This window comes from Leuresthes tenuis, unplaced genomic scaffold, assembly GCF_036924035.1.
Source record: "Leuresthes tenuis unplaced genomic scaffold, fLeuTen1.0.hap1 SCAF_1, whole genome shotgun sequence".
Taxonomy (NCBI): domain Eukaryota; kingdom Metazoa; phylum Chordata; class Actinopteri; order Atheriniformes; family Atherinopsidae; genus Leuresthes; species Leuresthes tenuis.
The window spans coordinates 1,050,711-1,540,511 of NW_027325355.1; the positions used below are offsets into that span (position 1 = coordinate 1,050,711).

The window sequence follows — 489,801 nt, forward strand, 5'->3', positions numbered from 1 at the left end:
ACCATGGGGCCAGCAGCCCCCCAGCCACCACAGACCCTGAACCAGCAGAATAATTAATTCCTCCTGGCCACTCCTTCCCGAGCAGCAACCAGGAAGCAGGGGTGTGAGAAGACCCCTCCCCTCACCCTTCTGGCTCTTCAATATTTTCTAATAGTGAGCGATTAAAATTGAGGGGCAGCCAACCTTGTAGAACTGGGAGCGCGGCCCTCTGGGCAGCCTACATACCCAAAGAGCCCCGTCCACCAGATGCCACTCAGTGCAACCACCCCCCAAGACCTAATGTGTGTGTGTGTGTGTGTTTGATAAGTAGTGATGTCTAAGGTGTAATTAAAACAGGGGCGGGGAACTGCAGAGTGCAGCCAAGGGGACCACCTACGTGGCCCCATCCAATACACCCCACAGAACACACACGCCCCCAAAACTCTTCATGTGTGAGTGTGTGCTGTGTACAGGAGCCAAAAGGGAGAGGGGTATGGGGATATACACTGGGAGAGCTAGTCTCCCCCAGAGAGGGCAGCCAGGGACTGGCTGCAATAGGCACCCGCTACCTCGGACCCAACACATCAAGACATCAAGAGGGCCTGATGTCCACCAGGCTCGGGGCTTGCAGCGACCATATTCCGGGAGCTACTGTACCCCCAGAAAGTACCCACCCCGTCCAACCCCACTCAACCCAACCCCATCCCAGCCCGGAGGACCTCTACAAAAAAACAAACAAACAACAACAAACAAACCACCCGGTCACACCAGACGCAGCAGCCCGGGCCTGAGACCCACCATCACCCAGGCCCCCCCCCTCAACAGGGGAAAAGCACCCCCCCCACCGCACGCCCCAACACCCTAAAGAAAACAACCACCTGCGGACACCCTGGAGGTCCCAGAGCAACAAGCCTGGCACCAGGACCTGCACCAACCCACCCATACTGTGGCATGTCCAGGGCAACCCAGCCACCAGGGCCCAGGCCCAGCACCACCACCCACGCCAGAGCGGCCCAGCCACCCGGTACAGAGCCAGCAGCCACCACCCCAAGGCCCCTAAGGGACCCCGCCCCACACAGCAAGACAGCCCCACCCGCAAGCCCCCAAAACTGCCCTCCAAGCCCGACACACAGTCCCCCCCAGCAATGACCAACCCGGTCCCCACGACCCGAGAGACCACCAGATGCCCAAAGCCACACAGCCCCCCCCCAGCACACACCCAACCGCCCAGAGCGACGGGACAGCAACCCACCACCACCACTATGTGATAAAGCTAATCAGCGGGGACCAGAGAGAATGAAATTCAGCCAATTGATGTTTTGAGGAGGCAGACATTGTTTCCATGCTAATATGATCTAAAATAACATTTCTAAACTGCTTAATACACAGACTGTTTTTCGCTTTCCAGTTCATGAGAATAGTTTTCTTTGCGATACATAACACTGCGAGGACCATGCAAACAAGCAGAGAAAAAACAAACACACAAACAAACAAAAACAAGCACAAGTAGTGGCAATCGCATACATCACAACTGTGCATATAGATGACCTGAGGCGACATGGTAATACATCAACTGCTACTGGACTAATGAATGTGTATTGTGTGTGTGTGTGTGAGAACATGCAACACCCATGGCACAGGACCTACATGATAACCGTTCTTACTTATGAGTGTATAAGTGTACACGGCCACAATCCACAGCCCCCCCAAGCAATCAGAAACAGGCAGAGAGGCCCACAAGACCCAGGCCACCAGCAGCCCCCACGGAGCACAGAACCCAGGATACCCACCGCAGGGACAACCACGCATCCACCCAGAAGACAGCAGTGGAAGCCCCCGGACAGAGCCCCCATAAGCATAGGGCAGAGGCGCCCGGGAGCCAGGGGCAACAGCCCACCGACCCCACCAGGCCCCAGCCGCCCAGACATGGGCCGTGCACCGGACCCGGCCCCAGGAGCCCGAGCGCCCCAAAACCCCCCGGCAGAGGCCCCACCCAATACCCGGGAGGGCCAAGCGCCCCAGACAGCCACGCAGTGGGTCAGCGCCTGTCCCAGTGCCCCTGGCCAAGAGCCCTGGCAGTCAAGACGTGCCCACAGGTGGGTGAAGTCGCGAGGAGTGGGGAGAGGCAACGCCGCCCCCCCATTGGGAGAAGCACAGGCAGGCCAGGCGACAGCAAGTCCCAGACCCAGGCCCAATCATCACCACACACACTTTCACGTCCCATACATCCACACATCCACACGTCATCCCTCCCTTGACTCCGCTGGGGTCTAGCACAGTGGGCACACCATGGGGCCAGCAGCCCCCCAGCCACCACAGACCCTGAACCAGCAGAATAATTAATTCCTCCTGGCCACTCCTTCCCGAGCAGCAACCAGGAAGCAGGGGTGTGAGAAGACCCCTCCCCTCACCCTTCTGGCTCTTCAATATTTTCTAATAGTGAGCGATTAAAATTGAGGGGCAGCCAACCTTGTAGAACTGGGAGCGCGGCCCTCTGGGCAGCCTACATACCCAAAGAGCCCCGTCCACCAGATGCCACTCAGTGCAACCACCCCCCAAGACCTAATGTGTGTGTGTGTTTGATAAGTAGTGATGTCTAAGGTGTAATTAAAACAGGGGTGGGGAACTGCAGAGTGCAGCCAAGGGGACCGCCTACGTGGCCCCATCCACTACACCCCACAGAACACACACGCCCCCAAAACCCTTCATGTGTGAGTGTGTGCTGTGTACAGGAGCCAAAAGGGAGAGGGGTATGGGAATATACACTGGGAGAGCTAGTCTCCCCCAGAGAGGGCAGCCAGGGACTGGCTGCAATAGGCACCCGCTACCTCGGACCCAACACATCAGGACATCAAGAGGGCCTGATGTCCACCAGGCTCGGGGCTTGCAGCGACCATATTCCGGGAGCTACTGTACCCCCAGAAAGTACCCACCCCGTCCAACCCCACTCAACCCAACACCATCCCACCCCGGAGGACCTTTACAAAAAAACAAACAAACAACAACAAACAAACCACCCGGTCACACCAGACGCAGCAGCCCGGGCCTGAGACCCACCATCACCCAGGCCCCCCCCTCAACAGGGGAAAAGGACCCCCCCCCCCACCGCACGCCCCAACACCCTAAAGAAAACAACCACCTGCGGATACCCTGGAGGTCCCAGAGCAACAAGCCTGGCACCAGGACCTGCACCAACCCACCCATACTGTGGCATGCCCAGGGCAACCCAGCCCCCCCGGGCGCAAGGCAGCGCCCAGCCACCAGGGCCCAGGCCCAGCACCACCACCCACGCCAGAGCGGCCCAGCCACCCGGTACAGAGCCAGCAGCCACCACCCCAAGGCCCCTAAGGGACCCCGCCCCACACAGCAAGACAGCCCCACCCGCAAGCCCCCAAAACTGCCCTCCAAGCCCGACACACAGTCCCCCCCAGCAATGACCAACCCGGTCCCCACGACCCGAGAGACCACCAGACACCCAAATCCACACAGCCCCCCCCCCCAGCACACACCCAACCGCCCAGAGCGACGGGACAGCAACCCACCACCACCACTATGTGATAAAGCTAATCAGCGGGGACCAGAGAGAATGAAATTCAGCCAATTGATGTTTTGAGGAGGCAGACATTGTTTCCATGCTAATATAATCTAAAATAACATTTCTAAACTGCTTAATACACAGACTGTTTTTCGCTTTCCAGTTCATGAGAATAGTTTTCTTTGCGATACATAACACTGCGAGGACCATGCAAACAAGCAGAGAAAAAACAAACACACAAACAAACAAAAACAAGCACAAGTAGTGGCAATCGCATACAACACAACTGTGCATATAGATGACCTGAGGCGACATGGTAATACATCAACTGCTACTGGACTAATGAATGTGTATTGTGTGTGTGTGTGTGAGAACATGCAACACCCATGGCACAGGACCTACATGATAACCGTTCTTACTTATGAGTGTATAAGTGTACACGGCCACAATCCACAGCCCCCCCAAGCAATCAGAAACAGGCAGAGAGGCCCACAAGACCCAGGCCACCAGCAGCCCCCACGGAGCACAGAACCCAGGATGCCCACCACAGGGACAACCACGCATCCACCCAGAAGACAGCAGTGGAAGCCCCCGGACAGAGCCCCCATAAGCATAGGGCAGAGGCGCCCGGGAGCCAGGGGCAACAGCCCACCGACCCCACCAGGCCCCAGCCGCCCAGACATGGGCCGTGCACCGGACCCGGCCCCAGGAGCCCGAGCGCCCCAAAACCCCCCGGCAGAGGCCCCACCCAATACCCGGGAGGGCCAAGCGCCCCAGACAGCCACGCAGTGGGTCAGCGCCTGCCCCAGTGCCCCCGGCCAAGAGCCCTGGCAGTCAAGATGTGCCCACAGGTGGGTGAAGTCGCGAGGAGTGGGGAGAGGCAACGCCGCCCCCCCATTGGGAGAAGCACAGGCAGGCCAGGCGACAGCAAGTCCCAGACCCAGGCCCAATCATCACCACACACACTTTCACGTCCCATACATCCACACATCCACACGTCATCCCTCCCTTGACTCCGCTGGGGTCTAGCACAGTGGGCACACCATGGGGCCAGCAGCCCCCCAGCCACCACAGACCCTGAACCAGCAGAATAATTAATTCCTCCTGGCCACTCCTTCCCGAGCAGCAACCAGGAAGCAGGGGTGTGAGAAGACCCCTCCCCTCACCCTTCTGGCTCTTCAATATTTTCTAATAGTGAGCGATTAAAATTGAGGGGCAGCCAACCTTGTAGAACTGGGAGCGCGGCCCTCTGGGCAGCCTACATACCCAAAGAGCCCCGTCCACCAGATGCCACTCAGTGCAACCACCCCCCAAGACCTAATGTGTGTGTGTGTGTGTGTTTGATAAGTAGTGATGTCTAAGGTGTAATTAAAACAGGGGCGGGGAACTGCAGAGTGCAGCCAAGGGGACCACCTACGTGGCCCCATCCAATACACCCCACAGAACACACACGCCCCCAAAACTCTTCATGTGTGAGTGTGTGCTGTGTACAGGAGCCAAAAGGGAGAGGGGTATGGGGATATACACTGGGAGAGCTAGTCTCCCCCAGAGAGGGCAGCCAGGGACTGGCTGCAATAGGCACCCGCTACCTCGGACCCAACACATCAAGACATCAAGAGGGCCTGATGTCCACCAGGCTCGGGGCTTGCAGCGACCATATTCCGGGAGCTACTGTACCCCCAGAAAGTACCCACCCCGTCCAACCCCACTCAACCCAACCCCATCCCAGCCCGGAGGACCTCTACAAAAAAACAAACAAACAACAACAAACAAACCACCCGGTCACACCAGACGCAGCAGCCCGGGCCTGAGACCCACCATCACCCAGGCCCCCCCCCTCAACAGGGGAAAAGCACCCCCCCCACCGCACGCCCCAACACCCTAAAGAAAACAACCACCTGCGGACACCCTGGAGGTCCCAGAGCAACAAGCCTGGCACCAGGACCTGCACCAACCCACCCATACTGTGGCATGTCCAGGGCAACCCAGCCACCAGGGCCCAGGCCCAGCACCACCACCCACGCCAGAGCGGCCCAGCCACCCGGTACAGAGCCAGCAGCCACCACCCCAAGGCCCCTAAGGGACCCCGCCCCACACAGCAAGACAGCCCCACCCGCAAGCCCCCAAAACTGCCCTCCAAGCCCGACACACAGTCCCCCCCAGCAATGACCAACCCGGTCCCCACGACCCGAGAGACCACCAGATGCCCAAAGCCACACAGCCCCCCCCCAGCACACACCCAACCGCCCAGAGCGACGGGACAGCAACCCACCACCACCACTATGTGATAAAGCTAATCAGCGGGGACCAGAGAGAATGAAATTCAGCCAATTGATGTTTTGAGGAGGCAGACATTGTTTCCATGCTAATATGATCTAAAATAACATTTCTAAACTGCTTAATACACAGACTGTTTTTCGCTTTCCAGTTCATGAGAATAGTTTTCTTTGCGATACATAACACTGCGAGGACCATGCAAACAAGCAGAGAAAAAACAAACACACAAACAAACAAAAACAAGCACAAGTAGTGGCAATCGCATACATCACAACTGTGCATATAGATGACCTGAGGCGACATGGTAATACATCAACTGCTACTGGACTAATGAATGTGTATTGTGTGTGTGTGTGTGAGAACATGCAACACCCATGGCACAGGACCTACATGATAACCGTTCTTACTTATGAGTGTATAAGTGTACACGGCCACAATCCACAGCCCCCCCAAGCAATCAGAAACAGGCAGAGAGGCCCACAAGACCCAGGCCACCAGCAGCCCCCACGGAGCACAGAACCCAGGATGCCCACCACAGGGACAACCACGCATCCACCCAGAAGACAGCAGTGGAAGCCCCCGGACAGAGCCCCCATAAGCATAGGGCAGAGGCGCCCGGGAGCCAGGGGCAACAGCCCACCGACCCCACCAGGCCCCAGCCGCCCAGACATGGGCCGTGCACCGGACCCGGCCCCAGGAGCCCGAGCGCCCCAAAACCCCCCGGCAGAGGCCCCACCCAATACCCGGGAGGGCCAAGCGCCCCAGACAGCCACGCAGTGGGTCAGCGCCTGCCCCAGTGCCCCTGGCCAAGAGCCCTGGCAGTCAAGACGTGCCCACAGGTGGGTGAAGTCGCGAGGAGTGGGGAGAGGCAACGCCGCCCCCCCATTGGGAGAAGCACAGGCAGGCCAGGCGACAGCAAGTCCCAGACCCAGGCCCAATCATCACCACACACACTTTCACGTCCCATACATCCACACATCCACACGTCATCCCTCCCTTGACTCCGCTGGGGTCTAGCACAGTGGGCACACCATGGGGCCAGCAGCCCCCCAGCCACCACAGACCCTGAACCAGCAGAATAATTAATTCCTCCTGGCCACTCCTTCCCGAGCAGCAACCAGGAAGCAGGGGTGTGAGAAGACCCCTCCCCTCACCCTTCTGGCTCTTCAATATTTTCTAATAGTGAGCGATTAAAATTGAGGGGCAGCCAACCTTGTAGAACTGGGAGCGCGGCCCTCTGGGCAGCCTACATACCCAAAGAGCCCCGTCCACCAGATGCCACTCAGTGCAACCACCCCCCAAGACCTAATGTGTGTGTGTGTGTGTGTTTGATAAGTAGTGATGTCTAAGGTGTAATTAAAACAGGGGCGGGGAACTGCAGAGTGCAGCCAAGGGGACCACCTACGTGGCCCCATCCAATACACCCCACAGAACACACACGCCCCCAAAACTCTTCATGTGTGAGTGTGTGCTGTGTACAGGAGCCAAAAGGGAGAGGGGTATGGGGATATACACTGGGAGAGCTAGTCTCCCCCAGAGAGGGCAGCCAGGGACTGGCTGCAATAGGCACCCGCTACCTCGGACCCAACACATCAAGACATCAAGAGGGCCTGATGTCCACCAGGCTCGGGGCTTGCAGCGACCATATTCCGGGAGCTACTGTACCCCCAGAAAGTACCCACCCCGTCCAACCCCACTCAACCCAACCCCATCCCAGCCCGGAGGACCTCTACAAAAAAACAAACAAACAACAACAAACAAACCACCCGGTCACACCAGACGCAGCAGCCCGGGCCTGAGACCCACCATCACCCAGGCCCCCCCCTCAACAGGGGAAAAGCACCCCCCCCACCGCACGCCCCAACACCCTAAAGAAAACAACCACCTGCGGACACCCTGGAGGTCCCAGAGCAACAAGCCTGGCACCAGGACCTGCACCAACCCACCCATACTGTGGCATGTCCAGGGCAACCCAGCCACCAGGGCCCAGGCCCAGCACCACCACCCACGCCAGAGCGGCCCAGCCACCCGGTACAGAGCCAGCAGCCACCACCCCAAGGCCCCTAAGGGACCCCGCCCCACACAGCAAGACAGCCCCACCCGCAAGCCCCCAAAACTGCCCTCCAAGCCCGACACACAGTCCCCCCCAGCAATGACCAACCCGGTCCCCACGACCCGAGAGACCACCAGATGCCCAAAGCCACACAGCCCCCCCCCAGCACACACCCAACCGCCCAGAGCGACGGTACAGCAACCCACCACCACCACTATGTGATAAAGCTAATCAGCGGGGACCAGAGAGAATGAAATTCAGCCAATTGATGTTTTGAGGAGGCAGACATTGTTTCCATGCTAATATGATCTAAAATAACATTTCTAAACTGCTTAATACACAGACTGTTTTTCGCTTTCCAGTTCATGAGAATAGTTTTCTTTGCGATACATAACACTGCGAGGACCATGCAAACAAGCAGAGAAAAAACAAACACACAAACAAACAAAAACAAGCACAAGTAGTGGCAATCGCATACATCACAACTGTGCATATAGATGACCTGAGGCGACATGGTAATACATCAACTGCTACTGGACTAATGAATGTGTATTGTGTGTGTGTGTGTGAGAACATGCAACACCCATGGCACAGGACCTACATGATAACCGTTCTTACTTATGAGTGTATAAGTGTACACGGCCACAATCCACAGCCCCCCCAAGCAATCAGAAACAGGCAGAGAGGCCCACAAGACCCAGGCCACCAGCAGCCCCCACGGAGCACAGAACCCAGGATGCCCACCGCAGGGACAACCATGCATCCACCCAGAAGACAGCAGTGGAAGCCCCCGGACAGAGCCCCCATAAGCATAGGGCAGAGGCGCCCGGGAGCCAGGGGCAACAGCCCACCGACCCCACCAGGCCCCAGCCGCCCAGACATGGGCCGTGCACCGGACCCGGCCCCAGGAGCCCGAGCGCCCCAAAACCCCCCGGCAGAGGCCCCACCCAATACCCGGGAGGGCCAAGCGCCCCAGACAGCCACGCAGTGGGTCAGCGCCTGTCCCAGTGCCCCTGGCCAAGAGCCCTGGCAGTCAAGACGTGCCCACAGGTGGGTGAAGTCGCGAGGAGTGGGGAGAGGCAACGCCGCCCCCCCATTGGGAGAAGCACAGGCAGGCCAGGCGACAGCAAGTCCCAGACCCAGGCCCAATCATCACCACACACACTTTCACGTCCCATACATCCACACGTCATCCCTCCCTTGACTCCGCTGGGGTCTAGCACAGTGGGCACACCATGGGGCCAGCAGCCCCCCAGCCACCACAGACCCTGAACCAGCAGAATAATTAATTCCTCCTGGCCACTCCTTCCCGAGCAGCAACCAGGAAGCAGGGGTGTGAGAAGACCCCTCCCCTCACCCTTCTGGCTCTTCAATATTTTCTAATAGTGAGCGATTAAAATTGAGGGGCAGCCAACCTTGTAGAACTGGGAGCGCGGCCCTCTGGGCAGCCTACATACCCAAAGAGCCCCGTCCACCAGATGCCACTCAGTGCAACCACCCCCCAAGACCTAATGTGTGTGTGTGTGTGTGTTTGATAAGTAGTGATGTCTAAGGTGTAATTAAAACAGGGGTGGGGAACTGCAGAGTGCAGCCAAGGGGACCGCCTACGTGGCCCCATCCACTACACCCCACAGAACACACACGCCCCCAAAACCCTTCATGTGTGAGTGTGTGCTGTGTACAGGAGCCAAAAGGGAGAGGGGTATGGGGATATACACCGGGAGAGCTAGTCTCCCCCAGAGAGGGCAGCCAGGGACTGGCTGCAATAGGCACCCCGCTACCTCGGACCCAACACATCAGGACATCAAGAGGGCCTGATGTCCACCAGGCTCGGGCCTTGCAGCGACCATATTCCGGGAGCTACTGTACCCCCAGAAAGTACCCACCCCGTCCAACCCCACTCAACCAACCCCATCCCACCCCGGAGGACCTCTACAAAAAAACAAACAAACAACAACAAACAAACCACCCGGTCACACCAGACGCAGCAGCCCGGGCCTGAGATCCACCATCACCCAGGCCCCAACACCCTAAAGAAAACAACCACCTGCGGACACCCTGGAGGTCCCAGAGCAACAAGCCTGGCACCAGGACCTGCACTAACCCACCCATACTGTGGCATGTCCAGGGCAACCCAGCCCCCCCGGGCGCAAGGCAGCGCCCAGCCACCAGGGCCCAGGCCCAGCACTACCACCCACGCCAGAGCGGCCCGGCCACCCGGTACAGAGCCAGCAGCCACCACCCCAAGGCCCCTAAGGGACCCCGCCCCACACAGCAAGACAGCCCCACCCGCAAGCCCCCAAAACTGCCCTCCAAGCCCGACACACAGTCCCCCCCAGCAATGACCAACCCGGTCCCCACGACCCGAGAGACCACCAGACGCCCGAAGCCACACAGTTAATCAGCGGGGACCAGAGAGAATGAAATTCAGCCAATTGATGTTTTAAGGAGGCAGACATTGTTTCCATGCTAATATAATCTAAAAGAACATTTCTAAACAGGTTAATACACAGATTATTCTTCACTTTCCAGTTCATGACAATAGTTTTCTTTGCGATACATAACACTGTGAGGACCATGTGTGCTGAGTTAATTTCCATGTTGATGTTGTCTAAGTCACCCAGCATGCAGGAATGCTACACTTTAGCCATGTTGATAGGTCCGTACACACTTCAAACCAGAACTTCTGGACAGGCGCACAAAACCACAAAGCGTGTGCATAATCATCAGGTGTGTTATCTGTGCAATGTGAGCAGATGTTAGAGTGTGTTAGACCCATCCTGAACATCCTTTGTCCTGTATAGTGTGTTCTATGAAGAATTTTGTATTGTATGAGCTGTAAATTAGGATTTCGAGTCATTCTAAAGGTGTTCAAACATATTTGTGGCCAGAAGCTGTGTGGTTCATCTATTGGGCTAGGTTTAAACCATCCATCCATCCATCCATCATCTGCCGCTTATCCGGGGGTCGGGTCGCGGGGGCAGCAGCTTGAGCAGAGAAACCCAGACGTCTCTGTCCCCGGCCACTTCTTCCAGCTCTTCCGGGGGGACCCCGAGGCGTTCCCAGGCCAGCCGAGAGACATAGTCTCTCCAGCGTGTCCTGGGTCTTCCCCGGGGTCTCCTCCCAGTGGGACGTGCCCGGAACACCTCCCCAGGGAGGCGCCCAGGGGGCATCCTAACCAGATGCCCGAGCCACCTCATCTGACTCCTCTCAATGCGGAGGAGCAGCGGTTCTACTCCGAGCCCCTCCCGGATGACTGAGCTTCTCACCCTATCTCTAAGGGAGAGCCCAGACACCCTGCGGAGGAAACCCATTTCGGCCGCTTGTATTCGCGATCTTGTTCTTTCGGTCACTACCCACAACTCGTGACCATAGGTGAGGATGGGAACGTAGATTGACCAGTAAGTAGAGAGCTTTGCCTTCTGGCTCAGCTCCCTCTTCACAACGACGGGTCGGTGCAGAGCCCGCAACACTGCAGACGCCGCACCGATCCGCCCGTCAATCTCCCGCTCCATTCGTCCCTCACTCGTGAACAAGACCCCGAGATACTTGAACTCCTCCACTTGGGGAAGGATCTCATTCCCGACCCGGAGAGAGCATTCCACCCTTTTCCGGCTGAGAACCATAGTCTCGGATTTGGAGGTGCTGATTCTCATCCCAGCCGCTTCACACTCGGCTGCGAATCGCTCCAGTGAGAGTTGAAGGTCACGGCCTGACGACGCTAACAGAACCACATCATCTGCAAAAAGCAGAGACCCGATTCTGAGGTCGCCAAATCGGACACCCTCAACACCCTGGCTGCGCCTAGAAATTCTGTCCATAAAAGTTAGGAACAGAATCGGTGACAAAGGGCAGCCCTGAGGGGCAGCCAACCTATCAAGGGGTCCGGCACTCCATATTCCCGGAGCACCCCCCACAGGACTCCACGAGGGACACGGTCGAACGCTTTCTCCAAGTCCACAAAACACATGTAGACTGGTTGGGCGAACTCCCATGCACCCTCCAGGATCCTGCCGAGGGTATAGAGCTGGTCCACTGTTCCACGGCCAGGACGAAAGCCACACTGCATCTCCTGAATCCGAGGCTCGATTATCCGACGGATCCTCCTCTCCAATACCCCCGAATAGACCTTACCAGGGAGGCTGAGGAGTGTGATACCCCTATAGTTGGAACACACCCTCCGGTCCCCCTTTTTAAAGAGGGGGACCACCACCCCAATCTGCCAGTCCAGAGGCACTGTCCCCGATGTCCACGCGATGCTGCAGAGGCGTGTCAGCCAAGACAGCCCTACAACATCCAGAGCCTTGAGAAACTCAGGACGGACCTCATCCACCCCCGGGGCCTTGCCACCGAGGAGCTTTTTGACCACCTCGGCAACCTCAGCCCCAGAAATGGGAGGCCCCGTCTCCGAGCTCTCCGACTCTGCCTCTTCCGAGCACGTGTTGGTAGGATTGAGGAGTTCCTCGAAGTACTCCCCCCACCGACTCACAACATCCCTAGTTGAGGTCAGCAAAGCCCCGTCCCCACTGTAAACAGTGTTGACTGTGAGCCGCTTCCCCCCCCTGAGACGCCGGATGGTGGACCAGAATCTCTTCGAGGCCGTCCGGAAATCGTTCTCCATGGTCTCACCGAACTCCTCCCAGGCCCGAGTTTTTGCCTCAGCAACCGCCGAAGCCGCAGCCCGTCTGGCCTGTCGGTACCTATCAGCTGCTTCCAGGGTCCCACTGGCCAAAAAGGCCCGATAGGACTCCTTCTTCAGCTTGACGGCCTCCCTCACCACTGGTGTCCACCAGCAGGTTCGAGGGTTGCCGCCACGACAGGCACCGACCACCTTACGGCCACAACTCCGATCAGCTGCCTCGGCAATGGAGTCACGGAACATGGCCCATTCGGACTCAATGTCCCCCACCTCCCCCGGGATATGGTTGAAGCTCTGCCGGAGGTGGGAGTTAAAGCTCCTTCTGACGGGGGATTCTGACAAACGCTCCCAGCAGACCCTCACAATACGTTTGGGCCTGCCAGGTCTGATCGGCATCCTCCCCCACCAGCGGAGCCAACTCACCACCAGGTGGTGATCAGTTGACAGCTCCGCCCCTCTCTTCACCCGAGTGTCCAGGACATACGGCCGCAAGTCCGATGATACAACCACAAAGTCGATCATCGAACTGCGGCCAAGGGTGTCCTGGTGCCAAGTGCACATATGGACACCCTTATGTCTGAACATGGTGTTCGTTATGGACAGTCCATGACCAGCACAGAAGTCCAACAACATAACACCACTCTGGTTCAGATCGGGGGGGCCGTTCCTCCCAATCACACCCCTCCAGGTCTCACTGTCATTGCCCACGTGAGCATTGAAGTCCCCCAGCAGAACGAGGGAGTCTCCGGTAGGAGCATTCTCCAGTGCCTCCCCCAGAGACTCCAAAAAGGGTGGGTACTCTGAACTGCTGTTTGGCGCATAGGCACAAACAACAGTCAGGACTCGTCCCCCCACCCGAAGGCGGAGGGAGGCTACCCTCTCGTTCACTGGGGTAAACCCCAATGTACTGGCACACAGCCGGGGGGCAATAAGTATGCCCACACCTGCTCTGCGCCTCTCACCATGGGCAACTCCAGAGTGGAAGAGAGTCCAACCCCTCTCAAGAGGACTGGTTCCAGAGCCCAAGCCGTGCGTCGAGGCGAGTCCGACTATATCTAGCCGGAACCGCTCAGCCTCGCGCACCAGCTCCGGCTCCTTCCCCAACAGAGAGGTGACATTCCACGTCCCAAGAGCTAGCTTCAGTAGCCGAGGATCAGACCGCCAAGGCCTCTGCCTTCGGCTGCTACCCAGCTCACATCGCACCCGACCCCCTTGGCCCCTCCCACGGGTGGTGAGCCCGTCGGAAGGGGGACCCACGTAATCATTTCGGGCTATGCCCGACCGAGCCCCATGGGCACAGACCCGGCCACCAGGCGCCCGCTGCCGGGCCCCACCCCCGGGCCTGGCTCCGAGGGGAGGCCCCGGTGTCCCATATCCGGGCAAGGGATCACGAGGTCCAAATTTTTTGTTCATCATAAGGAGTCTTTTGAGCTGTTCTTTGTCTGGTCCCTCATCTAGGATCTGTTTGCCTTGGGTGACCCTACCAGGGGCTTAAAGCCCCGGGCAACATAGCTCCCAGACTCATTGGGGCACGCAAACTCCCCCACCACGATAAGGTGACAGCTCAGGGGGGAGGTTTAAACCATTTTGATATATACTGTAACCTATTGGCTAAGGAATAGCGCTGAAAATGAGGTAAATCTAATCAACCACTTTCCTTGGTTTTCTGTAGCGTTTTTAAACTAATACGTGGTGGTTTGTTTTTCCACAGAAATTTGGAGATGCATTAATCTAGTGACTTAAACCAAGTAGCAGATGGTTTTATGGGGATCATTGAGAACAAATAGTTAACTTTTGGTAGTATCATCATTTTAATGGTTGTAACTCTCCCCATAAGTGATATAGGTAAGGACTTCCAACGAGAGAGATCGTCCTCTACTGTCTTTAATAATTGCACATAATTTAGCTTTGTTAGCTCTGAGAGCCTGGAGGAAATGTTTATGCCTAAATATCTAATATTTCCTGACTGTAAAGTGATCGCAGGTATATTCTGGACCCTACAGTTAATGGGCAGAACTGTGGTCTTAGACCAATTGATAGAGTAGTCAGAAAGTGCTGAGAATTTATTTATGAGTGTGATCGTGTGAGTGAGAGATGTCTGTGAGTTGTGGAGGAAAAGTAATACATCATCAGCATAAAGACTTATTTTATGCTCAATATTTTGGGGTTGGATGCCTTTAATATTTCTATCTTGTCTGATAGCAGCTGCAAAAGGTTCGATGAAAATAGCAAAAAGTGATGGAGAAAGTGGGCAACCCTGTCTTGTACCTCTCTGCAGACTGAAGCTTGGAGAAGTTTGATCATTTGTCCTGACACTTGCATTTGGGGAGCTTTATAATATCCTTATCCAGTTGATGAAGTGTGACCCAAACCCGAATTTTTTTAATGCTGCGAATAAAAATTTCCAGTTCACTCGATCAAATGCTTTTTCTGCATCTAGAGAGACTATTGTGGTTTCCAGGTTGTCGATGGTAGAATAGTCTATGAGATTAATTAGCCTGCGAGTGTTAGTGGATGATCGTCTACCCTTTATGAAACCTGTCTGGTCAGGATGTATTATAAGTGGAGTTATTTTTTCTATTCTTTTGGCGAGGACTTTACAAATTATTTTGAGGTCTGCATTTATTAGAGATATTGGGCGGTAGCTGGATGGAAGTATGGGGTCTTTTCCTGGTTTCTGTAGCAGGATAATGTTAGCAGAGTTCATGTGTGGGGATAATCTGCCATTCTGCTTAACTTGTAATACCATTTTGTGAAATGCAGTGCCAAAACAGTCCACAATTCTTTGTAGAACTCTGCTGGAAAACCATCTGGTGGCCACCCGGGGCTTTGTTACTAGGCATATGTTGAAGGGCTTCATGGAGTTCTCCTATTGAGAGAGGTGAATCCAGAGCCATTGCCTGTTCGGTTTGTAATTTTGGAAGGTTGATATTACTAAGAAACTGATCTATGTTACTGTCTGATGGATCATTTTGTGATGAATATAAGGTTTTATAGAAGTCCCTAAAAGCATTGTTGATTTCATGGGTGACATTTCTTTTTCAGTCTTTAACAGAAGTGATTGTTGTTTTCTCTTTATTTCTCTTTAGAAAATGGATTTTGGTGTCTGAAATATCCCTCATCAAGGAACTGCTAACTATGAATTCCTTCACTTAAACCAAGTTAAAACTGCTTTGTCCTTCATATTTATCCACGTCTACGCTGGTTTCAATGATAAACTTCTTTATATTACCTTATATGAGAAAGAACCACACTTGTTCTTCTAGAATCCGAAATTCGCTTTCTTTCAAGGAGATAGTGAAGATTTCAGATATTGCCATAAAATGAATTGCTTCACTCAAACCAAGTTAAAACTGCTTTGTCCTTCATATTTGTCAATGTTTAAGATGGTTTCAAACATAAATTTCTTTTTATAATCTTGTATGAGAAAAAAACACATGTTTGAGCAATACACTCCTTATGAGGAGTAATGCACGTTTCAGGATTTTGCTGTAAAATGAAATCCTTTACTTCAACCAAGTTAAAACTGCTTTGTCCTTCTTATTTATCCATGTCTAAGCTGGTTTCGAGTATAAACTTCTTTATATTACCTTATATGAGAAAGAACCACACTTGTTCTTCTAGAATCCGAAATTCGCTTTCTTTCAAGGAGATAGTGAAGATTTCAGATATTGCCATAAAATGAATTGCTTCACTCAAACCAAGTTAAAACTGCTTTGTCCTTCATATTTGTCAATGTTTAAGATGGTTTCAAACATAAATTTCTTTTTATAATCTTGTATGAGAAAAAAACACGTTTGAGCAATACACTCCTTATGAGAAGTAATGCACGTTTCAGGATTTTGCTGTAAAATGAAATCCTTCACTTCAACCAAGTTAAAACTGCTTTGTCCTTCTTATTTATCCATGTCTAAGCTGGTTTCGAGTATAAACTTCTTTATATTACCTTATATGAGAAAGAACCACACTTGTTCTTCTAGAATCCGAAATTCGCTTTCTTTCAAGGAGATAGTGAAGATTTCAGATATTGCCATAAAATGAATTGCTTCACTCAAACCAAGTTAAAACTGCTTTGTCCTTCATATTTGTCAATGTTTAAGATGGTTTCAAACATAAATTTCTTTTTATAATCTTGTATGAGAAAAAAACATGTTTGAGCAATACACTCCTTATGAGAAGTAATGCACGTTTCAGGATTTTGCTGTAAAATGAAATCCTTCACTTCAACCAAGTTAAAACTGCTTTGTCCTTCTTATTTATCCATGTCTAAGCTGGTTTCGAGTATAAACTTCTTTATATTACCTTATATGAGAAAGAACCACACTTGTTCTTCTAGAATCCGAAATTCGCTTTCTTTCAAGGAGATAGTGAAGATTTCAGATATTGCCATAAAATGAATTGCTTCACTCAAACCAAGTTAAAACTGCTTTGTCCTTCATATTTGTCAATGTTTAAGATGGTTTCAAACATAAATTTCTTTTTATAATCTTGTATGAGAAAAAAACACATGTTTGAGCAATACACTCCTTATGAGGAGTAATGCACGTTTCAGGATTTTGCTGTAAAATGAAATCCTTCACTTCAACCAAGTTAAAACTGCTTTGTCCTTCTTATTTATCCATGTCTAAGCTGGTTTCGAGTATAAACTTCTTTATATTACCTTATATGAGAAAGAACCACACTTGTTCTTCTGGAATCCGAAATTCGCTTTCTTTTAAGTAGATAGTCAAGATTTCAGATATTGCCATAAAATGAATTGCTTCACTCAAACCAAGTTAAAACTGCTTTGTCCTTCATATTTGTCCATGTTTAAGATGGTTTCAAACATAAATTTCTTTTTATAATCTTGTATGAGAAAAAAACAACACATGTTTGAGCAATACACTCCTTATGAGGAGTAATGCACGTTTCAGGATTTTGCTGTAAAATGAAATCCTTCACTTCAACCAAGTTAAAACTGCTTTGTCCTTCTTATTTATCCATGTCTAAGATGGTTTCAAACATAAATTTCTTTTTATAATCTTGTATGAGAAAAAAACACATGTTTGAGCAATACACTCCTTATGAGGAGTAATGCACGTTTCAGGATTTTGCTGTAAAATGAAATCCTTCACTTCAACCAAGTTAAAACTGCTTTGTCCTTCTTATTTATCCATGTCTAAGCTGGTTTCGAGTATAAACTTCTTTATATTACCTTATATGAGAAAGAACCACACTTGTTCTTCTAGAATCCGAAATTCGCTTTCTTTCAAGGAGATAGTGAAGATTTCAGATATTGCCATAAAATGAATTGCTTCACTCAAACCAAGTTAAAACTGCTTTGTCCTTCATATTTGTCCATGTTTAAGATGGTTTCAAACATAAATTTCTTTTTATAATCTTGTATGAGAAAAAAACAACACATGTTTGAGCAATACACTCCTTATGAGGAGTAATGCACGTTTCAGGATTTTGCTGTAAAATGAAATCCTTCACTTCAACCAAGTTAAAACGGCTTTGTCCTTCTTATTTATCCATGTCTAAGCTGGTTTCGAGTATAAACTTCTTTATATTACCTTATATGAAAAAGAACCACACTTGTTCTTCTGGAATCCGAAATTCGCTTTCTTTTAAGGAGATAGTCAAGATTTCAGATATTGCCATAAAATGAATTGCTTCACTCAAACCAAGTTAAAACTGCTTTGTCCTTCATATTTGTCCATGTTTAAGCTGGTTTCAAACATAAACTTCTTTGTATAACCTTGTATGAGAAAGAACCACACTTATGGTTGAGCAATACGCTCTTTATGAGGATTTAGCTGTAAAATGAATTCCTTCACTTTTTTCCCTTGTTCTGTTCAGCATTATGGCAGCAGAATTGTGAATACATTTTATGCCAAACTGATTTGCTTTGCCAAGGGAAGTTTTATAAATGTAAAGCTCCCCTTGATGCCCATTTATTTATTTCTTGTTATATATAACATGTAATGGAACTGAACCGGACCGGGGGAAAAGGAAAGAAGAGGAAACAGAACAAAAAAAGAAACAAAAACCAGACAACCAGCTGCTACACCTGTAAAAAAACAAAACAGACAATAATCCATGGTCTCTGTTGCGAATCCAGCCTTTGCGCCACCAGGAGCACCTGAAAGCAGACAAGCAGAGAACAAACAAACACACAAACAAACAACAACAAGCACAAGTAGTGGCAATCGCATACAACACAACTGTGGATATAGATGACCTGAGGCGACATGGTAATACATCAACTGCTACTGGACTAATGAATGTGTGTTGTGTGTGTGTGTGTGGGGGGAACATGCAACACCCATGGCACAGGACCTACATGATAACCGTGCTTAGTTATGAGTGCCACAATCCACAGCCCCCCCCAAGCAATCAGAAGCAGGCAGAGAGGCCCACAAGACCCAGGCCACCAGCAGCCCCCACGGAGCACAGAACCCAGGATGCCCACCGCAGGGACAACCACGCATCCACCCAGTAGACAGCAGTGGAAGCCCCCGGACAGAGCCCCCATAAGCATAGGGCAGAGGCCCCCCGGGAGCCAGGGACAACAGCCCACCGACCCCACCAGGCCACGGACCCGGGCCCCAGGAACCCAAAACGCCCCAAAACCCCCCGGCAGAGGCCCCACCCAATACCCGGGAGGGCCAAGCACCACAGACAGCCACGCAGTGGGTCAAGCGCCTGCCCCAGCTTCCCTGGCCAAGTTACTGGGAGTCACGACGTGCCCACAGGTGGGTGAAGTTGCGAGCAGTGGGGAGAGGCAACGCCGCCCCCCTATTGGGAGAAGCACAGGCAGACTAGGCGACGGCAAGTCCCAGACCCAGGCCCAATCATCACCACACACACTTTGACGTCCCATACATCCACACATCCACACGTCCTCCCTCCCTTGACTCCGCTGGGGTGTAGCGCAGCGGGCACACAGCGTGCTGTGTACAGGAGCCAAAAGGGAGAGGGGTATGGGGATATACACTGGGAGAGTTATATTAGCATGGAAACAATGTCTGCCTCCTCAAAACATCAATTGGCTGAATTTCATTCTCTCTGGTCCCCGCTGATTAGCTTTATCACATAGTGGTGGTGGTGGGTTGCTGTCCCGTCGCTCTGGGCGGTTGGGTGTGTGCTGGGGGGGGGCTGTGTGGCTTTGGGCGTCTGGTGGTCTCTCGGGTCGTGGGGACCGGGTTGGTCATTGCTGGGGGGGACTGTGTGTCGGGCTTGGAGGGCAGTTTTGGGGGCTTGCGGGTGGGGCTGTCTTGCTGTGTGGGGCGGGGTCCCTTAGGGGCCTTGGGGTGGTGGCTGCTGGCTCTGTACCGGGTGGCTGGGCCGCTCTGGCGTGGGTGGTGGTGCTGGGCCTGGGCCCTGGTGGCTGGGCGCTGCCTTGCGCCCGGGGGGGCTGGGTTGCCCTGGACATGCCACAGTATGGGTGGGTTGGTGCAGGTCCTGGTGCCAGGCTTGTTGCTCTGGGACCTCCAGGGTGTCCGCAGGTGGTTGTTTTCTTTAGGGTGTTGGGGCGTGCGGTGGGGGGGGTGCTTTTCCCCTGTTGAGGGGGGTGCCTGGGTGATGGTGGGTCTCAGGCCCGGGCTGCTGCGTCTGGTGTGACCGGGTGGTTTGTTTGTTTTTTTGTAGAGGTCCTCCGGGGTGGGATGGGGTTGGGCGGGGTGGGTACCTTCTGGGGGTACAGTAGCTCCCGGAATATGGTCGCTGCAAGCCCCGAGCCTGGTGGACATCAGGCCCTCCTGCCCTGTGCTGGGTCCCAGGTAGCGGGGGTGCCTATTGCAGCCAGTCCCTGGCTGCCTTCATACCCTCTCCCTTTTGGCTCCTGTACACAGCACACACTCACACATGAAGGGTTTTGGGGGGCGTGTGTGTTCTGTGGGGTGTAGTGGATGGGGCCACGTAGGTGGTCCCCTTGGCTGCACTCTGCAGTTCCCCGCCCCTGTTTTAATTACACCTTAGACATCACTACTTATCAAACACACACACACACATTAGGTCTTGGGGGGTGGTTGCACTGAGTGGCATCTGGTGGACGGGGCTCTTTGGGTATGTAGGCTGCCCAGAGGGCCGCGCTCCCAGTTCTACAAGGTTGGCTGCCCCTCAATTTTAATCGCTCACTATTAGAAAATATTGAAGAGCCAGAAGGGTGAGGGGAGGGGTCTTCTCACACCCCTGCTTCCTGGTTGCTGCTCGGGAAGGAGTGGCCAGGAGGAATTAATTATTCTGCTGGTTCAGGGTCTGTGGTGGCTGGGGGGCTGCTGGCCCCATGGTGTGCCCACTGTGCTAGACCCCAGCGGAGTCAAGGGAGGGATGACGTGTGGATGTATGGGACGTGAAAGTGTGTGTGGTGATGATTGGGCCTGGGTCTGGGACTTGCTGTCGCCTGGCCTGCCTGTGCTTCTCCCAATGGGGGGCCGGCGTTGCCTCTCCCCACTCCTCGCGACTTCACCCACCTGTGGGCACGTCTTGACTGCCAGGGCTCTTGGCCAGGGGCACTGAGGCAGGCGCTGACCCACTGCATGGCTGTCTGGGGCGCTTGGCCCTCCCGGGTATTGGGTGGGGCCTCTGCCGGGGGGTTTTGGGGCGCTCGGGCTCCTGGGGCCGGGTCCGGTGCACGGCCCATGTCTGGGCGGCTGGGGCCTGGTGGGGTCGGTGGGCTGTTGCCCCTGGCTCCCGGGCGCCTCTGCCCTATGCTTATGGGGGCTCTGTCCGGGGGCTTCCACTGCTGTCTTCTGGGTGGATGCGTGGTTGTCCCTGTGGTGGGCATCCTGGGTTCTGTGCTCCGTGGGGGCTGCTGGTGGCCTGGGTCTTGTGGGCCTCTCTGCCTGTTTCTGATTGCTTGGGGGGGCTGTGGATTGTGGCCGTGTACACTTATACACTCATAAGTAAGAACGGTTATCATGTAGGTCCTGTGCCATGGGTGTTGCATGTTCTCACACACACACACACAATACACATTCATTAGTCCAGTAGCAGTTGATGTATTACCATGTCGCCTCAGGTCATCTATATGCACAGTTGTGTTGTATGCGATTGCCACTACTTGTGCTTGTTTTTGTTTGTTTGTGTGTTTGTTTTTTCTCTGCTTGTTTGCATGGTCCTCGCAGTGTTATGTATCGCAAAGAAAACTATTCTCATGAACTGGAAAGCGAAAAACAGTCTGTGTATTAAGCAGTTTAGAAATGTTATTTTAGATTATATTAGCATGGAAACAATGTCTGCCTCCTCAAAACATCAATTGGCTGAATTTCATTCTCTCTGGTCCCCGCTGATTAGCTTTATCACATAGTGGTGGTGGTGGGTTGCTGTCCCGTCGCTCTGGGCGGTTGGGTGTGTGCTGGGGGGGGGCTGTGTGGCTTTGGGCGTCTGGTGGTCTCTCGGGTCGTGGGGACCGGGTTGGTCATTGCTGGGGGGGACTGTGTGTCGGGCTTGGAGGGCAGTTTTGGGGGCTTGCGGGTGGGGCTGTCTTGCTGTGTGGGGCGGGGTCCCTTAGGGGCCTTGGGGTGGTGGCTGCTGGCTCTGTACCGGGTGGCTGGGCCGCTCTGGCGTGGGTGGTGGTGCTGGGCCTGGGCCCTGGTGGCTGGGCGCTGCCTTGCGCCCGGGGGGGCTGGGTTGCCCTGGACATGCCACAGTATGGGTGGGTTGGTGCAGGTCCTGGTGCCAGGCTTGTTGCTCTGGGACCTCCAGGGTGTCCGCAGGTGGTTGTTTTCTTTAGGGTGTTGGGGCGTGCGGTGGGGGGGGTGCTTTTCCCCTGTTGAGGGGGGTGCCTGGGTGATGGTGGGTCTCAGGCCCGGGCTGCTGCGTCTGGTGTGACCGGGTGGTTTGTTTGTTTTTTTGTAGAGGTCCTCCGGGGTGGGATGGGGTTGGGCGGGGTGGGTACCTTCTGGGGGTACAGTAGCTCCCGGAATATGGTCGCTGCAAGCCCCGAGCCTGGTGGACATCAGGCCCTCCTGCCCTGTGCTGGGTCCCAGGTAGCGGGGGTGCCTATTGCAGCCAGTCCCTGGCTGCCTTCATACCCTCTCCCTTTTGGCTCCTGTACACAGCACACACTCACACATGAAGGGTTTTGGGGGGCGTGTGTGTTCTGTGGGGTGTAGTGGATGGGGCCACGTAGGTGGTCCCCTTGGCTGCACTCTGCAGTTCCCCGCCCCTGTTTTAATTACACCTTAGACATCACTACTTATCAAACACACACACACACATTAGGTCTTGGGGGGTGGTTGCACTGAGTGGCATCTGGTGGACGGGGCTCTTTGGGTATGTAGGCTGCCCAGAGGGCCGCGCTCCCAGTTCTACAAGGTTGGCTGCCCCTCAATTTTAATCGCTCACTATTAGAAAATATTGAAGAGCCAGAAGGGTGAGGGGAGGGGTCTTCTCACACCCCTGCTTCCTGGTTGCTGCTCGGGAAGGAGTGGCCAGGAGGAATTAATTATTCTGCTGGTTCAGGGTCTGTGGTGGCTGGGGGGCTGCTGGCCCCATGGTGTGCCCACTGTGCTAGACCCCAGCGGAGTCAAGGGAGGGATGACGTGTGGATGTATGGGACGTGAAAGTGTGTGTGGTGATGATTGGGCCTGGGTCTGGGACTTGCTGTCGCCTGGCCTGCCTGTGCTTCTCCCAATGGGGGGCCGGCGTTGCCTCTCCCCACTCCTCGCGACTTCACCCACCTGTGGGCACGTCTTGACTGCCAGGGCTCTTGGCCAGGGGCACTGAGGCAGGCGCTGACCCACTGCATGGCTGTCTGGGGCGCTTGGCCCTCCCGGGTATTGGGTGGGGCCTCTGCCGGGGGGTTTTGGGGCGCTCGGGCTCCTGGGGCCGGGTCCGGTGCACGGCCCATGTCTGGGCGGCTGGGGCCTGGTGGGGTCGGTGGGCTGTTGCCCCTGGCTCCCGGGCGCCTCTGCCCTATGCTTATGGGGGCTCTGTCCGGGGGCTTCCACTGCTGTCTTCTGGGTGGATGCGTGGTTGTCCCTGCGGTGGGTATCCTGGGTTCTGTGCTCCGTGGGGGCTGCTGGTGGCCTGGGTCTTGTGGGCCTCTCTGCCTGTTTCTGATTGCTTGGGGGGGCTGTGGATTGTGGCCGTGTACACTTATACACTCATAAGTAAGAACGGTTATCATGTAGGTCCTGTGCCATGGGTGTTGCATGTTCTCACACACACACACACACACACAATACACATTCATTAGTCCAGTAGCAGTTGATGTATTACCATGTCGCCTCAGGTCATCTATATGCACAGTTGTGTTGTATGCGATTGCCACTACTTGTGCTTGTTTTTGTTTGTTTGTGTGTTTGTTTTTTCTCTGCTTGTTTGCATGGTCCTCGCAGTGTTATGTATCGCAAAGAAAACTATTCTCATGACCTGGAAAGCGAAAAACAGTCTGTGTATTAAGCAGTTTAGAAATGTTATTTTAGATTATATTAGCATGGAAACAATGTCTGCCTCCTCAAAACATCAATTGGCTGAATTTCATTCTCTCTGGTCCCCGCTGATTAGCTTTATCACATAGTGGTGGTGGTGGGTTGCTGTCCCGTCGCTCTGGGCGGTTGGGTGTGTGCTGGGGGGGGGCTGTGTGGCTTTGGGCGTCTGGTGGTCTCTCGGGTCGTGGGGACCGGGTTGGTCATTGCTGGGGGGGACTGTGTGTCGGGCTTGGAGGGCAGTTTTGGGGGCTTGCGGGTGGGGCTGTCTTGCTGTGTGGGGCGGGGTCCCTTAGGGGCCTTGGGGTGGTGGCTGCTGGCTCTGTACCGGGTGGCTGGGCCGCTCTGGCGTGGGTGGTGGTGCTGGGCCTGGGCCCTGGTGGCTGGGCGCTGCCTTGCGCCCGGGGGGGCTGGGTTGCCCTGGACATGCCACAGTATGGGTGGGTTGGTGCAGGTCCTGGTGCCAGGCTTGTTGCTCTGGGACCTCCAGGGTGTCCGCAGGTGGTTGTTTTCTTTAGGGTGTTGGGGCGTGCGGTGGGGGGGGTGCTTTTCCCCTGTTGAGGGGGGTGCCTGGGTGATGGTGGGTCTCAGGCCCGGGCTGCTGCGTCTGGTGTGACCGGGTGGTTTGTTTGTTTTTTTGTAGAGGTCCTCCGGGGTGGGATGGGGTTGGGCGGGGTGGGTACCTTCTGGGGGTACAGTAGCTCCCGGAATATAGTCGCTGCAAGCCCCGAGCCTGGTGGACATCAGGCCCTCCTGCCCTGTGCTGGGTCCCAGGTAGCGGGGGTGCCTATTGCAGCCAGTCCCTGGCTGCCTTCATACCCTCTCCCTTTTGGCTCCTGTACACAGCACACACTCACACATGAAGGGTTTTGGGGGGCGTGTGTGTTCTGTGGGGTGTAGTGGATGGGGCCACGTAGGTGGTCCCCTTGGCTGCACTCTGCAGTTCCCCGCCCCTGTTTTAATTACACCTTAGACATCACTACTTATCAAACACACACACACACATTAGGTCTTGGGGGGTGGTTGCACTGAGTGGCATCTGGTGGACGGGGCTCTTTGGGTATGTAGGCTGCCCAGAGGGCCGCGCTCCCAGTTCTACAAGGTTGGCTGCCCCTCAATTTTAATCGCTCACTATTAGAAAATATTGAAGAGCCAGAAGGGTGAGGGGAGGGGTCTTCTCACACCCCTGCTTCCTGGTTGCTGCTCGGGAAGGAGTGGCCAGGAGGAATTAATTATTCTGCTGGTTCAGGGTCTGTGGTGGCTGGGGGGCTGCTGGCCCCATGGTGTGCCCACTGTGCTAGACCCCAGCGGAGTCAAGGGAGGGATGACGTGTGGATGTATGGGACGTGAAAGTGTGTGTGGTGATGATTGGGCCTGGGTCTGGGACTTGCTGTCGCCTGGCCTGCCTGTGCTTCTCCCAATGGGGGGGCGGCGTTGCCTCTCCCCACTCCTCGCGACTTCACCCACCTGTGGGCACGTCTTGACTGCCAGGGCTCTTGGCCAGGGGCACTGAGGCAGGCGCTGACCCACTGCATGGCTGTCTGGGGCGCTTGGCCCTCCCGGGTATTGGGTGGGGCCTCTGCCGGGGGGTTTTGGGGCGCTCGGGCTCCTGGGGCCGGGTCCGGTGCACGGCCCATGTCTGGGCGGCTGGGGCCTGGTGGGGTCGGTGGGCTGTTGCCCCTGGCTCCCGGGCGCCTCTGCCCTATGCTTATGGGGGCTCTGTCCGGGGGCTTCCACTGCTGTCTTCTGGGTGGATGCGTGGTTGTCCCTGCGGTGGGTATCCTGGGTTCTGTGCTCCGTGGGGGCTGCTGGTGGCCTGGGTCTTGTGGGCCTCTCTGCCTGTTTCTGATTGCTTGGGGGGGCTGTGGATTGTGGCCGTGTACACTTATACACTCATAAGTAAGAACGGTTATCATGTAGGTCCTGTGCCATGGGTGTTGCATGTTCTCACACACACACACACACACACAATACACATTCATTAGTCCAGTAGCAGTTGATGTATTACCATGTCGCCTCAGGTCATCTATATGCACAGTTGTGTTGTATGCGATTGCCACTACTTGTGCTTGTTTTTGTTTGTTTGTGTGTTTGTTTTTTCTCTGCTTGTTTGCATGGTCCTCGCAGTGTTATGTATCGCAAAGAAAACTATTCTCATGACCTGGAAAGCGAAAAACAGTCTGTGTATTAAGCAGTTTAGAAATGTTATTTTAGATTATATTAGCATGGAAACAATGTCTGCCTCCTCAAAACATCAATTGGCTGAATTTCATTCTCTCTGGTCCCCGCTGATTAGCTTTATCACATAGTGGTGGTGGTGGGTTGCTGTCCCGTCGCTCTGGGCGGTTGGGTGTGTGCTGGGGGGGGCTGTGTGGCTTTGGGCGTCTGGTGGTCTCTCGGGTCGTGGGGACCGGGTTGGTCATTGCTGGGGGGGACTGTGTGTCGGGCTTGGAGGGCAGTTTTGGGGGCTTGCGGGTGGGGATGTCTTGCTGTGTGGGGCGGGGTCCCTTAGGGGCCTTGGGGTGGTGGCTGCTGGCTCTGTACCGGGTGGCTGGGCCGCTCTGGCGTGGGTGGTGGTGCTGGGCCTGGGCCCTGGTGGCTGGGCGCTGCCTTGCGCCCGGGGGGGCTGGGTTGCCCTGGACATGCCACAGTATGGGTGGGTTGGTGCAGGTCCTGGTGCCAGGCTTGTTGCTCTGGGACCTCCAGGGTATCCGCAGGTGGTTGTTTTCTTTAGGGTGTTGGGGCGTGCGGTGGGGGGGTGCTTTTCCTCTGTTGAGGGGGGGGCCTGGGTGATGGTGGGTCTCAGGCCCGGGCTGCTGCGTCTGGTGTGACCGGGTGGTTTGTTTGTTTTTTTGTAGAGGTCCTCCGGGGTGGGATGGGGTTGGGTTGAGTGGGGTTGGGCGGGGTGGGTACCTTCTGGGGGTACAGTAGCTCCCGGAATATGGTCGCTGCAAGCCCCGAGCCTGGTGGACATCAGGCCCTCCTGCCCTGTGCTGGGTCCCAGGTAGCGGGGGTGCCTATTGCTGCCAGTCCCTGGCTGCCCTCTCCGGGGGAGAGTAGCTCTCCCGGTGTATATCCCCATACCCTCTCCCTTTTGGCTCCTGTACACAGCACACACTCACCCATGAAGGGTTTTGGGGGGCGTGTGTGTTCTGTGGGGTGTAGTGGATGGGGCCACGTAGGTGGTCCCCTTGGCTGCACTCTGCAGTTCCCCGCCCCTGTTTTAATTACACCTTAGACATCACTACTTATCAAACACACACACACACATTAGGTCTTGGGGGGTGGTTGCACTGAGTGGCATCTGGTGGACGGGGCTCTTTGGGTATGTAGGCTGCCCAGAGGGCCGCGCTCCCAGTTCTACAAGGTTGGCTGCCCCTCAATTTTAATCGCTCACTATTAGAAAATATTGAAGAGCCAGAAGGGTGAGGGGAGGGGTCTTCTCACACCCCTGCTTCCTGGTTGCTGCTCGGGAAGGAGTGGCCAGCAGGAATTAATTATTCTGCTGGTTCAGGGTCTGTGGTGGCTGGGGGGCTGCTGGCCCCATGGTGTGCCCACTGTGCTAGACCCCAGCGGAGTCAAGGGAGGGATGACGTGTGGATGTATGGGACGTGAAAGTGTGTGTGGTGATGATTGGGCCTGGGTCTGGGACTTGCTGTCGCCTGGCCTGCCTGTGCTTCTCCCAATGGGGGGGCGGCGTTGCCTCTCCCCACTCCTCGCGACTTCACCCACCTGTGGGCACGTCTTGACTGCCAGGGCTCTTGGCCAGGGGCACTGAGGCAGGCGCTGACCCACTGCATGGCTGTCTGGGGCGCTTGGCCCTCCCGGGTATTGGGTGGGGCCTCTGCCGGGGGGTTTTGGGGCGCTCGGGCTCCTGGGGCCGGGTCCGGTGCACGGCCCATGTCTGGGCTGCTGGGGCCTGGTGGGGTCGGTGGGCTGTTGCCCCTGGCTCCCGGGCGCCTCTGCCCTATGCTTATGGGGGCTCTGTCCGGGGGCTTCCACTGCTGTCTTCTGGGTGGATGCGTGGTTGTCCCTGCGGTGGGTATCCTGGGTTCTGTGCTCCGTGGGGGCTGCTGGTGGCCTGGGTCTTGTGGGCCTCTCTGCCTGTTTCTGATTGCTTGGGGGGGCTGTGGATTGTGGCCGTGTACACTTATACACTCATAAGTAAGAACGGTTATCATGTAGGTCCTGTGCCATGGGTGTTGCATGTTCTCACACACACACACACAATACACATTCATTAGTCCAGTAGCAGTTGATGTATTACCATGTCGCCTCAGGTCATCTATATGCACAGTTGTGTTGTATGCGATTGCCACTACTTGTGCTTGTTTTTGTTTGTTTGTGTGTTTGTTTTTTCTCTGCTTGTTTGCATGGTCCTCGCAGTGTTATGTATCGCAAAGAAAACTATTCTCATGACCTGGAAAGCGAAAAACAGTCTGTGTATTAAGCAGTTTAGAAATGTTATTTTAGATTATATTAGCATGGAAACAATGTCTGCCTCCTCAAAACATCAATTGGCTGAATTTCATTCTCTCTGGTCCCCGCTGATTAGCTTTATCACATAGTGGTGGTGGTGGGTTGCTGTCCCGTCGCTCTGGGCGGTTGGGTGTGTGCTGGGGGGGGCTGTGTGGCTTTGGGCGTCTGGTGGTCTCTCGGGTCGTGGGGACCGGGTTGGTCATTGCTGGGGGGGACTGTGTGTCGGGCTTGGAGGGCAGTTTTGGGGGCTTGCGGGTGGGGATGTCTTGCTGTGTGGGGCGGGGTCCCTTAGGGGCCTTGGGGTGGTGGCTGCTGGCTCTGTACCGGGTGGCTGGGCCGCTCTGGCGTGGGTGGTGGTGCTGGGCCTGGGCCCTGGTGGCTGGGCGCTGCCTTGCGCCCGGGGGGGCTGGGTTGCCCTGGACATGCCACAGTATGGGTGGGTTGGTGCAGGTCCTGGTGCCAGGCTTGTTGCTCTGGGACCTCCAGGGTATCCGCAGGTGGTTGTTTTCTTTAGGGTGTTGGGGCGTGCGGTGGGGGGGTGCTTTTCCTCTGTTGAGGGGGGGGCCTGGGTGATGGTGGGTCTCAGGCCCGGGCTGCTGCGTCTGGTGTGACCGGGTGGTTTGTTTGTTTTTTTGTAGAGGTCCTCCGGGGTGGGATGGGGTTGGGTTGAGTGGGGTTGGGCGGGGTGGGTACCTTCTGGGGGTACAGTAGCTCCCGGAATATGGTCGCTGCAAGCCCCGAGCCTGGTGGACATCAGGCCCTCCTGCCCTGTGCTGGGTCCCAGGTAACGGGGGTGCCTATTGCAGTCAGGCCCTGGCAGCCCTCTCCGGGGGAGAGTAGCCCCCCCGGTGTATATCCCCATACCCTCTCCCTTTTGGCTCCTGTACACAGCACACACTCACACATGAAGGGTTTTGGGGGGCGTGTGTGTTCTGTGGGGTGTAGTGGATGGGGCCACGTAGGTGGTCCCCTTGGCTGCACTCTGCAGTTCCCCGCCCCTGTTTTAATTACACCTTAGACATCACTACTTATCAAACACACAAAAACACATTAGGTCTTGGGGGGTGGTTGCACTGAGTGGCATCTGGTGGACGGGGCTCTTTGGGTATGTAGGCTGCCCAGAGGGCCGCGCTCCCAGTTCTACAAGGTTGGCTGCCCCTCAATTTTAATCGCTCACTATTAGAAAATATTGAAGAGCCAGAAGGGTGAGGGGAGGGGTCTTCTCACACCCCTGCTTCCTGGTTGCTGCTCGGGAAGGAGTGGCCAGGAGGAATTAATTATTCTGCTGGTTCAGGGTCTGTGGTGGCTGGGGGGCTGCTGGCCCCATGGTGTGCCCACTGTGCTAGACCCCAGCGGAGTCAAGGGAGGGATGACGTGTGGATGTATGGGACGTGAAAGTGTGTGTGGTGATGATTGGGCCTGGGTCTGGGACTTGCTGTCGCCTGGCCTGCCTGTGCTTCTCCCAATGGGGGGGCGGCGTTGCCTCTCCCCACTCCTCGCGACTTCACCCACCTGTGGGCACGTCTTGACTGCCAGGGCTCTTGGCCAGGGGCACTGAGGCAGGCGCTGACCCACTGCATGGCTGTCTGGGGCGCTTGGCCCTCACGGGTATTGGGTGGGGCCTCTGCCGGGGGGTTTTGGGGCGCTCGGGCTCCTGGGGCCGGGTCCGGTGCACGGCCCATGTCTGGGCGGCTGGGGCCTGGTGGGGTCGGTGGGCTGTTGCCCCTGGCTCCCGGGCGCCTCTGCCCTATGCTTATGGGGGCTCTGTCCGGGGGCTTCCACTGCTGTCTTCTGGGTGGATGCGTGGTTGTCCCTGCGGTGGGTATCCTGGGTTCTGTGCTCCGTGGGGGCTGCTGGTGGCCTGAGTCTTGTGGGCCTCTCTGCCTGTTTCTGATTGCTTGGGGGGGCTGTGGATTGTGGCCGTGTACACGTATACACTCATAAGTAAGAACGGTTATCATGTAGGTCCTGTGCCATGGGTGTTGCATGTTCTCACACACACACACACACACACAATACACATTCATTAGTGCAGTAGCAGTTGATGTATTACCATGTCGCCTCAGGTCATCTATATGCACAGTTGTGTTGTATGCGATTGCCACTACTTGTGCTTGTTTTTGTTTGTTTGTGTGTTTGTTTTTTCTCTGCTTGTTTGCATGGTCCTCGCAGTGTTATGTATCGCAAAGAAAACTATTCTCATGACCTGGAAAGCGAAAAACAGTCTGTGTATTAAGCAGTTTAGAAATGTTATTTTAGATTATATTAGCATGGAAACAATGTCTGCCTCCTCAAAACATCAATTGGCTGAATTTCATTCTCTCTGGTCCCCGCTGATTAGCTTTATCACATAGTGGTGGTGGTGGGTTGCTGTCCCGTCGCTCTGGGCGGTTGGGTGTGTGCTGGGGGGGGCTGTGTGGCTTTGGGCGTCTGGTGGTCTCTCGGGTCGTGGGGACCGGGTTGGTCATTGCTGGGGGGGACTGTGTGTCGGGCTTGGAGGGCAGTTTTGGGGGCTTGCGGGTGGGGCTGTCTTGCTGTGTGGGGCGGGGTCCCTTAGGGGCCTTGGGGTGGTGGCTGCTGGCTCTGTACCGGGTGGCTGGGCCGCTCTGGCGTGGGTGGTGGTGCTGGGCCTGGGCCCTGGTGGCTGGGCGCTGCCTTGCGCCCGGGGGGGCTGGGTTGCCCTGGACATGCCACAGTATGGGTGGGTTGGTGCAGGTCCTGGTGCCAGGCTTGTTGCTCTGGGACCTCCAGGGTATCCGCAGGTGGTTGTTTTCTTTAGGGTGTTGGGGCGTGCGGTGGGGGGGTGCTTTTCCTCTGTTGAGGGGGGGGCCTGGGTGATGGTGGGTCTCAGGCCCGGGCTGCTGCGTCTGGTGTGACCGGGTGGTTTGTTTGTTTTTTTGTAGAGGTCCTCCGGGGTGGGATGGGGTTGGGTTGAGTGGGGTTGGGCGGGGTGGGTACCTTCTGGGGGTACAGTAGCTCCCGGAATATGGTCGCTGCAAGCCCCGAGCCTGGTGGACATCAGGCCCTCCTGCCCTGTGCTGGGTCCCAGGTAACGGGGGTGCCTATTGCAGCCAGGCCCTGGCAGCCCTCTCCGGGGGAGAGTAGCCCCCCCGGTGTATATCCCCATACCCTCTCCCTTTTGGCTCCTGTACACAGCACACACTCACACATGAAGGGTTTTGGGGGGCGTGTGTGTTCTGTGGGGTGTAGTGGATGGGGCCACGTAGGTGGTCCCCTTGGCTGCACTCTGCAGTTCCCCGCCCCTGTTTTAATTACACCTTAGACATCACTACTTATCAAACACACACACACACATTAGGTCTTGGGGGGTGGTTGCACTGAGTGGCATCTGGTGGACGGGGCTCTTTGGGTATGTAGGCTGCCCAGAGGGCCGCGCTCCCAGTTCTACAAGGTTGGCTGCCCCTCAATTTTAATCGCTCACTATTAGAAAATATTGAAGAGCCAGAAGGGTGAGGGGAGGGGTCTTCTCACACCCCTGCTTCCTGGTTGCTGCTCGGGAAGGAGTGGCCAGGAGGAATTAATTATTCTGCTGGTTCAGGGTCTGTGGTGGCTGGGGGGCTGCTGGCCCCATGGTGTGCCCACTGTGCTAGACCCCAGCGGAGTCAAGGGAGGGATGACGTGTGGATGTATGGGACGTGAAAGTGTGTGTGGTGATGATTGGGCCTGGGTCTGGGACTTGCTGTCGCCTGGCCTGCCTGTGCTTCTCCCAATGGGGGGGCGGCGTTACCTCTCCCCACTCCTCGCGACTTCACCCACCTGTGGGCACGTCTTGACTGCCAGGGCTCTTGGCCAGGGGCACTGAGGCAGGCGCTGACCCACTGCATGGCTGTCTGGGGCGCTTGGCCCTCCCGGGTATTGGGTGGGGCCTCTGCCGGGGGGTTTTGGGGCGCTCGGGCTCCTGGGGCCGGGTCCGGTGCACGGCCCATGTCTGGGCGGCTGGGGCCTGGTGGGGTCGGTGGGCTGTTGCCCCTGGCTCCCGGGCGCCTCTGCCCTATGCTTATGGGGGCTCTGTCCGGGGGCTTCCACTGCTGTCTTCTGGGTGGATGCGTGGTTGTCCCTGCGGTGGGTATCCTGGGTTCTGTGCTCCGTGGGGGCTGCTGGTGGCCTGGGTCTTGTGGGCCTCTCTGCCTGTTTCTGATTGCTTGGGGGGGCTGTGGATTGTGGCCGTGTACACTTATACACTCATAAGTAAGAACGGTTATCATGTAGGTCCTGTGCCATGGGTGTTGCATGTTCTCACACACACACACACACACACAATACACATTCATTAGTCCAGTAGCAGTTGATGTATTACCATGTCGCCTCAGGTCATCTATATGCACAGTTGTGTTGTATGCGATTGCCACTACTTGTGCTTGTTTTTGTTTGTTTGTGTGTTTGTTTTTTCTCTGCTTGTTTGCATGGTCCTCGCAGTGTTATGTATCGCAAAGAAAACTATTCTCATGACCTGGAAAGCGAAAAACAGTCTGTGTATTAAGCAGTTTAGAAATGTTATTTTAGATTATATTAGCATGGAAACAATGTCTGCCTCCTCAAAACATCAATTGGCTGATATTCATTCTCTCTGGTCCCCGCTGATTAGCTTTATCACATAGTGGTGGTGGTGGGTTGCTGTCCCGTCGCTCTGGGCGGTTGGGTGTGTGCTGGGGGGGGCTGTGTGGCTTTGGGCGTCTGGTGGTCTCTCGGGTCGTGGGGACCGGGTTGGTCATTGCTGGGGGGGACTGTGTGTCGGGCTTGGAGGGCAGTTTTGGGGGCTTGCGGGTGGGGATGTCTTGCTGTGTGGGGCGGGGTCCCTTAGGGGCCTTGGGGTGGTGGCTGCTGGCTCTGTACCGGGTAGCTGGGCCGCTCTAGCGTGGGTGGTGGTGCTGGGCCTGGGCCCTGGTGGCTGGGCGCTGCCTTGCGCCCGGGGGGGCTGGGTTGCCCTGGACATGCCACAGTATGGGTGGGTTGGTGCAGGTCCTGGTGCCAGGCTTGTTGCTCTGGGACCTCCAGGGTATCCGCAGGTGGTTGTTTTCTTTAGGGTGTTGGGGCGTGCGGTGGGGGGGTGCTTTTCCTCTGTTGAGGGGGGGGCCTGGGTGATGGTGGGTCTCAGGCCCGGGCTGCTGCGTCTGGTGTGACCGGGTGGTTTGTTTGTTTTTTTGTAGAGGTCCTCCGGGGTGGGATGGGGTTGGGTTGAGTGGGGTTGGGCGGGGTGGGTACCTTCTGGGGGTACAGTAGCTCCCGGAATATGGTCGCTGCAAGCCCCGAGCCTGGTGGACATCAGGCCCTCCTGCCCTGTGCTGGGTCCCAGGTAGCGGGGGTGCCTATTGCAGCCAGGCCCTGGCAGCCCTCTCCGGGGGAGAGTAGCTCCCCCGGTGTATATCCCCATACCCTCTCCCTTTTGGCTCCTGTACACAGCACACACTCACACATGAAGGGTTTTGGGGGGCGTGTGTGTTCTGTGGGGTGTAGTGGATGGGACCACGTAGGTGGTCCCCTTGGCTGCACTCTGCAGTTCCCCGCCCCTGTTTTAATTACACCTTAGACATCACTACTTATCAAACACACACACACACACACATTAGGTCTTGGGGGGTGGTTGCACTGAGTGGCATCTGGTGGACGGGGCTCTTTGGGTATGTAGGCTGCCCAGAGGGCCGCGCTCCCAGTTCTACAAGGTTGGCTGCCCCTCAATTTTAATCGCTCACTATTAGAAAATATTGAAGAGCCAGAAGGGTGAGGGGAGTGGTCTTCTCACACCCCTGCTTCCTGGTTGCTGCTCGGGAAGGAGTGGCCAGGAGGAATTAATTATTCTGCTGGTTCAGGGTCTGTGGTGGCTGGGGGGCTGCTGGCCCCATGGTGTGCCCACTGTGCTAGACCCCAGCGGAGTCAAGGGAGGGATGACGTGGTGATGTATGGGACGTGAAAGTGTGTGTGGTGATGATTGGGCCTGGGTCTGGGACTTGCTGTCGCCTGGCCTGCCTGTGCTTCTCCCAATGGGGGGGCGGCGTTGCCTCTCCCCACTCCTCGCGACTTCACCCACCTGTGGGCACGTCTTGACTGCCAGGGCTCTTGGCCAGGGGCACTGAGGCAGGCGCTGACCCACTGCATGGCTGTCTGGGGTGCTTGGCCCTCCCGGGTATTGGGTGGGGCCTCTGCCGGGGGGTTTTGGGGCGCTCGGGCTCCTGGGGCCGGGTCCGGTGCACGGCCCATGTCTGGGCTGCTGGGGCCTGGTGGGGTCGGTGGGCTGTTGCCCCTGGCTCCCGGGCGCCTCTGCCCTATGCTTATGGGGGCTCTGTCCGGGGGCTTCCACTGCTGTCTTCTGGGTGGATGCGTGGTTGTCCCTGCGGTGGGTATCCTGGGTTCTGTGCTCCGTGGGGGCTGCTGGTGGCCTGGGTCTTGTGGGCCTCTCTGCCTGTTTCTGATTGCTTGGGGGGGCTGTGGATTGTGGCCGTGTACACTTATACACTCATAAGTAAGAACGGTTATCATGTAGGTCCTGTGCCATGGGTGTTGCATGTTCTCACACACACACACACAATACACATTCATTAGTCCAGTAGCAGTTGATGTATTACCATGTCGCCTCAGGTCATCTATATGCACAGTTGTGTTGTATGCGATTGCCACTACTTGTGCTTGTTTTTGTTTGTTTGTGTGTTTGTTTTTTCTCTGCTTGTTTGCATGGTCCTCGCAGTGTTATGTATCGCAAAGAAAACTATTCTCATGACCTGGAAAGCGAAAAACAGTCTGTGTATTAAGCAGTTTAGAAATGTTATTTTAGATTATATTAGCATGGAAACAATGTCTGCCTCCTCAAAACATCAATTGGCTGAATTTCATTCTCTCTGGTCCCCGCTGATTAGCTTTATCACATAGTGGTGGTGGTGGGTTGCTGTCCCGTCGCTCTGGGCGGTTGGGTGTGTGCTGGGGGGGGCTGTGTGGCTTTGGGCGTCTGGTGGTCTCTCGGGTCGTGGGGACCGGGTTGGTCATTGCTGGGGGGGACTGTGTGTCGGGCTTGGAGGGCAGTTTTGGGGGCTTGCGGGTGGGGATGTCTTGCTGTGTGGGGCGGGGTCCCTTAGGGGCCTTGGGGTGGTGGCTGCTGGCTCTGTACCGGGTGGCTGGGCCGCTCTGGCGTGGGTGGTGGTGCTGGGCCTGGGCCCTGGTGGCTGGGCGCTGCCTTGCGCCCGGGGGGGCTGGGTTGCCCTGGACATGCCACAGTATGGGTGGGTTGGTGCAGGTCCTGGTGCCAGGCTTGTTGCTCTGGGACCTCCAGGGTATCCGCAGGTGGTTGTTTTCTTTAGGCTGTTGGGGCGTGCGGTGGGGGGGTGCTTTTCCTCTGTTGAGGGGGGGGCCTGGGTGATGGTGGGTCTCAGGCCCGGGCTGCTGCGTCTGGTGTGACCGGGTGGTTTGTTTGTTTTTTTGTAGAGGTCCTCCGGGGTGGGATGGGGTTGGGTTGAGTGGGGTTGGGCGGGGTGGGTACCTTCTGGGGGTACAGTAGCTCCCGGAATATGGTCGCTGCAAGCCCCGAGCCTGGTGGACATCAGGCCCTCCTGCCCTGTGCTGGGTCCCAGGTAGCGGGGGTGCCTATTGCAGCCAGGCCCTGGCAGCCCTCTCCGGGGGAGAGTAGCTCCCCCGGTGTATATCCCCATACCCTCTCCCTTTTGGCTCCTGTACACAGCACACACTCACACATGAAGGGTTTTGGGGGGCGTGTGTGTTCTGTGGGGTGTAGTGGATGGGACCACGTAGGTGGTCCCCTTGGCTGCACTCTGCAGTTCCCCGCCCCTGTTTTAATTACACCTTAGACATCACTACTTATCAAACACACACACACACATTAGGTCTTGGGGGGTGGTTGCACTGAGTGGCATCTGGTGGACGGGGCTCTTTGGGTATGTAGGCTGCCCAGAGGGCCGCGCTCCCAGTTCTACAAGGTTGGCTGCCCCTCAATTTTAATCGCTCACTATTAGAAAATATTGAAGAGCCAGAAGGGTGAGGGGAGGGGTCTTCTCACACCCCTACTTCCTGGTTGCTGCTCGGGAAGGAGTGGCCAGGAGGAATTAATTATTCTGCTGGTTCAGGGTCTGTGGTGGCTGGGGGGCTGCTGGCCCCATGGTGTGCCCACTGTGCTAGACCCCAGCGGAGTCAAGGGAGGGATGACGTGTGGATGTGTGGATGTATGGGACGTGAAAGTGTGTGTGGTGATGATTGGGCCTGGGTCTGGGACTTGCTGTCGCCTGGCCTGCCTGTGCTTCTCCCAATGGGGGGGCGGCGTTGCCTCTCCCCACTCCTCGCGACTTCACCCACCTGTGGGCACGTCTTGACTGCCAGGGCTCTTGGCCAGGGGCACTGGGGCAGGCGCTGACCCACTGCGTGGCTGTCTGGGGCGCTTGGCCCTCCCGGGTATTGGGTGGGGCCTCTGCCGGGGGGTTTTGGGGCGCTCGGGCTCCTGGGGCCGGGTCCGGTGCACGGCCCATGTCTGGGCGGCTGGGGCCTGGTGGGGTCGGTGGGCTGTTGCCCCTGGCTCCCGGGCGCCTCTGCCCTATGCTTATGGGGGCTCTGTCCGGGGGCTTCCACTGCTGTCTTCTGAGTGGATGCGTGGTTGTCCCTGCGGTGGGCATCCTGGGTTCTGTGCTCCGTGGGGGCTGCTGGTGGCCTGGGTCTTGTGGGCCTCTCTGCCTGTTTCTGATTGCTTGGGGGGGCTGTGGATTGTGGCCGTGTACACTTATACACTCATAAGTAAGAACGGTTATCATGTAGGTCCTGTGCCATGGGTGTTGCATGTTCTCACACACACACACACACACACACACAATACACATTCATTAGTCCAGTAGCAGTTGATGTATTACCATGTCGCCTCAGGTCATCTATATGCACAGTTGTGTTGTATGCGATTGCCACTACTTGTGCTTGTTTTTGTTTGTTTTTTTCTGCTTGTTTGCATGGTCCTCGCAGTGTTATGTATCGCAAAGAAAACTATTCTCATGAACTGGAAAGCGAAAAACAGTCTGTGTATTAACCTGTTTAGAAATGTTCTTTTAGATTATATTAGCATGGGAACAATGTCTGCCTCCTTAAAACATCAATTGGCTGAATTTCATTCTCTCTGGTCCCCGCTGATTAACTGTGTGGCTTCGGGCGTCTGGTGGTCTCTCGGGTCGTGGGGACCGGGTTGGTCATTGTTGGGGGGGACTGTGTGTCAGGCTTGGAGGGCAGTTTTGGGGGCTTGCAGGTGGGGCTGTCTTGCGGTGTGGGGCGGGGTCCCTTAGGGGCCTTGGGGTGGTGGCTGCTAAGTACTGGAATCATACACTTCCTCTATGTAACCAGATAATTGCAGAGAAAGGCTTATGTGTAGTGGGCACATCTTCTTCCCTGACGTGATTATTCTCTGCAGCTGAAACTGAGACTCTCAGATCACTTCGTGTCTGCCAACAAAGCAGCAGCAGCTGAAGATGACCAACTTCCTCATGTGTCACAGGGTGATCAGACGTTGCAACAAAAGACATTTAGGTGGTCCAGAGAAGAGATAAAGCTTACAGCACCTGGTATTCCCAAGCAGTCTCCCACCCAAGTACTAACCAGGCCAACCTTGCTTGGCTTCCGAGATCAGACGAGGTCAGGCATGTTCAGGGTGGTGTGGCCGTAAGCGACAATGTCTGTGACAAATGTGCATTATATAGGTACTGGAATCATATGGTTCCTCTATGTAACCAGATAATTGCAGAGAAAGGCTTATGTGTAGTGGGCACATCTTCTTCCCTGACGTGATTATTCTCTGCAGCTGAAACTGAGACTCTCAGATCACTTCGTGTCTGCCAACAAAGCAGCAGAAGCTGAAGATGACCAACTTCCTCATGTGTCACAGGGTGATCAGACGTTGCAACAAAAGACATTCAGGTGGTCCAGAGAAGAGATAAAGCTTACAGCACCTGGTATTCCCAAGCAGTCTCCCACCCAAGTACTAACCAGGCCAACCGTGCTTGGCTTCCGAGATCAGACGAGGTCAGGCATATTGAGGGTGGTGTGGCCGTAAGCAACAATGTCTGTGACAAATGTGCATTATATAGGTACTGGAAAAATACACTTCTTCTATGTAACCAGATAATTGCCGAGAAAGGCTGATGTGTAGTGGGCACATCTTCTTCCCTGACGTTATTATTCTCTGCAGCTGAAACTGAGACTCTCAGATCACTTCGTGTCTGCCAACAAAGCAGCAGAAGCTGAAGATGACCAACTTCCTCATGTGTCACAGGGTGATCAGACGTTGCAACAAAAGACATTCAGGTGGTCCAGAGAAGAGATAAAGCTTACAGCACCTGGTATTCCCAAGCAGTCTCCCACCCAAGTACTAACCAGGCCAACCGTGCTTGGCTTCCGAGATCAGACGAGGTCAGGCATATTGAGGGTGGTGTGGCCGTAAGCAACAATGTCTGTGACAAATGTGCATTATATAGGTACTGGAATCATACAGTTCCTCTATGTAACCAGATAATTGCCGAGAAAGGCTGATGTGTAGTGGGCATATCTTCTTCCCTGACGTTATTATTCTCTTCAGTTGAAACTGAGACTCTCAGATCACTTCGTGTCTGCCAACAAAGCAGCAGCAGCTGAAGATGACAAACTTCCTCATGTGTCACAGGGTGATCAGACGTTGCAACAAAACACATGCAGGTGGTAGAGAGAAGAGAAAAAGCTTACAGCACCTGGTATTCCCAAGCAGTCTCCCATTGAAGTACGAACCAGACCCAACCCCGCTTGGCTTCCAGGATAAGACAAGGTGGGGCTTATTCAGGGTGGTGTGGCGGTAAGCAACAATATTTGTTAGAAATGTGAATTATATAGGTACTGGAATCATACACTTCCTCTATGAAACCAGATAATTGCCGAGAAAGGCTGATGTGTAGTGGGCATATCATCTTCTCTGATGTGATCATTCTCTTCAGCTGAAACTGAGACTCTCAGATCACTTCGTGTCTGCCAACAAAGCAGCAGAAGCTGAAGATGACAAACTTCCTCATGTGTCACAGGGTGATCAGACGTTGCAACAAAAGACATTCAGGTGGTCCAGAGAAGAGATAAAGCTTACAGCACCTGGTATTCCCAAGCAGTCTCCCACCCAAGTACTAACCAGGCCGAACCCTCCTTGGCTTCTGAGTGCAGACGAGGTCAGACATATTCAGGGTGGTTTGGCCGTAAGCAACAATCTCTGTGACAAATGTGCATTATATAGGCAATGGAATCATATGGTTCCTCTATGTAACAAGATAATTGCCGAGAAAGGCTGATATGTAGTGGGCACATCTTGTTCCCTGACGTGATAATTTTCTCCATTTGAAAATGAGACTCTAAGATCACTTCGTGTCTGCCAACAAAGCAGCAGCAGCTGAAGATGACCAACTTCCTCATGTGTCACAGGGTGATCAGACGTTGCAACAAAAGACATGCAGGTGGTAGAGAGAAGAGAAAAAGCTTACAGCACCTGGTATTCCCAAGCAGTCTCCCATCCAAGTACTAACCAGGCCCAACCCTGCTTGGTTTCCAAGATCAGACGAGGTCGGGCATATTCAGGGTGGTGTGGCCGTAAGCAACAATGTCTGTGACAAATATAAACTGTATAGGTACTGGAATCATACGGTTCCTCTATGCAACCAGATAATTGCCAAGAAAGGCTGATAAGTAGTGGAAACATCTTCCCTGTCGTGATTATTCTCTCCAGCTGAAACTGAGACTCTCATATCACTTCGTGTCTGCCAACAAAGCAGCAGCAGCTGAAGATGACCAACTTCCTCATGTGTCAAAGGGCGATCAGACATTGCAACAAAAGACATGCAGGTGGTAGAGAGAAGAGAAAAAGCTTACAGCACCTGGTATTCCCAAGCAGTCTCCCATTCAAGTACTAACAAGGCCCAACCCTGCTTGGGTTCTGAGATCAGACGAGGTCGGGCATATTCAGGGTGGTGTGGCCGTAAGTAACAATGTCTGTGACAAATGTGCATTATATAGGTACTGGAATCATACGGTTCCTCTATGCAACCAGATAATTGCCAAGAAAGGCTAACTTGTAGTGGGCACATCTTCTTCCCTGATGTGATTATTCTCTGCAGCTGAAACTGAGACTCTAAGATCACTTCGTGTCTGCCAACAAAGCAGCAGCAGCTGAAGATGACCAACTTCCTCATGTGTCACAGGATGATCAGACATTGCAACAAAAGACATGCAGGTGGTAGAGAGAAGAGAAAAAATTTACAGCACCTGGTATTCCCAAGCGGTCTCCCATTCAAGTACTAACCAGGCCCAACCCTGCTTGGGTTCCGAGATCATACTAGGTCGGGCATATTCAGGGTGGTGTGGCCGAAAGTAGCAATGTCTGTGACAAATATGCATTATATAGGTACTGGAATCATACGGTTCCTCTATGCAACCAGATAATTGCCAAGAAAGGCTAACTTGTAGTGGGCACATCTTCTTCCCTGATGTGATTATTCTCTTCAGCTGAAACTGAGACTCTCAGATCACTTTGTGTCTGCCAACAAAGCAGCAGCAGCTGAAGATGACCAACTTCCTCATGTGTCACAGGGCGATCAGACGTTGCAACAAAAGACATGCAGGTGGTAGAGAGAAGAGAAAAAGCTTACAGCACCTCGTAATCCCAAGCGGTCTCTCATCAAAGTACTAACCAGGCCCAACCCTCCTTGGCTTCTGAGATCAGACGAGGTCAGACATATTCAGGGTGGTTTGGCCGTAAGCAACAATCTCTGTGACAAATGTGCATTATATAGGCAATGGAATCATATGGTTCCTCTATGTAACAAGATAATTGCCGAAAAAGGCTGATATGTAGTGGGCACATCTTGTTCCCTGACGTGATAATTTTCTCCAGCTGAAAATGAGACTCTAAGATCACTTCGTGTCTGCCAACAAAGCAGCAGCAGCTGAAGATGACCAACTTCCTAATGTGTCACAGGGTGATCAGGCGTTGCAACAAAAGACATGCAGGTGGTTGAGAGAAGAGAAAAAGCTTACAGCACCTGGTATTCCCAAGCGGTCTCCCATCCAAGTACTAACCAGGCCCAACCCTGCTTGGCTTCCAAGATCAGACGAGGTCGGGCATATTCAGGGTGGTGTGGCCGTAAGCAACAATGTCTGTGACAAATATAAACTGTATAGGTACTGGAATCATACGGTTCCTCTATGCAACCAGATAATTGCCAAGAAAGGCTGATCAGTAGTGGAAACATCTTCCCTGATGTGATTATTCTCTCCAGCTGAAACTGAGACTCTCATATCACTTCGTGTCTGCCAACAAAGCAGCAGCAGCTGAAGATGACCAACTTCCTCATGTGTCACAGGGCGATCAGACATTGCAACAAAAGACATGCAGGTGGTAGAGAGAAGAGAAAAAGCTTACAGCACCTGGTATTCCCAAGCAGTCTCCCATTCAAGTACTAATCAGGCCCAACCCTGCTTGGGTTCTGAGATCAGACGAGGTTGGGCATATTCAGGGTGGTGTGGCCGTAAGTAACAATGTCTGTGACAAATGTGCATTATATAGGTACTGGAATCATACGGTTCCTCTATGCAACCAGATAATTGCCAAGAAAGGCTGATATGTAGTGGGCACATCTTGTTCCCTGACGTGATAATTTTCTCCAGCTGAAAATGAGACTCTAAGATCACTTCGTGTCTGCCAACAAAGCAGCAGAAACTGAAGATGACCAACTTCCTCATGTGTCACAGGGTGATCAGACGTTGCAACAAAAGACATGCAGGTGGTTGAGAGAAGAGAAAAAGCTTACAGCACCTGATAATCCCAAGCGGTCTCCCATCCAAGTACTAACCAGGCACAACCCTGCTTGGCTTCCGAGATTAGACGAGGTCGGGCTTATTCAGGGTGGTGTGGCCGTAAGCAACAATGTCTGTGACAAATGTAAATTGTATAGGTACTGGAATCATACGTTTCCTCTATATAACCAGATAATTGCAGAGAAAGGCTGATAAATAGTGGGCACATCTTCTTCCCTGACGTGATTATTCTCTCCAGCTGAAAATGAGACTCTCAGATCACTTCGTGTCTGCCAACAAAGCAGCAGCAGCTGAAGATGACCAACTTCCTTATGTGTCACAGGGCGATCAGACCTTGCAACAAAATACATGCAGGTGGTAGAGAGAAGAGAAAAAGCTTACAGCACCTGGCATTCCCAAGGGGTCTCCCATTCAAGTACTAACCAGGCCCAGCCCTCCTTGGCTTCCGAGATCAGTCGAGGTCGGGCATATTCAGGGTGGTGTGGCCGTAAGTAACAATGTCTGTGAAAAATGTGCATTATATAGGTACTGGAATAATACAGTTCCTCTATGTAACCAGATAATTGCAGAGAAAGGCTAACTTGTTGTGGGCACATCTTCTTCCTTGATGTGATTATTCTCTGCAGCTGAAACTGAGACTCTCAGATCACTTCGTGTCTGCTAACAAAGCAGCAGCAGCTGAAGATGACCAACTTCCTCATGTGTCACAGGGCGATCAGACATTACAACAAAAGACATGTAGGTGGTAGAGAAAAAGCTTACAGCACCTGGTATTCCCAAGCGGTGTCCCATCAAAGTACTAACCAGGCCCAGCCCTCCTTGGCTTCCAAGATCAGACAAGGTCAGACATATTCAGGGTGGTTTGGCCGTAAGTAACAATCTCATTGACAAATGTGCATTATATAGGCAATGGAATCATACACTTCCTCTATGTAACCAGATAATTGCCGAGAAAGGCTGATATGTAGTGGGCACATCTTCTTCCCTGATGTGATTATTCTCTTCAGCTGAAACTGAGACTCTCAGATCACTTTGTGTCTGCCAACAAAGCAGCAGCAGCTGAAGATGACCAACTTCCTCATGTGTCACAGGGCGATCAGACGTTGCAACAAAAGACATGCAGGTGGTAGAGAGAACAGAAAAAGCTTACAGCACCTCGTAATCCCAAGCGGTCTCTCATCAAAGTACTAACCAGGCCCAACCCTCCTTGGCTTCTGAGATCAGACGAGGTCAGACATATTCAGGGTGGTTTGGCCGTAAGCAACAATCTCTGTGACAAATGTGCATTATATAGGCAATGGAATCATATGGTTCCTCTATGTAACAAGATAATTGCCGAAAAAGGCTGATATGTAGTGGGCACATCTTGTTCCCTGACGTGATAATTTTCTCCAGCTGAAAATGAGACTCTAAGATCACTTCGTGTCTGCCAACAAAGCAGCAGCAGCTGAAGATGACCAACTTCCTAATGTGTCACAGGGTGATCAGGCGTTGCAACAAAAGACATGCAGGTGGTTGAGAGAAGAGAAAAAGCTTACAGCACCTGGTATTCCCAAGCGGTCTCCCATCCAAGTACTAACCAGGCCCAACCCTGCTTGGCTTCCAAGATCAGACGAGGTCGGGCATATTCAGGGTGGTGTGGCCGTAAGCAACAATGTCTGTGACAAATATAAACTGTATAGGTACTGGAATCATACAGTTCCTCTATGCAACCAGATAATTGCCAAGAAAGGCTGATAAGTAGTGGAAATATCTTCCCTGATGTGATTATTCTCTCCAGCTGAAAATGAGACTCTCAGATCACTTCGTGTCTGCCAACAAAGCAGCAGCAGCTGAAGATGACCAACTTCCTTATGTGTCACAGGGCGATCAGACCTTGCAACAAAATACATGCAGGTGGTAGAGAGAAGAGAAAAAGCTTACAGCACCTGGCATTCCCAAGGGGTCTCCCATTCAAGTACTAACCAGGCCCAGCCCTCCTTGGCTTCCGAGATCAGTCGAGGTCGGGCATATTCAGGGTGGTGTGGCCGTAAGTAACAATGTCTGTGAAAAATGTGCATTATATAGGTACTGGAATAATACAGTTCCTCTATGTAACCAGATAATTGCAGAGAAAGGCTAACTTGTTGTGGGCACATCTTCTTCCTTGATGTGATTATTCTCTGCAGCTGAAACTGAGACTCTCAGATCACTTCGTGTCTGCTAACAAAGCAGCAGCAGCTGAAGATGACCAACTTCCTCATGTGTCACAGGGCGATCAGACATTACAACAAAAGACATGTAGGTGGTAGAGAAAAAGCTTACAGCACCTGGTATTCCCAAGCGGTGTCCCATCAAAGTACTAACCAGGCCCAGCCCTCCTTGGCTTCCAAGATCAGACAAGGTCAGACATATTCAGGGTGGTTTGGCCGTAAGTAACAATCTCCGTGACAAATGTGCATTATATAGGCAATGGAATCATACACTTCCTCTATGTAACCAGATAATTGCCGAGAAAGGCTGATATGTAGTGGGCACATCTTCTTCCCTGATGTGATTATTCTCTTCAGCTGAAACTGAGACTCTCAGATCACTTTGTGTCTGCCAACAAAGCAGCAGCAGCTGAAGATGACCAACTTCCTCATGTGTCACAGGGCGATCAGACGTTGCAACAAAAGACATGCAGGTGGTAGAGAGAAGAGAAAAAGCTTACAGCACCTCGTAATCCCAAGCGGTCTCTCATCAAAGTATTAACCAGGCCCAACCCTCCTTGGCTTCTGAGATCAGACGTGGTCAGACATATTCAGGGTGGTTTGGCCGTAAGCAACAATCTCTGTGACAAATGTGCATTATATAGGCAATGGAATCATATGGTTCCTCTATGTAACAAGATAATTGCCGAAAAAGGCTGATATGTAGTGGGCACATCTTGTTCCCTGACGTGATAATTTTCTCCAGCTGAAAATGAGACTCTAAGATCACTTCGTGTCTGCCAACAAAGCAGCAGCAGCTGAAGATGACCAACTTCCTAATGTGTCACAGGGTGATCAGGCGTTGCAACAAAAGACATGCAGGTGGTTGAGAGAAGAGAAAAAGCTTACAGCACCTGGTATTCCCAAGCAGTCTCCCATTCAAGTACTAATCAGGCCCAACCCTGCTTGGGTTCTGAGATCAGACGAGGTCGGGCATATTCAGGGTGGTGTGGCCGTAAGCAACAATGTCTGTGACAAATATAAACTGTATAGGTACTGGAATCATACGGTTCCTCTATGCAACCAGATAATTGCCAAGAAAGGCTGATAAGTAGTGGAAACATCTTCCCTGATGTGATTATTCTCTCCAGCTGAAACTGAGACTCTCATATCACTTCGTGTCTGCCAACAAAGCAGCAGCAGCTGAAGATGACCAACTTCCTCATGTGTCACAGGGCGATCAGACATTGCAACAAAAGACATGCAGGTGGTAGAGAGAAGAGAAAAAGCTTACAGCACCTGGTATTCCCAAGCAGTCTCCCATTCAAGTACTAATCAGGCCCAACCCTGCTTGGGTTCTGAGATCAGACGAGGTTGGGCATATTCAGGGTGGTGTGGCCGTAAGTAACAATGTCTGTGACAAATGTGCATTATATAGGTACTGGAATCATACGGTTCCTCTATGCAACCAGATAATTGCCAAGAAAGGCTGATATGTAGTGGGCACATCTTGTTCCCTGACGTGATAATTTTCTCCAGCTGAAAATGAGACTCTAAGATCACTTCGTGTCTGCCAACAAAGCAGCAGAAACTGAAGATGACCAACTTCCTCATGTGTCACAGGGTGATCAGACGTTGCAACAAAAGACATGCAGGTGGTTGAGAGAAGAGAAAAAGCTTACAGCACCTGATAATCCCAAGGGGTCTCCCATCCAAGTACTAACCAGGCACAACCCTGCTTGGCTTCCGAGATCAGACGAGGTCGGGCTTATTCAGGGTGGTGTGGCCGTAAGCAACAATGTCTGTGACAAATGTAAATTGTATAGGTACTGGAATCATACGTTTCCTCTATATAACCAGATAATTGCAGAGAAAGGCTGATAAATAGTGGGCACATCTTCTTCCCTGACGTGATTATTCTCTCCAGCTGAAAATGAGACTCTCAGATCACTTCGTGTCTGCCAACAAAGCAGCAGCAGCTGAAGATGACCAACTTCCTTATGTGTCACAGGGCGATCAGACCTTGCAACAAAATACATGCAGGTGGTAGAGAGAAGAGAAAAAGCTTACAGCACCTGGCATTCCCAAGGGGTCTCCCATTCAAGTACTAACCAGGCCCAGCCTTCCTTGGCTTCCGAGATCAGTCGAGGTCGGGCATATTCAGGGTGGTGTGGCCGTAAGTAACAATGTCTGTGAAAAATGTGCATTATATAGGTACTGGAATAATACAGTTCCTCTATGTAACCAGATAATTGCAGAGAAAGGCTAACTTGTTGTGGGCACATCTTCTTCCTTGATGTGATTATTCTCTGCAGCTGAAACTGAGACTCTCAGATCACTTCGTGTCTGCTAACAAAGCAGCAGCAGCTGAAGATGACCAACTTCCTCATGTGTCACAGGGCGATCAGACATTACAACAAAAGACATGTAGGTGGTAGAGAAAAAGCTTACAGCACCTGGTATTCCCAAGCGGTGTCCCATCAAAGTACTAACCAGGCCCAGCCCTCCTTGGCTTCCAAGATCAGACAAGGTCAGACATATTCAGGGTGGTTTGGCCGTAAGTAACAATCTCCGTGACAAATGTGCATTATATAGGCAATGGAATCATACACTTCCTCTATGTAACCAGATAATTGCCGAGAAAGGCTGATATGTAGTGGGCACATCTTCTTCCTTGACGTGATAATTCTCTCCAGCTGAAAATGAGACTCTCAGATCACTTTGTGTCTGCCAACAAAGCAGCAGCAGCTGAAGATGACCAACTTCCTCATGTGTCACAGGGTGATCAGACGTTGCAACAAAAGACATGCAGGTGGTAGAGAGAAGAGAAAAAGCTTACAGCACCTGGTATTCCCAAGCAGTCTCCCATCCAAGTACTAACCAGGCCCAAACCTGCTTGACTTCCAAGATCAGACGAGGTCGGGCTTATTCAGGGTGGTGTGGCCGTAAGCAACAATATCTGTGACAAATGTGCATTATATAGGTACTGGAATCATACACTTCCTCTATGTAACCAGATAATTGCCGAGAAAGGCTGACTTGTAGTGGGCACATCTTCTTCCCTGATGTGATTATTCTCTGCAGCTGAAACTGAGACTCTCAGATCACTTCGTGTCTGCCAACAAAGAAGCAGCAGCAGCTGAAGATGACCAACTTCCTCATGTGTCACAGGAGGATCAGACGTTGCCACAAAAGACATGAAGGTGGTAGAGAGTAGAGAAGAAGCTTACAGCACCTGGTATTCCCAAGCAGTCTCCCATTGAAGTACGAACCAGACCCAACCCAACCCTGCTTGGCTTCCAGGATAAGACAAGGTGGGGCTTATTCAGGGTGGTGTGGCGGTAAGCAACAATATTTGTTACAAATGTGAATTATATAGGTACTGGAATCATATACTTCCTCTATGAAACCAGATAATTGCCGAGAAAGGCTGATGTGTAGTGGGCATATCATCTTCTCTGATGTGATCATTCTCTTCAGCTGAAACTGAGACTCTCAGATCACTTCGTGTCTGCCAACAAAGCAGTAGCAGCAGCTGAAGATGACCAACTTCCTCATGTGTCACAGGGTGATCAGACGTTGCAACAAAACACATGCAGGTGGTAGAGAGAAGAGAAAAAGCTTACAGCACCTGGTATTCCCAAGCGGTCTCCCACCCAAGTACTAACCAGGCCCAACACTGCTTGGCTTCCGAGATCAGACAAATTCAGGGTGGTGTGGCCGTAAGTAACAATGTCTGTGACAAATGTGCATTATATAAGTACAGGAATCATACGGTTCCTCTATGTAACCAGATAATTGATGAGAAAGGCTGATGTGTAGTGGGCACATCTTCTTCCCTGACGTGATTATTCTCTTCAGCTGAAACTGAGACTCTCAGATCACTTCGTGTGTGCTAACAAAGCAGCAGCAGCTGAAGATGACCAACTTCCTCATGTGTCACAGGGCGATCAGACATTGCAACAAAAGACATGTAGGTGGTAGAGAGAAGAGAAAAAGCTTACAGCACCTGGTATTCCCAAGCGGTGTCCCATCAAAGTACTAAGCAGGCCCAGCCCTCCTTGGCTTCCGAGATCAGACAAGGTCAGACATATTCAGGGTGGTGTGGCCGTAAGCAACAATGTCTGTGACAAATGTAAATTGTATAGGTACTGGAATCATACGTTTCCTCTATATAACCAGATAATTGCAGAGAAAGGCTGATAAATAGTGGGCACATCTTCTTCCCTGACGTGATTATTCTCTCCAGCTGAAAATGAGACTCTCAGATCACTTCGTGTCTGCCAACAAAGCAGCAGCAGCTGAAGATGACCAACTTCCTCATGTGTCACAGGGCGATCAGACCTTGCAACAAAATACATGCAGGTGGTAGAGAGAAGAGAAAAAGCTTACAGCACCTGACATTCCCAAGGGGTCTCCCATTCAAGTACTAACCAGGCCCAGCCCTCCTTGGCTTCCGAGATCAGTCGAGGTCGGGCATATTCAGGGTGGTGTGGCCGTAAGTAACAATGTCTGTGAAAAATGTGCATTATATAGGTACTGGAATAATACAGTTCCTCTATGTAACCAGATAATTGCAGAGAAAGGCTAACTTGTTGTGGGCACATCTTCTTCCTTGATGTGATTATTCTCTGTAGCTGAAACTGAGACTCTCAGATCACTTCGTGTCTGCTAACAAAGCAGCAGCAGCTGAAGATGACCAACTTCCTCATGTGTCACAGGGCGATCAGACATTGCAACAAAAGACATGTAGGTGGTAGAGAGAAGAGAAAAAGCTTACAGCACCTGGTATTCCCAAGCGGTGTTCCATCAAAGTACTAACCAGGCCCAGCCCTCCTTGGCTTCCGAGATCAGACAAGGTCAGACATATTCAGGGTGGTTTGGCCGTAAGTAACAATCTCCGTGACAAATGTGCATTATATAGGCAATGGAATCATACACTTCCTCTATGTAACCAGATAATTGCCGAGAAAGGCTGATATGTAGTGGGCACATCTTCTTCCCTGACGTGATAATTCTCTCCAGCTGAAAAAAAGACTCTCAGATCACTTTGTGTCTGCCAACAAAGCAGCAGCAGCTGAAGATGACCAACTTCCTCATGTGTCACAGGGTGATCAGACGTTGCAACAAAAGACATGCAGGTGGTAGAGAGAAGGGAAAAAGCTTACAGCACCTGGTATTCCCAAGCAGTCTCCCATCCAAGTACTAACCAGGCCCAAACCTGCTTGACTTCCAAGATCAGACGAGGTCGGGCTTATTCAGGGTGGTGTGGCCGTAAGCAACAATATCTGTGACAAATGTGCATTATATAGGTACTGGAATCATACACTTCCTCTATGTAACCAGATAATTGCCGAGAAAGGCTGACTTGTAGTGGGCACATCTTCTTCCCTGATGTGATTATTCTCTGCAGCTGAAATTGAGACTCTCAGATCACTTCGTGTATGCCAACAAAGAAGCAGCAGCAGCTGAAGATGACCAACTTCCTCATGTGTCACAGGAGGATCAGACGTTGCCACAAAAGACATGAAGGTGGTAGAGAACAAGCTTACAGCACCTGGTATTCCCAAGTGGTCTCCCATCCAAGAACTAACCAGGCCCAACCCTGCTTGGCTTCCGAGATCAGACAAGGTCAGGCATGTTCCGGGTGGTGTGACCGTAAGCAGCAATGTCTCTGACAAATGTGCATTATATAGGTACTGGAATCATACGGTTCCTCTATGCAACCAGATAATTGCCGAGAAAGGCTGATGTGTAGGGGGTAAATCATCTTCTCTGATGTGATCATTCTCTGCAACTGAAACTGAGACTCTCAGATCACTTCATGTCTGCCAACAAAGCAGCAGCAGCTGAAGATGACCAACTTCCTCATGTGTCACAGGGTGGTCAGACGTTGCAACAAAAGACATTCAGGTGGTCCAGAGAAGAGAAAAAGCTTACAGCACCTGGTATTCCCAAGCAGTCTCCCATTGAAGTACGAACCAGACCCAACCCAACCCTGCTTGGCTTCCAGGATAAGACAAGGTGGGGCTTATTCAGGGTGGTGTGGCGGTAAGCAACAATATTTGTTACAAATGTGAATTATATAGGTACTGGAATCATACACTTCCTCTATGAAACCAGATAATTGCCGAGAAAGGCTGATGTGTAGTGGGCATATCATCTTCTCTGATGTGATCATTCTCTTCAGCTGAAACTGAGACTCTCAGATCACTTCGTGTCTGCCAACAAAGCAGCAGCAGCAGCTGAAGATGACCAACTTCCTCATGTGTCACAGGGTGATCAGACGTTGCAACAAAAGACATGCAGGTGGTCGAGAGAAGACAAAAAGCTTACAGCTCCTGGTATTCCCAAGCGGTCTCCCATTTAAGTACTAACCAGGCCCAACCCTCCTTGGCTACCGAGATCAGACGAGGTCGGGCATGTTCAGGGTGGTGTGGCCGTAAGCAACAATGTCTGTGACAAATGTGCATTATATAGGTACTGGAATCATACGGTTCCTCTATGTAACCAGATAATTGCCGAGAAAGGCAGACTTGTAGTGGGCAAATCTTCTTCCCTCATGTGATCATTCTCTGCAGCTGAAACTGAGACTCTCAGATCACTTCGTGTCTGCCAACAAAGCAGCAGCAGCTGAAAATGACCACCTTTCTCATGTGTCACAGGGTGATCAGACGTTGCAACAAAAGACATGCAGGTGGTCGAGAGAAGAGAAAAAGCTTACAGCACCTGGTATTCCCAAGAGGTCTTCCATCCAAATACTAACCACGCCCAACCCTCCTTGGCTTCCGAGATCAGACGAGGTTGGGCATGTTCAGGGTGGTGTGGCCGTAAGCAACAATGTCTCTGACAAATGTGCATTATATAGGTACTGGAATCATACGGTTCCTCTATGCAACCAGATCATTTCCGAGAAAGGCTGATGTGTAGTGGTAACATCTTCTTCCCTGACGTGATTATTCTCTGCAGCTGAAACTGAGACTCTCAGATCACTTTGTGTCTGCCAACAAAGCAGCAGTAGCTGAAGATAACCAACTTCCTCATGTGTCACAGGGTGATCAGACGTTGCAACAAAAGACATGCAGGTGGTAGAGAGAAGAGAAAAAGCTTACAGCACCTGGTATTCCCAGAGAGTCTACCATCCAAGTACTAACCAGGCCAAAACCTGCTTGGCTTCCGAGATCAGACGTGGTCAGGCATTTTCAGGGTGGTGTGGCCATAATTAACCATAACTTTGACAAATGTGCATTATAAAGGTACTGGAATCATACAGTTCCTCTATGCACCCAGATAATTGCAGAGAAAGGCTGATGTGTAGCGGGCATATCATCTTCTCTGATGTGATCATTCTCTGCAACTGAAACTGAGACTCTCAGATCACATTGTGTCAGCCAACAAAGCAGCAGCAGCTGAAGATGACCAACTTCCTCATGTGTCACAGGGTTATCAGACGTTGCAACAAAAGACATGCAGGTTGTAGAGAGAAGAGAAAACGCTTACGGCACCTGGTATTCCAAAGCAGTCTCCCATCCAAGTACTAAGGAGGCTCAACCCTGCTTGGCTTCCGAGATCAGACGAGGTCGGGCATGTTCAGGGTGGTGTGGCCGTAAGGAACAATTTCTGTGACAAATGTGCATTATATAGGTACTGGAATCATACGGTTCCTCTATGTAACCAGATAATTGCCGAGAAAGGCTGACTTGTTATGGGCACATCTTCTTCCCTGATGTGATTATTCTCTGCAGCTGAAATTGAGACTATCAGATCACTTCGTGTCTGCCAACAAAGAAGCAGCAGCAGCTGAAGATGACCAACTTCCTCATGTGTCACAGGAGGATCAGACGTTGCCACAAAAGACATTCAGGTGGTCCAGAGAAGAGATAAAGCTTACAGCACCTGGTATTCCCAAGCGGTCTCCCATTTAAGTACTAACCAAGCCCAACCCTCCTTGGCTTCCGAGATCAGACGAGATCGGGCATATTCAGGGTGGTGTGGCCGTAAGTAACAATGTCTGTGACAAATGTGCATTATATAGGTACTGGAATCATACGGTCCCTCTATGCAACCAGATAATTGCCAAGAAAGGCTAACTTGTAGTGGGCACATCTTCTTCCCTGACGTGATTATTCTCTGTAGCTGAAACTGAGACTCTCAGATCACTTCGTGTCTGCTAACAAAGCAGCAGCAGCTGAAGATGACCAACTTCCTCATGTGTCACAGGGCGATCAGACATTGCAACAAAAGACATGTAGGTGGTAGAGAGAAGAGAAAAAGCTTACAGCACCTGGTATTCCCAAGCGGTGTTCCATCAAAGTACTAACCAGGCCCAGCCCTCCTTGGCTTCCGAGATCAGACAAGGTCAGACATATTCAGGGTGGTTTGGCCGTAAGTAACAATCTCCGTGACAAATGTGCATTATATAGGCAATGGAATCATACACTTCCTCTATGTAACCAGATAATTGCCGAGAAAGGCTGATATGTAGTGGGCACATCTTCTTCCCTGACGTGATAATTCTCTCCAGCTGAAAAAAAGACTCTCAGATCACTTTGTGTCTGCCAACAAAGCAGCAGCAGCTGAAGATGACCAACTTCCTCATGTGTCACAGGGTGATCAGACGTTGCAACAAAAGACATGCAGGTGGTAGAGAGAAGGGAAAAAGCTTACAGCACCTGGTATTCCCAAGCAGTCTCCCATCCAAGTACTAACCAGGCCCAAACCTGCTTGACTTCCAAGATCAGACGAGGTCGGGCTTATTCAGGGTGGTGTGGCCGTAAGCAACAATATCTGTGACAAATGTGCATTATATAGGTACTGGAATCATACACTTCCTCTATGTAACCAGATAATTGCCGAGAAAGGCTGACTTGTAGTGGGCACATCTTCTTCCCTGATGTGATTATTCTCTGCAGCTGAAATTGAGACTCTCAGATCACTTCGTGTATGCCAACAAAGAAGCAGCAGCAGCTGAAGATGACCAACTTCCTCATGTGTCACAGGAGGATCAGACGTTGCCACAAAAGACATGAAGGTGGTAGAGAGTAGAGAACAAGCTTACAGCACCTGGTATTCCCAAGTGGTCTCCCATCCAAGAACTAACCAGGCCCAACCCTGCTTGGCTTCCGAGATCAGACAAGGTCAGGCATGTTCCGGGTGGTGTGACCGTAAGCAGCAATGTCTCTGACAAATGTGCATTATATAGGTACTGGAATCATACGGTTCCTCTATGTAACCAGATAATTGCCGAGAAAGGCTGACTTGTTATGGGCACATCTTCTTCCCTGATGTGATTATTCTCTGCAGCTGAAATTGAGACTATCAGATCACTTCGTGTCTGCCAACAAAGAAGCAGCAGCAGCTGAAGATGACCAACTTCCTCATGTGTCACAGGAGGATCAGACGTTGCCACAAAAGACATTCAGGTGGTCCAGAGAAGAGATAAAGCTTACAGCACCTGGTATTCCCAAGTGGTCTCCCATCCAAGAACTAACCAGGCCCAACCCTGCTTGGCTTCCGAGATCAGACAAGGTCAGGCATGTTCCGGGTGGTGTGACCGTAAGCAGCAATGTCTCTGACAAATGTGCATTATATAGGTACTGGAATCATACGGTTCCTCTATGCAACCAGATAATTGCCGAGAAAGGCTGATGTGTAGGGGGTAAATCATCTTCTCTGATGTGATCATTCTCTGCAACTGAAACTGAGACTCTCAGATCACTTCATGTCTGCCAACAAAGCAGCAGCAGCTGAAGATGACCAACTTCCTCATGTGTCACAGGGTGGTCAGACGTTGCAACAAAAGACATTCAGGTGGTCCAGAGAAGAGAAAAAGCTTACAGCACCTGGTATTCCCAAGCAGTCTCCCATTGAAGTACGAACCAGACCCAACCCAACCCTGCTTGGCTTCCAGGATAAGACAAGGTGGGGCTTATTCAGGGTGGTGTGGCGGTAAGCAACAATATTTGTTACAAATGTGAATTATATAGGTACTGGAATCATACACTTCCTCTATGAAACCAGATAATTGCCGAGAAAGGCTGATGTGTAGTGGGCATATCATCTTCTCTGATGTGATCATTCTCTTCAGCTGAAACTGAGACTCTCAGATCACTTCGTGTCTGCCAACAAAGCAGCAGCAGCAGCTGAAGATGACCAACTTCCTCATGTGTCACAGGGTGATCAGACGTTGCAACAAAAGACATGCAGGTGGTCGAGAGAAGACAAAAAGCTTACAGCTCCTGGTATTCCCAAGCGGTCTCCCATTTAAGTACTAACCAGGCCCAACCCTCCTTGGCTACCGAGATCAGACGAGGTCGGGCATGTTCAGGGTGGTGTGGCCGTAAGCAACAATGTCTGTGACAAATGTGCATTATATAGGTACTGGAATCATACGGTTCCTCTATGTAACCAGATAATTGCCGAGAAAGGCAGACTTGTAGTGGGCAAATCTTCTTCCCTCATGTGATCATTCTCTGCAGCTGAAACTGAGACTCTCAGATCACTTCGTGTCTGCCAACAAAGCAGCAGCAGCTGAAAATGACCACCTTTCTCATGTGTCACAGGGTGATCAGACGTTGCAACAAAAGACATGCAGGTGGTCGAGAGAAGAGAAAAAGCTTACAGCACCTGGTATTCCCAAGAGGTCTTCCATCCAAATACTAACCACGCCCAACCCTCCTTGGCTTCCGAGATCAGACGAGGTCGGGCATGTTCAGGGTGGTGTGGCCGTAAGCAACAATGTCTCTGACAAATGTGCATTATATAGGTACTGGAATCATACGGTTCCTCTATGCAACCAGATCATTTCCGAGAAAGGCTGATGTGTAGTGGTAACATCTTCTTCCCTGACGTGATTATTCTCTGCAGCTGAAACTGAGACTCTCAGATCACTTTGTGTCTGCCAACAAAGCAGCAGTAGCTGAAGATAACCAACTTCCTCATGTGTCACAGGGTGATCAGACGTTGCAACAAAAGACATGCAGGTGGTAGAGAGAAGAGAAAAAGCTTACAGCACCTGGTATTCCCAGAGAGTCTACCATCCAAGTACTAACCAGGCCAAAACCTGCTTGGCTTCCGAGATCAGACGTGGTCAGGCATTTTCAGGGTGGTGTGGCCATAATTAACCATAACTTTGACAAATGTGCATTATAAAGGTACTGGAATCATACAGTTCCTCTATGCACCCAGATAATTGCAGAGAAAGGCTGATGTGTAGCGGGCATATCATCTTCTCTGATGTGATCATTCTCTGCAACTGAAACTGAGACTCTCAGATCACATTGTGTCAGCCAACAAAGCAGCAGCAGCTGAAGATGACCAACTTCCTCATGTGTCACAGGGTGATCAGACGTTGCAACAAAAGACATGCAGGTTGTAGAGAGAAGAGAAAACGCTTACGGCACCTGGTATTCCAAAGCAGTCTCCCATCCAAGTACTAAGGAGGCTCAACCCTGCTTGGCTTCCGAGATCAGACGAGGTCGGGCATGTTCAGGGTGGTGTGGCCGTAAGGAACAATTTCTGTGACAAATGTGCATTATATAGGTACTGGAATCATACGGTTCCTCTATGTAACCAGATAATTGCCGAGAAAGGCTGACTTGTTATGGGCACATCTTCTTCCCTGATGTGATTATTCTCTGCAGCTGAAATTGAGACTATCAGATCACTTCGTGTCTGCCAACAAAGAAGCAGCAGCAGCTGAAGATGACCAACTTCCTCATGTGTCACAGGAGGATCAGACGTTGCCACAAAAGACATTCAGGTGGTCCAGAGAAGAGATAAAGCTTACAGCACCTGGTATTCCCAAGCGGTCTCCCATTTAAGTACTAACCAAGCCCAACCCTCCTTGGCTTCCGAGATCAGACGAGATCGGGCATGTTCAGGGTGGTGTGGCCGTAAGCAACATGGTCTGTGACAAATGTGCATTATATAGGTACTGGAATCATACGGTTCCTCTATGTAACCAGATAATTGCCGAGAAAGGCTGACTTGTAGTGGGCACATCTTCTTCCCTGATGTGATTATTCTCTGCAGCTGAAACTGAGACTCTCAGATCACTTTGTGTCTGCCAACAAAGCAGCAGCAGCTGAAGATGACCAACTTCCTCATGTGTCACAGGGTGATCAGACGTTGCAACAAAAGACATGCAGGTGGTAGAGAGAAGAGAAAAAGCTTACAGCACCTGGTATTCCCAAGCCGTCTCCCATTTAAGTACTAACCAGGCCCAACCCTCCTTGGCTTCCGAGATCAGACGAGGTCGGGCATGTTCAGGGTGGTGTGGCCGTAAGCAACCATAACTGTGACAAATGTGCATTATATAGGTACTGGAATCATACAGTTCCTCTATGTAACCAGATAATTGCCGAGAAAAGCTGATAAGTAGTGGGCACATCTTCTTCCCTGACGTGATTATTCTCTTGAGCTGAAAGTGAGACTCTCAGATCACTTTGTGTCTGCCAACAAAGCAGCAGAAGCTGAAGATGACCAACTTCCTCATGTGTCACAGGGCGATCAGACCTTGCAACAAAATACATGCAGGTGGTAGAGAGTAGAGAAGAAGCTTACAGCACCTGGTATTCCCAAGCGGTCTCCCATCCAAGTACTAACCAGGCCCAACCCTGCTTGGCTTCCGAGATCAGACGAGGTCAGGCATGTTCCGGGTGGTGTGGCCGTAAGCATCAATGTGTCTGACAAATGTGCATTATATAAGTACAGGAATCATACGGTTCCTCTATGTAACCAGATAATTGCTGAGAAAGGCTGATGTGTAGTTGGCACATCTTCTTCCCTGACGTGATTATTCTCTTCAGCTGAAACTGAGACTCTCAGATCACTTCGTGTCTTCCAACAAAGCAGCAGCAGCTGAAGATGGCCAACTTTCTCATGTGTCACAGGGTGATCAGACGTTGCAACAAAAGACATGCAGGTTGTAGAGAGAAGAGAATATGCTTACAGCACCTGGTATTCCCAAGCAGTCTCCCATTAAAGTACTAACCAGGCCCAACCCTCCTTGGCTTCCGAGATCAGACGAGGTCGGGCTTATTCAGGGTGGTGTGGCCGTATGGAACAATTTCTGTGACAAATGTGCATTATATAGGTACTGGAATCATACAATTCCTCTATGTAACCAGATAATTGATGAGAAAGGCTGACTTGTTATGGGCACATCTTCTTCCCTGATGTGATTATTCTCTGCAGCTGAAACTGAGACTCTCAGATCACTTCGTGTCTGCCAACAAAGCAGCAGCAGCTGAAGATGACCAACTTCCTCATGTGTCACAGGGGGATCAGACGTTGCAACAAAAGACATGCAGGTGGTCGAGAGAAGACAAAAAGCTTACAGCTCCTGGTATTCCCAAGCGGTCTCCCATTTAAGTACTAACCAGGCCCAACCCTCCTTGGCTTCCGAGATCAGACGAGGTCGGGCATGTTCAGGGTGGTGTGGCCGTAAGCAACATGGTCTGTGACAAATGTGCATTATATAGGTACTGGAATCATACGGTTCCTCTATGTAACCAGATAATTGCCGAGAAAGGCTGACTTGTAGTGGGCACATCTTCTTCCCTGATGTGATTATTCTCTGCAGCTGAAACTGAGACTCTCAGATCACTTCGTGTCTGCCAACAAAGCAGCAGCAGCTGAAGATGACCACCTTCCTCATGTGTCACAGGGTGATCAGACGTTGCAACAAAAGACATGCAGGTGGTAGAGAGAAGAGAAAAAGCTTACAGCACCTGGTATTCCCAGAGAGTTTACCATCCAAGTACTAACCAGGCCAAAACCTGCTTGGCTTCCGAGATCAGACGTGGTCAGGCATTTTCAGGGTGGTGTGGCCGTAATTAACCACAACTGTGACAAATGTGCATTATAAAGGTACTGGAATCATACAGTTCCTCTATGTAACCAGATAATTGCCGAGAAAAGCTGATAAGTAGTGGGCACATCTTCTTCCCTGACGTGATTATTCTCTCGAGCTGAAACTGAGACTCTCAGATCACTTCGTGTCTGCCAACAAAGCAGCAGAAGCTGAAGATGACCAACTTCCTCATGTGTCACAGGGTGATCAGACGTTGCAACAAAAGACATGCAGGTGGTAGAGAGAAGAGAAAAAGCTTACAGCACCTCGTATTCCCAAGAGGTCTTCCATCCAAGTACAAACCAGGCCCAACTGTGCTTGGCTTCCGAGATCAGACGAGGTCGGGCATGTTCAGGGTTGTGTGGCCGTAAGCAACAATGTCTCTGACAAATGTGCATTATATAGGTACTGGAATCATACGGTTCCTCTATGCACCCAGATAATTGCTGAGAAAGGCTGATGTGTAGTGGGCACATCTTCTTCCTTGACGTGATTATTCTCTTCAGCTGAAACTGAGACTCTCAGATCACTCTGTGTCTGCCAACAAAGCAGCAGCAGCTGAAGATGACCAACTTCCTCATGTGTCAGAGGGCGATCAGACCTTGCAACAAAATACATGCAGGTGGTAGAGAGAAGAGAAAAAGCTTACAGCACCTGGTATTCCCAAGCGGTCTCTCATCAAAGTACTAACCAGGCCCAACCCTCCTTGGCTTCTGAGATCACACGAGATTGGGCATATTCAGGGTGGTTTGGCCGTAAGCAACAATCTCTGTGACAAATGTGCATTATATAGGCAATGGAATCATATGGTTCCTCTATGTAACAAGATAATTGCCGAAAAAGTCTGATATATAGTGGGCACATCTTGTTCCCTGACGTGATAATTTTCTCCAGCTGAAAATGAGACTCTCAGATCACTTTGTGTCTGCCAACAAAGCAGCAGCAGCTGAAGATGACCAACTTCCTCATGTGTCACAGGGTGATCAGACGTTGCAACAAAAGACATGCAGGTGGTAGAGAGAAGAGAAGAAGCTTACAGCACCTGATAATCCCAAGCTGTCTCCCATCCAAGTACTAACCAGGCACAACCCTGCTTGGCTTCCGAGATCAGACGAGGTCGGGCATATTCAGGGTGGTGTGGCCGTAAGCAACAATGTCTGTGACAAATGTAAATTGTATAGGTACTGGAATCATACGTTTCCTCTATATAACCAGATAATTGCAGAGAAAGGCTGATAAATAGTGGGCACATCTTCTTCCCTGACGTGATTATTCTCTCCAGCTGAAAATGAGACTCTCAGATCACTTCGTGTCTGCCAACAAAGCAGCAGCAGCTGAAGATGACCAACTTCCTCATGTGTCAGAGGGCGATCAGACCTTGCAACAAAATACATGCAGGTGGTAGAGAGAAGAGAAAAAGCTTACAGCACCTGGCATTCCCAAGGGGTCTCCCATTCAAGTACTAACCAGGCCCAACCCTGCTTGGGTTCCGAGATCAGTCGAGGTCGGGCATATTCAGGGTGGTGTGGCCGTAAGTAACAATGTCTGTGAAAAATGTGCATTATATAAGTACTGGAATCATACGGTTCCTCTATGTAACCAGATAATTGCTGAGAAAGGCTGATGTGTAGTTGGCACATCTTCTTCCCTGACGTGATTATTCTCTTCAGCTGAAACTGAGACTCTCAGATCACTTCGTGTCTTCCAACAAAGCAGCAGCAGCTGAAGATGGCCAACTTTCTCATGTGTCACAGGGTGATCAGACGTTGCAACAAAAGACATGCAGGTTGTAGAGAGAAGAGAATATGCTTACAGCACCTGGTATTCCCAAGCAGTCTCCCATTAAAGTACTAACCAGGCCCAACCCTCCTTGGCTTCCGAGATCAGACGAGGTCGGGCTTATTCAGGGTGGTGTAGCCGTAAGGAACAATTTCTGTGACAAATGTGCATTATATAGGTACTGGAATCATACAATTCCTCTATGTAACCAGATAATTGATGAGAAAGGCTGACTTGTTATGGGCACATCTTCTTCCCTGATGTGATTATTCTCTGCAGCTGAAACTGAGACTCTCAGATCACTTCGTGTCTGCCAACAAAGCAGCAGAAGCTGAAGATGACCAACTTCCTCATGTGTCATAGGGGGATCAGACGTTGCAACAAAAGACATGCAGGTGGTCGAGAGAAGACAAAAAGCTTACAGCTCCTGGTATTCCCAAGCGGTCTCCCATTTAAGTACTAACCAGGCCCAACCCTCCTTGGCTTCCGAGATCAGACGAGGTCGGGCATGTTCAGGGTGGTGTGGCCGTAAGCAACATGGTCTGTGACAAATGTGCATTATATAGGTACTGGAATCATACGGTTCCTCTATGTAACCAGATAATTGCCGAGAAAGGCTGACTTGTAGTGGGCACATCTTCTTGCCTGATGTGATTATTCTCTGCAGCTGAAACTGAGACTCTCAGATCACTTTGTGTCTGCCAACAAAGCAGCAGCAGCTGAAGATGACCAACTTCCTCATGTGTCACAGGGTGATCAGACGTTGCAACAAAAGACATGCAGGTGGTAGAGAGAAGAGAAAAAGCTTACAGCACCTGGTATTCCCAAGCAGTCTCCCACCCAAGTACTAACCAGGCACAACCCCGCTTGGCTTCCGAGATCGGACGAGGTCGGGCATATTATATTCAGGGTGGTGTGGCCGTAAGCGACAATCTCTGTGACAAATGTGCATTATATAGGTACTGGAATCATACGGTTCCTCTATGTAACCAGATAATTGCAGAGAAAGGCTTATGTGTAGTGGGCACATCTTCTTCCCTGACGTGATTATTCTCTGCAGCTGAAACTGAGACTCTCAGATCACTTCGTGTCTGCCAACAAAGCAGCAGAAGCTGAAGATGACCAACTTCCTCATGTGTCACAGGGTGATCAGACGTTGCAACAAAAGACATTCAGGTGGTCCAGAGAAGAGATAAAGCTTACAGCACCTGGTATTCCCAAGCAGTCTCCCACCCAAGTACTAACCAGGCCAACCGTGCTTGGCTTCCGAGATCAGACGAGGTCAGGCATGTTCAGGGTGGTGTGGCCGTAAGCGACAATCTCTGTGACAAATGTGCATTATATAGGTACTGGAATCATACGGTTCCTCTATGTAACCAGATAATTGATGAGAAAGGCTGACTTGTTATGGGCACATCTTCTTCCCTGATGTGATTATTCTCTGCAGCTTAAACTGAGACTCTCAGATCACTTCGTGTCTGCCAACAAAGCAGCAGCAGCTGAAGATGACCAACTTCCTCATGTGTCACAGGGGGATCAGACGTTGCAACAAAAGACATGCAGGTGGTCGAGAGAAGACAAAAAGCTTACAGCTCCTGGTATTCCCAAGCGGTCTCCCATTTAAGTACTAACCAGGCCCAACCCTCCTTGGCTTCCGAGATCAGACATGTTCAGGGTGGTGTGGCCGTAAGCAACATGGTCTGTGACAAATGTGCATTATATAGGTACTGGAATCATACGGTTCCTCTATGTAACCAGATAATTGCCGAGAAAGGCTGACTTGTAGTGGGCACATCTTCTTCCCTGATGTGATTATTCTCTGCAGCTGAAACTGAGACTCTCAGATCACTTCGTGTCTGCCAACAAAGCAGCAGCAGCTGAAGATGACCAACTTCCTCATGTGTCACAGGGTGATCAGAAGTTGCAACAAAAGACATGCAGGTGGTAGAGAGAAGAGAAAAAGCTTACAGCACCTGGTATTCCCAAGCAGTCTCCCACCCAAGTACTAACCAGGCACAACCCCGCTTGGCTTCCGAGATCGGACGAGGTCGGGCATATTATATTCAGGGTGGTGTGGCCGTAAGCGACATGGTCTGTGACAAATGTGCATTATATAGGTACTGGAATCATACGGTTCCTCTATGTAACCAGATAATTGCCGAGAAAGGCTGACTTGTAGTGGGCACATCTTCTTCCCTGATGTGATTATTCTCTGCAGCTGAAACTGAGACTCTCAGATCACTTCGTGTCTGCCAACAAAGTAGCAGAAGCTGAAGATGACAAACTTCCTCATGTGTCACAGGGTGATCAGATGTTGCAACAAAAGACATGCAGGTGGTAGAGAGAAGAGAAAAAGCTTACAGCACCTGGTATTCCCAAGCAGTCTCCCATTGAAGTACAAACCAGTCCCAACCCTGCTTGGCTTCCAGGTTAAGACAAGGTGGGGCTTATTCAGGGTGGTGTGGCGGTAAGCAACAATATTTGTTACAAATGTGAATTATATAGGTACTGGAATCATACACTTCCTCTATGAAACCAGATAATTGCCGAGAAAGGCTGATGTGTAGTGGGCATATCATCTTCTCTGATGTGATCATTCTCTTCAGCTGAAACTGAGACTCTCAGATCACTTTGTGTCTGCCAACACAGCAGCAGCAGCTGAAGATGACCAACTTCCTCATGTGTCACAGGGTGATCAGACGTTGCAACAAAATACATGCAGGTGGTAGAGAGAAGAGAAAAAGCTTACAGCACCTGGCATTCCCAAGGGGTCTCCCATTCAAGTACTAACCAGGCCCAACCCTGCTTGGGTTCCGAGATCAGTCGAGGTCGGGCATATTCAGGGTGGTGTGGCCGTAAGTAACAATGTCTGTGAAAAATGTGCATTATATAAGTACTGGAATCATACGGTTCCTCTATGTAACCAGATAATTGCTGAGAAAGGCTGATGTGTAGTTGGCACATCTTCTTCCCTGACGTGATTATTCTCTTCAGCTGAAACTGAGACTCTCAGATCACTTCGTGTCTTCCAACAAAGCAGCAGCAGCTGAAGATGGCCAACTTTCTCATGTGTCACAGGGTGATCAGACGTTGCAACAAAAGACATGCAGGTTGTAGAGAGAAGAGAATATGCTTACAGCACCTGGTATTCCCAAGCAGTCTCCCATTAAAGTACTAACCAGGCCCAACCCTCCTTGGCTTCCGAGATCAGACGAGGTCGGGCTTATTCAGGGTGGTGTAGCCGTAAGGAACAATTTCTGTGACAAATGTGCATTATATAGGTACTGGAATCATACAATTCCTCTATGTAACCAGATAATTGATGAGAAAGGCTGACTTGTTATGGGCACATCTTCTTCCCTGATGTGATTATTCTCTGCAGCTGAAACTGAGACTCTCAGATCACTTCGTGTCTGCCAACAAAGCAGCAGAAGCTGAAGATGACCAACTTCCTCATGTGTCATAGGGGGATCAGACGTTGCAACAAAAGACATGCAGGTGGTCGAGAGAAGACAAAAAGCTTACAGCTCCTGGTATTCCCAAGCGGTCTCCCATTTAAGTACTAACCAGGCCCAACCCTCCTTGGCTTCCGAGATCAGACGAGGTCGGGCATGTTCAGGGTGGTGTGGCCGTAAGCAACATGGTCTGTGACAAATGTGCATTATATAGGTACTGGAATCATACGGTTCCTCTATGTAACCAGATAATTGCCGAGAAAGGCTGACTTGTAGTGGGCACATCTTCTTGCCTGATGTGATTATTCTCTGCAGCTGAAACTGAGACTCTCAGATCACTTTGTGTCTGCCAACAAAGCAGCAGCAGCTGAAGATGACCAACTTCCTCATGTGTCACAGGGTGATCAGACGTTGCAACAAAAGACATGCAGGTGGTAGAGAGAAGAGAAAAAGCTTACAGCACCTGGTATTCCCAAGCAGTCTCCCACCCAAGTACTAACCAGGCACAACCCCGCTTGGCTTCCGAGATCGGACGAGGTCGGGCATATTATATTCAGGGTGGTGTGGCCGTAAGCGACAATCTCTGTGACAAATGTGCATTATATAGGTACTGGAATCATACGGTTCCTCTATGTAACCAGATAATTGCAGAGAAAGGCTTATGTGTAGTGGGCACATCTTCTTCCCTGACGTGATTATTCTCTGCAGCTGAAACTGAGACTCTCAGATCACTTCGTGTCTGCCAACAAAGCAGCAGAAGCTGAAGATGACCAACTTCCTCATGTGTCACAGGGTGATCAGACGTTGCAACAAAAGACATTCAGGTGGTCCAGAGAAGAGATAAAGCTTACAGCACCTGGTATTCCCAAGCAGTCTCCCACCCAAGTACTAACCAGGCCAACCGTGCTTGGCTTCCGAGATCAGACGAGGTCAGGCATGTTCAGGGTGGTGTGGCCGTAAGCGACAATCTCTGTGACAAATGTGCATTATATAGGTACTGGAATCATACGGTTCCTCTATGTAACCAGATAATTGATGAGAAAGGCTGACTTGTTATGGGCACATCTTCTTCCCTGATGTGATTATTCTCTGCAGCTTAAACTGAGACTCTCAGATCACTTCGTGTCTGCCAACAAAGCAGCAGCAGCTGAAGATGACCAACTTCCTCATGTGTCACAGGGGGATCAGACGTTGCAACAAAAGACATGCAGGTGGTCGAGAGAAGACAAAAAGCTTACAGCTCCTGGTATTCCCAAGCGGTCTCCCATTTAAGTACTAACCAGGCCCAACCCTCCTTGGCTTCCGAGATCAGACATGTTCAGGGTGGTGTGGCCGTAAGCAACATGGTCTGTGACAAATGTGCATTATATAGGTACTGGAATCATACGGTTCCTCTATGTAACCAGATAATTGCCGAGAAAGGCTGACTTGTAGTGGGCACATCTTCTTCCCTGATGTGATTATTCTCTGCAGCTGAAACTGAGACTCTCAGATCACTTCGTGTCTGCCAACAAAGCAGCAGCAGCTGAAGATGACCAACTTCCTCATGTGTCACAGGGTGATCAGAAGTTGCAACAAAAGACATGCAGGTGGTAGAGAGAAGAGAAAAAGCTTACAGCACCTGGTATTCCCAAGCAGTCTCCCACCCAAGTACTAACCAGGCACAACCCCGCTTGGCTTCCGAGATCGGACGAGGTCGGGCATATTATATTCAGGGTGGTGTGGCCGTAAGCGACATGGTCTGTGACAAATGTGCATTATATAGGTACTGGAATCATACGGTTCCTCTATGTAACCAGATAATTGCCGAGAAAGGCTGACTTGTAGTGGGCACATCTTCTTCCCTGATGTGATTATTCTCTGCAGCTGAAACTGAGACTCTCAGATCACTTCGTGTCTGCCAACAAAGTAGCAGAAGCTGAAGATGACAAACTTCCTCATGTGTCACAGGGTGATCAGATGTTGCAACAAAAGACATGCAGGTGGTAGAGAGAAGAGAAAAAGCTTACAGCACCTGGTATTCCCAAGCAGTCTCCCATTGAAGTACAAACCAGTCCCAACCCTGCTTGGCTTCCAGGTTAAGACAAGGTGGGGCTTATTCAGGGTGGTGTGGCGGTAAGCAACAATATTTGTTACAAATGTGAATTATATAGGTACTGGAATCATACACTTCCTCTATGAAACCAGATAATTGCCGAGAAAGGCTGATGTGTAGTGGGCATATCATCTTCTCTGATGTGATCATTCTCTTCAGCTGAAACTGAGACTCTCAGATCACTTTGTGTCTGCCAACACAGCAGCAGCAGCTGAAGATGACCAACTTCCTCATGTGTCACAGGGTGATCAGACGTTGCAACAAAACACATGCAGGTGGTAGAGAGAAGAGAAAAAGCTTACAGCACCTGGTATTCCCAAGCTGTCTCCCACCCAAGTACTAAACAGGCCCAACACTGCTTGGCTTCCGAGATCAGACGAGGTCAGGCAAATTCAGGGTGGTGTGGCCGTAAGTAACAATGTCTGTGACAAATGTGCATTATATAAGTACAGGAATCATACGGTTCCTCTATGTAACCAGATAATTGATGAGAACGGCTGATGTGTAGTGGGCACATCTTCTTCCCTGACGTGATTATTCTCTTCAGCTGAAACTGAGACTCTCAGATCACTTCGTGTCTTCCAACAAAGCAGCAGCAGCTGAAGATGACCAACTTCTTCACGTGTCACAGGGTGATCAGACGTTGCAACAAAAGACATGCAGGTGGTAGAGAGAAGAGAAAAAGCTTACAGCACATGGTATTCCCAAGCTGTCTCCCATCCAAGTACTAACCAGGTACAACCCTGCTTGGCGTCCGAGATCAGACAAGGTCGGGCTTATTCAGGGTGGTGTGGCCGTAAGCAACAATGTCTCTGACAAATGTGCATTATATAGGTACTGGAATCATACGGTTCCTCTATGCAACCAGATAATTGCCGAGAAAGGCTTATGTGTAGCGGGCAAATCATCTTCTCTGATGTGATCATTCTCTGCAACTGAAACTGAGACTCTCAGATCACTTCGTGTCTGCCAACAAAGCAGCAGCAGCTGAAGATGACCATCTTCCTCATGTGTCACAGGGTGATCAGACGTTGCAACAAAAGACATGCAGGTGGTAGAGAAAAGAGAAAAAGCTTACAGCACCTGGTATTCCCAAGCAGTCTCCCACCCAAGTACTAACCAGGCACAACCCCGCTTGGCTTCCGAGATCGGACGAGGTCGGGCATATTATATTCAGGGTGGTGTGGCCGTAAGCGACAATCTCTGTGACAAATGTGCATTATATAGGTACTGGAATCATACGGTTCCTCTATGTAACCAGATAATTGCAGAGAAAGGCTTATGTGTAGTGGGCACATCTTCTTCCCTGACGTGATTATTCTCTGCAGCTGAAACTGAGACTCTCAGATCACTTCGTGTCTGCCAACAAAGCAGCAGAAGCTGAAGATGACCAACTTCCTCATGTGTCACAGGGAGATCAGACGTTGCAACAAAAGACATTCAGGTGGTCCAGAGAAGAGATAAAGCTTACAGCACCTGGTATTCCCAAGCAGTCTCCCACCCAAGTACTAACCAGGCCAACCGTGCTTGGCTTCCGAGATCAGACGAGGTCAGGCATGTTCAGGGTGGTGTGGCCGTAAGCGACAATGTCTGTGACAAATGTGCATTATATAGGTACTGGAATCATACGGTTCCTCTATGTAACCAGATAATTGCAGAGAAAGGCTTATGTGTAGTGGGCACATCTTCTTCCCTGACGTGATTATTCTCTTCAGTTGAAACTGAGACTCTCAGATCACTTCGTGTCTGCCAACAAAGTAGCAGAAGCTGAAGATGACAAACTTCCTCATGTGTCACAGGGTGATCAGATGTTGCAACAAAAGACATGCAGGTGGTAGAGAGAAGAGAAAAAGCTTACAGCACCTGGTATTCCCAAGCAGTCTCCCATTGAAGTACAAACCAGACCCAACCCTGCTTGGCTTCCAGGATAAGACAAGGTGGGGCTTATTCAGGGTGGTGTGGCGGTAAGCAACAATATTTGTTACAAATGTGAATTATATAGGTACTGGAATCATACACTTCCTCTATGAAACCAGATAATTGCCGAGAAAGGCTGATGTGTAGTGGGCATATCATCTTCTCTGATGTGATCATTCTCTTCAGCTGAAACTGAGACTCTCAGATCACTTCGTGTCTGCCAACAAAGCAGCAGCAGCTGAAGATGACCAACTTCCTCATGTGTCACAGGGTGATCAGACGTTGCAACAAAACACATGCAGGTGGTAGAGAGAAGAGAAAAAGCTTACAGCACCTGGTATTCCCAAGCGGTCTCCCACCCAAGTACTAACCAGGCCCAACACTGCTTGGCTTCCGAGATCAGGTAAATTCAGGGTGGTGTGGCCGTAAGTAACAATGTCTGTGACAAATGTGCATTATATAAGTACAGGAATCATACGGTTCCTCTATGTAACCAGATAATTGATGAGAACGGCTGATGTGTAGTGGGCACATCTTCTTCCCTGACGTGATTATTCTCTTCAGCTGAAACTGAGACTCTCAGATCACTTCGTGTCTTCCAACAAAGCAGCAGCAGCTGAAGATGACCAACTTCTTCACGTGTCACAGGGTGATCAGACGTTGCAACAAAAGACATGCAGGTGGTAGAGAGAAGAGAAAAAGCTTACAGCACCTGGTATTACCAAGCTGTCTCCCATCCAAGTACTAACCAGGTACAACCCTGCTTGGCGTCCGAGATCAGACGAGGTCGGGCTTATTCAGGGTGGTGTGGCCGTAAGCAACAATGTCTCTGACAAATGTGCATTATATAGGTACTGGAATCATACGGTTCCTCTATGCAACCAGATAATTGCCGAGAAAGGCTTATGTGTAGCGGGCAAATCATCTTCTCTGATGTGATCATTCTCTGCAACTGAAACTGAGACTCTCAGATCACTTCGTGTCTGCCAACAAAGCAGCAGCAGCTGAAGATGACCATCTTCCTCATGTGTCACAGGGTGATCAGACGTTGCAACAAAAGACATGCAGGTGGTAGAGAGAAGAGAAGAAGCTTACAGCACCTGGTATTCCCAAGCAGTCTCCCATCCAAGTACTAAGCAGGCTCAACCCTGTTTGGCTTCCGAGATCACACGAGGTTGGGCATATTCAGGGTGGTGTGGCCGTAAGTAACAATGTCTGTGACAAATGTGCATTATATAGGTACTGGAATCATACGGTCCCTCTATGCAACCAGATAATTGCCAAGAAAGGCTAACTTGTAGTGGGCACATCTTCTTCCCTGATGTGATTATTCTCTACAGCTGAAACTGAGACTCTCAGATCACTTCGTGTCTGCCAAAAAAGCAGCAGCTGCTGAAGATGACCAACTTCCTCATGTGTCACAGGGTGATCAGACGTTGCAACAAAAGACATGCAGGTGGTAGAGAGAAGAGAAGAAGCTTACAGCACCTGGTATTCCGAAGCAGTCTCCCATCCAAGTACTAAGCAGGCTCAACCCTGTTTTGCTTCCGAGATCACACGAGGTTGGGCATATTCAGGGTGGTGTGGCCGTAAGTAACAATGTCTGTGACAAATGTGCATTATAGAGGTACTGGAATCATACGGTTCCTCTATGCAACCAGATAATTGCCAAGAAAGGCTAACTTGTAGTGGGCACATCTTCTTCCCTGACGTGATTATTCTCTGCAGCTGAAATTGAGACTCTCAGATCACTTCGTGTCTGCCAACAAAGCAGCAGCAGCTGAAGATGACCAACTTCCTCATGTGTCACAGGGCGATCAGACCTTGCAACAAAATACATGCAGGTGGTAGAGAGAAGAGAAAAAGCTTAAAGCACCTGGCATTCCCAAGGGGTCTCCCATTCAAGTACTAACCAGGTCCAACCCTGCTTGGGTTCCAAGATCAGACAAGGTCAGACATATTCAGGGTGGTTTGGCCGTAAGTAACAATCTCCGTGACAAATGTGCATTATATAGGCAATGGAATCATACACTTCCTCTATGTAACCAGATAATTGCCGAGAAAGGCTGATATGTAGTGGGCACATCTTCTTCCCTGACGTGATAATTCTCTCCAGCTGAAAATTAGAGTCTCAGATCACTTTGTGTCTGCCAACAAAGCAGCAGCAGCTGAAGATGACCAACTTCCTCATGTGTCAAAGGGTGATCAGACGTTGCAACAAAAGACATGCAGGTGGTAGAGAGAAGAGAAAAAGCTTACAGCACCTGGTATTCCCAAGCAGTCTCCCATCTAAGTACTAACCAGGCCCAAACCTGCTTGACTTCCAAGATCAGACGAGGTCGAGCTTATTCAGGGTGGTGTGGCCGTAAGCAACAATATCTGTGACAAATGTGCATTATATAGGTACTGGAATCATACACTTCCTCTATGTAACCAGATAATTGCCGAGAAAGGCTGACTTGTAGTGGGCACATCTTCTTCCCTGATGTGATTATTCTCTGCAGCTGAAATTGAGACTCTCAGATCACTTCGTGTCTGCCAACAAAGAAGCAGCAGCAGCTGAAGATGACCAACTTCCTCATGTGTCACAGGGTGATCAGACGTTGCAACAAAAGACATGCAGGTGGTCGAGAGAAGACAAAAAGCTTACAGCTCCTGGTATTCCCAAGCTGTCTCCCATTTAAGTACTAACCAGGCCCAACCCTCCTTAGCTACCGAGATCAGACGAGGTCGGGCATGTTCAGGGTGGTGTGGCCGTAAGCAACAATGTCTGTGACAAATGTGCATTATATAGGTACTGGAATCATACGGTTCCTCTATGTAACCAGATAATTGCCGAGAAAGGCAGACTTGTAGTGGGCAAATCTTCTTCCCTCATGTGATCATTCTCTGCAGCTGAAACTGAGACTCTCAGATCACTTCGTGTCTGCCAACAAAGCAGCAGCAGCTGAAAATGACCAACTTCCTCATGTGTCACAGGGTGATCAGACGTTGCAACAAAAGACATGCAGGTGGTCGTGAGAAGAGAAAAAGCTTACAGCACCTGGTATTCCCAAGAGGTCTTCCATCCAAGTACTAACCACGCCCAACACTCCTTGGCTTCCGAGATCAGACGAGGTCGGGCATGTTCAGGGTGGTGTGGCCGTAAGCAACAATGTCTCTGACAAATGTGCATTATATAGGTACTGGAATCATACGGTTCCTCTATGCAACCAGATCATTTCCGAGAAAGGCTGACTTGTAGTGGGCACATCTTCTTCCCTGACGTGATTATTCTCTGCAGCTGAAACTGAGACTCTCAGATCACTTTGTGTCTGCCAACAAAGCAGCAGTAGCTGAAGATGACCAACTTCCTCATGTGTCACAGGGTGATCAGACGTTGCAACAAAAGACATGCAGGTGGTAGAGAGAAGAGAAAAAGCTTACAGCACCTGGTATTCCCAGAGAGTTTACCATCCAAGTACTAACCAGGCCAAAACCTGCTTGGCTTCCGAGATCAGACGTGGTCAGGCATTTTCAGGGTGGTGTGGCCGTAATTAACCACAACTGTGACAAATGTGCATTATAAAGGTACTGGAATCATACAGTTCCTCTATGTAACCAGATAATTGCCGAGAAAAGCTGATAAGTAGTGGGCACATCTTCTTCCCTGACGTGATTATTCTCTCGAGCTGAAACTGAGACTCTCAGATCACTTCGTGTCTGCCAACAAAGCAGCAGAAGCTGAAGATGACCAACTTCCTCATGTGTCACAGGGTGATCAGACGTTGCAACAAAAGACATGCAGGTGGTAGAGAGAAGAGAAAAAGCTTACAGCACCTCGTATTCCCAAGAGGTCTTCCATCCAAGTACAAACCAGGCCCAACTGTGCTTGGCTTCCGAGATCAGACGAGGTCGGGCATGTTCAGGGTTGTGTGGCCGTAAGCAACAATGTCTCTGACAAATGTGCATTATATAGGTACTGGAATCATACGGTTCCTCTATGCACCCAGATAATTGCTGAGAAAGGCTGATGTGTAGTGGGCACATCTTCTTCCTTGACGTGATTATTCTCTTCAGCTGAAACTGAGACTCTCAGATCACTTCGTGTCTGCCAACAAAGCAGCAGCAGCTGAAGATGACCAACTTCCTCATGTGTCAGAGGGCGATCAGACCTTGCAACAAAATACATGCAGGTGGTAGAGAGAAGAGAAAAAGCTTACAGCACCTGGTATTCCCAAGCGGTCTCTCATCAAAGTACTAACCAGGCCCAACCCTCCTTGGCTTCTGAGATCACACGAGATTGGGCATATTCAGGGTGGTTTGGCCGTAAGCAACAATCTCTGTGACAAATGTGCATTATATAGGCAATGGAATCATATGGTTCCTCTATGTAACAAGATAATTGCCGAAAAAGTCTGATATATAGTGGGCACATCTTGTTCCCTGACGTGATAATTTTCTCCAGCTGAAAATGAGACTCTCAGATCACTTTGTGTCTGCCAACAAAGCAGCAGCAGCTGAAGATGACCAACTTCCTCATGTGTCACAGGGTGATCAGACGTTGCAACAAAAGACATGCAGGTGGTAGAGAGAAGAGAAGAAGCTTACAGCACCTGATAATCCCAAGCTGTCTCCCATCCAAGTACTAACCAGGCACAACCCTGCTTGGCTTCCGAGATCAGACGAGGTCGGGCATATTCAGGGTGGTGTGGCCGTAAGCAACAATGTCTGTGACAAATGTAAATTGTATAGGTACTGGAATCATACGTTTCCTCTATATAACCAGATAATTGCAGAGAAAGGCTGATAAATAGTGGGCACATCTTCTTCCCTGACGTGATTATTCTCTCCAGCTGAAAATGAGACTCTCAGATCACTTCGTGTCTGCCAACAAAGCAGCAGCAGCTGAAGATGACCAACTTCCTCATGTGTCAGAGGGCGATCAGACCTTGCAACAAAATACATGCAGGTGGTAGAGAGAAGAGAAAAAGCTTACAGCACCTCGCATTCCCAAGGGGTCTCCCATTCAAGTACTAACCAGGCCCAACCCTGCTTGGGTTCCGAGATCAGTCGAGGTCGGGCATATTCAGGGTGGTGTGGCCGTAAGTAACAATGTCTGTGAAAAATGTGCATTATATAAGTACTGGAATCATACGGTTCCTCTATGTAACCAGATAATTGCTGAGAAAGGCTGATGTGTAGTTGGCACATCTTCTTCCCTGACGTGATTATTCTCTTCAGCTGAAACTGAGACTCTCAGATCACTTCGTGTCTTCCAACAAAGCAGCAGCAGCTGAAGATGGCCAACTTTCTCATGTGTCACAGGGTGATCAGACGTTGCAACAAAAGACATGCAGGTTGTAGAGAGAAGAGAATATGCTTACAGCACCTGGTATTCCCAAGCAGTCTCCCATTAAAGTACTAACCAGGCCCAACCCTCCTTGGCTTCCGAGATCAGACGAGGTCGGGCTTATTCAGGGTGGTGTAGCCGTAAGGAACAATTTCTGTGACAAATGTGCATTATATAGGTACTGGAATCATACAATTCCTCTATGTAACCAGATAATTGATGAGAAAGGCTGACTTGTTATGGGCACATCTTCTTCCCTGATGTGATTATTCTCTGCAGCTGAAACTGAGACTCTCAGATCACTTCGTGTCTGCCAACAAAGCAGCAGAAGCTGAAGATGACCAACTTCCTCATGTGTCATAGGGGGATCAGACGTTGCAACAAAAGACATGCAGGTGGTCGAGAGAAGACAAAAAGCTTACAGCTCCTGGTATTCCCAAGCGGTCTCCCATTTAAGTACTAACCAGGCCCAACCCTCCTTGGCTTCCGAGATCAGACGAGGTCGGGCATGTTCAGGGTGGTGTGGCCGTAAGCAACATGGTCTGTGACAAATGTGCATTATATAGGTACTGGAATCATACGGTTCCTCTATGTAACCAGATAATTGCCGAGAAAGGCTGACTTGTAGTGGGCACATCTTCTTGCCTGATGTGATTATTCTCTGCAGCTGAAACTGAGACTCTCAGATCACTTTGTGTCTGCCAACAAAGCAGCAGCAGCTGAAGATGACCAACTTCCTCATGTGTCACAGGGTGATCAGACGTTGCAACAAAAGACATGCAGGTGGTAGAGAGAAGAGAAAAAGCTTACAGCACCTGGTATTCCCAAGCAGTCTCCCACCCAAGTACTAACCAGGCACAACCCCGCTTGGCTTCCGAGATCGGACGAGGTCGGGCATATTATATTCAGGGTGGTGTGGCCGTAAGCGACAATCTCTGTGACAAATGTGCATTATATAGGTACTGGAATCATACGGTTCCTCTATGTAACCAGATAATTGCAGAGAAAGGCTTATGTGTAGTGGGCACATCTTCTTCCCTGACGTGATTATTCTCTGCAGCTGAAACTGAGACTCTCAGATCACTTCGTGTCTGCCAACAAAGCAGCAGAAGCTGAAGATGACCAACTTCCTCATGTGTCACAGGGTGATCAGACGTTGCAACAAAAGACATTCAGGTGGTCCAGAGAAGAGATAAAGCTTACAGCACCTGGTATTCCCAAGCAGTCTCCCACCCAAGTACTAACCAGGCCAACCGTGCTTGGCTTCCGAGATCAGACGAGGTCAGGCATGTTCAGGGTGGTGTGGCCGTAAGCGACAATCTCTGTGACAAATGTGCATTATATAGGTACTGGAATCATACGGTTCCTCTATGTAACCAGATAATTGATGAGAAAGGCTGACTTGTTATGGGCACATCTTCTTCCCTGATGTGATTATTCTCTGCAGCTTAAACTGAGACTCTCAGATCACTTCGTGTCTGCCAACAAAGCAGCAGCAGCTGAAGATGACCAACTTCCTCATGTGTCACAGGGGGATCAGACGTTGCAACAAAAGACATGCAGGTGGTCGAGAGAAGACAAAAAGCTTACAGCTCCTGGTATTCCCAAGCGGTCTCCCATTTAAGTACTAACCAGGCCCAACCCTCCTTGGCTTCCGAGATCAGACATGTTCAGGGTGGTGTGGCCGTAAGCAACATGGTCTGTGACAAATGTGCATTATATAGGTACTGGAATCATACGGTTCCTCTATGTAACCAGATAATTGCCGAGAAAGGCTGACTTGTAGTGGGCACATCTTCTTCCCTGATGTGATTATTCTCTGCAGCTGAAACTGAGACTCTCAGATCACTTCGTGTCTGCCAACAAAGCAGCAGCAGCTGAAGATGACCAACTTCCTCATGTGTCACAGGGTGATCAGAAGTTGCAACAAAAGACATGCAGGTGGTAGAGAGAAGAGAAAAAGCTTACAGCACCTGGTATTCCCAAGCAGTCTCCCACCCAAGTACTAACCAGGCACAACCCCGCTTGGCTTCCGAGATCGGACGAGGTCGGGCATATTATATTCAGGGTGGTGTGGCCGTAAGCGACATGGTCTGTGACAAATGTGCATTATATAGGTACTGGAATCATACGGTTCCTCTATGTAACCAGATAATTGCCGAGAAAGGCTGACTTGTAGTGGGCACATCTTCTTCCCTGATGTGATTATTCTCTGCAGCTGAAACTGAGACTCTCAGATCACTTCGTGTCTGCCAACAAAGTAGCAGAAGCTGAAGATGACAAACTTCCTCATGTGTCACAGGGTGATCAGATGTTGCAACAAAAGACATGCAGGTGGTAGAGAGAAGAGAAAAAGCTTACAGCACCTGGTATTCCCAAGCAGTCTCCCATTGAAGTACAAACCAGTCCCAACCCTGCTTGGCTTCCAGGTTAAGACAAGGTGGGGCTTATTCAGGGTGGTGTGGCGGTAAGCAACAATATTTGTTACAAATGTGAATTATATAGGTACTGGAATCATACACTTCCTCTATGAAACCAGATAATTGCCGAGAAAGGCTGATGTGTAGTGGGCATATCATCTTCTCTGATGTGATCATTCTCTTCAGCTGAAACTGAGACTCTCAGATCACTTTGTGTCTGCCAACACAGCAGCAGCAGCTGAAGATGACCAACTTCCTCATGTGTCACAGGGTGATCAGACGTTGCAACAAAACACATGCAGGTGGTAGAGAGAAGAGAAAAAGCTTACAGCACCTGGTATTCCCAAGCTGTCTCCCACCCAAGTACTAAACAGGCCCAACACTGCTTGGCTTCCGAGATCAGACGAGGTCAGGCAAATTCAGGGTGGTGTGGCCGTAAGTAACAATGTCTGTGACAAATGTGCATTATATAAGTACAGGAATCATACGGTTCCTCTATGTAACCAGATAATTGATGAGAACGGCTGATGTGTAGCTGGCACATCTTCTTCCCTGACGTGATTATTCTCTTCAGCTGAAACTGAGACTCTCAGATCACTTCGTGTCTTCCAACAAAGCAGCAGCAGCTGAAGATGACCAACTTCTTCACGTGTCACAGGGTGATCAGACGTTGCAACAAAAGACATGCAGGTGGTAGAGAGAAGAGAAAAAGCTTACAGCACATGGTATTCCCAAGCTGTCTCCCATCCAAGTACTAACCAGGTACAACCCTGCTTGGCGTCCGAGATCAGACAAGGTCGGGCTTATTCAGGGTGGTGTGGCCGTAAGCAACAATGTCTCTGACAAATGTGCATTATATAGGTACTGGAATCATACGGTTCCTCTATGCAACCAGATAATTGCCGAGAAAGGCTTATGTGTAGCGGGCAAATCATCTTCTCTGATGTGATCATTCTCTGCAACTGAAACTGAGACTCTCAGATCACTTCGTGTCTGCCAACAAAGCAGCAGCAGCTGAAGATGACCATCTTCCTCATGTGTCACAGGGTGATCAGACGTTGCAACAAAAGACATGCAGGTGGTAGAGAAAAGAGAAGAAGCTTACAGCACCTGGTATTCCCAAGCAGTCTCCCATCCAAGTACTAAGCAGGCTCAACCCTGTTTGGCTTCCGAGATCACACGAGGTTGGGCAAATTCAGGGTGGTGTGGCCGTAAGGAACAATTTCTGTGACAAATGTGCATTATATAAGTACTGGAATCATACACTTCCTCTATGTAACCAGATAATTTCCGAGAAAGGCTCACTTGTTATGGGCACATCTTCTTCCCTGATGTGATCATTCTCTGCAGCTGAAACTGAGACTCTCAGATCACTTCGTGTCTAACAACAAAGAAGCAGCAGCTGCTGAAGATGACCAACTTCCTCATGTGTCACAGGATGATCAGACGTTGCAACAAAAGACATGCAGGTGGTAGAGAGAAGAGAAGAAGCTTACAGCACCTGGTATTCCCAAGTAGTCTCCCATCCAAGTACTAAGCAGGCTCAACCCTGCTTGGCTTCCGAGATCAGACGTGGTCGGGCATGTTTTTTTTTTTTTTTTTTTTTTATTTATTAGAAAAATACAAAAAGGTAGTTTTACAACACTGTCACACGATATTCAAAAATTCAAACTTAGATCTCCATTGTCAACTACAACAAAACTGTTATTCGGGAGAAACGACTCCATGAATACCTCCCTTTTAACCATAAAGAGAGATCTTAAATACCATTCCACCAGACCAACAAAAAGGGACCAAGAATTGTTTTTCTTTTTTTCAAACAATAGATCGCACCTGCAAATGTACAAGGCGTGTTTAGCAACTGAAAGTAAGAAATTTACCAAGACTGAATTAACATTGCTGGGTGTTTGGGTGAAGAGCCCGAAGAGCTGCATTTGGTCCCTTAATGTTCCCACTGGTCGGAGGTTACATTTCTCAGTGATTAGTGCCCACAGGTGGTCGCGAAAGCTCCTCGAAGCTGGACACTCCAGGAAGATGTGCTGTATCGTCTCCGGATGGGATTCACACGCCGGACAGTCCCTGGACCACCTGTTTTTGTTGATTTGATGGAGAATAATTGCTGTATACATTATCCTGTGCCTCATTTTGAAATCGGTGTTAAAGACCGAGGGTGGAATTAACGGGCTAGCTATTGTCTTCCAGATTGTCTTTGTCGTTATATGCTCAAAAATCATCCTCCACTGTCTAGTAGCAGCTGGTGCTTTTACAATTTTGCGCAGAAACAAGTTATATATTTGTTTCGTGTTCAATTCCCCAAAATTTAAAACTCTATCCCCATAATTACAGACAAAGGTTGGCCCACTTACCAGTCTTGATGACCGCACCACAGAGCCGAGGACGAGCAGCCAGTCTGGAGGTACATTCTCTGCCAGCTGGGCGCACACCCTCCTCACCACCTCTTTCCTATGTATGATGTTTTCTTTTCTTAGAGTATTCTCAACACGAACCAGATCCAACCTGCCGTGCCGATCCAAGACAGTCCCAAAGGTGTCGACTCCTCCTCTCTCCAGAGCCGCGCACCTAAATGGCCGCCCTGCCTGCTGCAGATCTGGGTTGTGGAAGAGCGGCTGCCGCAAAAGCTGTCCGAGATGTTGAATCTTACCGTCCAGACCTGGTCGGAATGCCTGCCAAGCCTCCATCACCTCAGCCCAGAAAGGATCAAGGTGACAGAGGCTCGTTGATGGGAGAACTTGACATAGGTTAAACATGCCATGCCGCCCGCAGGAGTTTATTGACCGCCCTAAAGCTTCATGCCAAAGATGCAGGTCCGGATTATTGAAGAGTTTTGTTAGCAGTCGCAATCTAAAAGCCAGTCGTTTCGTGTCTATGTCCACGAGGTTGAGACCGCCGTTTTTCTTACCACCAATGAGAGTGTTATGCGACACCATGATTCTCTTACCTTTCCAGATGAAATTATTGAATGACCGGTTCAGGGCGGTCAACACACTCCGCGGCGCGGCATGGACATGCAGGGTATGGTAAAGCTTAGTAACCGCCAGCGCGTTGGCGACAACCACTCTTCCCCTATGCCCGAGGGCCCTCATCCTCCAGAGGCTTAAGGTGTTCTCTATCCTCCCTGTGACCGCAGACCATGATCTCTCCGCCGCAAGCTGCTCGTCCACCCCCAGGTACACTCCCAAAAACTTGAAGGGGCCATCTATCAAACATACCTGGGAGAGCTGCGGCGGAGCGGCCGCGGCTCCGCAGCACAGCAAGCCAGATTTGGACAGATTCAGCTTGCCTCCAGTCGCTTTGCAGAAGAAATCCACCAACCCCAGAGCCAGAGTTAGGCTCTTGGGGTCGGCTGCTACCAACGTAGTGTCGTCAGCGAACTGGAGGAGCTTTATCTGTCCTCCTCCGGAGGAGAGAACCCCCCGGACATCAGGGTCCCCATCTATTAAACAGGCTAGCGGCTCCACAGCCAAGGTGAACAGCAGAGAGGAGAGCGGACACCCCTGTCTCACCGATCGCCACAGCCGGACGGGGTCCGTCAGGTTTCCATTCAGACTTACCCTACTCGTTGCCGAATTGTAGAGGGTCCGCACCCAGCCGACGAATCTGTTCCCGAACCCAAAGGCCTTCAAGACCCCCCAAAGGTACTCATGCTCGACTCTATCGAATGCCTTCTCGAAGTCCAGGTTCAGGAAATACCCGCCACTCTCCTGCAGGAGCCTTAGCGTCTCCTTTGCGGTCAGTATGGTGTCATATATTGTCCGACTCGGTACACTGTAGGCCTGGTTTTTATTTATTATATGTGGCATTATGGGTTTGATTCTATTAGCCAGTATTTTCATAAATATTTTATAATCCGTATTTAACAAGCTTATCGGTCTATAATTATTCAAGTTATTTCTATCTCCGTTATTTTTATATATTAATTTAATTATTCCCTCATTAAATGTTCTAGGTATAACTATGTTTTTATTTTCCGTTATTTCTGTATAGATTTTCGTCAGAATCGGTACCAATTTATCACTGAAAGTTTTATAGAATTCAGTTGTCATCCCATCCCGTCCCGGACTCTTGTTGTTCCCTAATGACATTATTGCCCCCTCAACTTCTAATTTGAATATTTTATTGTCAGTTATCTGGGCTTCTTCCTTAGTTAATTTGTTTTTAATTAGTGAGAACAGATGATCCGCGTGAGTTCTATCTAGTGTGTCAGAGCTAAAGAGTCTTTGATAAAACAGCCGACTGACCTCCATCATGTCTCCCTCCTCGCACACCTCCACCTCTTGGTCATTCAGTAAGGAAGTTATTATGGACCTATTTTTGTTTCTCTTCTCCAATCCCAAGAAGAATGCTGTCGATTTTTCCCCCTCCACCCAATGCTGCACCCTTGCCCTTACGCAAGCCCCTTGACATTTCCTCCTGCCCAAATCGTCCAGGCGCTTCATCAAGAGAGACAGTTTGTATGTATCCCGGCTGGGATCATCATCCAACCTTACCTGTTCTTTATTTATGTCCTTCTTCAGTTGCCTCTCTACCCTATTTTCTTCCCACTTCTTATTGATACAGTAATGAATCGTTTTTGTTTTCAATCTTGTTTTAACGTGTTCCCACCATTCTAAAGGTTCCTGTATTATGTCCACTTCTTCATTTATATAATCTAGTTGTTTATTAATGATATTTATATATTTACTATCTTCAAGTAAACTATTATTTAAGCACCATAGATTAAACTTATTTGTGACTTGGCGGTCCTTCAACGTTAAAATGATCGGACCATGGTCACTAATATGGCTGCTTCCATAATCAATTGTATTTATCCATTGAACAATATTTCTACTTATTAAGCATAGATCTATTCTAGTTTGCTTCAATATTCCTTTGATTACGCTCTTCCTTGAAAAAGCTACCTTGTCTTTATTTAATAATCTCCAGATATCAATTAGATCATTTTCATTCATTATATTCAATAAAGCTCTTCTGCTGCTGTCATTTTTAAAAACATTTGCCGCCGAGACATCTAGTCGTGAGAGTGCCACATTCAAATCTCCTATTAGGATCGTGTTGGTGCTTATGAATCCCTTTAGATTTTCAAAATACCTCTTTCTCTCCGTTTCAATGTTGGGGGCATAGCTATTTATCAGTCTAATAATATTATTTTTATAATTTAGGTCTAATATTAATTGCCTACCCTGGTCATCTCTATGTATTTCTTTTATATCTTTAAATAACTTGCTATTTTTTATTAATACAGCCACCCCACAACATTTATTTACTCCATTTGAGATATAAATGCTGCCTACCCATAATTTCTCTATTTTTGCTAGTATATCACCATCCCAGTTAGTTTCTTGCAACACAACTATATCACAATCTACACTCAGGAAGAACTCCTCCATCCTCTTTTCGTTCCTCAGCCCCGCCACATTTTGTGAAAAGATAGTGAGCATAAGGAAAAGGGAGATGTACAGTCTACTTATCTGGCCAAACCCTTCATTTTAGTTTTTTCCGCACTTTTTGACCGACTCTCTCCAAAGGTGCCCTTTTTCTTGCCGTCAGTAGCTGGCGATCCATCTCCAAGCTTGAGCTGGGGGGGGTTTCGCTTGGGCCCATAGGCGATAAACATGTATCTGGGAGGGGCTCACTCCCCAGCTCGGGCGTTTGCTGCCTCCGTTCACTTCTATTCGAAGTAGCCACTGAGTCGGTTGCATATTCTTCACTTGTTTTTTCGCCTCTATATTTAGTATGTGAGCTTACCTGAGCCCCTCCCTGTGCCAGCTCCACAGCCTGGTCCTTGGTATCCAGGGTAGAGCCCATTTTTCGGGCTCCCCCCGCCAGATCGCAGGCAGGACCCATTTTTCGAGTCCCCCCAACTTCTGGAGCCTGCCCAGCGGAATATATCAGAGAGTCTGGGGTAATTTTCACTCCCTGAGGCTCACTAACCTCCAGATCCACCTCCCCCAGCCCATCAGATTCTTCATCTCCCGTTGAGTCTTGTCCATCCTCCTCACTTGCACTAGCACACACACAGTTTGTTAACGGGTTGCAGCAGACTATACATCGCTCTCCTCCCTCAACACACTCCCTGGCATAGTGCCCTTGACCACCACATTTGTGGCACACAAATTCTGGGCATTCTCGGACAATATGTCCCGGCTGCAAACATAATCGGCATACCTTTACCTGTCTATCGTGTATGACCCTGAAGAAGTGGTGTCCGTTGGCCGTGTTGAATTTTGCAGAGTATGGCAGAGACTGTACTGCATCTGTGAATCTCACCCTGACAAACCTTGTGCCATCCACAATCGATGTTCCAGGCCACATTCTCCTCTTTATTTTGGATACTGCTTCCACTCCCCATCCTCGCAATTTCTCCAAGATCTCCTGATCCGAAACATATGCTGGCAAATTTAGAAAAGAGACGATCAGTTCATCATTTACCAGTTTCCTCCCCGTTACCACCATTGCTCCCATCTTGAAGCCATCCATTAATTTGTCTCTTGCTATTTCGTTGCTTAGAGTGATTTCATAGGATGTTGGCCCCAAGGGCCTACACCCCAGAATTCCTCCGCACAGCATGCGTATCGTCCTCAGAAGGTTAATAATTGTCACCTTCTCTGGCCCCTCAATATCTATGACCATTGTCAGCTCTTTTTTATAGGAAGCCTCTCCTACATCCTTCTCTGTCACCATTTTCCCAGTTAACTTGTCCATTGTCTCGTCTCTCCGGTCCACTACCCCCACCAAATCATCCATCTGAAAAACAAAACAGAACAAAAAGCGCCTCCCCACCGCCTGCGCTGATGGGGAGGGATAATCCCCACACAAAAAAAAGAATCAAGATCTATATCTATATTGCTGGAAAAACAAACAAAAGAAAGGAAGGAAAGACAAAAACACTCAGCAAACAATTGGAGCGAGAGCTCCTCAGACCTGCTGCTGCACTCTGTGGCTCCCACACCTGTTGCTCATCAGAAAAATGGGCGTGTTCAGGGTGGTGTGGCCGTAAGCAACAATGTCTCTGACAAATGTGCATTATATAGGTACTGGAATCATACGGTTCCTCTATGCAACCAGATAATTGCCGAGAAAGGCTGATAAGTAGTGGGCACATCTTCTTCCCTGACGTGATTATTCTCTCGAGCTGAAACTGAGACTCTCAGATCACTTTGTGTCTGCCAACAAAGCAGCAGAAGCTGAAGATGACCAACTTCCTCATGTGTCACAGGGTGATCAGACATTGCAACAAAAGACATGCAGGTGGTAGAGAGAAGAGAAAAAGCTTACAACACCTGGTATTCCGAAGAGGTCTTCCATCCAAGTACAAACCAGGCCCAACCCTGCTTGGCTTCCGAGATCAGACGAGGTCGGGCATGTTCAGGGTTGTGTGGCCGTAAGCAACAATGTCTCTGACAAATGTGCATTATATAGGTACTGGAATCATACGGTTCCTCTATGCACCCAGATAATTGCAGAGAAAGGCTGATGTGTAGCGGGCATATCATCTTCTCTGATGTGATCATTCTCTGCAACTGAAACTGAGACTCTCAGATCACTTCGTGTCAGCCAACAAAGCAGCAGCAGCTGAAGATGACCAACTTCCTCATGTGTCACAGGGTGATCAGACGTTGCAACAAAAGACATGCAGGTGGTAGAGAGAAGAGAAAAAGCTTACAGCACCTGGTATTCCCAAGAGGTCTTCCATCCAAGTACTAACCACGCCCAACCCTCCTTGGCTTCCAAGATCAGACGAGGTCGGGCATATTCAGGGTGGTGCGGCCGTAAGCAACAATAGCTGTGACAAATGTGCATTATATAGGTACTGGAATCATACACTTCTTCTATGTAACCAGATAATTGCAGAGAAAGGCTGACTTGTAGTGGGCACATCTTCTTCCCTGATGTGATTATTCTCTGCAGCTGAAACTGAGACTCTCAGATCACTTCGTGTCTGCCAACAAAGAAGCAGCAGCTGCTGAAGATGACCAACTTCCTCATGTGTCACAGGATGATCAGACGTTGCAAGAAAAGACATGCAGGTGGTAGAGAGAAGAGAAGAAGCTTACAGCACCTGGTATTCCCAAGCAGTCTCCCATCCAAGTACTAAGCAGGCTCAACGCTGCTTGGCTTCCGAGATCAGACGAGGTCGGGCATGTTCAGGGTGGTGTGGCCGTAAGCAACAATGTCTCTGACAAATGTGCATTATATAGGTACTGGAATCATACGGTTCCTCTATGCAACCAGATAATTGCCGAGAAAGGCTGATGTGTAGCGGGCATATCATCTTCTCTGATGTGATCATTCTCTTCAGCTGAAACTGAGACTCTCAGATCACTTCGTGTCTGCCAACAAAGCAGCAGAAGCTGAAGATGACCAACTTCCTCATGTGTCACAGGGTGATCAGACGTTGCAACAAAAGACATGCAGGTGGTAGAGAGAAGATAAAAAGCTTAAGGCACCTGGTATTCCCAAGCGGTCTCCCATCCAAGTACTAACCAGGCCCAACCGTGCTTGGCTTCCAAGATCAGACGAGGTTGGGCATATTCAGGGTGGTGTGGCCGTAAGTAACAATGTCTGTGACAAATGTGCATTATATAGGTACTGGAATCATACGGTTCCTCTATGCAACCATATAATTGCCAAGAAAGGCTGATATGTAGTGGGCACATCTTGTTCCCTGACGTGATCATTTTCTCCAGCTGAAAATGAGACTCTAAGATCACTTCGTGTCTGCCAACAAAGCAGCAGAAAATGAAGATGACCAACTTCCTCATGTGTCACAGGGTGATCAGACGTTGCAACAAAAGACATGCAGGTGGTTGAGAGAAGAGAAAAAGCTTACATCACCTGATAATCCCAAGCGGTCTCCCATCCAAGTACTAACCAGGCCCAACCCTGCTTGGCTTCCGAGATCAGACGAGGTCAGGCATGTTCCGGGTGGTGTGGCCGTAAGCAGCAATGTCTCTGACAAATGTGCATTATATAGGTACTGGAATCATACGGTTCCTCTATGCAACCAGATAATTGCCGAGAAAAGCTGATGTGTAGCGGGTAAATCATCTTCTCTGATGTGATCATTCTCTGCAACTGAAACTGAGACTCTCAGATCACTTTGTGTCTGCCAACAAAGCAGCAGCAGCTGAAGATGACCAACTTCCTCATGTGTCACAGGGCGATCAGACGTTGCAACAAAAGACATGCAGGTGGTAGAGAGAAGAGAAAAAGCTTACAGCACCTGGTATTCCCAAGCGGTCTCTCATCAAAGTACTAACCAGGCCCAACCCTCCTTGGCTTCTGAGATCAAACGAGGTCAGACATATTCAGGGTGGTTTGGCCGTAAGCAACAATCTCTGTGACAAATGTGCATTATATAGGCAATGGAATCATATGGTTCCTCTATGTAACAAGATAATTGCCGAAAAAGGCTGATATATAGTGGGCACATCTTGTTCCCTGACGTGATAATTTTCTCCAGCTGAAAATGAGACTCTAAGATCACTTCGTGTCTGCCAACAAAGCAGCAGCAGCTGAAGATGACCAACTTCCTCATGTGTCACAGGGTGATCAGACGTTGCAACAAAAGACATGCAGGTGGTTGAGAGAAGAGAAAAAGCTTACAGCACCTGGTATTCCCAAGCGGTCTCCCATCCAAGTACTAACCAGGCCCAACCCTGGTTGGCTTCCAAGATCAGACGAGGTTGGGCATATTCCGGGTGGTGTGGCCGTAAGTAACAATGTTTGTGACAAATGTGCATTATATAGGTACTGGAATCATACGGTTCCTCTATGCAACCATATAATTGCCAAGAAAGGCTGATATGTAGTGGGCACATCTTGTTCCCTGACGTGATAATTTTCTCCAGCTGAAAATGAGACTTTAAGATCACTTCGTGTCTGCCAACAAAGCAGCAGAAAATGAAGATGACCAACTTCCTCATGTGTCACAGGGTGATCAGACGTTGCAACAAAAGACATGCAGGTGGTTGAGAGAAGAGAAAAAGCTTACAGCACCTGATAATCCCAAGCGGTCTCCCATCCAAGTACTAACCAGGCACAACCCTGCTTGGCTTTCGAGATCAGACGAGGTCGGGCATATTCAGGGTGGTGTGGCCGTAAGCAACAATGTCTCTGACAAATGTAAATTGTATAGGTACTGGAATCAAACGTTTCCTCTATATAACCAGATAATTGCAGAGAAAGGCTGATAAATAGTGGACACATCTTCTTCCCTGACGTGATTATTCTCTCCAGCTGAAAATGAGACTCTCAGATCACTTCGTGTCTGCCAACAAAGCAGCAGCAGCTGAAGATGACCAACTTCCTCATGTGTCACAGGGCGATCAGACGTTGCAACAAAATACATGCAGGTGGTAGAGAGAAGAGAAAAAGATTACATCACCTGGTATTCCCAAGCGGTGTCCCATCAAAGTACTAACCAGAACCAGCCCTCCTTGGCTTCCGAGATCAGACAAGGTCAGACATATTCAGGGTGGTTTGTCCGTAAGTAACAATCTCTGTGACAAATGTGCATTATATAGGCAATGGAATCATACACTTCCTCTATGTAACCAGATAATTGCCGAGAAAGGCTGATATCTAGTGGGCACATCTTCTTCCCTGACGTGATAATTCTCTCCAGCTGAAAATGAGACTCTCAGATCACTTTGTGTCTGCCAACAAAGCAGCAGCAGCTGAAGATGACCAACTTCCTCATGTGTCACAGGGTGATCAGACGTTGCAACAAAAGACATGCAGGTGGTAGAGAGAAGAGAAAAAGCTTACAGCACCTGGTATTCCCAAGCAGTCTTCCATCCAAGTACTAACCAGGCCCAAACCTGCTTGACTTCCAAGATCAGACAAGGTCGGGCTTATTCAGGGTGGTGTGGCCGTAAGCAACAATATCTGTGACAAATGTGCATTATATAGGTACTGGAATCATACACTTCCTCTATGTAACCAGATAATTGCCCAGAAAGGCTGACTTGTAGTGGGCACATCTTCTTCCCTGATGTGATTATTCTCTGCAGCTGAAATTGACACTCTCAGATCACTTCGTGTCTGCCAACAAAGACGCAAAAGCAGCTGAAGATGACCAACTTCCTCATGTGTCACAGGAGGATCAGACGTTGCCACAAAAGACATGAAGGTGGTAGAGAGTAGAGAAGAAGCTTACAGCACCTGGTATTCCCAAGTGGTCTCCCATGCAAGTACTAACCAGGCCCAACCCTGCTTGGCTTCCAAGATCAGACAAGGTCAGGCATGTTCCGGGTGGTGTGGCCGTAAGCAGCAATGTCTCTGACAAATGTGCATTATATAGGTACTGGAATCATACGGTTCCTCTATGCAACCAGATAATTGCCGAGAAAGGCTGATGTGTAGCGGGTAAATCATCTTCTCTGATGTGATCATTCTCTGCAACTGAAACTGAGACTCTCAGATCACTTCATGTCTGCCAACAAAGCAGCAGCAGCTGAAGATGACCAACTTCCTCATGTGTCACAGGGTGATCAGACGTTGCAACAAAAGACATGCAGGTGGTTGAGAGAAGAGAAAAAGCTTACAGCACCTGGTATTCCCAAGCGGTCTCCCATCCAAGTACTAACCAGGCCCAACCCTGCTTGGCTTCCAAGATCAGACGAGGTTGGGCATATTCCGGGTGGTGTGGCCGTAAGTAACAATGTTTGTGACAAATGTGCATTATATAGGTACTGGAATCATACGGTTCCTCTATGCAACCATATAATTGCCAAGAAAGGCTGATATGTAGTGGGCACATCTTGTTCCCTGACGTGATAATTTTCTCCAGCTGAAAATGAGACTTTAAGATCACTTCGTGTCTGCCAACAAAGCAGCAGCAGCTGAAGATGACCAACTTCCTCATGTGTCACAGGGTGATCAGACGTTTCAACAAAAGACATGCAGGTGGTAGAGAGAAGAGAAAAAGCTTACAGCACCTGGTATTCGCAAGCGGTCTCCCATTCAAGAACTAACCAGGCCCAACCCTGCTTGGCTTCCGAGATCAGACGAGGTCGAGCTTATTCAGGGTGGTGTGGCGGTAAGCAACAATATCTGGTACAAATGTGTATTATATAGGTACTGGAATCATACAGTTCCTCTATGTAACCAGATAATTGCCGAGAAAGGCTGATGTGTAGTGGGCATATCTTCTTCCCTGATGTGATTATTCTCTGCAGCTGAAACTGAGACTCTCAGATCACTTTGTGTCTGCCAACAAAGCAGCAGCAGCTGAAGATGACCAACTTCCTCATGTGTCACAGGGTGATCAGATGTTACAACAAAAGACATGCAGGTGGTAGAGAGAAGAGAAAAAGCTTACAGCACCTGGTATTCCCAAGCAGTCTCCCACCCAAGTACTAACCAGGCACAACCCTGCTTGGCTTCCGAGATCAGACGAGGTCGGGCATATTATATTCAGGGTGGTGTGGCCGTAAGCGACAATCTCTGTGACAAATGTGTAGTATATAGGTACTGGAATCATACACTTCCTCTATGTAACCAGATAATTGCCGAGAAAGGCTGACTCTTAGTGGGCACATCTTCCTTCTTGATGTGATCATTCTCTTCAGCTGAAACTGAGACTCTCAGATCACTTCGTGTCTGCCAACAAAGCAGCAGAAGCTGAAGATGACCAACTTCCTCATGTGTCACAGGGTGATCAGACATTGCAACAAAAGACATGCAGGTTGTAGAGAGAAGAGAAAAAGCTTACAGCACCTGGTATTCGCAAGCAGTCTCCCATTCAGGAACTAACCAGGCCCAACCCTGCTTGGCTTCCGAGATCAGACGAGGTCGAGCTTATTCAGGGTGGTGTGGCTGTAAGCAACAACATCTGGTACAAATGTGTATTATATAGGTACTGGAATCATACACTTCCTCTATGTAACCAGATAATTGCCGAGAAAGGCTGACTCTTAGTGGGCACATCTTCCTCCTTGATGTGATTATTCTCTGGAGCTGAAACTGAGACTCTCAGATCACTTCATGTCTGCCAACAAAGCAGCAGCAGCAGCTGAAGATGATCAACTTCCTCATGTGTCACAGGGTGATCAGACGTTGCAACAAAAGACATGCAGGTTGTAGAGAGAAGAGAAAAAGCTTACAGCAAATGGTATTTTCAAGCGGTCTCCCACCCAAGTACTAACCAGAACCAACCCTGCTTGGCTTCCGAGATCAGACGAGGTCAGGCATATTGAGGGTGGTGTGGCCGTAAGCAACAATGTCTGTGACAAATGTGCATTATATAAGTACAGGAATCATACGGTTCCTCTATGTAACCAGATAATTGCTGAGAAAGGCTGATGTGTAGTGGGCACATCATCTTCCCTGACGTGATTATTCTCTTCAGCTGAAACTGAGACTCTCAGATCACTTCGTGTCTTCCAACAAAGCAGCAGCAGCTGAAGATGACCAACTTCCTCATGTGTCACAGGGTGATCAGACGTTGCAACAAAAGACATGCAGGTTGTAGAGAGAAGAGAAAACGCTTACAGCACCTGGTATTCCCAAGCAGTCTCCCATTGAAGTACTAACCAGGCCCAACCCTCCTTAGCTTCCGAGATCAGACGAGGTCGGGCATATTCAGGGTGGTGTGGCCGTAAGGAACAATTTCTGTGACAAATGTGCATTATATAAGTACTGGAATCATACACTTCCTCTATGTAACCAGATAATTTCCGAGAAAGGCTCACTTGTTATGGGCACATCTTCTTCCCTGATGTGATCATTCTCTGCAGCTGAAACTGAGACTCTCAGATCACTTCGTGTCTGCCAACAAAGCAGCAGCAGCTGAAGATGACCAACTTCCTCATGTGTCACAGGGTGATCAGACGTTGCAACAAAAGACATGCAGGTGGTAGAGAGAAGAGAAAAAGCTTACAGCACCTGGTATTCCCAAGAGGTCTTCCATCCAAGTACTAACCAGGCCCAACCCTCCTTGGCTTCCAAGATCAGACGAGGTCGGGCATATTCAGGGTGGTGCGGCCGTAAGCAACAATAGCTGTGACAAATGTGCATTATATAGGTACTGGAATCATACACTTCTTCTATGTAACCAGATAATTGCAGAGAAAGGCTGACTTGTAGTGGGCACATCTTCTTCCCTGATGTGATTATTCTCTGCAGCTGAAACTGAGACTCTCAGATCACTTCGTGTCTAACAACAAAGAAGCAGCAGCTGCTGAAGATGACCAACTTCCTCATGTGTCACAGGATGATCAGACGTTGCAACAAAAGACATGCAGGTGGTAGAGAGAAGAGAAGAAGCTTACAGCACCTGGTATTCCCAAGTAGTCTCCCATCCAAGTACTAAGCAGGCTCAACCCTGCTTGGCTTCCGAGATCAGACGAGGTCGGGCATGTTCAGGGTGGTGTGGCCGTAAGCAACAATGTCTCTGACAAATGTGCATTATATAGGTACTGGAATCATACGGTTCCTCTATGCAACCAGATAATTGCCGAGAAAGGCTGATAAGTAGTGGGCACATCTTCTTCCCTGACGTGATTATTCTCTCGAGCTGAAACTGAGACTCTCAGATCACTTTGTGTCTGCCAACAAAGCAGCAGAAGCTGAAGATGACCAACTTCCTCATGTGTCACAGGGTGATCAGACATTGCAACAAAAGACATGCAGGTGGTAGAGAGAAGAGAAAAAGCTTACAACACCTGGTATTCCGAAGAGGTCTTCCATCCAAGTACAAACCAGGCCCAACCCTGCTTGGCTTCCGAGATCAGACGAGGTTGGGCATGTTCAGGGTTGTGTGGCCGTAAGCAACAATGTCTCTGACAAATGTGCATTATATAGGTACTGGAATCATACGGTTCCTCTATGCACCCAGATAATTGCAGAGAAAGGCTGATGTGTAGCGGGCATATCATCTTCTCTGATGTGATCATTCTCTGCAACTGAAACTGAGACTCTCAGATCACTTCGTGTCAGCCAACAAAGCAGCAGCAGCTGAAGATGACCAACTTCCTCATGTGTCACAGGGTGATCAGACGTTGCAACAAAAGACATGCAGGTGGTAGAGAAAAAGCTTACAGCACCTGGTATTCCCAAGAGGTCTTCCATCCAAGTACTAACCACGCCCAACCCTCCTTGGCTTCCAAGATCAGACGAGGTCGGGCATATTCAGGGTGGTGCGGCCGTAAGCAACAATAGCTGTGACAAATGTGCATTATATAGGTACTGGAATCATACACTTCTTCTATGTAACCAGATAATTGCAGAGAAAGGCTGACTTGTAGTGGGCACATCTTCTTCCCTGATGTGATTATTCTCTGCAGCTGAAACTGAGACTCTCAGATCACTTCGTGTCTGCCAACAAAGAAGCAGCAGCTGCTGAAGATGACCAACTTCCTCATGTGTCACAGGATGATCAGACGTTGCAAGAAAAGACATGCAGGTGGTAGAGAGAAGAGAAGAAGCTTACAGCACCTGGTATTCCCAAGCAGTCTCCCATCCAAGTACTAAGCAGGTTCAACCCTGCTTGGCTTCCGAGATCAGACGAGGTCGGGCATGTTCAGGGTGGTGTGGCCGTAAGCAACAATGTCTCTGACAAATGTGCATTATATAGGTACTGGAATCATACGGTTCCTCTATGCAACCAGATAATTGCCGAGAAAGGCTGATGTGTAGCGGGCATATCATCTTCTCTGATGTGATCATTCTCTTCAGCTGAAACTGAGACTCTCAGATCACTTCGTGTCTGCCAACAAAGCAGCAGAAGCTGAAGATGACCAACTTCCTCATGTGTCACAGGGTGATCAGACGTTGCAACAAAAGACATGCAGGTGGTAGAGAGAAGATAAAAAGCTTAAGGCACCTGGTATTCCCAAGCGGTCTACTATTCAAGCACTAACAAGGCGCAACCCTGCTTGGCTTCCGAGATCAGACGAGGTCGGGCTTATTCAGGGTGGTGTGGCCGTAAGCAACTATATCGGTGACAAATGTGCATTATATAGGTACTGGAATCATACACTTCCTCTGTGTAACCAGATAATTGCCGAAAAAGGCTGACTTGTAGTGGGTTCATCTTCCTCCTTGATGTGATTATTCTCTTCAGCTGAAACTGAGACTCTCAGATCACCTTGTGTCTATCAACAAAGCAGCAGCAGCTGAAGATGACCAACTTCTTCACGTGTCACAGGGTGATCAGACGTTGCAACAAAAGACATGCAGGTGGTAGAGAGAAGAGAAAAAGCTTACAGCACCTGGTATTCCCAAGCTGTCTCCCATCCAAGTACTAACCAGGTACAACCTTCTTGGTGTCCGAGATCAGACGAGGTCTGGCTTATTCAGGGTGGTGTGGCCGTAAGCAACAATGTCTCTGACAAATGTGCATTATATAGGTACTGGAATCATACGGTTCCTCTATGCACCCAGATAATTGCAGAGAAAGGCTGATGTGTAGCGGGCATATCATCTTCTCTGATGTGATCATTCTCTGCAACTGAAACTGAGACTCTCAGATCACTTCGTGTCAGCCAACAAAGCAGCAGCAGCTGAAGATGACCAACTTCCTCATGTGTCACAGGGTGATCAGACGTTGCAACAAAAGACATGCAGGTGGTAGAGAGAAGAGAAAAAGCTTACAGCACCTGGTATTCCCAAGAGGTCTTCCATCCAAGTACTAACCACGCCCAACCCTCCTTGGCTTCCAAGATCAGACGAGGTCGGGCATATTCAGGGTGGTGCGGCCGTAAGCAACAATAGCTGTGACAAATGTGCATTATATAGGTACTGGAATCATACACTTCTTCTATGTAACCAGATAATTGCAGAGAAAGGCTGACTTGTAGTGGGCACATCTTCTTCCCTGATGTGATTATTCTCTGCAGCTGAAACTGAGACTCTCAGATCACTTCGTGTCTGCCAACAAAGAAGCAGCAGCTGCTGAAGATGACCAACTTCCTCATGTGTCACAGGATGATCAGACGTTGCAAGAAAAGACATGCAGGTGGTAGAGAGAAGAGAAGAAGCTTACAGCACCTGGTATTCCCAAGCAGTCTCCCATCCAAGTACTAAGCAGGTTCAACCCTGCTTGGCTTCCGAGATCAGACGAGGTCGGGCATGTTCAGGGTGGTGTGGCCGTAAGCAACAATGTCTCTGACAAATGTGCATTATATAGGTACTGGAATCATACGGTTCCTCTATGCAACCAGATAATTGCCGAGAAAGGCTGATGTGTAGCGGGCATATCATCTTCTCTGATGTGATCATTCTCTTCAGCTGAAACTGAGACTCTCAGATCACTTCGTGTCTGCCAACAAAGCAGCAGAAGCTGAAGATGACCAACTTCCTCATGTGTCACAGGGTGATCAGACGTTGCAACAAAAGACATGCAGGTGGTAGAGAGAAGATAAAAAGCTTAAGGCACCTGGTATTCCCAAGCGGTCTACTATTCAAGCACTAACCAGGCGCAACCCTGCTTGGCTTCCGAGATCAGACGAGGTCGGGCTTATTCAGGGTGGTGTGGCCGTAAGCAACTATATCGGTGACAAATGTGCATTATATAGGTACTGGAATCATACACTTCCTCTGTGTAACCAGATAATTGCCGAAAAAGGCTGACTTGTAGTGGGTTCATCTTCCTCCTTGATGTGATTATTCTCTTCAGCTGAAACTGAGACTCTCAGATCACCTTGTGTCTATCAACAAAGCAGCAGCAGCTGAAGATGACCAACTTCTTCACGTGTCACAGGGTGATCAGACGTTGCAACAAAAGACATGCAGGTGGTAGAGAGAAGAGAAAAAGCTTACAGCACCTGGTATTCCCAAGCTGTCTCCCATCCAAGTACTAACCAGGTACAACCTTCTTGGTGTCCGAGATCAGACGAGGTCTGGCTTATTCAGGGTGGTGTGGCCGTAAGCAACAATGTCTCTGACAAATGTGCATTATATAGGTACTGGAATCATACGGTTCCTCTATGCAACCAGATAATTGCCGAGAAAGGCTGATGTGTAGCGGGCAAATCATCTTCTCTGATGTGATCATTCTCTGCAACTGAAACTGAGACTCTCAGATCACTTTGTGTCAGCCAACAAAGCAGGAGCAGCTGAAGATGACCAACTTCCTCATGTGTCACAGGGTGATCAGATGTTGCAACAAAAGACATGCAGGTTGTAGAGAGAAGAGAAAACACTTACAGCACCTGGTATTCCCAAGCAGTCTCCCATCCAAGTACTAAGCAGGCTCAACGCTGCTTGGCTTCCGAGATCAGACGAGGGCGGGTATGTTCAGGGTGGTGTGGCCGTAAGCAACAATGTGTCTGACAAAAGTGCATTATATTAGTACAGGAATCATACGGTTCCTCTATGTAACCAGATAATTGCTGAGAAAGGCTGATGTGTAGTGGGCACATCTTCTTCCCTGACGTGATTATTCTCTTCAGCTGAAACTGAGACTCTCAGATCACTTCGTGTCTTCCAACAAAGCAGCAGCAGCTGAAGATGACCAACTTCCTCATGTGTCACAGGGTGATCAGACGTTGCAACAAAAGACATGCAGGTTGTAGAGAGAAGAGAAAACGCTTACAGCACCTGGTATTCCCAAGCAGTCTCTCATCAAAGTACTAACCAGGCCCAACCCTCCTTGGCTTCTGAGATCAGACGAGGTCAGACATATTCAGGGTGGTTTGGCCGTAAGCAACAATCTCTGTGACAAATGTGCATTATATAGGCAATGGAATCATATGGTTCCTCTATGTAACAAGATAATTGCCAAAAAAAGGCTGATATATAGTGGGCACATATTGTTCCCTGACGTGATAATTTTCTCCAGCTGAAAATGAGACTCTAAGATCACTTCGTGTCTGCCAACAAAGCAGCAGCAGCTGAAGATGACCAACTTCCTCATGTGTCACAGGGTGATCAGACGTTGCAACAAAAGACATGCAGGTGGTTGAGAGAAGAGAAAAAGCTTACAGCACCTGGTATTCCCAAGCGGTCTCCCATCCAAGTACTAACCAGGCCCAACCGTGCTTGGCTTCCAAGATCAGACGAGGTTGGGCATATTCAGGGTGGTGTGGCCGTAAGTAACAATGTCTGTGACAAATGTGCATTATATAGGTACTGGAATCATACGGTTCCTCTATGCAACCATATAATTGCCAAGAAAGGCTGATATGTAGTGGGCACATCTTGTTCCCTGACGTGATCATTTTCTCCAGCTGAAAATGAGACTCTAAGATCACTTCGTGTCTGCCAACAAAGCAGCAGAAAATGAAGATGACCAACTTCCTCATGTGTCACAGGGTGATCAGACGTTGCAACAAAAGACATGCAGGTGGTTGAGAGAAGAGAAAAAGCTTACATCACCTGATAATCCCAAGCGGTCTCCCATCCAAGTACTAACCAGGCCCAACCCTGCTTGGCTTCCGAGATCAGACGAGGTCAGGCATGTTCCGGGTGGTGTGGCCGTAAGCAGCAATGTCTCTGACAAATGTGCATTATATAGGTACTGGAATCATACGGTTCCTCTATGCAACCAGATAATTGCCGAGAAAAGCTGATGTGTAGCGGGTAAATCATCTTCTCTGATGTGATCATTCTCTGCAACTGAAACTGAGACTCTCAGATCACTTTGTGTCTGCCAACAAAGCAGCAGCAGCTGAAGATGACCAACTTCCTCATGTGTCACAGGGCGATCAGACGTTGCAACAAAAGACATGCAGGTGGTAGAGAGAAGAGAAAAAGCTTACAGCACCTGGTATTCCCAAGCGGTCTCTCATCAAAGTACTAACCAGGCCCAACCCTCCTTGGCTTCTGAGATCAAACGAGGTCAGACATATTCAGGGTGGTTTGGCCGTAAGCAACAATCTCTGTGACAAATGTGCATTATATAGGCAATGGAATCATATGGTTCCTCTATGTAACAAGATAATTGCCGAAAAAGGCTGATATATAGTGGGCACATCTTGTTCCCTGACGTGATAATTTTCTCCAGCTGAAAATGAGACTCTAAGATCACTTCGTGTCTGCCAACAAAGCAGCAGCAGCTGAAGATGACCAACTTCCTCATGTGTCACAGGGTGATCAGACGTTGCAACAAAAGACATGCAGGTGGTTGAGAGAAGAGAAAAAGCTTACAGCACCTGGTATTCCCAAGCGGTCTCCCATCCAAGTACTAACCAGGGCCAACCCTGCTTGGCTTCCAAGATCAGACGAGGTTGGGCATATTCCGGGTGGTGTGGCCGTAAGTAACAATGTTTGTGACAAATGTGCATTATATAGGTACTGGAATCATACGGTTCCTCTATGCAACCATATAATTGCCAAGAAAGGCTGATATGTAGTGGGCACATCTTGTTCCCTGACGTGATAATTTTCTCCAGCTGAAAATGAGACTTTAAGATCACTTCGTGTCTGCCAACAAAGCAGCAGAAAATGAAGATGACCAACTTCCTCATGTGTCACAGGGTGATCAGACGTTGCAACAAAAGACATGCAGGTGGTTGAGAGAAGAGAAAAAGCTTACAGCACCTGATAATCCCAAGCGGTCTCCCATCCAAGTACTAACCAGGCACAACCCTGCTTGGCTTTCGAGATCAGACGAGGTCGGGCATATTCAGGGTGGTGTGGCCGTAAGCAACAATGCCTCTGACAAATGTAAATTGTATAGGTACTGGAATCATACGTTTCCTCTATATAACCAGATAATTGCAGAGAAAGGCTGATAAATAGTGGACACATCTTCTTCCCTGACGTGATTATTCTCTCCAGCTGAAAATGAGACTCTCAGATCACTTCGTGTCTGCCAACAAAGCAGCAGCAGCTGAAGATGACCAACTTCCTCATGTGTCACAGGGCGATCAGACGTTGCAACAAAATACATGCAGGTGGTAGAGAGAAGAGAAAAAGATTACATCACCTGGTATTCCCAAGCGGTGTCCCATCAAAGTACTAACCAGAACCAGCCCTCCTTGGCTTCCGAGATCAGACAAGGTCAGACATATTCAGGGTGGTTTGTCCGTAAGTAACAATCTCTGTGACAAATGTGCATTATATAGGCAATGGAATCATACACTTCCTCTATGTAACCAGATAATTGCCGAGAAAGGCTGATATGTAGTGGGCACATCTTCTTCCCTGACGTGATAATTCTCTCCAGCTGAAAATGAGACTCTCAGATCACTTTGTGTCTGCCAACAAAGCAGCAGCAGCTGAAGATGACCAACTTCCTCATGTGTCACAGGGTGATGAGACGTTGCAACAAAAGACATGCAGGTGGTAGAGAGAAGAGAAAAAGCTTACAGCACCTGGTATTCCCAAGCAGTCTTCCATCCAAGTACTAACCAGGCCCAAACCTGCTTGACTTCCAAGATCAGACAAGGTCGGGCTTATTCAGGGTGGTGTGGCCGTAAGCAACAATATCTGTGACAAATGTGCATTATATAGGTACTGGAATCATACACTTCCTCTATGTAACCAGATAATTGCCCAGAAAGGCTGACTTGTAGTGGGCACATCTTCTTCCCTGATGTGATTATTCTCTGCAGCTGAAATTGACACTCTCAGATCACTTCGTGTCTGCCAACAAAGACGCAAAAGCAGCTGAAGATGACCAACTTCCTCATGTGTCACAGGAGGATCAGACGTTGCCACAAAAGACATGAAGGTGGTAGAGAGTAGAGAAGAAGCTTACAGCACCTGGTATTCCCAAGTGGTCTCCTATGCAAGTACTAACCAGGCCCAACCCTGCTTGGCTTCCAAGATCAGACGAGGTCAGGCATGTTCCGGGTGGTGTGGCCGTAAGCAGCAATGTCTCTGACAAATGTGCATTATATAGGTACTGGAATCATACGGTTCCTCTATGCAACCAGATAATTGCAGAGAAAGGCTGATGTGTAGCGGGTAAATCATCTTCTCTGATGTGATCATTCTCTGCAACTGAAACTGAGACTCTCAGATCACTTCATGTCTGCCAACAAAGCAGCAGCAGCTGAAGATGACCAACTTCCTCATGTGTCACAGGGTGATCAGACGTTGCAACAAAAGACATGCAGGTGGTTGAGAGAAGAGAAAAAGCTTACAGCACCTGGTATTCCCAAGCGGTCTCCCATCCAAGTACTAACCAGGCCCAACCCTCCTTGGCTTCCAAGATCAGACGAGGTTGGGCATATTCCGGGTGGTGTGGCCGTAAGTAACAATGTTTGTGACAAATGTGCATTATATAGGTACTGGAATCATACGGTTCCTCTATGCAACCATATAATTGCCAAGAAAGGCTGATATGTAGTGGGCACATCTTGTTCCCTGACGTGATAATTTTCTCCAGCTGAAAATGAGACTTTAAGATCACTTCGTGTCTGCCAACAAAGCAGCAGAAAATGAAGATGACCAACTTCCTCATGTGTCACAGGGTGATTAGACGTTGCAACAAAAGACATGCAGGTGGTTGAGAGAAGAGAAAAAGCTTACAGCACCTGATAATCCCAAGCGGTCTCCCATCCAAGTACTAACCAGGCACAACCCTGCTTGGCTTTCGAGATCAGACGAGGTCGGGCATATTCAGGGTGGTGTGGCCGTAAGCAACAATGTCTCTGACAAATGTAAATTGTATAGGTACTGGAATCATACGTTTCCTCTATATAACCAGATAATTGCAGAGAAAGGCTGATAAATAGTGGACACATCTTCTTCCCTGACGTGATTATTCTCTCCAGCTGAAAATGAGACTCTCAGATCACTTCGTGTCTGCCAACAAAGCAGCAGCAGCTGAAGATGACCAACTTCCTCATGTGTCACAGGGCGATCAGACCTTGCAACAAAATACATGCAGGTGGTAGAGAGAAGAGAAAAAGCTTACAGCACCTGGCATTCCCAAGGGGTCTCCCATTCAAGTACTAACCAGGCCCAACTCTGCTTGGGTTCCGAGATCAGTCGAGGTCGGGCATATTCAGGGTGGTGTGGCCGTAAGTAACAATGTCTGTGAAAAATGTGCATTATATAGGTACTGGAATAATACAGTTCCTCTATGTAACCAGATAATTGCAGAGAAAGGCTAACTTGTTGTGGGCACATCTTCTTCCTTGATGTGATTATTCTCTGCAGCTGAAACTGAGACTCTCAGATCACTTCGTGTCTGCTAACAAAGCAGCAGCAGCTGAAGATGACCAACTTCCTCATGTGTCACAGGGCGATCAGACATTGCAACAAAAGACATGTAGGTGGTAGAGAGAAGAGAAAAAGCTTACAGCACCTGGTATTCCCAAGCGGTGTCCCATCAAAGTACTAACCAGAACCAGCCCTCCTTGGCTTCCGAGATCAGACAAGGTCAGACATATTCAGGGTGGTTTGTCCGTAAGTAACAATCTCTGTGACAAATGTGCACTATATAGGCAATGGAATCATACACTTCCTCTATGTAACCAGATAATTGCCGAGAAAGGCTGATATGTAGTGGGCACATCTTCTTCCCTGACGTGATAATTCTCTCCAGCTGAAAATGAGACTCTCAGATCACTTTGTGTCTGCCAACAAAGCAGCAGCAGCTGAAGATGACCAACTTCCTCATGTGTCACAGGGTGATCAGACGTTGCAACAAAAGACATGCAGGTGGTAGAGAGAAGAGAAAAAGCTTACAGCACCTGGTATTCCCAAGCAGTCTCCCATCCAAGTACTAACGAGGCCCAAACCTGCTTGACTTCCAAGATCAGACAAGGTCGGGCTTATTCAGGGTGGTGTGGCCGTAAGCAACAATATCTGTGACAAATGTGCATTATATAGGCAATGGAATCATACACTTCCTCTATGTAACCAGATAATTGCCGAGAAAGGCTGACTTGTAGTGGGCACATCTTCTTCCCTGATGTGATTATTCTCTGCAGCTGAAATTGACACTCTCAGATCACTTCGTGTCTGCCAACAAAGACGCAGCAGCAGCTGAAGATGACCAACTTCCTCATGTGTCACAGGAGGATCAGACGTTGCCACAAAAGACATGAAGGTGGTAGAGAGTAGAGAAGAAGCTTACAGCACCTGGTATTCCCAAGTGGTCTCCCATGCAAGTACTAACCAGGCCCAACCCTGCTTGGCTTCCAAGATCAGACGAGGTCAGGCATGTTCCGGGTGGTGTGGCCGTAAGCAGCAATGTCTCTGACAAATGTGCATTATATAGGTACTGGAATCATACGGTTCCTCTATGCAACCAGATAATTGCCGAGAAAGGCTGATGTGTAGCGGGTAAATCATCTTCTCTGATGTGATCATTCTCTGCAACTGAAACTGAGACTCTCAGATCACTTCATGTCTGCCAACAAAGCAGCAGCAGCTGAAGATGACCAACTTCCTCATGTGTCACAGGGTGGTCAGACGTTGCAACAAAATACATGCAGGTGGTTGAGAGAAGAGAAAAAGCTTACAGCACCTGGTATTCCCAAGTTGTCTCCAATTCAAGTACTAACAAGGCCCAACCCTGCTTGGCTTCCAAGATCAGACGAGCTCGGGCATGTTCAGGGTGGTGTGGCCGTAAGCAACAATGTCTGTGACAAATGTGCATTATATAGGTACTGGAATCATACGGTTCCTCTATGCAACCAGATAATTGCCGAGAAAGGCTGACTTGTTATGGGCACATCTTCTTCCCTGATGTGATTATTCTCTGCAGCTGAAACTGAGACTCTCAGATCACTTTGTGTCTGCCAACAAAGCAGCAGCAGCTGAAGATGACCAACTTCCTCATGTGTCACAGGGTGATCAGATGTTACAACAAAAGACATGCAGGTGGTAGAGAGAAGAGAAAAAGCTTACAGCACCTGTTATTCCCAAGCAGTCTCCCACCCAAGTACTAACCAGGCACAACCCTGCTTGGCTTCCGAGATCAGACGAGGTCGGGCATATTATATTCAGGGTGGTGTGGCCGTAAGCGACAATCTCTGTGACAAATGTGTATTATATAGGTACTGGAATCATACACTTCCTCTATGTAACCAGATAATTGCCGAGAAAGGCTGACTCTTAGTGGTTACATCTTCCTTCTTGATGTGATCATTCTCTTCAGCTGAAACTGAGACTCTCAGATCACTTCGTGTCTGCCAACAAAGCAGCAGAAGCTGAAGATGACCAACTTCCTCATGTGTCACAGGGTGATCAGACATTGCAACAAAAGACATGCAGGTTGTAGAGAGAAGAGAAAAAGCTTACAGCACCTGGTATTCGCAAGCAGTCTCCCATTCAAGAACTAACCAGGCCCAACCCTGCTTGGCTTCCGAGATCAGACGAGGTCGAGCTTATTCAGGGTGGTGTGGCTGTAAGCAACAATATCTGGTACAAATGTGTATTATATAGGTACTGGAATCATACACTTCCTCTATGTAACCAGATAATTGCCGAGAAAGGCTGACTCTTAGTGGGCACATCTTCCTCCTTGATGTGATTATTCTCTGGAGCTGAAACTGAGACTCTCAGATCACTTCATGTCTGCCAACAAAGCAGCAGCAGCAGCTGAAGATGATCAACTTCCTCATGTGTCACAGGGTGATCAGACGTTGCAACAAAAGACATGCAGGTTGTAGAGAGAAGAGAAAAAGCTTACAGCAAATGGTATTTTCAAGCGGTCTCCCACCCAAGTACTAACCAGAACCAACCCTGCTTGGCTTCCGAGATCAGACGAGGTCAGGCATATTGAGGGTGGTGTGGCCGTAAGCAACAATGTCTGTGACAAATGTGCATTATATAAGTACAGGAATCATACGGTTCCTCTATGTAACCAGATAATTGCTGAGAAAGGCTGATGTGTAGTGGGCACATTATCTTCCCTGACGTGATTATTCTCTTCAGCTGAAACTGAGACTCTCAGATCACTTCGTGTCTTCCAACAAAGCAGCAGCAGCTGAAGATGACCAACTTCCTCATGTGTCACAGGGTGATCAGACGTTGCAACAAAAGACATGCAGGTGGTAGAGAGAAGAGAAAAAGCTTACAGCACCTGGTATTCCCAAGAGGTCTTCCATCCAAGTACTAACCAGGCCCAACCCTCCTTGGCTTCCAAGATCAGACGAGGTCGGGCATATTCAGGGTGGTGCGGCCGTAAGCAACAATAGCTGTGACAAATGTGCATTATATAGGTACTGGAATCATACACTTCTTCTATGTAACCAGATAATTGCAGAGAAAGGCTGACTTGTAGTGGGCACATCTTCTTCCCTGATGTGATTATTCTCTGCAGCTGAAACTGAGACTCTCAGATCACTTCGTGTCTAACAACAAAGAAGCAGCAGCTGCTGAAGATGACCAACTTCCTCATGTGTCACAGGATGATCAGACGTTGCAACAAAAGACATGCAGGTGGTAGAGAGAAGAGAAGAAGCTTACAGCACCTGGTATTCCCAAGTAGTCTCCCATCCAAGTACTAAGCAGGCTCAACCCTGCTTGGCTTCCGAGATCAGACGAGGTCGGGCATGTTCAGGGTGGTGTGGCCGTAAGCAACAATGTCTCTGACAAATGTGCATTATATAGGTACTGGAATCATACGGTTCCTCTATGCAACCAGATAATTGCCGAGAAAGGCTGATAAGTAGTGGGCACATCTTCTTCCCTGACGTGACTATTCTCTCGAGCTGAAACTGAGACTCTCAGATCACTTTGTGTCTGCCAACAAAGCAGCAGAAGCTGAAGATGACCAACTTCCTCATGTGTCACAGGGTGATCAGACATTGCAACAAAAGACATGCAGGTGGTAGAGAGAAGAGAAAAAGCTTACAACACCTGGTATTCCGAAGAGGTCTTCCATCCAAGTACAAACCAGGCCCAACCCTGCTTGGCTTCCGAGATCAGACGAGGTCGGGCATGTTCAGGGTTGTGTGGCCGTAAGCAACAATGTCTCTGACAAATGTGCATTATATAGGTACTGGAATCATACGGTTCCTCTATGCACCCAGATAATTGCAGAGAAAGGCTGATGTGTAGCGGGCATATCATCTTCTCTGATGTGATCATTCTCTGCAACTGAAACTGAGACTCTCAGATCACTTCGTGTCAGCCAACAAAGCAGCAGCAGCTGAAGATGACCAACTTCCTCATGTGTCACAGGGTGATCAGACGTTGCAACAAAAGACATGCAGGTGGTAGAGAGAAGAGAAAAAGCTTACAGCACCTGGTATTCCCAAGAGGTCTTCCATCCAAGTACTAACCACGCCCAACCCTCCTTGGCTTCCAAGATCAGACGAGGTCGGGCATATTCAGGGTGGTTTGGCCGTAAGCAACAATCTCTGTGACAAATGTGCATTATATAGGCAATGGAATCATATGGTTCCTCTATGTAACAAGATAATTGCCAAAAAAAGGCTGATATATAGTGGGCACATCTTGTTCCCTGACGTGATAATTTTCTCCAGCTGAAAATGAGACTCTAAGATCACTTCGTGTCTGCCAACAAAGCAGCAGCAGCTGAAGATGACCAACTTCCTCATGTGTCACAGGGTGATCAGACGTTGCAACAAAAGACATGCAGGTGGTTGAGAGAAGAGAAAAAGCTTACAGCACCTGGTATTCCCAAGAGGTCTCCCATCCAAGTACTAACCAGGCCCAACCGTGCTTGGCTTCCAAGATCAGACGAGGTTGGGCATATTCAGGGTGGTGTGGCCGTAAGTAACAATGTCTGTGACAAATGTGCATTATATAGGTACTGGAATCATACGGTTCCTCTATGCAACCATATAATTGCCAAGAAAGGCTGATATGTAGTGGGCACATCTTGTTCCCTGACGTGATCATTTTCTCCAGCTGAAAATGAGACTCTAAGATCACTTCGTGTCTGCCAACAAAGCAGCAGAAAATGAAGATGACCAACTTCCTCATGTGTCACAGGGTGATCAGACGTTGCAACAAAAGACATGCAGGTGGTTGAGAGAAGAGAAAAAGCTTACATCACCTGATAATCCCAAGCGGTCTCCCATCCAAGTACTAACCAGGCCCAACCCTGCTTGGCTTCCGAGATCAGACGAGGTCAGGCATGTTCCGGGTGGTGTGGCCGTAAGCAGCAATGTCTCTGACAAATGTGCATTATATAGGTACTGGAATCATACGGTTCCTCTATGCAACCAGATAATTGCCGAGAAAAGCTGATGTGTAGCGGGTAAATCATCTTCTCTGATGTGATCATTCTCTGCAACTGAAACTGAGACTCTCAGATCACTTTGTGTCTGCCAACAAAGCAGCAGCAGCTGAAGATGACCAACTTCCTCATGTGTCACAGGGCGATCAGACGTTGCAACAAAAGACATGCAGGTGGTAGAGAGAAGAGAAAAAGCTTACAGCACCTGGTATTCCCAAGCGGTCTCTCATCAAAGTACTAACCAGGCCCAACCCTCCTTGGCTTCTGAGATCAAACGAGGTCAGACATATTCAGGGTGGTTTGGCCGTAAGCAACAATCTCTGTGACAAATGTGCATTATATAGGCAATGGAATCATATGGTTCCTCTATGTAACAAGATAATTGCCGAAAAAGGCTGATATATAGTGGGCACATCTTGTTCCCTGACGTGATAATTTTCTCCAGCTGAAAATGAGACTCTAAGATCACTTCGTGTCTGCCAACAAAGCAGCAGCAGCTGAAGATGACCAACTTCCTCATGTGTCACAGGGTGATCAGACGTTGCAACAAAAGACATGCAGGTGGTTGAGAGAAGAGAAAAAGCTTACAGCACCTGGTATTCCCAAGCGGTCTTCCACCCAAGTACTAACCAGGCCCAACCCTGCTTGGCTTCCAAGATCAGACGAGGTTGGGCATATTCCGGGTGGTGTGGCCGTAAGTAACAATGTTTGTGACAAATGTGCATTATATAGGTACTGGAATCATACGGTTCCTCTATGCAACCATATAATTGCCAAGAAAGGCTGATATGTAGTGGGCACATCTTGTTCCCTGACGTGATAATTTTCTCCAGCTGAAAATGAAACTTTAAGATCACTTCGTGTCTGCCAACAAAGCAGCAGAAAATGAAGATGACCAACTTCCTCATGTGTCACAGGGTGATCAGACGTTGCAACAAAAGACATGCAGGTGGTTGAGAGAAGAGAAAAAGCTTACAGCACCTGGTATTCCCAAGAGGTCTCCCATCCAAGTACTAACCAGGCCCAACCGTGCTTGGCTTCCAAGATCAGACGAGGTTGGGCATATTCAGGGTGGTGTGGCCGTAAGTAACAATGTCTGTGACAAATGTGCATTATATAGGTACTGGAATCATACGGTTCCTCTATGCAACCATATAATTGCCAAGAAAGGCTGATATGTAGTGGGCACATCTTGTTCCCTGACGTGATCATTTTCTCCAGCTGAAAATGAGACTCTAAGATCACTTCGTGTCTGCCAACAAAGCAGCAGAAAATGAAGATGACCAACTTCCTCATGTGTCACAGGGTGATCAGACGTTGCAACAAAAGACATGCAGGTGGTTGAGAGAAGAGAAAAAGCTTACATCACCTGATAATCCCAAGCGGTCTCCCATCCAAGTACTAACCAGGCCCAACCCTGCTTGGCTTCCGAGATCAGACGAGGTCAGGCATGTTCCGGGTGGTGTGGCCGTAAGCAGCAATGTCTCTGACAAATGTGCATTATATAGGTACTGGAATCATACGGTTCCTCTATGCAACCAGATAATTGCCGAGAAAAGCTGATGTGTAGCGGGTAAATCATCTTCTCTGATGTGATCATTCTCTGCAACTGAAACTGAGACTCTCAGATCACTTTGTGTCTGCCAACAAAGCAGCAGCAGCTGAAGATGACCAACTTCCTCATGTGTCACAGGGCGATCAGACGTTGCAACAAAAGACATGCAGGTGGTAGAGAGAAGAGAAAAAGCTTACAGCACCTGGTATTCCCAAGCGGTCTCTCATCAAAGTACTAACCAGGCCCAACCCTCCTTGGCTTCTGAGATCAAACGAGGTCAGACATATTCAGGGTGGTTTGGCCGTAAGCAACAATCTCTGTGACAAATGTGCATTATATAGGCAATGGAATCATATGGTTCCTCTATGTAACAAGATAATTGCCGAAAAAGGCTGATATATAGTGGGCACATCTTGTTCCCTGACGTGATAATTTTCTCCAGCTGAAAATGAGACTCTAAGATCACTTCGTGTCTGCCAACAAAGCAGCAGCAGCTGAAGATGACCAACTTCCTCATGTGTCACAGGGTGATCAGACGTTGCAACAAAAGACATGCAGGTGGTTGAGAGAAGAGAAAAAGCTTACAGCACCTGGTATTCCCAAGCGGTCTTCCACCCAAGTACTAACCAGGCCCAACCCTGCTTGGCTTCCAAGATCAGACGAGGTTGGGCATATTCCGGGTGGTGTGGCCGTAAGTAACAATGTTTGTGACAAATGTGCATTATATAGGTACTGGAATCATACGGTTCCTCTATGCAACCATATAATTGCCAAGAAAGGCTGATATGTAGTGGGCACATCTTGTTCCCTGACGTGATAATTTTCTCCAGCTGAAAATGAGACTTTAAGATCACTTCGTGTCTGCCAACAAAGCAGCAGAAAATGAAGATGACCAACTTCCTCATGTGTCACAGGGTGATCAGACGTTGCAACAAAAGACATGCAGGTGGTAGAGAGAAGAGAAAAAGCTTACAGCACCTGATAATCCCAAGCGGTCTCCCATCCAAGTACTAATCAGGCACAACCCTGCTTGGCTTTCGAGATCAGACGAGGTCGGGCATATTCAGGGTGGTGTGGCCGTAAGCAACAATGTCTCTGACAAATGTAAATTGTATAGGTACTGGAATCATACGTTTCCTCTATATAACCAGATAATTGCAGAGAAAGGCTGATAAATAGTGGACACATCTTCTTCCCTGACGTGATTATTCTCTCCAGCTGAAAATGAGACTCTCAGATCACTTCGTGTCTGCCAACAAAGCAGCAGCAGCTGAAGATGACCAACTTCCTCATGTGTCACAGGGCGATCAGACGTTGCAACAAAATACATGCAGGTGGTAGAGAGAAGAGAAAAAGATTACATCACCTGGTATTCCCAAGCGGTGTCCCATCAAAGTACTAACCAGAACCAGCCCTCCTTGGCTTCCGAGATCAGACAAGGTCAGACATATTCAGGGTGGTTTGTCCGTAAGTAACAATCTCTGTGACAAATGTGCATTATATAGGCAATGGAATCATACACTTCCTCTATGTAACCAGATAATTGCCGAGAAAGGCTGATATGTAGTGGGCACATCTTCTTCCCTGACGTGATAATTCTCTCCAGCTGAAAATGAGACTCTCAGATCACTTTGTGTCTGCCAACAAAGCAGCAGCAGCTGAAGATGACCAACTTCCTCATGTGTCACAGGGTGATCAGACGTTGCAACAAAAGACATGCAGGTGGTAGAGAGAAGAGAAAAAGCTTACAGCACCTGGTATTCCCAAGCAGTCTTCCATCCAAGTACTAACCAGGCCCAAACCTGCTTGACTTCCAAGATCAGACAAGGTCGGGCTTATTCAGGGTGGTGTGGCCGTAAGCAACAATATCTGTGACAAATGTGCATTATATAGGTACTGGAATCATACACTTCCTCTATGTAACCAGATAATTGCCCAGAAAGGCTGACTTGTAGTGGGCACATCTTCTTCCCTGATGTGATTATTCTCTGCAGCTGAAATTGACACTCTCAGATCACTTCGTGTCTGCCAACAAAGACGCAAAAGCAGCTGAAGATGACCAACTTCCTCATGTGTCACAGGAGGATCAGACGTTGCCACAAAAGACATGAAGGTGGTAGAGAGTAGAGAAGAAGCTTACAGCACCTGGTATTCCCAAGTGGTCTCCTATGCAAGTACTAACCAGGCCCAACCCTGCTTGGCTTCCAAGATCAGACGAGGTCAGGCATGTTCCGGGTGGTGTGGCCGTAAGCAGCAATGTCTCTGACAAATGTGCATTATATAGGTACTGGAATCATACGGTTCCTCTATGCAACCAGATAATTGCCGAGAAAAGCTGATGTGTAGCGGGTAAATCATCTTCTCTGATGTGATCATTCTCTGCAACTGAAACTGAGACTCTCAGATCACTTTGTGTCTGCCAACAAAGCAGCAGCAGCTGAAGATGACCAACTTCCTCATGTGTCACAGGGCGATCAGACGTTGCAACAAAAGACATGCAGGTGGTAGAGAGAAGAGAAAAAGCTTACAGCACCTGGTATTCCCAAGCGGTCTCTCATCAAAGTACTAACCAGGCCCAACCCTCCTTGGCTTCTGAGATCAAACGAGGTCAGACATATTCAGGGTGGTTTGGCCGTAAGCAACAATCTCTGTGACAAATGTGCATTATATAGGCAATGGAATCATATGGTTCCTCTATGTAACAAGATAATTGCCGAAAAAGGCTGATATATAGTGGGCACATCTTGTTCCCTGACGTGATAATTTTCTCCAGCTGAAAATGAGACTCTAAGATCACTTCGTGTCTGCCAACAAAGCAGCAGCAGCTGAAGATGACCAACTTCCTCATGTGTCACAGGGTGATCAGACGTTGCAACAAAAGACATGCAGGTGGTTGAGAGAAGAGAAAAAGCTTACAGCACCTGGTATTCCCAAGCGGTCTCCCACCCAAGTACTAACCAGGCCCAACCCTGCTTGGCTTCCAAGATCAGACGAGGTTGGGCATATTCCGGGTGGTGTGGCCGTAAGTAACAATGTTTGTGACAAATGTGCATTATATAGGTACTGGAATCATACGGTTCCTCTATGCAACCATATAATTGCCAAGAAAGGCTGATATGTAGTGGGCACATCTTGTTCCCTGACGTGATAATTTTCTCCAGCTGAAAATGAGACTTTAAGATCACTTCGTGTCTGCCAACAAAGCAGCAGAAAATGAAGATGACCAACTTCCTCATGTGTCACAGGGTGATCAGACGTTGCAACAAAAGACATGCAGGTGGTAGAGAGAAGAGAAAAAGCTTACAGCACCTGATAATCCCAAGCGGTCTCCCATCCAAGTACTAATCAGGCACAACCCTGCTTGGCTTTCGAGATCAGACGAGGTCGGGCATATTCAGGGTGGTGTGGCCGTAAGCAACAATGTCTCTGACAAATGTAAATTGTATAGGTACTGGAATCATACGTTTCCTCTATATAACCAGATAATTGCAGAGAAAGGCTGATAAATAGTGGACACATCTTCTTCCCTGACGTGATTATTCTCTCCAGCTGAAAATGAGACTCTCAGATCACTTCGTGTCTGCCAACAAAGCAGCAGCAGCTGAAGATGACCAACTTCCTCATGTGTCACAGGGCGATCAGACGTTGCAACAAAATACATGCAGGTGGTAGAGAGAAGAGAAAAAGATTACATCACCTGGTATTCCCAAGCGGTGTCCCATCAAAGTACTAACCAGAACCAGCCCTCCTTGGCTTCCGAGATCAGACAAGGTCAGACATATTCAGGGTGGTTTGTCCGTAAGTAACAATCTCTGTGACAAATGTGCATTATATAGGCAATGGAATCATACACTTCCTCTATGTAACCAGATAATTGCCGAGAAAGGCTGATATGTAGTGGGCACATCTTCTTCCCTGACGTGATAATTCTCTCCAGCTGAAAATGAGACTCTCAGATCACTTTGTGTCTGCCAACAAAGCAGCAGCAGCTGAAGATGACCAACTTCCTCATGTGTCACAGGGTGATCAGACGTTGCAACAAAAGACATGCAGGTGGTAGAGAGAAGAGAAAAAGCTTACAGCACCTGGTATTCCCAAGCAGTCTTCCATCCAAGTACTAACCAGGCCCAAACCTGCTTGACTTCCAAGATCAGACAAGGTCGGGCTTATTCAGGGTGGTGTGGCCGTAAGCAACAATATCTGTGACAAATGTGCATTATATAGGTACTGGAATCATACACTTCCTCTATGTAACCAGATAATTGCCCAGAAAGGCTGACTTGTAGTGGGCACATCTTCTTCCCTGATGTGATTATTCTCTGCAGCTGAAATTGACACTCTCAGATCACTTCGTGTCTGCCAACAAAGACGCAAAAGCAGCTGAAGATGACCAACTTCCTCATGTGTCACAGGAGGATCAGACGTTGCCACAAAAGACATGAAGGTGGTAGAGAGTAGAGAAGAAGCTTACAGCACCTGGTATTCCCAAGTGGTCTCCTATGCAAGTACTAACCAGGCCCAACCCTGCTTGGCTTCCAAGATCAGACGAGGTCAGGCATGTTCCGGGTGGTGTGGCCGTAAGCAGCAATGTCTCTGACAAATGTGCATTATATAGGTACTGGAATCATACGGTTCCTCTATGCAACCAGATAATTGCCGAGAAAGGCTGATGTGTAGCGGGTAAATCATCTTCTCTGATGTGATCATTCTCTGCAACTGAAACTGAGACTCTCAGATCACTTCATGTCTGCCAACAAAGCAGCAGCAGCTGAAGATGACCAACTTCCTCATGTGTCACAGGGTGATCAGACGTTGCAACAAAAGACATGCAGGTGGTTGAGAGAAGAGAAAAAGCTTACAGCACCTGGTATTCCCAAGCGGTCTCCCATCCAAGTACTAACCAGGCCCAACCCTGCTTGGCTTCCAAGATCAGACGAGGTTGGGCATATTCCGGGTGGTGTGGCCGTAAGTAACAATGTTTGTGACAAATGTGCATTATATAGGTACTGGAATCATACGGTTCCTCTATGCAACCATATAATTGCCAAGAAAGGCTGATATGTAGTGGGCACATCTTGTTCCCTGACGTGATAATTTTCTCCAGCTGAAAATGAGACTTTAAGATCACTTCGTGTCTGCCAACAAAGCAGCAGAAAATGAAGATGACCAACTTCCTCATGTGTCACAGGGTGATCAGACGTTGCAACAAAAGACATGCAGGTGGTTGAGAGAAGAGAAAAAGCTTAGAGCACCTGATAATCCCAAGCGGTCTCCCATCCAAGTACTAACCAGGCACAACCCTGCTTGGCTTTCGAGATCAGACGAGGTCGGGCATATTCAGGGTGGTGTGGCCGTAAGCAACAATGTCTCTGACAAATGTAAATTGTATAGGTACTGGAATCATACGTTTCCTCTATATAACCAGATAATTGCAGAGAAAGGCTGATAAATAGTGGACACATCTTCTTCCCTGACGTGATTATTCTCTCCAGCTGAAAATGAGACTCTCAGATCACTTCGTGTCTGCCAACAAAGCAGCAGCAGCTGAAGATGACCAACTTCCTCATGTGTCAGAGGGCGATCAGACCTTGCAACAAAATACATGCAGGTGGTAGAGAGAAGAGAAAAAGCTTACAGCACCTGGCATTCCCAAGGGGTCTCCCATTCAAGTACTAACCAGGCCCAACCCTGCTTGGGTTCCGAGATCAGTCGAGGTCGGGCATATTCAGGGTGGTGTGGCCGTAAGTAACAATGTCTGTGAAAAATGTGCATTATATAGGTACTGGAATAATACAGTTCCTCTATGTAACCAGATAATTGCAGAGAAAGGCTAACTTGTTGTGGGCACATCTTCTTCCTTGATGTGATTATTCTCTGCAGCTGAAACTGAGACTCTCAGATCACTTCGTGTCTGCTAACAAAGCAGCAGCAGCTGAAGATGACCAACTTCCTCATGTGTCACAGGGCGATCAGACATTGCAACAAAAGACATGTAGGTGGTAGAGAGAAGAGAAAAAGCTTACAGCACCTGGTATTCCCAAGCGGTGTCCCATCAAAGTACTAACCAGAACCAGCCCTCCTTGGCTTCCGAGATCAGACAAGGTCAGACATATTCAGGGTGGTTTGTCCGTAAGTAACAATCTCTGTGACAAATGTGCACTATATAGGCAATGGAATCATACACTTCCTCTATGTAACCAGATAATTGCCGAGAAAGGCTGATATGTAGTGGGCACATCTTCTTCCCTGACGTGATAATTCTCTCCAGCTGAAAATGAGACTCTCAGATCACTTTGTGTCTGCCAACAAAGCAGCAGCAGCTGAAGATGACCAACTTCCTCATGTGTCACAGGGTGATCAGACGTTGCAACAAAAGACATGCAGGTGGTAGAGAGAAGAGAAAAAGCTTACAGCACCTGGTATTCCCAAGCAGTCTCCCATCCAAGTACTAACGAGGCCCAAACCTGCTTGACTTCCAAGATCAGACAAGGTCGGGCTTATTCAGGGTGGTGTGGCCGTAAGCAACAATATCTGTGACAAATGTGCATTATATAGGCAATGGAATCATACACTTCCTCTATGTAACCAGATAATTGCCGAGAAAGGCTGACTTGTAGTGGGCACATCTTCTTCCCTGATGTGATTATTCTCTGCAGCTGAAATTGACACTCTCAGATCACTTCGTGTCTGCCAACAAAGACGCAGCAGCAGCTGAAGATGACCAACTTCCTCATGTGTCACAGGAGGATCAGACGTTGCCACAAAAGACATGAAGGTGGTAGAGAGTAGAGAAGAAGCTTACAGCACCTGGTATTCCCAAGTGGTCTCCCATGCAAGTACTAACCAGGCCCAACCCTGCTTGGCTTCCAAGATCAGACGAGGTCAGGCATGTTCCGGGTGGTGTGGCCGTAAGCAGCAATGTCTCTGACAAATGTGCATTATATAGGTACTGGAATCATACGGTTCCTCTATGCAACCAGATAATTGCCGAGAAAGGCTGATGTGTAGCGGGTAAATCATCTTCTCTGATGTGATCATTCTCTGCAACTGAAACTGAGACTCTCAGATCACTTCATGTCTGCCAACAAAGCAGCAGCAGCTGAAGATGACCAACTTCCTCATGTGTCACAGGGTGGTCAGACGTTGCAACAAAAGACATGCAGGTGGTTGAGAGAAGAGAAAAAGCTTACAGCACCTGGTATTCCCAAGTTGTCTCCAATTCAAGTACTAACAAGGCCCAACCCTGCTTGGCTTCCAAGATCAGACGAGCTCGGGCATGTTCAGGGTGGTGTGGCCGTAAGCGACAATGTCTTTGACAAATGTGCATTATATAGGTAATGGAATCATACGGTTCCTCTATGTAACCAGATAATTGCCGAGAAAGGCTGACTTGTAGTGGGCAAATCTTCTTCCCTCATGTGATCATTCTCTGCAGCTGAAACTGAGACTCTCAGATCACTTCGTGTCTGCCAACAAAGCAGCAGCAGCTGCTGAAGATGACCAACTTCCTCATGTGTCACAGGGTGATCAGACGTTGCAACAAAAGACATGCAGGTGGTCGAAAGAAGAGAAAAAGCTTAAAGCACCTGGTATTCCCAAGAGGTCTTCCATCCAAGTACTAACCAGGCCCAACCGTGCTTGGCTTCCGAGATCAGACGAGGTCGGGCATGTTCAACGTGGTGTGGCCGTAAGCAACAATGTCACTGACAAATGTGCATCATATAGGTACTGGAATCATACGGTTCCTCTATGCAACTAGATAATTGCAGAGAAAGGCTGATGTGTAGCTGGCATATCATCTTCTCTGATGTGATCATTCTCTGCAGCTGAAACTGAGACTCTCAGATCACTTCGTGTCTGCCAACAAAGCAGCAGCAGCTGAAGATGACCAACTTCCTCATGTGTCACAGGGTGATCAGATGTTGCAACAAAAGACATGCAGGTGGTAGAGAGAAGAGAAAAAGCTTACAGCACCTGGTATTCCCAAGCAGTCTCCCACCCAAGTACTAACCAGGCACAATCCTGCTTGGCTTCCGAGATCAGGCGAGGTCGGGCATATTATATTCAGGGTGGTGTGGCCGTAAGCGACAATCTCTGTGACAAATGTGCATTATATAGGTACTGGAATCATACGGTTCCTCTATGTAACCAGATAATTGCAGAGAAAGGCTTATGTGTAGTGGGCACATCTTCTTCCCTGACGTGATTATTCTCTGCAGCTGAAACTGAGACTCTCAGATCACTTCGTGTCTCCCAACAAAGCAGCAGAAGCTGAAGATGACCAACTTCCTCATGTGTCACAGGGTGATCAGACGTTGCAACAAAAGACATTCAGGTGGTCCAGAGAAGAGATAAAGCTTACAGCACCTGGTATTCCCAAGCAGTCTCCCACCCAAGTACTAACCAGGCCAACCGTGCTTGGCTTCCGAGATCAGACGAGGTCGGGCATGTTCAGGGTGGTGTGGCCGTAAGTAATAATCTCTGTGACAAATGTGCATTATATAGGTACTAGAATCATACGGTTCCTCTATGTAACCAGATAATTGCCAAGAAAGGCTGATGTGTAGTGGGCACATATTCTTCCCTGATGTGATTATTCTCTGCAGCTGAAACTGAGACTCTCAGATCACTTTGTGTCTGCCAACAAAGCAGCAGCAGCTGAAGATGACCAACTTCCTCATGTGTCACAGGGTGATCAGACGTTGCAACAAAAGACATTCAGGTGGTCCAGAGAAGAGATAAAGCTTACAGCACCTGGTATTCCCAAGCAGTCTCCCACCCAAGTACTAACCAGGCCAACCGTGCTTGGCTTCCGAGATCAGACGAGGTCGGGCATGTTCAGGGTGGTGTGGCCGTAAGTAATAATCTCTGTGACAAATGTGCATTATATAGGTACTGGAATCATACGGTTCCTCTATGTAACCAGATAATTGCCAAGAAAGGCTGATGTGTAGTGGGAACATATTCTTCCCTGATGTGATTATTCTCTGCAGCTGAAACTGAGACTCTCAGATCACTTTGTGTCTGCCAACAAAGCAGCAGCAGCTGAAGATGACCAACTTCCTCATGTGTCACAGGGTGATCAGACGTTGCAACAAAAGACATGCAGGTGGTAGAGAGAAGAGAAAAAGCTTACAGCACCTGGTATTCCCAAGCAGTCTCCCACCCAAGTACTAACCAGGCACAATCCTGCTTGGCTTCCGAGATCAGACGAGGTCGGGCATATTATATTCAGGGTGGTGTGGCCGTAAGCGACAATCTCTGTGACAAATGTGCATTATATAGGTACTGGAATCATACGGTTCCTCTATGTAACCAGATAATTGCAGAGAAAGGCTTATGTGTAGTGGGCACATCTTCTTCCCTGACGTGATTATTCTCTGCAGCTGAAACTGAGACTCTCAGATCACTTCGTGTCTCCCAACAAAGCAGCAGAAGCTGAAGATGACCAACTTCCTCATGTGTCACAGGGTGATCAGACGTTGCAACAAAAGACATTCAGGTGGTCCAGAGAAGAGATAAAGCTTACAGCACCTGGTATTCCCAAGCAGTCTCCCACCCAAGTACTAACCAGGCCAACCGTGCTTGGCTTCCGAGATCAGACGAGGTCGGGCATGTTCAGGGTGGTGTGGCCGTAAGTAATAATCTCTGTGACAAATGTGCATTATATAGGTACTAGAATCATACGGTTCCTCTATGTAACCAGATAATTGCCAAGAAAGGCTGATGTGTAGTGGGCACATATTCTTCCCTGATGTGATTATTCTCTGCAGCTGAAACTGAGACTCTCAGATCACTTTGTGTCTGCCAACAAAGCAGCAGCAGCTGAAGATGACCAACTTCCTCATGTGTCACAGGGTGATCAGACGTTGCAACAAAAGACATGCAGGTTGTAGAGAGAAGAGAAAAAGCTTACAGCAAATGGTATTTTCAAGCGGTCTCCCACCCAAGTACTAACCAGGCCCAACCCTGCTTGGCTTCCGAGATCAGACGAGGTCAGGCATATTGAGGGTGGTGTGGCCGTAAGCAACAATGTCTGTGACAAATGTGCATTATATAAGTACAGGAATCATACGGTTCCTCTATGCAACCAGTTAATTTCCGAGAAAGGCTGATGTGTACTGGGCACATCTTCTTCCCTGACGTGATTATTCTCTGCAGCTGAAACTGAGACTCTCAGATCACTTTGTGTCTGCCAACAAAGCAGCAGCAGCTGAAGATGACCAACTTCCTCATGTGTCACAGGGTGATCAGACGTTGCAACAAAAGACATGCAGGTGGTAGAGAGAAGAGAAAAAGCTTACAGCACCTGGTATTCCCAGACAGTCTCCCACCCAAGTACTAACCAGGCACAATCCTGCTTGGCTTCCGAGATCAGACGAGGTCGGGCATATTATATTCAGGGTGGTGTGGCCGTAAGCGACAATCTCTGTGACAAATGTGCATTATATAGGTACTGGAATCATACGGTTCCTCTATGTAACCAGATAATTGCAGAGAAAGGCTTATGTGTAGTGGGCACATCTTCTTCCCTGACGTGATTATTCTCTGCAGCTGAAACTGAGACTCTCAGATCACTTCGTGTCTCCCAACAAAGCAGCAGAAGCTGAAGATGACCAACTTCCTCATGTGTCACAGGGTGATCAGACGTTGCAACAAAAGACATTCAGGTGGTCCAGAGAAGAGATAAAGCTTACAGCACCTGGTATTCCCAAGCAGTCTCCCACCCAAGTACTAACCAGGCCAACCGTGCTTGGCTTCCGAGATCAGACGAGGTCGGGCATGTTCAGGGTGGTGTGGCCGTAAGTAATAATCTCTGTGACAAATGTGCATTATATAGGTACTAGAATCATACGGTTCCTCTATGTAACCAGATAATTGCCAAGAAAGGCTGATGTGTAGTGGGCACATATTCTTCCCTGATGTGATTATTCTCTGCAGCTGAAACTGAGACTCTCAGATCACTTTGTGTCTGCCAACAAAGCAGCAGCAGCTGAAGATGACCAACTTCCTCATGTGTCACAGGGTGATCAGACGTTGCAACAAAAGACATTCAGGTGGTCCAGAGAAGAGATAAAGCTTACAGCACCTGGTATTCCCAAGCAGTCTCCCACCCAAGTACTAACCAGGCCAACCGTGCTTGGCTTCCGAGATCAGACGAGGTCGGGCATGTTCAGGGTGGTGTGGCCGTAAGTAATAATCTCTGTGACAAATGTGCATTATATAGGTACTGGAATCATACGGTTCCTCTATGTAACCAGATAATTGCCAAGAAAGGCTGATGTGTAGTGGGCACATATTCTTCCCTGATGTGATTATTCTCTGCAGCTGAAACTGAGACTCTCAGATCACTTTGTGTCTGCCAACAAAGCAGCAGCAGCTGAAGATGACCAACTTCCTCATGTGTCACAGGGTGATCAGACGTTGCAACAAAAGACATGCAGGTTGTAGAGAGAAGAGAAAAAGCTTACAGCAAATGGTATTTTCAAGCGGTCTCCCACCCAAGTACTAACCAGGCCCAACCCTGCTTGGCTTCCGAGATCAGACGAGGTCAGGCATATTGAGGGTGGTGTGGCCGTAAGCAACAATGTCTGTGACAAATGTGCATTATATAAGTACAGGAATCATACGGTTCCTCTATGCAACCAGTTAATTTCCGAGAAAGGCTGATGTGTACTGGGCACATCTTCTTCCCTGACGTGATTATTCTCTGCAGCTGAAACTGAGACTCTCAGATCACTTTGTGTCTGCCAACAAAGCAGCAGCAGCTGAAGATGACCAACTTCCTCATGTGTCACAGGGTGATCAGACGTTGCAACAAAAGACATGCAGGTGGTAGAGAGAAGAGAAAAAGCTTACAGCACCTGGTATTCCCAGACAGTCTACCATCCAAGTACTAACCAGGCCCAAACCTGCTTGGCTTCTGAGATCAGACGAGGTCGGGCATATTCAGGGTGGTGTGGCCGTAAGCAACCATAACTGTGACAAATGTGCATTATATAGGTACTGGAATCATACAGTTCCTCTATGTAACCAGATAATTGCCGTGAAAAGCTGATAAGTAGTGGGCACATCTTCTTCCCTGACGTGATTATTCTCTCGAGCTGAAACTGAGACTCTCAGATCACTTTGTGTCTGCCAACAAAGCAGCAGAAGCTGAAGATGACCAACTTCCTCATGTGTCACAGGGTGATCAGACATTGCAACAAAAGACATGCAGGTGGTAGAGAGAAGAGAAAAAGCTTACAGCTCCTGGTATTCCCAAGCGGTCTCCCATTTAAGTACTAACCAGGCCCAACCCTCCTTGGCTACCGAGATCAGACGAGGTCGGGCGTGTTCAGGGTGGTGTGGCCGTAAGCAACAATGTCTGTGACAAATGTGCATTATATAGGCACTGGAATCATACGGTTCCTCTATGCAACCAGATAATTGCCGAGAAAGGCACACTTGTAGTGGGCAAATCTTCTTCCCTCATGTGATCATTCTCTGCAGCTGAAACTGAGACTCTCAGATCACTTCGTGTCTGCCAACAAAGCAGCAGCAGCTGAAAATGACCACCTTTCTCATGTGTCACAGGGTGATCAGACGTTGCAACAAAAGACATGCAGGTGGTCGAGAGAAGAGAAAAAGCTTAGAGCACCTGGTATTCCCAAGAGGTCTTCCATCCAAGTACTAACCACGCCCAACCCTCCTTGGCTTCCGAGATCAGACGAGGTCGGGCATGTTCAGGGTGGTGTGGCCGTAAGCAACAATGTCTCTGACAAATGTGCATTATATAGGTACTGGAATCATACGGTTCCTCTATGCAACCAGATCATTTCCGAGAAAGGCTGATGTGTAGTGGGCACATCTTCTTCCCTGACGTGATTATTCTCTGCAGCTGAAACTGAGACTCTCAGATCACTTCGTGTCTGCCAACAAAGCAGCAGTAGCTGAAGATGACCAACTTCCTCATGTGTATCAGGGTGATCAGACGTTGCAACAAAAGACATGCAGGTGGTAGAGAGAAGAGAAAAAGCTTACAGCACCTGGTATTCCCAGAGAGTCTACCATCCAAGTACTAACCAGGCCAAAACCTGCTTGGCTTCCGAGATCAGACGTGGTCAGGCATTTTCAGGGTGGTGTGGCCGTAATTAACCATAACTGTGACAAATGTGCATTATAAAGGTACTGGAATCATACAGTTCCTCTATGTAACCAGATAATTGCCGAGAAAAGCTGATAAGTAGTGGGCACATCTTCTTCCCTGACGTGATTATTCTCTCGAGCTGAAACTGAGACTCTCAGATCACTTCGTGTCTGCCAACAAAGCAGCAGAAGCTGAAGATGACCAACTTCCTCATGTGTCACAGGGTGATCAGACGTTGCAACAAAAGACATGCAGGTGGTAGAGAGAAGAGAAAAAGCTTAAGGCACCTGGTATTCCCAAGCGGTCTACCATTCAAGTACTAACCAGGCCCAACCCTGCTTGGCTTCCGAGATCAGACTTATTCAGGGTGGTGTGGCCGTAAGCAACAATATCGGTGACAAATGTGCATTATATAGGTACTGGAATCATACACTTCCTCTGTGTAACCAGATAATTGCCGAAAAAGGCTGACTTGTAGTGGGTTCATCTTTCTCCTTGATGTGATTATTCTCTTCAGCTGAAACTGAGACTCTCAGATCACCTCGTGTCTATCAACAAAGCAGCAGCAGCTGAAGATGACCAACTTCTTCACGTGTCACAGGGTGATCAGACGTTGCAACAAAAGACATGCAGGTGGTAGAGAGAAGAGAAAAAGCTTACAGCACCTGGTATTCCCAAGCTGTCTCCCATCCAAGTACTAACCAGGTACAACCTTCTTGGTGTCCGAGATCAGACGAGGTCGGGCTTATTCAGGGTGGTGTGGCCGTAAGCAACAATGTCTCTGACAAATGTGCATTATATAGGTACTGGAATCATACGGTTCCTCTATGCAACCAGATAATTGCCGAGAAAGGCTGATGTGTAGCGGGCAAATCATCTTCTCTGATGTGATCATTCTCTGCAACTGAAACTGAGACTCTCAGATCACTTTGTGTAAGCCAACAAAGCAGCAGCAGCTGAAGATGACCAACTTCCTCATGTGTCACAGGGTGATCAGACGTTGCAACAAAAGACATGCAGGTTGTAGAGAGAAGAGAAAAAGCTTACAGCACCTGGTATTCCCAAGCAGTCTCCCACCCAAGTACTAACCAGGCCAACCGTGCTTGGCTTCCGAGATCAGACGAGGTCGGGTATGTTCAGGGTGGTGTGGCCGTAAGCAACAATGTGTCTGACAAAAGTGCATTATATAAGTACAGGAATCATACGGTTCCTCTATGTAACCAGATAATTGCTGAGAAAGGCTGATGTGTAGTGGGCACATCTTCTTCCCTGACGTGATTATTCTCTTCAGCTGAAACTGAGACTCTCAGATCACTTCGTGTCTTCCAACAAAGCAGCAGCAGCTGAAGATGACCAACTTCCTCATGTGTCACAGGGTGATCAGACGTTGCAACAAAAGACATGCAGGTTGTAGAGAGAAGAGAAAACGCTTACAGCACCTGGTATTCCCAAGCAGTCTCCCATTAAAGTACTAACCAGGCCCAACCCTCCTTGGCTTCCGAGATCAGACGAGGTCGGGCATATTCAGGGTGGTGTGGCCGTAAGGAACAATTTCTGTGACAAATGTGCATTATATAAGTACTGGAATCATACACTTCCTCTATGTAACCAGATAATTTCCGAGAAAGGCTCACTTGTTATGGGCACTTCTTCTTCCCTGATGTGATCATTCTCTGCAGCTGAAACTGAGACTCTCAGATCACTTCGTGTCTGCCAACAAAGCAGCAGCAGCTGCTGAAGATGACCAACTTCCTCATGTGTCACAGGGTGATCAGACGTTGCAACAAAAGACATGCAGGTGGTAGAGAGAAGAGAAAAAGCTTAAAGCACCTGGTATTCCCAAGAGGTCTTCCATCCAAGTACTAACCAGGCCCAACCCTCCTTGGCTTCCGAGATCAGACGAGGTCGGGCATGTTCAGGGTGGTGTGGCCGTAAGCAACAATGTCTCTGACAAATGTGCATTATATAGGTACTGGAATCATACGGTTCCTCTATGCAACCAGTTAATTTCCGAGAAAGGCTGATGTGTACTGGGCACATCTTCTTCCCTGACGTGATTATTCTCTGCAGCTGAAACTGAGACTCTCAGATCACTTTGTGTCTGCCAACAAAGCAGCAGCAGCTGAAGATGACCAACTTCCTCATGTGTCACAGGGTGATCAGACGTTGCAACAAAAGACATGCAGGTGGTAGAGAGAAGAGAAAAAGCTTACAGCACCTGGTATTCCCAGACAGTCTACCATCCAAGTACTAACCAGGCCCAAACCTGCTTGGCTTCTGAGATCAGACGAGGTCGGGCATATTCAGGGTGGTGTGGCCGTAAGCAACCATAACTGTGACAAATGTGCATTATATAGGTACTGGAATCATACAGTTCCTCTATGTAACCAGATAATTGCAGAGAAAAGCTGATAAGTAGTGGGCACATCTTCTTCCCTGACGTGATTATTCTCTCGAGCTGAAAGTGAGACTCTCAGATCACTTTGTGTCTGCCAACAAAGCAGCAGAAGCTGAAGATGACCAACTTCCTCATGTGTCACAGGGTGATCAGACATTGCAACAAAAGACATGCAGGTGGTAGAGAGAAGAGAAAAAGCTTAAAGCACCTGGTATTCCCAAGAGGTCTTCCATCCAAGTACAAACCATGCCCAACCCTGCTTGGTTTCCGAGATCAGACGAGGTCGGGCATGTTCAGGGTTGTGTGGCCGTAAGCAACAATGTCTCTGACAAATGTGCATTATATAGGTACTGGAATCATACGGTTCCTCTATGCACCCAGATAATTGCAGAGAAAGGCTGATGTGTAGCGGGCATATCATCTTCTCTGATGTGATCATTCTCTGCAACTGAAACTGAGACTCTCAGATCACTTCGTGTCAGCCAACAAAGCAGCAGCAGCTGAAGATGACCAACTTCCTCATGTGTCACAGGGTGATCAGACGTTGCAACAAAAGACATGCAGGTGGTAGAGAGAAGATAAAAAGCTTACAGCACCTGGTATTCCCAAGAGGTCTTCCATCCAAGTACTAACCACGCCCAACCCTCCTTGGCTTCCAAGATCAGACGAGGTCGGGCATATTCAGGGTGGTGCGGCCGTAAGCAACAATAGCTGTGACAAATGTGCATTATATACGTACTGGAATCATACACTTCTTCTATGTAACCAGATAATTGCAGAGAAAGGCTGACTTGTAGTGGGCACATCTTCTTCCCTGATGTGATTATTCTCTTCAGCTGAAACTGAGACTCTCAGATCACTTCGTGTCTGCCAACAAAGCAGCAGAAGCTGAAGATGACCAACTTCCTCATGTGTCACAGGGTGATCAGATGTTGCAACAAAAGACATGCAGGTGGTAGAGAGAAGAGAAAAAGCTTACAGCACCTGGTATTCCCAAGCTGTCTCCCATCCAAGTACTAACCAGGTAAAACCTTCTTGGTGTCCGAGATCAGACGAGGTCGGGCTTATTCAGGGTGGTGTGGCCGTAAGCAACAATGTCTCTGACAAATGTGCATTATATAGGTACTGGAATCATACGGTTCCTCTATGCAACCAGATAATTGCCGAGAAAGGCTGATGTGTAGCGGGCAAATCATCTTCTCTGATGTGATCATTCTCTGCAACTGAAACTGAGACTCTCAGATCACTTTGTGTCAGCCAACAAAGCAGCAGCAGCTGAAGATGACCAACTTCCTCATGTGTCACAGGGTGATCAGATGTTGCAACAAAAGACATGCAGGTTGTAGAGAGAAGAGAAAACGCTTACAGCACATGGTATTCCCAAGAGGTCTTCCATCCAAGTACTAACCACGCCCAACCCTCCTTGGCTTCCGAGATCAGACGAGGTCGGGTATGTTCAGGGTGGTGTGGCCGTAAGCAACAATGTCTCTGACAAATGTGCATTATATAGGTACTGGAATCATACGGTTCCTCTATGCAACCAGATCATTTCCGAGAAAGGCTGATGTGTAGTGGGCACATCTTCTTCCCTGACGTGATTATTCTCTGCAGCTGAAACTGAGACTCTCAGATCACTTTGTGTCTGCCAACACAGCAGCAGCAGCTGAAGATGACCAACTTCCTCATGTGTCACAGGGTGATCAGACGTTGCAACAAAAGACATGCAGGTGGTAGAGAGAAGAGAAAAAGCTTACAGCACCTGGTATTCCCAGACAGTCTACCATCCAAGTACTAACCAGGCCCAAACCTGCTTGGCTTCCGAGATCAGACGTGGTCGGGCATATTCAGGGTGGTGTGGCCGTAAGCAACCATAACTGTGACAAATGTGCATTATATAGGTACTGGAATCATACAGTTCCTCTATGTAACCAGATAATTGCCGAGAAAAGCTGATAAGTAGTGGGCACATCTTCTTCCCTGACGTGATTATTCTCTCGAGCTGAAACTGAGACTCTCAGATCACTTTGTGTCTGCCAACAAAGCAGCAGAAGCTGAAGATGACCAACTTCCTCATGTGTCACAGGGTGATCAGACGTTGCAACAAAAGACATGCAGGTGGTACAGAGAAGAGAAAAAGCTTACAGCACCTCGTATTCCCAAGAGGTCTTCCATCCAAGTACAAACCAGGCCCAACTGTGCTTGGCTTCCGAGATCAGACTAGGTCGGGCATGTTCAGGGTTGTGTGGCCGTAAGCAACAATGTCTCTGACAAATGTGCATTATATAGGTACTGGAATCATACGGTTCCTCTATGCAACCAGATAATTGCCGAGAAAGGCTGATGTGTAGCGGGCATATCATCTTCTCTGATGTGATCATTCTCTGCAACTGAAACTGAGGCTCTCAGATCACTTCGTGTCAGCCAACAAAGCAGCAGCAGCTGAAGATGACCAACTTCCTCATGTGTCACAGGGTGATCAGACGTTGCAACAAAAGACATGCAGGTGGTAGAGAGAAGAGAAAAAGCTTACAGCACCTGGTATTCCGAAGTGGTCTCCCATCCAAGTACTAACCAGGCCCAACCCTGCTTTTCTTCCAAGATCAGACGAGGTCAGGTATATTCAGGGTGGTGCGGCCGTAAGCAACAATTTCGGTGACAAATGTGCATTATATAGGTACTGGAATCATACACTTCCTCTGTGTAACCAGATAATTGCCGAAAAAGGCTGACTTGTAGTTGGTTCATCATCCTCCTTGATGTGATTATTCTCTTCAGCTGAAACTGAGACTCTCAGATCACCTCGTGTCTATCAACAAAGCAGCAGCAGCTGAAGATGACCAACTTCTTCACGTGTCACAGGGTGATCAGACGTTGCAACAAAAGACATGCAGGTGGTAGAGAGAAGAGAAAAAGCTTACAGCACCTGGTATTCCCAAGCTGTCTCCCATCCAAGTACTAACCAGGTACAACCTTCTTGGTGTCCGAGATCAGACGAGGTCGGGCTTATTCAGGGTGGTGTGGCCGTAAGCAACAATGTCTCTGACAAATGTGCATTATATAGGTACTGGAATCATACGGTTCCTCTATGCAACCAGATAATGGCCGAGAAAGGCTGATGTGTAGCGGGCAAATCATCTTCTCTGATGTGATCATTCTCTGCAACTGAAACTGAGACTCTCAGATCACTTTGTGTCAGCCAACAAAGCAGCAGCAGCTGAAGATGACCAACTTCCTCATGTGTCACAGGGTGATCAGACGTTGCAACAAAAGACATGCAGGTTGTAGAGAGAAGAGAAAATGCTTACAGCTCCTGGTATTCCCAAGTGGTCTCCCATCCAAGTACTAACCAGGCCCAACCCTCCTTGGCTACCGAGATCAGACGAGGTCGGGCATGTTCAGGGTGGTGTGGCCGTAAGCAACAATGTCTGTGACAAATGTGCATTATATAGGTACTGGAATCATACGGTTCCTCTATGTAACCAGATAATTGCCGAGAAAGGCTGACTTGTAGTGGGCAAATCTTCTTCCCTCATGTGATCATTCTCTGCAGCTGAAACTGAGACTCTCAGATCACTTCGTGTCTGCCAACAAAGCAGCAGAAGCTGAAGATGACCACCTTCCTCATGTGTCACAGGGTGATCAGACGTTGCAACAAAAGACATGCAGGTGGTCGAGAGAAAAGAAAAAGCTTACAGCACCTGGTATTCCCAAGAGGTCTTCCATCCAAGTACTAACCACGCCCAACCCTCCTTGGCTTCCGAGATCAGACGAGGTCGGGTATGTTCAGGGTGGTGTGGCCGTAAGCAACAATGTCTCTGACAAATGTGCATTATATAGGTACTGGAATCATACGGTTCCTCTATGCAACCAGATCATTTCCGAGAAAGGCTGATGTGTAGTGGGCACATCTTCTGCCCTGACGTGATTATTCTCTGCAGCTGAAACTGAGACTCTCAGATCACTTTGTGTCTGCCAACACAGCAGCAGCAGCTGAAGATGACCAACTTCCTCATGTGTCACAGGGTGATCAGACGTTGCAACAAAAGACATGCAGGTGGTAGAGAGAAGAGAATCAGCTTACAGCACCTGGTATTCCCAGATATTCTACCATCCAAGTACTAACCAGGCCCAAACCTGCTTGGCTTCCGAGATCAGACGTGGTCAGGCATATTCAGGGTGGTGTGGCCGTAAGCAACCATAACTGTGACAAATGTGCATTATATAGGTACTGGAATCATACAGTTCCTCTATGTAACCAGATAATTGCCGAGAAAAGCTGATAAGTAGTGGGCACATCTTCTTCCCTGACGTGATTATTCTCTCGAGCTGAAACTGAGACTCTCAGATCACTTTGTGTCTGCCAACAAAGCAGCAGAAGCTGAAAATGACCAACTTCCTCATGTGTCACAGGGTGATCAGACGTTGCAACAAAAGACATGCAGGTGGTACAGAGAAGAGAAAAAGCTTACAGCACCTCGTATTCCGAAGTGGTCTCCCATCCAAATACTAACGAGGCCCAACCCTGCTTTTCTTCCAAGATCAGACGAGGTCAGGTATATTCAGGGTGGTGCGGCCGTAAGCAACAATATCGGTGACAAATGTGCATTATATAGGTACTGGAATCATACACTTCCTCTGTGTAACCAGATAATTGCCGAAAAAGGCTGACTTGTAGTGGGCACATCATCTTCCTCCTTGATGTGATTATTCTCTTCAGCTGAAACTGAGACTCTCAGATCACCTCGTGTCTATCAACAAAGCAGCAGCAGCTGAAGATGACCAACTTCTTCACGTGTCACAGGGTGATCAGACGTTGCAACAAAAGACATGCAGGTGGTAGAGAGAAGAGAAAAAGCTTACAGCACCTGGTATTCCCAAGCTGTCTCCCATCCAAGTACTAACCAGGTACAACCTTCTTGGTGTCCGAGATCAGACGAGGTCGGGCTTATTCAGGGTGGTGTGGCCGTAAGCAACAATGTCTCTGACAAATGTGCATTATATAGGTATTGGAATCATACGGTTCCTCTATGCAACCAGATAATTGCCGAGAAAGGCTGATGTGTAGCGGGCAAATCATCTTCTCTGATGTGATCATTCTCTGCAACCGAAACTGAGACTCTCAGATCACTTTGTGTCAGCCAACAAAGCAGCAGCAGCTGAAGATGACCAACTTCCTCATGTGTCACAGGGTGATCAGACGTTGCAACAAAAGACATGCAGGTTGTAGAGAGAAGAGAAAACGCTTACAGCACCTGGTATTCCCAAGCAGTCTCCCATCCAAGTACTAAGCAGGTTCAACCCTGCTTGGCTTCCGAGATCAGACGAGGTCGGGTATGTTCAGGGTGGTGTGGCCGTAAGCAACAATGTGTCTGACAAAAGTGCATTATATAAGTACAGGAATCATACGGTTCCTCTATGTAACCAGATAATTGCTGAGAAAGGCTGATGTGTAGTGGGCACATCTTCTTCCCTGACGTGATTATTCTCTTCAGTTGAAACTGAGACTCTCAGATCACTTCGTGTCTTCCAACAAAGCAGCAGCAGCTGAAGATGGCCAACTTCCTCATGTGTCACAGGGTGATCAGACGTTGCAAGAAAAGACATGCAGGTTGTAGAGAGAAGAGAAAACGCTTACAGCACCTGGTATTCCCAAGCAGTCTCCCATTAAAGTACTAACCAGGCCCAACCCTCCTTGGCTTCCGAGATCAGACGAGGTCGGGCTTATTCAGGGTGGTGTGGCCGTAAGGAACAATTTCTGTGACAAATGTGCATTATATAGGTACTGGAATCATACAATTCCTCTATGTAACCAGATAATTGCAGAGAAAGGCTGACTTGTTATGGGCACATCTTCTTCCCTGATGTGATCATTCTCTGCAGCTGAAACTGAGACTCTCAGATCACTTCGTGTCTGCCAACAAAGCAGCAGCAGCTGAAGATGACCAACTTCCTCATGTGTCACAGGGTGATCAGACGTTGCAACAAAAGACATGCAGGTGGTCGAGAGAAGACAAAAAGCTTACAGCTCCTGGTATTCCCAAGTGGTCTCCCATCCAAGTACTAACCAGGCCCAACCCTCCTTGGCTACCGAGATCAGACGAGGTCGGGCATGTTCAGGGTGGTGTGGCCGTAAGCAACAATGTCTGTGACAAATGTGCATTATATAGGTACTGGAATCATACGGTTCCTCTATGTAACCAGATAATTGCCGAGAAAGGCTGACTTGTAGTGGGCAAATCTTCTTCCCTCATGTGATCATTCTCTGCAGCTGAAACTGAGACTCTCAGATCACTTCGTGTCTGCCAACAAAGCAGCAGAAGCTGAAGATGACCACCTTCCTCATGTGTCACAGGGTGATCAGACGTTGCAACAAAAGACATGCAGGTGGTCGAGAGAAAAGAAAAAGCTTACAGCACCTGGTATTCCCAAGAGGTCTTCCATCCAAGTACTAACCACGCCCAACCCTCCTTGGCTTCCGAGATCAGACGAGGTCGGGTATGTTCAGGGTGGTGTGGCCGTAAGCAACAATGTCTCTGACAAATGTGCATTATATAGGTACTGGAATCATACGGTTCCTCTATGCAACCAGATCATTTCCGAGAAAGGCTGATGTGTAGTGGGCACATCTTCTTCCCTGACGTGATTATTCTCTGCAGCTGAAACTGAGACTCTCAGATCACTTTGTGTCTGCCAACAAAGCAGCAGCAGCTGAAGATGACCAACTTCCTCATGTGTCACAGGGTGATCAGACGTTGCAACAAAAGACATGGAGGTGGTAGAGAGAAGAGAATCAGCTTACAGCACCTGGTATTCCCAGATAGTCCACCATCCAAGTACTAACCAGGCCCAACCCTGCTTTTCTTCCAAGATCAGACGAGGTCAGGCATATTCAGGGTGGTGCGGCCGTAAGCAACAATAGCTGTGTCAAATGTGCATTATATAGGTACTGGAATCATACACTTCTTCTATGTAACCAGATAATTGCAGAGAAAGGCTGACTTGTAGTGGGCACATCTTCTTCCCTGACGTGATTATTCTCTGTAGCTGAAACTGAGACTCTCAGATCACTTTGTGTCTGCCAACAAAGCAGCAGCAGCTGAAGATGACCAACTTCCTCATGTGTCACAGGGTGATCAGACGTTGCAACAAAAGACATGCAGGTGGTAGAGAGAAGAGAAGAAGCTTACAGCACCTGGTATTCCCAAGCAGTCTCCCATCCAAGCACTAAGCAGGCTCAACCCTGCTTGGCTTCCGAGATCATACGAGGTCGGGCATGTTCAGGGTGGTGTGGCCGTAAGCAACAATGTCTCTGACAAATGTGCATTATATAGGTACTGGAAGCATACGGTTCCTCTATGCAACCAGATAATTGCCGAGAAAGGCTGATGTGTAGCGGGCATATAATCTTCTCTGATGTGATCATTCTCTTCAGCTGAAACTGAGACTCTCAGATCACTTCGTGTCTGCCAACAAAGCAGCAGAAGCTGAAGATGACCAACTTCCTCATGTGTCACAGGGTGATCAGACGTTGCAACAAAAGACATGCAGGTGGTAGAGAGAAGAGAAGAAGCTTACATCACCTGGTATTCCGAAGTGGTCTCCCATCCAAGTACTAACCAGGCCCAACCCTGCTTTTCTTCCAAGATCAGACGAGGTCAGGCATATTCAGGGTGGTGCGGCCGTAAGCAACAATAGCTGTGACAAATGTGCATTATATAGGTACTGGAATCATACACTTCTTCTATGTAACCAGATAATTGCAGAGAAAGGCTGACTTGTAGTGGGCACATCTTCTTCCCTGATGTGATTATTCTCTTCAGCTGAAACTGAGACTCTCAGATCACTTCGTGTCTGCCAACAAAGCAGCAGAAGCTGAAGATGACCAACTTCCTCATGTGTAACAGGGTGATCAGACGTTGCAACAAAAGACATGCAGGTGGTATAGAGAAGAGAAAAAGCTTACAGCACCTGGTATTCCCAAGCGGTCTCCCATTCAAGTCCTAACCAGGCCCAACCCTGCTTGGCTTCCGAGATCAGACGAGGTCGGGCTTATTCAGGGTGGTGTGGCCGTAAGCAACAATATCGGTGACAAGTGTGCATTATATAGGTACTGGGATCATACACTTCCTCTGTGTAACCAGATAATTGCCGAAAAAGGCTGACTTGTAGTGGGTTCATCTTCCTCCTTGATGTGATTATTCTCTTCAGCTGAAAATGAGACTCTCAGATCACCTCGTGTCTATCAACAAAGCAGCAGCAGCTGAAGATGACCAACTTCTTCACGTGTCACAGGGTGATCAGACGTTGCAACAAAAGACTTGCAGGTGGTAGAGAGAAGAGAAAAAGCTTACAGCACCTGGTGTTCCCAAGCTGTCTCCCATCCAAGTACTAACCAGGTACAACCCTGTTTGGCGTCCGAGATCAGACGAGGTCGGGCTTATTCAGGGTGGTGTGGCCGTAAGCAACAATGTCTCTGACAAATGTGCATTATATAGGTACTGGAATCATACGGTTCCTCTATGCAACCAGATAATTGCCGAGAAAGGCTGATGTGTAGCGGGCAAATCATCTTCTCTGATGTGATCATTCTCTGCAACTGAAACTGAGACTCTCAGATCACTTTGTGTCAGCCAACAAAGCAGCAGCAGCTGAAGATGACCAACTTCCTCATGTGTCACAGGGTGATCAGACGTTGCAACAAAAGACATGCAGGTGGTAGAGAGAAGAGAAAAAGCTTACAGCACCTGGTATTCCCAGAATGTCTACCACCCAAGTACTAACCAGGCCCAAACCTGCTTGGCTTCTGAGATCAGATGAGGTTGGGCATATTCAGGGTGGTGTGGCCGTAAGCAACCATAACTGTGACAAATGTGCATTATATAGGTACTGGAATCATACAGTTCCTCTGTGCAACCAGATAATTGCCGAAAAAGGCTGACTTGTAGTGGGTTCATCTTCATCCTTGATGTGATTATTCTCTTCAGCTGAAACTGAGACTCTCAGATCACCTCGTGTCTATCAACAAAGCAGCAGCAGCTGAAGATGACCAACTTCTTCACGTGTCACAGGGTGATCAGACGTTGCAACAAAAGACATGCAGGTGGTAGAGAGAAGAGAAAAAGCTTACAGCACCTGGTATTCCCAAGATGTCTCCCATCCAAGTACTAACCAGGTACAACCTTCTTGGTGTCCGAGATCAGGCGAGGTCGGGCTTATTCAGGGTGGTGTGGCCGTAAGCAACAATGTCTCTGACAAATGTGCATTATATAGGTACTGGAATCATACGGTTCCTCTATGCAACCAGATAATTGCCGAGAAAGGCTGATGTGTAGCGGGCAAATCATCTTCTCTGATGTGATCATTCTCTGCAACTGAAACTGAGACTCTCAGATCACTTTGTGTCAGCCAACAAAGCAGCAGCAGCTGAATATGACCAACTTCCTCATGTGTCACAGGGTGATCAGACGTTGCAACAAAAGACATGCAGGTTGTAGAGAGAAGAGAAAACGCTTACAGCACCTGGTATTCCCAAGCAGTCTCCCATCCAAGTACTAAGGAGGCTCAACCCTGCTTGGCTTCCGAGATCAGACGAGGTCGGGCATGTTCAGGGTGGTGTGGCCGTAAGCAACAATGTGTCTGACAAATGTGCATTATATAACTACAGGAATCATACGGTTCCTCTATGTAACCAGATAATTGCTGAGAAAGGCTGATGTGTAGTCGGCACATCTTCTTCCCTGACGTGATTATTCTCTTCAGTTGAAACTGAGACTCTCAGATCACTTCGTGTCTTCCAACAAAGCAGCAGCAGCTGAAGATGGCCAACTTCCTCGTGTGTCACAGGGTGATCAGACGTTGCAACAAAAGACATGCAGGTTGTAGAGAGAAGAGAAAACGCTTACAGCACCTGGTATTCCCAAGCAGTCTCCCATTAAAGTACTAACCAGGCCCAACCCTCCTTGGCTACCGAGATCAGACGAGGTCGGGCATGTTCAGGGTGGTGTGGCCGTAAGCAACAATGTCTGTGACAAATGTGCATTATATAGGTACTGGAATCATACGGTTCCTCTATGTAACCAGATAATTGCCGAGAAAGGCTGACTTGTAGTGGGCACATCTTCTTCCCTCATGTGATCATTCTCTGCAGCTGAAACTGAGACTCTCAGATCACTTCGTGTCTGCCAACAAAGCAGCAGAAGCTGAAGATGACCAACTTCCTCATGTGTCACAGGGTGATCAGACGTTGCAACAAAAGACATGCAGGTGGTTGAGAGAAGAGAAAAAGCTTACAGCACCTGGTGTTCCCAAGCTGTCTCCCATCCAAGTACTAACCAGGTACAACCCTGTTTGGCGTCCGAGATCAGACGAGGTCGGGCTTATTCAGGGTGGTGTGGCCGTAAGCAACAATGTCTCTGACAAATGTGCATTATATAGGTACTGGAATCATACGGTTCCTCTATGCAACCAGATAATTGCCGAGAAAGGCTGATGTGTAGCGGGCAAATCATCTTCTCTGATGTGATCATTCTCTGCAACTGAAACTGAGACTCTCAGATCACTTTGTGTCAGCCAACAAAGCAGCAGCAGCTGAAGATGACCAACTTCCTCATGTGTCACAGGGTGATCAGACGTTGCAACAAAAGACATGCAGGTGGTAGAGAGAAGAGAAAAAGCTTACAGCACCTGGTATTCCCAGAATGTCTACCATCCAAGTACTAACCAGGCCCAAACCTCCTTGGCTTCTGAGATCAGATGAGGTTGGGCATATTCAGGGTGGTGTGGCCGTAAGCAACCATAACTGTGACAAATGTGCATTATATAGGTACTGGAATCATACGGTTCCTCTATGCAACCAGATAATTGCCGAGAAAGGCTGATGTGTAGCGGGCAAATCATCTTCTCTGATGTGATCATTCTCTGCAACTGAAACTGAGACTCTCAGATCACTTTGTGTCAGCCAACAAAGCAGCAGCAGCTGAAGATGACCAACTTCCTCATGTGTCACAGGGTGATCAGACGTTGCAACAAAAGACATGCAGGTGGTCGAGAGAAGAGAAAAAGCTTACAGCACCTGGTATTCCCAAGAGGTCTTCCATCCAAGTACTAAGGAGGCTCAACCCTGCTTGGCTTCCGAGATCAGACGAGGTCGGGCATGTTCAGGGTGGTGTGGCCGTAAGCAACAATGTGTCTGACAAATGTGCATTATATAACTACAGGAATCATACGGTTCCTCTATGTAACCAGATAATTGCTGAGAAAGGCTGATGTGTAGTCGGCACATCTTCTTCCCTGACGTCATTATTCTCTTCAGTTGAAACTGAGACTCTCAGATCACTTCGTGTCTTCCAACAAAGCAGCAGCAGCTGAAGATGGCCAACTTCCTCGTGTGTCACAGGGTGATCAGACGTTGCAACAAAAGACATGCAGGTTGTAGAGAGAAGAGAAAACGCTTACAGCACCTGGTATTCCCAAGCAGTCTCCCATTAAAGTACTAACCAGGCCCAACCCTCCTTGGCTACCGAGATCAGACGAGGTCGGGCATGTTCAGGGTGGTGTGGCCGTAAGCAACAATGTCTGTGACAAATGTGCATTATATAGGTACTGGAATCATACGGTTCCTCTATGTAACCAGATAATTGCCGAGAAAGGCTGACTTGTAGTGGGCAAATCTTCTTCCCTCATGTGATTATTCTCTGCAGCTGAAACTGAGACTCTCAGATCACTTCGTGTCTACCAACAAAGCAGCAGCAGCTGAAGATGACCAACTTCCTCATGTGTCACAGGGTGATCAGACGTTGCAACAAAAGACATGCAGGTGGTAGAGAGAAGAGAAAAAGCTTACAGCACCTGGTGTTCCCAAGAGGTCTCCCATCCAAGTACTAACCAGGTACAACCCTGTTTGGCGTCCGAGATCAGACGAGGTCGGGCATGTTCAGGGTGGTGTGGCCGTAAGCAACAATGTCTCTGACAAATGTGCATTATATAGGTACTGGAATCATACGGTTCCTCTATGTAACCAGATAATTGCCGAGAAAAGCTGATAAGTAGTGGGCACATCTTCTTCCCTGACGTGATTATTCTCTCGAGCTGAAACTGAGACTCTCAGATCACTTTGTGTCTGCCAACAAAGCAGCAGCAGCTGAAGATGACCAACTTCCTCATGTGTCACAGGGTGATCAGACGTTGCAACAAAAGACATGCAGGTGGTAGAGAGAAGAGAAAAAGCTTACAGCACCTGGTGTTCCCAAGCTGTCTCCCATCCAAGTACTAACCAGGTACAACCCTGTTTGGCGTCCGAGATCAGACGAGGTCGGGCTTATTCAGGGTGGTGTGGCCGTAAGCAACAATGTCTCTGACAAATGTGCATTATATAGGTACTGGAATCATACGGTTCCTCTATGCAACCAGATAATTGCCGAGAAAGGCTGATGTGTAGCGGGCAAATCATCTTCTCTGATGTGATCATTCTCTGCAACTGAAACTGAGACTCTCAGATCACTTTGTGTCAGCCAACAAAGCAGCAGCAGCTGAAGATGGCCAACTTCCTCGTGTGTCACAGGGTGATCAGACGTTGCAACAAAAGACATGCAGGTTGTAGAGAGAAGAGAAAACGCTTACAGCACCTGGTATTCCCAAGCAGTCTCCCATTAAAGTACTAACCAGGCCCAACCCTCCTTGGCTACCGAGATCAGACGAGGTCGGGCATGTTCAGGGTGGTGTGGCCGTAAGCAACAATGTCTGTGACAAATGTGCATTATATAGGTACTGGAATCATACGGTTCCTCTATGTAACCAGATAATTGCCGAGAAAGGCTGACTTGTAGTGGGCAAATCTTCTTCCCTCATGTGATTATTCTCTGCAGCTGAAACTGAGACTCTCAGATCACTTCGTGTCTACCAACAAAGCAGCAGCAGCTGAAGATGACCAACTTCCTCATGTGTCACAGGGTGATCAGACGTTGCAACAAAAGACATGCAGGTGGTAGAGAGAAGAGAAAAAGCTTACAGCACCTGGTGTTCCCAAGAGGTCTCCCATCCAAGTACTAACCAGGTACAACCCTGTTTGGCGTCCGAGATCAGACGAGGTCGGGCATGTTCAGGGTGGTGTGGCCGTAAGCAACAATGTCTCTGACAAATGTGCATTATATAGGTACTGGAATCATACGGTTCCTCTATGTAACCAGATAATTGCCGAGAAAAGCTGATAAGTAGTGGGCACATCTTCTTCCCTGACGTGATTATTCTCTCGAGCTGAAACTGAGACTCTCAGATCACTTTGTGTCTGCCAACAAAGCAGCAGCAGCTGAAGATGACCAACTTCCTCATGTGTCACAGGGTGATCAGACGTTGCAACAAAAGACATGCAGGTGGTAGAGAGAAGAGAAAAAGCTTACAGCACCTGGTGTTCCCAAGCTGTCTCCCATCCAAGTACTAACCAGGTACAACCCTGTTTGGCGTCCGAGATCAGACGAGGTCGGGCTTATTCAGGGTGGTGTGGCCGTAAGCAACAATGTCTCTGACAAATGTGCATTATATAGGTACTGGAATCATACGGTTCCTCTATGCAACCAGATAATTGCCGAGAAAGGCTGATGTGTAGCGGGCAAATCATCTTCTCTGATGTGATCATTCTCTGCAACTGAAACTGAGACTCTCAGATCACTTTGTGTCAGCCAACAAAGCAGCAGCAGCTGAAGATGACCAACTTCCTCATGTGTCACAGGGTGATCAGACGTTGCAACAAAAGACATGCAGGTGGTAGAGAGAAGAGAAAAAGCTTACAGCACCTGGTATTCCCAGAATGTCTACCATCCAAGTACTAACCAGGCCCAAACCTCCTTGGCTTCTGAGATCAGATGAGGTTGGGCATATTCAGGGTGGTGTGGCCGTAAGCAACCATAACTGTGACAAATGTGCATTATATAGGTACTGGAATCATACGGTTCCTCTATGCAACCAGATAAATGCCGAGAAAGGCTGATGTGTAGCGGGCAAATCATCTTCTCTGATGTGATCATTCTCTGCAACTGAAACTGAGACTCTCAGATCACTTTGTGTCAGCCAACAAAGCAGCAGCAGCTGAAGATGACCAACTTCCTCATGTGTCACAGGGTGATCAGACGTTGCAACAAAAGACATGCAGGTGGTCGAGAGAAGAGAAAAAGCTTACAGCACCTGGTATTCCCAAGAGGTCTTCCATCCAAGTACTAAGGAGGCTCAACCCTGCTTGGCTTCCGAGATCAGACGAGGTCGGGCATGTTCAGGGTGGTGTGGCCGTAAGCAACAATGTGTCTGACAAATGTGCATTATATAACTACAGGAATCATACGGTTCCTCTATGTAACCAGATAATTGCTGAGAAAGGCTGATGTGTAGTCGGCACATCTTCTTCCCTGACGTCATTATTCTCTTCAGTTGAAACTGAGACTCTCAGATCACTTCGTGTCTTCCAACAAAGCAGCAGCAGCTGAAGATGGCCAACTTCCTCGTGTGTCACAGGGTGATCAGACGTTGCAACAAAAGACATGCAGGTTGTAGAGAGAAGAGAAAACGCTTACAGCACCTGGTATTCCCAAGCAGTCTCCCATTAAAGTACTAACCAGGCCCAACCCTCCTTGGCTACCGAGATCAGACGAGGTCGGGCATGTTCAGGGTGGTGTGGCCGTAAGCAACAATGTCTGTGACAAATGTGCATTATATAGGTACTGGAATCATACGGTTCCTCTATGTAACCAGATAATTGCCGAGAAAGGCTGACTTGTAGTGGGCAAATCTTCTTCCCTCATGTGATTATTCTCTGCAGCTGAAACTGAGACTCTCAGATCACTTCGTGTCTACCAACAAAGCAGCAGCAGCTGAAGATGACCAACTTCCTCATGTGTCACAGGGTGATCAGACGTTGCAACAAAAGACATGCAGGTGGTAGAGAGAAGAGAAAAAGCTTACAGCACCTGGTGTTCCCAAGCTGTCTCCCATCCAAGTACTAACCAGGTACAACCCTGTTTGGCGTCCGAGATCAGACGAGGTCGGGCTTATTCAGGGTGGTGTGGCCGTAAGCAACAATGTCTCTGACAAATGTGCATTATATAGGTACTGGAATCATACGGTTCCTCTATGCAACCAGATAATTGCTGAGAAAGGCTGATGTGTAGCGCGCAAATCATCTTCTCTGATGTGATCATTCTCTGCAACTGAAACTGAGACTCTCAGATCACTTTGTGTCTGCCAACAAAGCAGCAGCAGTAACTGAAGATGACCAACTTCCTCATGTGTCACAGGGTGATCAGACGTTGCAACAAAAGACATGCAGGTGGTAGAGAGAAGAGAAGAAGCTTACAGCACCTCGTATTCCCAAGCGGTCTCCCATCCAAGTACTAACCAGCCCCAACCCTGCTTGGCTTCCGAGATCAGACGAGGTCGGGCATATTCAGGGTGGTGTGGCCGTAAGCGACAATTTCTGTGACAAATGTGCATTATATAGGTAATGGAGTCATACGGTTCCTCTATGTAACCAGATAATTGCCGAGAAAGGCTGATGTGTAGTGGGCACATCTTGTTCCCTGACGTGATAATTCTCTCCAGCTGAAAATGAGACTCTCAGATCACTTTGTGTCTGCCAACAAAGCAGCAGAAGCTGAAGATGACCAACTTCCTCATGTGTCACAGGGTGATCAGACGTTGCAACAAAAGACATGCAGGTGGTAGAGAGAAGAGAAAAAGCTTACAGCACCTGGTATTCCAAAGCAGTCTCCCATCTAAGTACTAACCAGGCCCAACCGTGCTTGGCTTCCGTGATCGGACAAGGTCGGATATGTTGAGGGTGGTGTGGCCGTAAGCAACAAAGTCTGTGACAAATGTGCATTATATTGGTACTGGAATCATACAGTTCCTCTATGTAACCAGATAATTGCCGAGAAAGGCTGATGTGTAGTGGGCATATCTTCTTCCCTGATGTGATTATTCTCTCCAGCTGAAACTGAGACTCTCAGATCACTTCGTGTCTTCCAACAAAGCAGCAGCAGCTGAAGATGGCCAACTTTCTCATGTGTCACAGGGTGATCAGACGTTGCAACAAAAGACATGCAGGTTGTAGAGAGAAGAGAAAATGCTTACAGCACCTGGTATTCCCAAGCAGTCTCCCATTAAAGTACTAACCAGGCCCAACCCTCCTTGGCTTCCGAGATCAGACGAGGTCGGGCTTATTCAGGGTGGTATGGCCGTAAGGAACAATTTCTGTGACAAATGTGCATTATATAGGTACTGGAATCATACAATTCCTCTATGTAACCAGATAATTGCAGAGAAAGGCTGACTTGTTATGGGCACATCTTCTTCCCTGATGTGATTATTCTCTGCAGCTGAAACTGAGACTCTCAGATCACTTCGTGTCTGCCAACAAAGCAGCAGCAGCTGAAGATGACCAACTTCCTCATGTGTCACAGGGGGATCAGACGTTGCAACAAAAGACATGCAGGTGGTCGAGAGAAGACAAAAAGCTTACAGCTCCTGGTATTCCCAAGCGGTCTCCCATTTAAGTACTAACCAGGCCCAACCCTCCTTGGCTTCCGAGATAAGACGAGGTCGGGCATGTTCAGGGTGGTGTGGCCGTAAGCAACAATGTCTGTGACAAATGTGCATTATATAGGTACTGGAATCATACGGTTCCTCTATGTAACCAGATAATTGCAGAGAAAAGCTGACTTGTAGTGGGCACATCTTCTTCCCTGACGTGATTATTCTCTGCAGCTGAAACTGAGACTCTCAGATCACTTCGTGTCTGCCAACAAAGCAGCAGCAGCTGAAGATGACCAACTTCCTCATGTGTCACAGGGTGATCAGACGTTGCAACAAAAGACATGCAGGTGGTAGAGAGAAGAGAAAAAGCTTAAAGCACCTGGTATTCCCAGGCAGTCTACCTTCCAAGTACTAACCAGGCCCAAACCTGCTTGGCTTCCGAGATCGTGCTTATTCAGGGTGGTGTGGCTGTAAGCAACAATATATGTGACAAATGTGCCTTATATAAGTACTGGAATCATACACTTCCTCTATGTAACCAGATAATTGCCGAGAAAGGCTGACTTGTAGTGGGCACATCTTCTTCCCTGATGTGATTATTCTCTGCAGCTGAAACTGAGACTCTCAGATCACTTTGTGTCTGCCAACAAAGCAGCAGCAGCTGAAGATGACCAACTTCCTCATGTGTCACAGGGTGATCAGACGTTGCAACAAAAGACATGCAGGTGGTAGAGAGAAGAGAAAAAGCTTACAGCACCTGGTATTCCAAAGCAGTCTCCCATGTAAGTACTAACCAGGCCCATCCGTGCTTGGCTTCCGAGATCGGACAAGGTCGGATATGTTGAGGGTGGTGTGGCCGTAAGCAACAAAGTCTGTGACAAATGTGCATTATATTGGTACTGGAATCATACAGTTCCTCTATGTAACCAGATAATTGCCGAGAAAGGCTGATGTGTAGTGGGCATATCTTCTTCCCTGATGTGATTATTCTCTCCAGCTGAAACTGAGACTCTCAGATCACTTTGTGTCTGCCAACAAAGCAGCAGCAGCTGAAGATGACCAACTTCCTCATGTGTCACAGGGTGATCAGACGTTGCAACAAAAGACATGCAGGTGGTAGAGAGAAGAGAAAAAGCTTACAGCACCTGGTATTCCCAAGCAGTCTCCCACCCAAGTACTAACCAGGCACAACCCCGCTTGGCTTCCGAGATCGGACGAGGTCGGGCATATTATATTCAGGGTGGTGTGGCCGTAAGCGACAATCTCTGTGACAAATGTGCATTATATAGGTACTGGAATCATACGGTTCCTCTATGTAACCAGATAATTGCAGAGAAAGGCTTATGTGTAGTGGGCACATCTTCTTCCCTGACGTGATTATTCTCTGCAGCTGAAACTGAGACTCTCAGATCACTTCGTGTCTGCCAACAAAGCAGCAGAAGCTGAAGATGACCAACTTCCTCATGTGTCACAGGGTGATCAGACGTTGCAACAAAAGACATTCAGGTGGTCCAGAGAAGAGATAAAGCTTACAGCACCTGGTATTCCCAAGTGGTCTCCCACCCAAGTACTAACCAGGCCAACCGTGCTTGGCTTCCGAGATCAGACGAGGTCAGGCATGTTCAGGGTGGTGTTGCCGTAAGCGACAATGTCTGTGACAAATGTGCATTATATAGGTACTGGAATCATACGGTTCCTCTATGTAACCAGATAATTGCCGAGAAAGGCTTATGTGTAGTGGGCACATCTTCTTCCCTGACGTGATTATTCTCTGCAGCTGAAACTGAGACTCTCAGATCACTTCGTGTCTGCAAACAAAGCAGCAGAAGCTGAAGATGACCAACTTCCTCATGTGTCACAGGGTGATCAGACGTTGCAACAAAAGACATTCAGGTGGTCCAGAGAAGAGATAAAGCTTACAGCACCTGGTATTCCCAAGCAGTCTCCCACCCAAGTACTAACCAGGCCAACCGTGCTTGGCTTCCGAGATCAGACGAGGTCAGGCATATTGAGGGTGGTGTGGCCGTAAGCAACAATGTCTGTGACAAATGTGCATTATATAGGTACTGGAATCATACAGTTCCTCTATGTAACCAGATAATTGCCGAGAAAGGCTGATGTGTAGGGGGCACATCTTCTTCCCTGACGTTATTATTCTCTTCAGTTGAAAATGAGACTCTCAGATCACTTCGTGTCTGCCAACAAAGCAGCAGAAGCTGAAGATGACAAACTTCCTCATGTGTCACAGGGTGATCAGATGTTGCAACAAAAGACATGCAGGTGGTAGAGAGAAGATAAAAAGCTTACAGCACCTGGTATTCCCAAGCAGTCTCCCATTGAAGTACGAACCAGGCCCAACCCTGCTTGGCTTCCAGGATAAGACAAGGTGGGGCTTATTCAGGGTGGTGTGGCCGTAAGCAACAATGTTTGTTACAAATGTGAATTATATAGGTACTGGAATCATACACTTCCTCTATGAAACCAGATAATTGCCGAGAAAGGCTGATGTGTAGTGGGCATATCATCTTCTCTGATGTGATCATTCTCTTCAGCTGAAACTGAGACTCTCAGATCACTTCGTGTCTGCCAACAAAGCAGCAGCAGCTGAAGATGACCAACTTCCTCATGTGTCACAGGGTGATCAGACGTTGCAACAAAACACATGCAGGTGGTAGAGAGAAGAGAAAAAGCTTACAGCACCTGGTATTCCCAAGCGGTCTCCCACCCAAGTACTAACCAGGCCCAACAATGCTTGGCTTCCGAGATCAGACGAGGTCAGGCAAATTCAGGGTGGTGTGGCCGTAAGTAACAATGTCTGTGACAAATGTGCATTATATAAGTACAGGAATCATACGGTTCCTCTATGTAACCAGATAATTGATGAGAAAGGCTGATGTGTAGTGGGCACATCTTCTTCCCTGACGTGATTATTCTCTTCAGCTGAAACTGAGATTCTCAGTTCACTTCGTGTCTTCCAACAAAGCAGCAGCAGCTGAAGATGACCAACTTCTTCACGTGTCACAGGGTGATCAGACGTTGCAACAAAAGACATGCAGGTGGTAGAGAGAAGAGAAAAAGCTTACAGCACCTGGTATTCCCAAGCTGTCTCCCATCCAAGTACTAACCAGGTACAACCCTGCTTGGCGTCCGAGATCAGACGAGGTCGGGCTTATTCAGGGTGGTGTGGCCGTAAGCAACAATGTCTCTGACAAATGTCCATTATATAGGTACTTGAATCATACGGTTCCTCTATGCAACCAGATAATTGCCGAGAAAGGCTGATGTGTAGCGGGCAAATCATCTTCTCTGATGTGATCATTCTCTGCAACTGAAACTGAGACTCTCAGATCACTTCGTGTCTGCCAACAAAGCAGCAGCAGCTGAAGATGGCCAACTTCCTCATGTGTCACAGGGTGATCAGACGTTGCAACAAAAGACATGCAGGTGGTAGAGAGAAGAGAAAACGCTTACAGCACCTGGTATTCCCAAGCAGTCTCCCATTAAAGTACTAACCAGGCCCAACCCTCCTTGGCTTCCGAGATCAGACGAGGTCGGGCATATTCAGGGTGGTGTGGCCGTAAGGAACAATTTCTGTGACAAATGTGCATTATATAGGTACTGGAATCATACAATTCCTCTATGTAACCAGATAATTGCAGAGAAAGGCTGACTTGTTATGGGCACATCTTCTTCCCTGATGTGATTATTCTCTGCAGCTGAAACTGAGACTCTCAGATCACTTCGTGTCTGCCAACAAAGCAGCAGCAGCTGAAGATGACCAACTTCCTCATGTGTCACAGGGTGATCAGACGTTGCAACAAAAGACATGCAGGTGGTCGAGAGAAGACAAAAAGCTTACAGCTCCTGGTATTCCCAAGCGGTCTCCCATTTAAGTACTAACCAGGCCCAACCCTCCTTGGCTACCGAGATCAGACGAGGTCGGGCATGTTCAGGGTGGTGTGGCCGTAAGCAACAATGTCTGTGACAAATGTGCATTATATAGGTACTGGAATCATACGGTTCCTCTATGTAACCAGATAATTGCCGAGAAAGGCTGACTTGTAGTGGGCAAATCTTCATCCCTCATGTGATCATTCTCTGCAGCTGAAACTGAGACTCTCAGATCACTTCGTGTCTGCCAACAAAGCAGCAGCAGCTGAAGATGACCACCTTCCTCATGTGTCACAGGGTGATCAGACGTTGCAACAAAAGACATGCAGGTGGTCGAGAGAAGAGAAAAAGCTTACAGCACCTGGTATTCCCAAGAGGTCTTCCATCCAAGTACTAACCACGCCCAACCCTCCTTGGCTTCCGAGATCAGACGAGGTCGGGTATGTTCAGGGTGGTGTGGCCGTAAGCAACAATGTCTCTGACAAATGTGCATTATATAGGTACTGGAATCATACGGTTCCTCTATGCAACCAGATCATTTCCGAGAAAGGCTGATGTGTAGTGGGCACATCTTCTGCCCTGACGTGATTATTCTCTGCAGCTGAAACTGAGACTCTCAGATCACTTTGTGTCTGCCAACACAGCAGCAGCAGCTGAAGATGACCAACTTCCTCATGTGTCACAGGGTGATCAGACGTTGCAACAAAAGACATGCAGGTGGTAGAGAGAAGAGAATCAGCTTACAGCACCTGGTATTCCCAGATATTCTACCATCCAAGTACTAACCAGGCCCAAACCTGCTTGGCTTCCGAGATCAGACGTGGTCAGGCATATTCAGGGTGGTGTGGCCGTAAGCAACCATAACTGTGACAAATGTGCATTATATAGGTACTGGAATCATACAGTTCCTCTATGTAACCAGATAATTGCCGAGAAAAGCTGATAAGTAGTGGGCACATCTTCTTCCCTGACGTGATTATTCTCTCGAGCTGAAACTGAGACTCTCAGATCACTTTGTGTCTGCCAACAAAGCAGCAGAAGCTGAAGATGACCAACTTCCTCATGTGTCACAGGGTGATCAGACGTTGCAACAAAAGACATGCAGGTGGTACAGAGAAGAGAAAAAGCTTACAGCACCTCGTATTCCGAAGTGGTCTCCCATCCAAATACTAACGAGGCCCAACCCTGCTTTTCTTCCAAGATCAGACGAGGTCAGGTATATTCAGGGTGGTGCGGCCGTAAGCAACAATATCGGTGACAAATGTGCATTATATAGGTACTGGAATCATACACTTCCTCTGTGTAACCAGATAATTGCCGAAAAAGGCTGACTTGTAGTGGGCACATCATCTTCCTCCTTGATGTGATTATTCTCTTCAGCTGAAACTGAGACTCTCAGATCACCTCGTGTCTATCAACAAAGCAGCAGCAGCTGAAGATGACCAACTTCTTCACGTGTCACAGGGTGATCAGACGTTGCAACAAAAGACATGCAGGTGGTAGAGAGAAGAGAAAAAGCTTACAGCACCTGGTATTCCCAAGCAGTCTCCCATCCAAGTACTAACCAGGTACAACCTTCTTGGTGTCCGAGATCAGACGAGGTCGGGCTTATTCAAGGTGGTGTGGCCGTAAGCAACAATGTCTCTGACAAATGTGCATTATATAGGTATTGGAATCATACGGTTCCTCTATGCAACCAGATAATTGCCGAGAAAGGCTGATGTGTAGCGGGCAAATCATCTTCTCTGATGTGATCATTCTCTGCAACCGAAACTGAGACTCTCAGATCACTTTGTGTCAGCCAACAAAGCAGCAGCAGCTGAAGATGACCAACTTCCTCATGTGTCACAGGGTGATCAGACGTTGCAACAAAAGACATGCAGGTTGTAGAGAGAAGAGAAAACGCTTACAGCACCTGGTATTCCCAAGCAGTCTCCCATCCAAGTACTAGGCAGGTTCAACCCTGCTTGGCTTCCGAGATCAGACGAGGTCGGGTATGTTCAGGGTGGTGTGGCCGTAAGCAACAATGTGTCTGACAAAAGTGCATTATATAAGTACAGGAATCATACGGTTCCTCTATGTAACCAGATAATTGCTGAGAAAGGCTGATGTGTAGTGGGCACATCTTCTTCCCTGACGTGATTATTCTCTTCAGTTGAAACTGAGACTCTCAGATCACTTCGTGTCTTCCAACAAAGCAGCAGCAGCTGAAGATGGCCAACTTCCTCATGTGTCACAGGGTGATCAGACGTTCCAAGAAAAGACATGCAGGTTGTAGAGAGAAGAGAAAACGCTTACAGCACCTGGTATTCCCAAGCAGTCTCCCATTAAAGTACTAACCAGGCCCAACCCTCCTTGGCTTCCGAGATCAGACGAGGTCTGGCTTATTCAGGGTGGTGTGGCCGTAAGGAACAATTTCTGTGACAAATGTGCATTATATAGGTACTGGAATCATACAATTCCTCTATGTAACCAGATAATTGCAGAGAAAGGCTGACTTGTTATGGGCACATCTTCTTCCCTGATGTGATCATTCTCTGCAGCTGAAACTGAGACTCTCAGATCACTTCGTGTCTGCCAACAAAGCAGCAGCAGCTGAAGATGACCAACTTCCTCATGTGTCACAGGGTGATCAGACGTTGCAACAAAAGACATGCAGGTGGTCGAGAGAAGACAAAAAGCTTACAGCTCCTGGTATTCCCAAGTGGTCTCCCATCCAAGTACTAACCAGGCCCAACCCTCCTTGGCTACCGAGATCAGACGAGGTCGGGCATGTTCAGGGTGGTGTGGCCGTAAGCAACAATGTCTGTGACAAATGTGCATTATATAGGTACTGGAATCATACGGTTCCTCTATGTAACCAGATAATTGCCGAGAAAGGCTGACTTGTAGTGGGTTCATCTTCTTCCCTCATGTGATCATTCTCTGCAGCTGAAACTGAGACTCTCAGATCACTTCGTGTCTGCCAACAAAGCAGCAGAAGCTGAAGATGACCACCTTCCTCATGTGTCACAGGGTGATCAGACGTTGCAACAAAAGACATGCAGGTGGTCGAGAGAAAAGAAAAAGCTTACAGCACCTGGTATTCCCAAGAGGTCTTCCATCCAAGTACTAACCACGCCCAACCCTCCTTGGCTTCCGAGATCAGACGAGGTCGGGTATGTTCAGGGTGGTGTGGCCGTAAGCAACAATGTCTCTGACAAATGTGCATTATATAGGTACTGGAATCATACGGTTCCTCTATGCAACCAGATCATTTCCGAGAAAGGCTGATGTGTAGTGGGCACATCTTCTTCCCTGACGTGATTATTCTCTGCAGCTGAAACTGAGACTCTCAGATCACTTTGTGTCTGCCAACAAAGCAGCAGCAGCTGAAGATGACCAACTTCCTCATGTGTCACAGGGTGATCAGACGTTGCAACAAAAGACATGGAAGTGGTAGAGAGAAGAGAATCAGCTTACAGCACCTGGTATTCCCAGATAGTCCACCATCCAAGTACTAACCAGGCCCAACCCTGCTTTTCTTCCAAGATCAGACGAGGTCAGGCATATTCAGGGTGGTGCGGCCGTAAGCAACAATAGCTGTGACAAATGTGCATTATATAGGTACTGGAATCATACACTTCTTCTATGTAACCAGATAATTGCAGAGAAAGGCTGACTTGTAGTGGGCACATCTTCTTCCCTGACGTGATTATTCTCTGTAGCTGAAACTGAGACTCTCAGATCACTTTGTGTCTGCCAACAAAGCAGCAGCAGCTGAAGATGACCAACTTCCTCATGTGTCACAGGGTGATCAGACGTTGCAACAAAAGACATGCAGGTGGTAGAGAGAAGAGAAGAAGCTTACAGCACCTGGTATTCCCAGATAGTCCACCATCCAAGTACTAACCAGGCCCAACCCTGCTTTTCTTCCAAGATCAGACGAGGTCAGGCATATTCAGGGTGGTGCGGCCGTAAGCAACAATAGCTGTGACAAATGTGCATTATATAGGTACTGGAATCATACACTTCTTCTATGTAACCAGATAATTGCAGAGAAAGGCTGACTTGTAGTGGGCACATCTTCTTCCCTGACGTGATTATTCTCTGTAGCTGAAACTGAGACTCTCAGATCACTTTGTGTCTGCCAACAAAGCAGCAGCAGCTGAAGATGACCAACTTCCTCATGTGTCACAGGGTGATCAGACGTTGCAACAAAAGACATGCAGGTGGTAGAGAGAAGAGAAGAAGCTTACAGCACCTGGTATTCCCAAGCAGTCTCCCATCCAAGCACTAAGCAGGCTCAACCCTGCTTGGCTTCCGAGATCATACGAGGTCGGGCATGTTTTTTTTTTTTTTTTTTTATTTATTAGAAAAATACAAAAAGGTAGTTTTACAACACTGTCACACGATATTCAAAAATTCAAACTTAGATCTCCATTGTCAACTACAACAAAACTGTTATTCGGGAGAAACGACTCCATGAATACCTCCCTTTTAACCATAAAGAGAGATCTTAAATACCATTCCACCAGACCAACAAAAAGGGACCAAGAATTGTTTTTCTTTTTTTCAAACAATAGATCGCACCTGCAAATGTACAAGGCGTGTTTAGCAACTGAAAGTAAGAAATTTACCAAGACTGAATTAACATTGCTGGGTGTTTGGGTGAAGAGCCCGAAGAGCTGCATTTGGTCCCTTAATGTTCCCACTGGTCGGAGGTTACATTTCTCAGTGATTAGTGCCCACAGGTGGTCGCGAAAGCTCCTCGAAGCTGGACACTCCAGGAAGATGTGCTGTATCGTCTCCGGATGGGATTCACACGCCGGACAGTCCCTGGACCACCTGTTTTTGTTGATTTGATGGAGAATAATTGCTGTATACATTATCCTGTGCCTCATTTTGAAATCGGTGTTAAAGACCGAGGGTGGAATTAACGGGCTAGCTATTGTCTTCCAGATTGTCTTTGTCGTTATATGCTCAAAAATCATCCTCCACTGTCTAGTAGCAGCTGGTGCTTTTACAATTTTGCGCAGAAACAAGTTATATATTTGTTTCGTGTTCAATTCCCCAAAATTTAAAACTCTATCCCCATAATTACAGACAAAGGTTGGCCCACTTACCAGTCTTGATGACCGCACCACAGAGCCGAGGACGAGCAGCCAGTCTGGAGGTACATTCTCTGCCAGCTGGGCGCACACCCTCCTCACCACCTCTTTCCTATGTATGATGTTTTCTTTTCTTAGAGTATTCTCAACACGAACCAGATCCAACCTGCCGTGCCGATCCAAGACAGTCCCAAAGGTGTCGACTCCTCCTCTCTCCAGAGCCGCGCACCTAAATGGCCGCCCTGCCTGCTGCAGATCTGGGTTGTGGAAGAGCGGCTGCCGCAAAAGCTGTCCGAGATGTTGAATCTTACCGTCCAGACCTGGTCGGAATGCCTGCCAAGCCTCCATCACCTCAGCCCAGAAAGGATCAAGGTGACAGAGGCTCGTTGATGGGAGAACTTGACATAGGTTAAACATGCCATGCCGCCCGCAGGAGTTTATTGACCGCCCTAAAGCTTCATGCCAAAGATGCAGGTCCGGATTATTGAAGAGTTTTGTTAGCAGTCGCAATCTAAAAGCCAGTCGTTTCGTGTCTATGTCCACGAGGTTGAGACCGCCGTTTTTCTTACCACCAATGAGAGTGTTATGCGACACCATGATTCTCTTACCTTTCCAGATGAAATTATTGAATGACCGGTGGTTCAGGGCGGTCAACACACTCCGCGGCGCGGCATGGACATGCAGGGTATGGTAAAGCTTAGTAACCGCCAGCGCGTTGGCGACAACCACTCTTCCCCTATGCCCGAGGGCCCTCATCCTCCAGAGGCTTAAGGTGTTCTCTATCCTCCCTGTGACCGCAGACCATGATCTCTCCGCCGCAAGCTGCTCGTCCACCCCCAGGTACACTCCCAAAAACTTGAAGGGGCCATCTATCAAACATACCTGGGAGAGCTGCGGCGGAGCGGCCGCGGCTCCGCAGCACAGCAAGCCAGATTTGGACAGATTCAGCTTGCCTCCAGTCGCTTTGCAGAAGAAATCCACCAACCCCAGAGCCAGAGTTAGGCTCTTGGGGTCGGCTGCTACCAACGTAGTGTCGTCAGCGAACTGGAGGAGCTTTATCTGTCCTCCTCCGGAGGAGAGAACCCCCCGGACATCAGGGTCCCCATCTATTAAACAGGCTAGCGGCTCCACAGCCAAGGTGAACAGCAGAGAGGAGAGCGGACACCCCTGTCTCACCGATCGCCACAGCCGGACGGGGTCCGTCAGGTTTCCATTCAGACTTACCCTACTCGTTGCCGAATTGTAGAGGGTCCGCACCCAGCCGACGAATCTGTTCCCGAACCCAAAGGCCTTCAAGACCCCCCAAAGGTACTCATGCTCGACTCTATCGAATGCCTTCTCGAAGTCCAGGTTCAGGAAATACCCGCCACTCTCCTGCAGGAGCCTTAGCGTCTCCTTTGCGGTCAGTATGGTGTCATATATTGTCCGACTCGGTACACTGTAGGCCTGGTTTTTATTTATTATATGTGGCATTATGGGTTTGATTCTATTAGCCAGTATTTTCATAAATATTTTATAATCCGTATTTAACAAGCTTATCGGTCTATAATTATTCAAGTTATTTCTATCTCCGTTATTTTTATATATTAATTTAATTATTCCCTCATTAAATGTTCTAGGTATAACTATGTTTTTATTTTCCGTTATTTCTGTATAGATTTTCGTCAGAATCGGTACCAATTTATCACTGAAAGTTTTATAGAATTCAGTTGTCATCCCATCCCGTCCCGGACTCTTGTTGTTCCCTAATGACATTATTGCCCCCTCAACTTCTAATTTGAATATTTTATTGTCAGTTATCTGGGCTTCTTCCTTAGTTAATTTGTTTTTAATTAGTGAGAACAGATGATCCGCGTGAGTTCTATCTAGTGTGTCAGAGCTAAAGAGTCTTTGATAAAACAGCCGACTGACCTCCATCATGTCTCCCTCCTCGCACACCTCCACCTCTTGGTCATTCAGTAAGGAAGTTATTATGGACCTATTTTTGTTTCTCTTCTCCAATCCCAAGAAGAATGCTGTCGATTTTTCCCCCTCCACCCAATGCTGCACCCTTGCCCTTACGCAAGCCCCTTGACATTTCCTCCTGCCCAAATCGTCCAGGCGCTTCATCAAGAGAGACAGTTTGTATGTATCCCGGCTGGGATCATCATCCAACCTTACCTGTTCTTTATTTATGTCCTTCTTCAGTTGCCTCTCTACCCTATTTTCTTCCCACTTCTTATTGATACAGTAATGAATCGTTTTTGTTTTCAATCTTGTTTTAACGTGTTCCCACCATTCTAAAGGTTCCTGTATTATGTCCACTTCTTCATTTATATAATCTAGTTGTTTATTAATGATATTTATATATTTACTATCTTCAAGTAAACTATTATTTAAGCACCATAGATTAAACTTATTTGTGACTTGGCGGTCCTTCAACGTTAAAATGATCGGACCATGGTCACTAATATGGCTGCTTCCATAATCAATTGTATTTATCCATTGAACAATATTTCTACTTATTAAGCATAGATCTATTCTAGTTTGCTTCAATATTCCTTTGATTACGCTCTTCCTTGAAAAAGCTACCTTGTCTTTATTTAATAATCTCCAGATATCAATTAGATCATTTTCATTCATTATATTCAATAAAGCTCTTCTGCTGCTGTCATTTTTAAAAACATTTGCCGCCGAGACATCTAGTCGTGAGAGTGCCACATTCAAATCTCCTATTAGGATCGTGTTGGTGCTTATGAATCCCTTTAGATTTTCAAAATACCTCTTTCTCTCCGTTTCAATGTTGGGGGCATAGCTATTTATCAGTCTAATAATATTATTTTTATAATTTAGGTCTAATATTAATTGCCTACCCTGGTCATCTCTATGTATTTCTTTTATATCTTTAAATAACTTGCTATTTTTTATTAATACAGCCACCCCACAACATTTATTTACTCCATTTGAGATATAAATGCTGCCTACCCATAATTTCTCTATTTTTGCTAGTATATCACCATCCCAGTTAGTTTCTTGCAACACAACTATATCACAATCTACACTCAGGAAGAACTCCTCCATCCTCTTTTCGTTCCTCAGCCCCGCCACATTTTGTGAAAAGATAGTGAGCATAAGGAAAAGGGAGATGTACAGTCTACTTATCTGGCCAAACCCTTCATTTTAGTTTTTTCCGCACTTTTTGACCGACTCTCTCCAAAGGTGCCCTTTTTCTTGCCGTCAGTAGCTGGCGATCCATCTCCAAGCTTGAGCTGGGGGGGGTTTCGCTTGGGCCCATAGGCGATAAACATGTATCTGGGAGGGGCTCACTCCCCAGCTCGGGCGTTTGCTGCCTCCGTTCACTTCTATTTGAAGTAGCCACTGAGTCGGTTGCATATTCTTCACTTGTTTTTTCGCCTCTATATTTAGTATGTGAGCTTACCTGAGCCCCTCCCTGTGCCAGCTCCACAGCCTGGTCCTTGGTATCCAGGGTAGAGCCCATTTTTCGGGCTCCCCCCGCCAGATCGCAGGCAGGACCCATTTTTCGAGTCCCCCCAACTTCTGGAGCCTGCCCAGCGGAATATATCAGAGAGTCTGGGGTAATTTTCACTCCCTGAGGCTCACTAACCTCCAGATCCACCTCCCCCAGCCCATCAGATTCTTCATCTCCCGTTGAGTCTTGTCCATCCTCCTCACTTGCACTAGCACACACACAGTTTGTTAACGGGTTGCAGCAGACTATACATCGCTCTCCTCCCTCAACACACTCCCTGGCATAGTGCCCTTGACCACCACATTTGTGGCACACAAATTCTGGGCATTCTCGGACAATATGTCCCGGCTGCAAACATAATCGGCATACCTTTACCTGTCTATCGTGTATGACCCTGAAGAAGTGGTGTCCGTTGGCCGTGTTGAATTTTGCAGAGTATGGCAGAGACTGTACTGCATCTGTGAATCTCACCCTGACAAACCTTGTGCCATCCACAATCGATGTTCCAGGCCACATTCTCCTCTTTATTTTGGATACTGCTTCCACTCCCCATCCTCGCAATTTCTCCAAGATCTCCTGATCCGAAACATATGCTGGCAAATTTAGAAAAGAGACGATCAGTTCATCATTTACCAGTTTCCTCCCCGTTACCACCATTGCTCCCATCTTGAAGCCATCCATTAATTTGTCTCTTGCTATTTCGTTGCTTAGAGTGATTTCATAGGATGTTGGCCCCAAGGGCCTACACCCCAGAATTCCTCCGCACAGCATGCGTATCGTCCTCAGAAGGTTAATAATTGTCACCTTCTCTGGCCCCTCAATATCTATGACCATTGTCAGCTCTTTTTTATAGGAAGCCTCTCCTACATCCTTCTCTGTCACCATTTTCCCAGTTAACTTGTCCATTGTCTCGTCTCTCCGGTCCACTACCCCCACCAAATCATCCATCTGAAAAACAAAACAGAACAAAAAGCGCCTCCCCACCGCCTGCGCTGATGGGGAGGGATAATCCCCACACAAAAAAAAGAATCAAGATCTATATCTATATTGCTGGAAAAACAAACAAAAGAAAGGAAGGAAAGACAAAAACACTCAGCAAACAATTGGAGCGAGAGCTCCTCAGACCTGCTGCTGCACTCTGTGGCTCCCACACCTGTTGCTCATCAGAAAAATGGGCGTGTTCAGGGTGGTGTGGCCGTAAGCAACAATGTCTCTGACAAATGTGCATTATATAGGTACTGGAATCATACGGTTCCTCTATGCAACCAGATAATTGCCGAGAAAGGCTGATAAGTAGTGGGCACATCTTCTTCCCTGACGTGATTATTCTCTCGAGCTGAAACTGAGACTCTCAGATCACTTTGTGTCTGCCAACAAAGCAGCAGAAGCTGAAGATGACCAACTTCCTCATGTGTCACAGGGTGATCAGACATTGCAACAAAAGACATGCAGGTGGTAGAGAGAAGAGAAAAAGCTTACAACACCTGGTATTCCGAAGAGGTCTTCCATCCAAGTACAAACCAGGCCCAACCCTGCTTGGCTTCCGAGATCAGACGAGGTCGGGCATGTTCAGGGTTGTGTGGCCGTAAGCAACAATGTCTCTGACAAATGTGCATTATATAGGTACTGGAATCATACGGTTCCTCTATGCACCCAGATAATTGCAGAGAAAGGCTGATGTGTAGCGGGCATATCATCTTCTCTGATGTGATCATTCTCTGCAACTGAAACTGAGACTCTCAGATCACTTCGTGTCAGCCAACAAAGCAGCAGCAGCTGAAGATGACCAACTTCCTCATGTGTCACAGGGTGATCAGACGTTGCAACAAAAGACATGCAGGTGGTAGAGAGAAGAGAAAAAGCTTACAGCACCTGGTATTCCCAAGAGGTCTTCCATCCAAGTACTAACCACGCCCAACCCTCCTTGGCTTCCAAGATCAGACGAGGTCGGGCATATTCAGGGTGGTGCGGCCGTAAGCAACAATAGCTGTGACAAATGTGCATTATATAGGTACTGGAATCATACACTTCTTCTATGTAACCAGATAATTGCAGAGAAAGGCTGACTTGTAGTGGGCACAACTTCTTCCCTGATGTGATTATTCTCTTCAGCTGAAACTGAGACTCTCAGATCACTTCGTGTCTGCCAACAAAGCAGCAGAAGCTGAAGATGACCAACTTCCTCATGTGTAACAGGGTGATCAGACGTTGCAACAAAAGACATGCAGGTGGTATAGAGAAGAGAAAAAGCTTACAGCACCTGGTATTCCCAAGCGGTCTCCCATTCAAGTCCTAACCAGGCCCAACCCTGCTTGGCTTCCGAGATCAGACGAGGTCGGGCTTATTCAGGGTGGTGTGGCCGTAAGCAACAATAGCTGTGACAAATGTGCATTATATAGGTACTGGGATCATACACTTCCTCTGTGTAACCAGATAATTGCCGAAAAAGGCTGACTTGTAGTGGGTTCATCTTCCTCCTTGATGTGATTATTCTCTTCAGCTGAAAATGAGACTCTCAGATCACCTCGTGTCTATCAACAAAGCAGCAGCAGCTGAAGATGACCAACTTCTTCACGTGTCACAGGGTGATCAGACGTTGCAACAAAAGACATGCAGGTGGTAGAGAGAAGAGAAGAAGCTTACAGCACCTGGTATTCCCAAGCAGTCTCCCATCCAAGCACTAAGCAGGCTCAACCCTGCTTGGCTTCCGAGATCATACGAGGTCGGGCATGTTCAGGGTGGTGTGGCCGTAAGCAACAATGTCTCCGACAAATGTGCATTATATAGCTACTGGAAGCATACGGTTCCTCTATGCAACCAGATAATTGCCGAGAAAGGCTGATGTGTAGCGGGCATATAATCTTCTCTGATGTGATCATTCTCTTCAGCTGAAACTGAGACTCTCAGATCACTTCGTGTCTGCCAACAAAGCAGCAGAAGCTGAAGATGACCAACTTCCTCATGTGTCACAGGGTGATCAGACGTTGCAACAAAAGACATGCAGGTGGTAGAGAGAAGAGAAGAAGCTTACATCACCTGGTATTCCGAAGTGGTCTCCCATCCAAGTACTAACCAGGCCCAACCCTGCTTTTCTTCCAAGATCAGACGAGGTCAGGCATATTCAGGGTGGTGCGGCCGTAAGCAACAATAGCTGTGACAAATGTGCATTATATAGGTACTGGAATCATACACTTCTTCTATGTAACCAGATAATTGCAGAGAAAGGCTGACTTGTAGTGGGCACAACTTCTTCCCTGATGTGATTATTCTCTTCAGCTGAAACTGAGACTCTCAGATCACTTCGTGTCTGCCAACAAAGCAGCAGAAGCTGAAGATGACCAACTTCCTCATGTGTAACAGGGTGATCAGACGTTGCAACAAAAGACATGCAGGTGGTATAGAGAAGAGAAAAAGCTTACAGCACCTGGTATTCCCAAGCGGTCTCCCATTCAAGTCCTAACCAGGCCCAACCCTGCTTGGCTTCCGAGATCAGACGAGGTCGGGCTTATTCAGGGTGGTGTGGCCGTAAGCAACAATATCGGTGACAAGTGTGCATTATATAGGTACTGGGATCATACACTTCCTCTGTGTAACCAGATAATTGCCGAAAAAGGCTGACTTGTAGTGGGTTCATCTTCCTCCTTGATGTGATTATTCTCTTCAGCTGAAAATGAGACTCTCAGATCACCTCGTGTCTATCAACAAAGCAGCAGCAGCTGAAGATGACCAACTTCTTCACGTGTCACAGGGTGATCAGACGTTGCAACAAAAGACTTGCAGGTGGTAGAGAGAAGAGAAAAAGCTTACAGCACCTGGTGTTCCCAAGCTGTCTCCCATCCAAGTACTAACCAGTTACAACCCTGTTTGGCGTCCGAGATCAGACGAGGTCGGGCTTATTCAGGGTGGTGTGGCCGTAAGCAACAATGTCTCTGACAAATGTGCATTATATAGGTACTGGAATCATACGGTTCCTCTATGCAACCAGATAATTGCCGAGAAAGGCTGATGTGTAGCGGGCAAATCATCTTCTCTGATGTGATCATTCTCTGCAACTGAAACTGAGACTCTCAGATCACTTTGTGTCAGCCAACAAAGCAGCAGCAGCTGAAGATGACCAACTTCCTCATGTGTCACAGGGTGATCAGACGTTGCAACAAAAGACATGCAGGTGGTAGAGAGAAGAGAAAAAGCTTACAGCACCTGGTATTCCCAGAATGTCTACCACCCAAGTACTAACCAGGCCCAAACCTGCTTGGCTTCTGAGATCAGATGAGGTTGGGCATATTCAGGGTGGTGTGGCCGTAAGCAACCATAACTGTGACAAATGTGCATTATATAGGTACTGGAATCATACAGTTCCTCTGTGTAACCAGATAATTGCCGAAAAAGGCTGACTTGTAGTGGGTTCATCTTCATCCTTGATGTGATTATTCTCTTCAGCTGAAACTGAGACTCTCAGATCACCTCGTGTCTATCAACAAAGCAGCAGCAGCTGAAGATGACCAACTTCTTCACGTGTCACAGGGTGATCAGACGTTGCAACAAAAGACATGCAGGTGGTAGAGAGAAGAGAAAAAGCTTACAGCACCTGGTATTCCCAAGATGTCTCCCATCCAAGTACTAACCAGGTACAACCTTCTTGGTGTCCGAGATCAGGCGAGGTCGGGCTTATTCAGGGTGGTGTGGCCGTAAGCAACAATGTCTCTGACAAATGTGCATTATATAGGTACTGGAATCATACGGTTCCTCTATGCAACCAGATAATTGCCGAGAAAGGCTGATGTGTAGCGGGCAAATCATCTTCTCTGATGTGATCATTCTCTGCAACTGAAACTGAGACTCTCAGATCACTTTGTGTCAGCCAACAAAGCAGCAGCAGCTGAATATGACCAACTTCCTCATGTGTCACAGGGTGATCAGACGTTGCAACAAAAGACATGCAGGTTGTAGAGAGAAGAGAAAACGCTTACAGCACCTGGTATTCCCAAGCAGTCTCCCATCCAAGTACTAAGGAGGCTCAACCCTGCTTGGCTTCCGAGATCAGACGAGGTCGGGCATGTTCAGGGTGGTGTGGCCGTAAGCAACAATGTGTCTGACAAATGTGCATTATATAACTACAGGAATCATACGGTTCCTCTATGTAACCAGATAATTGCTGAGAAAGGCTGATGTGTAGTCGGCACATCTTCTTCCCTGACGTGATTATTCTCTTCAGTTGAAACTGAGACTCTCAGATCACTTCGTGTCTTCCAACAAAGCAGCAGCAGCTGAAGATGGCCAACTTCCTCGTGTGTCACAGGGTGATCAGACGTTGCAACAAAAGACATGCAGGTTGTAGAGAGAAGAGAAAACGCTTACAGCACCTGGTATTCCCAAGCAGTCTCCCATTAAAGTACTAACCAGGCCCAACCCTCCTTGGCTACCGAGATCAGACGAGGTCGGGCATGTTCAGGGTGGTGTGGCCGTAAGCAACAATGTCTGTGACAAATGTGCATTATATAGGTACTGGAATCATACGGTTCCTCTATGTAACCAGATAATTGCCGAGAAAGGCTGACTTGTAGTGGGCACATCTTCTTCCCTCATGTGATCATTCTCTGCAGCTGAAACTGAGACTCTCAGATCACTTCGTGTCTGCCAACAAAGCAGCAGAAGCTGAAGATGACCAACTTCCTCATGTGTCACAGGGTGATCAGACGTTGCAACAAAAGACATGCAGGTGGTTGAGAGAAGAGAAAAAGCTTACAGCACCTGGTGTTCCCAAGCTGTCTCCCATCCAAGTACTAACCAGGTACAACCCTGTTTGGCGTCCGAGATCAGACGAGGTCGGGCTTATTCAGGGTGGTGTGGCCGTAAGCAACAATGTCTCTGACAAATGTGCATTATATAGGTACTGGAATCATACGGTTCCTCTATGCAACCAGATAATTGCCGAGAAAGGCTGATGTGTAGCGGGCAAATCATCTTCTCTGATGTGATCATTCTCTGCAACTGAAACTGAGACTCTCAGATCACTTTGTGTCAGCCAACAAAGCAGCAGCAGCTGAAGATGACCAACTTCCTCATGTGTCACAGGGTGATCAGACGTTGCAACAAAAGACATGCAGGTGGTAGAGAGAAGAGAAAAAGCTTACAGCACCTGGTATTCCCAGAATGTCTACCATCCAAGTACTAACCAGGCCCAAACCTCCTTGGCTTCTGAGATCAGATGAGGTTGGGCATATTCAGGGTGGTGTGGCCGTAAGCAACCATAACTGTGACAAATGTGCATTATATAGGTACTGGAATCATACGGTTCCTCTATGCAACCAGATAATTGCCGAGAAAGGCTGATGTGTAGCGGGCAAATCATCTTCTCTGATGTGATCATTCTCTGCAACTGAAACTGAGACTCTCAGATCACTTTGTGTCTGCCAACAAAGCAGCAGCAGTAACTGAAGATGACCAACTTCCTCATGTGTCACAGGGTGATCAGACGTTGCAACAAAAGACATGCAGGTTGTAGAGAGAAGAGAAAACGCTTACAGCACCTGGTATTCCCAAGCAGTCTCCCATCCAAGTACTAAGGAGGCTCAACCCTGCTTGGCTTCCGAGATCAGACGAGGTCGGGCATGTTCAGGGTGGTGTGGCCGTAAGCAACAATGTGTCTGACAAATGTGCATTATATAACTACAGGAATCATACGGTTCCTCTATGTAACCAGATAATTGCTGAGAAAGGCTGATGTGTAGTCGGCACATCTTCTTCCCTGACGTGATTATTCTCTTCAGTTGAAACTGAGACTCTCAGATCACTTCGTGTCTTCCAACAAAGCAGCAGCAGCTGAAGATGGCCAACTTCCTCGTGTGTCACAGGGTGATCAGACGTTGCAACAAAAGACATGCAGGTTGTAGAGAGAAGAGAAAACGCTTACAGCACCTGGTATTCCCAAGCAGTCTCCCATTAAAGTACTAACCAGGCCCAACCCTCCTTGGCTACCGAGATCAGACGAGGTCGGGCATGTTCAGGGTGGTGTGGCCGTAAGCAACAATGTCTGTGACAAATGTGCATTATATAGGTACTGGAATCATACGGTTCCTCTATGTAACCAGATAATTGCCGAGAAAGGCTGACTTGTAGTGGGCACATCTTCTTCCCTCATGTGATCATTCTCTGCAGCTGAAACTGAGACTCTCAGATCACTTCGTGTCTGCCAACAAAGCAGCAGAAGCTGAAGATGACCAACTTCCTCATGTGTCACAGGGTGATCAGACGTTGCAACAAAAGACATGCAGGTGGTTGAGAGAAGAGAAAAAGCTTACAGCACCTGGTGTTCCCAAGCTGTCTCCCATCCAAGTACTAACCAGGTACAACCCTGTTTGGCGTCCGAGATCAGACGAGGTCGGGCTTATTCAGGGTGGTGTGGCCGTAAGCAACAATGTCTCTGACAAATGTGCATTATATAGGTACTGGAATCATACGGTTCCTCTATGCAACCAGATAATTGCCGAGAAAGGCTGATGTGTAGCGGGCAAATCATCTTCTCTGATGTGATCATTCTCTGCAACTGAAACTGAGACTCTCAGATCACTTTGTGTCAGCCAACAAAGCAGCAGCAGCTGAAGATGACCAACTTCCTCATGTGTCACAGGGTGATCAGACGTTGCAACAAAAGACATGCAGGTGGTAGAGAGAAGAGAAAAAGCTTACAGCACCTGGTATTCCCAGAATGTCTACCATCCAAGTACTAACCAGGCCCAAACCTCCTTGGCTTCTGAGATCAGATGAGGTTGGGCATATTCAGGGTGGTGTGGCCGTAAGCAACCATAACTGTGACAAATGTGCATTATATAGGTACTGGAATCATACGGTTCCTCTATGCAACCAGATAATTGCCGAGAAAGGCTGATGTGTAGCGGGCAAATCATCTTCTCTGATGTGATCATTCTCTGCAACTGAAACTGAGACTCTCAGATCACTTTGTGTCAGCCAACAAAGCAGCAGCAGCTGAAGATGACCAACTTCCTCATGTGTCACAGGGTGATCAGACGTTGCAACAAAAGACATGCAGGTGGTCGAGAGAAGAGAAAAAGCTTACAGCACCTGGTATTCCCAAGAGGTCTTCCATCCAAGTACTAAGGAGGCTCAACCCTGCTTGGCTTCCGAGATCAGACGAGGTCGGGCATGTTCAGGGTGGTGTGGCCGTAAGCAACAATGTGTCTGACAAATGTGCATTATATAACTACAGGAATCATACGGTTCCTCTATGTAACCAGATAATTGCTGAGAAAGGCTGATGTGTAGTCGGCACATCTTCTTCCCTGACGTCATTATTCTCTTCAGTTGAAACTGAGACTCTCAGATCACTTCGTGTCTTCCAACAAAGCAGCAGCAGCTGAAGATGGCCAACTTCCTCGTGTGTCACAGGGTGATCAGACGTTGCAACAAAAGACATGCAGGTTGTAGAGAGAAGAGAAAACGCTTACAGCACCTGGTATTCCCAAGCAGTCTCCCATTAAAGTACTAACCAGGCCCAACCCTCCTTGGCTACCGAGATCAGACGAGGTCGGGCATGTTCAGGGTGGTGTGGCCGTAAGCAACAATGTCTGTGACAAATGTGCATTATATAGGTACTGGAATCATACGGTTCCTCTATGTAACCAGATAATTGCCGAGAAAGGCTGACTTGTAGTGGGCAAATCTTCTTCCCTCATGTGATTATTCTCTGCAGCTGAAACTGAGACTCTCAGATCACTTCGTGTCTACCAACAAAGCAGCAGCAGCTGAAGATGACCAACTTCCTCATGTGTCACAGGGTGATCAGACGTTGCAACAAAAGACATGCAGGTGGTAGAGAGAAGAGAAAAAGCTTACAGCACCTGGTGTTCCCAAGAGGTCTCCCATCCAAGTACTAACCAGGTACAACCCTGTTTGGCGTCCGAGATCAGACGAGGTCGGGCATGTTCAGGGTGGTGTGGCCGTAAGCAACAATGTCTCTGACAAATGTGCATTATATAGGTACTGGAATCATACGGTTCCTCTATGTAACCAGATAATTGCCGAGAAAAGCTGATAAGTAGTGGGCACATCTTCTTCCCTGACGTGATTATTCTCTCGAGCTGAAACTGAGACTCTCAGATCACTTTGTGTCTGCCAACAAAGCAGCAGCAGCTGAAGATGACCAACTTCCTCATGTGTCACAGGGTGATCAGACGTTGCAACAAAAGACATGCAGGTGGTAGAGAGAAGAGAAAAAGCTTACAGCACCTGGTGTTCCCAAGCTGTCTCCCATCCAAGTACTAACCAGGTACAACCCTGTTTGGCGTCCGAGATCAGACGAGGTCGGGCTTATTCAGGGTGGTGTGGCCGTAAGCAACAATGTCTCTGACAAATGTGCATTATATAGGTACTGGAATCATACGGTTCCTCTATGAAACCAGATAATTGCTGAGAAAGGCTGATGTGTAGCGCGCAAATCATCTTCTCTGATGTGATCATTCTCTGCAACTGAAACTGAGACTCTCAGATCACTTTGTGTCTGCCAACAAAGCAGCAGCAGTAACTGAAGATGACCAACTTCCTCATGTGTCACAGGGTGATCAGACGTTGCAACAAAAGACATGCAGGTGGTAGAGAGAAGAGAAGAAGCTTACAGCACCTTGTATTCCCAAGCGGTCTCCCATCCAAGTACTAACCAGCCCCAACCCTGCTTGGCTTCCGAGATCAGACGAGGTCGGGCATATTCAGGGTGGTGTGGCCGTAAGCGACAATTTCTGTGACAAATGTGCATTATATAGGTAATGGAGTCATACGGTTCCTCTATGTAACCAGATAATTGCCGAGAAAGGCTGATGTGTAGTGGGCACATCTTGTTCCCTGACGTGATAATTCTCTCCAGCTGAAAATGAGACTCTCAGATCACTTCGTGTCTGCCAACAAAGCAGCAGCAGCTGCTGAAGATGACCAACTTCCTCATGTGTCACAGGGTGATCAGACGTTGCAACAAAAGACATGCAGGTGGTAGAGAGAAGAGAAAAAGCTTACAGCACCTGGTATTCCAAAGCAGTCTCCCATCTAAGTACTAACCAGGCCCAACCGTGCTTGGCTTCCGTGATCGGACAAGGTCGGATATGTTGAGGGTGGTGTGGCCGTAAGCAACAAAGTCTGTGACAAATGTGCATTATATTGGTACTGGAATCATACAGTTCCTCTATGTAACCAGATAATTGCCGAGAAAGGCTGATGTGTAGTGGGCATATCTTCTTCCCTGATGTGATTATTCTCTCCAGCTGAAACTGAGACTCTCAGATCACTTCGTGTCTGCCAACAAAGCAGCAGCAGCTGAAGATGACCAACTTCTTCACGTGTCACAGGGTGATCAGACGTTGCAACAAAAGACATGCAGGTGGTAGAGAGAAGAGAAAAAGCTTACAGCACCTGGTATTCCCAAGCTGTCTCCCATCCAAGTACTAAGCAGGCTCAACCCTGCTTGGCTTCCGAGATCAGACAAGGTCGGGCATGTTCAGGGTAGTGTGGCCGTAAGAAACAATGTGTCTGACAAATGTGCATTATATAAGTACAGGAATCATACGGTTCCTCTATGTAACCAGATAATTGCTGAGAAAGGCTGATGTGTAGTGGGCACATCTTCTTCCCTGACGTGATTATTCTCTTCAGCTGAAACTGAGACTCTCAGATCACTTCGTGTCTTCCAACAAAGCAGCAGCAGCTGAAGATGGCCAACTTTCTCATGTGTCACAGGGTGATCAGACGTTGCAACAAAAGACATGCAGGTTGTAGAGAGAAGAGAAAATGCTTACAGCACCTGGTATTCCCAAGCAGTCTCCCATTAAAGTACTAACCAGGCCCAACCCTCCTTGGCTTCCGAGATCAGACGAGGTCGGGCTTATTCAGGGTGGTATGGCCGTAAGGAACAATTTCTGTGACAAATGTGCATTATATAGGTACTGGAATCATACAATTCCTCTATGTAACCAGATAATTGCAGAGAAAGGCTGACTTGTTATGGGCACATCTTCTTCCCTGATGTGATTATTCTCTGCAGCTGAAACTGAGACTCTCAGATCACTTCGTGTCTGCCAACAAAGCAGCAGCAGCTGAAGATGACCAACTTCCTCATGTGTCACAGGGGGATCAGACGTTGCAACAAAAGACATGCAGGTGGTCGAGAGAAGACAAAAAGCTTACAGCTCCTGGTATTCCCAAGCGGTCTCCCATTTAAGTACTAACCAGGCCCAACCCTCCTTGGCTTCCGAGATAAGACGAGGTCGGGCATGTTCAGGGTGGTGTGGCCGTAAGCAACAATGTCTGTGACAAATGTGCATTATATAGGTACTGGAATCATACGGTTCCTCTATGTAACCAGATAATTGCAGAGAAAAGCTGACTTGTAGTGGGCACATCTTCTTCCCTGACGTGATTATTCTCTGCAGCTGAAACTGAGACTCTCAGATCACTTCGTGTCTGCCAACAAAGCAGCAGCAGCTGAAGATGACCAACTTCCTCATGTGTCACAGGGTGATCAGACGTTGCAACAAAAGACATGCAGGTGGTAGAGAGAAGAGAAAAAGCTTAAAGCACCTGGTATTCCCAGGCAGTCTACCTTCCAAGTACTAACCAGGCCCAAACCTGCTTGGCTTCCGAGATCGTGCTTATTCAGGGTGGTGTGGCTGTAAGCAACAATATATGTGACAAATGTGCCTTATATAAGTACTGGAATCATACACTTCCTCTATGTAACCAGATAATTGCCGAGAAAGGCTGACTTGTAGTGGGCACATCTTCTTCCCTGATGTGATTATTCTCTGCAGCTGAAACTGAGACTCTCAGATCACTTTGTGTCTGCCAACAAAGCAGCAGCAGCTGAAGATGACCAACTTCCTCATGTGTCACAGGGTGATCAGACGTTGCAACAAAAGACATGCAGGTGGTAGAGAGAAGAGAAAAAGCTTACAGCACCTGGTATTCCAAAGCAGTCTCCCATGTAAGTACTAACCAGGCCCAACCGTGCTTGGCTTCCGAGATCGGACAAGGTCGGATATGTTGAGGGTGGTGTGGCCGTAAGCAACAAAGTCTGTGACAAATGTGCATTATATTGGTACTGGAATCATACAGTTCCTCTATGTAACCAGATAATTGCCGAGAAAGGCTGATGTGTAGTGGGCATATCTTCTTCCCTGATGTGATTATTCTCTCCAGCTGAAACTGAGACTCTCAGATCACTTTGTGTCTGCCAACAAAGCAGCAGCAGCTGAAGATGACCAACTTCCTCATGTGTCACAGGGTGATCAGACGTTGCAACAAAAGACATGCAGGTGGTAGAGAGAAGAGAAAAAGCTTACAGCACCTGGTATTCCCAAGCAGTCTCCCACCCAAGTACTAACCAGGCACAACCCCGCTTGGCTTCCGAGATCGGACGAGGTCGGGCATATTATATTCAGGGTGGTGTGGCCGTAAGCGACAATCTCTGTGACAAATGTGCATTATATAGGTACTGGAATCATACGGTTCCTCTATGTAACCAGATAATTGCAGAGAAAGGCTTATGTGTAGTGGGCACATCTTCTTCCCTGACGTGATTATTCTCTGCAGCTGAAACTGAGACTCTCAGATCACTTCGTGTCTGCCAACAAAGCAGCAGAAGCTGAAGATGACCAACTTCCTCATGTGTCACAGGGTGATCAGACGTTGCAACAAAAGACATTCAGGTGGTCCAGAGAAGAGATAAAGCTTACAGCACCTGGTATTCCCAAGTGGTCTCCCACCCAAGTACTAACCAGGCCAACCGTGCTTGGCTTCCGAGATCAGACGAGGTCAGGCATGTTCAGGGTGGTGTTGCCGTAAGCGACAATGTCTGTGACAAATGTGCATTATATAGGTACTGGAATCATACGGTTCCTCTATGTAACCAGATAATTGCCGAGAAAGGCTTATGTGTAGTGGGCACATCTTCTTCCCTGACGTGATTATTCTCTGCAGCTGAAACTGAGACTCTCAGATCACTTCGTGTCTGCAAACAAAGCAGCAGAAGCTGAAGATGACCAATTTCCTCATGTGTCACAGGGTGATCAGACGTTGCAACAAAAGACATTCAGGTGGTCCAGAGAAGAGATAAAGCTTACAGCACCTGGTATTCCCAAGCAGTCTCCCACCCAAGTACTAACCAGGCCAACCGTGCTTGGCTTCCGAGATCAGACGAGGTCAGGCATATTGAGGGTGGTGTGGCCGTAAGCAACAATGTCTGTGACAAATGTGCATTATATAGGTACTGGAATCATACAGTTCCTCTATGTAACCAGATAATTGCCGAGAAAGGCTGATGTGTAGGGGGCACATCTTCTTCCCTGACGTTATTATTCTCTTCAGTTGAAAATGAGACTCTCAGATCACTTCGTGTCTGCCAACAAAGCAGCAGAAGCTGAAGATGACAAACTTCCTCATGTGTCACAGGGTGATCAGATGTTGCAACAAAAGACATGCAGGTGGTAGAGAGAAGAGAAAAAGCTTACAGCACCTGGTATTCCCAAGCAGTCTCCCATTGAAGTACGAACCAGGCCCAACCCTGCTTGGCTTCCAGGATAAGACAAGGTGGGGCTTATTCAGGGTGGTGTGGCCATAAGCAACAATGTTTGTTACAAATGTGAATTATATAGGTACTGGAATCATACACTTCCTCTATGAAACCAGATAATTGCCGAGAAAGGCTGATGTGTAGTGGGCATATCATCTTCTCTGATGTGATCATTCTCTTCAGCTGAAACTGAGACTCTCAGATCACTTCGTGTCTGCCAACAAAGCAGCAGCAGCTGAAGATGACCAACTTCTTCACGTGTCACAGGGTGATCAGACGTTGCAACAAAAGACATGCAGGTGGTAGAGAGAAGAGAAAAAGCTTACAGCACCTGGTATTCCCAAGCTGTCTCCCATCCAAGTACTAAGCAGGCTCAACCCTGCTTGGCTTCCGAGATCAGACAAGGTCGGGCATGTTCAGGGTAGTGTGGCCGTAAGAAACAATGTGTCTGACAAATGTGCATTATATAAGTACAGGAATCATACGGTTCCTCTATGTAACCAGATAATTGCTGAGAAAGGCTGATGTGTAGTGGGCACATCTTCTTCCCTGACGTGATTATTCTCTTCAGCTGAAACTGAGACTCTCAGATCACTTCGTGTCTTCCAACAAAGCAGCAGCAGCTGAAGATGGCCAACTTTCTCATGTGTCACAGGGTGATCAGACGTTGCAACAAAAGACATGCAGGTTGTAGAGAGAAGAGAAAATGCTTACAGCACCTGGTATTCCCAAGCAGTCTCCCATTAAAGTACTAACCAGGCCCAACCCTCCTTGGCTTCCGAGATCAGACGAGGTCGGGCTTATTCAGGGTGGTATGGCCGTAAGGAACAATTTCTGTGACAAATGTGCATTATATAGGTACTGGAATCATACAATTCCTCTATGTAACCAGATAATTGCAGAGAAAGGCTGACTTGTTATGGGCACATCTTCTTCCCTGATGTGATTATTCTCTGCAGCTGAAACTGAGACTCTCAGATCACTTCGTGTCTGCCAACAAAGCAGCAGCAGCTGAAGATGACCAACTTCCTCATGTGTCACAGGGGGATCAGACGTTGCAACAAAAGACATGCAGGTGGTCGAGAGAAGACAAAAAGCTTACAGCTCCTGGTATTCCCAAGCGGTCTCCCATTTAAGTACTAACCAGGCCCAACCCTCCTTGGCTTCCGAGATAAGACGAGGTCGGGCATGTTCAGGGTGGTGTGGCCGTAAGCAACAATGTCTGTGACAAATGTGCATTATATAGGTACTGGAATCATACGGTTCCTCTATGTAACCAGATAATTGCAGAGAAAAGCTGACTTGTAGTGGGCACATCTTCTTCCCTGACGTGATTATTCTCTGCAGCTGAAACTGAGACTCTCAGATCACTTCGTGTCTGCCAACAAAGCAGCAGCAGCTGAAGATGACCAACTTCCTCATGTGTCACAGGGTGATCAGACGTTGCAACAAAAGACATGCAGGTGGTAGAGAGAAGAGAAAAAGCTTAAAGCACCTGGTATTCCCAGGCAGTCTACCTTCCAAGTACTAACCAGGCCCAAACCTGCTTGGCTTCCGAGATCGTGCTTATTCAGGGTGGTGTGGCTGTAAGCAACAATATATGTGACAAATGTGCCTTATATAAGTACTGGAATCATACACTTCCTCTATGTAACCAGGTAATTGCCGAGAAAGGCTGACTTGTAGTGGGCACATCTTCTTCCCTGATGTGATTATTCTCTGCAGCTGAAACTGAGACTCTCAGATCACTTTGTGTCTGCCAACAAAGCAGCAGCAGCTGAAGATGACCAACTTCCTCATGTGTCACAGGGTGATCAGACGTTGCAACAAAAGACATGCAGGTGGTAGAGAGAAGAGAAAAAGCTTACAGCACCTGGTATTCCAAAGCAGTCTCCCATGTAAGTACTAACCAGGCCCAACCGTGCTTGGCTTCCGAGATCGGACAAGGTCGGATATGTTGAGGGTGGTGTGGCCGTAAGCAACAAAGTCTGTGACAAATGTGCATTATATTGGTACTGGAATCATACAGTTCCTCTATGTAACCAGATAATTGCCGAGAAAGGCTGATGTGTAGTGGGCATATCTTCTTCCCTGATGTGATTATTCTCTCCAGCTGAAACTGAGACTCTCAGATCACTTTGTGTCTGCCAACAAAGCAGCAGCAGCTGAAGATGACCAACTTCCTCATGTGTCACAGGGTGATCAGACGTTGCAACAAAAGACATGCAGGTGGTAGAGAGAAGAGAAAAAGCTTACAGCACCTGGTATTCCCAAGCAGTCTCCCACCCAAGTACTAACCAGGCACAACCCCGCTTGGCTTCCGAGATCGGACGAGGTCGGGCATATTATATTCAGGGTGGTGTGGCCGTAAGCGAAAATCTCTGTGACAAATGTGCATTATATAGGTACTGGAATCATACGGTTCCTCTATGTAACCAGATAATTGCAGAGAAAGGCTTATGTGTAGTGGGCACATCTTCTTCCCTGACGTGATTATTCTCTGCAGCTGAAACTGAGACTCTCAGATCACTTCGTGTCTGCCAACAAAGCAGCAGAAGCTGAAGATGACCAACTTCCTCATGTGTCACAGGGTGATCAGACGTTGCAACAAAAGACATTCAGGTGGTCCAGAGAAGAGATAAAGCTTACAGCACCTGGTATTCCCAAGTGGTCTCCCACCCAAGTACTAACCAGGCCAACCGTGCTTGGCTTCCGAGATCAGACGAGGTCAGGCATGTTCAGGGTGGTGTTGCCGTAAGCGACAATGTCTGTGACAAATGTGCATTATATAGGTACTGGAATCATACGGTTCCTCTATGTAACCAGATAATTGCCGAGAAAGGCTTATGTGTAGTGGGCACATCTTCTTCCCTGACGTGATTATTCTCTGCAGCTGAAACTGAGACTCTCAGATCACTTCGTGTCTGCAAACAAAGCAGCAGAAGCTGAAGATGACCAATTTCCTCATGTGTCACAGGGTGATCAGACGTTGCAACAAAAGACATTCAGGTGGTCCAGAGAAGAGATAAAGCTTACAGCACCTGGTATTCCCAAGCAGTCTCCCACCCAAGTACTAACCAGGCCAACCGTGCTTGGCTTCCGAGATCAGACGAGGTCAGGCATATTGAGGGTGGTGTGGCCGTAAGCAACAATGTCTGTGACAAATGTGCATTATATAGGTACTGGAATCATACAGTTCCTCTATGTAACCAGATAATTGCCGAGAAAGGCTGATGTGTAGGGGGCACATCTTCTTCCCTGACGTTATTATTCTCTTCAGTTGAAAATGAGACTCTCAGATCACTTCGTGTCTGCCAACAAAGCAGCAGAAGCTGAAGATGACAAACTTCCTCATGTGTCACAGGGTGATCAGATGTTGCAACAAAAGACATGCAGGTGGTAGAGAGAAGAGAAAAAGCTTACAGCACCTGGTATTCCCAAGCAGTCTCCCATTGAAGTACGAACCAGGCCCAACCCTGCTTGGCTTCCAGGATAAGACAAGGTGGGGCTTATTCAGGGTGGTGTGGCCATAAGCAACAATGTTTGTTACAAATGTGAATTATATAGGTACTGGAATCATACACTTCCTCTATGAAACCAGATAATTGCCGAGAAAGGCTGATGTGTAGTGGGCATATCATCTTCTCTGATGTGATCATTCTCTTCAGCTGAAACTGAGACTCTCAGATCACTTCGTGTCTGCCAACAAAGCAGCAGCAGCTGAAGATGACCAACTTCCTCATGTGTCACAGGGTGATCAGACGTTGCAACAAAACACATGCAGGTGGTAGAGAGAAGAGAAAACGCTTACAGCACCTGGTATTCCCAAGCGGTCTCCCACCCAAGTACTAACCAGGCCCAACAATGCTTGGCTTCCGAGATCAGACGAGGTCAGGCAAATTCAGGGTGGTGTGGCCGTAAGTAACAATGTCTGTGACAAATGTGCATTATATAAGTACAGGAATCATACGGTTCCTCTATGTAACCAGATAATTGATGAGAAAGGCTGATGTGTAGTGGGCACATCTTCTTCCCTGACGTGATTATTCTCTTCAGCTGAAACTGAGATTCTCAGTTCACTTCGTGTCTTCCAACAAAGCAGCAGCAGCTGAAGATGACCAACTTCTTCACGTGTCACAGGGTGATCAGACGTTGCAACAAAAGACATGCAGGTGGTAGAGAGAAGAGAAAAAGCTTACAGCACCTGGTATTCCCAAGCTGTCTCCCATCCAAGTACTAACCAGGTACAACCCTGCTTGGCGTCCGAGATCAGACGAGGTCGGGCTTATTCAGGGTGGTGTGGCCGTAAGCAACAATATCTCTGACAAATGTGCATTATATAGGTACTTGAATCATACGGTTCCTCTATGCAACCAGATAATTGCCGAGAAAGGCTGATGTGTAGCGGGCAAATCATCTTCTCTGATGTGATCATTCTCTGCAACTGAAACTGAGACTCTCAGATCACTTCGTGTCTGCCAACAAAGCAGCAGAAGCTGAAGATGACCACCTTCCTCATGTGTCACAGGGTGATCAGACGTTGCAACAAAAGACATGCAGGTGGTAGAGAGAAGAGAAAAAGCTTACAGCACCTGGTATTCCGAAGTGGTCTCCCATTCAAGTACTAACCAGGCCCAACCCTGCTTTTCTTCCAAGATCAGACGAGGTCGGGCATATTCAGGGTGGTGCGGCCGTAAGCAACAATAACTGTGACAAATGTGCATTATATAGGTACTGGAATCATACACTTCTTCTATGTAACCAGAGAATTGCAGAGAAAGGCTGACTTGTAGTGGGCACATCTTCTTCCCTGATGTGATTATTCTCTGCAGCTGAAACTGAGACTCTCAGATCACTTCGTGTCTGCCAACAAAGAAGCAGCAGCTGCTGAAGATGACCAACTTCCTCATGTGTCACAGGGTGATCAGACGTTGCAACAAAAGACATGCAGGTGGTAGAGAGAAGAGAAGAAGCTTACAGCACCTGGTATTCCCAAGCAGTCTCCCATCCAAGTACTAAGCAGGCTCAACCCTGTTTGGCTTCCGAGATCACACGAGGTTGGGCATATTCAGGGTGGTGTGGCCGTAAGTAACAATGTCTGTGACAAATGTGCATTATATAGGTACTGGAATCATACGGTTCCTCTATGCAACCAGATAATTGCCAAGAAAGGCTAACTTGTAGTGGGCACATCTTCTTCCCCGATGTGATTATTCTCTACAGCTGAAACTGAGACTCTCAGATCACTTCGTGTCTGCCAACAAAGCAGCAGCTGCTGAAGATGACCAACTTCCTCATGTGTCACAGGGTGATCAGACGTTGCAACAAAAGACATGCAGGTGGTAGAGAGAAGAGAAATAGCTTACAGCACCTGGTATTCCCAAGCGGTCTCTCATCCAAGTACTAACCAGGGCCAACCCTCCTTGGCTTCTGAGAGCAGACGAGGTCAGACATATTCAGGGTGGTTGGGCCGTAAGCAACAATCTCTGTGACAAATGTGCATTATATAGGCAATGGAATCATATGGTTCCTCTATGTAACAAGATAATTGCCGAGAAAGGCTGATAAGTAGTGGAAACATCTTCCCTGACGTGATTATTCTCTCCAGCTGAAACTGAGACTCTCATATCACTTCGTGTCTGCCAACAAAGCAGCAGCAGCTGAAGATGACCAACTTCTTCATGTGTCACAGGGTGATCAGACGTTGCAACAAAAGACATGTAGGTGGTAGAGAGAAGAGAAAAAGCTTACAGCACCTGGTATTCGCAAGCGGTCTCCCATTCAAGTACTAACCAGGTCCAACCCTGCTTGGGTTCTTAGATCAGACGAGGTCGGGCATATTCAGGGTGGTGTGGCCGTAAGTAACATTATCTGTGACAAATGTGCATTATATAGGTACTGGAATCATACGGTTCCTCTATGCAACCAGATAATTGCCAAGAAAGGCTGATATGTAGTGGGCACATCTTGTTCCCTGACGTGATAATTTTCTCCAGCTGAAAATGAGACTCTCAGATCACTTCGTGTCTGCCAACAAAGCAGCAGAAAATGAAGATGACCAACTTCCTCATGTGTCACAGGGTGATCATACGTTGCAACAAAAGACATGCAGGTGGTTGAGAGAAGAGAAAAAGCTTACAGCACCTGATAATCCCAAGGGGTCTCCCATCCAAGTACTAAACAGGCCCAACCCTAATTGGCTTCCAAGATCAGACGAGGTCGGGCATATTCAGGGTGGTGTGGCCGTAAACAACCATGTCTGTGACAAATATAAATTGTATAGGTACAGGAATCATACGGTTCCTCTATATAACCAGATAATTGCCAAGAAAGGCTGACTTGTAGTGAGCACATCTTCTTCCCTGACGTGATCATTCTCTTCAGCTGAAACTGAGACTCTCAGATCACTTCATGTCTGCCAACAAAGCAGCAGCAGCTGAAGATGACCAACTTCCTCATGTGTCACAGGGCGATCAGACATTGCAGAAAAAGACATGCAGGTGGTAGAGAGAAGAGAAAAAGCTTACAGCACCTGGTATTCCCAAGCGGTCTAACATTCAAGTACTAACCAGGCCCAACCCTGCTTGGGTTCCGAGATTAGACGAGGTCGGGCATATTCAGGGTGGTGTGGCCGTAAGTAACAATGTCTGTGACAAATGTGCATTATATAGGTACTGGAATCATACGGTTCCTCTATGCAACCAGATAATTGCCGAAAAAGGCTGACTTGTAGTGGGTTCATCTTCTTCCCTGATGTGATTATTCTCTGGTACTGAAACTGAGACTCTCAGATCACTTTGTGTCTGCCAACAAAGCAGCAGCAGCTGAAGATGACCAACTTCCTCATGTGTCACAGGGCGATCAGACATTGCAACAAAAGACATGCAGGTGGTAAAGAGAAGAGAAAAAGCCTACAGCACCTGGTATTCCCAAGCGGTCTCCCATTCAAGTACTAACCAGGCCAAACCCTGCTTGGCTTCCGAGATCAGATGAGGTCGGGCTTATTCAGGGTGGTATGGCCGTAAGTAACAATCTCTCTGAAAAATGTTTATAATATAGGTACTGGAATCATACGGTTCCTCTATATAACCAGATAATTGCAGAGAAAGGCTGATGTGTAGCGGGCATATCATCTTCTCTGATGTGATCATTCTCTTCAGCTGAAACTGAGACTCTCAGATCACTTCGTGTCTGCCAACAAAGCAGCAGCAGCTGAAGATGACCAACTTCCTCATGTGTCACAGGGTGGTCAGACGTTGCAACAAAACACATGCAGGTGGTAGAGAGAAGAGAAAAAGCTTACAGCACCTGGTATTCCCAAGCAGTCTCCCATTCAAGTACTAACAAGGCCCAACCCTGCTTGGCTTCCAAGATGAGACGAGGTCGGGCATGTTCAGGGTGGTGTGGCCGTAAGCAACAATGTCTGTGACAAATGTGCATTATATAGGTACTGGAATAATACAGTTCCTCTATGTAACCAGATAATTGTCGAGAAAGGCTAACTTGTAGTGGGCACATCTTCTTCCCTGATGTGATTATTCTCTCCAGCTGAAACTGAGACTCTCAGATCACTTCGTGTCTGCCAACAAAGCAGCAGCAGCTGAAGATGACCAACTTCCTCATGTGTCACAGGGTGGTCAGACGTTGCAACAAAAGACATGTAGGTGGTAGAGAGAAGAGAAAAAGCTTACAGCACCTGGTATTCGCAAGCGGTCTCCCATTCAAGAACTAACCAGGCCCAACCCTGCTTGGCTTCCGAGATCAGACGAGGTTGAGCTTATTCAGGGTGGTGTGGCGGTAAGCAACGCTATCTGTTACAAATGTGTATTATATAGGTACTGGAATCATACACTTCCTCTATGTAACCAGATAATTGCCGAGAAAGGCTGACTTGTAGTGGGCACATCTTCTTCCCTGATGTGATTATTCTCTGCAGCTGAAACTCTGAGATCACTTTGTGTCTGCCAACAAAGCAGCAGCAGCTGAAGATGACCAACTTCCTCACGTGTCACAGGGCGATCAGACATTGCAACAAAAGACATGTAGGTGGTAGAGAGAAGAGAAAAAGCTTACAGCACCTGGTATTCCCAAGTGGTGTCCCATTAAAGTACTAACCAGGCCCAGCCCTCCTTGGCTTCCGAGATCAGACAAGGTCAGACATATTCAGGGTGGTTTGGCCGTAAGTAACAATCTCCGTGACAAATGTGCATTATATAGGCAATGGAATCATACACTTCCTCTATGTAACCAGATAATTGCCAAGAAAGGCTGACTTGTAGTGGGCACATCTTCTTCCCTGATGTGATTATTCTCTGCAGCTGAAACTCTGAGATCACTTTGTATCTGCCAACAAAGCAGCAGCAGCTGAAGATGACCAACTTCTTCACGTGTCACAGGGTGATCAGACGTTGCAACAAAAGACATGGAGGTGGTAGAGAGAAGAGAAAAAGCTTACAGCACCTGGTATTCCCAAGCGGTGTCCCATCAAAGTACTAACCAGGCCCAGCCCTCCTTGGCTTCCGAGATCAGACAAGGTCAGACATATTCAGGGTGGTTTGGCCGTAAGTAACAATCTCCGTGACAAATGTGCATTATATAGGCAATGGAATCATACACTTCCTCTATGTAACCAGATAATTGCCGAGAAAGGCTGACTTGTAGTGGGCACATCTTCTTCCCTGATGTGATTATTCTCTGCAGCTGAAACTGAGACTCTCAGATCACTTCGTGTCTGCCAACAAAGAAGCAGCAGCAGCTGAAGATGACCAACTTCCTCATGTGTCACAGGAGGATCAGACGTATCCACAAAAGACATGAAGGTGGTAGAGAGTAGAGAAGAAGCTTACAGCACCTGGTATTCCCAAGTGGTCTCCCATCCAAGTACTAACCAGGCCCAACCCTGCTTGGCTTCCGAGATCAGATGAGGTCGGGCATTTTCCGGGTGGTGTGGCCGTAAGCAGCAATGTCTCTGACAAATGTGCATTATATAGGTACTGGAATCATACGGTTCCTCTATGCAACCAGATAATTGCCGAGAAAGTTTGATGTGTAGCGGGTAAATCATCTTCTCTGATGTGATCATTCTCTGCAACTGAAACTGAGACTCTCAGATCACTTCATGTCTGCCAACAAAGCAGCAGCAGCTGAAGATGACCAACTTCCTCATGTGTCACAGGGTGGTCAGACGTTGCAACAAAAGACATGCAGGTGGTTGAGAGAAGAGAAAAAGCTTACAGCACCTGGTATTCCCAAGCGGTCTCTCATCCAAGTACTAACCAGGCACAACCCTGCTTGGCTTCCGAGATCAGACGAGGTCGGGCATATTCAGGGTGGTGTGGCCGTAAGCAACAATGTCTGTGACAAATGTGCATTATATAGGTACTGGAATCATACAGTTCCTCTATGTAACCAGATTATTGCCGAGAAAAGCTGATAAGTAGTGGGCACATCTTCTTCCCTGACGTGATTATTCTCTCGAGCTGAAACTGAGACTCTCAGATCACTTCGTGTCAGCCAACAAAGCAGCAGCAGCTGAAGATGACCACCTTCCTCATGTGTCACAGGGTGATCAGACGTTGCAACAAAAGACATGCAGGTGGTAGAGAGAAGAGAAAAAGCTTACAGCACCTGGTATTCGCAAGCGGTCTCCCATTCAAGAACTAACCAGGCCCAACCCTGCTTGGCTTCCGAGATCAGACGAGGTTGAGCTTATTCAGGGTGGTGTGGCGGTAAGCAACGATATCTGTTACAAATGTGTATTATATAGGTACTGGAATCATACACTTCCTCTATGTAACCAGATAATTGCCGAGAAAGGCTGACTTGTAGTGGGCACATCTTCTTCCCTGATGTGATTATTCTCTGCAGCTGAAACTGAAACTCTGAGATCACTTTGTGTCTGCCAACAAAGCAGCAGCAGCTGAAGATGACCAACTTCTTCGCGTGTCACAGGGTGATCAGACGTTGCAACAAAAGACATAGAGGTGGTAGAGAGAAGAGAAAAAGCTTACAGCACCTGGTATTCCCAAGCGGTCTCCCATCCAAGTACTAACCAGGCACAACCCTGCTTGGCTTCCGAGATCAGACGAGGTTAGGCATATTCAGGGTGGTGTGGCCGTAAGCAACAATGTCTGTGACAAATGTAAATTGTATAGGTACTGGAATCATACGGTTCCTCTATATAACCAGATAATTGCAGAGAAAGGCTGATAAATAGTGGGCACATCTTCTTCCCTGACGTGATTATTCTCTCCAGCTGAAAATGAGACTCTCAGATCACTTCGTGTCTGCCAACAAAGCAGCAGCAGCTGAAGATGACCAACTTCCTCATGTGTCACAGGGCGATCAGACCTTGCAACAAAATACATGCAGGTGGTAGAGAGAAGAGAAAAAGCTTACAGCACCTGGCATTCCCAAGGGGTCTCCCATTCAAGTACTAACCAGGCCCAACCCTGCTTGGGTTCCGAGATTAGTCGAGGTCGGGCATATTTACGGTGGTGTGGCCGTAAGTAACAATGTCTGTGAAAAATGTGCATTATATAGGTACTGGAATAATACAGTTCCTCTATGTAACCAGATAATTGCAGGGAAAGGCTAACTTGTTGTGGGCACATCTTCTTCCTTGATGTGATTATTCTCTGCAGCTGAAACTGAGACTCTCAGATCACTTCGTGTCTGCTAACAAAGCAGCAGCAGCTGAAGATGACCAACTTCCTCATGTGTCACAGGGCGATCAGACATTGCAACCAAAGACATGCAGGTGGTAGAGAGAAGAGAAAAAGCTTACAGCACCTGGTATTCCCAAGCGGTGTCCCATCAAAGTACTAACCAGGCCCAGCCCTCCTTGGCTTCCGAGATCAGACAAGGTCAGACATATTCAGGGTGGTTTGGCCGTAAGTAACAATCTCCGTGACAAATGTGCATTATATAGGCAATGGAATCATACACTTCCTCTATGTAACCAGATAATTGCCTAGAAAGGCTGACTTGTAGTGGGCACATGTTCTTCCCTGATGTGATTATTCTCTGCAGCTGAAATTGAGACTCTCAGATCACTTCGTGTCTGCCAACAAAGAAGCAGCAGCAGCTGAAGATGACCAACTTCCTCATGTGTCACAGGAGGATCAGACGTTGCCACAAAAGACATGAAGGTGGTAGAAAGTAGAGAAGAAGCTTACAGCACCTGGTATTACCAAGTGGTCTCCCATCCAAGTACTAACCAGGCCCAACCCTGCTTGGCTTCCGAGATCAGACGAGGTCGGGCATGTTCCGGGTGGTGTGGCCGTAAGCAGCAATGTCTCTGACAAATGTGCATTATATAGGTCCTGGAATCATACGGTTCCTCTATGCAACCAGATAATTGCCGAGAAAGGCTGATGTGTAGCGGGTAAATCATCTTCTCTGATGTGATCATTCTCTGCAACTGAAACTGAGACTCTCAGATCACTTCATGTCTGCCAACAAAGCAGCAGCAGCTGAAGATGACCAACTTCCTCATGTGTCACAGGATGATCAGACGTTGCAACAAAAGACATGGAGGTGGTAGAGAGAAGAGAAGAAGCTTACAGCACCTGGTATTCCCAAGCAGTCTCCCATCCAAGTACTAACCAGGCCCAACCCTCCTTGGCTTCCGAGATCAGACATATTCAGGGTGGTTTGGCCGTAAGCAACAGTCTCTGTGACAAATGTGCATTATATAGGCAATGGAATCATATGGTTCCTCTATGTAACCAGATAATTGCCGAGAAAGGCTGATATGTAGTGGGCACATCTTGTTCCCTGACGTGATAATTCTCTCTAGCTGAAAATGAGACTCTCAGATCACTTCGTGTCTGCCAACAAAGCAGCAGCAGCTGAAGATGACCAACTTCCTCATGTGTCACAGGGTGATCAGACGTTGCAACAAAAGACATGCAGGTGGTTGAGAGGAGAGAAAAAGCTTACAGCACCTGGTATTCCCAAGCTGTATACCAACAAAGTACTAACCAGGCCCAACACTGCTTGGCTTCCGAGATCAGACGAGGTCGGGCATATTCAGGGTGGTGTGGCCGTAAGCGACAATGTCTTTGACAAATGTGCATTATATAGGTAATGGAATCATACGGTTCCTCTATGTAACCAGATAATTGCCGAGAAAGGCTGACTTGTAGTGGGCAAATCTTCTTCCCTGATGTGATTATTCTCTCCAGCTGAAACTGAGACTCTCAGATCACTTCGTGTCTGCCAACAAAGCAGCAGCAGCTGAAGATGACCAACTTCCTCATGTGTCACAGGGTGATCAGACGTTGCAACAAAAGACATGCAGGTGGTTGAGAGAAGAGAAAAAGCTTACAGCACCTGGTATTCAAGCGGTCTCCCATTCAAGAACTAACCAGGCCCAACCCTGCTTGGCTTCCGAGATCAGATGAGGTTGAGCTTATTCAGGGTGGTGTGGCGGTAAGCAACGCTATCTGTTACAAATGTGTATTATATAGGTACTGGAATCATACACTTCCTCTATGTAACCAGATAATTGCCGAGAAAGGCTGACTTGTAGTGGGCACATCTTCTTCCCTGATGTGATTATTCTCTGCAGCTGAAACTCTGAGATCACTTTGTGTCTGCCAACAAAGCAGCAGCAGCTGAAGATGACCAACTTCCTCACGTGTCACAGGGCGATCAGACATTGCAACAAAAGACATGTAGGTGGTAGAGAGAAGAGAAAAAGCTTACAGCACCTGGTATTCCCAAGTGGTGTCCCATTAAAGTACTAACCAGGCCCAGCCCTCCTTGGCTTCCGAGATCAGACAAGGTCAGACATATTCAGGGTGGTTTGGCCGTAAGTAACAATCTCCGTGACAAATGTGCATTATATAGGCAATGGAATCATACACTTCCTCTATGTAACCAGATAATTGCCAAGAAAGGCTGACTTGTAGTGGGCACATCTTCTTCCCTGATGTGATTATTCTCTGCAGCTGAAACTCTGAGATCACTTTGTATCTGCCAACAAAGCAGCAGCAGCTGAAGATGACCAACTTCTTCACGTGTCACAGGGTGATCAGACGTTGCAACAAAAGACATGGAGGTGGTAGAGAGAAGAGAAAAAGCTTACAGCACCTGGTATTCCCAAGCGGTGTCCCATCAAAGTACTAACCAGGCCCAGCCCTCCTTGGCTTCCGAGATCAGACAAGGTCAGACATATTCAGGGTGGTTTGGCCGTAAGTAACAATCTCCGTGACAAATGTGCATTATATAGGCAATGGAATCATACACTTCCTCTATGTAACCAGATAATTGCCGAGAAAGGCTGACTTGTAGTGGGCACATCTTCTTCCCTGATGTGATTATTCTCTGCAGCTGAAACTGAGACTCTCAGATCACTTCGTGTCTGCCAACAAAGAAGCAGCAGCAGCTGAAGATGACCAACTTCCTCATGTGTCACAGGAGGATCAGACGTATCCACAAAAGACATGAAGGTGGTAGAGAGTAGAGAAGAAGCTTACAGCACCTGGTATTCCCAAGTGGTCTCCCATCCAAGTACTAACCAGGCCCAACCCTGCTTGGCTTCCGAGATCAGATGAGGTCGGGCATTTTCCGGGTGGTGTGGCCGTAAGCAGCAATGTCTCTGACAAATGTGCATTATATAGGTACTGGAATCATACGGTTCCTCTATGCAACCAGATAATTGCCGAGAAAGTTTGATGTGTAGCGGGTAAATCATCTTCTCTGATGTGATCATTCTCTGCAACTGAAACTGAGACTCTCAGATCACTTCATGTCTGCCAACAAAGCAGCAGCAGCTGAAGATGACCAACTTCCTCATGTGTCACAGGGTGGTCAGACGTTGCAACAAAAGACATGCAGGTGGTTGAGAGAAGAGAAAAAGCTTACAGCACCTGGTATTCCCAAGCGGTCTCTCATCCAAGTACTAACCAGGCACAACCCTGCTTGGCTTCCGAGATCAGACGAGGTCGGGCATATTCAGGGTGGTGTGGCCGTAAGCAACAATGTCTGTGACAAATGTGCATTATATAGGTACTGGAATCATACAGTTCCTCTATGTAACCAGATTATTGCCGAGAAAAGCTGATAAGTAGTGGGCACATCTTCTTCCCTGACGTGATTATTCTCTCGAGCTGAAACTGAGACTCTCAGATCACTTCGTGTCAGCCAACAAAGCAGCAGCAGCTGAAGATGACCAACTTCCTCATGTGTCACAGGGTGATCAGACGTTGCAACAAAAGACATGCAGGTGGTAGAGAGAAGAGAAAAAGCTTACAGCACCTGGTATTCGCAAGCGGTCTCCCATTCAAGAACTAACCAGGCCCAACCCTGCTTGCCTTCCGAGATCAGACGAGGTTGAGCTTATTCAGGGTGGTGTGGCGGTAAGCAACGATATCTGTTACAAATGTGTATTATATAGGTACTGGAATCATACACTTCCTCTATGTAACCAGATAATTGCCGAGAAAGGCTGACTTGTAGTGGGCACATCTTCTTCCCTGATGTGATTATTCTCTGCAGCTGAAACTGAAACTCTGAGATCACTTTGTGTCTGCCAACAAAGCAGCAGCAGCTGAAGATGACCAACTTCTTCGCGTGTCACAGGGTGATCAGACGTTGCAACAAAAGACATGGAGGTGGTAGAGAGAAGAGAAAAAGCTTACAGCACCTGGTATTCCCAAGCGGTCTCCCATCCAAGTACTAACCAGGCACAACCCTGCTTGGCTTCCGAGATCAGACGAGGTTAGGCATATTCAGGGTGGTGTGGCCGTAAGCAACAATGTCTGTGACAAATGTAAATTGTATAGGTACTGGAATCATACGGTTCCTCTATATAACCAGATAATTGCAGAGAAAGGCTGATAAATAGTGGGCACATCTTCTTCCCTGACGTGATTATTCTCTCCAGCTGAAAATGAGACTCTCAGATCACTTCGTGTCTGCCAACAAAGCAGCAGCAGCTGAAGATGACCAACTTCCTCATGTGTCACAGGGCGATCAGACCTTGCAACAAAATACATGCAGGTGGTAGAGAGAAGAGAAAAAGCTTACAGCACCTGGCATTCCCAAGGGGTCTCCCATTCAAGTACTAACCAGGCCCAACCCTGCTTGGGTTCCGAGATTAGTCGAGGTCGGGCATATTTACGGTGGTGTGGCCGTAAGTAACAATGTCTGTGAAAAATGTGCATTATATAGGTACTGGAATAATACAGTTCCTCTATGTAACCAGATAATTGCAGGGAAAGGCTAACTTGTTGTGGGCACATCTTCTTCCTTGATGTGATTATTCTCTGCAGCTGAAACTGAGACTCTCAGATCACTTCGTGTCTGCTAACAAAGCAGCAGCAGCTGAAGATGACCAACTTCCTCATGTGTCACAGGGCGATCAGACATTGCAACCAAAGACATGCAGGTGGTAGAGAGAAGAGAAAAAGCTTACAGCACCTGGTATTCCCAAGCGGTGTCCCATCAAAGTACTAACCAGGCCCAGCCCTCCTTGGCTTCCGAGATCAGACAAGGTCAGACATATTCAGGGTGGTTTGGCCGTAAGTAACAATCTCCGTGACAAATGTGCATTATATAGGCAATGGAATCATACACTTCCTCTATGTAACCAGATAATTGCCTAGAAAGGCTGACTTGTAGTGGGCACATCTTCTTCCCTGATGTGATTATTCTCTGCAGCTGAAATTGAGACTCTCAGATCACTTCGTGTCTGCCAACAAAGAAGCAGCAGCAGCTGAAGATGACCAACTTCCTCATGTGTCACAGGAGGATCAGACGTTGCCACAAAAGACATGAAGGTGGTAGAGAGTAGAGAAGAAGCTTACAGCACCTGGTATTACCAAGTGGTCTCCCATCCAAGTACTAACCAGGCCCAACCCTGCTTGGCTTCCGAGATCAGACGAGGTCGGGCATGTTCCGGGTGGTGTGGCCGTAAGCAGCAATGTCTCTGACAAATGTGCATTATATAGGTCCTGGAATCATACGGTTCCTCTATGCAACCAGATAATTGCCGAGAAAGGCTGATGTGTAGCGGGTAAATCATCTTCTCTGATGTGATCATTCTCTGCAACTGAAACTGAGACTCTCAGATCACTTCATGTCTGCCAACAAAGCAGCAGCAGCTGAAGATGACCAACTTCCTCATGTGTCACAGGATGATCAGACGTTGCAACAAAAGACATGGAGGTGGTAGAGAGAAGAGAAGAAGCTTACAGCACCTGGTATTCCCAAGCAGTCTCCCATCCAAGTACTAACCAGGCCCAACCCTCCTTGGCTTCCGAGATCAGACATATTCAGGGTGGTTTGGCCGTAAGCAACAGTCTCTGTGACAAATGTGCATTATATAGGCAATGGAATCATATGGTTCCTCTATGTAACCAGATAATTGCCGAGAAAGGCTGATATGTAGTGGGCACATCTTGTTCCCTGACGTGATAATTCTCTCTAGCTGAAAATGAGACTCTCAGATCACTTCGTGTCTGCCAACAAAGCAGCAGCAGCTGAAGATGACCAACTTCCTCATGTGTCACAGGGTGATCAGACGTTGCAACAAAAGACATGCAGGTGGTTGAGAGGAGAGAAAAAGCTTACAGCACCTGGTATTCCCAAGCTGTATACCAACAAAGTACTAACCAGGCCCAACACTGCTTGGCTTCCGAGATCAGACGAGGTCGGGCATATTCAGGGTGGTGTGGCCGTAAGCGACAATGTCTTTGACAAATGTGCATTATATAGGTAATGGAATCATACGGTTCCTCTATGTAACCAGATAATTGCCGAGAAAGGCTGACTTGTAGTGGGCAAATCTTCTTCCCTCATGTGATCATTCTCTGCAGCTGAAACTGAGACTCTCAGATCACTTCGTGTCTGCCAACAAAGCAGCAGCAGCTGCTGAAGATGACCAACTTCCTCATGTGTCACAGGGTGATCAGACGTTGCAACAAAAGACATGCAGGTGGTCGAAAGAAGAGAAAAAGCTTACAGCACCTGGTATTCCCAAGAGGTCTTCCATCCAAGTACTAACCAGGCCCAACCGTGCTTGGCTTCCGAGATCAGACGAGGTCGGGCATGTTCAACGTGGTGTGGCCGTAAGCAACAATGTCACTGACAAATGTGCATCATATAGGTACTGGAATCATACGGTTCCTCTATGCAACTAGATAATTGCAGAGAAAGGCTGATGTGTAACGGGCATATCATCTTCTCTGATGTGATCATTCTCTGCAGCTGAAACTGAGACTCTCAGATCACTTCGTGTCTGCCAACAAAGCAGCAGCTGAAGATGACCACCTTCCTCATGTGTCACAGGGTGATCAGACGTTGCAACAAAAGGTGGTAGAGAGAAGAGAAAAAGCTTAAAGCACCTGGTATTCCCAGGCAGTCTACCATCCAAGTACTAGTAGTAGTAAAAATAAAAAGGATGGAAAACATTCAAGAAAAGTGCAAATGAAGCAAGGTTTTTTGGTATAACTATCATGTATTATTCATTTGAACTTTTTTAGAACTTTGAACATTTACAAAACATAAGTAAGATCTCAATCTCAGCTCGGCTGCTGACTACTTGGTCCTGGGGCCTGCTGCTGTCTAGCTCTGGTTCATTCCCGTTTAGGAGATAGCTGATGATTAATGTCATCCTCTTCTAAAAGTCACTGTCAGACTCTGAATTTGATCTTCATATTCTGAAACCTCTTTCTTGACCAAAATCAATTTCAAGGCCTTGTGTGCGATGAATCTTTTGGTTGTTGCGGAGAATCGGTTGTATTAGTAGTTATCACTGGGAAAGCTATATTTATTGCCCCCCCCCCCCCCCCCCAAAAAAAAAGAGGAGGGGAAAAAAGAGGGAAAATGAAAAATGTGCAGGAATATGATTACAGGTGCAAGTGCTTGAATGTCGGTTTGACACATGCACACGTGTATAATTACAACAAACAGTTTGAAAGTAGTGTTTCTTTTACAGATCACCAAGAAGCTGGCTGGCGCTATTGGGGACAGTGCTGCATGGATGATAAACATCGGCAACGAGTTTGGCCAGGTTCTGAACTCTGTTCTGACAACGGGTGAAGGTGCAGGGTTGGAAGAGTTGTGCCATGGCATCGTCACTCGATACAAGAATGCGGGCCAAGCTGAACCTGAGGTCATCTATGTTGACCGGGACTGCTGCAGCCAGTCAGGTGGGTAAAAATGATAAAATTCTTTATCAAATATACGTTTGAAAAACTGTGTGCCACACACACACACACTGTTACCACTCCACTTGTGGGAGGAGTGGTACTGGCAATTGGGCAGCGGCTGACTTTGTTTTTCACAGGTGTGTCTTCAGTGGTCAAACTCTTCCACCCATGGAGGTCTGCAGTGCGCTTGGACAGCTTCCATTTCATGCGACGTTTTAACTGCGGCGTTAAGTTTACGTTAAGTGTCTGTCTGTCTGTCTGTCTGTTCGCAGATGATTGCTCGTCTGTTACTGTGTGATTATTGTTACAATGTTAATAAAGTTTGATAATTTTACTTGAACCAAGAACAGCCTTCACATTTTTATTTAATTTCCCTTTGCAAAACAGGACGACAGTGAGTGTGAGTGACATCCATTTAATGCAATTGTCAAAAGTGAAGCCAGAATTACTTGGAGAATTATTTTACATTTATTAACAAAACCCAACACTCTTTGTCTCAACCAAAGATTTTTTAAAAATACTTTCTTTGCTCAATTTGGAATTTGTTTCATTCACTTGTGTTGCACAAATAGTGATACAGATAGATAGCTAGTCTCTCAAATAATTGAGTGTACCAAAAAAAGAGGGGAAAAATGATGGGAGGCTTATTTACATTTACAGTTATACACATGTTGTGTGCTCCCCCCTACAGTAGGCTTTAGTAAAGTCCAAAGCACTGTGGTATGTTGGGGTGTTGCCACAATACAGGTTCGAATCCCACAAGAAACATGAAAATTAAACAGATGATGAACCTTGCAATAAGTGCAGAGGTGTGTGTAAACAATGTTGAGAAGATAAGAGAATAGAGAAAAGTGGATAAAGTGTACGTTTTTTCTCCTTTTCTTTTTCTCTCTCCCCCCCCCTCCTTCCTCTTTTTTTCCTTTTCCCCCCTTTCGGGCAGTCCCTTTTGCCCCTTTTTTGGCCGAAAGGTTAGCACTCTGGACTTTGAATCCAGTGATCCGAGTTCAAATCTCGGTGGAACCTACAGGTGTGCTGTCATGTTTGTGTTCTGGAAAGAAAATGAGTGGATGAGGTTAGTCAGTTGTCAAGTCACACCAGAGTGTGTGATTGACCAATTCCAAAGAGAGGGCTTAAATTGTTTAATGTTGAAAAAGTGAAACATTCAGCTGAGAGGGTCTGTGCTATTTGCCTTCTCACCTCCGGGTGTCACTAATTGAATCTATTTGATTTCTTCTTCCATATTAATTTGCAATGCATATATTTTTCCATGCTCTCCGTTTGGAATTTGGACACAGAAGCCAAAGGAGAAGGAAACAGGAAAAACAATCCCATGGTAACAATCAGCGACAAGGAGAACTACTCAAAAGCCTACATAATTAACCCGGTGCCCAACCATGGGCCAACCAATCATCCAATCAAGGAGCGGCAATTTCTGCCGGCCGGGATCTGAGCGCCAACTCCATGCGGTGCGCACAAGTTGGTACTGATTTAGGAAAAAGAGGATTGTACAATTTTACTCCTTGGTATGGATACTCTTTCAAAAAAGTCCAAAAAATAAAATATGTGGTTGACAAAACTGTGTGACTCAGTCCTTCAACACAAAAGGCAGGCAAAGGAAAATCAGCTGTCCTCTCTATCTAATCATAGGAGGATGGCCTGACTACGATCAGGGACCTGAGCAGCAAAGAATAGATAGACATGATAAATAGTTATATATATATATACATATATATATGTACATACTAGTCTCCAATACTACTATGATAAAAAGAGATCCAATGTACAGGTCTAAGTTGTACAGGAATGTGTTGTAGAAATTTGTTCTATATTTTTGTTGTAAATCCACAACAGGTTTCATCATCTGCTAATCCTGAAGGAGACACTAGTTGTAAAGGAATTTATTAATACATAAAAATGCTTATATTATAATACTGAAACATCCTTGAACAGCAGATCACTGTAAAGACATACATATAATATTGTGATTATGTCAGTGGGTCAACAATTTTGTAAAGGCAACTTTACATAAAAAAATTTAAAATCTAACAATATAAAAATATAACAATGTAAACATAAAAACAGCAACCTCAAAACAAAACATAGCATGTTACCTGGATGGAAAACCATGCGTCTCTACAGCCTGAAGGAAGAAATCTTGGGCTGTTGATGACTTGTTGTTATTGGTAGCATGTCGGTACATGATCTTTGTGAGCATTTGGAAAACATAAAAACCACAGAAACACATTAAACATTAACTACAATAATATAAGAATAATAAATGAATGAAATATTGTTCCATGTGTAATGTTAGACTTAAAGCTATACTTACCTTTCTGGCATGTAGCACGGCACTTATTAAAAATTTAAACATGAAAAACTCCCCCTCCCTCCAAAGTCTCACCCTCTTCCCCCTGCCTGACCTGTGACGCTCCCTTCCTCCCTGACGTGTGAGGTGAGAAAGTGATGGTGCGTTCCATCTCCCCCGGATGTCGGAGCGGAGAATGTTGTCAAGTTATCAGCGGTCCAGTTACCACGTCCATCAAGGCTATTCTTGTGCTTGCCGTGTCCGAATATAAACAACTTGTGATCTACAACGGCCTGCGTTGTAGTTCGCGTGTAATTTCAACACCTGGTGGCTTGCTTTTCCATTTTAGTGCGCCATAAGCTTATTAGGAGCATTTTAAGCTTACAAAAGAAAAGTATAGCTTTAAATAAATTAAGTTGAATATTATATCACACACTATAATCTCCATGGGGACACTGACCTTTCTTGAAGAGACATCTATTCCAAACATTACCACACCATATCTGTTCAATAAAAATGTATCAATTGTTTAACGCAGCTACATCGTGGTCCATTACACCAGATTCCAGAACTCTGCAGAATGTATGCCATAGACCATTTTTTAAATCAATATATAAATATATAATGTCCATGTGATGTCCTTTGCTGTCAGCTTACCTGATCAACTTGTGGTTGGTATCTATATGTACGAGTGACAGAGGAGCTGCGACATTGTAGGTCCTTCTCACAACACATCCGAGGCTTGTCATTCTCTGTAGTATTCCTACCCTATCAACCCGGTGCATCGAATCCCACACTCTGTCCACTGAACTCTGTGGCCTAAAGCCCTAAGACGACCTTTTACCATTCTGTGACCTGTAGGAAAAGAAGTGAAAACCACTTTTATTTAAGATATATTGATTGATAATCATGTAAACAAACAATTTAGGCATTTAACTTTTTCTCAGGTATACATGCTATGATGACCGTTGCTATGATAATGTCCAGGACTCTCCACTAAGGCACAGAAAATTTAAAAAATAATATTGATAGCCTTTAGGCTATAAAAATAGCAGTCATTAAAGTAGCCGGCCCTCAGCTAGACTTAGTTGTGGAGCCTATATGGCCGGCAATTTCAAATGTTACTTTTATGGCACAAATCTTTTTATAATGCTATGGACAAGTGCATGATATAATTCAAATAAAAACTTTCTGTAAAAAGCACCAACCCAAATTCTGGGAGTCTTGCTTGATGGCAGAGACCAAGCTGTCAAGTTCATCATCTGTCATTTTACTGTAGCCTTCCCTTTTTGAGAGGCCCCACTGTCGCATTCTGCGTTTCAGTGTTCTCACTGATACACCAGCAGTGTGGAAATACAGGGGGCAGAGAGGTCAATTTCAATCAAATGCTGGACGTGGTCTTTGGAAAAAAACATATGCTGGCTTGTTCACAGATACGAGACTTGTGTTCTTTTCACTGATTTTTACTGTGGTCTTCATCGTCGGCTTTCACCACAAGTACACCGTAGAACTGATAAAACACAAATGATGTACAAATATTACATTACACATGCCTCAACTAAAAGAAAATATATTATTTACAAACACAAACTTACATACCACTTTGGCCTGCAAGTGGACAAACCGGTAAACTTAAAACCGCTTATGGTCTTCGTTGATTGCTTTCTTTATTGGATCCATATCAATGATACCAGTTTACCGGACCGCTTTTTTAAACCGGAAGTGACATCACCGTCACCTTAAACTAAACTTGTCAAGTTTTAACTTTTAACTTTTACCTAACACCAAATGTTATTAACTATATCCTTTAAACATTGCTAAATATTAAATATATACATCAAAACACTTAAAACAAACGTGTTATACGGACATTCTCTATGGCCATAAAATCATAGCTGCATCTAGTGGCGAAACATAAATATAACTGCCGTTACATTGCCTGTTTGACAGTTTAAAGCGGCTGCACGTGCACTTTTTCTATCTGGCCTCAGTACATTTCTGAAATGTATTCATTTGTGTTTGGAAAACATTGGAAACTTTATTTCTGAGTCCACATCAGTGGGTTCTGGTTGTTAGCACATAGATGAGGAGACAGTTCAAGTAGTTTAAATTTTTAATAAGTGCCGTGCTACATGCCAGAAAGGTAAGTATAGCTTTAAGTCTAACATTACACATGGAACAATATTTCATTCATTTATTATTCTTATATTATTGTAGTTAATGTTTAATGTGTTTCTGTGGTTTTTATGTTTTCCAAATGCTCACAAAGATCATGTACCGACATGCTACCAATAACAACAAGGCATCAACAGCCCAAGATTTCTTCCTTCAGGCTGTAGAGACGCATGGTTTTCCATCCAGGTAACATGCTATGTTTTGTTTTGAGGTTGCTGTTTTTATGTTTACATTGTTATATTTTTACAAGATTTTAAATTTTTTTATGTAAAGTTGCCTTTACAAAATTGTTGACCCACTGACATAATCACAATATTATATGTATGTCTTTACAGTGATCTGCTGTTCAAGAATGTTTCAGTCTTATAATATAAGCATTTTTATGTATTAATAAATTCCTTTACAACTAGTGTCTCCTTCAGGATTAGCAGATGATGAAACCTGTTGTGGATTTACAACAAAAATATAGAACAAATTTCTACAACACATTCCTGTACAACTTAGACCTGTACATTGGATCTCTTTTTATCATAGTAGTATTGGAGACTAGTATGTACATATATATATGTATATATATATATATATAACTATTTATCATGTCTATCTATTCTTTGCTGCTCAGGTCCCTGATCGTAGTCAGGCCATCCTCCTATGATTAGATAGAGAGGACAGCTGATTTTCCTTTGCCTGCCTTTTGTGTTGAAGGACTGAGTCACACAGTTTTGTCAACCACATATTTTATTTTTTGGACTTTTTTGAAAGAGTATCCATACCAAGGAGTAAAATTGTACAATCCTCTTTTTCCTAAATCAGTACCAACTTGTGCGCACCGCATGGAGTTGGCGCTCAGATCCCGGCCGGCAGAAATTGCCGCTCCTTGATTGGATGATTGGTTGGCCCATGGTTGGGCACCGGGTTAATTATGTAGGCTTTTGAGTAGTTCTCCTTGTCGCTGATTGTTACCATGGGATTGTTTTTCCTGTTTCCTTCTCCTTTGGCTTCTGTGTCCAAATTCCAAACGGAGAGCATGGAAAAATATATGCATTGCAAATTAATATGGAAGAAGAAATCAAATAGATTCAATTAGAGACACCCGGAGGTGAGAAGGCAAATAGCACAGACCCTCTCAGCTGAATGTTTCACTTTTTCAACATTAAACAATTTAAGCCCTCTCTTTGGAATTGGTCAATCACACACTCTGGTGTGACTTGACAACTGACTAACCTCATCCACTCATTTTCTTTCCAGAACACAAACATGACAGCACACCTGTAGGTTCCACCGAGATTTGAACTCGGATCACTGGATTCAAAGTCCAGAGTGCTGACCTTTCGGCCAAAAAAGGGGCAAAAGGGACTGCCCGAAAGGGGGGAAAAGGAAAAAAAGAGGAAGGGGGGGGGAGAAAAGGAGAAAAAACGTACACTATATCCACTTTTCTCTATTCTCTTATCTTCTCAACATTGTTTACACACACCTCTGCACTTATTGCAAGGTTTATCATCTGTTTAATTTTCATGTTTCTTGTGGGATTCGAACCTGTATTGTGGCAACACCCCAACATACCACAGTGCTTTGGACTTTACTAAAGCCTACTGTAGGGGGCAGCACACAAAATGTGTATAACTGTAAATGTAAATAAGTCTCCCATCATTTTTCCCCTCTTTTTTTGGTACACTCAATTATTTGAGAGACTAGCTATCTATCTGTATCACTATTTGTGCAACACAAGTGAATGAAACAAATTCCAAATTGAGCAAAGAAAGTATTTTTAAAAAATCTTTGGTTGAGACAAAGAGTGTTGGGTTTTGTTAATAAATGTAAAATAATTCTCCAAGTAATTCTGGCTTCACTTTTGACAATTGCATTAAATGGATGTCACTCACACTCACTGTCGTCCTGTTTTGCAAAGGGAAATTAAATAAAAATGTGAAGGCTGTTCTTGGTTCAAGTAAAATTATCAAACTTTATTAACATTGTAACAATAATCACACAGTAACAGACGAGCAATCATCTGCGAACAGACAGACAGACAGACAGACACTTAACGTAAACTTAACGCCGCAGTTAAAACGTCGCACCTATCGTACCTATATAATGCACATTTGTCACAGTTATTGTTGCTTACGGCCACACCACCCTGAATAAGTCTGATCTCGGAAGCCAAGCAGGGTTGGGCCTTGTTAGTATTTGGATGGGAGACTGCTTGGGAATACCAGGTGCTGTAGGTTTTTTCTTTTCTCTCTACAACCTGCATGTCTTTTGTTGCAACGTCTGATCACCCTGTGACACATGAGGAAGTTGGTCATCTTCAGCTGCTGCTGCTTTATTGGCAGACACGAAGTGATCTGAGAGTCTCATTTTCAGCTGGAGAAAATTATCACGTCAGGGAACAAGATGTGCCCACTACATATCAGCCTTTCTCGGCAATTATCTGGTTACATAGAGGAACCATATGATTCCATTGCCTATATAATGCACATTTGTCACAGAGATTGTTGCTTACGGCCAAACCACCCTGAATATGTCTGACCTCGTCTGATCTCAGAAGCCAAGGAGGTTTGGGCGTGGTTAGTACTTTGATGAGAGACCGCTTGGGAATACCAGGTGATGTAAGCTTTTTCTCTTCTCTCTACCACCTGCATGTCTTTTGTTGCAACGTCTGATCACCCTGTGACACGTGAAGAAGTTCGTCATCTTCAGCTGCTGCTGCTTTTTTGGCAGACACGAAGTGATCTGAGAGTCTCAGTTTCAGCTGTAGAGAATAATCACATCAGGGAAGAAGATGTGCCCACTACAAGTTAGCCTTTCTTGGCAATTATCTGGTTGCATAGAGGAACCGTATGATTCCAGTACCTATATAATGCACATTTGTCACAGACATTGTTACTTACGGCCACACCACCCTGAATATGCCCAACCTTGTGTGATCTCGGAACCCAAGCAGGGTTGGGCCTGGTTAGTACTTCGATGGGAGACCTCTTGGGAATACCAGGTGCTGTAAGCTTCTTCTCTTCTGTCTACCACCTCCATGTCTTTTGTTGCAACGTCTGATCATCCTGTGACACATGAGGAAGTTGGTCATCTTCAGCAGCTGCTGCTTCTTTGTCGGCAGACACGAAGTGATCTGAGAGTCTCAGTTTCAGCTGCAGAAAATAATCACATGGGGGAAGAAGATGTGCCCGCTACACATCAGCCTTTCTCTGCAATTAACTGGTTGCATAGAGGAACCGTATGATTCCAGTACCTATATAATGGACATTTGTCAGAGATATTGTTGCTTACGGCCACACCACCCTGAATAAGCCCGACCTCGTCTGATCTCGGAAGCAGAGCAGGTTTGGGCCTGGTTAGTACTTCGATGGGAGACCTCTTGGGAATACCAGGTGCTGTAAGCTTCTTCTCTTCTCTCTACCACCTGCATGTCTTTTGTTGCAACGTCTGATCATCCTGTGACACATGAGGAAGTTGGTCATCTTCAGCAGCTGCTGCTTCTTTGTTGGCAGACACGAAGTGATCTGAGAGTCTCAGTTTCAGCTGCAGAAAATAATCACATCGGGGAAGAAGATGTGCCCACTACAAGTCAGCCTTTCTCGGCAATTATCTGGTTACATAGAGGAAGTGTATGATTCCAGTACTTATATAATGCACATTTGTCACAGATATTGTTGCTTACGGCCACACCACCCTGAATAAGCCCGACCTCGTCTGATCTTGGAAGCCAAGCAGGTTTGGGCCTGGTTAGTACTTGGATGGGAGACTGCTTGGGAATACCAGGTGCTTTAAGCTTTTTCTCTTCTCTCTACCACCTGCATGTCTTTTGTTGCAACGTCTGATCACCTTGTGACACATGAGGAAGTTGGTCATCTTCAGCTGCTGCTGCTTTGTTGGCAGACACGAAGTGATCTGAGAGTCTCATTTTCAGCTGGAGAGAATTATCACGTCAGGGAAGAAGATGTGCCCACTACAAGTCAGCCTTTCTCGGCAATTATCTGGTTGCATAGAGGAACCGTATGATTCCAGTACCTATATAATGCACATTTGTCAGAGACATTGTTGCTTACGGCCACACCACCCTGAATAAGCCCCACCTCGTCTGATCTCGGACGCCAAGCAGGGTTGTAACTGCTTACTACTTGGATGGGAGACAGCTTGTGAATAACCAGGTGCTGTAAGCTTTTTCTCTTCTCTCTACCACCTGCATGTCTTTTGTTGCAATGTCTGATCACCCTGTGACACGTGAAGAAGTTGGTCATCTTCAGCTGCTGCTGCTTTGTTGATAGACACGAGGTGATCTGAGAGTCTCATTTTCAGCTGGAGAGAATAATCACATCAAGGAGGAAGATGAACCCACTACAAGTCAGCCTTTTTCGGCAATTATCTGGTTACACAGAGGAAGTGTATGATTCCAGTACCTATATAATGCACATTTGTCACCGATATTGTTGCTTACGGCCACACCACCCTGAATAAGCCCGACCTCGTCTGATCTCGGAAGCCAAGCAGGGTTGGGCCTGGTTAGTACTTGAATGCGAGACCGCTTGGGAATACCAGGTGCCTTAAGCTTTTTCTCTTCTCTCTACCACCTACATGTCTTTTGTTGCAACGTCTGATCACCCTGAGACACATGAGGAAGTTGGTCATCTTCAGCTTCTGCTGCTTTGTTGGCAGACACGAAGTGATCTGAGAGTCTCAGTTTCAGCTGAAGAGAATGATCACATCAGAGAAGATGATATGCCCGCTACACATCAGCCTTTCTCGGCAATTATCTGGTTGCATAGAGGAACCGTATGATTCCAGTACCTATATAATGCACATTTGTCAGAGACATTGTCGCTTGCGGCCACACCACCCTGAACATGCCCGACCTCGTCTGATCTCGGAAGCCAAACAGGGTTGAGCCTGCTTAGTACTTGGATGGGAGACTGCTTGGGAATACCAGGTGCTGTACGCTTCTTCTCTCCTCTCTACCACCTGCATGTCTTTTGTTGCAACGTCTGATCATCCTGTGACACATGAGGAAGTTGGTCATCTTCAGCAGCTGCTGCTTCTTTGTTGGCAGACACAAAGTGATCTGAGAGTCTCAGTTTCAGCTGCAGAAAATAATCACATCGGGGAAGAAGATGTGCCCACTACAAGTCAGCCTTTCTCGGCAATTATCTGGTTACATAGAGGAAGTGTATGATTCCAGTACTTATATAATGCACATTTGTCACAGATATTGTTGCTTACGGCCACACCACCCTGAATAAGCCCGACCTCGTCTGATCTTGGAAGCCAAGCAGGTTTGGGCCTGGTTAGTACTTGGATGGGAGACTGCTTGGGAATACCAGGTGCTTTAAGCTTTTTCTCTTCTCTCTACCACCTGCATGTCTTTTGTTGCAATGTCTGATCACCCTGTGACACGTGAAGAAGTTGGTCATCTTCAGCTGCTGCTGCTTTGTTGATAGACACGAGGTGATCTGAGAGTCTCATTTTCAGCTGGAGAGAATAATCACATCAAGGAGGAAGATGAACCCACTACAAGTCAGCCTTTTTCGGCAATTATCTGGTTACACAGAGGAAGTGTATGATTCCAGTACCTATATAATGCACATTTGTCACCGATATTGTTGCTTACGGCCACACCACCCTGAATAAGCCCGACCTCGTCTGATCTCGGAAGCCAAGCAGGGTTGGGCCTGGTTAGTACTTGAATGCGAGACCGCTTGGGAATACCAGGTGCCTTAAGCTTTTTCTCTTCTCTCTACCATCTACATGTCTTTTGTTGCAACGTCTGATCACCCTGAGACACATGAGGAAGTTGGTCATCTTCAGCTTCTGCTGCTTTGTTGGCAGACACGAAGTGATCTGAGAGTCTCAGTTTCAGCTGAAGAGAATGATCACATCAGAGAAGATGATATGCCCGCTACACATCAGCCTTTCTCGGCAATTATCTGGTTGCATAGAGGAACCGTATGATTCCAGTACCTATATAATGCACATTTGTCAGAGACATTGTCGCTTGCGGCCACACCACCCTGAACATGCCCGACCTCGTCTGATCTCGGAAGCCAAACAGGGTTGAGCCTGCTTAGTACTTGGATGGGAGACTGCTTGGGAATACCAGGTGCTGTACGCTTCTTCTCTCCTCTCTACCACCTGCATGTCTTTTGTTGCAACGTCTGATCATCCTGTGACACATGAGGAAGTTGGTCATCTTCAGCAGCTGCTGCTTCTTTGTTGGCAGACACAAAGTGATCTGAGAGTCTCAGTTTCAGCTGCAGAGAATAATCACATCAGGGAAGAAGATGTGCCCACTACAAGTCAGCCTTTCTCTGCAATTATCTGGTTACATAGAAGAAGTGTATGATTCCAGTACCTATATAATGCACATTTGTCACAGTTAATGTCGCTTACGGCCACACCACCCTGAATAAGCCCGACCTCGTCTGATCTTGGAAGCCAAGCAGGATTGGGCCTTGTTAGTACTTGGATGGGAGTCCTCTTGGGAATACCAGGTGCTGTAAGCTTTTTCTCCTCTCTCTACCACCTGCATGTCTTTTGTTGCAACGTCTGATCACCCTGTGACACATGAGGAAGGTGGTCATCTTCAGCTGCTGCTGCTTTGTTGGCAGACACGAAGTGATCTGAGAGTCTCAGTTTCAGCTCGAGAGAATAATCACGTCAGGGAAGAAGATGTGCCCACTACTTATCAGCTTTTCTCGGCAATAATCTGGTTACATAGAGGAACTGTATGATTCCAGTACCTATATAATGCACATTTGTCACAGTTATTGTTGCTTACGGCCACACCACCCTGAATATACCCGACCTCGTCTGATCTCGGAAGCCAAGCAGGTTTGGGCCTGGTTAGTACTTGGATGGTAGACTGCATGGGAATACCAAGTGCTTTAAGCTTTTTCTCTTCTCTCTACCACCTTCATGTCTTTTGTTGTAACGTCTGAGCACCCTGTGACACATGAGGAAGTTGGTCATCTTCATTTTCTGCTGCTTTGTTGGCAGACACGAAGTGATCTGAGAGTCTCAGTTTCAGCTGAAGAGAATAATCACATCAAGGAGGAAGATGAACCCACTACAAGTCAGCCTTTTTCGGCAATTATCTGGTTACACAGAGGAAGTGTATGATTCCAGTACCTATATAATGCACAATTGTCACCGATATTTTTGCTTACGGCCACACCACCCTGAATAAGCCCGACCTCGTCTGATCTCGGAAGCCAAGCACGGTTGGGCCTGGTTAGTACTTGAATGGGAGACCGCTTGGGAATACCAGGTACCTTAAGCTTTTTCTCTTCTCTCTACCACCTGCATGTCTTTTGTTGCAACGTCTGATCACCCTGTGACACATGAGGAAGTTGGTCATCTTCAGCTTCTGCTGCTTTGTTGGCAGACACGAAGTGATCTGAGAGTCTCATGTTCAGCTGGAGAAAATTATCACGTCAGGGAAGAAGATGTGCCCACTACAGATCAGCCTTTCTCAGCAATTATCTGGTTACATAGAGGAACCGTATGATTCCTGTACTTATATAATGCACATTTGTCAGACACATTGTTGCTTACGGCCACACCACCCTGAACATGCCTGATCTCGTAAGCCAAGCAGGGTTGAGCCTCCTTAGTACTTGGATGGGAGACTGCTTGGGAATACCAGGTGCTGTAAGCTTTTTCTCTTCTCTCTACCACCTGCATGTCTTTTGTTGCAACGTCTGATCACCCTGTGACACATGAGGAAGTTGGTCATCTTCAGCTGCTGCTGCTTTGTTGGCTGACACGAAGTGATCTGAGAGTCTCAGTTTAAGTTGCAGAGAATGATCACATCAGAGAAGATGATTTGCCCGCTACACATCAGCCTTTCTCGGCAATTATCTGGTTGCATAGAGGAACCGTATGATTCCAGTACCTATATAATGCACATTTGTCAGAGACATTGTTGCTTACGGCCACACCACCCTGAATAAGCCCGACCTCGTCTGATCTCGGACGCCAAGCAGGGTTGTACCTGGTTAGTACTTGGATGGGAGACAGCTTGGGAATACCAGGTGCTGTAAGCTTTTTCTCTTCTCTCTACCACCTGCATGTCTTTTGTTGCAACGTCTGATCACCCTGTGACACGTGAAGAAGTTAGTCATCTTCAGCTGCTGCTGCTTTGTTGATAGACACGAGGTGATCTGAGAGTCTCAGTTTCAGCTGCAGAGAATAATCACATCAAGGAGGAAGATGAACCCACTACAAGTCAGCCTTTTTCGGCAATTATCTGGTTATACAGAGGAAGTGTATGATTCCAGTACCTATATAATGCACATTTGTCACCAAAATTTTTGCTTATGGCCACACCACCCTGAATAAGCCCAACCTCGTCTGATCTCGGAAGCCAAGCAGGGTTGGGCCTGGTTAGTACTTGAATGGGAGACTGCTTGGGAATACCAGGTGCCTTAAGCTTTTTCTCTTCTCTCTACCACCTGCATGTCTTTTGTTGCAACGTCTGATCACCCTGTGACACATGAGGAAGTTGGTCATCTTCATTTTCTGCTGCTTTGTTGGCAGACACGAAGTGATCTGAGAGTCTCAGTTTCAGCTGAAGAGAATAATCACATCAAGGAGGAAGATGAACCCACTACAAGTCAGCCTTTTTCGGCAATTATCTGGTTACACAGAGGAAGTGTATGATTCCAGTACCTATATAATGCACAATTGTCACCGATATTTTTGCTTACGGCCACACCACCCTGAATAAGCCCGACCTCGTCTGATCTCGGAAGCCAAGCACGGTTGGGCCTGGTTAGTACTTGAATGGGAGACCGCTTGGGAATACCAGGTACCTTAAGCTTTTTCTCTTCTCTCTACCACCTGCATGTCTTTTGTTGCAACGTCTGATCACCCTGTGACACATGAGGAAGATGGTCATCTTCAGCTTCTGCTGCTTTGTTGGCAGACACGAAGTGATCTGAGAGTCTCATGTTCAGCTGGAGAAAATTATCACGTCAGGGAAGAAGATGTGCCCACTACAGATCAGCCTTTCTCAGCAATTATCTGGTTACATAGAGGAACCGTATGATTCCAGTACCTATATAATGCACATTTGTCACAGAAATTGTTCCTTACGGCCACACCACCCTGAATAAGCCCGACCTCGTCTGATCTCGGAAGCCAAGGAGGGTTGGGCCTGGTTAGTACTTTAATGGGAGACTGCTTGGGAATACCAGGTTCTGTAAGCGTTTTCTCTTCTCTCTACAACCTGCATGTCTTTTGTTGCAACGTCTGATCACCCTGTGACACATGAGGAAGTTGGTCATCTTCAGCTGCTGCTGCTTTGTTGGCAGACACGAAGTGATCTGAGAGTCTCAGTTTCAGCTGCAGAGAATAATCACATCAGGGAAGAAGATGTGCCCATAACACGTCAGCCTTTCTCTGCAATTATCTGGTTACATAGAGGAAGTGTATGATTCCAGTACCTATATAATGCACATTTGTCACAGAAATTGTTCCTTATGGCCACACCACCCTGAATAAGCCCGACCTCGTCTGATCTCGGAAGCCAAGGAGGGTTGGGCCTGGTTAGTACTTTAATGGGAGACTGCTTGGGAATACCAGGTGCTGTAAGCGTTTTCTCTTCTCTCTACAACCTGCATGTCTTTTGTTGCAACGTCTGATCACCCTGTGACACATGAGGAAGTTGGCCATCTTCAGCTGCTGCTGCTTTGTTGGAAGACACGAAGTGATCTGAGAGTCTCAGTTTCAGCTAAAGAGAATAATCACTTCAGGGAAGAAGATGTGCCCACTACAGATCAGCCTTTCTCAGCAATTATCTGGTTACATAGAGGAACCGTATGATTCCAGTACCTATATAATGCACATTTGTCAGAGACATTGTCGCTTGCGGCCACACCACCCTGAACATGCCCGACCTCGTCTGATCTCGGAAGCCAAACAGGGTTGAGCCTGCTTAGTACTTGGATGGGAGACTGCTTGGGAATACCAGGTGCTGTACGCTTCTTCTCTCCTCTCTACCACCTGCATGTCTTTTGTTGCAACGTCTGATCATCCTGTGACACATGAGGAAGTTGGTCATCTTCAGCAGCTGCTGCTTCTTTGTTGGCAGACACGAAGTGATCTGAGAGTCTCAGTTTCAGCTGCAGAAAATAATCACATGGGGGAAGAAGATGTGCCCGCTACACATCAGCCTTTCTCTGCAATTAACTGGTTGCATAGAGGAACCGTATGATTCCAGTACCTATATAATGGACATTTGTCAGAGATATTGTTGCTTACGGCCACACCACCCTGAATAAGCCCGACCTCGTCTGATCTCGGAAGCAGAGCAGGTTTGGGCCTGGTTAGTACTTCGATGGGAGACCTCTTGGGAATACCAGGTGCTGTAAGCTTCTTCTCTTCTCTCTACCACCTGCATGTCTTTTGTTGCAACGTCTGATCATCCTGTGACACATGAGGAAGTTGGTCATCTTCAGCAGCTGCTGCTTCTTTGTTGGCAGACACGAAGTGATCTGAGAGTCTCAGTTTCAGCTGCAGAAAATAATCACATCGGGGAAGAAGATGTGCCCACTACAAGTCAGCCTTTCTCGGCAATTATCTGGTTACATAGAGGAAGTGTATGATTCCAGTACTTATATAATGCACATTTGTCACAGATATTGTTGCTTACGGCCACACCACCCTGAATAAGCCCGACCTCGTCTGATCTTGGAAGCCAAGCAGGTTTGGGCCTGGTTAGTACTTGGATGGGAGACTGCTTGGGAATACCAGGTGCTTTAAGCTTTTTCTCTTCTCTCTACCACCTGCATGTCTTTTGTTGCAACGTCTGATCACCTTGTGACACATGAGGAAGTTGGTCATCTTCAGCTGCTGCTGCTTTGTTGGCAGACACGAAGTGATCTGAGAGTCTCATTTTCAGCTGGAGAGAATTATCACGTCAGGGAAGAAGATGTGCCCACTACAAGTCAGCCTTTCTCGGCAATTATCTGGTTGCATAGAGGAACCGTATGATTCCAGTACCTATATAATGCACATTTGTCAGAGACATTGTTGCTTACGGCCACACCACCCTGAATAAGCCCCACCTCGTCTGATCTCGGACGCCAAGCAGGGTTGTAACTGCTTACTACTTGGATGGGAGACAGCTTGTGAATAACCAGGTGCTGTAAGCTTTTTCTCTTCTCTCTACCACCTGCATGTCTTTTGTTGCAATGTCTGATCACCCTGTGACACGTGAAGAAGTTGGTCATCTTCAGCTGCTGCTGCTTTGTTGATAGACACGAGGTGATCTGAGAGTCTCATTTTCAGCTGGAGAGAATAATCACATCAAGGAGGAAGATGAACCCACTACAAGTCAGCCTTTTTCGGCAATTATCTGGTTACACAGAGGAAGTGTATGATTCCAGTACCTATATAATGCACATTTGTCACCGATATTGTTGCTTACGGCCACACCACCCTGAATAAGCCCGACCTCGTCTGATCTCGGAAGCCAAGCAGGGTTGGGCCTGGTTAGTACTTGAATGCGAGACCGCTTGGGAATACCAGGTGCCTTAAGCTTTTTCTCTTCTCTCTACCACCTACATGTCTTTTGTTGCAACGTCTGATCACCCTGAGACACATGAGGAAGTTGGTCATCTTCAGCTTCTGCTGCTTTGTTGGCAGACACGAAGTGATCTGAGAGTCTCAGTTTCAGCTGAAGAGAATGATCACATCAGAGAAGATGATATGCCCGCTACACATCAGCCTTTCTCGGCAATTATCTGGTTGCATAGAGGAACCGTATGATTCCAGTACCTATATAATGCACATTTGTCAGAGACATTGTCGCTTGCGGCCACACCACCCTGAACATGCCCGACCTCGTCTGATCTCGGAAGCCAAACAGGGTTGAGCCTGCTTAGTACTTGGATGGGAGACTGCTTGGGAATACCAGGTGCTGTACGCTTCTTCTCTCCTCTCTACCACCTGCATGTCTTTTGTTGCAACGTCTGATCATCCTGTGACACATGAGGAAGTTGGTCATCTTCAGCAGCTGCTGCTTCTTTGTTGGCAGACACAAAGTGATCTGAGAGTCTCAGTTTCAGCTGCAGAAAATAATCACATCGGGGAAGAAGATGTGCCCACTACAAGTCAGCCTTTCTCGGCAATTATCTGGTTACATAGAGGAAGTGTATGATTCCAGTACTTATATAATGCACATTTGTCACAGATATTGTTGCTTACGGCCACACCACCCTGAATAAGCCCGACCTCGTCTGATCTTGGAAGCCAAGCAGGTTTGGGCCTGGTTAGTACTTGGATGGGAGACTGCTTGGGAATACCAGGTGCTGTACGCTTCTTCTCTCCTCTCTACCACCTGCATGTCTTTTGTTGCAACGTCTGATCATCCTGTGACACATGAGGAAGTTGGTCATTTTCAGCAGCTGCTGCTTCTTTGTTGGCAGACACAAAGTGATCTGAGAGTCTCAGTTTCAGCTGCAGAAAATAATCACATCGGGGAAGAATATGTGCCCACTACAAGTCAGCCTTTCTCGGCAATTATCTGGTTACATAGAGGAAGTGTATGATTCCAGTACTTATATAATGCACATTTGTCACAGATATTGTTGCTTACGGCCACACCACCCTGAATAAGCCCGACCTCGTCTGATCTTGGAAGCCAAGCAGGTTTGGGCCTGGTTAGTACTTGGATGGGAGACTGCTTGGGAATACCAGGTGCTTTAAGCTTTTTCTCTTCTCTCTACCACCTGCATGTCTTTTGTTGCAATGTCTGATCACCCTGTGACACGTGAAGAAGTTGGTCATCTTCAGCTGCTGCTGCTTTGTTGATAGACACGAGGTGATCTGAGAGTCTCATTTTCAGCTGGAGAGAATAATCACATCAAGGAGGAAGATGAACCCACTACAAGTCAGCCTTTTTCGGCAATTATCTGGTTACACAGAGGAAGTGTATGATTCCAGTACCTATATAATGCACATTTGTCACCGATATTGTTGCTTACGGCCACACCACCCTGAATAAGCCCGACCTCGTCTGATCTCGGAAGCCAAGCAGGGTTGGGCCTGGTTAGTACTTGAATGCGAGACCGCTTGGGAATACCAGGTGCCTTAAGCTTTTTCTCTTCTCTCTACCACCTACATGTCTTTTGTTGCAACGTCTGATCACCCTGAGACACATGAGGAAGTTGGTCATCTTCAGCTTCTGCTGCTTTGTTGGCAGACACGAAGTGATCTGAGAGTCTCAGTTTCAGCTGAAGAGAATGATCACATCAGAGAAGATGATATGCCCGCTACACATCAGCCTTTCTCGGCAATTATCTGGTTGCATAGAGGAACCGTATGATTCCAGTACCTATATAATGCACATTTGTCAGAGACATTGTCGCTTGCGGCCACACCACCCTGAACATGCCCGACCTCGTCTGATCTCGGAAGCCAAACAGGGTTGAGCCTGCTTAGTACTTGGATGGGAGACTGCTTGGGAATACCAGGTGCTGTACGCTTCTTCTCTCCTCTCTACCACCTGCATGTCTTTTGTTGCAACGTCTGATCATCCTGTGACACATGAGGAAGTTGGTCATCTTCAGCAGCTGCTGCTTCTTTGTTGGCAGACACAAAGTGATCTGAGAGTCTCAGTTTCAGCTGCAGAGAATAATCACATCAGGGAAGAAGATGTGCCCACTACAAGTCAGCCTTTCTCTGCAATTATCTGGTTACATAGAAGAAGTGTATGATTCCAGTACCTATATAATGCACATTTGTCACAGTTAATGTCGCTTACGGCCACACCACCCTGAATAAGCCCGACCTCGTCTGATCTTGGAAGCCAAGCAGGATTGGGCCTTGTTAGTACTTGGATGGGAGTCCTCTTGGGAATACCAGGTGCTGTAAGCTTTTTCTCCTCTCTCTACCACCTGCATGTCTTTTGTTGCAACGTCTGATCACCCTGTGACACATGAGGAAGGTGGTCATCTTCAGCTGCTGCTGCTTTGTTGGCAGACACGAAGTGATCTGAGAGTCTCAGTTTCAGCTCGAGAGAATAATCACGTCAGGGAAGAAGATGTGCCCACTACTTATCAGCTTTTCTCGGCAATAATCTGGTTACATAGAGGAACTGTATGATTCCAGTACCTATATAATGCACATTTGTCACAGTTATTGTTGCTTACGGCCACACCACCCTGAATATACCCGACCTCGTCTGATCTCGGAAGCCAAGCAGGTTTGGGCCTGGTTAGTACTTGGATGGTAGACTGCATGGGAATACCAGGTGCTTTCAGCTTTTTCTCTTCTCTCTACCACCTTCATGTCTTTTGTTGCAACGTCTGAGCACCCTGTGACACATGAGGAAGTTGGTCATCTTCATTTTCTGCTGCTTTGTTGGCAGACACGAAGTGATCTGAGAGTCTCAGTTTCAGCTGAAGAGAATAATCACATCAAGGAGGAAGATGAACCCACTACAAGTCAGCCTTTTTCGGCAATTATCTGGTTACACAGAGGAAGTGTATGATTCCAGTACCTATATAATGCACAATTGTCACCGATATTTTTGCTTACGGCCACACCACCCTGAATAAGCCCGACCTCGTCTGATCTCGGAAGCCAAGCACGGTTGGGCCTGGTTAGTACTTGAATGGGAGACCGCTTGGGAATACCAGGTACCTTAAGCTTTTTCTCTTCTCTCTACCACCTGCATGTCTTTTGTTGCAACGTCTGATCACCCTGTGACACATGAGGAAGTTGGTCATCTTCAGCTTCTACTGCTTTGTTGGCAGACACGAAGTGATCTGAGAGTCTCATGTTCAGCTGGAGAAAATTATCACGTCAGGGAAGAAGATGTGCCCACTACAGATCAGCCTTTCTCAGCAATTATCTGGTTACATAGAGGAACCGTATGATTCCTGTACTTATATAATGCACATTTGTCAGACACATTGTTGCTTACGGCCACACCACCCTGAACATGCCTGATCTCGTAAGCCAAGCAGGGTTGAGCCTCCTTAGTACTTGGATGGGAGACTGCTTGGGAATACCAGGTGCTGTAAGCTTTTTCTCTTCTCTCTACCACCTGCATGTCTTTTGTTGCAACGTCTGATCACCCTGTGACACATGAGGAAGTTGGTCATCTTCAGCTGCTGCTGCTTTGTTGGCTGACACGAAGTGATCTGAGAGTCTCAGTTTCAGTTGCAGAGAATGATCACATCAGAGAAGATGATTTGCCCGCTACACATCAGCCTTTCTCGGCAATTATCTGGTTGCATAGAGGAACCGTATGATTCCAGTACCTATATAATGCACATTTGTCAGAGACATTGTTGCTTACGGCCACACCACCCTGAATAAGCCCGACCTCGTCTGATCTCGGACGCCAAGCAGGGTTGTACCTGGTTAGTACTTGGATGGGAGACAGCTTGGGAATACCAGGTGCTGTAAGCTTTTTCTCTTCTCTCTACCACCTGCATGTCTTTTGTTGCAACGTCTGATCACCCTGTGACACGTGAAGAAGTTAGTCATCTTCAGCTGCTGCTGCTTTGTTGATAGACACGAGGTGATCTGAGAGTCTCAGTTTCAGCTGCAGAGAATAATCACATCAAGGAGGAAGATGAACCCACTACAAGTCAGCCTTTTTCGGCAATTATCTGGTTATACAGAGGAAGTGTATGATTCCAGTACCTATATAATGCACATTTGTCACCAAAATTTTTGCTTATGGCCACACCACCCTGAATAAGCCCAACCTCGTCTGATCTCGGAAGCCAAGCAGGGTTGGGCCTGGTTAGTACTTGAATGGGAGACTGCTTGGGAATACCAGGTGCCTTAAGCTTTTTCTCTTCTCTCTACCACCTGCATGTCTTTTGTTGCAACGTCTGATCACCCTGTGACACATGAGGAAGTTGGTCATCTTCATTTTCTGCTGCTTTGTTGGCAGACACGAAGTGATCTGAGAGTCTCAGTTTCAGCTGAAGAGAATAATCACATCAAGGAGGAAGATGAACCCACTACAAGTCAGCCTTTTTCGGCAATTATCTGGTTACACAGAGGAAGTGTATGATTCCAGTACCTATATAATGCACAATTGTCACCGATATTTTTGCTTACGGCCACACCACCCTGAATAAGCCCGACCTCGTCTGATCTCGGAAGCCAAGCACGGTTGGGCCTGGTTAGTACTTGAATGGGAGACCGCTTGGGAATACCAGGTACCTTAAGCTTTTTCTCTTCTCTCTACCACCTGCATGTCTTTTGTTGCAACGTCTGATCACCCTGTGACACATGAGGAAGATGGTCATCTTCAGCTTCTGCTGCTTTGTTGGCAGACACGAAGTGATCTGAGAGTCTCATGTTCAGCTGGAGAAAATTATCACGTCAGGGAAGAAGATGTGCCCACTACAGATCAGCCTTTCTCAGCAATTATCTGGTTACATAGAGGAACCGTATGATTCCAGTACCTATATAATGCACATTTGTCACAGAAATTGTTCCTTACGGCCACACCACCCTGAATAAGCCCGACCTCGTCTGATCTCGGAAGCCAAGGAGGGTTGGGCCTGGTTAGTACTTTAATGGGAGACTGCTTGGGAATACCAGGTTCTGTAAGCGTTTTCTCTTCTCTCTACAACCTGCATGTCTTTTGTTGCAACGTCTGATCACCCTGTGACACATGAGGAAGTTGGTCATCTTCAGCTGCTGCTGCTTTGTTGGCAGACACGAAGTGATCTGAGAGTCTCAGTTTCAGCTGCAGAGAATAATCACATCAGGGAAGAAGATGTGCCCATAACACGTCAGCCTTTCTCTGCAATTATCTGGTTACATAGAGGAAGTGTATGATTCCAGTACCTATATAATGCACATTTGTCACAGAAATTGTTCCTTATGGCCACACCACCCTGAATAAGCCCGACCTCGTCTGATCTCGGAAGCCAAGGAGGGTTGGGCCTGGTTAGTACTTTAATGGGAGACTGCTTGGGAATACCAGGTGCTGTAAGCGTTTTCTCTTCTCTCTACAACCTGCATGTCTTTTGTTGCAACGTCTGATCACCCTGTGACACATGAGGAAGTTGGCCATCTTCAGCTGCTGCTGCTTTGTTGGAAGACACGAAGTGATCTGAGAGTCTCAGTTTCAGCAAAAGAGAATAATCACTTCAGGGAAGAAGATGTGCCCACTACAGATCAGCCTTTCTCAGCAATTATCTGGTTACATAGAGGAACCGTATGATTCCTGTACTTATATAATGCACATTTGTCAGACACATTGTTGCTTACGGCCACACCACCCTGAACATGCCCGACCTCGTCTGATCTCGGAAGCCAAGCAGGGCTGAACCTCCTTAGTACTTGGGTGGGAGACTGCTTGGGAATACCAGGTGCTGTAAGCTTCTTCTCTTCTCTCTACCACCTGCATGTCTTTTGTTGCAACTCCTGATCACCCTGTGACACATGAGGAAGTTGGTCATCTTCAGCTGCTGCTGCTTTGTTGGCTGACACGAAGTGATCTGAGAGTCTCAGTTTCAGTTGCAGATAATGATCACATCAGAGAAGATGATTTGCCCGCTACACATCAGCCTTTCTCGGCAATTATCTGGTTGCATAGAGGAACCGTATGATTCCAGTACCTATATAATGCACATTTGTCAGAGACATTGTTGCTTACGGCCACACCACCCTGAATAAGCCCGACCTCGTCTGATCTCGGACGCCAAGCAGGGTTGTACCTGGTTAGTACTTGGATGGGAGACAGCTTGGGAATACCAGGTGCTGTAAGCTTTCTCTCTTCTCTCTACCACCTGCATGTCTTTTGTTGCAACGTCTGATCACCCTGTGACACGTGAAGAAGTTAGTCATCTTCAGCTGCTGCTGCTTTGTTGATAGACACGAGGTGATCTGAGAGTCTCAGTTTCAGCTGCAGAGAATAATCACATCAAGGAGGAAGATGAACCCACTACAAGTCAGCCTTTTTCGGCAATTATCTGGTTATACAGAGGAAGTGTATGATTCCAGTACCTATATAATGCACATTTGTCACCAAAATTGTTGCTTATGGCCACACCACCCTGAATAAGCCCAACCTCGTCTGATCTCGGAAGCCAAGCAGGGTTGGGCCTGGTTAGTACTTGAATGGGAGACTGCTTGGGAATACCAGGTGCCTTAAGCTTTTTCTCTTCTCTCTACCACCTGCATGTCTTTTGTTGCAACGTCTGATCACCCTGTGACACATGAGGAAGTTGGTCATCTTCATTTTCTGCTGCTTTGTTGGCAGACACGAAGTGATCTGAGAGTCTCAGTTTCAGCTGAAGAGAATAATCACATCAAGGAGGAAGATGAACCCACTACAAGTCAGCCTTTTTCGGCAATTATCTGGTTACACAGAGGAAGTGTATGATTCCAGTACCTATATAATGCACAATTGTCACCGATATTTTTGCTTACGGCCACACCACCCTGAATAAGCCCGACCTCGTCTGATCTCGGAAGCCAAGCACGGTTGGGCCTGGTTAGTACTTGAATGGGAGACCGCTTTGGAATACCAGGTACCTTAAGCTTTTTCTCTTCTCTCTACCACCTGCATGTCTTTTGTTGCAACGTCTGATCACCCTGTGACACATGAGGAAGTTGGTCATCTTCAGCTTCTGCTGCTTTGTTGGCAGACACGAAGTGATCTGAGAGTCTCATGTTCAGCTGGAGAAAATTATCACGTCAGGGAAGAAGATGATTTGCCCGCTACACATCAGCCTTTCTCAGCAATTATCTGGTTGCATAGAGGAACCGTATGATTCCAGTACCTATATAATGCACATTTGTCAGAGACATTGTTGCTTACGGCCACACCACCCTGAATAAGCCCGACCTCGTCTGATCTCGGAAGCCAAGCAGGGTTGTACCTGGTTAGTACTTGGATAGGAGACAGCTTGGGAATACCAGGTGCTGTAAGCTTTTTCTCTTCTCTCTACCACCTGCATGTCTTTTGTTGCAACGTCTGATCACCCTGTGACACGTGAAGAAGTTGGTCATCTTCAGCTGCTGCTGCTTTGTTGATAGACACGAGGTGATCTGAGAGTCTCAGTTTCAGTTGCAGAGAATGATCACATCAGAGAAGATGATTTGTCCGCTACACATCAGCCTTTCTCGGCAATTATCTGGTTGCATAGAGGAACCGTATGATTCCAGTACCTATATAATGCACATTTGTCAGAGACATTGTTGCTTACGGCCACACCACCCTGAATAAGCCCGACCTCGTCTGATCTCGGACGCCAAGCAGGGTTGTACCTGGTTAGTACTTGGATAGGAGTCAGCTTGGGAATACCAGGTGCTGTAAGCTTTTTCTCTTCTCTCTACCACCTGCATGTCTTTTGTTGCAACGTCTGATCACCCTGTGACACATGAGGAAGTTGGTCATCTTCAGCTGCTGCTGCTGCTTTGTTGGCAGACATGAAGTGATCTGAGAGTCTCAGTTTCAGCTCCAGAGAATAATCACATCAAGGAGGAAGATGAACCCACTACAAGTCAGCCTTTTTCGGCAATTATCTGGTTATACAGAGGAAGTGTATGATTCCAGTACCTATATAATGCACATTTGTCACCGATATTGTTGCTTACGGCCACACCACCCTGAATAAGTCCGACCTCGTCTGATCTCGGAAGCCAAGCACGGTTGGGCCTGGTTAGTACTTGAATGGGAGACCGCTTGGGAATACCAGGTACCTTAAGCTTTTTCTCTTCTCTCTACCACCTGCATGTCTTTTGTTGCAACGTCTGATCACCCTGTGACACATGAGGAAGTTGGTCATCTTCAGCTTCTGCTGCTTTGTTGGCAGACACGAAGTGATCTGAGAGTCTCATGTTCAGCTGGAGAAAATTATCACGTCAGGGAAGAAGATGATTTGCCCGCTACACATCAGCCTTTCTCGGCAATTATCTGGTTGCATAGAGGAACCGTATGATTCCAGTACCTATATAATGCACATTTGTCAGAGACATTGTTGCTTACGGCCACACCACCCTGAATAAGCCCGACCTCGTCTGATCTCGGACGCCAAGCAGGGTTGTACCTGGTTAGTACTTGGATAGGAGACAGCTTGGGAATACCAGGTGCTGTAAGCTTTTTCTCTTCTCTCTACCACCTGCATGTCTTTTGTTGCAACGTCTGATCACCCTGTGACACGTGAAGAAGTTGGTCATCTTCAGCTGCTGCTGCTTTGTTGATAGACACGAGGTGATCTGAGAGTCTCAGTTTCAGTTGCAGAGAATGATCACATCAGAGAAGATGATTTGTCCGCTACACATCAGCCTTTCTCGGCAATTATCTGGTTGCATAGAGGAACCGTATGATTCCAGTACCTATATAATGCACATTTGTCAGAGACATTGTTGCTTACGGCCACACCACCCTGAATAAGCCCGACCTCGTCTGATCTCGGACGCCAAGCAGGGTTGTACCTGGTTAGTACTTGGATAGGAGTCAGCTTGGGAATACCAGGTGCTGTAAGCTTTTTCTCTTCTCTCTACCACCTGCATGTCTTTTGTTGCAACGTCTGATCACCCTGTGACACGTGAAGAAGTTGGTCATCTTCAGCTGCTGCTGCTTTGTTGATAGACACGAGGTGATCTGAGAGTCTCAGTTTCAGCTCCAGAGAATAATCACATCAAGGAGGAAGATGAATCCACTACAAGTCAGCCTTTTTCGGCAATTATCTGGTTATACAGAAGAAGTGTATGATTCCAGTACCTATATAATGCACATTTGTCACCGATATTGTTGCTTACGGCCACACCACCCTGAATAAGCCCAACCTCGTCTGATCTCGGAAGCCAAGCAGGGTTGGGCCTGGTTAGTACTTGAATGGGAGACCGCTTGGGAATACCAGGTGCTGTAAGCTTTTTCTGTTCTCTCTACCACCTGCATGTCTTTTGTTGCAACGTCTGATCACCCTGTGACACATGAGGAAGTTGGCCATCTTCAGCTGCTGCTGCTTTGTTGGAAGACACGAAGTGATCTGAGAGTCTCAGTTTCAGCTAAAGAGAATAATCACTTCAGGGAAGAAGATGTGCCCACTACAGATCAGCCTTTCTCAGCAATTATCTGGTTACATAGAGGAACCGTATGATTCCTGTACTTATATAATGCACATTTGTCAGACACATTGTTGCTTACGGCCACACCACCCTGAACATGCCCGACCTCGTCTGATCTCGGAAGCCAAGCAGGGTTGAACCTCCTTAGTACTTGTATGGGAGACTGCTTGGGAATACCAGGTGCTGTAAGCTTCTTCTCTTCTCTCTACCACCTGCATGTCTTTTGTTGCAACGTCTGATCACCCTGTGACACATGAGGAAGTTGGTCATCTTCAGCTGCTGCTGCTTTGTTGGCTGACACGAAGTGATCTGAGAGTCTCAGTTTAAGTTGCAGAGAATGATCACATCAGAGAAGATGATTTGCCCGCTACACATCAGCCTTTCTCGGCAATTATCTGGTTGCATAGAGGAACCGTATGATTCCAGTACCTATATAATGCACATTTGTCAGAGACATTGTTGCTTACGGCCACACCACCCTGAACATGCCCGACCTCGTCTGATCTCGGAAGCCAAGGAGGGTTGGGCCTGGTTAGTACTTAAATGGGAGACCGCTTGGGAATACCAGGAGCTGTAAGCTTTTTGTCTTCTCTCGACCACCTGCATGTCTTTTGTTGCAACGTCTGATCACCCTGTGACACATGACGAAGTTGGTCATCTTCAGCTGCTGCTGCTTTGTTGGCAGACACGAAGTGATCTGAGAGTCTCAGTTTCAGCTGCAGAGAATAATCACATCAGGGAAGAAGATGTGCCCATAACAAGTCAGCCTTTCTCTGCAATTATCTGGTTACATAGAGGAATTGTATGATTCCAGTACCTATATAATGCACATTTGTCACAGAAATTGTTCCTTACGGCCACACCACCCTGAATAAGCCCGACCTCGTCTTATCTCGGAAGCCAAGGAGGGTTGGGCCTGGTTAGTACTTTAATGGGAGACTGCTTGGGAATACCAGGTTCTGTAAGAGTTTTCTCTTCTCTCTACAACCTGCATGTCTTTTGTTGCAACGTCTGATCACCCTGTGACACATGAGGAAGTTGGTCATCTTCAGCTGCTGCTGCTTTGTTGGCAGACACGAAGTGATCTGAGAGTCTCAGTTTCAGCTGCAGAGAATAATCACATCAGGGAAGAAGATGTTTCCATAACAAGTCAGCCTTTCTCTGCAATTATCTGGTTACATAGAGGAAGTGTATGATTCCAGTACCTATATAATGCACATTTGTCACAGAAATTGTTCCTTACGGCCACACCACCCTGAATAAGCCCGACCTCGTCTGATCTCGGAAGCCAAGGAGGGTTGGGCCTGGTTAGTACTTTAATGGGAGACTGCTTGGGAATACCAGGTGCTGTAAGCGTTTTCTCTTCTCTCTACAACCTGCATGTCTTTTGTTGCAACGTCTGATCACCCTGTGACACATGAGGAAGTTGGTCATCTTCAGCAGCTTCTGCTTTGTTGGCAGACACGAAGTGATCTGAGAGTCTCAGTTTCAGCTGAAGAGAATGATCACATCAGAGAAGATGATACACCCGCTACACATCAGCCTTTCTCGGCAATTATCTGGTTGCATAGAGGAACCGTATGATTCCAGTGCCTATATAATGCACATTTGTCAGATACATTGCTGCTTACGGCCACACCACCCTGAACATGCCCGACCTCGTCTGATCTCAGGAGCCAAGCAGGGTTGGTCCTGGTTAGTACTTAAATGGGAGACTGCTTGGGAATACCAGGTGCTGTAAGCGTTTTCTCTTCTCTCTACAACCTGCATGTCTTTTGTTGCAACGTCTGGTCACCCTGTGACACATGAGGAAGTTGGTCATCTTCAGCAGCTGCTGCTTTGTTGGCAGACACGAAGTGATCTGAGAGTCTCAGTTTCAGCTGAAGAGAATGATCACATCAGAGAAGATGATATGCCCACTACACATCAGCCTTTCTCGGCAATTATCTGGTTTCATAGAGCAAGTGTATGATTCCAGTACCTATATAATTCACATTTGTAACAGATATTGTCGCTTACCGCCACACCACCCTGAATAAGCCCCACCTTGTCTTATCTCGGAAGCCAAGCAGGGTTGGGTCTGGTTTGTACTTCAATGGGAGACTGCTTGGGAATACCAGGTGCTGTAAGCTGTTTCTCTTCTCTCTACCACCTGCATGTGTTTTGTTGCAACGTCTGATCACCCTGTGACACATGAGGAAGTTGGTCATCTTCAGCTGCTGCTGCTTTGTTGGCAGACACGAAGTGATCTAAGAGTCTCAGTTTCAGCTGAAGAGAATGATCACATCAGAGAAGATGATATCCCCACTACACATCAGCCTTTCTCGGCAATTATCTGGTTTCATAGAGGAAGTGTATGATTCCAGTACCTATATAATTCACATTTGTAACAAATATATTTGCTTACCGCCACACCACCCTGAATAAGCCCGACCTCGTCTGATCTCGGACGCCAAGCAGGGTTGTACCTGGTTAGTACTTGGATAGGAGACAGCTTGGGAATACCAGGTGCTGTAAGCTTTTTCTCTTCTCTCGACCACCTGCATGTCTTTTGTTGCAACGTCTGATCACCCTGTGACACGTGAAGAAGTTGGTCATCTTCAGCTCCTGCTGCTTTGTTGGCAGACATGAGGTAATCTGAGAGTCTCAGTTTCAGCTGGAGAGAATAATCACATCAGAGAAGATGATTTGTCCGCTACAAGTCAGCTTTTCTCTGCAATTATTTGGTTGCATAGAGGAACCGTATGATTCCAGTACCTATATAATGCACATTTGTCAGAGACATTGTTGCTTACGGCCACACCACCCTGAATAAGCCCGACCTCGTCTGATCTCGGAAGCCAAGCAGGTTTAGGCCTGCTTAGTATTTGATGGGAGACTGCTTGGGAATACCAGGTGCTGTAAGCTTTTTCTCTTCTCTCTACCACCTGCATGTCTTTTGTTGCAACGTCTGATCACCCTGTGACACATGAGGAAGTTGGCCATCTTCAGCTGCTGCTGCTTTGTTGGAAGACACGAAGTGATCTGAGAGTCTCAGTTTCAGCTAAAGAGAATAATCACTTCAGGGAAGAAGATGTGCCCACTACAGATCAGCCTTTCTCAGCAATTATCTGGTTACATAGAGGAACCGTATGATTCCTGTACTTATATAATGCACATTTGTCAGACACATTGTTGCTTACGGCCACACCACCCTGAACATGCCCGACCTCGTCTGATCTCGGAAGCCAAGCAGGGTTGAACCTCCTTAGTACTTGTATGGGAGACTGCTTGGGAATACCAGGTGCTGTAAGCTTCTTCTCTTCTCTCTACCACCTGCATGTCTTTTGTTGCAACGTCTGATCACCCTGTGACACATGAGGAAGTTGGTCATCTTCAGCTGCTGCTGCTTTGTTGGCTGACACGAAGTGATCTGAGAGTCTCAGTTTAAGTTGCAGAGAATGATCACATCAGAGAAGATGATTTGCCCGCTACACATCAGCCTTTCTCGGCAATTATCTGGTTGCATAGAGGAACCGTATGATTCCAGTACCTATATAATGCACATTTGTCAGAGACATTGTTGCTTACGGCCACACCACCCTGAACATGCCCGACCTCGTCTGATCTCGGAAGCCAAGGAGGGTTGGGCCTGGTTAGTACTTAAATGGGAGACCGCTTGGGAATACCAGGAGCTGTAAGCTTTTTGTCTTCTCTCGACCACCTGCATGTCTTTTGTTGCAACGTCTGATCACCCTGTGACACATGACGAAGTTGGTCATCTTCAGCTGCTGCTGCTTTGTTGGCAGACACGAAGTGATCTGAGAGTCTCAGTTTCAGCTGCAGAGAATAATCACATCAGGGAAGAAGATGTGCCCATAACAAGTCAGCCTTTCTCTGCAATTATCTGGTTACATAGAGGAATTGTATGATTCCAGTACCTATATAATGCACATTTGTCACAGAAATTGTTCCTTACGGCCACACCACCCTGAATAAGCCCGACCTCGTCTTATCTCGGAAGCCAAGGAGGGTTGGGCCTGGTTAGTACTTTAATGGGAGACTGCTTGGGAATACCAGGTTCTGTAAGAGTTTTCTCTTCTCTCTACAACCTGCATGTCTTTTGTTGCAACGTCTGATCACCCTGTGACACATGAGGAAGTTGGTCATCTTCAGCTGCTGCTGCTTTGTTGGCAGACACGAAGTGATCTGAGAGTCTCAGTTTCAGCTGCAGAGAATAATCACATCAGGGAAGAAGATGTTTCCATAACAAGTCAGCCTTTCTCTGCAATTATCTGGTTACATAGAGGAAGTGTATGATTCCAGTACCTATATAATGCACATTTGTCACAGAAATTGTTCCTTACGGCCACACCACCCTGAATAAGCCCGACCTCGTCTGATCTCGGAAGCCAAGGAGGGTTGGGCCTGGTTAGTACTTTAATGGGAGACTGCTTGGGAATACCAGGTGCTGTAAGCGTTTTCTCTTCTCTCTACAACCTGCATGTCTTTTGTTGCAACGTCTGATCACCCTGTGACACATGAGGAAGTTGGTCATCTTCAGCAGCTGCTGCTTTGTTGGCAGACACGAAGTGATCTGAGAGTCTCAGTTTCAGCTGAAGAGAATGATCACATCAGAGAAGATGATATGCCCACTACACATCAGCCTTTCTCGGCAATTATCTGGTTTCATAGAGCAAGTGTATGATTCCAGTACCTATATAATTCACATTTGTAACAGATATTGTCGCTTACCGCCACACCACCCTGAATAAGCCCCACCTTGTCTTATCTCGGAAGCCAAGCAGGGTTGGGTCTGGTTTGTACTTCAATGGGAGACTGCTTGGGAATACCAGGTGCTGTAAGCTGTTTCTCTTCTCTCTACCACCTGCATGTGTTTTGTTGCAACGTCTGATCACCCTGTGACACATGAGGAAGTTGGTCATCTTCAGCTGCTGCTGCTTTGTTGGCAGACATGAGGTAATCTGAGAGTCTCAGTTTCAGCTGGAGAGAATAATCACATCAGAGAAGAAGATGTGCCCACTACAAGTCAGCTTTTCTCTGCAATTATTTGGTTGCATAGAGGAACCGTATGATTCCAGTACCTATATAATGCACATTTGTCACAGACATTGTCGCTTACGGCCAAACCACCCTGAATAAGCCCGACCTCGTCTGATCTCGGAAGCCAAGCAGGTTTAGGCCTGCTTAGTACTTGATGGGAGACTGCTTGGGAATACCAGGTGCTGTAAGCTTTTTCTCTTCTCTCTACCACCTGCATGTCTTTTGTTGCAACGTCTGATCACCCTGTGACACGTGAAGAAGCTGATCATCTTCAGCTGCTGCTGCTTTGTTGATAGACACGAGGTGATCTGAGAGTCTCAGTTTCAGCTCCAGAGAATAATCACATCAAGGAGGAAGATGAACCCACTATAAGTCAGCCTTTTTCGGCAATTATCTGGTTATACAGAGGAAGTGTATGATTCCAGTACCTATATAATGCACATTTGTCACCGATATTGTTGCTTACGGCCACACCACCCTGAATAAGCCCAACCTCGTCTGATCTCGGAAGCCAAGCAGGGTTGGGCCTGATTAGTACTTGGATGGGAGACTGCTTGGGAATACCAGGTGCTGTAAGCTTCTTCTCTTCTCTCTACCACCTGCATGTCTTTTGTTGCAACTTCTGATCACCCTGTGACACATGAGGAAGTTGGTCATCTTCAGCTGCTGCTGCTTTGTTGGCTGACACGAAGTGATCTGAGAGTCTCAGTTTCAGTTGCAGATAATGATCACATCAGAGAAGATGATTATCTGGTTGCATAGAGGAACCGTATGATTCCAGTACCTATATAATGCACATTTGTCAGAGACATTTTTGCTTACGGCCACACCACCCTGAATAAGCCCGACCTCGTCTGATCTCGGACGCCAAGCAGGGTTGTACCTGGTTAGTACTTGGATGGGAGACAGCTTGGGAATACCAGGTGCTGTAAGCTTTTTCTCTTCTCTCTACCACCTGCATGTCTTTTGTTGCAACGTCTGATCACCCTGTGACACGTGAAGAAGTTGGTCATCTTCAGCTGCTGCTGCTTTGTTGGCTGACACGAAGTGATCTGAGAGTCTCAGTTTCAGTTGCAGATAATGATCACATCAGAGAAGATGATTTCCCCGCTACACATCAGCCTTTCTCGGCAATTATCTGGTTGCATAGAGGAACCGTATGATTCCAGTACCTATATAATGCACATTTGTCAGAGACATTGTTGCTTACGGCCACACCACCCTGAATAAGCCCGACCTCGTCTGATCTCGGACGCCAAGCAGGGTTGTACCTGGTTAGTACTTAGATGGGAGACAGCTTGGGAATACCAGGTGCTGTACGCTTTTTCTCTTCTCTCTACCACCTGCATGTCTTTTGTTGCAACGTCTGATCACCCTGTGACACGTGAAGAAGTTAGTCATCTTCAGCTGCTGCTGCTTTGTTGATAGACACGAGGTGATCTGAGAGTCTCAGTTTCAGCTCCAGAGAATAATCACATCAAGGAGGAAGATGAACCCACTACAAGTCAGCCTTTTTCGGCAATTATCTGGTTATACAGAGGAAGTGTATGATTCCAGTACCTATATAATGCACATTTGTCACCGATATTGTTGCTTACGGCCACACCACCCTGAATGAGCCCGACCTCGTCTGATCTCGGAAGCCAAGCACGGTTGGGCCTGGTTAGTACTTGAATGGGAGACCGCTTGGGAATACCAGGTACCTTAAGCTTTTTCTCTTCTCTCTACCACCTGCATGTCTTTTGTTGCAACGTCTGATCACCCTGTGACACATGAGGAAGTTTGTCATCTTCAGCTTCTGCTGCTTTGTTGGCAGACACGAAGTGATCTGAGAGTCTCATGTTCAGCTGGAGAAAATTATCACGTCAGGGAAGAAGATGATTTGCCCGCTACACATCAGCCTTTCTCGGCAATTATCTGGTTGCATAGAGGAACCGTATGATTCCAGTACCTATATAATGCACATTTGTCAGAGACATTGTTGCTTACGGCCACACCACCCTGAATAAGCCCCACCTTGTCTTATCTCGGACGCCAAGCAGGGTTGTACCTGGTTAGTACTTAGATGGGAGTCTGCTTGGGATTACCAGGTGCTGTAAGCTTTTTGTCTTCTCTCGACCACCTGCATGTCTTTTGTTGCAACGTCTGATCACCCTGTGACACATGAGGAAGTTGGTCATCTTCAGCTCCTGCTGCTTTGTTGATAGACACGAGGTGATCTGAGAGTCTCAGTTTCAGTTGCAGAGAATGATCACATCAGAGAAGAAGATGTGCCCACTACAAGTCAGCTTTTCTCTGCAATTATCTGGTTGCATAGAGGAACCGTATGATTCCAGTACCTATATAATGCACATTTGTCACAGACATTGTCGCTTACGGCCACACCACCCTGAATAAGCCCGACCTCGTCTGATCTCGGACGCCAAGCAGGGTTGTACCTGGTTAGTACTTGGATTGGAGTCAGCTTGGGAATACCAGGTGCTGTAAGCTTTTTCTCTTCTCTCTACCACCTGCATGTCTTTTGTTGCAACGTCTGATCACCCTGTGACACATGAGGAAGTTGGTCATCTTCAGCTGCTGCTGCTTTGTTGGCTGACACGAAGTGATCTGAGAGTCTCAGTTTAAGTTGCAGAGAATGATCACATCAGAGAAGATGATTTGCCCGCTACACATCAGCCTTTCTCGGCAATTATCTGGTTGCATAGAGGAACCGTATGATTCCTGTACCTATATAATGCACATTTGTCAGAGACATTGTTGCTTACGGCCACACCACCCTGAACATGCCCGACCTCGTCTGATCTCGGAAGCCAAGGAGGGTTGGGCCTGGTTAGTACTTAAATGGGAGACCGCTTGGGAATACCAGGAGCTGTAAGCTTTTTGTCTTCTCTCGACCACCTGCATGTCTTTTGTTGCAACGTCTGATCACCCTGTGACACATGACGAAGTTGGTCATCTTCAGCTGCTGCTGCTTTGTTGGCAGACACGAAGTGATCTGAGAGTCTCAGTTTCAGCTGCAGAGAATAATCACATCAGGGAAGAAGATGTGCCCATAACAAGTCAGCCTTTCTCTGCAATTATCTGGTTACATAGAGGAATTGTATGATTCCAGTACCTATATAATGCACATTTGTCACAGAAATTGTTCCTTACGGCCACACCACCCTGAATAAGCCCGACCTCGTCTGATCTCGGAAGCCAAGGAGGGTTGGGCCTGGTTAGTACTTAAATGGGAGACCGCTTGGGAATACCAGGAGCTGTAAGCTTTTTGTCTTCTCTCGACCACCTGCATGTCTTTTGTTGCAACGTCTGATCACCCTGTGACACATGACGAAGTTGGTCATCTTCAGCTGCTGCTGCTTTGTTGGCAGACACGAAGTGATCTGAGAGTCTCAGTTTCAGCTGCAGAGAATAATCACATCAGGGAAGAAGATGTGCCCATAACAAGTCAGCCTTTCTCTGCAATTATCTGGTTACATAGAGGAATTGTATGATTCCAGTACCTATATAATGCACATTTGTCACAGAAATTGTTCCTTACGGCCACACCACCCTGAATAAGCCCGACCTCGTCTGATCTCGGAAGCCAAGGAGGGTTGGGCCTGGTTAGTACTTTAATGGGAGACTGCTTGGGAATACCAGGTTCTGTAAGAGTTTTCTCTTCTCTCTACAACCTGCATGTCTTTTGTTGCAACGTCTGATCACCCTGTGACACATGAGGAAGTTGGTCATCTTCAGCTGCTGCTGCTTTGTTGGCAGACACGAAGTGATCTGAGAGTCTCAGTTTCAGCTGCAGAGAATAATCACATCAGGGAAGAAGATGTTTCCATAACAAGTCAGCCTTTCTCTGCAATTATCTGGTTACATAGAGGAAGTGTATGATTCCAGTACCTATATAATGCACATTTGTCACAGAAATTGTTCCTTACGGCCACACCACCCTGAATAAGCCCGACCTCGTCTGATCTCGGAAGCCAAGGAGGGTTGGGCCTGGTTAGTACTTTAATGGGAGACTGCTTGGGAATACCAGGTGCTGTAAGCGTTTTCTCTTCTCTCTACAACCTGCATGTCTTTTGTTGCAACGTCTGATCACCCTGTGACACATGAGGAAGTTGGTCATCTTCAGCAGCTGCTGCTTTGTTGGCAGACACGAAGTGATCTGAGAGTCTCAGTTTCAGCTGAAGAGAATGATCACATCAGAGAAGATGATATGCCCACTACACATCAGCCTTTCTCGGCAATTATCTGGTTTCATAGAGCAAGTGTATGATTCCAGTACCTATATAATTCACATTTGTAACAGATATGTTCGCTTACCGCCACACCACCCTGAATAAGCCCCACCTTGTCTTATCTCGGAAGCCAAGCAGGGTTGGGTCTGGTTTGTACTTCAATGGGAGACTGCTTGGGAATACCAGGTGCTGTAAGCTGTTTCTCTTCTCTCTACCACCTGCATGTGTTTTGTTGCAACGTCTGATCACCCTGTGACACATGAGGAAGTTGGTCATCTTCAGCTGCTGCTGCTTTGTTGGCAGACATGAGGTAATCTGAGAGTCTCAGTTTCAGCTGGAGAGAATAATCACATCAGAGAAGAAGATGTGCCCACTACAAGTCAGCTTTTCTCTGCAATTATTTGGTTGCATAGAGGAACCGTATGATTCCAGTACCTATATAATGCACATTTGTCACAGACATTGTCGCTTACGGCCAAACCACCCTGAATAAGCCCGACCTCGTCTGATCTCGGAAGCCAAGCAGGTTTAGGCCTGCTTAGTACTTGATGGGAGACTGCTTGGGAATACCAGGTGCTGTAAGCTTTTTCTCTTCTCTCTACCACCTGCATGTCTTTTGTTGCAACGTCTGATCACCCTGTGACACGTGAAGAAGCTGGTCATCTTCAGCTGCTGCTGCTTTGTTGATAGACACGAGGTGATCTGAGAGTCTCAGTTTCAGCTCCAGAGAATAATCACATCAAGGAGGAAGATGAACCCACTATAAGTCAGCCTTTTTCGGCAATTATCTGGTTATACAGAGGAAGTGTATGATTCCAGTACCTATATAATGCACATTTGTCACCGATATTGTTGCTTACGGCCACACCACCCTGAATAAGCCCAACCTCGTCTGATCTCGGAAGCCAAGCAGGGTTGGGCCTGGTTAGTACTTGGATGGGAGACTGCTTGGGAATACCAGGTGCTGTAAGCTTCTTCTCTTCTCTCTACCACCTGCATGTCTTTTGTTGCAACTTCTGATCACCCTGTGACACATGAGGAAGTTGGTCATCTTCAGCTGCTGCTGCTTTGTTGGCTGACACGAAGTGATCTGAGAGTCTCAGTTTCAGTTGCAGATAATGATCACATCAGAGAAGATGATTATCTGGTTGCATAGAGGAACCGTATGATTCCAGTACCTATATAATGCACATTTGTCAGAGACATTTTTGCTTACGGCCACACCACCCTGAATAAGCCCGACCTCGTCTGATCTCGGACGCCAAGCAGGGTTGTACCTGGTTAGTACTTGGATGGGAGACAGCTTGGGAATACCAGGTGCTGTAAGCTTTTTCTCTTCTCTCTACCACCTGCATGTCTTTTGTTGCAACGTCTGATCACCCTGTGACACGTGAAGAAGTTGGTCATCTTCAGCTGCTGCTGCTTTGTTGGCTGACACGAAGTGATCTGAGAGTCTCAGTTTCAGTTGCAGATAATGATCACATCAGAGAAGATGATTTGCCCGCTACACATCAGCCTTTCTCGGCAATTATCTGGTTGCATAGAGGAACCGTATGATTCCAGTACCTATATAATGCACATTTGTCAGAGACATTGTTGCTTACGGCCACACCACCCTGAATAAGCCCGACCTTGTCTAATCTCGGACGCCAAGCAGGGTTGTACCTGGTTAGTACTTGGATGGGAGACAGCTTGGGAATACCAGGTGCTGTAAGCTTTTTCTCTTCTCTCTACCACCTGCATGTCTTTTGTTGCAACGTCTGATCACCCTGTGACACGTGAAGAAGTTGGTCATCTTCAGCTGCTGCTGCTTTGTTGATAGACACGAGGTGATCTGAGAGTCTCAGTTTCAGCTCCAGAGAATAATCACATCAAGGAGGAAGATGAACCCACTACAAGTCAGCCTTTTTCGGCAATTATCTGGTTATACAGAGGAAGTGTATGATTCCAGTACCTATATAATGCACATTTGTCACCGATATTGTTGCTTACGGCCACACCACCCTGAATAAGCCCGACCTCGTCTGATCTCGGAAGCCAAGCACGGTTGGGCCTGGTTAGTACTTGAATGGGAGACCGCTTGGGAATACCAGGTACCTTAAGCTTTTTCTCTTCTCTCTACCACCTGCATGTCTTTTGTTGCAACGTCTGATCACCCTGTGACACATGAGGAAGTTGGTCATCTTCAGCTTCTGCTGCTTTGTTGGCAGACACGAAGTGATCTGAGAGTCTCATGTTCAGCTGGAGAAAATTATCACGTCAGGGAAGAAGATGATTTGCCCGCTACACATCAGCCTTTCTCGGCAATTATCTGGTTGCATAGAGGAACCGTATGATTCCAGTACCTATATAATGCACATTTGTCAGAGACATTGTTGCTTACGGCCACACCACCCTGAATAAGCCCGACCTCGTCTGATCTCGGACGCCAAGCAGGGTTGTACCTGGTTAGTACTTGGATAGGAGACAGCTTGGGAATACCAGGTGCTGTAAGCTTTTTCTCTTCTCTCTACCACCTGCATGTCTTTTGTTGCAACGTCTGATCACCCTGTGACACGTGAAGAAGTTGGTCATCTTCAGCTGCTGCTGCTTTGTTGATAGACACGAGGTGATCTGAGAGTCTCAGTTTCAGTTGCAGAGAATGATCACATCAGAGAAGATGATTTGTCCGCTACACATCAGCCTTTCTCGGCAATTATCTGGTTGCATAGAGGAACCGTATGATTCCAGTACCTATATAATGCACATTTGTCAGAGACATTGTTGCTTACGGCCACACCACCCTGAATAAGCCCGACCTCGTCTGATCTCGGACGCCAAGCAGGGTTGTACCTGGTTAGTACTTGGATAGGAGTCAGCTTGGGAATACCAGGTGCTGTAAGCTTTTTCTCTTCTCTCTACCACCTGCATGTCTTTTGTTGCAACGTCTGATCACCCTGTGACACGTGAAGAAGTTGGTCATCTTCAGCTGCTGCTGCTTTGTTGATAGACACAAGGTGATCTGAGAGTCTCAGTTTCAGCTCCAGAGAATAATCACATCAAGGAGGAAGATGAATCCACTACAAGTCAGCCTTTTTCGGCAATTATCTGGTTATACAGAGGAAGTGTATGATTCCAGTACCTATATAATGCACATTTGTCACCGATATTGTTGCTTACGGCCACACCACCCTGAATAAGCCCGACCTCGTCTGATCTCGGAAGCCAAGCACGGTTGGGCCTGGTTAGTACTTGAATGGGAGACCGCTTGGGAATACCAGGTACCTTAAGCTTTTTCTCTTCTCTCTACCACCTGCATGTCTTTTGTTGCAACGTCTGATCACCCTGTGACACATGAGGAAGTTGGTCATCTTCAGCTTCTGCTGCTTTGTTGGCAGACACGAAGTGATCTGAGAGTCTCATGTTCAGCTGGAGAAAATTATCACGTCAGGGAAGAAGATGATTTGCCCGCTACACATCAGCCTTTCTCGGCAATTATCTGGTTGCATAGAGGAACCGTATGATTCCAGTACCTATATAATGCACATTTGTCAGAGACATTGTTGCTTACGGCCACACCACCCTGAATAAGCCCGACCTCGTCTGATCTCGGACGCCAAGCAGGGTTGTACCTGGTTAGTACTTGGATAGGAGACAGCTTGGGAATACCAGGTGCTGTAAGCTTTTTCTCTTCTCTCTACCACCTGCATGTCTTTTGTTGCAACGTCTGATCACCCTGTGACACGTGAAGAAGTTGGTCATCTTCAGCTGCTGCTGCTTTGTTGATAGACACGAGGTGATCTGAGAGTCTCAGTTTCAGCTCCAGAGAATAATCACATCAAGGAGGAAGATGAATCCACTACAAGTCAGCCTTTTTCGGCAATTATCTGGTTATACAGAGGAAGTGTATGATTCCAGTACCTATATAATGCACATTTGTCACCGATATTGTTGCTTACGGCCACACCACCCTGAATAAGCCCGACCTCGTCTGATCTCGGAAGCCAAGCACGGTTGGGCCTGGTTAGTACTTGAATGGGAGACCGCTTGGGAATACCAGGTACCTTAAGCTTTTTCTCTTCTCTCTACCACCTGCATGTCTTTTGTTGCAACGTCTGATCACCCTGTGACACATGAGGAAGTTGGTCATCTTCAGCTTCTGCTGCTTTGTTGGCAGACACGAAGTGATCTGAGAGTCTCATGTTCAGCTGGAGAAAATTATCACGTCAGGGAAGAAGATGATTTGCCCGCTACACATCAGCCTTTCTCGGCAATTATCTGGTTGCATAGAGGAACCGTATGATTCCAGTACCTATATAATGCACATTTGTCAGAGACATTGTTGCTTACGGCCACACCACCCTGAATAAGCCCGACCTCGTCTGATCTCGGACGCCAAGCAGGGTTGTACCTGGTTAGTACTTGGATAGGAGACAGCTTGGGAATACCAGGTGCTGTAAGCTTTTTCTCTTCTCTCTACCACCTGCATGTCTTTTGTTGCAACGTCTGATCACCCTGTGACACGTGAAGAAGTTGGTCATCTTCAGCTGCTGCTGCTTTGTTGATAGACACGAGGTGATCTGAGAGTCTCAGTTTCAGTTGCAGAGAATGATCACATCAGAGAAGATGATTTGTCCGCTACACATCAGCCTTTCTCGGCAATTATCTGGTTGCATAGAGGAACCGTATGATTCCAGTACCTATATAATGCACATTTGTCAGAGACATTGTTGCTTACGGCCACACCACCCTGAATAAGCCCGACCTCGTCTGATCTCGGACGCCAAGCAGGGTTGTACCTGGTTAGTACTTGGATAGGAGTCAGCTTGGGAATACCAGGTGCTGTAAGCTTTTTCTCTTCTCTCTACCACCTGCATGTCTTTTGTTGCAACGTCTGATCACCCTGTGACACGTGAAGAAGTTGGTCATCTTCAGCTGCTGCTGCTTTGTTGATAGACACAAGGTGATCTGAGAGTCTCAGTTTCAGCTCCAGAGAATAATCACATCAAGGAGGAAGATGAATCCACTACAAGTCAGCCTTTTTCGGCAATTATCTGGTTATACAGAGGAAGTGTATGATTCCAGTACCTATATAATGCACATTTGTCACCGATATTGTTGCTTACGGCCACACCACCCTGAATAAGCCCAACCTCGTCTGATCTCGGAAGCCAAGCAGGGTTGGGCCTGGTTAGTACTTGAATGGGAGACCGCTTGGGAATACCAGGTGCCTTAAGCTTTTTCTCTTCTCTCTACCACCTGCATGTCTTTTGTTGCAACGTCTGATCACCCTGTGACACATGAGGAAGTTGGCCATCTTCAGCTGCTGCTGCTTTGTTGGAAGACACGAAGTGATCTGAGAGTCTCAGTTTCAGCTAAAGAGAATAATCACTTCAGGGAAGAAGATGTGCCCACTACAGATCAGCCTTTCTCAGCAATTATCTGGTTACATAGAGGAACCGTATGATTCCTGTACTTATATAATGCACATTTGTCAGACACATTGTTGCTTACGGCCACACCACCCTGAACATGCCCGACCTCGTCTGATCTCGGAAGCCAAGCAGGGTTGAACCTCCTTAGTACGTGGATGGGAGACTGCTTGGGAATACCAGGTGCTGTAAGCTTCTTCTCTTCTCTCTACCACCTGCATGTCTTTTGTTGCAACTCCTGATCACCCTGTGACACATGAGGAAGTTGGTCATCTTCAGCTGCTGCTGCTTTGTTGGCTGACACGAAGTGATCTGAGAGTCTCAGTTTCAGTTGCAGATAATGATCACATCAGAGAAGATGATTTGCCCGCTACACAACAGCCTTTCTCGGCAATTATCTGGTTGCATAGAGGAACCGTATGATTCCAGTACCTATATAATGCACATTTGTCAGAGACATTGTTGCCTACGGCCACACCACCCTGAATAAGCCCGACCTCGTCTGATCTCGGACGCCAAGCAGGGTTGTACCTGGTTAGTACTTGGATGGGAGACAGCTTGGGAATACCAGGTGCTGTAAGCTTTTTCTCTTCTCTCTACCACCTGCATGTCTTTTGTTGCAACGTCTGATCACCCTGTGACACGTGAAGAAGTTAGTCATCTTCAGCTGCTGCTGCTTTGTTGATAGACACGAGGTGATCTGAGAGTCTCAGTTTCAGCTGCAGAGAATAATCACATCAAGGAGGAAGATGAACCCACTACAAGTCAGCCTTTTTCGGCAATTATCTAGTTATACAGAGGAAGTGTATGATTCCAGTACCTATATAATGCACATTTGTCACCAATATTGTTGCTTACGGCCACACCACCCTGAATAAGCCCGACCTCGTCTGATCTCGGAAGCCAAGCAGTGTTGGGCCTGGTTAGTACTTTAATGGGAGACTGCTTGGGAATACCAGGTTCTGTAAGCGTTTTCTCTTCTCTCTACAACCTGCATGTCTTTTGTTGCAACGTCTGATCACCCTGTGACACATGAGGAAGTTGGTCATCTTCAGCAGCTGCTGCTTTGTTGGCAGACACGAAGTGATCTGAGAGTCTCAGTTTCAGCTGCAGAGAATAATCACATCAAGGAGGAAGATGAACCCACTACAAGTCAGCCTTTCTCGGCAATTATCTGGTTTCATAGAGCAAGTGTATGATTCCAGTACCTATATAATTCACATTTGTAACAGATATTGTCGCTTACCGCCACACCACCCTGAATAAGCCCCACCTTGTCTTATCTCGGAAGCCAAGCAGGGTTGGGTCTGGTTTGTACTTCAATGGGAGACTGCTTGGGAATACCAGGTGCTGTAAGCTGTTTCTCTTCTCTCTACCACCTGCATGTGTTTTGTTGCAACGTCTGATCACCCTGTGACACATGAGGAAGTTGGTCATCTTCAGCTGCTGCTGCTTTGTTGGCAGACACGAAGTGATCTGAGAGTCTCAGTTTCAGCTGAAGAGAATGATCACATCAGAGAAGATGATATGCCCACTACACATCAGCCTTTCTCGGCAATTATCTGGTTTCATAGAGGAAGTGTATGATTCCAGTACCTATATAATTCACATTTGTAACAAATATATTTGCTTACCGCCACACCACCCTGAATAAGCCCCACCTTGTCTTATCTCGGAAGCCAAGTAGGGTTGGGCCTGGTTAGTACTTAGATGGGAGACTGCTTGGGATTACCAGGTGCTGTAAGCTTTTTGTCTTCTCTTGACCACCTGCATGTCTTTTGTTGCAACGTCTGATCACCCTGTGACACATGAGGAAGTTGGTCATCTTCAGCTCCTGCTGCTTTGTTGGCAGACATGAGGTAATCTGAGAGTCTCAGTTTCAGCTGGAGAGAATAATCACATCAGAGAAGAAGATGTGCCCACTACAGATCAGCCTTTCTCAGCAATTATCTGGTTACATAGAGGAACCGTATGATTCCTGTACTTATATAATGCACATTTGTCAGACACATTGTTGCTTACGGCCACACCACCCTGAACATGCCCGACCTCGTCTGATCTCGGAAGCCAAGCAGGGTTGAGCCTCCTTAGTACTTGGATGGGAGACAGCTTGGGAATACCAGGTGCTGTAAGCTTTTTCTCTTCTCTCTACCACCTGCATGTCTTTTGTTGCAACGTCTGATCACCCTGTGACACATGAGGAAGTTGGTCATCTTCAGCTGCGGCTGCTTTGTTGGCTGACACGAAGTGATCTGAGAGTCTCAGTTTCAGTTGCAGAGAATGATCACATCAGAGAAGATGATTTGCCCGCTACACATCAGCCTTTCTCGGCAATTATCTGGTTGCATAGAGGAACCGTAGTTGGCAGACACGAAGTGATCTGAGAGTCTCAGTTTCAGCTGCAGAGAATAATCACGTCAGGGAAGAAGATGTGCCCACTACACATCAGCCTTTCTCAGCAATTATCTGGTTACATAGAGGAACCGTATGATTCCAGTACCTATATAATGCACATTTGTCAGAGACGTTGTTGCTTACGGCCACACCACCCTGAATAAGCCCGACCTCGTCTGATCTCGGACGCCAAGCAGGGTTGTACCTGGTTAGTACTTGGATGGGAGACAGCTTGGGAATACCAGGTGCTGTAAGCTTTTTCTCTTCTCTCTACCACCTGCATGTCTTTTGTTGCAACGTCTGATCACCCTGTGACACGTGAAGAAGTTGGTCATCTTCAGCTGCTGCTGCTTTGTTGATAGACACGAGGTGATCTGAGAGTCTCAGTTTCAGCTCCAGAGAATAATCACATCAAGGAGGAAGATGAACCCACTACAAGTCAGCCTTTTTCGGCAATTATCTGGTTATACAGAGGAAGTGTATGATTCCAGTACCTATATAATGCACATTTGTCACCGATATTGTTGCTTACGGCCACACCACCCTGAATAAGCCCGACCTCGTCTGATCTCGGAAGCCAAGCACGGTTGGGCCTGGTTAGTACTTGAATGGGAGACCGCTTGGGAATACCAGGTACCTTAAGCTTTTTCTCTTCTCTCTACCACCTGCATGTCTTTTGTTGCAACGTCTGATCACCCTGTGACACATGAGGAAGTTGGTCATCTTCAGCTTCTGCTGCTTTGTTGGCAGACACGAAGTGATCTGAGAGTCTCATGTTCAGCTGGAGAAAATTATCACGTCAGGGAAGAAGATTATTTGCCCGCTACACATCAGCCTTTCTCGGCAATTATCTGGTTGCATAGAGGAACCGTATGATTCCAGTACCTATATAATGCACCTTTGTCACCGATGTTGTTGCTTACGGCCACACCACCCTGAATAAGCCCAACCTCGTCTGATCTCGGAAGCCAAGCAGGGTTGGGCCTGGTTAGTACTTGAATGGGAGACCGCTTGGGAATACCAGGTGCCTTAAGCTTTTTCTCTTCTCTCTACCACCTGCATGTCTTTTGTTGCAACGTCTGATCACCCTGTGACACATGAGGAAGTTGGCCATCTTCAGCTGCTGCTGCTTTGTTGGAAGACACAAAGTGATCTGAGAGTCTCAGTTTCAGCTAGAGAGAATAATCACTTCAGGGAAGAAGATGTGCCCACTACAGATCAGCCTTTCTCAGCAATTATCTGGTTACATAGAGGAACCGTATGATTCCTGTACTTATATAATGCACATTTGTCAGACACATTGTTGCTTACGGCCACACCACCCTGAACATGCCCGACCTCGTCTGATCTCGGAAGCCAAGCAGGGTTGAGCCTCCTTAGTACTTGGATGGGAGACAGCTTGGGAATACCAGGTGCTGTAAGCTTTTTCTCTTCTCTCTACCACCTGCATGTCTTTTGTTGCAACGTCTGATCACCCTGTGACACATGAGGAAGTTGGTCATCTTCAGCTGCTGCTGCTTTGTTGGCTGACACGAAGTGATCTGAGAGTCTCAGTTTCAGTTGCAGAGAATGATCACATCAGAGAAGATGATTTGCCCGCTACACATCAGCCTTTCTCGGCAATTATCTGGTTGCATAGAGGAACCGTAGTTGGCAGACACGAAGTGATCTGAGAGTCTCAGTTTCAGCTGCAGAGAATAATCACGTCAGGGAAGAAGATGTGCCCACTACACATCAGCCTTTCTCGGAAATGATCTGGTTGCATAGAGGAACCGTATGATTCCAGTACCTATATAATGCACATTTGTCAGAGACATTGTTGCTTACGGCCACACCACCCTGAACATGCCCGACCTCGTCTGATCTCGGAAGCCAAGGAGGGTTGGGCCTAGTTAGTACTTGGATGGAAGACCTCTTGGGAATACCAGGTGCTTTAAGCTTTTTCTCTTCTCTCTACCACCTGCATGTCTTTTGTTGCAACGTCTGATCACCCTATGACACATGAGGAAGTTGGTCATCTTCAGCAGCTGATGCTGCTTTGTTGGCAGACACGAAGTGATCTGAGAGTCTCAGTTTCAGTTGCAGAGAATGATCACATCAGAGAAGATTATTTGCCCGCTACACATCAGCCTTTCTCGGCAATTATCTGGTTGCATAGAGGAACCGTATGATTCCAGTACCTATATAATGCACATTTGTCAGAGACATTTTTGCTTACGGCCACACCACCCTGAAGAAGCCTGACCTCGTCTGATCTCGGACGCCAAGCAGGGTTGTACCTGGTTAGTACTTGGATGGGAGACAGCTTGGGAGTACCAGGTGCTGTAAGCTTTTTCTCTTCTCTCTACCACCTGCATGTGTTTTGTTGCAACGTCTGATCACCCTGTGACACGTGAAGAAGTTGGTCATCTTCAGCTGCTGCTGCTTTGTTGATAGACACGAGGTGATCTGAGAGTCTCAGTTTCAGCTGAAGAGAATAATCACATCAAGGAGGAAGATGAGCCCACTACAAGTCAGCCTTTTTCGGCAATTATCTGGTTACACAGAGGAAGTGTATGATTCCAGTACCTATATAATGCACATTTGTCACCGATATTGTTGCTTACGGCCACACCACCCTGAATAAGCCCGACCTCGTCTGATCTCGGAAGCCAAGCAGGGTTGGGCCTGGTTAGTACTTTAATGGGAGACTGCTTGGGAATACCAGGTGCTGTAAGCGTTTTCTCTTCTCTCTACAACCTGCATGTCTTTTGTTGCAACGTCTGATCACCCTGTGACACATGAGGAAGTTGGTCATCTTCAGCTGTTGCTGCTTTGTTGGAAGACACGAAGTGATCTGAGAGTCTCAGTTTCAGCTGAAGAGAATAATCACGTCAGGGAAGAAGATGTGCCCACTACACATCAGCCTTTCTCAGCAATTATCTGGTTACATAGAGGAACCGTATGATTCCTGTACTTATATAATGCACATTTGTCACAGACATTGTTGCTTACGGCCACACCACCCTGAATATGCCTGACCTCGTCTGATCTCGGAAGCCAAGCAGAGTTGGGCCTGGTTAGTACTTGGGTGGGAGACCGCTTGAAAATACCAGGTGCTGTAAGCTTTTTCTCTTCTCTCTACCACCTGCATGTCTTTTTTTGCAACGTCTGATCACCCTGTGACACATGAGGAAGTTGGTCATCTTCAGCTGCTGCTGCTTTGTTGGCAGACACAGAGTGATCTGAGAGTCTCAGTTTCAGCTGCAGAGAATAATCACATCAGGGAAGAATATGTGCCCACTACAAGTCAGCCTTTCTCGGCAATTATCTGGTTTCATAGAGGAAGTGTATGATTCCAGTACCTATATAATGCACATTTTTCACAGAAATTGTTCCTTACGGCCACACCACCCTGAATAAGCCTGACCTCGTCTGATCTCGGAAGCCGAGGAGGGTTGGGCCTGGTTAGTACTTTAATGGGAGACTGCTTGGGAATACCAGGTGCTGTAAGCGTTTTCTCTTCTCTCTACAACCTACATGTCTTTTGTTGCAACGTCTGATCACCCTGTGACACATGAGGTATTTGGTCATCTTCAGCTGCGGCTGCTTTGTTGGCAAACACGAAGTGATCTGAGAGTCTCAGTTTCAGCTGAAGAGAATGATCACGTCAGGGAACAAGATGTGCCCACTACACATCAGCCTTTCTCTGCAATTATCTGGTTGCATAGAGGAACCGTATGATTCCAGTACCTGTTGCTGCTTTGTTGGAAGACACGAAGTGATCTGAGAGTCTCAGTTTCAGCTGAAGAGAATAATCACGTCAGGGAAGAAGATGTGCCCACTACACATCAGCCTTTCTCAGCAATTATCTGGTTACATAGAGGAACCGTATGATTCCTGTACTTATATAATGCACATTTGTCACAGACATTGTTGCTTACGGCCACACCACCCTGAATATGCCTGACCTCGTCTGATCTCGGAAGCCAAGCAGAGTTGGGCCTGGTTAGTACTTGGGTGGGAGACCGCTTGAAAATACCAGGTGCTGTAAGCTTTTTCTCTTCTCTCTACCACCTGCATGTCTTTTTTTGCAACGTCTGATCACCCTGTGACACATGAGGAAGTTGGTCATCTTCAGCTGCTGCTGCTTTGTTGGCAGACACAGAGTGATCTGAGAGTCTCAGTTTCAGCTGCAGAGAATAATCACATCAGGGAAGAATATGTGCCCACTACAAGTCAGCCTTTCTCGGCAATTATCTGGTTTCATAAAGGAAGTGTATGATTCCAGTACCTATATAATGCACATTTTTCACAGAAATTGTTCCTTACGGCCACACCACCCTGAATAAGCCTGACCTCGTCTGATCTCGGAAGCCGAGGAGGGTTGGGCCTGGTTAGTACTTTAATGGGAGACTGCTTGGGAATACCAGGTGCTGTAAGCGTTTTCTCTTCTCTCTACAACCTACATGTCTTTTGTTGCAACGTCTGATCACCCTGTGACACATGAGGTATTTGGTCATCTTCAGCTGCGGCTGCTTTGTTGGCAAACACGAAGTGATCTGAGAGTCTCAGTTTCAGCTGAAGAGAATGATCACGTCAGGGAACAAGATGTGCCCACTACACATCAGCCTTTCTCTGCAATTATCTGGTTGCATAGAGGAACCGTATGATTCCAGTACCTATATAATGCACATTTTTCAGAGATATTGTTGCTTACGGCCACACCACCCTGAACATCCCCTTCCTCGTCTGATCTCGGAAGCCAAGCACAGTTGGGCCTGGTTTGTACTTGGATGGAAGACCTCTTGGGAATACCAGGTGCTTTAAGCTTTTTCTCTTCTCTCAACCACCTGCATGTCTTTTGTTGCAATGTCTGATCACCCTGTGACACATGAGGAAGTTGGTCATCTTCAGCTGCTGCTGCTTTGTTGGCAGACACGAAGTGATCTGAGAGTCTCATTTTCAGCTGGAGAGAATTATCACGTCAGGGAACAAGATATGCCCGCTACATATCAGCCTTTCTCTGCAAATATCTGGTTACATAGAGGAACCATATGATTTGATTACCTATATAATGCGCATTTGTCACAGAGATTGTTGCTTACGGCCAAACCACCCTGAATATGTCCAACCTCGTCTGATCTCGGAAGCCAAGGAGGGTTGGGCCTGGTTAGTACTTTGATGGGAGACCGCTTGGGAATACCAGGTGCTGTAAGCTTTTTTTCTTCTCTCTACCACCTGCATGTCTTTTGTTGCAACGTCTGATCACCCTGTGACACATGAGGAAGGTGGTCATCTTCAGCTGCTGCTGCTTTGTTGGCAGACACAAAGTGATCTGAGAGTCTCAGTTTCAGCTGAAGAGAATGATCACATCAGAGAAGATGATATGCCCGCTACACATCAGCCTTTCTCGGCAATTATCTGGTTGCATAGAGGAACCGTATGATTCCAGTACCTATATAATGCACATTTGTCAGAGACATTGTTGCTTACGGCCACACAACCCTGAACATGCCCGACCTCGTCTGATCTCGGAAGCCAAGCACAGTTGGGCCTGGTTTGTACTTGGATGGAAGACCTCTTGGGAATACGAGGTGCTGTAAGCTTTTTCTCTTCTCTCTACCACCTGCATGTCTTTTGTTGCAACGTCTGATCACCCTGTGACACATGTGGAAGTTGGTCATCTTCAGCTTCTGCTGCTTTGTTGGCAGACACAAAGTGATCTGAGAGTCTCAGTTTCAGCTCGAGAGAATAATCACGTCAGGGAAGAAGATGTGCCCACTACTTATCAGCTTTTCTCGGCAATTATCTGGTTACATAGAGGAACTGTATGATTCCAGTACCTTTATAATGCACATTTGTCACAGTTATGGTTGCTTACCGCCACACCACCCTGAATATGCCCGACCACGTCTGATCTCGGAAGCCAAGCAGGTTTGGGCCTGGTTTGTACTTGGATGGTAGACTCTCTGGGAATGCCAGGTGCTGTAAGCTTTTTCTCTTCTATCTACCACCAGCATGTCTTTTGTTGCAACGTCTGATCACCCTGTGACACATGAGGAAGTTGGTCATCTTCAGCTGCTGCTGCTTTGTTGGCAGACACAAAGTGATCTGAGAGTCTCAGTTTCAGCTGCAGAGAATAATCACGTCAGGGAAGAAGATGTGCCCACTACACATCAGCCTTTCTCGGAAATGATCTGGTTGCATAGAGGAACCGTATGATTCCAGTACCTATATAATGCACATTTGTCAGAGACATTGTTGCTTACGGCCACACCACCCTGAACATGCTCAACCTCGTCTGATCTCGGAAGCCAAGGAGGTTTGGGCCTGGTTAGTACTTGGATAGGAGACCTCTTGGGAATACCAGGTGTGGTAAGCTTTTTCTCTTCTCTCTACCACCTGCATGTCTTTTGTTGCAACGTCTGATCACCCTATGACACATGAGGAAGTTGGTCATCTTCAGCAGCTGCTGCTGCTTTGTTGGCAGACACGAAGTGATCTGAGAGTCTCAGTTTCAGCTGCAGAGAATGATCACATCAGGGAAGAAGATATGCCCATAACAAGTGAGCCTTTCTCGGAAATTATCTGGTTACATAGAGGAAGTGTATGATTCCAGTACTTATATAATGCACATTTGTCACAGTTATTGTTCCTTACGGCCACACCACCCTGAATATACCCGACCTCGTCTGATCTCGGAAGCCAAGCACGTTTGAGCCTGGTTAGTACTTGGATGGTAGACTGCTTGGGAATACCAGGTGCTGTAAGCGTTTTCTCTTCTCTCTACAACCTGCATGTCTTTTGTTGCAACGTCTGATCACCCTGTGACACATGAGGAAGTTGGTGATCTTCAGCTGCTGCTGCTTTGTTGGCAGACACCAAGTGATCTGAGAGTCTCAGTTTCAGCTGCAGAGAATAATCACATCAGGGAAGAAGATGTGCCCATAACAAGTCAGCCTTTCTCTGCAATTATCTGGTTACATAGAGGAAGTGTATGATTCCAGTACCTATATAATGCACATTTGTCACAGAAATTGTTCCTTACGATCACACCACCCTGAATATGCCCGACCTCGTCTGATCTCGGAAGCCAAGGAGGGTTGGGCCTGGTTAGTACTTTAATGGGAGACTGCTTGGGAATACCAGGTGCTGTAAGCGTTTTCTCTTCTCTCAACAACCTGCATGTCTTTTGTTGCAACGTCTGATCACCCTGTGACACATGAGGAAGTTGGTCATCTTCAGCTGCTGCTGCTTTGTTGGCAGACACGAAGTGATCTGAGAGTCTCAGTTTCAGCTGAAGAGAATAATCACGTCAGGGAAGAAGATGATTTGCCCGCTACACATCAGCCTTTCTCGGCAATTATCTGGTTGCATAGAGGAACCGTATGATTCCAGTACCTATATAATGCACATTTGTCAGAGACATTGTTGCTTACGGCCACACCACCCTGAATAAGCCCGACCTCGTCTGATCTCGGACGCCAAGCAGGGTTGTACCTGGTTAGTACTTGGATAGGAGACAGCTTGGGAATACCAGGTGCTGTAAGCTTTTTCTCTTCTCTCTACCACCTGCATGTCTTTTGTTGCAACGTCTGATCACCCTGTGACACGTGAAGAAGTTGGTCATCTTCAGCTGCTGCTGCTTTGTTGGCTGACACGAAGTGATCTGAGAGTCTCAGTTTCAGTTGCAGATAATGATCACATCAGAGAAGATGATTTCCCCGCTACACATCAGCCTTTCTCGGCAATTATCTGGTTGCATAGAGGAACCGTATGATTCCAGTACCTATATAATGCACATTTGTCAGAGACATTGTTGCTTACGGCCACACCACCCTGAATAAGCCCGACCTCGTCTGATCTCGGACGCCAAGCAGGGTTGTACCTGGTTAGTACTTGGATAGGAGTCAGCTTGGGAATACCAGGTGCTGTAAGCTTTTTCTCTTCTCTCTACCACCTGCATGTCTTTTGTTGCAACGTCTGATCACCCTGTGACACGTGAAGAAGTTGGTCATCTTCAGCTGCTGCTGCTTTGTTGATAGACACAAGGTGATCTGAGAGTCTCAGTTTCAGCTCCAGAGAATAATCACATCAAGGAGGAAGATGAATCCACTACAAGTCAGCCTTTTTCGGCAATTATCTGGTTATACAGAGGAAGTGTATGATTCCAGTACCTATATAATGCACATTTGTCACCGATATTGTTGCTTACGGCCACACCACCCTGAATAAGCCCGACCTCGTCTGATCTCGGAAGCCAAGCACGGTTGGGCCTGGTTAGTACTTGAATGGGAGACCGCTTGGGAATACCAGGTACCTTAAGCTTTTTCTCTTCTCTCTACCACCTGCATGTCTTTTGTTGCAACGTCTGATCACCCTGTGACACATGAGGAAGTTGGTCATCTTCAGCTTCTGCTGCTTTGTTGGCAGACACGAAGTGATCTGAGAGTCTCATGTTCAGCTGGAGAAAATTATCACGTCAGGGAAGAAGATGATTTGCCCGCTACACATCAGCCTTTCTCGGCAATTATCTGGTTGCATAGAGGAACCGTATGATTCCAGTACCTATATAATGCACATTTGTCAGAGACATTGTTGCTTACGGCCACACCACCCTGAATAAGCCCGACCTCGTCTGATCTCCGACGCCAAGCAGGGTTGTACCTGGTTAGTACTTGGATAGGAGACAGCTTGGGAATACCAGGTGCTGTAAGCTTTTTCTCTTCTCTCTACCACCTGCATGTCTTTTGTTGCAACGTCTGATCACCCTGTGACACGTGAAGAAGTTGGTCATCTTCAGCTGCTGCTGCTTTGTTGATAGACACGAGGTGATCTGAGAGTCTCAGTTTCAGTTGCAGAGAATGATCACATCAGAGAAGATGATTTGTCCGCTACACATCAGCCTTTCTCGGCAATTATCTGGTTGCATAGAGGAACCGTATGATTCCAGTACCTATATAATGCACATTTGTCAGAGACATTGTTGCTTACGGCCACACCACCCTGAATAAGCCCGACCTCGTCTGATCTCGGACGCCAAGCAGGGTTGTACCTGGTTAGTACTTGGATAGGAGTCAGCTTGGGAATACCAGGTGCTGTAAGCTTTTTCTCTTCTCTCTACCACCTGCATGTCTTTTGTTGCAACGTCTGATCACCCTGTGACACATGAGGAAGTTGGTCATCTTCAGCTTCTGCTGCTTTGTTGGCAGACACGAAGTGATCTGAGAGTCTCATGTTCAGCTGGAGAAAATTATCACGTCAGGGAAGAAGATGATTTGCCCGCTACACATCAGCCTTTCTCGGCAATTATCTGGTTGCATAGAGGAACCGTATGATTCCAGTACCTATATAATGCACATTTGTCAGAGACATTGTTGCTTACGGCCACACCACCCTGAATAAGCCCGACCTCGTCTGATCTCGGACGCCAAGCAGGGTTGTACCTGGTTAGTACTTGGATAGGAGACAGCTTGGGAATACCAGGTGCTGTAAGCTTTTTCTCTTCTCTCTACCACCTGCATGTCTTTTGTTGCAACGTCTGATCACCCTGTGACACGTGAAGAAGTTGGTCATCTTCAGCTGCTGCTGCTTTGTTGATAGACACGAGGTGATCTGAGAGTCTCAGTTTCAGTTGCAGAGAATGATCACATCAGAGAAGATGATTTGTCCGCTACACATCAGCCTTTCTCGGCAATTATCTGGTTGCATAGAGGAACCGTATGATTCCAGTACCTATATAATGCACATTTGTCAGAGACATTGTTGCTTACGGCCACACCACCCTGAATAAGCCCGACCTCGTCTGATCTCGGACGCCAAGCAGGGTTGTACCTGGTTAGTACTTGGATAGGAGTCAGCTTGGGAATACCAGGTGCTGTAAGCTTTTTCTCTTCTCTCTACCACCTGCATGTCTTTTGTTGCAACGTCTGATCACCCTGTGACACGTGAAGAAGTTGGTCATCTTCAGCTGCTGCTGCTTTGTTGATAGACACGAGGTGATCTGAGAGTCTCAGTTTCAGCTCCAGAGAATAATCACATCAAGGAGGAAGATGAACCCACTACAAGTCAGCCTTTTTCGGCAATTATCTGGTTATACAGAGGAAGTGTATGATTCCAGTACCTATATAATGCACATTTGTCACCGATATTGTTGCTTACGGCCACACCACCCTGAATAAGCCCGACCTCGTCTGATCTCGGAAGCCAAGCACGGTTGGGCCTGGTTAGTACTTGAATGGGAGACCGCTTGGGAATACCAGGTACCTTAAGCTTTTTCTCTTCTCTCTACCACCTGCATGTCTTTTGTTGCAACGTCTGATCACCCTGTGACACATGAGGAAGTTGGTCATCTTCAGCTTCTGCTGCTTTGTTGGCAGACACGAAGTGATCTGAGAGTCTCATGTTCAGCTGGAGAAAATTATCACGTCAGGGAAGAAGATGATTTGCCCGCTACACATCAGCCTTTCTCGGCAATTATCTGGTTGCATAGAGGAACCGTATGATTCCAGTACCTATATAATGCACATTTGTCACCGATGTTGTTGCTTATGGCCACACCACCCTGAATAAGCCCAACCTCGTCTGATCTCGGAAGCCAAGCAGGGTTGGGCCTGGTTAGTACTTGAATGGGAGACCGCTTGGGAATACCAGGTGCCTTAAGCTTTTTCTCTTCTCTCTACCACCTGCATGTCTTTTGTTGCAACGTCTGATCACCCTGTGACACATGAGGAAGTTGGCCATCTTCAGCTGCTGCTGCTTTGTTGGAAGACACGAAGTGATCTGAGAGTCTCAGTTTCAGCTAAAGAGAATAATCACTTCAGGGAAGAAGATGTGCCCACTACAGATCAGCCTTTCTCAGCAATTATCTGGTTACATAGAGGAACCGTATGATTCCTGTACTTATATAATGCACATTTGTCAGACACATTGTTGCTTACGGCCACACCACCCTGAACATGCCCGACCTCGTCTGATCTCGGAAGCCAAGCAGGGTTGAGCCTCCTTAGTACTTGGATGGGAGACAGCTTGGGAATACCAGGTGCTGTAAGCTTTTTCTCTTCTCTCTACCACCTGCATGTCTTTTGTTGCAACGTCTGATCACCCTGTGACACATGAGGAAGTTGGTCATCTTCAGCTGCTGCTGCTTTGTTGGCTGACACGAAGTGATCTGAGAGTCTCAGTTTCAGTTGCAGAGAATGATCACATCAGAGAAGATGATTTGCCCGCTACACATCAGCCTTTCTCGGCAATTATCTGGTTGCATAGAGGAACCGTAGTTGGCAGACACGAAGTGATCTGAGAGTCTCAGTTTCAGCTGCAGAGAATAATCACGTCAGGGAAGAAGATGTGCCCACTACACATCAGCCTTTCTCGGAAATGATCTGGTTGCATAGAGGAACCGTATGATTCCAGTACCTATATAATGCACATTTGTCAGAGACATTGTTGCTTACGGCCACACCACCCTGAACATGCCCGACCTCGTCTGATCTCGGAAGCCAAGGAGGGTTGGGCCTAGTTAGTACTTGGATGGAAGACCTCTTGGGAATACCAGGTGCTTTAAGCTTTTTCTCTTCTCTCTACCACCTGCATGTCTTTTGTTGCAACGTCTGATCACCCTATGACACATGAGGAAGTTGGTCATCTTCAGCAGCTGCTGCTGCTTTGTTGGCAGACACGAAGTGATCTGAGAGTCTCAGTTTCAGTTGCAGAGAATGATCACATCAGAGAAGATTATTTGCCCGCTACACATCAGCCTTTCTCGGCAATTATCTGGTTGCATAGAGGAACCGTATGATTCCAGTACCTATATAATGCACATTTGTCAGAGACATTGTTGCTTACGGCCACACCACCCTGAAGAAGCCTGACCTCGTCTGATCTCGGACGCCAAGCAGGGTTGTACCTGGTTAGTACTTGGATGGGAGACAGCTTGGGAGTACCAGGTGCTGTAAGCTTTTTCTCTTCTCTCTACCACCTGCATGTGTTTTGTTGCAACGTCTGATCACCCTGTGACACGTGAAGAAGTTGGTCATCTTCAGCTGCTGCTGCTTTGTTGATAGACACGAGGTGATCTGAGAGTCTCAGTTTCAGCTGAAGAGAATAATCACATCAAGGAGGAAGATGAGCCCACTACAAGTCAGCCTTTTTCGGCAATTATCTGGTTACACAGAGGAAGTGTATGATTCCAGTACCTATATAATGCACATTTGTCAGAGACATTGTTGCTTACGGCCACACCACCCTGAATAAGCCCGACCTCGTCTGATCTCCGACGCCAAGCAGGGTTGTACCTGGTTAGTACTTGGATAGGAGACAGCTTGGGAATACCAGGTGCTGTAAGCTTTTTCTCTTCTCTCTACCACCTGCATGTCTTTTGTTGCAACGTCTGATCACCCTGTGACACGTGAAGAAGTTGGTCATCTTCAGCTGCTGCTGCTTTGTTGATAGACACGAGGTGATCTGAGAGTCTCAGTTTCAGTTGCAGAGAATGATCACATCAGAGAAGATGATTTGTCCGCTACACATCAGCCTTTCTCGGCAATTATCTGGTTGCATAGAGGAACCGTATGATTCCAGTACCTATATAATGCACATTTGTCAGAGACATTGTTGCTTACGGCCACACCACCCTGAATAAGCCCGACCTCGTCTGATCTCGGACGCCAAGCAGGGTTGTACCTGGTTAGTACTTGGATAGGAGTCAGCTTGGGAATACCAGGTGCTGTAAGCTTTTTCTCTTCTCTCTACCACCTGCATGTCTTTTGTTGCAACGTCTGATCAACCTGTGACACATGAGGAAGTTGGTCATCTTCAGCTTCTGCTGCTTTGTTGGCAGACACGAAGTGATCTGAGAGTCTCATGTTCAGCTGGAGAAAATTATCACGTCAGGGAAGAAGATGATTTGCCCGCTACACATCAGCCTTTCTCGGCAATTATCTGGTTGCATAGAGGAACCGTATGATTCCAGTACCTATATAATGCACATTTGTCAGAGACATTGTTGCTTACGGCCACACCACCCTGAATAAGCCCGACCTCGTCTGATCTCGGACGCCAAGCAGGGTTGTACCTGGTTAGTACTTGGATAGGAGACAGCTTGGGAATACCAGGTGCTGTAAGCTTTTTCTCTTCTCTCTACCACCTGCATGTCTTTTGTTGCAACGTCTGATCACCCTGTGACACGTGAAGAAGTTGGTCATCTTCAGCTGCTGCTGCTTTGTTGATAGACACGAGGTGATCTGAGAGTCTCAGTTTCAGTTGCAGAGAATGATCACATCAGAGAAGATGATTTGTCCGCTACACATCAGCCTTTCTCGGCAATTATCTGGTTGCATAGAGGAACCGTATGATTCCAGTACCTATATAATGCACATTTGTCAGAGACGTTGTTGCTTACGGCCACACCACCCTGAATAAGCCCGACCTCGTCTGATCTCGGACGCCAAGCAGGGTTGTACCTGGTTAGTACTTGGATAGGAGTCAGCTTGGGAATACCAGGTGCTGTAAGCTTTTTCTCTTCTCTCTACCACCTGCATGTCTTTTGTTGCAACGTCTGATCACCCTGTGACACGTGAAGAAGTTGGTCATCTTCAGCTGCTGCTGCTTTGTTGATAGACACGAGGTGATCTGAGAGTCTCAGTTTCAGCTCCAGAGAATAATCACATCAAGGAGGAAGATGAACCCACTACAAGTCAGCCTTTTTCGGCAATTATCTGGTTATACAGAGGAAGTGTATGATTCCAGTACCTATATAATGCACATTTGTCACCGATATTGTTGCTTACGGCCACACCACCCTGAATAAGCCCGACCTCGTCTGATCTCGGAAGCCAAGCACGGTTGGGCCTGGTTAGTACTTGAATGGGAGACCGCTTGGGAATACCAGGTACCTTAAGCTTTTTCTCTTCTCTCTACCACCTGCATGTCTTTTGTTGCAACGTCTGATCACCCTGTGACACATGAGGAAGTTGGTCATCTTCAGCTTCTGCTGCTTTGTTGGCAGACACGAAGTGATCTGAGAGTCTCATGTTCAGCTGGAGAAAATTATCACGTCAGGGAAGAAGATGATTTGCCCGCTACACATCAGCCTTTCTCGGCAATTATCTGGTTGCATAGAGGAACCGTATGATTCCAGTACCTATATAATGCACATTTGTCACCGATGTTGTTGCTTATGGCCACACCACCCTGAATAAGCCCAACCTCGTCTGATCTCGGAAGCCAAGCAGGGTTGGGCCTGGTTAGTACTTGAATGGGAGACCGCTTGGGAATACCAGGTGCCTTAAGCTTTTTCTCTTCTCTCTACCACCTGCATGTCTTTTGTTGCAACGTCTGATCACCCTGTGACACATGAGGAAGTTGGCCATCTTCAGCTGCTGCTGCTTTGTTGGAAGACACGAAGTGATCTGAGAGTCTCAGTTTCAGCTAAAGAGAATAATCACTTCAGGGAAGAAGATGTGCCCACTACAGATCAGCCTTTCTCAGCAATTATCTGGTTACATAGAGGAACCGTATGATTCCTGTACTTATATAATGCACATTTGTCAGACACATTGTTGCTTACGGCCACACCACCCTGAACATGCCCGACCTCGTCTGATCTCGGAAGCCAAGCAGGGTTGAGCCTCCTTAGTACTTGGATGGGAGACAGCTTGGGAATACCAGGTGCTGTAAGCTTTTTCTCTTCTCTCTACCACCTGCATGTGTTTTGTTGCAACGTCTGATCACCCTGTGACACATGAGGAAGTTGGTCATCTTCAGCTGCTGCTGCTTTGTTGGCTGACACGAAGTGATCTGAGAGTCTCAGTTTCAGTTGCAGAGAATGATCACATCAGAGAAGATGATTTGCCCGCTACACATCAGCCTTTCTCGGCAATTATCTGGTTGCATAGAGGAACCGTAGTTGGCAGACACGAAGTGATCTGAGAGTCTCAGTTTCAGCTGCAGAGAATAATCACGTCAGGGAAGAAGATGTGCCCACTACACATCAGCCTTTCTCGGAAATGATCTGGTTGCATAGAGGAACCGTATGATTCCAGTACCTATATAATGCACATTTGTCAGAGACATTGTTGCTTACGGCCACACCACCCTGAACATGCCCGACCTCGTCTGATCTCGGAAGCCAAGGAGGGTTGGGCCTAGTTAGTACTTGGATGGAAGACCTCTTGGGAATACCAGGTGCTTTAAGCTTTTTCTCTTCTCTCTACCACCTGCATGTCTTTTGTTGCAACGTCTGATCACCCTATGACACATGAGGAAGTTGGTCATCTTCAGCAGCTGCTGCTGCTTTGTTGGCAGACACGAAGTGATCTGAGAGTCTCAGTTTCAGTTGCAGAGAATGATCACATCAGAGAAGATTATTTGCCCGCTACACATCAGCCTTTCTCGGCAATTATCTGGTTGCATAGAGGAACCGTATGATTCCAGTACCTATATAATGCACATTTGTCAGAGACATTGTTGCTTACGGCCACACCACCCTGAAGAAGCCTGACCTCGTCTGATCTCGGACGCCAAGCAGGGTTGTACCTGGTTAGTACTTGGATGGGAGACAGCTTGGGAGTACCAGGTGCTGTAAGCTTTTTCTCTTCTCTCTACCACCTGCATGTGTTTTGTTGCAACGTCTGATCACCCTGTGACACGTGAAGAAGTTGGTCATCTTCAGCTGCTGCTGCTTTGTTGATAGACACGAGGTGATCTGAGAGTCTCAGTTTCAGCTGAAGAGAATAATCACATCAAGGAGGAAGATGAGCCCACTACAAGTCAGCCTTTTTCGGCAATTATCTGGTTACACAGAGGAAGTGTATGATTCCAGTACCTATATAATGCACATTTGTCACCGATATTGTTGCTTACGGCCACACCACCCTGAATAAGCCCGACCTCGTCTGATCTCGGAAGCCAAGCAGGGTTGGGCCTGGTTAGTACTTTAATGGGAGACTGCTTGGGAATACCAGGTGCTGTAAGCGTTTTCTCTTCTCTCTACAACCTGCATGTCTTTTGTTGCAACGTCTGATCACCCTGTGACACATGAGGAAGTTGGTCATCTTCAGCTGTTGCTGCTTTGTTGGAAGACACAAAGTGATCTGAGAGTCTCAGTTTCAGCTGAAGAGAATAATCACGTCAGGGAAGAAGATGTGCCCACTACACATCAGCCTTTCTCAGCAATTATCTGGTTACATAGAGGAACCGTATGATTCCTGTACTTATATAATGCACATTTGTCACAGACATTGTTGCTTACGGCCACACCACCCTGAATATGCCTGACCTCGTCTGATCTCGGAAGCCAAGCAGAGTTGGGCCTGGTTAGCACTTGGGTGGGAGACCGCTTGAAAATACCAGGTGCTGTAAGCTTTTTCTCTTCTCTCTACCACCTGCATGTCTTTTTTTGCAACGTCTGATCACCCTGTGACACATGAGGAAGTTGGTCATCTTCAGCTGCTGCTGCTTTGTTGGCAGACACAGAGTGATCTGAGAGTCTCAGTTTCAGCTGCAGAGAATAATCACATCAGGGAAGAATATGTGCCCACTACAAGTCAGCCTTTCTCGGCAATTATCTGGTTTCATAGAGGAAGTGTATGATTCCAGTACCTATATAATGCACATTTGTCACAGAAATTGTTCCTTACGGCCACACCACCCTGAATAAGCCTGACCTCGTCTGATCTCGGAAGCCGAGGAGGGTTGGGCCTGGTTAGTACTTTAATGGGAGACTGCTTGGGAATACCAGGTGCTGTAAGCGTTTTCTCTTCTCTCTACAACCTACATGTCTTTTGTTGCAACGTCTGATCACCCTGTGACACATGAGGTATTTGGTCATCTTCAGCTGCGGCTGCTTTGTTGGCAAACACGAAGTGATCTGAGAGTCTCAGTTTCAACTGAAGAGAATAATGACGTCAGGGAAGAAGATGTGCCGACTACACATCAGCCTTTCTCAGCAATTATCTGGTTACATAGAGGAACCGTATGATTCCTGTACTTATATAATGCACATTTGTCAGACACATTGTTGCTTACGGCCACACCACCCTGAACATGCCCGACCTCGTCTGATCTCGGAAGCCAAGCAGGGTTGAGCCTCCTTAGTACTTGGATGGGAGACAGCTTGGGAATACCAGGTGCTGTAAGCTTTTTCTCTTCTCTCTACCACCTGCATGTCTTTTGTTGCAACGTCTGATCACCCTGTGACACGTGAAGAAGTTAGTCATCTTCAGCTGCTGCTGCTTTGTTGATAGACACGAGGTGATCTGAGAGTCTCAGTTTCAGCTGCAGAGAATAATCACATCAAGGAGGAAGATGAACCCACTACAAGTCAGCCTTTTTCGGCAATTATCTAGTTATACAGAGGAAGTGTATGATTCCAGTACCTATATAATGCACATTTGTCACCAATATTGTTGCTTACGGCCACACCACCCTGAATAAGCCCGACCTCGTCTGATCTCGGAAGCCAAGCAGTGTTGGGCCTGGTTAGTACTTTAATGGGAGACTGCTTGGGAATACCAGGTTCTGTAAGCGTTTTCTCTTCTCTCTACAACCTGCATGTCTTTTGTTGCAACGTCTGATCACCCTGTGACACATGAGGAAGTTGGTCATCTTCAGCAGCTGCTGCTTTGTTGGCAGACACGAAGTGATCTGAGAGTCTCAGTTTCAGCTGCAGAGAATAATCACATCAGGGAAGAAGATGTTTCCATAACAAGTCAGCCTTTCTCTGCAATTATCTGGTTACATAGAGGAAGTGTATGATTCCAGTACCTATATAATGCACATTTGTCACAGAAATTGTTCCTTACGGCCACACCACCCTGAATAAGCCCGACCTCGTCTGATCTCGGAAGCCAAGGAGGGTTGGGCCTGGTTAGTACTTTAATGGGAGACTGCTTGGGAATACCAGGGGCTGTAAGCGTTTTCTCTTCTCTCTACAACCTGCATGTCTTTTGTTGCAACGTCTGATCACCCTGTGACACATGAGGAAGTTGGTCATCTTCAGCAGCTGCTGCTTTGTTGGCAGACACGAAGTGATCTGAGAGTCTCAGTTTCAGCTGCAGAGAATAATCACATCAAGGAGGAAGATGAACCCACTACAAGTCAGCCTTTCTCGGCAATTATCTGGTTTCATAGAGCAAGTGTATGATTCCAGTACCTATATAATTCACATTTGTAACAGATATTGTCGCTTACCGCCACACCACCCTGAATAAGCCCCACCTTGTCTTATCTCGGAAGCCAAGCAGGGTTGGGTCTGGTTTGTACTTCAATGGGAGACTGCTTGGGAATACCAGGTGCTGTAAGCTGTTTCTCTTCTCTCTACCACCTGCATGTGTTTTGTTGCAACGTCTGATCACCCTGTGACACATGAGGAAGTTGGTCATCTTCAGCTGCTGCTGCTTTGTTGGCAGACACGAAGTGATCTGAGAGTCTCAGTTTCAGCTGAAGAGAATGATCACATCAGAGAAGATGATATGCCCACTACACATCAGCCTTTCTCGGCAATTATCTGGTTTCATAGAGGAAGTGTATGATTCCAGTACCTATATAATTCACATTTGTAACAAATATATTTGCTTACCGCCACACCACCCTGAATAAGCCCCACCTTGTCTTATCTCGGAAGCCAAGTAGGGTTGGGCCTGTTTAGTACTTAGATGGGAGACTGCTTGGGATTACCAGGTGCTGTAAGCTTTTTGTCTTCTCTTGACCACCTGCATGTCTTTTGTTGCAACGTCTGATCACCCTGTGACACATGAGGAAGTTGGTCATCTTCAGCTCCTGCTGCTTTGTTGGCAGACATGAGGTAATCTGAGAGTCTCAGTTTCAGCTGGAGAGAATAATCACATCAGAGAAGAAGATGTGCCCACTACAGATCAGCCTTTCTCAGCAATTATCTGGTTACATAGAGGAACCGTATGATTCCTGTACTTATATAATGCACATTTGTCAGACACATTGTTGCTTACGGCCACACCACCCTGAACATGCCCGACCTCGTCTGATCTCGGAAGCCAAGCAGGGTTGAGCCTCCTTAGTACTTGGATGGGAGACAGCTTGGGAATACCAGGTGCTGTAAGCTTTTTCTCTTCTCTCTACCACCTGCATGTCTTTTGTTGCAACGTCTGATCACCCTGTGACACATGAGGAAGTTGGTCATCTTCAGCTGCGGCTGCTTTGTTGGCTGACACGAAGTGATCTGAGAGTCTCAGTTTAAGTTGCAGAGAATGATCACATCAGAGAAGATGATTTGCCCGCTACACATCAGCCTTTCTCGGCAATTATCTGGTTGCATAGAGGAACCGTAGTTGGCAGACACGAAGTGATCTGAGAGTCTCAGTTTCAGCTGCAGAGAATAATCACGTCAGGGAAGAAGATGTGCCCACTACACATCAGCCTTTCTCAGCAATTATCTGGTTACATAGAGGAACCGTATGATTCCTGTACTTATATAATGCACATTTGTCAGACACATTGTTGCTTACGGCCACACCACCCTGAACATGCCCGACCTCGTCTGATCTCGGAAGCCAAGCAGGGTTGAGCCTCCTTAGTACTTGGATGGGAGACAGCTTGGGAATACCAGGTGCTGTAAGCTTTTTCTCTTCTCTCTACCACCTGCATGTCTTTTGTTGCAACGTCTGATCACCCTGTGACACATGAGGAAGTTGGTCATCTTCAGCTGCGGCTGCTTTGTTGGCTGACACGAAGTGATCTGAGAGTCTCAGTTTAAGTTGCAGAGAATGATCACATCAGAGAAGATGATTTGCCCGCTACACATCAGCCTTTCTCGGCAATTATCTGGTTGCATAGAGGAACCGTAGTTGGCAGACACGAAGTGATCTGAGAGTCTCAGTTTCAGCTGCAGAGAATAATCACGTCAGGGAAGAAGATGTGCCCACTACACATCAGCCTTTCTCAGCAATTATCTGGTTACATAGAGGAACCGTATGATTCCAGTACCTATATAATGCACATTTGTCAGAGACGTTGTTGCTTACGGCCACACCACCCTGAATAAGCCCGACCTCGTCTGATCTCGGACGCCAAGCAGGGTTGTACCTGGTTAGTACTTGGATGGGAGACAGCTTGGGAATACCAGGTGCTGTAAGCTTTTTCTCTTCTCTCTACCACCTGCATGTCTTTTGTTGCAACGTCTGATCACCCTGTGACACGTGAAGAAGTTGGTCATCTTCAGCTGCTGCTGCTTTGTTGATAGACACGAGGTGATCTGAGAGTCTCAGTTTCAGCTCCAGAGAATAATCACATCAAGGAGGAAGATGAACCCACTACAAGTCAGCCTTTTTCGGCAATTATCTGGTTATACAGAGGAAGTGTATGATTCCAGTACCTATATAATGCACATTTGTCACCGATATTGTTGCTTACGGCCACACCACCCTGAATAAGCCCGACCTCGTCTGATCTCGGAAGCCAAGCACGGTTGGGCCTGGTTAGTACTTGAATGGGAGACCGCTTGGGAATACCAGGTACCTTAAGCTTTTTCTCTTCTCTCTACCACCTGCATGTCTTTTGTTGCAACGTCTGATCACCCTGTGACACATGAGGAAGTTGGTCATCTTCAGCTTCTGCTGCTTTGTTGGCAGACACGAAGTGATCTGAGAGTCTCATGTTCAGCTGGAGAAAATTATCACGTCAGGGAAGAAGATTATTTGCCCGCTACACATCAGCCTGTCTCGGCAATTATCTGGTTGCATAGAGGAACCGTATGATTCCAGTACCTATATAATGCACATTTGTCACCGATGTTGTTGCTTACGGCCACACCACCCTGAATAAGCCCAACCTCGTCTGATCTCGGAAGCCAAGCAGGGTTGGGCCTGGTTAGTACTTGAATGGGAGACCGCTTGGGAATACCAGGTGCCTTAAGCTTTTTCTCTTCTCTCTACCACCTGCATGTCTTTTGTTGCAACGTCTGATCACCCTGTGACACATGAGGAAGTTGGCCATCTTCAGCTGCTGCTGCTTTGTTGGAAGACACGAAGTGATCTGAGAGTCTCAGTTTCAGCTAAAGAGAATAATCACTTCAGGGAAGAAGATGTGCCCACTACAGATCAGCCTTTCTCAGCAATTATCTGGTTACATAGAGGAACCGTATGATTCCTGTACTTATATAATGCACATTTGTCAGACACATTGTTGCTTACGGCCACACCACCCTGAACATGCCCGACCTCGTCTGATCTCGGAAGCCAAGCAGGGTTGAGCCTCCTTAGTACTTGGATGGGAGACAGCTTGGGAATACCAGGTGCTGTAAGCTTTTTCTCTTCTCTCTACCACCTGCATGTCTTTTGTTGCAACGTCTGATCACCCTGTGACACATGAGGAAGTTGGTCATCTTCAGCTTCTGCTGCTTTGTTGGCTGACACGAAGTGATCTGAGAGTCTCAGTTTCAGTTGCAGAGAATGATCACATCAGAGAAGATGATTTGCCCGCTACACATCAGCCTTTCTCGGCAATTATCTGGTTGCATAGAGGAACCGTAGTTGGCAGACACGAAGTGATCTGAGAGTCTCAGTTTCAGCTGCAGAGAATAATCACGTCAGGGAAGAAGATGTGCCCACTACACATCAGCCTTTCTCGGAAATGATCTGGTTGCATAGAGGAACCGTATGATTCCAGTACCTATATAATGCACATTTGTCAGAGACATTGTTGCTTACGGCCACACCACCCTGAACATGCCCGACCTCGTCTGATCTCGGAAGCCAAGGAGGGTTGGGCCTAGTTAGTACTTGGATGGAAGACCTCTTGGGAATACCAGGTGCTTTAAGCTTTTTCTCTTCTCTCTACCACCTGCATGTCTTTTGTTGCAACGTCTGATCACCCTATGACACATGAGGAAGTTGGTCATCTTCAGCAGCTGCTGCTGCTTTGTTGGCAGACACGAAGTGATCTGAGAGTCTCAGTTTCAGTTGCAGAGAATGATCACATCAGAGAAGATTATTTGCCCACTACACATCAGCCTTTCTCGGCAATTATCTGGTTGCATAGAGGAACCGTATGATTCCAGTACCTATATAATGCACATTTGTCAGAGACATTGTTGCTTACCGCCACACCACCCTGAAGAAGCCTGACCTCGTCTGATCTCGGACGCCAAGCAGGGTTGTACCTGGTTAGTACTTGGATGGGAGACAGCTTGGGAGTACCAGGTGCTGTAAGCTTTTTCTCTTCTCTCTACCACCTGCATGTGTTTTGTTGCAACGTCTGATCACCCTGTGACACATGAGGAAGTTGGTCATCTTCAGCTGTTGCTGCTTTGTTGGAAGACACGAAGTGATCTGAGAGTCTCAGTTTCAGCTGAAGAGAATAATCACGTCAGGGAAGAAGATGTGCCCACTACACATCAGCCTTTCTCAGCAATTATCTGGTTACATAGAGGAACCGTATGATTCCTGTACTTATATAATGCACATTTGTCACAGACATTGTTGCTTACGGCCACACCACCCTGAATATGCCTGACCTCGTCTGATCTCGGAAGCCAAGCAGAGTTGGGCCTGGTTAGTACTTGGGTGGGAGACCGCTTGAAAATACCAGGTGCTGTAAGCTTTTTCTCTTCTCTCTACCACCTGCATGTCTTTTTTTGCAACGTCTGATCACCCTGTGACACATGAGGAAGTTGGTCATCTTCAGCTGCTGCTGCTTTGTTGGCAGACACAGAGTGATCTGAGAGTCTCAGTTTCAGCTGCAGAGAATAATCACATCAGGGAAGAATATGTGCCCACTACAAGTCAGCCTTTCTCGGCAATTATCTGGTTTCATAGAGGAAGTGTATGATTCCAGTACCTATATAATGCACATTTGTCACAGAAATTGTTCCTTACGGCCACACCACCCTGAATAAGCCTGACCTCGTCTGATCTCGGAAGCCGAGGAGGGTTGGGCCTGGTTAGTACTTGGATGGTAGACTCTCTGGGAATGCCAGGTGCTGTAAGCTTTTTGTCTTCTCTCTACCACCTGCATGTCTTTTGTTGCAACGTCTGATCACCCTGTGACACATGAGGAAGTTGGTCATCTTCAGCTACTGCTGCTTTGTTGGCAGACACAAAGTGATCTGAGAGTCTCAGTTTCAGCTGCAGAGAATAATCACGTCAGGGAAGAAGATGTGCCCACTACACATCAGCCTTTCTCGGAAATGATCTGGTTGCATAGAGGAACCGTATGATTCCAGTACCTATATAATGCACATTTGTCAGAGACATTGTTGCTTACGGCCACACCACCCTGAACATGCTCGACCTCGTCTGATCTCGGAAGCCAAGGAGGTTTGGGCCTGGTTAGTACTTGGATAGGAGACCTCTTGGGAATACCAGGTGTGGTAAGCTTTTTCTCTTCTCTCTACCACCTGCATGTCTTTTGTTGCAACGTCTGATCACCCTGTGACACATGAGGAAGTTGGTCATCTTCAGCAGCTGCTGCTGCTTTGTTGGCAGACACGAAGTGATCTGAGAGTCTCAGTTTAAGTTGCAGAGAATGATCACATCAGGGAAGAAGATATGCCCATAACAAGTGAGCCTTTCTCGGAAATTATCTGGTTACATAGAGGAAGTGTATGATTCCAGTACTTATATAATGCACATTTGTCACAGTTATTGTTGCTTACGGCCACACCACCCTGAATATACCCGACCTCGTCTGATCTCGGAAGCCAAGCACGTTTGAGCCTGGTTAGTACTTGGATGGTAGACTGCTTGGGAATACCAGGTGCTGTAAGCGTTTTCTCTTCTCTCTACAACCTGCATGTCTTTTGTTGCAACGTCTGATCACCCTGTGACACATGAGGAAGTTGGTGATCTTCAGCTGCTGCTGCTTTGTTGGCAGACACCAAGTGATCTGAGAGTCTCAGTTTCAGCTGCAGAGAATAATCACATCAGGGAAGAAGATGTGCCCATAACAAGTCAGCCTTTCTCTGCAATTATCTGGTTACATAGAGGAAGTGTATGATTCCAGTACCTATATAATGCACATTTGTCACAGAAATTGTTCCTTACGGCCACACCACCCTGAATATGCCCGACCTCGTCTGATCTCGGAAGCCAAGGAGGGTTGGGCCTGGTTAGTACTTTAATGGGAGACTGCTTGGGAATACCAGGTGCTGTAAGCGTTTTCTCTTCTCTCAACAACCTGCATGTCTTTTGTTGCAACGTCTGATCTCCCTGTGACACATGAGGAAGTTGGTCATCTTCAGCTGCTGCTGCTTTGTTGGCAGACACGAAGTGATCTGAGAGTCTCAGTTTCAGCTGAAGAGAATAATCACGTCAGGGAAGAAGATGTGCCCACTACACATCAGCCTTTCTCAGCAATTATCTGGTTACATAGAGGAACCGTATGATTCCTGTACTTATATAATGCACATTTGTCACAGACATTGTTGCTTACGGCCACACCACCCTCAATATGCCTGACCTCGTCTTATCTCGGAAGCCAAGAAGAGTTGGGCCTGGTTAGTACTTTGGTGGGAGACCGCTTGAAAATACCAGGTGCTGTAAGCTTTTTCTCTTCTCTCTACAACCTGCATGTCTTTTTTTGCAACGTCTGATCACCCTGTGACACATGAGGAAGTTGGTCATCTTCAGCTGCTGCTGCTTTGTTGGCAGACACAAAGTGATCTGAGAGTCTCAGTTTCAGCTGCAGAGAATAATCACGTCAGGGAAGAAGATGTGCCCACTACACATCAGCCTTTCTCGGAAATGATCTGGTTGCATAGAGGAACCGTATGATTCCAGTACCTATATAATGCACATTTGTCAGAGACATTGTTGCTTACGGCCACACCACCCTGAACATGCTCGACCTCGTCTGATCTCGGAAGCCAAGGAGGTTTGGGCCTGGTTAGTACTTGGATAGGAGACCTCTTGGGAATACCAGGTGTGGTAAGCTTTTTCTCTTCTCTCTACCACCTGCATGTCTTTTGTTGCAACGTCTGATCACCCTGTGACACATGAGGAAGTTGGTCATCTTCAGCAGCTGCTGCTGCTTTGTTGGCAGACACGAAGTGATCTGAGAGTCTCAGTTTAAGTTGCAGAGAATGATCACATCAGGGAAGAAGATATGCCCATAACAAGTGAGCCTTTCTCGGAAATTATCTGGTTACATAGAGGAAGTGTATGATTCCAGTACTTATATAATGCACATTTGTCACAGTTATTGTTGCTTACGGCCACACCACCCTGAATATACCCGACCTCGTCTGATCTCGGAAGCCAAGCACGTTTGAGCCTGGTTAGTACTTGGATGGTAGACTGCTTGGGAATACCAGGTGCTGTAAGCGTTTTCTCTTCTCTCTACAACCTGCATGTCTTTTGTTGCAACGTCTGATCACCCTGTGACACATGAGGAAGTTAGTGATCTTCAGCTGCTGCTGCTTTGTTGGCAGACACCAAGTGATCTGAGAGTCTCAGTTTCAGCTGCAGAGAATAATCACATCAGGGAAGAAGATGTGCCCATAACAAGTCAGCCTTTCTCTGCAATTATCTGGTTACATAGAGGAAGTGTATGATTCCAGTACCTATATAATGCACATTTGTCACAGAAATTGTTCCTTACGGCCACACCACCCTGAATATGCCCGACCTCGTCTGATCTCGGAAGCCAAGGAGGGTTGGGCCTGGTTAGTACTTTAATGGGAGACTGCTTGGGAATACCAGGTGCTGTAAGCGTTTTCTCTTCTCTCAACAACCTGCATGTCTTTTGTTGCAACGTCTGATCTCCCTGTGACACATGAGGAAGTTGGTCATCTTCAGCTGCTGCTGCTTTGTTGGCAGACACGAAGTGATCTGAGAGTCTCAGTTTCAGCTGCAGAGAATAATCACATCAGGGAAGAAGATGTGCCCATAACAAGTCAGCCTTTCTCTGCAATTATCTGGTTACATAGAGGAACCGTATGATTCCTGTACTTATATAATGCACATTTGTCAGACACATTGTTGCTTACGGCCACACCACCCTGAACATGCCTGATCTCGTAAGCCAAGCAGGGTTGAGCCTCCTTAGTACTTGGATGGGAGACTGCTTGGGAATACCAGGTGCTGTAAGCTTTTTCTCTTCTCTCTACCACCTGCATGTCTTTTGTTGCAACGTCTGATCACCCTGTGACACATGAGGAAGTTGGTCATCTTCAGCTGCTGCTGCTTTGTTGGCTGACACGAAGTGATCTGAGAGTCTCAGTTTAAGTTGCAGAGAATGATCACATCAGAGAAGATGATTTGCCCGCTACACATCAGCCTTTCTCGGCAATTATCTGGTTGCATAGAGGAACCGTATGATTCCAGTACCTATATAATGCACATTTGTCAGAGACATTGTTGCTTACGGCCACACCACCCTGAATAAGCCCGACCTCGTCTGATCTCGGACGCCAAGCAGGGTTGTACCTGGTTAGTACTTGGATGGGAGACAGCTTGGGAATACCAGGTGCTGTAAGCTTTTTCTCTTCTCTCTACCACCTGCATGTCTTTTGTTGCAACGTCTGATCACCCTGTGACTCGTGAAGAAGTTAGTCATCTTCAGCTGCTGCTGCTTTGTTGATAGACACGAGGTGATCTGAGAGTCTCAGTTTCAGCTGCAGAGAATAATCACATCAAGGAGGAAGATGAACCCACTACAAGTCAGCCTTTTTCGGCAATTATCTGGTTATACAGAGGAAGTGTATGATTCCAGTACCTATATAATGCACAATTGTCACCGATATTTTTGCTTACGGCCACACCACCCTGAATAAGCCCGACCTCGTCTGATCTCGGAAGCCAAGCACGGTTGGGCCTGGTTAGTACTTGAATGGGAGACCGCTTGGGAATACCAGGTACCTTAAGCTTTTTCTCTTCTCTCTACCACCTGCATGTCTTTTGTTGCAACGTCTGATCACCCTGTGACACATGAGGAAGATGGTCATCTTCAGCTTCTGCTGCTTTGTTGGCAGACACGAAGTGATCTGAGAGTCTCATGTTCAGCTGGAGAAAATTATCACGTCAGGGAAGAAGATGTGCCCACTACAGATCAGCCTTTCTCAGCAATTATCTGGTTACATAGAGGAACCGTATGATTCCTGTACTTATATAATGCACATTTGTCAGACACATTGTTGCTTACGGCCACACCACCCTGAACATGCCTGATCTCGTAAGCCAAGCAGGGTTGAGCCTCCTTAGTACTTGGATGGGAGACTGCTTGGGAATACCAGGTGCTGTAAGCTTTTTCTCTTCTCTCTACCACCTGCATGTCTTTTGTTGCAACGTCTGATCACCCTGTGACACATGAGGAAGTTGGTCATCTTCAGCTGCTGCTGCTTTGTTGGCTGACACGAAGTGATCTGAGAGTCTCAGTTTAAGTTGCAGAGAATGATCACATCAGAGAAGATGATTTGCCCGCTACACATCAGCCTTTCTCGGCAATTATCTGGTTGCATAGAGGAACCGTATGATTCCAGTACCTATATAATGCACATTTGTCAGAGACATTGTTGCTTACGGCCACACCACCCTGAATAAGCCCGACCTCATCTGATCTCGGACGCCAAGCAGGGTTGTACCTGGTTAGTACTTGGATGGGACACAGCTTGGGAATACCAGGCGCTGTAAGCTTTTTCTCTTCTCTCTACCACCTGCATGTCTTTTGTTGCAACGTCTGATCACCCTGTGACACGTGAAGAAGTTAGTCATCTTCAGCTGCTGCTGCTTTGTTGATAGACACGAGGTGATCTGAGAGTCTCAGTTTCAGCTGCAGAGAATAATCACATCAAGGAGGAAGATGAACCCACTACAAGTCAGCCTTTTTCGGCAATTATCTGGTTATACAGAGGAAGTGTATGATTCCAGTACCTATATAATGCACATTTTTCACCAATATTGTTGCTTATGGCCACACCACCCTGAATAAGCCCAACCTCGTCTGATCTCGGAAGCCAAGCAGGGTTGGGCCTGGTTAGTACTTGAATGGGAGACTGCTTGGGAATACCAGGTGCCTTAAGCTTTTTCTCTTCTCTCTACCACCTGCATGTCTTTTGTTGCAACGTCTGATCACCCTGTGACACATGAGGAAGTTGGTCATCTTCATTTTCTGCTGCTTTGTTGGCAGACACGAAGTGATCTGAGAGTCTCAGTTTCAGCTGAAGAGAATAATCACATCAAGGAGGAAGATGAACCCACTACAAGTCAGCCTTTTTCGGCAATTATCTGGTTACACAGAGGAAGTGTATGATTCCAGTACCTATATAATGCACAATTGTCACCGATATTTTTGCTTACGGCCACACCACCCTGAATAAGCCCGACCTCGTCTGATCTCGGAAGCCAAGCACGGTTGGGCCTGGTTAGTACTTGAATGGGAGACCGCTTGGGAATACCAGGTACCTTAAGCTTTTTCTCTTCTCTCTACCACCTGCATGTCTTTTGTTGCAACGTCTGATCACCCTGTGACACATGAGGAAGTTGGTCATCTTCAGCTTCTGCTGCTTTGTTGGCAGACACGAAGTGATCTGAGAGTCTCATGTTCAGCTGGAGAAAATTATCACGTCAGGGAAGAAGATGTGCCCACTACAGATCAGCCTTTCTCAGCAATTATCTGGTTACATAGAGGAACCGTATGATTCCTGTACTTATATAATGCACATTTGTCAGACACATTGTTGCTTACGGCCACACCACCCTGAACATGCCTGATCTCGTAAGCCAAGCAGGGTTGAGCCTCCTTAGTACTTGGATGGGAGACTGCTTGGGAATACCAGGTGCTGTAAGCTTTTTCTCTTCTCTCTACCACCTGCATGTCTTTTGTTGCAACGTCTGATCACCCTGTGACACATGAGGAAGTTGGTCATCTTCAGCTGCTGCTGCTTTGTTGGCTGACACGAAGTGATCTGAGAGTCTCAGTTTAAGTTGCAGAGAATGATCACATCAGAGAAGATGATTTGCCCGCTACACATCAGCCTTTCTCGGCAATTATCTGGTTGCATAGAGGAACCGTATGATTCCTGTACCTATATAATGCACATTTGTCAGAGACATTGTTGCTTACGGCCACACCACCCTGAACATGCCCGACCTCGTCTGATCTCGGAAGCCAAGGAGGGTTGGGCCTGGTTAGTACTTAAATGGGAGACCGCTTGGGAATACCAGGAGCTGTAAGCTTTTTGTCTTCTCTCGACCACCTGCATGTCTTTTGTTGCAACGTCTGATCACCCTGTGACACATGACGAAGTTGGTCATCTTCAGCTGCTGCTGCTTTGTTGGCAGACACGAAGTGATCTGAGAGTCTCAGTTTCAGCTGCAGAGAATAATCACATCAGGGAAGAAGATGTGCCCATAACAAGTCAGCCTTTCTCTGCAATTATCTGGTTACATAGAGGAATTGTATGATTCCAGTACCTATATAATGCACATTTGTCACAGAAATTGTTCCTTACGGCCACACCACCCTGAATAAGCCCGACCTCGTCTGATCTCGGAAGCCAAGGAGGGTTGGGCCTGGTTAGTACTTTAATGGGAGACTGCTTGGGAATACCAGGTTCTGTAAGCGTTTTCTCTTCTCTCTACAACCTGCATGTCTTTTGTTGCAACGTCTGATCACCCTGTGACACATGAGGAAGTTGGTCATCTTCAGCTGCTGCTGCTTTGTTGGCAGACACGAAGTGATCTGAGAGTCTCAGTTTCAGCTGCAGAGAATAATCACATCAGGGAAGAAGATGTTTCCATAACAAGTCAGCCTTTCTCTGCAATTATCTGGTTACATAGAGGAAGTGTATGATTCCAGTACCTATATAATGCACATTTGTCACAGAAATTGTTCCTTACGGCCACACCACCCTGAATAAGCCCGACCTCGTCTGATCTTGGAAGCCAAGGAGGGTTGGGCCTGGTTAGTACTTTAATGGGAGACTGCTTGGGAATACCAGGTGCTGTAAGCGTTTTCTCTTCTCTCTACAACCTGCATGTCTTTTGTTGCAACGTCTGATCACCCTGTGACACATGAGGAAGTTGGTCATCTTCAGCAGCTGCTGCTTTGTTGGCAGACACGAAGTGATCTGAGAGTCTCAGTTTCAGCTGAAGAGAATGATCACATCAGAGAAGATGATATGCCCACTACACATCAGCCTTTCTCGGCAATTATCTGGTTTCATAGAGCAAGTGTATGATTCCAGTACCTATATAATTCACATTTGTAACAGATATTGTCGCTTACCGCCACACCACCCTGAATAAGCCCCACCTTGTCTTATCTCGGAAGCCAAGCAGGGTTGGGTCTGGTTTGTACTTCAATGGGAGACTGCTTGGGAATACCAGGTGCTGTAAGCTGTTTCTCTTCTCTCTACCACCTGCATGTGTTTTGTTGCAACGTCTGATCACCCTGTGACACATGAGGAAGTTGGTCATCTTCAGCTGCTGCTGCTTTGTTGGCAGACACGAAGTGATCTAAGAGTCTCAGTTTCAGCTGAAGAGAATGATCACATCAGAGAAGATGATATGCCCACTACACATCAGCCTTTCTCGGCAATTATCTGGTTTCATAGAGGAAGTGTATGATTCCAGTACCTATATAATTCACATTTGTAACAAATATATTTGCTTACCGCCACACCACCCTGAATAAGCCCCACCTTGTCTTATCTCGGAAGCCAAGTAGGGTTGGGCCTGGTTAGTACTTAGATGGGAGACTGCTTGGGATTACCAGGTGCTGTAAGCTTTTTGTCTTCTCTCGACCACCTGCATGTCTTTTGTTGCAACGTCTGATCACCCTGTGACACATGAGGAAGTTGGTCATCTTCAGCTCCTGCTGCTTTGTTGGCAGACATGAGGTAATCTGAGAGTCTCAGTTTCAGCTGGAGAGAATAATCACATCAGAGAAGAAGATGTGCCCACTACAAGTCAGCTTTTCTCTGCAATTATTTGGTTGCATAGAGGAACCGTATGATTCCAGTACCTATATAATGCACATTTGTCACAGACATTGTCGCTTACGGCCAAACCACCCTGAATAAGCCCGACCTCGTCTGATCTCGGAAGCCAAGCAGGTTTAGGCCTGCTTAGTACTTGATGGGAGACTGCTTGGGAATACCAGGTGCTGTAAGCTTTTTCTCTTCTCTCTACCACCTACATGTCTTTTGTTGCAACGTCTGATCACCCTGTGACACGTGAAGAAGCTGGTCATCTTCAGCTGCTGCTGCTTTGTTGATAGACACGAGGTGATCTGAGAGTCTCAGTTTCAGCTCCAGAGAATAATCACATCAAGGAGGAAGATGAACCCACTATAAGTCAGCCTTTCTCGGCAATTATCTGGTTATACAGAGGAAGTGTATGATTCCAGTACCTATATAATGCACATTTGTCACCGATATTGTTGCTTACGGCCACACCACCCTGAATAAGCCCGACCTCGTCTGATCTCGGAAGCCAAGCAGGGTTGGGCCTCCTTAGTACTTGGATGGGAGACAGCTTGGGAATACCAGGTGCTGTAAGCTTTATCTCTTCTCTCTACCACCTGCATGTCTTTTGTTGCAACGTCTGATCACCCTGTGACACGTGAAGAAGTTGGTCATCTTCAGCTGCTGCTGCTTTGTTGGCTGACACGAAGTGATCTGAGAGTCTCAGTTTCAGTTGCAGATAATGATCACATCAGAGAAGATGATTTGCCCGCTACACATCAGCCTTTCTCGGCAATTATCTGGTTGCATAGAGGAACCGTATGATTCCATTACCTATATAATGCACATTTGTCAGAGACATTGTTGCTTACGGCCACACCACCCTGAATAAGCCCGACCTCGTCTGATCTCGGACGCCAAGCAGGGTTGTACCTGGTTAGTACTTGGATGGGAGACAGCTTGGGAATACCAGTTGCTGTACGCTTTTTCTCTTCTCTCTACCACCTGCATGTCTTTTGTTGCAACGTCTGATCACCCTGTGACACGTGAAGAAGTTAGTCATCTTCAGCTGCTGCTGCTTTGTTGATAGACACGAGGTGATCTGAGAGTCTCAGTTTCAGCTCCAGAGAATAATCACATCAAGGAGGAAGATGAACCCACTACAAGTCAGCCTTTTTCGGCAATTATCTGGTTATACAGAGGAAGTGTATGATTCCAGTACCTATATAATGCACATTTGTCACCGATATTGTTGCTTACGGCCACACCACCCTGAATAAGCCCGACCTCGTCTGATCTCGGAAGCCAAGCACGGTTGGGCCTGGTTAGTACTTGAATGGGAGACCGCTTGGGAATACCAGGTACCTTAAGCTTTTTCTCTTCTCTCTACCACCTGCATGTCTTTTGTTGCAACGTCTGATCACCCTGTGACACATGAGGAAGTTGGTCATCTTCAGCTTCTGCTGCTTTGTTGGCAGACACGAAGTGATCTGAGAGTCTCATGTTCAGCTGGAGAAAATTATCACGTCAGGGAAGAAGATGATTTGCCCGCTACACATCAGCCTTTCTCGGCAATTATCTGGTTGCATAGAGGAACCGTATGATTCCAGTACCTATATAATGCACATTTGTCAGAGACATTGTTGCTTACGGCCACACCACCCTGAATAAGCCCGACCTCGTCTGATCTCGGAAGCCAAGCAGGGTTGTACCTGGTTAGTACTTGGATAGGAGACAGCTTGGGAATACCAGGTGCTGTAAGCTTTTTCTCTTCTCTCTACCACCTGCATGTCTTTTGTTGCAACGTCTGATCACCCTGTGACACGTGAAGAAGTTGGTCATCTTCAGCTGCTGCTGCTTTGTTGATAGACACGAGGTGATCTGAGAGTCTCAGTTTCAGTTGCAGAGAATGATCACATCAGAGAAGATGATTTGTCCGCTACACATCAGCCTTTCTCTGCAATTATCTGGTTGCATAGAGGAACCGTATGATTCCAGTACCTATATAATGCACATTTGTCAGAGACATTGTTGCTTACGGCCACACCACCCTGAATAAGCCCGACCTCGTCTGATCTCGGACGCCAAGCAGGGTTGTACCTGGTTAGTACTTGGATAGGAGTCAGCTTGGGAATACCAGGTGCTGTAAGCTTTTTCTCTTCTCTCTACCACCTGCATGTCTTTTGTTGCAACGTCTGATCACCCTGTGACACATGAGGAAGTTGGTCATCTTCAGCTGCTGCTGCTGCTTTGTTGGCAGACATGAAGTGATCTGAGAGTCTCAGTTTCAGCTCCAGAGAATAATCACATCAAGGAGGAAGATGAACCCACTACAAGTCAGCCTTTTTCGGCAATTATCTGGTTATACAGAGGAAGTGTATGATTCCAGTACCTATATAATGCACATTTGTCACCGATATTGTTGCTTACGGCCACACCACCCTGAATAAGCCCGACCTCGTCTGATCTCGGAAGCCAAGCACGGTTGGGCCTGGTTAGTACTTGAATGGGAGACCGCTTGGGAATACCAGGTACCTTAAGCTTTTTCTCTTCTCTCTACCACCTGCATGTCTTTTGTTGCAACGTCTGATCACCCTGTGACACATGAGGAAGTTGGTCATCTTCAGCTTCTGCTGCTTTGTTGGCAGACACGAAGTGATCTGAGAGTCTCATGTTCAGCTGGAGAAAATTATCACGTCAGGGAAGAAGATGATTTGCCCGCTACACATCAGCCTTTCTCGGCAATTATCTGGTTGCATAGAGGAACCGTATGATTCCAGTACCTATATAATGCACATTTGTCAGAGACATTGTTGCTTACGGCCACACCACCCTGAATAAGCCCGACCTCGTCTGATCTCGGACGCCAAGCAGGGTTGTACCTGGTTAGTACTTGGATAGGAGACAGCTTGGGAATACCAGGTGCTGTAAGCTTTTTCTCTTCTCTCTACCACCTGCATGTCTTTTGTTGCAACGTCTGATCACCCTGTGACACGTGAAGAAGTTGGTCATCTTCAGCTGCTGCTGCTTTGTTGATAGACACGAGGTGATCTGAGAGTCTCAGTTTCAGCTCCAGAGAATAATCACATCAAGGAGGAAGATGAATCCACTACAAGTCAGCCTTTTTCGGCAATTATCTGGTTATACAGAGGAAGTGTATGATTCCAGTACCTATATAATGCACATTTGTCACCGATATTGTTGCTTACGGCCACACCACCCTGAATAAGCCCAACCTCGTCTGATCTCGGAAGCCAAGCAGGGTTGGGCCTGGTTAGTACTTGAATGGGAGACCGCTTGGGAATACCAGGTGCTGTAAGCTTTTTCTCTTCTCTCTACCACCTGCATGTCTTTTGTTGCAACGTCTGATCACCCTGTGACACATGAGGAAGTTGGCCATCTTCAGCTGCTGCTGCTTTGTTGGAAGACACGAAGTGATCTGAGAGTCTCAGTTTCAGCTAAAGAGAATAATCACTTCAGGGAAGAAGATGTGCCCACTACAGATCAGCCTTTCTCAGCAATTATCTGGTTACATAGAGGAACCGTATGATTCCTGTACTTATATAATGCACATTTGTCAGACACATTGTTGCTTACGGCCACACCACCCTGAACATGCCCGACCTCGTCTGATCTCGGAAGCCAAGGAGGGTTGGGCCTGGTTAGTACTTAAATGGGAGACCGCTTGGGAATACCAGGAGCTGTAAGCTTTTTGTCTTCTCTCGACCACCTGCATGTCTTTTGTTGCAACGTCTGATCACCCTGTGACACATGACGAAGTTGGTCATCTTCAGCTGCTGCTGCTTTGTTGGCAGACACGAAGTGATCTGAGAGTCTCAGTTTCAGCTGCAGAGAATAATCACATCAGGGAAGAAGATGTGCCCATAACAGATCAGCCTTTCTCTGCAATTATCTGGTTACATAGAGGAATTGTATGATTCCAGTACCTATATAATGCACATTTGTCACAGAAATTGTTCCTTACGGCCACACCACCCTGAATAAGCCCGACCTCGTCTGATCTCGGAAGCCAAGGAGGGTTGGGCCTGGTTAGTACTTTAATGGGAGACTGCTTGGGAATACCAGGTTCTGTAAGAGTTTTCTCTTCTCTCTACAACCTGCATGTCTTTTGTTGCAACGTCTGATCACCCTGTGACACATGAGGAAGTTGGTCATCTTCAGCTGCTGCTGCTTTGTTGGCAGACACGAAGTGATCTGAGAGTCTCAGTTTCAGCTGCAGAGAATAATCACATCAGGGAAGAAGATGTTTCCATAACAAGTCAGCCTTTCTCTGCAATTATCTGGTTACATAGAGGAAGTGTATGATTCCAGTACCTATATAATGCACATTTGTCACAGAAATTGTTCCTTACGGCCACACCACCCTGAATAAGCCCGACCTCGTCTGATCTCGGAAGCCAAGGAGGGTTGGGCCTGGTTAGTACTTTAATGGGAGACTGCTTGGGAATACCAGGTGCTGTAAGCGTTTTCTCTTCTCTCTACAACCTGCATGTCTTTTGTTGCAACGTCTGATCACCCTGTGACACATGAGGAAGTTGGTCATCTTCAGCAGCTGCTGCTTTGTTGGCAGACACGAAGTGATCTGAGAGTCTCAGTTTCAGCTGAAGAGAATGATCACATCAGAGAAGATGATACACCCGCTACACATCAGCCTTTCTCGGCAATTATCTGGTTGCATAGAGGAACCGTATGATTCCAGTGCCTATATAATGCACATTTGTCAGATACATTGCTGCTTACGGCCACACCACCCTGAACATGCCCGACCTCGTCTGATCTCAGAAGCCAAGCAGGGTTGGTCCTGGTTAGTACTTGAATGGTAGACTGCTTGGGAATACCAGGTGCTGTAAGCGTTTTCTCTTCTCTCTACAACCTGCATGTCTTTTGTTGCAACGTCTGATCACCCTGTGACACATGAGGAAGTTGGTCATCTTCAGCAGCTGCTGCTTTGTTGGCAGACACGAAGTGATCTGAGAGTCTCAGTTTCAGCTGAAGAGAATGATCACATCAGAGAAGATGATATGCCCACTACACATCAGCCTTTCTCGGCAATTATCTGGTTTCATAGAGCAAGTGTATGATTCCAGTACCTATATAATTCACATTTGTAACAGATATTGTCGCTTACCGCCACACCACCCTGAATAAGCCCCACCTTGTCTTATCTCGGAAGCCAAGCAGGGTTGGGTCTGGTTTGTACTTCAATGGGAGACTGCTTGGGAATACCAGGTGCTGTAAGCTGTTTCTCTTCTCTCTACCACCTGCATGTGTTTTGTTGCAACGTCTGATCACCCTGTGACACATGAGGAAGTTGGTCATCTTCAGCTGCTGCTGCTTTGTTGGCAGACACGAAGTGATCTGAGAGTCTCAGTTTCAGCTGAAGAGAATGATCACATCAGAGAAGATGATATCCCCACTACACATCAGCCTTTCTCGGCAATTATCTGGTTTCATAGAGGAAGTGTATGATTCCAGTACCTATATAATTCACATTTGTAACAAATATATTTGCTTACCGCCACACCACCCTGAATAAGCCCCACCTTGTCTTATCTCGGAAGCCAAGTAGGGTTGGGCCTGGTTAGTACTTAGATGGGAGTCTGCTTGGGATTACCAGGTGCTGTAAGCTTTTTGTCTTCTCTCGACCACCTGCATGTCTTTTGTTGCAACGTCTGATCACCCTGTGACACATGAGGAAGTTGGTCATCTTCAGCTCCTGCTGCTTTGTTGGCAGACATGAGGTAATCTGAGAGTCTCAGTTTCAGCTGGAGAGAATAATCACATCAGAGAAGAAGATGTGCCCACTACAAGTCAGCTTTTCTCTGCAATTATTTGGTTGCATAGAGGAACCGTATGATTCCAGTACCTATATAATGCACATTTGTCACAGACATTGTCGCTTACGGCCACACCACCCTGAATAAGCCCGACCTCGTCTGATCTCGGAAGCCAAGCAGGTTTAGGCCTGCTTAGTATTTGATGGGAGACTGCTTGGGAATACCAGGTGCTGTAAGCTTTTTCTCTTCTCTCTACCACCTGCATGTCTTTTGTTGCAACGTCTGATCACCCTGTGACACGTGAAGAAGCTGGTCATCTTCAGCTGCTGCTGCTTTGTTGATAGACACGAGGTGATCTGAGAGTCTCAGTTTCAGCTCCAGAGAATAATCACATCAAGGAGGAAGATGAACCCACTATAAGTCAGCCTTTTTCGGCAATTATCTGGTTATACAGAGGAAGTGTATGATTCCAGTACCTATATAATGCACATTTGTCACCGATATTGTTGCTTACGGCCACACCACCCTGAATAAGCCCAACCTCGTCTGATCTCGGAAGCCAAGCAGGGTTGGGCCTCCTTAGTACTTGGATGGGAGACTGCTTGGGAATACCAGGTGCTGTAAGCTTCTTCTCTTCTCTCTACCACCTGCATGTCTTTTGTTGCAACTTCTGATCACCCTGTGACACATGAGGAAGTTGGTCATCTTCAGCTGCTGCTGCTTTGTTGGCTGACACGAAGTGATCTGAGAGTCTCAGTTTCAGTTGCAGATAATGATCACATCAGAGAAGATGATTATCTGGTTCCATAGAGGAACCGTATGATTCCAGTACCTATATAATGCACATTTGTCAGAGACATTGTTGCTTACGGCCACACCACCCTGAATAAGCCCGACCTCGTCTGATCTCGGACGCCAAGCAGGGTTGTACCTGGTTAGTACTTGGATAGGAGACAGCTTGGGAATACCAGGTGCTGTAAGCTTTTTCTCTTCTCTCTACCACCTGCATGTCTTTTGTTGCAACGTCTGATCACCCTGTGACACGTGAAGAAGTTGGTCATCTTCAGCTGCTGCTGCTTTGTTGATAGACACGAGGTGATCTGAGAGTCTCAGTTTCAGTTGCAGAGAATGATCACATCAGAGAAGATGATTTGTCCGCTACACATCAGCCTTTCTCGGCAATTATCTGGTTGCATAGAGGAACCGTATGATTCCAGTACCTATATAATGCACATTTGTCAGAGACATTGTTGCTTACGGCCACACCACCCTGAATAAGCCCGACCTCGTCTGATCTCGGACGCCAAGCAGGGTTGTACCTGGTTAGTACTTGGATAGGAGACAGCTTGGGAATACCAGGTGCTGTAAGCTTTTTCTCTTCTCTCTACCACCTGCATGTCTTTTGTTGCAACGTCTGATCACCCTGTGACACGTGAAGAAGTTGGTCATCTTCAGCTGCTGCTGCTTTGTTGATAGACACGAGGTGATCTGAGAGTCTCAGTTTCAGTTGCAGAGAATGATCACATCAGAGAAGATGATTTGTCCGCTACACATCAGCCTTTCTCGGCAATTATCTGGTTGCATAGAGGAACCGTATGATTCCAGTACCTATATAATGCACATTTGTCAGAGACATTGTTGCTTACGGCCACACCACCCTGAATAAGCCCGACCTCGTCTGATCTCGGACGCCAAGCAGGGTTGTACCTGGTTAGTACTTGGATTGGAGTCAGCTTGGGAATACCAGGTGCTGTAAGCTTTTTCTCTTCTCTCTACCACCTGCATGTCTTTTGTTGCAACGTCTGATCACCCTGTGACACGTGAAGAAGTTGGTCATCTTCAGCTGCTGCTGCTTTGTTGATAGACACGAGGTGATCTGAGAGTCTCAGTTTCAGCTCCAGAGAATAATCACATCAAGGAGGAAGATGAATCCACTACAAGTCAGCCTTTTTCGGCAATTATCTGGTTATACAGAGGAAGTGTATGATTCCAGTACCTATATAATGCACATTTGTCACCGATATTGTTGCTTACGGCCACACCACCCTGAATAAGCCCAACCTCGTCTGATCTCGGAAGCCAAGCAGGGTTGGGCCTGGTTAGTACTTGAATGGGAGACCGCTTGGGAATACCAGGTGCCTTAAGCTTTTTCTCTTCTCTCTACCACCTGCATGTCTTTTGTTGCAACGTCTGATCACCCTGTGACACATGAGGAAGTTGGCCATCTTCAGCTGCTGCTGCTTTGTTGGAAGACACGAAGTGATCTGAGAGTCTCAGTTTCAGCTAAAGAGAATAATCACTTCAGGGAAGAAGATGTGCCCACTACAGATCAGCCTTTCTCAGCAATTATCTGGTTACATAGAGGAACCGTATGATTCCTGTACTTATATAATGCACATTTGTCAGACACATTGTTGCTTACGGCCACACCACCCTGAACATGTCTGATCTCGGAAGCCAAGCAGGGTTGAACCTCCTTAGTACTTGGATGGGAGACTGCTTGGGAATACCAGGTGCTGTAAGCTTCTTCTCTTCTCTCTACCACCTGCATGTCTTTTGTTGCAACGTCTGATCACCCTGTGACACATGAGGAAGTTGGTCATCTTCAGCTGCTGCTGCTTTGTTGGCTGACACGAAGTGATCTGAGAGTCTCAGTTTAAGTTGCACAGAATGATCACATCAGAGAAGATGATTTGCCCGCTACACATCAGCCTTTCTCGGCAATTATCTGGTTGCATAGAGGAACCGTATGATTCCAGTACCTATATAATGCACATTTGTCAGAGACATTGTTGCTTACGGCCACACCACCCTGAACATGCCCGACCTCGTCTGATCTCGGAAGCCAAGGAGGGTTGGGCCTGGTTAGTACTTAAATGGGAGACCGCTTTGGAATACCAGGAGCTGTAAGCTTTTTGTCTTCTCTCGACCACCTGCATGTCTTTTGTTGCAACGTCTGATCACCCTGTGACACATGACGAAGTTGGTCATCTTCAGCTGCTGCTGCTTTGTTGGCAGACACAAAGTGATCTGAGAGTCTCAGTTTCAGCTGCAGAGAATAATCACATCAGGGAAGAAGATGTGCCCATAACAAGTCAGCCTTTCTCTGCAATTATCTGGTTACATAGAGGAATTGTATGATTCCAGTACCTATATAATGCACATTTGTCACAGAAATTGTTCCTTACGGCCACACCACCCTGAATAAGCCCGACCTCGTCTGATCTCGGAAGCCAAGGAGGGTTGGGCCTGGTTAGTACTTCAATGGGAGACTGCTTGGGAATACCAGGTGCTGTAAGCTGTTTCTCTTCTCTCTACCACCTGCATGTGTTTTGTTGCAACGTCTGATCACCCTGTGACACATGAGGAAGTTGGTCATCTTCAGCTGCTGCTGCTTTGTTGGCAGACACGAAGTAATCTGAGAGTCTCAGTTTCAGCTGAAGAGAATGATCACATCAGAGAAGATGATATGCCCACTACACATCAGCCTTTCTCGGCAATTATCTGGTTACATAGAGGAATTGTATGATTCCAGTACCTATATAATGCACATTTGTCACAGAAATTGTTCCTTACGGCCACACCACCCTGAATAAGCCCGACCTCGTCTGATCTCGGAAGCCAAGGAGGGTTGGGCCTGGTTAGTACTTTAATGGGAGACTGCTTGGGAATACCAGGTTCTGTAAGAGTTTTCTCTTCTCTCTACAACCTGCATGTCTTTTGTTGCAACGTCTGATCACCCTGTGACACATGAGGAAGTTGGTCATCTTCAGCTGCTGCTGCTTTGTTGGCAGACACGAAGTGATCTGAGAGTCTCAGTTTCAGCTGCAGAGAATAATCACATCAGGGAAGAAGATGTTTCCATAACAAGTCAGCCTTTCTCTGCAATTATCTGGTTACATAGAGGAAGTGTATGATTCCAGTACCTATATAATGCACATTTGTCACAGAAATTGTTCCTTACGGCCACACCACCCTGAATAAGCCCGACCTCGTCTGATCTCGGAAGCCAAGGAGGGTTGGGCCTGGTTAGTACTTTAATGGGAGACTGCTTGGGAATACCAGGTGCTGTAAGCGTTTTCTCTTCTCTCTACAACCTGCATGTCTTTTGTTGCAACGTCTGATCACCCTGTGACACATGAGGAAGTTGGTCATCTTCAGCAGCTGCTGCTTTGTTGGCAGACACGAAGTGATCTGAGAGTCTCAGTTTCAGCTGAAGAGAATGATCACATCAGAGAAGATGATATGCCCACTACACATCAGCCTTTCTCTGCAATTATCTGGTTTCATAGAGCAAGTGTATGATTCCAGTACCTATATAATTCACATTTGTAACAGATATTGTCGCTTACCGCCACACCACCCTGAATAAGCCCCACCTTGTCTTATCTCGGAAGCCAAGCAGGGTTGGGTCTGGTTTGTACTTCAATGGGAGACTGCTTGGGAATACCAGGTGCTGTAAGCTGTTTCTCTTCTCTCTACCACCTGCATGTGTTTTGTTGCAACGTCTGATCACCCTGTGACACATGAGGAAGTTGGTCATCTTCAGCTGCTGCTGCTTTGTTGGCAGACATGAGGTAATCTGAGAGTCTCAGTTTCAGCTGGAGAGAATAATCACATCAGAGAAGAAGATGTGCCCACTACAAGTCAGCTTTTCTCTGCAATTATTTGGTTGCATAGAGGAACCGTATGATTCCAGTACCTATATAATGCACATTTGTCACAGACATTGTCGCTTACGGCCAAACCACCCTGAATAAGCCCGACCTCATCTGATCTCGGAAGCCAAGCAGGTTTAGGCCTGCTTAGTACTTGATGGGAGACTGCTTGGGAATACCAGGTGCTGTAAGCTTTTTCTCTTCTCTCTACCACCTGCATGTCTTTTGTTGCAACGTCTGATCACCCTGTGACACGTGAAGAAGCTGGTCATCTTCAGCTGCTGCTGCTTTGTTGATAGACACGAGGTGATCTGAGAGTCTCAGTTTCAGCTCCAGAGAATAATCACATCAAGGAGGAAGATGAACCCACTATAAGTCAGCCTTTTTCGGCAATTATCTGGTTATACAGAGGAAGTGTATGATTCCAGTACCTATATAATGCACATTTGTCACCGATATTGTTGCTTACGGCCACACCACCCTGAATAAGCCCAACCTCGTCTGATCTCGGAAGCCAAGCAGGGTTGGGCCTCCTTAGTACTTGGATGGGAGACTGCTTGGGAATACCAGGTGCTGTAAGCTTCTTCTCTTCTCTCTACCACCTGCATGTCTTTTGTTGCAACTTCTGATCACCCTGTGACACATGAGGAAGTTGGTCATCTTCAGCTGCTGCTGCTTTGTTGGCTGACACGAAGTGATCTGAGAGTCTCAGTTTCAGTTGCAGATAATGATCACATCAGAGAAGATGATTATCTGGTTGCATAGAGGAACCGTATGATTCCAGTACCTATATAATGCACATTTGTCAGAGACATTTTTGCTTACGGCCACACCACCCTGAATAAGCCCGACCTCGTCTGATCTCGGACGCCAAGCAGGGTTGTACCTGGTTAGTACTTGGATGGGAGACAGCTTGGGAATACCAGGTGCTGTAAGCTTTTTCTCTTCTCTCTACCACCTGCATGTCTTATGTTGCAACGTCTGATCACCCTGTGACACGTGAAGAAGTTGGTCATCTTCAGCTGCTGCTGCTTTGTTGGCTGACACGAAGTGATCTGAGAGTCTCAGTTTCAGTTGCAGATAATGATCACATCAGAGAAGATGATTTGCCCGCTACACATCAGCCTTTCTCGGCAATTATCTGGTTGCATAGAGGAACCGTATGATTCCAGTACCTATATAATGCACATTTGTCAGAGACATTGTTGCTTACGGCCACACCACCCTGAATAAGCCCGACCTCGTCTAATCTCGGACGCCAAGCAGGGTTGTACCTGGTTAGTACTTGGATGGGAGACAGCTTGGGAATACCAGGTGCTGTAAGCTTTTTCTCTTCTCTCTACCACCTGCATGTCTTTTGTTGCAACGTCTGATCACCCTGTGACACGTGAAGAAGTTGGTCATCTTCAGCTGCTGCTGCTTTGTTGATAGACACGAGGTGATCTGAGAGTCTCAGTTTCAGCTCCAGAGAATAATCACATCAAGGAGGAAGATGAACCCACTACAAGTCAGCCTTTTTCGGCAATTATCTGGTTATACAGATGAAGTGTATGATTCCAGTACCTATATAATGCACATTTGTCACCGATATTGTTGCTTACGGCCACACCACCCTGAATAAGCCCGACCTCGTCTGATCTCGGAAGCCAAGCACGGTTGGGCCTGGTTAGTACTTGAATGGGAGACCGCTTGGGAATACCAGGTACCTTAAGCTTTTTCTCTTCTCTCTACCACCTGCATGTCTTTTGTTGCAACGTCTGATCACCCTGTGACACATGAGGAAGTTGGTCATCTTCAGCTTCTGCTGCTTTGTTGGCAGACACGAAGTGATCTGAGAGTCTCATGTTCAGCTGGAGAAAATGATCACGTCAGGGAAGAAGATGATTTGCCCGCTACACATCAGCCTTTCTCGGCAATTATCTGGTTGCATAGAGGAACCGTATGATTCCAGTACCTATATAATGCACATTTGTCAGAGACATTGTTGCTTACGGCCACACCACCCTGAATAAGCCCGACCTCGTCTGATCTCGGACGCCAAGCAGGGTTGTACCTGGTTAGTACTTGGATAGGAGACAGCTTGGGAATACCAGGTGCTGTAAGCTTTTTCTCTTCTCTCTACCACCTGCATGTCTTTTGTTGCAACGTCTGATCACCCTGTGACACGTGAAGAAGTTGGTCATCTTCAGCTGCTGCTGCTTTGTTGGCTGACACGAAGTGATCTGAGAGTCTCAGTTTCAGTTGCAGATAATGATCACATCAGAGAAGATGATTTCCCCGCTACACATCAGCCTTTCTCGGCAATTATCTGGTTGCATAGAGGAACCGTATGATTCCAGTACCTATATAATGCACATTTGTCAGAGACATTGTTGCTTACGGCCACACCACCCTGAATAAGCCCGACCTCGTCTGATCTCGGACGCCAAGCAGGGTTGTACCTGGTTAGTACTTGGATAGGAGTCAGCTTGGGAATACCAGGTGCTGTAAGCTTTTTCTCTTCTCTCTACCACCTGCATGTCTTTTGTTGCAACGTCTGATCACCCTGTGACACGTGAAGAAGTTGGTCATCTTCAGCTGCTGCTGCTTTGTTGATAGACACAAGGTGATCTGAGAGTCTCAGTTTCAGCTCCAGAGAATAATCACATCAAGGAGGAAGATGAATCCACTACAAGTCAGCCTTTCTCGGCAATTATCTGGTTGCATAGAGGAACCGTATGATTCCAGTACCTATATAATGCACATTTGTCAGAGACATTGTTGCTTACGGCCACACCACCCTGAAGAAGCCTGACCTCGTCTGATCTCGGACGCCAAGCAGGGTTGTACCTGGTTAGTACTTGGATGGGAGACAGCTTGGGAGTACCAGGTGCTGTAAGCTTTTTCTCTTCTCTCTACCACCTGCATGTGTTTTGTTGCAACGTCTGATCACCCTGTGACACGTGAAGAAGTTGGTCATCTTCAGCTGCTGCTGCTTTGTTGATAGACACGAGGTGATCTGAGAGTCTCAGTTTCAGCTGAAGAGAATAATCACATCAAGGAGGAAGATGAGCCCACTACAAGTCAGCCTTTTTCGGCAATTATCTGGTTACACAGAGGAAGTGTATGATTCCAGTACCTATATAATGCACATTTGTCACCGATATTGTTGCTTACGGCCACACCACCCTGAATAAGCCCGACCTCGTCTGATCTCGGAAGCCAAGCAGGGTTGGGCCTGGTTAGTACTTTAATAGGAGACTGCTTGGGAATACCAGGTGCTGTAAGCGTTTTCTCTTCTCTCTACAACCTGCATGTCTTTTGTTGCAACGTCTGATCACCCTGTGACACATGAGGAAGTTGGTCATCTTCAGCTGTTGCTGCTTTGTTGGAAGACACGAAGTGATCTGAGAGTCTCAGTTTCAGCTGAAGAGAATAATCACGTCAGGGAAGAAGATGTGCCCACTACACATCAGCCTTTCTCAGCAATTATCTGGTTACATAGAGGAACCGTATGATTCCTGTACTTATATAATGCACATTTGTCACAGACATTGTTGCTTACGGCCACACCACCCTGAATATGCCTGACCTCGTCTGATCTCGGAAGCCAAGCAGAGTTGGGCCTGGTTAGCACTTGGGTGGGAGACCGCTTGAAAATACCAGGTGCTGTAAGCTTTTTCTCTTCTCTCTACCACCTGCATGTCTTTTTTTGCAACGTCTGATCACCCTGTGACACATGAGGAAGTTGGTCATCTTCAGCTGCTGCTGCTTTGTTGGCAGACACAGAGTGATCTGAGAGTCTCATGTTCAGCTGGAGAAAATTATCACGTCAGGGAAGAAGATGATTTGCCCGCTACACATCAGCCTTTCTCGGCAATTATCTGGTTGCATAGAGGAACCGTATGATTCCAGTACCTATATAATGCACATTTGTCAGAGACATTGTTGCTTACGGCCACACCACCCTGAATAAGCCCGACCTCGTCTGATCTCGGACGCCAAGCAGGGTTGTACCTGGTTAGTACTTGGATAGGAGACAGCTTGGGAATACCAGGTGCTGTAAGCTTTTTCTCTTCTCTCTACCACCTGCATGTCTTTTGTTGTAACGTCTGATCACCCTGTGACACGTGAAGAAGTTGGTCATCTTCAGCTGCTGCTGCTTTGTTGATAGACACGAGGTGATCTGAGAGTCTCAGTTTCAGTTGCAGAGAATGATCACATCAGAGAAGATGATTTGTCCGCTACACATCAGCCTTTCTCGGCAATTATCTGGTTGCATAGAGGAACCGTATGATTCCAGTACCTATATAATGCACATTTGTCAGAGACATTGTTGCTTACGGCCACACCACCCTGAATAAGCCCGACCTCGTCTGATCTCGGACGCCAAGCAGGGTTGTACCTGGTTAGTACTTGGATAGGAGTCAGCTTGGGAATACCAGGTGCTGTAAGCTTTTTCTCTTCTCTCTACCACCTGCATGTCTTTTGTTGCAACGTCTGATCACCCTGTGACACGTGAAGAAGTTGGTCATCTTCAGCTGCTGCTGCTTTGTTGATAGACACGAGGTGATCTGAGAGTCTCAGTTTCAGCTCCAGAGAATAATCACATCAAGGAGGAAGATGAACCCACTACAAGTCAGCCTTTTTCGGCAATTATCTGGTTATACAGAGGAAGTGTATGATTCCAGTACCTATATAATGCACATTTGTCACCGATATTGTTGCTTACGGCCACACCACCCTGAATAAGCCCGACCTCGTCTGATCTCGGAAGCCAAGCACGGTTGGGCCTGGTTAGTACTTGAATGGGAGACCGCTTGGGAATACCAGGTACCTTAAGCTTTTTCTCTTCTCTCTACCACCTGCATGTCTTTTGTTGCAACGTCTGATCACCCTGTGACACATGAGGAAGTTGGTCATCTTCAGCTTCTGCTGCTTTGTTGGCAGACACGAAGTGATCTGAGAGTCTCATGTTCAGCTGGAGAAAATTATCACGTCAGGGAAGAAGATGATTTGCCCGCTACACATCAGCCTTTCTCGGCAATTATCTGGTTGCATAGAGGAACCGTATGATTCCAGTACCTATATAATGCACATTTGTCACCGATGTTGTTGCTTATGGCCACACCACCCTGAATAAGCCCAACCTCGTCTGATCTCGGAAGCCAAGCAGGGTTGGGCCTGGTTAGTACTTGAATGGGAGACCGCTTGGGAATACCAGGTGCCTTAAGCTTTTTCTCTTCTCTCTACCACCTGCATGTCTTTTGTTGCAACGTCTGATCACCCTGTGACACATGAGGAAGTTGGCCATCTTCAGCTGCTGCTGCTTTGTTGGAAGACACGAAGTGATCTGAGAGTCTCAGTTTCAGCTAAAGAGAATAATCACTTCAGGGAAGAAGATGTGCCCACTACAGATCAGCCTTTCTCAGCAATTATCTGGTTACATAGAGGAACCGTATGATTCCTGTACTTATATAATGCACATTTGTCAGACACATTGTTGCTTACGGCCACACCACCCTGAACATGCCCGACCTCGTCTGATCTCGGAAGCCAAGCAGGGTTGAGCCTCCTTAGTACTTGGATGGGAGACAGCTTGGGAATACCAGGTGCTGTAAGCTTTTTCTCTTCTCTCTACCACCTGCATGTCTTTTGTTGCAACGTCTGATCACCCTGTGACACATGAGGAAGTTGGTCATCTTCAGCTGCTGCTGCTTTGTTGGCTGACACGAAGTGATCTGAGAGTCTCAGTTTCAGTTGCAGAGAATGATCACATCAGAGAAGATGATTTGCCCGCTACACATCAGCCTTTCTCGGCAATTATCTGGTTGCATAGAGGAACCGTAGTTGGCAGACACGAAGTGATCTGAGAGTCTCAGTTTCAGCTGCAGAGAATAATCACGTCAGGGAAGAAGATGTGCCCACTACACATCAGCCTTTCTCGGAAATGATCTGGTTGCATAGAGGAACCGTATGATTCCAGTACCTATATAATGCACATTTGTCAGAGACATTGTTGCTTACGGCCACACCACCCTGAACATGCCCGACCTCGTCTGATCTCGGAAGCCAAGGAGGGTTGGGCCTAGTTAGTACTTGGATGGAAGACCTCTTGGGAATACCAGGTGCTTTAAGCTTTTTCTCTTCTCTCTACCACCTGCATGTCTTTTGTTGCAACGTCTGATCACCCTATGACACATGAGGAAGTTGGTCATCTTCAGCAGCTGCTGCTGCTTTGTTGGCAGACACGAAGTGATCTGAGAGTCTCAGTTTCAGTTGCAGAGAATGATCACATCAGAGAAGATTATTTGCCCGCTACACATCAGCCTTTCTCGGCAATTATCTGGTTGCATAGAGGAACCGTATGATTCCAGTACCTATATAATGCACATTTGTCAGAGACATTGTTGCTTACGGCCACACCACCCTGAAGAAGCCTGACCTCGTCTGATCTCGGACGCCAAGCAGGGTTGTACCTGGTTAGTACTTGGATGGGAGACAGCTTGGGAGTACCAGGTGCTGTAAGCTTTTTCTCTTCTCTCTACCACCTGCATGTGTTTTGTTGCAACGTCTGATCACCCTGTGACACGTGAAGAAGTTGGTCATCTTCAGCTGCTGCTGCTTTGTTGATAGACACGAGGTGATCTGAGAGTCTCAGTTTCAGCTGAAGAGAATAATCACATCAAGGAGGAAGATGAGCCCACTACAAGTCAGCCTTTTTCGGCAATTATCTGGTTACACAGAGGAAGTGTATGATTCCAGTACCTATATAATGCACATTTGTCACCGATATTGTTGCTTACGGCCACACCACCCTGAATAAGCCCGACCTCGTCTGATCTCGGAAGCCAAGCAGGGTTGGGCCTGGTTAGTACTTTAATGGGAGACTGCTTGGGAATACCAGGTGCTGTAAGCGTTTTCTCTTCTCTCTACAACCTGCATGTCTTTTGTTGCAACGTCTGATCACCCTGTGACACATGAGGAAGTTGGTCATCTTCAGCTGTTGCTGCTTTGTTGGAAGACACGAAGTGATCTGAGAGTCTCAGTTTCAGCTGAAGAGAATAATCACGTCAGGGAAGAAGATGTGCCCACTACACATCAGCCTTTCTCAGCAATTATCTGGTTACATAGAGGAACCGTATGATTCCTGTACTTATATAATGCACATTTGTCACAGACATTGTTGCTTACGGCCACACCACCCTGAATATGCCTGACCTCGTCTGATCTCGGAAGCCAAGCAGAGTTGGGCCTGGTTAGCACTTGGGTGGGAGACCGCTTGAAAATACCAGGTGCTGTAAGCTTTTTCTCTTCTCTCTACCACCTGCATGTCTTTTTTTGCAACGTCTGATCACCCTGTGACACATGAGGAAGTTGGTCATCTTCAGCTGCTGCTGCTTTGTTGGCAGACACAGAGTGATCTGAGAGTCTCAGTTTCAGCTGCAGAGAATAATCACATCAGGGAAGAATATGTGCCCACTACAAGTCAGCCTTTCTCGGCAATTATCTGGTTTCATAGAGGAAGTGTATGATTCCAGTACCTATATAATGCACATTTGTCACAGAAATTGTTCCTTACGGCCACACCACCCTGAATAAGCCTGACCTCGTCTGATCTCGGAAGCCGAGGAGGGTTGGGCCTGGTTAGTACTTTAATGGGAGACTGCTTGGGAATACCAGGTGCTGTAAGCGTTTTCTCTTCTCTCTACAACCTACATGTCTTTTGTTGCAACGTCTGATCACCCTGTGACACATGAGGTATTTGGTCATCTTCAGCTGCGGCTGCTTTGTTGGCAAACACGAAGTGATCTGAGAGTCTCAGTTTCAACTGAAGAGAATAATGACGTCAGGGAAGAAGATGTGCCGACTACACATCAGCCTTTCTCAGCAATTATCTGGTTACATAGAGGAACCGTATGATTCCTGTACTTATATAATGCACATTTGTCAGACACATTGTTGCTTACGGCAACACCACCCTGAACATGCCCGACCTCGTCTGATCTCGGAAGCCAAGCAGGGTTGAGCCTCCTTAGTACTTGGATGGGAGACAGCTTGGGAATACCAGGTGCTGTAAGCTTTTTCTCTTCTCTCTACCACCTGCATGTCTTTTGTTGCAACGTCTGATCACCCTGTGACACGTGAAGAAGTTAGTCATCTTCAGCTGCTGCTGCTTTGTTGATAGACACGAGGTGATCTGAGAGTCTCAGTTTCAGCTGCAGAGAATAATCACATCAAGGAGGAAGATGAACCCACTACAAGTCAGCCTTTTTCGGCAATTATCTAGTTATACAGAGGAAGTGTATGATTCCAGTACCTATATAATGCACATTTGTCACCAATATTGTTGCTTACGGCCACACCACCCTGAATAAGCCTGATCTCGGAAGCCAAGCAGTGTTGGGCCTGGTTAGTACTTTAATGGGAGACTGCTTGGGAATACCAGGTTCTGTAAGCGTTTTCTCTTCTCTCTACAACCTGCATGTCTTTTGTTGCAACGTCTGATCACCCTGTGACACATGAGGAAGTTGGTCATCTTCAGCAGCTGCTGCTTTGTTGGCAGACACGAAGTGATCTGAGAGTCTCAGTTTCAGCTGCAGAGAATAATCACATCAGGGAAGAAGATGTTTCCATAACAAGTCAGCCTTTCTCTGCAATTATCTGGTTACATAGAGGAAGTGTATGATTCCAGTACCTATATAATGCACATTTGTCACAGAAATTGTTCCTTACGGCCACACCACCCTGAATAAGCCCGACCTCGTCTGATCTCGGAAGCCAAGGAGGGTTGGGCCTGGTTAGTACTTTAATGGGAGACTGCTTGGGAATACCAGGGGCTGTAAGCGTTTTCTCTTCTCTCTACAACCTGCATGTCTTTTGTTGCAACGTCTGATCACCCTGTGACACATGAGGAAGTTGGTCATCTTCAGCAGCTGCTGCTTTGTTGGCAGACACGAAGTGATCTGAGAGTCTCAGTTTCAGCTGCAGAGAATAATCACATCAAGGAGGAAGATGAACCCACTACAAGTCAGCCTTTCTCGGCAATTATCTGGTTTCATAGAGCAAGTGTATGATTCCAGTACCTATATAATTCACATTTGTAACAGATATTGTCGCTTACCGCCACACCACCCTGAATAAGCCCCACCTTGTCTTATCTCGGAAGCCAAGCAGGGTTGGGTCTGGTTTGTACTTCAATGGGAGACTGCTTGGGAATACCAGGTGCTGTAAGCTGTTTCTCTTCTCTCTACCACCTGCATGTGTTTTGTTGCAACGTCTGATCACCCTGTGACACATGAGGAAGTTGGTCATCTTCAGCTGCTGCTGCTTTGTTGGCAGACACGAAGTGATCTGAGAGTCTCAGTTTCAGCTGAAGAGAATGATCACATCAGAGAAGATGATATGCCCACTACACATCAGCCTTTCTCGGCAATTATCTGGTTTCATAGAGGAAGTGTATGATTCCAGTACCTATATAATTCACATTTGTAACAAATATATTTGCTTACCGCCACACCACCCTGAATAAGCCCCACCTTGTCTTATCTCGGAAGCCAAGTAGGGTTGGGCCTGGTTAGTACTTAGATGGGAGACTGCTTGGGATTACCAGGTGCTGTAAGCTTTTTGTCTTCTCTTGACCACCTGCATGTCTTTTGTTGCAACGTCTGATCACCCTGTGACACATGAGGAAGTTGGTCATCTTCAGCTCCTGCTGCTTTGTTGGCAGACATGAGGTAATCTGAGAGTCTCAGTTTCAGCTGGAGAGAATAATCACATCAGAGAAGAAGATGTGCCCACTACAGATCAGCCTTTCTCAGCAATTATCTGGTTACATAGAGGAACCGTATGATTCCTGTACTTATATAATGCACATTTGTCAGACACATTGTTGCTTACGGCCACACCACCCTGAACATGCCCGACCTCGTCTGATCTCGGAAGCCAAGCAGGGTTGAGCCTCCTTAGTACTTGGATGGGAGACAGCTTGGGAATACCAGGTGCTGTAAGCTTTTTCTCTTCTCTCTACCACCTGCATGTCTTTTGTTGCAACGTCTGATCACCCTGTGACACATGAGGAAGTTGGTCATCTTCAGCTGCGGCTGCTTTGTTGGCTGACACGAAGTGATCTGAGAGTCTCAGTTTAAGTTGCAGAGAATGATCACATCAGAGAAGATGATTTGCCCGCTACACATCAGCCTTTCTCGGCAATTATCTGGTTGCATAGAGGAACCGTAGTTGGCAGACACGAAGTGATCTGAGAGTCTCAGTTTCAGCTGCAGAGAATAATCACGTCAGGGAAGAAGATGTGCCCACTACACATCAGCCTTTCTCAGCAATTATCTGGTTACATAGAGGAACCGTATGATTCCAGTACCTATATAATGCACATTTGTCAGAGACGTTGTTGCTTACGGCCACACCACCCTGAATAAGCCCGACCTCGTCTGATCTCGGACGCCAAGCAGGGTTGTACCTGGTTAGTACTTGGATGGGAGACAGCTTGGGAATACCAGGTGCTGTAAGCTTTTTCTCTTCTCTCTACCACCTGCATGTCTTTTGTTGCAACGTCTGATCACCCTGTGACACGTGAAGAAGTTGGTCATCTTCAGCTGCTGCTGCTTTGTTGATAGACACGAGGTGATCTGAGAGTCTCAGTTTCAGTTCCAGAGAATAATCACATCAAGGAGGAAGATGAACCCACTACAAGTCAGCCTTTTTCGGCAATTATCTGGTTATACAGAGGAAGTGTATGATTCCAGTACCTATATAATGCACATTTGTCACCGATATTGTTGCTTACGGCCACACCACCCTGAATAAGCCCGACCTCGTCTGATCTCGGAAGCCAAGCACGGTTGGGCCTGGTTAGTACTTGAATGGGAGACCGCTTGGGAATACCAGGTACCTTAAGCTTTTTCTCTTCTCTCTACCACCTGCATGTCTTTTGTTGCAACGTCTGATCACCCTGTGACACATGAGGAAGTTGGTCATCTTCAGCTTCTGCTGCTTTGTTGGCAGACACGAAGTGATCTGAGAGTCTCATGTTCAGCTGGAGAAAATTATCACGTCAGGGAAGAAGATTATTTGCCCGCTACACATCAGCCTTTCTCGGCAATTATCTGGTTGCATAGAGGAACCGTATGATTCCAGTACCTATATAATGCACATTTGTCACCGATGTTGTTGCTTACGGCCACACCACCCTGAATAAGCCCAACCTCGTCTGATCTCGGAAGCCAAGCAGGGTTGGGCCTGGTTAGTACTTGAATGGGAGACCGCTTGGGAATACCAGGTGCCTTAAGCTTTTTCTCTTCTCTCTACCACCTGCATGTCTTTTGTTGCAACGTCTGATCACCCTGTGACACATGAGGAAGTTGGCCATCTTCAGCTGCTGCTGCTTTGTTGGAAGACACGAAGTGATCTGAGAGTCTCAGTTTCAGCTAAAGAGAATAATCACTTCAGGGAAGAAGATGTGCCCACTACAGATCAGCCTTTCTCAGCAATTATCTGGTTACATAGAGGAACCGTATGATTCCTGTACTTATATAATGCACATTTGTCAGACACATTGTTGCTTACGGCCACACCACCCTGAACATGCCCGACCTTGTCTGATCTCGGAAGCCAAGCAGGGTTGAGCCTCCTTAGTACTTGGATGGGAGACAGCTTGGGAATACCAGGTGCTGTAAGCTTTTTCTCTTCTCTCTACCACCTGCATGTCTTTTGTTGCAACGTCTGATCACCCTGTGACACATGAGGAAGTTGGTCATCTTCAGCTGCTGCTGCTTTGTTGGCTGACAAGAAGTGATCAGAGAGTCTCAGTTTCAGTTGCAGAGAATGATCACATCAGAGAAGATGATTTGCCCGCTACACATCAGCCTTTCTCGGCAATTATCTGGTTGCATAGAGGAACCGTAGTTGGCAGACACGAAGTGATCTGAGAGTCTCAGTTTCAGCTGCAGAGAATAATCACGTCAGGGAAGAAGATGTGCCCACTACACATCAGCCTTTCTCGGAAATGATCTGGTTGCATAGAGGAACCGTATGATTCCAGTACCTATATAATGCACATTTGTCAGAGACATTGTTGCTTACGGCCACACCACCCTGAACATGCCCGACCTCGTCTGATCTCGGAAGCCAAGGAGGGTTGGGCCTAGTTAGTACTTGGATGGAAGACCTCTTGGGAATACCAGGTGCTTTAAGCTTTTTCTCTTCTCTCTACCACCTGCATGTCTTTTGTTGCAACGTCTGATCACCCTATGACACATGAGGAAGTTGGTCATCTTCAGCAGCTGCTGCTGCTTTGTTGGCAGACACGAAGTGATCTGAGAGTCTCAGTTTCAGTTGCAGAGAATGATCACATCAGAGAAGATTATTTGCCCGCTACACATCAGCCTTTCTCGGCAATTATCTGGTTGCATAGAGGAACCGTATGATTCCAGTACCTATATAATGCACATTTGTCAGAGACATTGTTGCTTACGGCCACACCACCCTGAAGAAGCCTGACCTCGTCTGATCTCGGACGCCAAGCAGGGTTGTACCTGGTTAGTACTTGGATGGGAGACAGCTTGGGAGTACCAGGTGCTGTAAGCTTTTTCTCTTCTCTCTACCACCTGCATGTGTTTTGTTGCAACGTCTGATCACCCTGTGACACATGAGGAAGTTGGTCATCTTCAGCTGTTGCTGCTTTGTTGGAAGACACGAAGTGATCTGAGAGTCTCAGTTTCAGCTGAAGAGAATAATCACGTCAGGGAAGAAGATGTGCCCACTACACATCAGCCTTTCTCAGCAATTATCTGGTTACATAGAGGAACCGTATGATTCCTGTACTTATATAATGCACATTTGTCACAGACATTGTTGCTTACGGCCACACCACCCTGAATATGCCTGACCTCGTCTGATCTCGGAAGCCAAGCAGAGTTGGGCCTGGTTAGTACTTGGGTGGGAGACCGCTTGAAAATACCAGGTGCTGTAAGCTTTTTCTCTTCTCTCTACCACCTGCATGTCTTTTTTTGCAACGTCTGATCACCCTGTGACACATGAGGAAGTTGGTCATCTTCAGCTGCTGCTGCTTTGTTGGCAGACACAGAGTGATCTGAGAGTCTCAGTTTCAGCTGCAGAGAATAATCACATCAGGGAAGAATATGTGCCCACTACAAGTCAGCCTTTCTCGGCAATTATCTGGTTTCATAGAGGAAGTGTATGATTCCAGTACCTATATAATGCACATTTGTCACAGAAATTGTTCCTTACGGCCACACCACCCTGAATAAGCCTGACCTCGTCTGATCTCGGAAGCCGAGGAGGGTTGGGCCTGGTTAGTACTTTAATGGGAGACTGCTTGGGAATACCAGGTGCTGTAAGCGTTTTCTCTTCTCTCTACAACCTACATGTCTTTTGTTGCAACGTCTGATCACCCTGTGACACATGAGGTATTTGGTCATCTTCAGCTGCGGCTGCTTTGTTGGCAAACACAAAGTGATCTGAGAGTCTCAGTTTCAGCTGAAGAGAATGATCACGTCAGGGAACAAGATGTGCCTACTACACATCAGCCTTTCTCTGCAATTATCTGGTTGCATAGAGGAACCGTATGATTCCAGTACCTATATAATGCACATTTTTCAGAGATATTGTTGCTTACGGCCACACCACCCTGAACATCCCCTTCCTCGTCTGATCTCGGAAGCCAAGCACAGTTGGGCCTGGTTTGTACTTGGATGGAAGACCTCTTGGGAATACCAGGTGCTTTAAGCTTTTTCTCTTCTCTCAACCACCTGCATGTCTTTTGTTGCAATGTCTGATCACCCTGTGACACATGAGGAAGTTGGTCATCTTCAGCTGCTGCTGCTTTGTTGGCAGACACGAAGTGATCTGAGAGTCTCATTTTCAGCTGGAGAGAATTATCACGTCAGGGAACAAGATATGCCCGCTACATATCAGCCTTTCTCTGCAAATATCTGGTTACATAGAGGAACCATATGATTTGATTACCTATATAATGCGCATTTGTCACAGAGATTGTTGCTTACGGCCAAACCACCCTGAATATGTCCAACCTCGTCTGATCTCGGAAGCCAAGGAGGGTTGGGCCTGGTTAGTACTTTGATGGGAGACCGCTTGGGAATACCAGGTGCTGTAAGCTTTTTCTCTTCTCTCTACCACCTGCATGTCTTTTGTTGCAACGTCTGATCACCCTGTGACACATGAGGAAGTTGGTCATCTTCAGCTTCTGCTGCTTTGTTGGCAGACACGAAGTGATCTGAGAGTCTCAGTTTCAGTTGCAGAGAATGATCACATCAGAGAAGATGATTTACCCGCTACACATCAGCCTTTCTCGGCAATTATCTGGTTGCATAGAAGAACCGTATGATTCCAGTACCTATATAATGCACATTTGTCAGAGACATTGTTGCTTACGGCCACACAACCCTGAACATGCCCGACCTCGTCTGATCTCGGAAGCCAAGCACAGTTGGGCCTGGTTTGTACTTGGATGGAAGACCTCTTGGGAATAGGAGGTGCTGTAAGCTTTTTCTCTTCTCTCTACCACCTGCATGTCTTTTGTTGCAACGTCTGATCACCCTGTGACACATGAGGAAGTTGGTCATCTTCAGCTTCTGCTGCTTTGTTGGCAGACACAAAGTGATCTGAGAGTCTCAGTTTCAGCTCGAGAGAATAATCACGTCAGGGAAGAAGATGTGCCCACTACTTATCAGCTTTTCTCGGCAATTATCTGGTTACATAGAGGAACTGTATGATTCCAGTACCTTTATAATGCACATTTGTCACAGTTATGGTTGCTTACCGCCACACCACCCTGAATATGCCCGACCACGTCTGATCTCGGAAGCCAAGCAGGTTTGGGCCTGGTTTGTACTTGGATGGTAGACTCTCTGGGAATGCCAGGCGCTGTAAGCTTTTTCTCTTCTCTCTACCACCTGCATGTCTTTTGTTGCAACGTCTGATCACCCTGTGACACATGAGGAAGTTGGTCATCTTCAGCTACTGCTGCTTTGTTGGCAGACACAAAGTGATCTGAGAGTCTCAGTTTCAGCTGCAGAGAATAATCACGTCAGGGAAGAAGATGTGCCCACTACACATCAGCCTTTCTCGGAAATGATCTGGTTGCATAGAGGAACCGTATGATTCCAGTACCTATATAATGCACATTTGTCAGAGACATTGTTGCTTACGGCCACACCACCCTGAACATGCTCGACCTCGTCTGATCTCGGAAGCCAAGGAGGTTTGGGCCTGGTTAGTACTTGGATAGGAGACCTCTTGGGAATACCAGGTGTGGTAAGCTTTTTCTCTTCTCTCTACCACCTGCATGTCTTTTGTTGCAACGTCTGATCACCCTGTGACACATGAGGAAGTTGGTCATCTTCAGCAGCTGCTGCTGCTTTGTTGGCAGACACGAAGTGATCTGAGAGTCTCAGTTTAAGTTGCAGAGAATGATCACATCAGGGAAGAAGATATGCCCATAACAAGTGAGCCTTTCTCGGAAATTATCTGGTTACATAGAGGAAGTGTATGATTCCAGTACTTATATAATGCACATTTGTCACAGTTATTGTTGCTTACGGCCACACCACCCTGAATATACCCGACCTCGTCTGATCTCGGAAGCCAAGCACGTTTGAGCCTGGTTAGTACTTGGATGGTAGACTGCTTGGGAATACCAGGTGCTGTAAGCGTTTTCTCTTCTCTCTACAACCTGCATGTCTTTTGTTGCAACGTCTGATCACCCTGTGACACATGAGGAAGTTGGTGATCTTCAGCTGCTGCTGCTTTGTTGGCAGACACCAAGTGATCTGAGAGTCTCAGTTTCAGCTGCAGAGAATAATCACATCAGGGAAGAAGATGTGCCCATAACAAGTCAGCCTTTCTCTGCAATTATCTGGTTACATAGAGGAAGTGTATGATTCCAGTACCTATATAATGCACATTTGTCACAGAAATTGTTCCTTACGGCCACACCACCCTGAATATGCCCGACCTCGTCTGATCTCGGAAGCCAAGGAGGGTTGGGCCTGGTTAGTACTTTAATGGGAGACTGCTTGGGAATACCAGGTGCTGTAAGCGTTTTCTCTTCTCTCAACAACCTGCATGTCTTTTGTTGCAACGTCTGATCTCCCTGTGACACATGAGGAAGTTGGTCATCTTCAGCTGCTGCTGCTTTGTTGGCAGACACGAAGTGATCTGAGAGTCTCAGTTTCAGCTGAAGAGAATAATCACGTCAGGGAAGAAGATGTGCCCACTACACATCAGCCTTTCTCAGCAATTATCTGGTTACATAGAGGAACCGTATGATTCCTGTACTTATATAATGCACATTTGTCACAGACATTGTTGCTTACGGCCACACCACCCTCAATATGCCCGACCTCGTCTGATCTCGGAAGCCAAGGAGGGTTGGGCCTGGTTAGTACTTTAATGGGAGACTGCTTGGGAATACCAGGTGCTGTAAGCGTTTTCTCTTCTCTCAACAACCTGCATGTCTTTTGTTGCAACGTCTGATCTCCCTGTGACACATGAGGAAGTTGGTCATCTTCAGCTGCTGCTGCTTTGTTGGCAGACACGAAGTGATCTGAGAGTCTCAGTTTCAGCTGAAGAGAATAATCACGTCAGGGAAGAAGATGTGCCCACTACACATCAGCCTTTCTCAGCAATTATCTGGTTACATAGAGGAACCGTATGATTCCTGTACTTATATAATGCACATTTGTCACAGACATTGTTGCTTACGGCCACACCACCCTCAATATGCCTGACCTCGTCTGATCTCGGAAGCCAAGAAGAGTTGGGCCTGGTTAGTACTTTGGTGGGAGACCGCTTGAAAATACCAGGTGCTGTAAGCTTTTTCTCTTCTCTCTACAACCTGCATGTCTTTTTTTGCAACGTCTGATCACCCTGTGACACATGAGGAAGTTGGTCATCTTCAGCTGCTGCTGCTTTGTTGGCAGACACAAAGTGATCTGAGAGTCTCAGTTTCAGCTGCAGAGAATAATCACGTCAGGGAAGAAGATGTGCCCACTACACATCAGCCTTTCTCGGAAATGATCTGGTTGCATAGAGGAACCGTATGATTCCAGTACCTATATAATGCACATTTGTCAGAGACATTGTTGCTTACGGCCACACCACCCTGAACATGCTCGACCTCGTCTGATCTCGGAAGCCAAGGAGGTTTGGGCCTGGTTAGTACTTGGATAGGAGACCTCTTGGGAATACCAGGTGTGGTAAGCTTTTTCTCTTCTCTCTACCACCTGCATGTCTTTTGTTGCAACGTCTGATCACCCTGTGACACATGAGGAAGTTGGTCATCTTCAGCAGCTGCTGCTGCTTTGTTGGCAGACACGAAGTGATCTGAGAGTCTCAGTTTAAGTTGCAGAGAATGATCACATCAGGGAAGAAGATATGCCCATAACAAGTGAGCCTTTCTCGGAAATTATCTGGTTACATAGAGGAAGTGTATGATTCCAGTACTTATATAATGCACATTTGTCACAGTTATTGTTGCTTACGGCCACACCACCCTGAATATACCCGACCTCGTCTGATCTCGGAAGCCAAGCACGTTTGAGCCTGGTTAGTACTTGGATGGTAGACTGCTTGGGAATACCAGGTGCTGTAAGCGTTTTCTCTTCTCTCTACAACCTGCATGTCTTTTGTTGCAACGTCTGATCACCCTGTGACACATGAGGAAGTTGGTGATCTTCAGCTGCTGCTGCTTTGTTGGCAGACACCAAGTGATCTGAGAGTCTCAGTTTCAGCTGAAGAGAATAATCACGTCAGGGAAGAAGATGTGCCCACTACACATCAGCCTTTCTCAGCAATTATCTGGTTACATAGAGGAACCGTATGATTCCTGTACTTATATAATGCACATTTGTCACAGACATTGTTGCTTACGGCCACACCACCCTCAATATGCCTGACCTCGTCTGATCTCGGAAGCCAAGAAGAGTTGGGCCTGGTTAGTACTTTGGTGGGAGACCGCTTGAAAATACCAGGTGCTGTAAGCTTTTTCTCTTCTCTCTACCACCTGCATGTCTTTTTTTGCAACGTCTGATCACCCTGTGACACATGAGGAAGTTGGTCATCTTCAGCTGCTGCTGCTTTGTTGGCAGACACAGAGTGATCTGAGAGTCTCAGTTTCAGTTGCAGAGAATAATCACATCAGGGAAGAATATGTGCCCACTACAAGTCAGCCTTTCTCGGCAATTATCTGGTTTCATAGAGGAAGTGTATGATTCCAGTACCTATATAATGCACATGTGTCACAGAAATTGTTCCTTACGGCCACACCACCCTGAATAAGCCTGACCTCGTCTGATCTCGGAAGCCAAGGAGGGTTGGGCCTGGTTAGTACTTTAATGGGAGACTGCTTGGGAATACCAGGTGCTGTAAGCGTTTTCTCTTCTCTCTACAACCTGCATGTCTTTTGTTGCAACGTCTGATCACCCTGTGACACATGAGGAAGTTGGCCATCTTCAGCTGCTGCTGCTTTGTTGGAAGACACGAAGTGATCTGAGAGTCTCAGTTTCAGCTGAAGAGAATAATCACGTCAGGGAAGAAGATGTGCCCACTACACATCAGCCTTTCTCAGCAATTATCTGGTTACATAGAGGAACCGTATGATTCCAGTACCTATATAATGCACATTTGTCAGAGACATTGTTGCTTACGGCCACACCACCCTGAAGAAGCCTGACCTCGTCTGATCTCGGACGCCAAGCAGGGTTGTACCTGGTTAGTACTTGGATGGGAGACAGCTTGGGAGTACCAGGTGCTGTAAGCTTTTTCTCTTCTCTCTACCACCTGCATGTGTTTTGTTGCAACGTCTGATCACCCTGTGACACATGAGGAAGTTGGTCATCTTCAGCTGTTGCTGCTTTGTTGGAAGACACGAAGTGATCTGAGAGTCTCAGTTTCAGCTGAAGAGAATAATCACGTCAGGGAAGAAGATGTGCCCACTACACATCAGCCTTTCTCAGCAATTATCTGGTTACATAGAGGAACCGTATGATTCCTGTACTTATATAATGCACATTTGTCACAGACATTGTTGCTTACGGCCACACCACCCTGAATATGCCTGACCTCGTCTGATCTCGGAAGCCAAGCAGAGTTGGGCCTGGTTAGTACTTGGGTGGGAGACCGCTTGAAAATACCAGGTGCTGTAAGCTTTTTCTCTTCTCTCTACCACCTGCATGTCTTTTTTTGCAACGTCTGATCACCCTGTGACACATGAGGAAGTTGGTCATCTTCAGCTGCTGCTGCTTTGTTGGCAGACACAGAGTGATCTGAGAGTCTCAGTTTCAGCTGCAGAGAATAATCACATCAGGGAAGAATATGTGCCCACTACAAGTCAGCCTTTCTCGGCAATTATCTGGTTTCATAGAGGAAGTGTATGATTCCAGTACCTATATAATGCACATTTGTCACAGAAATTGTTCCTTACGGCCACACCACCCTGAATAAGCCTGACCTCGTCTGATCTCGGAAGCCGAGGAGGGTTGGGCCTGGTTAGTACTTTAATGGGAGACTGCTTGGGAATACCAGGTGCTGTAAGCGTTTTCTCTTCTCTCTACAACCTACATGTCTTTTGTTGCAACGTCTGATCACCCTGTGACACATGAGGTATTTGGTCATCTTCAGCTGCGGCTGCTTTGTTGGCAAACACAAAGTGATCTGAGAGTCTCAGTTTCAGCTGAAGAGAATGATCACGTCAGGGAACAAGATGTGCCCACTACACATCAGCCTTTCTCTGCAATTATCTGGTTGCATAGAGGAACCGTATGATTCCAGTACCTATATAATGCACATTTTTCAGAGATATTGTTGCTTACGGCCACACCACCCTGAACATCCCCTTCCTCGTCTGATCTCGGAAGCCAAGCACAGTTGGGCCTGGTTTGTACTTGGATGGAAGACCTCTTGGGAATACCAGGTGCTTTAAGCTTTTTCTCTTCTCTCAACCACCTGCATGTCTTTTGTTGCAATGTCTGATCACCCTGTGACACATGAGGAAGTTGGTCATCTTCAGCTGCTGCTGCTTTGTTGGCAGACACGAAGTGATCTGAGAGTCTCATTTTCAGCTGGAGAGAATTATCACGTCAGGGAACAAGATATGCCCGCTACATATCAGCCTTTCTCTGCAAATATCTGGTTACATAGAGGAACCATATGATTTGATTACCTATATAATGCGCATTTGTCACAGAGATTGTTGCTTACGGCCAAACCACCCTGAATATGTCCAACCTCGTCTGATCTCGGAAGCCAAGGAGGGTTGGGCCTGGTTAGTACTTTGATGGGAGACCGCTTGGGAATACCAGGTGCTGTAAGCTTTTTCTCTTCTCTCTACCACCTGCATGTCTTTTGTTGCAACGTCTGATCACCCTGTGACACATGAGGAAGTTGGTCATCTTCAGCTACTGCTGCTTTGTTGGCAGACACAAAGTGATCTGAGAGTCTCAGTTTCAGCTGCAGAGAATAATCACGTCAGGGAAGAAGATGTGCCCACTACACATCAGCCTTTCTCGGAAATGATCTGGTTGCATAGAGGAACCGTATGATTCCAGTACCTATATAATGCACATTTGTCAGAGACATTGTTGCTTACGGCCACACCACCCTGAACATGCTCGACCTCGTCTGATCTCGGAAGCCAAGGAGGTTTGGGCCTGGTTAGTACTTGGATAGGAGACCTCTTGGGAATACCAGGTGTGGTAAGCTTTTTCTCTTCTCTCTACCACCTGCATGTCTTTTGTTGCAACGTCTGATCACCCTGTGACACATGAGGAAGTTGGTCATCTTCAGCAGCTGCTGCTGCTTTGTTGGCAGACACGAAGTGATCTGAGAGTCTCAGTTTAAGTTGCAGAGAATGATCACATCAGGGAAGAAGATATGCCCATAACAAGTGAGCCTTTCTCGGAAATTATCTGGTTACATAGAGGAAGTGTATGATTCCAGTACTTATATAATGCACATTTGTCACAGTTATTGTTGCTTACGGCCACACCACCCTGAATATACCCGACCTCGTCTGATCTCGGAAGCCAAGCACGTTTGAGCCTGGTTAGTACTTGGATGGTAGACTGCTTGGGAATACCAGGTGCTGTAAGCGTTTTCTCTTCTCTCTACAACCTGCATGTCTTTTGTTGCAACGTCTGATCACCCTGTGACACATGAGGAAGTTGGTGATCTTCAGCTGCTGCTGCTTTGTTGGCAGACACCAAGTGATCTGAGAGTCTCAGTTTCAGCTGCAGAGAATAATCACATCAGGGAAGAAGATGTGCCCATAACAAGTCAGCCTTTCTCTGCAATTATCTGGTTACATAGAGGAAGTGTATGATTCCAGTACCTATATAATGCACATTTGTCACAGAAATTGTTCCTTACGGCCACACCACCCTGAATATGCCCGACCTCGTCTGATCTCGGAAGCCAAGGAGGGTTGGGCCTGGTTAGTACTTTAATGGGAGACTGCTTGGGAATACCAGGTGCTGTAAGCGTTTTCTCTTCTCTCAACAACCTGCATGTCTTTTGTTGCAACGTCTGATCTCCCTGTGACACATGAGGAAGTTGGTCATCTTCAGCTGCTGCTGCTTTGTTGGCAGACACGAAGTGATCTGAGAGTCTCAGTTTCAGCTGAAGAGAATAATCACGTCAGGGAAGAAGATGTGCCCACTACACATCAGCCTTTCTCAGCAATTATCTGGTTACATAGAGGAACCGTATGATTCCTGTACTTATATAATGCACATTTGTCACAGACATTGTTGCTTACGGCCACACCACCCTCAATATGCCTGACCTCGTCTGATCTCGGAAGCCAAGAAGAGTTGGGCCTGGTTAGTACTTTGGTGGGAGACCGCTTGAAAATACCAGGTGCTGTAAGCTTTTTCTCTTCTCTCTACAACCTGCATGTCTTTTTTTGCAACGTCTGATCACCCTGTGACACATGAGGAAGTTGGTCATCTTCAGCTGCTGCTGCTTTGTTGGCAGACACAAAGTGATCTGAGAGTCTCAGTTTCAGCTGCAGAGAATAATCACGTCAGGGAAGAAGATGTGCCCACTACACATCAGCCTTTCTCGGAAATGATCTGGTTGCATAGAGGAACCGTATGATTCCAGTACCTATATAATGCACATTTGTCAGAGACATTGTTGCTTACGGCCACACCACCCTGAACATGCTCGACCTCGTCTGATCTCGGAAGCCAAGGAGGTTTGGGCCTGGTTAGTACTTGGATAGGAGACCTCTTGGGAATACCAGGTGTGGTAAGCTTTTTCTCTTCTCTCTACCACCTGCATGTCTTTTGTTGCAACGTCTGATCACCCTGTGACACATGAGGAAGTTGGTCATCTTCAGCAGCTGCTGCTGCTTTGTTGGCAGACACGAAGTGATCTGAGAGTCTCAGTTTAAGTTGCAGAGAATGATCACATCAGGGAAGAAGATATGCCCATAACAAGTGAGCCTTTCTCGGAAATTATCTGGTTACATAGAGGAAGTGTATGATTCCAGTACTTATATAATGCACATTTGTCACAGTTATTGTTGCTTACGGCCACACCACCCTGAATATACCCGACCTCGTCTGATCTCGGAAGCCAAGCACGTTTGAGCCTGGTTAGTACTTGGATGGTAGACTGCTTGGGAATACCAGGTGCTGTAAGCGTTTTCTCTTCTCTCTACAACCTGCATGTCTTTTGTTGCAACGTCTGATCACCCTGTGACACATGAGGAAGTTGGTGATCTTCAGCTGCTGCTGCTTTGTTGGCAGACACCAAGTGATCTGAGAGTCTCAGTTTCAGCTGAAGAGAATAATCACGTCAGGGAAGAAGATGTGCCCACTACACATCAGCCTTTCTCAGCAATTATCTGGTTACATAGAGGAACCGTATGATTCCTGTACTTATATAATGCACATTTGTCACAGACATTGTTGCTTACGGCCACACCACCCTCAATATGCCTGACCTCGTCTGATCTCGGAAGCCAAGAAGAGTTGGGCCTGGTTAGTACTTTGGTGGAAGACCGCTTGAAAATACCAGGTGCTGTAAGCTTTTTCTCTTCTCTCTACCACCTGCATGTCTTTTTTTGCAACGTCTGATCACCCTGTGACACATGAGGAAGTTGGTCATCTTCAGCTGCTGCTGCTTTGTTGGCAGACACAGAGTGATCTGAGAGTCTCAGTTTCAGTTGCAGAGAATAATCACATCAGGGAAGAATATGTGCCCACTACAAGTCAGCCTTTCTCGGCAATTATCTGGTTTCATAGAGGAAGTGTATGATTCCAGTACCTATATAATGCACATGTGTCACAGAAATTGTTCCTTACGGCCACACCACCCTGAATAAGCCTGACCTCGTCTGATCTCGGAAGCCAAGGAGGGTTGGGCCTGGTTAGTACTTTAATGGGAGACTGCTTGGGAATACCAGGTGCTGTAAGCGTTTTCTCTTCTCTCTACAACCTGCATGTCTTTTGTTGCAACGTCTGATCACCCTGTGACACATGAGGAAGTTGGCCATCTTCAGCTGCTGCTGCTTTGTTGGAAGACACGAAGTGATCTGAGAGTCTCAGTTTCAGCTGAAGAGAATAATCACGTCAGGGAAGAAGATGTGCCCACTACACATCAGCCTTTCTCAGCAATTATCTGGTTACATAGAGGAACCGTATGATTCCTGTACCTATATAATGCACATTTGTCACAGACATTGTTACTTACGGCCACACCACCCTGAATTTGCCTGACCTCGTCTGATCTCGGAAGCCAAGCAGTGTTGGGCCTGGTTAGTACTTGGGTGGGAGACCTTTTGGGAATACCAGGTGCTGTAAGGTTTTTCTCTTCTCTCTACCACCTGCATGTGTTTTGTTGCAACGTCTGATCACCCTGTGACACATGAGGTATTTGGTCATCTTCAGCTGCGGCTGCTTTGTTGGCAAACACGAAGTGATCTGAGAGTCTCAGTTTCAGCTGAAGAGAATGATCACGTCAGGGAACAAGATGTGCCCACTACACATCAGTCTTTCTCTGCAATTATCTGGTTGCATAGAGGAACCGTATGATTCCAGTACCTATATAATGCACATTTTTCAGAGATATTGTTGCTTACAGCCACACCACCCTGAACATGCCCGCCCTCGTCTGATCTCGGAAGCCAAGCACAGTTGGGCCTGGTTTGTACTTGGATGGAAGACCTTTTGGGAATACCAGGTGCTTTAAGCTTTTTCTCTGCTCTCTACCACCTGCATGTCTTTTGTTGCAACGTCTGATCACCCTATGACACATGAGGAAGTTGGTCATCTTCAGCAGCTGCTGCTGCTTTGTTGGCAGACACGAAGTGATCTGAGAGTCTCAGTTTCAGTTGCAGAGAATGATCACATCAGAGAAGATTATTTGCCCGCTACACATCAGCCTTTCTCGGCAATTATCTGGTTGCATAGAGGAACCGTATGATTCCAGTACCTATATAATGCACATTTGTCAGAGACATTGTTGCTTACGGCCACACCACCCTGAAGAAGCCTGACCTCGTCTGATCTCGGACGCCAAGCAGGGTTGTACCTGGTTAGTACTTGGATGGGAGACAGCTTGGGAGTACCAGGTGCTGTAAGCTTTTTCTCTTCTCTCTACCACCTGCATGTGTTTTGTTGCAACGTCTGATCACCCTGTGACACATGAGGAAGTTGGTCATCTTCAGCTGTTGCTGCTTTGTTGGAAGACACGAAGTGATCTGAGAGTCTCAGTTTCAGCTGAAGAGAATAATCACGTCAGGGAAGAAGATGTGCCCACTACACATCAGCCTTTCTCAGCAATTATCTGGTTACATAGAGGAACCGTATGATTCCTGTACTTATATAATGCACATTTGTCACAGACATTGTTGCTTACGGCCACACCACCCTGAATATGCCTGACCTCGTCTGATCTCGGAAGCCAAGCAGAGTTGGGCCTGGTTAGTACTTGGGTGGGAGACCGCTTGAAAATACCAGGTGCTGTAAGCTTTTTCTCTTCTCTCTACCACCTGCATGTCTTTTTTTGCAACGTCTGATCACCCTGTGACACATGAGGAAGTTGGTCATCTTCAGCTGCTGCTGCTTTGTTGGCAGACACAGAGTGATCTGAGAGTCTCAGTTTCAGCTGCAGAGAATAATCACATCAGGGAAGAATATGTGCCCACTACAAGTCAGCCTTTCTCGGCAATTATCTGGTTTCATAGAGGAAGTGTATGATTCCAGTACCTATATAATGCACATTTTTCAGAGATATTGTTGCTTACGGCCACACCACCCTGAACATCCCCTTCCTCGTCTGATCTCGGAAGCCAAGCACAGTTGGGCCTGGTTTGTACTTGGATGGAAGACCTCTTGGGAATACCAGGTGCTTTAAGCTTTTTCTCTTCTCTCAACCACCTGCATGTCTTTTGTTGCAATGTCTGATCACCCTGTGACACATGAGGTATTTGGTCATCTTCAGCTGCGGCTGCTTTGTTGGCAAACACAAAGTGATCTGAGAGTCTCAGTTTCAGCTGAAGAGAATGATCACGTCAGGGAACAAGATGTGCCCACTACACATCAGCCTTTCTCTGCAATTATCTGGTTGCATAGAGGAACCGTATGATTCCAGTACCTATATAATGCACATTTTTCAGAGATATTGTTGCTTACGGCCACACCACCCTGAACATCCCCTTCCTCGTCTGATCTCGGAAGCCAAGCACAGTTGGGCCTGGTTTGTACTTGGATGGAAGACCTCTTGGGAATACCAGGTGCTTTAAGCTTTTTCTCTTCTCTCAACCACCTGCATGTCTTTTGTTGCAATGTCTGATCACCCTGTGACACATGAGGAAGTTGGTCATCTTCAGCTGCTGCTGCTTTGTTGGCAGACACGAAGTGATCTGAGAGTCTCATTTTCAGCTGGAGAGAATTATCACGTCAGGGAACAAGATATGCCCGCTACATATCAGCCTTTCTCTGCAAATATCTGGTTACATAGAGGAACCATATGATTTGATTACCTATATAATGCGCATTTGTCACAGAGATTGTTGCTTACGGCCAAACCACCCTGAATATGTCCAACCTCGTCTGATCTCGGAAGCCAAGGAGGGTTGGGCCTGGTTAGTACTTTGATGGGAGACCGCTTGGGAATACCAGGTGCTGTAAGCTTTTTCTCTTCTCTCTACCACCTGCATGTCTTTTGTTGCAACGTCTGATCACCCTGTGACACATGAGGAAGTTGGTCATCTTCAGCTACTGCTGCTTTGTTGGCAGACACAAAGTGATCTGAGAGTCTCAGTTTCAGCTGCAGAGAATAATCACGTCAGGGAAGAAGATGTGCCCACTACACATCAGCCTTTCTCGGAAATGATCTGGTTGCATAGAGGAACCGTATGATTCCAGTACCTATATAATGCACATTTGTCAGAGACATTGTTGCTTACGGCCACACCACCCTGAACATGCTCGACCTCGTCTGATCTCGGAAGCCAAGGAGGTTTGGGCCTGGTTAGTACTTGGATAGGAGACCTCTTGGGAATACCAGGTGTGGTAAGCTTTTTCTCTTCTCTCTACCACCTGCATGTCTTTTGTTGCAACGTCTGATCACCCTGTGACACATGAGGAAGTTGGTCATCTTCAGCAGCTGCTGCTGCTTTGTTGGCAGACACGAAGTGATCTGAGAGTCTCAGTTTAAGTTGCAGAGAATGATCACATCAGGGAAGAAGATATGCCCATAACAAGTGAGCCTTTCTCGGAAATTATCTGGTTACATAGAGGAAGTGTATGATTCCAGTACTTATATAATGCACATTTGTCACAGTTATTGTTGCTTACGGCCACACCACCCTGAATATACCCGACCTCGTCTGATCTCGGAAGCCAAGCACGTTTGAGCCTGGTTAGTACTTGGATGGTAGACTGCTTGGGAATACCAGGTGCTGTAAGCGTTTTCTGTTCTCTCTACAACCTGCATGTCTTTTGTTGCAACGTCTGATCACCCTGTGACACATGAGGAAGTTGGTGATCTTCAGCTGCTGCTGCTTTGTTGGCAGACACCAAGTGATCTGAGAGTCTCAGTTTCAGCTGCAGAGAATAATCACATCAGGGAAGAAGATGTGCCCATAACAAGTCAGCCTTTCTCTGCAATTATCTGGTTACATAGAGGAAGTGTATGATTCCAGTACCTATATAATGCACATTTGTCACAGAAATTGTTCCTTACGGCCACACCACCCTGAATATGCCCGACCTCGTCTGATCTCGGAAGCCAAGGAGGGTTGGGCCTGGTTAGTACTTTAATGGGAGACTGCTTGGGAATACCAGGTGCTGTAAGCGTTTTCTCTTCTCTCAACAACCTGCATGTCTTTTGTTGCAACGTCTGATCTCCCTGTGACACATGAGGAAGTTGGTCATCTTCAGCTGCTGCTGCTTTGTTGGCAGACACGAAGTGATCTGAGAGTCTCAGTTTCAGCTGAAGAGAATAATCACGTCAGGGAAGAAGATGTGCCCACTACACATCAGCCTTTCTCAGCAATTATCTGGTTACATAGAGGAACCGTATGATTCCTGTACTTATATAATGCACATTTGTCACAGACATTGTTGCTTACGGCCACACCACCCTCAATATGCCTGACCTCGTCTGATCTCGGAAGCCAAGAAGAGTTGGGCCTGGTTAGTACTTTGGTGGGAGACCGCTTGAAAATACCAGGTGCTGTAAGCTTTTTCTCTTCTCTCTACAACCTGCATGTCTTTTTTTGCAACGTCTGATCACCCTGTGACACATGAGGAAGTTGGTCATCTTCAGCTGCTGCTGCTTTGTTGGCAGACACAAAGTGATCTGAGAGTCTCAGTTTCAGCTGCAGAGAATAATCACGTCAGGGAAGAAGATGTGCCCACTACACATCAGCCTTTCTCGGAAATGATCTGGTTGCATAGAGGAACCGTATGATTCCAGTACCTATATAATGCACATTTGTCAGAGACATTGTTGCTTACGGCCACACCACCCTGAACATGCTCGACCTCGTCTGATCTCGGAAGCCAAGGAGGTTTGGGCCTGGTTAGTACTTGGATAGGAGACCTCTTGGGAATACCAGGTGTGGTAAGCTTTTTCTCTTCTCTCTACCACCTGCATGTCTTTTGTTGCAACGTCTGATCACCCTGTGACACATGAGGAAGTTGGTCATCTTCAGCAGCTGCTGCTGCTTTGTTGGCAGACACGAAGTGATCTGAGAGTCTCAGTTTAAGTTGCAGAGAATGATCACATCAGGGAAGAAGATATGCCCATAACAAGTGAGCCTTTCTCGGAAATTATCTGGTTACATAGAGGAAGTGTATGATTCCAGTACTTATATAATGCACATTTGTCACAGTTATTGTTGCTTACGGCCACACCACCCTGAATATACCCGACCTCGTCTGATCTCGGAAGCCAAGCACGTTTGAGCCTGGTTAGTACTTGGATGGTAGACTGCTTGGGAATACCAGGTGCTGTAAGCGTTTTCTCTTCTCTCTACAACCTGCATGTCTTTTGTTGCAACGTCTGATCACCCTGTGACACATGAGGAAGTTGGTGATCTTCAGCTGCTGCTGCTTTGTTGGCAGACACCAAGTGATCTGAGAGTCTCAGTTTCAGCTGAAGAGAATAATCACGTCAGGGAAGAAGATGTGCCCACTACACATCAGCCTTTCTCAGCAATTATCTGGTTACATAGAGGAACCGTATGATTCCTGTACTTATATAATGCACATTTGTCACAGACATTGTTGCTTACGGCCACACCACCCTCAATATGCCTGACCTCGTCTGATCTCGGAAGCCAAGAAGAGTTGGGCCTGGTTAGTACTTTGGTGGGAGACCGCTTGAAAATACCAGGTGCTGTAAGCTTTTTCTCTTCTCTCTACCACCTGCATGTCTTTTTTTGCAACGTCTGATCACCCTGTGACACATGAGGAAGTTGGTCATCTTCAGCTGCTGCTGCTTTGTTGGCAGACACAGAGTGATCTGAGAGTCTCAGTTTCAGTTGCAGAGAATAATCACATCAGGGAAGAATATGTGCCCACTACAAGTCAGCCTTTCTCGGCAATTATCTGGTTTCATAGAGGAAGTGTATGATTCCAGTACCTATATAATGCACATGTGTCACAGAAATTGTTCCTTACGGCCACACCACCCTGAATAAGCCTGACCTCGTCTGATCTCGGAAGCCAAGGAGGGTTGGGCCTGGTTAGTACTTTAATGGGAGACTGCTTGGGAATACCAGGTGCTGTAAGCGTTTTCTCTTCTCTCTACAACCTGCATGTCTTTTGTTGCAACGTCTGATCACCCTGTGACACATGAGGAAGTTGGCCATCTTCAGCTGCTGCTGCTTTGTTGGAAGACACGAAGTGATCTGAGAGTCTCAGTTTCAGCTGAAGAGAATAATCACGTCAGGGAAGAAGATGTGCCCACTACACATCAGCCTTTCTCAGCAATTATCTGGTTACATAGAGGAACCGTATGATTCCTGTACCTATATAATGCACATTTGTCACAGACATTGTTACTTACGGCCACACCACCCTGAATTTGCCTGACCTCGTCTGATCTCGGAAGCCAAGCAGTGTTGGGCCTGGTTAGTACTTGGGTGGGAGACCTTTTGGGAATACCAGGTGCTGTAAGGTTTTTCTCTTCTCTCTACCACCTGCATGTGTTTTGTTGCAACGTCTGATCACCCTGTGACACATGAGGTATTTGGTCATCTTCAGCTGCGGCTGCTTTGTTGGCAAACACGAAGTGATCTGAGAGTCTCAGTTTCAGCTGAAGAGAATGATCACGTCAGGGAACAAGATGTGCCCACTACACATCAGTCTTTCTCTGCAATTATCTGGTTGCATAGAGGAACCGTATGATTCCAGTACCTATATAATGCACATTTTTCAGAGATATTGTTGCTTACGGCCACACCACCCTGAACATGCCCGCCCTCGTCTGATCTCGGAAGCCAAGCACAGTTGGGCCTGGTTTGTACTTGGATGGAAGACCTTTTGGGAATACCAGGTGCTTTAAGCTTTTTCTCTGCTCTCTACCACCTGCATGTCTTTTGTTGCAACGTCTGATCACCCTATGACACATGAGGAAGTTGGTCATCTTCAGCAGCTGCTGCTGCTTTGTTGGCAGACACGAAGTGATCTGAGAGTCTCAGTTTCAGTTGCAGAGAATGATCACATCAGAGAAGATTATTTGCCCGCTACACATCAGCCTTTCTCGGCAATTATCTGGTTGCATAGAGGAACCGTATGATTCCAGTACCTATATAATGCACATTTGTCAGAGACATTGTTGCTTACGGCCACACCACCCTGAAGAAGCCTGACCTCGTCTGATCTCGGACGCCAAGCAGGGTTGTACCTGGTTAGTACTTGGATGGGAGACAGCTTGGGAGTACCAGGTGCTGTAAGCTTTTTCTCTTCTCTCTACCACCTGCATGTGTTTTGTTGCAACGTCTGATCACCCTGTGACACATGAGGAAGTTGGTCATCTTCAGCTGTTGCTGCTTTGTTGGAAGACACGAAGTGATCTGAGAGTCTCAGTTTCAGCTGAAGAGAATAATCACGTCAGGGAAGAAGATGTGCCCACTACACATCAGCCTTTCTCAGCAATTATCTGGTTACATAGAGGAACCGTATGATTCCTGTACTTATATAATGCACATTTGTCACAGACATTGTTGCTTACGGCCACACCACCCTGAATATGCCTGACCTCGTCTGATCTCGGAAGCCAAGCAGAGTTGGGCCTGGTTAGTACTTGGGTGGGAGACCGCTTGAAAATACCAGGTGCTGTAAGCTTTTTCTCTTCTCTCTACCACCTGCATGTCTTTTTTTGCAACGTCTGATCACCCTGTGACACATGAGGAAGTTGGTCATCTTCAGCTGCTGCTGCTTTGTTGGCAGACACAGAGTGATCTGAGAGTCTCAGTTTCAGCTGCAGAGAATAATCACATCAGGGAAGAATATGTGCCCACTACAAGTCAGCCTTTCTCGGCAATTATCTGGTTTCATAGAGGAAGTGTATGATTCCAGTACCTATATAATGCACATTTGTCACAGAAATTGTTCCTTACGGCCACACCACCCTGAATAAGCCTGACCTCATCTGATCTCGGAAGCCGAGGAGGGTTGGGCCTGGTTAGTACTTTAATGGGAGACTGCTTGGGAATACCAGGTGCTGTAAGCGTTTTCTCTTCTCTCTACAACCTACATGTCTTTTGTTGCAACGTCTGATCACCCTGTGACACATGAGGTATTTGGTCATCTTCAGCTGCGGCTGCTTTGTTGGCAAACACAAAGTGATCTGAGAGTCTCAGTTTCAGCTGAAGAGAATGATCACGTCAGGGAACAAGATGTGCCCACTACACATCAGCCTTTCTCTGCAATTATCTGGTTGCATAGAGAAACCGTATGATTCCAGTACCTATATAATGCACATTTTTCAGAGATATTGTTGCTTACGGCCACACCACCCTGAACATCCCCTTCCTCGTCTGATCTCGGAAGCCAAGCACAGTTGGGCCTGGTTTGTACTTGGATGGAAGACCTCTTGGGAATACCAGGTGCTTTAAGCTTTTTCTCTTCTCTCAACCACCTGCATGTCTTTTGTTGCAATGTCTGATCACCCTGTGACACATGAGGAAGTTGGTCATCTTCAGCTGCTGCTGCTTTGTTGGCAGACACGAAGTGATCTGAGAGTCTCATTTTCAGCTGGAGAGAATTATCACGTCAGGGAACAAGATATGCCCGCTACATATCAGCCTTTCTCTGCAAATATCTGGTTACATAGAGGAACCATATGATTTGATTACCTATATAATGCGCATTTGTCACAGAGATTGTTGCTTACGGCCAAACCACCCTGAATATGTCCAACCTCGTCTGATCTCGGAAGCCAAGGAGGGTTGGGCCTGGTTAGTACTTTGATGGGAGACCGCTTGGGAATACCAGGTGCTGTAAGCTTTTTCTCTTCTCTCTACCACCTGCATGTCTTTTGTTGCAACGTCTGATCACCCTGTGACACATGAGGAAGTTGGTCATCTTCAGCTTCTGCTGCTTTGTTGGCAGACACGAAGTGATCTGAGAGTCTCAGTTTCAGTTGCAGAGAATGATCACATCAGAGAAGATGATTTACCCGCTACACATCAGCCTTTCTCGGCAATTATCTGGTTGCATAGAAGAACCGTATGATTCCAGTACCTATATAATGCACATTTGTCAGAGACATTGTTGCTTACGGCCACACAACCCTGAACATGCCCGACCTCGTCTGATCTCGGAAGCCAAGCACAGTTGGGCCTGGTTTGTACTTGGATGGAAGACCTCTTGGGAATAGGAGGTGCTGTAAGCTTTTTCTCTTCTCTCTACCACCTGCATGTCTTTTGTTGCAACGTCTGATCACCCTGTGACACATGAGGAAGTTGGTCATCTTCAGCTTCTGCTGCTTTGTTGGCAGACACAAAGTGATCTGAGAGTCTCAGTTTCAGCTCGAGAGAATAATCACGTCAGGGAAGAAGATGTGCCCACTACTTATCAGCTTTTCTTGGCAATTATCTGGTTACATAGAGGAACTGTATGATTCCAATATCTTTATAATGCACATTTGTCACAGTTATGGTTGCTTACCGCCACACCACCCTGAATATGCCTGACCACGTCTGATCTCGGAAGCCAAGCAGGTTTGGGCCTGGTTAGTACTTGGATGATAGACTCTCTGGGAATACCAGGTGCTGTAAGCTTTTTCTCTTCTCTCTACCACCTGCATGTCTTTTGTTGCAACGTCTGATCACCCTGTGACACATGAGGAAGTTGGTCATCTTCAGCTGCTGCTGCTTTGTTGGCAGACACAAAGTGATCTGAGAGTCTCAGTTTCAGCTGCAGAGAATAATCACGTCAGGGAAGAAGATGTGCCCACTACACATCAGCCTTTCTCGGAAATGATCTGGTTGCATAGAGGAACCGTATGATTCCAGTACCTATATAATGCACATTTGTCAGAGACACTGTTGCTTACGGCCACACCACCCTGAACATGCTCGACCTCGTCTGATCTCGGAAGCCAAGGAGGTTTGGGCCTGGTTAGTACTTGGATGGAAGACCTCTTGGGAATGCCAGGTATGGTAAGCTTTTTCTCTTCTCTCTACCACCTGCATGTCTTTTGTTGCAACGTCTGATCACCCTGTGACACATGAGGAAGTTGGTCATCTTCAGCAGCTGCTGCTGCTTTGTTGGCAGACACGAAGTGATCTGAGAGTCTCAGTTTCAGCTGCAGAGAATGATCACATCAGGGAAGAAGATGTGCCCATAACAAGTGAGCCTTTCTCGGAAATTATCTGGTTACATAGAGGAAGTGTATGATTCCAGTACTTATATAATGCACATTTGTCACAGTTATTGTTGCTTACGGCCACACCACCCTGAATATACCCGACCTCGTCTGATCTCGGAAGCCAAGCAGGTTTGAGCCTGGTTAGTACTTGGATGGTAGACTGCTTGGGAATACCAGGTGCTGTAAGCGTTTTCTCTTCTCTCTACAACCTGCATGTCTTTTGTTGCAACGCCTGATCACCCTGTGACACATGAGGAAGTTGGTCATCTTCAGCTGCTGCTGCTTTGTTGGCAGACACCAAGTGATCTGAGAGTCTCAGTTTCAGCTGCAGAGAATAATCACATCAGGGAAGAAGATGTGCCCATAACAAGTCAGCCTTTCTCTGCAATTATCTGGTTACATAGAGGAAGTGTATGATTCCAGTACCTATATAATGCACATTTGTCACAGAAATTGTTCCTTACGGCCACACCACCCTGAATATGCCCGACCTCGTCTGATCTCGGAAGCCAAGGAGGGTTGGTCCTGGTTAGTACTTTAATGGGAGACTGCTTGGGAATACCAGGTGCTGTAAGCGTTTTCTCTTCTCTCTACAACCTGCATGTCTTTTGTTGCAACGTCTGATCACCCTGTGACACATGAGGAAGTTGGTCATCTTCAGCTGCTGCTGCTTTGTTGGAAGACACGAAGTGATCTGAGAGTCTCAGTTTCAGTTGCAGAGAATGACCACATCAGAGAAGATGATATGCCCGCTACACATCAGCCTTTCTCGGCAATTATCTGGTTGCATAGAGGAACCGTATGATTCCAGTACCTATATAATGCACATTTGTCAGAGACATTGTTGCTTACGGCCACACCACCCTGAACATGCCTGACCTCGTCTGATCTCGGAAGCCAAGCAGTGTTGGGCCTGGTTAGTACTTGGATGGGAAATCTCTTGGGAATACCAGGTGCTGTAAGCTTCTTCTCTTCTCTCGACCACCTGCATGTCTTTTGTTGCAACGTCTGATCATCCTGTGACACATGAGGAAGTTGGTCATCTTCAGCAGCTGCTGCTTCTTTGTTGGCAGACACGAAGTGATCTGAGAGTCTCAGTTTCAGCTGCAGAGAATAATCACATCAGGGAGGAAGATGTGCCCACTACAAGTCAGCCTTTCTCGGCAATTATCTGGTTACATAGAGGAAGTGTATGATTCCAGTACTTAGCAGCCACCACCCCAAGGCCCCTAAGGGACCCCGCCCCACACCGCAAGACAGCCCCACCTGCAAGCCCCCAAAACTGCCCTCCAAGCCCGACACACAGTCCCCCCCAGCAATCACCAACCCAGTCCCCACGACCCGAGAGACCACCAGACGCCCGAAGCCACACAGCCCCCCCCCAGCACACACCCAACCGCCCAGAGCGACGGGACAGCAACCCACCACCACCACTATGTGATAAAGCTAATCAGCGGGGACCAGAGAGAATGAAATTCAGCCAATTGATGTTTGAAAGAGGCAGACATTGTTTCCATGCTAATGTAATCTAAAAGAACATTTCTAAACAGGTTAATACACAGATTATTCTTCACTTTCCAGTTCATGAGAATAGTTTTCTTTGCGATACATAACACTGTGAGGACCATGTGTGCTGAGTTCATTTCCATGTTGATGTTGTCTAAGTCACCCAGCATGCAGGAATGCTACACTTTAGCCACGTTGATAGGTCCGTACACACTTCAAACCAGAACTTCTGGACAGGCGCACAAAACCACAAAGCGTGTGCATAATCATCAGGTGTGTTATCTGTGCAATGTGAGCAGATGTTAGAGTGTGTTAGACCCATCCTTAACATCCTTTGTCCTGTATAGTGTGTTCTATGAAGAATTTTGTATTGTATGAGCTGTAAATTAGGATTTCGAGTCATTCTAAAGGTGTTCAAACATATTTGTGGCCAGAAGCTGTGTGGTTCATCTATTGGGCTAGGTTTAAACCATTTTGATATATACTGTAACCTATTGGCTAAGGAATAGCGCTGAAAATGAGGTAAATCTAATCAACCACTTTCCTTGGTTTTCTGTAGCGTTTTTAAACTAATACGTGGTGGTTTGTTTTTCCACAGAAATTTGGAGATGCATTAATCTAGTGACTTAAACCAAGTAGCAGATGGTTTTATGGGGATCATTGAGAACAAATAGTTAACTTTTGGTAGTATCATCATTTTAATGGTTGTAACTCTCCCCATAAGTGATATAGGTAAGGACTTCCAACGAGAGAGATCGTCCTCTACTGTCTTTAATAATTGCACATAATTTAGCTTTGTTAGCTCTGAGAGCCTGGAGGAAATGTTTATGCCTAAATATCTAATATTTCCTGACTGTAAAGTGATCGCAGGTATATTCTGGACCCTACAGTTAATGGGCAGAACTGTGGTCTTAGACCAATTGATAGAGTAGTCAGAAAGTGCTGAGAATTTATTTATGAGTGTGATCGTGTGAGTGAGAGATGTCTGTGAGTTGTGGAGGAAAAGTAATACATCATCAGCATAAAGACTTATTTTATGCTCAATATTTTGGGGTTGGATGCCTTTAATATTTCTATCTTGTCTGATAGCAGCTGCAAAAGGTTCGATGAAAATAGCAAAAAGTGATGGAAGAAAGTGGGCAACCCTGTCTTGTACCTCTCTGCAGACTGAAGCTTGGAGAAGTTTGATCATTTGTCCTGACACTTGCATTTGGGGAGCTTTATAATATCCTTATCCAGTTGATGAAGTGTGACCCAAACCCGAATTTTTTTAATGCTGCGAATAAAAATTTCCAGTTCACTCGATCAAATGCTTTTTCTGCATCTAGAGAGACTATTGTGGTTTCCAGGTTGTCGATGGTAGAATAGTCTATGAGATTAATTAGCCTGCGAGTGTTTGTGGATGATCGTCAACCCTTTATGAAACCTGTCTGGTCAGGATGTATTATAAGTGGAGTTATTTTTTCTATTCTTTTGGCGAGGGCTTTACAAATTATTTTGAGGTCTGCATTTATTAGAGATATTGGGCGGTAGCTGGATGGAAGTATGGGGTCTTTTCCTGGTTTCTGTAGCAGGATAATGTTAGCAGAGTTCATGTGTGGGGATAATCTGCCATTCCGCTTAACTTGTAATACCATTTTGTGAAATGCAGGTGCCAAAACAGTCCAAAATTCTTTGTAGAACTCTGCTGGAAAACCATCTGGTGGCCACCCGGGGCTTTGTTACTAGGCATATGTTGAAGGGCTTCATGGAGTTCTCCTATTGAGAGAGGTGAATCCAGAGCCATTGCCTGTTCGGTTTGTAATTTTGGAAGGTTGATATTACTAAGAAACTGATCTATGTTACTGTCTGATGGATCATTTTGTGATGAATATAAGGTTTTATAGAAGTCCCTAAAAGCATTGTTGATTTCATGGGTGACATTTCTTTTTCAGTCTTTAACAGAAGTGATTGTTGTTTTCTCTTTATTTCTCTTTAGAAAATGGATTTTGGTGTCTGAAATATCCCTCATCAAGGAACTGCTAACTATGAATTCCTTCACTTAAACCAAGTTAAAACTGCTTTGTCCTTCATATTTATCCACGTCTACGCTGGTTTCAATGATAAACTTCTTTATATTACCTTATATGAGAAAGAACCACACTTGTTCTTCTAGAATCCGAAATTCGCTTTCTTTCAAGGAGATAGTGAAGATTTCAGATATTGCCATAAAATGAATTGCTTCACTCAAACCAAGTTAAAACTGCTTTGTCCTTCATATTTGTCAATGTTTAAGATGGTTTCAAACATAAATTTCTTTTTATAATCTTGTATGAGAAAAAAACACATGTTTGAGCAATACACTCCTTATGAGGAGTAATGCACGTTTCAGGATTTTGCTGTAAAATGAAATCCTTCACTTCAACCAAGTTAAAACTGCTTTGTCCTTCTTATTTATCCATGTCTAAGCTGGTTTCGAGTATAAACTTCTTTATATTACCTTATATGAGAAAGAACCACACTTGTTCTTCTAGAATCCGAAATTCGCTTTCTTTCAAGGAGATAGTGAAGATTTCAGATATTGCCATAAAATGAATTGCTTCACTCAAACCAAGTTAAAACTGCTTTGTCCTTCATATTTGTCAATGTTTAAGATGGTTTCAAACATAAATTTCTTTTTATAATCTTGTATGAGAAAAAAACAACACATGTTTGAGCAATACACTCCTTATGAGGAGTTATGCACGATTCAGGATTTTGCTGTAAAATGAATTCCTTCACTTCAACCAAGTTAAAACTGCTTTGTCCTTCTTATTTATCCATGTCTAAGCTGGTTTCGAGTATAAACTTCTTTATATTACCTTATATGAGAAAGAACCACACTTGTTCTTCTAGAATCCGAAATTCGCTTTCTTTCAAGGAGATAGTGAAGATTTCAGATATTGCCATAAAATGAATTGCTTCACTCAAACCAAGTTAAAACTGCTTTGTCCTTCATATTTGTCAATGTTTAAGATGGTTTCAAACATAAATTTCTTTTTATAATCTTGTATGAGAAAAAAACAACACATGTTTGAGCAATACACTCCTTATGAGGAGTTATGCACGATTCAGGATTTTGCTGTAAAATGAATTCCTTCACTTCAACCAAGTTAAAACTGCTTTGTCCTTCTTATTTATCCATGTCTAAGCTGGTTTCAAGTATAAACTTCTTTATATTACCTTATATGAGAAAGAACCACACTTGTTCTTCTGGAATCCGAAATTCGCTTTCTTTTAAGTAGATAGTCAAGATTTCAGATATTGCCATAAAATTAATTGCTTCACTCAAACCAAGTTAAAACTGCTTTGTCCTTCATATTTGTCCATGTTTAAGCTGGTTTCAAACATAAACTTCTTTGTATAACCTTGTATGAGAAAGAACCACACTTATGGTTGAGCAATACGCTCTTTATGAGGATTTAGCTGTAAAATGAATTCCTTCACTTTTTTCCCTTGTTCTGTTCAGCATTATGGCAGCAGAATTGTGAATACCTTTTATGCCAAACTGATTTGCTTTGCCAAGGGAAGTTTTATAAATGTAAAGCTCCCCTTGATGCCCATTTATTTATTTCTTGTTATATATAACATGTAATGGAACTGAACCGGACCGGGGGAAAAGGAAAGAAGAGGAAACAGAACAAAAAAAGAAACAAAAACCAGACAACCAGCTGCTACACCTGTAAAAAAACAAAACAGACAATAATCCATGGTCTCTGTTGCGAATCCAGCCTTTGCGCCACCAGGAGCACCTGAAAGCAGACAAGCAGAGAACAAACAACAACAAGCACAAGTAGTGGCAATCGCATACAACACAACTGTGGATATAGATGACCTGAGGCGACATGGTAATACATCAACTGCTACTGGACTAATGAATGTGTGTTGTGTGTGTGTGTGTGGGGGGAACATGCAACACCCATGGCACAGGACCTACATGATAACCGTGCTTAGTTATGAGTGCCACAATCCACAGCCCCCCCCAAGCAATCAGAAGCAGGCAGAGAGGCCCACAAGACCCAGGCCACCAGCAGCCCCCACGGAGCACAGAACCCAGGATGCCCACCGCAGGGACAACCACGGATCCACCCAGTAGACAGCAGTGGAAGCCCCCGGACAGAGCCCCCATAAGCATAGGGCAGAGGCCCCCCGGGAACCAGGGACAACAGCCCACCGACCCCACCAGGCCACGGACCCGGGCCCCAGGAACCCAAAACGCCCCAAAACCCCCCGGCAGAGGCCCCACCCAATACCCGGGAGGGCCAAGCACCACAGACAGCCACGCAGTGGGTCAAGCGCCTGCCCCAGCTTCCCTGGCCAAGTTACTGGGAGTCACGACGTGCCCACAGGTGGGTGAAGTTGCGAGCAGTGGGGAGAGGCAACGCCGCCCCCCTATTGGGAGAAGCACAGGCAGGCTAGGCGATGGCAAGTCCCAGACCCAGGCCCAATCATCACCACACACACATACATCCACACATCCACACGTCCTCCCTCCCTTGACTCCGCTGGGGTGTAGCGCAGCGGGCACACAGCGTGCTGTGTACAGGAGCCAAAAGGGAGAGGGGTATGGGGATATACACCGGGGGACTGGCTGCAATATGCACCCCCACTACCTGGGACCCAACACAGGGCAGGAGGGCCTGATGTCCACCAGGCTCGGGGCCTGCAGCGACTGTATCCCCAGAAGGTACGCACCCAACCCCACCCCACTCAACCCAACCCCACCCCACTCCGGAGGACCTCTACAAACAAACAAACAAACAACAACAAACAAACCACCCGGTCACACCAGACGCAGCAGCCCGGGCCTGAGATCCACCATCACCCAGGCCACCCCCCCAACAGGGGAAAAGCACAACGCCCACCGCACGCCCCAACACCCTAAAGAAAACAACCACCTGCGGACACCCTGGAGGTCCCAGAGCAACAAGCCTGGCACCAGGACCTGCACCAACCCACCCATACTCCATGAAGCCCTTCAACATATGCCTAGTAACAAAGCCCCGGGTGGCCACCAGATGGTTTTCCAGCAGAGTTCTACAAAGAATTTTGGACTGTTTTGGCACCTGCATTTCACAAAATGGTATTACAAGTTAAGCAGAATGGCAGATTATCCCCACACATGAACTCTGCTAACATTATCCTGCTACAGAAACTAGGAAAAGACCCCATACTTCCATCCAGCTACCGCCCAATAACTCTAATAAATGCAGACCTCAAAATAATTTGTAAAGCCCTCGCCAAAAGAATAGAAAAAATAACTGCACTTATAATACATCCTGACTAGACAGGTTTCATAAAGGGTAGACACTCATCCACTAACACTCACAGGCTAATTAATCTCATAGACGATTCTACCATCGACAACCTGGAAACCACAATAGTCTCTCTAGATGCAGAAAAAGCATTTGATCGAGTGAACTGGAAATTTTTATTCGCAGCATTAAAAAAATTCGGGTTTGGGTCACACTTCATCAACTGGATAAGGATATTATATAGCTCCTCAAATGCAAGTGTCAGGACAAATGATCAAACTTCTCCAAGCTTCAGTCTGCAGAGAGGTACAAGACAGGGTTGCCCACTTTCTCCATCACTTTTTGCTATTTTCATCGAACCTTTAGCAGCTGCTAACAGACAAGATAGAAATATTAAAGGCATCCAACCCCAAAATAATTGAGCATAAAATAAGTCTTTATGCTGATGATGTATTACTTTTCCTCCACAACTCACAGACGTCTCTCACTCACACGATCACACTCATAAATAAATTCTCAGCACTTTCTGACTACTCTATCAATTGGTCTAAGACCACAGTTCTGCCCATTAACTGTAGGGTCCAGAATATACATGCGATCACTTTACAGTCAGGAAATATTAGATATTTAGGCATAAACATTTCCTCCAGGCTCTCAGAGCTAACAAAGCTAAATTATGTGCAATTATTAAAGACAGTAGAGGACGATCTCTCTTGTTGGAAGTTCTTAGCTATATCACTTATGGGGAGAGTTACAACCATTAAAATGATGATACTACCAAAAGTTAACTATTTGTTCTCAATGATCCCCATAAAACCACCTGCTACTTGGTTTAAGTCACTAGATTCATGCATCTCCAAATTTCTGTGGAAAAACAAACCACCACGTATTAGTTTAAAAACGCTACAGAAAACCAAGGAAAGTGGTGGATTAGATTTACCTCATTTTCAGCGCTATTCCTTAGCCAATAGGTTACAGTATATATCAAAATGGTTTAAACCTAGCCCAATAGATGAACCATGGACAAATATAGAACAAGCATTGTGTGATAATCTGGAAATCTCTGACCTGCCACTTATTAGTCAAAACGTAAAAAAATCACAAATGTTTTAAAAGCATTAACATCAGCACCTCTCTGACAGCCTGGTGGGAATTTCTAAAAATAACAAAGTCTTCACTTGTCCCGTGTAAGCTTACACCCATCTGGAACAATCCTGACATCCTGCAAAACAAAAAAATGCTAAACTTTACTCTGTGGAAGATCAAAGGAATCAAACATCTGGAACATATAATCCAAAATGGAAATTTTATTTCATTTGATGAGCTCATATCACAACATGAGATAGGCAGCAATAAATTCCTAGAATATCAACAACTTAAGTCTATAATAAGAAAGAAATATATCCTCCACCAACCAGACTTACAACTCCCGATTAGGGTAGCAGAATTTCTAAGCATCTGCACCCCAAAACTACTATCAAAAATATATAAAGTATTGTGAGGGAGAAAGTGGGCAACCCGGTCTTGTACCTCTCTGCAGACTGAAGCTTGGAGAAGTTTGATCATTTGTCCTGACACTTGCATTTGGGGAGCTATATAATATCCTTATCCAGTTGATGAAGTGTGACCCAAACCCGAACTGGTAGAACTGGGAGCACGGCCCTCTGGGCAGCCTACATACCCAAAGAGCCCCGCCCACCAGATGCAACTCAGTGCAACCACCCCGCAAGACCTAATGTGTATGTGTGTGTTTGATAAGTAGTGATGTCTAAGGTGTAATTAAAACAGGGGTGGGGAACTGCAGAGTGCAGCCAAGGGGACCGCCTACGTGGCCCCATCCACTACACCCCACAGAACACACACGCCCCCAAAACCCTTCAGGTGTGAGTGTGTGCTGTGTACAGGAGCCAAAAGGGAGAGGGGTATGGGGATATACACTGGGACAGCTAGTCTCCCCCAGAGAGGGCAGCCAGGGACTGGCTGCAATAGGCACCCGCTACCTCGGACCCAACACATCAGGACATCAAGAGGGCCTGATGTCCACCAGGCTCGGGGCTTGCAGCGACCATATTCCGGGAGCTACTGTACCCCCAGAAAGTACCCACCCCGTCCAACCCCACTCAACCCAACACCATCCCACCCCGGAGGACCTCTACAAAAAAACAAACAAACAACAACAAACAAACCACCCGGTCACACCAGACGCAGCAGCCCGGGCCTGAGACCCACCATCACCCAGGCCCCCCCCTCAACAGGGGAAAAGCACCCCCCCCCACCGCACGCCCCAACACCCTAAAGAAAACAACCACCTGCGGATACCCTGGAGGTCCCAGAGCAACAAGCCTGGCACCAGGACCTGCACCAACCCACCCATACTGTGGCATGTCCAGGGCAACCCAGCCCCCCCGGGCGCAAGGCAGCGCCCAGCCACCAGGGCCCAGGCCCAGCACCACCACCCACGCCAGAGCGGCCCAGCCACCCGGTACAGAGCCAGCAGCCACCACCCCAAGGCCCCTAAGGGACCCCGCCCCACACAGCAAGACAGCCCCACCCGCAAGCCCCCAAAACTGCCCTCCAAGCCCGACACACAGTCCCCCCCAGCAATGACCAACCCGGTCCCCACGACCCGAGAGACCACCAGACACCCAAAGCCACACAGCCCCCCCCCCCCCAGCACACACCCAACCGCCCAGAGCGACGGTACAGCAACCCACCACCACCACTATGTGATAAAGCTAATCAACGGGGACCAGAGAGAATGAAATTCAGCCAATTGATGTTTTGAGGAGGCAGACATTGTTTCCATGCTAATATAATCTAAAATAACATTTCTAAACTGCTTAATACACAGACTGTTTTTCGCTTTCCAGTTCATGAGAATAGTTTTCTTTGCGATACATAACACTGCGAGGACCATGCAAACAAGCAGAGAAAAAACAAACACACAAACAAACAAAAACAAGCACAAGTAGTGGCAATCGCATACAACACAACTGTGCATATAGATGACCTGAGGCGACATGGTAATACATCAACTGCTACTGGACTAATGAATGTGTATTGTGTGTGTGTGTGTGAGAACATGCAACACCCATGGCACAGGACCTACATGATAACCGTTCTTACTTATGAGTGTATAAGTGTACACGGCCACAATCCACAGCCCCCCCAAGCAATCAGAAACAGGCAGAGAGGCCCACAAGACCCAGGCCACCAGCAGCCCCCACGGAGCACAGAACCCAGGATGCCCACCACAGGGACAACCACGCATCCACCCAGAAGACAGCAGTGGAAGCCCCCGGACAGAGCCCCCATAAGCATAGGGCAGAGGCGCCCGGGAGCCAGGGGCAACAGCCCACCGACCCCACCAGGCCCCAGCCGCCCAGACATGGGCCGTGCACCGGACCCGGCCCCAGGAGCCCGAGCGCCCCAAAACCCCCCGGCAGAGGCCCCACCCAATACCCGGGAGGGCCAAGCGCCCCAGACAGCCACGCAGTGGGTCAGCGCCTGCCCCAGTGCCCCTGGCCAAGAGCCCTGGCAGTCAAGACGTGCCCACAGGTGGGTGAAGTCGCGAGGAGTGGGGAGAGGCAACGCCGCCCCCCCATTGGGAGAAGCACAGGCAGGCCAGGCGACAGCAAGTCCCAGACCCAGGCCCAATCATCACCACACACACTTTCACGTCCCATACATCCACACATCCACACGTCATCCCTCCCTTGACTCCACTGGGGTCTAGCACAGTGGGCACACCATGGGGCCAGCAGCCCCCCAGCCACCACAGACCCTGAACCAGCAGAATAATTAATTCCTCCTGGCCACTCCTTCCCGAGCAGCAACCAGGAAGCAGGGGTGTGAGAAGACCCCTCCCCTCACCCTTCTGGCTCTTCAATATTTTCTAATAGTGAGCGATTAAAATTGAGGGGCAGCCAACCTTGTAGAACTGGGAGCGCGGCCCTCTGGGCAGCCTACATACCCAAAGAGCCCCGTCCACCAGATGCCACTCAGTGCAACCACCCCCCAAGACCTAATGTGTGTGTGTGTGTGTGTTTGATAAGTAGTGATGTCTAAGGTGTAATTAAAACAGGGGCGGGGAACTGCAGAGTGCAGCCAAGGGGACCACCTACGTGGCCCCATCCAATACACCCCACAGAACACACACGCCCCCAAAACTCTTCATGTGTGAGTGTGTGCTGTGTACAGGAGCCAAAAGGGAGAGGGGTATGGGGATATACACTGGGAGAGCTAGTCTCCCCCAGAGAGGGCAGCCAGGGACTGGCTGCAATAGGCACCCGCTACCTCGGACCCAACACATCAAGACATCAAGAGGGCCTGATGTCCACCAGGCTCGGGGCTTGCAGCGACCATATTCCGGGAGCTACTGTACCCCCAGAAAGTACCCACCCCGTCCAACCCCACTCAACCCAACCCCATCCCAGCCCGGAGGACCTCTACAAAAAAACAAACAAACAACAACAAACAAACCACCCGGTCACACCAGACGCAGCAGCCCGGGCCTGAGACCCACCATCACCCAGGCCCCCCCCCTCAACAGGGGAAAAGCACCCCCCCCACCGCACGCCCCAACACCCTAAAGAAAACAACCACCTGCGGACACCCTGGAGGTCCCAGAGCAACAAGCCTGGCACCAGGACCTGCACCAACCCACCCATACTGTGGCATGTCCAGGGCAACCCAGCCACCAGGGCCCAGGCCCAGCACCACCACCCACGCCAGAGCGGCCCAGCCACCCGGTACAGAGCCAGCAGCCACCACCCCAAGGCCCCTAAGGGACCCCGCCCCACACAGCAAGACAGCCCCACCCGCAAGCCCCCAAAACTGCCCTCCAAGCCCGACACACAGTCCCCCCCAGCAATGACCAACCCGGTCCCCACGACCCGAGAGACCACCAGATGCCCAAAGCCACACAGCCCCCCCCCCCAGCACACACCCAACCGCCCAGAGCGACGGGACAGCAACCCACCACCACCACTATGTGATAAAGCTAATCAGCGGGGACCAGAGAGAATGAAATTCAGCCAATTGATGTTTTGAGGAGGCAGACATTGTTTCCATGCTAATATGATCTAAAATAACATTTCTAAACTGCTTAATACACAGACTGTTTTTCGCTTTCCAGTTCATGAGAATAGTTTTCTTTGCGATACATAACACTGCGAGGACCATGCAAACAAGCAGAGAAAAAACAAACACACAAACAAACAAAAACAAGCACAAGTAGTGGCAATCGCATACATCACAACTGTGCATATAGATGACCTGAGGCGACATGGTAATACATCAACTGCTACTGGACTAATGAATGTGTATTGTGTGTGTGTGTGTGAGAACATGCAACACCCATGGCACAGGACCTACATGATAACCGTTCTTACTTATGAGTGTATAAGTGTACACGGCCACAATCCACAGCCCCCCCAAGCAATCAGAAACAGGCAGAGAGGCCCACAAGACCCAGGCCACCAGCAGCCCCCACGGAGCACAGAACCCAGGATACCCACCGCAGGGACAACCACGCATCCACCCAGAAGACAGCAGTGGAAGCCCCCGGACAGAGCCCCCATAAGCATAGGGCAGAGGCGCCCGGGAGCCAGGGGCAACAGCCCACCGACCCCACCAGGCCCCAGCCGCCCAGACATGGGCCGTGCACCGGACCCGGCCCCAGGAGCCCGAGCGCCCCAAAACCCCCCGGCAGAGGCCCCACCCAATACCCGGGAGGGCCAAGCGCCCCAGACAGCCACGCAGTGGGTCAGCGCCTGTCCCAGTGCCCCTGGCCAAGAGCCCTGGCAGTCAAGACGTGCCCACAGGTGGGTGAAGTCGCGAGGAGTGGGGAGAGGCAACGCCGCCCCCCCATTGGGAGAAGCACAGGCAGGCCAGGCGACAGCAAGTCCCAGACCCAGGCCCAATCATCACCACACACACTTTCACGTCCCATACATCCACACATCCACACGTCATCCCTCCCTTGACTCCGCTGGGGTCTAGCACAGTGGGCACACCATGGGGCCAGCAGCCCCCCAGCCACCACAGACCCTGAACCAGCAGAATAATTAATTCCTCCTGGCCACTCCTTCCCGAGCAGCAACCAGGAAGCAGGGGTGTGAGAAGACCCCTCCCCTCACCCTTCTGGCTCTTCAATATTTTCTAATAGTGAGCGATTAAAATTGAGGGGCAGCCAACCTTGTAGAACTGGGAGCGCGGCCCTCTGGGCAGCCTACATACCCAAAGAGCCCCGTCCACCAGATGCCACTCAGTGCAACCACCCCCCAAGACCTAATGTGTGTGTGTGTTTGATAAGTAGTGATGTCTAAGGTGTAATTAAAACAGGGGTGGGGAACTGCAGAGTGCAGCCAAGGGGACCGCCTACGTGGCCCCATCCACTACACCCCACAGAACACACACGCCCCCAAAACCCTTCATGTGTGAGTGTGTGCTGTGTACAGGAGCCAAAAGGGAGAGGGGTATGGGAATATACACTGGGAGAGCTAGTCTCCCCCAGAGAGGGCAGCCAGGGACTGGCTGCAATAGGCACCCGCTACCTCGGACCCAACACATCAGGACATCAAGAGGGCCTGATGTCCACCAGGCTCGGGGCTTGCAGCGACCATATTCCGGGAGCTACTGTACCCCCAGAAAGTACCCACCCCGTCCAACCCCACTCAACCCAACACCATCCCACCCCGGAGGACCTTTACAAAAAAACAAACAAACAACAACAAACAAACCACCCGGTCACACCAGACGCAGCAGCCCGGGCCTGAGACCCACCATCACCCAGGCCCCCCCCTCAACAGGGGAAAAGGACCCCCCCCCCCACCGCACGCCCCAACACCCTAAAGAAAACAACCACCTGCGGATACCCTGGAGGTCCCAGAGCAACAAGCCTGGCACCAGGACCTGCACCAACCCACCCATACTGTGGCATGCCCAGGGCAACCCAGCCCCCCCGGGCGCAAGGCAGCGCCCAGCCACCAGGGCCCAGGCCCAGCACCACCACCCACGCCAGAGCGGCCCAGCCACCCGGTACAGAGCCAGCAGCCACCACCCCAAGGCCCCTAAGGGACCCCGCCCCACACAGCAAGACAGCCCCACCCGCAAGCCCCCAAAACTGCCCTCCAAGCCCGACACACAGTCCCCCCCAGCAATGACCAACCCGGTCCCCACGACCCGAGAGACCACCAGACACCCAAAGCCACACAGCCCCCCCCCCCAGCACACACCCAACCGCCCAGAGCGACGGGACAGCAACCCACCACCACCACTATGTGATAAAGCTAATCAGCGGGGACCAGAGAGAATGAAATTCAGCCAATTGATGTTTTGAGGAGGCAGACATTGTTTCCATGCTAATATAATCTAAAATAACATTTCTAAACTGCTTAATACACAGACTGTTTTTCGCTTTCCAGTTCATGAGAATAGTTTTCTTTGCGATACATAACACTGCGAGGACCATGCAAACAAGCAGAGAAAAAACAAACACACAAACAAACAAAAACAAGCACAAGTAGTGGCAATCGCATACAACACAACTGTGCATATAGATGACCTGAGGCGACATGGTAATACATCAACTGCTACTGGACTAATGAATGTGTATTGTGTGTGTGTGTGTGAGAACATGCAACACCCATGGCACAGGACCTACATGATAACCGTTCTTACTTATGAGTGTATAAGTGTACACGGCCACAATCCACAGCCCCCCCAAGCAATCAGAAACAGGCAGAGAGGCCCACAAGACCCAGGCCACCAGCAGCCCCCACGGAGCACAGAACCCAGGATGCCCACCACAGGGACAACCACGCATCCACCCAGAAGACAGCAGTGGAAGCCCCCGGACAGAGCCCCCATAAGCATAGGGCAGAGGCGCCCGGGAGCCAGGGGCAACAGCCCACCGACCCCACCAGGCCCCAGCCGCCCAGACATGGGCCGTGCACCGGACCCGGCCCCAGGAGCCCGAGCGCCCCAAAACCCCCCGGCAGAGGCCCCACCCAATACCCGGGAGGGCCAAGCGCCCCAGACAGCCACGCAGTGGGTCAGCGCCTGCCCCAGTGCCCCCGGCCAAGAGCCCTGGCAGTCAAGACGTGCCCACAGGTGGGTGAAGTCGCGAGGAGTGGGGAGAGGCAACGCCGCCCCCCCATTGGGAGAAGCACAGGCAGGCCAGGCGACAGCAAGTCCCAGACCCAGGCCCAATCATCACCACACACACTTTCACGTCCCATACATCCACACGTCATCCCTCCCTTGACTCCGCTGGGGTCTAGCACAGTGGGCACACCATGGGGCCAGCAGCCCCCCAGCCACCACAGACCCTGAACCAGCAGAATAATTAATTCCTCCTGGCCACTCCTTCCCGAGCAGCAACCAGGAAGCAGGGGTGTGAGAAGACCCCTCCCCTCACCCTTCTGGCTCTTCAATATTTTCTAATAGTGAGCGATTAAAATTGAGGGGCAGCCAACCTTGTAGAACTGGGAGCGCGGCCCTCTGGGCAGCCTACATACCCAAAGAGCCCCGTCCACCAGATGCCACTCAGTGCAACCACCCCCCAAGACCTAATGTGTGTGTGTGTGTGTGTTTGATAAGTAGTGATGTCTAAGGTGTAATTAAAACAGGGGCGGGGAACTGCAGAGTGCAGCCAAGGGGACCACCTACGTGGCCCCATCCAATACACCCCACAGAACACACACGCCCCCAAAACTCTTCATGTGTGAGTGTGTGCTGTGTACAGGAGCCAAAAGGGAGAGGGGTATGGGGATATACACTGGGAGAGCTAGTCTCCCCCAGAGAGGGCAGCCAGGGACTGGCTGCAATAGGCACCCGCTACCTCGGACCCAACACATCAAGACATCAAGAGGGCCTGATGTCCACCAGGCTCGGGGCTTGCAGCGACCATATTCCGGGAGCTACTGTACCCCCAGAAAGTACCCACCCCGTCCAACCCCACTCAACCCAACCCCATCCCAGCCCGGAGGACCTCTACAAAAAAACAAACAAACAACAACAAACAAACCACCCGGTCACACCAGACGCAGCAGCCCGGGCCTGAGACCCACCATCACCCAGGCCCCCCCCTCAACAGGGGAAAAGCACCCCCCCCACCGCACGCCCCAACACCCTAAAGAAAACAACCACCTGCGGACACCCTGGAGGTCCCAGAGCAACAAGCCTGGCACCAGGACCTGCACCAACCCACCCATACTGTGGCATGTCCAGGGCAACCCAGCCACCAGGGCCCAGGCCCAGCACCACCACCCACGCCAGAGCGGCCCAGCCACCCGGTACAGAGCCAGCAGCCACCACCCCAAGGCCCCTAAGGGACCCCGCCCCACACAGCAAGACAGCCCCACCCGCAAGCCCCCAAAACTGCCCTCCAAGCCCGACACACAGTCCCCCCCAGCAATGACCAACCCGGTCCCCACGACCCGAGAGACCACCAGATGCCCAAAGCCACACAGCCCCCCCCCAGCACACACCCAACCGCCCAGAGCGACGGTACAGCAACCCACCACCACCACTATGTGATAAAGCTAATCAGCGGGGACCAGAGAGAATGAAATTCAGCCAATTGATGTTTTGAGGAGGCAGACATTGTTTCCATGCTAATATGATCTAAAATAACATTTCTAAACTGCTTAATACACAGACTGTTTTTCGCTTTCCAGTTCATGAGAATAGTTTTCTTTGCGATACATAACACTGCGAGGACCATGCAAACAAGCAGAGAAAAAACAAACACACAAACAAACAAAAACAAGCACAAGTAGTGGCAATCGCATACATCACAACTGTGCATATAGATGACCTGAGGCGACATGGTAATACATCAACTGCTACTGGACTAATGAATGTGTATTGTGTGTGTGTGTGTGAGAACATGCAACACCCATGGCACAGGACCTACATGATAACCGTTCTTACTTATGAGTGTATAAGTGTACACGGCCACAATCCACAGCCCCCCCAAGCAATCAGAAACAGGCAGAGAGGCCCACAAGACCCAGGCCACCAGCAGCCCCCACGGAGCACAGAACCCAGGATGCCCACCGCAGGGACAACCATGCATCCACCCAGAAGACAGCAGTGGAAGCCCCCGGACAGAGCCCCCATAAGCATAGGGCAGAGGCGCCCGGGAGCCAGGGGCAACAGCCCACCGACCCCACCAGGCCCCAGCCGCCCAGACATGGGCCGTGCACCGGACCCGGCCCCAGGAGCCCGAGCGCCCCAAAACCCCCCGGCAGAGGCCCCACCCAATACCCGGGAGGGCCAAGCGCCCCAGACAGCCACGCAGTGGGTCAGCGCCTGTCCCAGTGCCCCTGGCCAAGAGCCCTGGCAGTCAAGACGTGCCCACAGGTGGGTGAAGTCGCGAGGAGTGGGGAGAGGCAACGCCGCCCCCCCATTGGGAGAAGCACAGGCAGGCCAGGCGACAGCAAGTCCCAGACCCAGGCCCAATCATCACCACACACACTTTCACGTCCCATACATCCACACGTCATCCCTCCCTTGACTCCGCTGGGGTCTAGCACAGTGGGCACACCATGGGGCCAGCAGCCCCCCAGCCACCACAGACCCTGAACCAGCAGAATAATTAATTCCTCCTGGCCACTCCTTCCCGAGCAGCAACCAGGAAGCAGGGGTGTGAGAAGACCCCTCCCCTCACCCTTCTGGCTCTTCAATATTTTCTAATAGTGAGCGATTAAAATTGAGGGGCAGCCAACCTTGTAGAACTGGGAGCGCGGCCCTCTGGGCAGCCTACATACCCAAAGAGCCCCGTCCACCAGATGCCACTCAGTGCAACCACCCCCCAAGACCTAATGTGTGTGTGTGTGTGTGTTTGATAAGTAGTGATGTCTAAGGTGTAATTAAAACAGGGGTGGGGAACTGCAGAGTGCAGCCAAGGGGACCGCCTACGTGGCCCCATCCACTACACCCCACAGAACACACACGCCCCCAAAACCCTTCATGTGTGAGTGTGTGCTGTGTACAGGAGCCAAAAGGGAGAGGGGTATGGGGATATACACCGGGAGAGCTAGTCTCCCCCAGAGAGGGCAGCCAGGGACTGGCTGCAATAGGCACCCCGCTACCTCGGACCCAACACATCAGGACATCAAGAGGGCCTGATGTCCACCAGGCTCGGGCCTTGCAGCGACCATATTCCGGGAGCTACTGTACCCCCAGAAAGTACCCACCCCGTCCAACCCCACTCAACCAACCCCATCCCACCCCGGAGGACCTCTACAAAAAAACAAACAAACAACAACAAACAAACCACCCGGTCACACCAGACGCAGCAGCCCGGGCCTGAGATCCACCATCACCCAGGCCCCAACACCCTAAAGAAAACAACCACCTGCGGACACCCTGGAGGTCCCAGAGCAACAAGCCTGGCACCAGGACCTGCACTAACCCACCCATACTGTGGCATGTCCAGGGCAACCCAGCCCCCCCGGGCGCAAGGCAGCGCCCAGCCACCAGGGCCCAGGCCCAGCACTACCACCCACGCCAGAGCGGCCCGGCCACCCGGTACAGAGCCAGCAGCCACCACCCCAAGGCCCCTAAGGGACCCCGCCCCACACAGCAAGACAGCCCCACCCGCAAGCCCCCAAAACTGCCCTCCAAGCCCGACACACAGTCCCCCCCAGCAATGACCAACCCGGTCCCCACGACCCGAGAGACCACCAGACGCCCGAAGCCACACAGTTAATCAGCGGGGACCAGAGAGAATGAAATTCAGCCAATTGATGTTTTAAGGAGGCAGACATTGTTTCCATGCTAATATAATCTAAAAGAACATTTCTAAACAGGTTAATACACAGATTATTCTTCACTTTCCAGTTCATGACAATAGTTTTCTTTGCGATACATAACACTGTGAGGACCATGTGTGCTGAGTTAATTTCCATGTTGATGTTGTCTAAGTCACCCAGCATGCAGGAATGCTACACTTTAGCCATGTTGATAGGTCCGTACACACTTCAAACCAGAACTTCTGGACAGGCGCACAAAACCACAAAGCGTGTGCATAATCATCAGGTGTGTTATCTGTGCAATGTGAGCAGATGTTAGAGTGTGTTAGACCCATCCTGAACATCCTTTGTCCTGTATAGTGTGTTCTATGAAGAATTTTGTATTGTATGAGCTGTAAATTAGGATTTCGAGTCATTCTAAAGGTGTTCAAACATATTTGTGGCCAGAAGCTGTGTGGTTCATCTATTGGGCTAGGTTTAAACCATCCATCCATCCATCCATCATCTGCCGCTTATCCGGGGGTCGGGTCGCGGGGGCAGCAGCTTGAGCAGAGAAACCCAGACGTCTCTGTCCCCGGCCACTTCTTCCAGCTCTTCCGGGGGGACCCCGAGGCGTTCCCAGGCCAGCCGAGAGACATAGTCTCTCCAGCGTGTCCTGGGTCTTCCCCGGGGTCTCCTCCCAGTGGGACGTGCCCGGAACACCTCCCCAGGGAGGCGCCCAGGGGGCATCCTAACCAGATGCCCGAGCCACCTCATCTGACTCCTCTCAATGCGGAGGAGCAGCGGTTCTACTCCGAGCCCCTCCCGGATGACTGAGCTTCTCACCCTATCTCTAAGGGAGAGCCCAGACACCCTGCGGAGGAAACCCATTTCGGCCGCTTGTATTCGCGATCTTGTTCTTTCGGTCACTACCCACAACTCGTGACCATAGGTGAGGATGGGAACGTAGATTGACCAGTAAGTAGAGAGCTTTGCCTTCTGGCTCAGCTCCCTCTTCACAACGACGGGTCGGTGCAGAGCCCGCAACACTGCAGACGCCGCACCGATCCGCCCGTCAATCTCCCGCTCCATTCGTCCCTCACTCGTGAACAAGACCCCGAGATACTTGAACTCCTCCACTTGGGGAAGGATCTCATTCCCGACCCGGAGAGAGCATTCCACCCTTTTCCGGCTGAGAACCATAGTCTCGGATTTGGAGGTGCTGATTCTCATCCCAGCCGCTTCACACTCGGCTGCGAATCGCTCCAGTGAGAGTTGAAGGTCACGGCCTGACGACGCTAACAGAACCACATCATCTGCAAAAAGCAGAGACCCGATTCTGAGGTCGCCAAATCGGACACCCTCAACACCCTGGCTGCGCCTAGAAATTCTGTCCATAAAAGTTAGGAACAGAATCGGTGACAAAGGGCAGCCCTGACGGAGTCCAACTCTCACCGGAAACGTATCCGACTTACTGCCGGCAATGCGGACCAAACTCTGGCACCGGTCATACAGAGACCGAACGGCCCCTATCAAGGGGTCCGGCACTCCATATTCCCGGAGCACCCCCCACAGGACTCCACGAGGGACACGGTCGAACGCTTTCTCCAAGTCCACAAAACACATGTAGACTGGTTGGGCGAACTCCCATGCACCCTCCAGGATCCTGCCGAGGGTATAGAGCTGGTCCACTGTTCCACGGCCAGGACGAAAGCCACACTGCATCTCCTGAATCCGAGGCTCAATTATCCGACGGATCCTCCTCTCCAATACCCCCGAATAGACCTTACCAGGGAGGCTGAGGAGTGTGATACCCCTATAGTTGGAACACACCCTCCGGTCCCCCTTTTTAAAGAGGGGGACCACCACCCCAATCTGCCAGTCCAGAGGCACTGTCCCCGATGTCCACGCGATGCTGCAGAGGCGTGTCAGCCAAGACAGCCCTACAACATCCAGAGCCTTGAGAAACTCAGGACGGACCTCATCCACCCCCGGGGCCTTGCCACCGAGGAGCTTTTTGACCACCTCGGCAACCTCAGCCCCAGAAATGGGAGGCCCCGTCTCCGAGCTCTCCGACTCTGCCTCTTCCGAGCACGTGTTGGTAGGATTGAGGAGTTCCTCGAAGTACTCCCCCCACCGACTCACAACATCCCTAGTTGAGGTCAGCAAAGCCCCGTCCCCACTGTAAACAGTGTTGACTGTGAGCCGCTTCCCCCCCCTGAGACGCCGGATGGTGGACCAGAATCTCTTCGAGGCCGTCCGGAAATCGTTCTCCATGGTCTCACCGAACTCCTCCCAGGCCCGAGTTTTTGCCTCAGCAACCGCCGAAGCCGCAGCCCGTCTGGCCTGTCGGTACCTATCAGCTGCTTCCAGGGTCCCACTGGCCAAAAAGGCCCGATAGGACTCCTTCTTCAGCTTGACGGCCTCCCTCACCACTGGTGTCCACCAGCAGGTTCGAGGGTTGCCGCCACGACAGGCACCGACCACCTTACGGCCACAACTCCGATCAGCTGCCTCGGCAATGGAGTCACGGAACATGGCCCATTCGGACTCAATGTCCCCCACCTCCCCCGGGATATGGTTGAAGCTCTGCCGGAGGTGGGAGTTAAAGCTCCTTCTGACGGGGGATTCTGACAAACGCTCCCAGCAGACCCTCACAATACGTTTGGGCCTGCCAGGTCTGATCGGCATCCTCCCCCACCAGCGGAGCCAACTCACCACCAGGTGGTGATCAGTTGACAGCTCCGCCCCTCTCTTCACCCGAGTGTCCAGGACATACGGCCGCAAGTCCGATGATACAACCACAAAGTCGATCATCGAACTGCGGCCAAGGGTGTCCTGGTGCCAAGTGCACATATGGACACCCTTATGTCTGAACATGGTGTTCGTTATGGACAGTCCATGACCAGCACAGAAGTCCAACAACATAACACCACTCTGGTTCAGATCGGGGGGGCCGTTCCTCCCAATCACACCCCTCCAGGTCTCACTGTCATTGCCCACGTGAGCATTGAAGTCCCCCAGCAGAACGAGGGAGTCTCCGGTAGGAGCATTCTCCAGTGCCTCCCCCAGAGACTCCAAAAAGGGTGGGTACTCTGAACTGCTGTTTGGCGCATAGGCACAAACAACAGTCAGGACTCGTCCCCCCACCCGAAGGCGGAGGGAGGCTACCCTCTCGTTCACTGGGGTAAACCCCAATGTACTGGCACACAGCCGGGGGGCAATAAGTATGCCCACACCTGCTCTGCGCCTCTCACCACGGGCAACTCCAGAGTGGAAGAGAGTCCAACCCCTCTCAAGAGGACTGGTTCCAGAGCCCAAGCCGTGCGTCGAGGCGAGTCCGACTATATCTAGCCGGAACCGCTCAGCCTCGCGCACCAGCTCCGGCTCCTTCCCCAACAGAGAGGTGACATTCCACGTCCCAAGAGCTAGCTTCAGTAGCCGAGGATCAGACCGCCAAGGCCTCTGCCTTCGGCTGCTACCCAGCTCACATCGCACCCGACCCCCTTGGCCCCTCCCACGGGTGGTGAGCCCGTCGGAAGGGGGACCCACGTAATCATTTCGGGCTATGCCCGACCGAGCCCCATGGGCACAGACCCGGCCACCAGGCGCCCGCTGCCGGGCCCCACCCCCGGGCCTGGCTCCGAGGGGAGGCCCCGGTGTCCCATATCCGGGCAAGGGATCACGAGGTCCAAATTTTTTGTTCATCATAAGGAGTCTTTTGAGCTGTTCTTTGTCTGGTCCCTCATCTAGGATCTGTTTGCCTTGGGTGACCCTACCAGGGGCTTAAAGCCCCGGGCAACATAGCTCCCAGACTCATTGGGGCACGCAAACTCCCCCACCACGATAAGGTGACAGCTCAGGGGGGAGGTTTAAACCATTTTGATATATACTGTAACCTATTGGCTAAGGAATAGCGCTGAAAATGAGGTAAATCTAATCAACCACTTTCCTTGGTTTTCTGTAGCGTTTTTAAACTAATACGTGGTGGTTTGTTTTTCCACAGAAATTTGGAGATGCATTAATCTAGTGACTTAAACCAAGTAGCAGATGGTTTTATGGGGATCATTGAGAACAAATAGTTAACTTTTGGTAGTATCATCATTTTAATGGTTGTAACTCTCCCCATAAGTGATATAGGTAAGGACTTCCAACGAGAGAGATCGTCCTCTACTGTCTTTAATAATTGCACATAATTTAGCTTTGTTAGCTCTGAGAGCCTGGAGGAAATGTTTATGCCTAAATATCTAATATTTCCTGACTGTAAAGTGATCGCAGGTATATTCTGGACCCTACAGTTAATGGGCAGAACTGTGGTCTTAGACCAATTGATAGAGTAGTCAGAAAGTGCTGAGAATTTATTTATGAGTGTGATCGTGTGAGTGAGAGATGTCTGTGAGTTGTGGAGGAAAAGTAATACATCATCAGCATAAAGACTTATTTTATGCTCAATATTTTGGGGTTGGATGCCTTTAATATTTCTATCTTGTCTGATAGCAGCTGCAAAAGGTTCGATGAAAATAGCAAAAAGTGATGGAGAAAGTGGGCAACCCTGTCTTGTACCTCTCTGCAGACTGAAGCTTGGAGAAGTTTGATCATTTGTCCTGACACTTGCATTTGGGGAGCTTTATAATATCCTTATCCAGTTGATGAAGTGTGACCCAAACCCGAATTTTTTTAATGCTGCGAATAAAAATTTCCAGTTCACTCGATCAAATGCTTTTTCTGCATCTAGAGAGACTATTGTGGTTTCCAGGTTGTCGATGGTAGAATAGTCTATGAGATTAATTAGCCTGCGAGTGTTAGTGGATGATCGTCTACCCTTTATGAAACCTGTCTGGTCAGGATGTATTATAAGTGGAGTTATTTTTTCTATTCTTTTGGCGAGGACTTTACAAATTATTTTGAGGTCTGCATTTATTAGAGATATTGGGCGGTAGCTGGATGGAAGTATGGGGTCTTTTCCTGGTTTCTGTAGCAGGATAATGTTAGCAGAGTTCATGTGTGGGGATAATCTGCCATTCTGCTTAACTTGTAATACCATTTTGTGAAATGCAGTGCCAAAACAGTCCACAATTCTTTGTAGAACTCTGCTGGAAAACCATCTGGTGGCCACCCGGGGCTTTGTTACTAGGCATATGTTGAAGGGCTTCATGGAGTTCTCCTATTGAGAGAGGTGAATCCAGAGCCATTGCCTGTTCGGTTTGTAATTTTGGAAGGTTGATATTACTAAGAAACTGATCTATGTTACTGTCTGATGGATCATTTTGTGATGAATATAAGGTTTTATAGAAGTCCCTAAAAGCATTGTTGATTTCATGGGTGACATTTCTTTTTCAGTCTTTAACAGAAGTGATTGTTGTTTTCTCTTTATTTCTCTTTAGAAAATGGATTTTGGTATCTGAAATATCCCTCATCAAGGAACTGCTAACTATGAATTCCTTCACTTAAACCAAGTTAAAACTGCTTTGTCCTTCATATTTATCCACGTCTACGCTGGTTTCAATGATAAACTTCTTTATATTACCTTATATGAGAAAGAACCACACTTGTTCTTCTAGAATCCGAAATTCGCTTTCTTTCAAGGAGATAGTGAAGATTTCAGATATTGCCATAAAATGAATTGCTTCACTCAAACCAAGTTAAAACTGCTTTGTCCTTCATATTTGTCAATGTTTAAGATGGTTTCAAACATAAATTTCTTTTTATAATCTTGTATGAGAAAATACACTCTTGTATGAGCAATACACTCCTTATGAGGAGTAATGCACGTTTCAGGATTTTGCTGTAAAATGAAATCCTTCACTTCAACCAAGTTAAAACTGCTTTGTCCTTCTTATTTATCCATGTCTAAGCTGGTTTCGAGTATAAACTTCTTTATATTACCTTATATGAGAAAGAACCACACTTGTTCTTCTAGAATCCGAAATTCGCTTTCTTTCAAGGAGATAGTGAAGATTTCAGATATTGCCATAAAATGAATTGCTTCACTCAAACCAAGTTAAAACTGCTTTGTCCTTCATATTTGTCAATGTTTAAGATGGTTTCAAACATAAATTTCTTTTTATAATCTTGTATGAGAAAAAAACACATGTTTGAGCAATACACTCCTTATGAGGAGTAATGCACGTTTCAGGATTTTGCTGTAAAATGAAATCCTTTACTTCAACCAAGTTAAAACTGCTTTGTCCTTCTTATTTATCCATGTCTAAGCTGGTTTCGAGTATAAACTTCTTTATATTACCTTATATGAGAAAGAACCACACTTGTTCTTCTAGAATCCGAAATTCGCTTTCTTTCAAGGAGATAGTGAAGATTTCAGATATTGCCATAAAATGAATTGCTTCACTCAAACCAAGTTAAAACTGCTTTGTCCTTCATATTTGTCAATGTTTAAGATGGTTTCAAACATAAATTTCTTTTTATAATCTTGTATGAGAAAATACACTCTTGTATGAGCAATACACTCCTTATGAGGAGTAATGCACGTTTCAGGATTTTGCTGTAAAATGAAATCCTTTACTTCAACCAAGTTAAAACTGCTTTGTCCTTCTTATTTATCCATGTCTAAGCTGGTTTCGAGTATAAACTTCTTTATATTACCTTATATGAGAAAGAACCACACTTGTTCTTCTAGAATCCGAAATTCGCTTTCTTTCAAGGAGATAGTGAAGATTTCAGATATTGCCATAAAATGAATTGCTTCACTCAAACCAAGTTAAAACTGCTTTGTCCTTCATATTTGTCAATGTTTAAGATGGTTTCAAACATAAATTTCTTTTTATAATCTTGTATGAGAAAAAAACACATGTTTGAGCAATACACTCCTTATGAGGAGTAATGCACGTTTCAGGATTTTGCTGTAAAATGAAATCCTTCACTTCAACCAAGTTAAAACTGCTTTGTCCTTCTTATTTATCCATGTCTAAGCTGGTTTCGAGTATAAACTTCTTTATATTACCTTATATGAGAAAGAACCACACTTGTTCTTCTAGAATCCGAAATTCGCTTTCTTTCAAGGAGATAGTGAAGATTTCAGATATTGCCATAAAATGAATTGCTTCACTCAAACCAAGTTAAAACTGCTTTGTCCTTCATATTTGTCAATGTTTAAGATGGTTTCAAACATAAATTTCTTTTTATAATCTTGTATGAGAAAAAAACAACACATGTTTGAGCAATACACTCCTTATGAGGAGTAATGCACGTTTCAGGATTTTGCTGTAAAATGAAATCCTTCACTTCAACCAAGTTAAAACTGCTTTGTCCTTCTTATTTATCCATGTCTAAGCTGGTTTCGAGTATAAACTTCTTTATATTACCTTATATGAGAAAGAACCACACTTGTTCTTCTGGAATCCGAAATTCGCTTTCTTTTAAGTAGATAGTCAAGATTTCAGATATTGCCATAAAATGAATTGCTTCACTCAAACCAAGTTAAAACTGCTTTGTCCTTCATATTTGTCCATGTTTAAGATGGTTTCAAACATAAATTTCTTTTTATAATCTTGTATGAGAAAAAAACAACACATGTTTGAGCAATACACTCCTTATGAGGAGTAATGCACGTTTCAGGATTTTGCTGTAAAATGAAATCCTTCACTTCAACCAAGTTAAAACTGCTTTGTCCTTCTTATTTATCCATGTCTAAGATGGTTTCAAACATAAATTTCTTTTTATAATCTTGTATGAGAAAAAAACACATGTTTGAGCAATACACTCCTTATGAGGAGTAATGCACGTTTCAGGATTTTGCTGTAAAATGAAATCCTTCACTTCAACCAAGTTAAAACTGCTTTGTCCTTCTTATTTATCCATGTCTAAGCTGGTTTCGAGTATAAACTTCTTTATATTACCTTATATGAGAAAGAACCACACTTGTTCTTCTGGAATCCGAAATTCGCTTTCTTTTAAGTAGATAGTCAAGATTTCAGATATTGCCATAAAATGAATTGCTTCACTCAAACCAAGTTAAAACTGCTTTGTCCTTCATATTTGTCCATGTTTAAGATGGTTTCAAACATAAATTTCTTTTTATAATCTTGTATGAGAAAAAAACAACACATGTTTGAGCAATACACTCCTTATGAGGAGTAATGCACGTTTCAGGATTTTGCTGTAAAATGAAATCCTTCACTTCAACCAAGTTAAAACGGCTTTGTCCTTCTTATTTATCCATGTCTAAGCTGGTTTCGAGTATAAACTTCTTTATATTACCTTATATGAGAAAGAACCACACTTGTTCTTCTGGAATCCGAAATTCGCTTTCTTTTAAGTAGATAGTCAAGATTTCAGATATTGCCATAAAATTAATTGCTTCACTCAAACCAAGTTAAAACTGCTTTGTCCTTCATATTTGTCCATGTTTAAGCTGGTTTCAAACATAAACTTCTTTGTATAACCTTGTATGAGAAAGAACCACACTTATGGTTGAGCAATACGCTCTTTATGAGGATTTAGCTGTAAAATGAATTCCTTCACTTTTTTCCCTTGTTCTGTTCAGCATTATGGCAGCAGAATTGTGAATACCTTTTATGCCAAACTGATTTGCTTTGCCAAGGGAAGTTTTATAAATGTAAAGCTCCCCTTGATGCCCATTTATTTATTTCTTGTTATATATAACATGTAATGGAACTGAACCGGACCGGGGGAAAAGGAAAGAAGAGGAAACAGAACAAAAAAAGAAACAAAAACCAGACAACCAGCTGCTACACCTGTAAAAAAACAAAACAGACAATAATCCATGGTCTCTGTTGCGAATCCAGCCTTTGCGCCACCAGGAGCACCTGAAAGCAGACAAGCAGAGAACAAACAAACACACAAACAAACAACAACAAGCACAAGTAGTGGCAATCGCATACAACACAACTGTGGATATAGATGACCTGAGGCGACATGGTAATACATCAACTGCTACTGGACTAATGAATGTGTGTTGTGTGTGTGTGTGTGGGGGGAACATGCAACACCCATGGCACAGGACCTACATGATAACCGTGCTTAGTTATGAGTGCCACAATCCACAGCCCCCCCCAAGCAATCAGAAGCAGGCAGAGAGGCCCACAAGACCCAGGCCACCAGCAGCCCCCACGGAGCACAGAACCCAGGATGCCCACCGCAGGGACAACCACGCATCCACCCAGTAGACAGCAGTGGAAGCCCCCGGACAGAGCCCCCATAAGCATAGGGCAGAGGCCCCCCGGGAGCCAGGGACAACAGCCCACCGACCCCACCAGGCCACGGACCCGGGCCCCAGGAACCCAAAACGCCCCAAAACCCCCCGGCAGAGGCCCCACCCAATACCCGGGAGGGCCAAGCACCACAGACAGCCACGCAGTGGGTCAAGCGCCTGCCCCAGCTTCCCTGGCCAAGTTACTGGGAGTCACGACGTGCCCACAGGTGGGTGAAGTTGCGAGCAGTGGGGAGAGGCAACGCCGCCCCCCTATTGGGAGAAGCACAGGCAGACTAGGCGACGGCAAGTCCCAGACCCAGGCCCAATCATCACCACACACACTTTGACGTCCCATACATCCACACATCCACACGTCCTCCCTCCCTTGACTCCGCTGGGGTGTAGCGCAGCGGGCACACAGCGTGCTGTGTACAGGAGCCAAAAGGGAGAGGGGTATGGGGATATACACTGGGAGAGTTATATTAGCATGGAAACAATGTCTGCCTCCTCAAAACATCAATTGGCTGAATTTCATTCTCTCTGGTCCCCGCTGATTAGCTTTATCACATAGTGGTGGTGGTGGGTTGCTGTCCCATCGCTCTGGGCGGTTGGGTGTGTGCTGGGGGGGGGGCTGTGTGGCTTTGGGCGTCTGGTGGTCTCTCGGGTCGTGGGGACCGGGTTGGTCATTGCTGGGGGGGACTGTGTGTCGGGCTTGGAGGGCAGTTTTGGGGGCTTGCGGGTGGGGCTGTCTTGCTGTGTGGGGCGGGGTCCCTTAGGGGCCTTGGGGTGGTGGCTGCTGGCTCTGTACCGGGTGGCTGGGCCGCTCTGGCGTGGGTGGTGGTGCTGGGCCTGGGCCCTGGTGGCTGGGCGCTGCCTTGCGCCCGGGGGGGCTGGGTTGCCCTGGACATGCCACAGTATGGGTGGGTTGGTGCAGGTCCTGGTGCCAGGCTTGTTGCTCTGGGACCTCCAGGGTGTCCGCAGGTGGTTGTTTTCTTTAGGGTGTTGGGGCGTGCGGTGGGGGGGGTGCTTTTCCCCTGTTGAGGGGGGGGCCTGGGTGATGGTGGGTCTCAGGCCCGGGCTGCTGCGTCTGGTGTGACCGGGTGGTTTGTTTGTTTTTTTGTAGAGGTCCTCCGGGGTGGGATGGGGTTGGGTTGAGTGGGGTTGGGCGGGGTGGGTACCTTCTGGGGGTACAGTAGCTCCCGGAATATGGTCGCTGCAAGCCCCGAGCCTGGTGGACATCAGGCCCTCCTGCCCTGTGCTGGGTCCCAGGTAGCGGGGGTGCCTATTGCAGCCAGTCCCTGGCTGCCCTCTCTGGGGGAGACTAGCTCTCCCGGTGTATATCCCCATACCCCTCTCCCTTTTGGCTCCTGTACACAGCACACACTCACACATGAAGGGTTTTGGGGGGCGTGTGTGTTCTGTGGGGTGTAGTGGATGGGGCCACGTAGGTGGTCCCCTTGGCTGCACTCTGCAGTTCCCCGCCCCTGTTTTAATTACACCTTAGACATCACTACTTATCAAACACACACACACACACACATTAGGTCTTGGGGGGTGGTTGCACTGAGTGGCATCTGGTGGACGGGGCTCTTTGGGTATGTAGGCTGCCCAGAGGGCTGCGCTCCCAGTTCTACAAGGTTGGCTGCCCCTCAATTTTAATCGCTCACTATTAGAAAATATTGAAGAGCCAGAAGTGTGAGGGGAGGGGTCTTCTCACACCCCTGCTTCCTGGTTGCTGCTCGGGAAGGAGTGGCCAGGAGGAATTAATTATTCTGCTGGTTCAGGGTCTGTGGTGGCTGGGGGGCTGCTGGCCCCATGGTGTGCCCACTGTGCTAGACCCCAGCAGAGTCAAGGGAGGGATGACGTGTGGATGTGTGGATGTATGGGACGTGAAAGTGTGTGTGGTGATGATTGGGCCTGGGTCTGGGACTTGCTGTCGCCTGGCCTGCCTGTGCTTCTCCCAATGGGGGGGCGGCGTTGCCTCGCCCCACTCCTCGCGACTTCACCCACCTGTGGGCACGTCTTGACTGCCAGGGCTCTTGGCCAGGGGCACTGGGGCAGGCGCTGACCCACTGCGTGGCTGTCTGGGGCGCTTGGCCCTCCCGGGTATTGGGTGGGGCCTCTGCCGGGGGGTTTTGGGGCGCTCGGGCTCCTGGGGCCGGGTCCGGTGCACGGCCCATGTCTGGGCGGCTGGGGCCTGGTGCGGTCGGTGGGCTGTTGCCCTTGGCTCCCGGGCGCCTCTGCCCTATGCTTATGGGGGCTCAGTCCGGGGGCTTCCACTGCTGTCTTCTGGGTGGATGCGTGGTTGTCCCTGCGGTGGGCATCCTGGGTTCTGTGCTCCGTGGGGGCTGCTGGTGGCCTGGGTCTTATGGGCCTCTCTGCCTGTTTCTGATTGCTTGGGGGGGCTGTGGATTGTGGCCGTGTACACTTATACACTCATAACTAAGCACGGTTATCATGTAGGTCCTGTGCCATGGGTGTTGCATGTTCTCACACACACAATACACATTCATTAGTCCAGTAGCAGTTAATGTATTACCATGTCGCCTCAGGTCATCTATATGCACAGTTGTGTTGTATGCGATTGCCACTACTTGTGCTTGTTTTTGTTTGTTTGTGTGTTTGTTTTTTCTCTGCTTGTTTGCATGGTCCTCGCAGTGTTATGTATCGCAAAGAAAACTATTCTCATGAACTGGAAAGCGAAAAACAGTCTGTGTATTAAGCAGTTTAGAAATGTTATTTTAGATTATATTAGCATGGAAACAATGTCTGCCTCCTCAAAACATCAATTGGCTGAATTTCATTCTCTCTGGTCCCCGCTGATTAGCTTTATCACATAGTGGTGGTGGTGGGTTGCTGTCCCGTCGCTCTGGGCGGTTGGGTGTGTGCTGGGGGGGGGCTGTGTGGCTTTGGGCGTCTGGTGGTCTCTCGGGTCGTGGGGACCGGGTTGGTCATTGCTGGGGGGGACTGTGTGTCGGGCTTGGAGGGCAGTTTTGGGGGCTTGCGGGTGGGGCTGTCTTGCTGTGTGGGGCGGGGTCCCTTAGGGGCCTTGGGGTGGTGGCTGCTGGCTCTGTACCGGGTGGCTGGGCCGCTCTGGCGTGGGTGGTGGTGCTGGGCCTGGGCCCTGGTGGCTGGGCGCTGCCTTGCGCCCGGGGGGGCTGGGTTGCCCTGGACATGCCACAGTATGGGTGGGTTGGTGCAGGTCCTGGTGCCAGGCTTGTTGCTCTGGGACCTCCAGGGTGTCCGCAGGTGGTTGTTTTCTTTAGGGTGTTGGGGCGTGCGGTGGGGGGGGTGCTTTTCCCCTGTTGAGGGGGGTGCCTGGGTGATGGTGGGTCTCAGGCCCGGGCTGCTGCGTCTGGTGTGACCGGGTGGTTTGTTTGTTTTTTTGTAGAGGTCCTCCGGGGTGGGATGGGGTTGGGCGGGGTGGGTACCTTCTGGGGGTACAGTAGCTCCCGGAATATGGTCGCTGCAAGCCCCGAGCCTGGTGGACATCAGGCCCTCCTGCCCTGTGCTGGGTCCCAGGTAGCGGGGGTGCCTATTGCAGCCAGTCCCTGGCTGCCTTCATACCCTCTCCCTTTTGGCTCCTGTACACAGCACACACTCACACATGAAGGGTTTTGGGGGGCGTGTGTGTTCTGTGGGGTGTAGTGGATGGGGCCACGTAGGTGGTCCCCTTGGCTGCACTCTGCAGTTCCCCGCCCCTGTTTTAATTACACCTTAGACATCACTACTTATCAAACACACACACACACATTAGGTCTTGGGGGGTGGTTGCACTGAGTGGCATCTGGTGGACGGGGCTCTTTGGGTATGTAGGCTGCCCAGAGGGCCGCGCTCCCAGTTCTACAAGGTTGGCTGCCCCTCAATTTTAATCGCTCACTATTAGAAAATATTGAAGAGCCAGAAGGGTGAGGGGAGGGGTCTTCTCACACCCCTGCTTCCTGGTTGCTGCTCGGGAAGGAGTGGCCAGGAGGAATTAATTATTCTGCTGGTTCAGGGTCTGTGGTGGCTGGGGGGCTGCTGGCCCCATGGTGTGCCCACTGTGCTAGACCCCAGCGGAGTCAAGGGAGGGATGACGTGTGGATGTATGGGACGTGAAAGTGTGTGTGGTGATGATTGGGCCTGGGTCTGGGACTTGCTGTCGCCTGGCCTGCCTGTGCTTCTCCCAATGGGGGGCCGGCGTTGCCTCTCCCCACTCCTCGCGACTTCACCCACCTGTGGGCACGTCTTGACTGCCAGGGCTCTTGGCCAGGGGCACTGAGGCAGGCGCTGACCCACTGCATGGCTGTCTGGGGCGCTTGGCCCTCCCGGGTATTGGGTGGGGCCTCTGCCGGGGGGTTTTGGGGCGCTCGGGCTCCTGGGGCCGGGTCCGGTGCACGGCCCATGTCTGGGCGGCTGGGGCCTGGTGGGGTCGGTGGGCTGTTGCCCCTGGCTCCCGGGCGCCTCTGCCCTATGCTTATGGGGGCTCTGTCCGGGGGCTTCCACTGCTGTCTTCTGGGTGGATGCGTGGTTGTCCCTGTGGTGGGCATCCTGGGTTCTGTGCTCCGTGGGGGCTGCTGGTGGCCTGGGTCTTGTGGGCCTCTCTGCCTGTTTCTGATTGCTTGGGGGGGCTGTGGATTGTGGCCGTGTACACTTATACACTCATAAGTAAGAACGGTTATCATGTAGGTCCTGTGCCATGGGTGTTGCATGTTCTCACACACACACACACAATACACATTCATTAGTCCAGTAGCAGTTGATGTATTACCATGTCGCCTCAGGTCATCTATATGCACAGTTGTGTTGTATGCGATTGCCACTACTTGTGCTTGTTTTTGTTTGTTTGTGTGTTTGTTTTTTCTCTGCTTGTTTGCATGGTCCTCGCAGTGTTATGTATCGCAAAGAAAACTATTCTCATGAACTGGAAAGCGAAAAACAGTCTGTGTATTAAGCAGTTTAGAAATGTTATTTTAGATTATATTAGCATGGAAACAATGTCTGCCTCCTCAAAACATCAATTGGCTGAATTTCATTCTCTCTGGTCCCCGCTGATTAGCTTTATCACATAGTGGTGGTGGTGGGTTGCTGTCCCGTCGCTCTGGGCGGTTGGGTGTGTGCTGGGGGGGGGCTGTGTGGCTTTGGGCGTCTGGTGGTCTCTCGGGTCGTGGGGACCGGGTTGGTCATTGCTGGGGGGGACTGTGTGTCGGGCTTGGAGGGCAGTTTTGGGGGCTTGCGGGTGGGGCTGTCTTGCTGTGTGGGGCGGGGTCCCTTAGGGGCCTTGGGGTGGTGGCTGCTGGCTCTGTACCGGGTGGCTGGGCCGCTCTGGCGTGGGTGGTGGTGCTGGGCCTGGGCCCTGGTGGCTGGGCGCTGCCTTGCGCCCGGGGGGGCTGGGTTGCCCTGGACATGCCACAGTATGGGTGGGTTGGTGCAGGTCCTGGTGCCAGGCTTGTTGCTCTGGGACCTCCAGGGTGTCCGCAGGTGGTTGTTTTCTTTAGGGTGTTGGGGCGTGCGGTGGGGGGGGTGCTTTTCCCCTGTTGAGGGGGGTGCCTGGGTGATGGTGGGTCTCAGGCCCGGGCTGCTGCGTCTGGTGTGACCGGGTGGTTTGTTTGTTTTTTTGTAGAGGTCCTCCGGGGTGGGATGGGGTTGGGCGGGGTGGGTACCTTCTGGGGGTACAGTAGCTCCCGGAATATGGTCGCTGCAAGCCCCGAGCCTGGTGGACATCAGGCCCTCCTGCCCTGTGCTGGGTCCCAGGTAGCGGGGGTGCCTATTGCAGCCAGTCCCTGGCTGCCTTCATACCCTCTCCCTTTTGGCTCCTGTACACAGCACACACTCACACATGAAGGGTTTTGGGGGGCGTGTGTGTTCTGTGGGGTGTAGTGGATGGGGCCACGTAGGTGGTCCCCTTGGCTGCACTCTGCAGTTCCCCGCCCCTGTTTTAATTACACCTTAGACATCACTACTTATCAAACACACACACACACATTAGGTCTTGGGGGGTGGTTGCACTGAGTGGCATCTGGTGGACGGGGCTCTTTGGGTATGTAGGCTGCCCAGAGGGCCGCGCTCCCAGTTCTACAAGGTTGGCTGCCCCTCAATTTTAATCGCTCACTATTAGAAAATATTGAAGAGCCAGAAGGGTGAGGGGAGGGGTCTTCTCACACCCCTGCTTCCTGGTTGCTGCTCGGGAAGGAGTGGCCAGGAGGAATTAATTATTCTGCTGGTTCAGGGTCTGTGGTGGCTGGGGGGCTGCTGGCCCCATGGTGTGCCCACTGTGCTAGACCCCAGCGGAGTCAAGGGAGGGATGACGTGTGGATGTATGGGACGTGAAAGTGTGTGTGGTGATGATTGGGCCTGGGTCTGGGACTTGCTGTCGCCTGGCCTGCCTGTGCTTCTCCCAATGGGGGGCCGGCGTTGCCTCTCCCCACTCCTCGCGACTTCACCCACCTGTGGGCACGTCTTGACTGCCAGGGCTCTTGGCCAGGGGCACTGAGGCAGGCGCTGACCCACTGCATGGCTGTCTGGGGCGCTTGGCCCTCCCGGGTATTGGGTGGGGCCTCTGCCGGGGGGTTTTGGGGCGCTCGGGCTCCTGGGGCCGGGTCCGGTGCACGGCCCATGTCTGGGCGGCTGGGGCCTGGTGGGGTCGGTGGGCTGTTGCCCCTGGCTCCCGGGCGCCTCTGCCCTATGCTTATGGGGGCTCTGTCCGGGGGCTTCCACTGCTGTCTTCTGGGTGGATGCGTGGTTGTCCCTGTGGTGGGCATCCTGGGTTCTGTGCTCCGTGGGGGCTGCTGGTGGCCTGGGTCTTGTGGGCCTCTCTGCCTGTTTCTGATTGCTTGGGGGGGCTGTGGATTGTGGCCGTGTACACTTATACACTCATAAGTAAGAACGGTTATCATGTAGGTCCTGTGCCATGGGTGTTGCATGTTCTCACACACACACACACAATACACATTCATTAGTCCAGTAGCAGTTGATGTATTACCATGTCGCCTCAGGTCATCTATATGCACAGTTGTGTTGTATGCGATTGCCACTACTTGTGCTTGTTTTTGTTTGTTTGTGTGTTTGTTTTTTCTCTGCTTGTTTGCATGGTCCTCGCAGTGTTATGTATCGCAAAGAAAACTATTCTCATGAACTGGAAAGCGAAAAACAGTCTGTGTATTAAGCAGTTTAGAAATGTTATTTTAGATTATATTAGCATGGAAACAATGTCTGCCTCCTCAAAACATCAATTGGCTGAATTTCATTCTCTCTGGTCCCCGCTGATTAGCTTTATCACATAGTGGTGGTGGTGGGTTGCTGTCCCGTCGCTCTGGGCGGTTGGGTGTGTGCTGGGGGGGGGCTGTGTGGCTTTGGGCGTCTGGTGGTCTCTCGGGTCGTGGGGACCGGGTTGGTCATTGCTGGGGGGGACTGTGTGTCGGGCTTGGAGGGCAGTTTTGGGGGCTTGCGGGTGGGGCTGTCTTGCTGTGTGGGGCGGGGTCCCTTAGGGGCCTTGGGGTGGTGGCTGCTGGCTCTGTACCGGGTGGCTGGGCCGCTCTGGCGTGGGTGGTGGTGCTGGGCCTGGGCCCTGGTGGCTGGGCGCTGCCTTGCGCCCGGGGGGGCTGGGTTGCCCTGGACATGCCACAGTATGGGTGGGTTGGTGCAGGTCCTGGTGCCAGGCTTGTTGCTCTGGGACCTCCAGGGTGTCCGCAGGTGGTTGTTTTCTTTAGGGTGTTGGGGCGTGCGGTGGGGGGGGTGCTTTTCCCCTGTTGAGGGGGGTGCCTGGGTGATGGTGGGTCTCAGGCCCGGGCTGCTGCGTCTGGTGTGACCGGGTGGTTTGTTTGTTTTTTTGTAGAGGTCCTCCGGGGTGGGATGGGGTTGGGCGGGGTGGGTACCTTCTGGGGGTACAGTAGCTCCCGGAATATGGTCGCTGCAAGCCCCGAGCCTGGTGGACATCAGGCCCTCCTGCCCTGTGCTGGGTCCCAGGTAGCGGGGGTGCCTATTGCAGCCAGTCCCTGGCTGCCTTCATACCCTCTCCCTTTTGGCTCCTGTACACAGCACACACTCACACATGAAGGGTTTTGGGGGGCGTGTGTGTTCTGTGGGGTGTAGTGGATGGGGCCACGTAGGTGGTCCCCTTGGCTGCACTCTGCAGTTCCCCGCCCCTGTTTTAATTACACCTTAGACATCACTACTTATCAAACACACACACACACATTAGGTCTTGGGGGGTGGTTGCACTGAGTGGCATCTGGTGGACGGGGCTCTTTGGGTATGTAGGCTGCCCAGAGGGCCGCGCTCCCAGTTCTACAAGGTTGGCTGCCCCTCAATTTTAATCGCTCACTATTAGAAAATATTGAAGAGCCAGAAGGGTGAGGGGAGGGGTCTTCTCACACCCCTGCTTCCTGGTTGCTGCTCGGGAAGGAGTGGCCAGGAGGAATTAATTATTCTGCTGGTTCAGGGTCTGTGGTGGCTGGGGGGCTGCTGGCCCCATGGTGTGCCCACTGTGCTAGACCCCAGCGGAGTCAAGGGAGGGATGACGTGTGGATGTATGGGACGTGAAAGTGTGTGTGGTGATGATTGGGCCTGGGTCTGGGACTTGCTGTCGCCTGGCCTGCCTGTGCTTCTCCCAATGGGGGGCCGGCGTTGCCTCTCCCCACTCCTCGCGACTTCACCCACCTGTGGGCACGTCTTGACTGCCAGGGCTCTTGGCCAGGGGCACTGAGGCAGGCGCTGACCCACTGCATGGCTGTCTGGGGCGCTTGGCCCTCCCGGGTATTGGGTGGGGCCTCTGCCGGGGGGTTTTGGGGCGCTCGGGCTCCTGGGGCCGGGTCCGGTGCACGGCCCATGTCTGGGCGGCTGGGGCCTGGTGGGGTCGGTGGGCTGTTGCCCCTGGCTCCCGGGCGCCTCTGCCCTATGCTTATGGGGGCTCTGTCCGGGGGCTTCCACTGCTGTCTTCTGGGTGGATGCGTGGTTGTCCCTGCGGTGGGTATCCTGGGTTCTGTGCTCCGTGGGGGCTGCTGGTGGCCTGGGTCTTGTGGGCCTCTCTGCCTGTTTCTGATTGCTTGGGGGGGCTGTGGATTGTGGCCGTGTACACTTATACACTCATAAGTAAGAACGGTTATCATGTAGGTCCTGTGCCATGGGTGTTGCATGTTCTCACACACACACACACACACACAATACACATTCATTAGTCCAGTAGCAGTTGATGTATTACCATGTCGCCTCAGGTCATCTATATGCACAGTTGTGTTGTATGCGATTGCCACTACTTGTGCTTGTTTTTGTTTGTTTGTGTGTTTGTTTTTTCTCTGCTTGTTTGCATGGTCCTCGCAGTGTTATGTATCGCAAAGAAAACTATTCTCATGAACTGGAAAGCGAAAAACAGTCTGTGTATTAAGCAGTTTAGAAATGTTATTTTAGATTATATTAGCATGGAAACAATGTCTGCCTCCTCAAAACATCAATTGGCTGAATTTCATTCTCTCTGGTCCCCGCTGATTAGCTTTATCACATAGTGGTGGTGGTGGGTTGCTGTCCCGTCACTCTGGGCGGTTGGGTGTGTGCTGGGGGGGGGCTGTGTGGCTTTGGGCGTCTGGTGGTCTCTCGGGTCGTGGGGACCGGGTTGGTCATTGCTGGGGGGGACTGTGTGTCGGGCTTGGAGGGCAGTTTTGGGGGCTTGCGGGTGGGGCTGTCTTGCTGTGTGGGGCGGGGTCCCTTAGGGGCCTTGGGGTGGTGGCTGCTGGCTCTGTACCGGGTGGCTGGGCCGCTCTGGCGTGGGTGGTGGTGCTGGGCCTGGGCCCTGGTGGCTGGGCGCTGCCTTGCGCCCGGGCGGGCTGGGTTGCCCTGGACATGCCACAGTATGGGTGGGTTGGTGCAGGTCCTGGTGCCAGGCTTGTTGCTCTGGGACCTCCAGGGTGTCCGCAGGTGGTTGTTTTCTTTAGGGTGTTGGGGCGTGCGGTGGGGGGGGTGCTTTTCCCCTGTTGAGGGGGGTGCCTGGGTGATGGTGGGTCTCAGGCCCGGGCTGCTGCGTCTGGTGTGACCGGGTGGTTTGTTTGTTTTTTTGTAGAGGTCCTCCGGGGTGGGATGGGGTTGGGCGGGGTGGGTACCTTCTGGGGGTACAGTAGCTCCCGGAATATAGTCGCTGCAAGCCCCGAGCCTGGTGGACATCAGGCCCTCCTGCCCTGTGCTGGGTCCCAGGTAGCGGGGGTGCCTATTGCAGCCAGTCCCTGGCTGCCTTCATACCCTCTCCCTTTTGGCTCCTGTACACAGCACACACTCACACATGAAGGGTTTTGGGGGGCGTGTGTGTTCTGTGGGGTGTAGTGGATGGGGCCACGTAGGTGGTCCCCTTGGCTGCACTCTGCAGTTCCCCGCCCCTGTTTTAATTACACCTTAGACATCACTACTTATCAAACACACACACACACATTAGGTCTTGGGGGGTGGTTGCACTGAGTGGCATCTGGTGGACGGGGCTCTTTGGGTATGTAGGCTGCCCAGAGGGCCGCGCTCCCAGTTCTACAAGGTTGGCTGCCCCTCAATTTTAATCGCTCACTATTAGAAAATATTGAAGAGCCAGAAGGGTGAGGGGAGGGGTCTTCTCACACCCCTGCTTCCTGGTTGCTGCTCGGGAAGGAGTGGCCAGGAGGAATTAATTATTCTGCTGGTTCAGGGTCTGTGGTGGCTGGGGGGCTGCTGGCCCCATGGTGTGCCCACTGTGCTAGACCCCAGCGGAGTCAAGGGAGGGATGACGTGTGGATGTATGGGACGTGAAAGTGTGTGTGGTGATGATTGGGCCTGGGTCTGGGACTTGCTGTCGCCTGGCCTGCCTGTGCTTCTCCCAATGGGGGGGCGGCGTTGCCTCTCCCCACTCCTCGCGACTTCACCCACCTGTGGGCACGTCTTGACTGCCAGGGCTCTTGGCCAGGGGCACTGAGGCAGGCGCTGACCCACTGCATGGCTGTCTGGGGCGCTTGGCCCTCCCGGGTATTGGGTGGGGCCTCTGCCGGGGGGTTTTGGGGCGCTCGGGCTCCTGGGGCCGGGTCCGGTGCACGGCCCATGTCTGGGCGGCTGGGGCCTGGTGGGGTCGGTGGGCTGTTGCCCCTGGCTCCCGGGCGCCTCTGCCCTATGCTTATGGGGGCTCTGTCCGGGGGCTTCCACTGCTGTCTTCTGGGTGGATGCGTGGTTGTCCCTGCGGTGGGTATCCTGGGTTCTGTGCTCCGTGGGGGCTGCTGGTGGCCTGGGTCTTGTGGGCCTCTCTGCCTGTTTCTGATTGCTTGGGGGGGCTGTGGATTGTGGCCGTGTACACTTATACACTCATAAGTAAGAACGGTTATCATGTAGGTCCTGTGCCATGGGTGTTGCATGTTCTCACACACACACACACACACACAATACACATTCATTAGTCCAGTAGCAGTTGATGTATTACCATGTCGCCTCAGGTCATCTATATGCACAGTTGTGTTGTATGCGATTGCCACTACTTGTGCTTGTTTTTGTTTGTTTGTGTGTTTGTTTTTTCTCTGCTTGTTTGCATGGTCCTCGCAGTGTTATGTATCGCAAAGAAAACTATTCTCATGACCTGGAAAGCGAAAAACAGTCTGTGTATTAAGCAGTTTAGAAATGTTATTTTAGATTATATTAGCATGGAAACAATGTCTGCCTCCTCAAAACATCAATTGGCTGAATTTCATTCTCTCTGGTCCCCGCTGATTAGCTTTATCACATAGTGGTGGTGGTGGGTTGCTGTCCCGTCGCTCTGGGCGGTTGGGTGTGTGCTGGGGGGGGCTGTGTGGCTTTGGGCGTCTGGTGGTCTCTCGGGTCGTGGGGACCGGGTTGGTCATTGCTGGGGGGGACTGTGTGTCGGGCTTGGAGGGCAGTTTTGGGGGCTTGCGGGTGGGGATGTCTTGCTGTGTGGGGCGGGGTCCCTTAGGGGCCTTGGGGTGGTGGCTGCTGGCTCTGTACCGGGTGGCTGGGCCGCTCTGGCGTGGGTGGTGGTGCTGGGCCTGGGCCCTGGTGGCTGGGCGCTGCCTTGCGCCCGGGGGGGCTGGGTTGCCCTGGACATGCCACAGTATGGGTGGGTTGGTGCAGGTCCTGGTGCCAGGCTTGTTGCTCTGGGACCTCCAGGGTATCCGCAGGTGGTTGTTTTCTTTAGGGTGTTGGGGCGTGCGGTGGGGGGGTGCTTTTCCTCTGTTGAGGGGGGGGCCTGGGTGATGGTGGGTCTCAGGCCCGGGCTGCTGCGTCTGGTGTGACCGGGTGGTTTGTTTGTTTTTTTGTAGAGGTCCTCCGGGGTGGGATGGGGTTGGGTTGAGTGGGGTTGGGCGGGGTGGGTACCTTCTGGGGGTACAGTAGCTCCCGGAATATGGTCGCTGCAAGCCCCGAGCCTGGTGGACATCAGGCCCTCCTGCCCTGTGCTGGGTCCCAGGTAGCGGGGGTGCCTATTGCTGCCAGTCCCTGGCTGCCCTCTCCGGGGGAGAGTAGCTCTCCCGGTGTATATCCCCATACCCTCTCCCTTTTGGCTCCTGTACACAGCACACACTCACACATGAAGGGTTTTGGGGGGCGTGTGTGTTCTGTGGGGTGTAGTGGATGGGGCCACGTAGGTGGTCCCCTTGGCTGCACTCTGCAGTTCCCCGCCCCTGTTTTAATTACACCTTAGACATCACTACTTATCAAACACACAAAAACACATTAGGTCTTGGGGGGTGGTTGCACTGAGTGGCATCTGGTGGACGGGGCTCTTTGGGTATGTAGGCTGCCCAGAGGGCCGCGCTCCCAGTTCTACAAGGTTGGCTGCCCCTCAATTTTAATCGCTCACTATTAGAAAATATTGAAGAGCCAGAAGGGTGAGGGGAGGGGTCTTCTCACACCCCTGCTTCCTGGTTGCTGCTCGGGAAGGAGTGGCCAGCAGGAATTAATTATTCTGCTGGTTCAGGGTCTGTGGTGGCTGGGGGGCTGCTGGCCCCATGGTGTGCCCACTGTGCTAGACCCCAGCGGAGTCAAGGGAGGGATGACGTGTGGATGTATGGGACGTGAAAGTGTGTGTGGTGATGATTGGGCCTGGGTCTGGGACTTGCTGTCGCCTGGCCTGCCTGTGCTTCTCCCAATGGGGGGGCGGCGTTGCCTCTCCCCACTCCTCGCGACTTCACCCACCTGTGGGCACGTCTTGACTGCCAGGGCTCTTGGCCAGGGGCACTGAGGCAGGCGCTGACCCACTGCATGGCTGTCTGGGGCGCTTGGCCCTCCCGGGTATTGGGTGGGGCCTCTGCCGGGGGGTTTTGGGGCGCTCGGGCTCCTGGGGCCGGGTCCGGTGCACGGCCCATGTCTGGGCTGCTGGGGCCTGGTGGGGTCGGTGGGCTGTTGCCCCTGGCTCCCGGGCGCCTCTGCCCTATGCTTATGGGGGCTCTGTCCGGGGGCTTCCACTGCTGTCTTCTGGGTGGATGCGTGGTTGTCCCTGCGGTGGGTATCCTGGGTTCTGTGCTCCGTGGGGGCTGCTGGTGGCCTGGGTCTTGTGGGCCTCTCTGCCTGTTTCTGATTGCTTGGGGGGGCTGTGGATTGTGGCCGTGTACACTTATACACTCATAAGTAAGAACGGTTATCATGTAGGTCCTGTGCCATGGGTGTTGCATGTTCTCACACACACACACACAATACACATTCATTAGTCCAGTAGCAGTTGATGTATTACCATGTCGCCTCAGGTCATCTATATGCACAGTTGTGTTGTATGCGATTGCCACTACTTGTGCTTGTTTTTGTTTGTTTGTGTGTTTGTTTTTTCTCTGCTTGTTTGCATGGTCCTCGCAGTGTTATGTATCGCAAAGAAAACTATTCTCATGACCTGGAAAGCGAAAAACAGTCTGTGTATTAAGCAGTTTAGAAATGTTATTTTAGATTATATTAGCATGGAAACAATGTCTGCCTCCTCAAAACATCAATTGGCTGAATTTCATTCTCTCTGGTCCCCGCTGATTAGCTTTATCACATAGTGGTGGTGGTGGGTTGCTGTCCCGTCGCTCTGGGCGGTTGGGTGTGTGCTGGGGGGGGCTGTGTGGCTTTGGGCGTCTGGTGGTCTCTCGGGTCGTGGGGACCGGGTTGGTCATTGCTGGGGGGGACTGTGTGTCGGGCTTGGAGGGCAGTTTTGGGGGCTTGCGGGTGGGGATGTCTTGCTGTGTGGGGCGGGGTCCCTTAGGGGCCTTGGGGTGGTGGCTGCTGGCTCTGTACCGGGTGGCTGGGCCGCTCTGGCGTGGGTGGTGGTGCTGGGCCTGGGCCCTGGTGGCTGGGCGCTGCCTTGCGCCCGGGGGGGCTGGGTTGCCCTGGACATGCCACAGTATGGGTGGGTTGGTGCAGGTCCTGGTGCCAGGCTTGTTGCTCTGGGACCTCCAGGGTATCCGCAGGTGGTTGTTTTCTTTAGGGTGTTGGGGCGTGCGGTGGGGGGGTGCTTTTCCTCTGTTGAGGGGGGGGCCTGGGTGATGGTGGGTCTCAGGCCCGGGCTGCTGCGTCTGGTGTGACCGGGTGGTTTGTTTGTTTTTTTGTAGAGGTCCTCCGGGGTGGGATGGGGTTGGGTTGAGTGGGGTTGGGCGGGGTGGGTACCTTCTGGGGGTACAGTAGCTCCCGGAATATGGTCGCTGCAAGCCCCGAGCCTGGTGGACATCAGGCCCTCCTGCCCTGTGCTGGGTCCCAGGTAACGGGGGTGCCTATTGCAGTCAGGCCCTGGCAGCCCTCTCCGGGGGAGAGTAGCCCCCCCGGTGTATATCCCCATACCCTCTCCCTTTTGGCTCCTGTACACAGCACACACTCACACATGAAGGGTTTTGGGGGGCGTGTGTGTTCTGTGGGGTGTAGTGGATGGGGCCACGTAGGTGGTCCCCTTGGCTGCACTCTGCAGTTCCCCGCCCCTGTTTTAATTACACCTTAGACATCACTACTTATCAAACACACAAAAACACATTAGGTCTTGGGGGGTGGTTGCACTGAGTGGCATCTGGTGGACGGGGCTCTTTGGGTATGTAGGCTGCCCAGAGGGCCGCGCTCCCAGTTCTACAAGGTTGGCTGCCCCTCAATTTTAATCGCTCACTATTAGAAAATATTGAAGAGTCAGAAGGGTGAGGGGAGGGGTCTTCTCACACCCCTGCTTCCTGGTTGCTGCTCGGGAAGGAGTGGCCAGGAGGAATTAATTATTCTGCTGGTTCAGGGTCTGTGGTGGCTGGGGGGCTGCTGGCCCCATGGTGTGCCCACTGTGCTAGACCCCAGCGGAGTCAAGGGAGGGATGACGTGTGGATGTATGGGACGTGAAAGTGTGTGTGGTGATGATTGGGCCTGGGTCTGGGACTTGCTGTCGCCTGGCCTGCCTGTGCTTCTCCCAATGGGGGGGCGGCGTTGCCTCTCCCCACTCCTCGCGACTTCACCCACCTGTGGGCACGTCTTGACTGCCAGGGCTCTTGGCCAGGGGCACTGAGGCAGGCGCTGACCCACTGCATGGCTGTCTGGGGCGCTTGGCCCTCCCGGGTATTGGGTGGGGCCTCTGCCGGGGGGTTTTGGGGCGCTCGGGCTCCTGGGGCCGGGTCCGGTGCACGGCCCATGTCTGGGCGGCTGGGGCCTGGTGGGGTCGGTGGGCTGTTGCCCCTGGCTCCCGGGCGCCTCTGCCCTATGCTTATGGGGGCTCTGTCCGGGGGCTTCCACTGCTGTCTTCTGGGTGGATGCGTGGTTGTCCCTGCGGTGGGTATCCTGGGTTCTGTGCTCCGTGGGGGCTGCTGGTGGCCTGAGTCTTGTGGGCCTCTCTGCCTGTTTCTGATTGCTTGGGGGGGCTGTGGATTGTGGCCGTGTACACGTATACACTCATAAGTAAGAACGGTTATCATGTAGGTCCTGTGCCATGGGTGTTGCATGTTCTCACACACACACACACACACACAATACACATTCATTAGTGCAGTAGCAGTTGATGTATTACCATGTCGCCTCAGGTCATCTATATGCACAGTTGTGTTGTATGCGATTGCCACTACTTGTGCTTGTTTTTGTTTGTTTGTGTGTTTGTTTTTTCTCTGCTTGTTTGCATGGTCCTCGCAGTGTTATGTATCGCAAAGAAAACTATTCTCATGACCTGGAAAGCGAAAAACAGTCTGTGTATTAAGCAGTTTAGAAATGTTATTTTAGATTATATTAGCATGGAAACAATGTCTGCCTCCTCAAAACATCAATTGGCTGAATTTCATTCTCTCTGGTCCCCGCTGATTAGCTTTATCACATAGTGGTGGTGGTGGGTTGCTGTCCCGTCGCTCTGGGCGGTTGGGTGTGTGCTGGGGGGGGCTGTGTGGCTTTGGGCGTCTGGTGGTCTCTCGGGTCGTGGGGACCGGGTTGGTCATTGCTGGGGGGGACTGTGTGTCGGGCTTGGAGGGCAGTTTTGGGGGCTTGCGGGTGGGGCTGTCTTGCTGTGTGGGGCGGGGTCCCTTAGGGGCCTTGGGGTGGTGGCTGCTGGCTCTGTACCGGGTGGCTGGGCCGCTCTGGCGTGGGTGGTGGTGCTGGGCCTGGGCCCTGGTGGCTGGGCGCTGCCTTGCGCCCGGGGGGGCTGGGTTGCCCTGGACATGCCACAGTATGGGTGGGTTGGTGCAGGTCCTGGTGCCAGGCTTGTTGCTCTGGGACCTCCAGGGTATCCGCAGGTGGTTGTTTTCTTTAGGGTGTTGGGGCGTGCGGTGGGGGGGTGCTTTTCCTCTGTTGAGGGGGGGGCCTGGGTGATGGTGGGTCTCAGGCCCGGGCTGCTGCGTCTGGTGTGACCGGGTGGTTTGTTTGTTTTTTTGTAGAGGTCCTCCGGGGTGGGATGGGGTTGGGTTGAGTGGGGTTGGGCGGGGTGGGTACCTTCTGGGGGTACAGTAGCTCCCGGAATATGGTCGCTGCAAGCCCCGAGCCTGGTGGACATCAGGCCCTCCTGCCCTGTGCTGGGTCCCAGGTAACGGGGGTGCCTATTGCAGCCAGGCCCTGGCAGCCCTCTCCGGGGGAGAGTAGCCCCCCCGGTGTATATCCCCATACCCTCTCCCTTTTGGCTCCTGTACACAGCACACACTCACACATGAAGGGTTTTGGGGGGCGTGTGTGTTCTGTGGGGTGTAGTGGATGGGGCCACGTAGGTGGTCCCCTTGGCTGCACTCTGCAGTTCCCCGCCCCTGTTTTAATTACACCTTAGACATCACTACTTATCAAACACACACACACACATTAGGTCTTGGGGGGTGGTTGCACTGAGTGGCATCTGGTGGACGGGGCTCTTTGGGTATGTAGGCTGCCCAGAGGGCCGCGCTCCCAGTTCTACAAGGTTGGCTGCCCCTCAATTTTAATCGCTCACTATTAGAAAATATTGAAGAGCCAGAAGGGTGAGGGGAGGGGTCTTCTCACACCCCTGCTTCCTGGTTGCTGCTCGGGAAGGAGTGGCCAGGAGGAATTAATTATTCTGCTGGTTCAGGGTCTGTGGTGGCTGGGGGGCTGCTGGCCCCATGGTGTGCCCACTGTGCTAGACCCCAGCGGAGTCAAGGGAGGGATGACGTGGTGATGTATGGGACGTGAAAGTGTGTGTGGTGATGATTGGGCCTGGGTCTGGGACTTGCTGTCGCCTGGCCTGCCTGTGCTTCTCCCAATGGGGGGGGCGGCGTTGCCTCTCCCCACTCCTCGCGACTTCACCCACCTGTGGGCACGTCTTGACTGCCAGGGCTCTTGGCCAGGGGCACTGAGGCAGGCGCTGACCCACTGCATGGCTGTCTGGGGCGCTTGGCCCTCCCGGGTATTGGGTGGGGCCTCTGCCGGGGGGTTTTGGGGCGCTCGGGCTCCTGGGGCCGGGTCCGGTGCACGGCCCATGTCTGGGCGGCTGGGGCCTGGTGGGGTCGGTGGGCTGTTGCCCCTGGCTCCCGGGCGCCTCTGCCCTATGCTTATGGGGGCTCTGTCCGGGGGCTTCCACTGCTGTCTTCTGGGTGGATGCGTGGTTGTCCCTGCGGTGGGTATCCTGGGTTCTGTGCTCCGTGGGGGCTGCTGGTGGCCTGGGTCTTGTGGGCCTCTCTGCCTGTTTCTGATTGCTTGGGGGGGCTGTGGATTGTGGCCGTGTACACTTATACACTCATAAGTAAGAACGGTTATCATGTAGGTCCTGTGCCATGGGTGTTGCATGTTCTCACACACACACACACACACACAATACACATTGATTAGTCCAGTAGCAGTTGATGTATTACCATGTCGCCTCAGGTCATCTATATGCACAGTTGTGTTGTATGCGATTGCCACTACTTGTGCTTGTTTTTGTTTGTTTGTGTGTTTGTTTTTTCTCTGCTTGTTTGCATGGTCCTCGCAGTGTTATGTATCGCAAAGAAAACTATTCTCATGAACTGGAAAGCGAAAAACAGTCTGTGTATTAAGCAGTTTAGAAATGTTATTTTAGATTATATTAGCATGGAAACAATGTCTGCCTCCTCAAAACATCAATTGGCTGAATTTCATTCTCTCTGGTCCCCGCTGATTAGCTTTATCACATAGTGGTGGTGGTGGGTTGCTGTCCCGTCGCTCTGGGCGGTTGGGTGTGTGCTGGGGGGGGGCTGTGTGGCTTTGGGCGTCTGGTGGTCTCTCGGGTCGTGGGGACCGGGTTGGTCATTGCTGGGGGGGACTGTGTGTCGGGCTTGGAGGGCAGTTTTGGGGGCTTGCGGGTGGGGCTGTCTTGCTGTGTGGGGCGGGGTCCCTTAGGGGCCTTGGGGTGGTGGCTGCTGGCTCTGTACCGGGTGGCTGGGCCGCTCTGGCGTGGGTGGTGGTGCTGGGCCTGGGCCCTGGTGGCTGGGCGCTGCCTTGCGCCCGGGGGGGCTGGGTTGCCCTGGACATGCCACAGTATGGGTGGGTTGGTGCAGGTCCTGGTGCCAGGCTTGTTGCTCTGGGACCTCCAGGGTGTCCGCAGGTGGTTGTTTTCTTTAGGGTGTTGGGGCGTGCGGTGGGGGGGGTGCTTTTCCCCTGTTGAGGGGGGTGCCTGGGTGATGGTGGGTCTCAGGCCCGGGCTGCTGCGTCTGGTGTGACCGGGTGGTTTGTTTGTTTTTTTGTAGAGGTCCTCCGGGGTGGGATGGGGTTGGGCGGGGTGGGTACCTTCTGGGGGTACAGTAGCTCCCGGAATATAGTCGCTGCAAGCCCCGAGCCTGGTGGACATCAGGCCCTCCTGCCCTGTGCTGGGTCCCAGGTAGCGGGGGTGCCTATTGCAGCCAGTCCCTGGCTGCCTTCATACCCTCTCCCTTTTGGCTCCTGTACACAGCACACACTCACACATGAAGGGTTTTGGGGGGCGTGTGTGTTCTGTGGGGTGTAGTGGATGGGGCCACGTAGGTGGTCCCCTTGGCTGCACTCTGCAGTTCCCCGCCCCTGTTTTAATTACACCTTAGACATCACTACTTATCAAACACACACACACACATTAGGTCTTGGGGGGTGGTTGCACTGAGTGGCATCTGGTGGACGGGGCTCTTTGGGTATGTAGGCTGCCCAGAGGGCCGCGCTCCCAGTTCTACAAGGTTGGCTGCCCCTCAATTTTAATCGCTCACTATTAGAAAATATTGAAGAGCCAGAAGGGTGAGGGGAGGGGTCTTCTCACACCCCTGCTTCCTGGTTGCTGCTCGGGAAGGAGTGGCCAGGAGGAATTAATTATTCTGCTGGTTCAGGGTCTGTGGTGGCTGGGGGGCTGCTGGCCCCATGGTGTGCCCACTGTGCTAGACCCCAGCGGAGTCAAGGGAGGGATGACGTGTGGATGTATGGGACGTGAAAGTGTGTGTGGTGATGATTGGGCCTGGGTCTGGGACTTGCTGTCGCCTGGCCTGCCTGTGCTTCTCCCAATGGGGGGGCGGCGTTGCCTCTCCCCACTCCTCGCGACTTCACCCACCTGTGGGCACGTCTTGACTGCCAGGGCTCTTGGCCAGGGGCACTGAGGCAGGCGCTGACCCACTGCATGGCTGTCTGGGGCGCTTGGCCCTCCCGGGTATTGGGTGGGGCCTCTGCCGGGGGGTTTTGGGGCGCTCGGGCTCCTGGGGCCGGGTCCGGTGCACGGCCCATGTCTGGGCGGCTGGGGCCTGGTGGGGTCGGTGGGCTGTTGCCCCTGGCTCCCGGGCGCCTCTGCCCTATGCTTATGGGGGCTCTGTCCGGGGGCTTCCACTGCTGTCTTCTGGGTGGATGCGTGGTTGTCCCTGCGGTGGGTATCCTGGGTTCTGTGCTCCGTGGGGGCTGCTGGTGGCCTGGGTCTTGTGGGCCTCTCTGCCTGTTTCTGATTGCTTGGGGGGGCTGTGGATTGTGGCCGTGTACACTTATACACTCATAAGTAAGAACGGTTATCATGTAGGTCCTGTGCCATGGGTGTTGCATGTTCTCACACACACACACACACACACAATACACATTCATTAGTCCAGTAGCAGTTGATGTATTACCATGTCGCCTCAGGTCATCTATATGCACAGTTGTGTTGTATGCGATTGCCACTACTTGTGCTTGTTTTTGTTTGTTTGTGTGTTTGTTTTTTCTCTGCTTGTTTGCATGGTCCTCGCAGTGTTATGTATCGCAAAGAAAACTATTCTCATGACCTGGAAAGCGAAAAACAGTCTGTGTATTAAGCAGTTTAGAAATGTTATTTTAGATTATATTAGCATGGAAACAATGTCTGCCTCCTCAAAACATCAATTGGCTGAATTTCATTCTCTCTGGTCCCCGCTGATTAGCTTTATCACATAGTGGTGGTGGTGGGTTGCTGTCCCGTCGCTCTGGGCGGTTGGGTGTGTGCTGGGGGGGGCTGTGTGGCTTTGGGCGTCTGGTGGTCTCTCGGGTCGTGGGGACCGGGTTGGTCATTGCTGGGGGGGACTGTGTGTCGGGCTTGGAGGGCAGTTTTGGGGGCTTGCGGGTGGGGATGTCTTGCTGTGTGGGGCGGGGTCCCTTAGGGGCCTTGGGGTGGTGGCTGCTGGCTCTGTACCGGGTGGCTGGGCCGCTCTGGCGTGGGTGGTGGTGCTGGGCCTGGGCCCTGGTGGCTGGGCGCTGCCTTGCGCCCGGGGGGGCTGGGTTGCCCTGGACATGCCACAGTATGGGTGGGTTGGTGCAGGTCCTGGTGCCAGGCTTGTTGCTCTGGGACCTCCAGGGTATCCGCAGGTGGTTGTTTTCTTTAGGGTGTTGGGGCGTGCGGTGGGGGGGTGCTTTTCCTCTGTTGAGGGGGGGGCCTGGGTGATGGTGGGTCTCAGGCCCGGGCTGCTGCGTCTGGTGTGACCGGGTGGTTTGTTTGTTTTTTTGTAGAGGTCCTCCGGGGTGGGATGGGGTTGGGTTGAGTGGGGTTGGGCGGGGTGGGTACCTTCTGGGGGTACAGTAGCTCCCGGAATATGGTCGCTGCAAGCCCCGAGCCTGGTGGACATCAGGCCCTCCTGCCCTGTGCTGGGTCCCAGGTAGCGGGGGTGCCTATTGCTGCCAGTCCCTGGCTGCCCTCTCCGGGGGAGAGTAGCTCTCCCGGTGTATATCCCCATACCCTCTCCCTTTTGGCTCCTGTACACAGCACACACTCACACATGAAGGGTTTTGGGGGGCGTGTGTGTTCTGTGGGGTGTAGTGGATGGGGCCACGTAGGTGGTCCCCTTGGCTGCACTCTGCAGTTCCCCGCCCCTGTTTTAATTACACCTTAGACATCACTACTTATCAAACACACAAAAACACATTAGGTCTTGGGGGGTGGTTGCACTGAGTGGCATCTGGTGGACGGGGCTCTTTGGGTATGTAGGCTGCCCAGAGGGCCGCGCTCCCAGTTCTACAAGGTTGGCTGCCCCTCAATTTTAATCGCTCACTATTAGAAAATATTGAAGAGCCAGAAGGGTGAGGGGAGGGGTCTTCTCACACCCCTGCTTCCTGGTTGCTGCTCGGGAAGGAGTGGCCAGCAGGAATTAATTATTCTGCTGGTTCAGGGTCTGTGGTGGCTGGGGGGCTGCTGGCCCCATGGTGTGCCCACTGTGCTAGACCCCAGCGGAGTCAAGGGAGGGATGACGTGTGGATGTATGGGACGTGAAAGTGTGTGTGGTGATGATTGGGCCTGGGTCTGGGACTTGCTGTCGCCTGGCCTGCCTGTGCTTCTCCCAATGGGGGGGCGGCGTTGCCTCTCCCCACTCCTCGCGACTTCACCCACCTGTGGGCACGTCTTGACTGCCAGGGCTCTTGGCCAGGGGCACTGAGGCAGGCGCTGACCCACTGCATGGCTGTCTGGGGCGCTTGGCCCTCCCGGGTATTGGGTGGGGCCTCTGCCGGGGGGTTTTGGGGCGCTCGGGCTCCTGGGGCCGGGTCCGGTGCACGGCCCATGTCTGGGCGGCTGGGGCCTGGTGGGGTCGGTGGGCTGTTGCCCCTGGCTCCCGGGCGCCTCTGCCCTATGCTTATGGGGGCTCTGTCCGGGGGCTTCCACTGCTGTCTTCTGGGTGGATGCGTGGTTGTCCCTGCGGTGGGTATCCTGGGTTCTGTGCTCCGTGGGGGCTGCTGGTGGCCTGGGTCTTGTGGGCCTCTCTGCCTGTTTCTGATTGCTTGGGGGGGCTGTGGATTGTGGCCGTGTACACTTATACACTCATAAGTAAGAACGGTTATCATGTAGGTCCTGTGCCATGGGTGTTGCATGTTCTCACACACACACACACACACACAATACACATTCATTAGTCCAGTAGCAGTTGATGTATTACCATGTCGCCTCAGGTCATCTATATGCACAGTTGTGTTGTATGCGATTGCCACTACTTGTGCTTGTTTTTGTTTGTTTGTGTGTTTGTTTTTTCTCTGCTTGTTTGCATGGTCCTCGCAGTGTTATGTATCGCAAAGAAAACTATTCTCATGACCTGGAAAGCGAAAAACAGTCTGTGTATTAAGCAGTTTAGAAATGTTATTTTAGATTATATTAGCATGGAAACAATGTCTGCCTCCTCAAAACATCAATTGGCTGAATTTCATTCTCTCTGGTCCCCGCTGATTAGCTTTATCACATAGTGGTGGTGGTGGGTTGCTGTCCCGTCGCTCTGGGCGGTTGGGTGTGTGCTGGGGGGGGCTGTGTGGCTTTGGGCGTCTGGTGGTCTCTCGGGTCGTGGGGACCGGGTTGGTCATTGCTGGGGGGGACTGTGTGTCGGGCTTGGAGGGCAGTTTTGGGGGCTTGCGGGTGGGGATGTCTTGCTGTGTGGGGCGGGGTCCCTTAGGGGCCTTGGGGTGGTGGCTGCTGGCTCTGTACCGGGTGGCTGGGCCGCTCTGGCGTGGGTGGTGGTGCTGGGCCTGGGCCCTGGTGGCTGGGCGCTGCCTTGCGCCCGGGGGGGCTGGGTTGCCCTGGACATGCCACAGTATGGGTGGGTTGGTGCAGGTCCTGGTGCCAGGCTTGTTGCTCTGGGACCTCCAGGGTATCCGCAGGTGGTTGTTTTCTTTAGGGTGTTGGGGCGTGCGGTGGGGGGGTGCTTTTCCTCTGTTGAGGGGGGGGCCTGGGTGATGGTGGGTCTCAGGCCCGGGCTGCTGCGTCTGGTGTGACCGGGTGGTTTGTTTGTTTTTTTGTAGAGGTCCTCCGGGGTGGGATGGGGTTGGGTTGAGTGGGGTTGGGCGGGGTGGGTACCTTCTGGGGGTACAGTAGCTCCCGGAATATGGTCGCTGCAAGCCCCGAGCCTGGTGGACATCAGGCCCTCCTGCCCTGTGCTGGGTCCCAGGTAACGGGGGTGCCTATTGCAGTCAGGCCCTGGCAGCCCTCTCCGGGGGAGAGTAGCCCCCCCGGTGTATATCCCCATACCCTCTCCCTTTTGGCTCCTGTACACAGCACACACTCACACATGAAGGGTTTTGGGGGGCGTGTGTGTTCTGTGGGGTGTAGTGGATGGGGCCACGTAGGTGGTCCCCTTGGCTGCACTCTGCAGTTCCCCGCCCCTGTTTTAATTACACCTTAGACATCACTACTTATCAAACACACAAAAACACATTAGGTCTTGGGGGGTGGTTGCACTGAGTGGCATCTGGTGGACGGGGCTCTTTGGGTATGTAGGCTGCCCAGAGGGCCGCGCTCCCAGTTCTACAAGGTTGGCTGCCCCTCAATTTTAATCGCTCACTATTAGAAAATATTGAAGAGCCAGAAGGGTGAGGGGAGGGGTCTTCTCACACCCCTGCTTCCTGGTTGCTGCTCGGGAAGGAGTGGCCAGGAGGAATTAATTATTCTGCTGGTTCAGGGTCTGTGGTGGCTGGGGGGCTGCTGGCCCCATGGTGTGCCCACTGTGCTAGACCCCAGCGGAGTCAAGGGAGGGATGACGTGTGGATGTATGGGACGTGAAAGTGTGTGTGGTGATGATTGGGCCTGGGTCTGGGACTTGCTGTCGCCTGGCCTGCCTGTGCTTCTCCCAATGGGGGGGCGGCGTTGCCTCTCCCCACTCCTCGCGACTTCACCCACCTGTGGGCACGTCTTGACTGCCAGGGCTCTTGGCCAGGGGCACTGAGGCAGGCGCTGACCCACTGCATGGCTGTCTGGGGCGCTTGGCCCTCCCGGGTATTGGGTGGGGCCTCTGCCGGGGGGTTTTGGGGCGCTCGGGCTCCTGGGGCCGGGTCCGGTGCACGGCCCATGTCTGGGCGGCTGGGGCCTGGTGGGGTCGGTGGGCTGTTGCCCCTGGCTCCCGGGCGCCTCTGCCCTATGCTTATGGGGGCTCTGTCCGGGGGCTTCCACTGCTGTCTTCTGGGTGGATGCGTGGTTGTCCCTGCGGTGGGTATCCTGGGTTCTGTGCTCCGTGGGGGCTGCTGGTGGCCTGAGTCTTGTGGGCCTCTCTGCCTGTTTCTGATTGCTTGGGGGGGCTGTGGATTGTGGCCGTGTACACGTATACACTCATAAGTAAGAACGGTTATCATGTAGGTCCTGTGCCATGGGTGTTGCATGTTCTCACACACACACACACACACACAATACACATTCATTAGTGCAGTAGCAGTTGATGTATTACCATGTCGCCTCAGGTCATCTATATGCACAGTTGTGTTGTATGCGATTGCCACTACTTGTGCTTGTTTTTGTTTGTTTGTGTGTTTGTTTTTTCTCTGCTTGTTTGCATGGTCCTCGCAGTGTTATGTATCGCAAAGAAAACTATTCTCATGACCTGGAAAGCGAAAAACAGTCTGTGTATTAAGCAGTTTAGAAATGTTATTTTAGATTATATTAGCATGGAAACAATGTCTGCCTCCTCAAAACATCAATTGGCTGAATTTCATTCTCTCTGGTCCCCGCTGATTAGCTTTATCACATAGTGGTGGTGGTGGGTTGCTGTCCCGTCGCTCTGGGCGGTTGGGTGTGTGCTGGGGGGGGCTGTGTGGCTTTGGGCGTCTGGTGGTCTCTCGGGTCGTGGGGACCGGGTTGGTCATTGCTGGGGGGGACTGTGTGTCGGGCTTGGAGGGCAGTTTTGGGGGCTTGCGGGTGGGGCTGTCTTGCTGTGTGGGGCGGGGTCCCTTAGGGGCCTTGGGGTGGTGGCTGCTGGCTCTGTACCGGGTGGCTGGGCCGCTCTGGCGTGGGTGGTGGTGCTGGGCCTGGGCCCTGGTGGCTGGGCGCTGCCTTGCGCCCGGGGGGGCTGGGTTGCCCTGGACATGCCACAGTATGGGTGGGTTGGTGCAGGTCCTGGTGCCAGGCTTGTTGCTCTGGGACCTCCAGGGTATCCGCAGGTGGTTGTTTTCTTTAGGGTGTTGGGGCGTGCGGTGGGGGGGTGCTTTTCCTCTGTTGAGGGGGGGGCCTGGGTGATGGTGGGTCTCAGGCCCGGGCTGCTGCGTCTGGTGTGACCGGGTGGTTTGTTTGTTTTTTTGTAGAGGTCCTCCGGGGTGGGATGGGGTTGGGTTGAGTGGGGTTGGGCGGGGTGGGTACCTTCTGGGGGTACAGTAGCTCCCGGAATATGGTCGCTGCAAGCCCCGAGCCTGGTGGACATCAGGCCCTCCTGCCCTGTGCTGGGTCCCAGGTAACGGGGGTGCCTATTGCAGCCAGGCCCTGGCAGCCCTCTCCGGGGGAGAGTAGCCCCCCCGGTGTATATCCCCATACCCTCTCCCTTTTGGCTCCTGTACACAGCACACACTCACACATGAAGGGTTTTGGGGGGCGTGTGTGTTCTGTGGGGTGTAGTGGATGGGGCCACGTAGGTGGTCCCCTTGGCTGCACTCTGCAGTTCCCCGCCCCTGTTTTAATTACACCTTAGACATCACTACTTATCAAACACACACACACACATTAGGTCTTGGGGGGTGGTTGCACTGAGTGGCATCTGGTGGACGGGGCTCTTTGGGTATGTAGGCTGCCCAGAGGGCCGCGCTCCCAGTTCTACAAGGTTGGCTGCCCCTCAATTTTAATCGCTCACTATTAGAAAATATTGAAGAGCCAGAAGGGTGAGGGGAGGGGTCTTCTCACACCCCTGCTTCCTGGTTGCTGCTCGGGAAGGAGTGGCCAGGAGGAATTAATTATTCTGCTGGTTCAGGGTCTGTGGTGGCTGGGGGGCTGCTGGCCCCATGGTGTGCCCACTGTGCTAGACCCCAGCGGAGTCAAGGGAGGGATGACGTGTGGATGTATGGGACGTGAAAGTGTGTGTGGTGATGATTGGGCCTGGGTCTGGGACTTGCTGTCGCCTGGCCTGCCTGTGCTTCTCCCAATGGGGGGGCGGCGTTACCTCTCCCCACTCCTCGCGACTTCACCCACCTGTGGGCACGTCTTGACTGCCAGGGCTCTTGGCCAGGGGCACTGAGGCAGGCGCTGACCCACTGCATGGCTGTCTGGGGCGCTTGGCCCTCCCGGGTATTGGGTGGGGCCTCTGCCGGGGGGTTTTGGGGCGCTCGGGCTCCTGGGGCCGGGTCCGGTGCACGGCCCATGTCTGGGCGGCTGGGGCCTGGTGGGGTCGGTGGGCTGTTGCCCCTGGCTCCCGGGCGCCTCTGCCCTATGCTTATGGGGGCTCTGTCCGGGGGCTTCCACTGCTGTCTTCTGGGTGGATGCGTGGTTGTCCCTGCGGTGGGTATCCTGGGTTCTGTGCTCCGTGGGGGCTGCTGGTGGCCTGGGTCTTGTGGGCCTCTCTGCCTGTTTCTGATTGCTTGGGGGGGCTGTGGATTGTGGCCGTGTACACTTATACACTCATAAGTAAGAACGGTTATCATGTAGGTCCTGTGCCATGGGTGTTGCATGTTCTCACACACACACACACACACACAATACACATTCATTAGTCCAGTAGCAGTTGATGTATTACCATGTCGCCTCAGGTCATCTATATGCACAGTTGTGTTGTATGCGATTGCCACTACTTGTGCTTGTTTTTGTTTGTTTGTGTGTTTGTTTTTTCTCTGCTTGTTTGCATGGTCCTCGCAGTGTTATGTATCGCAAAGAAAACTATTCTCATGACCTGGAAAGCGAAAAACAGTCTGTGTATTAAGCAGTTTAGAAATGTTATTTTAGATTATATTAGCATGGAAACAATGTCTGCCTCCTCAAAACATCAATTGGCTGATATTCATTCTCTCTGGTCCCCGCTGATTAGCTTTATCACATAGTGGTGGTGGTGGGTTGCTGTCCCGTCGCTCTGGGCGGTTGGGTGTGTGCTGGGGGGGGCTGTGTGGCTTTGGGCGTCTGGTGGTCTCTCGGGTCGTGGGGACCGGGTTGGTCATTGCTGGGGGGGACTGTGTGTCGGGCTTGGAGGGCAGTTTTGGGGGCTTGCGGGTGGGGATGTCTTGCTGTGTGGGGCGGGGTCCCTTAGGGGCCTTGGGGTGGTGGCTGCTGGCTCTGTACCGGGTAGCTGGGCCGCTCTAGCGTGGGTGGTGGTGCTGGGCCTGGGCCCTGGTGGCTGGGCGCTGCCTTGCGCCCGGGGGGGCTGGGTTGCCCTGGACATGCCACAGTATGGGTGGGTTGGTGCAGGTCCTGGTGCCAGGCTTGTTGCTCTGGGACCTCCAGGGTATCCGCAGGTGGTTGTTTTCTTTAGGGTGTTGGGGCGTGCGGTGGGGGGGTGCTTTTCCTCTGTTGAGGGGGGGGCCTGGGTGATGGTGGGTCTCAGGCCCGGGCTGCTGCGTCTGGTGTGACCGGGTGGTTTGTTTGTTTTTTTGTAGAGGTCCTCCGGGGTGGGATGGGGTTGGGTTGAGTGGGGTTGGGCGGGGTGGGTACCTTCTGGGGGTACAGTAGCTCCCGGAATATGGTCGCTGCAAGCCCCGAGCCTGGTGGACATCAGGCCCTCCTGCCCTGTGCTGGGTCCCAGGTAGCGGGGGTGCCTATTGCAGCCAGGCCCTGGCAGCCCTCTCCGGGGGAGAGTAGCTCCCCCGGTGTATATCCCCATACCCTCTCCCTTTTGGCTCCTGTACACAGCACACACTCACACATGAAGGGTTTTGGGGGGCGTGTGTGTTCTGTGGGGTGTAGTGGATGGGACCACGTAGGTGGTCCCCTTGGCTGCACTCTGCAGTTCCCCGCCCCTGTTTTAATTACACCTTAGACATCACTACTTATCAAACACACACACACACACACATTAGGTCTTGGGGGGTGGTTGCACTGAGTGGCATCTGGTGGACGGGGCTCTTTGGGTATGTAGGCTGCCCAGAGGGCCGCGCTCCCAGTTCTACAAGGTTGGCTGCCCCTCAATTTTAATCGCTCACTATTAGAAAATATTGAAGAGCCAGAAGGGTGAGGGGAGGGGTCTTCTCACACCCCTGCTTCCTGGTTGCTGCTCGGGAAGGAGTGGCCAGGAGGAATTAATTATTCTGCTGGTTCAGGGTCTGTGGTGGCTGGGGGGCTGCTGGCCCCATGGTGTGCCCACTGTGCTAGACCCCAGCGGAGTCAAGGGAGGGATGACGTGGTGATGTATGGGACGTGAAAGTGTGTGTGGTGATGATTGGGCCTGGGTCTGGGACTTGCTGTCGCCTGGCCTGCCTGTGCTTCTCCCAATGGGGGGGCGGCGTTGCCTCTCCCCACTCCTCGCGACTTCACCCACCTGTGGGCACGTCTTGACTGCCAGGGCTCTTGGCCAGGGGCACTGAGGCAGGCGCTGACCCACTGCATGGCTGTCTGGGGTGCTTGGCCCTCCCGGGTATTGGGTGGGGCCTCTGCCGGGGGGTTTTGGGGCGCTCGGGCTCCTGGGGCCGGGTCCGGTGCACGGCCCATGTCTGGGCTGCTGGGGCCTGGTGGGGTCGGTGGGCTGTTGCCCCTGGCTCCCGGGCGCCTCTGCCCTATGCTTATGGGGGCTCTGTCCGGGGGCTTCCACTGCTGTCTTCTGGGTGGATGCGTGCTTGTCCCTGCGGTGGGTATCCTGGGTTCTGTGCTCCGTGGGGGCTGCTGGTGGCCTGGGTCTTGTGGGCCTCTCTGCCTGTTTCTGATTGCTTGGGGGGGCTGTGGATTGTGGCCGTGTACACTTATACACTCATAAGTAAGAACGGTTATCATGTAGGTCCTGTGCCATGGGTGTTGCATGTTCTCACACACACACACACAATACACATTCATTAGTCCAGTAGCAGTTGATGTATTACCATGTCGCCTCAGGTCATCTATATGCACAGTTGTGTTGTATGCGATTGCCACTACTTGTGCTTGTTTTTGTTTGTTTGTGTGTTTGTTTTTTCTCTGCTTGTTTGCATGGTCCTCGCAGTGTTATGTATCGCAAAGAAAACTATTCTCATGACCTGGAAAGCGAAAAACAGTCTGTGTATTAAGCAGTTTAGAAATGTTATTTTAGATTATATTAGCATGGAAACAATGTCTGCCTCCTCAAAACATCAATTGGCTGAATTTCATTCTCTCTGGTCCCCGCTGATTAGCTTTATCACATAGTGGTGGTGGTGGGTTGCTGTCCCGTCGCTCTGGGCGGTTGGGTGTGTGCTGGGGGGGGCTGTGTGGCTTTGGGCGACTGGTGGTCTCTCGGGTCGTGGGGACCGGGTTGGTCATTGCTGGGGGGGACTGTGTGTCGGGCTTGGAGGGCAGTTTTGGGGGCTTGCGGGTGGGGATGTCTTGCTGTGTGGGGCGGGGTCCCTTAGGGGCCTTGGGGTGGTGGCTGCTGGCTCTGTACCGGGTGGCTGGGCCGCTCTGGCGTGGGTGGTGGTGCTGGGCCTGGGCCCTGGTGGCTGGGCGCTGCCTTGCGCCCGGGGGGGCTGGGTTGCCCTGGACATGCCACAGTATGGGTGGGTTGGTGCAGGTCCTGGTGCCAGGCTTGTTGCTCTGGGACCTCCAGGGTATCCGCAGGTGGTTGTTTTCTTTAGGCTGTTGGGGCGTGCGGTGGGGGGGTGCTTTTCCTCTGTTGAGGGGGGGGCCTGGGTGATGGTGGGTCTCAGGCCCGGGCTGCTGCGTCTGGTGTGACCGGGTGGTTTGTTTGTTTTTTTGTAGAGGTCCTCCGGGGTGGGATGGGGTTGGGTTGAGTGGGGTTGGGCGGGGTGGGTACCTTCTGGGGGTACAGTAGCTCCCGGAATATGGTCGCTGCAAGCCCCGAGCCTGGTGGACATCAGGCCCTCCTGCCCTGTGCTGGGTCCCAGGTAGCGGGGGTGCCTATTGCAGCCAGGCCCTGGCAGCCCTCTCCGGGGGAGAGTAGCTCCCCCGGTGTATATCCCCATACCCTCTCCCTTTTGGCTCCTGTACACAGCACACACTCACACATGAAGGGTTTTGGGGGGCGTGTGTGTTCTGTGGGGTGTAGTGGATGGGACCACGTAGGTGGTCCCCTTGGCTGCACTCTGCAGTTCCCCGCCCCTGTTTTAATTACACCTTAGACATCACTACTTATCAAACACACACACACACACACATTAGGTCTTGGGGGGTGGTTGCACTGAGTGGCATCTGGTGGACGGGGCTCTTTGGGTATGTAGGCTGCCCAGAGGGCCGCGCTCCCAGTTCTACAAGGTTGGCTGCCCCTCAATTTTAATCGCTCACTATTAGAAAATATTGAAGAGCCAGAAGGGTGAGGGGAGGGGTCTTCTCACACCCCTACTTCCTGGTTGCTGCTCGGGAAGGAGTGGCCAGGAGGAATTAATTATTCTGCTGGTTCAGGGTCTGTGGTGGCTGGGGGGCTGCTGGCCCCATGGTGTGCCCACTGTGCTAGACCCCAGCGGAGTCAAGGGAGGGATGACGTGTGGATGTGTGGATGTATGGGACGTGAAAGTGTGTGTGGTGATGATTGGGCCTGGGTCTGGGACTTGCTGTCGCCTGGCCTGCCTGTGCTTCTCCCAATGGGGGGGCGGCGTTGCCTCTCCCCACTCCTCGCGACTTCACCCACCTGTGGGCACGTCTTGACTGCCAGGGCTCTTGGCCAGGGGCACTGGGGCAGGCGCTGACCCACTGCGTGGCTGTCTGGGGCGCTTGGCCCTCCCGGGTATTGGGTGGGGCCTCTGCCGGGGGGTTTTGGGGCGCTCGGGCTCCTGGGGCCGGGTCCGGTGCACGGCCCATGTCTGGGCGGCTGGGGCCTGGTGGGGTCGGTGGGCTGTTGCCCCTGGCTCCCGGGCGCCTCTGCCCTATGCTTATGGGGGCTCTGTCCGGGGGCTTCCACTGCTGTCTTCTGAGTGGATGCGTGGTTGTCCCTGCGGTGGGCATCCTGGGTTCTGTGCTCCGTGGGGGCTGCTGGTGGCCTGGGTCTTGTGGGCCTCTCTGCCTGTTTCTGATTGCTTGGGGGGGCTGTGGATTGTGGCCGTGTACACTTATACACTCATAAGTAAGAACGGTTATCATGTAGGTCCTGTGCCATGGGTGTTGCATGTTCTCACACACACACACACACACACACACAATACACATTCATTAGTCCAGTAGCAGTTGATGTATTACCATGTCGCCTCAGGTCATCTATATGCACAGTTGTGTTGTATGCGATTGCCACTACTTGTGCTTGTTTTTGTTTGTTTGTGTGTTTGTTTTTTCTCTGCTTGTTTGCATGGTCCTCGCAGTGTTATGTATCGCAAAGAAAACTATTCTCATGAACTGGAAAGCGAAAAACAGTCTGTGTATTAACCTGTTTAGAAATGTTCTTTTAGATTATATTAGCATGGGAACAATGTCTGCCTCCTTAAAACATCAATTGGCTGAATTTCATTCTCTCTGGTCCCCGCTGATTAGCTTTATCACATAGTGGTGGTGGTGGGTTGCTGTCCCGTCGCTCTGGGCGGTTGGGTGTGTGCTGGGGGGGGCTGTGTGGCTTTGGGCGTCTGGTGGTCTCTCGGGTCGTGGGGACCGGGTTGGTCATTGCTGGGGGGGACTGTGTGTCGGGCTTGGAGGGCAGTTTTGGGGGCTTGCGGGTGGGGATGTCTTGCTGTGTGGGGCGGGGTCCCTTAGGGGCCTTGGGGTGGTGGCTGCTGGCTCTGTACCGGGTAGCTGGGCCGCTCTAGCGTGGGTGGTGGTGCTGGGCCTGGGCCCTGGTGGCTGGGCGCTGCCTTGCGCCCGGGGGGGCTGGGTTGCCCTGGACATGCCACAGTATGGGTGGGTTGGTGCAGGTCCTGGTGCCAGGCTTGTTGCTCTGGGACCTCCAGGGTATCCGCAGGTGGTTGTTTTCTTTAGGGTGTTGGGGCGTGCGGTGGGGGGGTGCTTTTCCTCTGTTGAGGGGGGGGCCTGGGTGATGGTGGGTCTCAGGCCCGGGCTGCTGCGTCTGGTGTGACCGGGTGGTTTGTTTGTTTTTTTGTAGAGGTCCTCCGGGGTGGGATGGGGTTGGGTTGAGTGGGGTTGGGCGGGGTGGGTACCTTCTGGGGGTACAGTAGCTCCCGGAATATGGTCGCTGCAAGCCCCGAGCCTGGTGGACATCAGGCCCTCCTGCCCTGTGCTGGGTCCCAGGTAGCGGGGGTGCCTATTGCAGCCAGGCCCTGGCAGCCCTCTCCGGGGGAGAGTAGCTCCCCCGGTGTATATCCCCATACCCTCTCCCTTTTGGCTCCTGTACACAGCACACACTCACACATGAAGGGTTTTGGGGGGCGTGTGTGTTCTGTGGGGTGTAGTGGATGGGACCACGTAGGTGGTCCCCTTGGCTGCACTCTGCAGTTCCCCGCCCCTGTTTTAATTACACCTTAGACATCACTACTTATCAAACACACACACACACACACATTAGGTCTTGGGGGGTGGTTGCACTGAGTGGCATCTGGTGGACGGGGCTCTTTGGGTATGTAGGCTGCCCAGAGGGCCGCGCTCCCAGTTCTACAAGGTTGGCTGCCCCTCAATTTTAATCGCTCACTATTAGAAAATATTGAAGAGCCAGAAGGGTGAGGGGAGGGGTCTTCTCACACCCCTGCTTCCTGGTTGCTGCTCGGGAAGGAGTGGCCAGGAGGAATTAATTATTCTGCTGGTTCAGGGTCTGTGGTGGCTGGGGGGCTGCTGGCCCCATGGTGTGCCCACTGTGCTAGACCCCAGCGGAGTCAAGGGAGGGATGACGTGGTGATGTATGGGACGTGAAAGTGTGTGTGGTGATGATTGGGCCTGGGTCTGGGACTTGCTGTCGCCTGGCCTGCCTGTGCTTCTCCCAATGGGGGGGCGGCGTTGCCTCTCCCCACTCCTCGCGACTTCACCCACCTGTGGGCACGTCTTGACTGCCAGGGCTCTTGGCCAGGGGCACTGAGGCAGGCGCTGACCCACTGCATGGCTGTCTGGGGTGCTTGGCCCTCCCGGGTATTGGGTGGGGCCTCTGCCGGGGGGTTTTGGGGCGCTCGGGCTCCTGGGGCCGGGTCCGGTGCACGGCCCATGTCTGGGCTGCTGGGGCCTGGTGGGGTCGGTGGGCTGTTGCCCCTGGCTCCCGGGCGCCTCTGCCCTATGCTTATGGGGGCTCTGTCCGGGGGCTTCCACTGCTGTCTTCTGGGTGGATGCGTGCTTGTCCCTGCGGTGGGTATCCTGGGTTCTGTGCTCCGTGGGGGCTGCTGGTGGCCTGGGTCTTGTGGGCCTCTCTGCCTGTTTCTGATTGCTTGGGGGGGCTGTGGATTGTGGCCGTGTACACTTATACACTCATAAGTAAGAACGGTTATCATGTAGGTCCTGTGCCATGGGTGTTGCATGTTCTCACACACACACACACAATACACATTCATTAGTCCAGTAGCAGTTGATGTATTACCATGTCGCCTCAGGTCATCTATATGCACAGTTGTGTTGTATGCGATTGCCACTACTTGTGCTTGTTTTTGTTTGTTTGTGTGTTTGTTTTTTCTCTGCTTGTTTGCATGGTCCTCGCAGTGTTATGTATCGCAAAGAAAACTATTCTCATGACCTGGAAAGCGAAAAACAGTCTGTGTATTAAGCAGTTTAGAAATGTTATTTTAGATTATATTAGCATGGAAACAATGTCTGCCTCCTCAAAACATCAATTGGCTGAATTTCATTCTCTCTGGTCCCCGCTGATTAGCTTTATCACATAGTGGTGGTGGTGGGTTGCTGTCCCGTCGCTCTGGGCGGTTGGGTGTGTGCTGGGGGGGGCTGTGTGGCTTTGGGCGACTGGTGGTCTCTCGGGTCGTGGGGACCGGGTTGGTCATTGCTGGGGGGGACTGTGTGTCGGGCTTGGAGGGCAGTTTTGGGGGCTTGCGGGTGGGGATGTCTTGCTGTGTGGGGCGGGGTCCCTTAGGGGCCTTGGGGTGGTGGCTGCTGGCTCTGTACCGGGTGGCTGGGCCGCTCTGGCGTGGGTGGTGGTGCTGGGCCTGGGCCCTGGTGGCTGGGCGCTGCCTTGCGCCCGGGGGGGCTGGGTTGCCCTGGACATGCCACAGTATGGGTGGGTTGGTGCAGGTCCTGGTGCCAGGCTTGTTGCTCTGGGACCTCCAGGGTATCCGCAGGTGGTTGTTTTCTTTAGGCTGTTGGGGCGTGCGGTGGGGGGGTGCTTTTCCTCTGTTGAGGGGGGGGCCTGGGTGATGGTGGGTCTCAGGCCCGGGCTGCTGCGTCTGGTGTGACCGGGTGGTTTGTTTGTTTTTTTGTAGAGGTCCTCCGGGGTGGGATGGGGTTGGGTTGAGTGGGGTTGGGCGGGGTGGGTACCTTCTGGGGGTACAGTAGCTCCCGGAATATGGTCGCTGCAAGCCCAGAGCCTGGTGGACATCAGGCCCTCCTGCCCTGTGCTGGGTCCCAGGTAGCGGGGGTGCCTATTGCAGCCAGGCCCTGGCAGCCCTCTCCGGGGGAGAGTAGCTCCCCCGGTGTATATCCCCATACCCTCTCCCTTTTGGCTCCTGTACACAGCACACACTCACACATGAAGGGTTTTGGGGGGCGTGTGTGTTCTGTGGGGTGTAGTGGATGGGACCACGTAGGTGGTCCCCTTGGCTGCACTCTGCAGTTCCCCGCCCCTGTTTTAATTACACCTTAGACATCACTACTTATCAAACACACACACACACACACATTAGGTCTTGGGGGGTGGTTGCACTGAGTGGCATCTGGTGGACGGGGCTCTTTGGGTATGTAGGCTGCCCAGAGGGCCGCGCTCCCAGTTCTACAAGGTTGGCTGCCCCTCAATTTTAATCGCTCACTATTAGAAAATATTGAAGAGCCAGAAGGGTGAGGGGAGGGGTCTTCTCACACCCCTACTTCCTGGTTGCTGCTCGGGAAGGAGTGGCCAGGAGGAATTAATTATTCTGCTGGTTCAGGGTCTGTGGTGGCTGGGGGGCTGCTGGCCCCATGGTGTGCCCACTGTGCTAGACCCCAGCGGAGTCAAGGGAGGGATGACGTGTGGATGTGTGGATGTATGGGACGTGAAAGTGTGTGTGGTGATGATTGGGCCTGGGTCTGGGACTTGCTGTCGCCTGGCCTGCCTGTGCTTCTCCCAATGGGGGGGCGGCGTTGCCTCTCCCCACTCCTCGCGACTTCACCCACCTGTGGGCACGTCTTGACTGCCAGGGCTCTTGGCCAGGGGCACTGGGGCAGGCGCTGACCCACTGCGTGGCTGTCTGGGGCGCTTGGCCCTCCCGGGTATTGGGTGGGGCCTCTGCCGGGGGGTTTTGGGGCGCTCGGGCTCCTGGGGCCGGGTCCGGTGCACGGCCCATGTCTGGGCGGCTGGGGCCTGGTGGGGTCGGTGGGCTGTTGCCCCTGGCTCCCGGGCGCCTCTGCCCTATGCTTATGGGGGCTCTGTCCGGGGGCTTCCACTGCTGTCTTCTGAGTGGATGCGTGGTTGTCCCTGCGGTGGGCATCCTGGGTTCTGTGCTCCGTGGGGGCTGCTGGTGGCCTGGGTCTTGTGGGCCTCTCTGCCTGTTTCTGATTGCTTGGGGGGGCTGTGGATTGTGGCCGTGTACACTTATACACTCATAAGTAAGAACGGTTATCATGTAGGTCCTGTGCCATGGGTGTTGCATGTTCTCACACACACACACACACACACACACAATACACATTCATTAGTCCAGTAGCAGTTGATGTATTACCATGTCGCCTCAGGTCATCTATATGCACAGTTGTGTTGTATGCGATTGCCACTACTTGTGCTTGTTTTTGTTTGTTTGTGTGTTTGTTTTTTCTCTGCTTGTTTGCATGGTCCTCGCAGTGTTATGTATCGCAAAGAAAACTATTCTCATGACCTGGAAAGCGAAAAACAGTCTGTGTATTAAGCAGTTCTGGTGGTCTCTCGGGTCGTGGGGACCGGGTTGGTCATTGTTGGGGGGGACTGTGTGTCAGGCTTGGAGGGCAGTTTTGGGGGCTTGCAGGTGGGGCTGTCTTGCGGTGTGGGGCGGGGTCCCTTAGGGGCCTTGGGGTGGTGGCTGCTAAGTACTGGAATCATACACTTCCTCTATGTAACCAGATAATTGCAGAGAAAGGCTTATGTGTAGTGGGCACATCTTCTTCCCTGACGTGATTATTCTCTGCAGCTGAAACTGAGACTCTCAGATCACTTCGTGTCTGCCAACAAAGCAGCAGCAGCTGAAGATGACCAACTTCCTCATGTGTCACAGGGTGATCAGACGTTGCAACAAAAGACATTTAGGTGGTCCAGAGAAGAGATAAAGCTTACAGCACCTGGTATTCCCAAGCAGTCTCCCACCCAAGTACTAACCAGGCCAACCTTGCTTGGCTTCCGAGATCAGACGAGGTCAGGCATGTTCAGGGTGGTGTGGCCGTAAGCGACAATGTCTGTGACAAATGTGCATTATATAGGTACTGGAATCATATGGTTCCTCTATGTAACCAGATAATTGCAGAGAAAGGCTTATGTGTAGTGGGCACATCTTCTTCCCTGACGTGATTATTCTCTGCAGCTGAAACTGAGACTCTCAGATCACTTCGTGTCTGCCAACAAAGCAGCAGAAGCTGAAGATGACCAACTTCCTCATGTGTCACAGGGTGATCAGACGTTGCAACAAAAGACATTCAGGTGGTCCAGAGAAGAGATAAAGCTTACAGCACCTGGTATTCCCAAGCAGTCTCCCACCCAAGTACTAACCAGGCCAACCGTGCTTGGCTTCCGAGATCAGACGAGGTCAGGCATATTGAGGGTGGTGTGGCCGTAAGCAACAATGTCTGTGACAAATGTGCATTATATAGGTACTGGAAAAATACACTTCTTCTATGTAACCAGATAATTGCCGAGAAAGGCTGATGTGTAGTGGGCACATCTTCTTCCCTGACGTTATTATTCTCTGCAGCTGAAACTGAGACTCTCAGATCACTTCGTGTCTGCCAACAAAGCAGCAGAAGCTGAAGATGACCAACTTCCTCATGTGTCACAGGGTGATCAGACGTTGCAACAAAAGACATTCAGGTGGTCCAGAGAAGAGATAAAGCTTACAGCACCTGGTATTCCCAAGCAGTCTCCCACCCAAGTACTAACCAGGCCAACCGTGCTTGGCTTCCGAGATCAGACGAGGTCAGGCATATTGAGGGTGGTGTGGCCGTAAGCAACAATGTCTGTGACAAATGTGCATTATATAGGTACTGGAATCATACAGTTCCTCTATGTAACCAGATAATTGCCGAGAAAGGCTGATGTGTAGTGGGCACATCTTCTTCCCTGACGTTATTATTCTCTTCAGTTGAAACTGAGACTCTCAGATCACTTCGTGTCTGCCAACAAAGCAGCAGCAGCTGAAGATGACAAACTTCCTCATGTGTCACAGGGTGATCAGACGTTGCAACAAAACACATGCAGGTGGTAGAGAGAAGAGAAAAAGCTTACAGCACCTGGTATTCCCAAGCAGTCTCCCATTGAAGTACGAACCAGACCCAACCCCGCTTGGCTTCCAGGATAAGACAAGGTGGGGCTTATTCAGGGTGGTGTGGCGGTAAGCAACAATATTTGTTAGAAATGTGAATTATATAGGTACTGGAATCATACACTTCCTCTATGAAACCAGATAATTGCCGAGAAAGGCTGATGTGTAGTGGGCATATCATCTTCTCTGATGTGATCATTCTCTTCAGCTGAAACTGAGACTCTCAGATCACTTCGTGTCTGCCAACAAAGCAGCAGAAGCTGAAGATGACAAACTTCCTCATGTGTCACAGGGTGATCAGACGTTGCAACAAAAGACATTCAGGTGGTCCAGAGAAGAGATAAAGCTTACAGCACCTGGTATTCCCAAGCAGTCTCCCACCCAAGTACTAACCAGGCCGAACCCTCCTTGGCTTCTGAGAGCAGACGAGGTCAGACATATTCAGGGTGGTTTGGCCGTAAGCAACAATCTCTGTGACAAATGTGCATTATATAGGCAATGGAATCATATGGTTCCTCTATGTAACAAGATAATTGCCGAGAAAGGCTGATATGTAGTGGGCACATCTTGTTCCCTGACGTGATAATTTTCTCCATTTGAAAATGAGACTCTAAGATCACTTCGTGTCTGCCAACAAAGCAGCAGCAGCTGAAGATGACCAACTTCCTCATGTGTCACAGGGTGATCAGACGTTGCAACAAAAGACATGCAGGTGGTTGAGAGAAGAGAAAAAGCTTACAGCACCTGGTATTCCCAAGCAGTCTCCCATCCAAGTACTAACCAGGCCCAACCCTGCTTGGTTTCCAAGATCAGACGAGGTCGGGCATATTCAGGGTGGTGTGGCCGTAAGCAACAATGTCTGTGACAAATATAAACTGTATAGGTACTGGAATCATACGGTTCCTCTATGCAACCAGATAATTGCCAAGAAAGGCTGATAAGTAGTGGAAACATCTTCCCTGTCGTGATTATTCTCTCCAGCTGAAACTGAGACTCTCATATCACTTCGTGTCTGCCAACAAAGCAGCAGCAGCTGAAGATGACCAACTTCCTCATGTGTCAAAGGGCGATCAGACATTGCAACAAAAGACATGCAGGTGGTAGAGAGAAGAGAAAAAGCTTACAGCACCTGGTATTCCCAAGCAGTCTCCCATTCAAGTACTAACAAGGCCCAACCCTGCTTGGGTTCTGAGATCAGACGAGGTCGGGCATATTCAGGGTGGTGTGGCCGTAAGTAACAATGTCTGTGACAAATGTGCATTATATAGGTACTGGAATCATACGGTTCCTCTATGCAACCAGATAATTGCCAAGAAAGGCTAACTTGTAGTGGGCACATCTTCTTCCCTGATGTGATTATTCTCTGCAGCTGAAACTGAGACTCTAAGATCACTTCGTGTCTGCCAACAAAGCAGCAGCAGCTGAAGATGACCAACTTCCTCATGTGTCACAGGATGATCAGACATTGCAACAAAAGACATGCAGGTGGTAGAGAGAAGAGAAAAAATTTACAGCACCTGGTATTCCCAAGCGGTCTCCCATTCAAGTACTAACCAGGCCCAACCCTGCTTGGGTTCCGAGATCATACTAGGTCGGGCATATTCAGGGTGGTGTGGCCGAAAGTAGCAATGTCTGTGACAAATATGCATTATATAGGTACTGGAATCATACGGTTCCTCTATGCAACCAGATAATTGCCAAGAAAGGCTAACTTGTAGTGGGCACATCTTCTTCCCTGATGTGATTATTCTCTTCAGCTGAAACTGAGACTCTCAGATCACTTTGTGTCTGCCAACAAAGCAGCAGCAGCTGAAGATGACCAACTTCCTCATGTGTCACAGGGCGATCAGACGTTGCAACAAAAGACATGCAGGTGGTAGAGAGAAGAGAAAAAGCTTACAGCACCTCGTAATCCCAAGCGGTCTCTCATCAAAGTACTAACCAGGCCCAACCCTCCTTGGCTTCTGAGATCAGACGAGGTCAGACATATTCAGGGTGGTTTGGCCGTAAGCAACAATCTCTGTGACAAATGTGCATTATATAGGCAATGGAATCATATGGTTCCTCTATGTAACAAGATAATTGCCGAAAAAGGCTGATATGTAGTGGGCACATCTTGTTCCCTGACGTGATAATTTTCTCCAGCTGAAAATGAGACTCTAAGATCACTTCGTGTCTGCCAACAAAGCAGCAGCAGCTGAAGATGACCAACTTCCTAATGTGTCACAGGGTGATCAGGCGTTGCAACAAAAGACATGCAGGTGGTTGAGAGAAGAGAAAAAGCTTACAGCACCTGGTATTCCCAAGCGGTCTCCCATCCAAGTACTAACCAGGCCCAACCCTGCTTGGCTTCCAAGATCAGACGAGGTCGGGCATATTCAGGGTGGTGTGGCCGTAAGCAACAATGTCTGTGACAAATATAAACTGTATAGGTACTGGAATCATACGGTTCCTCTATGCAACCAGATAATTGCCAAGAAAGGCTGATCAGTAGTGGAAACATCTTCCCTGATGTGATTATTCTCTCCAGCTGAAACTGAGACTCTCATATCACTTCGTGTCTGCCAACAAAGCAGCAGCAGCTGAAGATGACCAACTTCCTCATGTGTCACAGGGCGATCAGACATTGCAACAAAAGACATGCAGGTGGTAGAGAGAAGAGAAAAAGCTTACAGCACCTGGTATTCCCAAGCAGTCTCCCATTCAAGTACTAATCAGGCCCAACCCTGCTTGGGTTCTGAGATCAGACGAGGTTGGGCATATTCAGGGTGGTGTGGCCGTAAGTAACAATGTCTGTGACAAATGTGCATTATATAGGTACTGGAATCATACGGTTCCTCTATGCAACCAGATAATTGCCAAGAAAGGCTGATATGTAGTGGGCACATCTTGTTCCCTGACGTGATAATTTTCTCCAGCTGAAAATGAGACTCTAAGATCACTTCGTGTCTGCCAACAAAGCAGCAGAAACTGAAGATGACCAACTTCCTCATGTGTCACAGGGTGATCAGACGTTGCAACAAAAGACATGCAGGTGGTTGAGAGAAGAGAAAAAGCTTACAGCACCTGATAATCCCAAGCGGTCTCCCATCCAAGTACTAACCAGGCACAACCCTGCTTGGCTTCCGAGATCAGACGAGGTCGGGCTTATTCAGGGTGGTGTGGCCGTAAGCAACAATGTCTGTGACAAATGTAAATTGTATAGGTACTGGAATCATACGTTTCCTCTATATAACCAGATAATTGCAGAGAAAGGCTGATAAATAGTGGGCACATCTTCTTCCCTGACGTGATTATTCTCTCCAGCTGAAAATGAGACTCTCAGATCACTTCGTGTCTGCCAACAAAGCAGCAGCAGCTGAAGATGACCAACTTCCTTATGTGTCACAGGGCGATCAGACCTTGCAACAAAATACATGCAGGTGGTAGAGAGAAGAGAAAAAGCTTACAGCACCTGGCATTCCCAAGGGGTCTCCCATTCAAGTACTAACCAGGCCCAGCCCTCCTTGGCTTCCGAGATCAGTCGAGGTCGGGCATATTCAGGGTGGTGTGGCCGTAAGTAACAATGTCTGTGAAAAATGTGCATTATATAGGTACTGGAATAATACAGTTCCTCTATGTAACCAGATAATTGCAGAGAAAGGCTAACTTGTTGTGGGCACATCTTCTTCCTTGATGTGATTATTCTCTCCAGCTGAAAATGAGACTCTCAGATCACTTCGTGTCTGCTAACAAAGCAGCAGCAGCTGAAGATGACCAACTTCCTCATGTGTCACAGGGCGATCAGACATTACAACAAAAGACATGTAGGTGGTAGAGAAAAAGCTTACAGCACCTGGTATTCCCAAGCGGTGTCCCATCAAAGTACTAACCAGGCCCAGCCCTCCTTGGCTTCCAAGATCAGACAAGGTCAGACATATTCAGGGTGGTTTGGCCGTAAGTAACAATCTCCGTGACAAATGTGCATTATATAGGCAATGGAATCATACACTTCCTCTATGTAACCAGATAATTGCCGAGAAAGGCTGATATGTAGTGGGCACATCTTCTTCCCTGATGTGATTATTCTCTTCAGCTGAAACTGAGACTCTCAGATCACTTTGTGTCTGCCAACAAAGCAGCAGCAGCTGAAGATGACCAACTTCCTCATGTGTCACAGGGCGATCAGACGTTGCAACAAAAGACATGCAGGTGGTAGAGAGAAGAGAAAAAGCTTACAGCACCTCGTAATCCCAAGCGGTCTCTCATCAAAGTACTAACCAGGCCCAACCCTCCTTGGCTTCTGAGATCAGACGAGGTCAGACATATTCAGGGTGGTTTGGCCGTAAGCAACAATCTCTGTGACAAATGTGCATTATATAGGCAATGGAATCATATGGTTCCTCTATGTAACAAGATAATTGCCGAAAAAGGCTGATATGTAGTGGGCACATCTTGTTCCCTGACGTGATAATTTTCTCCAGCTGAAAATGAGACTCTAAGATCACTTCGTGTCTGCCAACAAAGCAGCAGCAGCTGAAGATGACCAACTTCCTAATGTGTCACAGGGTGATCAGGCGTTGCAACAAAAGACATGCAGGTGGTTGAGAGAAGAGAAAAAGCTTACAGCACCTGGTATTCCCAAGCAGTCTCCCATTCAAGTACTAATCAGGCCCAACCCTGCTTGGGTTCTGAGATCAGACGAGGTCGGGCATATTCAGGGTGGTGTGGCCGTAAGCAACAATGTCTGTGACAAATATAAACTGTATAGGTACTGGAATCATACGGTTCCTCTATGCAACCAGATAATTGCCAAGAAAGGCTGATAAGTAGTGGAAACATCTTCCCTGATGTGATTATTCTCTCCAGCTGAAACTGAGACTCTCATATCACTTCGTGTCTGCCAACAAAGCAGCAGCAGCTGAAGATGACCAACTTCCTCATGTGTCACAGGGCGATCAGACATTGCAACAAAAGACATGCAGGTGGTAGAGAGAAGAGAAAAAGCTTACAGCACCTGGTATTCCCAAGCAGTCTCCCATTCAAGTACTAATCAGGCCCAACCCTGCTTGGGTTCTGAGATCAGACGAGGTTGGGCATATTCAGGGTGGTGTGGCCGTAAGTAACAATGTCTGTGACAAATGTGCATTATATAGGTACTGGAATCATACGGTTCCTCTATGCAACCAGATAATTGCCAAGAAAGGCTGATATGTAGTGGGCACATCTTGTTCCCTGACGTGATAATTTTCTCCAGCTGAAAATGAGACTCTAAGATCACTTCGTGTCTGCCAACAAAGCAGCAGAAACTGAAGATGACCAACTTCCTCATGTGTCACAGGGTGATCAGACGTTGCAACAAAAGACATGCAGGTGGTTGAGAGAAGAGAAAAAGCTTACAGCACCTGATAATCCCAAGGGGTCTCCCATCCAAGTACTAACCAGGCACAACCCTGCTTGGCTTCCGAGATCAGACGAGGTCGGGCTTATTCAGGGTGGTGTGGCCGTAAGCAACAATGTCTGTGACAAATGTAAATTGTATAGGTACTGGAATCATACGTTTCCTCTATATAACCAGATAATTGCAGAGAAAGGCTGATAAATAGTGGGCACATCTTCTTCCCTGACGTGATTATTCTCTGCAGCTGAAACTGAGACTCTCAGATCACTTCGTGTCTGCCAACAAAGCAGCAGAAGCTGAAGATGACCAACTTCCTCATGTGTCACAGGGTGATCAGACGTTGCAACAAAAGACATTCAGGTGGTCCAGAGAAGAGATAAAGCTTACAGCACCTGGTATTCCCAAGCAGTCTCCCACCCAAGTACTAACCAGGCCAACCGTGCTTGGCTTCCGAGATCAGACGAGGTCAGGCATATTGAGGGTGGTGTGGCCGTAAGCAACAATGTCTGTGACAAATGTGCATTATATAGGTACTGGAAAAATACACTTCTTCTATGTAACCAGATAATTGCCGAGAAAGGCTGATGTGTAGTGGGCACATCTTCTTCCCTGACGTTATTATTCTCTGCAGCTGAAACTGAGACTCTCAGATCACTTCGTGTCTGCCAACAAAGCAGCAGAAGCTGAAGATGACCAACTTCCTCATGTGTCACAGGGTGATCAGACGTTGCAACAAAAGACATTCAGGTGGTCCAGAGAAGAGATAAAGCTTACAGCACCTGGTATTCCCAAGCAGTCTCCCACCCAAGTACTAACCAGGCCAACCGTGCTTGGCTTCCGAGATCAGACGAGGTCAGGCATATTGAGGGTGGTGTGGCCGTAAGCAACAATGTCTGTGACAAATGTGCATTATATAGGTACTGGAATCATACAGTTCCTCTATGTAACCAGATAATTGCCGAGAAAGGCTGATGTGTAGTGGGCACATCTTCTTCCCTGACGTTATTATTCTCTTCAGTTGAAACTGAGACTCTCAGATCACTTCGTGTCTGCCAACAAAGCAGCAGCAGCTGAAGATGACAAACTTCCTCATGTGTCACAGGGTGATCAGACGTTGCAACAAAACACATGCAGGTGGTAGAGAGAAGAGAAAAAGCTTACAGCACCTGGTATTCCCAAGCAGTCTCCCATTGAAGTACGAACCAGACCCAACCCCGCTTGGCTTCCAGGATAAGACAAGGTGGGGCTTATTCAGGGTGGTGTGGCGGTAAGCAACAATATTTGTTAGAAATGTGAATTATATAGGTACTGGAATCATACACTTCCTCTATGAAACCAGATAATTGCCGAGAAAGGCTGATGTGTAGTGGGCATATCATCTTCTCTGATGTGATCATTCTCTTCAGCTGAAACTGAGACTCTCAGATCACTTCGTGTCTGCCAACAAAGCAGCAGAAGCTGAAGATGACAAACTTCCTCATGTGTCACAGGGTGATCAGACGTTGCAACAAAAGACATTCAGGTGGTCCAGAGAAGAGATAAAGCTTACAGCACCTGGTATTCCCAAGCAGTCTCCCACCCAAGTACTAACCAGGCCGAACCCTCCTTGGCTTCTGAGAGCAGACGAGGTCAGACATATTCAGGGTGGTTTGGCCGTAAGCAACAATCTCTGTGACAAATGTGCATTATATAGGCAATGGAATCATATGGTTCCTCTATGTAACAAGATAATTGCCGAGAAAGGCTGATATGTAGTGGGCACATCTTGTTCCCTGACGTGATAATTTTCTCCATTTGAAAATGAGACTCTAAGATCACTTCGTGTCTGCCAACAAAGCAGCAGCAGCTGAAGATGACCAACTTCCTCATGTGTCACAGGGTGATCAGACGTTGCAACAAAAGACATGCAGGTGGTTGAGAGAAGAGAAAAAGCTTACAGCACCTGGTATTCCCAAGCAGTCTCCCATCCAAGTACTAACCAGGCCCAACCCTGCTTGGTTTCCAAGATCAGACGAGGTCGGGCATATTCAGGGTGGTGTGGCCGTAAGCAACAATGTCTGTGACAAATATAAACTGTATAGGTACTGGAATCATACGGTTCCTCTATGCAACCAGATAATTGCCAAGAAAGGCTGATAAGTAGTGGAAACATCTTCCCTGTCGTGATTATTCTCTCCAGCTGAAACTGAGACTCTCATATCACTTCGTGTCTGCCAACAAAGCAGCAGCAGCTGAAGATGACCAACTTCCTCATGTGTCAAAGGGCGATCAGACATTGCAACAAAAGACATGCAGGTGGTAGAGAGAAGAGAAAAAGCTTACAGCACCCGGTATTCCCAAGCAGTCTCCCATTCAAGTACTAACAAGGCCCAACCCTGCTTGGGTTCTGAGATCAGACGAGGTCGGGCATATTCAGGGTGGTGTGGCCGTAAGTAACAATGTCTGTGACAAATGTGCATTATATAGGTACTGGAATCATACGGTTCCTCTATGCAACCAGATAATTGCCAAGAAAGGCTAACTTGTAGTGGGCACATCTTCTTCCCTGATGTGATTATTCTCTGCAGCTGAAACTGAGACTCTAAGATCACTTCGTGTCTGCCAACAAAGCAGCAGCAGCTGAAGATGACCAACTTCCTCATGTGTCACAGGATGATCAGACATTGCAACAAAAGACATGCAGGTGGTAGAGAGAAGAGAAAAAATTTACAGCACCTGGTATTCCCAAGCGGTCTCCCATTCAAGTACTAACCAGGCCCAACCCTGCTTGGGTTCCGAGATCATACTAGGTCGGGCATATTCAGGGTGGTGTGGCCGAAAGTAGCAATGTCTGTGACAAATATGCATTATATAGGTACTGGAATCATACGGTTCCTCTATGCAACCAGATAATTGCCAAGAAAGGCTAACTTGTAGTGGGCACATCTTCTTCCCTGATGTGATTATTCTCTTCAGCTGAAACTGAGACTCTCAGATCACTTTGTGTCTGCCAACAAAGCAGCAGCAGCTGAAGATGACCAACTTCCTCATGTGTCACAGGGCGATCAGACGTTGCAACAAAAGACATGCAGGTGGTAGAGAGAAGAGAAAAAGCTTACAGCACCTCGTAATCCCAAGCGGTCTCTCATCAAAGTACTAACCAGGCCCAACCCTCCTTGGCTTCTGAGATCAGACGAGGTCAGACATATTCAGGGTGGTTTGGCCGTAAGCAACAATCTCTGTGACAAATGTGCATTATATAGGCAATGGAATCATATGGTTCCTCTATGTAACAAGATAATTGCCGAAAAAGGCTGATATGTAGTGGGCACATCTTGTTCCCTGACGTGATAATTTTCTCCAGCTGAAACTGAGACTCTCATATCACTTCGTGTCTGCCAACAAAGCAGCAGCAGCTGAAGATGACCAACTTCCTCATGTGTCACAGGGCGATCAGACATTGCAACAAAAGACATGCAGGTGGTAGAGAGAAGAGAAAAAGCTTACAGCACCTGGTATTCCCAAGCAGTCTCCCATTCAAGTACTAATCAGGCCCAACCCTGCTTGGGTTCTGAGATCAGACGAGGTTGGGCATATTCAGGGTGGTGTGGCCGTAAGTAACAATGTCTGTGACAAATGTGCATTATATAGGTACTGGAATCATACGGTTCCTCTATGCAACCAGATAATTGCCAAGAAAGGCTGATATGTAGTGGGCACATCTTGTTCCCTGACGTGATAATTTTCTCCAGCTGAAAATGAGACTCTAAGATCACTTCGTGTCTGCCAACAAAGCAGCAGAAACTGAAGATGACCAACTTCCTCATGTGTCACAGGGTGATCAGACGTTGCAACAAAAGACATGCAGGTGGTTGAGAGAAGAGAAAAAGCTTACAGCACCTGATAATCCCAAGGGGTCTCCCATCCAAGTACTAACCAGGCACAACCCTGCTTGGCTTCCGAGATCAGACGAGGTCGGGCTTATTCAGGGTGGTGTGGCCGTAAGCAACAATGTCTGTGACAAATGTAAATTGTATAGGTACTGGAATCATACGTTTCCTCTATATAACCAGATAATTGCAGAGAAAGGCTGATAAATAGTGGGCACATCTTCTTCCCTGACGTGATTATTCTCTGCAGCTGAAACTGAGACTCTCAGATCACTTCGTGTCTGCCAACAAAGCAGCAGAAGCTGAAGATGACCAACTTCCTCATGTGTCACAGGGTGATCAGACGTTGCAACAAAAGACATTCAGGTGGTCCAGAGAAGAGATAAAGCTTACAGCACCTGGTATTCCCAAGCAGTCTCCCACCCAAGTACTAACCAGGCCAACCGTGCTTGGCTTCCGAGATCAGACGAGGTCAGGCATATTGAGGGTGGTGTGGCCGTAAGCAACAATGTCTGTGACAAATGTGCATTATATAGGTACTGGAAAAATACACTTCTTCTATGTAACCAGATAATTGCCGAGAAAGGCTGATGTGTAGTGGGCACATCTTCTTCCCTGACGTTATTATTCTCTGCAGCTGAAACTGAGACTCTCAGATCACTTCGTGTCTGCCAACAAAGCAGCAGAAGCTGAAGATGACCAACTTCCTCATGTGTCACAGGGTGATCAGACGTTGCAACAAAAGACATTCAGGTGGTCCAGAGAAGAGATAAAGCTTACAGCACCTGGTATTCCCAAGCAGTCTCCCACCCAAGTACTAACCAGGCCAACCGTGCTTGGCTTCCGAGATCAGACGAGGTCAGGCATATTGAGGGTGGTGTGGCCGTAAGCAACAATGTCTGTGACAAATGTGCATTATATAGGTACTGGAATCATACAGTTCCTCTATGTAACCAGATAATTGCCGAGAAAGGCTGATGTGTAGTGGGCACATCTTCTTCCCTGACGTTATTATTCTCTTCAGTTGAAACTGAGACTCTCAGATCACTTCGTGTCTGCCAACAAAGCAGCAGCAGCTGAAGATGACAAACTTCCTCATGTGTCACAGGGTGATCAGACGTTGCAACAAAACACATGCAGGTGGTAGAGAGAAGAGAAAAAGCTTACAGCACCTGGTATTCCCAAGCAGTCTCCCATTGAAGTACGAACCAGACCCAACCCCGCTTGGCTTCCAGGATAAGACAAGGTGGGGCTTATTCAGGGTGGTGTGGCGGTAAGCAACAATATTTGTTAGAAATGTGAATTATATAGGTACTGGAATCATACACTTCCTCTATGAAACCAGATAATTGCCGAGAAAGGCTGATGTGTAGTGGGCATATCATCTTCTCTGATGTGATCATTCTCTTCAGCTGAAACTGAGACTCTCAGATCACTTCGTGTCTGCCAACAAAGCAGCAGAAGCTGAAGATGACAAACTTCCTCATGTGTCACAGGGTGATCAGACGTTGCAACAAAAGACATTCAGGTGGTCCAGAGAAGAGATAAAGCTTACAGCACCTGGTATTCCCAAGCAGTCTCCCACCCAAGTACTAACCAGGCCGAACCCTCCTTGGCTTCTGAGAGCAGACGAGGTCAGACATATTCAGGGTGGTTTGGCCGTAAGCAACAATCTCTGTGACAAATGTGCATTATATAGGCAATGGAATCATATGGTTCCTCTATGTAACAAGATAATTGCCGAGAAAGGCTGATATGTAGTGGGCACATCTTGTTCCCTGACGTGATAATTTTCTCCATTTGAAAATGAGACTCTAAGATCACTTCGTGTCTGCCAACAAAGCAGCAGCAGCTGAAGATGACCAACTTCCTCATGTGTCACAGGGTGATCAGACGTTGCAACAAAAGACATGCAGGTGGTTGAGAGAAGAGAAAAAGCTTACAGCACCTGGTATTCCCAAGCAGTCTCCCATCCAAGTACTAACCAGGCCCAACCCTGCTTGGTTTCCAAGATCAGACGAGGTCGGGCATATTCAGGGTGGTGTGGCCGTAAGCAACAATGTCTGTGACAAATATAAACTGTATAGGTACTGGAATCATACGGTTCCTCTATGCAACCAGATAATTGCCAAGAAAGGCTGATAAGTAGTGGAAACATCTTCCCTGTCGTGATTATTCTCTCCAGCTGAAACTGAGACTCTCATATCACTTCGTGTCTGCCAACAAAGCAGCAGCAGCTGAAGATGACCAACTTCCTCATGTGTCAAAGGGCGATCAGACATTGCAACAAAAGACATGCAGGTGGTAGAGAGAAGAGAAAAAGCTTACAGCACCCGGTATTCCCAAGCAGTCTCCCATTCAAGTACTAACAAGGCCCAACCCTGCTTGGGTTCTGAGATCAGACGAGGTCGGGCATATTCAGGGTGGTGTGGCCGTAAGTAACAATGTCTGTGACAAATGTGCATTATATAGGTACTGGAATCATACGGTTCCTCTATGCAACCAGATAATTGCCAAGAAAGGCTAACTTGTAGTGGGCACATCTTCTTCCCTGATGTGATTATTCTCTGCAGCTGAAACTGAGACTCTAAGATCACTTCGTGTCTGCCAACAAAGCAGCAGCAGCTGAAGATGACCAACTTCCTCATGTGTCACAGGATGATCAGACATTGCAACAAAAGACATGCAGGTGGTAGAGAGAAGAGAAAAAATTTACAGCACCTGGTATTCCCAAGCGGTCTCCCATTCAAGTACTAACCAGGCCCAACCCTGCTTGGGTTCCGAGATCATACTAGGTCGGGCATATTCAGGGTGGTGTGGCCGAAAGTAGCAATGTCTGTGACAAATATGCATTATATAGGTACTGGAATCATACGGTTCCTCTATGCAACCAGATAATTGCCAAGAAAGGCTAACTTGTAGTGGGCACATCTTCTTCCCTGATGTGATTATTCTCTTCAGCTGAAACTGAGACTCTCAGATCACTTTGTGTCTGCCAACAAAGCAGCAGCAGCTGAAGATGACCAACTTCCTCATGTGTCACAGGGCGATCAGACGTTGCAACAAAAGACATGCAGGTGGTAGAGAGAAGAGAAAAAGCTTACAGCACCTCGTAATCCCAAGCGGTCTCTCATCAAAGTACTAACCAGGCCCAACCCTCCTTGGCTTCTGAGATCAGACGAGGTCAGACATATTCAGGGTGGTTTGGCCGTAAGCAACAATCTCTGTGACAAATGTGCATTATATAGGCAATGGAATCATATGGTTCCTCTATGTAACAAGATAATTGCCGAAAAAGGCTGATATGTAGTGGGCACATCTTGTTCCCTGACGTGATAATTTTCTCCAGCTGAAAATGAGACTCTAAGATCACTTCGTGTCTGCCAACAAAGCAGCAGCAGCTGAAGATGACCAACTTCCTAATGTGTCACAGGGTGATCAGGCGTTGCAACAAAAGACATGCAGGTGGTTGAGAGAAGAGAAAAAGCTTACAGCACCTGGTATTCCCAAGCGGTCTCCCATCCAAGTACTAACCAGGCCCAACCCTGCTTGGCTTCCAAGATCAGACGAGGTCGGGCATATTCAGGGTGGTGTGGCCGTAAGCAACAATGTCTGTGACAAATATAAACTGTATAGGTACTGGAATCATACGGTTCCTCTATGCAACCAGATAATTGCCAAGAAAGGCTGATCAGTAGTGGAAACATCTTCCCTGATGTGATTATTCTCTCCAGCTGAAACTGAGACTCTCATATCACTTCGTGTCTGCCAACAAAGCAGCAGCAGCTGAAGATGACCAACTTCCTCATGTGTCACAGGGCGATCAGACATTGCAACAAAAGACATGCAGGTGGTAGAGAGAAGAGAAAAAGCTTACAGCACCTGGTATTCCCAAGCAGTCTCCCATTCAAGTACTAATCAGGCCCAACCCTGCTTGGGTTCTGAGATCAGACGAGGTTGGGCATATTCAGGGTGGTGTGGCCGTAAGTAACAATGTCTGTGACAAATGTGCATTATATAGGTACTGGAATCATACGGTTCCTCTATGCAACCAGATAATTGCCAAGAAAGGCTGATATGTAGTGGGCACATCTTGTTCCCTGACGTGATAATTTTCTCCAGCTGAAAATGAGACTCTAAGATCACTTCGTGTCTGCCAACAAAGCAGCAGAAACTGAAGATGACCAACTTCCTCATGTGTCACAGGGTGATCAGAAGTTGCAACAAAAGACATGCAGGTGGTTGAGAGAAGAGAAAAAGCTTACAGCACCTGATAATCCCAAGCGGTCTCCCATCCAAGTACTAACCAGGCACAACCCTGCTTGGCTTCCGAGATCAGACGAGGTCGGGCTTATTCAGGGTGGTGTGGCCGTAAGCAACAATGTCTGTGACAAATGTAAATTGTATAGGTACTGGAATCATACGTTTCCTCTATATAACCAGATAATTGCAGAGAAAGGCTGATAAATAGTGGGCACATCTTCTTCCCTGACGTGATTATTCTCTCCAGCTGAAAATGAGACTCTCAGATCACTTCGTGTCTGCCAACAAAGCAGCAGCAGCTGAAGATGACCAACTTCCTTATGTGTCACAGGGCGATCAGACCTTGCAACAAAATACATGCAGGTGGTAGAGAGAAGAGAAAAAGCTTACAGCACCTGGCATTCCCAAGGGGTCTCCCATTCAAGTACTAACCAGGCCCAGCCCTCCTTGGCTTCCGAGATCAGTCGACGTCGGGCATATTCAGGGTGGTGTGGCCGTAAGTAACAATGTCTGTGAAAAATGTGCATTATATAGGTACTGGAATAATACAGTTCCTCTATGTAACCAGATAATTGCAGAGAAAGGCTAACTTGTTGTGGGCACATCTTCTTCCTTGATGTGATTATTCTCTCCAGCTGAAAATGAGACTCTCAGATCACTTCGTGTCTGCTAACAAAGCAGCAGCAGCTGAAGATGACCAACTTCCTCATGTGTCACAGGGCGATCAGACATTACAACAAAAGACATGTAGGTGGTAGAGAAAAAGCTTACAGCACCTGGTATTCCCAAGCGGTGTCCCATCAAAGTACTAACCAGGCCCAGCCCTCCTTGGCTTCCAAGATCAGACAAGGTCAGACATATTCAGGGTGGTTTGGCCGTAAGTAACAATCTCCGTGACAAATGTGCATTATATAGGCAATGGAATCATACACTTCCTCTATGTAACCAGATAATTGCCGAGAAAGGCTGATATGTAGTGGGCACATCTTCTTCCCTGATGTGATTATTCTCTTCAGCTGAAACTGAGACTCTCAGATCACTTTGTGTCTGCCAACAAAGCAGCAGCAGCTGAAGATGACCAACTTCCTCATGTGTCACAGGGCAATCAGACGTTGCAACAAAAGACATGCAGGTGGTAGAGAGAAGAGAAAAAGCTTACAGCACCTCGTAATCCCAAGCGGTCTCTCATCAAAGTACTAACCAGGCCCAACCCTCCTTGGCTTCTGAGATCAGACGAGGTCAGACATATTCAGGGTGGTTTGGCCGTAAGCAACAATCTCTGTGACAAATGTGCATTATATAGGCAATGGAATCATATGGTTCCTCTATGTAACAAGATAATTGCCGAAAAAGGCTGATATGTAGTGGGCACATCTTGTTCCCTGACGTGATAATTTTCTCCAGCTGAAAATGAGACTCTAAGATCACTTCGTGTCTGCCAACAAAGCAGCAGCAGCTGAAGATGACCAACTTCCTAATGTGTCACAGGGTGATCAGGCGTTGCAACAAAAGACATGCAGGTGGTTGAGAGAAGAGAAAAAGCTTACAGCACCTGGTATTCCCAAGCAGTCTCCCATTCAAGTACTAATCAGGCCCAACCCTGCTTGGGTTCTGAGATCAGACGAGGTCGGGCATATTCAGGGTGGTGTGGCCGTAAGCAACAATGTCTGTGACAAATATAAACTGTATAGGTACTGGAATCATACGGTTCCTCTATGCAACCAGATAATTGCCAAGAAAGGCTGATAAGTAGTGGAAACATCTTCCCTGATGTGATTATTCTCTCCAGCTGAAACTGAGACTCTCATATCACTTCGTGTCTGCCAACAAAGCAGCAGCAGCTGAAGATGACCAACTTCCTCATGTGTCACAGGGCGATCAGACATTGCAACAAAAGACATGCAGGTGGTAGAGAGAAGAGAAAAAGCTTACAGCACCTGGTATTCCCAAGCAGTCTCCCATTCAAGTACTAATCAGGCCCAACCCTGCTTGGGTTCTGAGATCAGACGAGGTTGGGCATATTCAGGGTGGTGTGGCCGTAAGTAACAATGTCTGTGACAAATGTGCATTATATAGGTACTGGAATCATACGGTTCCTCTATGCAACCAGATAATTGCCAAGAAAGGCTGATATGTAGTGGGCACATCTTGTTCCCTGACGTGATAATTTTCTCCAGCTGAAAATGAGACTCTAAGATCACTTCGTGTCTGCCAACAAAGCAGCAGAAACTGAAGATGACCAACTTCCTCATGTGTCACAGGGTGATCAGACGTTGCAACAAAAGACATGCAGGTGGTTGAGAGAAGAGAAAAAGCTTACAGCACCTGATAATCCCAAGGGGTCTCCCATCCAAGTACTAACCAAGCACAACCCTGCTTGGCTTCCGAGATCAGACGAGGTCGGGCTTATTCAGGGTGGTGTGGCCGTAAGCAACAATGTCTGTGACAAATGTAAATTGTATAGGTACTGGAATCATACGTTTCCTCTATATAACCAGATAATTGCAGAGAAAGGCTGATAAATAGTGGGCACATCTTCTTCCCTGACGTGATTATTCTCTCCAGCTGAAAATGAGACTCTCAGATCACTTCGTGTCTGCCAACAAAGCAGCAGCAGCTGAAGATGACCAACTTCCTTATGTGTCACAGGGCGATCAGACCTTGCAACAAAATACATGCAGGTGGTAGAGAGAAGAGAAAAAGCTTACAGCACCTGGCATTCCCAAGGGGTCTCCCATTCAAGTACTAACCAGGCCCAGCCTTCCTTGGCTTCCGAGATCAGTCGAGGTCGGGCATATTCAGGGTGATGTGGCCGTAAGTAACAATGTCTGTGAAAAATGTGCATTATATAGGTACTGGAATAATACAGTTCCTCTATGTAACCAGATAATTGCAGAGAAAGGCTAACTTGTTGTGGGCACATCTTCTTCCTTGATGTGATTATTCTCTGCAGCTGAAACTGAGACTCTCAGATCACTTCGTGTCTGCTAACAAAGCAGCAGCAGCTGAAGATGACCAACTTCCTCATGTGTCACAGGGCGATCAGACATTACAACAAAAGACATGTAGGTGGTAGAGAAAAAGCTTACAGCACCTGGTATTCCCAAGCGGTGTCCCATCAAAGTACTAACCAGGCCCAGCCCTCCTTGGCTTCCAAGATCAGACAAGGTCAGACATATTCAGGGTGGTTTGGCCGTAAGTAACAATCTCCGTGACAAATGTGCATTATATAGGCAATGGAATCATACACTTCCTCTATGTAACCAGATAATTGCCGAGAAAGGCTGATATGTAGTGGGCACATCTTCTTCCTTGACGTGATAATTCTCTCCAGCTGAAAATGAGACTCTCAGATCACTTTGTGTCTGCCAACAAAGCAGCAGCAGCTGAAGATGACCAACTTCCTCATGTGTCACAGGGTGATCAGACGTTGCAACAAAAGACATGCAGGTGGTAGAGAGAAGAGAAAAAGCTTACAGCACCTGGTATTCCCAAGCAGTCTCCCATCCAAGTACTAACCAGGCCCAAACCTGCTTGACTTCCAAGATCAGACGAGGTCGGGCTTATTCAGGGTGGTGTGGCCGTAAGCAACAATATCTGTGACAAATGTGCATTATATAGGTACTGGAATCATACACTTCCTCTATGTAACCAGATAATTGCCGAGAAAGGCTGACTTGTAGTGGGCACATCTTCTTCCCTGATGTGATTATTCTCTGCAGCTGAAACTGAGACTCTCAGATCACTTCGTGTCTGCCAACAAAGAAGCAGCAGCAGCTGAAGATGACCAACTTCCTCATGTGTCACAGGAGGATCAGACGTTGCCACAAAAGACATGAAGGTGGTAGAGAGTAGAGAAGAAGCTTACAGCACCTGGTATTCCCAAGCAGTCTCCCATTGAAGTACGAACCAGACCCAACCCAACCCTGCTTGGCTTCCAGGATAAGACAAGGTGGGGCTTATTCAGGGTGGTGTGGCGGTAAGCAACAATATTTGTTACAAATGTGAATTATATAGGTACTGGAATCATATACTTCCTCTATGAAACCAGATAATTGCCGAGAAAGGCTGATGTGTAGTGGGCATATCATCTTCTCTGATGTGATCATTCTCTTCAGCTGAAACTGAGACTCTCAGATCACTTCGTGTCTGCCAACAAAGCAGTAGCAGCAGCTGAAGATGACCAACTTCCTCATGTGTCACAGGGTGATCAGACGTTGCAACAAAACACATGCAGGTGGTAGAGAGAAGAGAAAAAGCTTACAGCACCTGGTATTCCCAAGCGGTCTCCCACCCAAGTACTAACCAGGCCCAACACTGCTTGGCTTCCGAGATCAGACAAATTCAGGGTGGTGTGGCCGTAAGTAACAATGTCTGTGACAAATGTGCATTATATAAGTACAGGAATCATACGGTTCCTCTATGTAACCAGATAATTGATGAGAAAGGCTGATGTGTAGTGGGCACATCTTCTTCCCTGACGTGATTATTCTCTTCAGCTGAAACTGAGACTCTCAGATCACTTCGTGTGTGCTAACAAAGCAGCAGCAGCTGAAGATGACCAACTTCCTCATGTGTCACAGGGCGATCAGACATTGCAACAAAAGACATGTAGGTGGTAGAGAGAAGAGAAAAAGCTTACAGCACCTGGTATTCCCAAGCGGTGTCCCATCAAAGTACTAAGCAGGCCCAGCCCTCCTTGGCTTCCGAGATCAGACAAGGTCAGACATATTCAGGGTGGTGTGGCCGTAAGCAACAATGTCTGTGACAAATGTAAATTGTATAGGTACTGGAATCATACGTTTCCTCTATATAACCAGATAATTGCAGAGAAAGGCTGATAAATAGTGGGCACATCTTCTTCCCTGACGTGATTATTCTCTCCAGCTGAAAATGAGACTCTCAGATCACTTCGTGTCTGCCAACAAAGCAGCAGCAGCTGAAGATGACCAACTTCCTCATGTGTCACAGGGCGATCAGACCTTGCAACAAAATACATGCAGGTGGTAGAGAGAAGAGAAAAAGCTTACAGCACCTGACATTCCCAAGGGGTCTCCCATTCAAGTACTAACCAGGCCCAGCCCTCCTTGGCTTCCGAGATCAGTCGAGGTCGGGCATATTCAGGGTGGTATGGCCGTAAGTAACAATGTCTGTGAAAAATGTGCATTATATAGGTACTGGAATAATACAGTTCCTCTATGTAACCAGATAATTGCAGAGAAAGGCTAACTTGTTGTGGGCACATCTTCTTCCTTGATGTGATTATTCTCTGTAGCTGAAACTGAGACTCTCAGATCACTTCGTGTCTGCTAACAAAGCAGCAGCAGCTGAAGATGACCAACTTCCTCATGTGTCACAGGGCGATCAGACATTGCAACAAAAGACATGTAGGTGGTAGAGAGAAGAGAAAAAGCTTACAGCACCTGGTATTCCCAAGCGGTGTTCCATCAAAGTACTAACCAGGCCCAGCCCTCCTTGGCTTCCGAGATCAGACAAGGTCAGACATATTCAGGGTGGTTTGGCCGTAAGTAACAATCTCCGTGACAAATGTGCATTATATAGGCAATGGAATCATACACTTCCTCTATGTAACCAGATAATTGCCGAGAAAGGCTGATATGTAGTGGGCACATCTTCTTCCCTGACGTGATAATTCTCTCCAGCTGAAAAAAAGACTCTCAGATCACTTTGTGTCTGCCAACAAAGCAGCAGCAGCTGAAGATGACCAACTTCCTCATGTGTCACAGGGTGATCAGACGTTGCAACAAAAGACATGCAGGTGGTAGAGAGAAGGGAAAAAGCTTACAGCACCTGGTATTCCCAAGCAGTCTCCCATCCAAGTACTAACCAGGCCCAAACCTGCTTGACTTCCAAGATCAGACGAGGTCGGGCTTATTCAGGGTGGTGTGGCCGTAAGCAACAATATCTGTGACAAATGTGCATTATATAGGTACTGGAATCATACACTTCCTCTATGTAACCAGATAATTGCCGAGAAAGGCTGACTTGTAGTGGGCACATCTTCTTCCCTGATGTGATTATTCTCTGCAGCTGAAATTGAGACTCTCAGATCACTTCGTGTATGCCAACAAAGAAGCAGCAGCAGCTGAAGATGACCAACTTCCTCATGTGTCACAGGAGGATCAGACGTTGCCACAAAAGACATGAAGGTGGTAGAGAGTAGAGAACAAGCTTACAGCACCTGGTATTCCCAAGTGGTCTCCCATCCAAGAACTAACCAGGCCCAACCCTGCTTGGCTTCCGAGATCAGACAAGGTCAGGCATGTTCCGGGTGGTGTGACCGTAAGCAGCAATGTCTCTGACAAATGTGCATTATATAGGTACTGGAATCATACGGTTCCTCTATGCAACCAGATAATTGCCGAGAAAGGCTGATGTGTAGGGGGTAAATCATCTTCTCTGATGTGATCATTCTCTGCAACTGAAACTGAGACTCTCAGATCACTTCATGTCTGCCAACAAAGCAGCAGCAGCTGAAGATGACCAACTTCCTCATGTGTCACAGGGTGGTCAGACGTTGCAACAAAAGACATTCAGGTGGTCCAGAGAAGAGAAAAAGCTTACAGCACCTGGTATTCCCAAGCAGTCTCCCATTGAAGTACGAACCAGACCCAACCCAACCCTGCTTGGCTTCCAGGATAAGACAAGGTGGGGCTTATTCAGGGTGGTGTGGCGGTAAGCAACAATATTTGTTACAAATGTGAATTATATAGGTACTGGAATCATACACTTCCTCTATGTAACCAGATAATTGCCGAGAAAGGCTGACTTGTTATGGGCACATCTTCTTCCCTGATGTGATTATTCTCTGCAGCTGAAATTGAGACTATCAGATCACTTCGTGTCTGCCAACAAAGAAGCAGCAGCAGCTGAAGATGACCAACTTCCTCATGTGTCACAGGAGGATCAGACGTTGCCACAAAAGACATTCAGGTGGTCCAGAGAAGAGATAAAGCTTACAGCACCTGGTATTCCCAAGCGGTCTCCCATTTAAGTACTAACCAAGCCCAACCCTCCTTGGCTTCCGAGATCAGACGAGATCGGGCATGTTCAGGGTGGTGTGGCCGTAAGCAACATGGTCTGTGACAAATGTGCATTATATAGGTACTGGAATCATACGGTTCCTCTATGTAACCAGATAATTGCCGAGAAAGGCTGACTTGTAGTGGGCACATCTTCTTCCCTGATGTGATTATTCTCTGCAGCTGAAACTGAGACTCTCAGATCACTTTGTGTCTGCCAACAAAGCAGCAGCAGCTGAAGATGACCAACTTCCTCATGTGTCACAGGGTGATCAGACGTTGCAACAAAAGACATGCAGGTGGTAGAGAGAAGAGAAAAAGCTTACAGCACCTGGTATTCCCAAGCCGTCTCCCATTTAAGTACTAACCAGGCCCAACCCTCCTTGGCTTCCGAGATCAGACGAGGTCGGGCATGTTCAGGGTGGTGTGGCCGTAAGCAACCATAACTGTGACAAATGTGCATTATATAGGTACTGGAATCATACAGTTCCTCTATGTAACCAGATAATTGCCGAGAAAAGCTGATAAGTAGTGGGCACATCTTCTTCCCTGACGTGATTATTCTCTTGAGCTGAAAGTGAGACTCTCAGATCACTTTGTGTCTGCCAACAAAGCAGCAGAAGCTGAAGATGACCAACTTCCTCATGTGTCACAGGGTGATCAGACCTTGCAACAAAATACATGCAGGTGGTAGAGAGTAGAGAAGAAGCTTACAGCACCTGGTATTCCCAAGCGGTCTCCCATCCAAGTACTAACCAGGCCCAACCCTGCTTGGCTTCCGAGATCAGACGAGGTCAGGCATGTTCCGGGTGGTGTGGCCGTAAGCATCAATGTGTCTGACAAATGTGCATTATATAAGTACAGGAATCATACGGTTCCTCTATGTAACCAGATAATTGCTGAGAAAGGCTGATGTGTAGTTGGCACATCTTCTTCCCTGACGTGATTATTCTCTTCAGCTGAAACTGAGACTCTCAGATCACTTCGTGTCTTCCAACAAAGCAGCAGCAGCTGAAGATGGCCAACTTTCTCATGTGTCACAGGGTGATCAGACGTTGCAACAAAAGACATGCAGGTTGTAGAGAGAAGAGAATATGCTTACAGCACCTGGTATTCCCAAGCAGTCTCCCATTAAAGTACTAACCAGGCCCAACCCTCCTTGGCTTCCGAGATCAGACGAGGTCGGGCTTATTCAGGGTGGTGTGGCCGTATGGAACAATTTCTGTGACAAATGTGCATTATATAGGTACTGGAATCATACAATTCCTCTATGTAACCAGATAATTGATGAGAAAGGCTGACTTGTTATGGGCACATCTTCTTCCCTGATGTGATTATTCTCTGCAGCTGAAACTGAGACTCTCAGATCACTTCGTGTCTGCCAACAAAGCAGCAGCAGCTGAAGATGACCAACTTCCTCATGTGTCACAGGGGGATCAGACGTTGCAACAAAAGACATGCAGGTGGTCGAGAGAAGACAAAAAGCTTACAGCTCCTGGTATTCCCAAGCGGTCTCCCATTTAAGTACTAACCAGGCCCAACCCTCCTTGGCTTCCGAGATCAGACGAGGTCGGGCATGTTCAGGGTGGTGTGGCCGTAAGCAACATGGTCTGTGACAAATGTGCATTATATAGGTACTGGAATCATACGGTTCCTCTATGTAACCAGATAATTGCCGAGAAAGGCTGACTTGTAGTGGGCACATCTTCTTCCCTGATGTGATTATTCTCTGCAGCTGAAACTGAGACTCTCAGATCACTTCGTGTCTGCCAACAAAGCAGCAGCAGCTGAAGATGACCACCTTCCTCATGTGTCACAGGGTGATCAGACGTTGCAACAAAAGACATGCAGGTGGTAGAGAAAAGAGAAAAAGCTTACAGCACCTGGTATTCCCAAGCAGTCTCCCACCCAAGTACTAACCAGGCACAACCCCGCTTGGCTTCCGAGATCGGACGAGGTCGGGCATATTATATTCAGGGTGGTGTGGCCGTAAGCGACAATCTCTGTGACAAATGTGCATTATATAGGTACTGGAATCATACGGTTCCTCTATGTAACCAGATAATTGCAGAGAAAGGCTTATGTGTAGTGGGCACATCTTCTTCCCTGACGTGATTATTCTCTGCAGCTGAAACTGAGACTCTCAGATCACTTCGTGTCTGCCAACAAAGCAGCAGAAGCTGAAGATGACCAACTTCCTCATGTGTCACAGGGTGATCAGACGTTGCAACAAAAGACATTCAGGTGGTCCAGAGAAGAGATAAAGCTTACAGCACCTGGTATTCCCAAGCAGTCTCCCACCCAAGTACTAACCAGGCCAACCGTGCTTGGCTTCCGAGATCAGACGAGGTCAGGCATGTTCAGGGTGGTGTGGCCGTAAGCGACAATGTCTGTGACAAATGTGCATTATATAGGTACTGGAATCATACGGTTCCTCTATGTAACCAGATAATTGCAGAGAAAGGCTTATGTGTAGTGGGCACATCTTCTTCCCTGACGTGATTATTCTCTTCAGTTGAAACTGAGACTCTCAGATCACTTCGTGTCTGCCAACAAAGTAGCAGAAGCTGAAGATGACAAACTTCCTCATGTGTCACAGGGTGATCAGATGTTGCAACAAAAGACATGCAGGTGGTAGAGAGAAGAGAAAAAGCTTACAGCACCTGGTATTCCCAAGCAGTCTCCCATTGAAGTACAAACCAGACCCAACCCTGCTTGGCTTCCAGGATAAGACAAGGTGGGGCTTATTCAGGGTGGTGTGGCGGTAAGCAACAATATTTGTTACAAATGTGAATTATATAGGTACTGGAATCATACACTTCCTCTATGAAACCAGATAATTGCCGAGAAAGGCTGATGTGTAGTGGGCATATCATCTTCTCTGATGTGATCATTCTCTTCAGCTGAAACTGAGACTCTCAGATCACTTCGTGTCTGCCAACAAAGCAGCAGCAGCTGAAGATGACCAACTTCCTCATGTGTCACAGGGTGATCAGACGTTGCAACAAAACACATGCAGGTGGTAGAGAGAAGAGAAAAAGCTTACAGCACCTGGTATTCCCAAGCGGACTCCCACCCAAGTACTAACCAGGCCCAACACTGCTTGGCTTCCGAGATCAGACGAGGTCAGGTAAATTCAGGGTGGTGTGGCCGTAAGTAACAATGTCTGTGACAAATGTGCATTATATAAGTACAGGAATCATACGGTTCCTCTATGTAACCAGATAATTGATGAGAACGGCTGATGTGTAGTGGGCACATCTTCTTCCCTGACGTGATTATTCTCTTCAGCTGAAACTGAGACTCTCAGATCACTTCGTGTCTTCCAACAAAGCAGCAGCAGCTGAAGATGACCAACTTCTTCACGTGTCACAGGGTGATCAGACGTTGCAACAAAAGACATGCAGGTGGTAGAGAGAAGAGAAAAAGCTTACAGCACCTGGTATTCCCAAGCTGTCTCCCATCCAAGTACTAACCAGGTACAACCCTGCTTGGCGTCCGAGATCAGACGAGGTCGGGCTTATTCAGGGTGGTGTGGCCGTAAGCAACAATGTCTCTGACAAATGTGCATTATATAGGTACTGGAATCATACGGTTCCTCTATGCAACCAGATAATTGCCGAGAAAGGCTTATGTGTAGCGGGCAAATCATCTTCTCTGATGTGATCATTCTCTGCAACTGAAACTGAGACTCTCAGATCACTTCGTGTCTGCCAACAAAGCAGCAGCAGCTGAAGATGACCATCTTCCTCATGTGTCACAGGGTGATCAGACGTTGCAACAAAAGACATGCAGGTGGTAGAGAGAAGAGAAGAAGCTTACAGCACCTGGTATTCCCAAGCAGTCTCCCATCCAAGTACTAAGCAGGCTCAACCCTGTTTGGCTTCCGAGATCACACGAGGTTGGGCATATTCAGGGTGGTGTGGCCGTAAGTAACAATGTCTGTGACAAATGTGCATTATATAGGTACTGGAATCATACGGTCCCTCTATGCAACCAGATAATTGCCAAGAAAGGCTAACTTGTAGTGGGCACATCTTCTTCCCTGATGTGATTATTCTCTACAGCTGAAACTGAGACTCTCAGATCACTTCGTGTCTGCCAAAAAAGCAGCAGCTGCTGAAGATGACCAACTTCCTCATGTGTCACAGGGTGATCAGACGTTGCAACAAAAGACATGCAGGTGGTAGAGAGAAGAGAAGAAGCTTACAGCACCTGGTATTCCGAAGCAGTCTCCCATCCAAGTACTAAGCAGGCTCAACCCTGTTTTGCTTCCGAGATCACACGAGGTTGGGCATATTCAGGGTGGTGTGGCCGTAAGTAACAATGTCTGTGACAAATGTGCATTATAGAGGTACTGGAATCATACGGTTCCTCTATGCAACCAGATAATTGCCAAGAAAGGCTAACTTGTAGTGGGCACATCTTCTTCCCTGACGTGATTATTCTCTGCAGCTGAAATTGAGACTCTCAGATCACTTCGTGTCTGCCAACAAAGCAGCAGCAGCTGAAGATGACCAACTTCCTCATGTGTCACAGGGCGATCAGACCTTGCAACAAAATACATGCAGGTGGTAGAGAGAAGAGAAAAAGCTTAAAGCACCTGGCATTCCCAAGGGGTCTCCCATTCAAGTACTAACCAGGTCCAACCCTGCTTGGGTTCCAAGATCAGACAAGGTCAGACATATTCAGGGTGGTTTGGCCGTAAGTAACAATCTCCGTGACAAATGTGCATTATATAGGCAATGGAATCATACACTTCCTCTATGTAACCAGATAATTGCCGAGAAAGGCTGATATGTAGTGGGCACATCTTCTTCCCTGACGTGATAATTCTCTCCAGCTGAAAATTAGAGTCTCAGATCACTTTGTGTCTGCCAACAAAGCAGCAGCAGCTGAAGATGACCAACTTCCTCATGTGTCAAAGGGTGATCAGACGTTGCAACAAAAGACATGCAGGTGGTAGAGAGAAGAGAAAAAGCTTACAGCACCTGGTATTCCCAAGCAGTCTCCCATCTAAGTACTAACCAGGCCCAAACCTGCTTGACTTCCAAGATCAGACGAGGTCGAGCTTATTCAGGGTGGTGTGGCCGTAAGCAACAATATCTGTGACAAATGTGCATTATATAGGTACTGGAATCATACACTTCCTCTATGTAACCAGATAATTGCCGAGAAAGGCTGACTTGTAGTGGGCACATCTTCTTCCCTGATGTGATTATTCTCTGCAGCTGAAATTGAGACTCTCAGATCACTTCGTGTCTGCCAACAAAGAAGCAGCAGCAGCTGAAGATGACCAACTTCCTCATGTGTCACAGGGTGATCAGACGTTGCAACAAAAGACATGCAGGTGGTCGAGAGAAGACAAAAAGCTTACAGCTCCTGGTATTCCCAAGCTGTCTCCCATTTAAGTACTAACCAGGCCCAACCCTCCTTAGCTACCGAGATCAGACGAGGTCGGGCATGTTCAGGGTGGTGTGGCCGTAAGCAACAATGTCTGTGACAAATGTGCATTATATAGGTACTGGAATCATACGGTTCCTCTATGTAACCAGATAATTGCCGAGAAAGGCAGACTTGTAGTGGGCAAATCTTCTTCCCTCATGTGATCATTCTCTGCAGCTGAAACTGAGACTCTCAGATCACTTCGTGTCTGCCAACAAAGCAGCAGCAGCTGAAAATGACCAACTTCCTCATGTGTCACAGGGTGATCAGACGTTGCAACAAAAGACATGCAGGTGGTCGAGAGAAGAGAAAAAGCTTACAGCACCTGGTATTCCCAAGAGGTCTTCCATCCAAGTACTAACCACGCCCAACACTCCTTGGCTTCCGAGATCAGACGAGGTCGGGCATGTTCAGGGTGGTGTGGCCGTAAGCAACAATGTCTCTGACAAATGTGCATTATATAGGTACTGGAATCATACGGTTCCTCTATGCAACCAGATCATTTCCGAGAAAGGCTGACTTGTAGTGGGCACATCTTCTTCCCTGACGTGATTATTCTCTGCAGCTGAAACTGAGACTCTCAGATCACTTTGTGTCTGCCAACAAAGCAGCAGTAGCTGAAGATGACCAACTTCCTCATGTGTCACAGGGTGATCAGACGTTGCAACAAAAGACATGCAGGTGGTAGAGAGAAGAGAAAAAGCTTACAGCACCTGGTATTCCCAGAGAGTTTACCATCCAAGTACTAACCAGGCCAAAACCTGCTTGGCTTCCGAGATCAGACGTGGTCACGCATTTTCAGGGTGGTGTGGCCGTAATTAACCACAACTGTGACAAATGTGCATTATAAAGGTACTGGAATCATACAGTTCCTCTATGTAACCAGATAATTGCCGAGAAAAGCTGATAAGTAGTGGGCACATCTTCTTCCCTGACGTGATTATTCTCTCGAGCTGAAACTGAGACTCTCAGATCACTTCGTGTCTGCCAACAAAGCAGCAGAAGCTGAAAATGACCAACTTCCTCATGTGTCACAGGGTGATCAGACGTTGCAACAAAAGACATGCAGGTGGTAGAGAGAAGAGAAGAAGCTTACAGCACCTGGTATTCCGAAGCAGTCTCCCATCCAAGTACTAAGCAGGCTCAACCCTGTTTTGCTTCCGAGATCACACGAGGTTGGGCATATTCAGGGTGGTGTGGCCGTAAGTAACAATGTCTGTGACAAATGTGCATTATAGAGGTACTGGAATCATACGGTTCCTCTATGCAACCAGATAATTGCCAAGAAAGGCTAACTTGTAGTGGGCACATCTTCTTCCCTGACGTGATTATTCTCTGCAGCTGAAATTGAGACTCTCAGATCACTTCGTGTCTGCCAACAAAGCAGCAGCAGCTGAAGATGACCAACTTCCTCATGTGTCACAGGGCGATCAGACCTTGCAACAAAATACATGCAGGTGGTAGAGAGAAGAGAAAAAGCTTAAAGCACCTGGCATTCCCAAGGGGTCTCCCATTCAAGTACTAACCAGGTCCAACCCTGCTTGGGTTCCAAGATCAGACAAGGTCAGACATATTCAGGGTGGTTTGGCCGTAAGTAACAATCTCCGTGACAAATGTGCATTATATAGGCAATGGAATCATACACTTCCTCTATGTAACCAGATAATTGCCGAGAAAGGCTGATATGTAGTGGGCACATCTTCTTCCCTGACGTGATAATTCTCTCCAGCTGAAAATTAGAGTCTCAGATCACTTTGTGTCTGCCAACAAAGCAGCAGCAGCTGAAGATGACCAACTTCCTCATGTGTCAAAGGGTGATCAGACGTTGCAACAAAAGACATGCAGGTGGTAGAGAGAAGAGAAAAAGCTTACAGCACCTGGTATTCCCAAGCAGTCTCCCATCTAAGTACTAACCAGGCCCAAACCTGCTTGACTTCCAAGATCAGACGAGGTCGAGCTTATTCAGGGTGGTGTGGCCGTAAGCAACAATATCTGTGACAAATGTGCATTATATAGGTACTGGAATCATACACTTCCTCTATGTAACCAGATAATTGCCGAGAAAGGCTGACTTGTAGTGGGCACATCTTCTTCCCTGATGTGATTATTCTCTGCAGCTGAAATTGAGACTCTCAGATCACTTCGTGTCTGCCAACAAAGAAGCAGCAGCAGCTGAAGATGACCAACTTCCTCATGTGTCACAGGGTGATCAGACGTTGCAACAAAAGACATGCAGGTGGTCGAGAGAAGACAAAAAGCTTACAGCTCCTGGTATTCCCAAGCTGTCTCCCATTTAAGTACTAACCAGGCCCAACCCTCCTTAGCTACCGAGATCAGACGAGGTCGGGCATGTTCAGGGTGGTGTGGCCGTAAGCAACAATGTCTGTGACAAATGTGCATTATATAGGTACTGGAATCATACGGTTCCTCTATGTAACCAGATAATTGCCGAGAAAGGCAGACTTGTAGTGGGCAAATCTTCTTCCCTCATGTGATCATTCTCTGCAGCTGAAACTGAGACTCTCAGATCACTTCGTGTCTGCCAACAAAGCAGCAGCAGCTGAAAATGACCAACTTCCTCATGTGTCACAGGGTGATCAGACGTTGCAACAAAAGACATGCAGGTGGTCGAGAGAAGAGAAAAAGCTTACAGCACCTGGTATTCCCAAGAGGTCTTCCATCCAAGTACTAACCAGGCCCAACACTCCTTGGCTTCCGAGATCAGACGAGGTCGGGCATGTTCAGGGTGGTGTGGCCGTAAGCAACAATGTCTCTGACAAATGTGCATTATATAGGTACTGGAATCATACGGTTCCTCTATGCAACCAGATCATTTCCGAGAAAGGCTGACTTGTAGTGGGCACATCTTCTTCCCTGACGTGATTATTCTCTGCAGCTGAAACTGAGACTCTCAGATCACTTTGTGTCTGCCAACAAAGCAGCAGTAGCTGAAGATGACCAACTTCCTCATGTGTCACAGGGTGATCAGACGTTGCAACAAAAGACATGCAGGTGGTAGAGAGAAGAGAAAAAGCTTACAGCACCTGGTATTCCCAGAGAGTTTACCATCCAAGTACTAACCAGGCCAAAACCTGCTTGGCTTCCGAGATCAGACGTGGTCACGCATTTTCAGGGTGGTGTGGCCGTAATTAACCACAACTGTGACAAATGTGCATTATAAAGGTACTGGAATCATACAGTTCCTCTATGTAACCAGATAATTGCCGAGAAAAGCTGATAAGTAGTGGGCACATCTTCTTCCCTGACGTGATTATTCTCTCGAGCTGAAACTGAGACTCTCAGATCACTTCGTGTCTGCCAACAAAGCAGCAGAAGCTGAAGATGACCAACTTCCTCATGTGTCACAGGGTGATCAGACGTTGCAACAAAAGACATGCAGGTGGTAGAGAGAAGAGAAAAAGCTTACAGCACCTCGTATTCCCAAGAGGTCTTCCATCCAAGTACAAACCAGGCCCAACTGTGCTTGGCTTCCGAGATCAGACGAGGTCGGGCATGTTCAGGGTTGTGTGGCCGTAAGCAACAATGTCTCTGACAAATGTGCATTATATAGGTACTGGAATCATACGGTTCCTCTATGCACCCAGATAATTGCTGAGAAAGGCTGATGTGTAGTGGGCACATCTTCTTCCTTGACGTGATTATTCTCTTCAGCTGAAACTGAGACTCTCAGATCACTTCGTGTCTGCCAACAAAGCAGCAGCAGCTGAAGATGACCAACTTCCTCATGTGTCAGAGGGCGATCAGACCTTGCAACAAAATACATGCAGGTGGTAGAGAGAAGAGAAAAAGCTTACAGCACCTGGTATTCCCAAGCGGTCTCTCATCAAAGTACTAACCAGGCCCAACCCTCCTTGGCTTCTGAGATCACACGAGATTGGGCATATTCAGGGTGGTTTGGCCGTAAGCAACAATCTCTGTGACAAATGTGCATTATATAGGCAATGGAATCATATGGTTCCTCTATGTAACAAGATAATTGCCGAAAAAGTCTGATATATAGTGGGCACATCTTGTTCCCTGACGTGATAATTTTCTCCAGCTGAAAATGAGACTCTCAGATCACTTTGTGTCTGCCAACAAAGCAGCAGCAGCTGAAGATGACCAACTTCCTCATGTGTCACAGGGTGATCAGACGTTGCAACAAAAGACATGCAGGTGGTAGAGAGAAGAGAAGAAGCTTACAGCACCTGATAATCCCAAGCTGTCTCCCATCCAAGTACTAACCAAGCACAACCCTGCTTGGCTTCCGAGATCAGACGAGGTCGGGCATATTCAGGGTGGTGTGGCCGTAAGCAACAATGTCTGTGACAAATGTAAATTGTATAGGTACTGGAATCATACGTTTCCTCTATATAACCAGATAATTGCAGAGAAAGGCTGATAAATAGTGGGCACATCTTCTTCCCTGACGTGATTATTCTCTCCAGCTGAAAATGAGACTCTCAGATCACTTCGTGTCTGCCAACAAAGCAGCAGCAGCTGAAGATGACCAACTTCCTCATGTGTCAGAGGGCGATCAGACGTTGCAACAAAATACATGCAGGTGGTAGAGAGAAGAGAAAAAGCTTACAGCACCTGGCATTCCCAAGGGGTCTCCCATTCAAGTACTAACCAGGCCCAACCCTGCTTGGGTTCCGAGATCAGTCGAGGTCGGGCATATTCAGGGTGGTGTGGCCGTAAGTAACAATGTCTGTGAAAAATGTGCATTATATAAGTACTGGAATCATACGGTTCCTCTATGTAACCAGATAATTGCTGAGAAAGGCTGATGTGTAGTTGGCACATCTTCTTCCCTGACGTGATTATTCTCTTCAGCTGAAACTGAGACTCTCAGATCACTTCGTGTCTTCCAACAAAGCAGCAGCAGCTGAAGATGGCCAACTTTCTCATGTGTCACAGGGTGATCAGACGTTGCAACAAAAGACATGCAGGTGGTAGAGAGAAGAGAAAAAGCTTACAGCACCTGGTATTCCCAAGCAGTCTCCCATTAAAGTACTAACCAGGCCCAACCCTCCTTGGCTTCCGAGATCAGACGAGGTCGGGCTTATTCAGGGTGGTGTAGCCGTAAGGAACAACTTCTGTGACAAATGTGCATTATATAGGTACTGGAATCATACAATTCCTCTATGTAACCAGATAATTGATGAGAAAGGCTGACTTGTTATGGGCACATCTTCTTCCCTGATGTGATTATTCTCTGCAGCTGAAACTGAGACTCTCAGATCACTTCGTGTCTGCCAACAAAGCAGCAGAAGCTGAAGATGACCAACTTCCTCATGTGTCATAGGGGGATCAGACGTTGCAACAAAAGACATGCAGGTGGTCGAGAGAAGACAAAAAGCTTACAGCTCCTGGTATTCCCAAGCGGTCTCCCATTTAAGTACTAACCAGGCCCAACCCTCCTTGGCTTCCGAGATCAGACGAGGTCGGGCATGTTCAGGGTGGTGTGGCCGTAAGCAACATGGTCTGTGACAAATGTGCATTATATAGGTACTGGAATCATACGGTTCCTCTATGTAACCAGATAATTGCCGAGAAAGGCTGACTTGTAGTGGGCACATCTTCTTGCCTGATGTGATTATTCTCTGCAGCTGAAACTGAGACTCTCAGATCACTTTGTGTCTGCCAACAAAGCAGCAGCAGCTGAAGATGACCAACTTCCTCATGTGTCACAGGGTGATCAGACGTTGCAACAAAAGACATGCAGGTGGTAGAGAGAAGAGAAAAAGCTTACAGCACCTGGTATTCCCAAGCAGTCTCCCACCCAAGTACTAACCAGGCACAACCCCGCTTGGCTTCCGAGATCGGACGAGGTCGGGCATATTATATTCAGGGTGGTGTGGCCGTAAGCGACAATCTCTGTGACAAATGTGCATTATATAGGTACTGGAATCATACGGTTCCTCTATGTAACCAGATAATTGCAGAGAAAGGCTTATGTGTAGTGGGCACATCTTCTTCCCTGACGTGATTATTCTCTGCAGCTGAAACTGAGACTCTCAGATCACTTCGTGTCTGCCAACAAAGCAGCAGAAGCTGAAGATGACCAACTTCCTCATGTGTCACAGGGTGATCAGACGTTGCAACAAAAGACATTCAGGTGGTCCAGAGAAGAGATAAAGCTTACAGCACCTGGTATTCCCAAGCAGTCTCCCACCCAAGTACTAACCAGGCCAACCGTGCTTGGCTTCCGAGATCAGACGAGGTCAGGCATGTTCAGGGTGGTGTGGCCGTAAGCGACAATCTCTGTGACAAATGTGCATTATATAGGTACTGGAATCATACGGTTCCTCTATGTAACCAGATAATTGATGAGAAAGGCTGACTTGTTATGGGCACATCTTCTTCCCTGATGTGATTATTCTCTGCAGCTTAAACTGAGACTCTCAGATCACTTCGTGTCTGCCAACAAAGCAGCAGCAGCTGAAGATGACCAACTTCCTCATGTGTCACAGGGGGATCAGACGTTGCAACAAAAGACATGCAGGTGGTAGAGAGAAGAGAAAAAGCTTACAGCACCTGGTATTCCCAAGCAGTCTCCCACCCAAGTACTAACCAGGCACAACCCCGCTTGGCTTCCGAGATCGGACGAGGTCGGGCATATTATATTCAGGGTGGTGTGGCCGTAAGCGACATGGTCTGTGACAAATGTGCATTATATAGGTACTGGAATCATACGGTTCCTCTATGTAACCAGATAATTGCCGAGAAAGGCTGACTTGTAGTGGGCACATCTTCTTCCCTGATGTGATTATTCTCTGCAGCTGAAACTGAGACTCTCAGATCACTTCGTGTCTGCCAACAAAGTAGCAGAAGCTGAAGATGACAAACTTCCTCATGTGTCACAGGGTGATCAGATGTTGCAACAAAAGACATGCAGGTGGTAGAGAGAAGAGAAAAAGCTTACAGCACCTGGTATTCCCAAGCAGTCTCCCATTGAAGTACAAACCAGTCCCAACCCTGCTTGGCTTCCAGGTTAAGACAAGGTGGGGCTTATTCAGGGTGGTGTGGCGGTAAGCAACAATATTTGTTACAAATGTGAATTATATAGGTACTGGAATCATACACTTCCTCTATGAAACCAGATAATTGCCGAGAAAGGCTGATGTGTAGTGGGCATATCATCTTCTCTGATGTGATCATTCTCTTCAGCTGAAACCGAGACTCTCAGATCACTTTGTGTCTGCCAACACAGCAGCAGCAGCTGAAGATGACCAACTTCCTCATGTGTCACAGGGTGATCAGACGTTGCAACAAAACACATGCAGGTGGTAGAGAGAAGAGAAAAAGCTTACAGCACCTGGTATTCCCAAGCTGTCTCCCACCCAAGTACTAAACAGGCCCAACACTGCTTGGCTTCCGAGATCAGACGAGGTCAGGCAAATTCAGGGTGGTGTGGCCGTAAGTAACAATGTCTGTGACAAATGTGCATTATATAAGTACAGGAATCATACGGTTCCTCTATGTAACCAGATAATTGATGAGAACGGCTGATGTGTAGTGGGCACATCTTCTTCCCTGACGTGATTATTCTCTTCAGCTGAAACTGAGACTCTCAGATCACTTCGTGTCTTCCAACAAAGCAGCAGCAGCTGAAGATGACCAACTTCTTCACGTGTCACAGGGTGATCAGACGTTGCAACAAAAGACATGCAGGTGGTAGAGAGAAGAGAAAAAGCTTACAGCACATGGTATTCCCAAGCTGTCTCCCATCCAAGTACTAACCAGGTACAACCCTGCTTGGCGTCCGAGATCAGACAAGGTCGGGCTTATTCAGGGTGGTGTGGCCGTAAGCAACAATGTCTCTGACAAATGTGCATTATATAGGTACTGGAATCATACGGTTCCTCTATGCAACCAGATAATTGCCGAGAAAGGCTTATGTGTAGCGGGCAAATCATCTTCTCTGATGTGATCATTCTCTGCAACTGAAACTGAGACTCTCAGATCACTTCGTGTCTGCCAACAAAGCAGCAGCAGCTGAAGATGACCATCTTCCTCATGTGTCACAGGGTGATCAGACGTTGCAACAAAAGACATGCAGGTGGTAGAGAAAAGAGAAGAAGCTTACAGCACCTGGTATTCCCAAGCAGTCTCCCATCCAAGTACTAAGCAGGCTCAACCCTGTTTGGCTTCCGAGATCACACGAGGTTGGGCAAATTCAGGGTGGTGTGGCCGTAAGGAACAATTTCTGTGACAAATGTGCATTATATAAGTACTGGAATCATACACTTCCTCTATGTAACCAGATAATTTCCGAGAAAGGCTCACTTGTTATGGGCACATCTTCTTCCCTGATGTGATCATTCTCTGCAGCTGAAACTGAGACTCTCAGATCACTTCGTGTCTGCCAACAAAGCAGCAGCAGCTGAAGATGACCAACTTCCTCATGTGTCACAGGGTGATCAGACGTTGCAACAAAAGACATGCAGGTTGTAGAGAGAAGAGAAAAAGCTTACAGCACCTGGTATTCCCAAGAGGTCTTCCATCCAAGTACTAACCAGGCCCAACCCTCCTTGGCTTCCAAGATCAGACGAGGTCGGGCATATTCAGGGTGGTGCGGCCGTAAGCAACAATAGCTGTGACAAATGTGCATTATATAGGTACTGGAATCATACACTTCTTCTATGTAACCAGATAATTGCCGAGAAAGGCTGATAAGTAGTGGGCACATCTTCTTCCCTGACGTGATTATTCTCTCGAGCTGAAACTGAGACTCTCAGATCACTTTGTGTCTGCCAACAAAGCAGCAGAAGCTGAAGATGACCAACTTCCTCATGTGTCACAGGGTGATCAGACATTGCAACAAAAGACATGCAGGTGGTAGAGAGAAGAGAAAAAGCTTACAACACCTGGTATTCCGAAGAGGTCTTCCATCCAAGTACAAACCAGGCCCAACCCTGCTTGGCTTCCGAGATCAGACGAGGTCGGGCATGTTCAGGGTTGTGTGGCCGTAAGCAACAATGTCTCTGACAAATGTGCATTATATAGGTACTGGAATCATACGGTTCCTCTATGCACCCAGATAATTGCAGAGAAAGGCTGATGTGTAGCGGGCATATCATCTTCTCTGATGTGATCATTCTCTGCAACTGAAACTGAGACTCTCAGATCACTTCGTGTCAGCCAACAAAGCAGCAGCAGCTGAAGATGACCAACTTCCTCATGTGTCACAGGGTGATCAGACGTTGCAACAAAAGACATGCAGGTGGTAGAGAGAAGAGAAAAAGCTTACAGCACCTGGTATTCCCAAGAGGTCTTCCATCCAAGTACTAACCACGCCCAACCCTCCTTGGCTTCCAAGATCAGACGAGGTCGGGCATATTCAGGGTGGTGCGGCCGTAAGCAACAATAGCTGTGACAAATGTGCATTATATAGGTACTGGAATCATACACTTCTTCTATGTAACCAGATAATTGCAGAGAAAGGCTGACTTGTAGTGGGCACATCTTCTTCCCTGATGTGATTATTCTCTGCAGCTGAAACTGAGACTCTCAGATCACTTCGTGTCTGCCAACAAAGAAGCAGCAGCTGCTGAAGATGACCAACTTCCTCATGTGTCACAGGATGATCAGACGTTGCAAGAAAAGACATGCAGGTGGTAGAGAGAAGAGAAGAAGCTTACAGCACCTGGTATTCCCAAGCAGTCTCCCATCCAAGTACTAAGCAGGCTCAACCCTGCTTGGCTTCCGAGATCAGACGAGGTCGGGCATGTTCAGGGTGGTGTGGCCGTAAGCAACAATGTCTCTGACAAATGTGCATTATATAGGTACTGGAATCATACGGTTCCTCTATGCAACCAGATAATTGCCGAGAAAGGCTGATGTGTAGCGGGCATATCATCTTCTCTGATGTGATCATTCTCTTCAGCTGAAACTGAGACTCTCAGATCACTTCGTGTCTGCCAACAAAGCAGCAGAAGCTGAAGATGACCAACTTCCTCATGTGTCACAGGGTGATCAGACGTTGCAACAAAAGACATGCAGGTGGTAGAGAGAAGATAAAAAGCTTAAGGCACCTGGTATTCCCAAGCGGTCTCCCATCCAAGTACTAACCAGGCCCAACCGTGCTTGGCTTCCAAGATCAGACGAGGTTGGGCATATTCAGGGTGGTGTGGCCGTAAGTAACAATGTCTGTGACAAATGTGCATTATATAGGTACTGGAATCATACGGTTCCTCTATGCAACCATATAATTGCCAAGAAAGGCTGATATGTAGTGGGCACATCTTGTTCCCTGACGTGATCATTTTCTCCAGCTGAAAATGAGACTCTAAGATCACTTCGTGTCTGCCAACAAAGCAGCAGAAAATGAAGATGACCAACTTCCTCATGTGTCACAGGGTGATCAGACGTTGCAACAAAAGACATGCAGGTGGTTGAGAGAAGAGAAAAAGCTTACATCACCTGATAATCCCAAGCGGTCTCCCATCCAAGTACTAACCAGGCCCAACCGTGCTTGGCTTCCGAGATCAGACGAGGTCAGGCATGTTCCGGGTGGTGTGGCCGTAAGCAGCAATGTCTCTGACAAATGTGCATTATATAGGTACTGGAATCATACGGTTCCTCTATGCAACCAGATAATTGCCGAGAAAAGCTGATGTGTAGCGGGTAAATCATCTTCTCTGATGTGATCATTCTCTGCAACTGAAACTGAGACTCTCAGATCACTTTGTGTCTGCCAACAAAGCAGCAGCAGCTGAAGATGACCAACTTCCTCATGTGTCACAGGGCGATCAGACGTTGCAACAAAAGACATGCAGGTGGTAGAGAGAAGAGAAAAAGCTTACAGCACCTGGTATTCCCAAGCGGTCTCTCATCAAAGTACTAACCAGGCCCAACCCTCCTTGGCTTCTGAGATCAAACGAGGTCAGACATATTCAGGGTGGTTTGGCCGTAAGCAACAATCTCTGTGACAAATGTGCATTATATAGGCAATGGAATCATATGGTTCCTCTATGTAACAAGATAATTGCCGAAAAAGGCTGATATATAGTGGGCACATCTTGTTCCCTGACGTGATAATTTTCTCCAGCTGAAAATGAGACTCTAAGATCACTTCGTGTCTGCCAACAAAGCAGCAGCAGCTGAAGATGACCAACTTCCTCATGTGTCACAGGGTGATCAGACGTTGCAACAAAAGACATGCAGGTGGTTGAGAGAAGAGAAAAAGCTTACAGCACCTGGTATTCCCAAGCGGTCTCCCATCCAAGTACTAACCAGGCCCAACCCTGGTTGGCTTCCAAGATCAGACGAGGTTGGGCATATTCCGGGTGGTGTGGCCGTAAGTAACAATGTTTGTGACAAATGTGCATTATATAGGTACTGGAATCATACGGTTCCTCTATGCAACCATATAATTGCCAAGAAAGGCTGATATGTAGTGGGCACATCTTGTTCCCTGACGTGATAATTTTCTCCAGCTGAAAATGAGACTTTAAGATCACTTCGTGTCTGCCAACAAAGCAGCAGAAAATGAAGATGACCAACTTCCTCATGTGTCACAGGGTGATCAGACGTTGCAACAAAAGACATGCAGGTGGTTGAGAGAAGAGAAAAAGCTTACAGCACCTGATAATCCCAAGCGGTCTCCCATCCAAGTACTAACCAGGCACAACCCTGCTTGGCTTTCGAGATCAGACGAGGTCGGGCATATTCAGGGTGGTGTGGCCGTAAGCAACAATGTCTCTGACAAATGTAAATTGTATAGGTACTGGAATCAAACGTTTCCTCTATATAACCAGATAATTGAAGAGAAAGGCTGATAAATAGTGGACACATCTTCTTCCCTGACGTGATTATTCTCTCCAGCTGAAAATGAGACTCTCAGATCACTTCGTGTCTGCCAACAAAGCAGCAGCAGCTGAAGATGACCAACTTCCTCATGTGTCACAGGGCGATCAGACGTTGCAACAAAATACATGCAGGTGGTAGAGAGAAGAGAAAAAGATTACATCACCTGGTATTCCCAAGCGGTGTCCCATCAAAGTACTAACCAGAACCAGCCCTCCTTGGCTTCCGAGATCAGACAAGGTCAGACATATTCAGGGTGGTTTGTCCGTAAGTAACAATCTCTGTGACAAATGTGCATTATATAGGCAATGGAATCATACACTTCCTCTATGTAACCAGATAATTGCCGAGAAAGGCTGATATCTAGTGGGCACATCTTCTTCCCTGACGTGATAATTCTCTCCAGCTGAAAATGAGACTCTCAGATCACTTTGTGTCTGCCAACAAAGCAGCAGCAGCTGAAGATGACCAACTTCCTCATGTGTCACAGGGTGATCAGACGTTGCAACAAAAGACATGCAGGTGGTAGAGAGAAGAGAAAAAGCTTACAGCACCTGGTATTCCCAAGCAGTCTTCCATCCAAGTACTAACCAGGCCCAAACCTGCTTGACTTCCAAGATCAGACAAGGTCGGGCTTATTCAGGGTGGTGTGGCCGTAAGCAACAATATCTGTGACAAATGTGCATTATATAGGTACTGGAATCATACACTTCCTCTATGTAACCAGATAATTGCCCAGAAAGGCTGACTTGTAGTGGGCACATCTTCTTCCCTGATGTGATTATTCTCTGCAGCTGAAATTGACACTCTCAGATCACTTCGTGTCTGCCAACAAAGACGCAAAAGCAGCTGAAGATGACCAACTTCCTCATGTGTCACAGGAGGATCAGACGTTGCCACAAAAGACATGAAGGTGGTAGAGAGTAGAGAAGAAGCTTACAGCACCTGGTATTCCCAAGTGGTCTCCCATGCAAGTACTAACCAGGCCCAACCCTGCTTGGCTTCCAAGATCAGACGAGGTCAGGCATGTTCCGGGTGGTGTGGCCGTAAGCAGCAATGTCTCTGACAAATGTGCATTATATAGGTACTGGAATCATACGGTTCCTCTATGCAACCAGATAATTGCCGAGAAAGGCTGATGTGTAGCGGGTAAATCATCTTCTCTGATGTGATCATTCTCTGCAACTGAAACTGAGACTCTCAGATCACTTCATGTCTGCCAACAAAGCAGCAGCAGCTGAAGATGACCAACTTCCTCATGTGTCACAGGGTGATCAGACGTTGCAACAAAAGACATGCAGGTGGTTGAGAGAAGAGAAAAAGCTTACAGCACCTGGTATTCCCAAGCGGTCTCCCATCCAAGTACTAACCAGGCCCAACCCTGCTTGGCTTCCAAGATCAGACGAGGTTGGGCATATTCCGGGTGGTGTGGCCGTAAGTAACAATGTTTGTGACAAATGTGCATTATATAGGTACTGGAATCATACGGTTCCTCTATGCAACCATATAATTGCCAAGAAAGGCTGATATGTAGTGGGCACATCTTGTTCCCTGACGTGATAATTTTCTCCAGCTGAAAATGAGACTTTAAGATCACTTCGTGTCTGCCAACAAAGCAGCAGCAGCTGAAGATGACCAACTTCCTCATGTGTCACAGGGTGATCAGACGTTTCAACAAAAGACATGCAGGTGGTAGAGAGAAGAGAAAAAGCTTACAGCACCTGGTATTCGCAAGCGGTCTCCCATTCAAGAACTAACCAGGCCCAACCCTGCTTGGCTTCCGAGATCAGACGAGGTCGAGCTTATTCAGGGTGGTGTGGCGGTAAGCAACAATATCTGGTACAAATGTGTATTATATAGGTACTGGAATCATACAGTTCCTCTATGTAACCAGATAATTGCCGAGAAAGGCTGATGTGTAGTGGGCATATCTTCTTCCCTGATGTGATTATTCTCTGCAGCTGAAACTGAGACTCTCAGATCACTTTGTGTCTGCCAACAAAGCAGCAGCAGCTGAAGATGACCAACTTCCTCATGTGTCACAGGGTGATCAGATGTTACAACAAAAGACATGCAGGTGGTAGAGAGAAGAGAAAAAGCTTACAGCACCTGGTATTCCCAAGCAGTCTCCCACCCAAGTACTAACCAGGCACAACCCTGCTTGGCTTCCGAGATCAGACGAGGTCGGGCATATTATATTCAGGGTGGTGTGGCCGTAAGCGACAATCTCTGTGACAAATGTGTATTATATAGGTACTGGAATCATACACTTCCTCTATGTAACCAGATAATTGCCGAGAAAGGCTGACTCTTAGTGGGCACATCTTCCTTCTTGATGTGATCATTCTCTTCAGCTGAAACTGAGACTCTCAGATCACTTCGTGTCTGCCAACAAAGCAGCAGAAGCTGAAGATGACCAACTTCCTCATGTGTCACAGGGTGATCAGACATTGCAACAAAAGACATGCAGGTTGTAGAGAGAAGAGAAAAAGCTTACAGCACCTGGTATTCGCAAGCGGTCTCCCATTCAAGAACTAACCAGGCCCAACCCTGCTTGGCTTCCGAGATCAGACGAGGTCGAGCTTATTCAGGGTGGTGTGGCTGTAAGCAACAATATCTGGTACAAATGTGTATTATATAGGTACTGGAATCATACACTTCCTCTATGTAACCAGATAATTGCCGAGAAAGGCTGACTCTTAGTGGGCACATCTTCCTCCTTGATGTGATTATTCTCTGGAGCTGAAACTGAGACTCTCAGATCACTTCATGTCTGCCAACAAAGCAGCAGCAGCAGCTGAAGATGATCAACTTCCTCATGTGTCACAGGGTGATCAGACGTTGCAACAAAAGACATGCAGGTTGTAGAGAGAAGAGAAAAAGCTTACAGCAAATGGTATTTTCAAGCGGTCTCCCACCCAAGTACTAACCAGAACCAACCCTGCTTGGCTTCCGAGATCAGACGAGGTCAGGCATATTGAGGGTGGTGTGGCCGTAAGCAACAATGTCTGTGACAAATGTGCATTATATAAGTACAGGAATCATACGGTTCCTCTATGTAACCAGATAATTGCTGAGAAAGGCTGATGTGTAGTGGGCACATCATCTTCCCTGACGTGATTATTCTCTTCAGCTGAAACTGAGACTCTCAGATCACTTCGTGTCTTCCAACAAAGCAGCAGCAGCTGAAGATGACCAACTTCCTCATGTGTCACAGGGTGATCAGACGTTGCAACAAAAGACATGCAGGTTGTAGAGAGAAGAGAAAACGCTTACAGCACCTGGTATTCCCAAGCAGTCTCCCATTGAAGTACTAACCAGGCCCAACCCTCCTTAGCTTCCGAGATCAGACGAGGTCGGGCATATTCAGGGTGGTGTGGCCGTAAGGAACAATTTCTGTGACAAATGTGCATTATATAAGTACTGGAATCATACACTTCCTCTATGTAACCAGATAATTTCCGAGAAAGGCTCACTTGTTATGGGCACATCTTCTTCCCTGATGTGATCATTCTCTGCAGCTGAAACTGAGACTCTCAGATCACTTCGTGTCTGCCAACAAAGCAGCAGCAGCTGAAGATGACCAACTTCCTCATGTGTCACAGGGTGATCAGACGTTGCAACAAAAGACATGCAGGTGGTAGAGAGAAGAGAAAAAGCTTACAGCACCTGGTATTCCCAAGAGGTCTTCCATCCAAGTACTAACCAGGCCCAACCCTCCTTGGCTTCCAAGATCAGACGAGGTCGGGCATATTCAGGGTGGTGCGGCCGTAAGCAACAATAGCTGTGACAAATGTGCATTATATAGGTACTGGAATCATACACTTCTTCTATGTAACCAGATAATTGCAGAGAAAGGCTGACTTGTAGTGGGCACATCTTCTTCCCTGATGTGATTATTCTCTGCAGCTGAAACTGAGACTCTCAGATCACTTCGTGTCTAACAACAAAGAAGCAGCAGCTGCTGAAGATGACCAACTTCCTCATGTGTCACAGGATGATCAGACGTTGCAACAAAAGACATGCAGGTGGTAGAGAGAAGAGAAGAAGCTTACAGCACCTGGTATTCCCAAGTAGTCTCCCATCCAAGTACTAAGCAGGCTCAACCCTGCTTGGCTTCCGAGATCAGACGAGGTCGGGCATGTTCAGGGTGGTGTGGCCGTAAGCAACAATGTCTCTGACAAATGTGCATTATATAGGTACTGGAATCATACGGTTCCTCTATGCAACCAGATAATTGCCGAGAAAGGCTGATAAGTAGTGGGCACATCTTCTTCCCTGACGTGATTATTCTCTCGAGCTGAAACTGAGACTCTCAGATCACTTTGTGTCTGCCAACAAAGCAGCAGAAGCTGAAGATGACCAACTTCCTCATGTGTCACAGGGTGATCAGACATTGCAACAAAAGACATGCAGGTTGTAGAGAGAAGAGAAAAAGCTTACAGCAAATGGTATTTTCAAGCGGTCTCCCACCCAAGTACTAACCAGAACCAACCCTGCTTGGCTTCCGAGATCAGACGAGGTCAGGCATATTGAGGGTGGTGTGGCCGTAAGCAACAATGTCTGTGACAAATGTGCATTATATAAGTACAGGAATCATACGGTTCCTCTATGTAACCAGATAATTGCTGAGAAAGGCTGATGTGTAGTGGGCACATCATCTTCCCTGACGTGATTATTCTCTTCAGCTGAAACTGAGACTCTCAGATCACTTCGTGTCTTCCAACAAAGCAGCAGCAGCTGAAGATGACCAACTTCCTCATGTGTCACAGGGTGATCAGACGTTGCAACAAAAGACATGCAGGTTGTAGAGAGAAGAGAAAACGCTTACAGCACCTGGTATTCCCAAGCAGTCTCTCATCAAAGTACTAACCAGGCCCAACCCTCCTTGGCTTCTGAGATCAGACGAGGTCAGACATATTCAGGGTGGTTTGGCCGTAAGCAACAATCTCTGTGACAAATGTGCATTATATAGGCAATGGAATCATATGGTTCCTCTATGTAACAAGATAATTGCCAAAAAAAGGCTGATATATAGTGGGCACATCTTGTTCCCTGACGTGATAATTTTCTCCAGCTGAAAATGAGACTCTAAGATCACTTCGTGTCTGCCAACAAAGCAGCAGCAGCTGAAGATGACCAACTTCCTCATGTGTCACAGGGTGATCAGACGTTGCAACAAAAGACATGCAGGTGGTTGAGAGAAGAGAAAAAGCTTACAGCACCTGGTATTCCCAAGCGGTCTCCCATCCAAGTACTAACCAGGCCCAACCGTGCTTGGCTTCCAAGATCAGACGAGGTTGGGCATATTCAGGGTGGTGTGGCCGTAAGTAACAATGTCTGTGACAAATGTGCATTATATAGGTACTGGAATCATACGGTTCCTCTATGCAACCATATAATTGCCAAGAAAGGCTGATATGTAGTGGGCACATCTTGTTCCCTGACGTGATCATTTTCTCCAGCTGAAAATGAGACTCTAAGATCACTTCGTGTCTGCCAACAAAGCAGCAGAAAATGAAGATGACCAACTTCCTCATGTGTCACAGGGTGATCAGACGTTGCAACAAAAGACATGCAGGTGGTTGAGAGAAGAGAAAAAGCTTACATCACCTGATAATCCCAAGCGGTCTCCCATCCAAGTACTAACCAGGCCCAACCCTGCTTGGCTTCCGAGATCAGACGAGGTCAGGCATGTTCCGGGTGGTGTGGCCGTAAGCAGCAATGTCTCTGACAAATGTGCATTATATAGGTACTGGAATCATACGGTTCCTCTATGCAACCAGATAATTGCCGAGAAAAGCTGATGTGTAGCGGGTAAATCATCTTCTCTGATGTGATCATTCTCTGCAACTGAAACTGAGACTCTCAGATCACTTTGTGTCTGCCAACAAAGCAGCAGCAGCTGAAGATGACCAACTTCCTCATGTGTCACAGGGCGATCAGACGTTGCAACAAAAGACATGCAGGTGGTAGAGAGAAGAGAAAAAGCTTACAGCACCTGGTATTCCCAAGCGGTCTCTCATCAAAGTACTAACCAGGCCCAACCCTCCTTGGCTTCTGAGATCAAACGAGGTCAGACATATTCAGGGTGGTTTGGCCGTAAGCAACAATCTCTGTGACAAATGTGCATTATATAGGCAATGGAATCATATGGTTCCTCTATGTAACAAGATAATTGCCGAAAAAGGCTGATATATAGTGGGCACATCTTGTTCCCTGACGTGATAATTTTCTCCAGCTGAAAATGAGACTCTAAGATCACTTCGTGTCTGCCAACAAAGCAGCAGCAGCTGAAGATGACCAACTTCCTCATGTGTCACAGGGTGATCAGACGTTGCAACAAAAGACATGCAGGTGGTTGAGAGAAGAGAAAAAGCTTACAGCACCTGGTATTCCCAAGCGGTCTCCTATCCAAGTACTAACCAGGGCCAACCCTGCTTGGCTTCCAAGATCAGACGAGGTTGGGCATATTCCGGGTGGTGTGGCCGTAAGTAACAATGTTTGTGACAAATGTGCATTATATAGGTACTGGAATCATACGGTTCCTCTATGCAACCATATAATTGCCAAGAAAGGCTGATATGTAGTGGGCACATCTTGTTCCCTGACGTGATAATTTTCTCCAGCTGAAAATGAGACTTTAAGATCACTTCGTGTCTGCCAACAAAGCAGCAGAAAATGAAGATGACCAACTTCCTCATGTGTCACAGGGTGATCAGACGTTGCAACAAAAGACATGCAGGTGGTTGAGAGAAGAGAAAAAGCTTACAGCACCTGATAATCCCAAGCGGTCTCCCATCCAAGTACTAACCAGGCACAACCCTGCTTGGCTTTCGAGATCAGACGAGGTCGGGCATATTCAGGGTGGTGTGGCCGTAAGCAACAATGTCTCTGACAAATGTAAATTGTATAGGTACTGGAATCATACGTTTCCTCTATATAACCAGATAATTGCAGAGAAAGGCTGATAAATAGTGGACACATCTTCTTCCCTGACGTGATTATTCTCTCCAGCTGAAAATGAGACTCTCAGATCACTTCGTGTCTGCCAACAAAGCAGCAGCAGCTGAAGATGACCAACTTCCTCATGTGTCACAGGGCGATCAGACGTTGCAACAAAATACATGCAGGTGGTAGAGAGAAGAGAAAAAGATTACATCACCTGGTATTCCCAAGCGGTGTCCCATCAAAGTACTAACCAGAACCAGCCCTCCTTGGCTTCCGAGATCAGACAAGGTCAGACATATTCAGGGTGGTTTGTCCGTAAGTAACAATCTCTGTGACAAATGTGCATTATATAGGCAATGGAATCATACACTTCCTCTATGTAACCAGATAATTGCCGAGAAAGGCTGATATGTAGTGGGCACATCTTCTTCCCTGACGTGATAATTCTCTCCAGCTGAAAATGAGACTCTCAGATCACTTTGTGTCTGCCAACAAAGCAGCAGCAGCTGAAGATGACCAACTTCCTCATGTGTCACAGGGTGATCAGACGTTGCAACAAAAGACATGCAGGTGGTAGAGAGAAGAGAAAAAGCTTACAGCACCTGGTATTCCCAAGCAGTCTTCCATCCAAGTACTAACCAGGCCCAAACCTGCTTGACTTCCAAGATCAGACAAGGTCGGGCTTATTCAGGGTGGTGTGGCCGTAAGCAACAATATCTGTGACAAATGTGCATTATATAGGTACTGGAATCATACACTTCCTCTATGTAACCAGATAATTGCCCAGAAAGGCTGACTTGTAGTGGGCACATCTTCTTCCCTGATGTGATTATTCTCTGCAGCTGAAATTGACACTCTCAGATCACTTCGTGTCTGCCAACAAAGACGCAAAAGCAGCTGAAGATGACCAACTTCCTCATGTGTCACAGGAGGATCAGACGTTGCCACAAAAGACATGAAGGTGGTAGAGAGTAGAGAAGAAGCTTACAGCACCTGGTATTCCCAAGTGGTCTCCTATGCAAGTACTAACCAGGCCCAACCCTGCTTGGCTTCCAAGATCAGACGAGGTCAGGCATGTTCCGGGTGGTGTGGCCGTAAGCAGCAATGTCTCTGACAAATGTGCATTATATAGGTACTGGAATCATACGGTTCCTCTATGCAACCAGATAATTGCCGAGAAAGGCTGATGTGTAGCGGGTAAATCATCTTCTCTGATGTGATCATTCTCTGCAACTGAAACTGAGACTCTCAGATCACTTCATGTCTGCCAACAAAGCAGCAGCAGCTGAAGATGACCAACTTCCTCATGTGTCACAGGGTGATCAGACGTTGCAACAAAAGACATGCAGGTGGTTGAGAGAAGAGAAAAAGCTTACAGCACCTGGTATTCCCAAGCGGTCTCCCATCCAAGTACTAACCAGGCCCAACCCTCCTTGGCTTCCAAGATCAGACGAGGTTGGGCATATTCCGGGTGGTGTGGCCGTAAGTAACAATGTTTGTGACAAATGTGCATTATATAGGTACTGGAATCATACGGTTCCTCTATGCAACCATATAATTGCCAAGAAAGGCTGATATGTAGTGGGCACATCTTGTTCCCTGACGTGATAATTTTCTCCAGCTGAAAATGAGACTTTAAGATCACTTCGTGTCTGCCAACAAAGCAGCAGAAAATGAAGATGACCAACTTCCTCATGTGTCACAGGGTGATCAGACGTTGCAACAAAAGACATGCAGGTGGTTGAGAGAAGAGAAAAAGCTTACAGCACCTGATAATCCCAAGCGGTCTCCCATCCAAGTACTAACCAGGCACAACCCTGCTTGGCTTTCGAGATCAGACGAGGTCGGGCATATTCAGGGTGGTGTGGCCGTAAGCAACAATGTCTCTGACAAATGTAAATTGTATAGGTACTGGAATCATACGTTTCCTCTATATAACCAGATAATTGCAGAGAAAGGCTGATAAATAGTGGACACATCTTCTTCCCTGACGTGATTATTCTCTCCAGCTGAAAATGAGACTCTCAGATCACTTCGTGTCTGCCAACAAAGCAGCAGCAGCTGAAGATGACCAACTTCCTCATGTGTCACAGGGCGATCAGACCTTGCAACAAAATACATGCAGGTGGTAGAGAGAAGAGAAAAAGCTTACAGCACCTGGCATTCCCAAGGGGTCTCCCATTCAAGTACTAACCAGGCCCAACCCTGCTTGGGTTCCGAGATCAGTCGAGGTCAGGCATATTCAGGGTGGTGTGGCCGTAAGTAACAATGTCTGTGAAAAATGTGCATTATATAGGTACTGGAATAATACAGTTCCTCTATGTAACCAGATAATTGCAGAGAAAGGCTAACTTGTTGTGGGCACATCTTCTTCCTTGATGTGATTATTCTCTGCAGCTGAAACTGAGACTCTCAGATCACTTCGTGTCTGCTAACAAAGCAGCAGCAGCTGAAGATGACCAACTTCCTCATGTGTCACAGGGCGATCAGACATTGCAACAAAAGACATGTAGGTGGTAGAGAGAAGAGAAAAAGCTTACAGCACCTGGTATTCCCAAGCGGTGTCCCATCAAAGTACTAACCAGAACCAGCCCTCCTTGGCTTCCGAGATCAGACAAGGTCAGACATATTCAGGGTGGTTTGTCCGTAAGTAACAATCTCTGTGACAAATGTGCACTATATAGGCAATGGAATCATACACTTCCTCTATGTAACCAGATAATTGCCGAGAAAGGCTGATATGTAGTGGGCACATCTTCTTCCCTGACGTGATAATTCTCTCCAGCTGAAAATGAGACTCTCAGATCACTTTGTGTCTGCCAACAAAGCAGCAGCAGCTGAAGATGACCAACTTCCTCATGTGTCACAGGGTGATCAGACGTTGCAACAAAAGACATGCAGGTGGTAGAGAGAAGAGAAAAAGCTTACAGCACCTGGTATTCCCAAGCAGTCTCCCATCCAAGTACTAACGAGGCCCAAACCTGCTTGACTTCCAAGATCAGACAAGGTCGGGCTTATTCAGGGTGGTGTGGCCGTAAGCAACAATATCTGTGACAAATGTGCATTATATAGGCAATGGAATCATACACTTCCTCTATGTAACCAGATAATTGCCGAGAAAGGCTGACTTGTAGTGGGCACATCTTCTTCCCTGATGTGATTATTCTCTGCAGCTGAAATTGACACTCTCAGATCACTTCGTGTCTGCCAACAAAGACGCAGCAGCAGCTGAAGATGACCAACTTCCTCATGTGTCACAGGAGGATCAGACGTTGCCACAAAAGACATGAAGGTGGTAGAGAGTAGAGAAGAAGCTTACAGCACCTGGTATTCCCAAGTGGTCTCCCATGCAAGTACTAACCAGGCCCAACCCTGCTTGGCTTCCAAGATCAGACGAGGTCAGGCATGTTCCGGGTGGTGTGGCCGTAAGCAGCAATGTCTCTGACAAATGTGCATTATATAGGTACTGGAATCATACGGTTCCTCTATGCACCCAGATAATTGCAGAGAAAGGCTGATGTGTAGCGGGCATATCATCTTCTCTGATGTGATCATTCTCTGCAACTGAAACTGAGACTCTCAGATCACTTCGTGTCAGCCAACAAAGCAGCAGCAGCTGAAGATGACCAACTTCCTCATGTGTCACAGGGTGATCAGACGTTGCAACAAAAGACATGCAGGTGGTAGAGAGAAGAGAAAAAGCTTACAGCACCTGGTATTCCCAAGAGGTCTTCCATCCAAGTACTAACCACGCCCAACCCTCCTTGGCTTCCAAGATCAGACGAGATCGGGCATATTCAGGGTGGTTTGGCCGTAAGCAACAATCTCTGTGACAAATGTGCATTATATAGGCAATGGAATCATATGGTTCCTCTATGTAACAAGATAATTGCCAAAAAAAGGCTGATATATAGTGGGCACATCTTGTTCCCTGACGTGATAATTTTCTCCAGCTGAAAATGAGACTCTAAGATCACTTCGTGTCTGCCAACAAAGCAGCAGCAGCTGAAGATGACCAACTTCCTCATGTGTCACAGGGTGATCAGACGTTGCAACAAAAGACATGCAGGTGGTTGAGAGAAGAGAAAAAGCTTACAGCACCTGGTATTCCCAAGCAGTCTTCCATCCAAGTACTAACCAGGCCCAAACCTGCTTGACTTCCAAGATCAGACAAGGTCGGGCTTATTCAGGGTGGTGTGGCCGTAAGCAACAATATCTGTGACAAATGTGCATTATATAGGTACTGGAATCATACACTTCCTCTATGTAACCAGATAATTGCCCAGAAAGGCTGACTTGTAGTGGGCACATCTTCTTCCCTGATGTGATTATTCTCTGCAGCTGAAATTGACACTCTCAGATCACTTCGTGTCTGCCAACAAAGACGCAAAAGCAGCTGAAGATGACCAACTTCCTCATGTGTCACAGGAGGATCAGACGTTGCCACAAAACACATGAAGGTGGTAGAGAGTAGAGAAGAAGCTTACAGCACCTGGTATTCCCAAGTGGTCTCCTATGCAAGTACTAACCAGGCCCAACCCTGCTTGGCTTCCAAGATCAGACGAGGTCAGGCATGTTCCGGGTGGTGTGGCCGTAAGCAGCAATGTCTCTGACAAATGTGCATTATATAGGTACTGGAATCATACGGTTCCTCTATGCAACCAGATAATTGCCGAGAAAGGCTGATGTGTAGCGGGTAAATCATCTTCTCTGATGTGATCATTCTCTGCAACTGAAACTGAGACTCTCAGATCACTTCATGTCTGCCAACAAAGCAGCAGCAGCTGAAGATGACCAACTTCCTCATGTGTCACAGGGTGATCAGACGTTGCAACAAAAGACATGCAGGTGGTTGAGAGAAGAGAAAAAGCTTACAGCACCTGGTATTCCCAAGCGGTCTCCCATCCAAGTACTAACCAGGCCCAACCCTGCTTGGCTTCCAAGATCAGACGAGGTTGGGCATATTCCGGGTGGTGTGGCCGTAAGTAACAATGTTTGTGACAAATGTGCATTATATAGGTACTGGAATCATACGGTTCCTCTATGCAACCATATAATTGCCAAGAAAGGCTGATATGTAGTGGGCACATCTTGTTCCCTGACGTGATAATTTTCTCCAGCTGAAAATGAGACTTTAAGATCACTTCGTGTCTGCCAACAAAGCAGCAGAAAATGAAGATGACCAACTTCCTCATGTGTCACAGGGTGATCAGACGTTGCAACAAAAGACATGCAGGTGGTTGAGAGAAGAGAAAAAGCTTACAGCACCTGATAATCCCAAGCGGTCTCCCATCCAAGTACTAACCAGGCACAACCCTGCTTGGCTTTCGAGATCAGACGAGGTCGGGCATATTCAGGGTGGTGTGGCCGTAAGCAACAATGTCTCTGACAAATGTAAATTGTATAGGTACTGGAATCATACGTTTCCTCTATATAACCAGATAATTGCAGAGAAAGGCTGATAAATAGTGGACACATCTTCTTCCCTGACGTGATTATTCTCTCCAGCTGAAAATGAGACTCTCAGATCACTTCGTGTCTGCCAACAAAGCAGCAGCAGCTGAAGATGACCAACTTCCTCATGTGTCACAGGGCGATCAGACCTTGCAACAAAATACATGCAGGTGGTAGAGAGAAGAGAAAAAGCTTACAGCACCTGGCATTCCCAAGGGGTCTCCCATTCAAGTACTAACCAGGCCCAACCCTGCTTGGGTTCCGAGATCAGTCGAGGTCGGGCATATTCAGGGTGGTGTGGCCGTAAGTAACAATGTCTGTGAAAAATGTGCATTATATAGGTACTGGAATAATACAGTTCCTCTATGTAACCAGATAATTGCAGAGAAAGGCTAACTTGTTGTGGGCACATCTTCTTCCTTGATGTGATTATTCTCTGCAGCTGAAACTGAGACTCTCAGATCACTTCGTGTCTGCTAACAAAGCAGCAGCAGCTGAAGATGACCAACTTCCTCATGTGTCACAGGGCGATCAGACATTGCAACAAAAGACATGTAGGTGGTAGAGAGAAGAGAAAAAGCTTACAGCACCTGGTATTCCCAAGCGGTGTCCCATCAAAGTACTAACCAGAACCAGCCCTCCTTGGCTTCCGAGATCAGACAAGGTCAGACATATTCAGGGTGGTTTGTCCGTAAGTAACAATCTCTGTGACAAATGTGCACTATATAGGCAATGGAATCATACACTTCCTCTATGTAACCAGATAATTGCCGAGAAAGGCTGATATGTAGTGGGCACATCTTCTTCCCTGACGTGATAATTCTCTCCAGCTGAAAATGAGACTCTCAGATCACTTTGTGTCTGCCAACAAAGCAGCAGCAGCTGAAGATGACCAACTTCCTCATGTGTCACAGGGTGATCAGACGTTGCAACAAAAGACATGCAGGTGGTAGAGAGAAGAGAAAAAGCTTACAGCACCTGGTATTCCCAAGCAGTCTCCCATCCAAGTACTAACGAGGCCCAAACCTGCTTGACTTCCAAGATCAGACAAGGTCGGGCTTATTCAGGGTGGTGTGGCCGTAAGCAACAATATCTGTGACAAATGTGCATTATATAGGCAATGGAATCATACACTTCCTCTATGTAACCAGATAATTGCCCAGAAAGGCTGACTTGTAGTGGGCACATCTTCTTCCCTGATGTGATTATTCTCTGCAGCTGAAATTGACACTCTCAGATCACTTCGTGTCTGCCAACAAAGACGCAGCAGCAGCTGAAGATGACCAACTTCCTCATGTGTCACAGGAGGATCAGACGTTGCCACAAAAGACATGAAGGTGGTAGAGAGTAGAGAAGAAGCTTACAGCACCTGGTATTCCCAAGTGGTCTCCCATGCAAGTACTAACCAGGCCCAACCCTGCTTGGCTTCCAAGATCAGACGAGGTCAGGCATGTTCCGGGTGGTGTGGCCGTAAGCAGCAATGTCTCTGACAAATGTGCATTATATAGGTACTGGAATCATACGGTTCCTCTATGCAACCAGATAATTGCCGAGAAAGGCTGATGTGTAGCGGGTAAATCATCTTCTCTGATGTGATCATTCTCTGCAACTGAAACTGAGACTCTCAGATCACTTCATGTCTGCCAACAAAGCAGCAGCAGCTGAAGATGACCAACTTCCTCATGTGTCACAGGGTGGTCAGACGTTGCAACAAAATACATGCAGGTGGTTGAGAGAAGAGAAAAAGCTTACAGCACCTGGTATTCCCAAGTTGTCTCCAATTCAAGTACTAACAAGGCCCAACCCTGCTTGGCTTCCAAGATCAGACGAGCTCGGGCATGTTCAGGGTGGTGTGGCCGTAAGCAACAATGTCTGTGACAAATGTGCATTATATAGGTACTGGAATCATACGGTTCCTCTATGCAACCAGATAATTGCCGAGAAAGGCTGACTTGTTATGGGCACATCTTCTTCCCTGATGTGATTATTCTCTGCAGCTGAAACTGAGACTCTCAGATCACTTTGTGTCTGCCAACAAAGCAGCAGCAGCTGAAGATGACCAACTTCCTCATGTGTCACAGGGTGATCAGATGTTACAACAAAAGACATGCAGGTGGTAGAGAGAAGAGAAAAAGCTTACAGCACCTGGTATTCCCAAGCAGTCTCCCACCCAAGTACTAACCAGGCACAACCCTGCTTGGCTTCCGAGATCAGACGAGGTCGGGCATATTATATTCAGGGTGGTGTGGCCGTAAGCGACAATCTCTGTGACAAATGTGTATTATATAGGTACTGGAATCATACACTTCCTCTATGTAACCAGATAATTGCCGAGAAAGGCTGACTCTTAGTGGTTACATCTTCCTTCTTGATGTGATCATTCTCTTCAGCTGAAACTGAGACTCTCAGATCACTTCGTGTCTGCCAACAAAGCAGCAGAAGCTGAAGATGACCAACTTCCTCATGTGTCACAGGGTGATCAGACATTGCAACAAAAGACATGCAGGTTGTAGAGAGAAGAGAAAAAGCTTACAGCACCTGGTATTCGCAAGCAGTCTCCCATTCAAGAACTAACCAGGCCCAACCCTGCTTGGCTTCCGAGATCAGACGAGGTCGAGCTTATTCAGGGTGGTGTGGCTGTAAGCAACAATATCTGGTACAAATGTGTATTATATAGGTACTGGAATCATACACTTCCTCTATGTAACCAGATAATTGCCGAGAAAGGCTGACTCTTAGTGGGCACATCTTCCTCCTTGATGTGATTATTCTCTGGAGCTGAAACTGAGACTCTCAGATCACTTCATGTCTGCCAACAAAGCAGCAGCAGCAGCTGAAGATGATCAACTTCCTCATGTGTCACAGGGTGATCAGACGTTGCAACAAAAGACATGCAGGTTGTAGAGAGAAGAGAAAAAGCTTACAGCAAATGGTATTTTCAAGCGGTCTCCCACCCAAGTACTAACCAGAACCAACCCTGCTTGGCTTCCGAGATCAGACGAGGTCAGGCATATTGAGGGTGGTGTGGCCGTAAGCAACAATGTCTGTGACAAATGTGCATTATATAAGTACAGGAATCATACGGTTCCTCTATGTAACCAGATAATTGCTGAGAAAGGCTGATGTGTAGTGGGCACATCATCTTCCCTGACGTGATTATTCTCTTCAGCTGAAACTGAGACTCTCAGATCACTTCGTGTCTTCCAACAAAGCAGCAGCAGCTGAAGATGACCAACTTCCTCATGTGTCACAGGGTGATCAGACGTTGCAACAAAAGACATGCAGGTTGTAGAGAGAAGAGAAAACGCTTACAGCACCTGGTATTCCCAAGCAGTCTCCCATTGAAGTACTAACCAGGCCCAACCCTCCTTAGCTTCCGAGATCAGACGAGGTCGGGCATATTCAGGGTGGTGTGGCCGTAAGGAACAATTTCTGTGACAAATGTGCATTATATAAGTACTGGAATCATACACTTCCTCTATGTAACCAGATCATTTCCGAGAAAGGCTCACTTGTTATGGGCACATCTTCTTCCCTGATGTGATCATTCTCTGCAGCTGAAACTGAGACTCTCAGATCACTTCGTGTCTGCCAACAAAGCAGCAGCAGCTGAAGATGACCAACTTCCTCATGTGTCACAGGGTGATCAGACGTTGCAACAAAAGACATGCAGGTGGTAGAGAGAAGAGAAAAAGCTTACAGCACCTGGTATTCCCAAGAGGTCTTCCATCCAAGTACTAACCAGGCCCAACCCTCCTTGGCTTCCAAGATCAGACGAGGTCGGGCATATTCAGGGTGGTGCGGCCGTAAGCAACAATAGCTGTGACAAATGTGCATTATATAGGTACTGGAATCATACACTTCTTCTATGTAACCAGATAATTGCAGAGAAAGGCTGACTTGTAGTGGGCACATCTTCTTCCCTGATGTGATTATTCTCTGCAGCTGAAACTGAGACTCTCAGATCACTTCGTGTCTAACAACAAAGAAGCAGCAGCTGCTGAAGATGACCAACTTCCTCATGTGTCACAGGATGATCAGACGTTGCAACAAAAGACATGCAGGTGGTAGAGAGAAGAGAAGAAGCTTACAGCACCTGGTATTCCCAAGTAGTCTCCCATCCAAGTACTAAGCAGGCTCAACCCTGCTTGGCTTCCGAGATCAGACGAGGTCGGGCATGTTCAGGGTGGTGTGGCCGTAAGCAACAATGTCTCTGACAAATGTGCATTATATAGGTACTGGAATCATACGGTTCCTCTATGCAACCAGATAATTGCCGAGAAAGGCTGATAAGTAGTGGGCACATCTTCTTCCCTGACGTGATTATTCTCTCGAGCTGAAACTGAGACTCTCAGATCACTTTGTGTCTGCCAACAAAGCAGCAGAAGCTGAAGATGACCAACTTCCTCATGTGTCACAGGGTGATCAGACGTTGCAACAAAAGACATGCAGGTGGTTGAGAGAAGAGAAAAAGCTTACAGCACCTGGTATTCCCAAGCGGTCTCCCATCCAAGTACTAACCAGGCCCAACCGTGCTTGGCTTCCAAGATCAGACGAGGTTGGGCATATTCAGGGTGGTGTGGCCGTAAGTAACAATGTCTGTGACAAATGTGCATTATATAGGTACTGGAATCATACGGTTCCTCTATGCAACCATATAATTGCCAAGAAAGGCTGATATGTAGTGGGCACATCTTGTTCCCTGACGTGATCATTTTCTCCAGCTGAAAATGAGACTCTAAGATCACTTCGTGTCTGCCAACAAAGCAGCAGAAAATGAAGATGACCAACTTCCTCATGTGTCACAGGGTGATCAGACGTTGCAACAAAAGACATGCAGGTGGTTGAGAGAAGAGAAAAAGCTTACATCACCTGATAATCCCAAGCGGTCTCCCATCCAAGTACTAACCAGGCCCAACCCTGCTTGGCTTCCGAGATCAGACGAGGTCAGGCATGTTCCGGGTGGTGTGGCCGTAAGCAGCAATGTCTCTGACAAATGTGCATTATATAGGTACTGGAATCATACGGTTCCTCTATGCAACCAGATAATTGCCGAGAAAAGCTGATGTGTAGCGGGTAAATCATCTTCTCTGATGTGATCATTCTCTGCAACTGAAACTGAGACTCTCAGATCACTTTGTGTCTGCCAACAAGGCAGCAGCAGCTGAAGATGACCAACTTCCTCATGTGTCACAGGGCGATCAGACGTTGCAACAAAAGACATGCAGGTGGTAGAGAGAAGAGAAAAAGCTTACAGCACCTGGTATTCCCAAGCGGTCTCTCATCAAAGTACTAACCAGGCCCAACCCTCCTTGGCTTCTGAGATCAAACGAGGTCAGACATATTCAGGGTGGTTTGGCCGTAAGCAACAATCTCTGTGACAAATGTGCATTATATAGGCAATGGAATCATATGGTTCCTCTATGTAACAAGATAATTGCCGAAAAAGGCTGATATATAGTGGGCACATCTTGTTCCCTGACGTGATAATTTTCTCCAGCTGAAAATGAGACTCTAAGATCACTTCGTGTCTGCCAACAAAGCAGCAGCAGCTGAAGATGACCAACTTCCTCATGTGTCACAGGGTGATCAGACGTTGCAACAAAAGACATGCAGGTGGTTGAGAGAAGAGAAAAAGCTTACAGCACCTGGTATTCCCAAGCGGTCTCCCATCCAAGTACTAACCAGGCCCAACCCTGCTTGGCTTCCAAGATCAGACGAGGTTGGGCATATTCCGGGTGGTGTGGCCGTAAGTAACAATGTTTGTGACAAATGTGCATTATATAGGTACTGGAATCATACGGTTCCTCTATGCAACCATATAATTGCCAAGAAAGGCTGATATGTAGTGGGCACATCTTGTTCCCTGACGTGATAATTTTCTCCAGCTGAAAATGAGACTTTAAGATCACTTCGTGTCTGCCAACAAAGCAGCAGAAAATGAAGATGACCAACTTCCTCATGTGTCACAGGGTGATCAGACGTTGCAACAAAAGACATGCAGGTGGTTGAGAGAAGAGAAAAAGCTTACAGCACCTGATAATCCCAAGCGGTCTCCCATCCAAGTACTAACCAGGCACAACCCTGCTTGGCTTTCGAGATCAGACGAGGTCGGGCATATTCAGGGTGGTGTGGCCGTAAGCAACAATGTCTCTGACAAATGTAAATTGTATAGGTACTGGAATCATACGTTTCCTCTATATAACCAGATAATTGCAGAGAAAGGCTGATAAATAGTGGACACATCTTCTTCCCTGACGTGATTATTCTCTCCAGCTGAAAATGAGACTCTCAGATCACTTCGTGTCTGCCAACAAAGCAGCAGCAGCTGAAGATGACCAACTTCCTCATGTGTCACAGGGCGATCAGACGTTGCAACAAAATACATGCAGGTGGTAGAGAGAAGAGAAAAAGATTACATCACCTGGTATTCCCAAGCGGTGTCCCATCAAAGTACTAACCAGAACCAGCCCTCCTTGGCTTCCGAGATCAGACAAGGTCAGACATATTCAGGGTGGTTTGTCCGTAAGTAACAATCTCTGTGACAAATGTGCATTATATAGGCAATGGAATCATACACTTCCTCTATGTAACCAGATAATTGCCGAGAAAGGCTGATATGTAGTGGGCACATCTTCTTCCCTGACGTGATAATTCTCTCCAGCTGAAAATGAGACTCTCAGATCACTTTGTGTCTGCCAACAAAGCAGCAGCAGCTGAAGATGACCAACTTCCTCATGTGTCACAGGGTGATCAGACGTTGCAACAAAAGACATGCAGGTGGTAGAGAGAAGAGAAAAAGCTTACAGCACCTGGTATTCCCAAGCAGTCTTCCATCCAAGTACTAACCAGGCCCAAACCTGCTTGACTTCCAAGATCAGACAAGGTCGGGCTTATTCAGGGTGGTGTGGCCGTAAGCAACAATATCTGTGACAAATGTGCATTATATAGGTACTGGAATCATACACTTCCTCTATGTAACCAGATAATTGCCCAGAAAGGCTGACTTGTAGTGGGCACATCTTCTTCCCTGATGTGATTATTCTCTGCAGCTGAAATTGACACTCTCAGATCACTTCGTGTCTGCCAACAAAGACGCAAAAGCAGCTGAAGATGACCAACTTCCTCATGTGTCACAGGAGGATCAGACGTTGCCACAAAAGACATGAAGGTGGTAGAGAGTAGAGAAGAAGCTTACAGCACCTGGTATTCCCAAGTGGTCTCCCATGCAAGTACTAACCAGGCCCAACCCTGCTTGGCTTCCAAGATCAGACGAGGTCAGGCATGTTCCGGGTGGTGTGGCCATAAGCAGCAATGTCTCTGACAAATGTGCATTATATAGGTACTGGAATCATACGGTTCCTCTATGCAACCAGATAATTGCCGAGAAAGGCTGATGTGTAGCGGGTAAATCATCTTCTCTGATGTGATCATTCTCTGCAACTGAAACTGAGACTCTCAGATCACTTCATGTCTGCCAACAAAGCAGCAGCAGCTGAAGATGACCAACTTCCTCATGTGTCACAGGGTGATCAGACGTTGCAACAAAAGACATGCAGGTGGTTGAGAGAAGAGAAAAAGCTTACAGCACCTGGTATTCCCAAGCGGTCTCCCATCCAAGTACTAACCAGGCCCAACCCTGCTTGGCTTCCAAGATCAGACGAGGTTGGGCATATTCCGGGTGGTGTGGCCGTAAGTAACAATGTTTGTGACAAATGTGCATTATATAGGTACTGGAATCATACGGTTCCTCTATGCAACCATATAATTGCCAAGAAAGGCTGATATGTAGTGGGCACATCTTGTTCCCTGACGTGATAATTTTCTCCAGCTGAAAATGAGACTTTAAGATCACTTCGTGTCTGCCAACAAAGCAGCAGAAAATGAAGATGACCAACTTCCTCATGTGTCACAGGGTGATCAGACGTTGCAACAAAAGACATGCAGGTGGTTGAGAGAAGATAAAAAGCTTACAGCACCTGATAATCCCAAGCGGTCTCCCATCCAAGTACTAACCAGGCACAACCCTGCTTGGCTTTCGAGATCAGACGAGGTCGGGCATATTCAGGGTGGTGTGGCGGTAAGCAACAATATCTGGTACAAATGTGTATTATATAGGTACTGGAATCATACGTTTCCTCTATATAACCAGATAATTGCAGAGAAAGGCTGATAAATAGTGGACACATCTTCTTCCCTGACGTGATTATTCTCTCCAGCTGAAAATGAGAATCTCAGGTCACTTCGTGTCTGCCAACAAAGCAGCAGCAGCTGAAGATGACCAACTTCCTCATGTGTCAGAGGGCGATCAGACCTTGCAACAAAATACATGCAGGTGGTAGAGAGAAGAGAAAAAGCTTACAGCACCTGGCATTCCCAAGGGGTCTCCCATTCAAGTACTAACCAGGCCCAACCCTGCTTGGGTTCCGAGATCAGTCGAGGTCGGGCATATTCAGGGTGGTGTGGCCGTAAGTAACAATGTCTGTGAAAAATGTGCATTATATAGGTACTGGAATAATACAGTTCCTCTATGTAACCAGATAATTGCAGAGAAAGGCTAACTTGTTGTGGGCACATCTTCTTCCTTGATGTGATTATTCTCTGCAGCTGAAACTGAGACTCTCAGATCACTTCGTGTCTGCTAACAAAGCAGCAGCAGCTGAAGATGACCAACTTCCTCATGTGTCACAGGGCGATCAGACATTGCAACAAAAGACATGTAGGTGGTAGAGAGAAGAGAAAAAGCTTACAGCACCTGGTATTCCCAAGCGGTGTCCCATCAAAGTACTAACCAGAACCAGCCCTCCTTGGCTTCCGAGATCAGACAAGGTCAGACATATTCAGGGTGGTTTGTCCGTAAGTAACAATCTCTGTGACAAATGTGCACTATATAGGCAATGGAATCATACACTTCCTCTATGTAACCAGATAATTGCCGAGAAAGGCTGATATGTAGTGGGCACATCTTCTTCCCTGACGTGATAATTCTCTCCAGCTGAAAATGAGACTCTCAGATCACTTTGTGTCTGCCAACAAAGCAGCAGCAGCTGAAGATGACCAACTTCCTCATGTGTCACAGGGTGATCAGACGTTGCAACAAAAGACATGCAGGTGGTAGAGAGAAGAGAAAAAGCTTACAGCACCTGGTATTCCCAAGCAGTCTCCCATCCAAGTACTAACGAGGCCCAAACCTGCTTGACTTCCAAGATCAGACAAGGTCGGGCTTATTCAGGGTGGTGTGGCCGTAAGCAACAATATCTGTGACAAATGTGCATTATATAGGTACTGGAATCATACACTTCCTCTATGTAACCAGATAATTGCCGAGAAAGGCTGACTTGTAGTGGGCACATCTTCTTCCCTGATGTGATTATTCTCTGCAGCTGAAATTGACACTCTCAGATCACTTCGTGTCTGCCAACAAAGACGCAGCAGCAGCTGAAGATGACCAACTTCCTCATGTGTCACAGGAGGATCAGACGTTGCCACAAAAGACATGAAGGTGGTAGAGAGTAGAGAAGAAGCTTACAGCACCTGGTATTCCCAAGTGGTCTCCCATGCAAGTACTAACCAGGCCCAACCCTGCTTGGCTTCCAAGATCAGACGAGGTCAGGCATGTTCCGGGTGGTGTGGCCGTAAGCAGCAATGTCTCTGACAAATGTGCATTATATAGGTACTGGAATCATACGGTTCCTCTATGCAACCAGATAATTGCCGAGAAAGGCTGATGTGTAGCGGGTAAATCATCTTCTCTGATGTGATCATTGTCTGCAACTGAAACTGAGACTCTCAGATCACTTCATGTCTGCCAACAAAGCAGCAGCAGCTGAAGATGACCAACTTCCTCATGTGTCACAGGGTGGTCAGACGTTGCAACAAAAGACATGCAGGTGGTTGAGAGAAGAGAAAAAGCTTACAGCACCTGGTATTCCCAAGTTGTCTCCAATTCAAGTACTAACAAGGCCCAACCCTGCTTGGCTTCCAAGATCAGACGAGCTCGGGCATGTTCAGGGTGGTGTGGCCGTAAGCGACAATGTCTTTGACAAATGTGCATTATATAGGTAATGGAATCATACGGTTCCTCTATGTAACCAGATAATTGCCGAGAAAGGCTGACTTGTAGTGGGCAAATCTTCTTCCCTCATGTGATCATTCTCTGCAGCTGAAACTGAGACTCTCAGATCACTTCGTGTCTGCCAACAAAGCAGCAGCAGCTGCTGAAGATGACCAACTTCCTCATGTGTCACAGGGTGATCAGACGTTGCAACAAAAGACATGCAGGTGGTCGAAAGAAGAGAAAAAGCTTAAAGCACCTGGTATTCCCAAGAGGTCTTCCATCCAAGTACTAACCAGGCCCAACCGTGCTTGGCTTCCGAGATCAGACGAGGTCGGGCATGTTCAACGTGGTGTGGCCGTAAGCAACAATGTCACTGACAAATGTGCATCATATAGGTACTGGAATCATACGGTTCCTCTATGCAACTAGATAATTGCAGAGAAAGGCTGATGTGTAGCTGGCATATCATCTTCTCTGATGTGATCATTCTCTGCAGCTGAAACTGAGACTCTCAGATCACTTCGTGTCTGCCAACAAAGCAGCAGCAGCTGAAGATGACCAACTTCCTCATGTGTCACAGGGTGATCAGATGTTGCAACAAAAGACATGCAGGTGGTAGAGAGAAGAGAAAAAGCTTACAGCACCTGGTATTCCCAAGCAGTCTCCCACCCAAGTACTAACCAGGCACAATCCTGCTTGGCTTCCGAGATCAGGCGAGGTCGGGCATATTATATTCAGGGTGGTGTGGCCGTAAGCGACAATCTCTGTGACAAATGTGCATTATATAGGTACTGGAATCATACGGTTCCTCTATGTAACCAGATAATTGCAGAGAAAGGCTTATGTGTAGTGGGCACATCTTCTTCCCTGACGTGATTATTCTCTGCAGCTGAAACTGAGACTCTCAGATCACTTCGTGTCTCCCAACAAAGCAGCAGAAGCTGAAGATGACCAACTTCCTCATGTGTCACAGGGTGATCAGACGTTGCAACAAAAGACATTCAGGTGGTCCAGAGAAGAGATAAAGCTTACAGCACCTGGTATTCCCAAGCAGTCTCCCACCCAAGTACTAACCAGGCCAACCGTGCTTGGCTTCCGAGATCAGACGAGGTCGGGCATGTTCAGGGTGGTGTGGCCGTAAGTAATAATCTCTGTGACAAATGTGCATTATATAGGTACTAGAATCATACGGTTCCTCTATGTAACCAGATAATTGCCAAGAAAGGCTGATGTGTAGTGGGCACATATTCTTCCCTGATGTGATTATTCTCTGCAGCTGAAACTGAGACTCTCAGATCACTTTGTGTCTGCCAACAAAGCAGCAGCAGCTGAAGATGACCAACTTCCTCATGTGTCACAGGGTGATCAGACGTTGCAACAAAAGACATTCAGGTGGTCCAGAGAAGAGATAAAGCTTACAGCACCTGGTATTCCCAAGCAGTCTCCCACCCAAGTACTAACCAGGCCAACCGTGCTTGGCTTCCGAGATCAGACGAGGTCGGGCATGTTCAGGGTGGTGTGGCCGTAAGTAATAATCTCTGTGACAAATGTGCATTATATAGGTACTGGAATCATACGGTTCCTCTATGTAACCAGATAATTGCCAAGAAAGGCTGATGTGTAGTGGGCACATATTCTTCCCTGATGTGATTATTCTCTGCAGCTGAAACTGAGACTCTCAGATCACTTTGTGTCTGCCAACAAAGCAGCAGCAGCTGAAGATGACCAACTTCCTCATGTGTCACAGGGTGATCAGACGTTGCAACAAAAGACATGCAGGTGGTAGAGAGAAGAGAAAAAGCTTACAGCACCTGGTATTCCCAAGCAGTCTCCCACCCAAGTACTAACCAGGCACAATCCTGCTTGGCTTCCGAGATCAGACGAGGTCGGGCATATTATATTCAGGGTGGTGTGGCCGTAAGCGACAATCTCTGTGACAAATGTGCATTATATAGGTACTGGAATCATACGGTTCCTCTATGTAACCAGATAATTGCAGAGAAAGGCTTATGTGTAGTGGGCACATCTTCTTCCCTGACGTGATTATTCTCTGCAGCTGAAACTGAGACTCTCAGATCACTTCGTGTCTCCCAACAAAGCAGCAGAAGCTGAAGATGACCAACTTCCTCATGTGTCACAGGGTGATCAGACGTTGCAACAAAAGACATTCAGGTGGTCCAGAGAAGAGATAAAGCTTACAGCACCTGGTATTCCCAAGCAGTCTCCCACCCAAGTACTAACCAGGCCAACCGTGCTTGGCTTCCGAGATCAGACGAGGTCGGGCATGTTCAGGGTGGTGTGGCCGTAAGTAATAATCTCTGTGACAAATGTGCATTATATAGGTACTAGAATCATACGGTTCCTCTATGTAACCAGATAATTGCCAAGAAAGGCTGATGTGTAGTGGGCACATATTCTTCCCTGATGTGATTATTCTCTGCAGCTGAAACTGAGACTCTCAGATCACTTTGTGTCTGCCAACAAAGCAGCAGCAGCTGAAGATGACCAACTTCCTCATGTGTCACAGGGTGATCAGACGTTGCAACAAAAGACATGCAGGTTGTAGAGAGAAGAGAAAAAGCTTACAGCAAATGGTATTTTCAAGCGGTCTCCCACCCAAGTACTAACCAGGCCCAACCCTGCTTGGCTTCCGAGATCAGACGAGGTCAGGCATATTGAGGGTGGTGTGGCCGTAAGCAACAATGTCTGTGACAAATGTGCATTATATAAGTACAGGAATCATACGGTTCCTCTATGCAACCAGTTAATTTCCGAGAAAGGCTGATGTGTACTGGGCACATCTTCTTCCCTGACGTGATTATTCTCTGCAGCTGAAACTGAGACTCTCAGATCACTTTGTGTCTGCCAACAAAGCAGCAGCAGCTGAAGATGACCAACTTCCTCATGTGTCACAGGGTGATCAGACGTTGCAACAAAAGACATGCAGGTGGTAGAGAGAAGAGAAAAAGCTTACAGCACCTGGTATTCCCAGACAGTCTACCATCCAAGTACTAACCAGGCCCAAACCTGCTTGGCTTCTGAGATCAGACGAGGTCGGGCATATTCAGGGTGGTGTGGCCGTAAGCAACCATAACTGTGACAAATGTGCATTATATAGGTACTGGAATCATACAGTTCCTCTATGTAACCAGATAATTGCCGTGAAAAGCTGATAAGTAGTGGGCACATCTTCTTCCCTGACGTGATTATTCTCTCGAGCTGAAACTGAGACTCTCAGATCACTTTGTGTCTGCCAACAAAGCAGCAGAAGCTGAAGATGACCAACTTCCTCATGTGTCACAGGGTGATCAGACATTGCAACAAAAGACATGCAGGTGGTAGAGAGAAGAGAAAAAGCTTACAGCTCCTGGTATTCCCAAGCTGTCTCCCATTTAAGTACTAACCAGGCCCAACCCTCCTTGGCTACCGAGATCAGACGAGGTCGGGCGTGTTCAGGGTGGTGTGGCCGTAAGCAACAATGTCTGTGACAAATGTGCATTATATAGGCACTGGAATCATACGGTTCCTCTATGCAACCAGATAATTGCCGAGAAAGGCACACTTGTAGTGGGCAAATCTTCTTCCCTCATGTGATCATTCTCTGCAGCTGAAACTGAGACTCTCAGATCACTTCGTGTCTGCCAACAAAGCAGCAGCAGCTGAAAATGACCACCTTTCTCATGTGTCACAGGGTGATCAGACGTTGCAACAAAAGACATGCAGGTGGTCGAGAGAAGAGAAAAAGCTTAGAGCACCTGGTATTCCCAAGAGGTCTTCCATCCAAGTACTAACCACGCCCAACCCTCCTTGGCTTCCGAGATCAGACGAGGTCGGGCATGTTCAGGGTGGTGTGGCCGTAAGCAACAATGTCTGTGACAAATGTGCATTATATAGGTACTGGATTCATACGGTTCCTCTATGTAACCAGATAATTGCCGAGAAAGGCTGACTTGTAGTGGGCAAATCTTCTTCCCTCATGTGATCATTCTCTGCAGCTGAAACTGAGACTCTCAGATCACTTCGTGTCTGCCAACAAAGCAGCACCAGCTGAAGATGACCACCTTCCTCATGTGTCACAGGGTGATCAGACGTTGCAACAAAAGACATGCAGGTGGTCGAGAGAAGAGAAAAAGCTTACAGCACCTGGTGTTCCCAAGCAGTCTACCATCCAAGTACTAACCACGCCCAACCCTCCTTGGCTTCCGAGATCAGACGAGGTCGGGTATGTTCAGGGTGGTGTGGCCGTAAGCAACAATGTCTCTGACAAATGTGCATTATATAGGTACTGGAATCATACGGTTCCTCTATGCAACCAGATCATTTCCGAGAAAGGCTGATGTGTAGTGGGCACATCTTCTTCCCTGACGTGATTATTCTCTGCAGCTGAAACTGAGACTCTCAGATCACTTTGTGTCTGCCAACACAGCAGCAGCAGCTGAAGATGACCAACTTCCTCATGTGTCACAGGGTGATCAGACGTTGCAACAAAAGACATGCAGGTGGTAGAGAGAAGAGAAAAAGCTTACAGCACCTGGTATTCCCAGACAGTCTACCATCCAAGTACTAACCAGGCCCAAACCTGCTTGGCTTCCGAGATCAGACTTGGTCGGGCATATTCAGGGTGGTGTGGCCGTAAGCAACCATAACTGTGACAAATGTGCATTATATAGGTACTGGAATCATACAGTTCCTCTATGTAACCAGATAATTGCCGAGAAAAGCTGATAAGTAGTGGGCACATCTTCTTCCCTGACGTGATTATTCTCTCGAGCTGAAACTGAGACTCTCAGATCACTTTGTGTCTGCCAACAAAGCAGCAGAAGCTGAAGATGACCAACTTCCTCATGTGTCACAGGGTGATCAGACGTTGCAACAAAAGACATGCAGGTGGTACAGAGAAGAGAAAAAGCTTACAGCACCTCGTATTCCCAAGAGGTCTTCCATCCAAGTACAAACCAGGCCCAACTGTGCTTGGCTTCCGAGATCAGACTAGGTCGGGCATGTTCAGGGTTGTGTGGCCGTAAGCAACAATGTCTCTGACAAATGTGCATTATATAGGTACTGGAATCATACGGTTCCTCTATGCAACCAGATAATTGCAGAGAAAGGCTGATGTGTAGCGGGCATATCATCTTCTCTGATGTGATCATTCTCTGCAACTGAAACTGAGGCTCTCAGATCACTTCGTGTCAGCCAACAAAACAGCAGCAGCTGAAGATGACCAACTTCCTCATGTGTCACAGGGTGATCAGACGTTGCAACAAAAGACATGCAGGTGGTAGAGAGAAGAGAAAAAGCTTACAGCACCTGGTATTCCGAAGTGGTCTCCCATCCAAGTACTAACCAGGCCCAACCCTGCTTTTCTTCCAAGATCAGACGAGGTCAGGTATATTCAGGGTGGTGCGGCCGTAAGCAACAATATCGGTGACAAATGTGCATTATATAGGTACTGGAATCATACACTTCCTCTGTGTAACCAGATAATTGCCGAAAAAGGCTGACTTGTAGTTGGTTCATCTTCCTCCTTGATGTGATTATTCTCTTCAGCTGAAACTGAGACTCTCAGATCACCTCGTGTCTATCAACAAAGCAGCAGCAGCTGAAGATGACCAACTTCTTCACGTGTCACAGGGTGATCAGACGTTGCAACAAAAGACATGCAGGTGGTAGAGAGAAGAGAAAAAGCTTACAGCACCTGGTATTCCCAAGCTGTCTCCCATCCAAGTACTAACCAGGTACAACCTTCTTGGTGTCCGAGATCAGACGAGGTCGGGCTTATTCAGGGTGGTGTGGCCGTAAGCAACAATGTCTCTGACAAATGTGCATTATATAGGTACTGGAATCATACGGTTCCTCTATGCAACCAGATAATGGCCGAGAAAGGCTGATGTGTAGCGGGCAAATCATCTTCTCTGATGTGATCATTCTCTGCAACTGAAACTGAGACTCTCAGATCACTTTGTGTCAGCCAACAAAGCAGCAGCAGCTGAAGATGACCAACTTCCTCATGTGTCACAGGGTGATCAGACGTTGCAACAAAAGACATGCAGGTTGTAGAGAGAAGAGAAAATGCTTACAGCACCTGGTATTCCCAAGCAGTCTCCCATCCAAGTACTAAGCAGGTTCAACCCTGCTTGGCTTCCAAGATCAGACGAGGTCGGGTATGTTCAGGGTGGTGTGGCCGTAAGCAACAATGGGTCTGACAAAAGTGCATTATATAAGTACAGGAATCATACGGTTCCTCTATGTAACCAGATAATTGCTGAGAAAGGCTGATGTGTAGTCGGCACATCTTCTTCCCTGACGTGATTATTCTCTTCAGTTGAAACTGAGACTCTCAGATCACTTCGTGTCTTCCAACAAAGCAGCAGCAGCTGAAGATGGCCAACTTCCTCATGTGTCACAGGGTGATCAGACGTTGCAACAAAAGACATGCAGGTGGTCGAGAGAAGACAAAACGCTTACAGCACCTGGTATTCCCAAGCAGTCTCCCATTAAAGTACTAACCAGGCCCAACCCTCCTTGGCTTCCGAGATCAGACGAGGTCGGGCTTATTCAGGGTGGTGTGGCCGTAAGGAACAATTTCTGTGACAAATGTGCATTATATAGGTACTGGAATCATACAATTCCTCTATGTAACCAGATAATTGCAGAGAAAGGCTGACTTGTTATGGGCACATCTTCTTCCCTGATGTGATTATTCTCTGCAGCTGAAACTGAGACTCTCAGATCACTTCGTGTCTGCCAACAAAGCAGCAGCAGCTGAAGATGACCAACTTCCTCATGTGTCACAGGGTGATCAGACGTTGCAACAAAAGACATGCAGGTGGTCGAGAGAAGACAAAAAGCTTACAGCTCCTGGTATTCCCAAGCGGTCTCCCATTTAAGTACTAACCAGGCCCAACCCTCCTTGGCTACCGAGATCAGACGAGGTCGGGCATGTTCAGGGTGGTGTGGCCGTAAACAACAATGTCTGTGACAAATGTGCATTATATAGGTACTGGAATCATACGGTTCCTCTATGTAACCAGATAATTGCCGAGAAAGGCTGACTTGTAGTGGGCAAATCTTCTTCCCTCATGTGATCATTCTCTGCAGCTGAAACTGAGACTCTCAGATCACTTCGTGTCTGCCAACAAAGCAGCAGCAGCTGAAGATGACCACCTTCCTCATGTGTCACAGGGTGATCAGACGTTGCAACAAAAGACATGCAGGTGGTCGAGAGAAGAGAAAAAGCTTACAGCACCTGGTATTCCCAAGAGGTCTTCCATCCAAGTACTAACCACGCCCAACCCTCCTTGGCTTCCGAGATCAGACGAGGTCGGGTATGTTCAGGGTGGTGTGGCCGTAAGCAACAATGTCTCTGACAAATGTGCATTATATAGGTACTGGAATCATACGGTTCCTCTATGCAACCAGATCATTTCCGAGAAAGGCTGATGTGTAGTGGGCACATCTTCTTCCCTGACGTGATTATTCTCTGCAGCTGAAACTGAGACTCTCAGATCACTTTGTGTCTGCCAACACAGCAGCAGCAGCTGAAGATGACCAACTTCCTCATGTGTCACAGGGTGATCAGACGTTGCAACAAAAGACATGCAGGTGGTAGAGAGAAGAGAAAAAGCTTACAGCACCTGGTATTCCCAGACAGTCTACCATCCAAGTACTAACCAGGCCCAAACCTGCTTGGCTTCCGAGATCAGACTAGGTCGGGCATATTCAGGGTGGTGTGGCCGTAAGCAACCATAACTGTGACAAATGTGCATTATATAGGTACTGGAATCATACAGTTCCTCTATGTAACCAGATAATTGCCGAGAAAAGCTGATAAGTAGTGGGCACATCTTCTTCCCTGACGTGATTATTCTCTCGAGCTGAAACTGAGACTCTCAGATCACTTTGTGTCTGCCAACAAAGCAGCAGAAGCTGAAGATGACCAACTTCCTCATGTGTCACAGGGTGATCAGACGTTGCAACAAAAGACATGCAGGTGGTACAGAGAAGAGAAAAAGCTTACAGCACCTCGTATTCCCAAGAGGTCTTCCATCCAAGTACAAACCAGGCCCAACTGTGCTTGGCTTCCGAGATCAGACTAGGTCGGGCATGTTCAGGGTTGTGTGGCCGTAAGCAACAATGTCTCTGACAAATGTGCATTATATAGGTACTGGAATCATACGGTTCCTCTATGCAACCAGATAATTGCAGAGAAAGGCTGATGTGTAGCGGGCATATCATCTTCTCTGATGTGATCATTCTCTGCAACTGAAACTGAGGCTCTCAGATCACTTCGTGTCAGCCAACAAAACAGCAGCAGCTGAAGATGACCAACTTCCTCATGTGTCACAGGGTGATCAGACGTTGCAACAAAAGACATGCAGGTGGTAGAGAGAAGAGAAAAAGCTTACAGCACCTGGTATTCTGAAGTGGTCTCCCATCCAAGTACTAACCAGGCCCAACCCTGCTTTTCTTCCAAGATCAGACGAGGTCAGGTATATTCAGGGTGGTGCGGCCGTAAGCAACAATATCGGTGACAAATGTGCATTATATAGGTACTGGAATCATACACTTCCTCTGTGTAACCAGATAATTGCCGAAAAAGGCTGACTTGTAGTTGGTTCATCTTCCTCCTTGATGTGATTATTCTCTTCAGCTGAAACTGAGACTCTCAGATCACCTCGTGTCTATCAACAAAGCAGCAGCAGCTGAAGATGACCAACTTCTTCACGTGTCACAGGGTGATCAGACGTTGCAACAAAAGACATGCAGGTGGTAGAGAGAAGAGAAAAAGCTTACAGCACCTGGTATTCCCAAGCTGTCTCCCATCCAAGTACTAACCAGGTACAACCTTCTTGGTGTCCGAGATCAGACGAGGTCGGGCTTATTCAGGGTGGTGTGGCCGTAAGCAACAATGTCTCTGACAAATGTGCATTATATAGGTACTGGAATCATACGGTTCCTCTATGCAACCAGATAATGGCCGAGAAAGGCTGATGTGTAGCGGGCAAATCATCTTCTCTGATGTGATCATTCTCTGCAACTGAAACTGAGACTCTCAGATCACTTTGTGTCAGCCAACAAAGCAGCAGCAGCTGAAGATGACCAACTTCCTCATGTGTCACAGGGTGATCAGACGTTGCAACAAAAGACATGCAGGTTGTAGAGAGAAGAGAAAATGCTTACAGCACCTGGTATTCCCAAGCAGTCTCCCATCCAAGTACTAAGCAGGTTCAACCCTGCTTGGCTTCCAAGATCAGACGAGGTCGGGTATGTTCAGGGTGGTGTGGCCGTAAGCAACAATGGGTCTGACAAAAGTGCATTATATAAGTACAGGAATCATACGGTTCCTCTATGTAACCAGATAATTGCTGAGAAAGGCTGATGTGTAGTCGGCACATCTTCTTCCCTGACGTGATTATTCTCTTCAGTTGAAACTGAGACTCTCAGATCACTTCGTGTCTTCCAACAAAGCAGCAGCAGCTGAAGATGGCCAACTTCCTCATGTGTCACAGGGTGATCAGACGTTGCAACAAAAGACATGCAGGTGGTCGAGAGAAGACAAAACGCTTACAGCACCTGGTATTCCCAAGCAGTCTCCCATTAAAGTACTAACCAGGCCCAACCCTCCTTGGCTTCCGAGATCAGACGAGGTCGGGCTTATTCAGGGTGGTGTGGCCGTAAGGAACAATTTCTGTGACAAATGTGCATTATATAGGTACTGGAATCATACAATTCCTCTATGTAACCAGATAATTGCAGAGAAAGGCTGACTTGTTATGGGCACATCTTCTTCCCTGATGTGATTATTCTCTGCAGCTGAAACTGAGACTCTCAGATCACTTCGTGTCTGCCAACAAAGCAGCAGCAGCTGAAGATGACCAACTTCCTCATGTGTCACAGGGTGATCAGACGTTGCAACAAAAGACATGCAGGTGGTCGAGAGAAGACAAAAAGCTTACAGCTCCTGGTATTCCCAAGCGGTCTCCCATTTAAGTACTAACCAGGCCCAACCCTCCTTGGCTACCGAGATCAGACGAGGTCGGGCATGTTCAGGGTGGTGTGGCCGTAAACAACAATGTCTGTGACAAATGTGCATTATATAGGTACTGGAATCATACGGTTCCTCTATGTAACCAGATAATTGCCGAGAAAGGCTGACTTGTAGTGGGCAAATCTTCTTCCCTCATGTGATCATTCTCTGCAGCTGAAACTGAGACTCTCAGATCACTTCGTGTCTGCCAACAAAGCAGCAGCAGCTGAAGATGACCACCTTCCTCATGTGTCACAGGGTGATCAGACGTTGCAACAAAAGACATGCAGGTGGTCGAGAGAAGAGAAAAAGCTTACAGCACCTGGTATTCCCAAGAGGTCTTCCATCCAAGTACTAACCACGCCCAACCCTCCTTGGCTTCCGAGATCAGACGAGGTCGGGTATGTTCAGGGTGGTGTGGCCGTAAGCAACAATGTCTCTGACAAATGTGCATTATATAGGTACTGGAATCATACGGTTCCTCTATGCAACCAGATCATTTCCGAGAAAGGCTGATGTGTAGTGGGCACATCTTCTGCCCTGACGTGATTATTCTCTGCAGCTGAAACTGAGACTCTCAGATCACTTTGTGTCTGCCAACACAGCAGCAGCAGCTGAAGATGACCAACTTCCTCATGTGTCACAGGGTGATCAGACGTTGCAACAAAAGACATGCAGGTGGTAGAGAGAAGAGAATCAGCTTACAGCACCTGGTATTCCCAGATATTCTACCATCCAAGTACTAACCAGGCCCAAACCTGCTTGGCTTCCGAGATCAGACGTGGTCAGGCATATTCAGGGTGGTGTGGCCGTAAGCAACCATAACTGTGACAAATGTGCATTATATAGGTACTGGAATCATACAGTTCCTCTATGTAACCAGATAATTGCCGAGAAAAGCTGATAAGTAGTGGGCACATCTTCTTCCCTGACGTGATTATTCTCTCGAGCTGAAACTGAGACTCTCAGATCACTTTGTGTCTGCCAACAAAGCAGCAGAAGCTGAAGATGACCAACTTCCTCATGTGTCACAGGGTGATCAGACGTTGCAACAAAAGACATGCAGGTGGTACAGAGAAGAGAAAAAGCTTACAGCACCTCGTATTCCGAAGTGGTCTCCCATCCAAATACTAACGAGGCCCAACCCTGCTTTTCTTCCAAGATCAGACGAGGTCAGGTATATTCAGGGTGGTGCGGCCGTAAGCAACAATATCGGTGACAAATGTGCATTATATAGGTACTGGAATCATACACTTCCTCTGTGTAACCAGATAATTGCCGAAAAAGGCTGACTTGTAGTGGGCACATCATCTTCCTCCTTGATGTGATTATTCTCTTCAGCTGAAACTGAGACTCTCAGATCACCTCGTGTCTATCAACAAAGCAGCAGCAGCTGAAGATGACCAACTTCTTCACGTGTCACAGGGTGATCAGACGTTGCAACAAAAGACATGCAGGTGGTAGAGAGAAGAGAAAAAGCTTACAGCACCTGGTATTCCCAAGCTGTCTCCCATCCAAGTACTAACCAGGTACAACCTTCTTGGTGTCCGAGATCAGACGAGGTCGGGCTTATTCAAGGTGGTGTGGCCGTAAGCAACAATGTCTCTGACAAATGTGCATTATATAGGTATTGGAATCATACGGTTCCTCTATGCAACCAGATAATTGCCGAGAAAGGCTGATGTGTAGCGGGCAAATCATCTTCTCTGATGTGATCATTCTCTGCAACCGAAACTGAGACTCTCAGATCACTTTGTGTCAGCCAACAAAGCAGCAGCAGCTGAAGATGACCAACTTCCTCATGTGTCACAGGGTGATCAGACGTTGCAACAAAAGACATGCAGGTTGTAGAGAGAAGAGAAAACGCTTACAGCACCTGGTATTCCCAAGCAGTCTCCCATCCAAGTACTAAGCAGGTTCAACCCTGCTTGGCTTCCGAGATCAGACGAGGTCGGGTATGTTCAGGGTGGTGTGGCCGTAAGCAACAATGTGTCTGACAAAAGTGCATTATATAAGTACAGGAATCATACGGTTCCTCTATGTAACCAGATAATTGCTGAGAAAGGCTGATGTGTAGTGGGCACATCTTCTTCCCTGACGTGATTATTCTCTTCAGTTGAAACTGAGACTCTCAGATCACTTCGTGTCTTCCAACAAAGCAGCAGCAGCTGAAGATGGCCAACTTCCTCATGTGTCACAGGGTGATCAGACGTTGCAAGAAAAGACATGCAGGTTGTAGAGAGAAGAGAAAACGCTTACAGCACCTGGTATTCCCAAGCAGTCTCCCATTAAAGTACTAACCAGGCCCAACCCTCCTTGGCTTCCGAGATCAGACGAGGTCGGGCTTATTCAGGGTGGTGTGGCCGTAAGGAACAATTTCTGTGACAAATGTGCATTATATAGGTACTGGAATCATACAATTCCTCTATGTAACCAGATAATTGCAGAGAAAGGCTGACTTGTTATGGGCACATCTTCTTCCCTGATGTGATCATTCTCTGCAGCTGAAACTGAGACTCTCAGATCACTTCGTGTCTGCCAACAAAGCAGCAGCAGCTGAAGATGACCAACTTCCTCATGTGTCACAGGGTGATCAGACGTTGCAACAAAAGACATGCAGGTGGTCGAGAGAAGACAAAAAGCTTACAGCTCCTGGTATTCCCAAGTGGTCTCCCATCCAAGTACTAACCAGGCCCAACCCTCCTTGGCTACCGAGATCAGACGAGGTCGGGCATGTTCAGGGTGGTGTGGCCGTAAGCAACAATGTCTGTGACAAATGTGCATTATATAGGTACTGGAATCATACGGTTCCTCTATGTAACCAGATAATTGCCGAGAAAGGCTGACTTGTAGTGGGCAAATCTTCTTCCCTCATGTGATCATTCTCTGCAGCTGAAACTGAGACTCTCAGATCACTTCGTGTCTGCCAACAAAGCAGCAGAAGCTGAAGATGACCACCTTCCTCATGTGTCACAGGGTGATCAGACGTTGCAACAAAAGACATGCAGGTGGTCGAGAGAAAAGAAAAAGCTTACAGCACCTGGTATTCCCAAGAGGTCTTCCATCCAAGTACTAACCACGCCCAACCCTCCTTGGCTTCCGAGATCAGACGAGGTAGGGTATGTTCAGGGTGGTGTGGCCGTAAGCAACAATGTCTCTGACAAATGTGCATTATATAGGTACTGGAATCATACGGTTCCTCTATGCAACCAGATCATTTCCGAGAAAGGCTGATGTGTAGTGGGCACATCTTCTTCCCTGACGTGATTATTCTCTGCAGCTGAAACTGAGACTCTCAGATCACTTTGTGTCTGCCAACAAAGCAGCAGCAGCTGAAGATGACCAACTTCCTCATGTGTCACAGGGTGATCAGACGTTGCAACAAAAGACATGGAGGTGGTAGAGAGAAGAGAATCAGCTTACAGCACCTGGTATTCCCAGATAGTCCACCATCCAAGTACTAACCAGGCCCAACCCTGCTTTTCTTCCAAGATCAGACGAGGTCAGGCATATTCAGGGTGGTGCGGCCGTAAGCAACAATAGCTGTGTCAAATGTGCATTATATAGGTACTGGAATCATACACTTCTTCTATGTAACCAGATAATTGCAGAGAAAGGCTGACTTGTAGTGGGCACATCTTCTTCCCTGACGTGATTATTCTCTGTAGCTGAAACTGAGACTCTCAGATCACTTTGTGTCTGCCAACAAAGCAGCATTAGCTGAAGATGACCAACTTCCTCATGTGTCACAGGGTGATCAGACGTTGCAACAAAAGACATGCAGGTGGTAGAGAGAAGAGAAGAAGCTTACAGCACCTGGTATTCCCAGATAGTCCACCATCCAAGTACTAACCAGGCCCAACCCTGCTTTTCTTCCAAGATCAGACGAGGTCAGGCATATTCAGGGTGGTGCGGCCGTAAGCAACAATAGCTGTGACAAATGTGCATTATATAGGTACTGGAATCATACACTTCTTCTATGTAACCAGATAATTGCAGAGAAAGGCTGACTTGTAGTGGGCACATCTTCTTCCCTGACGTGATTATTCTCTGTAGCTGAAACTGAGACTCTCAGATCACTTTGTGTCTGCCAACAAAGCAGCAGCAGCTGAAGATGACCAACTTCCTCATGTGTCACAGGGTGATCAGACGTTGCAACAAAAGACATGCAGGTTGTAGAGAGAAGAGAAAACGCTTACAGCACCTGGTATTCCCAAGCAGTCTCCCATCCAAGTACTAAGCAGGTTCAACCCTGCTTGGCTTCCGAGATCAGACGAGGTCGGGTATGTTCAGGGTGGTGTGGCCGTAAGCAACAATGTGTCTGACAAAAGTGCATTATATAAGTACAGGAATCATACGGTTCCTCTATGTAACCAGATAATTGCTGAGAAAGGCTGATGTGTAGTGGGCACATCTTCTTCCCTGACGTGATTATTCTCTTCAGTTGAAACTGAGACTCTCAGATCACTTCGTGTCTTCCAACAAAGCAGCAGCAGCTGAAGATGGCCAACTTCCTCATGTGTCACAGGGTGATCAGACGTTGCAAGAAAAGACATGCAGGTTGTAGAGAGAAGAGAAAACGCTTACAGCACCTGGTATTCCCAAGCAGTCTCCCATCCAAGTACTAACCACGCCCAACCCTCCTTGGCTTCCGAGATCAGACGAGGTCGGGTATGTTCAGGGTGGTGTGGCCGTAAGCAACAATGTCTCTGACAAATGTGCATTATATAGGTACTGGAATCATACGGTTCCTCTATGCAACCAGATCATTTCCGAGAAAGGCTGATGTGTAGTGGGCACATCTTCTTCCCTGACTTGATTATTCTCTGCAGCTGAAACTGAGACTCTCAGATCACTTTGTGTCTGCCAACACAGCAGCAGCAGCTGAAGATGACCAACTTCCTCATGTGTCACAGGGTGATCAGACGTTGCAACAAAAGACATGCAGGTGGTAGAGAGAAGAGAAAAAGCTTACAGCACCTGGTATTCCCAGACAGTCTACCATCCAAGTACTAACCAGGCCCAAACCTGCTTGGCTTCCGAGATCAGACGTGGTCGGGCATATTCAGGGTGGTGTGGCCGTAAGCAACCATAACTGTGACAAATGTGCATTATATAGGTACTGGAATCATACAGTTCCTCTATGCAACCAGATAATTGCCGAGAAAAGCTGATAAGTAGTGGGCACATCTTCTTCCCTGACGTGATTATTCTCTCGAGCTGAAACTGAGACTCTCAGATCACTTTGTGTCTGCCAACAAAGCAGCAGAAGCTGAAGATGACCAACTTCCTCATGTGTCACAGGGTGATCAGACGTTGCAACAAAAGACATGCAGGTGGTACAGAGAAGAGAAAAAGCTTACAGCACCTCGTATTCCCAAGAGGTCTTCCATCCAAGTACAAACCAGGCCCAACTGTGCTTGGCTTCCGAGATCAGACTAGGTCGGGCATGTTCAGGGTTGTGTGGCCGTAAGCAACAATGTCTCTGACAAATGTGCATTATATAGGTACTGGAATCATACGGTTCCTCTATGCAACCAGATAATTGCCGAGAAAGGCTGATGTGTAGCGGGCATATCATCTTCTCTGATGTGATCATTCTCTGCAACTGAAACTGAGGCTCTCAGATCACTTCGTGTCAGCCAACAAAACAGCAGCAGCTGAAGATGACCAACTTCCTCATGTGTCACAGGGTGATCAGACGTTGCAACAAAAGACATGCAGGTGGTAGAGAGAAGAGAAAAAGCTTACAGCACCTGGTATTCCGAAGTGGTCTCCCATCCAAGTACTAACCAGGCCCAACCCTGCTTTTCTTCCAAGATCAGACGAGGTCAGGTATATTCAGGGTGGTGCGGCCGTAAGCAACAATATCGGTGACAAATGTGCATTATATAGGTACTGGAATCATACACTTCCTCTGTGTAACCAGATAATTGCCGAAAAAGGCTGACTTGTAGTTGGTTCATCTTCCTCCTTGATGTGATTATTCTCTTCAGCTGAAACTGAGACTCTCAGATCACCTCGTGTCTATCAACAAAGCAGCAGCAGCTGAAGATGACCAACTTCTTCACGTGTCACAGGGTGATCAGACGTTGCAACAAAAGACATGCAGGTGGTAGAGAGAAGAGAAAAAGCTTACAGCACCTGGTATTCCCAAGCTGTCTCCCATCCAAGTACTAACCAGGTACAACCTTCTTGGTGTCCGAGATCAGACGAGGTCGGGCTTATTCAGGGTGGTGTGGCCGTAAGCAACAATGTCTCTGACAAATGTGCATTATATAGGTACTGGAATCATACGGTTCCTCTATGCAACCAGATAATGGCCGAGAAAGGCTGATGTGTAGCGGGCAAATCATCTTCTCTGATGTGATCATTCTCTGCAACTGAAACTGAGACTCTCAGATCACTTTGTGTCAGCCAACAAAGCAGCAGCAGCTGAAGATGACCAACTTCCTCATGTGTCACAGGGTGATCAGACGTTGCAACAAAAGACATGCAGGTTGTAGAGAGAAGAGAAAATGCTTACAGCACCTGGTATTCCCAAGCAGTCTCCCATCCAAGTACTAAGCAGGTTCAACCCTGCTTGGCTTCCAAGATCAGACGAGGTCGGGTATGTTCAGGGTGGTGTGGCCGTAAGCAACAATGGGTCTGACAAAAGTGCATTATATAAGTACAGGAATCATACGGTTCCTCTATGTAACCAGATAATTGCTGAGAAAGGCTGATGTGTAGTCGGCACATCTTCTTCCCTGACGTGATTATTCTCTTCAGTTGAAACTGAGACTCTCAGATCACTTCGTGTCTTCCAACAAAGCAGCAGCAGCTGAAGATGACCAACTTCCTCATGTGTCACAGGGTGATCAGACGTTGCAACAAAAGACATGCAGGTTGTTGAGAGAAGAGAAAACGCTTACAGCACCTGGTATTCCCAAGCAGTCTCCCATTAAAGTACTAACCAGGCCCAACCCTCCTTGGCTTCCGAGATCAGACGAGGTCGGGCTTATTCAGGGTGGTGTGGCCGTAAGGAACAATTTCTGTGACAAATGTGCATTATATAGGTACTGGAATCATACAATTCCTCTATGTAACCAGATAATTGCAGAGAAAGGCTGACTTGTTATGGGCACATCTTCTTCCCTGATGTGATTATTCTCTGCAGCTGAAACTGAGACTCTCAGATCACTTCGTGTCTGCCAACAAAGCAGCAGCAGCTGAAGATGACCAACTTCCTCATGTGTCACAGGGTGATCAGACGTTGCAACAAAAGACATGCAGGTGGTCGAGAGAAGACAAAAAGCTTACAGCTCCTGGTATTCCCAAGCTGTCTCCCATTTAAGTACTAACCAGGCCCAACCCTCCTTGGCTACCGAGATCAGACGAGGTCGGGCATGTTCAGGGTGGTGTGGCCGTAAGCAACAATGTCTGTGACAAATGTGCATTATATAGGTACTGGAATCATACGGTTCCTCTATGTAACCAGATAATTGCCGAGAAAGGCTGACTTGTAGTGGGCAAATCTTCTTCCCTCATGTGATCATTCTCTGCAGCTGAAACTGAGACTCTCAGATCACTTCGTGTCTGCCAACAAAGCAGCAGCAGCTGAAGATGACCACCTTCCTCATGTGTCACAGGGTGATCAGACGTTGCAACAAAAGACATGCAGGTGGTCGAGAGAAGAGAAAAAGCTTACAGCACCTGGTATTCCCAAGAGGTCTTCCATCCAAGTACTAACCACGCCCAACCCTCCTTGGCTTCCGAGATCAGACGAGGTCGGGTATGTTCAGGGTGGTGTGGCCGTAAGCAACAATGTCTCTGACAAATGTGCATTATATAGGTACTGGAATCATACGGTTCCTCTATGCAACCAGATCATTTCCGAGAAAGGCTGATGTGTAGTGGGCACATCTTCTGCCCTGACGTGATTATTCTCTGCAGCTGAAACTGAGACTCTCAGATCACTTTGTGTCTGCCAACACAGCAGCAGCAGCTGAAGATGACCAACTTCCTCATGTGTCACAGGGTGATCAGACGTTGCAACAAAAGACATGCAGGTGGTAGAGAGAAGAGAATCAGCTTACAGCACCTGGTATTCCCAGATATTCTACCATCCAAGTACTAACCAGGCCCAAACCTGCTTGGCTTCCGAGATCAGACGTGGTCAGGCATATTCAGGGTGGTGTGGCCGTAAGCAACCATAACTGTGACAAATGTGCATTATATAGGTACTGGAATCATACAGTTCCTCTATGTAACCAGATAATTGCCGAGAAAAGCTGATAAGTAGTGGGCACATCTTCTTCCCTGACGTGATTATTCTCTCGAGCTGAAACTGAGACTCTCAGATCACTTTGTGTCTGCCAACAAAGCAGCAGAAGCTGAAGATGACCAACTTCCTCATGTGTCACAGGGTGATCAGACGTTGCAACAAAAGACATGCAGGTGGTACAGAGAAGAGAAAAAGCTTACAGCACCTCGTATTCCGAAGTGGTCTCCCATCCAAATACTAACGAGGCCCAACCCTGCTTTTCTTCCAAGATCAGACGAGGTCAGGTATATTCAGGGTGGTGCGGCCGTAAGCAACAATATCGGTGACAAATGTGCATTATATAGGTACTGGAATCATACACTTCCTCTGTGTAACCAGATAATTGCCGAAAAAGGCTGACTTGTAGTGGGCACATCATCTTCCTCCTTGATGTGATTATTCTCTTCAGCTGAAACTGAGACTCTCAGATCACCTCGTGTCTATCAACAAAGCAGCAGCAGCTGAAGATGACCAACTTCTTCACGTGTCACAGGGTGATCAGACGTTGCAACAAAAGACATGCAGGTGGTAGAGAGAAGAGAAAAAGCTTACAGCACCTGGTATTCCCAAGCTGTCTCCCATCCAAGTACTAACCAGGTACAACCTTCTTGGTGTCCGAGATCAGACGAGGTCGGGCTTATTCAAGGTGGTGTGGCCGTAAGCAACAATGTCTCTGACAAATGTGCATTATATAGGTATTGGAATCATACGGTTCCTCTATGCAACCAGATAATTGCCGAGAAAGGCTGATGTGTAGCGGGCAAATCATCTTCTCTGATGTGATCATTCTCTGCAACCGAAACTGAGACTCTCAGATCACTTTGTGTCAGCCAACAAAGCAGCAGCAGCTGAAGATGACCAACTTCCTCATGTGTCACAGGGTGATCAGACGTTGCAACAAAAGACATGCAGGTTGTAGAGAGAAGAGAAAACGCTTACAGCACCTGGTATTCCCAAGCAGTCTCCCATCCAAGTACTAAGCAGGTTCAACCCTGCTTGGCTTCCGAGATCAGACGAGGTCGGGTATGTTCAGGGTGGTGTGGCCGTAAGCAACAATGTGTCTGACAAAAGTGCATTATATAAGTACAGGAATCATACGGTTCCTCTATGTAACCAGATAATTGCTGAGAAAGGCTGATGTGTAGTGGGCACATCTTCTTCCCTGACGTGATTATTCTCTTCAGTTGAAACTGAGACTCTCAGATCACTTCGTGTCTTCCAACAAAGCAGCAGCAGCTGAAGATGGCCAACTTCCTCATGTGTCACAGGGTGATCAGACGTTGCAAGAAAAGACATGCAGGTTGTAGAGAGAAGAGAAAACGCTTACAGCACCTGGTATTCCCAAGCAGTCTCCCATTAAAGTACTAACCAGGCCCAACCCTCCTTGGCTTCCGAGATCAGACGAGGTCGGGCTTATTCAGGGTGGTGTGGCCGTAAGGAACAATTTCTGTGACAAATGTGCATTATATAGGTACTGGAATCATACAATTCCTCTATGTAACCAGATAATTGCAGAGAAAGGCTGACTTGTTATGGGCACATCTTCTTCCCTGATGTGATCATTCTCTGCAGCTGAAACTGAGACTCTCAGATCACTTCGTGTCTGCCAACAAAGCAGCAGCAGCTGAAGATGACCAACTTCCTCATGTGTCACAGGGTGATCAGACGTTGCAACAAAAGACATGCAGGTGGTCGAGAGAAGACAAAAAGCTTACAGCTCCTGGTATTCCCAAGTGGTCTCCCATCCAAGTACTAACCAGGCCCAACCCTCCTTGGCTACCGAGATCAGACGAGGTCGGGCATGTTCAGGGTGGTGTGGCCGTAAGCAACAATGTCTGTGACAAATGTGCATTATATAGGTACTGGAATCATACGGTTCCTCTATGTAACCAGATAATTGCCGAGAAAGGCTGACTTGTAGTGGGCAAATCTTCTTCCCTCATGTGATCATTCTCTGCAGCTGAAACTGAGACTCTCAGATCACTTTGTGTCTGCCAACAAAGCAGCAGAAGCTGAAGATGACCACCTTCCTCATGTGTCACAGGGTGATCAGACGTTGCAACAAAAGACATGCAGGTGGTCGAGAGAAAAGAAAAAGCTTACAGCACCTGGTATTCCCAAGAGGTCTTCCATCCAAGTACTAACCACGCCCAACCCTCCTTGGCTTCCGAGATCAGACGAGGTCGGGTATGTTCAGGGTGGTGTGGCCGTAAGCAACAATGTCTCTGACAAATGTGCATTATATAGGTACTGGAATCATACGGTTCCTCTATGCAACCAGATCATTTCCGAGAAAGGCTGATGTGTAGTGGGCACATCTTCTTCCCTGACGTGATTATTCTCTGCAGCTGAAACTGAGACTCTCAGATCACTTTGTGTCTGCCAACAAAGCAGCAGCAGCTGAAGATGACCAACTTCCTCATGTGTCACAGGGTGATCAGACGTTGCAACAAAAGACATGGAGGTGGTAGAGAGAAGAGAATCAGCTTACAGCACCTGGTATTCCCAGATAGTCCACCATCCAAGTACTAACCAGGCCCAACCCTGCTTTTCTTCCAAGATCAGACGAGGTCAGGCATATTCAGGGTGGTGCGGCCGTAAGCAACAATAGCTGTGTCAAATGTGCATTATATAGGTACTGGAATCATACACTTCTTCTATGTAACCAGATAATTGCAGAGAAAGGCTGACTTGTAGTGGGCACATCTTCTTCCCTGACGTGATTATTCTCTGTAGCTGAAACTGAGACTCTCAGATCACTTTGTGTCTGCCAACAAAGCAGCAGCAGCTGAAGATGACCAACTTCCTCATGTGTCACAGGGTGATCAGACGTTGCAACAAAAGACATGCAGGTGGTAGAGAGAAGAGAAGAAGCTTACAGCACCTGGTATTCCCAGATAGTCCACCATCCAAGTACTAACCAGGCCCAACCCTGCTTTTCTTCCAAGATCAGACGAGGTCAGGCATATTCAGGGTGGTGCGGCCGTAAGCAACAATAGCTGTGACAAATGTGCATTATATAGGTACTGGAATCATACACTTCTTCTATGTAACCAGATAATTGCAGAGAAAGGCTGACTTGTAGTGGGCACATCTTCTTCCCTGACGTGATTATTCTCTGTAGCTGAAACTGAGACTCTCAGATCACTTTGTGTCTGCCAACAAAGCAGCAGCAGCTGAAGATGACCAACTTCCTCATGTGTCACAGGGTGATCAGACGTTGCAACAAAAGACATGCAGGTGGTAGAGAGAAGAGAAGAAGCTTACAGCACCTGGTATTCCCAAGCAGTCTCCCATCCAAGCACTAAGCAGGCTCAACCCTGCTTGGCTTCCGAGATCATACGAGGTCGGGCATGTTCAGGGTGGTGTGGCCGTAAGCAACAATGTCTCTGACAAATGTGCATTATATAGGTACTGGAAGCATACGGTTCCTCTATGCAACCAGATAATTGCCGAGAAAGGCTGATGTGTAGCGGGCATATAATCTTCTCTGATGTGATCATTCTCTTCAGCTGAAACTGAGACTCTCAGATCACTTCGTGTCTGCCAACAAAGCAGCAGAAGCTGAAGATGACCAACTTCCTCATGTGTCACAGGGTGATCAGACGTTGCAACAAAAGACATGCAGGTGGTAGAGAGAAGAGAAGAAGCTTACATCACCTGGTATTCCGAAGTGGTCTCCCATCCAAGTACTAACCAGGCCCAACCCTGCTTTTCTTCCAAGATCAGACGAGGTCAGGCATATTCAGGGTGGTGCGGCCGTAAGCAACAATAGCTGTGACAAATGTGCATTATATAGGTACTGGAATCATACACTTCTTCTATGTAACCAGATAATTGCAGAGAAAGGCTGACTTGTAGTGGGCACATCTTCTTCCCTGATGTGATTATTCTCTTCAGCTGAAACTGAGACTCTCAGATCACTTCGTGTCTGCCAACAAAGCAGCAGAAGCTGAAGATGACCAACTTCCTCATGTGTAACAGGGTGATCAGACGTTGCAACAAAAGACATGCAGGTGGTATAGAGAAGAGAAAAAGCTTACAGCACCTGGTATTCCCAAGCGGTCTCCCATTCAAGTCCTAACCAGGCCCAACCCTGCTTGGCTTCCGAGATCAGACGAGGTCGGGCTTATTCAGGGTGGTGTGGCCGTAAGCAACAATATCGGTGACAAGTGTGCATTATATAGGTACTGGGATCATACACTTCCTCTGTGTAACCAGATAATTGCCGAAAAAGGCTGACTTGTAGTGGGTTCATCTTCCTCCTTGATGTGATTATTCTCTTCAGCTGAAAATGAGACTCTCAGATCACCTCGTGTCTATCAACAAAGCAGCAGCAGCTGAAGATGACCAACTTCTTCACGTGTCACAGGGTGATCAGACGTTGCAACAAAAGACTTGCAGGTGGTAGAGAGAAAAGAAAAAGCTTACAGCACCTGGTGTTCCCAAGCTGTCTCCCATCCAAGTACTAACCAGGTACAACCCTGTTTGGCGTCCGAGATCAGACGAGGTCGGGCTTATTCAGGGTGGTGTGGCCGTAAGCAACAATGTCTCTGACAAATGTGCATTATATAGGTACTGGAATCATACGGTTCCTCTATGCAACCAGATAATTGCCGAGAAAGGCTGATGTGTAGCGGGCAAATCATCTTCTCTGATGTGATCATTCTCTGCAACTGAAACTGAGACTCTCAGATCACTTTGTGTCAGCCAACAAAGCAGCAGCAGCTGAAGATGACCAACTTCCTCATGTGTCACAGGGTGATCAGACGTTGCAACAAAAGACATGCAGGTGGTAGAGAGAAGAGAAAAAGCTTACAGCACCTGGTATTCCCAGAATGTCTACCACCCAAGTACTAACCAGGCCCAAACCTGCTTGGCTTCTGAGATCAGATGAGGTTGGGCATATTCAGGGTGGTGTGGCCGTAAGCAACCATAACTGTGACAAATGTGCATTATATAGGTACTGGAATCATACAGTTCCTCTGTGTAACCAGATAATTGCCGAAAAAGGCTGACTTGTAGTGGGTTCATCTTCATCCTTGATGTGATTATTCTCTTCAGCTGAAACTGAGACTCTCAGATCACCTCGTGTCTATCAACAAAGCAGCAGCAGCTGAAGATGACCAACTTCTTCACGTGTCACAGGGTGATCAGACGTTGCAACAAAAGACATGCAGGTGGTAGAGAGAAGAGAAAAAGCTTACAGCACCTGGTATTCCCAAGATGTCTCCCATCCAAGTACTAACCAGGTACAACCTTCTTGGTGTCCGAGATCAGGCGAGGTCGGGCTTATTCAGGGTGGTGTGGCCGTAAGCAACAATGTCTCTGACAAATGTGCATTATATAGGTACTGGAATCATACGGTTCCTCTATGCAACCAGATAATTGCCGAGAAAGGCTGATGTGTAGCGGGCAAATCATCTTCTCTGATGTGATCATTCTCTGCAACTGAAACTGAGACTCTCAGATCACTTTGTGTCAGCCAACAAAGCAGCAGCAGCTGAATATGACCAACTTCCTCATGTGTCACAGGGTGATCAGACGTTGCAACAAAAGACATGCAGGTTGTAGAGAGAAGAGAAAACGCTTACAGCACCTGGTATTCCCAAGCAGTCTCCCATCCAAGTACTAAGGAGGCTCAACCCTGCTTGGCTTCCGAGATCAGACGAGGTCGGGCATGTTCAGGGTGGTGTGGCCGTAAGCAACAATGTGTCTGACAAATGTGCATTATATAACTACAGGAATCATACGGTTCCTCTATGTAACCAGATAATTGCTGAGAAAGGCTGATGTGTAGTCGGCACATCTTCTTCCCTGACGTGATTATTCTCTTCAGTTGAAACTGAGACTCTCAGATCACTTCGTGTCTTCCAACAAAGCAGCAGCAGCTGAAGATGGCCAACTTCCTCGTGTGTCACAGGGTGATCAGACGTTGCAACAAAAGACATGCAGGTTGTAGAGAGAAGAGAAAACGCTTACAGCACCTGGTATTCCCAAGCAGTCTCCCATTAAAGTACTAACCAGGCCCAACCCTCCTTGGCTACCGAGATCAGACGAGGTCGGGCATGTTCAGGGTGGTGTGGCCGTAAGCAACAATGTCTGTGACAAATGTGCATTATATAGGTACTGGAATCATACGGTTCCTCTATGTAACCAGATAATTGCCGAGAAAGGCTGACTTGTAGTGGGCACATCTTCTTCCCTCATGTGATCATTCTCTGCAGCTGAAACTGAGACTCTCAGATCACTTCGTGTCTGCCAACAAAGCAGCAGAAGCTGAAGATGACCAACTTCCTCATGTGTCACAGGGTGATCAGACGTTGCAACAAAAGACATGCAGGTGGTTGAGAGAAGAGAAAAAGCTTACAGCACCTGGTGTTCCCAAGCTGTCTCCCATCCAAGTACTAACCAGGTACAACCCTGTTTGGCGTCCGAGATCAGACGAGGTCGGGCTTATTCAGGGTGGTGTGGCCGTAAGCAACAATGTCTCTGACAAATGTGCATTATATAGGTACTGGAATCATACGGTTCCTCTATGCAACCAGATAATTGCCGAGAAAGGCTGATGTGTAGCGGGCAAATCATCTTCTCTGATGTGATCATTCTCTGCAACTGAAACTGAGACTCTCAGATCACTTTGTGTCAGCCAACAAAGCAGCAGCAGCTGAAGATGACCAACTTCCTCATGTGTCACAGGGTGATCAGACGTTGCAACAAAAGACATGCAGGTGGTAGAGAGAAGAGAAAAAGCTTACAGCACCTGGTATTCCCAGAATGTCTACCATCCAAGTACTAACCAGGCCCAAACCTCCTTGGCTTCTGAGATCAGATGAGGTTGGGCATATTGAGGGTGGTGTGGCCGTAAGCAACCATAACTGTGACAAATGTGCATTATATAGGTACTGGAATCATACGGTTCCTCTATGCAACCAGATAATTGCCGAGAAAGGCTGATGTGTAGCGGGCAAATCATCTTCTCTGATGTGATCATTCTCTGCAACTGAAACTGAGACTCTCAGATCACTTTGTGTCAGCCAACAAAGCAGCAGCAGCTGAAGATGACCAACTTCCTCATGTGTCACAGGGTGATCAGACGTTGCAACAAAAGACATGCAGGTGGTCGAGAGAAGAGAAAAAGCTTACAGCACCTGGTATTCCCAAGAGGTCTTCCATCCAAGTACTAAGGAGGCTCAACCCTGCTTGGCTTCCGAGATCAGACGAGGTCGGGCATGTTCAGGGTGGTGTGGCCGTAAGCAACAATGTGTCTGACAAATGTGCATTATATAACTACAGGAATCATACGGTTCCTCTATGTAACCAGATAATTGCTGAGAAAGGCTGATGTGTAGTCGGCACATCTTCTTCCCTGACGTCATTATTCTCTTCAGTTGAAACTGAGACTCTCAGATCACTTCGTGTCTTCCAACAAAGCAGCAGCAGCTGAAGATGGCCAACTTCCTCGTGTGTCACAGGGTGATCAGACGTTGCAACAAAAGACATGCAGGTTGTAGAGAGAAGAGAAAACGCTTACAGCACCTGGTATTCCCAAGCAGTCTCCCATTAAAGTACTAACCAGGCCCAACCCTCCTTGGCTACCGAGATCAGACGAGGTCGGGCATGTTCAGGGTGGTGTGGCCGTAAGCAACAATGTCTGTGACAAATGTGCATTATATAGGTACTGGAATCATACGGTTCCTCTGTGTAACCAGATAATTGCCGAAAAAGGCTGACTTGTAGTGGGCACATCATCTTCCTCCTTGATGTGATTATTCTCTTCAGCTGAAACTGAGACTCTCAGATCACCTCGTGTCTATCAACAAAGCAGCAGCAGCTGAAGATGACCAACTTCTTCACGTGTCACAGGGTGATCAGACGTTGCAACAAAAGACATGCAGGTGGTAGAGAGAAGAGAAAAAGCTTACAGCACCTGGTATTCCCAAGCTGTCTCCCATCCAAGTACTAACCAGGTACAACCTTCTTGGTGTCCGAGATCAGACGAGGTCGGGCTTATTCAAGGTGGTGTGGCCGTAAGCAACAATGTCTCTGACAAATGTGCATTATATAGGTATTGGAATCATACGGTTCCTCTATGCAACCAGATAATTGCCGAGAAAGGCTGATGTGTAGCGGGCAAATCATCTTCTCTGATGTGATCATTCTCTGCAACCGAAACTGAGACTCTCAGATCACTTTGTGTCAGCCAACAAAGCAGCAGCAGCTGAAGATGACCAACTTCCTCATGTGTCACAGGGTGATCAGACGTTGCAACAAAAGACATGCAGGTTGTAGAGAGAAGAGAAAACGCTTACAGCACCTGGTATTCCCAAGCAGTCTCCCATCCAAGTACTAAGCAGGTTCAACCCTGCTTGGCTTCCGAGATCAGACGAGGTCGGGTATGTTCAGGGTGGTGTGGCCGTAAGCAACAATGTGTCTGACAAAAGTGCATTATATAAGTACAGGAATCATACGGTTCCTCTATGTAACCAGATAATTGCTGAGAAAGGCTGATGTGTAGTGGGCACATCTTCTTCCCTGACGTGATTATTCTCTTCAGTTGAAACTGAGACTCTCAGATCACTCCGTGTCTTCCAACAAAGCAGCAGCAGCTGAAGATGGCCAACTTCCTCATGTGTCACAGGGTGATCAGACGTTGCAAGAAAAGACATGCAGGTTGTAGAGAGAAGAGAAAACGCTTACAGCACCTGGTATTCCCAAGCAGTCTCCCATTAAAGTACTAACCAGGCCCAACCCTCCTTGGCTTCCGAGATCAGACGAGGTCGGGCTTATTCAGGGTGGTGTGGCCGTAAGGAACAATTTCTGTGACAAATGTGCATTATATAGGTACTGGAATCATACAATTCCTCTATGTAACCAGATAATTGCAGAGAAAGGCTGACTTGTTATGGGCACATCTTCTTCCCTGATGTGATCATTCTCTGCAGCTGAAACTGAGACTCTCAGATCACTTCGTGTCTGCCAACAAAGCAGCAGCAGCTGAAGATGACCAACTTCCTCATGTGTCACAGGGTGATCAGACGTTGCAACAAAAGACATGCAGGTGGTCGAGAGAAGACAAAAAGCTTACAGCTCCTGGTATTCCCAAGTGGTCTCCCATCCAAGTACTAACCAGGCCCAACCCTCCTTGGCTACCGAGATCAGACGAGGTCGGGCATGTTCAGGGTGGTGTGGCCGTAAGCAACAATGTCTGTGACAAATGTGCATTATATAGGTACTGGAATCATACGGTTCCTCTATGTAACCAGATAATTGCCGAGAAAGGCTGACTTGTAGTGGGCAAATCTTCTTCCCTCATGTGATCATTCTCTGCAGCTGAAACTGAGACTCTCAGATCACTTTGTGTCTGCCAACAAAGCAGCAGAAGCTGAAGATGACCACCTTCCTCATGTGTCACAGGGTGATCAGACGTTGCAACAAAAGACATGCAGGTGGTCGAGAGAAAAGAAAAAGCTTACAGCACCTGGTATTCCCAAGAGGTCTTCCATCCAAGTACTAACCACGCCCAACCCTCCTTGGCTTCCGAGATCAGACGAGGTCGGGTATGTTCAGGGTGGTGTGGCCGTAAGCAACAATGTCTCTGACAAATGTGCATTATATAGGTACTGGAATCATACGGTTCCTCTATGCAACCAGATCATTTCCGAGAAAGGCTGATGTGTAGTGGGCACATCTTCTTCCCTGACGTGATTATTCTCTGCAGCTGAAACTGAGACTCTCAGATCACTTTGTGTCTGCCAACAAAGCAGCAGCAGCTGAAGATGACCAACTTCCTCATGTGTCACAGGGTGATCAGACGTTGCAACAAAAGACATGGAGGTGGTAGAGAGAAGAGAATCAGCTTACAGCACCTGGTATTCCCAGATAGTCCACCATCCAAGTACTAACCAGGCCCAACCCTGCTTTTCTTCCAAGATCAGACGAGGTCAGGCATATTCAGGGTGGTGCGGCCGTAAGCAACAATAGCTGTGTCAAATGTGCATTATATAGGTACTGGAATCATACACTTCTTCTATGTAACCAGATAATTGCAGAGAAAGGCTGACTTGTAGTGGGCACATCTTCTTCCCTGACGTGATTATTCTCTGTAGCTGAAACTGAGACTCTCAGATCACTTTGTGTCTGCCAACAAAGCAGCAGCAGCTGAAGATGACCAACTTCCTCATGTGTCACAGGGTGATCAGACGTTGCAACAAAAGACATGCAGGTGGTAGAGAGAAGAGAAGAAGCTTACAGCACCTGGTATTCCCAGATAGTCCACCATCCAAGTACTAACCAGGCCCAACCCTGCTTTTCTTCCAAGATCAGACGAGGTCAGGCATATTCAGGGTGGTGCGGCCGTAAGCAACAATAGCTGTGACAAATGTGCATTATATAGGTACTGGAATCATACACTTCTTCTATGTAACCAGATAATTGCAGAGAAAGGCTGACTTGTAGTGGGCACATCTTCTTCCCTGACGTGATTATTCTCTGTAGCTGAAACTGAGACTCTCAGATCACTTTGTGTCTGCCAACAAAGCAGCAGCAGCTGAAGATGACCAACTTCCTCATGTGTCACAGGGTGATCAGACGTTGCAACAAAAGACATGCAGGTGGTAGAGAGAAGAGAAGAAGCTTACAGCACCTGGTATTCCCAAGCAGTCTCCCATCCAAGCACTAAGCAGGCTCAACCCTGCTTGGCTTCCGAGATCATACGAGGTCGGGCATGTTCAGGGTGGTGTGGCCGTAAGCAACAATGTCTCTGACAAATGTGCATTATATAGGTACTGGAAGCATACGGTTCCTCTATGCAACCAGATAATTGCCGAGAAAGGCTGATGTGTAGCGGGCATATAATCTTCTCTGATGTGATCATTCTCTTCAGCTGAAACTGAGACTCTCAGATCACTTCGTGTCTGCCAACAAAGCAGCAGAAGCTGAAGATGACCAACTTCCTCATGTGTCACAGGGTGATCAGACGTTGCAACAAAAGACATGCAGGTGGTAGAGAGAAGAGAAGAAGCTTACATCACCTGGTATTCCGAAGTGGTCTCCCATCCAAGTACTAACCAGGCCCAACCCTGCTTTTCTTCCAAGATCAGACGAGGTCAGGCATATTCAGGGTGGTGCGGCCGTAAGCAACAATAGCTGTGACAAATGTGCATTATATAGGTACTGGAATCATACACTTCTTCTATGTAACCAGATAATTGCAGAGAAAGGCTGACTTGTAGTGGGCACATCTTCTTCCCTGATGTGATTATTCTCTTCAGCTGAAACTGAGACTCTCAGATCACTTCGTGTCTGCCAACAAAGCAGCAGAAGCTGAAGATGACCAACTTCCTCATGTGTAACAGGGTGATCAGACGTTGCAACAAAAGACATGCAGGTGGTATAGAGAAGAGAAAAAGCTTACAGCACCTGGTATTCCCAAGCGGTCTCCCATTCAAGTCCTAACCAGGCCCAACCCTGCTTGGCTTCCGAGATCAGACGAGGTCGGGCTTATTCAGGGTGGTGTGGCCGTAAGCAACAATATCGGTGACAAGTGTGCATTATATAGGTACTGGGATCATACACTTCCTCTGTGTAACCAGATAATTGCCGAAAAAGGCTGACTTGTAGTGGGTTCATCTTCCTCCTTGATGTGATTATTCTCTTCAGCTGAAAATGAGACTCTCAGATCACCTCGTGTCTATCAACAAAGCAGCAGCAGCTGAAGATGACCAACTTCTTCACGTGTCACAGGGTGATCAGACGTTGCAACAAAAGACTTGCAGGTGGTAGAGAGTAGAGAAGAAGCTTACAGCACCTGGTGTTCCCAAGCTGTCTCCCATCCAAGTACTAACCAGGTACAACCCTGTTTGGCGTCCGAGATCAGACGAGGTCGGGCTTATTCAGGGTGGTGTGGCCGTAAGCAACAATGTCTCTGACAAATGTGCATTATATAGGTACTGGAATCATACGGTTCCTCTATGCAACCAGATAATTGCCGAGAAAGGCTGATGTGTAGCGGGCAAATCATCTTCTCTGATGTGATCATTCTCTGCAACTGAAACTGAGACTCTCAGATCACTTTGTGTCAGCCAACAAAGCAGCAGCAGCTGAAGATGACCAACTTCCTCATGTGTCACAGGGTGATCAGACGTTGCAACAAAAGACATGCAGGTGGTAGAGAGAAGAGAAAAAGCTTACAGCACCTGGTATTCCCAGAATGTCTACCACCCAAGTACTAACCAGGCCCAAACCTGCTTGGCTTCTGAGATCAGATGAGGTTGGGCATATTCAGGGTGGTGTGGCCGTAAGCAACCATAACTGTGACAAATGTGCATTATATAGGTACTGGAATCATACAGTTCCTCTGTGTAACCAGATAATTGCCGAAAAAGGCTGACTTGTAGTGGGTTCATCTTCATCCTTGATGTGATTATTCTCTTCAGCTGAAACTGAGACTCTCAGATCACCTCGTGTCTATCAACAAAGCAGCAGCAGCTGAAGATGACCAACTTCTTCACGTGTCACAGGGTGATCAGACGTTGCAACAAAAGACATGCAGGTGGTAGAGAGAAGAGAAAAAGCTTACAGCACCTGGTATTCCCAAGATGTCTCCCATCCAAGTACTAACCAGGTACAACCTTCTTGGTGTCCGAGATCAGGCGAGGTCGGGCTTATTCAGGGTGGTGTGGCCGTAAGCAACAATGTCTCTGACAAATGTGCATTATATAGGTACTGGAATCATACGGTTCCTCTATGCAACCAGATAATTGCCGAGAAAGGCTGATGTGTAGCGGGCAAATCATCTTCTCTGATGTGATCATTCTCTGCAACTGAAACTGAGACTCTCAGATCACTTTGTGTCAGCCAACAAAGCAGCAGCAGCTGAATATGACCAACTTCCTCATGTGTCACAGGGTGATCAGACGTTGCAACAAAAGACATGCAGGTTGTAGAGAGAAGAGAAAACGCTTACAGCACCTGGTATTCCCAAGCAGTCTCCCATCCAAGTACTAAGGAGGCTCAACCCTGCTTGGCTTCCGAGATCAGACGAGGTCGGGCATGTTCAGGGTGGTGTGGCCGTAAGCAACAATGTGTCTGACAAATGTGCATTATATAACTACAGGAATCATACGGTTCCTCTATGTAACCAGATAATTGCTGAGAAAGGCTGATGTGTAGTCGGCACATCTTCTTCCCTGACGTGATTATTCTCTTCAGTTGAAACTGAGACTCTCAGATCACTTCGTGTCTTCCAACAAAGCAGCAGCAGCTGAAGATGGCCAACTTCCTCGTGTGTCACAGGGTGATCAGACGTTGCAACAAAAGACATGCAGGTTGTAGAGAGAAGAGAAAACGCTTACAGCACCTGGTATTCCCAAGCAGTCTCCCATTAAAGTACTAACCAGGCCCAACCCTCCTTGGCTACCGAGATCAGACGAGGTCGGGCATGTTCAGGGTGGTGTGGCCGTAAGCAACAATGTCTGTGACAAATGTGCATTATATAGGTACTGGAATCATACGGTTCCTCTATGTAACCAGATAATTGCCGAGAAAGGCTGACTTGTAGTGGGCACATCTTCTTCCCTCATGTGATCATTCTCTGCAGCTGAAACTGAGACTCTCAGATCACTTCGTGTCTGCCAACAAAGCAGCAGAAGCTGAAGATGACCAACTTCCTCATGTGTCACAGGGTGATCAGACGTTGCAACAAAAGACATGCAGGTGGTTGAGAGAAGAGAAAAAGCTTACAGCACCTGGTGTTCCCAAGCTGTCTCCCATCCAAGTACTAACCAGGTACAACCCTGTTTGGCGTCCGAGATCAGACGAGGTCGGGCTTATTCAGGGTGGTGTGGCCGTAAGCAACAATGTCTCTGACAAATGTGCATTATATAGGTACTGGAATCATACGGTTCCTCTATGCAACCAGATAATTGCCGAGAAAGGCTGATGTGTAGCGGGCAAATCATCTTCTCTGATGTGATCATTCTCTGCAACTGAAACTGAGACTCTCAGATCACTTTGTGTCAGCCAACAAAGCAGCAGCAGCTGAAGATGACCAACTTCCTCATGTGTCACAGGGTGATCAGACGTTGCAACAAAAGACATGCAGGTGGTAGAGAGAAGAGAAAAAGCTTACAGCACCTGGTATTCCCAGAATGTCTACCATCCAAGTACTAACCAGGCCCAAACCTCCTTGGCTTCTGAGATCAGATGAGGTTGGGCATATTCAGGGTGGTGTGGCCGTAAGCAACCATAACTGTGACAAATGTGCATTATATAGGTACTGGAATCATACGGTTCCTCTATGCAACCAGATAATTGCCGAGAAAGGCTGATGTGTAGCGGGCAAATCATCTTCTCTGATGTGATCATTCTCTGCAACTGAAACTGAGACTCTCAGATCACTTTGTGTCAGCCAACAAAGCAGCAGCAGCTGAAGATGACCAACTTCCTCATGTGTCACAGGGTGATCAGACGTTGCAACAAAAGACATGCAGGTGGTCGAGAGAAGAGAAAAAGCTTACAGCACCTGGTATTCCCAAGAGGTCTTCCATCCAAGTACTAAGGAGGCTCAACCCTGCTTGGCTTCCGAGATCAGACGAGGTCGGGCATGTTCAGGGTGGTGTGGCCGTAAGCAACAATGTGTCTGACAAATGTGCATTATATAACTACAGGAATCATACGGTTCCTCTATGTAACCAGATAATTGCTGAGAAAGGCTGATGTGTAGTCGGCACATCTTCTTCCCTGACGTCATTATTCTCTTCAGTTGAAACTGAGACTCTCAGATCACTTCGTGTCTTCCAACAAAGCAGCAGCAGCTGAAGATGGCCAACTTCCTCGTGTGTCACAGGGTGATCAGACGTTGCAACAAAAGACATGCAGGTTGTAGAGAGAAGAGAAAACGCTTACAGCACCTGGTATTCCCAAGCAGTCTCCCATTAAAGTACTAACCAGGCCCAACCCTCCTTGGCTACCGAGATCAGACGAGGTCGGGCATGTTCAGGGTGGTGTGGCCGTAAGCAACAATGTCTGTGACAAATGTGCATTATATAGGTACTGGAATCATACGGTTCCTCTATGTAACCAGATAATTGCCGAGAAAGGCTGACTTGTAGTGGGCAAATCTTCTTCCCTCATGTGATTATTCTCTGCAGCTGAAACTGAGACTCTCAGATCACTTCGTGTCTACCAACAAAGCAGCAGCAGCTGAAGATGACCAACTTCCTCATGTGTCACAGGGTGATCAGACGTTGCAACAAAAGACATGCAGGTGGTAGAGAGAAGAGAAAAAGCTTACAGCACCTGGTGTTCCCAAGAGGTCTCCCATCCAAGTACTAACCAGGTACAACCCTGTTTGGCGTCCGAGATCAGACGAGGTCGGGCATGTTCAGGGTGGTGTGGCCGTAAGCAACAATGTCTCTGACAAATGTGCATTATATAGGTACTGGAATCATACGGTTCCTCTATGTAACCAGATAATTGCCGAGAAAAGCTGATAAGTAGTGGGCACATCTTCTTCCCTGACGTGATTATTCTCTCGAGCTGAAACTGAGACTCTCAGATCACTTTGTGTCTGCCAACAAAGCAGCAGCAGCTGAAGATGACCAACTTCCTCATGTGTCACAGGGTGATCAGACGTTGCAACAAAAGACATGCAGGTGGTAGAGAGAAGAGAAAAAGCTTACAGCACCTGGTGTTCCCAAGCTGTCTCCCATCCAAGTACTAACCAGGTACAACCCTGTTTGGCGTCCGAGATCAGACGAGGTCGGGCTTATTCAGGGTGGTGTGGCCGTAAGCAACAATGTCTCTGACAAATGTGCATTATATAGGTACTGGAATCATACGGTTCCTCTATGCAACCAGATAATTGCTGAGAAAGGCTGATGTGTAGCGCGCAAATCATCTTCTCTGATGTGATCATTCTCTGCAACTGAAACTGAGACTCTCAGATCACTTTGTGTCTGCCAACAAAGCAGCAGCAGTAACTGAAGATGACCAACTTCCTCATGTGTCACAGGGTGATCAGACGTTGCAACAAAAGACATGCAGGTGGTAGAGAGAAGAGAAGAAGCTTACAGCACCTCGTATTCCCAAGCGGTCTCCCATCCAAGTACTAACCAGCCCCAACCCTGCTTTGCTTCCGAGATCAGACGAGGTCGGGCATATTCAGGGTGGTGTGGCCGTAAGCGACAATTTCTGTGACAAATGTGCATTATATAGGTAATGGAGTCATACGGTTCCTCTATGTAACCAGATAATTGCCGAGAAAGGCTGATGTGTAGTGGGCACATCTTGTTCCCTGACGTGATAATTCTCTCCAGCTGAAAATGAGACTCTCAGATCACTTTGTGTCTGCCAACAAAGCAGCAGAAGCTGAAGATGACCAACTTCCTCATGTGTCACAGGGTGATCAGACGTTGCAACAAAAGACATGCAGGTGGTAGAGAGAAGAGAAAAAGCTTACAGCACCTGGTATTCCAAAGCAGTCTCCCATCTAAGTACTAACCAGGCCCAACCGTGCTTGGCTTCCGTGATCGGACAAGGTCGGATATGTTGAGGGTGGTGTGGCCGTAAGCAACAAAGTCTGTGACAAATGTGCATTATATTGGTACTGGAATCATACAGTTCCTCTATGTAACCAGATAATTGCCGAGAAAGGCTGATGTGTAGTGGGCATATCTTCTTCCCTGATGTGATTATTCTCTCCAGCTGAAACTGAGACTCTCAGATCACTTCGTGTCTGCCAACAAAGCAGCAGCAGCTGAAGATGACCAACTTCTTCACGTGTCACAGGGTGATCAGACGTTGCAACAAAAGACATGCAGGTGGTAGAGAGAAGAGAAAAAGCTTACAGCACCTGGTATTCCCAAGCTGTCTCCCATCCAAGTACTAAGCAGGCTCAACCCTGCTTGGCTTCCGAGATCAGACAAGGTCGGGCATGTTCAGGGTAGTGTGGCCGTAAGAAACAATGTGTCTGACAAATGTGCATTATATAAGTACAGGAATCATACGGTTCCTCTATGTAACCAGATAATTGCTGAGAAAGGCTGATGTGTAGTGGGCACATCTTCTTCCCTGACGTGATTATTCTCTTCAGCTGAAACTGAGACTCTCAGATCACTTCGTGTCTTCCAACAAAGCAGCAGCAGCTGAAGATGGCCAACTTTCTCATGTGTCACAGGGTGATCAGACGTTGCAACAAAAGACATGCAGGTTGTAGAGAGAAGAGAAAATGCTTACAGCACCTGGTATTCCCAAGCAGTCTCCCATTAAAGTACTAACCAGGCCCAACCCTCCTTGGCTTCCGAGATCAGACGAGGTCGGGCTTATTCAGGGTGGTATGGCCGTAAGGAACAATTTCTGTGACAAATGTGCATTATATAGGTACTGGAATCATACAATTCCTCTATGTAACCAGATAATTGCAGAGAAAGGCCGACTTGTTATGGGCACATCTTCTTCCCTGATGTGATTATTCTCTGCAGCTGAAACTGAGACTCTCAGATCACTTCGTGTCTGCCAACAAAGCAGCAGCAGCTGAAGATGACCAACTTCCTCATGTGTCACAGGGGGATCAGACGTTGCAACAAAAGACATGCAGGTGGTCGAGAGAAGACAAAAAGCTTACAGCTCCTGGTATTCCCAAGCGGTCTCCCATTTAAGTACTAACCAGGCCCAACCCTCCTTGGCTTCCGAGATAAGACGAGGTCGGGCATGTTCAGGGTGGTGTGGCCGTAAGCAACAATGTCTGTGACAAATGTGCATTATATAGGTACTGGAATCATACGGTTCCTCTATGTAACCAGATAATTGCAGAGAAAAGCTGACTTGTAGTGGGCACATCTTCTTCCCTGACGTGATTATTCTCTGCAGCTGAAACTGAGACTCTCAGATCACTTCGTGTCTGCCAACAAAGCAGCAGCAGCTGAAGATGACCAACTTCCTCATGTGTCACAGGGTGATCAGACGTTGCAACAAAAGACATGCAGGTGGTAGAGAGAAGAGAAAAAGCTTAAAGCACCTGGTATTCCCAGGCAGTCTACCTTCCAAGTACTAACCAGGCCCAAACCTGCTTGGCTTCCGAGATCGTGCTTATTCAGGGTGGTGTGGCTGTAAGCAACAATATATGTGACAAATGTGCCTTATATAAGTACTGGAATCATACACTTCCTCTATGTAACCAGATAATTGCCGAGAAAGGCTGACTTGTAGTGGGCACATCTTCTTCCCTGATGTGATTATTCTCTGCAGCTGAAACTGAGACTCTCAGATCACTTTGTGTCTGCCAACAAAGCAGCAGCAGCTGAAGATGACCAACTTCCTCATGTGTCACAGGGTGATCAGACGTTGCAACAAAAGACATGCAGGTGGTAGAGAGAAGAGAAAAAGCTTACAGCACCTGGTATTCCAAAGCAGTCTCCCATGTTAGTACTAACCAGGCCCATCCGTGCTTGGCTTCCGAGATCGGACAAGGTCGGATATGTTGAGGGTGGTGTGGCCGTAAGCAACAAAGTCTGTGACAAATGTGCATTATATTGGTACTGGAATCATACAGTTCCTCTATGTAACCAGATAATTGCCGAGAAAGGCTGATGTGTAGTGGGCATATCTTCTTCCCTGATGTGATTATTCTCTCCAGCTGAAACTGAGACTCTCAGATCACTTTGTGTCTGCCAACAAAGCAGCAGCAGCTGAAGATGACCAACTTCCTCATGTGTCACAGGGTGATCAGACGTTGCAACAAAAGACATGCAGGTGGTAGAGAGAAGAGAAAAAGCTTACAGCACCTGGTATTCCCAAGCAGTCTCCCACCCAAGTACTAACCAGGCACAACCCCGCTTGGCTTCCGAGATCGGACGAGGTCGGGCATATTATATTCAGGGTGGTGTGGCCGTAAGCGACAATCTCTGTGACAAATGTGCATTATATAGGTACTGGAATCATACGGTTCCTCTATGTAACCAGATAATTGCAGAGAAAGGCTTATGTGTAGTGGGCACATCTTCTTCCCTGACGTGATTATTCTCTGCAGCTGAAACTGAGACTCTCAGATCACTTCGTGTCTGCCAAAAAAGCAGCAGAAGCTGAAGATGACCAACTTCCTCATGTGTCACAGGGTGATCAGACGTTGCAACAAAAGACATTCAGGTGGTCCAGAGAAGAGATAAAGCTTACAGCACCTGGTATTCCCAAGTGGTCTCCCACCCAAGTACTAACCAGGCCAACCGTGCTTGGCTTCCGAGATCAGACAAGGTCAGGCATGTTCAGGGTGGTGTTGCCGTAAGCGACAATGTCTGTGACAAATGTGCATTATATAGGTACTGGAATCATACGGTTCCTCTATGTAACCAGATAATTGCCGAGAAAGGCTTATGTGTAGTGGGCACATCTTCTTCCCTGACGTGATTATTCTCTGCAGCTGAAACTGAGACTCTCAGATCACTTCGTGTCTGCAAACAAAGCAGCAGAAGCTGAAGATGACCAACTTCCTCATGTGTCACAGGGTGATCAGACGTTGCAACAAAAGACATTCAGGTGGTCCAGAGAAGAGATAAAGCTTACAGCACCTGGTATTCCCAAGCAGTCTCCCACCCAAGTACTAACCAGGCCAACCGTGCTTGGCTTCCGAGATCAGACGAGGTCAGGCATATTGAGGGTGGTGTGGCCGTAAGCAACAATGTCTGTGACAAATGTGCATTATATAGGTACTGGAATCATACAGTTCCTCTATGTAACCAGATAATTGCCGAGAAAGGCTTATGTGTAGTGGGCACATCTTCTTCCCTGACGTGATTATTCTCTGCAGCTGAAACTGAGACTCTCAGATCACTTCGTGTCTGCAAACAAAGCAGCAGAAGCTGAAGATGACCAACTTCCTCATGTGTCACAGGGTGATCAGACGTTGCAACAAAAGACATTCAGGTGGTCCAGAGAAGAGATAAAGCTTACAGCACCTGGTATTCCCAAGCAGTCTCCCACCCAAGTACTAACCAGGCCAACCGTGCTTGGCTTCCGAGATCAGACGAGGTCAGGCATATTGAGGGTGGTGTGGCCGTAAGCAACAATATCGGTGACAAATGTGCATTATATAGGTACTGGAATCATACACTTCTTCTATGTAACCAGATAATTGCAGAGAAAGGCTGACTTGTAGTGGGCACATCTTCTTCCCTGACGTGATTATTCTCTGTAGCTGAAACTGAGACTCTCAGATCACTTTGTGTCTGCCAACAAAGCAGCAGCAGCTGAAGATGACCAACTTCCTCATGTGTCACAGGGTGATCAGACGTTGCAACAAAAGACATGCAGGTGGTAGAGAGAAGAGAAGAAGCTTACAGCACCTGGTATTCCCAAGCAGTCTCCCATCCAAGCACTAAGCAGGCTCAACCCTGCTTGGCTTCCGAGATCATACGAGGTCGGGCATGTTCAGGGTGGTGTGGCCGTAAGCAACAATGTCTCTGACAAATGTGCATTATATAGGTACTGGAAGCATACGGTTCCTCTATGCAACCAGATAATTGCCGAGAAAGGCTGATGTGTAGCGGGCATATAATCTTCTCTGATGTGATCATTCTCTTCAGCTGAAACTGAGACTCTCAGATCACTTCGTGTCTGCCAACAAAGCAGCAGAAGCTGAAGATGACCAACTTCCTCATGTGTCACAGGGTGATCAGACGTTGCAACAAAAGACATGCAGGTGGTAGAGAGAAGAGAAGAAGCTTACATCACCTGGTATTCCGAAGTGGTCTCCCATCCAAGTACTAACCAGGCCCAACCCTGCTTTTCTTCCAAGATCAGACGAGGTCAGGCATATTCAGGGTGGTGCGGCCGTAAGCAACAATAGCTGTGACAAATGTGCATTATATAGGTACTGGAATCATACACTTCTTCTATGTAACCAGATAATTGCAGAGAAAGGCTGACTTGTAGTGGGCACATCTTCTTCCCTGATGTGATTATTCTCTTCAGCTGAAACTGAGACTCTCAGATCACTTCGTGTCTGCCAACAAAGCAGCAGAAGCTGAAGATGACCAACTTCCTCATGTGTAACAGGGTGATCAGACGTTGCAACAAAAGACATGCAGGTGGTATAGAGAAGAGAAAAAGCTTACAGCACCTGGTATTCCCAAGCGGTCTCCCATTCAAGTCCTAACCAGGCCCAACCCTGCTTGGCTTCCGAGATCAGACGAGGTCGGGCTTATTCAGGGTGGTGTGGCCGTAAGCAACAAGATCGGTGACAAGTGTGCATTATATAGGTACTGGGATCATACACTTCCTCTGTGTAACCAGATAATTGCCGAAAAAGGCTGACTTGTAGTGGGTTCATCTTCCTCCTTGATGTGATTATTCTCTTCAGCTGAAAATGAGACTCTCAGATCACCTCGTGTCTATCAACAAAGCAGCAGCAGCTGAAGATGACCAACTTCTTCACGTGTCACAGGGTGATCAGACGTTGCAACAAAAGACTTGCAGGTGGTAGAGAGAAAAGAAAAAGCTTACAGCACCTGGTGTTCCCAAGCTGTCTCCCATCCAAGTACTAACCAGGTACAACCCTGTTTGGCGTCCGAGATCAGACGAGGTCGGGCTTATTCAGGGTGGTGTGGCCGTAAGCAACAATGTCTCTGACAAATGTGCATTATATAGGTACTGGAATCATACGGTTCCTCTATGCAACCAGATAATTGCCGAGAAAGGCTGATGTGTAGCGGGCAAATCATCTTCTCTGATGTGATCATTCTCTGCAACTGAAACTGAGACTCTCAGATCACTTTGTGTCAGCCAACAAAGCAGCAGCAGCTGAAGATGACCAACTTCCTCATGTGTCACAGGGTGATCAGACGTTGCAACAAAAGACATGCAGGTGGTAGAGAGAAGAGAAAAAGCTTACAGCACCTGGTATTCCCAGAATGTCTACCACCCAAGTACTAACCAGGCCCAAACCTGCTTGGCTTCTGAGATCAGATGAGGTTGGGCATATTCAGGGTGGTGTGGCCGTAAGCAACCATAACTGTGACAAATGTGCATTATATAGGTACTGGAATCATACAGTTCCTCTGTGTAACCAGATAATTGCCGAAAAAGGCTGACTTGTAGTGGGTTCATCTTCATCCTTGATGTGATTATTCTCTTCAGCTGAAACTGAGACTCTCAGATCACCTCGTGTCTATCAACAAAGCAGCAGCAGCTGAAGATGACCAACTTCTTCACGTGTCACAGGGTGATCAGACGTTGCAACAAAAGACATGCAGGTGGTAGAGAGAAGAGAAAAAGCTTACAGCACCTGGTATTCCCAAGATGTCTCCCATCCAAGTACTAACCAGGTACAACCTTCTTGGTGTCCGAGATCAGGCGAGGTCGGGCTTATTCAGGGTGGTGTGGCCGTAAGCAACAATGTCTCTGACAAATGTGCATTATATAGGTACTGGAATCATACGGTTCCTCTATGCAACCAGATAATTGCCGAGAAAGGCTGATGTGTAGCGGGCAAATCATCTTCTCTGATGTGATCATTCTCTGCAACTGAAACTGAGACTCTCAGATCACTTTGTGTCAGCCAACAAAGCAGCAGCAGCTGAATATGACCAACTTCCTCATGTGTCACAGGGTGATCAGACGTTGCAACAAAAGACATGCAGGTTGTAGAGAGAAGAGAAAACGCTTACAGCACCTGGTATTCCCAAGCAGTCTCCCATCCAAGTACTAAGGAGGCTCAACCCTGCTTGGCTTCCGAGATCAGACGAGGTCGGGCATGTTCAGGGTGGTGTGGCCGTAAGCAACAATGTGTCTGACAAATGTGCATTATATAACTACAGGAATCATACGGTTCCTCTATGTAACCAGATAATTGCTGAGAAAGGCTGATGTGTAGTCGGCACATCTTCTTCCCTGACGTGATTATTCTCTTCAGTTGAAACTGAGACTCTCAGATCACTTCGTGTCTTCCAACAAAGCAGCAGCAGCTGAAGATGGCCAACTTCCTCGTGTGTCACAGGGTGATCAGACGTTGCAACAAAAGACATGCAGGTTGTAGAGAGAAGAGAAAACGCTTACAGCACCTGGTATTCCCAAGCAGTCTCCCATTAAAGTACTAACCAGGCCCAACCCTCCTTGGCTACCGAGATCAGACGAGGTCGGGCATGTTCAGGGTGGTGTGGCCGTAAGCAACAATGTCTGTGACAAATGTGCATTATATAGGTACTGGAATCATACGGTTCCTCTATGTAACCAGATAATTGCCGAGAAAGGCTGACTTGTAGTGGGCACATCTTCTTCCCTCATGTGATCATTCTCTGCAGCTGAAACTGAGACTCTCAGATCACTTCGTGTCTGCCAACAAAGCAGCAGAAGCTGAAGATGACCAACTTCCTCATGTGTCACAGGGTGATCAGACGTTGCAACAAAAGACATGCAGGTGGTTGAGAGAAGAGAAAAAGCTTACAGCACCTGGTGTTCCCAAGCTGTCTCCCATCCAAGTACTAACCAGGTACAACCCTGTTTGGCGTCCGAGATCAGACGAGGTCGGGCTTATTCAGGGTGGTGTGGCCGTAAGCAACAATGTCTCTGACAAATGTGCATTATATAGGTACTGGAATCATACGGTTCCTCTATGCAACCAGATAATTGCCGAGAAAGGCTGATGTGTAGCGGGCAAATCATCTTCTCTGATGTGATCATTCTCTGCAACTGAAACTGAGACTCTCAGATCACTTTGTGTCAGCCAACAAAGCAGCAGCAGCTGAAGATGACCAACTTCCTCATGTGTCACAGGGTGATCAGACGTTGCAACAAAAGACATGCAGGTGGTAGAGAGAAGAGAAAAAGCTTACAGCACCTGGTATTCCCAGAATGTCTACCATCCAAGTACTAACCAGGCCCAAACCTCCTTGGCTTCTGAGATCAGATGAGGTTGGGCATATTCAGGGTGGTGTGGCCGTAAGCAACCATAACTGTGACAAATGTGCATTATATAGGTACTGGAATCATACGGTTCCTCTATGCAACCAGATAATTGCCGAGAAAGGCTGATGTGTAGCGGGCAAATCATCTTCTCTGATGTGATCATTCTCTGCAACTGAAACTGAGACTCTCAGATCACTTTGTGTCAGCCAACAAAGCAGCAGCAGCTGAAGATGACCAACTTCCTCATGTGTCACAGGGTGATCAGACGTTGCAACAAAAGACATGCAGGTGGTCGAGAGAAGAGAAAAAGCTTACAGCACCTGGTATTCCCAAGAGGTCTTCCATCCAAGTACTAAGGAGGCTCAACCCTGCTTGGCTTCCGAGATCAGACGAGGTCGGGCATGTTCAGGGTGGTGTGGCCGTAAGCAACAATGTGTCTGACAAATGTGCATTATATAACTACAGGAATCATACGGTTCCTCTATGTAACCAGATAATTGCTGAGAAAGGCTGATGTGTAGTCGGCACATCTTCTTCCCTGACGTCATTATTCTCTTCAGTTGAAACTGAGACTCTCAGATCACTTCGTGTCTTCCAACAAAGCAGCAGCAGCTGAAGATGGCCAACTTCCTCGTGTGTCACAGGGTGATCAGACGTTGCAACAAAAGACATGCAGGTTGTAGAGAGAAGAGAAAACGCTTACAGCACCTGGTATTCCCAAGCAGTCTCCCATTAAAGTACTAACCAGGCCCAACCCTCCTTGGCTACCGAGATCAGACGAGGTCGGGCATGTTCAGGGTGGTGTGGCCGTAAGCAACAATGTCTGTGACAAATGTGCATTATATAGGTACTGGAATCATACGGTTCCTCTATGTAACCAGATAATTGCCGAGAAAGGCTGACTTGTAGTGGGCAAATCTTCTTCCCTCATGTGATTATTCTCTGCAGCTGAAACTGAGACTCTCAGATCACTTCGTGTCTACCAACAAAGCAGCAGCAGCTGAAGATGACCAACTTCCTCATGTGTCACAGGGTGATCAGACGTTGCAACAAAAGACATGCAGGTGGTAGAGAGAAGAGAAAAAGCTTACAGCACCTGGTGTTCCCAAGAGGTCTCCCATCCAAGTACTAACCAGGTACAACCCTGTTTGGCGTCCGAGATCAGACGAGGTCGGGCATGTTCAGGGTGGTGTGGCCGTAAGCAACAATGTCTCTGACAAATGTGCATTATATAGGTACTGGAATCATACGGTTCCTCTATGTAACCAGATAATTGCCGAGAAAAGCTGATAAGTAGTGGGCACATCTTCTTCCCTGACGTGATTATTCTCTCGAGCTGAAACTGAGACTCTCAGATCACTTTGTGTCTGCCAACAAAGCAGCAGCAGCTGAAGATGACCAACTTCCTCATGTGTCACAGGGTGATCAGACGTTGCAACAAAAGACATGCAGGTGGTAGAGAGAAGAGAAAAAGCTTACAGCACCTGGTGTTCCCAAGCTGTCTCCCATCCAAGTACTAACCAGGTACAACCCTGTTTGGCGTCCGAGATCAGACGAGGTCGGGCTTATTCAGGGTGGTGTGGCCGTAAGCAACAATGTCTCTGACAAATGTGCATTATATAGGTACTGGAATCATACGGTTCCTCTATGCAACCAGATAATTGCTGAGAAAGGCTGATGTGTAGCGCGCAAATCATCTTCTCTGATGTGATCATTCTCTGCAACTGAAACTGAGACTCTCAGATCACTTTGTGTCTGCCAACAAAGCAGCAGCAGTAACTGAAGATGACCAACTTCCTCATGTGTCACAGGGTGATCAGACGTTGCAACAAAAGACATGCAGGTGGTAGAGAGAAGAGAAGAAGCTTACAGCACCTCGTATTCCCAAGCGGTCTCCCATCCAAGTACTAACCAGCCCCAACCCTGCTTTGCTTCCGAGATCAGACGAGGTCGGGCATATTCAGGGTGGTGTGGCCGTAAGCGACAATTTCTGTGACAAATGTGCATTATATAGGTAATGGAGTCATACGGTTCCTCTATGTAACCAGATAATTGCCGAGAAAGGCTGATGTGTAGTGGGCACATCTTGTTCCCTGACGTGATAATTCTCTCCAGCTGAAAATGAGACTCTCAGATCACTTTGTGTCTGCCAACAAAGCAGCAGAAGCTGAAGATGACCAACTTCCTCATGTGTCACAGGGTGATCAGACGTTGCAACAAAAGACATGCAGGTGGTAGAGAGAAGAGAAAAAGCTTACAGCACCTGGTATTCCAAAGCAGTCTCCCATCTAAGTACTAACCAGGCCCAACCGTGCTTGGCTTCCGTGATCGGACAAGGTCGGATATGTTGAGGGTGGTGTGGCCGTAAGCAACAAAGTCTGTGACAAATGTGCATTATATAGGTAATGGAGTCATACGGTTCCTCTATGTAACCAGATAATTGCCGAGAAAGGCTGATGTGTAGTGGGCACATCTTCTTCCCTGATGTGATTATTCTCTCCAGCTGAAACTGAGACTCTCAGATCACTTCGTGTCTGCCAACAAAGCAGCAGCAGCTGAAGATGACCAACTTCTTCACGTGTCACAGGGTGATCAGACGTTGCAACAAAAGACATGCAGGTGGTAGAGAGAAGAGAAAAAGCTTACAGCACCTGGTATTCCCAAGCTGTCTCCCATCCAAGTACTAAGCAGGCTCAACCCTGCTTGGCTTCCGAGATCAGACAAGGTCGGGCATGTTCAGGGTAGTGTGGCCGTAAGAAACAATGTGTCTGACAAATGTGCATTATATAAGTACAGGAATCATACGGTTCCTCTATGTAACCAGATAATTGCTGAGAAAGGCTGATGTGTAGTGGGCACATCTTCTTCCCTGACGTGATTATTCTCTTCAGCTGAAACTGAGACTCTCAGATCACTTCGTGTCTTCCAACAAAGCAGCAGCAGCTGAAGATGGCCAACTTTCTCATGTGTCACAGGGTGATCAGACGTTGCAACAAAAGACATGCAGGTTGTAGAGAGAAGAGAAAATGTTTACAGCACCTGGTATTCCCAAGCAGTCTCCCATTAAAGTACTAACCAGGCCCAACCCTCCTTGGCTTCCGAGATCAGACGAGGTCGGGCTTATTCAGGGTGGTATGGCCGTAAGGAACAATTTCTGTGACAAATGTGCATTATATAGGTACTGGAATCATACAATTCCTCTATGTAACCAGATAATTGCAGAGAAAGGCTGACTTGTTATGGGCACATCTTCTTCCCTGATGTGATTATTCTCTGCAGCTGAAACTGAGACTCTCAGATCACTTCGTGTCTGCCAACAAAGCAGCAGCAGCTGAAGATGACCAACTTCCTCATGTGTCACAGGGGGATCAGACGTTGCAACAAAAGACATGCAGGTGGTCGAGAGAAGACAAAAAGCTTACAGCTCCTGGTATTCCCAAGCGGTCTCCCATTTAAGTACTAACCAGGCCCAACCCTCCTTGGCTTCCGAGATAAGACGAGGTCGGGCATGTTCAGGGTGGTGTGGCCGTAAGCAACAATGTCTGTGACAAATGTGCATTATATAGGTACTGGAATCATACGGTTCCTCTATGTAACCAGATAATTGCAGAGAAAAGCTGACTTGTAGTGGGCACATCTTCTTCCCTGACGTGATTATTCTCTGCAGCTGAAACTGAGACTCTCAGATCACTTCGTGTCTGCCAACAAAGCAGCAGCAGCTGAAGATGACCAACTTCCTCATGTGTCACAGGGTGATCAGACGTTGCAACAAAAGACATGCAGGTGGTAGAGAGAAGAGAAAAAGCTTAAAGCACCTGGTATTCCCAGGCAGTCTACCTTCCAAGTACTAACCAGGCCCAAACCTGCTTGGCTTCCGAGATCGTGCTTATTCAGGGTGGTGTGGCTGTAAGCAACAATATATGTGACAAATGTGCCTTATATAAGTACTGGAATCATACACTTCCTCTATGTAACCAGATAATTGCCGAGAAAGGCTGACTTGTAGTGGGCACATCTTCTTCCCTGATGTGATTATTCTCTGCAGCTGAAACTGAGACTCTCAGATCACTTTGTGTCTGCCAACAAAGCAGCAGCAGCTGAAGATGACCAACTTCCTCATGTGTCACAGGGTGATCAGACGTTGCAACAAAAGACATGCAGGTGGTAGAGAGAAGAGAAAAAGCTTACAGCACCTGGTATTCCAAAGCAGTCTCCCATGTTAGTACTAACCAGGCCCATCCGTGCTTGGCTTCCGAGATCGGACAAGGTCGGATATGTTGAGGGTGGTGTGGCCGTAAGCAACAAAGTCTGTGACAAATGTGCATTATATTGGTACTGGAATCATACAGTTCCTCTATGTAACCAGATAATTGCCGAGAAAGGCTGATGTGTAGTGGGCATATCTTCTTCCCTGATGTGATTATTCTCTCCAGCTGAAACTGAGACTCTCAGATCACTTTGTGTCTGCCAACAAAGCAGCAGCAGCTGAAGATGACCAACTTCCTCATGTGTCACAGGGTGATCAGACGTTGCAACAAAAGACATGCAGGTGGTAGAGAGAAGAGAAAAAGCTTACAGCACCTGGTATTCCCAAGCAGTCTCCCACCCAAGTACTAACCAGGCACAACCCCGCTTGGCTTCCGAGATCGGACGAGGTCGGGCATATTATATTCAGGGTGGTGTGGCCGTAAGCGACAATCTCTGTGACAAATGTGCATTATATAGGTACTGGAATCATACGGTTCCTCTATGTAACCAGATAATTGCAGAGAAAGGCTTATGTGTAGTGGGCACATCTTCTTCCCTGACGTGATTATTCTCTGCAGCTGAAACTGAGACTCTCAGATCACTTCGTGTCTGCCAAAAAAGCAGCAGAAGCTGAAGATGACCAACTTCCTCATGTGTCACAGGGTGATCAGACGTTGCAACAAAAGACATTCAGGTGGTCCAGAGAAGAGATAAAGCTTACAGCACCTGGTATTCCCAAGTGGTCTCCCACCCAAGTACTAACCAGGCCAACCGTGCTTGGCTTCCGAGATCAGACAAGGTCAGGCATGTTCAGGGTGGTGTTGCCGTAAGCGACAATGTCTGTGACAAATGTGCATTATATAGGTACTGGAATCATACGGTTCCTCTATGTAACCAGATAATTGCCGAGAAAGGCTTATGTGTAGTGGGCACATCTTCTTCCCTGACGTGATTATTCTCTGCAGCTGAAACTGAGACTCTCAGATCACTTCGTGTCTGCAAACAAAGCAGCAGAAGCTGAAGATGACCAACTTCCTCATGTGTCACAGGGTGATCAGACGTTGCAACAAAAGACATTCAGGTGGTCCAGAGAAGAGATAAAGCTTACAGCACCTGGTATTCCCAAGCAGTCTCCCACCCAAGTACTAACCAGGCCAACCGTGCTTGGCTTCCGAGATCAGACGAGGTCGGGCATATTGAGGGTGGTGTGGCCGTAAGCAACAATGTCTGTGACAAATGTGCATTATATAGGTACTGGAATCATACAGTTCCTCTATGTAACCAGATAATTGCCGAGAAAGGCTGATGTGTAGGGGGCACATCTTCTTCCCTGACGTTATTATTCTCTTCAGTTGAAAATGAGACTCTCAGATCACTTCGTGTCTGCCAACAAAGCAGCAGAAGCTGAAGATGACAAACTTCCTCATGTGTCACAGGGTGATCAGATGTTGCAACAAAAGACATGCAGGTGGTAGAGAGAAGATAAAAAGCTTACAGCACCTGGTATTCCCAAGCGGTCTCCCACCCAAGTACTAACCAGGCCCAACAATGCTTGGCTTCCGAGATCAGACGAGGTCAGGCAAATTCAGGGTGGTGTGGCCGTAAGTAACAATGTCTGTGACAAATGTGCATTATATAAGTACAGGAATCATACGGTTCCTCTATGTAACCAGATAATTGATGAGAAAGGCTGATGTGTAGTGGGCACATCTTCTTCCCTGACGTGATTATTCTCTTCAGCTGAAACTGAGATTCTCAGTTCACTTCGTGTCTTCCAACAAAGCAGCAGCAGCTGAAGATGACCAACTTCTTCACGTGTCACAGGGTGATCAGACGTTGCAACAAAAGACATGCAGGTGGTAGAGAGAAGAGAAAAAGCTTACAGCACCTGGTATTCCCAAGCTGTCTCCCATCCAAGTACTAACCAGGTACAACCCTGCTTGGCGTCCGAGATCAGACGAGGTCGGGCTTATTCAGGGTGGTGTGGCCGTAAGCAACAATGTCTCTGACAAATGTGCATTATATAGGTACTTGAATCATACGGTTCCTCTATGCAACCAGATAATTGCCGAGAAAGGCTGATGTGTAGCGGGCAAATCATCTTCTCTGATGTGATCATTCTCTGCAACTGAAACTGAGACTCTCAGATCACTTCGTGTCTGCCAACAAAGCAGCAGCAGCTGAAGATGGCCAACTTCCTCATGTGTCACAGGGTGATCAGACGTTGCAACAAAAGACATGCAGGTGGTAGAGAGAAGAGAAAACGCTTACAGCACCTGGTATTCCCAAGCAGTCTCCCATTAAAGTACTAACCAGGCCCAACCCTCCTTGGCTTCCGAGATCAGACGAGGTCGGGCTTATTCAGGGTGGTGTGGCCGTAAGGAACAATTTCTGTGACAAATGTGCATTATATAGGTACTGGAATCATACAATTCCTCTATGTAACCAGATAATTGCAGAGAAAGGCTGACTTGTTATGGGCACATCTTCTTCCCTGATGTGATTATTCTCTGCAGCTGAAACTGAGACTCTCAGATCACTTCGTGTCTGCCAACAAAGCAGCAGCAGCTGAAGATGACCAACTTCCTCATGTGTCACAGGGTGATCAGACGTTGCAACAAAAGACATGCAGGTGGTCGAGAGAAGACAAAAAGCTTACAGCTCCTGGTATTCCCAAGCGGTCTCCCATTTAAGTACTAACCAGGCCCAACCCTCCTTGGCTACCGAGATCAGACGAGGTCGGGCATGTTCAGGGTGGTGTGGCCGTAAGCAACAATGTCTGTGACAAATGTGCATTATATAGGTACTGGAATCATACGGTTCCTCTATGTAACCAGATAATTGCCGAGAAAGGCTGACTTGTAGTGGGCAAATCTTCTTCCCTCATTTGATCATTCTCTGCAGCTGAAACTGAGACTCTCAGATCACTTCGTGTCTGCCAACAAAGCAGCAGCAGCTGAAGATGACCACCTTCCTCATGTGTCACAGGGTGATCAGACGTTGCAACAAAAGACATGCAGGTGGTCGAGAGAAGAGAAAAAGCTTACAGCACCTGGTATTCCCAAGAGGTCTTCCATCCAAGTACTAACCACGCCCAACCCTCCTTGGCTTCCGAGATCAGACAAGGTCGGGTATGTTCAGGGTGGTGTGGCCGTAAGCAACAATGTCTCTGACAAATGTGCATTATATAGGTACTGGAATCATACGGTTCCTCTATGCAACCAGATCATTTCCGAGAAAGGCTGATGTGTAGTGGGCACATCTTCTGCCCTGACGTGATTATTCTCTGCAGCTGAAACTGAGACTCTCAGATCACTTTGTGTCTGCCAACACAGCAGCAGCAGCTGAAGATGACCAACTTCCTCATGTGTCACAGGGTGATCAGACGTTGCAACAAAAGACATGCAGGTGGTAGAGAGAAGAGAATCAGCTTACAGCACCTGGTATTCCCAGATATTCTACCATCCAAGTACTAACCAGGCCCAAACCTGCTTGGCTTCCGAGATCAGACGTGGTCAGGCATATTCAGGGTGGTGTGGCCGTAAGCAACCATAACTGTGACAAATGTGCATTATATAGGTACTGGAATCATACAGTTCCTCTATGTAACCAGATAATTGCCGAGAAAAGCTGATAAGTAGTGGGCACATCTTCTTCCCTGACGTGATTATTCTCTCGAGCTGAAACTGAGACTCTCAGATCACTTTGTGTCTGCCAACAAAGCAGCAGAAGCTGAAGATGACCAACTTCCTCATGTGTCACAGGGTGATCAGACGTTGCAACAAAAGACATGCAGGTGGTACAGAGAAGAGAAAAAGCTTACAGCACCTCGTATTCCGAAGTGGTCTCCCATCCAAATACTAACGAGGCCCAACCCTGCTTTTCTTCCAAGATCAGACGAGGTCAGGTATATTCAGGGTGGTGCGGCCGTAAGCAACAATATCGGTGACAAATGTGCATTATATAGGTACTGGAATCATACACTTCCTCTGTGTAACCAGATAATTGCCGAAAAAGGCTGACTTGTAGTGGGCACATCATCTTCCTCCTTGATGTGATTATTCTCTTCAGCTGAAACTGAGACTCTCAGATCACCTCGTGTCTATCAACAAAGCAGCAGCAGCTGAAGATGACCAACTTCTTCACGTGTCACAGGGTGATCAGACGTTGCAACAAAAGACATGCAGGTGGTAGAGAGAAGAGAAAAAGCTTACAGCACCTGGTATTCCCAAGCTGTCTCCCATCCAAGTACTAACCAGGTACAACCTTCTTGGTGTCCGAGATCAGACGAGGTCGGGCTTATTCAAGGTGGTGTGGCCGTAAGCAACAATGTCTCTGACAAATGTGCATTATATAGGTATTGGAATCATACGGTTCCTCTATGCAACCAGATAATTGCCGAGAAAGGCTGATGTGTAGCGGGCAAATCATCTTCTCTGATGTGATCATTCTCTGCAACCGAAACTGAGACTCTCAGATCACTTTGTGTCAGCCAACAAAGCAGCAGCAGCTGAAGATGACCAACTTCCTCATGTGTCACAGGGTGATCAGACGTTGCAACAAAAGACATGCAGGTTGTAGAGAGAAGAGAAAACGCTTACAGCACCTGGTATTCCCAAGCAGTCTCCCATCCAAGTACTAAGCAGGTTCAACCCTGCTTGGCTTCCGAGATCAGACGAGGTCGGGTATGTTCAGGGTGGTGTGGCCGTAAGCAACAATGTGTCTGACAAAAGTGCATTATATAAGTACAGGAATCATACGGTTCCTCTATGTAACCAGATAATTGCTGAGAAAGGCTGATGTGTAGTGGGCACATCTTCTTCCCTGACGTGATTATTCTCTTCAGTTGAAACTGAGACTCTCAGATCACTTCGTGTCTTCCAACAAAGCAGCAGCAGCTGAAGATGGCCAACTTCCTCATGTGTCACAGGGTGATCAGACGTTGCAAGAAAAGACATGCAGGTTGTAGAGAGAAGAGAAAACGCTTACAGCACCTGGTATTCCCAAGCAGTCTCCCATTAAAGTACTAACCAGGCCCAACCCTCCTTGGCTTCCGAGATCAGACGAGGTCGGGCTTATTCAGGGTGGTGTGGCCGTAAGGAACAATTTCTGTGACAAATGTGCATTATATAGGTACTGGAATCATACAATTCCTCTATGTAACCAGATAATTGCAGAGAAAGGCTGACTTGTTATGGGCACATCTTCTTCCCTGATGTGATCATTCTCTGCAGCTGAAACTGAGACTCTCAGATCACTTCGTGTCTGCCAACAAAGCAGCAGCAGCTGAAGATGACCAACTTCCTCATGTGTCACAGGGTGATCAGACGTTGCAACAAAAGACATGCAGGTGGTACAGAGAAGACAAAAAGCTTACAGCTCCTGGTATTCCCAAGTGGTCTCCCATCCAAGTACTAACCAGGCCCAACCCTCCTTGGCTACCGAGATCAGACGAGGTCGGGCATGTTCAGGGTGGTGTGGCCGTAAGCAACAATGTCTGTGACAAATGTGCATTATATAGGTACTGGAATCATACGGTTCCTCTATGTAACCAGATAATTGCCCAGAAAGGCTGACTTGTAGTGGGTTCATCTTCTTCCCTCATGTGATCATTCTCTGCAGCTGAAACTGAGACTCTCAGATCACTTCGTGTCTGCCAACAAAGCAGCAGAAGCTGAAGATGACCACCTTCCTCATGTGTCACAGGGTGATCAGACGTTGCAACAAAAGACATGCAGGTGGTCGAGAGAAAAGAAAAAGCTTACAGCACCTGGTATTCCCAAGAGGTCTTCCATCCAAGTACTAACCACGCCCAACCCTCCTTGGCTTCCGAGATCAGACGAGGTCGGGTATGTTCAGGGTGGTGTGGCCGTAAGCAACAATGTCTCTGACAAATGTGCATTATATAGGTACTGGAATCATACGGTTCCTCTATGCAACCAGATCATTTCCGAGAAAGGCTGATGTGTAGTGGGCACATCTTCTTCCCTGACGTGATTATTCTCTGCAGCTGAAACTGAGACTCTCAGATCACTTTGTGTCTGCCAACAAAGCAGCAGCAGCTGAAGATGACCAACTTCCTCATGTGTCACAGGGTGATCAGACGTTGCAACAAAAGACATGGAGGTGGTAGAGAGAAGAGAATCAGCTTACAGCACCTGGTATTCCCAGATAGTCCACCATCCAAGTACTAACCAGGCCCAACCCTGCTTTTCTTCCAAGATCAGACGAGGTCAGGCATATTCAGGGTGGTGCGGCCGTAAGCAACAATAGCTGTGACAAATGTGCATTATATAGGTACTGGAATCATACACTTCTTCTATGTAACCAGATAATTGCAGAGAAAGGCTGACTTGTAGTGGGCACATCTTCTTCCCTGACGTGATTATTCTCTGTAGCTGAAACTGAGACTCTCAGATCACTTTGTGTCTGCCAACAAAGCAGCAGAAGCTGAAGATGACCAACTTCCTCATGTGTCACAGGGTGATCAGACGTTGCAACAAAAGACATGCAGGTGGTAGAGAGAAGAGAAGAAGCTTACAGCACCTGGTATTCCCAGATAGTCCACCATCCAAGTACTAACCAGCCCCAACCCTGCTTTTCTTCCAAGATCAGACGAGGTCAGGCATATTCAGGGTGGTGCGGCCGTAAGCAGCAATAGCTGTGACAAATGTGCATTATATAGGTACTGGAATCATACACTTCTTCTATGTAACCAGATAATTGCAGAGAAAGGCTGACTTGTAGTGGGCACATCTTCTTCCCTGACGTGATTATTCTCTGTAGCTGAAACTGAGACTCTCAGATCACTTTGTGTCTGCCAACAAAGCAGCAGCAGCTGAAGATGACCAACTTCCTCATGTGTCACAGGGTGATCAGACGTTGCAACAAAAGACATGCAGGTGGTAGAGAGAAGAGAAGAAGCTTACAGCACCTGGTATTCCCAAGCAGTCTCCCATCCAAGCACTAAGCAGGCTCAACCCTGCTTGGCTTCCGAGATCATACGAGGTCGGGCATGTTCAGGGTGGTGTGGCCGTAAGCAACAATGTCTCTGACAAATGTGCATTATATAGGTACTGGAAGCATACGGTTCCTCTATGCAACCAGATAATTGCCGAGAAAGGCTGATGTGTAGCGGGCATATAATCTTCTCTGATGTGATCATTCTCTTCAGCTGAAACTGAGACTCTCAGATCACTTCGTGTCTGCCAACAAAGCAGCAGAAGCTGAAGATGACCAACTTCCTCATGTGTCACAGGGTGATCAGACGTTGCAACAAAAGACATGCAGGTGGTAGAGAGAAGAGAAGAAGCTTACATCACCTGGTATTCCGAAGTGGTCTCCCATCCAAGTACTAACCAGGCCCAACCCTGCTTTTCTTCCAAGATCAGACGAGGTCAGGCATATTCAGGGTGGTGCGGCCGTAAGCAACAATAGCTGTGACAAATGTGCATTATATAGGTACTGGAATCATACACTTCTTCTATGTAACCAGATAATTGCAGAGAAAGGCTGACTTGTAGTGGGCACAACTTCTTCCCTGATGTGATTATTCTCTTCAGCTGAAACTGAGACTCTCAGATCACTTCGTGTCTGCCAACAAAGCAGCAGAAGCTGAAGATGACCAACTTCCTCATGTGTAACAGGGTGATCAGACGTTGCAACAAAAGACATGCAGGTGGTATAGAGAAGAGAAAAAGCTTACAGCACCTGGTATTCCCAAGCGGTCTCCCATTCAAGTCCTAACCAGGCCCAACCCTGCTTGGCTTCCGAGATCAGACGAGGTCGGGCTTATTCAGGGTGGTGTGGCCGTAAGCAACAATAGCTGTGACAAATGTGCATTATATAGGTACTGGGATCATACACTTCCTCTGTGTAACCAGATAATTGCCGAAAAAGGCTGACTTGTAGTGGGTTCATCTTCCTCCTTGATGTGATTATTCTCTTCAGCTGAAAATGAGACTCTCAGATCACCTCGTGTCTATCAACAAAGCAGCAGCAGCTGAAGATGACCAACTTCTTCACGTGTCACAGGGTGATCAGACGTTGCAACAAAAGACATGCAGGTGGTAGAGAGAAGAGAAGAAGCTTACAGCACCTGGTATTCCCAAGCAGTCTCCCATCCAAGCACTAAGCAGGCTCAACCCTGCTTGGCTTCCGAGATCATACGAGGTCGGGCATGTTCAGGGTGGTGTGGCCGTAAGCAACAATGTCTCCGACAAATGTGCATTATATAGCTACTGGAAGCATACGGTTCCTCTATGCAACCAGATAATTGCCGAGAAAGGCTGATGTGTAGCGGGCATATAATCTTCTCTGATGTGATCATTCTCTTCAGCTGAAACTGAGACTCTCAGATCACTTCGTGTCTGCCAACAAAGCAGCAGAAGCTGAAGATGACCAACTTCCTCATGTGTCACAGGGTGATCAGACGTTGCAACAAAAGACATGCAGGTGGTAGAGAGAAGAGAAGAAGCTTACATCACCTGGTATTCCGAAGTGGTCTCCCATCCAAGTACTAACCAGGCCCAACCCTGCTTTTCTTCCAAGATCAGACGAGGTCAGGCATATTCAGGGTGGTGCGGCCGTAAGCAACAATAGCTGTGACAAATGTGCATTATATAGGTACTGGAATCATACACTTCTTCTATGTAACCAGATAATTGCAGAGAAAGGCTGACTTGTAGTGGGCACAACTTCTTCCCTGATGTGATTATTCTCTTCAGCTGAAACTGAGACTCTCAGATCACTTCGTGTCTGCCAACAAAGCAGCAGAAGCTGAAGATGACCAACTTCCTCATGTGTAACAGGGTGATCAGACGTTGCAACAAAAGACATGCAGGTGGTATAGAGAAGAGAAAAAGCTTACAGCACCTGGTATTCCCAAGCGGTCTCCCATTCAAGTCCTAACCAGGCCCAACCCTGCTTGGCTTCCGAGATCAGACGAGGTCGGGCTTATTCAGGGTGGTGTGGCCGTAAGCAACAATATCGGTGACAAGTGTGCATTATATAGGTACTGGGATCATACACTTCCTCTGTGTAACCAGATAATTGCCGAAAAAGGCTGACTTGTAGTGGGTTCATCTTCCTCCTTGATGTGATTATTCTCTTCAGCTGAAAATGAGACTCTCAGATCACCTCGTGTCTATCAACAAAGCAGCAGCAGCTGAAGATGACCAACTTCTTCACGTGTCACAGGGTGATCAGACGTTGCAACAAAAGACTTGCAGGTGGTAGAGAGAAGAGAAAAAGCTTACAGCACCTGGTGTTCCCAAGCTGTCTCCCATCCAAGTACTAACCAGGTACAACCCTGTTTGGCTTCCGAGATCAGACGAGGTCGGGCTTATTCAGGGTGGTGTGGCCGTAAGCAACAATGTCTCTGACAAATGTGCATTATATAGGTACTGGAATCATACGGTTCCTCTATGCAACCAGATAATTGCCGAGAAAGGCTGATGTGTAGCGGGCAAATCATCTTCTCTGATGTGATCATTCTCTGCAACTGAAACTGAGACTCTCAGATCACTTTGTGTCAGCCAACAAAGCAGCAGCAGCTGAAGATGACCAACTTCCTCATGTGTCACAGGGTGATCAGACGTTGCAACAAAAGACATGCAGGTGGTAGAGAGAAGAGAAAAAGCTTACAGCACCTGGTATTCCCAGAATGTCTACCACCCAAGTACTAACCAGGCCCAAACCTGCTTGGCTTCTGAGATCAGATGAGGTTGGGCATATTCAGGGTGGTGTGGCCGTAAGCAACCATAACTGTGACAAATGTGCATTATATAGGTACTGGAATCATACAGTTCCTCTGTGTAACCAGATAATTGCCGAAAAAGGCTGACTTGTAGTGGGTTCATCTTCATCCTTGATGTGATTATTCTCTTCAGCTGAAACTGAGACTCTCAGATCACCTCGTGTCTATCAACAAAGCAGCAGCAGCTGAAGATGACCAACTTCTTCACGTGTCACAGGGTGATCAGACGTTGCAACAAAAGACATGCAGGTGGTAGAGAGAAGAGAAAAAGCTTACAGCACCTGGTATTCCCAAGATGTCTCCCATCCAAGTACTAACCAGGTACAACCTTCTTGGTGTCCGAGATCAGGCGAGGTCGGGCTTATTCAGGGTGGTGTGGCCGTAAGCAACAATGTCTCTGACAAATGTGCATTATATAGGTACTGGAATCATACGGTTCCTCTATGCAACCAGATAATTGCCGAGAAAGGCTGATGTGTAGCGGGCAAATCATCTTCTCTGATGTGATCATTCTCTGCAGCTGAAACTGAGACTCTCAGATCACTTTGTGTCAGCCAACAAAGCAGCAGCAGCTGAATATGACCAACTTCCTCATGTGTCACAGGGTGATCAGACGTTGCAACAAAAGACATGCAGGTTGTAGAGAGAAGAGAAAACGCTTACAGCACCTGGTATTCCCAAGCAGTCTCCCATCCAAGTACTAAGGAGGCTCAACCCTGCTTGGCTTCCGAGATCAGACGAGGTCGGGCATGTTCAGGGTGGTGTGGCCGTAAGCAACAATGTGTCTGACAAATGTGCATTATATAACTACAGGAATCATACGGTTCCTCTATGTAACCAGATAATTGCTGAGAAAGGCTGATGTGTAGTCGGCACATCTTCTTCCCTGACGTGATTATTCTCTTCAGTTGAAACTGAGACTCTCAGATCACTTCGTGTCTTCCAACAAAGCAGCAGCAGCTGAAGATGGCCAACTTCCTCGTGTGTCACAGGGTGATCAGACGTTGCAACAAAAGACATGCAGGTTGTAGAGAGAAGAGAAAACGCTTACAGCACCTGGTATTCCCAAGCAGTCTCCCATTAAAGTACTAACCAGGCCCAACCCTCCTTGGCTACCGAGATCAGACGAGGTCGGGCATGTTCAGGGTGGTGTGGCCGTAAGCAACAATGTCTGTGACAAATGTGCATTATATAGGTACTGGAATCATACGGTTCCTCTATGTAACCAGATAATTGCCGAGAAAGGCTGACTTGTAGTGGGCACATCTTCTTCCCTCATGTGATCATTCTCTGCAGCTGAAACTGAGACTCTCAGATCACTTCGTGTCTGCCAACAAAGCAGCAGAAGCTGAAGATGACCAACTTCCTCATGTGTCACAGGGTGATCAGACGTTGCAACAAAAGACATGCAGGTGGTTGAGAGAAGAGAAAAAGCTTACAGCACCTGGTGTTCCCAAGCTGTCTCCCATCCAAGTACTAACCAGGTACAACCCTGTTTGGCGTCCGAGATCAGACGAGGTCGGGCTTATTCAGGGTGGTGTGGCCGTAAGCAACAATGTCTCTGACAAATGTGCATTATATAGGTACTGGAATCATACGGTTCCTCTATGCAACCAGATAATTGCCGAGAAAGGCTGATGTGTAGCGGGCAAATCATCTTCTCTGATGTGATCATTCTCTGCAACTGAAACTGAGACTCTCAGATCACTTTGTGTCAGCCAACAAAGCAGCAGCAGCTGAAGATGACCAACTTCCTCATGTGTCACAGGGTGATCAGACGTTGCAACAAAAGACATGCAGGTGGTAGAGAGAAGAGAAAAAGCTTACAGCACCTGGTATTCCCAGAATGTCTACCATCCAAGTACTAACCAGGCCCAAACCTCCTTGGCTTCTGAGATCAGATGAGGTTGGGCATATTCAGGGTGGTGTGGCCGTAAGCAACCATAACTGTGACAAATGTGCATTATATAGGTACTGGAATCATACGGTTCCTCTATGCAACCAGATAATTGCCGAGAAAGGCTGATGTGTAGCGGGCAAATCATCTTCTCTGATGTGATCATTCTCTGCAACTGAAACTGAGACTCTCAGATCACTTTGTGTCAGCCAACAAAGCAGCAGCAGCTGAAGATGACCAACTTCCTCATGTGTCACAGGGTGATCAGACGTTGCAACAAAAGACATGCAGGTGGTCGAGAGAAGAGAAAAAGCTTACAGCACCTGGTATTCCCAAGAGGTCTTCCATCCAAGTACTAAGGAGGCTCAACCCTGCTTGGCTTCCGAGATCAGACGAGGTCGGGCATGTTCAGGGTGGTGTGGCCGTAAGCAACAATGTGTCTGACAAATGTGCATTATATAACTACAGGAATCATACGGTTCCTCTATGTAACCAGATAATTGCTGAGAAAGGCTGATGTGTAGTCGGCACATCTTCTTCCCTGACGTCATTATTCTCTTCAGTTGAAACTGAGACTCTCAGATCACTTCGTGTCTTCCAACAAAGCAGCAGCAGCTGAAGATGGCCAACTTCCTCGTGTGTCACAGGGTGATCAGACGTTGCAACAAAAGACATGCAGGTTGTAGAGAGAAGAGAAAACGCTTACAGCACCTGGTATTCCCAAGCAGTCTCCCATTAAAGTACTAACCAGGCCCAACCCTCCTTGGCTACCGAGATCAGACGAGGTCGGGCATGTTCAGGGTGGTGTGGCCGTAAGCAACAATGTCTGTGACAAATGTGCATTATATAGGTACTGGAATCATACGGTTCCTCTATGTAACCAGATAATTGCCGAGAAAGGCTGACTTGTAGTGGGCAAATCTTCTTCCCTCATGTGATTATTCTCTGCAGCTGAAACTGAGACTCTCAGATCACTTCGTGTCTACCAACAAAGCAGCAGCAGCTGAAGATGACCAACTTCCTCATGTGTCACAGGGTGATCAGACGTTGCAACAAAAGACATGCAGGTGGTAGAGAGAAGAGAAAAAGCTTACAGCACCTGGTGTTCCCAAGAGGTCTCCCATCCAAGTACTAACCAGGTACAACCCTGTTTGGCGTCCGAGATCAGACGAGGTCGGGCATGTTCAGGGTGGTGTGGCCGTAAGCAACAATGTCTCTGACAAATGTGCATTATATAGGTACTGGAATCATACGGTTCCTCTATGTAACCAGATAATTGCCGAGAAAAGCTGATAAGTAGTGGGCACATCTTCTTCCCTGACGTGATTATTCTCTCGAGCTGAAACTGAGACTCTCAGATCACTTTGTGTCTGCCAACAAAGCAGCAGCAGCTGAAGATGACCAACTTCCTCATGTGTCACAGGGTGATCAGACGTTGCAACAAAAGACATGCAGGTGGTAGAGAGAAGAGAAAAAGCTTACAGCACCTGGTGTTCCCAAGCTGTCTCCCATCCAAGTACTAACCAGGTACAACCCTGTTTGGCGTCCGAGATCAGACGAGGTCGGGCTTATTCAGGGTGGTGTGGCCGTAAGCAACAATGTCTCTGACAAATGTGCATTATATAGGTACTGGAATCATACGGTTCCTCTATGCAACCAGATAATTGCTGAGAAAGGCTGATGTGTAGCGCGCAAATCATCTTCTCTGATGTGATCATTCTCTGCAACTGAAACTGAGACTCTCAGATCACTTTGTGTCTGCCAACAAAGCAGCAGCAGTAACTGAAGATGACCAACTTCCTCATGTGTCACAGGGTGATCAGACGTTGCAACAAAAGACATGCAGGTGGTAGAGAGAAGAGAAGAAGCTTACAGCACCTTGTATTCCCAAGCGGTCTCCCATCCAAGTACTAACCAGCCCCAACCCTGCTTGGCTTCCGAGATCAGACGAGGTCGGGCATATTCAGGGTGGTGTGGCCGTAAGCGACAATTTCTGTGACAAATGTGCATTATATAGGTAATGGAGTCATACGGTTCCTCTATGTAACCAGATAATTGCCGAGAAAGGCTGATGTGTAGTGGGCACATCTTGTTCCCTGACGTGATAATTCTCTCCAGCTGAAAATGAGACTCTCAGATCACTTTGTGTCTGCCAACAAAGCAGCAGAAGCTGAAGATGACCAACTTCCTCATGTGTCACAGGGTGATCAGACGTTGCAACAAAAGACATGCAGGTGGTAGAGAGAAGAGAAAAAGCTTACAGCACCTGGTATTCCAAAGCAGTCTCCCATCTAAGTACTAACCAGGCCCAACCGTGCTTGGCTTCCGTGATCGGACAAGGTCGGATATGTTGAGGGTGGTGTGGCCGTAAGCAACAAAGTCTGTGACAAATGTGCATTATATTGGTACTGGAATCATACAGTTCCTCTATGTAACCAGATAATTGCCGAGAAAGGCTGATGTGTAGTGGGCATATCTTCTTCCCTGATGTGATTATTCTCTCCAGCTGAAACTGAGACTCTCAGATCACTTCGTGTCTGCCAACAAAGCAGCAGCAGCTGAAGATGACCAACTTCTTCACGTGTCACAGGGTGATCAGACGTTGCAACAAAAGACATGCAGGTGGTAGAGAGAAGAGAAAAAGCTTACAGCACCTGGTATTCCCAAGCTGTCTCCCATCCAAGTACTAAGCAGGCTCAACCCTGCTTGGCTTCCGAGATCAGACAAGGTCGGGCATGTTCAGGGTAGTGTGGCCGTAAGAAACAATGTGTCTGACAAATGTGCATTATATAAGTACAGGAATCATACGGTTCCTCTATGTAACCAGATAATTGCTGAGAAAGGCTGATGTGTAGTGGGCACATCTTCTTCCCTGACGTGATTATTCTCTTCAGCTGAAACTGAGACTCTCAGATCACTTCGTGTCTTCCAACAAAGCAGCAGCAGCTGAAGATGGCCAACTTTCTCATGTGTCACAGGGTGATCAGACGTTGCAACAAAAGACATGCAGGTTGTAGAGAGAAGAGAAAATGCTTACAGCACCTGGTATTCCCAAGCAGTCTCCCATTAAAGTACTAACCAGGCCCAACCCTCCTTGGCTTCCGAGATCAGACGAGGTCGGGCTTATTCAGGGTGGTATGGCCGTAAGGAACAATTTCTGTGACAAATGTGCATTATATAGGTACTGGAATCATACAATTCCTCTATGTAACCAGATAATTGCAGAGAAAGGCTGACTTGTTATGGGCACATCTTCTTCCCTGATGTGATTATTCTCTGCAGCTGAAACTGAGACTCTCAGATCACTTCGTGTCTGCCAACAAAGCAGCAGCAGCTGAAGATGACCAACTTCCTCATGTGTCACAGGGGGATCAGACGTTGCAACAAAAGACATGCAGGTGGTCGAGAGAAGACAAAAAGCTTACAGCTCCTGGTATTCCCAAGCGGTCTCCCATTTAAGTACTAACCAGGCCCAACCCTCCTTGGCTTCCGAGATAAGACGAGGTCGGGCATGTTCAGGGTGGTGTGGCCGTAAGCAACAATGTCTGTGACAAATGTGCATTATATAGGTACTGGAATCATACGGTTCCTCTATGTAACCAGATAATTGCAGAGAAAAGCTGACTTGTAGTGGGCACATCTTCTTCCCTGACGTGATTATTCTCTGCAGCTGAAACTGAGACTCTCAGATCACTTCGTGTCTGCCAACAAAGCAGCAGCAGCTGAAGATGACCAACTTCCTCATGTGTCACAGGGTGATCAGACGTTGCAACAAAAGACATGCAGGTGGTAGAGAGAAGAGAAAAAGCTTAAAGCACCTGGTATTCCCAGGCAGTCTACCTTCCAAGTACTAACCAGGCCCAAACCTGCTTGGCTTCCGAGATCGTGCTTATTCAGGGTGGTGTGGCTGTAAGCAACAATATATGTGACAAATGTGCCTTATATAAGTACTGGAATCATACACTTCCTCTATGTAACCAGATAATTGCCGAGAAAGGCTGACTTGTAGTGGGCACATCTTCTTCCCTGATGTGATTATTCTCTGCAGCTGAAACTGAGACTCTCAGATCACTTTGTGTCTGCCAACAAAGCAGCAGCAGCTGAAGATGACCAACTTCCTCATGTGTCACAGGGTGATCAGACGTTGCAACAAAAGACATGCAGGTGGTAGAGAGAAGAGAAAAAGCTTACAGCACCTGGTATTCCAAAGCAGTCTCCCATGTAAGTACTAACCAGGCCCAACCGTGCTTGGCTTCCGAGATCGGACAAGGTCGGATATGTTGAGGGTGGTGTGGCCGTAAGCAACAAAGTCTGTGACAAATGTGCATTATATTGGTACTGGAATCATACAGTTCCTCTATGTAACCAGATAATTGCCGAGAAAGGCTGATGTGTAGTGGGCATATCTTCTTCCCTGATGTGATTATTCTCTCCAGCTGAAACTGAGACTCTCAGATCACTTTGTGTCTGCCAACAAAGCAGCAGCAGCTGAAGATGACCAACTTCCTCATGTGTCACAGGGTGATCAGACGTTGCAACAAAAGACATGCAGGTGGTAGAGAGAAGAGAAAAAGCTTACAGCACCTGGTATTCCCAAGCAGTCTCCCATTAAAGTACTAACCAGGCCCAACCCTCCTTGGCTACCGAGATCAGACGAGGTCGGGCATGTTCAGGGTGGTGTGGCCGTAAGCAACAATGTCTGTGACAAATGTGCATTATATAGGTACTGGAATCATACGGTTCCTCTATGTAACCAGATAATTGCCGAGAAAGGCTGACTTGTAGTGGGCAAATCTTCTTCCCTCATGTGATTATTCTCTGCAGCTGAAACTGAGACTCTCAGATCACTTCGTGTCTACCAACAAAGCAGCAGCAGCTGAAGATGACCAACTTCCTCATGTGTCACAGGGTGATCAGACGTTGCAACAAAAGACATGCAGGTGGTAGAGAGAAGAGAAAAAGCTTACAGCACCTGGTGTTCCCAAGAGGTCTCCCATCCAAGTACTAACCAGGTACAACCCTGTTTGGCGTCCGAGATCAGACGAGGTCGGGCATGTTCAGGGTGGTGTGGCCGTAAGCAACAATGTCTCTGACAAATGTGCATTATATAGGTACTGGAATCATACGGTTCCTCTATGTAACCAGATAATTGCCGAGAAAAGCTGATAAGTAGTGGGCACATCTTCTTCCCTGACGTGATTATTCTCTCGAGCTGAAACTGAGACTCTCAGATCACTTTGTGTCTGCCAACAAAGCAGCGGCAGCTGAAGATGACCAACTTCCTCATGTGTCACAGGGTGATCAGACGTTGCAACAAAAGACAAGCAGGTGGTAGAGAGAAGAGAAAAAGCTTACAGCACCTGGTGTTCCCAAGCTGTCTCCCATCCAAGTACTAACCAGGTACAACCCTGTTTGGCGTCCGAGATCAGACGAGGTCGGGCTTATTCAGGGTGGTGTGGCCGTAAGCAACAATGTCTCTGACAAATGTGCATTATATAGGTACTGGAATCATACGGTTCCTCTATGCAACCAGATAATTGCTGAGAAAGGCTGATGTGTAGCGCGCAAATCATCTTCTCTGATGTGATCATTCTCTGCAACTGAAACTGAGACTCTCAGATCACTTTGTGTCTGCCAACAAAGCAGCAGCAGTAACTGAAGATGACCAACTTCCTCATGTGTCACAGGGTGATCAGACGTTGCAACAAAAGACATGCAGGTGGTAGAGAGAAGAGAAGAAGCTTACAGCACCTTGTATTCCCAAGCGGTCTCCCATCCAAGTACTAACCAGCCCCAACCCTGCTTGGCTTCCGAGATCAGACGAGGTCGGGCATATTCAGGGTGGTGTGGCCGTAAGCGACAATTTCTGTGACAAATGTGCATTATATAGGTAATGGAGTCATACGGTTCCTCTATGTAACCAGATAATTGCCGAGAAAGGCTGATGTGTAGTGGGCACATCTTGTTCCCTGACGTGATAATTCTCTCCAGCTGAAAATGAGACTCTCAGATCACTTTGTGTCTGCCAACAAAGCAGCAGAAGCTGAAGATGACCAACTTCCTCATGTGTCACAGGGTGATCAGACGTTGCAACAAAAGACATGCAGGTGGTAGAGAGAAGAGAAAAAGCTTACAGCACCTGGTATTCCAAAGCAGTCTCCCATCTAAGTACTAACCAGGCCCAACCGTGCTTGGCTTCCGTGATCGGACAAGGTCGGATATGTTGAGGGTGGTGTGGCCGTAAGCAACAAAGTCTGTGACAAATGTGCATTATATTGGTACTGGAATCATACAGTTCCTCTATGTAACCAGATAATTGCCGAGAAAGGCTGATGTGTAGTGGGCATATCTTCTTCCCTGATGTGATTATTCTCTCCAGCTGAAACTGAGACTCTCAGATCACTTCGTGTCTGCCAACAAAGCAGCAGCAGCTGAAGATGACCAACTTCTTCACGTGTCACAGGGTGATCAGACGTTGCAACAAAAGACATGCAGGTGGTAGAGAGAAGAGAAAAAGCTTACAGCACCTGGTATTCCCAAGCTGTCTCCCATCCAAGTACTAAGCAGGCTCAACCCTGCTTGGCTTCCGAGATCAGACAAGGTCGGGCATGTTCAGGGTAGTGTGGCCGTAAGAAACAATGTGTCTGACAAATGTGCATTATATAAGTACAGGAATCATACGGTTCCTCTATGTAACCAGATAATTGCTGAGAAAGGCTGATGTGTAGTGGGCACATCTTCTTCCCTGACGTGATTATTCTCTTCAGCTGAAACTGAGACTCTCAGATCACTTCGTGTCTTCCAACAAAGCAGCAGCAGCTGAAGATGGCCAACTTTCTCATGTGTCACAGGGTGATCAGACGTTGCAACAAAAGACATGCAGGTTGTAGAGAGAAGAGAAAATGCTTACAGCACCTGGTATTCCCAAGCAGTCTCCCATTAAAGTACTAACCAGGCCCAACCCTCCTTGGCTTCCGAGATCAGACGAGGTCGGGCTTATTCAGGGTGGTATGGCCGTAAGGAACAATTTCTGTGACAAATGTGCATTATATAGGTACTGGAATCATACAATTCCTCTATGTAACCAGATAATTGCAGAGAAAGGCTGACTTGTTATGGGCACATCTTCTTCCCTGATGTGATTATTCTCTGCAGCTGAAACTGAGACTCTCAGATCACTTCGTGTCTGCCAACAAAGCAGCAGCAGCTGAAGATGACCAACTTCCTCATGTGTCACAGGGGGA

The 489,801-nt window shown here is 48.2% G+C and overlaps 30 non-coding genes and 844 pseudogenes across 30 annotated transcripts; 260 read left to right on the top strand and 614 right to left on the bottom strand.

Moving 5' to 3' along the window:
- Window positions 1-37,918: 37,918 nt before the first annotated feature.
- On the bottom strand, window positions 37,919-38,036 carry LOC140289357 (5S ribosomal RNA; annotated as a pseudogene).
- A 269-nt stretch (window positions 38,037-38,305) lies between these two features.
- On the bottom strand, window positions 38,306-38,423 carry LOC140293367 (5S ribosomal RNA; annotated as a pseudogene).
- A 269-nt stretch (window positions 38,424-38,692) lies between these two features.
- On the bottom strand, window positions 38,693-38,810 carry LOC140293368 (5S ribosomal RNA; annotated as a pseudogene).
- Window positions 38,811-39,467: 657 nt separating this feature from the next.
- On the bottom strand, window positions 39,468-39,586 carry LOC140290294 (5S ribosomal RNA; annotated as a pseudogene).
- A 269-nt stretch (window positions 39,587-39,855) lies between these two features.
- Window positions 39,856-39,974, bottom strand: LOC140297481 (5S ribosomal RNA). Its single transcript, XR_011913213.1, has one exon. It is a non-coding gene; the product is annotated as a 5S ribosomal RNA (ribosomal RNA).
- Window positions 39,975-40,240: 266 nt separating this feature from the next.
- On the bottom strand, window positions 40,241-40,359 carry LOC140291614 (5S ribosomal RNA; annotated as a pseudogene).
- Window positions 40,360-40,628: 269 nt separating this feature from the next.
- Window positions 40,629-40,747, bottom strand: LOC140289029 (5S ribosomal RNA; annotated as a pseudogene).
- Window positions 40,748-41,016: 269 nt separating this feature from the next.
- On the bottom strand, window positions 41,017-41,135 carry LOC140295325 (5S ribosomal RNA; annotated as a pseudogene).
- Window positions 41,136-41,404: 269 nt separating this feature from the next.
- On the bottom strand, window positions 41,405-41,523 carry LOC140272297 (5S ribosomal RNA). The gene has a single exon (XR_011907909.1). It is a non-coding gene; the product is annotated as a 5S ribosomal RNA (ribosomal RNA).
- Window positions 41,524-41,789: 266 nt separating this feature from the next.
- Window positions 41,790-41,908, bottom strand: LOC140291982 (5S ribosomal RNA; annotated as a pseudogene).
- Window positions 41,909-42,177: 269 nt separating this feature from the next.
- Window positions 42,178-42,296, bottom strand: LOC140291042 (5S ribosomal RNA; annotated as a pseudogene).
- A 269-nt stretch (window positions 42,297-42,565) lies between these two features.
- On the bottom strand, window positions 42,566-42,684 carry LOC140272683 (5S ribosomal RNA; annotated as a pseudogene).
- A 262-nt stretch (window positions 42,685-42,946) lies between these two features.
- On the bottom strand, window positions 42,947-43,065 carry LOC140295569 (5S ribosomal RNA; annotated as a pseudogene).
- Window positions 43,066-43,334: 269 nt separating this feature from the next.
- On the bottom strand, window positions 43,335-43,453 carry LOC140295326 (5S ribosomal RNA; annotated as a pseudogene).
- A 269-nt stretch (window positions 43,454-43,722) lies between these two features.
- On the bottom strand, window positions 43,723-43,841 carry LOC140272363 (5S ribosomal RNA). The gene has a single exon (XR_011907915.1). It is a non-coding gene; the product is annotated as a 5S ribosomal RNA (ribosomal RNA).
- A 266-nt stretch (window positions 43,842-44,107) lies between these two features.
- Window positions 44,108-44,226, bottom strand: LOC140272687 (5S ribosomal RNA; annotated as a pseudogene).
- A 262-nt stretch (window positions 44,227-44,488) lies between these two features.
- On the bottom strand, window positions 44,489-44,607 carry LOC140295570 (5S ribosomal RNA; annotated as a pseudogene).
- A 269-nt stretch (window positions 44,608-44,876) lies between these two features.
- On the bottom strand, window positions 44,877-44,995 carry LOC140296966 (5S ribosomal RNA; annotated as a pseudogene).
- Window positions 44,996-45,264: 269 nt separating this feature from the next.
- Window positions 45,265-45,383, bottom strand: LOC140309043 (5S ribosomal RNA; annotated as a pseudogene).
- A 266-nt stretch (window positions 45,384-45,649) lies between these two features.
- On the bottom strand, window positions 45,650-45,768 carry LOC140291983 (5S ribosomal RNA; annotated as a pseudogene).
- A 269-nt stretch (window positions 45,769-46,037) lies between these two features.
- On the bottom strand, window positions 46,038-46,156 carry LOC140319037 (5S ribosomal RNA; annotated as a pseudogene).
- A 269-nt stretch (window positions 46,157-46,425) lies between these two features.
- Window positions 46,426-46,544, bottom strand: LOC140290674 (5S ribosomal RNA; annotated as a pseudogene).
- A 262-nt stretch (window positions 46,545-46,806) lies between these two features.
- Window positions 46,807-46,925, bottom strand: LOC140295571 (5S ribosomal RNA; annotated as a pseudogene).
- Window positions 46,926-47,194: 269 nt separating this feature from the next.
- On the bottom strand, window positions 47,195-47,313 carry LOC140297528 (5S ribosomal RNA; annotated as a pseudogene).
- A 668-nt stretch (window positions 47,314-47,981) lies between these two features.
- LOC140296279 (5S ribosomal RNA) lies at window positions 47,982-48,090 on the bottom strand (annotated as a pseudogene).
- Window positions 48,091-48,359: 269 nt separating this feature from the next.
- Window positions 48,360-48,478, bottom strand: LOC140294066 (5S ribosomal RNA; annotated as a pseudogene).
- Window positions 48,479-48,747: 269 nt separating this feature from the next.
- On the bottom strand, window positions 48,748-48,866 carry LOC140284883 (5S ribosomal RNA; annotated as a pseudogene).
- Window positions 48,867-49,135: 269 nt separating this feature from the next.
- On the bottom strand, window positions 49,136-49,254 carry LOC140295261 (5S ribosomal RNA; annotated as a pseudogene).
- A 269-nt stretch (window positions 49,255-49,523) lies between these two features.
- LOC140297539 (5S ribosomal RNA) lies at window positions 49,524-49,642 on the bottom strand (annotated as a pseudogene).
- Window positions 49,643-49,907: 265 nt separating this feature from the next.
- Window positions 49,908-50,026, bottom strand: LOC140272494 (5S ribosomal RNA; annotated as a pseudogene).
- Window positions 50,027-50,691: 665 nt separating this feature from the next.
- On the bottom strand, window positions 50,692-50,810 carry LOC140305884 (5S ribosomal RNA; annotated as a pseudogene).
- Window positions 50,811-51,079: 269 nt separating this feature from the next.
- LOC140291948 (5S ribosomal RNA) lies at window positions 51,080-51,198 on the bottom strand (annotated as a pseudogene).
- A 269-nt stretch (window positions 51,199-51,467) lies between these two features.
- Window positions 51,468-51,586, bottom strand: LOC140296113 (5S ribosomal RNA; annotated as a pseudogene).
- A 269-nt stretch (window positions 51,587-51,855) lies between these two features.
- LOC140295992 (5S ribosomal RNA) lies at window positions 51,856-51,974 on the bottom strand (annotated as a pseudogene).
- Window positions 51,975-52,246: 272 nt separating this feature from the next.
- LOC140299070 (5S ribosomal RNA) lies at window positions 52,247-52,365 on the bottom strand. The gene has a single exon (XR_011914654.1). It is a non-coding gene; the product is annotated as a 5S ribosomal RNA (ribosomal RNA).
- Window positions 52,366-52,634: 269 nt separating this feature from the next.
- LOC140295264 (5S ribosomal RNA) lies at window positions 52,635-52,753 on the bottom strand (annotated as a pseudogene).
- Window positions 52,754-53,022: 269 nt separating this feature from the next.
- Window positions 53,023-53,141, bottom strand: LOC140297550 (5S ribosomal RNA; annotated as a pseudogene).
- Window positions 53,142-53,413: 272 nt separating this feature from the next.
- On the bottom strand, window positions 53,414-53,532 carry LOC140272500 (5S ribosomal RNA; annotated as a pseudogene).
- A 272-nt stretch (window positions 53,533-53,804) lies between these two features.
- Window positions 53,805-53,923, bottom strand: LOC140272505 (5S ribosomal RNA; annotated as a pseudogene).
- Window positions 53,924-54,588: 665 nt separating this feature from the next.
- LOC140305888 (5S ribosomal RNA) lies at window positions 54,589-54,707 on the bottom strand (annotated as a pseudogene).
- A 269-nt stretch (window positions 54,708-54,976) lies between these two features.
- Window positions 54,977-55,095, bottom strand: LOC140276419 (5S ribosomal RNA; annotated as a pseudogene).
- Window positions 55,096-55,364: 269 nt separating this feature from the next.
- On the bottom strand, window positions 55,365-55,483 carry LOC140296115 (5S ribosomal RNA; annotated as a pseudogene).
- Window positions 55,484-55,752: 269 nt separating this feature from the next.
- LOC140295993 (5S ribosomal RNA) lies at window positions 55,753-55,871 on the bottom strand (annotated as a pseudogene).
- Window positions 55,872-56,143: 272 nt separating this feature from the next.
- Window positions 56,144-56,262, bottom strand: LOC140297712 (5S ribosomal RNA). Its single transcript, XR_011913424.1, has one exon. It is a non-coding gene; the product is annotated as a 5S ribosomal RNA (ribosomal RNA).
- A 269-nt stretch (window positions 56,263-56,531) lies between these two features.
- LOC140312645 (5S ribosomal RNA) lies at window positions 56,532-56,650 on the bottom strand (annotated as a pseudogene).
- A 269-nt stretch (window positions 56,651-56,919) lies between these two features.
- LOC140297789 (5S ribosomal RNA) lies at window positions 56,920-57,038 on the bottom strand. The gene has a single exon (XR_011913493.1). It is a non-coding gene; the product is annotated as a 5S ribosomal RNA (ribosomal RNA).
- Window positions 57,039-57,307: 269 nt separating this feature from the next.
- On the bottom strand, window positions 57,308-57,426 carry LOC140291395 (5S ribosomal RNA; annotated as a pseudogene).
- A 269-nt stretch (window positions 57,427-57,695) lies between these two features.
- Window positions 57,696-57,814, bottom strand: LOC140300569 (5S ribosomal RNA; annotated as a pseudogene).
- Window positions 57,815-58,083: 269 nt separating this feature from the next.
- Window positions 58,084-58,202, bottom strand: LOC140296213 (5S ribosomal RNA; annotated as a pseudogene).
- Window positions 58,203-58,471: 269 nt separating this feature from the next.
- LOC140293997 (5S ribosomal RNA) lies at window positions 58,472-58,590 on the bottom strand (annotated as a pseudogene).
- Window positions 58,591-58,859: 269 nt separating this feature from the next.
- LOC140290763 (5S ribosomal RNA) lies at window positions 58,860-58,978 on the bottom strand (annotated as a pseudogene).
- A 269-nt stretch (window positions 58,979-59,247) lies between these two features.
- Window positions 59,248-59,366, bottom strand: LOC140290224 (5S ribosomal RNA; annotated as a pseudogene).
- A 269-nt stretch (window positions 59,367-59,635) lies between these two features.
- On the bottom strand, window positions 59,636-59,754 carry LOC140307308 (5S ribosomal RNA; annotated as a pseudogene).
- A 269-nt stretch (window positions 59,755-60,023) lies between these two features.
- LOC140289842 (5S ribosomal RNA) lies at window positions 60,024-60,142 on the bottom strand (annotated as a pseudogene).
- A 269-nt stretch (window positions 60,143-60,411) lies between these two features.
- LOC140300571 (5S ribosomal RNA) lies at window positions 60,412-60,530 on the bottom strand (annotated as a pseudogene).
- A 269-nt stretch (window positions 60,531-60,799) lies between these two features.
- Window positions 60,800-60,923, bottom strand: LOC140270631 (5S ribosomal RNA; annotated as a pseudogene).
- A 269-nt stretch (window positions 60,924-61,192) lies between these two features.
- On the bottom strand, window positions 61,193-61,310 carry LOC140289517 (5S ribosomal RNA; annotated as a pseudogene).
- A 269-nt stretch (window positions 61,311-61,579) lies between these two features.
- LOC140296710 (5S ribosomal RNA) lies at window positions 61,580-61,688 on the bottom strand (annotated as a pseudogene).
- Window positions 61,689-61,957: 269 nt separating this feature from the next.
- LOC140270640 (5S ribosomal RNA) lies at window positions 61,958-62,081 on the bottom strand (annotated as a pseudogene).
- Window positions 62,082-62,738: 657 nt separating this feature from the next.
- LOC140307314 (5S ribosomal RNA) lies at window positions 62,739-62,857 on the bottom strand (annotated as a pseudogene).
- A 269-nt stretch (window positions 62,858-63,126) lies between these two features.
- On the bottom strand, window positions 63,127-63,245 carry LOC140289843 (5S ribosomal RNA; annotated as a pseudogene).
- Window positions 63,246-63,514: 269 nt separating this feature from the next.
- On the bottom strand, window positions 63,515-63,633 carry LOC140300572 (5S ribosomal RNA; annotated as a pseudogene).
- Window positions 63,634-63,902: 269 nt separating this feature from the next.
- LOC140270644 (5S ribosomal RNA) lies at window positions 63,903-64,026 on the bottom strand (annotated as a pseudogene).
- A 269-nt stretch (window positions 64,027-64,295) lies between these two features.
- LOC140289518 (5S ribosomal RNA) lies at window positions 64,296-64,413 on the bottom strand (annotated as a pseudogene).
- A 269-nt stretch (window positions 64,414-64,682) lies between these two features.
- Window positions 64,683-64,791, bottom strand: LOC140296711 (5S ribosomal RNA; annotated as a pseudogene).
- A 269-nt stretch (window positions 64,792-65,060) lies between these two features.
- Window positions 65,061-65,184, bottom strand: LOC140270652 (5S ribosomal RNA; annotated as a pseudogene).
- A 657-nt stretch (window positions 65,185-65,841) lies between these two features.
- Window positions 65,842-65,960, bottom strand: LOC140291783 (5S ribosomal RNA; annotated as a pseudogene).
- Window positions 65,961-66,229: 269 nt separating this feature from the next.
- Window positions 66,230-66,348, bottom strand: LOC140296604 (5S ribosomal RNA; annotated as a pseudogene).
- Window positions 66,349-66,617: 269 nt separating this feature from the next.
- Window positions 66,618-66,741, bottom strand: LOC140270667 (5S ribosomal RNA; annotated as a pseudogene).
- Window positions 66,742-67,010: 269 nt separating this feature from the next.
- LOC140289519 (5S ribosomal RNA) lies at window positions 67,011-67,128 on the bottom strand (annotated as a pseudogene).
- A 657-nt stretch (window positions 67,129-67,785) lies between these two features.
- Window positions 67,786-67,894, bottom strand: LOC140293092 (5S ribosomal RNA; annotated as a pseudogene).
- A 269-nt stretch (window positions 67,895-68,163) lies between these two features.
- LOC140295164 (5S ribosomal RNA) lies at window positions 68,164-68,282 on the bottom strand (annotated as a pseudogene).
- Window positions 68,283-68,551: 269 nt separating this feature from the next.
- LOC140294516 (5S ribosomal RNA) lies at window positions 68,552-68,670 on the bottom strand (annotated as a pseudogene).
- Window positions 68,671-68,939: 269 nt separating this feature from the next.
- LOC140296321 (5S ribosomal RNA) lies at window positions 68,940-69,058 on the bottom strand (annotated as a pseudogene).
- Window positions 69,059-69,327: 269 nt separating this feature from the next.
- LOC140297103 (5S ribosomal RNA) lies at window positions 69,328-69,446 on the bottom strand (annotated as a pseudogene).
- Window positions 69,447-69,715: 269 nt separating this feature from the next.
- On the bottom strand, window positions 69,716-69,834 carry LOC140268624 (5S ribosomal RNA; annotated as a pseudogene).
- Window positions 69,835-70,106: 272 nt separating this feature from the next.
- Window positions 70,107-70,225, bottom strand: LOC140283463 (5S ribosomal RNA; annotated as a pseudogene).
- Window positions 70,226-70,494: 269 nt separating this feature from the next.
- On the bottom strand, window positions 70,495-70,613 carry LOC140282606 (5S ribosomal RNA; annotated as a pseudogene).
- A 269-nt stretch (window positions 70,614-70,882) lies between these two features.
- Window positions 70,883-71,001, bottom strand: LOC140296214 (5S ribosomal RNA; annotated as a pseudogene).
- Window positions 71,002-71,270: 269 nt separating this feature from the next.
- On the bottom strand, window positions 71,271-71,389 carry LOC140293998 (5S ribosomal RNA; annotated as a pseudogene).
- Window positions 71,390-71,658: 269 nt separating this feature from the next.
- On the bottom strand, window positions 71,659-71,777 carry LOC140290764 (5S ribosomal RNA; annotated as a pseudogene).
- Window positions 71,778-72,046: 269 nt separating this feature from the next.
- LOC140290226 (5S ribosomal RNA) lies at window positions 72,047-72,165 on the bottom strand (annotated as a pseudogene).
- A 269-nt stretch (window positions 72,166-72,434) lies between these two features.
- Window positions 72,435-72,553, bottom strand: LOC140288276 (5S ribosomal RNA; annotated as a pseudogene).
- A 269-nt stretch (window positions 72,554-72,822) lies between these two features.
- LOC140289844 (5S ribosomal RNA) lies at window positions 72,823-72,941 on the bottom strand (annotated as a pseudogene).
- A 269-nt stretch (window positions 72,942-73,210) lies between these two features.
- Window positions 73,211-73,329, bottom strand: LOC140300573 (5S ribosomal RNA; annotated as a pseudogene).
- Window positions 73,330-73,598: 269 nt separating this feature from the next.
- On the bottom strand, window positions 73,599-73,722 carry LOC140270672 (5S ribosomal RNA; annotated as a pseudogene).
- A 269-nt stretch (window positions 73,723-73,991) lies between these two features.
- Window positions 73,992-74,109, bottom strand: LOC140289520 (5S ribosomal RNA; annotated as a pseudogene).
- A 269-nt stretch (window positions 74,110-74,378) lies between these two features.
- LOC140296712 (5S ribosomal RNA) lies at window positions 74,379-74,487 on the bottom strand (annotated as a pseudogene).
- Window positions 74,488-74,756: 269 nt separating this feature from the next.
- LOC140270679 (5S ribosomal RNA) lies at window positions 74,757-74,880 on the bottom strand (annotated as a pseudogene).
- Window positions 74,881-75,537: 657 nt separating this feature from the next.
- Window positions 75,538-75,656, bottom strand: LOC140291784 (5S ribosomal RNA; annotated as a pseudogene).
- Window positions 75,657-75,925: 269 nt separating this feature from the next.
- Window positions 75,926-76,044, bottom strand: LOC140296606 (5S ribosomal RNA; annotated as a pseudogene).
- Window positions 76,045-76,313: 269 nt separating this feature from the next.
- On the bottom strand, window positions 76,314-76,432 carry LOC140296236 (5S ribosomal RNA; annotated as a pseudogene).
- Window positions 76,433-82,504: 6,072 nt separating this feature from the next.
- Window positions 82,505-82,623, bottom strand: LOC140275887 (5S ribosomal RNA; annotated as a pseudogene).
- Window positions 82,624-82,892: 269 nt separating this feature from the next.
- LOC140289436 (5S ribosomal RNA) lies at window positions 82,893-83,011 on the bottom strand (annotated as a pseudogene).
- Window positions 83,012-83,283: 272 nt separating this feature from the next.
- LOC140280107 (5S ribosomal RNA) lies at window positions 83,284-83,402 on the bottom strand (annotated as a pseudogene).
- Window positions 83,403-83,671: 269 nt separating this feature from the next.
- On the bottom strand, window positions 83,672-83,790 carry LOC140309864 (5S ribosomal RNA; annotated as a pseudogene).
- Window positions 83,791-84,059: 269 nt separating this feature from the next.
- LOC140288718 (5S ribosomal RNA) lies at window positions 84,060-84,178 on the bottom strand (annotated as a pseudogene).
- A 269-nt stretch (window positions 84,179-84,447) lies between these two features.
- LOC140273365 (5S ribosomal RNA) lies at window positions 84,448-84,566 on the bottom strand (annotated as a pseudogene).
- A 269-nt stretch (window positions 84,567-84,835) lies between these two features.
- Window positions 84,836-84,954, bottom strand: LOC140301934 (5S ribosomal RNA; annotated as a pseudogene).
- Window positions 84,955-85,223: 269 nt separating this feature from the next.
- LOC140271814 (5S ribosomal RNA) lies at window positions 85,224-85,342 on the bottom strand (annotated as a pseudogene).
- Window positions 85,343-85,999: 657 nt separating this feature from the next.
- On the bottom strand, window positions 86,000-86,118 carry LOC140289268 (5S ribosomal RNA; annotated as a pseudogene).
- Window positions 86,119-86,390: 272 nt separating this feature from the next.
- On the bottom strand, window positions 86,391-86,509 carry LOC140278319 (5S ribosomal RNA; annotated as a pseudogene).
- A 269-nt stretch (window positions 86,510-86,778) lies between these two features.
- LOC140298948 (5S ribosomal RNA) lies at window positions 86,779-86,897 on the bottom strand. The gene has a single exon (XR_011914542.1). It is a non-coding gene; the product is annotated as a 5S ribosomal RNA (ribosomal RNA).
- A 269-nt stretch (window positions 86,898-87,166) lies between these two features.
- Window positions 87,167-87,285, bottom strand: LOC140286165 (5S ribosomal RNA; annotated as a pseudogene).
- A 269-nt stretch (window positions 87,286-87,554) lies between these two features.
- LOC140268356 (5S ribosomal RNA) lies at window positions 87,555-87,678 on the bottom strand (annotated as a pseudogene).
- A 269-nt stretch (window positions 87,679-87,947) lies between these two features.
- LOC140288989 (5S ribosomal RNA) lies at window positions 87,948-88,066 on the bottom strand (annotated as a pseudogene).
- Window positions 88,067-88,338: 272 nt separating this feature from the next.
- Window positions 88,339-88,457, bottom strand: LOC140295394 (5S ribosomal RNA; annotated as a pseudogene).
- Window positions 88,458-88,726: 269 nt separating this feature from the next.
- LOC140312910 (5S ribosomal RNA) lies at window positions 88,727-88,845 on the bottom strand (annotated as a pseudogene).
- A 269-nt stretch (window positions 88,846-89,114) lies between these two features.
- Window positions 89,115-89,233, bottom strand: LOC140311483 (5S ribosomal RNA; annotated as a pseudogene).
- Window positions 89,234-89,505: 272 nt separating this feature from the next.
- LOC140301174 (5S ribosomal RNA) lies at window positions 89,506-89,624 on the bottom strand (annotated as a pseudogene).
- Window positions 89,625-89,893: 269 nt separating this feature from the next.
- LOC140291945 (5S ribosomal RNA) lies at window positions 89,894-90,012 on the bottom strand (annotated as a pseudogene).
- A 262-nt stretch (window positions 90,013-90,274) lies between these two features.
- Window positions 90,275-90,393, bottom strand: LOC140289437 (5S ribosomal RNA; annotated as a pseudogene).
- Window positions 90,394-90,665: 272 nt separating this feature from the next.
- Window positions 90,666-90,784, bottom strand: LOC140314634 (5S ribosomal RNA; annotated as a pseudogene).
- Window positions 90,785-91,053: 269 nt separating this feature from the next.
- Window positions 91,054-91,172, bottom strand: LOC140297255 (5S ribosomal RNA; annotated as a pseudogene).
- A 656-nt stretch (window positions 91,173-91,828) lies between these two features.
- LOC140289438 (5S ribosomal RNA) lies at window positions 91,829-91,947 on the bottom strand (annotated as a pseudogene).
- A 272-nt stretch (window positions 91,948-92,219) lies between these two features.
- On the bottom strand, window positions 92,220-92,338 carry LOC140314639 (5S ribosomal RNA; annotated as a pseudogene).
- A 269-nt stretch (window positions 92,339-92,607) lies between these two features.
- Window positions 92,608-92,726, bottom strand: LOC140296015 (5S ribosomal RNA; annotated as a pseudogene).
- Window positions 92,727-93,382: 656 nt separating this feature from the next.
- LOC140294559 (5S ribosomal RNA) lies at window positions 93,383-93,501 on the bottom strand (annotated as a pseudogene).
- A 269-nt stretch (window positions 93,502-93,770) lies between these two features.
- LOC140290691 (5S ribosomal RNA) lies at window positions 93,771-93,889 on the bottom strand (annotated as a pseudogene).
- Window positions 93,890-94,159: 270 nt separating this feature from the next.
- Window positions 94,160-94,278, bottom strand: LOC140298804 (5S ribosomal RNA). Its single transcript, XR_011914411.1, has one exon. It is a non-coding gene; the product is annotated as a 5S ribosomal RNA (ribosomal RNA).
- A 269-nt stretch (window positions 94,279-94,547) lies between these two features.
- On the bottom strand, window positions 94,548-94,666 carry LOC140288719 (5S ribosomal RNA; annotated as a pseudogene).
- Window positions 94,667-94,935: 269 nt separating this feature from the next.
- On the bottom strand, window positions 94,936-95,054 carry LOC140273370 (5S ribosomal RNA; annotated as a pseudogene).
- A 269-nt stretch (window positions 95,055-95,323) lies between these two features.
- On the bottom strand, window positions 95,324-95,442 carry LOC140310170 (5S ribosomal RNA; annotated as a pseudogene).
- Window positions 95,443-95,711: 269 nt separating this feature from the next.
- LOC140271821 (5S ribosomal RNA) lies at window positions 95,712-95,830 on the bottom strand (annotated as a pseudogene).
- Window positions 95,831-96,487: 657 nt separating this feature from the next.
- LOC140289269 (5S ribosomal RNA) lies at window positions 96,488-96,606 on the bottom strand (annotated as a pseudogene).
- A 272-nt stretch (window positions 96,607-96,878) lies between these two features.
- On the bottom strand, window positions 96,879-96,997 carry LOC140278355 (5S ribosomal RNA; annotated as a pseudogene).
- Window positions 96,998-97,266: 269 nt separating this feature from the next.
- On the bottom strand, window positions 97,267-97,385 carry LOC140312863 (5S ribosomal RNA; annotated as a pseudogene).
- Window positions 97,386-97,654: 269 nt separating this feature from the next.
- On the bottom strand, window positions 97,655-97,773 carry LOC140271834 (5S ribosomal RNA; annotated as a pseudogene).
- A 269-nt stretch (window positions 97,774-98,042) lies between these two features.
- Window positions 98,043-98,161, bottom strand: LOC140281767 (5S ribosomal RNA; annotated as a pseudogene).
- A 657-nt stretch (window positions 98,162-98,818) lies between these two features.
- Window positions 98,819-98,937, bottom strand: LOC140293159 (5S ribosomal RNA; annotated as a pseudogene).
- Window positions 98,938-99,209: 272 nt separating this feature from the next.
- LOC140303336 (5S ribosomal RNA) lies at window positions 99,210-99,328 on the bottom strand (annotated as a pseudogene).
- Window positions 99,329-99,597: 269 nt separating this feature from the next.
- On the bottom strand, window positions 99,598-99,716 carry LOC140313858 (5S ribosomal RNA; annotated as a pseudogene).
- Window positions 99,717-99,985: 269 nt separating this feature from the next.
- Window positions 99,986-100,109, bottom strand: LOC140286762 (5S ribosomal RNA; annotated as a pseudogene).
- Window positions 100,110-100,378: 269 nt separating this feature from the next.
- LOC140277034 (5S ribosomal RNA) lies at window positions 100,379-100,497 on the bottom strand (annotated as a pseudogene).
- A 272-nt stretch (window positions 100,498-100,769) lies between these two features.
- Window positions 100,770-100,888, bottom strand: LOC140295395 (5S ribosomal RNA; annotated as a pseudogene).
- A 269-nt stretch (window positions 100,889-101,157) lies between these two features.
- On the bottom strand, window positions 101,158-101,276 carry LOC140311490 (5S ribosomal RNA; annotated as a pseudogene).
- A 272-nt stretch (window positions 101,277-101,548) lies between these two features.
- LOC140301176 (5S ribosomal RNA) lies at window positions 101,549-101,667 on the bottom strand (annotated as a pseudogene).
- Window positions 101,668-101,936: 269 nt separating this feature from the next.
- On the bottom strand, window positions 101,937-102,055 carry LOC140275898 (5S ribosomal RNA; annotated as a pseudogene).
- A 269-nt stretch (window positions 102,056-102,324) lies between these two features.
- On the bottom strand, window positions 102,325-102,443 carry LOC140276629 (5S ribosomal RNA; annotated as a pseudogene).
- Window positions 102,444-102,713: 270 nt separating this feature from the next.
- On the bottom strand, window positions 102,714-102,832 carry LOC140298455 (5S ribosomal RNA). The gene has a single exon (XR_011914101.1). It is a non-coding gene; the product is annotated as a 5S ribosomal RNA (ribosomal RNA).
- Window positions 102,833-103,101: 269 nt separating this feature from the next.
- Window positions 103,102-103,220, bottom strand: LOC140288721 (5S ribosomal RNA; annotated as a pseudogene).
- A 269-nt stretch (window positions 103,221-103,489) lies between these two features.
- Window positions 103,490-103,608, bottom strand: LOC140273383 (5S ribosomal RNA; annotated as a pseudogene).
- A 269-nt stretch (window positions 103,609-103,877) lies between these two features.
- LOC140303237 (5S ribosomal RNA) lies at window positions 103,878-103,996 on the bottom strand (annotated as a pseudogene).
- A 269-nt stretch (window positions 103,997-104,265) lies between these two features.
- On the bottom strand, window positions 104,266-104,384 carry LOC140298457 (5S ribosomal RNA). The gene has a single exon (XR_011914102.1). It is a non-coding gene; the product is annotated as a 5S ribosomal RNA (ribosomal RNA).
- Window positions 104,385-104,653: 269 nt separating this feature from the next.
- On the bottom strand, window positions 104,654-104,772 carry LOC140288722 (5S ribosomal RNA; annotated as a pseudogene).
- A 269-nt stretch (window positions 104,773-105,041) lies between these two features.
- LOC140273389 (5S ribosomal RNA) lies at window positions 105,042-105,160 on the bottom strand (annotated as a pseudogene).
- Window positions 105,161-105,429: 269 nt separating this feature from the next.
- On the bottom strand, window positions 105,430-105,548 carry LOC140303243 (5S ribosomal RNA; annotated as a pseudogene).
- A 269-nt stretch (window positions 105,549-105,817) lies between these two features.
- LOC140314570 (5S ribosomal RNA) lies at window positions 105,818-105,936 on the bottom strand (annotated as a pseudogene).
- Window positions 105,937-106,593: 657 nt separating this feature from the next.
- LOC140289271 (5S ribosomal RNA) lies at window positions 106,594-106,712 on the bottom strand (annotated as a pseudogene).
- Window positions 106,713-106,984: 272 nt separating this feature from the next.
- On the bottom strand, window positions 106,985-107,103 carry LOC140278362 (5S ribosomal RNA; annotated as a pseudogene).
- Window positions 107,104-107,372: 269 nt separating this feature from the next.
- On the bottom strand, window positions 107,373-107,491 carry LOC140273397 (5S ribosomal RNA; annotated as a pseudogene).
- A 269-nt stretch (window positions 107,492-107,760) lies between these two features.
- On the bottom strand, window positions 107,761-107,879 carry LOC140299375 (5S ribosomal RNA; annotated as a pseudogene).
- A 269-nt stretch (window positions 107,880-108,148) lies between these two features.
- LOC140314576 (5S ribosomal RNA) lies at window positions 108,149-108,267 on the bottom strand (annotated as a pseudogene).
- A 657-nt stretch (window positions 108,268-108,924) lies between these two features.
- LOC140289272 (5S ribosomal RNA) lies at window positions 108,925-109,043 on the bottom strand (annotated as a pseudogene).
- A 272-nt stretch (window positions 109,044-109,315) lies between these two features.
- On the bottom strand, window positions 109,316-109,434 carry LOC140278368 (5S ribosomal RNA; annotated as a pseudogene).
- A 269-nt stretch (window positions 109,435-109,703) lies between these two features.
- LOC140298949 (5S ribosomal RNA) lies at window positions 109,704-109,822 on the bottom strand. Its single transcript, XR_011914543.1, has one exon. It is a non-coding gene; the product is annotated as a 5S ribosomal RNA (ribosomal RNA).
- Window positions 109,823-110,091: 269 nt separating this feature from the next.
- Window positions 110,092-110,210, bottom strand: LOC140292762 (5S ribosomal RNA; annotated as a pseudogene).
- A 269-nt stretch (window positions 110,211-110,479) lies between these two features.
- LOC140307319 (5S ribosomal RNA) lies at window positions 110,480-110,598 on the bottom strand (annotated as a pseudogene).
- A 657-nt stretch (window positions 110,599-111,255) lies between these two features.
- Window positions 111,256-111,374, bottom strand: LOC140293160 (5S ribosomal RNA; annotated as a pseudogene).
- Window positions 111,375-111,646: 272 nt separating this feature from the next.
- Window positions 111,647-111,765, bottom strand: LOC140303341 (5S ribosomal RNA; annotated as a pseudogene).
- Window positions 111,766-112,034: 269 nt separating this feature from the next.
- LOC140313865 (5S ribosomal RNA) lies at window positions 112,035-112,153 on the bottom strand (annotated as a pseudogene).
- Window positions 112,154-112,425: 272 nt separating this feature from the next.
- On the bottom strand, window positions 112,426-112,544 carry LOC140269548 (5S ribosomal RNA; annotated as a pseudogene).
- A 269-nt stretch (window positions 112,545-112,813) lies between these two features.
- Window positions 112,814-112,937, bottom strand: LOC140293689 (5S ribosomal RNA; annotated as a pseudogene).
- Window positions 112,938-113,206: 269 nt separating this feature from the next.
- Window positions 113,207-113,324, bottom strand: LOC140290108 (5S ribosomal RNA; annotated as a pseudogene).
- A 269-nt stretch (window positions 113,325-113,593) lies between these two features.
- LOC140290109 (5S ribosomal RNA) lies at window positions 113,594-113,711 on the bottom strand (annotated as a pseudogene).
- A 269-nt stretch (window positions 113,712-113,980) lies between these two features.
- Window positions 113,981-114,104, bottom strand: LOC140289793 (5S ribosomal RNA; annotated as a pseudogene).
- A 269-nt stretch (window positions 114,105-114,373) lies between these two features.
- Window positions 114,374-114,491, bottom strand: LOC140290110 (5S ribosomal RNA; annotated as a pseudogene).
- Window positions 114,492-114,760: 269 nt separating this feature from the next.
- LOC140293274 (5S ribosomal RNA) lies at window positions 114,761-114,879 on the bottom strand (annotated as a pseudogene).
- Window positions 114,880-115,148: 269 nt separating this feature from the next.
- LOC140290636 (5S ribosomal RNA) lies at window positions 115,149-115,272 on the bottom strand (annotated as a pseudogene).
- A 269-nt stretch (window positions 115,273-115,541) lies between these two features.
- On the bottom strand, window positions 115,542-115,659 carry LOC140290111 (5S ribosomal RNA; annotated as a pseudogene).
- A 269-nt stretch (window positions 115,660-115,928) lies between these two features.
- Window positions 115,929-116,046, bottom strand: LOC140290112 (5S ribosomal RNA; annotated as a pseudogene).
- A 269-nt stretch (window positions 116,047-116,315) lies between these two features.
- Window positions 116,316-116,434, bottom strand: LOC140293275 (5S ribosomal RNA; annotated as a pseudogene).
- Window positions 116,435-116,703: 269 nt separating this feature from the next.
- Window positions 116,704-116,822, bottom strand: LOC140270233 (5S ribosomal RNA; annotated as a pseudogene).
- Window positions 116,823-117,091: 269 nt separating this feature from the next.
- On the bottom strand, window positions 117,092-117,210 carry LOC140300263 (5S ribosomal RNA; annotated as a pseudogene).
- A 269-nt stretch (window positions 117,211-117,479) lies between these two features.
- LOC140289391 (5S ribosomal RNA) lies at window positions 117,480-117,598 on the bottom strand (annotated as a pseudogene).
- Window positions 117,599-117,867: 269 nt separating this feature from the next.
- LOC140295200 (5S ribosomal RNA) lies at window positions 117,868-117,986 on the bottom strand (annotated as a pseudogene).
- Window positions 117,987-118,255: 269 nt separating this feature from the next.
- LOC140296795 (5S ribosomal RNA) lies at window positions 118,256-118,364 on the bottom strand (annotated as a pseudogene).
- A 656-nt stretch (window positions 118,365-119,020) lies between these two features.
- Window positions 119,021-119,138, bottom strand: LOC140317380 (5S ribosomal RNA; annotated as a pseudogene).
- A 269-nt stretch (window positions 119,139-119,407) lies between these two features.
- Window positions 119,408-119,526, bottom strand: LOC140275295 (5S ribosomal RNA; annotated as a pseudogene).
- Window positions 119,527-119,798: 272 nt separating this feature from the next.
- On the bottom strand, window positions 119,799-119,917 carry LOC140306688 (5S ribosomal RNA; annotated as a pseudogene).
- Window positions 119,918-120,186: 269 nt separating this feature from the next.
- On the bottom strand, window positions 120,187-120,305 carry LOC140270239 (5S ribosomal RNA; annotated as a pseudogene).
- Window positions 120,306-120,574: 269 nt separating this feature from the next.
- Window positions 120,575-120,693, bottom strand: LOC140291431 (5S ribosomal RNA; annotated as a pseudogene).
- Window positions 120,694-120,962: 269 nt separating this feature from the next.
- Window positions 120,963-121,081, bottom strand: LOC140289439 (5S ribosomal RNA; annotated as a pseudogene).
- Window positions 121,082-121,737: 656 nt separating this feature from the next.
- LOC140299459 (5S ribosomal RNA) lies at window positions 121,738-121,856 on the bottom strand (annotated as a pseudogene).
- Window positions 121,857-122,125: 269 nt separating this feature from the next.
- LOC140302072 (5S ribosomal RNA) lies at window positions 122,126-122,244 on the bottom strand (annotated as a pseudogene).
- A 269-nt stretch (window positions 122,245-122,513) lies between these two features.
- LOC140296472 (5S ribosomal RNA) lies at window positions 122,514-122,632 on the bottom strand (annotated as a pseudogene).
- A 269-nt stretch (window positions 122,633-122,901) lies between these two features.
- LOC140300351 (5S ribosomal RNA) lies at window positions 122,902-123,020 on the bottom strand (annotated as a pseudogene).
- A 656-nt stretch (window positions 123,021-123,676) lies between these two features.
- Window positions 123,677-123,795, bottom strand: LOC140300045 (5S ribosomal RNA; annotated as a pseudogene).
- Window positions 123,796-124,064: 269 nt separating this feature from the next.
- Window positions 124,065-124,183, bottom strand: LOC140300451 (5S ribosomal RNA; annotated as a pseudogene).
- Window positions 124,184-124,452: 269 nt separating this feature from the next.
- On the bottom strand, window positions 124,453-124,571 carry LOC140291223 (5S ribosomal RNA; annotated as a pseudogene).
- Window positions 124,572-124,840: 269 nt separating this feature from the next.
- LOC140279218 (5S ribosomal RNA) lies at window positions 124,841-124,959 on the bottom strand (annotated as a pseudogene).
- A 659-nt stretch (window positions 124,960-125,618) lies between these two features.
- Window positions 125,619-125,737, bottom strand: LOC140313290 (5S ribosomal RNA; annotated as a pseudogene).
- A 269-nt stretch (window positions 125,738-126,006) lies between these two features.
- LOC140288462 (5S ribosomal RNA) lies at window positions 126,007-126,125 on the bottom strand (annotated as a pseudogene).
- Window positions 126,126-126,394: 269 nt separating this feature from the next.
- LOC140299625 (5S ribosomal RNA) lies at window positions 126,395-126,513 on the bottom strand (annotated as a pseudogene).
- A 269-nt stretch (window positions 126,514-126,782) lies between these two features.
- LOC140300452 (5S ribosomal RNA) lies at window positions 126,783-126,901 on the bottom strand (annotated as a pseudogene).
- Window positions 126,902-127,170: 269 nt separating this feature from the next.
- LOC140278676 (5S ribosomal RNA) lies at window positions 127,171-127,289 on the bottom strand (annotated as a pseudogene).
- Window positions 127,290-127,558: 269 nt separating this feature from the next.
- Window positions 127,559-127,677, bottom strand: LOC140289094 (5S ribosomal RNA; annotated as a pseudogene).
- A 269-nt stretch (window positions 127,678-127,946) lies between these two features.
- LOC140283113 (5S ribosomal RNA) lies at window positions 127,947-128,065 on the bottom strand (annotated as a pseudogene).
- Window positions 128,066-128,334: 269 nt separating this feature from the next.
- On the bottom strand, window positions 128,335-128,453 carry LOC140300134 (5S ribosomal RNA; annotated as a pseudogene).
- Window positions 128,454-128,722: 269 nt separating this feature from the next.
- Window positions 128,723-128,841, bottom strand: LOC140292504 (5S ribosomal RNA; annotated as a pseudogene).
- Window positions 128,842-129,110: 269 nt separating this feature from the next.
- On the bottom strand, window positions 129,111-129,229 carry LOC140293861 (5S ribosomal RNA; annotated as a pseudogene).
- Window positions 129,230-129,885: 656 nt separating this feature from the next.
- LOC140291129 (5S ribosomal RNA) lies at window positions 129,886-130,004 on the bottom strand (annotated as a pseudogene).
- A 269-nt stretch (window positions 130,005-130,273) lies between these two features.
- LOC140314963 (5S ribosomal RNA) lies at window positions 130,274-130,392 on the bottom strand (annotated as a pseudogene).
- A 269-nt stretch (window positions 130,393-130,661) lies between these two features.
- LOC140292505 (5S ribosomal RNA) lies at window positions 130,662-130,780 on the bottom strand (annotated as a pseudogene).
- A 269-nt stretch (window positions 130,781-131,049) lies between these two features.
- Window positions 131,050-131,168, bottom strand: LOC140296342 (5S ribosomal RNA; annotated as a pseudogene).
- A 269-nt stretch (window positions 131,169-131,437) lies between these two features.
- Window positions 131,438-131,556, bottom strand: LOC140287578 (5S ribosomal RNA; annotated as a pseudogene).
- Window positions 131,557-131,825: 269 nt separating this feature from the next.
- Window positions 131,826-131,944, bottom strand: LOC140314974 (5S ribosomal RNA; annotated as a pseudogene).
- A 269-nt stretch (window positions 131,945-132,213) lies between these two features.
- On the bottom strand, window positions 132,214-132,332 carry LOC140303925 (5S ribosomal RNA; annotated as a pseudogene).
- Window positions 132,333-132,601: 269 nt separating this feature from the next.
- LOC140292506 (5S ribosomal RNA) lies at window positions 132,602-132,720 on the bottom strand (annotated as a pseudogene).
- Window positions 132,721-132,989: 269 nt separating this feature from the next.
- Window positions 132,990-133,108, bottom strand: LOC140314985 (5S ribosomal RNA; annotated as a pseudogene).
- Window positions 133,109-133,377: 269 nt separating this feature from the next.
- LOC140303932 (5S ribosomal RNA) lies at window positions 133,378-133,496 on the bottom strand (annotated as a pseudogene).
- A 269-nt stretch (window positions 133,497-133,765) lies between these two features.
- On the bottom strand, window positions 133,766-133,884 carry LOC140292508 (5S ribosomal RNA; annotated as a pseudogene).
- Window positions 133,885-134,153: 269 nt separating this feature from the next.
- Window positions 134,154-134,272, bottom strand: LOC140296343 (5S ribosomal RNA; annotated as a pseudogene).
- Window positions 134,273-134,541: 269 nt separating this feature from the next.
- Window positions 134,542-134,660, bottom strand: LOC140287589 (5S ribosomal RNA; annotated as a pseudogene).
- A 269-nt stretch (window positions 134,661-134,929) lies between these two features.
- On the bottom strand, window positions 134,930-135,048 carry LOC140315007 (5S ribosomal RNA; annotated as a pseudogene).
- A 269-nt stretch (window positions 135,049-135,317) lies between these two features.
- LOC140292509 (5S ribosomal RNA) lies at window positions 135,318-135,436 on the bottom strand (annotated as a pseudogene).
- Window positions 135,437-135,708: 272 nt separating this feature from the next.
- Window positions 135,709-135,827, bottom strand: LOC140300854 (5S ribosomal RNA; annotated as a pseudogene).
- Window positions 135,828-136,096: 269 nt separating this feature from the next.
- LOC140295477 (5S ribosomal RNA) lies at window positions 136,097-136,215 on the bottom strand (annotated as a pseudogene).
- A 269-nt stretch (window positions 136,216-136,484) lies between these two features.
- Window positions 136,485-136,603, bottom strand: LOC140318153 (5S ribosomal RNA; annotated as a pseudogene).
- A 269-nt stretch (window positions 136,604-136,872) lies between these two features.
- Window positions 136,873-136,991, bottom strand: LOC140288878 (5S ribosomal RNA; annotated as a pseudogene).
- Window positions 136,992-137,638: 647 nt separating this feature from the next.
- Window positions 137,639-137,757, bottom strand: LOC140294677 (5S ribosomal RNA; annotated as a pseudogene).
- A 269-nt stretch (window positions 137,758-138,026) lies between these two features.
- On the bottom strand, window positions 138,027-138,150 carry LOC140270685 (5S ribosomal RNA; annotated as a pseudogene).
- A 269-nt stretch (window positions 138,151-138,419) lies between these two features.
- LOC140286939 (5S ribosomal RNA) lies at window positions 138,420-138,537 on the bottom strand (annotated as a pseudogene).
- Window positions 138,538-138,806: 269 nt separating this feature from the next.
- LOC140293369 (5S ribosomal RNA) lies at window positions 138,807-138,924 on the bottom strand (annotated as a pseudogene).
- Window positions 138,925-139,193: 269 nt separating this feature from the next.
- Window positions 139,194-139,312, bottom strand: LOC140297288 (5S ribosomal RNA; annotated as a pseudogene).
- A 269-nt stretch (window positions 139,313-139,581) lies between these two features.
- LOC140273204 (5S ribosomal RNA) lies at window positions 139,582-139,700 on the bottom strand (annotated as a pseudogene).
- A 269-nt stretch (window positions 139,701-139,969) lies between these two features.
- Window positions 139,970-140,088, bottom strand: LOC140290368 (5S ribosomal RNA; annotated as a pseudogene).
- Window positions 140,089-140,357: 269 nt separating this feature from the next.
- On the bottom strand, window positions 140,358-140,476 carry LOC140275300 (5S ribosomal RNA; annotated as a pseudogene).
- A 269-nt stretch (window positions 140,477-140,745) lies between these two features.
- Window positions 140,746-140,864, bottom strand: LOC140305894 (5S ribosomal RNA; annotated as a pseudogene).
- Window positions 140,865-141,133: 269 nt separating this feature from the next.
- Window positions 141,134-141,252, bottom strand: LOC140300453 (5S ribosomal RNA; annotated as a pseudogene).
- Window positions 141,253-141,521: 269 nt separating this feature from the next.
- Window positions 141,522-141,640, bottom strand: LOC140291224 (5S ribosomal RNA; annotated as a pseudogene).
- Window positions 141,641-141,909: 269 nt separating this feature from the next.
- LOC140279222 (5S ribosomal RNA) lies at window positions 141,910-142,028 on the bottom strand (annotated as a pseudogene).
- Window positions 142,029-142,300: 272 nt separating this feature from the next.
- On the bottom strand, window positions 142,301-142,418 carry LOC140296199 (5S ribosomal RNA; annotated as a pseudogene).
- A 269-nt stretch (window positions 142,419-142,687) lies between these two features.
- Window positions 142,688-142,806, bottom strand: LOC140319398 (5S ribosomal RNA; annotated as a pseudogene).
- A 269-nt stretch (window positions 142,807-143,075) lies between these two features.
- On the bottom strand, window positions 143,076-143,194 carry LOC140293266 (5S ribosomal RNA; annotated as a pseudogene).
- Window positions 143,195-143,463: 269 nt separating this feature from the next.
- LOC140299626 (5S ribosomal RNA) lies at window positions 143,464-143,582 on the bottom strand (annotated as a pseudogene).
- Window positions 143,583-143,851: 269 nt separating this feature from the next.
- LOC140300454 (5S ribosomal RNA) lies at window positions 143,852-143,970 on the bottom strand (annotated as a pseudogene).
- A 269-nt stretch (window positions 143,971-144,239) lies between these two features.
- On the bottom strand, window positions 144,240-144,358 carry LOC140278683 (5S ribosomal RNA; annotated as a pseudogene).
- A 269-nt stretch (window positions 144,359-144,627) lies between these two features.
- LOC140278691 (5S ribosomal RNA) lies at window positions 144,628-144,746 on the bottom strand (annotated as a pseudogene).
- A 6,069-nt stretch (window positions 144,747-150,815) lies between these two features.
- On the bottom strand, window positions 150,816-150,934 carry LOC140275909 (5S ribosomal RNA; annotated as a pseudogene).
- A 269-nt stretch (window positions 150,935-151,203) lies between these two features.
- Window positions 151,204-151,322, bottom strand: LOC140289441 (5S ribosomal RNA; annotated as a pseudogene).
- A 269-nt stretch (window positions 151,323-151,591) lies between these two features.
- Window positions 151,592-151,710, bottom strand: LOC140300135 (5S ribosomal RNA; annotated as a pseudogene).
- Window positions 151,711-151,979: 269 nt separating this feature from the next.
- On the bottom strand, window positions 151,980-152,098 carry LOC140289095 (5S ribosomal RNA; annotated as a pseudogene).
- Window positions 152,099-152,367: 269 nt separating this feature from the next.
- Window positions 152,368-152,486, bottom strand: LOC140283115 (5S ribosomal RNA; annotated as a pseudogene).
- Window positions 152,487-152,755: 269 nt separating this feature from the next.
- Window positions 152,756-152,874, bottom strand: LOC140300137 (5S ribosomal RNA; annotated as a pseudogene).
- Window positions 152,875-153,143: 269 nt separating this feature from the next.
- LOC140296430 (5S ribosomal RNA) lies at window positions 153,144-153,262 on the bottom strand (annotated as a pseudogene).
- Window positions 153,263-153,531: 269 nt separating this feature from the next.
- Window positions 153,532-153,650, bottom strand: LOC140293862 (5S ribosomal RNA; annotated as a pseudogene).
- A 656-nt stretch (window positions 153,651-154,306) lies between these two features.
- LOC140291131 (5S ribosomal RNA) lies at window positions 154,307-154,425 on the bottom strand (annotated as a pseudogene).
- Window positions 154,426-154,694: 269 nt separating this feature from the next.
- Window positions 154,695-154,813, bottom strand: LOC140315018 (5S ribosomal RNA; annotated as a pseudogene).
- A 269-nt stretch (window positions 154,814-155,082) lies between these two features.
- On the bottom strand, window positions 155,083-155,201 carry LOC140292510 (5S ribosomal RNA; annotated as a pseudogene).
- Window positions 155,202-155,470: 269 nt separating this feature from the next.
- Window positions 155,471-155,589, bottom strand: LOC140296344 (5S ribosomal RNA; annotated as a pseudogene).
- Window positions 155,590-155,861: 272 nt separating this feature from the next.
- On the bottom strand, window positions 155,862-155,980 carry LOC140291132 (5S ribosomal RNA; annotated as a pseudogene).
- Window positions 155,981-156,249: 269 nt separating this feature from the next.
- On the bottom strand, window positions 156,250-156,368 carry LOC140315029 (5S ribosomal RNA; annotated as a pseudogene).
- Window positions 156,369-156,637: 269 nt separating this feature from the next.
- LOC140292512 (5S ribosomal RNA) lies at window positions 156,638-156,756 on the bottom strand (annotated as a pseudogene).
- Window positions 156,757-157,025: 269 nt separating this feature from the next.
- LOC140296345 (5S ribosomal RNA) lies at window positions 157,026-157,144 on the bottom strand (annotated as a pseudogene).
- A 269-nt stretch (window positions 157,145-157,413) lies between these two features.
- On the bottom strand, window positions 157,414-157,532 carry LOC140287611 (5S ribosomal RNA; annotated as a pseudogene).
- Window positions 157,533-157,801: 269 nt separating this feature from the next.
- On the bottom strand, window positions 157,802-157,920 carry LOC140315040 (5S ribosomal RNA; annotated as a pseudogene).
- A 269-nt stretch (window positions 157,921-158,189) lies between these two features.
- Window positions 158,190-158,308, bottom strand: LOC140303938 (5S ribosomal RNA; annotated as a pseudogene).
- A 269-nt stretch (window positions 158,309-158,577) lies between these two features.
- LOC140292513 (5S ribosomal RNA) lies at window positions 158,578-158,696 on the bottom strand (annotated as a pseudogene).
- A 272-nt stretch (window positions 158,697-158,968) lies between these two features.
- Window positions 158,969-159,087, bottom strand: LOC140300911 (5S ribosomal RNA; annotated as a pseudogene).
- A 272-nt stretch (window positions 159,088-159,359) lies between these two features.
- Window positions 159,360-159,478, bottom strand: LOC140295478 (5S ribosomal RNA; annotated as a pseudogene).
- Window positions 159,479-159,747: 269 nt separating this feature from the next.
- LOC140294896 (5S ribosomal RNA) lies at window positions 159,748-159,866 on the bottom strand (annotated as a pseudogene).
- Window positions 159,867-160,135: 269 nt separating this feature from the next.
- Window positions 160,136-160,254, bottom strand: LOC140318159 (5S ribosomal RNA; annotated as a pseudogene).
- Window positions 160,255-160,523: 269 nt separating this feature from the next.
- On the bottom strand, window positions 160,524-160,642 carry LOC140288879 (5S ribosomal RNA; annotated as a pseudogene).
- Window positions 160,643-161,289: 647 nt separating this feature from the next.
- LOC140293509 (5S ribosomal RNA) lies at window positions 161,290-161,408 on the bottom strand (annotated as a pseudogene).
- A 269-nt stretch (window positions 161,409-161,677) lies between these two features.
- On the bottom strand, window positions 161,678-161,801 carry LOC140270693 (5S ribosomal RNA; annotated as a pseudogene).
- A 269-nt stretch (window positions 161,802-162,070) lies between these two features.
- Window positions 162,071-162,188, bottom strand: LOC140286950 (5S ribosomal RNA; annotated as a pseudogene).
- Window positions 162,189-162,457: 269 nt separating this feature from the next.
- LOC140293370 (5S ribosomal RNA) lies at window positions 162,458-162,575 on the bottom strand (annotated as a pseudogene).
- A 657-nt stretch (window positions 162,576-163,232) lies between these two features.
- LOC140294897 (5S ribosomal RNA) lies at window positions 163,233-163,351 on the bottom strand (annotated as a pseudogene).
- Window positions 163,352-163,620: 269 nt separating this feature from the next.
- On the bottom strand, window positions 163,621-163,739 carry LOC140318165 (5S ribosomal RNA; annotated as a pseudogene).
- Window positions 163,740-164,008: 269 nt separating this feature from the next.
- On the bottom strand, window positions 164,009-164,127 carry LOC140288880 (5S ribosomal RNA; annotated as a pseudogene).
- Window positions 164,128-164,774: 647 nt separating this feature from the next.
- On the bottom strand, window positions 164,775-164,893 carry LOC140293510 (5S ribosomal RNA; annotated as a pseudogene).
- A 269-nt stretch (window positions 164,894-165,162) lies between these two features.
- LOC140270700 (5S ribosomal RNA) lies at window positions 165,163-165,286 on the bottom strand (annotated as a pseudogene).
- A 269-nt stretch (window positions 165,287-165,555) lies between these two features.
- Window positions 165,556-165,673, bottom strand: LOC140286961 (5S ribosomal RNA; annotated as a pseudogene).
- Window positions 165,674-165,942: 269 nt separating this feature from the next.
- Window positions 165,943-166,060, bottom strand: LOC140293372 (5S ribosomal RNA; annotated as a pseudogene).
- A 657-nt stretch (window positions 166,061-166,717) lies between these two features.
- On the bottom strand, window positions 166,718-166,836 carry LOC140284358 (5S ribosomal RNA; annotated as a pseudogene).
- Window positions 166,837-167,105: 269 nt separating this feature from the next.
- On the bottom strand, window positions 167,106-167,224 carry LOC140290371 (5S ribosomal RNA; annotated as a pseudogene).
- Window positions 167,225-167,493: 269 nt separating this feature from the next.
- LOC140299431 (5S ribosomal RNA) lies at window positions 167,494-167,612 on the bottom strand (annotated as a pseudogene).
- Window positions 167,613-167,884: 272 nt separating this feature from the next.
- LOC140294517 (5S ribosomal RNA) lies at window positions 167,885-168,003 on the bottom strand (annotated as a pseudogene).
- Window positions 168,004-168,272: 269 nt separating this feature from the next.
- LOC140294298 (5S ribosomal RNA) lies at window positions 168,273-168,391 on the bottom strand (annotated as a pseudogene).
- A 266-nt stretch (window positions 168,392-168,657) lies between these two features.
- On the bottom strand, window positions 168,658-168,776 carry LOC140294149 (5S ribosomal RNA; annotated as a pseudogene).
- A 269-nt stretch (window positions 168,777-169,045) lies between these two features.
- LOC140289057 (5S ribosomal RNA) lies at window positions 169,046-169,164 on the bottom strand (annotated as a pseudogene).
- A 269-nt stretch (window positions 169,165-169,433) lies between these two features.
- Window positions 169,434-169,552, bottom strand: LOC140292720 (5S ribosomal RNA; annotated as a pseudogene).
- Window positions 169,553-169,821: 269 nt separating this feature from the next.
- Window positions 169,822-169,940, bottom strand: LOC140299687 (5S ribosomal RNA; annotated as a pseudogene).
- A 269-nt stretch (window positions 169,941-170,209) lies between these two features.
- LOC140292895 (5S ribosomal RNA) lies at window positions 170,210-170,328 on the bottom strand (annotated as a pseudogene).
- Window positions 170,329-170,597: 269 nt separating this feature from the next.
- On the bottom strand, window positions 170,598-170,716 carry LOC140293901 (5S ribosomal RNA; annotated as a pseudogene).
- Window positions 170,717-170,979: 263 nt separating this feature from the next.
- Window positions 170,980-171,098, bottom strand: LOC140294259 (5S ribosomal RNA; annotated as a pseudogene).
- Window positions 171,099-171,361: 263 nt separating this feature from the next.
- LOC140293038 (5S ribosomal RNA) lies at window positions 171,362-171,480 on the bottom strand (annotated as a pseudogene).
- A 272-nt stretch (window positions 171,481-171,752) lies between these two features.
- LOC140300124 (5S ribosomal RNA) lies at window positions 171,753-171,871 on the bottom strand. The gene has a single exon (XR_011914800.1). It is a non-coding gene; the product is annotated as a 5S ribosomal RNA (ribosomal RNA).
- Window positions 171,872-172,140: 269 nt separating this feature from the next.
- On the bottom strand, window positions 172,141-172,259 carry LOC140300007 (5S ribosomal RNA; annotated as a pseudogene).
- Window positions 172,260-172,528: 269 nt separating this feature from the next.
- On the bottom strand, window positions 172,529-172,647 carry LOC140293902 (5S ribosomal RNA; annotated as a pseudogene).
- A 269-nt stretch (window positions 172,648-172,916) lies between these two features.
- LOC140308774 (5S ribosomal RNA) lies at window positions 172,917-173,035 on the bottom strand (annotated as a pseudogene).
- A 269-nt stretch (window positions 173,036-173,304) lies between these two features.
- On the bottom strand, window positions 173,305-173,423 carry LOC140295937 (5S ribosomal RNA; annotated as a pseudogene).
- A 269-nt stretch (window positions 173,424-173,692) lies between these two features.
- LOC140293039 (5S ribosomal RNA) lies at window positions 173,693-173,811 on the bottom strand (annotated as a pseudogene).
- A 272-nt stretch (window positions 173,812-174,083) lies between these two features.
- LOC140299267 (5S ribosomal RNA) lies at window positions 174,084-174,202 on the bottom strand (annotated as a pseudogene).
- A 269-nt stretch (window positions 174,203-174,471) lies between these two features.
- On the bottom strand, window positions 174,472-174,580 carry LOC140295818 (5S ribosomal RNA; annotated as a pseudogene).
- A 269-nt stretch (window positions 174,581-174,849) lies between these two features.
- On the bottom strand, window positions 174,850-174,968 carry LOC140288690 (5S ribosomal RNA; annotated as a pseudogene).
- A 269-nt stretch (window positions 174,969-175,237) lies between these two features.
- LOC140297158 (5S ribosomal RNA) lies at window positions 175,238-175,354 on the bottom strand (annotated as a pseudogene).
- Window positions 175,355-175,617: 263 nt separating this feature from the next.
- Window positions 175,618-175,736, bottom strand: LOC140294260 (5S ribosomal RNA; annotated as a pseudogene).
- A 263-nt stretch (window positions 175,737-175,999) lies between these two features.
- Window positions 176,000-176,118, bottom strand: LOC140293041 (5S ribosomal RNA; annotated as a pseudogene).
- Window positions 176,119-176,390: 272 nt separating this feature from the next.
- LOC140300136 (5S ribosomal RNA) lies at window positions 176,391-176,509 on the bottom strand. Its single transcript, XR_011914801.1, has one exon. It is a non-coding gene; the product is annotated as a 5S ribosomal RNA (ribosomal RNA).
- A 269-nt stretch (window positions 176,510-176,778) lies between these two features.
- Window positions 176,779-176,897, bottom strand: LOC140300008 (5S ribosomal RNA; annotated as a pseudogene).
- Window positions 176,898-177,166: 269 nt separating this feature from the next.
- Window positions 177,167-177,285, bottom strand: LOC140295190 (5S ribosomal RNA; annotated as a pseudogene).
- A 269-nt stretch (window positions 177,286-177,554) lies between these two features.
- On the bottom strand, window positions 177,555-177,673 carry LOC140308785 (5S ribosomal RNA; annotated as a pseudogene).
- Window positions 177,674-177,942: 269 nt separating this feature from the next.
- Window positions 177,943-178,061, bottom strand: LOC140295939 (5S ribosomal RNA; annotated as a pseudogene).
- A 269-nt stretch (window positions 178,062-178,330) lies between these two features.
- Window positions 178,331-178,449, bottom strand: LOC140293042 (5S ribosomal RNA; annotated as a pseudogene).
- A 272-nt stretch (window positions 178,450-178,721) lies between these two features.
- On the bottom strand, window positions 178,722-178,840 carry LOC140299268 (5S ribosomal RNA; annotated as a pseudogene).
- Window positions 178,841-179,109: 269 nt separating this feature from the next.
- LOC140295820 (5S ribosomal RNA) lies at window positions 179,110-179,218 on the bottom strand (annotated as a pseudogene).
- A 269-nt stretch (window positions 179,219-179,487) lies between these two features.
- Window positions 179,488-179,606, bottom strand: LOC140288692 (5S ribosomal RNA; annotated as a pseudogene).
- A 272-nt stretch (window positions 179,607-179,878) lies between these two features.
- LOC140299595 (5S ribosomal RNA) lies at window positions 179,879-179,997 on the bottom strand (annotated as a pseudogene).
- An 8,054-nt stretch (window positions 179,998-188,051) lies between these two features.
- LOC140296763 (5S ribosomal RNA) lies at window positions 188,052-188,170 on the top strand (annotated as a pseudogene).
- Window positions 188,171-188,439: 269 nt separating this feature from the next.
- On the top strand, window positions 188,440-188,558 carry LOC140288953 (5S ribosomal RNA; annotated as a pseudogene).
- Window positions 188,559-188,830: 272 nt separating this feature from the next.
- On the top strand, window positions 188,831-188,949 carry LOC140301759 (5S ribosomal RNA; annotated as a pseudogene).
- Window positions 188,950-189,221: 272 nt separating this feature from the next.
- LOC140289148 (5S ribosomal RNA) lies at window positions 189,222-189,340 on the top strand (annotated as a pseudogene).
- Window positions 189,341-189,998: 658 nt separating this feature from the next.
- Window positions 189,999-190,117, top strand: LOC140267588 (5S ribosomal RNA; annotated as a pseudogene).
- A 269-nt stretch (window positions 190,118-190,386) lies between these two features.
- LOC140289602 (5S ribosomal RNA) lies at window positions 190,387-190,505 on the top strand (annotated as a pseudogene).
- A 272-nt stretch (window positions 190,506-190,777) lies between these two features.
- On the top strand, window positions 190,778-190,896 carry LOC140289149 (5S ribosomal RNA; annotated as a pseudogene).
- A 269-nt stretch (window positions 190,897-191,165) lies between these two features.
- Window positions 191,166-191,284, top strand: LOC140267595 (5S ribosomal RNA; annotated as a pseudogene).
- Window positions 191,285-191,553: 269 nt separating this feature from the next.
- Window positions 191,554-191,672, top strand: LOC140289603 (5S ribosomal RNA; annotated as a pseudogene).
- Window positions 191,673-191,944: 272 nt separating this feature from the next.
- LOC140280732 (5S ribosomal RNA) lies at window positions 191,945-192,063 on the top strand (annotated as a pseudogene).
- Window positions 192,064-192,332: 269 nt separating this feature from the next.
- LOC140289215 (5S ribosomal RNA) lies at window positions 192,333-192,451 on the top strand (annotated as a pseudogene).
- Window positions 192,452-192,720: 269 nt separating this feature from the next.
- LOC140320268 (5S ribosomal RNA) lies at window positions 192,721-192,839 on the top strand (annotated as a pseudogene).
- A 647-nt stretch (window positions 192,840-193,486) lies between these two features.
- LOC140290372 (5S ribosomal RNA) lies at window positions 193,487-193,605 on the top strand (annotated as a pseudogene).
- Window positions 193,606-193,874: 269 nt separating this feature from the next.
- On the top strand, window positions 193,875-193,993 carry LOC140274662 (5S ribosomal RNA; annotated as a pseudogene).
- Window positions 193,994-194,262: 269 nt separating this feature from the next.
- Window positions 194,263-194,381, top strand: LOC140320280 (5S ribosomal RNA; annotated as a pseudogene).
- Window positions 194,382-194,650: 269 nt separating this feature from the next.
- On the top strand, window positions 194,651-194,769 carry LOC140293725 (5S ribosomal RNA; annotated as a pseudogene).
- Window positions 194,770-195,038: 269 nt separating this feature from the next.
- LOC140290909 (5S ribosomal RNA) lies at window positions 195,039-195,157 on the top strand (annotated as a pseudogene).
- Window positions 195,158-195,426: 269 nt separating this feature from the next.
- LOC140289605 (5S ribosomal RNA) lies at window positions 195,427-195,545 on the top strand (annotated as a pseudogene).
- A 272-nt stretch (window positions 195,546-195,817) lies between these two features.
- Window positions 195,818-195,936, top strand: LOC140301764 (5S ribosomal RNA; annotated as a pseudogene).
- Window positions 195,937-196,208: 272 nt separating this feature from the next.
- On the top strand, window positions 196,209-196,327 carry LOC140289150 (5S ribosomal RNA; annotated as a pseudogene).
- A 658-nt stretch (window positions 196,328-196,985) lies between these two features.
- LOC140267607 (5S ribosomal RNA) lies at window positions 196,986-197,104 on the top strand (annotated as a pseudogene).
- A 269-nt stretch (window positions 197,105-197,373) lies between these two features.
- Window positions 197,374-197,492, top strand: LOC140289606 (5S ribosomal RNA; annotated as a pseudogene).
- Window positions 197,493-197,764: 272 nt separating this feature from the next.
- Window positions 197,765-197,883, top strand: LOC140280322 (5S ribosomal RNA; annotated as a pseudogene).
- Window positions 197,884-198,155: 272 nt separating this feature from the next.
- Window positions 198,156-198,274, top strand: LOC140289151 (5S ribosomal RNA; annotated as a pseudogene).
- A 269-nt stretch (window positions 198,275-198,543) lies between these two features.
- Window positions 198,544-198,662, top strand: LOC140267612 (5S ribosomal RNA; annotated as a pseudogene).
- A 269-nt stretch (window positions 198,663-198,931) lies between these two features.
- On the top strand, window positions 198,932-199,050 carry LOC140289607 (5S ribosomal RNA; annotated as a pseudogene).
- Window positions 199,051-199,322: 272 nt separating this feature from the next.
- Window positions 199,323-199,441, top strand: LOC140280743 (5S ribosomal RNA; annotated as a pseudogene).
- Window positions 199,442-199,710: 269 nt separating this feature from the next.
- Window positions 199,711-199,829, top strand: LOC140284761 (5S ribosomal RNA; annotated as a pseudogene).
- A 269-nt stretch (window positions 199,830-200,098) lies between these two features.
- Window positions 200,099-200,217, top strand: LOC140320291 (5S ribosomal RNA; annotated as a pseudogene).
- A 647-nt stretch (window positions 200,218-200,864) lies between these two features.
- Window positions 200,865-200,983, top strand: LOC140290373 (5S ribosomal RNA; annotated as a pseudogene).
- Window positions 200,984-201,252: 269 nt separating this feature from the next.
- On the top strand, window positions 201,253-201,371 carry LOC140274669 (5S ribosomal RNA; annotated as a pseudogene).
- A 269-nt stretch (window positions 201,372-201,640) lies between these two features.
- On the top strand, window positions 201,641-201,759 carry LOC140320302 (5S ribosomal RNA; annotated as a pseudogene).
- A 269-nt stretch (window positions 201,760-202,028) lies between these two features.
- LOC140293728 (5S ribosomal RNA) lies at window positions 202,029-202,147 on the top strand (annotated as a pseudogene).
- Window positions 202,148-202,416: 269 nt separating this feature from the next.
- Window positions 202,417-202,535, top strand: LOC140290912 (5S ribosomal RNA; annotated as a pseudogene).
- Window positions 202,536-202,804: 269 nt separating this feature from the next.
- On the top strand, window positions 202,805-202,923 carry LOC140293240 (5S ribosomal RNA; annotated as a pseudogene).
- Window positions 202,924-203,192: 269 nt separating this feature from the next.
- Window positions 203,193-203,311, top strand: LOC140290374 (5S ribosomal RNA; annotated as a pseudogene).
- Window positions 203,312-203,580: 269 nt separating this feature from the next.
- On the top strand, window positions 203,581-203,699 carry LOC140274673 (5S ribosomal RNA; annotated as a pseudogene).
- A 269-nt stretch (window positions 203,700-203,968) lies between these two features.
- On the top strand, window positions 203,969-204,087 carry LOC140287381 (5S ribosomal RNA; annotated as a pseudogene).
- Window positions 204,088-204,359: 272 nt separating this feature from the next.
- LOC140277479 (5S ribosomal RNA) lies at window positions 204,360-204,478 on the top strand (annotated as a pseudogene).
- A 269-nt stretch (window positions 204,479-204,747) lies between these two features.
- Window positions 204,748-204,866, top strand: LOC140292125 (5S ribosomal RNA; annotated as a pseudogene).
- Window positions 204,867-205,138: 272 nt separating this feature from the next.
- On the top strand, window positions 205,139-205,257 carry LOC140288817 (5S ribosomal RNA; annotated as a pseudogene).
- A 272-nt stretch (window positions 205,258-205,529) lies between these two features.
- On the top strand, window positions 205,530-205,648 carry LOC140289915 (5S ribosomal RNA; annotated as a pseudogene).
- Window positions 205,649-205,917: 269 nt separating this feature from the next.
- Window positions 205,918-206,036, top strand: LOC140292126 (5S ribosomal RNA; annotated as a pseudogene).
- A 269-nt stretch (window positions 206,037-206,305) lies between these two features.
- On the top strand, window positions 206,306-206,424 carry LOC140299084 (5S ribosomal RNA). The gene has a single exon (XR_011914667.1). It is a non-coding gene; the product is annotated as a 5S ribosomal RNA (ribosomal RNA).
- A 269-nt stretch (window positions 206,425-206,693) lies between these two features.
- Window positions 206,694-206,812, top strand: LOC140294283 (5S ribosomal RNA; annotated as a pseudogene).
- Window positions 206,813-207,081: 269 nt separating this feature from the next.
- LOC140300574 (5S ribosomal RNA) lies at window positions 207,082-207,200 on the top strand (annotated as a pseudogene).
- A 269-nt stretch (window positions 207,201-207,469) lies between these two features.
- On the top strand, window positions 207,470-207,588 carry LOC140296848 (5S ribosomal RNA; annotated as a pseudogene).
- A 269-nt stretch (window positions 207,589-207,857) lies between these two features.
- LOC140288463 (5S ribosomal RNA) lies at window positions 207,858-207,976 on the top strand (annotated as a pseudogene).
- Window positions 207,977-208,245: 269 nt separating this feature from the next.
- LOC140289221 (5S ribosomal RNA) lies at window positions 208,246-208,364 on the top strand (annotated as a pseudogene).
- A 657-nt stretch (window positions 208,365-209,021) lies between these two features.
- LOC140294476 (5S ribosomal RNA) lies at window positions 209,022-209,140 on the top strand (annotated as a pseudogene).
- Window positions 209,141-209,409: 269 nt separating this feature from the next.
- Window positions 209,410-209,527, top strand: LOC140296159 (5S ribosomal RNA; annotated as a pseudogene).
- A 269-nt stretch (window positions 209,528-209,796) lies between these two features.
- On the top strand, window positions 209,797-209,915 carry LOC140294284 (5S ribosomal RNA; annotated as a pseudogene).
- Window positions 209,916-210,184: 269 nt separating this feature from the next.
- Window positions 210,185-210,303, top strand: LOC140300575 (5S ribosomal RNA; annotated as a pseudogene).
- A 269-nt stretch (window positions 210,304-210,572) lies between these two features.
- LOC140296849 (5S ribosomal RNA) lies at window positions 210,573-210,691 on the top strand (annotated as a pseudogene).
- A 269-nt stretch (window positions 210,692-210,960) lies between these two features.
- On the top strand, window positions 210,961-211,079 carry LOC140288465 (5S ribosomal RNA; annotated as a pseudogene).
- Window positions 211,080-211,736: 657 nt separating this feature from the next.
- On the top strand, window positions 211,737-211,854 carry LOC140294407 (5S ribosomal RNA; annotated as a pseudogene).
- Window positions 211,855-212,123: 269 nt separating this feature from the next.
- LOC140300781 (5S ribosomal RNA) lies at window positions 212,124-212,242 on the top strand (annotated as a pseudogene).
- Window positions 212,243-212,479: 237 nt separating this feature from the next.
- On the top strand, window positions 212,480-212,598 carry LOC140290375 (5S ribosomal RNA; annotated as a pseudogene).
- Window positions 212,599-212,867: 269 nt separating this feature from the next.
- Window positions 212,868-212,986, top strand: LOC140294455 (5S ribosomal RNA; annotated as a pseudogene).
- A 269-nt stretch (window positions 212,987-213,255) lies between these two features.
- On the top strand, window positions 213,256-213,374 carry LOC140314260 (5S ribosomal RNA; annotated as a pseudogene).
- Window positions 213,375-214,034: 660 nt separating this feature from the next.
- Window positions 214,035-214,153, top strand: LOC140288377 (5S ribosomal RNA; annotated as a pseudogene).
- A 269-nt stretch (window positions 214,154-214,422) lies between these two features.
- On the top strand, window positions 214,423-214,541 carry LOC140300576 (5S ribosomal RNA; annotated as a pseudogene).
- Window positions 214,542-214,810: 269 nt separating this feature from the next.
- On the top strand, window positions 214,811-214,929 carry LOC140281433 (5S ribosomal RNA; annotated as a pseudogene).
- A 269-nt stretch (window positions 214,930-215,198) lies between these two features.
- On the top strand, window positions 215,199-215,317 carry LOC140293203 (5S ribosomal RNA; annotated as a pseudogene).
- A 269-nt stretch (window positions 215,318-215,586) lies between these two features.
- LOC140288466 (5S ribosomal RNA) lies at window positions 215,587-215,705 on the top strand (annotated as a pseudogene).
- Window positions 215,706-216,362: 657 nt separating this feature from the next.
- On the top strand, window positions 216,363-216,480 carry LOC140294408 (5S ribosomal RNA; annotated as a pseudogene).
- Window positions 216,481-216,749: 269 nt separating this feature from the next.
- On the top strand, window positions 216,750-216,868 carry LOC140299933 (5S ribosomal RNA; annotated as a pseudogene).
- A 237-nt stretch (window positions 216,869-217,105) lies between these two features.
- Window positions 217,106-217,224, top strand: LOC140290377 (5S ribosomal RNA; annotated as a pseudogene).
- A 269-nt stretch (window positions 217,225-217,493) lies between these two features.
- On the top strand, window positions 217,494-217,612 carry LOC140296636 (5S ribosomal RNA; annotated as a pseudogene).
- A 269-nt stretch (window positions 217,613-217,881) lies between these two features.
- Window positions 217,882-218,000, top strand: LOC140320324 (5S ribosomal RNA; annotated as a pseudogene).
- A 272-nt stretch (window positions 218,001-218,272) lies between these two features.
- On the top strand, window positions 218,273-218,391 carry LOC140289916 (5S ribosomal RNA; annotated as a pseudogene).
- A 269-nt stretch (window positions 218,392-218,660) lies between these two features.
- LOC140292127 (5S ribosomal RNA) lies at window positions 218,661-218,779 on the top strand (annotated as a pseudogene).
- A 269-nt stretch (window positions 218,780-219,048) lies between these two features.
- On the top strand, window positions 219,049-219,167 carry LOC140320335 (5S ribosomal RNA; annotated as a pseudogene).
- A 272-nt stretch (window positions 219,168-219,439) lies between these two features.
- On the top strand, window positions 219,440-219,558 carry LOC140289917 (5S ribosomal RNA; annotated as a pseudogene).
- A 269-nt stretch (window positions 219,559-219,827) lies between these two features.
- Window positions 219,828-219,946, top strand: LOC140320346 (5S ribosomal RNA; annotated as a pseudogene).
- Window positions 219,947-220,218: 272 nt separating this feature from the next.
- On the top strand, window positions 220,219-220,337 carry LOC140289918 (5S ribosomal RNA; annotated as a pseudogene).
- A 269-nt stretch (window positions 220,338-220,606) lies between these two features.
- Window positions 220,607-220,725, top strand: LOC140292128 (5S ribosomal RNA; annotated as a pseudogene).
- A 269-nt stretch (window positions 220,726-220,994) lies between these two features.
- Window positions 220,995-221,113, top strand: LOC140311892 (5S ribosomal RNA; annotated as a pseudogene).
- Window positions 221,114-221,382: 269 nt separating this feature from the next.
- On the top strand, window positions 221,383-221,501 carry LOC140294938 (5S ribosomal RNA; annotated as a pseudogene).
- Window positions 221,502-221,770: 269 nt separating this feature from the next.
- LOC140293675 (5S ribosomal RNA) lies at window positions 221,771-221,889 on the top strand (annotated as a pseudogene).
- A 269-nt stretch (window positions 221,890-222,158) lies between these two features.
- On the top strand, window positions 222,159-222,277 carry LOC140288657 (5S ribosomal RNA; annotated as a pseudogene).
- A 1,045-nt stretch (window positions 222,278-223,322) lies between these two features.
- Window positions 223,323-223,441, top strand: LOC140292939 (5S ribosomal RNA; annotated as a pseudogene).
- Window positions 223,442-223,838: 397 nt separating this feature from the next.
- Window positions 223,839-223,957, top strand: LOC140290378 (5S ribosomal RNA; annotated as a pseudogene).
- A 269-nt stretch (window positions 223,958-224,226) lies between these two features.
- LOC140320357 (5S ribosomal RNA) lies at window positions 224,227-224,345 on the top strand (annotated as a pseudogene).
- Window positions 224,346-224,617: 272 nt separating this feature from the next.
- LOC140311898 (5S ribosomal RNA) lies at window positions 224,618-224,736 on the top strand (annotated as a pseudogene).
- Window positions 224,737-225,005: 269 nt separating this feature from the next.
- Window positions 225,006-225,124, top strand: LOC140292940 (5S ribosomal RNA; annotated as a pseudogene).
- A 397-nt stretch (window positions 225,125-225,521) lies between these two features.
- On the top strand, window positions 225,522-225,640 carry LOC140282114 (5S ribosomal RNA; annotated as a pseudogene).
- Window positions 225,641-225,912: 272 nt separating this feature from the next.
- Window positions 225,913-226,031, top strand: LOC140295024 (5S ribosomal RNA; annotated as a pseudogene).
- Window positions 226,032-226,300: 269 nt separating this feature from the next.
- Window positions 226,301-226,419, top strand: LOC140299155 (5S ribosomal RNA; annotated as a pseudogene).
- Window positions 226,420-226,688: 269 nt separating this feature from the next.
- On the top strand, window positions 226,689-226,807 carry LOC140301101 (5S ribosomal RNA; annotated as a pseudogene).
- Window positions 226,808-227,076: 269 nt separating this feature from the next.
- Window positions 227,077-227,195, top strand: LOC140295641 (5S ribosomal RNA; annotated as a pseudogene).
- Window positions 227,196-227,617: 422 nt separating this feature from the next.
- On the top strand, window positions 227,618-227,736 carry LOC140301102 (5S ribosomal RNA; annotated as a pseudogene).
- Window positions 227,737-228,005: 269 nt separating this feature from the next.
- Window positions 228,006-228,124, top strand: LOC140295643 (5S ribosomal RNA; annotated as a pseudogene).
- A 269-nt stretch (window positions 228,125-228,393) lies between these two features.
- LOC140297046 (5S ribosomal RNA) lies at window positions 228,394-228,512 on the top strand (annotated as a pseudogene).
- A 269-nt stretch (window positions 228,513-228,781) lies between these two features.
- LOC140316517 (5S ribosomal RNA) lies at window positions 228,782-228,900 on the top strand (annotated as a pseudogene).
- A 269-nt stretch (window positions 228,901-229,169) lies between these two features.
- LOC140293999 (5S ribosomal RNA) lies at window positions 229,170-229,288 on the top strand (annotated as a pseudogene).
- A 269-nt stretch (window positions 229,289-229,557) lies between these two features.
- Window positions 229,558-229,676, top strand: LOC140291817 (5S ribosomal RNA; annotated as a pseudogene).
- Window positions 229,677-229,945: 269 nt separating this feature from the next.
- LOC140296143 (5S ribosomal RNA) lies at window positions 229,946-230,064 on the top strand (annotated as a pseudogene).
- Window positions 230,065-230,336: 272 nt separating this feature from the next.
- LOC140293684 (5S ribosomal RNA) lies at window positions 230,337-230,455 on the top strand (annotated as a pseudogene).
- A 269-nt stretch (window positions 230,456-230,724) lies between these two features.
- On the top strand, window positions 230,725-230,843 carry LOC140291470 (5S ribosomal RNA; annotated as a pseudogene).
- A 272-nt stretch (window positions 230,844-231,115) lies between these two features.
- Window positions 231,116-231,234, top strand: LOC140289919 (5S ribosomal RNA; annotated as a pseudogene).
- Window positions 231,235-231,503: 269 nt separating this feature from the next.
- On the top strand, window positions 231,504-231,622 carry LOC140292129 (5S ribosomal RNA; annotated as a pseudogene).
- Window positions 231,623-231,891: 269 nt separating this feature from the next.
- Window positions 231,892-232,010, top strand: LOC140320368 (5S ribosomal RNA; annotated as a pseudogene).
- A 272-nt stretch (window positions 232,011-232,282) lies between these two features.
- LOC140294740 (5S ribosomal RNA) lies at window positions 232,283-232,401 on the top strand (annotated as a pseudogene).
- A 269-nt stretch (window positions 232,402-232,670) lies between these two features.
- LOC140292131 (5S ribosomal RNA) lies at window positions 232,671-232,789 on the top strand (annotated as a pseudogene).
- Window positions 232,790-233,061: 272 nt separating this feature from the next.
- On the top strand, window positions 233,062-233,180 carry LOC140289921 (5S ribosomal RNA; annotated as a pseudogene).
- Window positions 233,181-233,449: 269 nt separating this feature from the next.
- Window positions 233,450-233,568, top strand: LOC140292132 (5S ribosomal RNA; annotated as a pseudogene).
- A 269-nt stretch (window positions 233,569-233,837) lies between these two features.
- On the top strand, window positions 233,838-233,956 carry LOC140320379 (5S ribosomal RNA; annotated as a pseudogene).
- Window positions 233,957-234,228: 272 nt separating this feature from the next.
- On the top strand, window positions 234,229-234,347 carry LOC140305661 (5S ribosomal RNA; annotated as a pseudogene).
- A 269-nt stretch (window positions 234,348-234,616) lies between these two features.
- LOC140292941 (5S ribosomal RNA) lies at window positions 234,617-234,735 on the top strand (annotated as a pseudogene).
- A 397-nt stretch (window positions 234,736-235,132) lies between these two features.
- LOC140282120 (5S ribosomal RNA) lies at window positions 235,133-235,251 on the top strand (annotated as a pseudogene).
- A 272-nt stretch (window positions 235,252-235,523) lies between these two features.
- LOC140295025 (5S ribosomal RNA) lies at window positions 235,524-235,642 on the top strand (annotated as a pseudogene).
- Window positions 235,643-235,911: 269 nt separating this feature from the next.
- LOC140294741 (5S ribosomal RNA) lies at window positions 235,912-236,030 on the top strand (annotated as a pseudogene).
- Window positions 236,031-236,299: 269 nt separating this feature from the next.
- LOC140292133 (5S ribosomal RNA) lies at window positions 236,300-236,418 on the top strand (annotated as a pseudogene).
- Window positions 236,419-236,690: 272 nt separating this feature from the next.
- On the top strand, window positions 236,691-236,809 carry LOC140289922 (5S ribosomal RNA; annotated as a pseudogene).
- A 269-nt stretch (window positions 236,810-237,078) lies between these two features.
- Window positions 237,079-237,197, top strand: LOC140292134 (5S ribosomal RNA; annotated as a pseudogene).
- A 269-nt stretch (window positions 237,198-237,466) lies between these two features.
- Window positions 237,467-237,585, top strand: LOC140320390 (5S ribosomal RNA; annotated as a pseudogene).
- A 272-nt stretch (window positions 237,586-237,857) lies between these two features.
- Window positions 237,858-237,976, top strand: LOC140305667 (5S ribosomal RNA; annotated as a pseudogene).
- Window positions 237,977-238,245: 269 nt separating this feature from the next.
- Window positions 238,246-238,364, top strand: LOC140292942 (5S ribosomal RNA; annotated as a pseudogene).
- A 397-nt stretch (window positions 238,365-238,761) lies between these two features.
- On the top strand, window positions 238,762-238,880 carry LOC140282126 (5S ribosomal RNA; annotated as a pseudogene).
- Window positions 238,881-239,152: 272 nt separating this feature from the next.
- LOC140295026 (5S ribosomal RNA) lies at window positions 239,153-239,271 on the top strand (annotated as a pseudogene).
- Window positions 239,272-239,540: 269 nt separating this feature from the next.
- On the top strand, window positions 239,541-239,659 carry LOC140299156 (5S ribosomal RNA; annotated as a pseudogene).
- A 269-nt stretch (window positions 239,660-239,928) lies between these two features.
- LOC140285713 (5S ribosomal RNA) lies at window positions 239,929-240,047 on the top strand (annotated as a pseudogene).
- A 269-nt stretch (window positions 240,048-240,316) lies between these two features.
- LOC140295644 (5S ribosomal RNA) lies at window positions 240,317-240,435 on the top strand (annotated as a pseudogene).
- A 269-nt stretch (window positions 240,436-240,704) lies between these two features.
- Window positions 240,705-240,823, top strand: LOC140292943 (5S ribosomal RNA; annotated as a pseudogene).
- Window positions 240,824-241,092: 269 nt separating this feature from the next.
- On the top strand, window positions 241,093-241,211 carry LOC140288658 (5S ribosomal RNA; annotated as a pseudogene).
- Window positions 241,212-241,480: 269 nt separating this feature from the next.
- LOC140291861 (5S ribosomal RNA) lies at window positions 241,481-241,599 on the top strand (annotated as a pseudogene).
- A 1,045-nt stretch (window positions 241,600-242,644) lies between these two features.
- On the top strand, window positions 242,645-242,763 carry LOC140292945 (5S ribosomal RNA; annotated as a pseudogene).
- A 397-nt stretch (window positions 242,764-243,160) lies between these two features.
- Window positions 243,161-243,279, top strand: LOC140292947 (5S ribosomal RNA; annotated as a pseudogene).
- A 397-nt stretch (window positions 243,280-243,676) lies between these two features.
- Window positions 243,677-243,795, top strand: LOC140290379 (5S ribosomal RNA; annotated as a pseudogene).
- A 269-nt stretch (window positions 243,796-244,064) lies between these two features.
- Window positions 244,065-244,183, top strand: LOC140320401 (5S ribosomal RNA; annotated as a pseudogene).
- Window positions 244,184-244,455: 272 nt separating this feature from the next.
- LOC140311905 (5S ribosomal RNA) lies at window positions 244,456-244,574 on the top strand (annotated as a pseudogene).
- Window positions 244,575-244,843: 269 nt separating this feature from the next.
- Window positions 244,844-244,962, top strand: LOC140292948 (5S ribosomal RNA; annotated as a pseudogene).
- Window positions 244,963-245,359: 397 nt separating this feature from the next.
- On the top strand, window positions 245,360-245,478 carry LOC140282138 (5S ribosomal RNA; annotated as a pseudogene).
- Window positions 245,479-245,750: 272 nt separating this feature from the next.
- Window positions 245,751-245,869, top strand: LOC140296858 (5S ribosomal RNA; annotated as a pseudogene).
- A 269-nt stretch (window positions 245,870-246,138) lies between these two features.
- LOC140301103 (5S ribosomal RNA) lies at window positions 246,139-246,257 on the top strand (annotated as a pseudogene).
- A 269-nt stretch (window positions 246,258-246,526) lies between these two features.
- On the top strand, window positions 246,527-246,645 carry LOC140296133 (5S ribosomal RNA; annotated as a pseudogene).
- A 269-nt stretch (window positions 246,646-246,914) lies between these two features.
- Window positions 246,915-247,033, top strand: LOC140292324 (5S ribosomal RNA; annotated as a pseudogene).
- A 272-nt stretch (window positions 247,034-247,305) lies between these two features.
- LOC140289682 (5S ribosomal RNA) lies at window positions 247,306-247,424 on the top strand (annotated as a pseudogene).
- A 269-nt stretch (window positions 247,425-247,693) lies between these two features.
- Window positions 247,694-247,812, top strand: LOC140275307 (5S ribosomal RNA; annotated as a pseudogene).
- A 269-nt stretch (window positions 247,813-248,081) lies between these two features.
- LOC140294715 (5S ribosomal RNA) lies at window positions 248,082-248,200 on the top strand (annotated as a pseudogene).
- Window positions 248,201-248,469: 269 nt separating this feature from the next.
- On the top strand, window positions 248,470-248,588 carry LOC140292326 (5S ribosomal RNA; annotated as a pseudogene).
- A 272-nt stretch (window positions 248,589-248,860) lies between these two features.
- Window positions 248,861-248,979, top strand: LOC140289683 (5S ribosomal RNA; annotated as a pseudogene).
- A 269-nt stretch (window positions 248,980-249,248) lies between these two features.
- Window positions 249,249-249,367, top strand: LOC140275314 (5S ribosomal RNA; annotated as a pseudogene).
- A 647-nt stretch (window positions 249,368-250,014) lies between these two features.
- LOC140290380 (5S ribosomal RNA) lies at window positions 250,015-250,133 on the top strand (annotated as a pseudogene).
- Window positions 250,134-250,402: 269 nt separating this feature from the next.
- Window positions 250,403-250,521, top strand: LOC140320412 (5S ribosomal RNA; annotated as a pseudogene).
- A 647-nt stretch (window positions 250,522-251,168) lies between these two features.
- Window positions 251,169-251,287, top strand: LOC140291278 (5S ribosomal RNA; annotated as a pseudogene).
- Window positions 251,288-251,556: 269 nt separating this feature from the next.
- LOC140274680 (5S ribosomal RNA) lies at window positions 251,557-251,675 on the top strand (annotated as a pseudogene).
- A 269-nt stretch (window positions 251,676-251,944) lies between these two features.
- Window positions 251,945-252,063, top strand: LOC140320423 (5S ribosomal RNA; annotated as a pseudogene).
- A 647-nt stretch (window positions 252,064-252,710) lies between these two features.
- LOC140300577 (5S ribosomal RNA) lies at window positions 252,711-252,829 on the top strand (annotated as a pseudogene).
- Window positions 252,830-253,098: 269 nt separating this feature from the next.
- On the top strand, window positions 253,099-253,217 carry LOC140293729 (5S ribosomal RNA; annotated as a pseudogene).
- A 269-nt stretch (window positions 253,218-253,486) lies between these two features.
- LOC140292278 (5S ribosomal RNA) lies at window positions 253,487-253,605 on the top strand (annotated as a pseudogene).
- Window positions 253,606-254,650: 1,045 nt separating this feature from the next.
- On the top strand, window positions 254,651-254,768 carry LOC140294409 (5S ribosomal RNA; annotated as a pseudogene).
- A 269-nt stretch (window positions 254,769-255,037) lies between these two features.
- On the top strand, window positions 255,038-255,156 carry LOC140289853 (5S ribosomal RNA; annotated as a pseudogene).
- A 269-nt stretch (window positions 255,157-255,425) lies between these two features.
- LOC140296681 (5S ribosomal RNA) lies at window positions 255,426-255,544 on the top strand (annotated as a pseudogene).
- A 269-nt stretch (window positions 255,545-255,813) lies between these two features.
- Window positions 255,814-255,932, top strand: LOC140320445 (5S ribosomal RNA; annotated as a pseudogene).
- Window positions 255,933-256,204: 272 nt separating this feature from the next.
- On the top strand, window positions 256,205-256,323 carry LOC140277485 (5S ribosomal RNA; annotated as a pseudogene).
- A 269-nt stretch (window positions 256,324-256,592) lies between these two features.
- LOC140292135 (5S ribosomal RNA) lies at window positions 256,593-256,711 on the top strand (annotated as a pseudogene).
- Window positions 256,712-256,983: 272 nt separating this feature from the next.
- LOC140320456 (5S ribosomal RNA) lies at window positions 256,984-257,102 on the top strand (annotated as a pseudogene).
- A 272-nt stretch (window positions 257,103-257,374) lies between these two features.
- Window positions 257,375-257,493, top strand: LOC140289923 (5S ribosomal RNA; annotated as a pseudogene).
- Window positions 257,494-257,762: 269 nt separating this feature from the next.
- Window positions 257,763-257,881, top strand: LOC140299085 (5S ribosomal RNA). The gene has a single exon (XR_011914668.1). It is a non-coding gene; the product is annotated as a 5S ribosomal RNA (ribosomal RNA).
- Window positions 257,882-258,150: 269 nt separating this feature from the next.
- LOC140300578 (5S ribosomal RNA) lies at window positions 258,151-258,269 on the top strand (annotated as a pseudogene).
- A 269-nt stretch (window positions 258,270-258,538) lies between these two features.
- Window positions 258,539-258,657, top strand: LOC140293204 (5S ribosomal RNA; annotated as a pseudogene).
- Window positions 258,658-258,926: 269 nt separating this feature from the next.
- On the top strand, window positions 258,927-259,045 carry LOC140288467 (5S ribosomal RNA; annotated as a pseudogene).
- A 269-nt stretch (window positions 259,046-259,314) lies between these two features.
- Window positions 259,315-259,433, top strand: LOC140286796 (5S ribosomal RNA; annotated as a pseudogene).
- Window positions 259,434-260,478: 1,045 nt separating this feature from the next.
- On the top strand, window positions 260,479-260,596 carry LOC140296160 (5S ribosomal RNA; annotated as a pseudogene).
- A 269-nt stretch (window positions 260,597-260,865) lies between these two features.
- LOC140291662 (5S ribosomal RNA) lies at window positions 260,866-260,984 on the top strand (annotated as a pseudogene).
- A 237-nt stretch (window positions 260,985-261,221) lies between these two features.
- On the top strand, window positions 261,222-261,340 carry LOC140289925 (5S ribosomal RNA; annotated as a pseudogene).
- Window positions 261,341-261,609: 269 nt separating this feature from the next.
- LOC140289926 (5S ribosomal RNA) lies at window positions 261,610-261,728 on the top strand (annotated as a pseudogene).
- Window positions 261,729-261,997: 269 nt separating this feature from the next.
- On the top strand, window positions 261,998-262,116 carry LOC140288378 (5S ribosomal RNA; annotated as a pseudogene).
- Window positions 262,117-262,385: 269 nt separating this feature from the next.
- On the top strand, window positions 262,386-262,504 carry LOC140311910 (5S ribosomal RNA; annotated as a pseudogene).
- Window positions 262,505-263,151: 647 nt separating this feature from the next.
- On the top strand, window positions 263,152-263,270 carry LOC140313811 (5S ribosomal RNA; annotated as a pseudogene).
- Window positions 263,271-263,539: 269 nt separating this feature from the next.
- Window positions 263,540-263,658, top strand: LOC140281622 (5S ribosomal RNA; annotated as a pseudogene).
- Window positions 263,659-263,927: 269 nt separating this feature from the next.
- LOC140293205 (5S ribosomal RNA) lies at window positions 263,928-264,046 on the top strand (annotated as a pseudogene).
- A 269-nt stretch (window positions 264,047-264,315) lies between these two features.
- On the top strand, window positions 264,316-264,434 carry LOC140288468 (5S ribosomal RNA; annotated as a pseudogene).
- A 657-nt stretch (window positions 264,435-265,091) lies between these two features.
- LOC140293580 (5S ribosomal RNA) lies at window positions 265,092-265,209 on the top strand (annotated as a pseudogene).
- A 269-nt stretch (window positions 265,210-265,478) lies between these two features.
- Window positions 265,479-265,597, top strand: LOC140291663 (5S ribosomal RNA; annotated as a pseudogene).
- A 237-nt stretch (window positions 265,598-265,834) lies between these two features.
- LOC140290381 (5S ribosomal RNA) lies at window positions 265,835-265,953 on the top strand (annotated as a pseudogene).
- A 269-nt stretch (window positions 265,954-266,222) lies between these two features.
- LOC140294763 (5S ribosomal RNA) lies at window positions 266,223-266,341 on the top strand (annotated as a pseudogene).
- Window positions 266,342-266,610: 269 nt separating this feature from the next.
- On the top strand, window positions 266,611-266,729 carry LOC140320467 (5S ribosomal RNA; annotated as a pseudogene).
- A 272-nt stretch (window positions 266,730-267,001) lies between these two features.
- On the top strand, window positions 267,002-267,120 carry LOC140289927 (5S ribosomal RNA; annotated as a pseudogene).
- Window positions 267,121-267,389: 269 nt separating this feature from the next.
- On the top strand, window positions 267,390-267,508 carry LOC140292136 (5S ribosomal RNA; annotated as a pseudogene).
- Window positions 267,509-267,777: 269 nt separating this feature from the next.
- Window positions 267,778-267,896, top strand: LOC140295028 (5S ribosomal RNA; annotated as a pseudogene).
- A 269-nt stretch (window positions 267,897-268,165) lies between these two features.
- LOC140298421 (5S ribosomal RNA) lies at window positions 268,166-268,284 on the top strand. Its single transcript, XR_011914070.1, has one exon. It is a non-coding gene; the product is annotated as a 5S ribosomal RNA (ribosomal RNA).
- A 269-nt stretch (window positions 268,285-268,553) lies between these two features.
- Window positions 268,554-268,672, top strand: LOC140285723 (5S ribosomal RNA; annotated as a pseudogene).
- A 272-nt stretch (window positions 268,673-268,944) lies between these two features.
- LOC140289928 (5S ribosomal RNA) lies at window positions 268,945-269,063 on the top strand (annotated as a pseudogene).
- Window positions 269,064-269,332: 269 nt separating this feature from the next.
- Window positions 269,333-269,451, top strand: LOC140292137 (5S ribosomal RNA; annotated as a pseudogene).
- Window positions 269,452-269,720: 269 nt separating this feature from the next.
- On the top strand, window positions 269,721-269,839 carry LOC140320478 (5S ribosomal RNA; annotated as a pseudogene).
- Window positions 269,840-270,111: 272 nt separating this feature from the next.
- LOC140305674 (5S ribosomal RNA) lies at window positions 270,112-270,230 on the top strand (annotated as a pseudogene).
- Window positions 270,231-270,499: 269 nt separating this feature from the next.
- LOC140292949 (5S ribosomal RNA) lies at window positions 270,500-270,618 on the top strand (annotated as a pseudogene).
- Window positions 270,619-271,015: 397 nt separating this feature from the next.
- Window positions 271,016-271,134, top strand: LOC140282144 (5S ribosomal RNA; annotated as a pseudogene).
- Window positions 271,135-271,406: 272 nt separating this feature from the next.
- On the top strand, window positions 271,407-271,525 carry LOC140295029 (5S ribosomal RNA; annotated as a pseudogene).
- Window positions 271,526-271,794: 269 nt separating this feature from the next.
- Window positions 271,795-271,913, top strand: LOC140299157 (5S ribosomal RNA; annotated as a pseudogene).
- Window positions 271,914-272,182: 269 nt separating this feature from the next.
- Window positions 272,183-272,301, top strand: LOC140285734 (5S ribosomal RNA; annotated as a pseudogene).
- A 269-nt stretch (window positions 272,302-272,570) lies between these two features.
- On the top strand, window positions 272,571-272,689 carry LOC140295645 (5S ribosomal RNA; annotated as a pseudogene).
- A 269-nt stretch (window positions 272,690-272,958) lies between these two features.
- Window positions 272,959-273,077, top strand: LOC140294704 (5S ribosomal RNA; annotated as a pseudogene).
- Window positions 273,078-273,724: 647 nt separating this feature from the next.
- On the top strand, window positions 273,725-273,843 carry LOC140291862 (5S ribosomal RNA; annotated as a pseudogene).
- A 1,045-nt stretch (window positions 273,844-274,888) lies between these two features.
- Window positions 274,889-275,007, top strand: LOC140292950 (5S ribosomal RNA; annotated as a pseudogene).
- A 397-nt stretch (window positions 275,008-275,404) lies between these two features.
- On the top strand, window positions 275,405-275,523 carry LOC140290382 (5S ribosomal RNA; annotated as a pseudogene).
- Window positions 275,524-275,792: 269 nt separating this feature from the next.
- Window positions 275,793-275,911, top strand: LOC140320489 (5S ribosomal RNA; annotated as a pseudogene).
- Window positions 275,912-276,183: 272 nt separating this feature from the next.
- Window positions 276,184-276,302, top strand: LOC140311913 (5S ribosomal RNA; annotated as a pseudogene).
- A 269-nt stretch (window positions 276,303-276,571) lies between these two features.
- On the top strand, window positions 276,572-276,690 carry LOC140295960 (5S ribosomal RNA; annotated as a pseudogene).
- Window positions 276,691-277,087: 397 nt separating this feature from the next.
- LOC140282151 (5S ribosomal RNA) lies at window positions 277,088-277,206 on the top strand (annotated as a pseudogene).
- Window positions 277,207-277,478: 272 nt separating this feature from the next.
- On the top strand, window positions 277,479-277,597 carry LOC140295030 (5S ribosomal RNA; annotated as a pseudogene).
- A 269-nt stretch (window positions 277,598-277,866) lies between these two features.
- Window positions 277,867-277,985, top strand: LOC140301104 (5S ribosomal RNA; annotated as a pseudogene).
- Window positions 277,986-278,254: 269 nt separating this feature from the next.
- LOC140295646 (5S ribosomal RNA) lies at window positions 278,255-278,373 on the top strand (annotated as a pseudogene).
- A 269-nt stretch (window positions 278,374-278,642) lies between these two features.
- Window positions 278,643-278,761, top strand: LOC140297047 (5S ribosomal RNA; annotated as a pseudogene).
- Window positions 278,762-279,030: 269 nt separating this feature from the next.
- On the top strand, window positions 279,031-279,149 carry LOC140316522 (5S ribosomal RNA; annotated as a pseudogene).
- A 269-nt stretch (window positions 279,150-279,418) lies between these two features.
- Window positions 279,419-279,537, top strand: LOC140296088 (5S ribosomal RNA; annotated as a pseudogene).
- Window positions 279,538-279,806: 269 nt separating this feature from the next.
- On the top strand, window positions 279,807-279,925 carry LOC140294199 (5S ribosomal RNA; annotated as a pseudogene).
- Window positions 279,926-280,194: 269 nt separating this feature from the next.
- LOC140292327 (5S ribosomal RNA) lies at window positions 280,195-280,313 on the top strand (annotated as a pseudogene).
- Window positions 280,314-280,585: 272 nt separating this feature from the next.
- LOC140289684 (5S ribosomal RNA) lies at window positions 280,586-280,704 on the top strand (annotated as a pseudogene).
- A 269-nt stretch (window positions 280,705-280,973) lies between these two features.
- LOC140275320 (5S ribosomal RNA) lies at window positions 280,974-281,092 on the top strand (annotated as a pseudogene).
- Window positions 281,093-281,361: 269 nt separating this feature from the next.
- Window positions 281,362-281,480, top strand: LOC140298764 (5S ribosomal RNA). The gene has a single exon (XR_011914381.1). It is a non-coding gene; the product is annotated as a 5S ribosomal RNA (ribosomal RNA).
- Window positions 281,481-281,749: 269 nt separating this feature from the next.
- Window positions 281,750-281,868, top strand: LOC140282728 (5S ribosomal RNA; annotated as a pseudogene).
- A 269-nt stretch (window positions 281,869-282,137) lies between these two features.
- Window positions 282,138-282,256, top strand: LOC140292328 (5S ribosomal RNA; annotated as a pseudogene).
- A 272-nt stretch (window positions 282,257-282,528) lies between these two features.
- Window positions 282,529-282,647, top strand: LOC140289685 (5S ribosomal RNA; annotated as a pseudogene).
- Window positions 282,648-282,916: 269 nt separating this feature from the next.
- On the top strand, window positions 282,917-283,035 carry LOC140282734 (5S ribosomal RNA; annotated as a pseudogene).
- A 269-nt stretch (window positions 283,036-283,304) lies between these two features.
- Window positions 283,305-283,423, top strand: LOC140291547 (5S ribosomal RNA; annotated as a pseudogene).
- A 269-nt stretch (window positions 283,424-283,692) lies between these two features.
- LOC140295031 (5S ribosomal RNA) lies at window positions 283,693-283,811 on the top strand (annotated as a pseudogene).
- A 269-nt stretch (window positions 283,812-284,080) lies between these two features.
- On the top strand, window positions 284,081-284,199 carry LOC140301106 (5S ribosomal RNA; annotated as a pseudogene).
- Window positions 284,200-284,468: 269 nt separating this feature from the next.
- On the top strand, window positions 284,469-284,587 carry LOC140295647 (5S ribosomal RNA; annotated as a pseudogene).
- Window positions 284,588-284,856: 269 nt separating this feature from the next.
- LOC140297048 (5S ribosomal RNA) lies at window positions 284,857-284,975 on the top strand (annotated as a pseudogene).
- Window positions 284,976-285,244: 269 nt separating this feature from the next.
- LOC140316527 (5S ribosomal RNA) lies at window positions 285,245-285,363 on the top strand (annotated as a pseudogene).
- A 269-nt stretch (window positions 285,364-285,632) lies between these two features.
- Window positions 285,633-285,751, top strand: LOC140292329 (5S ribosomal RNA; annotated as a pseudogene).
- A 272-nt stretch (window positions 285,752-286,023) lies between these two features.
- On the top strand, window positions 286,024-286,142 carry LOC140289687 (5S ribosomal RNA; annotated as a pseudogene).
- Window positions 286,143-286,411: 269 nt separating this feature from the next.
- LOC140275326 (5S ribosomal RNA) lies at window positions 286,412-286,530 on the top strand (annotated as a pseudogene).
- A 269-nt stretch (window positions 286,531-286,799) lies between these two features.
- Window positions 286,800-286,918, top strand: LOC140282739 (5S ribosomal RNA; annotated as a pseudogene).
- A 269-nt stretch (window positions 286,919-287,187) lies between these two features.
- Window positions 287,188-287,306, top strand: LOC140292330 (5S ribosomal RNA; annotated as a pseudogene).
- A 272-nt stretch (window positions 287,307-287,578) lies between these two features.
- LOC140289688 (5S ribosomal RNA) lies at window positions 287,579-287,697 on the top strand (annotated as a pseudogene).
- A 269-nt stretch (window positions 287,698-287,966) lies between these two features.
- On the top strand, window positions 287,967-288,085 carry LOC140291184 (5S ribosomal RNA; annotated as a pseudogene).
- Window positions 288,086-288,354: 269 nt separating this feature from the next.
- LOC140291548 (5S ribosomal RNA) lies at window positions 288,355-288,473 on the top strand (annotated as a pseudogene).
- Window positions 288,474-288,742: 269 nt separating this feature from the next.
- On the top strand, window positions 288,743-288,861 carry LOC140309383 (5S ribosomal RNA; annotated as a pseudogene).
- A 269-nt stretch (window positions 288,862-289,130) lies between these two features.
- On the top strand, window positions 289,131-289,249 carry LOC140295230 (5S ribosomal RNA; annotated as a pseudogene).
- Window positions 289,250-289,521: 272 nt separating this feature from the next.
- On the top strand, window positions 289,522-289,640 carry LOC140295032 (5S ribosomal RNA; annotated as a pseudogene).
- Window positions 289,641-289,909: 269 nt separating this feature from the next.
- Window positions 289,910-290,028, top strand: LOC140301107 (5S ribosomal RNA; annotated as a pseudogene).
- A 269-nt stretch (window positions 290,029-290,297) lies between these two features.
- On the top strand, window positions 290,298-290,416 carry LOC140297049 (5S ribosomal RNA; annotated as a pseudogene).
- Window positions 290,417-290,685: 269 nt separating this feature from the next.
- On the top strand, window positions 290,686-290,804 carry LOC140297050 (5S ribosomal RNA; annotated as a pseudogene).
- A 269-nt stretch (window positions 290,805-291,073) lies between these two features.
- Window positions 291,074-291,192, top strand: LOC140316532 (5S ribosomal RNA; annotated as a pseudogene).
- Window positions 291,193-291,461: 269 nt separating this feature from the next.
- Window positions 291,462-291,580, top strand: LOC140292332 (5S ribosomal RNA; annotated as a pseudogene).
- A 272-nt stretch (window positions 291,581-291,852) lies between these two features.
- LOC140289689 (5S ribosomal RNA) lies at window positions 291,853-291,971 on the top strand (annotated as a pseudogene).
- A 269-nt stretch (window positions 291,972-292,240) lies between these two features.
- Window positions 292,241-292,359, top strand: LOC140275333 (5S ribosomal RNA; annotated as a pseudogene).
- A 269-nt stretch (window positions 292,360-292,628) lies between these two features.
- On the top strand, window positions 292,629-292,747 carry LOC140282743 (5S ribosomal RNA; annotated as a pseudogene).
- Window positions 292,748-293,016: 269 nt separating this feature from the next.
- LOC140292333 (5S ribosomal RNA) lies at window positions 293,017-293,135 on the top strand (annotated as a pseudogene).
- Window positions 293,136-293,407: 272 nt separating this feature from the next.
- On the top strand, window positions 293,408-293,526 carry LOC140289690 (5S ribosomal RNA; annotated as a pseudogene).
- Window positions 293,527-293,795: 269 nt separating this feature from the next.
- On the top strand, window positions 293,796-293,914 carry LOC140282751 (5S ribosomal RNA; annotated as a pseudogene).
- A 269-nt stretch (window positions 293,915-294,183) lies between these two features.
- On the top strand, window positions 294,184-294,302 carry LOC140291549 (5S ribosomal RNA; annotated as a pseudogene).
- Window positions 294,303-294,571: 269 nt separating this feature from the next.
- On the top strand, window positions 294,572-294,690 carry LOC140309388 (5S ribosomal RNA; annotated as a pseudogene).
- Window positions 294,691-294,959: 269 nt separating this feature from the next.
- On the top strand, window positions 294,960-295,078 carry LOC140294961 (5S ribosomal RNA; annotated as a pseudogene).
- A 272-nt stretch (window positions 295,079-295,350) lies between these two features.
- On the top strand, window positions 295,351-295,469 carry LOC140295033 (5S ribosomal RNA; annotated as a pseudogene).
- A 269-nt stretch (window positions 295,470-295,738) lies between these two features.
- On the top strand, window positions 295,739-295,857 carry LOC140301108 (5S ribosomal RNA; annotated as a pseudogene).
- A 269-nt stretch (window positions 295,858-296,126) lies between these two features.
- On the top strand, window positions 296,127-296,245 carry LOC140294706 (5S ribosomal RNA; annotated as a pseudogene).
- Window positions 296,246-296,514: 269 nt separating this feature from the next.
- Window positions 296,515-296,633, top strand: LOC140297051 (5S ribosomal RNA; annotated as a pseudogene).
- Window positions 296,634-296,902: 269 nt separating this feature from the next.
- On the top strand, window positions 296,903-297,021 carry LOC140316535 (5S ribosomal RNA; annotated as a pseudogene).
- A 269-nt stretch (window positions 297,022-297,290) lies between these two features.
- Window positions 297,291-297,409, top strand: LOC140296089 (5S ribosomal RNA; annotated as a pseudogene).
- A 269-nt stretch (window positions 297,410-297,678) lies between these two features.
- On the top strand, window positions 297,679-297,797 carry LOC140294828 (5S ribosomal RNA; annotated as a pseudogene).
- Window positions 297,798-298,066: 269 nt separating this feature from the next.
- LOC140295109 (5S ribosomal RNA) lies at window positions 298,067-298,185 on the top strand (annotated as a pseudogene).
- A 272-nt stretch (window positions 298,186-298,457) lies between these two features.
- On the top strand, window positions 298,458-298,576 carry LOC140269327 (5S ribosomal RNA; annotated as a pseudogene).
- Window positions 298,577-298,845: 269 nt separating this feature from the next.
- Window positions 298,846-298,964, top strand: LOC140290996 (5S ribosomal RNA; annotated as a pseudogene).
- A 269-nt stretch (window positions 298,965-299,233) lies between these two features.
- LOC140300835 (5S ribosomal RNA) lies at window positions 299,234-299,352 on the top strand (annotated as a pseudogene).
- Window positions 299,353-362,944: 63,592 nt separating this feature from the next.
- LOC140289358 (5S ribosomal RNA) lies at window positions 362,945-363,062 on the bottom strand (annotated as a pseudogene).
- A 269-nt stretch (window positions 363,063-363,331) lies between these two features.
- On the bottom strand, window positions 363,332-363,449 carry LOC140293373 (5S ribosomal RNA; annotated as a pseudogene).
- Window positions 363,450-363,718: 269 nt separating this feature from the next.
- LOC140293374 (5S ribosomal RNA) lies at window positions 363,719-363,836 on the bottom strand (annotated as a pseudogene).
- Window positions 363,837-364,493: 657 nt separating this feature from the next.
- LOC140291410 (5S ribosomal RNA) lies at window positions 364,494-364,612 on the bottom strand (annotated as a pseudogene).
- Window positions 364,613-364,881: 269 nt separating this feature from the next.
- LOC140297491 (5S ribosomal RNA) lies at window positions 364,882-365,000 on the bottom strand. The gene has a single exon (XR_011913221.1). It is a non-coding gene; the product is annotated as a 5S ribosomal RNA (ribosomal RNA).
- Window positions 365,001-365,266: 266 nt separating this feature from the next.
- On the bottom strand, window positions 365,267-365,385 carry LOC140291615 (5S ribosomal RNA; annotated as a pseudogene).
- Window positions 365,386-365,654: 269 nt separating this feature from the next.
- LOC140289030 (5S ribosomal RNA) lies at window positions 365,655-365,773 on the bottom strand (annotated as a pseudogene).
- Window positions 365,774-366,042: 269 nt separating this feature from the next.
- On the bottom strand, window positions 366,043-366,161 carry LOC140295328 (5S ribosomal RNA; annotated as a pseudogene).
- Window positions 366,162-366,430: 269 nt separating this feature from the next.
- LOC140272419 (5S ribosomal RNA) lies at window positions 366,431-366,549 on the bottom strand. The gene has a single exon (XR_011907916.1). It is a non-coding gene; the product is annotated as a 5S ribosomal RNA (ribosomal RNA).
- Window positions 366,550-366,815: 266 nt separating this feature from the next.
- Window positions 366,816-366,934, bottom strand: LOC140291984 (5S ribosomal RNA; annotated as a pseudogene).
- A 269-nt stretch (window positions 366,935-367,203) lies between these two features.
- LOC140317935 (5S ribosomal RNA) lies at window positions 367,204-367,322 on the bottom strand (annotated as a pseudogene).
- A 269-nt stretch (window positions 367,323-367,591) lies between these two features.
- LOC140272692 (5S ribosomal RNA) lies at window positions 367,592-367,710 on the bottom strand (annotated as a pseudogene).
- Window positions 367,711-367,972: 262 nt separating this feature from the next.
- On the bottom strand, window positions 367,973-368,091 carry LOC140295573 (5S ribosomal RNA; annotated as a pseudogene).
- A 269-nt stretch (window positions 368,092-368,360) lies between these two features.
- LOC140295329 (5S ribosomal RNA) lies at window positions 368,361-368,479 on the bottom strand (annotated as a pseudogene).
- Window positions 368,480-368,748: 269 nt separating this feature from the next.
- Window positions 368,749-368,867, bottom strand: LOC140309050 (5S ribosomal RNA; annotated as a pseudogene).
- Window positions 368,868-369,133: 266 nt separating this feature from the next.
- Window positions 369,134-369,252, bottom strand: LOC140291985 (5S ribosomal RNA; annotated as a pseudogene).
- A 269-nt stretch (window positions 369,253-369,521) lies between these two features.
- Window positions 369,522-369,640, bottom strand: LOC140319044 (5S ribosomal RNA; annotated as a pseudogene).
- Window positions 369,641-369,909: 269 nt separating this feature from the next.
- On the bottom strand, window positions 369,910-370,027 carry LOC140293376 (5S ribosomal RNA; annotated as a pseudogene).
- Window positions 370,028-370,296: 269 nt separating this feature from the next.
- On the bottom strand, window positions 370,297-370,414 carry LOC140293377 (5S ribosomal RNA; annotated as a pseudogene).
- A 657-nt stretch (window positions 370,415-371,071) lies between these two features.
- LOC140291411 (5S ribosomal RNA) lies at window positions 371,072-371,190 on the bottom strand (annotated as a pseudogene).
- Window positions 371,191-371,459: 269 nt separating this feature from the next.
- LOC140297503 (5S ribosomal RNA) lies at window positions 371,460-371,578 on the bottom strand. Its single transcript, XR_011913232.1, has one exon. It is a non-coding gene; the product is annotated as a 5S ribosomal RNA (ribosomal RNA).
- Window positions 371,579-371,844: 266 nt separating this feature from the next.
- On the bottom strand, window positions 371,845-371,963 carry LOC140292773 (5S ribosomal RNA; annotated as a pseudogene).
- A 269-nt stretch (window positions 371,964-372,232) lies between these two features.
- On the bottom strand, window positions 372,233-372,351 carry LOC140289031 (5S ribosomal RNA; annotated as a pseudogene).
- Window positions 372,352-372,620: 269 nt separating this feature from the next.
- LOC140295330 (5S ribosomal RNA) lies at window positions 372,621-372,739 on the bottom strand (annotated as a pseudogene).
- Window positions 372,740-373,008: 269 nt separating this feature from the next.
- Window positions 373,009-373,127, bottom strand: LOC140291986 (5S ribosomal RNA; annotated as a pseudogene).
- Window positions 373,128-373,396: 269 nt separating this feature from the next.
- LOC140319048 (5S ribosomal RNA) lies at window positions 373,397-373,515 on the bottom strand (annotated as a pseudogene).
- Window positions 373,516-373,784: 269 nt separating this feature from the next.
- LOC140293378 (5S ribosomal RNA) lies at window positions 373,785-373,902 on the bottom strand (annotated as a pseudogene).
- Window positions 373,903-374,171: 269 nt separating this feature from the next.
- LOC140293379 (5S ribosomal RNA) lies at window positions 374,172-374,289 on the bottom strand (annotated as a pseudogene).
- A 657-nt stretch (window positions 374,290-374,946) lies between these two features.
- On the bottom strand, window positions 374,947-375,065 carry LOC140291412 (5S ribosomal RNA; annotated as a pseudogene).
- A 269-nt stretch (window positions 375,066-375,334) lies between these two features.
- Window positions 375,335-375,453, bottom strand: LOC140297515 (5S ribosomal RNA). Its single transcript, XR_011913243.1, has one exon. It is a non-coding gene; the product is annotated as a 5S ribosomal RNA (ribosomal RNA).
- A 266-nt stretch (window positions 375,454-375,719) lies between these two features.
- LOC140292774 (5S ribosomal RNA) lies at window positions 375,720-375,838 on the bottom strand (annotated as a pseudogene).
- A 269-nt stretch (window positions 375,839-376,107) lies between these two features.
- Window positions 376,108-376,226, bottom strand: LOC140289032 (5S ribosomal RNA; annotated as a pseudogene).
- A 269-nt stretch (window positions 376,227-376,495) lies between these two features.
- On the bottom strand, window positions 376,496-376,614 carry LOC140295331 (5S ribosomal RNA; annotated as a pseudogene).
- A 269-nt stretch (window positions 376,615-376,883) lies between these two features.
- LOC140272474 (5S ribosomal RNA) lies at window positions 376,884-377,002 on the bottom strand. The gene has a single exon (XR_011907919.1). It is a non-coding gene; the product is annotated as a 5S ribosomal RNA (ribosomal RNA).
- A 266-nt stretch (window positions 377,003-377,268) lies between these two features.
- On the bottom strand, window positions 377,269-377,387 carry LOC140291987 (5S ribosomal RNA; annotated as a pseudogene).
- A 269-nt stretch (window positions 377,388-377,656) lies between these two features.
- LOC140317940 (5S ribosomal RNA) lies at window positions 377,657-377,775 on the bottom strand (annotated as a pseudogene).
- A 269-nt stretch (window positions 377,776-378,044) lies between these two features.
- Window positions 378,045-378,163, bottom strand: LOC140293960 (5S ribosomal RNA; annotated as a pseudogene).
- A 262-nt stretch (window positions 378,164-378,425) lies between these two features.
- On the bottom strand, window positions 378,426-378,544 carry LOC140295574 (5S ribosomal RNA; annotated as a pseudogene).
- A 269-nt stretch (window positions 378,545-378,813) lies between these two features.
- LOC140295332 (5S ribosomal RNA) lies at window positions 378,814-378,932 on the bottom strand (annotated as a pseudogene).
- A 269-nt stretch (window positions 378,933-379,201) lies between these two features.
- Window positions 379,202-379,320, bottom strand: LOC140309057 (5S ribosomal RNA; annotated as a pseudogene).
- A 266-nt stretch (window positions 379,321-379,586) lies between these two features.
- Window positions 379,587-379,705, bottom strand: LOC140291989 (5S ribosomal RNA; annotated as a pseudogene).
- Window positions 379,706-379,974: 269 nt separating this feature from the next.
- LOC140282446 (5S ribosomal RNA) lies at window positions 379,975-380,093 on the bottom strand (annotated as a pseudogene).
- A 269-nt stretch (window positions 380,094-380,362) lies between these two features.
- On the bottom strand, window positions 380,363-380,481 carry LOC140293124 (5S ribosomal RNA; annotated as a pseudogene).
- Window positions 380,482-380,743: 262 nt separating this feature from the next.
- Window positions 380,744-380,862, bottom strand: LOC140295575 (5S ribosomal RNA; annotated as a pseudogene).
- A 269-nt stretch (window positions 380,863-381,131) lies between these two features.
- On the bottom strand, window positions 381,132-381,250 carry LOC140297561 (5S ribosomal RNA; annotated as a pseudogene).
- A 668-nt stretch (window positions 381,251-381,918) lies between these two features.
- Window positions 381,919-382,027, bottom strand: LOC140296281 (5S ribosomal RNA; annotated as a pseudogene).
- A 269-nt stretch (window positions 382,028-382,296) lies between these two features.
- LOC140294067 (5S ribosomal RNA) lies at window positions 382,297-382,415 on the bottom strand (annotated as a pseudogene).
- Window positions 382,416-382,684: 269 nt separating this feature from the next.
- On the bottom strand, window positions 382,685-382,803 carry LOC140267482 (5S ribosomal RNA; annotated as a pseudogene).
- A 269-nt stretch (window positions 382,804-383,072) lies between these two features.
- On the bottom strand, window positions 383,073-383,191 carry LOC140295265 (5S ribosomal RNA; annotated as a pseudogene).
- Window positions 383,192-383,460: 269 nt separating this feature from the next.
- LOC140297572 (5S ribosomal RNA) lies at window positions 383,461-383,579 on the bottom strand (annotated as a pseudogene).
- Window positions 383,580-383,851: 272 nt separating this feature from the next.
- On the bottom strand, window positions 383,852-383,970 carry LOC140272509 (5S ribosomal RNA; annotated as a pseudogene).
- Window positions 383,971-384,635: 665 nt separating this feature from the next.
- On the bottom strand, window positions 384,636-384,754 carry LOC140297713 (5S ribosomal RNA). The gene has a single exon (XR_011913425.1). It is a non-coding gene; the product is annotated as a 5S ribosomal RNA (ribosomal RNA).
- Window positions 384,755-385,023: 269 nt separating this feature from the next.
- LOC140312652 (5S ribosomal RNA) lies at window positions 385,024-385,142 on the bottom strand (annotated as a pseudogene).
- A 269-nt stretch (window positions 385,143-385,411) lies between these two features.
- On the bottom strand, window positions 385,412-385,530 carry LOC140297791 (5S ribosomal RNA). Its single transcript, XR_011913495.1, has one exon. It is a non-coding gene; the product is annotated as a 5S ribosomal RNA (ribosomal RNA).
- Window positions 385,531-385,799: 269 nt separating this feature from the next.
- LOC140291396 (5S ribosomal RNA) lies at window positions 385,800-385,918 on the bottom strand (annotated as a pseudogene).
- Window positions 385,919-386,187: 269 nt separating this feature from the next.
- LOC140300580 (5S ribosomal RNA) lies at window positions 386,188-386,306 on the bottom strand (annotated as a pseudogene).
- Window positions 386,307-386,575: 269 nt separating this feature from the next.
- Window positions 386,576-386,699, bottom strand: LOC140270705 (5S ribosomal RNA; annotated as a pseudogene).
- A 269-nt stretch (window positions 386,700-386,968) lies between these two features.
- LOC140289521 (5S ribosomal RNA) lies at window positions 386,969-387,086 on the bottom strand (annotated as a pseudogene).
- A 657-nt stretch (window positions 387,087-387,743) lies between these two features.
- On the bottom strand, window positions 387,744-387,862 carry LOC140304592 (5S ribosomal RNA; annotated as a pseudogene).
- A 269-nt stretch (window positions 387,863-388,131) lies between these two features.
- Window positions 388,132-388,250, bottom strand: LOC140290383 (5S ribosomal RNA; annotated as a pseudogene).
- A 269-nt stretch (window positions 388,251-388,519) lies between these two features.
- LOC140294519 (5S ribosomal RNA) lies at window positions 388,520-388,638 on the bottom strand (annotated as a pseudogene).
- Window positions 388,639-388,907: 269 nt separating this feature from the next.
- On the bottom strand, window positions 388,908-389,026 carry LOC140296322 (5S ribosomal RNA; annotated as a pseudogene).
- A 269-nt stretch (window positions 389,027-389,295) lies between these two features.
- Window positions 389,296-389,414, bottom strand: LOC140297104 (5S ribosomal RNA; annotated as a pseudogene).
- A 269-nt stretch (window positions 389,415-389,683) lies between these two features.
- On the bottom strand, window positions 389,684-389,802 carry LOC140268628 (5S ribosomal RNA; annotated as a pseudogene).
- Window positions 389,803-390,074: 272 nt separating this feature from the next.
- Window positions 390,075-390,193, bottom strand: LOC140283474 (5S ribosomal RNA; annotated as a pseudogene).
- Window positions 390,194-390,462: 269 nt separating this feature from the next.
- LOC140282611 (5S ribosomal RNA) lies at window positions 390,463-390,581 on the bottom strand (annotated as a pseudogene).
- Window positions 390,582-390,850: 269 nt separating this feature from the next.
- On the bottom strand, window positions 390,851-390,969 carry LOC140297155 (5S ribosomal RNA; annotated as a pseudogene).
- Window positions 390,970-391,238: 269 nt separating this feature from the next.
- LOC140296323 (5S ribosomal RNA) lies at window positions 391,239-391,357 on the bottom strand (annotated as a pseudogene).
- Window positions 391,358-391,626: 269 nt separating this feature from the next.
- On the bottom strand, window positions 391,627-391,745 carry LOC140297105 (5S ribosomal RNA; annotated as a pseudogene).
- Window positions 391,746-392,014: 269 nt separating this feature from the next.
- LOC140268631 (5S ribosomal RNA) lies at window positions 392,015-392,133 on the bottom strand (annotated as a pseudogene).
- Window positions 392,134-392,405: 272 nt separating this feature from the next.
- Window positions 392,406-392,524, bottom strand: LOC140283485 (5S ribosomal RNA; annotated as a pseudogene).
- A 269-nt stretch (window positions 392,525-392,793) lies between these two features.
- On the bottom strand, window positions 392,794-392,912 carry LOC140299752 (5S ribosomal RNA; annotated as a pseudogene).
- Window positions 392,913-393,181: 269 nt separating this feature from the next.
- LOC140297156 (5S ribosomal RNA) lies at window positions 393,182-393,300 on the bottom strand (annotated as a pseudogene).
- Window positions 393,301-393,569: 269 nt separating this feature from the next.
- On the bottom strand, window positions 393,570-393,688 carry LOC140294000 (5S ribosomal RNA; annotated as a pseudogene).
- Window positions 393,689-393,957: 269 nt separating this feature from the next.
- On the bottom strand, window positions 393,958-394,076 carry LOC140290765 (5S ribosomal RNA; annotated as a pseudogene).
- Window positions 394,077-394,345: 269 nt separating this feature from the next.
- Window positions 394,346-394,464, bottom strand: LOC140292262 (5S ribosomal RNA; annotated as a pseudogene).
- Window positions 394,465-394,733: 269 nt separating this feature from the next.
- Window positions 394,734-394,852, bottom strand: LOC140307332 (5S ribosomal RNA; annotated as a pseudogene).
- A 269-nt stretch (window positions 394,853-395,121) lies between these two features.
- LOC140288940 (5S ribosomal RNA) lies at window positions 395,122-395,240 on the bottom strand (annotated as a pseudogene).
- A 269-nt stretch (window positions 395,241-395,509) lies between these two features.
- LOC140300582 (5S ribosomal RNA) lies at window positions 395,510-395,628 on the bottom strand (annotated as a pseudogene).
- A 269-nt stretch (window positions 395,629-395,897) lies between these two features.
- Window positions 395,898-396,021, bottom strand: LOC140270713 (5S ribosomal RNA; annotated as a pseudogene).
- A 269-nt stretch (window positions 396,022-396,290) lies between these two features.
- LOC140289522 (5S ribosomal RNA) lies at window positions 396,291-396,408 on the bottom strand (annotated as a pseudogene).
- A 269-nt stretch (window positions 396,409-396,677) lies between these two features.
- Window positions 396,678-396,801, bottom strand: LOC140270718 (5S ribosomal RNA; annotated as a pseudogene).
- A 657-nt stretch (window positions 396,802-397,458) lies between these two features.
- Window positions 397,459-397,577, bottom strand: LOC140291785 (5S ribosomal RNA; annotated as a pseudogene).
- Window positions 397,578-397,846: 269 nt separating this feature from the next.
- On the bottom strand, window positions 397,847-397,965 carry LOC140296607 (5S ribosomal RNA; annotated as a pseudogene).
- Window positions 397,966-398,234: 269 nt separating this feature from the next.
- On the bottom strand, window positions 398,235-398,353 carry LOC140296238 (5S ribosomal RNA; annotated as a pseudogene).
- Window positions 398,354-398,622: 269 nt separating this feature from the next.
- Window positions 398,623-398,741, bottom strand: LOC140311495 (5S ribosomal RNA; annotated as a pseudogene).
- Window positions 398,742-399,010: 269 nt separating this feature from the next.
- On the bottom strand, window positions 399,011-399,129 carry LOC140275920 (5S ribosomal RNA; annotated as a pseudogene).
- Window positions 399,130-399,398: 269 nt separating this feature from the next.
- Window positions 399,399-399,517, bottom strand: LOC140289442 (5S ribosomal RNA; annotated as a pseudogene).
- Window positions 399,518-399,789: 272 nt separating this feature from the next.
- LOC140299984 (5S ribosomal RNA) lies at window positions 399,790-399,908 on the bottom strand (annotated as a pseudogene).
- Window positions 399,909-400,177: 269 nt separating this feature from the next.
- On the bottom strand, window positions 400,178-400,296 carry LOC140309866 (5S ribosomal RNA; annotated as a pseudogene).
- Window positions 400,297-400,565: 269 nt separating this feature from the next.
- LOC140292831 (5S ribosomal RNA) lies at window positions 400,566-400,684 on the bottom strand (annotated as a pseudogene).
- Window positions 400,685-400,953: 269 nt separating this feature from the next.
- Window positions 400,954-401,072, bottom strand: LOC140273403 (5S ribosomal RNA; annotated as a pseudogene).
- A 269-nt stretch (window positions 401,073-401,341) lies between these two features.
- LOC140301939 (5S ribosomal RNA) lies at window positions 401,342-401,460 on the bottom strand (annotated as a pseudogene).
- Window positions 401,461-401,729: 269 nt separating this feature from the next.
- LOC140271840 (5S ribosomal RNA) lies at window positions 401,730-401,848 on the bottom strand (annotated as a pseudogene).
- A 657-nt stretch (window positions 401,849-402,505) lies between these two features.
- On the bottom strand, window positions 402,506-402,624 carry LOC140289273 (5S ribosomal RNA; annotated as a pseudogene).
- A 272-nt stretch (window positions 402,625-402,896) lies between these two features.
- On the bottom strand, window positions 402,897-403,015 carry LOC140303346 (5S ribosomal RNA; annotated as a pseudogene).
- A 269-nt stretch (window positions 403,016-403,284) lies between these two features.
- LOC140298950 (5S ribosomal RNA) lies at window positions 403,285-403,403 on the bottom strand. The gene has a single exon (XR_011914544.1). It is a non-coding gene; the product is annotated as a 5S ribosomal RNA (ribosomal RNA).
- Window positions 403,404-403,672: 269 nt separating this feature from the next.
- On the bottom strand, window positions 403,673-403,791 carry LOC140286176 (5S ribosomal RNA; annotated as a pseudogene).
- A 269-nt stretch (window positions 403,792-404,060) lies between these two features.
- On the bottom strand, window positions 404,061-404,184 carry LOC140268362 (5S ribosomal RNA; annotated as a pseudogene).
- A 269-nt stretch (window positions 404,185-404,453) lies between these two features.
- Window positions 404,454-404,572, bottom strand: LOC140307967 (5S ribosomal RNA; annotated as a pseudogene).
- Window positions 404,573-404,844: 272 nt separating this feature from the next.
- LOC140295396 (5S ribosomal RNA) lies at window positions 404,845-404,963 on the bottom strand (annotated as a pseudogene).
- Window positions 404,964-405,232: 269 nt separating this feature from the next.
- Window positions 405,233-405,351, bottom strand: LOC140312916 (5S ribosomal RNA; annotated as a pseudogene).
- A 269-nt stretch (window positions 405,352-405,620) lies between these two features.
- LOC140311499 (5S ribosomal RNA) lies at window positions 405,621-405,739 on the bottom strand (annotated as a pseudogene).
- Window positions 405,740-406,011: 272 nt separating this feature from the next.
- Window positions 406,012-406,130, bottom strand: LOC140301177 (5S ribosomal RNA; annotated as a pseudogene).
- A 269-nt stretch (window positions 406,131-406,399) lies between these two features.
- LOC140295397 (5S ribosomal RNA) lies at window positions 406,400-406,518 on the bottom strand (annotated as a pseudogene).
- A 269-nt stretch (window positions 406,519-406,787) lies between these two features.
- On the bottom strand, window positions 406,788-406,906 carry LOC140290692 (5S ribosomal RNA; annotated as a pseudogene).
- Window positions 406,907-407,176: 270 nt separating this feature from the next.
- Window positions 407,177-407,295, bottom strand: LOC140298805 (5S ribosomal RNA). Its single transcript, XR_011914412.1, has one exon. It is a non-coding gene; the product is annotated as a 5S ribosomal RNA (ribosomal RNA).
- A 269-nt stretch (window positions 407,296-407,564) lies between these two features.
- Window positions 407,565-407,683, bottom strand: LOC140288723 (5S ribosomal RNA; annotated as a pseudogene).
- A 269-nt stretch (window positions 407,684-407,952) lies between these two features.
- Window positions 407,953-408,071, bottom strand: LOC140273409 (5S ribosomal RNA; annotated as a pseudogene).
- Window positions 408,072-408,340: 269 nt separating this feature from the next.
- On the bottom strand, window positions 408,341-408,459 carry LOC140284650 (5S ribosomal RNA; annotated as a pseudogene).
- A 269-nt stretch (window positions 408,460-408,728) lies between these two features.
- LOC140271846 (5S ribosomal RNA) lies at window positions 408,729-408,847 on the bottom strand (annotated as a pseudogene).
- A 657-nt stretch (window positions 408,848-409,504) lies between these two features.
- Window positions 409,505-409,623, bottom strand: LOC140289274 (5S ribosomal RNA; annotated as a pseudogene).
- A 272-nt stretch (window positions 409,624-409,895) lies between these two features.
- On the bottom strand, window positions 409,896-410,014 carry LOC140278376 (5S ribosomal RNA; annotated as a pseudogene).
- Window positions 410,015-410,283: 269 nt separating this feature from the next.
- On the bottom strand, window positions 410,284-410,402 carry LOC140312866 (5S ribosomal RNA; annotated as a pseudogene).
- Window positions 410,403-410,671: 269 nt separating this feature from the next.
- LOC140271853 (5S ribosomal RNA) lies at window positions 410,672-410,790 on the bottom strand (annotated as a pseudogene).
- A 269-nt stretch (window positions 410,791-411,059) lies between these two features.
- LOC140271627 (5S ribosomal RNA) lies at window positions 411,060-411,178 on the bottom strand (annotated as a pseudogene).
- A 657-nt stretch (window positions 411,179-411,835) lies between these two features.
- Window positions 411,836-411,954, bottom strand: LOC140293161 (5S ribosomal RNA; annotated as a pseudogene).
- Window positions 411,955-412,226: 272 nt separating this feature from the next.
- On the bottom strand, window positions 412,227-412,345 carry LOC140303352 (5S ribosomal RNA; annotated as a pseudogene).
- Window positions 412,346-412,614: 269 nt separating this feature from the next.
- Window positions 412,615-412,733, bottom strand: LOC140302429 (5S ribosomal RNA; annotated as a pseudogene).
- Window positions 412,734-413,003: 270 nt separating this feature from the next.
- LOC140289275 (5S ribosomal RNA) lies at window positions 413,004-413,122 on the bottom strand (annotated as a pseudogene).
- Window positions 413,123-413,394: 272 nt separating this feature from the next.
- On the bottom strand, window positions 413,395-413,513 carry LOC140278388 (5S ribosomal RNA; annotated as a pseudogene).
- A 269-nt stretch (window positions 413,514-413,782) lies between these two features.
- Window positions 413,783-413,901, bottom strand: LOC140298951 (5S ribosomal RNA). The gene has a single exon (XR_011914545.1). It is a non-coding gene; the product is annotated as a 5S ribosomal RNA (ribosomal RNA).
- Window positions 413,902-414,170: 269 nt separating this feature from the next.
- On the bottom strand, window positions 414,171-414,289 carry LOC140271860 (5S ribosomal RNA; annotated as a pseudogene).
- Window positions 414,290-414,558: 269 nt separating this feature from the next.
- On the bottom strand, window positions 414,559-414,677 carry LOC140307336 (5S ribosomal RNA; annotated as a pseudogene).
- Window positions 414,678-415,334: 657 nt separating this feature from the next.
- On the bottom strand, window positions 415,335-415,453 carry LOC140293162 (5S ribosomal RNA; annotated as a pseudogene).
- A 272-nt stretch (window positions 415,454-415,725) lies between these two features.
- LOC140303359 (5S ribosomal RNA) lies at window positions 415,726-415,844 on the bottom strand (annotated as a pseudogene).
- A 269-nt stretch (window positions 415,845-416,113) lies between these two features.
- On the bottom strand, window positions 416,114-416,232 carry LOC140313870 (5S ribosomal RNA; annotated as a pseudogene).
- A 269-nt stretch (window positions 416,233-416,501) lies between these two features.
- Window positions 416,502-416,625, bottom strand: LOC140268368 (5S ribosomal RNA; annotated as a pseudogene).
- A 269-nt stretch (window positions 416,626-416,894) lies between these two features.
- LOC140277039 (5S ribosomal RNA) lies at window positions 416,895-417,013 on the bottom strand (annotated as a pseudogene).
- Window positions 417,014-417,285: 272 nt separating this feature from the next.
- On the bottom strand, window positions 417,286-417,404 carry LOC140295398 (5S ribosomal RNA; annotated as a pseudogene).
- A 269-nt stretch (window positions 417,405-417,673) lies between these two features.
- LOC140312921 (5S ribosomal RNA) lies at window positions 417,674-417,792 on the bottom strand (annotated as a pseudogene).
- Window positions 417,793-418,061: 269 nt separating this feature from the next.
- On the bottom strand, window positions 418,062-418,180 carry LOC140311503 (5S ribosomal RNA; annotated as a pseudogene).
- A 272-nt stretch (window positions 418,181-418,452) lies between these two features.
- On the bottom strand, window positions 418,453-418,571 carry LOC140301178 (5S ribosomal RNA; annotated as a pseudogene).
- Window positions 418,572-418,840: 269 nt separating this feature from the next.
- Window positions 418,841-418,959, bottom strand: LOC140298806 (5S ribosomal RNA). Its single transcript, XR_011914413.1, has one exon. It is a non-coding gene; the product is annotated as a 5S ribosomal RNA (ribosomal RNA).
- Window positions 418,960-419,228: 269 nt separating this feature from the next.
- LOC140288724 (5S ribosomal RNA) lies at window positions 419,229-419,347 on the bottom strand (annotated as a pseudogene).
- Window positions 419,348-419,616: 269 nt separating this feature from the next.
- LOC140273413 (5S ribosomal RNA) lies at window positions 419,617-419,735 on the bottom strand (annotated as a pseudogene).
- Window positions 419,736-420,004: 269 nt separating this feature from the next.
- LOC140298952 (5S ribosomal RNA) lies at window positions 420,005-420,123 on the bottom strand. Its single transcript, XR_011914546.1, has one exon. It is a non-coding gene; the product is annotated as a 5S ribosomal RNA (ribosomal RNA).
- A 269-nt stretch (window positions 420,124-420,392) lies between these two features.
- LOC140271865 (5S ribosomal RNA) lies at window positions 420,393-420,511 on the bottom strand (annotated as a pseudogene).
- Window positions 420,512-421,168: 657 nt separating this feature from the next.
- Window positions 421,169-421,287, bottom strand: LOC140289277 (5S ribosomal RNA; annotated as a pseudogene).
- Window positions 421,288-421,559: 272 nt separating this feature from the next.
- Window positions 421,560-421,678, bottom strand: LOC140313203 (5S ribosomal RNA; annotated as a pseudogene).
- A 269-nt stretch (window positions 421,679-421,947) lies between these two features.
- LOC140298953 (5S ribosomal RNA) lies at window positions 421,948-422,066 on the bottom strand. Its single transcript, XR_011914547.1, has one exon. It is a non-coding gene; the product is annotated as a 5S ribosomal RNA (ribosomal RNA).
- A 269-nt stretch (window positions 422,067-422,335) lies between these two features.
- LOC140291452 (5S ribosomal RNA) lies at window positions 422,336-422,454 on the bottom strand (annotated as a pseudogene).
- A 269-nt stretch (window positions 422,455-422,723) lies between these two features.
- Window positions 422,724-422,842, bottom strand: LOC140307344 (5S ribosomal RNA; annotated as a pseudogene).
- A 657-nt stretch (window positions 422,843-423,499) lies between these two features.
- LOC140293163 (5S ribosomal RNA) lies at window positions 423,500-423,618 on the bottom strand (annotated as a pseudogene).
- A 272-nt stretch (window positions 423,619-423,890) lies between these two features.
- LOC140303365 (5S ribosomal RNA) lies at window positions 423,891-424,009 on the bottom strand (annotated as a pseudogene).
- Window positions 424,010-424,278: 269 nt separating this feature from the next.
- LOC140313876 (5S ribosomal RNA) lies at window positions 424,279-424,397 on the bottom strand (annotated as a pseudogene).
- Window positions 424,398-424,669: 272 nt separating this feature from the next.
- LOC140269559 (5S ribosomal RNA) lies at window positions 424,670-424,788 on the bottom strand (annotated as a pseudogene).
- Window positions 424,789-425,057: 269 nt separating this feature from the next.
- LOC140293691 (5S ribosomal RNA) lies at window positions 425,058-425,181 on the bottom strand (annotated as a pseudogene).
- A 269-nt stretch (window positions 425,182-425,450) lies between these two features.
- LOC140290113 (5S ribosomal RNA) lies at window positions 425,451-425,568 on the bottom strand (annotated as a pseudogene).
- Window positions 425,569-425,837: 269 nt separating this feature from the next.
- LOC140290114 (5S ribosomal RNA) lies at window positions 425,838-425,955 on the bottom strand (annotated as a pseudogene).
- A 269-nt stretch (window positions 425,956-426,224) lies between these two features.
- LOC140289794 (5S ribosomal RNA) lies at window positions 426,225-426,348 on the bottom strand (annotated as a pseudogene).
- Window positions 426,349-426,617: 269 nt separating this feature from the next.
- Window positions 426,618-426,735, bottom strand: LOC140290115 (5S ribosomal RNA; annotated as a pseudogene).
- A 269-nt stretch (window positions 426,736-427,004) lies between these two features.
- On the bottom strand, window positions 427,005-427,123 carry LOC140293277 (5S ribosomal RNA; annotated as a pseudogene).
- Window positions 427,124-427,392: 269 nt separating this feature from the next.
- Window positions 427,393-427,511, bottom strand: LOC140270246 (5S ribosomal RNA; annotated as a pseudogene).
- A 269-nt stretch (window positions 427,512-427,780) lies between these two features.
- Window positions 427,781-427,899, bottom strand: LOC140284692 (5S ribosomal RNA; annotated as a pseudogene).
- Window positions 427,900-428,168: 269 nt separating this feature from the next.
- LOC140289392 (5S ribosomal RNA) lies at window positions 428,169-428,287 on the bottom strand (annotated as a pseudogene).
- A 269-nt stretch (window positions 428,288-428,556) lies between these two features.
- Window positions 428,557-428,675, bottom strand: LOC140270065 (5S ribosomal RNA; annotated as a pseudogene).
- Window positions 428,676-428,944: 269 nt separating this feature from the next.
- On the bottom strand, window positions 428,945-429,063 carry LOC140281862 (5S ribosomal RNA; annotated as a pseudogene).
- A 269-nt stretch (window positions 429,064-429,332) lies between these two features.
- LOC140296473 (5S ribosomal RNA) lies at window positions 429,333-429,451 on the bottom strand (annotated as a pseudogene).
- Window positions 429,452-429,720: 269 nt separating this feature from the next.
- On the bottom strand, window positions 429,721-429,839 carry LOC140300352 (5S ribosomal RNA; annotated as a pseudogene).
- A 656-nt stretch (window positions 429,840-430,495) lies between these two features.
- Window positions 430,496-430,614, bottom strand: LOC140279855 (5S ribosomal RNA; annotated as a pseudogene).
- A 269-nt stretch (window positions 430,615-430,883) lies between these two features.
- Window positions 430,884-431,002, bottom strand: LOC140288469 (5S ribosomal RNA; annotated as a pseudogene).
- Window positions 431,003-431,271: 269 nt separating this feature from the next.
- Window positions 431,272-431,390, bottom strand: LOC140316332 (5S ribosomal RNA; annotated as a pseudogene).
- A 269-nt stretch (window positions 431,391-431,659) lies between these two features.
- Window positions 431,660-431,778, bottom strand: LOC140300455 (5S ribosomal RNA; annotated as a pseudogene).
- A 269-nt stretch (window positions 431,779-432,047) lies between these two features.
- LOC140272909 (5S ribosomal RNA) lies at window positions 432,048-432,166 on the bottom strand (annotated as a pseudogene).
- Window positions 432,167-432,435: 269 nt separating this feature from the next.
- Window positions 432,436-432,554, bottom strand: LOC140296474 (5S ribosomal RNA; annotated as a pseudogene).
- A 269-nt stretch (window positions 432,555-432,823) lies between these two features.
- Window positions 432,824-432,942, bottom strand: LOC140298633 (5S ribosomal RNA; annotated as a pseudogene).
- A 656-nt stretch (window positions 432,943-433,598) lies between these two features.
- Window positions 433,599-433,717, bottom strand: LOC140279861 (5S ribosomal RNA; annotated as a pseudogene).
- A 269-nt stretch (window positions 433,718-433,986) lies between these two features.
- Window positions 433,987-434,105, bottom strand: LOC140288470 (5S ribosomal RNA; annotated as a pseudogene).
- Window positions 434,106-434,374: 269 nt separating this feature from the next.
- Window positions 434,375-434,493, bottom strand: LOC140316338 (5S ribosomal RNA; annotated as a pseudogene).
- Window positions 434,494-434,762: 269 nt separating this feature from the next.
- On the bottom strand, window positions 434,763-434,881 carry LOC140300457 (5S ribosomal RNA; annotated as a pseudogene).
- Window positions 434,882-435,150: 269 nt separating this feature from the next.
- Window positions 435,151-435,269, bottom strand: LOC140291226 (5S ribosomal RNA; annotated as a pseudogene).
- A 269-nt stretch (window positions 435,270-435,538) lies between these two features.
- On the bottom strand, window positions 435,539-435,657 carry LOC140279229 (5S ribosomal RNA; annotated as a pseudogene).
- A 272-nt stretch (window positions 435,658-435,929) lies between these two features.
- LOC140296976 (5S ribosomal RNA) lies at window positions 435,930-436,047 on the bottom strand (annotated as a pseudogene).
- A 269-nt stretch (window positions 436,048-436,316) lies between these two features.
- On the bottom strand, window positions 436,317-436,435 carry LOC140313296 (5S ribosomal RNA; annotated as a pseudogene).
- Window positions 436,436-436,704: 269 nt separating this feature from the next.
- Window positions 436,705-436,823, bottom strand: LOC140288471 (5S ribosomal RNA; annotated as a pseudogene).
- A 269-nt stretch (window positions 436,824-437,092) lies between these two features.
- On the bottom strand, window positions 437,093-437,211 carry LOC140299627 (5S ribosomal RNA; annotated as a pseudogene).
- Window positions 437,212-437,480: 269 nt separating this feature from the next.
- LOC140285569 (5S ribosomal RNA) lies at window positions 437,481-437,599 on the bottom strand (annotated as a pseudogene).
- Window positions 437,600-437,868: 269 nt separating this feature from the next.
- Window positions 437,869-437,987, bottom strand: LOC140278698 (5S ribosomal RNA; annotated as a pseudogene).
- Window positions 437,988-438,256: 269 nt separating this feature from the next.
- Window positions 438,257-438,375, bottom strand: LOC140278710 (5S ribosomal RNA; annotated as a pseudogene).
- Window positions 438,376-438,644: 269 nt separating this feature from the next.
- Window positions 438,645-438,763, bottom strand: LOC140313301 (5S ribosomal RNA; annotated as a pseudogene).
- Window positions 438,764-439,032: 269 nt separating this feature from the next.
- LOC140309192 (5S ribosomal RNA) lies at window positions 439,033-439,151 on the bottom strand (annotated as a pseudogene).
- Window positions 439,152-439,420: 269 nt separating this feature from the next.
- On the bottom strand, window positions 439,421-439,539 carry LOC140302085 (5S ribosomal RNA; annotated as a pseudogene).
- Window positions 439,540-439,808: 269 nt separating this feature from the next.
- LOC140296476 (5S ribosomal RNA) lies at window positions 439,809-439,927 on the bottom strand (annotated as a pseudogene).
- A 269-nt stretch (window positions 439,928-440,196) lies between these two features.
- On the bottom strand, window positions 440,197-440,315 carry LOC140300353 (5S ribosomal RNA; annotated as a pseudogene).
- Window positions 440,316-440,971: 656 nt separating this feature from the next.
- LOC140279866 (5S ribosomal RNA) lies at window positions 440,972-441,090 on the bottom strand (annotated as a pseudogene).
- A 269-nt stretch (window positions 441,091-441,359) lies between these two features.
- Window positions 441,360-441,478, bottom strand: LOC140288472 (5S ribosomal RNA; annotated as a pseudogene).
- Window positions 441,479-441,747: 269 nt separating this feature from the next.
- On the bottom strand, window positions 441,748-441,866 carry LOC140290855 (5S ribosomal RNA; annotated as a pseudogene).
- Window positions 441,867-442,135: 269 nt separating this feature from the next.
- On the bottom strand, window positions 442,136-442,254 carry LOC140300458 (5S ribosomal RNA; annotated as a pseudogene).
- Window positions 442,255-442,523: 269 nt separating this feature from the next.
- LOC140291227 (5S ribosomal RNA) lies at window positions 442,524-442,642 on the bottom strand (annotated as a pseudogene).
- Window positions 442,643-442,911: 269 nt separating this feature from the next.
- Window positions 442,912-443,030, bottom strand: LOC140279232 (5S ribosomal RNA; annotated as a pseudogene).
- A 272-nt stretch (window positions 443,031-443,302) lies between these two features.
- LOC140296977 (5S ribosomal RNA) lies at window positions 443,303-443,420 on the bottom strand (annotated as a pseudogene).
- Window positions 443,421-443,689: 269 nt separating this feature from the next.
- On the bottom strand, window positions 443,690-443,808 carry LOC140313305 (5S ribosomal RNA; annotated as a pseudogene).
- Window positions 443,809-444,077: 269 nt separating this feature from the next.
- LOC140288473 (5S ribosomal RNA) lies at window positions 444,078-444,196 on the bottom strand (annotated as a pseudogene).
- Window positions 444,197-444,465: 269 nt separating this feature from the next.
- On the bottom strand, window positions 444,466-444,584 carry LOC140299628 (5S ribosomal RNA; annotated as a pseudogene).
- A 269-nt stretch (window positions 444,585-444,853) lies between these two features.
- Window positions 444,854-444,972, bottom strand: LOC140300460 (5S ribosomal RNA; annotated as a pseudogene).
- Window positions 444,973-445,241: 269 nt separating this feature from the next.
- LOC140278716 (5S ribosomal RNA) lies at window positions 445,242-445,360 on the bottom strand (annotated as a pseudogene).
- A 269-nt stretch (window positions 445,361-445,629) lies between these two features.
- On the bottom strand, window positions 445,630-445,748 carry LOC140278723 (5S ribosomal RNA; annotated as a pseudogene).
- Window positions 445,749-446,017: 269 nt separating this feature from the next.
- On the bottom strand, window positions 446,018-446,136 carry LOC140289096 (5S ribosomal RNA; annotated as a pseudogene).
- Window positions 446,137-446,405: 269 nt separating this feature from the next.
- LOC140283119 (5S ribosomal RNA) lies at window positions 446,406-446,524 on the bottom strand (annotated as a pseudogene).
- Window positions 446,525-446,793: 269 nt separating this feature from the next.
- On the bottom strand, window positions 446,794-446,912 carry LOC140300140 (5S ribosomal RNA; annotated as a pseudogene).
- Window positions 446,913-447,181: 269 nt separating this feature from the next.
- On the bottom strand, window positions 447,182-447,300 carry LOC140292514 (5S ribosomal RNA; annotated as a pseudogene).
- Window positions 447,301-447,569: 269 nt separating this feature from the next.
- LOC140293863 (5S ribosomal RNA) lies at window positions 447,570-447,688 on the bottom strand (annotated as a pseudogene).
- A 656-nt stretch (window positions 447,689-448,344) lies between these two features.
- Window positions 448,345-448,463, bottom strand: LOC140291133 (5S ribosomal RNA; annotated as a pseudogene).
- Window positions 448,464-448,732: 269 nt separating this feature from the next.
- LOC140315051 (5S ribosomal RNA) lies at window positions 448,733-448,851 on the bottom strand (annotated as a pseudogene).
- A 269-nt stretch (window positions 448,852-449,120) lies between these two features.
- Window positions 449,121-449,239, bottom strand: LOC140292515 (5S ribosomal RNA; annotated as a pseudogene).
- A 269-nt stretch (window positions 449,240-449,508) lies between these two features.
- Window positions 449,509-449,627, bottom strand: LOC140294396 (5S ribosomal RNA; annotated as a pseudogene).
- Window positions 449,628-449,896: 269 nt separating this feature from the next.
- Window positions 449,897-450,015, bottom strand: LOC140287622 (5S ribosomal RNA; annotated as a pseudogene).
- A 269-nt stretch (window positions 450,016-450,284) lies between these two features.
- On the bottom strand, window positions 450,285-450,403 carry LOC140315062 (5S ribosomal RNA; annotated as a pseudogene).
- Window positions 450,404-450,675: 272 nt separating this feature from the next.
- LOC140296978 (5S ribosomal RNA) lies at window positions 450,676-450,793 on the bottom strand (annotated as a pseudogene).
- Window positions 450,794-451,062: 269 nt separating this feature from the next.
- LOC140313311 (5S ribosomal RNA) lies at window positions 451,063-451,181 on the bottom strand (annotated as a pseudogene).
- Window positions 451,182-451,450: 269 nt separating this feature from the next.
- LOC140288474 (5S ribosomal RNA) lies at window positions 451,451-451,569 on the bottom strand (annotated as a pseudogene).
- Window positions 451,570-451,838: 269 nt separating this feature from the next.
- Window positions 451,839-451,957, bottom strand: LOC140299629 (5S ribosomal RNA; annotated as a pseudogene).
- Window positions 451,958-452,226: 269 nt separating this feature from the next.
- Window positions 452,227-452,345, bottom strand: LOC140300461 (5S ribosomal RNA; annotated as a pseudogene).
- Window positions 452,346-452,614: 269 nt separating this feature from the next.
- On the bottom strand, window positions 452,615-452,733 carry LOC140278729 (5S ribosomal RNA; annotated as a pseudogene).
- A 269-nt stretch (window positions 452,734-453,002) lies between these two features.
- Window positions 453,003-453,121, bottom strand: LOC140278737 (5S ribosomal RNA; annotated as a pseudogene).
- Window positions 453,122-453,390: 269 nt separating this feature from the next.
- Window positions 453,391-453,509, bottom strand: LOC140289098 (5S ribosomal RNA; annotated as a pseudogene).
- A 269-nt stretch (window positions 453,510-453,778) lies between these two features.
- Window positions 453,779-453,897, bottom strand: LOC140283126 (5S ribosomal RNA; annotated as a pseudogene).
- Window positions 453,898-454,166: 269 nt separating this feature from the next.
- LOC140300141 (5S ribosomal RNA) lies at window positions 454,167-454,285 on the bottom strand (annotated as a pseudogene).
- Window positions 454,286-454,554: 269 nt separating this feature from the next.
- LOC140292516 (5S ribosomal RNA) lies at window positions 454,555-454,673 on the bottom strand (annotated as a pseudogene).
- A 269-nt stretch (window positions 454,674-454,942) lies between these two features.
- LOC140293864 (5S ribosomal RNA) lies at window positions 454,943-455,061 on the bottom strand (annotated as a pseudogene).
- Window positions 455,062-455,717: 656 nt separating this feature from the next.
- LOC140291134 (5S ribosomal RNA) lies at window positions 455,718-455,836 on the bottom strand (annotated as a pseudogene).
- Window positions 455,837-456,105: 269 nt separating this feature from the next.
- LOC140315073 (5S ribosomal RNA) lies at window positions 456,106-456,224 on the bottom strand (annotated as a pseudogene).
- A 269-nt stretch (window positions 456,225-456,493) lies between these two features.
- On the bottom strand, window positions 456,494-456,612 carry LOC140292517 (5S ribosomal RNA; annotated as a pseudogene).
- Window positions 456,613-456,881: 269 nt separating this feature from the next.
- LOC140296346 (5S ribosomal RNA) lies at window positions 456,882-457,000 on the bottom strand (annotated as a pseudogene).
- Window positions 457,001-457,269: 269 nt separating this feature from the next.
- On the bottom strand, window positions 457,270-457,388 carry LOC140287633 (5S ribosomal RNA; annotated as a pseudogene).
- A 269-nt stretch (window positions 457,389-457,657) lies between these two features.
- On the bottom strand, window positions 457,658-457,776 carry LOC140315084 (5S ribosomal RNA; annotated as a pseudogene).
- Window positions 457,777-458,045: 269 nt separating this feature from the next.
- Window positions 458,046-458,164, bottom strand: LOC140303945 (5S ribosomal RNA; annotated as a pseudogene).
- Window positions 458,165-458,433: 269 nt separating this feature from the next.
- Window positions 458,434-458,552, bottom strand: LOC140292518 (5S ribosomal RNA; annotated as a pseudogene).
- Window positions 458,553-458,824: 272 nt separating this feature from the next.
- LOC140300952 (5S ribosomal RNA) lies at window positions 458,825-458,943 on the bottom strand (annotated as a pseudogene).
- A 269-nt stretch (window positions 458,944-459,212) lies between these two features.
- On the bottom strand, window positions 459,213-459,331 carry LOC140295479 (5S ribosomal RNA; annotated as a pseudogene).
- A 269-nt stretch (window positions 459,332-459,600) lies between these two features.
- On the bottom strand, window positions 459,601-459,719 carry LOC140294900 (5S ribosomal RNA; annotated as a pseudogene).
- A 269-nt stretch (window positions 459,720-459,988) lies between these two features.
- LOC140318172 (5S ribosomal RNA) lies at window positions 459,989-460,107 on the bottom strand (annotated as a pseudogene).
- A 269-nt stretch (window positions 460,108-460,376) lies between these two features.
- LOC140288881 (5S ribosomal RNA) lies at window positions 460,377-460,495 on the bottom strand (annotated as a pseudogene).
- Window positions 460,496-461,142: 647 nt separating this feature from the next.
- Window positions 461,143-461,261, bottom strand: LOC140294317 (5S ribosomal RNA; annotated as a pseudogene).
- Window positions 461,262-461,530: 269 nt separating this feature from the next.
- On the bottom strand, window positions 461,531-461,654 carry LOC140270725 (5S ribosomal RNA; annotated as a pseudogene).
- Window positions 461,655-461,923: 269 nt separating this feature from the next.
- Window positions 461,924-462,041, bottom strand: LOC140292766 (5S ribosomal RNA; annotated as a pseudogene).
- Window positions 462,042-462,310: 269 nt separating this feature from the next.
- Window positions 462,311-462,428, bottom strand: LOC140293380 (5S ribosomal RNA; annotated as a pseudogene).
- Window positions 462,429-462,697: 269 nt separating this feature from the next.
- Window positions 462,698-462,815, bottom strand: LOC140293381 (5S ribosomal RNA; annotated as a pseudogene).
- Window positions 462,816-463,084: 269 nt separating this feature from the next.
- On the bottom strand, window positions 463,085-463,203 carry LOC140289099 (5S ribosomal RNA; annotated as a pseudogene).
- Window positions 463,204-463,472: 269 nt separating this feature from the next.
- Window positions 463,473-463,591, bottom strand: LOC140283132 (5S ribosomal RNA; annotated as a pseudogene).
- Window positions 463,592-463,860: 269 nt separating this feature from the next.
- On the bottom strand, window positions 463,861-463,979 carry LOC140300142 (5S ribosomal RNA; annotated as a pseudogene).
- Window positions 463,980-464,248: 269 nt separating this feature from the next.
- On the bottom strand, window positions 464,249-464,367 carry LOC140292520 (5S ribosomal RNA; annotated as a pseudogene).
- A 269-nt stretch (window positions 464,368-464,636) lies between these two features.
- LOC140293866 (5S ribosomal RNA) lies at window positions 464,637-464,755 on the bottom strand (annotated as a pseudogene).
- Window positions 464,756-465,411: 656 nt separating this feature from the next.
- Window positions 465,412-465,530, bottom strand: LOC140291136 (5S ribosomal RNA; annotated as a pseudogene).
- A 269-nt stretch (window positions 465,531-465,799) lies between these two features.
- Window positions 465,800-465,918, bottom strand: LOC140315095 (5S ribosomal RNA; annotated as a pseudogene).
- A 269-nt stretch (window positions 465,919-466,187) lies between these two features.
- On the bottom strand, window positions 466,188-466,306 carry LOC140292521 (5S ribosomal RNA; annotated as a pseudogene).
- A 269-nt stretch (window positions 466,307-466,575) lies between these two features.
- Window positions 466,576-466,694, bottom strand: LOC140296347 (5S ribosomal RNA; annotated as a pseudogene).
- Window positions 466,695-466,963: 269 nt separating this feature from the next.
- Window positions 466,964-467,082, bottom strand: LOC140287644 (5S ribosomal RNA; annotated as a pseudogene).
- Window positions 467,083-467,351: 269 nt separating this feature from the next.
- LOC140315106 (5S ribosomal RNA) lies at window positions 467,352-467,470 on the bottom strand (annotated as a pseudogene).
- Window positions 467,471-467,739: 269 nt separating this feature from the next.
- LOC140303948 (5S ribosomal RNA) lies at window positions 467,740-467,858 on the bottom strand (annotated as a pseudogene).
- A 269-nt stretch (window positions 467,859-468,127) lies between these two features.
- LOC140292522 (5S ribosomal RNA) lies at window positions 468,128-468,246 on the bottom strand (annotated as a pseudogene).
- Window positions 468,247-468,518: 272 nt separating this feature from the next.
- Window positions 468,519-468,637, bottom strand: LOC140300953 (5S ribosomal RNA; annotated as a pseudogene).
- Window positions 468,638-468,906: 269 nt separating this feature from the next.
- On the bottom strand, window positions 468,907-469,025 carry LOC140295480 (5S ribosomal RNA; annotated as a pseudogene).
- A 269-nt stretch (window positions 469,026-469,294) lies between these two features.
- On the bottom strand, window positions 469,295-469,413 carry LOC140294901 (5S ribosomal RNA; annotated as a pseudogene).
- A 269-nt stretch (window positions 469,414-469,682) lies between these two features.
- LOC140288114 (5S ribosomal RNA) lies at window positions 469,683-469,801 on the bottom strand (annotated as a pseudogene).
- A 269-nt stretch (window positions 469,802-470,070) lies between these two features.
- On the bottom strand, window positions 470,071-470,189 carry LOC140288882 (5S ribosomal RNA; annotated as a pseudogene).
- A 647-nt stretch (window positions 470,190-470,836) lies between these two features.
- Window positions 470,837-470,955, bottom strand: LOC140294319 (5S ribosomal RNA; annotated as a pseudogene).
- A 269-nt stretch (window positions 470,956-471,224) lies between these two features.
- Window positions 471,225-471,348, bottom strand: LOC140270736 (5S ribosomal RNA; annotated as a pseudogene).
- Window positions 471,349-471,617: 269 nt separating this feature from the next.
- On the bottom strand, window positions 471,618-471,735 carry LOC140292767 (5S ribosomal RNA; annotated as a pseudogene).
- Window positions 471,736-472,004: 269 nt separating this feature from the next.
- On the bottom strand, window positions 472,005-472,122 carry LOC140291169 (5S ribosomal RNA; annotated as a pseudogene).
- A 269-nt stretch (window positions 472,123-472,391) lies between these two features.
- On the bottom strand, window positions 472,392-472,510 carry LOC140273212 (5S ribosomal RNA; annotated as a pseudogene).
- A 269-nt stretch (window positions 472,511-472,779) lies between these two features.
- LOC140290384 (5S ribosomal RNA) lies at window positions 472,780-472,898 on the bottom strand (annotated as a pseudogene).
- A 269-nt stretch (window positions 472,899-473,167) lies between these two features.
- On the bottom strand, window positions 473,168-473,286 carry LOC140288476 (5S ribosomal RNA; annotated as a pseudogene).
- A 269-nt stretch (window positions 473,287-473,555) lies between these two features.
- Window positions 473,556-473,674, bottom strand: LOC140305898 (5S ribosomal RNA; annotated as a pseudogene).
- Window positions 473,675-473,943: 269 nt separating this feature from the next.
- Window positions 473,944-474,062, bottom strand: LOC140268989 (5S ribosomal RNA; annotated as a pseudogene).
- A 269-nt stretch (window positions 474,063-474,331) lies between these two features.
- Window positions 474,332-474,450, bottom strand: LOC140291228 (5S ribosomal RNA; annotated as a pseudogene).
- Window positions 474,451-474,719: 269 nt separating this feature from the next.
- On the bottom strand, window positions 474,720-474,838 carry LOC140279236 (5S ribosomal RNA; annotated as a pseudogene).
- Window positions 474,839-475,110: 272 nt separating this feature from the next.
- Window positions 475,111-475,228, bottom strand: LOC140296980 (5S ribosomal RNA; annotated as a pseudogene).
- Window positions 475,229-475,497: 269 nt separating this feature from the next.
- On the bottom strand, window positions 475,498-475,616 carry LOC140313318 (5S ribosomal RNA; annotated as a pseudogene).
- A 269-nt stretch (window positions 475,617-475,885) lies between these two features.
- Window positions 475,886-476,004, bottom strand: LOC140288477 (5S ribosomal RNA; annotated as a pseudogene).
- A 269-nt stretch (window positions 476,005-476,273) lies between these two features.
- Window positions 476,274-476,392, bottom strand: LOC140299631 (5S ribosomal RNA; annotated as a pseudogene).
- Window positions 476,393-476,661: 269 nt separating this feature from the next.
- Window positions 476,662-476,780, bottom strand: LOC140300462 (5S ribosomal RNA; annotated as a pseudogene).
- A 269-nt stretch (window positions 476,781-477,049) lies between these two features.
- LOC140278742 (5S ribosomal RNA) lies at window positions 477,050-477,168 on the bottom strand (annotated as a pseudogene).
- Window positions 477,169-477,437: 269 nt separating this feature from the next.
- On the bottom strand, window positions 477,438-477,556 carry LOC140294166 (5S ribosomal RNA; annotated as a pseudogene).
- Window positions 477,557-477,825: 269 nt separating this feature from the next.
- LOC140289100 (5S ribosomal RNA) lies at window positions 477,826-477,944 on the bottom strand (annotated as a pseudogene).
- Window positions 477,945-478,213: 269 nt separating this feature from the next.
- Window positions 478,214-478,332, bottom strand: LOC140283139 (5S ribosomal RNA; annotated as a pseudogene).
- Window positions 478,333-478,601: 269 nt separating this feature from the next.
- On the bottom strand, window positions 478,602-478,720 carry LOC140300143 (5S ribosomal RNA; annotated as a pseudogene).
- Window positions 478,721-478,989: 269 nt separating this feature from the next.
- On the bottom strand, window positions 478,990-479,108 carry LOC140289101 (5S ribosomal RNA; annotated as a pseudogene).
- A 269-nt stretch (window positions 479,109-479,377) lies between these two features.
- LOC140283147 (5S ribosomal RNA) lies at window positions 479,378-479,496 on the bottom strand (annotated as a pseudogene).
- A 269-nt stretch (window positions 479,497-479,765) lies between these two features.
- Window positions 479,766-479,884, bottom strand: LOC140300144 (5S ribosomal RNA; annotated as a pseudogene).
- A 269-nt stretch (window positions 479,885-480,153) lies between these two features.
- On the bottom strand, window positions 480,154-480,272 carry LOC140289250 (5S ribosomal RNA; annotated as a pseudogene).
- Window positions 480,273-480,541: 269 nt separating this feature from the next.
- Window positions 480,542-480,660, bottom strand: LOC140293867 (5S ribosomal RNA; annotated as a pseudogene).
- A 656-nt stretch (window positions 480,661-481,316) lies between these two features.
- LOC140291137 (5S ribosomal RNA) lies at window positions 481,317-481,435 on the bottom strand (annotated as a pseudogene).
- A 269-nt stretch (window positions 481,436-481,704) lies between these two features.
- On the bottom strand, window positions 481,705-481,823 carry LOC140315129 (5S ribosomal RNA; annotated as a pseudogene).
- A 269-nt stretch (window positions 481,824-482,092) lies between these two features.
- LOC140292523 (5S ribosomal RNA) lies at window positions 482,093-482,211 on the bottom strand (annotated as a pseudogene).
- Window positions 482,212-482,480: 269 nt separating this feature from the next.
- On the bottom strand, window positions 482,481-482,599 carry LOC140296348 (5S ribosomal RNA; annotated as a pseudogene).
- Window positions 482,600-482,868: 269 nt separating this feature from the next.
- LOC140287655 (5S ribosomal RNA) lies at window positions 482,869-482,987 on the bottom strand (annotated as a pseudogene).
- Window positions 482,988-483,256: 269 nt separating this feature from the next.
- LOC140315140 (5S ribosomal RNA) lies at window positions 483,257-483,375 on the bottom strand (annotated as a pseudogene).
- A 269-nt stretch (window positions 483,376-483,644) lies between these two features.
- On the bottom strand, window positions 483,645-483,763 carry LOC140303954 (5S ribosomal RNA; annotated as a pseudogene).
- Window positions 483,764-484,032: 269 nt separating this feature from the next.
- On the bottom strand, window positions 484,033-484,151 carry LOC140292524 (5S ribosomal RNA; annotated as a pseudogene).
- A 272-nt stretch (window positions 484,152-484,423) lies between these two features.
- LOC140300922 (5S ribosomal RNA) lies at window positions 484,424-484,542 on the bottom strand (annotated as a pseudogene).
- Window positions 484,543-484,811: 269 nt separating this feature from the next.
- On the bottom strand, window positions 484,812-484,930 carry LOC140295481 (5S ribosomal RNA; annotated as a pseudogene).
- A 269-nt stretch (window positions 484,931-485,199) lies between these two features.
- Window positions 485,200-485,318, bottom strand: LOC140294902 (5S ribosomal RNA; annotated as a pseudogene).
- A 269-nt stretch (window positions 485,319-485,587) lies between these two features.
- Window positions 485,588-485,706, bottom strand: LOC140318179 (5S ribosomal RNA; annotated as a pseudogene).
- A 269-nt stretch (window positions 485,707-485,975) lies between these two features.
- LOC140288883 (5S ribosomal RNA) lies at window positions 485,976-486,094 on the bottom strand (annotated as a pseudogene).
- A 647-nt stretch (window positions 486,095-486,741) lies between these two features.
- LOC140293511 (5S ribosomal RNA) lies at window positions 486,742-486,860 on the bottom strand (annotated as a pseudogene).
- A 269-nt stretch (window positions 486,861-487,129) lies between these two features.
- Window positions 487,130-487,248, bottom strand: LOC140305233 (5S ribosomal RNA; annotated as a pseudogene).
- Window positions 487,249-487,517: 269 nt separating this feature from the next.
- LOC140303959 (5S ribosomal RNA) lies at window positions 487,518-487,636 on the bottom strand (annotated as a pseudogene).
- Window positions 487,637-487,905: 269 nt separating this feature from the next.
- Window positions 487,906-488,024, bottom strand: LOC140292525 (5S ribosomal RNA; annotated as a pseudogene).
- Window positions 488,025-488,296: 272 nt separating this feature from the next.
- LOC140300933 (5S ribosomal RNA) lies at window positions 488,297-488,415 on the bottom strand (annotated as a pseudogene).
- A 269-nt stretch (window positions 488,416-488,684) lies between these two features.
- Window positions 488,685-488,803, bottom strand: LOC140295482 (5S ribosomal RNA; annotated as a pseudogene).
- A 269-nt stretch (window positions 488,804-489,072) lies between these two features.
- Window positions 489,073-489,191, bottom strand: LOC140294903 (5S ribosomal RNA; annotated as a pseudogene).
- Window positions 489,192-489,460: 269 nt separating this feature from the next.
- On the bottom strand, window positions 489,461-489,579 carry LOC140318191 (5S ribosomal RNA; annotated as a pseudogene).
- Between the last annotated feature and the right edge of the window lie 222 nt (window positions 489,580-489,801).